This window comes from Microtus oregoni, unplaced genomic scaffold (assembly GCF_018167655.1).
Source record: "Microtus oregoni isolate MIOR12 unplaced genomic scaffold, Mior012 000057F_ref0000458, whole genome shotgun sequence".
In the NCBI taxonomy this organism is placed as follows: domain Eukaryota; kingdom Metazoa; phylum Chordata; class Mammalia; order Rodentia; family Cricetidae; genus Microtus; species Microtus oregoni.
The window spans coordinates 10598307-11130295 of record NW_024543833.1 but is presented as its reverse complement, the minus strand read 5'-3'; the positions used below and the strand labels follow the sequence as shown (position 1 = coordinate 11130295).

Genomic DNA, 531989 nt, shown 5'->3' with positions numbered 1-531989 from the left:
AAGAACAATTATCAAGTAAAGATTGCAGTCACAATATAATGAATTCCAGTTCATTTGTGTCTGGCAAATTAAAAGAAAATACTCCATTATCTATCCTATCTTATCGAATCTAAAGTCTTATACCTATTTTACTCTCTATCATAACTAAGGAAAACTGCAACTATATCTAGTCTTTAACTCCATCAAAGACCCCAGAAGGATAATATTATTTGAGTAAACAAAAAGTGCATTGCAAACAACTTCCAAAAATCTGGAAATGACAGAGACATCTGACTGCCTGGACAGTCACCCAAAGGTCTTTCTGCAACCTTGGGGCATCCATCTTCAACCCACAGACCTAGAGTATCAAGCAGACTTCTCAGTGAAGCAGGAAATTTGAAGGACTGTCCCGCCTTGTACTGTCCAAGTTTATTAGTCACTTTTCTCTGTGAACTTAGACGATCTGACAGACTCTTCTGTACAGCAGGAATTTTGAAAGACTTCCCTGCCTTGTTTTTGGCAAAATTCATCATTTTTTTTTTCCTGTGTGTCCTGCATGTCCAGTTTACACAGCACATTGTCATCAGTAAAAGACAAAAACAATTTCTTTGCTCAGTGGCTAACCTTGCCACAATGAAAGAAACTCCATAAGGAGTTTCTTCAATGCCCATCATCTTCTCTGAAGTAAGTTGGTATTGCCAGGAGACAAAACCGTGCCCCTACCCTATTTTGTTGAGTTTTTCCTTTTGACGTGTTCAATCACCACCTCTGTTGCAGCTGATGAACTATCACGTCTCCTGAGCAAGAGGTCTCTCCTGTTTGAATTGAACCTTTATTAATTTTGATGGTATCCATAGCTTTTTCTTCTCCTGTTGAAATAAAAACAAAACTCTTTCCCCAATGTAGTACATATCTTGGTTTCCATTCTGAGGTCAACACATCTTTAAAATACATGGGCTGATTTAATTCAGTCGTTTTTTTCTACTTTCCAGTGTCTTGATGCAACAGTTGTTCCTTTCTCATTAGCATTTAGAAAATGTAAAGTTAATAAATCATTATGCAGTCTATCTCTGGGGGTCTTTGTTGATCCCTTCTGTTTATTAAGCATTTCCTTTAAAGTTTGACAAGATCTTTCTATAACTGCTTGTCCTGTAGGGTTGTGTGGTATACTTTTAGTATGCTTTATGTTATAATATGCAAAAAGCCGTGTCATTTTAATAGATACATATGCTGGATCATTGTCCTTCTTAATTTCTACACATATCCCAATGGCCATAGCTTCTAAAAGATGTGTAATTACAGAATCAGCCTTTTCACAACTCAAAGCAGTCACCCTTTGAAATCCTGAGTATGTATCTATTGTATGGTGTACACATTTTAATTTTCCAAATCCTGAAAAATGAAACACAAACATTCACCAAATTTTATTTCTTTGAGTAAGCTCTTGGATTGCCCCCTGCAGGTAGTGGAGTTTGGTTATACCAGAAGCAAATAGGACATTTTTTTATCATTTCTTTTGCTCATTGTCAAGTGATGGAAAAATACTTTTATAAACCCTTGCTATTGTCATGTGTTTTTATGAAACTCTGAGGCATTCAGTACATTTCCTATTAATAACTGATCAATTTCATCATTAGCTTGTGCTACAGGGCCTGGCAGACCCTCTATGTATATACATCTATATGGGGTGATTCCTATTCCTGACTATTTCCTGTAATTGCATAAATAATGAAGTTAATTCTCACTTATCAGGAATAAGTTCAGCAGTTTCAATATGCGAGATAACTTTCTGTATATTGAGAATAATTATTATAATATAATAATATTATATTAAGAGCTTCTGAAAAAATTAATAATACCTTGAGAATAGCATATAATTCTGATTTCTGAACTGAATCATAGGGCTTTGAGCCACTTTACTTATTTTTCTGACTTATAACCTACCTTTCCTGATTTATTTAATCAGTAGAGAATATAGGGGTTCCAGAAATTGGAATACCTTTTACTAGATGAGGTAAAATCCAATAGTCTTTTTTATAAACTGAAATCTCTTGCTTTTTTGGATATTTGTTACTTATCTTTCCCCAAAAATTATTTCAAGCTCTTTGTCAATTTTTCATTTACTGCCCATAATGAAGCAATTTCAGCATTAGTAAAACATCCTACAGTTTCTGCTGAATCCATTCCTGTCGACTGATGAAGTATTAAGTTTCCTTTTAGAAACAACTCAGAAATGTTTTCCATGTATCTCTGCATTTTTTTTTACTTTGCTTGTGTGGTAAAAATATACACTTTAAGATACTATCTTCCCTCTATATTGAAATCCCTGTAGGGGAATGCTTAGAGGGTAAAAAAACAGAAAGCAACCAAGCTCCAGATACAAATAATTCACATGGACACCCTGTAATTTCTTTTCCACCAAAGCCAATTCTCTCTCAGTTTCAGCTGATAGTTCTCTTGGACTATTTAAGTCCTTGTTACCTTCTAAAGTTTGAAGCAAGTTACTCAGTTCTTGAGTTGTTGCTCCAATAGTGAACCACAGATAGAAAATGTCTCCTGACAATTTTTGAAAGTCATTAATAGTCTGCAATTGATCTCTTTTGATTTGTACCTTTTGAGTTTGAATTTTTTTGTAAACCTATTTTATATCCTAAGTAACCAACAGAATCTCTCCTTTGTATTTTTTTTTTTCAGGAGCAATTTGTAATCCCCAGCAAGGCAAAATTTTCTTTACTTCTTCAAACATTTTTCTAAAGTATCTATATTTGAATTAGGCAATATATCATTCATAAAATGATAAATTATAGGTTGAAGAAACTGTACATGAGTTATTTCCAACTGCTGTCATACAAAATATTGGCACATAGTGGAGCTGTTCAATATACCTTGTAGAAGAATCTTTATTGATATCTCTTAGCAGGCTGAGAATTATTGTAAGTAGATACTGTGAAGGCAAATTTTTCTCTATCTTGTTGTTGTAATGGTATAATAAAAAAGTGGTCATTTAAATCAATCACTATAATATGTCATACCTTAGGTAATAAAGAAGACAGGGAATTCCAGACTGTAAAGAGTTCATTGATTGAATCATCTTACTTACTGCTCTTTGATCTGTTACCATTTTCCAGATTTATTTTTAATAACAAATCCAGGAGAATTCCAAGGACTGGTTGATTCTTCAATATGTTGAGCATTTAACTGCTCCTTTACTAGCTGTTCTAAGGCCTGCAATTTTACTGTTGTCAGAGGCCATTGTTCCATTCAAGCAGGTTTGTCAGTCAACCCTTTTAAAGGTAGGGCTGTTGGTACCTTTGAAAGACCAACAGCTCTTGTGTCCAGCCTATGTACAACCTGAACAGTCTGTGCCTGTTCTTGATAGTATCTTTTGATATTTCTCTCATAAGCATTCCTTAATTTATAGCTTGTTTCTGAGATTGGGGGAATGTTAATCTGTGTTTTCCATTGCTGTAATACATATGTTTCCATAAATTCATCAGTATGCTAGCCACATATCGTTTCAATTTTCCTATCTGTTCTTCGGGCCCTATACATTCCACCCACCTTGCACTTTGTTTTACTTGAGTCAACCTGCCCATCCCTAAAAGTTGAATATTTGCTTCCTGAAGAGGCCAACCTGGATGCCATGATTTTGGTGCAATTATTGTGACATCTGCACGTGTGTCTACCAAACCTTCAAGTTCTATGCTGTTCATTCACTTTTTTAAAAATTTATTTATTTATTAAGGATTTCTGCCTCCTCCCCGCCACCGCCTCCCATTTCCCTCCCCCTCCCCCGATCAAGTCCCTCTCCCTCATCAGCTCGAAGAGCAATCAGGGTTCCCTGACCTGTGGGAAGTCCAAGGACCGCCCACCTCCATCCAGGTCTAGTAAGGTGAGCATCCAAACTGCCTAGGCTCCCCCAAAGCCAGTACGTGCAGTAGGATCAAAAACCCATTGCCATTGTTCTTGAGTTCTCAGTAGTCCTCATTGTCCGCTATGTTCAGCAAGTCTGGTTTTATCCCATGCTTTTTCAGACCCAGGCCAGCTGGCCTTGGTGAATTCCCGATAGAACATCCCCTTTTGAGCATTTATAGAAGTTTGCCAAAATATTTGCTTTATGGTTTCTCCTGAAATTTTTGTTTTATTTTCTAAAGCTGTTCTGGCATCCAGAGCCATATGGTTTTTAACAAGAGGCATTATATCATTTAATCATTTTGTAGAGGGTTTTCCCCATGGTTGGCAGGAAATGTTTGAACTACCTTTGACATTGGGGCCTGCAAGAGGCCCCAGCGGGTACTTCCCAAGGGCAAAGAGTTTTCTTGCCTCTCCCTTGTTGATCTACATTCTTTAGTCCAGTGCCAGCCTCTGCTACATCTTCTGCACACTCCAAAAGACTGTGGCCTTCTTTCTGAATTATTTCTATAACATTATTTCTAGGAACAATTTCCCTACACTCCTTTTTCAAATGACCTTGTCTACCACAATTAAAACACCTAAAATTTTTATTTTTCTCCATATTTTTAGAAAACAATGCTCCTATCCAAGTATCTTCATTAGAAGTATGAGGGACAATATTAATTGTCTGTCTGATCCATTCTTCTATGGGTGCTAATCTTGTCCTTAAAGGCCTAATTCGATTAATATTTGCCCAACATCAAATCACAGATAATATTCTATGTACAGCTGATGTTAATCTATGTAAAAAACATCAGTGAAAGCTTCTTTTGAGCCTTGTGTAATTTTAGTAAATTATTCAATCTTTTTTCCTGATTCTTCAACCTTGTCCAAGTATTCAAAGCTGCTATAAAACATAGAACCAGGGTGTTATCATCCAACATACACTGTCTTTGCATATCAGCATACTGACCCTCACCAAGGCTGTTCTTTTCCAGTTTCACAATGCAATGATGTGGCAAATTCTGCTCTAAATTCCTCTGTCAATGTCTGAGCATTTTTGTTTTTTTCATTAGTATATCTTTTCAAGACCTGCATCCTTTTAATCCACTTGTCATCTTTAGTATAAAACAACTACCAAGGTTCTTATTAATAAGATATTAATTACCATATTAATAGTAAGTATTATCAGTATTAGTGTCAGTTAAATCATGAATCTTCTATATGCTTTATATATGTGATTCTATGGTTGGGTTTTTGTTTTGTTTGTTACATTGTCAAAAGGATGTAATTTACAATGAGATGGAAAGATTAACGCTTTAAATTAAATAAAAACACAAGCTGGTTGGTGGAGCCCATTTTCTATGGAGAGATACCTTGCTCAGACTAGATATGGTGGGTGGTACAGTTGATCCAGCCTCAACAAGATGATGGAACAGACTTAGTTGACTTCCTAGGGAAGGAGTGGATGGTGGTGGAGTAGGGGGAAGATGTGGGAAAAGGGAGGAAAGCAGGGAGAGGGATTGGGATTAGTATGTAAAAAAGATAAGTAAATAAATAAATAGACTAAAAAAATAAAAAATGGAAAGAGGGACTGGAGAGACAGCTCTGTGTTTAAGAGCACTGGTTGAATTCCAGAGGACCCTGGTTTAGACCCCCAGCAACCGAAGGGTGGCCCACACCTGTCCATAACTCTGGTTCCAGGAAATCGGATGCCCTCTTCTGGCCTAATGGGCGCTGTGCATACTTGGTACACAGACATGCAGGCAGGCAAGACACCCATACATGTAAAATAAAGGTTAATACATTTTTAATGAAAACAAAACCCACTGAGGGAAGTAATAACACACACCTGAGCATGGCTGTGGGCTTCTCGATAAGCTTAAGTTAATTAATAGATATTTGAACAGCGATTTTAAACATGGGAGTTTTAAAATGAGTGCAAGAGAGAGGCCCAGAGAATAAATCAAGCATACCCCAGCATGTGTGGGCTTCTCAGGGAGTTGGGATCAAGTTACAGCAGTGGCTATATATGCCATATGGTGGTGCTCAAGCTAAATCTCAAGGGATTGCTAAGAATCACCCATATTCACAACTTTTCCCTCTCTTTAGTAAGTGAGGCTGTCTCTGGAGATGCCTAGGGCGGGATTATTATCTGGTGAAGAAAAACCAGGAGCCACTAGGGTTGAACAAGGATTTAGAACATCTTCTTTTTATCACAAAGGTTGTGTATGTGAGTGTGATTCCTAGAAACTTGTAAGTTCATATCAGAAAATGGAGAAAAACTTGAAGAGTTGCGGGAATCCTTGCTTTTCAGCTGACCAGAGGCTCTTCAGCTAGATGATGGGGTGGGGGTCCTTTTTCCTCATAACTTTCTCGTTTTCCCACCTTTCCTCAGGCTCTGAGAGTATCCAATAAAAGTGCTGGGTTGTTAGAACTCTCACCCCGCAATGAGCTCCTATACTGGGCACACTGCCAGGGGGAGGGGGAACATGGAGGGGCATGGCGGTGATGGATGGTAAGGCTTTCCAATTCCTGCTTTAATAAACCATAATTCTTCCTACTGTCTCTGTTTTACCCTTTAGACATCACTGTAGACCCCCAAGAGGATAGTAGCAGGAGAACCAGCTCAGCCTGACTGAAAAATCATTTCTGAGAATAGCTCTTTTTTCTACAAGGTAAAAATTGAGGGATGAAAGATGATCTTAAAAGGAGACCATCCTACCTGAATTCACTCTACTAGCCCCAGGAGGGATTTAAGTTAGTGTATTCTCAACAGTAGAAAGATACAGAGGCCACACTAAGCCCAGTCTACTGTTACCCTAAATTGGCGGTCAAGATGAATTCAGCTGGAAGGCGACTCCTACAGCACTGCACTCCAGAATTTCTATTTTTGAAGGGAGGGTATCAGCAGGTGAAGGAGCCTGTATCCAGTCTGTTAAGACAACGTGCTTTAAACACAGATACCTTCATGTGAATTTATCTTTGCAATGCGTAATAGCGGAAGCCTCAAATATCTGCCTATTTGCTTAAATGGTGTTTTAAACAGCAGATACACATGACACATTCCTTTTTCTTTTTATACGTGTTTACTTGTTGCGAGGGATGAGGCAGAGGACACATACCAAGTCCTGCACATGAAGGTCAGAGGACAACTTTCCAGATTGGTTCTTTCTTTCCACCACATGGGTCCCAGGTATTGAACCTGGGTAGTCAAGATTGGTTCCAAGTGTTTTCAACCAGATGAGACATCTTGCCAGTCCCAGATGATATGTTCTGTTGTATTCTCTGGCACAAACAAAGTTCCATTACTTTTTGAATCATGAACTTTTCTGCTTCCTTTTGAATTTCTTGGATTACCACGACTTAAAGTTAGAATTCAACAGCACAAATTTAAAAACCTACAAACTCATGGAAACTGAATAATGCTCAACTGAATCACCAATAGGTCAAGGAAGAAATAAAGAAGTCAAATACTTCCTAGAATTCAGTGAAAATGGATGCACAACAAACCCAAACTTATGGGACACTATGAAAGCAGTTCTAAGAGGAAATTCTATAGCACTAAATACCAACCCAAAGAAAGTGGAGAAATCCACACTAGTGACTTAACAGCACACCTAAAAGCTCTAGAACAAAGAAAGCAAACTCATGCAGGAGGAGTAGATGCCAGGAAATAATCAAATTGAGGGATGAAATTAATAAAATAGAAACAAAGAGAACAATACAAAGAACCAATGACAATGAGATGATTCTTCAAGAAAATCAAAAAGATAGGCAAACCCTTATCCAAACTAACCAAAAGACAAGAGAGAATATACAAATTAATCACATCAGAAATGAAAAGGGGGATATAGCAACAGACACTGAAGAAATCCAGAGAATCATTAGGTCATACTTCAAAAATCTGAATGCCAACAAAATTGAAAAATGTAAAAGAAATGGACAATTTCCTGGATAGGTACCATATACCAAAATTAAATCAAGACCAGAAAAGCAGTTTAAATAGACATTCAACCCCTAAGGAAAGAGAACCAGTCATTGAAAGTGCCCCAACCAAAAAACGTCCAGGGCCAGATGGTTTCAGTGCAGAATGCTACCAGAATTTCAAAGAAGAGCTAATACCAATACTCCTCAAATTGTTCCACATCACAGAAACAGAAGGAACATTGCCAAACTCATTTTATGAGACTACAGTTACCTTGATACCAAAACCACACAAAAATGCAACAAAGAAAGAGAATTACAGACTAATCTCCCTCATGAACGTTGATGCAAAAATACTCAATAAAACACTGTGGCAAACTGAATCCAAAAACACATCAAAACAAACAAAAAAAAAAAACCATCCATCATGATCAAGTAGGCTTCAACCTAGAGATTCAGGGATGGTTTAACATATGAAAATCTATCAATATAAATCCACCAAATAAACAAACTGAAAGAAAAAAGTCACATGATCATCTCATTTGATACCAAAAAAAGCCTTTGCAAAATCCAACACCCCTTCATGATAAAAGTCTTGGGAAGATCAGGGATACAAGGAACATACCTAACATAAGAAAGGCAATTTACAGCTAGCCAACATCAAATTAAATGGAGAGAAACTCAAAGCAATTCCACTAAAATTGGGACTGTCCACTCTCTCCATATCTATTCAATATAGTACTTAAAGTTCTAGCTTAAGCAATAAGACAGCAAAAAGAGATCAAGGGGATACAAATTGGAGAGGAAGAAGTCAAACTTTTACTATTTGCAGATGATATGACAGTATACATTAGTGACCCCAAAAATTCTACCAGAGAGCTCCTACAGCCAATAAATACCTTCAGTAATATAGCAGGATGAAAGATTAACTTAAAAAATCAATAGCCTTTCTATATACAAATGATAAAAGGGCTGAGAAGGAAATCAGAGAAACATCACCTTTTACGATAGACACAAATAAAATATTTTTGGGTAATACTAACCAAACAAGTGAAAGATTTGTATGACAAGATCTTTACATCTTTGAAGAAAGAAATTAAAAAAGTTATCAGAAAATGGAAAGCTCTCCCATGCTCTGGGATAGGTAGAATCAACATAATAAAAATGGTAATCTTACCAAAAACAATCTACAGATTCAACGCAATCCCCATCAAAATCCCAATACACACTTCTTCACAGACCTTGAAAGAAAAGTACTCAACTTCATATGGAAAAACAAAAAAACCCAGGATAGCTTAAACAATCCTGGAAAATACAGGAACTTCTGGAGGCATAACCATCCCTAATATCAAGCTCTATTACAGGGCTACAGTAATGAAAACAGCTTGATATTGGCATAAAAACAGACATGTGGACCAATAGAATCAAATCGAAGATCCTGACATTAATCCACACACCAATGAACACTTGATTTTTGATGAAGAATCCAAAGCTGTATAATGAAAAAAAGAAAACATCTTCAGTCAATGGGGCTGGTATAACTGGATGACAACACGTAGAAAATTACAGATAGATCCATCTCTATCACCATAAACAAAACTCAAGTGGATCAAGGATCTCAACATAAAGCCAGTTATACTAACCTGATAGAAGAAAAAGTATCCTTGAATGGACAGACACAGGAAATTGCTTCCTAAATATAACACCAGTATCACATACATGAAGTGAACAATGGGACACCCTGAAACTGAAAAGCTTCTGTAAGGCAAAGGATAAGGTAAATAAGACAAAATAACAGCCTACAGAATGGGAAAAGATTTTCATCAACCCTACATCTGACAGAAGACTGATCTCCAAAATAAATAAAGAACTCAAGAAACTAGATATCAAAATACCAAATAATCCAACTTAAAAAAAATGGGGCACAGATCTAAACAGAGAATTCTCAACAGAAGAATCTCAAATGGCCAAAAGACTTTTAAGAAATAGTTCAAACATCCTTAGGCACCAGGGAAATGCAAAACAAAATGACTATGAGATACCATCTTCACCTGTTAGAATGGTTAAGATCAAAAACACTGAGGACAGCTTGTGCTGGAGAGGATGTGAAGAGGAATCTTCTTCCACTACTGGTGGGAGTTCACACTTGTACAGCCACTTTGGAAATCAGGGTGGTTATTTCTCAGAAAATTGCAAATCAATCTATCTCGAGACCCAGTGATATCGCTCTTGAGCATATACCCAAAGGATGCTCAATCATACCACAAGGACACTTGCTCAGCTATGTTCAAAACAGCATTATTCATAATAGCCAAAACCTGGAAAGAACCTGGAAACAACCTAGATGCCCCTCAGCCAAAGAATGGATAAAGAAAGTGTGGTAAATTTACACAAGGGAGTATTTATTTACTCAGCTGTAAAAAACAATAACATCATGAAATTTGCAGGCAAATGGATGGAACTAGAAAAAAAAAACATCCTGAGTGGGGTAGCGTGGTTTCAGAATGACAAACACAGTATGTACTCTCTCATAAGCGGATACTAGGTGTAAAGCAAAGGACAACCAGACTGCAGTCCACAGCTCCTGAGAAGCTAAGTAACAAGAAGAACCTAAGAGGGACACATGGATCGTCCTGGGAAGGGGAAATAGATGAGATCACCTGGGTAAGCTGGGGGCTGATGGGCAGTAGAGGGGAAGGTATTGGGGGTGAGCACATGAGGGAATGGGATAGTTGAATTGGGGGAGGGACCGCGTGGGAGAGCAATGAAAGAGATATCTTGATAGAAGGAGCCATTATGGGGTTAGGGAGAAACCTGGTGCTAAGGAATTTCCCAGGAATCCACAGGATGACCCCAGGTAAGACCCTTAGCAATAGTGGAGAGGGTGCCTGAACTGGCCCTCCCCTATAATCAGATTGGTGAATACCCCAACTAGGTCAGGTGCCCCTGATGACATCATGATCCCTTCCATCATCCCAGATTACCTCTCGCTATGCTTACTTTTTGTGAAGAAAAATTCATGTGTTTAAGCTACTATCTCTCAGCTCACCATCACTCAAAGCTGAATGAAAGTTTTTATTAATATAATGGTGACTGTCAAATTTACACATCTTAGAGAAAGGACTCAGCAAATAAACATAGATCAAAGTCCATGAGAGGTAGAAACAACCTTTACACGCTCAACATCCACTCAGTTGATATGGCAGGATCTGAGGGTCAGAGGGAAGGATCGAGAGAGTGAAGCAAAATGGGTGGGTTCTGTGGCCTTGGTACTGCTGGTTGGTCGCAGGTCAGCGAAAATGCTTCTTTGCCACTGAGGATACCGACTAGCACCCTGGAACAGATGGTGGGCATTTGGATCACTTGGAGCTTGAAGGAAGCCAGATGAGGCCAGAGAACACCCTGGTTCCAAGATAGAATGGTACACATATTTTACACACACACACACACACACACACACACACACACACACTATAAATACATACATTATATAAACAACATTCATGTAAGCCCTGCTTCCCAGAGAGGCAGACAATGCACACTGCCCTCCACACCCACTGCTCCAGTTTCCACAGCCAGTTGTCCTCCGTCAACAGCAATCCAGAACATTCTCATAGTACAATAGGGAATTATATTTGGAGAACAAGAGAGACAGAAGTCACATTTGCATAACTTTTAATATAGTATATTATTAATATAATTCTCTTTTATGATTAGCTATTGTTGGTAGTCTCTTACAGTGCCTAATTTATGGATTAAGCATTAGCAAAAACATGCAGAGAAATACCAGTGTATACACAGTCTGGAACTTTTCCAAGAGGAACTTCAGGTACCTCTTACAAGGCGGGAGGGGGTTCTTGAAATTTCTGTTCTGTATTAGTCACTTGTCTCATTGCCATGACAAAAAAGACCCATGAAAACAATTTAGGGAAAGCAGGTTTGCTTTGGCTCACAGTCTGAGAGTAAGCATACCACGTTGGGAGGTCATGGCAACAGGGGCATAAGGTTGAGCCGGTCACATTGCGTCCACAAAAAGATGGGTGCCACCCGTGCTCGGCTCACTTTCTCATATTTCGTCCAGGACCCCAGCACGTGGAGTGTGTTTTCCCACCTAATTAAGACAGTCTAGAAACTTCCTCATAAACAAGCCCAGGGGATGATTTATTCGGTGTCTCGAGATCCTGTCAAGATGATGGTATCAACCAGCCTAAAGCTCTAGTTTGAAAACAAGGGAGGGAAAAAAAAAATAAGGGAGTATCAACCGTGTGGATTATTGTTTCTCCCACACAAGTAGAAGCTGAGGAGTTGGCTTGTCAGGATGTGACGCCTGTGCACCACTTGGAGTCATCTGGGAAGGAAGTGAGATGCCCAAAGGTTGAGCAATGCGAAAGTGATGCCTGCCCCAGGGAAGCGTGACATCATCCGCAGGCGGGCGCTGATTCCTGTGCTCCTGTACTTACTTGCTCTGTGGACAGACACCTCCCTCTGGCCAGCCTCTGTGGCAGAGCAGGGGACATAAAAGAGGAGCCAGCTTCTGAGCTCACCTGGAAGGAGTGACAGCTCAGAGGGAGCAAGATCTAAGAACAGGCTGTCACTGCCTCACAGGAGCGGCCGGCCTCGGGCCAGGCCTGTGAGGAGCCAGGGGCGTGGGACCTGACTGACTCCTCCTGGAAGTTCCTGAAGGTTCCTTTGAGAACATCTAAATCAACCCAGGGGAAGATGAGTAGAAGTTTCTGTCCCACCTTCAGTTACTCTTCAGGTGACTGATGCCAGAGGACAGATCTTGGCTCCAGGTTCATAGAGCAAGGAAGTGTCAATGAGATGGTTAGAAAAATCATTTGCCCCTCTCTTCCATTCTTGGAGCTCTTCCGGCACTGCTCTGGACAGGGTCAGAGGTCAGGGCCAGGGGTGCTCTCCTCCCCTGAGGAGGCTGGGTCTGAAGATGTCTATCTTGGCACCTTAGAAGTCACACTCTGAACTATTTCAGGCATGCATAGCATTAAACACACACACACACACACACACACACACACACACACACAAAATTAGCTCCAAGGAAAGAGGAACAGAGCACTATGATTTAATGCATGCAATACCGGTAGTCAGTTTGCTCTCTCAGCCCATGAAACAGGGCTACCCACTTTCAGATGACTCTTCCCACGTCAATTAACATAGAATCAGGATAGATCCTCACAGGAATTTACTGATTCACTGATTCCGAGTGGGCGTGGAAAGCAAGCTGCCGGGCAGTTTGCTCCAGAGAGAGCGTCTTTCCAGTGCTCAGGTGTATATGATCCTAAAGTCTGTGCGCTCGGATGGGAGGGTCTTCCTGAGTGAGATGCATTGCTGTGCTTCCCTTGACTTGCTTGCAGCCACGCTCCAGCTGCCAAACAGAACTAAGGACTTCCTCTGGAATTTTCTTACATTGTTTTATTTTGGGTGTCAACCTTTCTATTTTTGTCCAGCAAACAACTTACTGTTCATTTCCTTTTGGGGATTTTTTTCCCCTTTGCTTTTTAAGGCAGAACTTTTATCAGGAAAAACTGGTCACGGAGCTGTGGCCAGAGGCCCAGCTATCTTTGCATAGCCGTCACCAAGGCGGTTCCATATAAAGCTTCTCTGTCATTTTGAGGTCACAAGAGCACGTGAGCCACAGTCATCTGTGACCTCATCTCTCTGGATCTGGTCCAGCAAGTTCAAGTTTCATCACTGAATGTGGGGCTGGCTACTGGCTAATGTGGCTAAGTCATTAATAATTCTTTTTACAAACCAGGGAATTCCCAGTTAATGCTAAATGGGCAAAGAATGGCCAGTTATAGGCCCTGGCTGTAGGTCACCTGTGCATGGCAAAGAACAGCCCCTTATCGTAGTGACCTTTGTCCTACTTAATAGGTCCCTTTTACTATGGGGTAGAATATGTTCTTGCAATCACAACAGAATGGTCCAAGTTTGTTTTCTTACAGAGACATATTTACTATGGAGTAATATACTATACACACAGTGGAATATTATTCAGCCTTTATTTGTTTCCACGGTTTGATTATTTATTTGCTACTCATATTTTTAGTTGCGAGCCTAGCCTTTAGTGACTGAGCCATCCCTCCAGCCCTACTCGTTCCTCTTAAAGTCTTATATTTGACTGGACTCAGATTTAGAAGTAGAAGCTCTCAGCGAGGACAATGTGTGTCTCTTGGCAAGCTGTTCCTGGGGTTTTTCTTTGGCTTCTTTCATCCTCTGGGCCAAAAGTCTAGCATATTCTGCTGCCTCCTCCTTGTTTGCCTTAGTGGGATGTTTCTTCAGAGCACTGTGTCGCCGTGAGTGTTACAGGACACACGGAGTGACATGGCACTGGGTCTTGGGTGCTTTGATCCTGGGCTTCTTGCCTTCTTGGTTTAAGGGCTTTCTGACAAGATCTTGGCAGACATCATCTCTAGAGAGATTGAAAAGCTTTCTGATCCTGCTAGCTCTTTTAGGACCCCGCCGAGGAGGCACAGTAGTACCCTTCTCCAGGAATATCCTTCTCATCTTTTTAACTTTTTTTTTTTTTTACAATAGCCAAGTTGAGAACACTCAGATTGTCATCCACAATGCATTCTTCAACAGACTTGCACTCCTGCCCCCAGTTCTCCTTGATCTATAACAACGATCTTATTCAACAGGAGGTGCACTCTGCTGTGAGTCAAGATGTTTTGCTTCATGGGAAAACCTAGTTTGTCATTCCCATCACTGATCTGGACCACACAATCCTATTCTCCACCCAAAGCCTCAGCAGAGACTTGTGTGGCCATGTGCTTCTCATACAATGTATGAAGCTTGCGTTCATCGTCCACTCCGATGACTTTCTGACAGCTGGTGGCCAGGAAGGAGGTATTCAGCTTCATCCTGGCACAGATAATTGCCTAGAAGGCAACACGAAAAAGAACTATTCAACCTTTATAAAAGGAGAGGATTCAGGGCAGGGAGGTGCTCGGAATTTAAGAGCATATACTACTCTTATACAAGAACTGAATTCACTTCTCCTCATCCAGGTTGGGTGGATCACCAACTACCTGTAAACCCAGCTCTAAGGAACTGGACACCCTCTGGCCACCAAAGGCATTTGTGGATGCATGTGTGCACACGCGCACACGCGCACACACACAAACACACACACTTTTTAAAAAACTGTTTTTGAAAGTCTTTAAAAGGATAAAATTCTAAGCTGGGGAAATAGCCCGGTCAGTAAAGTCCTTGCAGTTATAAGCATGACCTGAGTTCAGTCCTCACAGTTCATGCAAATCAATCAATAAAATCAGACCTGGCAGCATGTATGTGTAATTCCAGACCTAATGAGGCAGAGACAAGCAGGTCTTAAGGCTTGGTGTCCACCCACCTGAGCCTATTAGTGAACTCTCGTCCAATGGGATAGGCTGTCTCAAAAAGTGAGGCAGGGCAACAGTATCTTTCATAATAGCCTCAAAAAAAAAAAAAAACAATCTTGGGGTAACTCTAAGTATGCAAGTGAAAAAAAACTTTTATAATAAAAATTTTAAGACTTTGAAGAAAGAACTTAAACAAGATATCAGAATATGAAAAGATTTCCCATGATCATGGATTGGTAGGATTAATAAAATAAAAAATGCTATCAAAATCAAGCTACAGATTTAATGCAGTCCCCGTCACAATCCCAACACAATTCTTCACAGAACTTGAAAGGACAATTTTCAGCTTCCTATGGAAACACACACACACACACACACCACCACCACCACCACCACCACCACCACCAACAACAACAACAACAACAAAAAACAGGAGAGCGAAATAATCAAAGAAGCTCTGGAGGTATAACCATCGCCAATTTCAAATTGTACTACAGAGCTATAGTAACAAAAACAGCATGGTATTGGCATAAAAATAGTCAAATTGATCAATGGAACTGAAGACTCAGATGTAAGTTCACAGATGTATGGACATCTGATTTTTTTTTTTTTTTGTAAAGAAGCCAGAAATTCATCCTGGAAAAAAGACAGCATCGTACTAATGGTGTTAGTCAAACTGGACGGCAGCATGTCGTAGAATGCAAATAGATCCATACTTGTCACCCTGCATAAAACAACTCGTATCAAAGACCTCAACATAGGAGCAGATACAATGAATATGATTGAAGAGATAGTAGGAAATAGCCTTGAACTCACTGGCACAGGAAGACTTTCTGAACAGAACACCAACAGCACAGGCACTAAGAACAATAATTAATAATGGGACCTCATGAACTGAAAAACTTTGGAATGGCAAAGGGCACCATCCAGACAAAGCAACAGGCTACAAAATAGGATTTTTTTTTTACTAACTACACGTCAAAAGAAGGATAATATCTAAAATATATAAAACTAAAAACCTGCACATCAAGATAATTATCTAATTCAAAATGGGGTACAGATCTAAACAGAGAGTTTTCAATTGGTAAAATACAAATAGCTGAGAAACAAAGAAATGTTCAACATTCTTAGTCATCAGGCAAATGCAAATACAAACTACATTGAGGTTTACCCTTACACCAGTCAGAATGGCAAAGATAAATAAAATAAAAGACAGCTCATGTTGACAAGAATGTGGGGTAAGGGGAACACTTCATTACTGGTGGGAGTGTAAGCTGGACAGCCTCTGTGGAAATAAGTGTGGTGCTTCCTCAGGAAACTAGGAATAGATCTATCTCAAGATCCTGCTATACGACTCTTGGGCATATACCAAAGGACACTTGCCCAGCACTGTTCTTTCTTGTTCTAGTAATATCTGGGCATCAGAAATAGCCTAGAGATCCTTCAACATTAGAACAGAAAAAGAAAATGTAGAACATTTATACAATGGAATATTACTCAGCTGTTTAAAAAAACAAAATCATGAAATTAACAGGTAAATGGATAGAGTTAAAAAAAAGTTATACTGAGTGAGGTAACTCAGACACAAAAAAAGACAGATATGATAAGTATTCATTTATATGTTGATGTTAGCTGTTAAGTTCTTGGTAAGCAAGCTACAATCTGTATAACCATAGATGTTAGTTGTCAAGTAAGGGATGATGAGGGAGGGGGGGAAGTGTCTTCTAAGGAAGGAGAAATAGAATATATAGTTATGGATGGATGGAGGGGGGACTAGAACGAGAGGCCTAAATTAGGAGGGGAAGGAAAAAGAGGGCAAATGAGGAAATATGGAAAGGGACAGCTAAAAATAAGGACCATTTGGGGAGTCATGGAAAACTAACACAGTAGAAGCTTCTTTAGAAAGATACATATATGAAAGAAACCTAAGTGGAATTACCAAATAACAAAAGTGATAGCACCCCAACTAGACATATTATCACCAAATGAAACCTCCTGCTAATCAAATCATTGGCTAAAGGGGCCCATGGAAACCCCCAAACAACCTAGACTATTACCAAGGCTATAGATTTACCGCAAGATCCAGTTATACCATTCTTGGGCATATACCCAAAAATACCTCATCCTGCGGCAAAAGACACTTGCCCAACAATCTTCTTTCTTGTTCTAGTTATAATATCTGGAAATTGGAAACAACCTCCAACATCAGAATGGATAAAGAAAATGCAGAACATCTAGACAATGAAATATTACTCAGAATAATAAATTAATAAAAATGGAACAAAAATACTTTGTTCTACACAAACTGGTGGCAAGGCCTTATTGCTGAAAATAAAATGTAACTTCCTGAACATGGAGAAGTTGGTGGGGTGCTTATCTGAAGCCTTCACCCCTATTAACTAGTGTTCATGGTACTGGAATGCACTCTGCACACTGCCAGAGGAGAAAGGTAAACACCAACCCTGCTACACAACCTTCTACCTGCAATGGTGACCTAGACACGATGCTGCAATGCTGGCACAAGAGTATTGTGGGAGTAACCAGTCCTCACCTGATTGGATTTGAGGCCCACGGCATGAGATGGAACCCATGGCTGACTCTACTCGGGTAGCCGAGAATCTAGAGACTAGATAGGCCATGGACCTAGGGGAAAACCAAACACTACTGTTCTGATAAAGGAAAGTAGCAACACAATGACTCCTAATACATTCTTCTATATTCATAGATTGATATAGATATGAATAATTTGCATTAGTATAGATTTTGCTTTATTGATAGAGATTTACGGTCAATTTTGTTATATGTATATGTATTTCTGATATTGATTAAGGTATTGTGATTGTGTAGTTCATTTTTAAAATGTAATGTATATTAGGAAATATAGGTTGTTGATGGATAATCATAAATAATAGTCAAGTTTGTAGTCATGTTAGTTAAGATTTTCTAGATGTGCATAGATATATTTTAGATAGGCATTTTTCATATTTTCAAAGATTATAGAATATGGCATTTTAAAAGTTTTAATAACTGAGGACTTTTCATGACAATGAGACACTCTGCTCCTGGCAGCACCAATCTACTTCAAGAGGAAGATGGGCATCGAAGAGGCTCGTTATGGAGTTTGATAGCCATTTGGGCAAGAAACTGCTCTTGCCTGGACTATTGCATAAACTGGACACAGAGAACCCACAGAGAGAGGACTACTGAACTTGCCTAAAGGTGAGATGATCTTTTGGGGTTCCTGACTCATGAAAGAGTCTGCGAGACATTCTGCAGGACACAACAGATAGTGACTGAACTGACTTTGAATTTTCCTGCTTTATGGAAATGTCTGCTGGATACCATGGGCCTGAAGGCTGAAGATGGATGCCCCAATGGTACAGAGGAACTTTGGGTGACTGTCCAGGCAGCAAGATGTCTCTGTCATTTCTAGAGTTTTAAAAGTTGCTTTTTTCTTGTTTGCTTAGGTAGTATTGTATCTTTCTGGAGTCTTTGATGGAGTTAAAAATAGTTAGTTATAGTTATAGTTTTCCTTAGTTATGATAAAGATTATTGTAATTTTTACTTGATAACTGTTTTGTTATATGTAATTTTGCTATGTTAAAGTTAAAGCCCTTTTTTTTTTGTTTAAACCGAAAAAGGGGAAATGATGGAGGAAGGTCATTGGTTAAATAAAAAGAAACTGCTTGGCCCTCATTGGTTAGAAGATAGGTGGGAGGAGTAAACAGAACAGAACGCTGGGAGGAAGAGGAAGTGCGCTCAGACTCCACAGCTCTCCTCTCGGGAGCAGACGCCTCAGAGAGACGCCATGCCCCGCTCCCAGGCAGACACACGCCATGAAGCTCCGACCCAGGATGGACTAGGCTAGAATCTTCCTGGTAAGACCGGTTCTCATAGATTATTAGAGATGGGTTGATCGGGATATCAGAATTAGCCAGTAAGGGCTAGAGCTAAAGGGCCAAGCAGTGTTTAAATGAATACAGTTTGTGTGTTGTTATTTCGGGGCATAAGCTAGCCAGGCGGCTGGGGTACTGGGGATGCAGCCCCGCCGCCCCATATTACTACAATAGATCAGTGTCTTGCCCAGCTATCATCAGAGAAGTTTGGAGATGGGAACAAATACAGAGACCCAAAACTAGATGACGTACAGAGTGAGAGATCTTGGAACACTCAGTCTTAAACACAGTGTCTCCATCAAATCCCTCCCCTGAGGGCCCAGAGAATCCTGCAGAAGAGATGGAAAGATCCTAAGAGTCAGAGGGGATGGGGGACACCAAGGAAACAAGGCCTTCTAACCCAGAATGGCAGACGCATATATGAATTTACAGACTGGCAGCAGACGCAGGGCCGGCACAGGTGGAAGCCAGATGAGGTCCCAGCACTGGGAAAGGAAGCTGATACATATCCCTATCTCTAACCCAGAAGCCATCTTCAATTGGTAACTGCTCACAAAGGAAAAGTTAGTTTTCTCTTGCTGAGCATACAAATCATACTTATGGGCAGACCCATGCCTGGCAGTAGAAGTAATTTTCCCCCCTGGCACAATGCTTTGTCTGGATATTTTTATGACCTTACAGGTCTCTTGCTTATATATTATTATTTCTGATTTTCTGTTTTTATGGGATTTGTGAGTATATGAACCTGTGTGTCTCTGCAGCTGTATGTGTTTCTTGTGCTTTTTCTTTGACTCTGTTTTTTTTTTTTTTTTTTTGGTTAGTTTGTTTTGTCCTATCAGATTCTGGTTTTATTTCCACTACTTTATTTTATCTTTTTAGATGTTTGTGTTCTAATGAAAGGGAGAGAGAAATTCTGCCATATAGATGAACTTTGAACTTTTAAATGGCACATCCTTCCGTATGATTCTACCTAGAACAGGGAAATCTATGGAGTCCACAAGGGGCTTGGTGACTGCCAGGCTTGGGTGGAAGGGAAGAGGACTATTTAGCAGGCAGAGTTTCTTTTGGGAAGATAAAAACATTCTGGAGATGAATGGGCTGTGTGGCCTCATGAATGTGAATGATGGCAGCGAACTAGAACTTAAGAATGGTATAAGTGGTGAGCTATTTCATGCTTGTTCAACCACGGTAAAGGATATGACTAAAGTAACCAGAGGGATGGATGGCTTAGCAGTTAAGAGCACTGACTGCTCTATGGAAGATCTTGATTTGGCTCGCAGCACCCACACGGCAGCTCACAACTGTCTGTAATTCCAGTGCCAGGGTATCTGGCATCCTATTCTAGCCTTCTTGGGCACAAGGCATACATGCAGGAAACACTCATACACAGAAAATTACAGCAATAAATACTAAAGAAAAAAAAGTAGGTCTAAAGATACTTTTCATCCCCACTTGCCGTCCTGCTTGCTCACTATCGCTACTTTAAGTAGCCATATGCAGTTTTGAGCCTTGTTTCTCAAATGTGGCCCATAGACCAGTGGCAGCCGCATCTTGGACAGTTTGTGAGAGGTATGGACTCTGGGCCTCTGAGATGGCTTGGTCGGTAAAGTTTATGTAACACAAGCATGGGGATCTGAATTCGGATAAAAACCAGACATGGCAACAAGTATCTGTAACCCCAATCTGTACATAACACACACACACACACACACACACACACACACACACCGGAAATGACTCAGAGGCAGGTGAATGTCTGAAATTCACCAGCCACCTGGACTACCTAAATTGACAAGCTCCAGGTTCAGCAAGAGACTTTGTCTCAAAGAATAAGGTGGAGAGAGACTGAGGAAAGCACCCAATGCTGACTTTGAAGCTCTACACATGTATGCACATGTATGCATGTTCACCTGCACACAAACATTGCATGCATTCACGTGCATGTATACATAGCATTATATATACACTAGATGTATATGTATGTATGCATGTATGCATGCATGTGTATGTGTGAGCTGTGTGTGTGTGTGTGTGTGTATAAAGAAATGAAGCCTCAGGCTCACTCAGCCCTGCTTTTTGGAATTCCCACTTCACAATATGCCTACGTGCTGTATATGCAGGTTGAAGTTAGGAGGGCTGTTCTGGACCAATGATGAACAGCTGGGAGTTTTGCAAACTCACTGGCTTGACCGAGTCAGTTTGGCCAGGCATCAGGATTACTTCACTGAGTGATCTCTGAACTCAGTCAACACTGGGACTTACAGACCTAGGCCATCTACCATCTGGCGCTTTAGAGGTCCCATGATTTTCTCACCTCAGAGCACAATTATTTTCTGGACTACTACTTTTGAACTTCTGTTTAAAAGCGTGGCACACTCTGAAGTTCCACTCCCAAATGTCATTCTCTTGTTTTCTCTTTGGTGTGGTGCAAGCACACACTAGAGACGTGGTGTCTGCTTTAGTTGAGCACATTACGAAAACACGTACAATTTTAGATTGTTGTTTTCTAGCTCACTGAAGAACGAAATCTGGATGAAACTGTATCTGAAACAGACCTGTGTTTCCTGATTCTTTTGTTTTGTTTTGTTTTTTGAGACAGGGTTTCTCTGTAGCTTTGGAACCTGTCCTGGAACTAAATCTTGTAGACCAGGCTGGCCTCAAACTCACAGAAATCCACCTGCCTCTGCCTCTCAGGTGCTGGGATTAAAGGTGTCCACCACCACCGCCCAGCATTTCCTGAGTCTTAAACAGCAGTTCTATGACTCATCCAGTCATTTGTGGGTGTCATGCTGTGTCTAGGGTGGAATGGTTTCCCTTACCAGGATTTCTGGAAGAAAAAATAACATGCAAATGAAACCATCTAAGGCCACGTGTTGTGATGATAAAGCTACCCCAACAGAGTTCATTCATTGGAAACTTGGAAACAGGAGACTGAAGGAATTTTGGTCAACTTTCATTGACCCGTTGTCACCTCGCTTGATGTATCTAAGAAGGAAGTTCTTTCTCCACAAAGGCAAACAGCAAACGTCCTAAGCGCCGGCAGGTATTGACAATCTGAAGACAGAACTGTGTTTACGTGCTCATTGAAATCACACTGTGATTAGAGAGGCCAGGAGCACGTGATCAAATAGCTCCAGAAACAAGTCAGCTAGTTAAGAGCTAGGAATACACATCAAACACTGCAGGTGAGAGCAGATTGAGCACTGCCTTGTGAGTCGGGCTTTATGACTTATCTTGAGAGCGGAAAGATTTTGATTCCACTACAAGGTTTCAAAACAATCTGCTCCCTTCCTGGGTGAATTTTTTTTTTTTTTAGTTTGACACAATCTAAAGGCATATGAGAACTTTAAAAACTTAAAAAAAAAATCCTCCATTAGATTGGCCAATAGGCAAGTGGGTAGTGCATTTTATTAATTGATGATCAATGTAGAAGGGCGTAGTTCACTGTGGTGCTGCCCTGGGCAGGTAGTCCTCGGGTGTGTAAGAAAGCAAGCTGAGCAAGCCAGGAGGAGACCCTTGGGCAGGTAGTCCTCAGGTATGTAAAAAATCAAAATGAGCAAGCCAGGAGGAGCAAAAGCCTTTAAGTAGCTCTTCCATGGCGTCTCTTCAGTTCTTTTTTTTTTTGGTTTTTCGAGACAGGGTTTCTCTGTGGCTTTGGAGCCTGTCCTGGAACTAGCTCTGTAGACCAGGCTGGTCTCGAACTCACAGAGATCCGCCTGCCTCTGCCTCCCAAGTGCTGGGATTAAAGGCGTGCGCCACCACCGCCCGGCTGTCTCTTCAGTTCTTGACTCTAGGATACTATTTTGAATTCCTGTTCCGACTTCCTTTCATGATGGTGTGTATGATGTAAGCTGAAACAAACCTTTTGCTCCCAAGTTGCTTTTGATCCTGGTGTTTTATCACAGTGAGACACTAGGAAATTACTGCATGCAAAAATTAAAAGAAAATACACTTTGTGCTGGAAATGTAGCTAAGCAGTAGAGCACTTGCTTGCTCCTATTATGTTCAAGGCCCTGAGTTGCATCCCCAGCGCAGAGAAAACAAAAGAAAACAGACTTGATTGAGAGCTTCAATTGTGATGAAAAAAAAAATTTACAAAAGTACAGTAGTGGCCCTTCCATGCATGCATGACTAGGATACAGGCCATATGATTCATCACCTGAACCCAACAATATGGTACTTGCCTGTACCGAGACTTTATCAGATTGGGATTTGTGTTCCACATGGTGATGGGCCACTGACAAAAACCATGAGAACTGAGCAACCAGACTTCTATGCTTACCAAGGGGCATTTGAAGGATCCATTGGAGGTGTCTTATCACCACAGAGCACAGACTAGCCTTAAATTCATGTGGAAGCACAGCCCGTACCACAACCATATTAAGAACCAGAATCTTTAGAAAGTGGTTGGCTTGTGAGAGCTCTATCTCTGGCATGGAATTATTCCTCTTATAAAATGAGCTTGAGGGAGACTGCTTAGCCTGACTGTCAAGTTAAGAGGAAATGATACCTACTGACTTTCTATGTTTTTTAACCAATCTCTCACAAGAAAAACTAAAGCGCCAGGCCTCTCTCAGCAGCTGGAAGAGAGATCTGCAGGTACGGTGGCAGCTGCTGAACTCTGGGAACTACAGAACTGTCTGCTTTGAGATGCACCTCCCCCATTTCCTTCATCTGCTAAATGGTCCTTCTGACTTGCTTAGTTAAATGAGCTTGGTAGGAATTTTAATATCTTTCCGCTCACTGTGGTAAGATACCCTGACATAGGCAACTTCAGATAAGAAGGCCCAGAGTCCACCATGCCGGACAAACCAAGGCTGAAGGAGCTTGAAGCAGCCTGCCATCCACAGTCAGGAAGCAGAGAGCGGTGCTGCAGCTCAGCTCTCTTTCCATGTCTACAATCCCAACAAGACACTGATGTCACCCACTGTAGGTTCGTCTTCCCACCATCCCCAGAGGCCTGTTTCCCAGGTGATTCTAGATACCGTCAAATGGGCGAATAGTATTAGCCAACATAGTCAGCTATTCCAAACAGCCCTGGTAACAGCAATACCAATTGAGGTGTTGCTTTTCACCTTTGTTGGGAATTTTTGGCACAAAGTGTTTTGCCTAAAATACTCATAAGCCCGGGGATGTAGCTCAGTTGTGGGGTGCTTACCTGACATGCGCTGGGTTTGGGATTCCGTCTTCAGCATCAGAAGAAAGATGTTTGTCAAGGGATGTAGATGGTTAACACTATCTAATGTGCACACTTTCCCTACCGTCTTCTACAAGAAAACATGACCATCACCAGAGAAGACCCCAGTGGGCTCTCCTCTTCTTTCTCTGTCTCCTTTGTGTATCCTTAGTTTCTCAGTCCCAGGCATTGCTTCCTGCTCTGTCTTTTTTTTTTTAGAATGAGTAACTATTTAATGAGTAAATAAGGAAATATTATAATGCAGTAAAAGTAATAGATCATCAAAATTTTTTAAAAGATAATGTTGAAAAGCTACAAAATTGAAAACTGTGACCTTCTTAACCATAGGCTTCTACAGTGTCAGGCATGCATTTCCTCCCATGCAACAGGCCTCAAATCCAATCAGGAAGTGAGCAGTTACCGCCCCCCCCAACATTTATGCCACTATTGCACCAGCAATCCAATATCGTAACAGGTTAGGTTCAGAGCATGGTATGATCATTGGTGACTACTTCCCCAGCAACCTGCATAACATGATTAACTATAATTGTGAGCCAGAAAAGAGAAAGCTTCCAGCTGTTACGGCTTGGTTTCCCTCTGTCCTATATCCAGCGTGTGCAATGCCTGCAGCACAGGCTCTTACTGTCTACTCCCGGGAGCGCCCTGCTCTGTCTTAACATTCATGTTATTGTGGTTTGAATTCCTGTTGGAGCACAGTCCCCCAGCACCACTGTGTTAAGAGGTAGACTCTTTAGAAGATGGTTGGCTTGGGAGGTCTCTGTCTTTGGAATGGCATTCTTACCCTTATAGAAAGAGCTCGAGGGAGACTGCTTGGCTGGTTTGTCCCCTTGTACAGTGTGAATACCCAGCTACAAGGCACGTCTTTGAAAGATGAGAGCCAGGCTTCCCCAAATAGCAGATCTGTCGGGGCATTGACCTTGGACTGTGATTTCTATTATTTATTTTTTTAAATAATGTATATAATGTATTTCAATGATATTCAACTCCTTTCTCACCTCCCCCCACTCCCCTGGAACCTTTCTTTCCAACATGCCCCCCTCCAGCTTGGCATCTTCTTTTGATTGTTATAACCCTCTGACTTTTATTAGGCCTGCTTGCATGGGCCTGGCATGGAGTTCTTAATAGCTGATGGACAACTTACTAGTGGCTATGTCATTGAACAAAAGTAACTCCTCCTTCTTCATCAGCCATTAACTGCCAATAACTCCTCAGCTAGGAGGGGCATCATGCCCCTCCCCCATTGTTGCTATTTAGAAATCATTAAGTCTAAAATATTTCATGATGGACAGAGATGCATTTGTTTCTAAACAGCATCTTCCTTAAGTTTACATACTTTAAAATTTTTATAAACAGAGTAATACCATACACATGCTATATATTTTTCATTCCAAAACTGAGAGTCCCATCTGGGATGATGCCAATAGCTCTGTTCATTAATTCTCCCTGCTATATGTGGGTATATATAAACATATATGAATATTCTACAATTTATTATAATGTTGTATACAAAACATGTCTTTAAACACATACCCAAACGCATGTGTGAATATTTATATAACAGGGTTTATTTTACCCAGGGTTAATTTGACACAATTGCTTTTCCTAGAGCTTTGCTATATAAGAGAGTAGCTATGAGCCCCACTTTAAGTGGTTCCTGAACACTCCAAACATCTCAAGTCCAAGTTAAGATGAGCTGCAGGTGTAAGGCACCCAGCAGATAACAAAGATTTAGTATCACAAAAAGAAAATACCGCTTGACAATTTTTTTTTATTGAAAGCTTCTTAGATTCATTGGTTTAAATATGATACACTATTAGATTTATTGTCCTCTTTTTAAAAAAATGTGGCTGCCAGAAAATGTAAACTTGCACACATTAACTTGTTAATGCCGTTGACTGAGAATGAGATGAGTACCACAGGGCAAAGCCACATTTGAAGCAAGCTTTAATTAAATACTGGCCAGGTGGGTGGGCTCTGGCCAGTTCCATACCCAAGTTCCTTAGAAATGGTCCTGATATACGGTTTGCAGCTTATTAAGAAGGAAAACCCATAATTCATTGCATTTCTCATCAGGTCCCATCAGGGGCAAGTGTACATCCTAACATACCCCCAGCCTACATCCAATCGGGGACAAGTGTATATCCTGATGTATTTCCTGTCTGTGAACGTCTTGTCCACATATGAAAAACATGTGGCTTGCTTTCCCCCATAAACAATAGCTTCCAGCATTTCAGGACCTATTCGTCCTTGAGCAAAGGGCTTACAGATCACAGGCATTTTTTGTCTTATTTTTGTTTCATCTCTAAGGCATAGTAATTAAAACTTAAAATGTAACTTTGGCTCTCACAATCTCCCATTGTGGTTCACTTTGTATTTTTTCTGTTCCATATATCCTGGTTAGCTTGTTTGTTTGTTTCCAGAGAAAAGATTTTTCTGTGTTGCCCTGGTTGTTCTGGGACTCCCTCTGTAGATCAGGCTGGCCTTGAACTCAGAGACCTACCTGCCTCTGTCTCCCAAGTGCTCGATTAAAGGCGTGCGTATGGCCTGGATGGTGAGCAGTGGCCCTAGGAGCTGCATGACATACACCTGCTGGATAAATGCATGAATAACCAAGTGTCCATGGGAGGAATGAAGACTGTCACAGTCACACTCTTACCTGGCTTAACCCTTTGTCCTCAATGAGTAACAGAGTTGTCAGAATAAAATTCTTTAGGAATCTTCTCTGTGACTTGATTTTTTCTACTGACTCCTTGGCAGGCCACTGATGGACTCAGGAGCTTCCTTTATCAGAAGCAGAAGTGGCCATTTGCCCCTATGCAGGGTCAGGAGACTCAGGAACCTGGGGCTATGCATTGTCAGAAGGCTTCCTTCCAGAGTCAATAAGGCTTCTTTAGTATCTATTGGGTTTTGTTTTGTTTTTGTCTACTAGGTTTTCTTGAAAACTACAACTATATTCAGACCCAGACATTTAAGTTCTTTTCAATCATTTTCTTGGTGTCCACATGCTTTTATCTGTTCATACCTTTAATCAGATTATTGATCAGAAGCCTCATGTAGTAATTGATGGGGTGGTCATTTTTCCTATCCTTTGTCCCACTTTTGCTTGGTGTGACTAGTTACATCACAGGAATGTCAGTTCCTTTCAATGCCTACTCCTTATCATTTCTGTATATAAAATTAGATGGAGGTCAAGTGTGGTAGCACATACCTATAATCCCCAATTCTGGAGAGAGGCAGAAACAGTACCGTGAGTTAAACCTGGGCTATGCAGTGAGTTTCAGGCAAACTGTGTAGTGAACCTCTACCTCAAAATGTACGTACGTACACACACACACACACACACACACACTTCATGAGATTCCTGAGCCCTAGGTAGTGAGTAAAGGTATGGACAGCTAAAAATATGAAGGGTAATGCAGACACCAAGAAAATTATTGAGAACAGCTTATATGTTTAAGCATAGTTGTATTTTTCAAGGAAACCTAGCAGACAAACATCAGAATGAGCATCATGGAAAAGGCTGGGGAGAGAGTGCAACCAGGAGAGAGTTTCCCACTCTAATTGAAGGACCTGTGTTTGATCTGTGAAAAGGGAAAGGTGGGCCATGCTTGGTGGCACAGGCTTTTAATCCCAGCATTTGGAAAGTAGAGGCAGATGGGTCTCTGTGAGTTCAAGGCCAGCCTAGTCTACATAATGGAGAGAGCCTTTCTTAAAAATAAACAAACAATGCCAAGAGTGATGGCCTAAATTTATAATCCCAGTGTAGACAGGTGGATCCCCGGGGCTAGCTAGCTGGCTCGCCTAACCTACTTGATGAGCTCTAGACTAATGACAGTCCCTCCCTCAAAACAAACAAAAAAACAAGCCCTCAAAACAAAGTAGATGACTTCTGAGGAACAACACAAGCCTAGAGGTTGACCTCTGGTCTCCAAAATCAGACTATATATATATATATATATATATATATATATGTATATGTATGTATACATATAGTATATATATGTATACATATATATATACACAAACACATAGAGAACGTGTTCCTTGACATTTTCAACAGAAACTTACTGATTTTTTAATTTCTATTTTTGCTTAATTAAATATAATTACATTATTTCTCTCTTCTTTTTCTCCCTTTAACCCTTCCCATTTCCCCCATTACTCCATCTCAAATTCATGGTTTCTTTTTCTTTGTTTCTTCTACACACACACACACACACACACACACACACACACACACGTGGACATGCATGCCCATAACTATATAAATACAATCTGCTTGGTCCAGTTAAGTTATTTGTATGTATATGATTTCAGAGCTGACCACTCGGCCTTAGATAACTAACTAGTGGACTCAGGCCTGGGGAATACTAGTTCTGTTCTCAGCATTCCTTAGTTGCCTATGGTTCTGTGTCGAAGGATGGGCACCATGGCATTTCCCTCTTGTCTACTGGTGTCACTCTTGTTTAGGTCTTGTTGAGACAGCCATGTTGTTAAGGTTTCATGGGTGTAAGCTTCCCAAATGTCATTTCAAGGGGACACAGTCTCACAGCAATCTCCCTGCTCCCACGATGTCCTCTGCACTCTATACAGAAGTCTCGTTGGAGAGGCATCACTGGGCTGAGCAGCCCACAGTCATGATGTCCTCTGCATTTCAGTACAGAAGTCGCGTTGTAGAGGCATCACTGGGCTGAGCAGCTCCCAGTCAGTTGATCTCTGCATTTTGACCAGTTGTGGTTTTCTGTAATGGTCTCCATCTGCAGCAAAGAGAAGATTCTTTGAGGGGGATGAGATCTACACTTTTCCATGAGTATAAAGTATTTAGAATTTGGTTAGGAATTAAGCTTGTTTAGTGATGGGATGAGGGCCACATTATTTAAAGTCACTCCATCCGGGTAGTTATTGGGTTGGTTGGTTTTTGTTTTGGGAAGACAAGTTCTTGCTCTGTAGCCTAGGCCTTCCAGTTATTCCCTAGGTCGTCCAGGATGGCCTCTAACTTGTGATCCTCTGCCTCGACTGCCCAGGTGCTGGGGTTGCGGGTTGGTGACACCATGCCTGGATTGAGTCAAATGTCTCCAGAAGCCTTCTAGGGTGCTGGGCCTCTTGTCTCACTGTCTGGTTACCGCTGATTTTTATCTTCTTCCTCCAAATTCAAGGACAATGCTGGCTTGTGCTCTTCTCTCTGAGTCTGAGGAGACTGTGTGTGGGCAGAGGCAGAGGGAACTGGATGCATTTTCTCCTCCTCTCTGAGCTGAACTCCTAGGCAAGAGGGAAGAGCCACTGAAGGCCTTGTTATACCTTAGACCATAAATTAAATTGTTCCAAAGAAGAAATGTCAAATTCAGCAGGCACCGATATTTTCACTGTGACCTAGAGTGCCTCTCACTTCTAGAACCTCAGTTGAGTCAGTCATGACATGAATGTTTTCACGTTCGCCACCTCATTCCCTACTCCCTCCTTTCACACTTTAGCTTCCTTGGCCATCACCCGTGGTTGCAAGGACAGGAAGGGGGTCATCTACACCAGGACTTGGCAGTTTATTTGCCCCATGACACATTCTTCCTCCGAAGCTTGTGCTCAACATCCCTCTTGATTCTGAGCCCAGACCCAACCTCTTGCTACCATGCTCTAGAAAAGCCATCCCTAGTCAATTTAAGTTACCATTAAAATTCAAATTTTCACTTAGTACACTTTGGATCTGCTTTATTGCAGACACAAAGTAATATCACGGTTCCAAGGAGATGTTAAATATAGAAGACCATATGTGTTAGAGCATGCTTTATATGTATTAGAGGGAGAATATGAGAACACCTTTTCTGACACTAATAATGGTCAGTAGTATTTAGTATTTATGATAGATATAAATGGTACCATATGACAGAAGGGTTTGAAAGACATGTCAGGAGGCAGGAAGCTGTGAAAGTCAACACCATGATTTTGGGCTAAAGATACTTGGAGGTGTGTGTGTGTGTGTGTGTGTGTGTGTGTGTGTATTGAATATATTGAAGAATATATGTTGAATATTCTTCAGTTGTAAAAGGAAGTAGATTCAGACCCAAGCCATAAACAGCATGAATCAATCTTGAAGATATCATGCTAAGTGAAATACACCAGTCACAAGAGACCCAATGCTGTATGATTCCCCCTTACATGGAGTCTCTAGAGTTGGCCATGTTAGAAAGAGAAATGGGAAGTAGAATTTAGTTCCTATGGGCTGTGGCGAGCTGGAAAAGGGAAGTTAATTTTAAATGGGTGTGGAAAGTCAGATTTGCTAAATGAAAAATTTCAGGAGAACTGTTTCCCTACAATGTAGATGTGTTTAACACTGCTGAACCAAACCCACAAAAACAGTTAAAATAATATATTTCGTGTTGTACTTGTGTAGGGTGGGGCACTAGCCACAATTATAATAATGAGAAAAATAAATTCAGGTTGTCTGCACATTTGAATGTTGGCTGTCCTACCTAATTGTTGGGTGACTATGGTGAATTTACGTAGCCTTCCCACATCTCAGTTTCCTTGGTTGTTGGATAGGATGTGTTCAGTGTCCAAAGCCAGCGGAGGACCACAGCATCCCAGCCCTGCCTCTTCCCAGCCTGGGGTATGCTGGGCCAACGACTCAGCCTTTTGTGATTCAGACGCTACGTGTAAAATGGGGTTAATGACAGTACCATAGTACCGAAGCATAGATGCATGTAAATTAAAGCTTATGAAGAACTTGGCACAGTCAGCTTTATAAAAATATCTCTATTTATGATCACAGAATTTTGAAGATTCAATGAGTCAATACCCAAAATGTAATTATTCCATAAATAATAACTAAACCTCCAAGGTATCTCATTCTTTGAACTTCATTAGGTGAAGGAAATCTTAGATCGAAAAGCATTTTTAAAGTGGTTTTGAGGGCTGGAGAGATGGCTCAGCCGTTAAAGGCTAGGCTCACAACCATAAATAAAGTGGTTTTGAAAATAGAATAACTGTACCCCTAACAATGTAGAAAACCAAGTGAGGACCCAGGAAGGAGCTTGGATATTAATATTTGCAAGCCCTCCCCACTGGCTTCCACAACCCACATGTGTAACTATGATAGTTTGGATTAAAATCCAAGTTGCACAAAGACTATACACTAAAGGTTTGAGGGGGGATTTGAGAAATGATTGGAACATGATAAGTTAAACATCATCAATGTGCAGATCTATGGTTGGGTTCTTGACTTGATGGCATTGTTGGGATGTGGTAGAAACCTGAGGAGGTGGGACCTGGTTGGAAGAAGTGGTGACTGGGGGTATGCCCTTGTGCATGGCTTGTTCCCATTTTCATTCTCCCGCTGACCCACCAGAGGCTACGAGCTTAGCATCTTTGCTCCTCCATGCGTTTCCTGACACGTTGGGTCTCAACAGAAGCTCCCAGGGAAGGGTCTACATGACCGTGGATAGAAACCTCTGAAGCTGTAAGGTGAAATAAACCCTCCCCCTTCTAAGTTATTTCCTCGGGTATTGGTCACAGCAATAACTGAGTGCTAAGCTGCTATGTGGAAAGCGTAGGTGGACCTGGCATTCTGATCTATAACCTATGTGGAAAGCGTAGGTGGACCTAGCATTCTGATCTATAACCTATGTGGAAAGTGTAGGTGGACCTAGCATTCTGATCTATAACCTATGTGGAAAGCGTAGGTGGACCTAGCATTCTGATCTATAACCTATGTGGAAAGTGTAGGTGGACCTAGCATTCTGATCTATAACCTATGTTGTAAGCGTAGGTGGACCTAGCATTCTGATCTATAACCTAGCTCAGTGCATTTTAAATCACTTTATATTTAAAGTATTCGCTACTTTTAGGTAGAGTCTTCCTATTTATTGTCCTGGAACTTTCTAAGTAGACCAGGCTGGTCTAGAACTCACAGAGATCTGTCTGTCTCTGCCTCCTGAGTGCTGGGATTAAATGCTGGCACATCATGCCTGTCCCCCCCAAAGTACTTTTAAATTGCCAGACAAATGAAATGTCACTTCATATAGCCTCTGTGTCATCTGTTTCCCAGGTAACGATGTTTCAATAGCAGGGCTGAAGATGCTGTTGGAGTTGGACAGGGGTGAGCGTTGCAACATGAAGCTGAAGGATTCGAACCTAACTGCATTGTAAATGAAAAGCTTTGAAAGAAAAATGTGGGAAGAAATCTACAGGAGCAAGGACTAGGTAAAGCCCATGAAATAAATCTCGACGCAATGGACTTTGCTGAACAGAAACATTTCCTTCTGTAAGCAGCTGCTAAGACGGTGAAAAGTCCAAGTACAGAGCTGCAGAAAATATTCCCAAACCACATTATCTGGGAAAGAATTTATATCCAGAATATACAAAAAGCCCTCACAAGTCAATAATCAAAAGCAATCCCACTGGGATGCCGATGTCTCACTGGAAGGCATAGACAAATGACAAGGGATACAGAAAAGACCTTCGTCATCAAAAGCCACTGTGGAAATGTGAGGTCAAGCCACACTGAGAAGTCACTACCCATCGGTCAAAAGGGCTAAGAGAAAAAATAATGATTGCACAAAATTCTGGAAGGACTCAATGAAGCTGTATTTTCCTCCATTGCTGGTATGACACCCCAGAACACGCGGCCTCAAAGCCTGACCATAGGAGATCAGAATCTGACGCCTCAAATGTGCCTCTTTGGCATAGAGAGTATTTTGAATTAATCAGTTGAAGTTCTGTGAGACTGTGGACACAAGGAAAGTTCTAAAAACAGCAGAAATCAGTCTCTTAAGAGCAATTCCCATCTGTAAGGGAGAGCTCTCTTCGGAAGAGAGAGCCGGGAGATGGTGTCTGTAAATCAATGGGAGGCTGAGGCCAGCCTGGTCTACATAGCAAGTTCCAGGCTAACAAGCGCTGCCAAGGGAAACCCTGTCTCAAACAAACATCACAGGACGGAAGACAGTGTCAATCATAGGGAGCTGGAGTTACAGGTCATTGTGAGCCCTCCAGTGTAGCTACTGGGAACTGAACTCTGGTCTTCTGCGAGAGCAGCGGGCACCATTAACACCTGAGGCATCTCTCCAACCAGCCCCCAAATAGCATCTTTAAGCATGAGTCCAGCCTGGTCTACAGAGTGAATTCCAGGACAGCCAAGTCCACACAGAGATTGTCTCAAATAAAGAAAAGAAGTTTCTTGAGTTCTTTATATATTTTGGAGATCAGACCTTTGTCTGTTGTGGGGTTGGTGAAGATCTTCTCCCAGTCAGTAGGTTGCCTTTGTGTCTTAGTGACTATGTCCTTTGCTTTACAGAAGCTTCTCAGTTTAAGTAGGTCCCATTTATTCAACGTTGCCCTTAATGTCTGTGCTTCTGGGGTTATACATAGGAAGCGATCTCCTGTGCCCATCTCCTGTAGGGTACTTCCCACTTTCTCTTCTATCAGGTTCAGTGTGTTCGGGCTGATATTGAGGTCTTTAATCCATTTGGACTTGAGTTTTGTGCACGGTGATAGATAAGGGTCTATTTTCATTCTTCTACAGGATGACATCCAGTTGTGCCAGCACCATTTGTTGAAGATGCTTTCTTTCTTCCATTGTATACTTTTAGCTCCTTTATCAAAAATGAGGTGTTCATAGGTTTGTGGGATAAAATCCGGGTCTTCTATACGATTCCATTGGTCGACTTCTCTGTTTTTATGCCAGTACCACACTGTTTTCATTACTGTAGCTCTGTAATAGAGTTTGAAGTCAGGGATGGTAATGCCTCCAGAAGATCCTTTATTGTATAGGATTGTTTTGGCTATCCTGGGTTTTTTGTTTTTCCATATAAAGTTGATTATTGTCCTCTCCAGATCTGTGAAGAATTTTGATGGGATCTTGATGGGGATTGCATTGAATCTATAAATTGCCTTTGGTAGAATTGCCATTTTTACTATGTTGATCCTCCCAATCCAAGAGCAAGGGAGGTCCATCCATTTTTTGGTATCCTCTTCAATTTCTTTCTTCAATGCCTTAAAGTTCTTGTCAAATAGATCTTTCACTTCCTTGGTTAGATGTACCCCAAGATATTTTATGCTGTTTTTGGCTATTGTGAATGGCGAAGCTTCTCTGATTTCCCTCTCTGCTTCCATATCCTTTGTGTATAAGAGGGCGACTGATTTTTTGGAGTTGATCTTGTATCCTGCCACATTACTAAAGCTGTTTATCAGCTGTAAAAGTTCTTTGGTGGAGTTTTTGGGGTCGCTTATGTACACTATCATATCATCTGCAAATAACGAAAGTTTAACTTCTTCCTTTCCAATTCGAATCCCCTTGATTCCATTATGTTGTCTTATTGCTATTGCTAGAACTTCAAGCCCTATATTGAAGAGGTATGGCGAGAGTGGACAGCCTTGTCGTGTTCCTGAGTTAAGTGGGATGGCTTTAAGTTTCTCTCCGTTTAATTTGATGTTAGCTGTCGGCTTGCTGTATATAGCTTTTATTATATTTAGGTATGACCCTTGTATCCCTAATCTCTCCAAGACTTTTAACATAAATGGATGTTGAATTTTGTCAAATGCTTTTTCAGCATCTAATGAAATGATCATATGGTTTTTTTCTTTCAGTTTATTTATATGCTGGATTACATTGATAGATTTTCGTATGTTGACTTTAAAATGCTAATTAACCCAATTAAAAAATGGGGCACTGAACTGAACAGAGAATTCTCAGCAGAGGAAGTTCAAATGGCCAAAAGACACTTAAAGTCGTGCTCAACTTCCTTAGCAATCAGGGAAATGCAAATCAAAACAACTTTGAGATATCATCTTACACCTGTCAGAATGGCTAAAGTCAAAAACACCAAGGATAACCTTTGCTGGAGAGGCTGTGGAGGAACGGGTACCCTCATCCATTGCTGGTGGGAATGCAATCTTGTGCAACCACTGTGGAAGTCAGTGTTTCGGTTTCTCAGGAAATTCGGGATCAACTTACCCCTGGACCCAGCAATACCACTCCTGGGAATATACCCAAGAGATGCTCTATCATATGACAAAAGCATTTGTTCAACTATGTTCATAGCAGTATTATTTGTAATAGCCAGAACCTGGAAACAACCTAGATGCCCTTCAATGGAAGAATGGATGAAGAAAGTATGGAATATATACACGCTAGAGTACTACGCTGCGGTAAAAAACAATGACTTCTCGAATTTTGCATGCAAATGGATGGAAATAGAAAACACTATCCTGAGTGAGGTGTCCCAGACCCAAAAAGATGAACATGGGATGTACTCGCTCATAATTGGTTTCTAGCCATAAATAAGGGCCACGGAGTCTACAATAGGTGAACCTAAAGAAGCTAAGTAAGAAGGTGAACCCAAGGAAAAAACATATAGTTATCCTCTTGGCTAAGGGAAGTAGACCAAATTGCCGGGGAGAAAATTAGGATCTTGGGGGTGGGGTGGGATGGGGGTAAGGAGAGATGGGGAGAGAAAAGGTAGAAGGGAAGGAGGGGGGACTTGGGGAATCAGGAGAATTGGGATAAAGGAAAGGTGGATAGGGGAGCACGGAACCACAATTCTTAGTTAAGGGAACCACTTTAGGGTGAGCAAGAGATTTGACCCTAGAGGGGCTCCCAAGTGCCCAACATGAGGTTCCCAGTTAGTTCCTTGGGCAGCTGAGGACTGGGAACCTGAAATGACCCTATCCTAGAGCAATACTGACAAATATCTTGCATATCATCATAGAACCTTCATCTGGTGATGGATAGAGATAGAGACAGAGACCCACACATGAGCACTGGACTGAACTCCCAAGGTCCCAATGAGGGGCAGAAGGAGGGAGAACATGAGCAAAGAAGTCGGGACCACGAGGCGTGCACCCACCCACTGAGACAGTGGAGCTGATCTACTGGGAGCTCACCAAGGCCAGCTGGACTGTGACCGAAAAAGCATGGGATAAAACCGGACTCTCTGAACATGGCGAACAAGGAGGGCTGATGAGACGCCAAGGACAATGGCACGGGGTTTTGATCCTACTTAATGTGCTGGCTTTGTGGAAGCCTAGCCAGTTTGGATGTTCACCTTCCTAGATATGGACGGAGGGGGGAGGACCTAGGACTTACCACAGGGCAGGGAACCCGGACTGCTCTGTGGACTGGAGAGGGAGGGAGAGAGGAGTGGGGGGAGGGGGAGAAGGGTGGGAGGAGGGGGAGAAGGGTGGGAGGAGGGGGAGGGAAATGGGAGGCTGGGAGGAGGTGGAAACTTGTTTTTTGTTTATGTTTTTTTTTCTTCTTTTCTTAATAAAAAAAAATTATAAAAAAAAGAAGTTAAACACGCACTTAACAGAATAAATCAATAACTGCTCTCTGACATTCGCTTCCTAGAAATAAAACACGTTTTGCAAAGCCTACACGTAAGTGTTATTGTGTGGGAGATGTGAAGAAACATCTGCTCACCCTAGATGGGCACTGACAGACCAAAGGATGGCTCCCATCCGAGACCAGCTTGGGGAACCAGTGGGCTAATTGGGGTTACTTATAGGGGCACAGATGACTCCCAGGCCCCTGCATTGCTGCAAGTCCCACCCAGCATGGCTACTGACTTACACACGCTGCAGCACTAAAATTACAAATCCAGCCAGCCTTCAGTCCCCTATATACTCCAGCACATCCACCACACTCCCGGAACCTGGGGTGGGGAGGAGGTGGCAGGCAGTCGGATCTCAGGCCGGAGTCTGATGACCTCCTCGCCACTCACCCTTCTGTGATGAAACAGTAACAGTCCTGACCCTATGAGGGTGATCACAGTTGCTCTGATTCAAGGTGGTAAGACTCACACCATGCTCTAGTGAGTTCAGCTTCAGTCAAGGCTCATAGCAGCGTTGTGATGAAAAACCAAGGAGAGAAAACAGCTCTCCAGTGAGTGCCCAGTTAAACGGCAACCAGGCTCTGCCACAGAACACTGCTCAGCAATCAGCCAGATGGAGCCTCATACACACACGTGGGATCCATCAAGGTAATTAGCGTGAGTAGCAAAAGCTAATCCCTAGGGTTGGCTACTGTACATTCCGCTGCTGAGATAATGGGACGGTCAAGAATGACCGTTACTGCCTGAAGGTCTAGAATTACCTAGGACACGCACCTTGGGGCCTGTCTAGGAGAGATTCGTGGCAACTGAGATGAAAGCCCCGCCCTAGCCGCAGGCAACAGCTGCAGATGGGTTAGAGGTGTAGGAATGACAAAGGAAAGGGATCTGGGCGCCACTGTTCAGCCCTCCTTGCTTTCTACCGGCTGTGGCAAACACCCTCACTCCTGACTTCCTCATCTAGATGGACCCTTTCGCTGAGCCCAAATGAACCTGCCCTTCCTTATGGCTTTTGTCGAGTATTTTATCATCTCAGTGAGAAGAATAATTAACACATGTACAGTTTTGGAAATAGCAAGATGATAATTATGGTGACCAGGTCAGCGATTACCAGGAGTTGTGGATGTGGGCTTAGCATAGGCAGTAGGGCGTGGTGATGGGGCCACTGGCGATAAGACTGCATAGAACTACAGACACACCAAGTGTTACAGGATGGTAGAAACGGAATACGCTGTCCGGAGTACAGAATCTTAATATTCTGGTATTGACATTGTCTTACAAGTCTTGAAAATGTTTATTTTCAAAACGTTTAATTTTTAAAGTTATGTGTAAATGTTTGTGTCTCTGTGTAGGAAGAAGGTGCCAGATACCCTGGAACCTGTAGGGGATTGTGAGCCACTTGCTGTGTGTTTGTGGGATCTGAACTCTCTGGTCTGTCGCATGAGCAATTTACCTTCTTAACCTCTATGCCATCTTTACAGAAATGCCGTCCTCAGCTGGACAGTGGTACTGCACACCTTTAATCCCAGCACTTGGGAGGCAGAGGCAGGTGGATTTGAACATCTGGTAGAATGCTGGGCTTGAGGGGTTTGTGTGGGTGGGGGGGGTTGGTTTTTTTTTTTTTTTTTGCTTTTTGTTTTCAATTGGAAGACTTTTATATTATTGTTCCAATCAACTCCTATATTACAGGTCAGTTTAAGTTGTTGGTTTCTTCTTAGTTTAACTTTGTTTCTTTTAGGTTCTCCAGCTAAATAAAATACAGACTTTTTAAAAAGTATTCCCTTAAAATATTCTGTGTCTCTTTGGTGTGTGCTGTAATGTGCATTGTCCAGTTCTGATTTAGTTTTGGGCCATCTCTTTCTTCCATTTGATTAGTTGTGCCAATGCTCTGTCGATCCTATCTGCTCAAAGACCCAGCTGTTAGATCAATTAACTCTTCGTATTGTTTCATTTGTTTGTATACCATTAACTTCTGGTTTTGCTTTTTTCTATCATCATTTCTTGCAATTTTTTGGACTTTGGCTTGATTTGTTCTTGTTTTCAAAATTCTTGAGTTACATCATTAGGTCATTCAGTGTGCTCTTTCTGATGTCTTAGTGTAGACAATTGGGGCTTACAAATTCCTTCCCAGGCTTGCTCTTAACTTGTCCCAGAGATTTTGTCGTGTTGTGTTTTCATTTTTATCTAGTTCCAGGAATATTTTCATTTCTTTTTTAATTTCTTCTTTGGCTCAGTCCTCATTCAGTAATTAATGAGTTTCTCAATCTCCATGAATTTATACACTCACTGGAGTTTTGTTTGCTGCCAATTTTAAGTTTATTGCATAATTTTAAGATAGGACACATGCAATTATTTCAAACAATAATTGTATCCCAGCATGCAGTCTACTTTAGAAAATCTTCCACATACTGCTTATTAGAATGAGTATTCTTTTTCATTTGTGTAAAATTTTCTGTAGGTATGTTAGGTCCGTTTGATATAAGATATTATTTAATTCTGAGGTTTCTCTGTTTTTGTTCAAATGACCTATCATTTGGGGAAGATGTGGAGTTATTCATCTCATATTATTGGTTTGTGTTATAATTGGTTTGTGTTTTGATTCTATTAATATGTTTTTATGAAATAGGACACATTAGAGTTTAGTGCATAAGCTTAAGTTTTGTGATTTTTTCCTGATTAATTGATCCCTTGATTAAAATGAAGAGCCTTTTGTCTCTTCTGATTAGTTTTAGTTTGAAGTCTATTTTGTCAGATATTAGAATTGCAAACCCTGCTTTCTTCTTAATCCCCTTTCTTGGAAAACTTTTCCCTACCATTTAACTTTAAGGTTAAAAAATATCTTTAAAGTTGGGATTTGTTTCTTGCAGACAACAGAAAGATGAATTTTTTTTTCTTAATCCATTTAGCTAACCTGTTTTCTGCTTGAAGTATTGAAGACATTAATACTTTGGGTTTATTGTTTTGCTTTTTCTCTTTCTAAAATCTCTTGTCTATGTTATTCCTCTCTTCATTGCAAAGTATTGCTTCCAAAACTTTAAATACTCTGTTTAGCATCATTTTTGTTTGCTTTCTTGAAATATGAACTTTTTAAGGCTGTTTGGATCATGTGAACTTTTTCTTTTTTCTTACCCTATATCTTAGTTAGGGTTTCTATTGCTGTGAAGAGACACCATGACCACGGAAACTCTTATAAAGGAAAACATTTAACTGAGGTTTCAGCTTAAGTTCAGAGGGTCAGTCCATTACCATCATGGCCAGGAGGATGGCAGCATGCAGGCAGACATGTTGCTGGCTTGATCAGAAGGCAACAGGAAGTAGACTGAGTGTCACACTGAGCAAAGCTGAAGAAAAAGAGACCTCAAAGCCCACCCCCACAGTAACACACTTCCTCCGATAAGACCACACCCCCTCCAGCAAAGTCACACCTCTTAACAGCACCACTCCTTGTGAGATTATGGGGGCCAATTATATTCATACTAGCATACCCTGGCAGGTTGCTTTGCTGAACACAGTGGCCTAGGTCAGCAGGATATGGAATGGAGTGTATTGCCCCAGGTTCCTCTGGCTTTCGTAGTATCTATTGAGAAATCATGTGTTATTCTGAAGGGTTTTCCTTTCTATTTGACTTGGGCTTTTTTTCCCCCCTCTTTCAGCTTTCAATAATTTTTCTTTGTTCTGTATATTTAGTGTTTAAGCTAGAATATGCTTGGGGTGTTTCTTTTCTTGTCTTGTCTAAGTGGGGTTCTGTGTTCTTACAGTATCTATATGGGTATATCTTTAAGAATGCTTTTTTTCTATGATCTTGTTATCACCATGACTTTTGGTACAATCCAGAATTATGGTGACATTAATCACAGTGGGCTGAGCCCTCCCATTCAATTAATTAAGAAAATGCATCACAGGCCAAGGGAGGCATATTCTCAGTTGAGGTTCCCTTTTCCCAGATGATCCTAACTTGTATCAAGTTGACAAAAATTAAGCAGAACACTGTATTGTATCCTAAGGCTTAACATAGCACATGCGTGCACACGTACACACACACACACACACACACACACACACACACTCCACACACAAAACATCTATAGGGGACTTTAAATAACAGAAATTGATTTTCTCACAGAACATGAGCCTAAGAATCTGAAATCAGATTGTCATCAGTTGGTTCCTTCCAGGGGCTTTAAGGGAAAATCTGTTTCTTTTCTTTCAGATCTTCTGGTAACTGGTGCCACAATCATTGGCTTTTTTTTTTTTTTTTTTTTTTTTTTTGTCTTGTGGGTGCAGTTTCCAGAGGGAAAACCATGCCTCTGTAGTAATAGGGCACCCTTCCCTGAGTGTCTTCTTAGGACCTTCTATATGGTCATGAGTCTTATAGTTCACATTAGCTATTGGATTAGGTCCAACACTAACCCAAAATGATCTCATTTTAGTTGACATCTACAAAGGCCTGTTTTGCTTACAAGTAAGTTTATATCTCAAGCTTCTGTGTTGGTACGAATTTTGACATGGCAACCCTCCTTTTTTCCCCTTCTCCCTTTCTTCCCTGCTCCTCTCCATTTTCTTTTCTTTTCTAACCACCTCCAATACTAAGAGTAGAACCCAGAACCCTTTGCATGCTAGGCCAATGAGCTATAGCCTCGGTTTAATTTTCCTATTATATGCGATAATATGGGGAAAAATTATTTCAAACAATTTCAGGCACAAAGCAGCCTGGTCTTGTGGTCCAATCACTAGATCAAGAATCTTCAGCCTGGACTGGTGTCTTGCCTCTCCACGCTCATCACATGACTTTGGGTGGCTAGCTTGAATGTATTAATCATGAGTTGTCCCACTCATACAGGAAGAAAACTGTGGTTAAGACCTCAACCGTCTCCGGCAGCAAGGCGCCCTTCCTGAGAAGCCCAGCATAAACAATCTCATGGGAGAAGTAGGGCGTTTAATAGTCATTTTTTCTCTCGGTGGACTGGAGGGGGAGCAGAAGGGAGTGGCAGAAATTTCAGTGCTCATGTGCACCCTTCAAGAATAACTGAAGAACGAGCCTGTGGCTGAGAAATGACCTGAAGATTTTAGTGCGATGAAGTTAGCCAGTTAAGAGTCTGGAACAATTGTGGGAATCAGGAAGTGGGGGGCAACATGGTGGAAGTAGAGAAAAGTCTACATGGAGACAAAAGTGGTCAAGAATTCTCAGGACCCAGGAGAGGTTTGTCCATTGTTCAGATTTGGGCCGTTCACCCACAGAGCTAAGAACATCCTCCCAACACAAAAGGCACTTCTTCTATTTGTTTCCTGACCCTTCAGTAGCACTTAGGACCTGCCAAAGACCCCATGTAGGAGATATTGGGGTAGAGGTGGAGAATAGGGTGCTGTGTTCTCATCTGGGGAGTCATGGTGTTACACCCACACACGGACCACAGATGTGAGCCTTTCGTAAACACTGGGATCAGGCTGAACCCTGCAACCAGCTGCTGGAAGAGCTGCCTTGCTCCTGCTCACCAGTGTGGACCCCAGAGTCCCAGCCGATTTTATTTGCATTGCAAAGCTTAACATTTTTTAACTGACTTCTCCAATGCAGGAAGCCCCCTCCCTTCTCCTTCTCCCAGGACCTCCAGAAAGAGTCCAGTGTATTGTGACTTGCACCCAGGTGGTGGCAAGTTCATCATCAGGGCAGGCCACCAAGGACGACTATGTTGATATGAAATTATTTGAATATGTAATTTTTCCCATGCTCATTTGCAAATCAAACCTATTCAAAGGCTTTTTCTCCAATGTCATTATTAGCTTGTCTTAATTCTCTTCTGTCTGCTGAGATCAAAGGTATATGCCACCACCACCCAGCTCTTTGTGCCCATTTTTAAAGAGCTTCTGTAACACATTTGTTTATTGATGTTTCTGAAACCATCTCTTACTAGGTAGCCCAAGCTAGCTTCCAGTTCTCCATCCTCCTGCCCCAAGTATGCCCACTGTCACCAGTACCAAGATGACAGGTGTTCTCCTTGATGCCTACTGTTTCCTGCAGTGTTAACATCTACCATTAATACCCTGTTTGTTTATTGTCCAACCTCTGTTCTTTCTTATTTAGCTAGGCATATGAAACTGTTGCTCTCTACCCTCTATGCCGTCTCAGGAATGCTGCTCTTCCCACAGGGCAGAGCTACCCTAGGACAGACCACACAAGTTGTAACTATACTCTAATTTGAGGCTTCTAGAGTCTCCCCAGGAATTTGTGGTGTTTCCTGTTCTTGTTTGGTTTGGTTTGGTTTTTGGTTGCTGGGGCTTAAACTCAGGTCCTCAGCATTCCAGGTATGTTTTCTTCCTTGGAGCTGCATCTCCAGCATCCTGCAATTTAGTACTAAATATTAAATATTATAAAATGCTGTGGATTTTATACAATAAACACAAATAATAAAGTGGATAAGCCAAATGTTTCCCATAGATTAGTTTAAAGGCATTATAACTTTTTTTAAAAAAAAATAAAAGTAAACTATAAATTGATGTTGTAAAAGTCCACTTGGCTCTTCAAAAATACATGTGTTCAGGTACATAGAAATAGAGCAACTTTGAAATTCCCATAAGTCTTTGCAAATTCCCATGAATATCTTCCCTGCGTCATTACCAGTGGTCGTTTCAGACTTTTCGGAGGTCTAGAAATCTCCCCAAATGTGGCAGTCACATAGCACTGTGGGAAGGCCAGCACGAAGTGTCAATAACTCTGACTGTTGGCAGTGACACATAGCACCCCTAAGGAGCGCTGGGCTAATGATTTCACTACACAGATCATATTTAACAACAACGGCATTATTTCGTCAATCTAGTTCCGTAGTTTTGAGTCACATTTAAGGCGATTTATTTATCACCCAAGAGCAGTTGAAAGGTACACTGTTCTGCATGAAAGCCATTATCAATATTTACTTTATATCCAGGAACTAAACTGTACAAAACTCTCCATATCTGTGACCTTATTTTACCTTCCTACTTTGTCTTTCTTTTCAGTTGAAACATAAAGAAATAGTTTCAAGTTATAGTTTAAACATGTGCCGCTGAACTCCTAGTACTAGTTGGTGGGTAGGCTGGGCTATCTCCACTATTGCTGTTGCTTATACAGATATAGGCTTCACTGCTTTCCTTACATCAATAAAACAAAATACATACTGGAAGGAAAATAATCTCTACCAAAAGCTCTTTAAATTAAACACATGTATGGGGGTAATGTATGCTCATGTTTACCTAAATACCGATATATGTAAAGCTAATAAAAGTAATTACTGATAATAGATCAGGAGATGAAGATTGCAGAGACAGAGACCCAAAAAAGGCTTCAGTAACAAACATTTTATGATTTTATATTAATGATCTATATACTGTCATAGTTAGCTTCAGTTGTCAACACACCTGGGAAGAAGGAACCTCAGTTGAAGAACTCATTCAGGTTGGCCCCGGGGAAATACATGCGGGCATGTTCTTAACTGATACTTAGTTTGGAGGCACACTGTGGTTGGTGCCATCCTGAGGCAGGTGGGCCCGTGCTGCAGCAAAAAGGTAGCTGAACAAGCCTTGGGTAACAAGGCAGTAAGCATCCTGCCTGCTGTCTCTGTGTCAGTTTCTGCCTCCAGGGTCCTTCCTTGAGCCCCTGCTCTGGCTTCCCTTGATGATGAACTGAAACCTGTAAGCTGAAGGAAATCTTTTCCTCCCAGAGTTTCTTTTGGTTGTGGTGTTTGATTACAGCAACAGGGAACCGAACTAGGACACGTTCTATATGATAAGGTCATCACACCCAACCACATTTTTCATATTGTTCTATTGTATTTCTGGTTTCATATATATATATATATGTGTGTGTGTGTGTGTGTGTGTGTATACGTATATATGGTATAGATACCATAGAACACATATGTGTGAGTGCACACACTCATACACACAGAAATAATTCCCAATTATGCAAATCAAGATTTGCACAGTGCAAAGCTACCGTTCCATATCTTAGCACATTTATAAGGCAGAGAATGAATTCTAATTCCATCATAATATCTAGTTGATTTTTTTTCTTTATATAAGACATGCTACGCCAAGCAGTGTTGGCAGAAGCCATGGCCTCCCATCTGAAATTGAAAATTGACAGGCCCATTTTAAAAACGCGTGGTGATTTAAACCCATTTGGGTTCTTGCCACTTGGAAAGCAAAAACACATCTCCCATAGGAACAATATAAAAGTGATGAGTCCATGGTGAGGGCAGACAACACAAGTTCCAGTAATCTGAAGTGACTCAGAGTCCATGCCTTTCCTAAAGGGAAGGGAAGGAGGCCACACTGATTATTTCCTTCATAAAAACAGTACTAAGGCACATATATATTACATCCGTGCCTGTGCAGGAGAATGAGCTTTTATCAATGATTTACCTAACGTGCTTTTCTTCATTTTAATTTCCTTTATCCTTGTTAGCGTTTCAGCTATAGCTCTTTCCTTCTTTCGCAATTTCTCGCTTGTCTCTGCTGCCTTTGAATGCTTTCTCCGTAGTCGTATTTAATCATCATCGTCTGATTTTTGAGTATTTTTTTTATTTGATGTGGGTGTGTGCTTCAGTGTGTGCATGTCACCATATGTGTGCAGGAACCCACAGAGGTCAGCTGAGGTGCCAGACCCCTGGAACAGAAGTTACAGGGAGTTATGAGTTGTCGTGTCAGAGTAGAACCCGGAACAGGAAGTGCTCATAACTGTCTCTCTCACCCTCTACTTTTGAATTTAAACAAATCATCTTCAGTTTTTATCTATGAAGTTTTACATTGAGGAGTAATCTTTCTAGGCAGCCCTAGTTGACCTGGACCTCAAAATCATCCTCCTGCCTCTGCCTCAAGTGCTGAGTTTATAGGCTCAGCTAAAAGACTCCTGAGCATAGGGAACAGAATAGCCATTGGCATTTTCCCCAGGACTCTGAACTTGGGCAGCAGAGGTGGCTGGGCCATACCTCCTCTGACTTGTCGGATACCACCAGAGCCACCACCACAGACAGGAACAGCACCCCTCATCTGTCGCAGCAACGCACGGCCCAGTGCTTGGTATTAATGAATCACTCAGTGTGCCCCAGAACTATGTCCTAAAAAGGACACGTTTTCTGTGTGTCCAGCCCTGAAGACTCCCTCAAACAAACAAAAGTGAGGGCCAGCAGCTGTCTTTGGTTAGCTTCTCAGCTGAGAACTGGCCTCTTAAACGCCAGACATTCTTTGTTTTATCATTTTGCAGGCTCAAGTCCAAGATCCAGGAGCCAGCAAGTTTGGTCTCTTCTGGGGCCTCTCTCTCCTGGCTTTCCAATAACTTCATCTCATCATGTCCTCACATGGTCTTTCTTCTCTGTGTATCCCCAATATTTCTGTGTTCCAATTCCCTCTTCCCAGAAGAGCAACAGTAGGGTTGGATTACAGCCATCTGACATCATTGTTTGAACTTCATCAACTCTGTCAAAACCTTATGTTCTGGTACAGACACGCCTTGGCGTTCTGGGAGTTGGAACTTCAATGCCTGAATTTGGAGGGGAAAGTGGGAGTCGAGTGGGACATGTTACAGAACCCTGTCTCTCCACCCCAGCACAGATGGCTGTCTTCTTCTGGGTCTTCTGAGTTTGGAAATGAGCTAACATCTTATCTATCTTTGCTAACATCTTACTGAATGTGTGACCAGCACTCAGAAAGCTCAAGTAGAGAGACTGTTGTGGGTTCACGATCAATGTGAGCTACAGAGTTAATATCAGGTCAGTCAGAGCTGTATACAAGATCCTGTCTACAAACAAAAACAAGGCTGAGCTACGATACATACAGCCTTGCCACAGAGAAAGGGATGGGAGGAAGGTGTACTGAGTCTCAGAGATTCAGCTCCCATCACCTACCTTTTCTGTAAGAAAAGATTAGGTTGGGGCTAGCTCTTCATCCTTCTCTTCTGCCTTCACAACACTCAAAAGGAGAGTCTTAGCTCCCCTTTTCTCCCAAGCAGAGGGAATCCTTCATTCTGCCCTTCCTGTAGTCCCACCCACATGGATGGTGTCTTAGTGTTGTATTTCTGTGAAGAGACACCATGACGACAGCAACTCTTATTAAAGAAAGCACTTAATTGGGGGTTGCATGCAGTTTCAGAAGGTTAGTGGGGAGGGGGAAGGTAAGAGTTCTACATCTAGATCCTAAGGCAGCAGGAATAGAGAGACACTGAACCTGGGTTGGGCTTTTGAAACCTCAATGTCACCCCCAGTGACACACTCCCTTCAACAAGGCCACACCTACTCCCACAGGGCCACACCCCCTAATCCTTCTCAAGTAGTGCAGGTCCCTAGTGACTAAGCATTCAAATACATAGGCTTATGAGGGCCATTGTCATTCAAACCACCACAGATGGGCCCCTTTGGAGAAGAGCAGGGGAAGAGAATGAGCATCTGGGTCCCTGGAGGTTATTGCCAGGCTCTGTGTTCTAGGCTGAGTTTCCTCCGTGGCAAAGCCAGGGGTTGGGGGAGTTAAATCCCCAAGAACCGAAAGTTAAATTTAAAATAGTATTCAGAGGAGAAACCTTTCAGAAACTGTTTACTTTGGGGTTTGATAAAAGAGCATAAAAGCCTTGGATTGGCACTGTTTAAATATTTGTTCCCGTGCTGATATTTGCATTTAGGGTGAAATGAACTGGTGTGCATTAACTCTGAATCTGATGGCGGGGTACACAGAGGGAACATCCCGCAAACTGATCGTCAATAAAATAAAGCCTTTCTCTGACTCACTCCTGCATCTCCATCTTGCTTGTACAATTCCAAGTGGATTTTTAAAAAATCATCCTCACTGCTTTTAAAGGCTATTATAAGCCCAGGGGGGAAATTGACGTAACAGAACTTCACAATAAATAGTAAACACCAGTGGTCCCCAGAAAAGCTGATGGCTTTGGAGAATATTCTACAAGAGCCTTCACTTAGCCACTAATATGCTCTTGTGGATGGATGATTCACTTTCAACAATAAGGACCATGGCAAAGGAGCTAATAATTTCTGAAGAAATAAGAGAATATAATAAATAGGCCATAAATTGCCCCAATTCCTACAAACAGCACTCTCATGGGTGAAAATTCACATTGCTAATGGCTGGAATATTGGACTACTGAGGGACCAGGGAAGGTGACAAAAGATAATGGCTTTTGCAAAGAGGAAGGGGGAAGCAGGGGGAGCTGGGACATTGAAGATCTGTAGTGCAGTTTAAACCACAAGAGTAGTGAGGAGCAGATTGTCCAGGCTTCCCTCCTGTTTGTGTGAGGGTATATTGAAGCCAGTTTCAGATGGATGGCTGGAATCTGAAATCATGGGGACATTTAATACCATCCACTCGTCTCTTGGGTAGAATGGCTATGATCACTTCTGAATGCTGATCTTGTGGGTTGTGGTTACTTCTGAAATGCAAGTTTACTCACAATAGTAAATAGCAAAAGAAGAGGAGGAGGAAGAAAGGGAAAGAAGAGGAAGAGGAAGAGGAAGAAGAAGAAGAAGAAGAAGAAGAAGAAGAAAGAAGAAAAGAAGAAGAAGGAAATTGGCATGTGAACTTATTGAATATGAAAGGAATTTAACATTTGAAATTACATCTTTATTATTCTTGTGTGTGTGCACTTGTGTGTGTTTTCTACAGTGTGCTTGTAGAGATCAGGAAACAACACAAGAAGTTAGTTCCTTCTTACAGTGTGAGTCCCTGAGATCAGAGTTAGGTTTCTGGGTTTGGCAGAGGGTTTTCCCTGTGCCTTAGATGCAGGGGTTCTGATGCAGATGGGACTGTGGCTCCCAACAAGCCATTAATCTCTACAATGTGGCCAGTTGTGGTTTTCTGTAGTTTCCACCTGCTATAAACTTCTTTGTGAAGAGTGAGGGCAACACTTATATGTATCGATCTGGAGCTAGGGGATCTACAATTAAAAACTTAAAATCTCCGAAGAAAAGACTGGGAAAGACAATAGAAAGACATCCCATGTTCGTGAATCAGTAGAATTAATATTGTGAAAATGACCATCCCACTAAAAGCAATTAATAGATTTAACACAATTCCAATAAAAAATACCCATGATATTCTTCATAGGAATTGAAAAAAAATCCTAAAATTCATACGGAACCAGAAAAGACCCTAAGTAGTCAGTTCATTTCTGATTGGAAAAAAATATAGAAAGGATTGCTATTCCAGATTGCTAGAGAGCTATGATGATTTTTTTTAAAAAAAAATATGCTACTCATTGTGCATGTACAGTATCAATGTAGGTCTAATTTAACCTCTACACATACACAGGAAGACCTGTATCTATCTCCCTGGACAAAAATTAGATCCACAAAAATCAAAGACCTCAATTTGAAACCGAAAGTGTTCAAACTGGTAGAAGAAAATGTAGGCAATACCCTAGAAGATAGAGTTGTAGGAAAGGACTTTCTGAGTAGGACTCCATGCCGGAATTAAGATCACAACTGACAAATGGGGCTGCATAAAGCCAAAAGGGTTTTGTACGCCTAGGGAAACAATCAATTGAGTAAATAAGAAAAGAGCAGAATGGGAAAGAATCTGTCAGCTATACATCTGAGAGACAATTAATATCCCAAATATACAAAGATCAAGGAAACCAATGACTCAGTTAAAACTGGACTAGGAATCTAAACTGAGATTTCTTAATAGAAAAAAAATATTTCTTTTAATAAAAATATTATTATTAATGCTTTGAGACTTTGATACACATTCTGGTCACATTCACAAACACCCTCATCCCTACTTTTCCAGATCCTTCTCCACCCCTACACACCCAATTTCTATCATCTATCTATCTATCTATCTATCTATCTATCTATCTATATCTATCTCGCTTTCTTTCTCAAATCTAGTTTGTGTTGACTGACTACTCTTGGATGTGAGGTCTGCCCTGGAGTGTGGTCATTGTACTGGGTATTCACACAATTGAAAAAAAAAAAAGAAAACCCAGACTTTTCCTCTCCTAGCTGCAATCAAACGTCAATAACTCCTCCACTAGAAGAACTTGGGGGGTGGTTAAGACTTTGTGTCTACCGCCCCTTCTCCAAACTGGCGTCACATCAGGCTTGAGTCTGTGTAGGTCTTCTGCATGCTGCCACAGTACAGTGCATTCATGTGTGGATCTGGAAAACACCGTTGTATCTGGAAAAGACCAGTTTCTTGAAGCCATCCTGACATAATAGGGACAATAATAGAAGTGCTAAAGACATTGTGATTTCTGATTTTGAATTATACTAGGAAGCTATAGTAATAAAAACAACATGGTACTAGCATAAAAATAGACACATCAATCAATACCATAAAATTGAAGTCCCAGACATATGTCCACACATCTCTGGACCCGTGGTTTTTGACAAAGGGGCCAAAAGTAAACAATGGGAGAAAGACCACTTCGTCAATGATCAAACTGGATAGGCAGCTCATGTATTAGAATGAAAGTAGATCTGGATCTCCACTTTACACAAAACTCAGCTCAAATGGATCAAAGACCTCAGTGTAAGACCTGATAGCCTGAATCTGATAAAGGGAGAAGCGGGGTTACGGTTACACTGGAGCTTACAGCCATGGGAAGGGACTTACTGAACAGGCTGCAGAAGCAGATATTAAGACTGACAAACCACATATGAGATCTCATGAAACTAGAAATTTTCTGTATGGCAAAGAACATATTCTAGTAAAGAGTTAATCTATGGAATGGGAAAAAGTTCTTTATCAACTATATATCTAAGAAGATTAGTATCTAGACTATGCAAAGACTAAAAAAAACCCAAAAAACCCTAAGTATCAAGGTTTTAAAAAACGCTATTGACTAGTAACATTATACAACTCCCAAAACCCCTGAATTTTCTACCACACTTTAGAGAAGTTTTGGCAAAAATATATTACATTTAAAATTTCAAAAAGTGCATGTACGTGCATGACAGTGAAATGAAATGTGTTGTCATGGAGATTTAAAAGGAACATGAAGCTACAGCCTTGGTTTTATTAACAGCAGAAGTACAAAGTTAAAATGGTTTAAAGTGTGTATTGTTCTAAAAGTTATTTTAAGAATAAATATTTAAGCAAATTAAAACAATATTGCTTCAGACAGATGGCACAAAGCATGGAGCCCTTATCAGAGAAGCAATTTATCTCAGAGAAAGACCCAGGGTGTACATTTCTGTGACACATTAACTAGCCCAACATCGATAGTGCAATCTGAGGAAAAGAATCAAAACTTATATTGCCTGTAGAGTAAGAATTGACTTTAAGAAAAGAGCAAAAGTAAGGCTATTTTTAGGAAGTTAAAGAGGTATCCAAGTCCATTTCTGGAAGGTTTTGTTCTCCTTGATTTTCCGTAGGGCTTTCTAATTTTAAAACATGACAATGTTTTAAAATGGACTAGGGTGCTCCAGCAGGAGATATATTGCCCATGAGATCATTTGATATATTTTTGTGTTCTCAGTGTTAAGAGCTCAGTAAACATTTGTTGAGTAAGTGAATGAGTACATTTATACGATGACTTTATGGAAAGTTTCCACGGAAACCCATTTATCCAGTGTCCAGCTCCATGAGCTTTGTGATGCTTAGCAAAATAGTCGGTGGCCGTTTTCACCAGTGAAATGGAAATAATGTGACATAATATGAGGCCCTGTCTACTTCAAATAGGCCTTTAATGTAGGTATAATGTCTATCACATCTAATAGTATCTATAAGCTAAGACTGTCAGAGCATAATCAGTAACTTCTTCACAATGAAGATTTGTAATCATATATAGTTACAAGAGAAAACCTCTAGATTTTTGTTTGCCCCCAAACAGTGCTATCCTCTTTGCTCCTATACTAATTAAAGTTGTTGCCATTTTAGTAAAAAGTTCAACTTAATTCTATAACAGATGCATGCCGCTTCCTGTTCTCGGAGATGGCTTGTTTGTTCCCAGCCACCTGACCCAAAATAACCACATAGAAACTGTATTAATTAAAACTCTGCTTGGTCTATTAGTTTATGCATATTTCTAGCTAGCTCTTATATCTTAAATTAACCCATTTATATTAATCTGTGTATTACCACATGGTTGTGACCTAACAGTAAGGTTCCATCTGGCATCCGGTGTCTGTCTCCTGTGGCAACTGCATGGCTTCTCTTTGACTCTGCCTACTCTTTCCTCTTCTATCTGCTTGAAATTACTACCTTGCTCTATTCTGTGCTGCAACAGGCCCAAAACAACTTCTTTATTAACCAATGGTATTCATAATATACAGAGGGGAATGCCACATCACCTCCCCTTTTCTGTCTAAATAAAAAGGAAGGTTTTCTTTAACATAGCAAGATTACATACAACAAAACAAGTGTCAAGCAAGAATTACAGTTATAATATTTATATTGACTTCATCTTTTATCATAACTAAGAAAAACTATAAATATAACTAGTCTTCAATTCCACCAAAGATTCCAGAAGGATATAATATTACCTAAGTAAACAAGTAATTCATTGTAAGCAACTTCCAAAACTAGAATCGACAGAGACATCTTGCTGCCTGCAAAGTCACCCAGAGTTCTTCTATAACACTGGGGTACCCATCTTCAGCTTATAGGCCCATGGTATCCAGCAAACTTTTTCATGAAACAGGAAATTTTAAAGACAATTTTTCATATATTAGCAGTTTGTCAGTAACTTTCTTTTGTGTACTGCAGAATGTCTGACAGACTCTTTCATGAGCCAGGAACCCTGAAGGACCGTTTCACATTTAAGCAAGTTCAGCAGTCATTTTTCTGTAGGTCCTGCATGTCTAGACAGCATAACATCAAGCAGTCCAGGCAAGAACAATTTCTTGCCCAAATGGCTAACAAACTTTGTAAGGAGCCTCTTCAATGCCCACCTTCTTTTTGAAGTAATTCGTGCTGCCAGGAGCAGATGTGTCTCATTGTCATGAAAAGTCCTAAGTTCTTAAAACATTTTAAATGCTTTATTCTGTAGGTCTTTTAAAGTGTTGAAGATTATCTATCTAACTGAAATATATCTCTATATATCTAGAAAACCTAACATGACTACAAGTTTGACTGTTATAAATGACTATTTACCTGTATTTCTTAATTATACATTACATTTAAAAATGAGCTGCACAAACACAATACCTTAATCAAGAGCAGAAAAAAGCATATAACAAAATTGACCTTAAATTTGTATTAATAGACCAAGATCCATACAAATGCAAAGTACTCATCTCTATATCATATCCGCCTTTAAACATAAACAAACATTTATAAGCAATATATGGGAATTTGGGCATAGTTCTCTCCAAACTGCTTTCTGATGTTTTTTGGGTGAAGAATTTTTTTTAGGGTTCACAGAGACCTTTCAGGGACTCTTATTCCATCAAACCATATTAGTCTGGAAGGAATTCACAGGTTCTCATCATCTATGGAAACGAAAGCATCTTGTTTTGAAAAGTGTCTGATGACTCCTTGATCTTCCTGTTGTGAGCCCCTGAACTAAGGACTAGACTTTCTCTAGGAAGACAAGGAGAAACCCACTTTTCTCTGAGTACTCTTACCTTGATGTGAAATCATATCCAGATGTTTTGGCAGTCAACACCTACCAAGTTCTGCCAGGATCAATGAGAAACTTGAGCTCTTGATGTCCCCCCTTTTGACTGGGGAGCATCTTTTTCTGACCCTCTGGGTCCTAAGATGGCAATGAGGCTCATACAGTCTGTACATCACTGGGTAGAGGTCCTCCCATCCAGAGAGAAGGAAGTCTCACCTGGGCCCCACAACTGCGGCTAGGACCTGTAGTTGGACTTTTTTGTTGGACTTTTCTTGGACCACCAACCCCCAAATAATGACCCTGGAGACTTAATACTAATTAGGAAGCATGGCCGTTAGCCCAACTCACTCTTCTAACTCAAATTAACCTGTGTCTATTATACAATCTGCCACGTGGCTCTCTCCTCTGTATTATGTCCGACTTCCTTAGTGTCTCACTGGCATCTCCCTCATGTTTAGAACCATCCTCAGTTCTCTCTCCCAGAAAGTCCCATCTATTCTTTCCTGCTTAGCTATTTGTTATTCGGCTCCTTATTAAACCAATCAGAAGGCATCTCCAACTTGCCAGCTTCTTTCATTCATTAGCATGCTTGCTGCAGGAGCAGTGTGCTCATTGTTGCTCAACCTCCTGTCATGCCCTGAGTTCTGTCACGTCATCATTTACGGCCTCTGTTGTTGACATTTTAATTGCTTCCCTGTTTGTTAGCTTACTTGTTATTACAAATGAGTCCATGACCCTTTAGCTCTTGCATGCTGCCTTTGTGTAAGCACATAATGATTTTAGTTGTTAACAAAAGCTGTGGCCTCTTCCACATGACTCCACTTATGTTCTTCATGTGGACTTTACAACCCGTGCTATAAGTTGGAAGTCTGGGAAGAGGCTATATCTCAAGTAGCCATAAGATGCTCTTTAAGATTCTAGGTAAAATACAAAAATCACAACTTTTCCTTGAGTACTTCAGGAGAAGACTTGCAGAGAACGTTCTGCAAAAAGAGCCCTGGTGCTAAAATCCTAGACAAGCATCTTACTGTCCCGACAGCTAAAGAAAGAGATAGCCCCTCCTCCCTACAACTCCCCCTGACAGATTCAAGGCAGAGGTTCTCCAGAAAGGAATGAGCTCATAAAACTCAGGGGCAGATGCAATCTAGGATCACTGAGGTCAGACCAGGGCAACAGAGTACTGCTTGAAGGCCCCTCTGTGGGCCTAGCTGCATGTACCCAGCAACAGCAGTTGTTACAGTTTCAATGTGAAGCGCTATCCACAGGCTCATACGTCTGAACCCTTGGTCAACAGCTGGCAGTGCTATTTGTCAGAGGCTACGGAACGTTTAGGAGTTGGGGACCAGCTAGGGGAAGTGGGTTACTAGGACATAGGACTTAAATTGTATAGCCATCCTTGCTTATGGCCCAAGATCATTTTACTTCTGGTTAATAGAGATGTGTGTAAGCCATGCCAGAAGTTCCCATTGCCATAGCTTCAAGCTGCTTCAGCTACCATGCCTTCTATCCTGGTTAGATTTTATTGTCGACTTGAAACAACCTAATTGTGGTGGTTTGAATGTAATTGGCTCCTATAATCTTACAGGGAGTGGCACAATTACTAGGCGTGGCCTTGTTGAAGTATGTCACTGTGGGAGCAGGCTTTGAAGTCTCATGCTCAAGATACCACTTGGTGTATCAGTTCACTTCCTGTTGCCTGTGCAAGATGTAGAACTTTCGGCTACCTCTCTAGCACCATGTCTGCCTGTGCACTGCCATGTTCTGCCATGCTGATAAAGGACTGAACCTCTGAACTGTAAGCCACCTAATTAAATATTTTCCTTTATAAGAGTTGCCATGGTCATGGTAATAGAAACTCTAAGACACTCGTGTCACTTGGGAAAAAGGAAACTCCAATTGAAGAATTGCCTGGAGTCTGGGGCAGGCGGATTGTCTTGATTAATGTAAGCGGGCAGCACTATTCCAAGGAAGGTCATTCTGGGCTGTAGAAGAAAGCTAGCAGAGAGAGAGAGTATGAGTATTCCTGCATGGTTTCTGCCCCAAGTTCCTGCCTCGAGTTCCTGGTGCCTTCCCTCAATGGTGGGTTGTGACTTGAACGTATAAGCTGAAATCAGCCTGCTGTCCCCCAGATCACTTTTGGGCAGAGCTTTATCAAAGCATCAGGGAAGGATACCAAACACCTCTCCTGCCATGATGAACCGGAACTGTTAGCCAAAGCAAATTCTTCTTCCTCTCCAACAGTTTCTACGGATTTCCTGTCACAGAGGTGGAAAGGGGCATGGATGCAACCGTTTGCCACAAAGAGAAGCGAAACACGTGGAGAAAGTCACTGTCTGTGCTGAGGGGGAGAAAGTCTATCCCTAAATGCCAGCACAAGTTTGAGCACAAGGCCAGCACACCTGGTAAGGGCTAAAATTTGTAATCTTGGAGTAGACATTGGTTTTCTAGATCAGATAACCTAAATCATAAGCAACAAAAGGAAAAAAAAAAAGGAGATTTTACTCAAAACAGCAAACAACAAACAACAAAATCCTAGTGATTGTGATTCAAATCAAACTCTCAAGGAGATAAAAATCGAAGCCAGATGTGGTGGCACACCCCTATAATCCAAGAGAATGATTGAGAAGATTGTCCATTTGAAGCTATTTTGAGCTATACAGCAAGACCCCACCCCTCTACCACCAAGAGAAGGGGATTATTAGGACACGGTCCTGAAACTCCAATCGCATGTTTGATATAATTCATTACAAAGGAAAGAAAGTGAATAATATCAAGGTTACCAGAAATAATGAGTGAAGCATAATTGTCTGGCATGAGTCAGCCATCCAAAATCATTAGCACTTTGATACTTAACAATTACCCAGGAGAAAATGTAACTTTTAAAAATGATACCATTAGAATTATAACAAAAGCCAAGCAATTCCAGGAACCAGGAAGGGTACGTGGACTTCTAATCATGGATGTTAAATACTAACAAACAGCAAAAAGAGTATCTTGATTAAGTGTTGAAACATACTGGACTCTTGGGTAGATTAATCAAGAGTTATAAAAATATCGGTGGAATCTTATCTAGGATTTTAGTTAGAGCATTTTGAAGGTCTAGAAACATTTATGCTAACACGTACATGGAAGAAAGTTCAAGTATTAGGTCCCGCAAAACTGTAAATCTCTCAAAACAAGTAGCTAATGTTAAGGAAAATGGCAAAGCTAGCCATCTGTATATATTTATTCTTGCCACAAATAATGATCTAAGTTGCTGTGGCAATGGCTGCCGGTTAGATCAAGGAAGGGCTGGGCCTTCAGTCGGGTGAAAAAACGGGAACTCTTTGTCTATGAGAGGTAAACCATCCAGTAGGTGTTCAAACTAAAGCCAAAGAAAGATTTTATGCCTCCTATAATTTAAAGGGATTCTGCTGCTGGGTAGAAGAGAATACAGGTAGATCCCGACACAATTATATTTAACAAACATAACAATATATTGACCTTATCCAAATAGCACCATGATAACTAAATTTTTATAAACAACATAATCATGACTACGCCTTGTGTGTAGTAATTGCTATTTGTTTAGTGTGGTTTGGGGTCTACTCTTCAAAATTTACATATTCACATGTGGTTGGGAGTCTTTAATTCATTCCCGTGTGACTCCAAATTTCAGAATCCCTTTAGACATTCAAGTGATGATACCAGGTTGATGGTTGGATGCGAGCCCAGAGCTTGGCAGAAGGAGAGCCATGATTCTAACCACAATCAGTGATACCTGTGTGTCCCCGGGACTGGGAAGGTCACTTGGAGGAGGAGCATTATCGTAACTGAGGAGAGGAGTGACAACAAAAGTCCTCAAAGCATCCTCCATTAGAGGTTGGGAAACTGAGAGCCAGTTCAGGAGACAAGGGTAGCATAAGAGGGGCAGAATCAGCTGGAAGCATTTGGAGAGTGATGAGAACGTTGTAGCACAAATAATAAAAAGCCAGAGACAGATATTGGGGTTCAAGCTGAAAGATCAGAGACGCAAAGCAGCCAGCCACTGGCTCTTACCTCTACCTCAGACTGAAATGGGCGCGATCCTGTCTCCACCATCCTCAGACTGAAGGCTTCACACTCCAGTGAGTTCCTGTCTCTTTCCCTTTATATTCCTCTCTCTGCCCAGCCATGTTGCTCCATTTCCCTAGTGCTGGGATTAAAGGTGTGAACCACCACCACCTGGATGTGTTTCTAGATCGATTTTGTGTAGCCCAAGGTAGCCTTGAACTCACAGAAATCCTTGAGTCCTAGGATTAAAGACGTGTGCCACCACTCCCCAGCCTATTGGCCTATTTATTAGTGTGGCTGCTTTGCCCTGTGACAGTCAGGCAAATTTTATATAATAAAACACACATAACATACCACTACAGAATGTCAGCAGTTGCTGAAAGATACGGTTAGGAGAAGATTGAGAGCTGTCTTGGACATGAGTCACCCTATCACATGACAGTGACCTTGGAAACAAGTCACAATATGGCTGGATGGTGGCCTGGAAAATTATCATATTAACTAAAAGGCAGAGACTACGGAAACACAAAGGGCTTTTCAAGAGCTCCTGCAAATGACCAGGGTTAAACCCAGTGGGCCACACACACAAAAGACAGGAAAACAGAAGGAGGTTGGGGATAGGCAGTGGGGGAAGAGAAGGCAGGAGAGAGTAGCTCTGGTGCCAACACAGAATTTTTAAAAATATTCTGTATTTTACTTATTTGATAGTTTCATAGATGTATATAGCAAATTTGAGTCATTCTCACCTCATCCCCCTCTCCACCCCTTCTCACAGGAACCTTTCTTCCCAACTAATCTCCACCCTATGCTCATGGCTTTTGTACACACGTGACTCATGAGTTTAATTACAGTTCTTTGCATGAATGTCAGTGGAGGTTATACATGGGCTCGTGGGCAAGTTGACCATGGCCACACCACCCCAGCAACTATTACTACCAGTAGTCCGTTAGGGACGTGTGGGTTCCATTCCTGATGAAATATTGATGGCGAAGCATGTATTTTTTAATAAACATCTATAACTATAATAAAGTGTTAAGATGACAGATTCGATATATTATTATGACCTGTGAGGATGGACGTGTACCTGTGAGAGGATGGACGTGTACCTGTGAGAGGATGGACGTGTACCTGTGAGAGGATGTACCTGTGAGAGGATGTACCTGTGAGAGGATGGACGTGTACCTGTGAGAGGATGGACGTGTACCTGTGAGAGGATGTACCTGTGAGAGGATGGACGTGTACCTGTGAGAGGATGGACGTGTACCTGTGAGAGGATGTACCTGTGAGAGGATGTGCCTGTGAGAGGATGGACGTGTACCTGTGAGAGGATGGACGTGTACCTGTGAGAAGGATGGACGTGTACCTGTGAGAGGATGGACGTGTACCTGTGAGAGGATGGACGTGTACCTGTGAGAGGATGGACGTGTACCTGTGAGAAGGATGGACGTGTACCTGTGAGAGGATGTACCTGTGAGAGGATGTACCTGTGAGAGGATGGACGTGTACCTGTGAGAGGATGTACCTGTGAGAGGATGGACGTGTACCTGTGAGAGGATGTACCTGTGAGAGGATGGACGTGTACCTGTGAGAGGATGGACGTGTACCTGTGAGAGGATGGACGTGTACCTGTGAGAGGATGTACCTGTGAGAGGATGGACGTGTACCTGTGAGAGGATGGACGTGTACCTGTGAGAGGATGTACCTGTGAGAGGATGTACCTGTGAGAGGATGTACCTATGAGAGGATGTACCTGTGAGAGGATGAACGTGTGCCTGTGAGAGGATGTACCTGTGAGAGGATGGACGTGTACCTGTGAGAGAATGGACGTGTACCTGTGAGAGGATGGACGTGTACCTGTGAGAGGATGTACCTGTGAGAGGATGGACGTGTACCTGTGAGAGGATGTACCTGTGAGAGGATGGACGTGTACCTGTGAGAGGATGTACCTGTGAGAGGATGGACGTGTACCTGTGAGAGGATGGAAGTGTACCTGTGAGAGGATGGACGTGTACCTGTGAGAGGATGGATGTGTACCTGTGAGAGGATGTACCTGTGAGAGGATGGACGTGTACCTGTGAGAGGATGGATGTGTACCTATGAGAGGATGTACCTGTGAGAGGATGTACCTGTGAGAGGATGTACCTGTGAGAGGATGGACGTGTACCTGTAAGAGGATGGACGTGTACTTGTGAGAGGATGGATGTGTACTTGAGGGAGTCATATGAGAATGCAGATTAAGTTACCTTGATTTGTGTGGTTATTTTCTATGCCCTTCTGTTTAGGCAGAGGTAGGCAGTCAAGGAGAAGCTGATTTAGCCAGGATTTGGTGCTACCACAGTATAATTTCAGGTTTTTTAATTCCAGTAAACAGAAAGTCTTTCTCAAGTCGATAAGAAGATGAATGATTGAAATTAGAGGTTCAGAGTGTGTGTGTGTGGGGGGGGGGGGTCGAGCTCCAGGGCTGATTGATTCAGCGGCTGCATGAATTCATCTGGGGTTAATCTATTTTATTCATGTTCTCTGTCTCAATCCATGGGTCCCCTTCTTCTGAGCTTGCACCTTGCTGCTGAGACATGGTTTGAATAGGGAACCTTTCTCTGGGCACATCATCGCCATCAAAACATTATGTATTGATTGTCTTCACTCAGGTCTTCCGAGTCAATGGATGGAGTCAGGGAGTTTGTATGATGGATTTATATACTGATTGTCAGACTGTGATTTTTGTATTCTCTGTCTCACCTGAGAACTTTTTTTTAAAATTTGCCTTTGATTCCAGTACTTGGGGGGCAGAGGCAGATAGATCTCCAAGTCTGAGGCTAGCCTGTTCTACAGAGCAAGTTCTAGGACAGCCAGGGGTACACAGAGAAACCATGTTTCAGAAAAAAAAACAGGAAGGAAAGAAGAAAGAAAGAGGAAGGAAGGAAGGAAGAAAGAAAGAAGAAAGAAAGAGGGAGGGAGGGAGGGAGGAATTTGATTTGGCCCTCACTCTAGTTCTATTGTATAGGGGAGAGCTGGAGAGTATGGCCCTGACGTATGCATTTTAATAAGACCATCAGACAATTCTGATGCATCACAAAGTTTAAAAAACCACTGGTTTAGAGCAACATTGTAAACACTATGTACAAATAAGATTCTGTGACCAGCTGAGCACCGCAGAGTGGAAAAGCCCCTGTACATTTCAGGGATGGATCCTGCAAGAAGGATTCCATGAGAAACACTTAGGGATGGTGGATGGTGGAGGAGTGGTGGGGTTATAGACTTTGGTGAAAGTGGAGAATTAGAATTTGGCTCGCAGTGTTGGTTGGTGAAAGCAAACCCCTCACATATCCCACCTATGCTCATGCAAGCAACCCTAATCAAACTCAAGGACCAGCAAAAATAACAGGACAAGAAAGTAGGAGGAGGATTTGTTTGGAAAGAAAAGAGTTCAGTAGGAATGAGTGGGACAAAAAAAGGAACAGAAGGTGAATATGAACAAAACAATTATATCCATACATGAAATTGTCAAAGAATACTCCCCCGAAGATGAGTAAGCAGGTTAGAAGGGGCGTGGTCACTAGGATAGCCACTTATCACACACTACCTGAGGGCCACAAGTTTGAACCAAGACTACACCAAGCACTTGCTGCTCCAAGCCAACAAATGAAGGTGGCAATGATGTGAAGGCCGGTTTTGTAGAGGAACACACTTTTCAGATGGTTGACTTTGGCCCAAGAACCCCCTCTCTCACTTTAAGACTCTTCCTTGGCATGGCTTTCTAGAAATCTGCCCAGCTTTCCTGCCATTCTTCATTCACCCTTAGAAATTTGCATCGTAATTTAATAGCTCCAAGATTTACTCAACTTCCTCCTTCATATATTTTTCACACAGGAACTTCCTGGGTTAAAACCTTTGGCATCTGCTTCTTGGATGATGTAGAAGAAGACAAAGTTCCTTGTTGTGGAATATTACATTAACTAGGCAATGATGTGTTACATTTGTTTATGTAGCAGAATATTACTTTAACTGTGTAAAGGTGTGTTACATTTGTTTATGTAGCAGAATATTACTTTAATTGTGTAAAGGTGTGTTACATTTGTTTATGTAGCAGAATATTACTTTCACTGCGTAAAGGTGTGTTACATTTGTTTATGCTGCATTTGACAAGGTAAAGATGTGTGTTTAATTATGTAAAGATGTGTTGCATCTATTTCACCTTGCCCATCTAAGGCACCTGTGAGAGCCATTCTCTGAAGACAGTTGGGCAGTACTTGAAGAATCTGAGATCTGACTATACCCCCAATATCTGAGATCTGTGCATACCCCCAATCTATCTATCTAAATGGAACTCTGTGGTATAATAATGGGAAAGGGGTGCTTGCATATAGTACAATTCAAAATGATTTGCTTCTTTTTGTTTTTTGTTCCTCGAGACAGTGTTTCTTCGTGTAGCCCTGGCTGTTCTGGAGCTCACTTTATAGACCAGTCTGGCCTCAAACTCAGTGATCCCCCGGCCTCCACCTCCAGAGCGCTGGTATTAAAGGTGTGGTGACCACCCAGCATAATTTTGTCCTTTTACTCTATTGAATACTGTCTTGGAAAACCAAGAATAAAACCAAAAAGCATTAATTTTTTCTTTTATTTTTAATATTTTCTTTCCTTCCCTTTTCCAGCTTCTCCACATTCCTTATTACTATATGTCTCCAGATCAATATATGAATATTTTCATTAGAATTATAGTTACAACATGGAAATTACATAAACTTAAAAATTGTGGTCAAAATGCCGACTACAGAAGGGTCTGACCTTTTGCCCAAGTCAACACTAGAGGGTGCTACACACCGCACAGCCGGCTCCCTTCTTTCAGAACTGGCTCCGGAGAGAGTCAGCTCTTTTGTGGATAAATTTGCATAAATATTGCATAAAATTTACAGAGATCAGGAAATACGTGGAAGAAGAGGGTTGATTTGTGGCTGTTGTTAGTAGTAGCAGAGCTTACATTGGGTGGTTAAGGAGACCCCAGACTAAACACCACGGTACCAGGCCCCACTGGGCAACCTGCAGGCCTCTCTGCGCAGATGCTAAACCCCTCTACCAAGGAGTCTTTTCTAGAATAAGAACTCAATTTATTTCCTGACAGATTACCAAGCTGGTAGAGCGATGAGTAGTAACAGTAGACATACTAAAATACTATTTGGATTTATGGTGATTCTCTGTGAATGGTCCCTCCCCTCAACCACCAAAAACGATGGCAGCGGAGTTGGGAGAACAACTGGGGTCATTTATTCACCTTTATCCCCAACTGCCTAAGACCAATACTGTGGCTTGTGTCAGGAACATCCTCTAAAGATTCTTGTATTGAACATTTGGCCCTGGTTTAGCAGTGTTTAAAGAGGATCATTGAGAGGTATTGGTCCTGAGGACTCTGTCCTCGTGAATGAATTCATCCATGGATGTAGTTAGAGCTGAATGGACTGTTGGCATGTGGTAGATGCAGTAGGAGGTGGGGCCTAGCTAGAGGAAGTAGGTCCTCAGATTTATATTTTTATCTCTTTGTTCTTCTATCTATCTATCTATCTATCTATCTATCTATCTATCATCTATCTATCTACCTATCTCCTGTCCACAGCTTTACTATCTATCTGTTTGTCTGTCTGTCTATCTATCTCCTGTCCACAGCTTTGCTCTGCCATACTCTTCTGTCTTGGCATAACCTAACCTTACCACAGGCTCAGAAACAGTAGACTGAGCCAACTAACCATGAATTGGAGCTGTGATCCAAGACAAACCTCTGCCCCCGCTGGTTGCTTTTCTCCACTGTTTCATCACAGTGATGAAAGCTGGTGCACGCAGCAACTTTCAGCCATCAGGATGCTTATCTTCGAGGTGGCCTGGCACCAGGTGTTGGCATGGCTGTGAAGTGTCTCTTTCCTGCTCCCGTGTTAAAGGCTTTGGGAAGTGACTGGCCCCTGAGGGCTGTGACCTAATGGATGGGTTAACATGTGATGAATTCAATGTTGAATGGACTTTTGGGAGGTGGTGGAAACTGGAAACGAGGCTTAACTAAAAGAAGTGTGTTTCTAGGGCATGAGTTTTAACGGTATGTCTGGCCCTGGCTCTCTGATGTCTTTCTTGGCCTCTGGTTACCTTGAAGTGAGCAGCTTTACCCTACTGTAGGCTCCTTTCCACCTTCCCTTCACCTGGACCCAGAAGCACGGTGGTGAGTAACCATGGAATGGAACCCTTCAAACCATGAGCCGAAATAAATCCCATTTTGCCAAAGCTGTGTTCTCGGTATTTTGTCACAGGGATAAAATACCAACCAACCAACAGGCATTGATGAAAACTGAATGGAAGCTCTTAGGAGCTGGTCCTGTAGCCGAAGACATATAATATTTACCATGTCAACAAATTAAAACGACGCATCTAAGTATAACTATTACCACTGTTAACTTGACATAAACTAGAGTCATCTGAGAGGAAGAAGCCTCAACTGAGAAAATGCTTCCATAAGATCAGACTATAGGCAAGCCTATATAGTATTTTTTTTTTCTGGTTAATGTTTGATGGGGAGTACCCAGCCCATTGTGGGCAGTGCCACCTCTGGGCTAGCGGTCATGGGTTTGGTCTTGGCAGGCTGATCAAGCCCAGAGAAACAAGCTGGTAAGCAGCACTCCTCCATGGTCCCTGCATCAGCTCCCCCCTCTACACGCCTGCCCTGTTTGAGTTCCTTCCCTGACTTCCTTTAATGATGAATAGTGACGTGGAAGTGTTAGCTAACACCCTTTTCTCCCAGGTTGCTTTTGGTCATGGTATTTCATCACAGCCATAGCAACCCTAAGATAAGCACTGTCTGTTTCCAACTCCCAAACTAAAGACCTACATTAAATTACCCCCACCCCTCCCCTAGACCCTGGCAGCCTTACCTGTAACCACCTTAGGTATCCCATATTGGACTCATAGAACACTATTCCCCTGTGTCTTGTGCATCTCACTTATGCAATGGTGTAGTATGGAGCTGCTGGCTGTGTTCCTGCTGCCCCAGCTCCTGGTCGCCTGGCTAGCTTATGTCCCAAAATAACAACACACAAATTGTATTCTTTTAAACACTGCTTGGCCCATTATATCTAGCCTCTTCTCGGCTAACTCTTGCACCTGGACTAGCCCATTTCTAATAATCTGTGTAGCATCAGTCTTACTGGGAAAGATTCAGCATGTCTGACCTGGCAGCTTGCTTCATGGCGTCTGCCCGGGAGAGGGGAACATGGCCTCTGAGCTCACTTCATCTTCCTCCCAGCATTCTGTTCTGTTTACTCCTCCCACCTATGTTTTAACCTATGAGGGCCAAGCAGTTTCTTTATTATAATTAACCAATGACCTTCCTCCATCACAATGGCATCAGGGTTCATCAAATTAATCAGAATTTTATTGTTTTGTAGAATTTGTTTTTATGTGTGTGTGTGTGTGCGCACGCGCAGGTGCGTGCATGCGCTCACACACCACATGTGTACATGTGCCCAAACAAGCCAGAAGAGGGCATCAGATCCTCCTGGAGCAGGAGTTACAGGCAAGTGGGGGTGCTGGTAACTGAACTAGGGTCCTCTGGAAGAGACAGCAGCAAATGTTCTCCACCACTGAACCATCTCTCTAGCACCAACATTTTGTTGCTTTTAAGTCCAGAATAATAGCCCATCTTGATTAAATATCAAGTTTTATTTATTCATCCATTCTTTGATCAATACCTGTGCTGTTGACCTTTCACATGTTATAAAAATACCAGAGTTACAGCTCTTAGTGTGCAGACATGTCCTTGAGTTCACATTTAAATTTTTTGTATAGATCTTCAAAAGTAATTCTGTCTTATATTCTTTGAGAAATTGCTGGGGTTTTTCTATATCAATCATACAATTTTTTTGTCTTCCTACCAGCAAGGCACAGATGTTTTAGTTCTTCCACATCTTTGTTTTATTTTCTGTTTATTATTATTATTATTATTATTATTATTATTATTATTATTCCTTGGGGGGGGGTGAGCGCATGCCCGAGATTAGGTGTGAGTGGTAATGTATAAAATGGTCAGGGGATAACTTTCACAAATCTGCTCTTGCCTTCTATCTTGTTAAGATCTCTCGTTTCTGTTGCTGCACTAGCTAGAGCAAAAGCTCCTGGCCAGTTCTCCCGCCTTGACTTCCCGTCTCTGGGAAGGAGTGTTGAGATTATAGATGGGCATGGCACAGCTTCTGACGTTTTGCGTGGGTTCCTGGGACAATCAGGCTTGCACAGTCAGCAGTTCACCTGCAGCGCCATCTCCCCAGACCATTTCCTGTTTTTTAACAAAAGCCACGCACCATGCTGATGTGTATGAAGTGGCATCTCCGTGGGATTTTTTTGTGGGGGGTGTTTCACAGGTACACTAGATGACACACAGATGTGGAGGCCAGAGGTCAACGCTGGATGTGTTTCTTGATTGGCCCCTATGTTTGAGATAGGGTCTCTCACTGAACATGGATCTTGCTGAGTTGGCTAGACTAGCTGACCCATCTCACTTCCCTCAGGCTGGGATTTTATGTGGGTTCTGGGCAGGTCCTCAAACTTGCATGGCAAACACTTTACCCTCTGAGCCGGCTCCTCAGCCCCTTATTATGGTTTCCATAGATATTTTCTGCCTATTCAACAGTCTTGTCAGTGACTTGGGAAGAGACAAAGAACAGGTGCGAACCTGATTTGCTGATCAAAGGAGGAGGGAAACGATAGGTGATGTGAGAGCCAAACTTGCATTGAATATTTACAGAAGGATTGTCAAACTACACATGTACATGAATCTGTCTCATTGCCTCTTCCTGCAAACAAGGCAACTTGGTAACATCCATTTATGCACATCCACAGATGCTCCACAACATAACGAAAACATGATGAATGTGACAGACAGACCTGCAAAGTCTGAAATATTTATTGTTTTTGCTCTTTTTTAGGAAGTATTTTCTACTTCCTGAGTTATTAGAAAGAGACAAATTTAACCAAATATTTAATTCCTACAAGTATAAGATATCTGCATCCAAGCAATTATAAAACCAAGTATACAGCAAGAAATTGGAAACCCATGATATTTTTCTATATAAAAAAGGCAGGGAGTTATTTTCTTAGCAGCGAACTGAATGTGACCGCATTGTGATGGATGAGATGAGCAGAAGTCATCAGTGTGAGCCCAGAGAAAAGAGTCCTGAGCTCTGGTGATCAGCCTTGGCCACACAGTGAAATCCCCTCAACACTCAGAGACATCAGTGGCAAATCCGGGGACAGTCTGCTGAACACGTGTACATGCGTGAGTTTCCCAGGTTCCCCAGGTAACTGTAGTGTGCAGGAGCGACAGACATTCCTATTCTGCTGATGTTAGGCAGGTGCACACCTAGAGCCTCGTTTCGTGTGGCCCAGGTTCGAGGATATAGACAAGTTGATTCCTACTCAGGGAGGAGCCTGAATTGTGAGAGAACAAGGAGTTCATTTTGATAAGGAGTACAGTTACCAAAGGCAGGGGCACAAAAATCTGGGAAGAGAGAAGGATGCTTATCACCCACATTAAGCATTTGAAGGCTGTCTCTTGAGAGGTTGTCAGACTCATCTGTGTGGCAGACCCCAGCAGGGAGAGGAGAGAAGAGAGAAAATAAGTTCCCAATTTCTATCATCACCTTTAGCATTACCCAATAGAGGTGTTGCTGAGGGAAGGAGCGTCTTTTGAGAGGTCCTGTCTATCGGTCCCCGATCCATGATAGTGAGCAAACTGCCAGGGCCCAGAGGGTAGCAATGGCCACAATCATCCAATCCCACACAAGTAGTTGCTGCGGCTTCTTTAGCAGGCATCATGCTATTCATTTGTGGGAACACACTCCATCCTTGCAGGAGGGGAATTCCCTTTTCCAGTTCATGCTTGAGGAGCCAGGGTCTCTGAGGTTTGCTGAGTGTCACATGTAACAGGGCCCAGGGACACCAGATGGATGGCCTTCCAGCCTGGGCTCATTTGACCCTGGGGATACTGTGTGTTGTAGTGATATTTCATTTGTATTTTAGTAAATAAAGCTTGCCTGAGGTTCAGACAATAAAACAGCCCCTACTGGTCAGCCTTACAGACCAGGCAGTGGTGACACACTTTAATCCCAGTAGCCACACTAGTTTGCCATAGAAACCGGGAGATAGTGGTGCACACCTTTAATCTCAGCCCTAGAGAGAAGTATAAGATGGGAGAGACAGCTCTCAGACACAGTCTCATTCTGAGATTCCGGGAGGCAGGATCGCCATTTCAGACTGAGGTAGAGGTAAGAGCCAGTGACTGGCTGTTTTGATTTTTTTTTACCTTCAGGTTGAACCTCAGTTTCTGTCTCTGGGTTTTTATTAATTGTGCTACAGTGTGTGAATAATTACACTGAGGCTGTGTGGGCAGTAGTGAGGGTATTTTCAACAAACCCTCCAGTGCTACTCTATGTAGAGGAGAGGGACTCTGAAGGGAGTCACCTTTAAAACTTTCCCCTGGGAATCGACAAGGACAAGGCTTCAAGACAGCATGGGGCAATCTAGCCCATGCCCTTTCCCAATATGCAGATGAGGCAACTGAGGAGAAGGTCAGGAGACATGCTGGATTACATATTTAATATCGAGAGAGAGAGAAAGAGAGAGAGAGAGAGAGAGAGAGAGAGAGAGATCCACATTCTTGCTCCAGCTGCCTTACAGTCTTCTTCCTGTTCAAAATATAGCTCATTGCAGGCAACTGCCTTCAGAACTGACCCACAGACATGCGAGAGAATCAATCCCTTCACTTGGTTGATCCATCTTGACTTGGATTCAAAACAGCATGGCTAAGCCTCTGTATTCGGCTCACACTCCACTCTGACAGACCCCTGACTTTTTGAGAACGAGCTTAGTCTACAGAGAATGTGCATTGCCACCGTCGAGGGATCACGTAAGAAGAATCTTCAGCTTCCAAATTACCTTGAAAGTAATTTCCAATGAAAACTTGCCAAAGCTGTGTTAAACACTGTCGGTCTCATTGGCCTAGAGCACCACCACGCAGGGGAACCCCAGGACCAGCTCAGCAGCTCGAGATGAACTCGGTCTGTTCTGCTCACTACACTAGGTAAAAGCCTCTATGCTAGCTGCCATCCAAACAGAAACTTCTCGTAGGGAAGAGGCTGCCTGGCTGGAATGACTTTCTCAGTAACCTCACACCTATCATCTATCCCAGACCAGACAACTGTCACCAGTAACAGGAAGAGAAGGGATCTATGTGACTTCTGGGCAAAGAGGATTAGGAAGCAAATGGGCATTTTCTAGACTTGATAAACTCCCACTGGGCATCTGGATGCAAATGACTCCCCTGGTGTAGGGAAAGGGGAAGCCACAAAAGAGAAAGAATCTAGGTTAGGATAGGTTTGCCTCTTGGCCATTGTTTGGATAAGGAATGTCACCCCAAAGCCTGCATTTCAAAGGCTGGCACTAGTAGGAAGTGGTTGACCCTGTAAAGGCGGAGCCTAGTGGGAGGAAGTTATATTATTGGGAGTACAATCTTGAAAGGGCTATTGAGACCCTGGTTCCTTCCTGTCACGTTCAATTCCTAGCTGTCATGAGGTAGACAGGCCTACCCTACCCCACCCCCCCTCGTGACATCCTGTGCCACCCTGGGCCCAAAGCAATAGGACCAAGTGACCCTGAACTGAAACCTGGGAAAATGTGAGTCAGAACCAACTTTTCCTCTTCATAAGTCAAATGCCCAGATATCTGTCGGTGACAGGAAGTGGACTAACAGGCTACCGCAACAAAAAACGCTTTTATCTCTTAAGCCCTGGGATTTTGAAGATTTATTTGTCGCTGCAGCTAGTATAATCCCCAAGCAGCTGTGAAAATAGGATTCCACGAAAATATAAACATATCTACACGGAGTCTGTCCAAGCACCTGATGTGCTACACACTGTATGTTTGGGGTAAATGAATGAATTGGAGCCATTAGTGGCTTAGTGAACGCATACTAAAGAAGGCTACTAAGTGGCCTTCAGGGGAAGGAGCGTGTTTTCTCGCATGCTGAATGTTGTTTTTCCAGTTATACTCAGTAATAAATGGAGGGCGAAGGGTTGCAATTGCTGCAGGGAGAGACAGCCAGATTTGGGTCTGATTTTCTTTAATCAAATTGGCTTGTCTTCATGAATATCCTACTCTGGAGGCACACACTGCGATGCCTCTCCTGCGAGATGAATCAGGGATCTCCTCGGGCTTTCGATGGCTTTTCTCATTTGCATGTCACATCACAACACACTACCTCAAAGAGACTGAAGGTGACAGTATAGCGTGGGGCTCTTCCCTTCACAGCCAAGCAAGTCTATGCCCTAGGTGGTAGACGACACACCCAGAGTCCTCTGAACACAACAGTCCACACCCGAGGCAGACTAGCAGGACCTGGGGTAGAGCAAGGGAATGCTGCTGCGTGCAAGATACTTATCTGCCCTGCCACCTCTGTTTCCTGACCTTTAAAATGGGGAGAGTTGGAATAGAGCCCACTTTGTGAGGGGTGTTCCTAAGCGTGAGTCCATATACTCGGCAGTGATCTGGGTGAGACCTGGTGTGCTTCCGGCACCAGGACAGTGTTAACAGTTGTAGTTGTGTAAACTGTCTTTGAGTTCCTTTCCACATGTCGGTGTCCTCGGGCTCCCCAGAATGGAGACATTAAGCACACAGATAATGGAGGAGCAGGGTGAGTCAGAGCGTGCCAGGAAGTTCTTAGCCCCGATTCTCAGAATGCACAGCCTAAGAAACTAAGCTGCCTCACAAAGCAAGTGTGAATGGGTATTTGGCACGCAGAGATTAATTCATTAAGAGAGGAGGAATTCAGGATTTATTCATGTCTCAGGAATGCTACCACGGAGTATAAGTACGCCATTGTTCCTTACTGCGTGAAGGAAAAGAAAATGCAGGTTGTGTAAGCTCAGTCTCTGAGCATACAGATGGACTGAGAGAATCAAAACAGAGGTAACCTAGTGCTCCCTGTCTCAGACACAACCAGCAGAGCTGACTGTGAGGAGTTAGCATCACAGAGGGCCTTGTTAAGGAGTTCTGGAAAGCCAGGTTTTCTAGAAATGTCCAGAAGCAGTTGAGATTTTGCTGAACAAGGCACACATATCTTCCCATCAGGTTCTCCTGGCCTAACCATTTCAGGGCAAAATTCCTTAATATAGTCACAGCAGATGGTCACCAACTTCTGCTTGGACACTTGCTTGTTGCCTACTCATTGCCGGGCAGCGCTGACTGTTATAGAATCCTTCCCTTGACTGAACCAACAATCTGTCTTACTGGAATATTGGTCTATTGTCCCTGCATTTATCTTCTGGTGTGAAATATAATCTATTTTCTTGCTTTCTCCCTCTTGATGGACAGTGGGAGAAAATAAATAGCACTAGGCCTTCCTAGGAGGAAGATCTATTTAACTATGTGTATTTAGCTATCATACCTCAGTCAGGTTGCTTAAGGTCTCATTCTCTTGATTTGCTTAGCTTTGAAGGATCACTTAAATTTTCCTAAGAATCTTGTAAAAGTTAAGGTAACTAACTAACCATAATGTGCATGAAATATAGAGGACAAGCTTGGAACTATTTCCCCAGTGAGTGAGAGTGACCATCATCATTACAGTGTTCAGCACCCTGGGCCTCTGTCAGCTGAGCGTCCACGACCATGAGTCTGACCATGAGTCTCCTCCAGCTGTTCCCTGACCTATTGGCCAGCCCTATCCCCTTCTGCTTGTTTCCCTAGGAAACAGTCCAGTTGTCCATCTACAGAGATCCTCACTCTACCGTAACTCAAGAATGGCCACAGCTGGCTGGTCATGCAAGGAGAGAAAACGAAAGTGGAGACGTGAACTTTTCTCCCAGAATGCCCAAGTCATCTGTAAGGGACCAGAAGTCGGGCTGGCATCAGCAAATATTCTGCCTCCAAAGGAGAAGCTTTGACATTTGAAGTCACCTCTTTTATCTGTGCTCAGCCGATGGTAAGGGAAAAGAAGCCTCTCACTATGTCTAATTTGATTTTCACTCTTAATCTGGGCACTGTAGACTTATGAAAATAGCCTGAATTGGTGCTCCTTTCTTACCAGCCATGCCTGTGGTCAGTTCCACATAGATGGAATCAGAATTGTATCCTAAGATACCCGCTGAGTATTTACAGGAAACTCAAGGGTTTGGGATGTGGGAGAAACTCCTACACAGCTGATGTCAGAACTGGTATATTCTTGAAGAACTAACTGTTATAAATGAGAGAAAGAGAAATGGTGTTTTTCCTGTGTAGAGGGTATAAAGAGACAAATCATTGAAGAATATAACACACAAGTAGCACACAAATCTCCTCCCAAGTTTGTCTCAGAAAACACTTGTTTTTGTGGCTTTGATCCAGCCTGTGTCTTCAGGCTGAGCTGGTCTCCAATGTGCTACCTACCCTCAAGCCCTGTCCTCCTGAGAGCTAGCATTCCAGTGGGTATGCAACCACACCCAGTGGGAAGGTATTTCATGAAGCTGTATAAAACAGTGTGTTGAATGGTGGCCTCCTTCTGAGAGACCTATTTGTCCTAATTCCCAAGAGCAAGGGTGTGACCTTCTTAGGGAAAAGTCGAGATAAAGGACCTCAGACAAGACCTTCCTGCTTGACCCAGGCAAACCACAAAACCAATGACAAATGTGCTTGTCAGAGAAACGTAGATGGAGGGATAGGTCACAGAGCTGAGAAGGCCCTGGGAGGATGGAGACAGGGTAACAGAGCCAGGCCACCTGAGGGGCTTCAGGATTCAACCTCCAGATGCTGGAAAAGCGAGGAGGAGTTCTTCTCCCTGAACTCTGGGTAGGTACAGGGTCCACAGCCTTTAAATGCTGTGACAGTGTTGTCGTGTACTGTTTCCAGTGAGAACTCTCTTGTATGGAGCTGTATCAAGAAAACAAGCAATAAACAACTCCCTGTCCTTGGCCTCATTCAACCTTGTGGCTAGACACATCTGGTAACCAAAACTTGAATGCAGGACTTCAGGCTCCCAGAATTGTGAGATAATTTCTTTCCTTTGTCATAAGTCACCAAGTCTGATCTTACATGTTACAGTAGCCCCAAATGAGCACAGAGAATATTTCCTTCCCTGGGGATCTCCACTTTTTAAAATCGGAAGGACTTACTGAAGACCCTGAAACCACCCTCAACTTTCTGGCTCTTTCAGACCTGTGAGGTCATAGGAGTGAGGTTGGTAGACAGGGGAAGAATCTGTGAGGTCACAGGAGCAAGGGATCCCTGTGAGGCAGAAGGCCTGGTCATGGTGGCACATGGCTTAATCCCAGCACTTGGGAGATAGAGGCAGGTAGATCTCTGAGTTCAGGGCCAGCCTGGTCTACAGAGAGGGTTCCAGGACAGCCAGGGCCACACAGAGAAATCCTATCTCTCAAAAGCCAAAACCAAAAGCCAAAAAATAACTAAAAATAAAAAAGAAACCTAGCTTCTTGTTTTGAAGAAATACGACGTTCTAATTCTAAGGAGTCTAATGCATGCTAATTTAATCATGGCGGTGTCACACATAACCTTTCTTTTGAAAATATCGTCTCTGATGTGATTTTTATTTGAGTCATAAATATGCACAGACACCTCAAAGAAGCTGTCATTTTGAGCCCCAATGTGATTTGTGTATCAGTCAAGGTACCCTGAGTTATACATTGGGAACAAACAACATTCAAGTCTCAGAGGCTTCCAGTGCTGAAGTTGGTGGTGGGCTGATCTATGGCCCCTCAAAATTCATGTGTGGAAATCTTAACTTCCCTGTACATTGGAATACCTGCCTATGTGGAGACAGTCTTTGAGAGGCAATTAGATGAAAATTAAGGCGGGTCCTGCTCCTGTAGTCTTGGTCCAGGGGTCTACAAACATGGCTACCACGCATCAACTTCTCCGTATGCATTGTAAGAAACACTGTTCTTGTAAGTGTCTTTATAAGTAGACAGGGAGAAGTCGGGGAGAAGAAGAAGAAGAAGGGACAGAAGGGTTCTCCATCACCTCATCTTACAAACCCAATAAAGAGGCTGCTTTCACAACCCCTGGGGGAAGCAGAGCTGTTCACATTCTAATCCAACTTCCAGACCTGTGTGGAAAAAAAAAAATTCTACCACCAAAGCCATCCAGCCTATGGTACTAAGTCAACATGGCCCTGATGAATTACCCAGCTAGAATGGAGACTAGGGAATTTTGCTGGTTTTGGTCATTGCTTTCTCTAGATTCCCAGAACAAGATAGTGTTTAGTTACTTAATATTGTGCTTAAATACATTTACTAATTTATGTAGAGGTCATATTATAATAAAATTAAGGTTGACACTGAGTAACTGTGAGCTGTGTGTTTCTTCAAAAATAATATGCTTAAGTAATTTCTCTGAAATAATTACTGCGGATGTGGGAAATGGCTCCCTGGTGGCTCAGAATCTTGGGTGAGTCTCTGGGAGCTGAATATGTTGTTGGCTCTGCCCCTGTCTATCCTGGGAGATAAAGTAACAAAACCTAGACCCATCTAGTTTAGAAATAGGAAGAGTGTTGACAGAGGTTTCTCTCGCACCTGGTCCCACAGTTGTTCAATCCCAAAGAAACACACAGAAGCCTATATTAACTCTAAACTGGTGACCTATTAGCTCAGGCTTTCTTATTAACTAATTCTTACATCTTACATTAACCCATAATTCTTGTCTGTGTTAGCCACATGGCTTGGTACCTTTTATCAGTGAGGCATCTTGGGTGACGACTGCAGACAGCCTTTCCTCTTCCCAGAATTCTCCTGTTCTGGTTGCCCCACCTGTACTTCCTGCCTGGCTACTGGCCAATCAGCATTTTATTAAACCAGTACAAGTGACAAATCTTTACAGAGTACAAGACCATTGTCCCACAGCAGAAGCGCTTTTAAGAGTAGAATTACCTGGTTCCAGCCTTGGAAACACCTGGAACCAGAGTTTTGAATGGACTGAATTAAACAATTCTCCAAATAAAATAATTCTCTCTCTCTCTCTCTCTCTCTCTCTCTCTCTCTAAGTTTCTCTGCCTCTTGTTTTTTTTGCTCTCTATCCCCTCATCTGTCTGTCTTCTTTCCTCCACAGCAACCTCTTCAGTCTCCTGCTGATGCTGGCATGCCCAGCTCTGTTAGAACCTATGTGTTAGGTCCTTTCCTTAGGTCCTATTTGAAAAGCCCTGAAGCATTTTTTGATTTGGGATAGACGCTCCTTGGCCCTGTCAGCCATGGGCACAGCACCAAGTACTTACTTCTTAACTCAGCAGGTGTCCACAAACACAGCTGCCACTCATCAACCTCTTGGTATGCATTGCAGGGAAACCTGAAAATTCAATAGGACTGAGGCTTCTTAGCTTCCTGTTCCTGCTTCCTACTAGTTGTTAAATTTCCTCGCCTCCCAGAAGTCTCTGGTTCTACTATAAAGTCAGACCACCTCCTGCAGGTCTGGGTCTAAGTTGCCATGAGGGAAACAAGAGTGAAGGATTTTCAAGGTATGAGGTTTGGAGAGCCTGTGCCCTGTGGGCCTCAGTACGCACAGTGTTTTGTGAGAGGCATAGACCTCTGGGCAAGAGCAATCATGGACCTTATTTCTTCAGATGGGCCATTGTTCTCTTGGCAAATTTTCTTATCACTGCTTTAAAAATGGAAACATCACGATTGAGCTCTGGGTTGCACACAAGGGGTTATTTTATGATTGCCCACTTTATCTTCTCTACCCCCTATGTAAGCTCCTCATGGCTAATTCTCTTTTTCCAGCATCTAGCACATTGAATGAATGAATGAATGAATGAATGGGATGAGAGTGGCCAGGGCCTGGTGGAAGGTAGCAGAGAAGATACGGTCTAGACCCAGGGTGAAGGCATCCCTCAGGAATGACTAGAGCCTGAATCAGATTTAGGTGAGAATCATGTGGCAGGAAGGTAGGCAGAAGGGACAGCTGAGGTAAAGAGAAGTCACACGGTAAATTTCTGCCTGGGCCAGGTCTACTATTTAAGTCTCCCCAGTTAGGAGAGAATCAAGTTTGGTTCCACTCTGCAAAGAGTGTAGCAGGTTGATGCCTTTTGAGATGCGGCATGGTTAGACTGAGACCCTGCACGCATGCGGTCAGGGAACTCTTGCTATGGAAAATTCCAGCGAGCCTCAAAAGGAAACTCAGAGTGCCTATTAGTCATTACAGCTGCCACCCGATCAGGAGGGAGAGCACACATTCTCTGTGCACATTCCTGTGTGAGTTCACAGGAATGGAGAGGAAGATGCGAAGTGACTTAGAGGCATGAGTAAGGAAGAAAATCGCTGAGTCATTTTTTGGCACGGTGTGATTCAGAGTGTACTAAACCCACAAATGGATGCAGATGATGTCCTGAAGCCCGGAAGAAAACCCTTTATCTACCACCAGTGCTGGCTCTGTGGCGTTCAGAGTTCATCCAAACATAATGCTAATTTGCCCAAATCAGAATGAAAGAATTTGCCCAGCTAAGGTAAATGTGAGGTAAAGGCCCAGATCATGGAGTCCCAGAAGAAGAAGAATGTACCACCTTCCCTGCACCCAATTTGTGTGTGTGAAGCCCTTCTCTCCTGAGCTGAAGCATCATTTCATTAAGAAAGTTTGAATGGGGCTGGAGAGATGGCTCAGTGGTTAAGAGCACTGGCTGCTCTTCCAGAGGACCCGGGTTCGATTCTGAGACCCACACGGCAGCTCACAACCATCTACAATTTTATTCTCAAGGGATCTGAACTAATGCCTTCTTCTGGCCTCTGTGGGCACTTTTCACACATGATGGATGCATCGACATACTTGCAGGCGTAACACCTACATACATAAAAATAAGTAAAATCCCAAAAAGGAAGGAAAGTTTGACTACATGGGGATGGAGTAATGACACAGTGGTCAAGAGCAAGTGTTGCTCTTCAAGAAGACCTTTGTTCTATTTCCGCCATCCATGTCAGATCACTCACAACTACAGCTCCAGTGAGATCCAACATTCTCTAATAGCCTATGTGGGTACAGCACGCCTGTGCAAAAACCTATACCCAGACACACATACATGCACATAATTACAAAAGGAGAGCTAGAACACACACACACACACACACACACACACACACACACACACGACAGGCTGGTGGAATGGCTCCATAGGCAAAGACGCTGATGGCAAGCTCCAAGACCTGTGTTCCCTCCTGGAGATCCACATGGTAGAAGGGAGAACGGACCCCAACAAGTTTCCTCTAGCCTTCTCGTGATGACTGTGGCACACTTTCCCCAAAAATAACATTTGTGGGATATTTTTAAGGCTCTTTTGTGGTAGTCCTAAATGATGCCTTCATATCCATCCCCTGTAGCTTTGGTCCCCTTTTTGAGTGAGAAAACAACATGACTGCAGGTTTTATCCTGATCTCACAGCCTTTCCTTCCTGTTACTTGGCCCTCATTTTCAAGAGCATCCAAGCATTCAGCATGGGTCCGTGTTCTCCTTGGTGTGTCCCAGTCCAGGGCTTCCCCTTCTTTATCTCATCACCATTCTAGTTTAGAAGACTAGCTCTAGATTCCCAGACTAACTGGTACCCATTAAGAGCTGTCTTGCAGACTAAACAAACAAACAACAACAAAAACAAACCAAAAAAAAAAAATCCTGTCCTACTACACGAAAGTCCCCTGGGCATACAGAGGAACCCAGGAATTACCTTAAAATCCCTGCCTCAGAGAAGTCCCTGATAGAGTCCCACTTGCTCCCCACAGACTTGCAATGTCTTTCCTCAGGGCAAGTTCTGGAGCACACGATCATATTCTTCTGCCCATCCCTTAAGTCTCTGATCACAAGCTGTTCTAATTATCTTTAACAGCCTAGAACTGGCTGAAAGGAAAGCCTGGCCTGAGGAACCGCTCAGGTCGGAAGGACTTGTGAGTCTGTCTGTGGGGATTGTCTTCATTAGTACATGATACAAGAGAGCCCAGCCCACTCTGTGGTGGGCATCACTATCCCTGTCCAGGTAGTCTGGGTTATGTAAGAAGGCTAATTAAGCACCAGACTGAGAAAAAGCAGAGACTGAACCTGACTCCCTTCCGAACAGCCGAGGACAATGGAGACCATCGCCTGTCCCTTTGGAATTGTGCTGGCCCATCTCCCAATGACTGTTTGTCCTGTAGGACTGTGTGGTATACCTGTAATAGGCTTTATATTATAGTGTTCAAAAAAAACTGTTTCATCTTACTAGAGACATATGTTGGAGCATTGTCAGTCTTAATTTATGCAGGTATACCCACGATGGCCATAACTTCTAACAGGTGTGTGACTCAGCCTTTTCAGAACTCAAAGCAGTTGCCCATTGAAATCCTGAAACGTGTCTGCTGTATGGTGTACATATTTTAACTTTGCGAAATAAAAATGAAACACATCCATTTGCCAAATTTCATCTTTGACCAGGCAACGCATGTGGATAAATTTCAGTTGCTGATGAGGAGATTTTTATAACCAAGGTAATATCCCTTCATCAGGTACCAAACTGAGTAGAGCTCCCAAAACATCAGACCTTAATCCCCCTGCTGTAACAGAGCACTAAAGACTGGATTGTTTATAAATAGTGTGAGTTTATTTCGCTCACGAGACTGCAAAGTTCCAGACTGGGAGGATGGGAGGGGCTCCATCCCAGTGTCCTAACACAGCAGAAGGTCTCATGGAGGAAAACAACATGGGAAAGAGGTTGAAAGTGCGTCCTTAAGCCCTGTTATGTAAAACACTGACCCAATCACTAGGGTACTGTTCTAGTTTCCTTTCTTTCTTTGCAATAAAATACTCAGGACCAAAATCAATTTCGGGAGGGAAAGGTTTGTTTAAGCTCATGGGTCGTAGTTCATTATTGAAGGAAGTCTGTGCAGGAACTCAAAGCAGAAACATTGTGGGAACAATGTTTGCTGGCTCAGTCACTGGCTTATGTTCACTTTCCTTACATAGCCTACACCCACTTGCCTAGGGATTGTGCCACCCAGAGTGGGCTGAGCCCTCCCATATTAGTCAAGACAGTCCTTGACAGACATGCCCAGGGCCTAATCCAATCCAGGCAATTCCTCAACCCAGGCTTCTCCTCTCAGATTGACTGGAGGCTTTTCAAGTTGACAGTTAAGATTAGCCTGACATCGTCACCACCATGACCTAAACACCTAATCCCATATCCCAGAAATACTGCATGGGAGATTAGGTTTCCAACACACTTTCTGGAAGGAGAAACCCTGAAAACATAGCACTTATAAATGTTTCAATATGTGAAAATTCACAAGATGTGTGTCGTTCACAGAAAAGATGACAGTAAGCTCACTGAGATGGGGGATTGATTATTCTGGGCCCTCAGAGTATGCACATGTCCTTCAAAGGGGAAGCAGAGGGCATTTGATACATAAGGATATAGAGTGGATATAGAATAGAAGCAGATATTGGAGGGATGTTGTCAGAAGTCCAAGAAGCTGTGTGGTCACCAGAAACCGGAGGAGGCAAGAGCATACTCCTATATGGGAACAAGTACGTCAAACCTTGATGTCTGTTCTGACACTGATTTCTGTTTTGTTCTCCAGAATTGTTACAGAATGAAGATCTGCTGTTCTGAGTCAGCCGGTTTGCAGTGTGTTGTTACAGCAGGGGCAGGAAAGGAGCAAGCCAATTGGGGAGCATCAGTCAGAGGAAGCCCAGGAGGAAGACACACCTTCCTTATGTGGCCTTTCCCAGAACCGGGTGTGGCTGCTAAATTTTATCACTTGGTGTCACATGCTGAATGCTTCAGAAAGACACTGGGGAATCTATGAGGCTTTGTTAAAGTCAACTGGTAGACCAGGGGCAGGCAAGCTGAGATGTGATTTTTGCCTTTGTGTCAGGCATTGTAGTCCCCGACTACCTAATAGAACCATTACCCAGAGCCTGTTGTAGGGTGGCCTTCTGGAGGTAGACACCTACCATTGAAAGTTGTTATGGTTCAAAACTGAAGTCTCCCTCTTCCCATTGGATTACTTAGACCCTAACTGGTGGCACCATTTTTGGAGGTCGAAACCCTTATGTGGTAGGAACTCGCTTGGCACAGTAGGTCACTGTGGGCAGGTCTTGCACATCACAGCCTGGCCTTGCTTCTTGTCCCATCTCTGCTTCCCAATGCACTGAGCTCTGAGGAGTGTTTCCGCCACATGGTTCTGCCACCACAGAGCTGCTCCACTCACTGTGCCTTCCACTCTGATGAACTTCTGTCCCTTGGAAGCCAAGAGCCAAGGTAAAGACTTTCACCCTTAAGTGGCTTCTGCCAAATACTTTATTATGAGAGTCTTCCAGACTTTCCAGGGTTCATCGGAGGTTATAAAGCTCCATGCTAATCCCCATCACAAACACAGACATTTGCTGAACGACTAGCTGGATGGATGTGTATCTGTAACAGAAATGAAAAAAAGAGGACACAAGATTGGAGGATGAAGCTGGAAACAAGTTGTGTGGGTTACATAAAGTATTTGCTCAGCAAACAGGAGGATCTGCATGTGGATCCTAGCACCCATATTAAAAAAAAAAAAAGGCTGGGACGCTTGTCTCCCCATTGCTATGTAGAATAGAGACAGATGGATCTCTGGGGCTTCCTGGTCACCAGGCTAGCCCCACGTCCAGTGAGGACTGTCAAGGGAAAGACGGAGTGATAGAATAGGACACCTGATATCCTCTTCTGGCTCTGTGTATACAAGTGCAAGCTGCATACAACACAGGGACATGAGTACCACACAGGTCCAGAGACCCTTGCTTAGAGTGCACGCGCTTTTATTTCTAAACAGGCATGCAAAGGTGTCAAAATCTTGATACACACAAAAGTTTGTGTGTCAAGATGCTCAGCCGCAATAAGGGCACAGAGTGCAGACCGTGCCTGCCTGGTTTTACGATTTTCAAATCAGGAAGGCAGGTTTAAAGACAGCAGTGGGAAGGCAAGCACAGACAACCTTGAGAGTCTGTAGAAACCCTATAAAGCAGAGAGATAACTTCAAGAATTGTCTGGGTCCATCTCCTGGATGATCAAACAGACCCATCCAGACCCGCTTCCCTGAAGGAGTCACTGTATGAGAGCATCACCATCATCATAATAATTGTCAATAATAATCAGGTCACCATCAAGGTGCCACTCTGCTTCAGACACCACCTAAAAAGCCACGAGAGTCCAAGCAAAGTCCTGGGCCTGGATACTGAAGTATCCCAGTCTCCATTTTTGGAAACATTGATGGGTTTAGTAGCCGGCAGAAGCAGCACGGTAGAGCTAAGAGAAAAAATTAAGCAAATAAACATCGCCTTAAATGTACTTCCTAAGAGGCTAATGGGAAATATCTCACAGCATACTGTTCCTCCTGTCCATTTGCCCCAGAGAGGCCTCCTCTGAGGCACAGCAAACAGGGAGCTACCAGTCCACAGACCTCTCTGGAGAGCAAACCCAGATGGGGCAAAGCGGTCCACAAACAGGTTCTTTGAAGAGACAGCCTTTCTTCCTCTTTTCTTAGGAAAAGACAAAGATAGTCCCTCCCGTTTGGCAAAGGTTTGCTGTTTTCCTAGAGGGAGTTAGAATGCTTGAGATCTGTAGGACGCTGCTTTGTTCCTGAGATTTGTGCTTGTTTTTGGAAAAGCAGAGCTAGATTTGGATTTCCATGGGAACAGGGGTGGAACAGGGTGGTTCTACAGACTGGAACTTGACCCCACACTGAGGAAACATTGTGCAAAGGAAGTGGACTTATCTCATGCAGAGTCATTGAAACCTGAATACCCCAGAAGGCGGGGACAACCTTCCCACTGAACTTCCCCCTGCCCTATTCAAGGTGGTTGTGCGGGCTCTTTGTGGGGAAGGGGGTTTTCTGGGCACAATGACTATTCCAGCTTGTGGTCCTACTAGTCAGGAAGTAAAAACCTGAAAGACCAACTTTAGCCTGAAGAAGGAAGAGGAAAATTCCTTTCTCCTTTCCCTTTTATCAGTCTTTCTGAGTCTTAAGGATGTGTATGGCAGGATGGGAGAGATTACCTGCAGAGGGCAGGGGTGTTCAACAGAGCAGCAAGGGCTCATGGATTAATATCTCTGAAAGAAATGGGTGGCATCACGAGCAGGGTACCTCACTTTCTCCTTCCTCCCTTCCTCCTTCTGTGTGTGTGTGTGTGTGTGTGTGCATGTGTGCACGCGCACAATTCTACAAAGCAATAGTTGTAGCAGTAGACTTCCAGAACTCTCCAAAGCACAAATGGAAGGCTTTCCAGCAAGTCAAGATGGAGCCAACATGATTTTGGTATTTTGTGTAAACAATGTCCACAAACAATTGAACTTTTAAAATTTAGAAAATTGTGGGTTGTTTCCAAGTTTTGTGACTCTGGACATCTGACTGATGGCGGTTTCCTTATGGGACAACATCGAGTCCTAACTGACGCTCAGACAGACTCCTAAGGACATTAGCATCAAAGCAAGTAAGATTCAAATATGCTTCACAAACGGTAAATATGTTGACCTGAAGAGTTATTTTACCTTTGAAAGTTTTCCAGCTGAAATGATGGAGCACATCTGATTTTTTCTTTCCTTGCTTTTGCGAGCGTGTGTTCCTAATCAGCACTCCAGGGATTCTGCTCAGCAGGTGTGGGGACCACAGATGGTGTCTACCCTGACGGTGAGTTCCACTGTCCTTCCTCCGCAGGAAGGACAGCTCCTAGGAGCGGACAGATGGGGGGAGGGACAGTAGAGCTCGGTGCCACAGTCATCCCTGGTTGGCAGGAAGAATAGAAGCTGCTTCTAAAGCAAATACCTCAGCACAGACACACCCAAGTTCATCAAGCAGGGGGAAAGATCTTATTTAAGTATAAAAATGGCAACTTAAATACATTAATGCTCTTTCAACATTTATGAAAGCAAATCAATTGATTAATCAACAAATTCTTACTCGTCAGCTTTGTAGTCCTGTCACCACAGTTTTTCTTCTCACCGCAGGCCCCAAACCCCAAACATTTAAGGACTGTGTACCCAAGTCTAGGAAGCAATGAGCCAAAATAAAAAACTTACTCCTTCAGAGCTTCTCTCAGATATTTGGTCATAGTTGATGACAAAGTAAATACATGATGGCCCAAACGTAGCAAAGTTCCTCCCTTTCTGCAGATGGCTTCAGAATGGAGGCTGGGAGAGAGAGACAACTTGCAGGACTCTTGATTCTTCCCATTCCTGGGGTAATGGAATAGATTTTCCAAAACATTGGCGAGGAGGCTTGCATTCAAAACCAACTGAATAAACAATGGGGCTTCCATGCGCCCCCTCCCCCGCTGTTTGGAAAGCCAAGTGTGGCGCCTCTTTCCTGAGCACATTCTACAGAGAAGATCATTTACATTTGCACAAAATCTGGCTGCAGCCCACCTGCTCAAGAATCACCTAAGACCCACCTCTCACTGGAACGTGGCCTGCACTGGCTTGGTGAGCACGTGAATTTGGGCACTTGGGTTTTAAGTTCCCCTAAATAACTTCCAAGTGCCATAGCCCAACGTTTTTGCCATCATCTTGGGGGGCGGGGGGAATCACCATTAATATCCGTGTTAAGGGAACTGAGTTGCCTGGGGCTTTAAATCCCCAGTCCCTGCAGCGGATTCCCTGCCGTAGTTAAAAGCAAGGTTAGGGAAAGGAGTTTGGTTATTTCAACCTGATGTTTTTACTACTGAAGATTACTTGTAACAGGGAGGCAGCTGGAGCGCTAACGTGATTCATATTAATATATGCATGCAAATGGGTTAGAATGGAATTAGCATAATTTCTGGGCTTGGTTTTTCCCTCAGAAGTTGAGACTATTGGTTTATTTACAGTCTGTAGTCAACCCTGCCAGGCAGTTATGTCGCTGACAGATGGTGGGGAAGGGAAGGCCATGTGCTGTGGATCAATGGGTGAATGCTAACGTTAGAGTGTGTGGGTACCGCTGCTTCGGAGGAGCTGGAGCTAGGAGAGAAAGTGCAGGAAAACAAAGGCCCCCTTTGTCTCTAAGAGTTCTCACCCCTCCCATGGATTCCCTTTGAGGTAGTTGTGCTTGCCAGGATTTTAGACAGAAGGGGGATAGGGAGACATAGGGGTGGGAAGGTGGGAATGGGTCTGCCAGGGTCAGGGCAGAACCCTGTGTGAGGAGGGAAGGAGAGGAGGGTAGGAGCTTTAACCCAGTAAGAAGCTGGGTTCTAAAGGCTGGAAACAAAGGATGAGAAGGAAGAAGAGTTTACAGGCTCAGCAGCCTCTCCACTCTGAGGAGGCTCTGCTCTCAGAGAGGGAGGGGGGGATACCCTGGGGGACTTTGAAGTCTCTGATATTGAAGGAAGGACCTTTCCAATTTGTGAATAAAGCTGGGGATAAAGACACCTGGAGGTGGAAGGTGAGCGCTCAGGCAAAAACAGGCCTGGGCAGGAGACTCTAATTCCTCCTATGGCTTCCCATTAGGATCCACGTCTTCTCAGGCCAAGTTCAACTACCATGAACAAGTTCACACACCCAGAGGACAAGTGACAACTCCACACATGCACACATACACACACTCTACTTATGTGTGTCCAGGAAAAACATGGGTGAGGACAGAAATAAACCACAAGTGTTACACTAATGATTGCTCCCCCATTTGGAAACATGGAGTAAGGAGAAAAATAGTTCCAGTGACACTTCATAGTAAGTTTTCAATATATAGTCATATAGTCTAATGAATATGTAATTTAGAAACGTCAGTGTTTCATTCTTCTGAAGTCTATCTTCATAGTTACATGTTTTATAACACATCACTTTCCGTTTCTTATTACGAGTATATGTGTTATATGTAACATTGTACACAGCAGGTGGGTTTATCTGTTCATGTGTGTAAGGACACCTGAGGTTGAGTTTGGGTGTTCTTTTTTTTTCTTTTTAGAGTCAGGGTTTCTCTGTAACTTTGGAAGCAGCCTAGAACTAGCTCTTGTAGACCAAGAAGGCCTCAAACTCACAGAAATCCACCTGTCACTGCCTCCTGAGTGCTGGAATTAAAGGCATGCACCACCACTGCCTGGCTTTGGGTGGCCTTTTCTGTCACAATCTACCTTGTTTGTTGAGACATGTCCTCTCACTGAATATAGAACTTGCTCTTTTGCCCAGACTGGATAGCAAACCCCTGGAATCCACCTGTCTCCGCTCCACCTTCACCCCAGAGTTGGAGTTGTAGGTATGAGCCACCATATCTGGTTTTTAAGGGGGTGCTGGGGACCCCAGTTGAGAAACACATGACTGTGTAGCTTGCACTTTATCTACTAAGCCGTCTACAGTCCCTCCTTATGGTGGCTAATAACATACGTAAGCCTCCATCTCTTTACATAGAGCTCATCTGCTTCTCCAAGCCCCTGGGAATACCCACATTAACTTCACACAGCATCCCCCAGGGCTTCTTGTTTTCTGTGAAGTTATCTATATTGGTCATGAAAACAGGGTGGTTTTACCAGCATTGGTCTGCAAGTCTGCAAAGGCAGAGGGCGCAAAAGCTTTTGCCCTGAACATAGTCATTTTCAGATGTGGTTCCTGAATCAAGCCTTCCTCTCCCGGCCTCAAGTCCTGTCATGGTGCTGGGGCTGGCCATTCTGAAGATAGCTAACTGTTAAGGGCAGTGAACAAGCGCTTTCAAGCACACATCAAAGACCTTCAGTGTCAATGACTCCTTCCCATGCCAGCCTTCCTCCACTGACCATCTCCTAGATTCTGTCACAGTGCTGAGCATAAACAGGCTTCTGCTGGCACTCCTGTGACCCTTTGAGTTAACGCGAACCTCATTTTGAGATACAGAGATCCAAGCCTCAGAACTGAGATTCATATTCAAATCTGCTCTGTTCCAAAGCCCGTTCTTCTTTTCTATTACCAAAGCTTTTATGATCTCGATAGTTCCCCAGGAAAGTAGAACCATCTAAAGAAGAATTAAGGCCCCTGCTAATGTCTTGCCTTTGCTAATTGAAATGCGGGTTGGTAGCAGCAGAGATCTGAGAGATAATTACCCATGGATACCAAAGGGATCTGCAGACAAGAGTCAAGAGGGAGGAGAGGAACAGTGATTAGACTTTCTGGTTTATCTGCAGAAATTTAAGGGGGAAAAAAAACCCCACAAAATAAATGTGATGTCATAAGGGTCTCTTGCCTTCATTTTTGTGGCTTCGTATCCGACCCCTCCTCTTACGTTTGCCATTCCTGAGTTAAGTGGTTTAATTTCCAAAGGTGAGGTGACCCTTTCAACTTCTCCGTCTCCTTTAAAAATAACAAATAAGGGACTGAGAAACAGCTTAAGGGGTTAAGACCCCGGACGGTTCCTGGAGAGAATCCATGTTGAATTTGCAGCGTTATTGTTGGGAAGCTCACACCTGCCTGAAACACCAGCTCCAGGCTGTTTTAGGATGCCCTCACTCCCCAGGCTGGACATAGAGCTAGGTATAACCATGTCTTCTGCAACCTTCCAGCCAAGCATCCCTTCCAAGACTGAAGGGAGAACATTCTAGTGGCAGTGAGATTGTCTAGGCCAGTGTGCTTGAGACAATGTTATGTGCAGGCCCTTGTGCACACTGGCCAGGACAGGTGGCTTCGGAAGGACGCTCCTACAGAAAGTAGGAGAGAGCTATTTCGGGCTGCTTAACTATGAACATGACTCTTCAGTTCCCTAAGAAATCTACAAACCTCCCAGCCTCCCCCTCTCTTTTAAAAATAACAACTCTGGGGGCCGAGGAATGACTTATTGGTTAAGACCACTGACTGCTCTTGGAGGGAATCCAAGTTCAAATCTCAGCTCTAATGTTGGGAAGCTCACACCTGCCTGTAATACCCGTTCCAGGGTATGGGATGATGCTCTCTCCTGGACTCTATGGGATGACGCTCTCTCCTGTACTCTATGGGATGATGCTCTCTCCTGGACTCTATGTGATGATGATCTCTCTCCTACTCTCTCCTGGGCTCTATGTGATGATACTCTCTCTCCTGGACTCTATGGAATGATATTCTCTCCTGGACTTTATGGGATAATGCTCTCTCCTGGACTCTGTTGGCACCTATCTTGCAAGCGCATACCCAGCCACAGATACACACATATACATGATTTAAAACTAAAATAGATCTTAAAATAATAGCTGTATCGATATATAATTCCAATCCCATAGGATCTAGCCTTTAAAAGCCAGCAATTCAGATTCTTAGGGTAGTCTCAGCATTCCACAAGCATCAGAGCTATCCAGTTAGGAAGGTTTTAGACATGAATCTGAGCCTTTGATGGCTGGGGCATCTCTCCAGCTCTAGTGACAAGGACTTTAGTGATCACTCCTGTCCCCTCACCGAAAATATCCATTAACAGATATTCTCCATTTTTTTCTCAACACTTGATGCTCACTCTGTGGGAGCTGCTAGTCTAGCACCTGCTTCTACAGATCAGCCTATTCTAGAAACTTCATATGAATAAAATCGCACACTAAGTGGTCTTTGTATTTGATTCCTTTCACTTAGCATAGTATTGTAAGGTTCAGTGACCATGCTGGTGACTACCACTCCATGGCATTTTGTGGCCAAGTGACATTGTGTCAGATTGGTACCTCATAATGGGCCCCTCAATTGACCTGTTGATTGACATTTAGATTATGGACACTCTATAACGGTAATGAGTGCTGCTGCTGTGAATGTGTGTGAACAAGTTTTTGTGTGGTCAGGGTTTTCAGTTCCCCACCGTGTCTGTCTACCAAGGAATGCAATCACAGAATCCCACAGTGCTGGCCTTCAAATGTGAAATGCTCCTCGTAGGCTCTTTTTTTTTTTTTTTTTTGGTTTTTCGAGACAGGGTTTCTCTGTGGCTTTGGAGCCTGTCCTGGAACTAGCTCTTGTAGACCAGGCTGGTCTCACACTCACAGAGATCCGCTTGCCTCTGCCTCCCAAGTGCTGGGATTAAAGGCGTGCGCCACCACCGTAGGCTCTTGTGTTCAATCCCCAGCTGTTTGGAAGGTTGTAGAACCTTTGGAAGGTGGAGCCTCACTGGAGGAAGTGCGTCATTGGGGACAGACTTCATTTCCCACGCACTCCCTGCATCCTGACTGCAGACACAGTGTGACCTGGGGCCTCCCATCCCTGCACCACACCCCGCCCTCACCACCGTGGACTGTGGACCGTATCCTCTCAAGCTGTAAAGCCTATGAAGCCCTTCCTTTCTTAAACTGCTTGTCAAGAAAAAAAAGTAGCTAATACATCTGGTGACTTCATATAATTTTGGGGGAAATTACCAAGCTGTTTAACATAGAGGCTGAGCCATTTTACGCCCCTGCCAGAATGTGTCCTCAACAATACTTTCTGTATTTTAACCTTTTAAAATTTTAATCATCATTGTGAGTATGGAATTATGTACTTATATTCCTTTAATGACTAATGAAGATGATAGTTTATGGGCTCATTGACCATTTGTTTATTTTATTTGAAGAAACATACATTTAAATCTTTTGCCTATGTAGAAATATTTTTATTGTAATTCATCATATATGCTGGGCACAAGTCCCTTGTATGTAATTTGCAAATATGTTCTCTGTGTAGGCTGTCTTTTCATTTTCTTAACAGCATCCTTTGAAGCATACACATTTTCCATTCTATTTTTTTTTTTAACTGCTTGCACTTTCGGTGTCTTATGTAAGAAGCTGTTGCCTAACCCAAAGCCACAAATATTTAATCTTATGCTTTGTTCTGAGGGTTACGCACATTTGTATTTTCTGTCGAGGCCTATGAACCAGTTTGAATTAATTTTGTACATGGTGTGAGATAGGGTCACCATTCATGCTTTTGGGTATTGTTATCCAGTTGTCCAAGCGCTATTCAACAAAGAGCCTAGTTCTTCCTCATCAAATTATCTTTATAACCTTGCCAAAAGCAAATTAACCGCATCCCCAGTGTTTATTTCTGCATGCACAGTTCTATCCCATGGGCCTAAGTGTCCATCCTTATGCCAATATCTTCTCGACATGGAGATCAGCAATTTGGGTCTTACAAATGGGGACCCCACGGGACCCACTAAGAATCACATAGTTTAATTTTTACAAATCAGCTTTCATCAGTATCAGCTCATGACTCCAGTGGAGCCAGGTGCGCTGCCAAGGCGGAAGGGCAGTAAGTTTGAGGTCAGGAAGGAAGAACGGAAGGGAGGGAGGGACAGAGGGAGGGAAAATGAGTCTTAAGGGCTATCGGGGTGCATGATGGGAAAAGGATGAGAGACTTGGGAGGAAATGGAGTTTATTTATTTTTGCAGTACTCAGTGCCAACAAGGCAAGGAAGCACTTCACTCGGGAATTGAATCTGTTCACTGTAGTCGCCTCCTAAGCGCAGTATGAGAAAGGTCTGGTTACACACAGGATGCTTTTGTATGTATGCTATATATGCTGTGCATGTCCTTCAGTGGTATATCAGGTCCTGGGGATATACATAGGGTCTGACTATAGCTTGTTTTTAACTCTGGCCAGATGTTCTCTTCCAGAAACACCTGACTTTTGCTTTGTCCTATCCCTGTCTTTGAAGATTCTTAGACACTCAATCCCAGCTTCTCCCAAAGGGGTGCACAGGCCAGCTCCAAGAGCCTATGCGATACCTAATGCTCCTCATACCTCAGGCCCTCCCTCAGCCATCAGCAGTCTAATATTCCCAGATGTGCTGACTTCCTGTGGCTGCTGTAGCAAATTGCCGAGAATCTTATGGCTTAGAATAGCATAAAGGTAGCCTTGCGTGGTTCTACAGGTCAGAGCTCTAAATTAATTTCACAATAAAACCAGACTATTAACAGGGCTGTGGCCTTTCTAGCAACTCCAGGTAGAGTTTGTATCCTTACTTCTTCTATTTCTAGATGCACATACATTCCTTGGCTCCCGCCCCTCCCTTCTACCTTCAAAGCCAGCAGCCCTGCATCTTGCTTCCATGGTTACGTTGCCTTCTGTTTTTCTGTGGTCAAATTCCCCTCTGCCTCCTGTTGTGAGAACACCTGTGATTTTATTTACAGAAAACCTAGACAGATCAGGATGATTATTATGTACTGAGATCCTTAATCACATCTATGAGCTCTCGTTCGCTATATAAAAGAACGTCTTGGTAGGATCTGTATTTAAGTGTACCGAACCCACTAGGATTATGCAGCCGAGTGCTAGAATCTGTTGTGGTCAGCTGAAGACTGTGCTATTTCTTTATATGTTAGCTCTACCTTTGTTCTGACCAGTTTTGAAATATTATAATGCTATCTTTGTCATTAGCTCCCTTTCTTAGAGTGTTGAATAGATATACATTTGTAGGGATGATTGATAGTGATACTCTTCCTGGGGATACATGAACAAGCAACTACAAAACCCAGGTAGGGAACCAATTGCAGACAAAAGTAAGGATACCAACGAAGTCCAAATTAGTAAGCCAATGAGTTTTATTGAGTTTATTTACAAGATATGGGTGAGAGGTTATGTACTGAAGCAGAAATGACTCAGAGACAGCTGCATCACCAAAGCCCACCCCAGCTTAGCTGATAGTAACCAAAAACTGGAAACCCTGAGTTCACTGAGCAGTCTGAAGGCAGTTTAACAGGTTGGAGGATGTCCTTTCCAGGTAGCTCAGTTGGTCTGAGCTTCTTCCAGGCAGCTTGATTGGTGTTTGCATCTTCAGGCAGCTCAGCTTGTCTAAGAACATCTCTCAGCTGTCCTGACAGCTTAAATATGCTTGGAGAAGGAGACTAGAAAATCCGGTTTTGTTTCAGGGACTTCCTGAAGCCCACTGAATTGTTTAGTTCTGAGCTTAGGTGCTTCTCCAAAGGATGAGATGTTTTACCCTCCCTTGTTTTATTTCTTTGTAAATATCCTGAGTCTTCCTGAGCTTCCCTTGGAAACAACATCCACCTTAAAATATCCTGTGTCCCCTCCCTTTAACATCTGTGCCTTAAGGAGCTTCTCTCCAAGAGTCAAGGTTTAAATCTCCAGAACAAGGATGTACGGGAATTTCGGAGTGGACCTTTATTGCTATAACTACCTTGTGTCATCCACTCTTGTAAGGAACCCCAACAAACTCATTGGTTTACTAAGATAGACTTGGATGGAATCAACTCTTTGACCTGTTACCAGTATCCTATATGGATCTGAAATAGATGTATCTAGGGAGATAAAAAACAAAAAAAAAAGTGCAGAGATGATTTGGTTCTGTTATTTAAAAAGTCGGCTGCAAATCAAGAAGAAGGAAAGAATTTTTTCCTAACTAGAAAAGCCCAGGGATGGCTCAGTCATATGAGCCTCATGTGACTGTGAACTCTCAGAGGCAGTGGTGAGCAGATTTACAGGTGAATGAATAGTAAAGCTTCCTACCTGGTGAGCAGGTACAAAGAGATGGGAAGGTTGGTTCTTGGGTTTCATTCTGACCTGACCTCCAGGCTGGGAGATAGCCTGGAAAAGCCACCAGAAAGGGCTACTTTCTGTAAGCAAAGTTGAGCCGGGTCTAGGCAGGCCTGGAAGTTGGACTTCAGATAGGCCTCAACAGACAGCACTCAGAACAGAACATGGAAACGTCTAACACCTGTCTTCCACCCAGGTCTCTGGATCTTCTCTGTGACCTTGGCAATGCTGCCTAGGGAGAAGTCCACGAACAACTTGGTAAAATGTATGGCCTGGACCTCTTACCGTAAGAACTAGAATCTTTGGGAAAGGGACCTTGAATCTAAATTTTCATAAGAACAGATAATCTTATGTGCTGAAGCTCCCAGGCAGGGCCACATGACTGAGTTGTTGAGGAAAATCAGAAACATCAGTGTGTAGAATTCTGTACAAATAAATCACTTTGAGCGCAGCCTGAGAGGGAAGGAGAGTTTCAGCTTCATGGGCCAACTGGGCTTGATTGGCAGTAGCTGCCTGGATTGTGACGCTGGCATAAATGATGGGGACTCGCTTAGGCTTCAATAAGAAGAAAGCCACGATGAATCAATGCAGTGATGTCTGCCATGGCCAAAGTCAGAGATGGTGAATGGTGTTGAGTAGCAGCTTCTTTTCTCCTAGAAAGATCTAACTATACTTTCTCATTTTGTGCTGAAATACAGTATATATACAAAAGACTATATATATATATATATATATATATATATATATATATATACACATATATACATATATATGAATCAAAATAAAACATGCTTTAAAAAAATGTCTTTATATAGCAGGCTCTAGAATCCTGGGTTGTAGCACGTTGCATTGTCTCACAACTTTCTTAATGTCTAATTTAAATAAATCCCTTTTGGCATACTTTACGCCCAGGCCCTTTCATTCTCTCTGCAGAGGAGAACACAGCAGCTGCCCCTCCTCTCTCCTCCCATATGCCTCCCTATTTTTAAGAATCCAGTTCTCCAGAAACACATTAATGAGATGCTTCTATTTTAACGAGTTAGTTGTTTGGTGGATTGGCATTCTTCCTCACCCAAGCTTCTTTGTTACAGAGACAAATTGGAACAGAACATGGAGAGCAGAAGAAATTCAGAGGCACCCAAGCTTTTCTTTTCACAGATGGGGCACAAGGCCCAGGGGATGGCGGCCTGGCTTGCCCACACAGTAGAACCAGAGCTAAGTCCCAACCATCCTGTCTCTCCATTCAGTTTCATCCATTACGCCATGATAGTAGAAGTCTGAGTGTGTTTTAATGTGAGAGGCTAGGTCCAAGACTAAACATGTATCCAACTCATTACACCAACGTGATTCTACCTTAAGCTCCTGGTCTTTGTGCCAGGGTTTGAAGTCATGCCCTGGGCAGGCCAGAAAACTGGGGGACTCTTTCAAGGAGCAAACGTTATCAAGAATGGTTGGGAATGGGTGGATAAAGGTTCAGTTTATCACCCCTTCTTGGAAATAGCCAGTTACACTGAAGTCTTTGCAGCTGGTAGGGTTTTTTTTTTTTTTTTTGAGAAACAAACTCACGTAGCCCAGGTTGGCCTCAATCTCACTGTGTAGCCAAGATGGCCTTGAACTCCTGTTCCTCCCTGCCTCCCAAGTGCTGATATAGGCAAGAGCCTCCATGCCTGGCTTACATTGTTTTGTTATGCGTTCTAAGGATCAAATTCAGGGGCCTGATGATGCTTATGTACTTTACCACTGACCTACCCCCATAAGTCCAAGAATGCATCAACTTTGCAAATTCAGTCACAGGCTGAAGGGCTGCGGTAACCTTCCCTGTAGATGTTACAGGATTCTTATCACCATGCACACAGCACAGAATGGTTTATAGACAGCTGTGGAAAGGAGGTTCGAGACATTTTATGTGAAAAGCCACCACTCGTCGGGAACATATGCGCCCGCCGCGAGGGGAACAATTTGTGTTAGAGGCTGACTTATTTGGTGTCTCTGAGGGTTGCGTAAGAAGTCTGAGGTTCTTGTGGGGAGCCTTCGCTCCTGAGTAAGGCTGAGACATCCCTGGAGGGGGTAAACCAAGGGGAAGAGTTATTTGCTGCAGGGAGAGGGGGGAAAAGAGAGCTTTACCACAGTGAGGTGAGCACCCACTTTCCCTCCATAAGAGGCATCCACTGGAAGAGGTTGCGGTGTTTGGTTTCCTTTCAGCCACGGCTTCCTCAGTGTTGAGTTGCTGGATCCAGTCCCAGAAGATGGTTCTAAGCCTGTAAGGTATTGTCACCGTAGTGTTCTGATTCCAGGGCCCCTTGGAACCTCAGCAACACAGGGCTGATGGAAACGACAAGAGGAATTGTGTCATCCTCACTGGGACTCGGGCCTTGTGCTGAGGACCCTGATGAGATGCGGAAGTCATTCAGGGGGAAGCAGCGAGATAGCTAAGCTGGGGACTCAGTGCCTTGACGTGCCTGGTTATAGCCCTGGCTGGCACAAGCTCCAGCAGTTCCCATTCAACAGGAGGATAGAACTTGAAAGCTGTCTAGGGTACATAACAGAGCTTGGCACAAGGTCTAGCTTGGCACTAAGCTACAGTGAGGGGAACACTAGAATTTAAATGGGCACTAAGTCCAATGGCCAGGCCTATTATAGGGGATGAAATTCAAGAGAATAGAAAAAACATAAGGAGGAAAGTTACAGGACCAGGGAACAGAAGCTGGGTAGATGTAGTAGCCAGTCATAAAACAGTAAATATTGTACCACACACTTAAAAAAAAAAGGGAAGGATTCCTACCTGTACCTCAAAAAGAGGGGCCCAGTCAAGATTGTGATTGCAGACATGGTCCTCCAGAGCTGTGAGATCAATCAAATTTTGTCATTCCAACCAGCTTGCTCATGACACTTCTCTACAAAGATCCAAGGGAAATTCGTACATGATATCTAATAATACTAATATGTAATAATGGTACTAGTAATGCAAAACTAATAATAATGTTTGTGAGGAAGGCATGGCAGAGCAATCAGGGTTATTTGTAGGGACAGAACGTGGTGAAATGAAGGTGAACTGTGGTCTGGGGAGACGGCTCAGTCGTTCAGAGCACTGGCTGCTCTCCCAGAGTTTGATCCCAGCACCCACATCTAGTGGCTCACAACTGTCTGTAAGTCCTCTGTAGGGAATCTGATGCCCTTTTCTATCATTCACAGACAGTCACATAGTGCACGTGTGCACACTCACACACACACACCACATATTAGTATTTTTTCTTATAGAAGATGAATTTTAAATTAACTACACATAGAGGATAAGTAGAATTCTTGTCACCCAAGGAGTGTTTGACTCTTGGGTCAGCAGTTGGAGAAGAAGTTTGGTTCTGGTCAGCACTTACCTCCGGCGTGACCTTGGGGACCTTGTTTAGCCTCTGTGGTGAATGAACCAGTTTTCTATTCCATCTTTAAACTCACTATCCTCCTGGCTCTGCCTTTAAAACTCTGGGGTTATAGGTGACCCCCATGTGGTCTATTTTTCTGATCCCCATGCCCCTACCCTGGTAAGTCGTCCTTTTGTTGAAACTGGTCCCTAACACCAGGTGCAGCTAATGTTCAACCTTCTTTAGAACATCATGCATTGTTGCTACTTCTCAACAGCTGGTCACGCAAGATAGGAAGCTGCCTTGTGCTATTTTTGGCTTTTTGTAGCTTGAAGTTGTCTACTGTGCTTCTTCACTGGGATGTGATTTCCCGTCGTCCGTTTTGTACCCTGACTAAGACTCCTTTATAACACTCTACCCGATGTGTTATCTCTTAGATGCACCAAGCATGTCACCTTTGGTATCTAAGAGGTCCCTGTCTTAGCCAGTTCCATCGCTGTGAGGAGACATCATAGCCACAGAAGCCCTTATAAAGGAAGTCATTTAACTGGGGCTTGCTTATAGCTTCCTAAGTTTAGTCCATTATCAGCATGGCGGGAAGCATGGCAGAAGGTGAGCAGACATGGTACTGGAGAAGGAGCTGCGAGTTCTGCATCCAGATCTGCAGGCAGCAGGAAAGAGGGTGATTCTAGGCTTGGCGTGGGCTTCTGAAACCCCAAAGCCCACCCCCAGTGACACAATTCCTCCAACAAACCCACATCTTCTCCAATAAGGCCACACCTCCTAATCCCTACTAAGTAGCATCACTCCCTAATGTCCAAATATTCAAATATATGAGCCTATGGGTCTGATTCCTATCTAAACAGCCTCAGTATCTTACATTTGTCACCAGTCCACAGCGAAGAGCTGTGACCCCACAAATCGTCATCACCCTTTCCAACATCCGCATCTATCCCCTGACTAGATGTAACCCAAGGTCTGCCTAGATTCTAAAGCGCACACACAGATTCTGGGAAAGATGCCCGGTGAAGATACTTCATTGCCTCATCGACCAAATGCAAGCTTTTGGACAGTCTCCCCTTCCTCTTCTTATTTAAAACTTCCCCTAATTTCCATGTGAAAATTAGCGCCTCACCTTGTATTCTGCAGATGCTGCAAACACCTCAGGACCTCCCCTCCCTCCACTTTCTCTCAAGCACTGGCCTCTGTGTCTTTCCCAGAGAGGACATCTTGGTGACTGAGCAGAGGACACAGACTCACACCCTGGCCCTCCCCTCCTTTTTTTGGGAGCTCAGGTTACACTCTTTGAACAAAAAGAAATAGACCCAAGGGTCAGTTACCTAATATGTTACATGTGCACATCTTTGTGTGATCCACAAAACCTAAAATTGATTTCTCTCTTTCTCATGTAGTACATAAATGCAGGTCTGCAAAAACCAAACGATGACGTCAGATTCCCCTGGACTGAAGTTACAGGCAGTTTGTAAATTGCCTAAAGGGGGTATTGGGATTTGAACTTGAATTCTGTGGAAGAGCAGCATGCACACTTACCAGTGAGTCTTTTCTTCAGTCTTAAAACTGATAAACAAACAAATAATAACAACAAATCAATAATTTGAGGTATAGTAGGAGAGATCTTTTGACAGATCCATTAAACCCTACAATATTATTTATTTTGCTAAAGGTCAAAAAATTGCACTTACAATCCTAAATCACCCTCCAAACAGAGAGTCAGAATAATTCAATCCCACGAGATTTTTTTTTTCCAGTGTAAAATTTTTATTCAGGAAAGTGTGACTCCCTAGAGTCGCCAGGCAGCAGCAGAGGCCCACCTTCTGACAGCCGTCCTGTCAGTCAGGATGGAAACCCCTCAAGCAGAGACTAATAGGGCCAGGCTGCCATCATGCCTGGAAGGAGACTCTGAGAGCCAAAGGAAGGACAGAGAGAGAGCAAAGGGATGAGGCCAGGACCCAGGAACAGGGTCGTGGAAACACACAGTCGGGATGGTAGCAGAGACCTCTCTAAGCCGTATTGGAGGCCTAGATTCATTATCCTAAAATCTTCCCTTTCAATAATTCACAGAGCACTCAGCGGGGTGTCATTTTGTTTTTATGCCCGCTTAATAAATATTGATTGTAATGTCAGAAGTGTAATTAAAAATTAAAGCACCGTTATGCTTAAGATGTTGACCCCCACTTGCTGATAGCATGTGGCAAATTGTTGGACGTGAACTTCAGTATTGCAGAACAAATCTTTCAACATCACCAGAACAGATAGTGACTTGTAAGGAAGAGCCTCGAAGCAAGCAAACTGCTCTACTTCCCTCCAGAATGCATATGTGGACACACACACACACACGCATGCACACACAAACACACACACACATACGTGTGCACTCATATACTTTGCATGAAGATTCATATATAAACTTATTCATTCATTGTAACCATTTCCCATTAGCAGCTTCTTTTGCCAACTAATTCATGGGCAGCTATTTTTGTTTACTTTCTCAAACGGACTATGAAGTAAATTCCAGCAAACTCAGTTTTATTTTTTTATTACTTACCTTGTGAAATTTTTTTTTGGGAAAAATGTTTTCCATATTCGTGTTTGCAAATGCTGCATTCAGCCATAACCTAGCTACGGACTCACAAGTCAACCTCTTTAAATTTAGCACTTAAATGTATCTAATATTAAAGATGCTGGAGTCAGGATGGGCGAGATGGTTCCATAGTAAAGCACTGGCTACACAGTTGTGACGATTTTGATCTTCAGCACCCACATAGAAGTGAAAGGTGAGACTGGAAGCCACAAAGTTGTCTCCTGACCTCCTCACACTCACACCGTGGCCCACATGCCCCACCCATAATGCTATACACAGTAATAAAAACAAATTTAAATTATATAGTCTGCCTTCTTTTCCTAAGTGCTCAGCTGCTACTGGTTCAATGAACTGCAGGTTGGAATATTAGAGACAAGCACAGGGAGCCTTTTGAACCAGAGTCTGGAAGATCAGGAGCTCAAGGTCATTCTCAGCTGCGTGGTGAGTTCAAAGCCAGTCTGGCTTGCATGAGACCCTGATGCAAACAAATAAGCAAAAATAAGGAAAGGAAATATTTGAAAATAATATCTTTATTGACCCGGTAAATATGTTTTTTTTTCTTCATTCTTGACACAGTTATTCCTATGGGATTTGTAGTGATTCTCAACCTTCCTAACTCTGTGACCCTTTAACATAGTTCCTCATGCTGTGATGACCCCCAGTCATAAAATTATCTTCATTGCTAGTTATGAAATGTAAATACCTGTATTTTAAATATCAGTAGTAAATATCTCATATGCAGGATATCTGATATATGACCCTGAAGCAGTTGCTGCTCATACATTGATAACCAGTGATGTAAGGTGCCGTGAGACAATGGTCTGCACCCTGTCACTTGTATTTTAAATAAGTGCTATTTTTCTCTGTTTATTGTGTAATAATCATTATATATAACTAGATCTTTAGTATGAATTTTGTACTAGAAATATTGAATAATATAGAAAATCTAGTAATAACATGTCCATATCAGAAATATAAATATAGCTGTAGGTACAACTGTATCGTAGAATATTGAGCTTGCTCCTTTTTCAGACTCACAGAGATTCACCTCTGCCTCCAAGTGCTGGGATTAAAGCGTACCATCATGCTTGGCTAAACTTGCTTTTGGTTATTTGCTACATCATGCAAGGTGAAGCTTTTTAAGAATAAAGTTTACTTTATTTCTAATGATGTGTGTATGTGTGTATGCCCTGGAGTACAGACATTGACAAAGCCAGAAGTTTGTCAGTAACCCTACACCAGGAGATGCAGGTGTTTGTGAACCTTTGACAAGGATGCTGGGAACCAAATGAAAAGGTCATCCTCCAAAAGAGCAGGCGTCACTCTTGACAGCTGAGCTATTTCTCTGGCTATTGTCTTTATATGTAGTAAGCTTTTCCTTTTTTTTTTTCTATTGATTTTTATTGAGCTCTACATTTTTCTCTGTGCCCATCCCTGCTTCTCCCCTCCCCCCTTTAACCCTCCCCCAAGGTCCCCACGCTCCCAATTTACTCAGAAGATCTTGTCTTTTTCTACTTCCCATGTAGATTAGATCTATGTATGTCTCTCTTAGTGTCCTCATTGTTGTCTAAGTTCTCTGGGGTTGTAGTTTGTAGGCTGGTTTTCTTTGCTTAATGTTTAAAAACCACCTATAAGTGAATACATGTGATAATTTCTTTCTGGGTCTGGGTTACCTCACTCAAAATAATGTTTTCTAGTTCCATCCATTTTCCTGCAAAATTCAAGATGTCATTAATTTTTTTCTGCTGTGTGTAGTACTCCATTGTGTAAATGTACCATATTTTCCTTATCCATTCTTCGGTCGAGGATGGATAACATTTATGTTGTTTTCAGGTTCTGGCTATGACAAACAATGCTGCTATGAACATAGTTGAGCACATGTCCTTGTGGCACGGTTGAGCATCCTTTGGATATTTTCCCAAAAGTGGTATTGCTGGCTTTTGAGGAAGGTTGTTTCCTAATTTTCTGAGAAATCGCCACACTGACATCCAAAGGGGCTGTACCAGCTTGCATTCCCACCAGCAATGCAGAAGTGTTCCCTTTTCCCCACAACCTCTGCAGCATAAGTTGTCATCAGTGTTTTTGATCTTGGCCATTCTTACAGGTGTAAGATGGAATCTCAGAGTTGTTTTTGATTTGCATTTCTCTGATGACTAAGGATGTTGAACATTTCCTTAAGTGTCTTTCAGCCATTTTGGAGTCCTCTGTTGAGAGGTCTCTGTTTAGACTTTTTCTTTTGGACCACCAACCAGTTCCCATATCCTGACATGGAGACTTCTTATTAGTTTCGGATGCTCGGTCTACCTCAGACTCATTTCTGGCTAGCTCTTTTAAATTAATTTAACCTGTTCATCTTTATCTACCTTTTGCTTCTGGGCTTTTTACCTTACTTTCTGTATGTCTTACTTTCCCGCTTCCTCCAGCGTCTGGCTGGTAGTCGGCTGCCTGGCTTCTGGCCCTGGGCATCTCTTTCTTTTTCTCCCTCATTCTCTTCTCTTTCTCTCTCTTTTCTTTCTTTTATTTATTCTCTCTGCCTGCCAGCCCCACGTATCCCTCTCCTGTCTAGCTACTGACCTTTCAGCTTGTTATTAGATCAATCAGGTGCCTTAGGCAGGCCAGGAGAAACAATTGCAACACAGCTTTACATAGTTAAACATACATTTTTAGACCATTAAACAAATACAACACACCTTACACAGTTAAAGCAATATTCTGCAGCATAGACAAATGTAACATGTCTTTACATAGTTAACATAATTTCTACAAATTTATATAAAGATCTTTTACAGCATATTTGAATGGAATAGATTTTTAAAGATTTATTTTATTTTGAACATAAAGAGATGATTTAAAGTATACAAGAGGATATTTGTAGCTTACATACAAACACTGTACCACTTCATATACAGACTTGAGCATCTGGAGGTTTTGGTATCTTTGGTGGGGAGGGGGTGTCCTGCAACCAAAGCTCCAAGGGTACTAAGGGGAAACTACACAGAATAGATTTGCTTTTGAAAGGAAAACAAAATCACTCGCAATAAATATAGATGTTTGTGCTGGCAAGTTATATGTCAACTTGACACAGCTACAGGTACTGGACAGGAGGGAGCCGGGACTAAGAAAATGCCTCAGCAACATCAGGCTATGGGCAGGCTATTTTCTTAATTAGTGAATGATGTGGGAGGGCCCAGGCCATTGTGGGTGGTGCCCTCCTTGGTCTGGTGGTCCTAGGTTCTATAAGAAAGCAGGCTGAGCAAGCCAGGGAAAGCAAGCCAGTAAGCAGCTCCCCTCATGGTCTCTGCACCAGCTCTTGCCCCCAGGTTCCTGCCCTGCTTGAGTTCCTGTCTTGATTTCCTTCAATGAGGAACAGTGGTATGAAAGTGTAAGCCAAATAAATCACCTCTAGGCTGTTCATAAAACCTAATACAATGTGGACACTTCCAGGAAATGTGGTGTTTCCATACCTAGCTTGAACTCTCTGTGTTTCTACCCAGATTCATATGCCAATCTTCAAAGACAAAAGGAGGCAGCTCAGAGTCTTCCAGACCCCTACTGGCTCTTCTCTATTGTCTGTTTCCTCCAAGTGAACTGGAGCTTCCTTACACCAGCTTGGGAAATGAATATTGTCTTAGTCTACTTTATACTGCTGTGATAAAGACCCTGACCAAAATCAACTCGGGAAAGAAAGGGGATATTCAGCTTACAGCTTGTAGTACATCTTGAAGGGAAGTCAGGGCAGGAACTCAAGGCGGGAACTGATACAGAGGTCATAGAAAAACACTGCTTGCTGGTTTGTTTCTCATGGCTGTCTCAGTTTGCTTTTCTATACAGCCCAGTACCAACAGCCTGGAATGGCACTGGCCAGAGTGAGTTGATCTGTCCCACATCAATCACCAATTAAGAAAGTACCACCAGAGATCTACCACCAAGGCCCACTACCTGATGGAGATAATTCCTCAGTTGAAATTTCCCCTTCCCAGGTATGTCTAGGTGTGTGCCAAGTTGACAAAATCTAACCAGTACAAAGTTTGACCAACAATGACTAAACACAGTTGTTAAGCAATTAAGTGTTGCGAATCCACCACTAAATAATTATTATAAGCAAAGATGATAAACATTCAAAGCTTACCGTTTTGTAGTCTTTGTAATCTTGCTCTATTTTAGTATTCCTACAGTCGTTAAACCTGTATGGGAACTAAGTATGCTGGCACATTACTTCATATCCCTTTTCAGCTCTGTGTTCAAGGATGCCATCATGGTGGTAGCTTGAAATTGGCTCATATACAGAGGTACACCAAAGAATTGGCCTATTCTTCAAAATGGGCTTGGCTAACCATTCCGTTGATATTTAAATTTATAAAAATGATAAAGTGATCGGTGATAGATCATTTGCCTAGCGTGTGTGTGAAACCCTCGTTCAATCCCTGGAACCACCAAGAAAAGCCACAATTGTGTCCAGTGTGTAGGGCACACTTATAATCTCAGGGCGTGGAAGGTGGAGCCAGGAGGATCAGGAGCTGCAGGCCAGACTCGGCTACACAGCAAGTTTGAAGCAAGCCTGGGCTACGTATGACCCTGACTCAGAAAACAAAAACTAAACAAGAAAACGACAAAAAAATTAATAAGTGGAGTTTTCTCTCATTTTACATGCCAAATCCATTTCTCACTCTCTCCCCTCCTCTTGCTCCCTCCACCTTCCCCCCTCCTATCCCCTATTCCATCCCCCATCTACTCCTCAGAGAGGGTAAGGCTTCCCATGGGGAGTCAACAAAGTCTAGCACATTGCTTTGAAGCAGAACCAAGGCCCTCCTTCCTATATCTAGGCTGAGCAAGGTATCCCTCCAAAGAGAATGGGCTCCAAAAAGCCAGAACAAGCATTAGGGATAAATCATGGTCTCACTGCCTACCGTCTGTCCCAGCCATATAACCCTCACTCACATTCAGAGGGACTAGGAGTTTTTAAGTTACGAATGTTACTAGGAATCACACCTGCTGGGCAAGAGTTCTCTCAGTGAACCATGTTTACAACTTGACTCGTGTGGATCTCAACTTTACAGGGCATAATGTCTGCAGCTATTATAGTCTAAGCGACACCATCAGTGAGAGAACAGGGTCCTAGAGTTGAAAACCATTGCCCAGTTCATCCAAGACAACGGAGGGGTGATGCTTCAGTGTTCACCACCCCATCCCCACCAAAGTGAAGCAGCCATCGGCTTTCACATCGCTGCCGCACCCACCTGTCCATATCTGTAGCTTCTTCGCTGAGCTGGACAGCCATCAAACACTTATCCATAACCTGATTTTATGGAATACTAGTCATGATAGAATGATTAAGACTGATAGTAGATTTTTGAAGAAATTGCAACTCATATTGACATAGCAGTATAAGTTGGAAACTCAAATCACGTAAAAAGAGAATATTAGCAGAAGATTCGGTATTGACCCTCAAGGCAGGTGGGACTAGAAGAAGCAATCACAAGGGTGGAACTTGAGCGTTACAGGCTGTGATTCTTGACTCCTTTGTAACCAGCTGCCAAATGCTTTGCCCACCATGACGAACAGGTAGTCTCACAGTCAACAATAATCATATAATAATAATAATAATAATAATAATAATAATAATAATTCCTTCCTCCTTTGTGCCATAGTGATAAGTAATGAGTACAACATGGGTAGTGGTTCTCAGCCTTCCTAATGCTACAACCCTTTAGTACAGTTCTTCATGCTGTTGTGATTTCCCCCAACCATAAAATTATTGTCACTACTTTATAACTGTAAGTTTGTTACTATTATGAATCATAAAATAAATATCTGATACACAACCTCCATAGGTTGTAGAGAACCACTACAATATGGAAGATATTAGAGTATTATAATATTCCTTAAAGCTGGGCTAAATACCTGTTATATCAGAAGAACTTGTAACAGACACCTATGATTCGTGAGAGTGGTTGAGCATTTCCCAGCATGCCACTGTCCCTTCCCTACCCTGCCTGTCCTCATGGCATGCATTACTGTCTAGGTCTTTACCTCGTTTCTGATGGCATCTGGTACTCTAAGCCCTGCCCTAGGCCTGCTCTTCAATGTCAAGGTCAGCACATTTGGCAGAAGACCATGAGCAAGCCTTGGCTCTCCACAGCATCCCTCCCCAGTTGGACTGGTCCCCAGTGTCCCTCAGGTCTCTGGCTACTCTCCCATCACTACAGAGAGAGCACCTCTAAGATTCAGACACAGCTACCTCTCCTACCACTCAAAGCCTTGATGAAATTTGAAAGGAGTTATACACATTTTGGTTTGGAGATTTTGTTTTCTCTCCCCCTCTGGAAGCAGTTGCCAGCTGTGTATTTTGGAGCTCTGGGAAACCTTAGCTGATATTTTAACTTGTTGAAAAGGCTGCGCGCTAAGCCATTGAGGACAAATTTGTTGGAGGGAGTGAGCAGGGGCCGCTCAGCCCGCGTGAACAAATGCATGTTGCTTCCCTTGAGCCAGCGTGACTTGGCGACTCATTCCTGCAGTGGTCTCAACAAGCCTCTGCCAGACATAACTTCCCTGCCAATCACAGTGAAGACCCCCAAAGAAAACCAGGAGAGCAGGTGGGGATAATGAGCTGTTCTTCACTGGCCGGTTCTTGGGCTTTAAACTTAGCAAAACCATCGCCTTAGAGAGCTCTGAGCTCTGTTTTCTTCTTTCTCCATGGATTCATTTCCAGGATCCTGCGTCCCTGTGGTAAGCTCCAGAGAAATGACTATGTTGGTGTTTTCAGAATTAATTTATGAGCCCCTGAGAGCCTCAAAATAGTCTCCTCTGCTCAGTCGGGTAATACAGGAACTGGCTGAGGTTTTGCACCAGGCAGATGCTGTCTGGAACAAGGACAAAATGCTAATGTGGTAAAACCACCATCAGGTCTGAGCGTACGGAACAGCTTATTATTCCCTGTCTGAAAAGCGTAGAAGGGAGAGGTGGAGTTCATCCAGCTTTGGAGCCATAAGTGGGTGAAATTAGTGCATGAACTTGGAATCATTTTTTTAAACAGTGGGTATGATCCATCCTAGAGAGTAACCTGGGGATATAATTAAGCATCTTAAATAAATTTACAATCCTTAGAAATACCTTCTACTAGTTCATTATCTGTTCTTACAATGAAATTCTTGCAGCTGGATAACTTTAGAAAGAAAAGAGATTTTGTTTGTTAGTTTTAAGTTCACGGTTGTAGGGGCTCAAGGGCATGGCACAGACATGGGCTCAGTGTCGCTACCACGGTGAGGTCACATCGTCAAAAGGGAGGCAGGGACCAGCTTTATCCTTGTTAAAAACGCCCTTTCACGAGTGTCTCTGGGTCCCATCTGAGAGCAGAGTGGCCACCTAGCATTCCACTGCCTCGGTACACTTCCCACACACAGGCCCTCGGGGACACACAGGAACCACATCTGAGTCCTATCGTGCTTGGCAGATTCTGTCTCCTTCCTTCTGTTCAGTGTTTCATAGAGAGCTTAGAAGGTTGGGAGGGGGGTAACATGGGACTAGTTCTTTGAACTTAGTAACGGAGTTAAAGTGACCAAAACCTCAGAATGCACAGCAAGTGTTAAGATCAATGCCCGGGAGAACAGGTGTTTTTTTTTTTTTTTCTTCTTCTTCTTCTTAAAAAGGAAATCCATAAAACATTTTCATTGAGAAAATTAGCCTGCTTGTAAATATTACCTACTGAAGCCTTCCTTATGTAACTTCTCATTAGCCATGCAAAGATCCACACATTCGTATTCGGATGCCAAAGAAAGAAAACAGCATAAGGTTGACACGAGGCAGGCGTGGACCCAGAGCAAGCGTTTGCAGAGAGCCTGTTCTCGGCAAACACAGTGTCCTGTGAGCCCTTCCAAGACCTGAAAATAACAGGCCAGCAAGCCTCAGGGTGGCCAGCACCTGCCCTGCTCTGCAGACTGGGAAGCCAGGGATGCTTCTGCACCAGCCCTGAGGTCTCCCCACACCCCCTCAGGCTCAGCTCCACCCAGCATATAGAAGGTCAACCCCCAGGACCAACTTGTCAGTCACGGCCCCCACACTGGAGCTTGTGAGTAGGAGTTTCTTTCATTTTTATTGGTGTAAACCACTAGGTAAAAGAGCTGCCAGATAGATGCTAAAAATTCTAGAGTCTCTGTTGGCTTTCATTTGTTCCTTTTTGTTTTGAGGTGAACTCTTGCTATGATGCACAGGCTGGCTTTGAACTCAGCCTTCCAAGTGCTAAGATTATAGGTGCACACTGTACCGCCTGCCTGTACTACGTGTACTACGTGACAATACGGCACTACTCCTGTATTGCAGCGCCTGCACTACAGGACCATTCGCGAGCCGGGCAAGGGCCTGGAGATTCAAACACACAAAGACTCACAGACCGAGACACAGGTCATCCTTGATCCCAAAATCCTTGAAAGAGGAATACTCCAAGAATGCCCCCTTTATTGTGTTCAGGGGCAGCTTATATAGGGATAGCCACGCCCCAGCCAAACCCACCAGAAACCACTCTCCTGCCATCAGGAACTCCCGAGGGTTTCGTGCTCAGATCAGCTGCAGGCTGTCTCAGAGCAAAGGAAAACAAGTTGTTCCACCTTACCCAAATGCTTATCTCATTTCTTACATAAAGGCACATAAGGTATCTACATGTACACACACACACACACACACACACACACACACACACACACACACACACACACTATGGGCCTGGAGCAGGGAGATGGGGCTTTCTGCCTCTTTGCCAGTTATAAGCTGTCTGATTTTGAACATGTCCATACATATGAGATGTGGGTTTCTTCTTTTACAAAATGAGAGGGAAGTATTAGATGATCCCCGAGACTGCCCCAGCTGTAACACCTCTGACCCCTGCAAATCAGAGAATTGTTTTAGGGGGATTAAAACCAGCCCCAGATACAGGGGCTCCACAAAGGGGACCAATGTAGATGTTCATTCTGTACCCGACCCACCCCATTGTTGAGCTGTCATTTCCCACAGGGAATAGCACATAGTCATCACCCAACAGTGTCCCTTGGCTCACTCCAACCTCAGTGCCCATGATGTGTGTTTAAGATCAGATGAAGTAGTTCAGCAGTGGCCAGATTATTGCTGGGGAACGGACTGTGTCAATATTCTGGGAGAATTCAGAGAAACCGATTTAAGAGAACAAGGCCTATGGCACACAGAATTTTCTGGGTAGAATTCCCTAATCCATGGAAGCCCATGAACTGCCTAGAGGATTTCTCTAAATTCTTAAAGGCACCAATTTTCAAACCAAGCAGGAAGTTCAGGCGCTTCCCTTCCCAAATCCAAAGAGCTATCGTCCCCTGCCTTCATTGTGTCCCGATGCACAAAGAGCCAACTTGGAACAGCAACCGTTCTGCGGTATTTCTCCATTACGTGGCTCAGGCATCAAAGCAGGGTGTGGCTGAGTGATCCCTTCCATTTCACAGGGCATGCTTAGATGTCACTTAGTGAATGTTGGATGGACTGTTCGGAGAGTTCACTATGTCCCTGTTCTCATTTGGAGGGGGCGGCGCTAGACAAGGCTTAGCTGGGGCTGTTGACAGAAGCACCCACAAAAGGCTGCTCCAGCATAGGCATCTCCGAGCCTATGAGCTCGGAGCCTCGGAGCCTATGTTGTATGAGCTGTGGGCCTCTTCCCATAGCCCGGCTCCTGGCCGCCTGGCTAGCTTATACCCCGAAATAACAACACACAAATTGTATTCTTTTAAATACTGCCTGGCCCATTAGTTTCAGCCTCTTAACCCATTTCTAATAATCTATGTAGCACCACGAGGTGCGCTTACCAGGAAAGGTTCAGCATGTCTGACCTGGCAGCTTGCTTTATCGCATCTACCTGGGAGAGGGGAGCATGGCCTCTGAGCTCACTTCATCTTCCTCCCAGCATTCTGTTCTGTTTACTCCTCCCACCTATGTTTTAACCTATGAGGCCAAGCAGTTTCTTTATTACTTAACCAATGACCTTCCTCCATCATTTCCCCCTTTTCTGTTTAAACAAAAAAAAGGAAGGCTTTAACTTTAACATAGCAAAATTACATGTAACAAAATAGTTATCAAGTAAGAATTACAGTTACTCGTGCTCCTTAGCCCTTCTGCATGGGATAATCCTGGCTGAAGGCCCTCTCTAGATGCAGATCCCTCAACCTTGAACTTCCAAGAGCCAAGAACTATAAGAAATACATTGTTTGTCCTTTACAAAATATCCATTATCTGGGTTATTTGATAACAGCAAAATAGAAGAGACCTGGACCCAAACAAGAAACACTTATGTCTCATGGTTCCAGAGGCCGACATGGCCAAGACCAAGGTGCCAGCCGTTCCAGTTTCTGGTGAGGTTTACTTCCTGATCTGTAGCCACATGGCTTAGAGAGAAGACAGCGTGGACATCTGTCCACCGTGCATTCTTTTGAGGCACTAATTTCGTCACAGAGGCTCCACCCTCATGAACTAATTTTTCCCAAAGGCCCCACCTCCTGATACCTTTATACTGAGAGAGGCTTCGACTGTGACTTTGGGAATGGGGGAACCACAAGCATACGTACTTAGATCTGTAGGTTGTGTGCATATTTGATTCGTGTCTTGCTTCTTCTTTCTTCGTATTATTTATTTATTTATTTGAGCACCTCAAATGAGTACGTACATCATCCCCGTCCCTCATCCCTCCTGCGTCTTAAATAAGTAACTCACCGTCATTTTCTCCAGTTATCAAATCTCCCTCATGAACATGAGTGTTTAATGCCTGCCTATTCTCCCATCACATCCAGGGGCGTAAACATCAATCCATCAGTGTGTGCATCTAGGCTCCTTGGCTTTGGTAAATCATGATCTGAGCACCCTCAGACACCCAACTGTGCCCCTGCATTTATTATTTTGTCAAGAAAGATGCTAATGAGTGGAACTCCTAGGGTACCACTCCTCACCTTGGATATTCCTTCCTTTAACTACGAGTCACTTTCATCTCTAGGATCTTATTGTCTCTCACATAATTGGTTCTTAGCATTCTTTTACTTTTCTTCTGTAGGCAAATGATTATGAAAGTCATAGATCCTGGTAAGACAGGCTAGAAGTATATAAAGTTCTGGGAAAAATAAAAATATTAGTTTTAAAAGACAAATAATTATTCCTAATGAACCTAAAGAAGTAGACACCAAAGTTAACGAAGGCTTTTTTCAATTTTAAGGAAATTTTTGTGTAAGAAGTTTTAGGCATATATAAACTTTGTGAATGAAAGTGAGTAAATTGCTGTGTACTATTTAGATTAGTATTGTATGAGTAAACTCAGGTACTTCCCTACTCAAATATAGGGGGGCTTGGGCAAATTTAGCAAAGACTGTCAATAAAACATCAAAGTATGAGATTCATCTTCACATTTCAGAACTATATATGAAAAGAAAATACAATATTTTAATGTTCAGTCAAAAATAGAAGTTTGACTAACACAGTTTCAGAAAAAGGCCGTGATTTTTAAAGGAGGGAAACACAGTCAAAGTGATAATTCTCTTCAGTTATAAAGCAGAACCTTAGCATTATTCCAGTTCAAATTCTCATCACTTCGTTTATAAAACGTAACAGAAGACTAGTGTGCCTTCACAAAGATAGAAGAGTGCTCATAAGAAGAGCAGTGAGAGATAGTTATTCCTGAAAATCAACTTTATTCAGCAGCAGAATGACACACTGGGATTTGATCTGAAGCACAAGCACAGACTAGCAGAGCAGAACAGACACCTCGCAGTGTGCAAACCTAACCTGTGCACCAAGATGGAGTGAAAGAGTGGCTAGAGAGCTGACTCATGGCTCCCAGGGCAGGGCGCCTGTGACTGGGCAGGAACCCACCCTTCTCAGGATGGGTGTTACTGAATTCGATATGTTTTAATTTATAAAGACAAATAAAATACAACACAGAAAGATGAGTAAAGCGCGTGCTAAGTATATACATTTTTCGACAGTGGACACCCCCTGCCAAGAAAAGGACATTTCTAAACAAACTGTTAGGTGTTTAGCCCCTCTAGAGAAGTGACTTGGTCCTGTATCTCAGGAGACTTACATTGCTCTTCTTGACTCTCATTAGAGATATTCTTGGTGCTCTGTGTAGGTAACAGGAACTATGAGGGTGCAATAATTAACCTTGATTATTGCCACCAAAGGATCCAGAGTCACCTAGGAGACAAGATTCTGGGTGTAGCTGTTGAGGGTGTTTCCAGAGAAGTGTAACTGAGGAAGAAAGGCCTACCCTGAACGTGGACAGGCCATCCCATGAAGCTGAAAAAAAAAAAAAAACACCAACACCAACAATAAAAAAAAAAAAAACAGGGAAAGTAAGTTGAGAGCAGCCATTCATCCAATCATCCATCTCTCCTGGCTTCCTGCCTGGTACCAGCTTCCTCCAGCTCCTTCTGTCATGCCTTCCTGTGTGATGGACTCTATCCCTTCTGAACCCTGAAGGCAAATTCGCATCTCCTTCCCTAAGTGGCTTCTGTCGAGTCATAGCATTGAGAGAAGCAATTGATAAAGAAGACATTTTACTTTAAATACACAGAGGGAGCTGGGAACAGAAAGGAATCCTGTGTGGAGAACCCTTTCTTAAAGTGAGCATTTCCTGGATACATCCATCTCTAAATCTGGACTTTCATATTCTGCTCTCTGTAGGAAGCACTCTCTACAAATTTATCCTCTGTTTAAATTAGAACTCCTCTGTATCTGTGCAACCTCAAAATGCATATGTTTAACAGTTCAGTCCATCAAGAATTCTAGCTCATTTGGTCTTATATTCATACTTTACAAAATAAAGCTCTCTGCGTCAGTCAGGTCGGCCTTCTCTAATGAAGTGCCATTGATTGTGTGGCTTTATACACAACAGACAGAGTTCTCATTGTGTGGAAGGTGAATTCTAAGACCAGGGTGTCGGGATGGTGGGGTTCTGGTGAAGGCCCTCTCTAGGTCACAGGTGGCTGCCTCCTCATTGTGCCTTGTCACCATGGGAAAGAGGCTGGGGGAGTGAGACAAAATTCCCAGGTGATGTTTAACACTAATCACAACTCAGCTTGACATATGAATTTGGGGGTGATACAAACATTTGGTCTATGATAATGTCACCAAGAAGAGATGGTTTCTTTGTAGAACCCCAAGACCAAAGAATAGTGCCAATGACAATTATTGTGTGAAAAGTAGCTTTACATCACTTGGACTCAGAAGAGCAAAGTGGCAAAGATGCTGCGGTCATCTCACTTATCGTACCAGCGAGGCACTCATAACATCCCATGTCAGGGTACGGGGTGTGGCTCAGCAGTGGACCAGTAGCCTAGCACATGTGAGGCCATGGGTTCAATCCTCCAGCAATGCAAAATAAAACACAATATTCCGTGATGACAGCTTGTACAGAGAAGCATCTAATCTGAAATGGGCATTTTTTTGAAGAACAATTTTGAGAGTCTTCATCAAATTTTTAATGCACCTATTTTCTGACTCGTGAAGTCTCACCTAGGAACTGTCTCTACGTCGTTGTAGATATGTACAAAGATACACATTAGGGGATGTGCAGTCTGGCACACTTTGCAGAATCAAAAAAACTAACAGAGCACACGAGTCTGTTGTAGGAAACGGTTGAGCAAGTAAGGACCAGGCCATAGAATAATACCCAACATTTATAAAGATGTGGTTTTGGGAGCTAGAGAAACAGTCCTGCCATTAAGAATGCTTGCTACTCTTCTGGAGGACAAGAATTTAGTCCCCAGTACCCCCATCAGATGGCTTATACCCACCTGTAACTCCAATCTTAAGGAGTTAGAGATTCTCCTCTAGCCTCTGTGGGCATTTGCACACATGCCATAGAAAAATAAAATAAAGTCTAAGAAGATAGAGAATGCAATAATAGCACAGGTCCTGATTCGCAAAGATTTCCAGGACAGATAAGAAAAGAAACCTACAAAATGATAGTCCAGCTGGTTTGTTCAAAAAAATAAAAAGAAAGCTTAAACCACAAAATTATTTATGAAATGCAGATGGCGGAGGTTTAGTGAAAGACAATTCATAGGAAGGGTTTGATAGGAATGCATTCATGTTAATATGTTGAGTGCATGATTCACCATGCAGAGCCGAGTTGTGTGTGAACAGAACCTGCCTTTTAATTCTCTTCTGTTCTGTCTCATTCTGTAAGAAGGCCTATGTCTGTATGGCCATTGCATGAATTTCAGTTTATATATAACCTAGGGCATCCGGGATGACCTGGGTGTCCTTCTGATCCTGCCAGGGCAGGAGGGAATGTGCCATGTCTTTCTGAAGGCCACTTTTCCAGGGCAGCCCCAGTCAGGCTCCTATGTTTCAAGGTCAGTTTTTCTCGTACCCCGAGTACCCAGTCTCATTGCTTCTTCAGTAAGGAGGGTTGGGCTGGACGACCACCTCTAGTTCTGACACCTTGTAGTCTTCTCATGTCTGTAGGTCATGGCCAAGCTCTTTAGCCTCTCTAAGTTTCAATTTCCCTTCTACAAAATGGAGCTAAGAAGGGCAACCATCTCTTGAAACAGCTGAGTGCTAAGAGCTTAAACTCATGACCTTGTCTGGACAGGATGGAATCCGTGCCCTTGAGCAGGGCAGTGAGGGCACACTCATTATTGTGGGCGGATTTTTAAAGTTGAACTCTTAACATTTGGAGGATATTTTCCCACTCACAGAAACCTGTTCAGAAATGTATTTGATTTCTGAACAACACTGTGTTACTGTGGGTAGGCATTAGCTTCTCCATTATATGGGGAAGGCAGCCAAGGCCGGGGTGGTAGCTAGGGTCAAATGGAAGGAAGCTGTGAAACCAGAGCTTAAGCACATCAGCCACTGTTCATTTTACACAACACTTGAGTATACACTCTCTGTTGGATGCCGTGCTAAGTGTAAGGGTGAGAAAATAAATCAGGCCCATTTGAAGGGGCCCACGGGGCTGCAAAAAGCACAAAGCTATTGCAGTACAAGGGGCATTGCAAGCTGCTGACTCAGTCCATGCTCGGCACTCGGTATGGTATAACCCAGGTGAATTACTGACACCTCTTTGCTTCAGTTTCTCCATTTGTAAGAAGGCAAACACAATGTGTGTTTGGAGGCCGATAATGCAAAGGATTTCACAGGAGCGTCACCCTGATAAAGCCATCACTGGGCAGGCCAGAGTCCTCAGCACAGGAGGCCTGGAGTCTCAGCTGCCTCATCAGGATGAGGTCAAGTTGTAAAGCTGACCTCATAACTGTCTGTGCACAAGCTATGACGGTCCCTATCACCTCAACTTTTAACCCTTGGTAGTGAAGGAAATGACAGATGCCTGAACACACTCATTGTCATAAACAGAGAGTTCTTGCTCCCTAGGGGTCCAAACCCTAGTATTTGACAGACACGCACCCTCAGGATGATGCTAGATCCAGATTTCCAAGGTATCCCCATATTTCGTCTGCTTTATTTATATTTCATGTCAGCTCTTATTGATATAACTTTTTTGGCATTATGACTGTTTTAACACTGCAGTATTATTTTGATTTTAAAATAAAATGTCGCTGAAGGCTAGTGTTTTGAATGTGTGGTCTTCATCTGTGGGTGTTGTTTGGGGAAATTGTAGAAATGGGATGTTTCAGGAATAACTAGGTTCTAAGGATGGATCTTTAGAGCTATCCTGTCCTTCCTGTATGTGTGTGTGTGGGCAGGGAGGTTGTTCCCCACCCACCACAAGATGAACACCCTTATTCTCACCACCCTGCCACCATCATGATGCTGTACCTTGCCATGATCCCAGAAATGCAGAACTGAGTGGGGCTGAATCTTCTGAAACCATAAGCCACAATCAATTCCCCTCCTTATGATATGTCTGTCAAGTATTTTGTTACAGCTACAAAAACAGTAGCTGACATAGAAAATTGGTGCCAAAGAAGTGAGGCCATTGCTTTGACTAAATCTGGACACAAGCTAGTCATCAGAGAGGAAGGAGCCTCAGCTGAGGAAATGCCCCCATGAGATTCATCTGTAAGGCATTTTATCAATTAGTGATCAGTGGGGGAGGGGCCAGTCTATGGTGGTGCCATCCCTGGGGTGGTCCTGGGTTCTGTAAGAAAGCAGACTGAGCAAGCCATGAAAGCAAGCCAGTAAGCAGCACCCCTCCATGGCCTCTGCATCAGCTCCTGCCTCCAGGTTCCTACCCTGCTTGAGTTCCTGTCCTGACTTCCTTCAGTGATGAAAACCAATGCTGTAAGTGTAAGCCAAGATCTTTCCTCCCCAACTTGCTTTTTGATGATAGTGTTTGGTCATAGCGATGACTAAGACAGAGGGGAACACACAAGAACAAAGCATAACCCAAAATTTAGTTTTAATGTTTTTTTAAGAGGAGAAAAGCATAATAAATCTATGTAATAACATTGGGGGGGGGGCTAGGCATAATTGCATATTCCTTTCATCTCAGCACATGGGAAGCAGAGGCTAGCAAATCTCTGTGAGTTGGAGGCCAGCCTGGTCTACATAGTAAGTACTAGGACATTCAGAGCTACATAGAGAAACCCTGTCTCAAAAGTATTTTTTTTTTCAAAAGGGCTGAGGATGTCGCTCAGGTCATAGAATAGATGCTTAACATGCTACAAATCCATAGTGCCATGTGAACTGTGTATATGGTGGTATGGGTCATGTGAACTGTTTATGTGGTGGTATGTGTCATGTGAACTGTTTATGTGGTGGTATGTGTCGTGTGAACTGTGTATGTGGCGGTATGTGTCGTGTGAACTGTGTATGTGGTGGTATGTGTCGTGTGAACTGTGTATGTGGCGGTATGTGTTGTGTGAACTGTGTATGTGGTGGTATGTGTCGTGTGAACTGTGTATGTGGCGGTATGTGTTGTGTGAACTGTGTATGTGGCGGTATGTGTCGTGTGAACTGTGTATGTGGTGGTATGTGTCATGTGAACTGTGTATGTGGTGGTATGTGTTGTGTGAACTGTGTATGTGGTGGTATGTGTCGTGTGAACTGTGTATGTGGTGGTATGTGTCGTGTGAACTGTGTATGTGGTGGTATGTGTCGTGTGAACTGTGTATGTGGTGGTATGTGTGCATAGCCCCAGAATTTGGAAAGTGGAGGCAGGAAAATCAGGGAGTCAAGATCATCCTCAGTCACACAGCAAATTAGAAGACATCTTGAGTATATGAGATCATATCTCAAAGACAGAAACAAAACAAAATATTTTAAATTTCAGGTGAGCCTTTCAACATGAAAGCCCCCCCCAAAAAACAGTGGAAAATTGTCTATGTTTATATTTGGATTCAATGAAAAATATGTAAGCCTGTATCAAAATGTTTGGACTTCATAATAATGATCTGTGGGGAGAACCTGGCCAGACCTCATATCATTCTGGCATCTCTGTGCAGTGTTTCTTGCTCCTAGGGCTGACCCAAGACCCCTTTAGTGATAAGTCATACATCCTACTGTTAGACATAGTAGATCAGAGAATTTTTCCATGGCCAGTCTTACTCACCGAGGAAGAGGGAGGTTTGAATAGCATTTCTGTGTTTTATGATTGACTTAGGTGCAGAGGGATTCCAGGTTCTGTGGGCAGAAGGACGGAAGCTTTGCATAGTTCAGTGTTATTCTTTTCTGGGCCCCAATACTGTATACTTTCACCAACCCCTCTATGTCTAAAGAAAAAGCTCTTCCAAAGATAACATATTTTAAAAACATTGTCTACATTTGATTCTCCCATTTGAATGAACAGCTGCCATTTGCACTAGGGCTTTAGGAAATTGCACCCTGTAACTAAAGGACTAGAGAAATGATGTCCTGCCCTTCTCCATCGTGGGTTCCTGGATGCCCATCTCTTCCAGATTTAAATCCTGGGCTAGGTCACCAATGAGGTGGAGCAGACAGACCTCGGGGTATCTCTCTCCCTCTTCAAGCAGAGGGAGCGCTGCATAAATAACCAAGCCCCAGGGTGGACAGAAGCACTGCTGAGAACAAGTGGCTGTAATTTGTGGGAAGGAAAAACTATTGGAGAAAAAAAGGTCTCTGTGTTCTGCAGAGTTTTACACTGTGGTAAGGCTCAGAGTGCCGGAGAAAGCTCTTTGGGATCAGTGCCAGCCCTCCTATTAGTAATCCGCTTGCTTCTCCACACATGGTATGCAGTAGTGCATGCCTCGGTTCTGTGGTCCCGGTGGAGAACCCGACAAGGAGAGATCAGGAGGCCCTTCTGAGATGAGTATCATGTGGGTGACTGTAGGGTAGTGGGGAGCTACCCTGCTGCTTGGGCTGGGGTGATGGCTTCTACTCTCTGGACAAGACAAATTTTCAGGCTTAGCTGACAGTAGGGTATTCCGCATCCAAGGCTCACTGGATACCTCTAGGGACATGCTACATGAAGATGTCATAGTGACATCTATTTCATACAGTTGATTTTGTGCCAATAAAATAATTTCAAATGGAATAATTAATTGTGCAATGACCCAAAGAGACACAGGAAGGAAAGTAATGAAGACAAGGAGGGAAGAGGGAACTTTCAGTTGATGTACAGCATCAAGCAAGCAGAGTGATCTCTCCAAAAGGCAAGGATGTTAGGGAAGCTCTCAGGACTTCTTCCCTTGACGCTGGAGTTACTGATGTCTTGGCATGTCTTTCAGCTCGAAGCTGGAGTGCAGTAGATCTGACAATCAGAGAAAAGTCTTGAGTCACAGAGGTAAGTCTTGGCAACTGGAAATCAGCCTGCAGGGTACTGACGTGGCCAGTGAAGAATGGATGCTAGTGGATAAAGAGGCTCAAAGTCAACGTCTAAGACACCAAATAATACAAGAGGTACCATAGCCAAAGGATACAATCCTTCTGTGTAATTATGAAAGTAAATGTATATGCACATGTATGTCATACACTCATGTATGTATGGCACATATATCACAATAAAACCCCAGAAGAGAGCAGCGGATGAAGCATTTGGCCTATCACAGCCTTGCTTATGGGCACAGCTTATTGGTCCAGGCACATCTTTCAAAGAGACCACATCAGTTTTACTAGTGGGCAACTCCAGTTCCAGAATCTAAGTAGATGAGTGGGACTGAGCAGATTGTCAAAGCATGTCAGAATTGCTTCTATGGAGACTTTACCTACAGAATGATTCTGTGGGTTTTTATTGATGAATTTCATTCATCCATTCATTCATTCATTTCTACTACAAACTGAGGTGCAAGGAAGACAAAAGTTTTTCTTAAACTCTGTTTGCTGGCTTCCCTGGAACAGAACAATGTGCTCATGAGGGTGGTTTGAAGTCTGTCAGTATTCATGAATAAAATGATTTTTCAAAAGCATGTCAAGGGGGCTGGAGAGATGGCTCAAAGGTTAAGAGCATTGCCCGCTCTTCCAAAGGTCCTGAGTTCAATTCCCAGCAACCACATGGTGGCTCACAACCATCTGTAATGGTGTCTAGTGCCCTCTTCTGGCCCTGTCTGGCATACACATAGACAGAATATTGTATACATAATAAATAAATAAATTTAAAAAAAGCATGTCAAACCATTTCAACTTTGACGGCCACATTATTCCTTTCTTCCCATATTATCAAAAGTTATTCCCTGGGCAATGGTAATTACTTAACTACTTAACTGAGGTATTAATTAATTAGAATCTACTGCCAAATATAAGTATGTATTTATTTTAATACTTTATCAATGCCACAAAGAAATGGAAACATTTTCCTACAATAAGAATTTATGTAATTGCTCAGTGATTCCTTCCCTAATTTTTTTGGTAGCAATTCGTAAGATAAGGAGTCGTGGGCCAGCAAGATGGCTTGGCAGAATAGAAAGCATTTCTTTGTTAATTTGGTGTGTGTGTTGGGCATGTGGCTCCACACATATGCAGAGGTCAGAGGGAAGCATTTGAGAAAACCTCCTTTCACTTTGATGATGCAGGGTCCCCCTTGGTTCTGCTAAGCAGTGGTTCGATGGCCATGAGCTTTGGGCTGGTCTGTCTTTCCTTCCCCACCTCACCATAGAACAGATTCTTGCTGCCACAGACAGCTTTTTATAAGGCTCTCAGGGACCGAACCAAGTTTGTCAGGCTGGGACAGCAAGTGCTTCTTCTATCAGCTAAGCCACCTCCCCAGTTCTGAAAATATTTTTAAAATAAGCATGTTTAGGAACTGTGGGATGTTAGATGAAGAATCCTAAAAATTTTTTAGCAGATAATAATAACAAGGAACAAGAAGGAGACTGATAAGAAAGAGGAAATAATGAAAGGCAGTATTTAGAAAATAATGACTGAGAATATTGCATAATTGTAAATAAAACCTTACATCAAAAGTATTCGCCCCATCAGGCAAGATGAAATAAAAATGAAACCACACCAAAAATAACATAATGAAAGAACATAATATAAATTCCAGAGGAAAAATCTCAGGAGCTACCAGTGAGAAAGAACAATCTGGTTACCTAAGAAGTAATCAGAAGCCAGCAGTCTCAGGCTTCCCAGAAGCACTAACAGATGGTGAGGGACCCGGAGCGATCGTTCCACAGTGGCCAGGATGATGCAGACAACTGTGGAAGAATGAGACCAAACCAAGACCCCGGGAATTCATTCTTCACCAACACTCACTCATAAAGGTTATACCTCAGTAAGAAATGATGCTCTTCCAAAGATATCCCATAAGGAAATGTGAGTGAAATCAGTAACACAAAAGTGTCATTGCTTTTTAACTATAGTTTAAGTTTTTAAAAGATGAAATTAAATTCCTAGAGACAGGGTCCGACAAGACGGCTCAGCTGATAAAGGCACTTGAGCTAATGCCAGGTGATCTGGGCTCCGTCCCCAGGACTCACATAATAGAAGGTAAGAATTAACTCTCACAAGTTGTCCTTTGACCTCCACACACACTGTGATACATGTGTATATAATTACTAATATTTGAAAGTTCAGTAAGGCATTATTCATGGTTGTCCAAAATTGGAGACAAGATAAGTATATAATAAGTAAACAGATAAATAATGTAATACATTCATAACATGAGGCATTATTCAGAGAAAAAGTAGACTGAACTTTTACAAATACATATGAATGTTGAAGGTGTGTTGAATGAAAAGAGCGAGATCTGAGAGAGAATGTAAATAATGTTTAGTCCCATTTATTCATTTATATGAAGTTCAAGAACAGGCAAGACTTATTTTGCATCAGTAGAGGTTTTGCCTCACAGGAGATACTATTAGGAAAGGTCACAGGGAACCCATGGCTTGAAACAAATGTCCCACCTTGACATTTTATGGTTTATGGATATCCTTAAAGTTCTGTGAAAATTATAAACCACCTTTTAAAAACCCTCCACCATTACAGAGAAATATGGAAGAAATGACAAGGGCCCATGACTGATTATTTTGGACTCACAGTCACTAATGACCAAACAGCAAAGAGTAATGATGATAAAGACACAATGATATCAGAAATAGAAGAAAATGGAAAGTGGCTTTTATTTTACATCTTTTGAAGACAGGAAAAATATTTTTGATTAAAAAAAACAAAGGGAAAGGTGTTAAAATTAAGGAAGCTCTGAGAACAAAAGAGAATCATTAGACATTTAAAACATAACTTTTAGAAAATCCAGCCAAAGAATAGAGAACAAAGGTCATTTCCTGAAAATCAGAACAAAGAACAAGAGATGTAAAATTAGGAGGAAACATACAATTAGAAGATGCATTTAAAAGATACACCATCTGAGTAGGGCACTCCTAAGGCCAAGAGCTCCCCAAAGGTCTATGAGCTTGGAGAGAAAAAAGTACATTTAGTTTTTTTCTAACTTCCAACAGATAAATATTGTTGCTTCTCTTAAGATGCAAGCACAAAGCACAATATCTGCAACACAGTCACCAGCAGAATTCACAGACATTTTAAACCACGCAGCAGTGATTTCCAACATCTCCAAGTTAGTTTTCACTCAGAAGTACTTTTATAGCAAGAAACAGTAAACTTTCTGCTGGGCCTTATTTGAGTGCATATATGTGTAGTAAGAGGCTGCTTGTTTGTTCCCAGCTTCTCAGCCCTGAAATAACCACACAGAAACCATATTATTTGCAATACTGTTTGGCCAATAGCTTAAGTGTATTTCTGGCTAACTCATATCTTAAATTAACCCATCTCCATTAATCTGTCACCATGAGGCTATGGCTTACCAGATAAAGTTCCAGCATCTGTCTCTGGTGGGGCTACATGGCTTCTCACTTGACTCTGCCTTCTTTCTCCCAGCATTCACTTTAGTTTTCCCTGCCTAGCTCTACTCCTTCGCCATATCACAGGCTAAAACAGTTTCTTTATTACCAATGGTATTCATGGCATACAGAGGAGGATCCCACATCACATATGTAATTATATTGTTGGTTACTATCTCTTTTTTTTTTAAAAGATAGTTTCATGTGGCCTTGGCTGCTTTCAAACTTCCTGTGTCCCTGAGGATGACTTTGAATTTTTTATCCTCTTGGCTCCACCTCCCAACTGCCAGCATTGCAGGCATGTACTGCCATTCCTGCATCTTTCATGTAGTTCTAAGGACTGAGCCCAGGGTCTCATTCATGCCAGAGGAGTACTCTTCATCTGGGGCATGTGCAGTCCTATTTCTTGGTGGTTTTGATCTGTTACATTTCAGCAGGAATGGTCTCTCACAAACCTACACATCTTGCTCTGTTACATTCAAAATGGAATTGTGATGTCAGACAAGATTATGTCGGCTACAGTCCCACCTACTTGAGCATGTGAGGTGAGAGGATCAAGTACTTAAGCTCAGGAATCTGGGCCTAATGTGACCCACATGAAAAGACCATCTCTCTCAAGTTATTGTTTATGATACAAAAAAATCCACAAGAATATTTGATCTAAAAGTTGTAGATTATAGAGAGAACATAAGATACCAGAGAAAAATTTGGTAAAGGAATGGAAAGGGGAAACTTTCAATAACTGAAGGGCACAGGTGGGGCCTCTACATGCTCAGGACATTAAGGAAAATATCTCCATCAGGATTTAGTATCATGAAGTTGAAGAACCTTTGTGACAAGGAAAAGAAAACCTCCTAAAAAACTGCCCCCAAAGAACACAAAGTGCCACACAGAGAACTCGACATCAGAATATCCCCAGACTTCTTCTGCAGGCACTGGAAACCAGAGAGAGAGGGAATAAAGCCTGAGAATCGTGAAGAGAAGTTCTTCTGACCCAGGGTTTTATTGCCATCAAGTTATCAATCTTAACTAGAGAGTGTCTCAAATAAGAATATTTCCAGAGCATTTTTAGTCAAGAAATCAGTCTCTTGTGAAAACACTGAAGCTTTTACTCAATCATGAAAAGGCACAGGGAACAGGAACCGGCAGAACAGCAATATCATATGGGAGAAGTGAGGGACATGAAACCCTGCCGAGCAGCAATAGAACACGGAGAAGAAACCCGTAACTGGCCAAAGTGCCAAGAATAAGAGATGGAGTGGTCTGCTGTGAATAGGACATCACAGAAGATGAGAGTAATGGCTACAAGGGCCAGAGGATGGGAGACAAGGGGCAAAAGTTGTCTTCAGTTTCAAGCCATGGATGCTGCACTCAACAAACTCGCTGCAAGCTGTGCTTATCTACACCATTCATCATAGATGGGGGAGGGCTATATGAGGCCCCACTCTTCCAGAGGATCTGTTGCCAACAATGATTACTAGGGGGAGTGGTTATCATTTTCTCCATGCCATAAGTCACTGATAAATTGTCTATGCTCCTGTACCTAACCTGCCTCCTACACATGAGCAGTAACTGAAGGCTATTTAGAGATGGGACTTTTGGGGGATAATCAAGATGAGATAAGGTCATGAGGGTGAGGCTCCTGTGGTGACATTGGTGGCTTTCCAAGAGGGGGAGAAGAGACCTGAGCCAGCACACTTGCTCTGTCTTGCCATGTGATGCTCTGTACCACGTTATGACACAACAAGAAGGCCCAAGCAGCTATTGATACATCTTTGGGCTCTCTGGCCTTCAGAACTGTGCACTAAATAAGTTTCTTTAGGAATTGACTGGTCTTGGAAAATTTGTTAAAGCATCGATGTTGGAGTAAGCTACCTACTGTAACAAAATCAAACATTATATTTGAAAATTCAATAGTATTCACAGATACTAATGAAAATGAAGTAGAAGATTGATTGTTTACAATTATACTGTTTGGCTAGACTTGCACACACCTGTAATTCTGGCACCCAAGAGGCTTTCAACAGCCAGAAAGACATGAAATTATCTGGGGATAAATCTCCAACAAAGATAAAAAAAAAACTAACATGAACAAACAAATGCATCTTACAATATAGCTCAGGGCCAGTCAGGAGCTCCCTGTATTAGCCACAAGTGCTGGGATTGCAGCGGGGTCCTACCTTCACACACCTGATTAGCTGATACAAGTAACCATAACCATGATTACACATGAAAAGACAGAACTGCATGAGGAAGAAAATTCTTTCTGAAGTCACTCACAAATTAAATTAAGTTACAATTATCTCCATAGAAATTTGGCTGGATTTGGCAAGCTGGTCTAGAAAATAAAGAGAAGGGGAAGTGTCTGGGTACAGAGAAGTAATGGAGGAGCATAGAGACCAATGCTATCACACATGTCCTGTGGATTATGCTCATTGATAATAAGAAGCTGACTGGCTGATATCTGGGCAGGAAGAGGTTGAGCACAAGAGCCAGACTAAGAGAATTCTGGAAAGAAGAAGGACAGAGTTAGAGAGTCGCCAGGAAACACAGAGAAGCAAGATGAGAATGTTGTATTGAAAAATGGTAGGTATCAAACCACATGGCTAAACTTAAATAAGAATTATGGGTTAATTTTAGTGTAAGAGTTAGCTGTAAATAAGCTTGAGCTATTGGCCAAGCATTAATAATTAATATTAAGCTTCAGTGTCTTTATTTGGGTACTTCTGGTGGGACAGAAACATTTATTTACACACAGAGAGAACTTAATGGAGCTGAAATGGTACATCTTTGAAGAAAATAGATTGTTTCCTATAAAGCCCTGGAAGAACACCTTCCTTATGAGATGCAATCTGTCATCTAGAAGTTGGGTGAGGCACAATCCTCTATCCCACCTGCTTGGGAAGCTAAAATATGGGGAGTGCCTAAGCCCAGATGTTTAGGACCAGGAAAGACAATAATCTTGTCTATAAAAACTTCAATAACAGGAATATAAAAACTTCAATCTGGCTAAGTTTGATGGTGCATGCCTATAATTCCAGCACTCAGAAGACCAAGCAAGAGTTGAAGATAAGTCTGAACTACATGGTGAAACTGCTCAAACAAACAAACAAACAAACAAACAAAGATCTTAAGCATAAAAGGCAAAATTATTGATGAGGATTAGAGAGAATATTTTCTGCAGTTTTTCCATTTTTTAATGTAGATGGATATATAACAGGCTTTCTTTGGCTACCAACCAGCTCCCAAATCATGATATGGAGACATAATATTAATTATGAATGCTTAGCCTTGTCTTATACTTGCCCACTAGCTTTTAAACTCACTTTAACCTGTTTCTCTTCATCAACATTTTGCGTCGGGGCTTTTTACCTTTCTTTCTCTCTCTTCCTCCCTCTCTCTCTCTCCTTCCTTCCTTTCTCCCTCCCTTCTTCCTTCCCTCCCTCCCTCCCCTCCTCTTTTTTCTTTCTTTCTGCATATCATATTCTGTGTGTGACTGACTGGCAGCTAGCTGGTCCTGGGCATCTACCTCTCTTCTTAATTCTTTTCTCTCATTCTCCCTAGCCAAGGTTCCTTCTCCTATTTATTCTCTCTGCCTGACAGCCCCACCTATCCCTCTAATGTCCACCTATTGGCCATTTGGCTGTTTATTAGACTAATCAGATGCCTTAGATAAAATAGCAATACATCCTTACATAATTAAACAAATGCAGCAGAAACAAATGTAACACACCATTGTATAGTTACAATAATATTCTCCAACATAAACAAATGTAACACATCTTCACCTAGTTAAAGTAATATTCCACACATGAAGGTTTTGCCTCCATCTGTGTAGGCACACTCTGTGCATGCCCAGTGCCTAAGTTGTGCAGAAGACATTTGGATGTCCAGGACCAGAATTACAGACAGTTGTGAGCTGCTATGTGAGTGTTTGGAATCAAACTCAGGTCTTCTGGAAGAGTAGCCAGTGCTCCTTACCCAGTAAACCATTGGTCTGGCCCCAGGAAGATATCTTATGAGATAAAAACACAAGCCAGTCATCGTGGCACAAGCTTGTGGTCCCAGTACTCAAGAAGTGGAGGCCAAAGGATCGGGAGCTCCAAGTCAAGCGTCAGCATATGGCAAATTTGAGGCTACATGTAACTCCATCTCAAAATCCAAACCAAAATAAATTTGAAGAAATTTATAAAGCATAAATCAGAATGGAAATAATTGGTAAATCTTACTAATTAAAATTTAAGACATAAAACCACTGTCGCCATATATCCATAAAATCCAGACTGTCAGAAAGAGGGGGCTTAGGATGGATGCAAGAGGCACAGAAATAGTCTTCAGAGTATTTTAGCTCTCACAAATCAATAAGATAAGAACAAGCTTCCTATTTTCAAGACCTAATCTCTGCCCTCCCACATGCCCCTGCCAAACCCACAGCACTCCCCATAAAAATGTTCTGCAAAATGACAAGAGATGAAGTTTGCCTTCTGCCCCCTACAGCCTCATTAAAAGCACACTTCCTGTTCCAACCATGCTCTCTAAGAGGACAGAACACATATAATATTATATATAATATATATATCATGTTGGCCTCAAATTTATTTTTATTTATATAAATATATGTGTGTGTATTTATACACACACACACACACACACACACACACACACACACATATATATATACCTTTAAAACAACGACAACCAAACCATACAGGAGACACTGATAATCCAGTGCTTTGTCCTTGAGGTTTTGTTCCTCAACTGTCAGAGTAGTCCCAGAATAACTGTTTCAGTTCACAAGGGGGATGCCTCAATAGTCACAGCCTGGCACTGGAGACTGGGTAAGTTCCTGGAGAGCTGCTCATCCCTGCCCCGGGATGAAAGCTTGGAAACCCTGATTCTGCTTTCACTGAATCAACAGTAGCAGAACTGTGAAGTGAACCGGGTCTGTGGGGAGAGGGAAGGCCAAGCTTGCAGGAGATGAGAATAAACTACCTTCTGAAATTCACCTTTTCCTTTGGGCTGCTACCCAACAGTGCTGCCGACAATCGGTGTGGGCCTTCTGATGTCAATCAAAGCAAGCAGGACAATTCTTCAGGTGAAGCTCCCTACTCGAGTGAAGTTCTAAGTTGTGTCAGGTGGGCATTAAAACCGACCGTAATGCTTTCTTAATTCCTGTTCTTCCAGCACCACATCTTGCTAACCAATAGCACCAAAATAGCCAATTCCTCTGAATTCCACTGAAATTCCTCCTCAGAGCACATGGTCAAAGAATTAGCCCATGGTGGAAGATGGCTGACAGCAGAAAAATGGGTGAGATGAATATTTTTCCAGTGTAACTCCCAGCATCCACCGTGTGAACAACCATGCTTTCTGTTCACCTTCCTGAGAGCCTACCCCAACAGAAATTCAGTTGGCACCAGCATCTCTGCTTGAACACCTCGAGGAGGTAGTCAGGCGAACATCATGCAACACTCAGCAAGTGGAATTCTGGTCTCTTCTCAGAGCAGAGAAACTTGATAGCACATGTTCAGTATGATGGGCCAGCAACTGAACCACTGCTGTCCTGTTACCTAACTCCACGAGATCTCAGTCATGGGAAGATTTTTCAGAGGAAACCATCTGTACATGGTGTGCACATGCCTTTGGAGTTGTGTGAGAGAATCCTCACTTTGTCTTTGGGTGTGTGCAGTCCATATATGTGGTCGTCTGGGGCCAGCTACTAGGGCGTGGTCAACCTAACAGGGGCCATAATTGCTCATTTTCGTTAATCAACGCAGTGAGCCAACTCAGTGCTGTTTGCTTTTTTTTTTAATATGGGGAAGACAAACATTGAGAATTTAAGTATATTTGGGATTTATGAAGTGACTTTCCTCTTAGGAGGTCATTAATTATCAAACTGAAAATGTCCTATCCACCCCAAGAACAGAGCAATACACTAAACTCTTGGAAGACTTTGACAGTTGAGATCCTTAAATGTTGTAATGTGTTGTGTATTTTATACGCAACTTATTTTATTGAACCTCAATGAGATCATTTCAACCAATGATATTTAGGGCAAGAGGAATGACCAAATATAGTCTCATGAATCTTTCCAAGTCCATGACTCTAAGAATGCTATGCAAATAATTTCTGTTGACCTTTGCATTTCCCCTTCAAAACACACATAGCATATTGGGCTCCCCATGTATTTGCATGCTGTGTGTCTGGAAGAGCTTTTCATTCAGCTCCCCTACGGCTACCTACAATTACTTCCACATCCTTCCTCCAGGATCATGCCTGGGCATCAGTGGATGTCAAAAATTATAGGCGGCAAAGCAGATGAACCAAATCTTGCATAAACTATATAAAGCAGATAAACTAAGACCTTGTGATTTATGTATACATGTATTTGAAAAGAAACTAATGACTAAAGACAGGTCAATGAATATGAAAACACTACCTCTGATTTGGAAACCATGTCAAATGAACTAAAAGTTGTGGAAATGAAAATAACGCAGAACACACTAGTATCTCAGTTACTAAGATTCACCGCTGTCAATATTGTGCTCCACAGCTTTAGTAGTTCTCTCTCTCTCTCTCTCTCTCCCTCTTCCCCCTCTCCCTCTCTCCATGCATCACTCTCCATTATTCCCCAATATTTCTTTTCTTTTTTGGGGGGAGTTTATATTTCACAGGAATAGAACATTCTATTATGAAACTGCACCATGGTTATCAAATTGATAAATTCAGATTGATTCAATATTCCAGCCATCCATGTTCCGACTTTTCAGCTAACCTAATAATGTCTTTTATGATATTCTCCCCTCCTTTCCTCTGGAGGATAAGCCTAGAGTTGGTTGTTTCTCCTCTCCTTTGTGTCTCTCCAGCCTTCTCAGACTGGAATGCTTCTATACCTTTCCTTTGTCTTTTGATTGTGAACGCCTTCTAAGAACACTCTCTCCTCCCTTTTATACATAGAACATTCTTCATTCTGGCTTCCGTGATATTTCTCTGTAATTATATTGGGATTGTATGAACGTTGGGCTAGAAAACTGCAGAGATGTCTGTGATGGTTAATCTTGGTTGTCAGCTTGGGAAGACTCAAGTTCAGTTGAAGAATTGCCTTCATCAGATTGGCCTGTAGGGCCCCAGTGCCTGTGGGACATTGTCTTGATAGTTCACTCCCCTGGGGATGGCACTGCTCTGGGCAAGTGGTCCTGGGTTATTTAAGAAAGCTGGCGAGGCATAAGCAGGGAAGCAAGCCAGTAAGCAGCCTTCCTCCATGGTCTCTGCTTCAGATCCTATCTTGAGCTCCTGCCCTGGCTTCCCTCAATGATAGACTGCAACTCTTTCCTTCCCGCATTGCTTTTGGATATGGTGTTTATCACGGCAACAGAAAGCAAACTAGGACACTGTTGTGTTCACAGAGCATCATATCTGGAAGTCCATGATGCCTGTCTGGCACTTGTTAGTGATGTTCATTTGATCATTCAGTTGAGCTGTTCTCTGATTTTTCTATAAAGTGACTGTTTTCTTCCTTCTTTATAGCTAAAGTTACATACTGTAGACCACACAGATGCCCTGCTTCTAATCAATAGAGCCTCCCAGATATAGCACCCATTCATCATCCTTGACAGTTTCAACATCTACCTAGATATTTGCAAAATAATGGTTAGCTTCAATACTCTCCACATTTACCAGTGAGTACACAGCCCTGGTAAGCATGAGCTATCCCTTCTCATCTACTATTGTCTTAGTTAGGGTCTCTATTGCTGTGATAAAATACTGTGACCAAAAGCAACTCAGTGAGCAATGAGTTTATTCTATCTTATAGTTCCACATCACCATCCATTATTGAAGGAAATCGGGGCAAGAACTCAAACAGGGCAGGATTCTGGAGGCAAGGAGTTGATGCAGGGGCCATGGAAAGATGCTGCTCATTGGCTTGCTCCCTATAGCTTCCTTTCTGATACACCTCAGGCCCATTTGCCCAGGGATAGCATAACCTACAATGGGCTGGGTCTTCCCACGTCAATCACTAATTAAGAAAATGCACTACAGAGTTGGCTGCAGGCAAAATCTATGGAGGTATTTTCTCAGCTGAGAGTCCTTCTTCCAAAACAACTCTAGATGTGTCAAATACTAACACAAAAATCTATCTGTCTGTCTATCTATCATTTGTATCGAATCATTAATATGTATCTTTTAGTGATTAATGAAATGTTATTGTGATAATTTTAGCATCTAGGTTGTGCCATATTTTGTCAGAGAAGCACCCCAGAGCAGCTCTGTCCTGCTAGCAAGGCCATCCCTTGCTGAACACTTCCTGAGATGCATTCCAAGTCAGCACTTCTCTTGCACCCAGCAAGCTTCACTCTCAGAACCTCAAGAGGCTGTAGACTTTAAGAGTACTCACAATTCCTATACTTTCAGTTCTCCTTGAACTCCTGAAACCCACTGGAGTCAGGCATGTTTATTGGTGTGTGTCATGTTTCATATTCCTCTTATATTCCCAGATTTAATCTCTCTTCCCTTTATCTTTCGCATAAGATCCTTCAAGCCTGGGCTACAAGAGTGGTGCTGATATGCTCATCTGGGGGCAATTCTCATTCACTGAGAAACAGAATGAGTTCAGATCTCTGGGCCACCTACTGTTTACTATCTGCCTTGAGATTTATTCCCCTTGTGTTCTCCTGCCCATTGGCTCTTGCCTGTCCACACTGAACCTATAGTTCATCGGTTTTGAACATCCCTAGAGAGCTCTTCCCCAAACTGACCAAGAGGTAACATTACAAAAGACAACTTCCACAAATGGCCAATCTGAGTTTGGTTTTCAAGCCACTTTCAGCTTCTTCCATCCCCTAACAGGACTTACAGAATACACAAAATATTGTTACACTGACCATTGATATGTATTACAGAAAAGGGGAGCACACTGCCCCTTCACATGCACAGAGATAATATAGGAAAGGATTCAGAAGGGACCAGTCAAAAGATCCCTGGCTAGCCTCTCCCTATGGGGGTCAGGGATAGCATTTGTCACATGGGACCATACACACAAAGCCTTATCAATCTGATGTTCAGAATAATTCTTGGGGTGCATGTCTACATGCAATATTTTTATCTCTGACTTTTTCCATGGATTGGGATAACACTCATAGTCTTCAATTATTCTAGATGCCAGAAATGAAATGACTAAGTTCCCCCATTCTAATTCACATCACCGCCCCAGGACAAAGATCAAATCCCAACTTGAGCAAAGTTAATTCTCCACTATATACTTGGCAGCATCATCAAGCCCTGTCATTCTGTCATCTTTTGTTCTCTGGGTGACAGGAGCAAGATAAACATTTCTCATGTGAATAACACTGTTCTCATCCCGGTCAGAAGTTCGTTGTGGTTTCTCTGGGTTGTTGGTCAGGTCTAAAGAGCAGAAGTACAGCCATCACTGAAAGAGCAAATTTAGGCATGCAATGACTCAGGAGCCCCAGAGAATACATGGCTGAAAAGCACATTAATCTACATTTAGACTGTAAAATGCATATGGTGAGTTGACATACTATGTATCAAGTTCTAGCTCACCTTTCCCTGAAGACTTTAAGCTTTAGGTATCATCGACAAAAAAGCATGGAAATGAAAGAACAATTGATTGAGCCATTAAATGTCAAGTGTTCACAGATAGCTCACAGGGTGAAGCAATGTCAGGCGTGAATGCCATCAGGGAGATGCTGTCTCTTTCAACACAGACTCCAAAGCCAAGGTATGGTGAGCAATAGCAATCCTGCTGCTGCTTCTCCCGTGGAAAGATAACTTAATCAGAAACAACATTTCTTTTTCTGTTTTGTTTCATATTTTAGACATGAGTTTTCTGTGTAGCCCAAACCAATCCTTCACTCACAATCTTTTTGACTCAACTGCTCAAGGGCTAAGGTTATAGGTACACATATGCTCCATGCCTGGCAATAAACAACAGGAAGAGATGGTGCCTGGCACCTGGGCTGATCTTGTTGAACTTGTTTGAATAAATACTGTAAGAAAGAAGCTCTTCTCAGTCTAAACCTTTACTAGCAAATCACTAGAACCTAATGGTATGAATTGTTTGATTTATCTTAAAATTAAAACTTTTAGCTAAGTAGGGAACTGTGCCTTCTATTCTCCCCACTGATGTGACAAAGGACTAACCCCCCACACACAAAAAAACTTCTTCAGTAATTTAAATAAAAAGGTAGTGGATACATGAAGCTATTTTAGACATTGCTACTTCTGAAAGAACAGGCATTTCATGCAGAGAGAGACTAGTGACCCAAATGACCCACCTCGAGTACACTCTGAAGAACTGCTGCTGCTCCGACCAGACAGTGACAGCACATACCACTGAACAACTAACCCACAAGTTAGGTCACCGCTTAGTCATTTGTTCCCTGAAACAATTGCCTGCTGTACTGGCAAGGGAGACATACAGAATCAGACAAACTACGGAGTCAGTGTGTGCCCGTCATCCTGGAACACCGTGTTTCAGAAAAAGGCAAGCTCTGAGATTTGGTCTGCTAAGGAAGCTTCTGCCGGGAGTGAAGCTTGACTCCTCTTGGTCTTTTCTACTATGGCAGGAACTGTGAGTCCAGGCCTTCCTTAAGGAGTCTCGCGTTAGAAACTTTGTTGAAGAAGGTAATTAGGCAGACTTTTCTCTAAATAGACTCTGTCCCCATGCAGGAACAAGTTCAGATTCACCCGAGAACAGGAGCTGTCGTTCCCTGGTCCTCACAATCTCAGTCTTGGAATTCATGAGAAATAGAAACTGATGAAGCATATTTTATCTACGTGGGGAAAGCCACGCTAGAAGATGCCGTTCAGAAGATGCCTAGACTTGCCCCGCTGAGGCCACAGCTAGGCAGAAATTTCCTTGACCAGTTTTGTAGGCAGGGTTTCCTAAACAAATGGTCTCAGGAAACATCACAGGGGAAGGGGGAAGGCAGCCATGTTAATTCCTAAAGAGGAACAACTTCTCAGCATGTTCCAGTACTGAGATAGAGGAGATAGAGGTTCAGTGGTTGAATATTTACCTGGCATAGTTCAGGACCTGGCTTTGATCACTGGAATAATCCATCAAGTCCAGTGTATGCTGCCTCTAGTCTCTTAGGTATAGAGCCATCCACTGGAACGTGGTAGGAAGGAGTCACACCCTAAAGGAAACTAATCCCCCCAGAAGTCATCAGCTGTCAACAGATCCTTGGTTAGGGAAGGGGGCTTGTGAACCCCTTCCCATTCCAGGCTATGTTGTTGACTGGCTTGATCCTGTGCATGATGCATTTATCACCACCTGCCACACAAAGAAATGTCTCTGATGAGGTCGAAGAACCGCACTTATCTATGGGTATAGAGTAGAACTTAGGAAGATGGTTTCAAAGTCTTTTTAGCAGAATAACAGTAGCAGACTCACCTCTGTGGCCTGTGAGCTCCCCAACTATGGCTTCTTGGTCAGACTTATGGTATCAGATGTGTGTTCCTCTTTGGAGTGGTCCTTATATCTAATCAGAAAATAGTTGGTTGCCCCATAACATTCATGCCAATATTGCACCCATAGGTATAGCTTGTCATATATCAGTCATTATCATTGCAGTTGGCAAGATCACAACTAGATAAGACTGCTGGTAACTTTCCCTTATCCTTCAGAAGCCTGCATAATACCAGTACTATGAAAGTTAGTCAGAAGAGAGGGAGCTTCCTGGTCAGCATCAACTTGATTTCTCCATGTTTTGTGACCATGTGTGACTTCACCATAGGGTCTTATCATCAAGTTCTGGTGACTAACCAAGAGCAATGGCAATAGTGTATATTGTTTTGGAGGTCTCTGGGACAATTCTGACTAACAACTCAAGGGGAGGTATACTACACTTGACACTGGAATTTTTAGTTGGCAACGTATGGGTTCTAGGATGAGCACAATCCCTGTGTAGGATAACTCCAATTAAGATCATTTATATGAAGATATAGAAAATGTGTGTGTTTGAAGCTTATAAAATAGTAGGTTATCTTATGAGTTTTTCAAATATCCTTAGTCATCCCTCTTCCAACCCTGCCAACTAGCCTACCCTATCTATCCTCTTTTCCCTTAAACCTCCCTCTCCATTATTTTCCTTTCCCCCTTCATATCATTTGTGTTCTACTATCCCCCTCTTTTAAGATCTTTCTTCCCCCTCCACAGCTGTAAATCCTTTCAAGTTTCCTGTATTCTACAGGTCCTTCAAATTAAAAACACAAATCTAAGATTTAATGAGTGAGGACATGTGATATTTGCCTTTCTGAAGCTGTTACCTCAATCAGTGTATGCATTTTAACTGAAATTTTCATAATTTTGTTTTTCCTTATAGATGATTATTATTCCATTGTATATAAGTATCAGTGTGGCAGTTCCTCAGAAAGCTAGAACTAGATCTACCATATGACCCAAAGGATTCTGCTTCCTACTGCAGAGATGCATGATCATCCATTTTTATAGCTGCTCTGTTAATAATAGCTAGGACATGGCAACACCCTAGATGTCCATCAGCTGATGACTAATAATGAGAATAAGGTACCTATAGATTTATCTATAAAATCAGGTTATCTAAAACTTTGAGCACTTTGACTTCTTCTTTTTCTACTCATAATATTAGTTTTATTTCCACCTCCTACCTTATTGCTCTAGCTAAGACTTCCAGCACCATGTTGAATAGGAGTGGTGAAAGTGGACTTTCTGCTACATTTCTGAACTTAGGAGATTGCTTCAAGTTTTTTTCTGTTTAACATGATGGTGATTATGGTTATCACAGATAATCTTTGTTATGTTGAGGTATGTTCCCTCTGTCTCTAGTCTTTCCAGGGTGTTTTATCATGAAAGTATATTAAAATTTGTCAAAGGCTTTTTGATACATGAATTGAAATACTTATGTGACCTCTTTCTTTGAATTCAGAAATATGGTGAGTTACATTTCTTGATTTATATATGTCAAACCAGCCCTGCATCCCTGGATTGAAGCCAACCTAATCATAGTGAGCAATATTTTGTATGTTTTTAACACAGTTTGCAAACATTTCACTGAAATTTTTTGTATCTATATTCATCAGAAATGTTGACCTCTTAGTCACATTTTGCTGCTGTAATATTTGTATCTGGTTTTGGTATCAGGGGGATATTAACTTCATAAAAAGAGTTTAGAGGTATTTCCTTTATTTCTGTTGTATGCAGTAATTTGAGTAGAATTAGTGTTCTTCTTGGAAGGTCTGGTAGAACTGTGGTCTGAACCCATCAGGATCTGGGATTTTGAGATGGGAGGGTTTTTTTTTTTTTTTGGTTTTTTTTCGAGACAGGGTTTCTCTGTGGCTTTGGAGCCTGTCCTGGAACTAGCTCTGTAGACCAGGCTGGTCTCGAACTCACAGAGATCCGCCTGCCTCTGCCTCCCAAGTGCTGGGATTAAAGGCGTGCGCCACCACCGCCCGGCGACAGAATCTTACCATATAAGCATGGTTGTCTTGGAACTCACAATGTAGACTAAACTGTCCTCAAACTTATAGAGACCTGTCTGGTTCTGCCTTCCAAGTGCTGGGTTAAAAGGCATGTGTCACCTTGCCTCACGAGTTCGGGAATTACTGCTTCTATCTCATTGGTTGTTATAGATCTGTTTAAATTATAGGCTTCAGCCTGATTTTAACATGCGAAGTTTTTCTTTCACTATAATTCTGACAGATAGTTTTGCCAGATATTAGACTGCATTGGCAGTTGTGTCATTTCAGAATTTGAAAGACATCAGTGTAATCTCTTCTTGCTTTCACAGTTTGAACTGAAAAGTCAGACGTTATTATGCTTTTCTCTGAGACTTGACTCTTCTGCAGCATTCAATGTATTTTCTTTGTTCTACACATCTAATACGTCGATTATAGTGATGTGGGAAATTGCTTGTCTTATCCTGTCTGTTTGGTGTTGTATGTGTCTCTTATATCTGAATGGGCTTCTTTTTCTCTAGATTTGGATTTTTTTTTCTTCTATGATCTTTATTTAAAAGTATTTTCTATGCTTTTTGTGTGCAATTAATGTCCTACCTACATGCCCATATTATGTAGGTCTTGCATTTTAATGGGATCCCAGAGTCTTCTTTGGATCATTTACCATATTCTGTATCTATAATTTCATATAAGTAATTTTGATCAGAGGTCATTGTATAGTGTTGATAACTTTTGGAAAAGACAAAGTGCCTTGTTTTGTCATGTTTCTTGTGTTTTTGCATTGGGATCTGCCTAACTAGGGTTATTTAAGAATGTTATTTCTATTCTTTAGGTTGCACCTCCTCTTTTAGTGGCCATGTTTTCATTGTTCAATATCGAGATCCTTTGGGGCAGTCCCAAGGCTCTCTTCAGGGTTCAGATTGGACACTACAGCAAGCAAAAGTAACCTTTTTCTTAGGGTATCCGAAGGCAAATGAAGGCTCTCACTCTGCGCTTTTCCAAATCAATCTCGTTATTGTTCTGCTTCTGTTCTAAATGTCCTGTGCTATTTCTAAATGCTCCTAGCTTCTCCTTTTTCACCTCCAAACTTTCTCCCTTACAGGAGGCTTGGAGCAATAATAAAAAAATTATAAGCGTTACCTCTCATTGATCAAAAGCAGCACATTCCTAGGGTAAGCGAATAAGGAGCCAAGTCATTTACCATGACAACACAAGGGTTTCAAGGTTTCAGGAGTAAGACTGTCACCAGACGGGTGACCAGTGACAAACTTTGAGAAATAGGTCTATTGTTAACAGACTTGGCAAGCAAAGAATTGGTATGCTTTTCTTAGGGTGCTTTGTGTAGCAGCCAGGTTGGACATCTGCAGCTCTGACCTGGTGCATAGTGGTAAGGTTTTAAACTTATGATCTATTTACAAAAAGTCTTTAGTTCAGTTTGAACCTTCTCTGAGGTGAATGCGAGTTAATTATGTACAGTTGTATGAACAAAAGGGAAAAAAGCAGGCTTCTGAAGTGGAACTTGATTTCCTTTTAAAATTATTTATGTATTTATTGAGAGGAGAGAGAGAATGCACGTCTGCATTGTGGCAGAGATGGAGGTCACAGGACACTTGTGAGAGTCGGTTCTCTTCTTCCACCATGTAAGTCCTGGGGATTAAACTCTTGTCAGGCTTGGCACCTGTCCCCTCTACCCACTGGGCCTTCTCTCCAGCCCAGATCTTGGTTTCTTTAAAGTACTACAGCAATACCTATACATGGTAGGAACCCATCCATATTAGTAATTGGAGAAAGCAATAGTCCTGGGCTGCAAGTGTAGCTCATTGAATGTTAATATACTTTCTTAGCATGAGACCCTGAGCTTAATCCCTAGCACTGGAGAGAGAGAGAGAGAGAGAGAGAGAGAGAGAATAAATAATAATTTAAAGATTTCCAATAAGTTCCAAAATTCCAGCTGCACCTCGCTCAGTCTGTTCATTGTGGCTTTCTTGCCCTTCAAAGAATCCTGGATTCTCATTGGATTTAGATCCATCAGATCTAAATGCTCTTGAATTTGCCAGGGATCAGTTATTAGCCAGAGAATACAATCAAAAGCAAGGGTTATTACTAAGCAGAGAAATAAACGCACATCTACAAATCACACCAGAGTCAGGCACCTAAGCCTCCCGGAGCCCAGCCCCACTGTTTGTTTATGTGAACTTCATGTTCTCTCTACCTCTCCCGAGCCTCCAGCAATATTGAGAAAGCCATAAAATGCACTTGGAGAAGGCAAGTACTGATGGACCGGGGAAAGAAGGGAGAGTAGGGAATCTGGGTAGAATTTCAACAGGGAGAAAGAAGTAGATGCTAGCTGCCTGGAGAGCCAAGGCTCTGCAGTCTCCTGGAGGTCTCCGAACAGCTGCCCTAGCATTCTCCCCACTGTATTTCCTGAGGAAGTAAGAATCAGGCACCCCAGAGCCAAGAGGCAAGATCTCATCAAGTCCTGCCATGGGTTAAAGAGGCTGGCGAGGGTTGATCTGAGTGTCTCCGCCAAAGAGATTTTGCCCACCCTTTTATTTTGTTCATGGCAAAATAAAGACATGCCTGCCTCTGCCCTGGGCAAGAAGGCTTGTAATCTCCCCCTCCCCTACCCCATCCCCAGCTCCAAGAGTTAAAGCATCCCGTGGGCTGGAAGTGACTGGTCTTTGACAGCTCGATACCTCTGCTAAAAATCAGGTCTCTGTCCTGGGGTAGTAACAATGGGGTGCCCCACAAGGGCAGCGGGGACCTTGCTTCAACTTGAATAGCTATGGTAGTGGCAGTATGGAATCAGGCAGCCGCTTAGTGGGTGTTCAGAACTAACAACCTCCGCTCCGTTCTTTCTTTGTGTCAATGGATAAGTGCAAGCTGTAGGGCTTGTGAAATAAAACAGCAGCCTTCTGTGACCTCCTGCTTCTCAGCAGCCGTCCGTACCAGCTCAATTATCAGCTCAAAGCTGATAAAGTAGACATCATCCTGCAGCCCACGCCCACACTCAATCTAAAAGGAAAAAGAATCAGACAGTTCAATAATCACAAGTTTTAAAAACCGTAAGCCGGAACTGACGGTTTTTGATTTGAGACCTCTAGGGAGAACACAGTAGCGTATCCCTTAAGATATGTGGAGCCGAGATTTTGCAACTAGTTGCTGCCCTGCAGCCTGGTGTTGAGCCCAGCTTGTTCTTGTATCTGCTATCTGTATAGTCATCTTTTCTCTTCTCCTACTCACTATCATGAGTGGGGGTCCATCCCTCCTTGTCTGCTACCTGATTCTATAGCGGAAAGCGTGGCAGCCTTACTGCCCTTCCTGGGATTTGTGTGGGATGTTCCCAGTACAGTGCTTGCCCATTCCCTGCTCCTGACTTCATGGCTTGGCCCTTTGCTCTCAGGTCAATCAGTACCAGAGGCTTTCCTTCCTTAGGCCCATCCACATTTTTTAAAACAAATGTTTACTCAAGAGACTGAAAAGCAACTGTTCAGAAATACATTCAACTGTGAAAATATTGGGTTGATATGAAAGCAAAAGTTCAAGAACAGCAGAAGTTCTCGTATCAAAAGAAAATGTTGGCTTTCCTTGCTCACTAATGTTCCACTCCTGGACAGGTATGGAAGGGGGACTTGTGCCATTTTCTCTGTAAATCATTGACTTTGGCCAGAGAGAGAGAGAGAGAGAGAGAGAGAGAGAGAGAGAGAGAGAGAGAGAGAGAGAGAGTTCATGACTGTCCCTTAAAGTTTTGCTTATTATATTTTTATCTTTTATCTTTGGGTTAGTCTACCAGTCAACTGTGAAACAAATGAAGACCCAGTCAAATGAGATAGGTAAACACCTTTTTTTGTTTGTTTTGTTTTCCAAGACAGGGTTTCTCTGTGTAACAGCCCTAGCTCTCCTGGAACTAGCTTTTGTAGACCAGACTGAGCTCCACCTGCCTCTACCTCCTGAGTGCTGGCATTAAAGGTGTGCACCACCACCTCCCATCTTTTTTAAAAAGATTTTTGTTTAAATGTGTATGGTGAGTGTTTGTTTGCTTGTGTGTATATGTGTGCCACATGCATGCTCAGTGTCTGCGCAGACCAGAACATGACGTCAGATTTCCCTGGAACTGGAGTTACAGATGTTTGTGAGGTGCCATGTGGATGCTAGAAACTGAAACTGAACCTGGCTCCAAGTGCTCTTAACCACGGAGCTGTCTCTTCTTCCCTGCAATGTCTCTGTGTTTGGAGCGTGCTATAGCGATAGAGTCCACAACCCGCTATCACAGCATTTGGCTGAGATTCAAGGGCAGGCAGAGGAGTGAGAAGTCTCTAGAGAGGAACCTGGGAAGGCTTCCTGACTGGTCTGGCTGAAGGATTATGGCACCAGGAGCTGCGAGTGGGCTAGCCAGAAGAGGGTCTCCTATGGGACTGATTACAGTAGAGAGCTGCCCTCCTCCGGTTGGGATTAAGTTGTAAGTGAGGCCATAAACTAAGGAAGGTACCAGATGCTAACCAACTTGTGGGTATTGGGGTGGACTGTCCCAGAAGTCATTGTTTAGCTTCCTGGGTTTTCATTAGAGACACCAATCTAGCCTGACTACACCCTGACTTCCAGTGGTGCTTCTGGTTGTCAGTCATAGAGAAATGGGAGGGTTTTCAGGCAAGATGCTGTAGGTTGTGGACTCAATCTCTCTTCAAGTATATAGTATGGTCATTATCTATGCATTACCTATGCAAAGCATATTAGTTCACTCATAATCATTTTTGGGGAGCTGTGCATCTTGTATATGTGCATGTGTGTGGAGGCCTAAGGACAAGTTGATCTTCAGTATTGATCCTCAGGTACTGTCCATCTTTCTTTCTTCCTTTCTTTCCTTTTCTTTCTTTCTTTCTTTCTTTCTTTTTCTTTCTCTTTCTTCTTCCTTCCTTCTTTTTTTTTCTTCCTTTTTTATTTTTTAAAGACACTGGCCTGGAGCTCATTAAGTAGACTAGCTAAGCTCCAAGGGCCTGCCCATCTCCACCTGTACAGCACTGGAATTGCAATCAGGCATCACCATGCAGGTGTGTGTGGGGGGGGTGTGTATCTGTGTTTCTGTGTGTATATGTCTCTGTGTGATTCTGTGTGTATGTATGTCTCTCTGTGTGTGTGTGTGTGTTTAAAGTGGGTTCTGGGACTTAAACTCAAGCCCTCTTCCTTGTGAGGCAGACACTTTACCAACTAAGCTGTCTCTTCAAGCCTTAACTTAATTTCCTTACGTACTAGAATTAAACCCCTAGTTTTTGTTCTTCCCATTGTAAACAATGTTTCTCTCCATTCTGTAATATCCCTGCCACTGCTTCTCAGTTTCCCTTTTCTCCTTTCCAGCTGCTTTTGGTTGCATCATGACTTAAGCAATGTGAATGAGATTCTGTTTACCCAGAAGGAAGCAGGGGAGGCAGTGGTTCCATGTCTCTGTAAGTTTTTACCTCTAGAAATGTAATGTTTCTTCTAGTCCTGGGAACTGAACCCAGAGCTTCAGGCATGCTGGGCAAGCACTCTACCACTGAGCTATATTCTCTGATAGAAATGCGGTATTTTAAACAACTATATAAATTTGAAACTTTGGGGGATTGTTGAGACAGGTCTTTTTTCTGTGCAGCCCTGGCTGTCCAGGAACTTACTCTTGTAGACCAGGCTGGCCTCAGACTCAGAGATCTTCCTGTCTCTGCTTCCTGAGTGCTGGGATTAAAGGCCTGCACCACCACCACCCCCTGGCAAAATTGAATCTTATTATGCATACTTTTTTTTTTAACAAAATGATATGTGCAAAGTTCTTGGTCTTGAATATCTGAATAATATCCTTTCTTTCCATTTCCTGTCCTGTTGATGACAATCTAACCTGCATATTCAATTCTAACACTGAGCTTGGGGACTTGGAAAGCCTTTCTCTCTCCACATCTGTAACCCAATGTTGTGAATCAAATGATCTGTTACCAATCTAATTCTCGGTTTTGTTTTGTTAGGTCAGTTGGTTCATTTTGTTAAGACGGGGTTTTGTTCTATAGCCCAGTCAGCCCTGGAACTTAGTAGAGCCCAGGCCGCCATGGAATTTCTGATCCTCCTGTCCCAGCATCCCAAGAGGAATCTAAAATTGCAAGCATGTATCACCATGCCTGGCTTAATATTTTTCTGTTTTTTTTTTTTTCTTCCTGGAAGCCCTTAGGATTTAGCTGTCTTTCCTTGCTCTGAGGTTACATAAGGATATGCACTGTGGACCAAATATGTCTCCCAAGGCTCACATGTCAAAAACCTATTCTTTAAGTGGCAGGATTTAGACAAAGGGCCTTTGGGAAGCAATTAAGTGACGAGAGTGGAACCCAGGTGATGTGACTAATTCTCTCCTAGGAAGAAGCGTGAGAAAGTATATTTCTTCTCTCTGCCCTCTACTCTATGATGATACAATAAGAAGACAATTTCCTTTGAACAAAAGGAAGGGCCTTGCCAAGAGTTCCACCATGCTAATGTCCTGATCTCACCTCCCATCCTCAGAACTAAGAAAAGAAATGGTTTTAGGACCATCTGACCTCATTTTACCTTAATCACCTCTGGAAAAAGTTATATGCCCAAGTCTGGTTGCATTCTGAGGCACCATGCATTATAACTTCAAGGATCGGGTTTGAATGAGGCACAGTTTAGCCCACAGGATTATAACAGAGTCCACAGAGAAGGACCCTACCACTTCTGTAAGTCAGAAGGACCGAAGGGGTGTCACTGTGCTGAAGTCCTTCGGTAAACTCTAGCAAAGGTTTCCTTTTCTCACATCTTCTGATCTCCTGGCGTTCCTTAGCTATGGGGCCTTCCTCCACATTTAGAATTCCCAGCAACGGGTCTTTCTAATTCTGCATCTACCACGCCTGTAACTGCTGCTGTTGCTCTGAGACAAGGTCTCACAATTCCTAGGCTGCCCTCAAACTCTAGATCCCCCTGCCTCATCTTCCACAGTGCTGGAATTACAGACATGTGCTGCCAGGCCTAGCCTAACATTCCCATTCTGTGCTTAAATCTCCCTCTGTCCCACCTTGTGACACACGGTTATATTTAAGGCTTACTATCTTAGTTGCTCTTCTGTTGCTGTGATAGAAATACAATGACAGAAGGCCTTAACGGGGGGAAGGGTCTGCTCTGGCTCATAGCTCAAAGGTACAGCCCATCATGTGGAGGAAGTCAAAGCAGCAGGAGCTTGAAGCAGCTGGTCCCATCATAGCCATAATCAGACGGCAGAGAAGAATGCATGCTCTGAGCTAATATCTTGAAGACTGACCTAGAAGATGACCTTTGGTACGTGGCAGTCAATGAGACGACATTTGAAGTATAGAGGCAATGGTTCCAATTGAATTAGTCAGTCTTGGTGCTGTGACAAAATGCCTGTTAAGAAGCAACTTATGGGCAAAAGATTGGCTTACAGTTTGCTGGAACACAGTCCTCCATGGTGGGAAAGGCGGAGCTATAGGAGTGTGAGGTAGCAACTCAACTTAGCATCCACATCAGGAAACAGGGAAATGATGGTAATGGCCCTTCCATTTTCCCCTTTTATTAAATAACTGTTTTTTTTTCTTTTACATTTACCTAATAGGATCAGGAGCTATTTACCATGGCCTGTGGAGGTCAGACAACAACTCATGGGAGTTGGTTCTCTCCTTCCACTACGTAGATCATGGGAATCAAACTCAGATCTTCTGTCTTGGCAGTGGGCTCCTTTACCCACTGAAATCTTGTCATCCCTCTACTTTCTCCTTTGTGTTCAGGACAGGACACCAATCCCACAAAGTGACTTTCTAACATTCAAGGTGTGTCTTCCCACTCAATTGAAGCTCTCTAGAAACACCTTCATACACAGCCAGACGTTTGCCTCTTAGAAGGCTAAATTACATCAAGTTGACAGTCAAGATTAGTCATCATATCCGTGATTCTTGCAATATTGTGGCACCAAAATTTTGCAAAAAGAAAAAGCTTTATAGTGAGGGACAGTCATCAAAGAGGAAATAGAAATCTCAAATCTAGCTCCTCAATCAGTTGTTATTAGGCAGTCTATAGGAAAGGATTCTCCACAGAAATGGCTTTCTGTGAACAAAGCTTATGGGAAGTGGGATGGGTTGTGAAGGCTCTCCCATCTGTGTTAACTTTTGTCCCTGGGAGATGCTTCTTGGTAACATCAGTCAGGAGATAAATTCTGCAGTGCTCCTATTGTAATTCACCCAGACAGTGATAGACATATTGCCTTCTCCAGCAACAGTTACCTCCAGGGGATGAACAGAGAATCCCAGCTTTAGGTTCCTACAGCACACTGCTGCTTCCCTTACCACAGCCTGCTGTGCTGTGCTCCGTCTCTCTGAGAATGTGCTGTCCATCCTCCAGTTGCATCTTTGCAGCCTGGACAAGCTCGACTCTTAGGGGTACCTATGTCCCTGATGTGAAAGCACTTTTTCTGGCAGTTCCCACTGACCCCAGCCCTTCCTGAGCAACGTAGCACCACTGAGACCAGCCTTGACTGTTCCATTACAGAGGAAGGAAATATCACACAGGTTTGGTTCCTTGTTCTTTCTCTTATTCTATCCAAAGAATAGTGTAGTTTTTTAATTTTGTTGTTGATGGTGGTGGTAGTTGTTTGTTTTTGTTTTGTAAGTTCCAACTCTTCCCTTTTATCCATGTGCATGGAAGTAGCTTCTAATTCAGTGGTTCTAAACCTTCCCAATGCTGCAACCCTTTAATACAGTTCCTCATGTTGTGGTGACCCCCCAACCATAAATTATTTTCATTACTTGATAACTGTAATTTTACTACTGTTATAAACTGGTGTGTAAATCTCTAATATGAAGGATATCTGATATGTTACCCCTGTGGGAGTCATAACCATCCATCACCTTACCTTGGAAGACCAGATGGCTCTGTTTTGTGTTGGCAAAACACAACTGAAGGTCTTCAGAGTGGTGAAGCTGCTCTGTGTATGCTGTAACGGGGAATGCGCACCATAGAACATCTGTCAAAATCCCAGAACTCACACAGTTGCAAGTTCAAGGCCCACCCATTCCAGATAGTGAATCTTATGCCAAGCAGCACTGCCTATGTAGCAAGAACTGTCTTTAAAAAAAAAATCTGGGTGATGGTAACACACACCTTTAATCCCAGCACTGGGGAGGCAGAGGCAGGTGGAGCTCGGCGAGTTTGAGGCCAGCCTGATCTACAGAGCTAGTTCCAGGACAGCCAAATCTACACAAAGAAACCCTGTCTTGAAAACAAACCAACAAACAAAAAACAAAACAGTAACAGATGAGCAAATTATAGAGAGCATAGGTTTATGTAGCTTCTGATGGCAAGAGGCTACCGTATCATACAAAACAACACTGCTAGTTTCCAGAAAAATGGTTCCACGGCTATATTATTTTCATCCTTTATACTGTAAAAAATAACTTCATTTGTTCTCATATTTAATTGATGATTTGACTAAGAACGTAATTCTGAGTTTTTAAAAAAATACCTTAAAATTTCCTATTACTGGCACCCATCACCTTCACTTCCAGGGCTGCTTTCAAGAACTCTGGGGACACTGGGATGCCCAACCTTATCACAGTTGATCAGCTTTTGTCCTTCTAACTCAACGGTTCCCAACCTTCATAATTCTGCAACCTTAACACAGTTCTTCATGTTGTGGTGATCCCCAGCCATAAAGTTTTTTTGTTTGTTTGTTTTGGTGTTAGTTTTTGGTTTTTGGTTTTTTGAGACAGTGTTTTGCTGTAGTTTTAGAGCCTGACCTGGAACTAGCTCTTGTAGACCAGGCTGGCCTCAAACTCACAGAGATCCGCCTGCCTCTGCCTCCTGAGCGCTGGGATTAGAGGTGTGCGCCCGGCTGCCATAAAGTTATTGTGTTGTTACTGCATAACTGTAATTTTGCTACTGTTATGAATGGTAATGTCATAGCTGATGTGTGGGCACATCATCTGACCCCTGTGAAAGGGCACTGCTGTTCTCACCCAAAGAATTTTCCTGTTTCCTGCCTCTGGGCCTCTGTGATGGGTTTATTTTCATCCATTGTCTCTTTTAGACATTTGATGAGTCCTTTTGAGCAAGAAATTTATATTCATTGTTCTGTGTAATCTTCCTGATTTCTTTCGTTAATGACTTCTTTGTTGCTTTCCTCCTTGTTTATCTGTCTTGCTGGGGATGAACCTTCCGCCTGCCAGGCAAGCATTTATCATTAAGTCATAGCTTCAACTCAACAATCGCTTCCCTTTCTGTTTTGTTTCCCCCTGTGAACTGCTATTACTCAGATGATGGGCATCTTGCACGTCTTGTTTTCCTGTATTTGTCTTGCCTTTTTGTCTATTTCTTTTTGGTCAGCTTTTCTGGGAATTTTTTTTCAGATCTATTAAATTTTTTATGTATGATCTCATAATTTTAAATTTTAACAGGTGTTCTTTTCATCACAATTGGTCCTCATGTATGGTGTGACTTCTTTACCTCTAAGAACGTTTCGCTAGAGGTTTGTTCTTTGTTTTACGTTTTCTTTCAGTTTTGTTGTTCCTGTTGCCTACAAAGCGTGCTTTCCTGTTTCTTGGCTCTCTTCTCTGTCTTATTTGAGGCTTCCCTTGGCAGCCAATCACCCTTGGCTGTCAATTCATAAGTGAGGCATAAAATGTTCTTCAAAAGTTTTGGCCAGGTGCCTGGGGTCTGTCAACAGTTCACTTCCCCATGAAATGGCCTGACGGGATCATTTAATGAGGAAACCTGATCTTACCTGTGTTCTAAGATATCTCCTTTTTAGTAGCCTGGCTGCTGCCCTATTGCTGTCTCATAAAAGAAAGGCACAAAAGGGTTGGCATATAGTCAGATGAGGTCATCCAGGACCCTCCTCTTCCAGCCTCAGGACTTGTGTATTTAATGCAGAGACTAACTTCAAAGCAAAGCCACGAGTCTTTAGCTCAAGGGAAGGAATTATAAGGGGAAATCTCTAGACCCATCTTCAAACCAGATTTCAAGTGAGTCTTCCCTGGTTCGCAGCACCTTTTTAGCTCTCAAGTTTCCACCTACCTGGAGTCATCAGCTTTGAGCCTCTGAAACCTTGGCACTGTTTTATAAATCAGACCAGGTCTCTAGTCCCTCATTCCTCTTAGAATCCAGCCTTCATCTCTCTTCTAACTCCTTTCTAGCTATTTCTTGAATTCACTAAATATGTTTGCCACTGTCTCCTCTCCTCTGCTCCCTGTTCTTATGGGTCTATGTCTTAAAAAATTCTTTTGCTGTCCTTTTGTGAGGTCTTTGAGAAGCAAAAAAAAAAAAAAAGGGGGGGGGTGCAGTTTTGGTTTTTCAAGACAAGGTTTCTCTGTGTAACAGCCCTGGAACTTCCTTTGTAGACCAGGCTGACCTCGCACTCACAGAGGTTCCTAATCCTTTTTTTAACCCCAGGTGGTAAAGAAGCTTCCTTTCCTCTCTCTTCCTTCAAAAGTGATTAATTCCAATGTACATGGCCCTTAAGTGTACAAATACTTAATAGACATTTAATGCAGGCTAGCGTGTTTTTGCACTAACATGACACCATGCCGAGGAAAAGCGTGCAGAATCGCATTGACTCTACACGAGTAGCTGCACTGAATCGAAGGACCCATGAGCTGACAGCCCAGGCCCCTAGCCTCTGGGACAATCCCAACCTCTTCCTTTTCAATGGCCATGATTGGCATGTTCCGGGCTTAGAACAAACAGATACATTTGACCCAAATCTCATGAGTCTTTCGCTCTCAGCAAACATAAAAATGAAAAGAAATCAGCTTTGAACTCTTACGTTCTAAAAACATTTTTTTCATACACAGACAAAAAAAAACACCAGAAGCAAAATGCATTAAAGATAGACCCATTGAGTTGCCCTCATAGTTGCCTGGTTCCTTCTTATTTCTATCCTATGGGATGGAACCAGGGCATTCTTAGCCAAGTAATTCATATGGTACTAATGAACTAATATGCGTAACTAATAAAATATTAGTGATTTTCCTGTTTAAATAGCATAATCAATGCAACATAAACACACCTGAAGTTAGAGATAAGGCAGTAAATCTCAGGCCACTTCCGGAGAGGTATGACTTGTCCAAAGTTCATTTTTACATATGTATTTTGCATCGGCTACTTTACTAAGTCCTTTGAAAATACTGTAATGCCTCAACTAGTCTCTTTTAACGGGGCTTTGAGAGGACTACGTGCCCCTCATTTTCACCCATGAGGCAATAGGCTCAGAAAGGTCAAATAACTACTCAAGGACCCACAGTTGGTGTTTAAAAATCTCAATGATCACCGGCAAGCACCTAGAAAGATCAGACACTTCCACAGTTGCCCTATGCAATGGTCTTTACCTCAGACTATCTGTCCTCTCTCCTCCCGGGGACCTTTGGGAACACCCGGAAAGATTTTTGATTGTTGCAGCTTGGAAAACACATCTAGGAAGCCAACTACTAATACAATGGGGAGATCTAGTCAAAGATGCTACAAGATCCAAGGTGGTTCTCCATGAAAGAAATGTATAGCCCTAGCATCATTGTTCTAAGGATGAGCAAGCACATTCTAGAACACAGTGACTGCTAGCCCCTGATGTTCCTGCTCAGCTTTTCAAGTCTTAAAGTAGTTATTGATATAGATTTCTCTCTGGCCAGCGTAATGTCACTGGAAGTAACGTATGTCACTTGCAGGCAAAGTCTAAAAGTCAGTGCATGCCACTGAATTTCCTTCTTTCTTTGTTGGTCCTTTTGGGAATCTTGGAAACATAAAGTTGCACTCTTCCTGCCTGGCTGTGTCCTCATTCATGGGTAAATCAGAACACAGCCCTTTGAATGACCTATGAGGCAGACACCAGCCAGAGCTGTACGTCCCCTCCGTGGCTTTAAGCTAATGAGCCTTGGACTTGTTTGAGCATCGTTATCACAGATTCTTCCTGACTGATGAGGTGGCCTCCCCTGTAAGTACCCGTTTCCCTGACCCAGGAACTGGACACAGGCCTTCCATAGTTCCCCATCTGTCCCTCCCTGTCCACAAAGGAGGGAGCCTGTGAGGCAAAGCCATGCCCACATTAAAAGTCAGACTTTGCTGCTGATCTAAAACACTTCTAGAGTTGCTTCATGTCATGGAAAACCTCCAAAAGAAGTTACACAGTCTTTATTGCCATAGCAACCAGGCCATTCAGCTTGTCCCGTGAATACATACACTGGTTAGTCTCAGGATTCCTCAGGCAGTTCTGGTGAGGCCAAAGCCATTGCCATCACAATACCTAGGACTACATGAACCTCAAATCCCAGGAAGAATGACAGCCTTAGTCACAGTGCTCCACTTTATTCCCAGGGCTTAAGAAGCCTAAGTCTGTGGCTTTATAATTTGTAGATCTTATTTCATATGTCAGATTAATCTACCCAGTGATAAATTGGAATTTCACAGCAGTACACCTGCTACAGGTCAGAAGAAGATGCCTTTATGGCAAGCTACGCACATCCATTAATAAACAATCTATATAATTCTTCTTGGTTCAACTTATGAAAACCCTGGATACTCAAAACATGCTCTAGATTGAAGAATTGGAGCACAGCAGATTAGCAAGACATTTTGGAACTCAGTGGTTGTAAAGTCAGAGATGTAACGGATCATTGACTCTGCCTCTCCATGGAGAAACACCTCTTCCCAGAGCTTCTCTGTCCTTCCAAGACCAGGCTTCTCTCTCTGCACTCTGTATAACTTTATCCTGCTGTTCGTATGCACAAAACGCCCTCCCTTCTCTTCTCACTCACCCAAACACAACACATCCCTCCTTAATATCAAGTTCACAGTTCTTTCCCATGAATACATTCAAGTAGATGTTTATTTCTAAAACTAAAATTTCTAATCTGGCCCATTTTGGTACTGGAGGATGTATTTATTATTACTTCTATTATTATTATTCATTTTGCATACCAGCCACAATTTCCTCTCCCATCCCTCCCCCTGCTCCCTCACCCACCCACACCTATCCACTCCACTGAAAGGGTAAGACTTCCCATGGGGAGTCTACAAAGTCTGGTACATTTTGTGAGGCAGGACCAAGCCCCTTCTGTCCCCTGCACTCCACCTCCCCCACATCAAGGCTGAGCATGGCATCCCACCATAGGGAATGCGCTCCAAATAGATCCTGATCTCAGTGCCAGGGGCCCCTCAAACAGACAAAGCTACAAGAGGATGTATTTTTTAAGGGCAAATGTGTTGTTGAAGTCAAATGATGGCACTATTCAAGAAACTGAGTGTTGATGTGCTGAATGAAACCCAGAATTACAGAGGTATGTGACACAGAAGAACCCATGATCTGGTAGAACTAGTAGAGGTATAAATATGTACATATATGACAGTCTAAATTTTACCTGTGCTCCAGGGATGAGTTTATTAGTTATGGAGAATTAGAATACAAGCTATGGGGTATGCTGGGAAGATTAGTAAATAGGCACCCCAAATCCTGATGCTGAAAGCAAGAGCAGAGAAAGGGTGCCATGTAAGCTTCCAAATTAGGAAAACAATCAATAGTCCTACCTAGCTATGATGCCTCTGAAGCACGACAGCAACCAGCAAGGCATGATAACCCTAAGGACACAATAGTGGCACAGATGTCTTGGCAGCAACCAACAGCTCTTTAGTTGGACTTACGGCCTACTCAGCAAGAGGGAGAACATCATTCTTGGTGCTGGAATCCTAGTTAACAAACTACCTGGGGTTGGTAAAGTCATGGATATTGGAGGAGCATTTACAACCTCGACTTTACCAAACCAGCATGATCCCTAACTACATTCTAAGTCTTTAGCCTTATACCTACAGAGTTCTATGTACCACCATGCTTGATAATATAATTGTGTTTTAATTTCAAAAAATTTAAAAACTCATATTAAAAAGAGGTGACAGAGATTAATGCTAAGAGGCTATATGCCACTATTAAAAGTTACTGAATGTCAAGGAAACACCCCAGGAAGGCAAGTCGAAATATGGGGAAGGTAGATTGCTGGTACCTCATCTAATTAGTGTAGTTATAAATATTACCCAAAAATGTAGTAGTTCAAGCCACAACTTTAATTGTTCTTAAAAATGTCTAATTGGGCCATGGCTTTGCAGGTGTAAGTTGTTTGCAGTGTGTTGGGCATCATATGAGGATTCTACAGGCTGGGAATTGGAACATTCAAAAGGCCCCTGTAATGGTTAACCTCAACTGTCAACTTGATGAAATCTGGACTCCTAGGCGAGATAATCTAGGCAAACCCATGGGGGATTATCTTATCATCTAGGCATGCCTGTTGGGGACTAGTTTATCATCTAGGCATGCTTGTTTGGATTGTCTTAATTGGGTTAATGGAGCTGGGAAGATTTGCTCACTGTGAGTGGCAGCATTCCCTAGGTGGGCTCTGGACTGTGAAAAGGAAAGAGAAGGTGAGCGGAGCACAAACATTCATCCCCTTCTCCATCTTGCTTGATGGAGCACCATCTTGTTTGCCATGCTACCAGCTACCTTAAGCTTCTGCTGCTGCGGCTTCCCTACCATGGTGGACTGCCACCTCAAGGTGTGAACTGAAACAAACTCTTTCTCTTTTAAGTTGCTTCTGTTGGAATATTTTATCTCAGGGAAAAAAAAATTACAACAGCCCCTTTACCTGTCTGAAGTGGGTGTGTGAAAGACTCAAATACCTAGGAGCTGGAATGACTGGGCCTTCCTGAACTCTTGGCCCCTTATTGCTGCATGACCTTTTGAGCATAGAGACTCTAAGGTGGCCAGGTATGTCGGTTTTCTATTGCCACTAAACAAATTTCTGCAATCTTCGTGGTTTAAACAGTGCACATCTAGGTCACGGTGTCATTGGGTCAGGCTTACGACGTGTGTCGGTTCACTGAATCATCTGCTAAGATCTTCCAGGACTGCACTTAAATCCATAATCAGGCTGTGGTCTCATCTGGAGTCTGACCTGGGGACACCTTGCCCTAAGGTTTGTAGAGCTTGTACCTGGTGCTATAAGGCTCAGCTTTAGACTGGGTGTCTGCTGGTTCTCATTGTTAGCTCCTGCCCATCTTCATAGGAACAGAATAGAGACCCCACTTCTTAGAAGAATACATATACATCCCAATACAGGGAAAACAGGTTGGAATGGGACTCTCTCTGTTTCTCTTTGAGCTCTGGTCACAATTCACAGCATGCGCACAGGCAGGACACATTTATTTCCTTCCCCCAATGACGGATTTGTTTACTGAGCTATGAAATGCGGGAGCCAAGTGGAAGGGAAACTATACAGTCCGGAGAAAACATTTTCAGAGATAAGTCTTGTCATCTGAGCTGACTTGGGAGGATGAAATCTGTTGGTGCACGATGGGGTTTGTTAAATGAATAATATTCACTTTTGTGATATAGACAAAAGGCCCACTGCTGTTTCCTTCATTAGCTGTGTGTGTTTCAGCTTCTGGAAAAGAGTAAAAACTTTGAGAAAATAGAAACATTGGGGTGTGTTGTTATTGTTGTTGTTATTGTTGTTTTAATCTTCTGTATTCGTTGAGTAGTGCTAGTCCTGGGGGAGACTCAGGTCATTTAAGCTGAAGACAGGAATTTTTTCGTTCCCATGAGAACTCACTGTACACATTGCTGTCAATCTTAGAAAAGTATTGATGGAAACAATGTTTGTTCATCAGCTCTGCCATCGCCATAGCCCTTGGCATCCAGAAACAGTTTGAGCTGAGCAGGAAGGCTCCTGCCCATCATCCCAACACTTAGGAGGCTGAAGCAGGGTGACCTTGAATTCAAGATAAGCCCAAGTTACCTAAGTGAGTGCCAGCCAACCTGAGCTACATAGGATGACCTTGCCTTGAAGAAGGAGGAAGAGAAGGAGAAAAAGAAGAGGAGGAGGAAGGAGGGTAGAGAAAGGACAACAGTAGCAGCAGCAGCAGTAGCAGCTACTACAGCACAACACAGTCTTATGAAGGCTGTCCAAGGACATTTCTTCCTCTTTGGAATCCATCTCCACATGACTGAAAGGCAAAGGAAAAATAAACAGGCAGAGGCATTTGGCTGTGCTCACAGGCTCACGCAGAGGTCACAGGAAGGTCACAGGAAGGTCTGGTCGTGGAAAATGTCTCCAAGTGCCTTCCTCTCCCCACCTCACCCCCAGCAGAACGGAACTAGAGAGCTGGCTCAAAGGGCACTTCTAGCTTCTTGCTGTATAGAAAGACTTTACAGGAACTGTTTGGGAAAATGTTGTAAAATCCAAACTTACCCTGAGCGGAGAGCTTGGATACAAACCTTTTTTGCCACAGCATCCTTTATCCTCATTTGTGACCCCCCCCCCAATTCAATCTCTGCAGAACCACCACAAAATACCCTCCCGTGTTTAATCACCGGTTCTCCTCCTCCCTTGGCTTCAACACATACCATCTGTGATAAAGGAAAGAAACTGAGATTTATTCAGGTGCACATGACTGCAAACTGCGCAGGGCTTGATTCTCGTGCTTAAGAGAACCTGAGGACCAGCATGCAGAACCCCAGCCCAACCCCAATCCCTTGAGTGAGAATGTCTACATGAGGGGGCTCGGGAGTCTGCGTTCTTAAATACTGAATTACACAGTGGAAGGCAGTCTCTGCCACACCCCAGAGCCAGCGGCAAGTCCAATGGCAGCAGCTTCCCACATTCATGTTCCTTTCCCTTCTCTATATGCCAAGTTTGCCTGCAAGAACAGAAATCAGAGGGCAGGCCTCACTGATGAACATCCTTCCTATTTTATCATTTATGATGCTATTAATTATATGTGTCCATGATTCCCAGTTGGCTGTAGACTCACTTCCAGACCGGATTTCTTTTGAAACCAAGCTAAGTATTTGCTTATCAGTTTCCCAAACTTTGCTCCCTGTGGAAACACTTCTGATTAAACCCAATTCCCAAGTCAAATTAAAACTTAGCATTCGGGATTGAAATGAAACCTAAAGAGGACCCCAAATCCATTCATGTCTTTGCTCCAGGGTCCAAGGTGCCACTGCACTTTGCTAATAGTGTCTTTTCCTGATTAATCTTGTATTCATGGTAATTTGGGCCCCGGAGCTCGAATTCAAGACCAGCCTGAGTTACCTATGTGAGTTCAAAGCCAGCCTGGGTTACAGAATATGACCTTGTCTTGAAGAAGGAGGAAGAGAAGGAGAATCCAAACTCTTGGGAGAGATGACTCAGAAGTTAAGAACACTGGCTGTTCTTCCAGAGGACCAGTGTTCAATTTCCAGTGCCCCTATGGTGGCTCACAATCACCTGTAACTCCAGTCCCAGGGAAACCAAGGCCCTCTTCTGACCTCTGAGGGCACCAAGCATACATATGGTTACACAGATATACATACAGATAAAATCTCCTCACACATAAAATAAATTAAGAAAAAAACAAAATTTCTGGGACGGATCATACCTCCCACAACTCCAGTCAATGTCTTCTGTGTCATCAGCTGGAACCCAGGGTCATAGCTCCTGAAAGCCCTTAGCAGCTCTGACCTCAGTGTGTGTGACTGATTCTAATGTATTCTGTAGAGACAATCTCTCATTCATTGATTGTATTACTCAAGAGCCACAGAAGGAAAATGAAATGTCTTTGATCTGCAAGAATTCTTGTTGTTCCGTGTACAAAGACATAGGGCATGGTTAGGAACTCCTTCCCTTCACCATGGATGGGATCAGGGGATTGATGAGAAGGAAAACTACATTCAAGACTTTGTAGCTGCAATCCTAGTATATGGATCATAGAGTATTGACCCCATCATTCTGCAGGCAATGATACAGATTAAGGGGTGTTAATTGATGAGTGCTTTGTATCCTGTCTGTTGTCTTCTAACCCATGACTTTTCAGACCTTAGCAACAAGCAAGCAGACAGAAACAATTATGACTTCTGTTTGTCACCATTTTTGTTAAAAAATCTTCCTGGTTTTACAAGTGGGGGAGTAGTTTTCAGTTTCTCTGTGTGTGTGTCCATATGTATATGCAGGCGTATGTGCACACATGTGAATGTTAATGTATATATGCAGATGTGTGTGCATGTGTGTGTGTTCACGTGTATATGTAGATGTGTGTGTATGTATTCATGTGTATACGCAGATGTATGTGCACATGTCATGTGTGCCTTCTCATGTATATGCGGATATATGTGCACATGTGTGTCTTCGTGTGTATATGCAGATTGTGTGCACAAGTCTGTGTTCATGTGTATATACAGACGTTGTGCACATGTATATTCATGTGTATATGCAAGTGTGTACATGTGTGTTCATGTGTATATGCAGACGTTGTGCACATGTATATTCATGTGTATATGCAGGTGTGTACATGTGTGTTCGTATGTATACGCAGATGTGTGTACATGTGTGTGTTCATGTGTCTATACAGCTATATATGCACATGTGAGTATTCGTGTGTATAAGCAGATGTGTGTGTACATGTATGTTTATGTGTATATGCAGATGTGTGTTCATGTGTATATGCAGATGTGTGTGTTCATGTGTGTGTTCATGTGTCTATGCAGATGTGTGTGTTCATGTGTGTTCATGTGTCTATGCAGATGTGTGTGTTCATGTGTGTTCATGTGTATATGCAGATGTGTGTTCATGTGTATATGCAGATGCATGTGTACATGTGGATGCAGGGGATCTGGATTCAGGTTCTCATGGTTGGGTGGCAGGTATTTTACATTCTGGTCCATAACCCAGGCCCCAGCTTCTATCTTCGGTAAATACACATACTTATAGAGGCCACAGCACCCCCTCAGTTGTTCCCCATCTTATTATTTTGAGACAGATTTTCTCATGGGTGTGGCTGGTCTGAAGAGCCAATAAACAAGCTCCAGAAACCTGCTTTTTCCACCTGCGACTCTGAGGTCCAGATGCTTACTGACCGCTTTACTTGACTTTCATGTGGGTACCAGGGATCTGAACTCAGGTTCTCATGCTCTGTGACAGGTATTTTACTTTCTAAGTCATATCTCCAGCCCCAACTTCTGTTTCTTCAGTATAAACTTCCATCACATCTTTGGTAGGCAAACCTAAGCAAAAAGATTGTGTTATTACCAACCACAAAACTTTAGTATTTAAGAAGCTTTCCAGGTCATCACCTCCAACAACTCCTTTATTTATCTGGGCCCCAGAGAGCTGGAGCCTTGTGTTCACGGCTACTCAAGCAGAGGCAGAGGTGCAGGGATCCCTGGTCTTAGGGAATGGTTGCTTCTCTGAAAAATATATCTCAACCTTCAGTCCCAAATGTATCTAAAAAGATTTTCATAACCTTTCCTAGCCTTTGTGTATCCAAATAAGGATTATGTGATTTTACCTACAATGGCCCTTAGTCTGGTACATGTCTCAATGGTGACAACAAAGATGTTTAAAGGAAAAATGGTCTTTATTGGAATCTCTTGGGTGTTGTTTCAAAATACAAGAACTTCTAGACATGATCTAGTATCACAACCAGTGAAAATCCATACTCAATGTGACAGTAAAGAGTGCTACTGCTGGGGTTTAAATGTGAACTCTCCCCATAGGCTTATATGTTTGAACACTTGGTCCCAAACTGGTGGTGTGGTTTTGTAAGGTTATAGAACCTTCGGGAGGTGGGGCCCCACTGCAGGAAGTAGGTCACCATGCATCAGGCCTTAAGGTTTTATAGCCCTACCCCACTTCCTGTCTGTTCTCTGTTTCCTAATTGTAGATGCAATGTGACCAGCTGCCTCTCATTCTGGTCCACAGTGCTTTCCTGGCCATCATCTTTGCAAATCATGAGCCAAAATAAACCATTCACTAAGTTGATTTTACGAGAGCAGTGAGAAAAATAACAAATGTTCTTTTCATTTCGTATGATCTGGAACCCACAGCGCTGATGCTTGGAGTAGCCAGGAGCTTCTTGGGGAAGCAGAGACTTGGTTCCACATCAGACCACCTGAATCAGACCTTCATTTTAACAAGACCCCCAAGAAAGTGCCATGCAGGTGCCACGTGAGAAGCGTAGATCTACAGTATTTCTTCATTCACAGGGCAACGGACAGTAGTAAGATTTACGGGGCAGATAAGACAGAAAGCTTAGCAATGCCAACTTCTACCACTGTGCAACCCACACTTTCCTCAGGGATAAGGCCAGGCTCTTAGCTGAGCAGGCTGACGTAAGGAAGCGCTGGCAGGGGCTTTTTTCTTTTTCAGTACTGGATAGGATGGTTTAGTGCGATGAGTAGCAAGCCTGCCACACATTTTGGTATGCTTAATGAACGCTATTAATAAACATGTGACTGTAACCAGTGTTGCTCCCGTTGGTTTCCTCTCACTAGGAAGAAACCTCACGTTGCATAAGCCACTGAATTGGGCACCCAAAGTCTGTTTTCTTCTGAGAAGGAAAAAAAAATTATCCAAGGCAGGCCTGGGTCGACTGGCTTCCCCAGGAATCCCGACTCAGGTCTGGCAAACAAAATGGTTGCCCCTGAAAGGCAGCATTTTATTCCCCCCCCCACCCCCCCCACACACTTCCTCATTACATTGTTTGAGTTCCTCCCCTTCCGAAGCCTTTTAATCTGTAGGCTTTTGGGTTCTACCTTGAAAGTTTTGACTCTCATTATTGATTCCAAAGTAAATACTGACTAAGGTGGTGGCAAAGTCAACATATTCTTTGAGAGGCAATTAATCTTGCTGCTGAGTGAAACCAGATGCCAGGAGCATACACCATGCCATTGCAATTCTGTCGTGCAACTGGGCTCACAAGAATTCCTCTCTCCAGGTAGCAGCTCCCTCAGACCAACTGTTGTGAAGAGGAACAGCATCTATTTCTGTCAAGGACCAAGGGATATTTGACTATATAAATCAATAACTCATCTTAAAGCTATTATTGACCTCTGATCCACATATCAGACAGCAAGAAGAGATTGTGGTAGTTATATGGCTGATACAACCCAAACCTGCCGGTTAATCATTTGCCAAAAGTGATGCTGGTGAACCTTGATTTAAAAAAAGGGGGGGGGGGGAGGGGGAGGTGGGTTGGGGAGCCTAATGTACCCATGTGTCCTTGCACTGCTGTCTAACAGCAGAGGAAACAGTTGCCTGACCCAGCACATCCTGGAGAAAGAGTTCCCCTGGCTGAAAAGGTTGGCAGGTGTTCCTTTCTCCGTCTCTCTCTTGTAACAAAAGGAGTCTTCGCAGTGGAACCCATACTAGAAAGGTATTATAAGCGTAGCTGAGTCTTTAGAACGTCCTGGTGAGGTTGGTTTTTATCTCAACCCAAAGAAAGGGCGATGGCGTTTTTCTGATTTCTTCATCATCCTCACTGCCTGCAATAGTGTTTTTTATGCCACAGGTACTGCATAAACATTTTAAAGCCAAGGTGCTTCAACTGTGCATTGCGCAGTCAACTGGCTGGATTCTTCCTAGATTAAGCTGTATGGTTTATTGAAAGCAGCTGTTTCCTGTTCCTTGCTACATCTTTTAAACGACATTTTGTCGTATTGTTTCTCCATCACTTGGTACAGGACAGAAGAACTGTGGGTTCAACTCTTCTTTTTGTCATTTCCAAGAAAGCCAGGGAGCAGATAAGACAGTAATATAACACTTCCCAGGAGGAAACACTCGCCTGAAAGGGTAAATCTGGCTAAGAGCCTGTGTCTGGGGAGTTCAGGCTCTACAGGTGAGCCTACTGTTGTTATTTTGCTAAATCGACATCGTATGAGACTGCCTTCTAAATACTTGCCACTCTACTCATAGGCTAGAGCAGCTCTTGGCTGTTATCAGAGAGCATTCTCGCGGTGCAGACTCGCAACTGGCCAAAGTGCAGAGAACCAGTATCTGTGGAAAGCTTGGTCATGATGGGACATCTATACTCTATCTCCTCCTTCTAAGGCTCGGGGAACATTGCGGAAGAGTGTGATGGAACAAACATTGTGTGATGGAAAGAGTCCAAGAGCCAGGGTCAGACTGGGGTGAAATCATGGCCTCTGTACGTGGCGGAGACTGCGGCACCAGGGAATTGGTAGCCGCAGTGGCTGCCTGCACAAGGTCAAGCCAATCAACATCTCAGTATTGGTGGAGGTGGGACTTACGGTTCCTCCCACCCAACTGAGGAGTTGTTGGCAGTTAAAGGTGGCAGTGGAAGAGTCAGTTTGTTTTAGGAATATGGCCCTTGGTAGATGGCTCCTCACCCATTCATACGTGTACGGCACTAATTGGATTCAATGGGCTATTTTGTTGGCTTTTTAAATTTGTTTTGTTTTAAAGAGAACATGAAGTTGAGAGGGAACATGGAGGGCATCTGGGAGAAGCTATGGGAGAGAGAATGGATGTGATCCTAATACAGAGTGTGCTTGGAAGAAATTCTCAAAGAAAAAAAGAAATATATTGGTCTTTTGAGACGGGGTTTCTCTGTGTAGCTCTGGCTGTCCTGGAACTCGCTCTGTAGAGCAGGCTGGCCTCACAGAGATCTGCCTGCCTCTGCTTCCCGAGTGCTGGGATTAAAACTGTGCACCACCACTGCCCAGCCAAGATACATTATTTTTAAAGAGTAAGATAATCCTGCTTAGAAATATCTTACTGGGGGACTCAATAATCTTTTAAAAACCTTCTTTAAATCTAAATACAAAAAGGCATCACTCAGCTGAAAGAGTAAGATGCAGAATTTTTCCATCAAAGGTAAATTGAGAGACTAAGGGCTTTCAGCCGCCTGGTAAAACAAGAATCGGGCTCCAGCATTTACAGTGACTTGACGAAAGCCTTTATTAATATTTTCTGTGTTTGCTGAAGGAAAATGAGCAGCTGAGAGCTCGCTAAATAAGAAAACAGCAGTGATGCACGGCACATCTTTAATTAGTGCTAATGGCGCTCTGTAATTAACTCAATTTGCCATCCCTTCTTCAGCAGAAACATTTCTTTCCTGCAGTTTCTCCAAGATGCTGAAAATGTGTCCTGATCTGCTGCTGCAAATATGCTTTTGTTCCCAACAGAGGCTGTGGCGTGCAAACGCGTAGTGTCTTCTGATCTGATAAACCAGGATCACACACATGTAATCTTTTTGGTTTTGTTTGTGTGTGTGGTATGTATGCTTGTGTGTGTGTGCATACATGCACATGGAGGCCAGATATCAATTTTAGATATCTCCACGGTGCCCCACCCTGTTCATTTAGTTAGTTTATTTATGCATATGAATGTGTATGGTGCACATCCAAGCATGTATAGCCCGTTTGTCTCTCTGTGTGTGTGCACAGCATGTGTGTGTGTGTGTGTGTGTGTGTGTGTGTGTGTGTGTGTGTGTGTAGAGGTCAGAGGTTGACATCAGGTGTCTCCATCAGTTCCTCTCTACCTTCTATATTGAGACAGGCTCTCTCACTTGAACTACAAAGTCATTTTCCTGCAGTCTGGCTACCCAGCTTCTCCGGGGACAGCTTGTCTCTCCCTCCTATATGGTAGAATTACCGGAGGCCTGCTACACCCCACAGCATGATATTATATGGGTGCTTTCTCAGCAAACACTTTACCCGCTGAGCTGTCTTCAGCCCCTACACTCTGTGCGTATGAGTACGAGTACCTGTGGAGGCCAGAAGAGGATGCTGGATCCCCTGGAGCTGCAGCTACAGGTGTTAATGAGTTACCTAGTGTTGGTGCTGAGTCTTAAACTTCAGAGCTCTGCAAGAGCAACAAGTGCTCTTCACGCCAATGCCGGGCTTACAGATATGTACCCCCCCACTCAACACTTTACCTGAGTGTTGGGGATCTGAACTCAGGTCCTTTCACTTGCCTGACAGGTACTTCATAAACTGAGCCATCTTCCCAGCCTCACACTCCTGATCTTTTACCGGAGCGCTCCCAGAGCATTTGGATACCGGGAGTCGGTTTTTCCCTCTTGCTGGCCTAACTCAGCACAATCCTCTTAAGCTCTACTTTCAAGATCAATAGCGCTTCTGAAGCAACACTGCCCCTGCAAAACCGTCCATCAACAGAAGTCAGGAACCACCTATTCCACCTCTGCGTCCACCTTCTAATCAATGGCAGAGTGACCGCGACTTTCAGCCTTATTTCCCTTCTGTGTAATTAGCGCTTCATAAAAGCCCTTATTTTCTGCTCCTAATTCCCGTTCTGTGCGTTGCAAATGATCTCAGAGCTGCCCTCTGTCATATTTCAAGGTGAACCGTTATCCAATCATCAACCCTCACATACTATAACTCATGTGACATCGGAGTACGTTTTTGATCAGAGATTTCAGCTCACACACAAAGACCTGAGCAGTGGCCATCCTTTGGCTATGATTGTCAGAGAAAATGTCTCACATACTTCAGAATGCAAAGCAAGGCGTGTATTGTATTACATACGCCACTAAGGTGAAACAGAAGATGAAATCCTGGAAGGATGAGAAGGAAAAGAGCTACAAAGCAAGACAGAAGCCAACCTCTGCAGAAGGCAGAGAGTCCAGACCCTGGACTAAAACTGGCTATAATCAATGCCACCTGAAAGAGATACAGAGGGTATGTGTTTGGTTTCTCAGCAGCATTCCCTTCTGATGGAGGATTGACCTTTGGAAGAAAAGATGACAGTTTATGGGGAAGCCATCTTCTATTTTATAATCCAATAGCAAAAAGTGAAAGCCATTATGACAGGGCCCGAACTGTCACTGTTTAGTCTCCTATAGGAGTTTAAACGAAGGTTCCCTCTGCCCAGGCAGCCTACTGCCTAAAACACAGGCTACGCTGAGGTTCTGTCCCCCTTGGTCAAGGACTTTGAAGCAGCAGAAACATCCCATCATCTTGCGTGGCAGCCTTACCCGCGCCCCACTTCGGCTCTTTCCGTGGAGTGTTGTTATTCTCAGCATAACATTTACATTTCATAGTTTAGCCCAGTTTCCTTCTTCTCCTTTCTGGAACTCTGACAAGGCAAGAGTGAGGCTTTCATGGGGGATTTTTGCTCTGTCTTGCTTGCTTGTATGGTGCTAGGGAGCTGGATTCAGGTCTGCACTTAGGCCGAGCACACTCTCTGCAAATGAGCCTCAGTTCCAGCTCCTCCTTTTTGTCTTTCTTGACGTCCTCTTTGTTTTCCTTCAGTCTATGTTCTGCATCCTGTATGATTTCTCCAAGCCTACGTTCTCTCACTGGCCATACATAATACACTGCTGAGCATGCCCGTTGAGCCCCATGTCACAACACTGAGCTCTCTTCTAAGTATTCATTTCAAACTGTATCTTCTCTCTTGTGTTTGTTTCTTATGTCTCAAACTTATCTATTTGTTTGTTGACTTGATTTTTATCTAAGTGCCTTCTTTTTAAAAAAAAAGGAATAATTTTTGGATCATTTCAGGACAGAGAGAGCGTTATGTCTTGTTTTCCTCTTTGTTCTTTTTCACTTCGCAGGGCCTGGTCTCCTTGAATGCTCATTTGTTGAGTCATTCCCAAGAACTATGCCTTAGAGAGGAGTTTGGGGAAATTGAGAGAGAGATGAACTGCTAAGTCCCCCAAACAGCATTACTGCCCTGGAACTGTTCCTGACTTGAGATTCTCTGGACTGCTCAGGATTTATGCTGTGACCTTCAGCTGTAGTGGCACATGTTAATTGATTTCCAGAATGGCATCCTGGCACAGGAGTTTAGTACCCTCTGACCTGTTCAGATCCCAGGAGACTTCCTTTGGGAGTATGTGAATTTCTGGTTCATCGTTAGACATTACAAGCTCCGTGGGGATCTCTGCTTCATAGGTATACAATTTATCTTAGATTTTTGCCTAATAGTACTCCATTATCATGTCAACCCTTAAATGGTTTCAAGATTTTTTTGAAGTATGCATGTGATCTAGGCTAATCGTGGCTGTCGCAAAACAAGATGGCCAAGCAGAGGCTCTGGCTGACCTCAGCACTTGCCCCAGAAGTCTCGTCTGTGAGGTGATCAAGGTCGGATTACCCATCTCAACTGTACAGTCTGCTTCTCTGTAAAACAGAGAAGTAAATGGTACCAAGCTAGAAGGACGGATGTGAAACAGATCCAGAAGAAGAAAGGAAGAATGCAGGTCAATGCCCAGACTGCAGGAAACCCTCTGGAGTGGGTCCTGCTTTCTCGGCCTGCTTTCAGCATCTTCCTGTCAGCTGTTCTTGCTTTGTGAGTCTGTTTCGGAGTTTTTGTGTCCTAGTTAGGGCTGCAAGGAGTGAGGGCTTGTGTCAGCCTCACTAACTCCATAACTCTCCTTGCTACCTTGAGACTCAACACATTGGTATTCATCGAGCATTGTAAATGAATGAATGTGAGTTTTTACACTAAGTGATTACAGAGCCTGGGGAGATAGCCTGGTGGATAACTGTGAAGACCAAGGTTTGGACTCCCAGAAAAGCTGGGCAGATATGGCAGCCACTTGTACCCCCAGCACTTGGGCCACAGAGTAGAGGAGTCTGGGGCTAGACTATAGACTAGATGGAACCCATGAGCTCCAGGTTGAGCAAGAGGCCCTGCCTCAGAAAGTAGAGAGCAAGCCAAAAGCACACCTAGTGTCAACTCAGGCCTCCACACAGGTGCACACGCACCCCACATACATCCAAACATGCATACACAACACACATGCACACCACACACACATATGCATGCACACACCCAAAAAAGAGATCACAGGCATGATGTGGCTCTCTGTTGATAAGAAAAAAATCTTAATGGGTAATTCCCAACGTGATTGTTAGTATCAACTTGATGTGCTGTGGAACCATCTGAGAAGAAGGACTCGAGGAGGAATTGAATGGAAAATGCTTGGCCTGTAGGCCTGCTTGGGAGGGATTTTCTTAGTGGAGATCATTGAGATAGGCAGACTTACCCTGAATGTGGGTGGCATACTTTCCCTGGCTAGGTCGTGGCTTTAGGAAGGGGAGAAAAAGCTAGCTGAGCATCATTGTATGTGCATCATCTCTCTGTGCCCTTTACTGTAGTGGGGACCGGCTGCTTCAAGTCCCTATCACCTGTCTTCCCTGCAATGTTACCTATAGCTGTGGGCCAGATAGGCCTTTCTCCCCTCGGTTGCTTATCGTCAAAGTATTTTTATATCATGGCTACAGAAATGAAGCCAGAGTATAAACTTGGAAATCGGTCCAGGTACAAAAATATTCACTGTCTACCTCCGTTTCCTTTTCTGTGAAATGGGAATAACAGAGCTATCTGTGTGTTAGCAGTGAAGATGAAGTAAGGACAGGTCTGTAAGTGTCTCAGTGCAAACCAGGCAGTGGTGGCACACGCCTTTAATCCTAGCACTAGTGGTGGCAGAGGCAGGTGGATCTCTCAGTTCAAGGTCAGCCTGGTCTACAGGGTGAGTTCCCTAACAGCCACTCAGACTACACAGAGAAACGCTGTCTTTAAAAAAAACAAATGTTCTCAGTGCAGTAGCCAGAGTGTGAGAGGAACTGTGGCCTCTGGCTTCAGGTATGGGGCCACTGTTTCTGGTCAGCCATAAACCTTCCACTTTAAGAATATGGTTGATGGCCAAGGGACATCTGGTAAGAGAGGACTGTAATGCTGTCCTCCTTATTTCAAAAAATATGTGTGACATGGTGTTTAGATGAAAACCAGGAACACGCTTCGGCACGCCTTCCATGTCTGGCGCTTCACTCCACAATGTACACAATTGCAGAAAGAGCCCCATATCCCTCTACCTCTTGATTTACATTGAGAGGAATGGTTTATAAATATTTGTAACAAGTCACCAGAGCAAAGAGAGGGAGAATGTGCCCTGCAGAGCAGCAGAAAGGGAATGAATGTCTTAGGCTAAGAATCCATACAGCCAGGCATCTGGAGAAACAAAGTCCAAATGACTCTTGTGCACAGGTGGAAAACACAGGAACCCCGGGCTTGTCTTCAGGATTAGCCTCCTATGAGCTGATGGAAGCATGCAGACCTAGGTGTCAAGTGCTTTTTGCGGTTGTCTCTGTCATTGCTTTTGATTTTTCAAAACAGGATTTCTCTGTGTAGCCCTGGCTGTCCTGGAACGAGTTCACAGGCCAGACCAGCCTAGAACTAGCTCTTTAGACCTGGCTGTCCTAGAACTCACAGAGATCCACCTGCTTCTACCTCCCAAGTGTTGGGAGTAAAGACCTGCACCACCATTGCTCTGCTCAGAGGCTTTTTATTCGTGCTGAACTTATCATAATTTCCAACGTAGCCGTCACTACCCTTCACTACCTCACAGAAGGTCGTATGTCAGGTGCATGGCCCAGGTATGCTATGGAATTAAATTTAGACCTCAAGGGTATACTCAGGCCAGCGTTTCTATCTCGCATCTGAAATGAAGAGGAGAGATGTTACAAAGTGAGCACCATGCTCCATGGAGGCTGGTGTGTAGGGGGGAGGTTAGATAACTGGAAATAAGTTACAATAAAACCAACTGAAAATATGTTTCATTCCCATTAGAATAATGCCTTCACACTGTGTCCATCAGCTCAAAGCAACAATCCTAACTGCCAGTACTCTGTTCGTCATAGCTGAAGGGAGAAGAGGCATGCATACCCTTATCTGCATAATTTTTTAAAGGTTGGATTAAATTTAGGAATTATCATAGTCTAACCAAGGGAGAACTAAGAGTCCTTAAAATTAATTGACAGGCAAGCGCACTGAACTGTCCGTAAAAACCACGCAGTAAAAGTTTTAAGAGTCTGATGGCATTGAATATTCTCATGTCATCATTTTTTGTTTTGTTTCTTTTTAGTTTTCACAGATTTCTGTTAACAGGTCTTTGAGGACAGAGAACTGGTACATTGGTCTAGCCTTCTGCTATTATGGAATCACTCTTAACAGCACTTAGGATAAGGAAAATGTGTTCCCAAATAACAGTAGAAGAGAGGTAACTATCTCAAATGCACAGATAGGTAAACAAGAATTCAAGGTAGCTACTCACATCATAACCAAGAGCACAGAGAGAATAAATGCTCACAACCCAAGTACTCAACTAGGTTTGTTATAGAAAGATTCTTGTAGAGTCCAGAACCCAAAACTAAGTGTTGCTAAAGCTCCTTCCGAGGAAGAGACATAAGTGTTGTCTACACCTCTCCTAAGATCACAACAACAAATCAAGGCACAGTTCCACCCAAGTTCACTCTGGGGGTACCAATGCATTTAGTGGGATTCCTTACAGAGCATAGGTGAGGGGCTACTTATAGAAGTATGAGTGCCCCCTCCTCCTAACAAACTGTGTGTGGAAAGTCTTTACCCAGCAGGAATGATGACTCTCCTTGTCTTTCCCCACCTAGATCTTCTGGTCCCCTCCCAGTGACACCTTGCCATGGCCACATGCAGTTAGGACAGTATTGTATCCGACTGGTTGAGAGGGGAGGCTGGATACTCAAGTGAGGGCTTTTGCCACTTTCTTCCAAGAGGGAACATCAACAGTCAGCAAGCCCAGATCATCCATCAGTGGATCCAGCTGGACTCCTAAAGATGGCCACAGTTTGGCCCTGCACAGCGAGTACCAGGGAATGATGTCACCCACTTTCATACTGCGTCTTCCATCTCAACTTAGACTGTTAAGAGTTTCCTAACAGACAAGCTCACAGGCTAATCTGACCTTTTAACTGAAGATTGAAATTCTCCTCATAGGTGTTTTTAGATTGTGTAAGTTGACAAAACCAAGCACCACATTAGAGGACCTTAAATGAAAATCCCAGGACCATTGGTAGATTACCTCCATAGTGCTGTTGGTCAGGAGCTCCCCAAAACAAAACAGGCAATTACCACCAAGGTTGGCTGCCTGTCAGAACTACACAGTAAGGTCCTATTGCTGAAGGTGGCAGGACATGAAGAAGTCAAGTTGCCACTAGGTTGACCAACTCTTAGATGGCCAGGAAGTACTGTTCAGACTGCTGGGGAAGGATTGTCGTCAATAGTCTTATTTAGCTGTGGACACTGTGTGCAATAAACCAACTAACTGTGCAAGATGTGCCCACTGGTACCAATAATGGCAGAAGTGACTAACTACTTTTTGTTGGTATTGAGACCTGCTCCAGGGGAAGAAATTCACATCTAGTACTGCAAAACCTGCCCAAAATCTCGTGGCCAGGAAGGTCATCTACCCTAGGGAAAAAGTCACAGCTGCTGCTTTGCTAAAGGGACATTATGTGCCCAGAAAATTGTCTTCTAAGTGATTATGGGTATTATCCTGGGTTAGTGTGGCTCTTAGCTTTAGTCAGAGAAGTTTCTTTTTTCAGTGGGCAGTGGCAGCTGCAGGGACTCATGATTGGTCAAAGTGCTCAGAATAAGGGAACTTGGAATGCTCAGCCATAAATGGGGCATCTGTCTATTTTACCCCATCCAAGGTTTGGGGACTGTGAGAAACAGAGGAGGAACGAAGGCATAAGGTCTGGAGGATAGGGTGGGATGTTGTAGAACACTGACTTCCAAGTGTGGTGCTGCCGTGTGATTTTAAACTCACATTGGCCGTGACTATCGGCACAGTCTGCTCGAGATTGGCCCCTTGAAATCCTGTTATGGAGGAGAAAGGGGTTCATGGGGCTCCACCACCCCCTGAGGAGCTACAAACAGTTGGTGATTGCTGAAGAGGAAGAGGCGTTTTCTTCAGCACCGAAAGCTGTTGGTGAGGCGTCCATGTTCCCTCAGACAACTTTGCTCCTTGCTCCTTGCTCCTATTCACTGGGTCACAAAGAAACAAAAAAAATCATAAAAGTTGAAGAAGGACTAGTAGGGAAGAGATAGGGGATAGGTGGGAGTTATTGGGGGTTGAATTTAGCAAAAACAAATTATGTACCTATATGAAAATGTCCTATAACACCCATTTTGCATAAATAATATTCTAATAAAACAGTTGCTTTTGTTTGTTTGTCTTGAAACGCAGTTTCTCTGTGTAGCCCGGGCTGTCCTGGAACTCACCTTGTAGACCAGACTGGCCTCGAACTCAAAGATCTGTCTACCTCTTCCTCCCGAGTGTTGGATAAAAGGTGTGTGCTACCACCACCTGACAGTGATGCATTTGTTTTAAGTAATGTAGGACTAGAAATAGTCCAGTACTGGAGCACTTGCCTAGCTTGTGCAAGACCCTGAGATCAGCACCCATCACCATGGCGAGAGAGGGAAGGGGCAGAAGGAAACAAGGAAGAATTCCTGTAGACTCAGGACTGGAATTCTGCTCAGGCCACCGTTCGTGCCTTGTGTCTTACTGATTCATAGATTGTGTGTGTTTCTTAAATTATGATTCAGAAGATTCTAAAAAAATTCAAAATGAATTATAACTACACAATTTTAGAAATAAAAGCCAAATCTCATCCATTTCACGGACAAAAGACATCAGTTTGCTTTTTCACAAAACTGATGACATTTTAAAACTTTATGATATTTTTCATTAGCCACTGCAAAACATACTTTATTGGTGTGAGCTAATTAATCTTAAAAACTACCCCTATATGGAATTATTATGATGATCTTTATTCCTTATTGAGAGAATGGAAGATTGTGTAATTAAATTCCATGTTTCATCGGGTTCTAAGGGTCTTGATATTAGTGCTCAATTTTAACTAATCATTGTAACGTGTGGGCTAGAAAAAAATTATTAGATAACCCTTTATGACCAATTATTCATTTCAGAACAATTTGGTCATAAAAAGGATTTTCTTCTCTTAATAAACCTCTGTTGTCATGGAAATGTTTCAGTTCCCCCTGTCCTCCAGTTGGCTGCCTCGGAACAGCCACAAACAAGCAGATTAGCTGTGACCCAGGGAAGTCTTTGATGGTGAGAGTAGAGTTCCTAACAGGCTCTATGACAGCTTGGTCAGAGTCCATCTCTCAGGCTAAGGACCACGGGATGAAAGGACTGCTACCTAGGCTCTGGAACAATGGCTGCTTAGCCCAACCTGCTTAGCGCTCTCCCTCTTTCTAAGCCACACACAATAAATCCATTACTGTTTAGTGTGCAGAAATCCTGTTTTATCTTGATCAGCTAAAGAGCGTTGAATTCTATTTACTAGGAATGCCACAGCAGCTCTCAAAATCTACTTCCCCGAAAATTTCCAAACAGTTGAGGTCCGCTGTTGGCTTTTTATTTAATCGATGGCCTTTGTTAACTATGATAGGCATGATTCCATTCAAGTCAGGGAACCTGCCTGATAGACATAATTTTATATTTACAAGGAAAAAATGCTCTACTTAAATTGCATAATAGAAAAGCTATACATCACATGACGTAGATATGTTTAAACATGTAGATTACAAAAGTAAAAAAATTGTCCTTAGGCATGGTATATTAGTTGTTCTTGTTTCTGTAACAAAATGCCTGACAAAAGCACCTGAAGCATTGTGGGGTCTCCACCAGAGAAGATTGCTCTGAAGTGGTTTAAGACAATAGAAAGACTTTATCGGTCGACCTGTGACTACCTTGGGTAGTTCAGAATTCTATTATAGTCCCAAACCTTTCTCAGGGTGAACTTTTAAGCACAAAAACATATTTTGGGTTTACATACAAGAAGAGTTAGTCAGAAGTGGAACACAGAAGCCAAAAGGCAAGGTTTGTACATTTAGAGACTTTCCCAGAAGTGGAGACTTGGATAGATTAAGTCTTGGTTTTAGTTTTGGCAGGTGGTCTGCCTGCATGCTGAGTTTTAAGGTCTGCATGGTATTTCCATCATGGAGTCAGTTGTGTTAAGGTCTGGGGGCCTGTCAGGGAGGGCTTATTTTGGCTCAGAGTTCTGTGGTGGGGAAGTAACAGAGGCAGGAGTTTGAGACAGTTGGTCATGTTGCACCTGTCGACAAGAAACAGAGAGGGAGGAGCGCGTGTACATAGTTCTCCTTTGCCTTCAGTGTGGGAGCCCAGACCAGGAATAGCACCACTTGCATCTAGGGTGGTTTGTCTATCTCAGTTAACCTAGCCTGAAAAAATCTCTCCCATGCCTGCACAGAGATTTGTTTCCTGAGTGAGTCCAGATCTCATCAAGTTGACAGTCAAAATTCACCCTATACATGGTGACATACACCACAAATTCCAACACTCAGGAGGTGGGAGCAGGAAATTCTAAGTTTGATGCCACATACACAATAACAACAACAACAATAATAGTAATGACAATAATAACATTTTCAAAAGATAGGTTTGCACGGAATTTCTAGTGTTTCTATATGAGTCTAAAACATCTTGGTTTGGACATCACAAGCTGGAAGTCTACTTTCTGCACACATGGGTATTTTTCCTATCTTCTCAGTAACCTATTTTTATTTTTCTCCTCAAGTATACTTTCCAACACTCAGATTTTCATGTCCCAGATATTTCAAACACCACCTTCAGCCTGTCCAAAACCACCACTACTAACTAATTCCTCCTGTGTTCCCTTTCTCAAAAATAACTACAAACAAGCAAGCAGAATATGCAGAAAATGAAGTAACAGGTCATGAGCCATGAGGCAAAACATAAATAGAAATATTGGAAACTGGGTAGTGGTGGCGCTCACCTTTAATCCTAACACTAAAAATGCAGAGGCAGGCAGATCTCTGAGCTCAAGGCCAGCCTGTTCTATAGAGTTCCAAGACAGGCAAGCTACACAGAGAAAAACTGCCTTGGAAAACAAACAAACAAACAAATCAACCAAACACACACACACACACACTTCTCCAAACAAAAATAAGTTGGTCACTCTGACCTACAACCCCCTGAGGAAACTTTAGTAACCTCTAACCCCTTTGTGGCCAAACATATCCTGGAACATAGCCAGGATCTAGGAGCAGGGGGCCTGTCCTAATTTGTTTTCTGTTGCTGTGATAAACACTGACCAACTAGGGGAGAAAATGATTTATTCCATGTTATAACTCTAAGGTTAAACTATAACTTCAGTTCTGAGCTGGAACTGAAGGAAGGAACCTGGAGGCAGGAGCTCAAGCAGAAAGCATGAAGGAATGCTGACTACTGGCTTGTTCTGGGGATCATAGTTAGCTTCACTTCTAATACAGCCTAGGCCGACCCACTAAAGATGGCATCACAACCCCCATAGTGGACTGGGCCTTTCTATGTCAATCAGCAATCAAGAAAATGTCCCCACAGAAGCACCCTCAGGCCAGTCTGATAGATGGAGGCAACCTTCAGCAAGCATGGCACATTGACAGCCAAGATTAGCCAAGTTGACAACCAATCCATCCTGGACTGCTTCTGGATGCATATGCAGTAAGGCAAACTGACTTCCGCATGAATATGTAGGGAAAACTCCTATTTATAATCTTATGCCTATGCATGATTGGGCTTGAATATGATGAAACTTAGATGCATTTTCAGAAAGGAAGGGTGTGGTGGACACAGACTTACACAACCACAGCCTATCAATGAAAACAGAAAGCCATCCGTATAACACTCATGACAGCCAGCTCTTCCTTCTCCTTGACCAACAAAACAAACCCTGGGCAGTCATCAGGCACTCTTAGGCCACATACTTCTGTTGTTGAACTTTCACATTGCTCCTCGATAATGCCCCAGCTGCCTTACTGTTAGCGTGCTTTTCAGTTCTTGGAACAAGAAGCCAAGAACCTGAAAACACCAACTAGACCGCACCCACTGGTAATGGCCTCACTGCCTCCACGGATTAGCGCCGCTGCTTTGATTAACTTTGCTTTTCTGGTTGTTATATCAAAAGACCTGACAGCGGCAACCGAGGGCAGAGAAGGTTTATTTTGGCTCCTCGTTTCAGAGTGGTTTTAGTTCAACACATAGGGAAGCTAAGCACAAGAGTGGCTCTGTCCATGGTGGCAGAATCTTCTCATAGTGTGGGAGACTAGGAAGTGGAGAGAAAGAAGAGCTGAGTATTAGTCAGGGTTCTCTAGAGTCACAGAACTTATGCAGTGACTTACAGGTCATCAATGGTTAGTTATGAATGGCTAGTTATGAATGGAAAGTCCAAGAATCTAGGAGGTGCTCAGTGCTATGAGCCTGGGTGTCTCAGCAGGTCTGCTGGGATCTCAAAAAAGGAATGGATGGGCTGACGGAGGGGAGGACAAGCAGGCAGGAACACCCTTCATTCTTCCATTGTCCATGTGTAGTATTTCAACAAAAGGTGTGGTTCAGTTTAAAGGTGTGCCTTCCAGCCTCAAGGTCTGGATTAGAGGCATGCGGCTTCAGCCTCAAAATCCAGATCACAAGTGTGCCCTACATATCTGGATTATAGTTCATTCCAGATATCATCAAGGTGACAACCAGGAAGAGCCATCACGAAGTGATTATAATCTTCAACGGTCTGTTTCTAGTGACCCACTTCAAACAGCCAGTCCTCACTTCCTGTAGTAGTCCAAGATTTCTAAAGGAACAGACCTGATAGAATGAATGTGTATATATTGAGAGGGGATTCATAAGGGTGGCTTACAGACTGTGGTCTGGCTAGTGTCTCCAGATAGAAAGGTCAAGAACCTGGTAGTCGTTCAGTCCATGAGATTTTGTATCGCAGTAATTCCAATCTGGTGCTGGAGTCCCAGAAGATTCCCAGATAGCTGCTGGTCTTCAGCCTATGTCAGAATCCCAAAGAAATAGGTCCTAACACCAGCAAAGGAATGATTCAGCAGCAGGGTAGATGAACTTTCCAATGAGAGTGAAAGCAAGCAGGCAAAAAGCAAAGCTTTCTTCTTCCACGTCATTTTATATGAGCTGCCACCAGAAGGTATGGCCCAGATTTAAGATGGGACTTTCCACCTCAAATGATCCAATCAAGAAAGCCCCTCACAGGTGTGCCCAGCTGCTTGGATTTTAATTGATCCGGATGTAATAAAGCTGACAAGCAAGATTAGCCATCTCATGTTTACTCCTTGTCTACTTGACCCCCCTGCCTTAAGTCATGCCTGATTTCCAAGTGAATGCAATAACCAGGTCAAAACTCTACCTAACATGATATAACTGTTCTATATAAAACTGAAAATTCTTTATGTATTTTAGACTAGGTGGCAATGTCCCTTTGGAATTACTTAGGCCTTTAGTGTCTCATACATTAAGTATAACATTACCTCAATCTATATTATATTACATGGTAGAGAAACAGAGGAAAGAAAGCAGAAATATCTACTTTATGTTTGTGTATATATCAACAAAATAGGACAGAAATACTGCGTCCATTATAGTCCTGGTTTCTGCAACTAGTCAGGTTCTTAGCTAGTATTTATGGCCACCTTCTTCTACATTCTAATTCTTTTTGGTTTTTGAGACAGGGTTTTTCAGTAGCTTTGGAGCCTGTCCTGCAACTAGCTCTTGTAGACCAGGCTGGCCTCAGAGTCACAGAGATCCGCCTGCCTCTGCCTCCCAAGTGCTGGGATTAAAGACGTGCACCACCACTAACTGGCTTCTAATATTTCTATGTATGCTTTATCACATGGCTCATTTTCTGCATATCCTGCTTGCTCTGTGACTGGTTGGTGTCTCTCCTGACTCCACCCTCCTTCTTCCCATCATTCTCAGTTTGGTTTTCCTGCCTAACTTCCTGCCCAGCTACTGACCTGTCAGCTTTTTTATTAACCAATGAGAGTAATACAGATTTATAGTGTAGAAAAGGATTGTTCCAGAGTAAATGGCTTAACACCTTTTTACCAGGTTCCATTCTTCAAGGCTTCCCAATGTGTCAAATGCCAGGGCTGGGAAGTCAATTCAGGACTGGGAATACAGAAACAGCAGGGGACAGAGGGAAAAGACATTAGGAGCCACTGCCGGAAAGAAGCTGAAATGTAAGCCTGAGAAATGCAAGCTAGACAAGAGGGTGATAAAGTTAAAGCCAAGGGGCGTTGGAGCAGGGAGAGACGGGAAGGAATGGAGTAGGATGGCGACTGCCCTGTGGGAAGGTGGGATCAGAGAGACGGTGTCAAAGTTGCTGAATTCAGAGATAACAGTAGAGAATTGATAAATTTTAGGGTGCATGTAGAGAGGACGAGGCCATCAGAAACAAAGAAGCAGAGTGTAGGGCTACAAGCCTGTAATGCCAGCACTAGGAGTCTGGGGCAGGCGCTCCCGTGTTCATGCCAGCCTGGATTAGATAGAGAAATGCTGTCTCAAACAAACAAGGAAACAAAGGAAGAAGAGGGTGGGGAGTGGGAGAGAAGGACCCGAGAAGCCAGGAGTCAGGAGGAACACCCTGATACATGTGCATTATCATATCCTAGGAGCTAGGTGAACAGAACAGGGGTAGATCTGATACTGTGATGACTCAGTATGTGTGATGGGCGTGGTCGAAGTCCCCCATCAGTATGTATGAGAAAGGATGTCCTTTAAGGTGTTTAAACCCTCATCATAACTCTAAAATTAAAGGAATGCCTTTTTTAATGGGTTGCAGTACCCATGTAGAGTCACCAGTGCTATCCAACGCAGCCGATTTCTGATTTGTTAAAAGACCCAAGTTTATATGACTATGGGAAATTTCCATCGTCATAATAGCAGAGCTTTTTGTTCCATACTAATTGGAGGTGAGGCCCCTCCCAGCAGATGCAGGGGACCCTGTGGTGTTCGTGGCCACTTGCCAGCAGGGCTGCTGGGAATTGCCTATCACAAGGCTACTTCCCCAGGCTCATTTTCAGCTGTAGGGAGCAGATGCTTCTAGCTCTGGTCAAAGATGAGTGGTTTTAGGAGAAAAGGAAAAATGGGGAGTATTGGCTTCCGTAAAAATGGTACCAGAGACTAGCTGTACAAATCTATGCTGAAACATATAGGAGGTTTTCCAGAGAACCACAGTTTCCTAAGCCTTTCCAGGCGTAGAAATTTAATTTTTATTTACATACTTTTGCCTCTTCTTGGATATGCTAAAACTGAGAAGATGCTGGTGTTGTTGGTGTTTGGTGTGTGTGTGTGTGTGTGTGTGTGTGTGTGTGTATGCAAAGCTGGCTGGAAACATCTCTGTGCATCTCAAAGTGCTTCCAAGGTCATTAGCGCCTTCCAGTAAGCAACACCTACTCTTCCCATGCTGGTTTCCATTACAGTCCCTCTGGGGAGTTCCAGTGAGGCCATGCCAGGGAAGTAGGGCAGGGCTACTTGATAGGAAACAGAGTACCAGCCACACTGATGTTTTTATTCTATCTTTGCAGTCCAGATGTCCCTTTGGATGGAGACCAAGGTCACATGACTGAAAGTCGTGACCGGGAAGTGCTCATGAGAAACACAGGAACTACAGAGTCATGTGAGGGATGGACATGCTTATCTGCTTCTCTACGAGACCATTCTACTACATATCTTATAGCGTTGTGCCACTAAAAATTTAACAAAATGGGAAAACCAGAAGCCAGTTCTCATATAATGCCCCATATTGATTAAATTCAAAATGCTGAATGCTGATCCAGATATATCTTAGAAGTGCTAAGAGATACTTATATCCACCACCACAGAGCAGGGTGTGGGGGCACACCTTGGGTCTCACACACTTGGTTTAGAATTCTGAAGACGAAAAATCGTCTTTGCACATGGTCTCCTTTGTGTAAGTCTGAATGCAGAGTGGCTTCCTTTTCCTCATGTGGTCAGCTCTCTCCTTTCCTCAGTGGACCCTCTTCATCACTTAGCCCTGTGGGCGGGGCTAACTACCACGCTATAGGGCCTTGGTTCCACATCTGTAGAGGGGTGGAGCACTGGCCCAGGCTGGGATTGCCATATGATAGGTTTGTTTGTGAAGGACCAGTTCTTCCTAACTCCCTTCGACTTTACTAAAGTCTAACTAACAGGTCATTGTCAAGACGATACATGACCTTAGGTTACTTACTCTGAAAGTTTCAAGCTTTGAACGAAGCCAGCGCCATGTTTGCCGCGGTGTTCCCTGCCATGCTGATAACGGATTGGTCCTCTGAAACTGTAAGCCAGCTTTCTTTAGTAAGATTTGCCTTGGTAATGGTGTCTCTTCACAGCAAACTATGTTGGAAGACAGCGAGGAAGCCAAGGCTTTCACACACCGCTCCCTGTGGGAGAGTGCCCTACATCTAGCAAATCGCTGTGCTTTTTACTTAATCCAGAAATCCACTTCTGAGACTGTCTACACTACAAAATATGAGGTGACATGGACATTTCAAATATCAAAAGACTGGAAGCAATACCAAATGGAAATTCACAGAGAAGCAGCCACCCTACTTATTACTGGTACATCCGTCCAGTGGAGGACTATGTAGCTGTAAAAAGTGGAAGGGAAGTCTCTCTATTCTGATATGGAAGAGTCTCAAGGCTGTGTTAAGTTTAGCGAGCAAATCAGCATCAGAACCATGCTTACACCAGGACACTCTTTATATGTCAATAATTAATAATTAATTAATAATTTAGAAGAAGTGCCTTGATCTAGAAGTACAAGTGATGCATCCTGGGCTCTGTCTCTTGGCAGCCGGTTTTCCCTGGCTCGCTGACAGTTCCAGAGGATCAGTCCGTTATCAGCATGGCAGGGAACCTGCTGGTGAGCATGGTGCTGGAACAGTAGCTAAGATCGACCTCCTAATCTGCAAGAGAGAGGGATGTGAAGGAGGAAGGAGGAGAGGGAGAGAGAATGAGAAAAAGAGGAATCCTGGACTTGGCATGGGTTTTTGAAACCTCAAAGCCCACCCCCAATGGCACACTTCCTCCAAAAGAGCCACACCTCATGATCCTAACCCTATCAAAGAGTTCCACTCCCTGGTGATTAAACATCCAAATATATGAGCCTATGGGGTCCATTTTTATTTGGCCACCACAGCAGTCAATCCTTGGTTCATTTTCTCTCCTGTGTCTTAATCCTGTCCTCCCTGGAAGGTGAAGGAAGTGTCTACCACTGTGCGCTGTGCTGCCTGCCCACTGCTGTCTGTATAAATGCCTTGGCTGGACTGAGGGCCACTCCCAGGGATGCAAACGAACAGAGATGCTGCTAGTGATGTCAGAGACTGTGAGGAGTCATCCGTGCTGGGATTTCATCTTAACATCATCACCACAATGCAACAAAAGCCCAGAGCACCAGAAGACCCCACCTTAAAAGGAGCAAGAGTGTGCTGTAGGCAGGGGAGCACACGGGGCTGCATTTGAGGCTGGAAAACTCATTGAGAAAAACAGTTGTCTCCCACTGTTGGCTGGAGGGCTGCTTTGGTTTGTCCCACTGGCTGCAAAGCCTCTGGGGATAATAAAACACTTCAAATATGTGGATTAAATAACTCACGATGTCCTCCTCCCCTTCATCCCCACACAACAGAAAGCTATTTGACGCCGTCAGTGGCATCTTAGGAGCTGTTAGTTGACTCATTTAGTTGCTTTCCCTCGGTCGTCCTTCACTAAATACTAATAATGTATGCAGAGAGCACCATTTGAAGTATACTTCACTTATTTTTATCAGTAACATAGTAAGAGTTCTAAAATGAAGAGACATATTTTTTCAAGTTACTAAAGAAATTATATATTAAAAAATAATCAATGAGCTTTATCAAAATGACTTTTTAAAGCAGCTGTTTTAGAATTCTTACTAGAGAGTTGAAGGAATTTTTTTTCCCTCTGGAAAATGAAAATGTAAATGAGGTAGGGGGAGAAATTCACATAATTTTAATCTCCCCCAAACACTAGACTGAAATCACAGAGTGCTGGGTGGCGTCAGAAAAGGAAAGACTGAAGCGTATCACCATGTGTCTTGTTATTGGCCAAATAATTACTTTCAAAGACACCCAGACTGGAACTCGAGAACCCCTGACAGTTTCACGACCTGGTGGGAGGGTTTACAGGTGTCCCTAAGAATCTTGAATCACAGGGTGGGGCCATTGACCTGCAATCTGCGACCTCAGGAGGCTGATTCAGGAGGACTGAGTTCTAGGTCAGTCTGGGCTACCTAGCAAGACCCTGTTAGAAGAAAAGAGTAGGGAGAAGGGAAAGGGAAGGAAGAGAAAACCATACGTTACGGTGAGATGGAGAGGTCACCAGTTTAATCCAGGTGGGTCCTAAATAGAATATAGCATGAGCCCTTATTTGAAAGAAGAGAAGAAAGTCTGACTGAGAACAGAATGAGGTGGGTGATATTGTACCTGACAGAGAGGAACTTGAGGATGCCACTAACTTCCAAAATTACAGGCAGGGCTATGAGCCAAGGAATACAGAAATTCATGTGCAGAATCCGGAAGAGGGCAAGAGCATAGACCCTTTCCTGCAAACCACTGGGGAGGCCACAGCATCTTAGTTTGGGCCCAGACTTTTTAAACACATTTTTAATTCATTTATCATTATTTGGTATGGATGTGAGTGTGTGGTGTGTGTGTGTGTGTGTGTGTGTGTGTGTGCGCGCGCACACACGTATGCACATGTGCTCACGTGCAGGAGCTGGAGGGGGTGGTGTGTGGGATCACACACGTGCGACGGCATTCTTGTGGAGGTCAGAGGATGACTGTTGCTAAAATTCCTTCCAAGGAGAGACATAAACATCCCTCTCCCCTCTTCCCCAAGGTCTCCGAGGTACCATTCCACCAAAGTTTACTCTCGGAAAGCAGTGAGTTCAGTGGGCTTCCTGACAGAGCATAGGGGATGTGTTATCTACAAGGGTGTGGGTGCTTTCCCATCAAAATGGTGCAGCATAAAGGTCTTTACCCAGCAGGAGCCAGGAGAACCCAGCAGAAAGGAGGACCTTTCCAGAGCCACATGGAGTTGCCCCCAAGTCTCTAACCCCTTCCTGAGGCCACATGTATACATCAGGTAACGGGGAGTGGCTAGCTACTCAGGTAAGAACCTCACAACCTTCCCCAGCACTCTGAGAGGGAATGTAAACAGCAAATCTAACTGCGGTGACCTGCTGCAAGCAGGTGCACGTGGACCCCTCAAGCCGGTGTTTATTTGGCCCACAGGACAGTCCTGCAGAACTCCTGCCTTCAGAACCAGTTCTTTCCCTTCACCCGAGGTTGCAGAAGCGGAACTCAGAACAGCAGGCTGGAAAAACAAGTGGTTTTGCCCAGTAAGCTGTCTCGCTGGCTCTCTTTGTTTTGAGACATAGTTTCATGTAGCCCAGGTTCTCCAGGGAGCCAGAGGATGACCTTGAGCTTCTGGTCCTCCTGAGGTTCCCGCTGGAGTGCTGTATGTCATAACTCTGTTTTACCTGGTGCAGGGGAGACAACCCAGGGTCTCTGGAGTGCTAGGTCAGCACTCTACCCACCGAGTCCCATTGCCAGCTACTTTGGTTGGGCCCAGAGATGCTGATTCTGAGTTCCTGCCCGCCAGAACTGTAAGTGAATGTATTTCTGTTATTTTAGGTCACCAAGCTTGCGGTGATTTGTTACCATGGCACATGAAATTAATTAACAGACTTTCTGATTCCTCAGAAACAGGAACACAGTGTTTGATTTTTGTGTTAGTTGCTTTTCTCATTGCTATGACAAAATAATTAACCAAAGCAATTTACTTTTGGAAGGGTTTCTCTAAGCTTATAGTTTATACCATCCATCATGGCAGAGAGGGCGTGGTGGTGAGAGCTGCTCTGGCTGAGCAGCCACCATGAGGTGGCTGGCCACACAATCACCCAGGTCACAGAGAGATGGAGGCTGGTACCCAGATTGCTTTCTCCTTTCCCCCTTCTTAACCAGTCTTGGATGGCAGCCCATGGGATGGTGTTGCCCACTCTTAGGGTGGGTCTCCGAGGTGGAACCTCTCTGGAAACCCAGAGCTATGTCTCCTGGATGATCCTAGGTCCCATCCTGTTGCCCATGAGTAGTCACCATCATGGTGTCAACTCTGTTTCGAAGAGAATGTGCTTCAGCACTCGGGCTTAAGGAACAGCCTCCTCTGGGCTGGGATGCCCTGATGGTGGAAGGCAGGAGCTCTGCAGAGATGCTGCAAACTTGTACAGCTCATGGTCTCTGTTTTGAGGGGGCCACACTGCCATGCCTTACGGTAGCATGTGTGAACACATGACCAAGTGCACTATCACTGGGCATGTAGGGAAATAAAATCTAACAGACAGAGATACAGTCTGTGATGTCCCCACACCCTCAAAATGTAGTTAGACTCAAGGGAGCGGTAAGCAAACGCTCCCACACTGGGACTGCTCTCGAGGGTGGGACTAATCCTTCGGCAAGTGGCAGAATCTGATTCTTCAGTATCCAAATGGGACTCTCAAAAGGGATTCGGATGGTGCCCCAGTGCTCTGGTTCTTTTTTTCTTGGCAGCAGTAAACCTAAATCTACTTTTGATTTCAGGGTCCTGCGGTTAAATAAGATGATGATCAAATGAATTCACAATAACCAAATATGAGATGGAGTTACTGTAAGAGTCAACAGACACACTGAAGGTACCACCCAAATTTTTAGATATTAAAATTGGCAAACTATGAAGTAGTTAAGAAGATTGGCATGATGATAAATACTTTTAATCCAGCATTCAGGAGGCAGAAGCAGGAGGATTGCTGTAAGTTCAAAGCCAGTCTGGTATACATAATGGTTACATAGACCCTGTCTCAAGAAACATAACAATAAGTTAAAAATTAATCATGAAATATTTATTCCAGAGGCTGTGGTTATAACTCAATAGCAGAGCACTTGCTTAGCATGGGTAGAGCTCTAGAGCTTAATCCTTAGCACTGTAAAAAAAATTAATAAAATAAACTACGGAAACACAAAGCCAGAAACTGCCAAGAATGATGAGGCTAATTTTCTCTCTAAAACAAACAAAAAGAATGATGAAATTGTTTTGAGAAAGAGTTACATACAATATATAATTGTTCAATCAAAACTCAGTTGCTGAATTAAAGAGAAAACTAGACTCAGTGAAATAATTATTTAATGAAGGGGAAGAGAGAGTTGAAGAATTCATTTGATACTTAGTGCAGATGAGGAACTAGAGCCTGTGAGGGTGGCTAAAAGATGGAGAATAAAAAGAAGTGATGTGATTAGCTGGAAGAGGAGAGCAAAGAGCTTGGACAGAGAAAGCTAACCCAAGACACAAAAGCCGAGTGTTCTTCAGAGCTGATAAAAGACTTAAGTCCTGTAAGAGAAAGGGGGGTGAGGCATGGAAAAGAAAAGCAGAGTGTTGAGAAACAATAAGTCTAGAACACTGAGATCCTGACAGCAGATATGGCAACCTAACTAGAACAAGAGCTGTGCGTTTCATCATTAACAATGGAGCTAGACTTCAGAGAAACAGCTCCAACCTGCTGATGTTGAGACACATTCCATGGGCTTTGGGTCTTGCATACTCTCATCACCTGTCAAGGATTAGTGCAGATGTTTTCAGATGGATCAAGCTTGAGTTTACCCCGTTGACTCATTACAAAGTAATTTAAAAGGACAAACTTCTAGAAAAAGAAAAATGACCCTGAAGGAACATATGGAAAGCAGTTAGGAACCCAAATGGGGCAAGCAAGGGAAACTATATTGGAAAAGCTGTTAACATTGTATAATAATAATATTCAATGTTGCAGTTAAAGAGAGAGGGGGGGAGAGGTAGTGTAAAGGTGTGAAGAGGGACTGGGAGTGTCCCGTAGTGATAAATCCTTTTCCCTGTACTTGTGATGTTCTAGGTTTAATACCCAGAATCACAAAGATAAATTCAGAATGAAAGTTTATATCAAGACTATATAAGGAATTGGAAAAAATTAAAGTTTTTCGTGGACATGGTGGCACATGCTTTTAATCTCAGCACTCAGAGGCAAAGGCAGGTGGATTTCTGTGAGTTCAAGGGCAGCAGGGATACACACGGTGAGACCTGTCTCAAAAACCAACAAAACAAAAACAGCCAGGCCGGGTGGCACACACCTTTAATCCCAGCACCGGGAATTAACTTAAAGTAGGATAATATAGGAGGCAGAGGCTGGTGGATCTCTGGATCAAAGTCAACATGATCTACAGCCCGAGCTCCAAGACAGCCAGAGCCACATTGAGAAATCTTGTCTTGGAAAAATTAAAATAAATAAATAGACCAAAAACAGACAAGCAAATGAAACCAAAATCCAATGTTTTAAACCTTTTTTTGTGTTCCTCAGGAAGGAGGAGTACATAACTGATTTGTGAGGCACACATGTAAAGTGTCAAGTGCCGCCTGCGGAAGAATAGATGCAGACTCACGTGCCAACAAGGAGAGGGGAAGAACCGCCGTGAGAAGGCAACGAAAAGAACACTTCCTGACAGAAACCCTCCAGAAAGGAAGAGAGTTCGCAGCGGGGCAGCTGTACGGATTTTAGGAATAATGATTTTGAAACCGGAAATCATGCAGCCAGTCAGAGGGCAGATGTTTCACAGAGGGCAAATACGGAACCGTAGATCTCAGGGCCGGTGCTAGTACTGTACTATTATTTCAGAATGCCTGGACCAATAGCAGCACACAGGCCTTCAAAACTGTGCTTCCTAAAGCCTGAGCTATCTTTATACAAGAGTAGCTATTTGCAAGTTGTTCACTGTTATCTACATCTGAACTGTCAAAAACCTAAACGGCAGTATTTCTTCATAGAATCTCAAGCACCTTAATAATTTTTCGAGATTTCTCAGTGTCTCAGGAAACTCAAGGAATGTTGCTAAGCTCCATCGCGACACCAGTTTTTCCAAGCATGTAGCCATTTCCGCATGTCTGCTCTAGGAAACATAGCCGCGAGTTAAAAAGCAAGTGTCGACTGATAACCTGGGTGTGAACGTGCCGTGTTACAAACTATTCCACTTTGATTGACAGATGGGATCAAGAGTCACAGAATTCCACCAGACAGCTCAATAATCTGAGAACCAGAGACTCATCCTGAACATGTTCCCTGTTCGTGATCACCCTTTGCATTTGGAAGCGGTTCCTGCTCATTCTGCATTTTTGATGATCCCAGTGAAGATCATCTGCCAAACACCCTGAGTCCCAAACCTAAGACAAAGTGCAACAGCCTCTAGAGGAGAAACCTCAGTCTCTCTAGGTTTCTGAATAGACGTGAAAGCGATGGGAAGAAACTGGTGGTTTTAGCTAAGAGTGCTGGTGGGTTTCTCATAGCTATCCTTGTCTGTTCACAACCACCCGAGATGCCTGGGCAGTGCTGATAGATATTCCACACGAAAGAACAGATGCTCGCATCCCATCTTACTCTACAAATGATCTGTAGTGTATAGTTTCTTCTAATGTTGAAAAAGGGAATAAAATTATGAAAGTGTAAAAGTGCAGAAATATAACTCCAGTCTAGAGGTCCCTAACCCTTGCTGTGTTTTTAGAATCACCAGGAAAGCTTTAAAACTGACCCCATATTCCCCCACCACACCCCTGGCATTAGTTACATGCCTAGGGGTGGGTGGCCCGGAGTGGTCCTCAAGTATCCCCAGGGGTGTCTCTGTGTAACCGTTTGGGACCTGTTGGCTTAGGATACAGGTAGCCTGCATGTGAGGATCACCTGAGCTGCTACCATAACCACTGATGTCTGCTCTTCTCCACCGACCCTGTGAGGACAACCTGCCTGTCACCTCTTTAAAAAGCTCCCCAAATGCTCCCACCCTGCATCCAGTGTAGTGGACCACAGCTCTGGCAGACCACACAGTTGCAAAGAACATTGATAGTTTGAGGTGAGTTCTTTTATGGTTTGGTGCTCTGTATCTGCTGGTAGCCAAAATATTTTTTTCTTAAAAATATCACAATCAGAAGTCGGGTGGTGGTGGCACATGGCTTTCATCCCAGCACTCAGGAAGCAGAGGCAGGTGGATCTCTGTTGAGTTTGAGGCCAGTGGTCTATGGAACAAGAAGTTCCAGGACAGCCAGAGCTATGCAAAGAAGCCCCGTCTCTATAAAACCAAAACTAAAACAACAACAACAATAACAAAATCACAATCAAGTAAAACATATTTTTTTTTTCTCGTGAGTTCCTTGAAAGACAGTAAGGTTTCCTTCACAGATCTCAAGTCAATGTTTTGTTTGAATCTGCTCATCTGGGATGTTGAATGATGTTACAGACCATAATTGTGTAAACTATCCATAATAAATAGCACACGACAAATTTCCTATGTACATTTTAATATAAACTTTTATTAATTCTTGGAGAATATAGTACACCCACACCTTGTATTTTGTTCACAACCACTTCTAATATCCATCCCTCGGGGAATGTCAAGGGCATGACCTAGACTGCTGGTAGCAAAGGCTATTTGTTGTGTTGGAGGTGGGGAGGGAGCAGGATGATGAAGAAAATGATGAAGAAGGGTGACATCCTTCCACAGTGTCCAGGTGACTCAGCCTGCTGTATGACTTCTCCTGGGGAGAGATGAACAGATGTATATTCATTTCTGATAGAACACGATGAAACAGCTCCTCTAACATAGTGTAGGGAACTGATGGTAACTTAAAGGGGACATGAGTGGCTCAAAGGGTAGCTGCATCACGGAGAAGCCCGTCTAGATGGTCATGGGTACCTGCCTGCTCATGACAGTTGCATTTCTCAAACTCCCTTCTAGTCAGTGCCACTGGGGAGCTGGCCTTCCCCTGTAGCACGAATAATATAAATCCCGAGACAGATATTGGGGTGCAAGCTGAAAGATCAGAGAAGCAAAGCAGCCAATCACTAGAGAGAGAGCTCTTACCTCTACAAAATCTTCATACTGAAAAGAGAGTGAGTTCCTGTCTTATCCTGCCTTATAATCATTCGTCTCTAGAGCTGGAATTAAAGGCAAGCACCACCACCACCCGGCCTCTAGGGCTAATTCGTGTGGCTGCTGGAATTAAAGGTGTGTGCCACCACTGCCTGGCCTGTGTGGCTGACTAGCGTGGCTAGCTTTGCACTCTGGTCTTCAGTCAAGCTTTATTGGTTAGATCATAAACAAAATATCACCACATCCCCTACCCCAGCAGTGTATTGTCTTTATGTAACCACCTCAGAACTTGTTTTTATTTTATTTTATTTTGTTTTGTTTTTTTCAAGACAAGGTTTCTTTGTAGTTTTGGAGCCTGTCCTGGAACTCACTCTGAAGACCAAGCTGGCCTTGAACTCACAGAGATCTGCCTGCCTCTGACTCCAGAGTGCAGGGTATATCAAATGTGGTGCATGCGCATATGCGCCTTTTCAAAAAAGAAAAGATAAGCCGGATGGTGGTGGCATAGGCCTTTAATTCCAGCAATCAGGAGGCAGAGACTGGCCGATCTCTGTGAGTTCGAGGCCAGGCTGGTCTTCAAGGGCTAGTTCCAGGACAGGCTCCAAAGCTACAGAGAAACCCTATTTCGAAAACCAAACCAAAACAAAACAAAACAAAAATAAAACAACAACAACAAAAGTCTAGGTTTGATAAGTTGAAAATTCTTGGTGGGAAAACACAAGCAGAGTTCTGTGAAATATTCTATCACTTTTTTTTTCTTGGTAGGGATTTTGTGGCTCCTAAGCACCATACAAACTTGATGACTGAATTCGGAGGCTTCTGAGCAGTGGTTCCATGGGGCACCAGCAAGGGAGGAAAGAGAGAGCTAAAGTTGGGAGTGTGGGACTGCCTTTCCTTTCGATTTGCAGGGTGCACACCAGGTATTTGATCTTTAAACCAGGGCAGGCAAGGTGAGTCTGTTGATTTTGTGAATTCTTCCTTCAGTGAAAATCCTAACCTCCCAGGCAAAACCAGAAACTCTGGTAATTTCTTTTTAAAGGCAAATCGCTTGTTCTTCCTGTTTTATAATCCACCAGTGCATTCAACATTTAAATTGAAGGGAGAACGGCTTCCTTTTGCTGAGTTGAGACAGTGTCTCGACAGCCCTAGTTGTTTTGAACTATGCAGACCAAGCTGGTTTTAAACCCACGGAGATCTGCCTGCCTCTGCCTCCCCTGTGCTGAGATTAAAAGGCGTGCGCCACCACGCCTGGCTCTTAGGGATGGCTTCTTGAAAAAAAGTAGAGTGATGATTTTCTCTTAACTTATTTAAAGTAGCTTCTTGCATTCCTGTACATAGAAAGACTAAATGAAGGGCTTGCTAGAGAAACAATGCATCTGGAATGTGGGGAGACTCCTACAGTGGCTAATAAGAAGGCTCCATCGTTTGCATATGTAAAGGACAAACTTAAACTTGAATTTGGTATTTCACGCTGTCTCACAAAAAAAAAACCCCAGAAAACAAAAAACCCAAGCTTTTATCAAAGAACCAGGCAGCCAGGTTTCAAGTGGGTGGGTGTGTACTCAGCGCGGGCGCAGAGTTGGTTTTGTTCCCAGTAGAGTTGACATCGGCAATGGCGACTCGCGACCACACCGGGGCAGACTCTCCTAGGCTGGCCGCCCAGCCAGGCCGGTCGCTTCGGGGAGCTGACGCGGTTAGCCAAGTCTGGTCTGCCATAGCTGCCAAGAATTTAAAGGGGATCTAGAAGCATGCCTCGTCGCCCGTCGCCCTCTTTTAACGCTCCTGGGACTCTGGCTTAAGAAAAAAAAAAAAAGACAGATAAAAATGGAAATAGTGATTTTGTTGTTGTTTGCACGGTGTCTTCATGGTCGCCCCCCCAACGTCCAGTCCACCGGGTCCCCAAGGCAGAGGGAAGCAGAGCAAGCAGGAGGGTCAGCCCGGCAGGCCCAGTCCGCCAGGGCGCGCCCCAGCTCAGCACTCCGCGCGGGGTGACCCAGGAGGCGCGGGGGTGGGGTGGGCGTGGGGCGAAACACCCCCACCCCCGCGGCCCGCCCCCCAGCTCGGCCTGTGATTGGCTTGGGGGGCGCGAGTGCCCGCCCCGGCGAGCGGGAGGGTCCCCGTGGGCGCCCGGAGGCGCAGGCGGGGCGGGGAGAGCGGGCCGGGCGGAGCAGGCGAGGGGCGGGCGCGCGGGTCCCGGGGATCGCCGAGCGGGCTTGGGGAGGCCGGGAGAGCCAGCGGCGGGGGCGGGAGCCCGGCGGGCTCAGCGCTGAGTGGAGAGAGAAAGAGAGAGAGAGCGCTGGGCCAAGCCGCCGCTCGGCGCGTTCTCGGAGCCGCCAGTCCGCGCGTCCCCGCAGCCTTCCGGGAGGAAGCGGCGCCGCGGCCGGGTGCAGCCTCACCTGCCGGCCCTTCCCCGCCGGGCGGCGCAGAAGGACAGAGGGTCGCGGCCCCGCGACGTACTTCAGCCGGTCGCAGCGTCTAGGACCCCGCGCGGGGTGCCGGCTCCATGGCGACCGGGCTCGGGGAACCCGTCTACGGACTTTCGGAAGAGGAGGTGAGTTCCTGCCCAGAGCGCTGTGTGGGGAAGGGACGGGGCCACTCCGCTGTGTGCGTGTCCCCTGCCAGCAGTGGGTCGCGAAATCCGGGTGACCCAGAGCGGTCCCGAGCGGTGGGTGACTTGGTCCTCCCTCCTCACTGGGGAGGTGCGCTCCTCGGCCCGGGGCTCTCAGGGTGGGCGGAGGCCGCGTGTGCCGCTGCCCCGCGGGTCCCTTTCCTCAGCAAGCCGCGTCTCTCGGGGCTGTTAGGCAACTTTCCTTCCTGGTCATGCCCCTGCAGCCTGGAGTCCGTGACGTGTGTCACGTTTGGGTCGCTGCAGGGGTCTCTGCGTGGCGCAGGCGATCTGGGGATTGTTGAGGAGACTGGTGGTGTCTCCCCCTGGGACTTTTCTTGCTTGTGGGCGCTCGGTAGCGGTTGTATGCATGCAGATCCCGGAGAGAGCAGGGGACACCCGGAGAGTTGCGTGCGGCCGCCCCTGGGTCTTGCAAAGTCTGGAGCTGGGATTGTGCGTTCCGGACTCTTCTATTTTGGTGTGTGGAGGTGGTCCGAGAAGGAGGCAGGTGCTGCAGGAAACTTAGGGGAAGCTTGCAGCCCTGCCATTTCTTCCCAGTCAAGAGGATTCAAAGCCCCGCACCTCCGGGGTGGGTGGAGAGAAGAAAGCTCCATTGATCTCTTTTATTAATAAAACGAATGAAATAAGCCACACCCCCAAACGGTCGGTTTGACTGGAGAGGGCTTTGTTTTTAAAAAACCTCACTCGCGCATCGCGGTCCCCACTCCCTCGTTTGAAACGGTCCTGCTAAATCACTGCTCAGCCCTCACTCGACTCTTATTGGTGTGTTGCTCTGCCAAAAAGGGGGGTGGGAGGCCTGTCGCGGGCGCGGAGTGACAGGCAGGCTGGATGGAGCAGGTAGGAGTGGTTCGCCATCTGGCGGGGTGCGCGCCCAGGTCTGGCTCCCCTTTTGAGAGGTGAATTTACAACCCATGAAGCATTACTCAGCAGGGAGGTATTTCCTATCCTGGTTGTGCATTTCATGAAAAGTGGATGCCTGGAAATTTGGGCTTTCTCGATTTCTCTGTCTTACCCTCGCTCCTTTCTTTCTGAGGTTCCCTCTTTCTCTGGTGATGGGGGTGGGGTTTAAACAGAGTCTATTATCTGAGACAGATTCACGGTGTGGCTTTGCTTGCAACAGCTTCCCTACTGGCGTGTGTGTGTGTGTGTGTGTGTGTGTGTGTGTGGTGTGCCTTTCACAGCTTTCCTACTGTGGCATGGGGTATGTGTGTCTGTGTGTGCATATTCTACCTAAGTGTGGAATGAAATGGGTATCTTGTGGTAGGCAGGGCGTGTAGGGGTTGATTTTATCTTTTGATAGTGCTTGCTGGATTGTTTATTTTATCAAAGAATGATCACAATGCAAATATTGTGTGATGTGTTTTTGATTATTTGCCGTGCTTGTGTAAAATAAATTGTGTGTGTGTGTGTCTCGTGTGTGCTGTTACCTGGAGATGGGTGGAAGTAGACTTGTTTTGTTTACCCAGGGGATTCTCTTTAGCTCCTTGTCTGGAGCTGGAGGGCAGTCCTAGTTTTTGGAGGTGCTGAGATACTGACGTTCCTGAACAAAGGGCTCCCTGGATGAGGTATCAAGGGAGAAGAAGACAGCTGCGTTTCATCTTAGGGTCTCTTAATTTTTAAAAATAACATGCTTATTTTTAAGAGCTCCTTGAAAGAATTATTTTGAGGCTGTTTTGGAAAATGCATCTGCCTGGAGGAATCCTTCTTGTCCCTGGTGCGCAAGGGCTTTGTTTACCCTGGCAGCCAGTGTCAGAATCCACGGGCGCATCTCAGCACTTTTGTCTTCGAGAATCACTGCTGATCCTGACTGGTGTTGGGTGTGAAAGTGAAGAACATAGACACAAAACCTGAGTGTGTGGGGCTTTTGCCTGTGACTGCGCCTGCATGTTGTCAGAGACTGTACAGGGAATAGCAAGAGGTGATGAAGACACTGTTTATCTAGGTATTGCCTTGCTGTGGATGGTTCTGTTTAGCTCCTCACACATCGGATATGATCCCACATAAGCCACGTCTGCCTTCCTTTTTCATTTTTCTCTCACCAATAGAAAAGGATTCTTTTCATATTTCTAAGGTATCTGTTTGGTATGGGAGGGCCCTCTGCTCAGGAAGACGGACAGAATGCCTTCATTGTAGTATTAACAACAAATTGTTAAATTTACTTGCTTTGTTATGTCTCCCAAATTAGTCTGTAAGCAAACAAATGGGCGTGATTAACAGGCTCTGAAAGCGGGCTGCCCAGTGAAACCAACATTACCAGAGGCTCAAGTTGTGTTAAATAGGGAGGACTAGTGGGCTGCAAAGTATCACATGAAGATACTCATGTAGCTGTAGAAAGGAGTCTACTTGTAGACCTCAGAAAAACAGGCACTGTACCCAGGGTTATCTTGAAAGTACACTTGTGTTGTTCGTGTGTGATGGTGGTGGAAAGCTTTGTGTATTTGGAATGAACTTAGTCCCATCCCAGCTTAGAAAGCCACTTAGTGAACTCCGTACTGCTATTGGTCAAGCATGGTGTTAACCCGGAGCATAGCAGGATGCCAGAGCTAAGACATTGCAGCTTGGGGCATCAGTCTAAGGTCTGGCTAGGGTACTGAATGAGAAGGATGAAGATGTAGGTTTTGCTCTTGTGGGCGTATGTGCTATATATGCATTGTAGCTGAATTTCCTTGGGTGATTTCGAGTTCATAGTCTCTTATCTAAAGCATGTCAGTTTCGGGAACCAAAATCGAAATTACCATCAATTGAGTTTTGGTATTAAAGGGATTAGCTAATGAACAACAGTTCGAATTCATGGATGAGGATCAGCTTTGGTTTGGAATCAGAAAGGTTTGGACTCGTTTCTGCATCTGGCTTGGATCCTTGAAGGGCTTTTTCTTGTTTGAATTTATTTGTGGCCGTCTGCAGCCTATTTTGGCATGGTTTACTCAGGAATATTATTGTTACTCTTTGGAATCTTTCATTACACCTGAGAAAGGTATCATTTTGGGAGATTTTCTATTGGAAAAGATGTCAAGAGTTTGAGTGACAGCCTTCGGAAGAGGTTAGCTGTGGTATCCCAGCACATAGAGACAGAGGAAGGGATGGGGAGCTTGAGGCCAGCCTGGCCTAAGAGCCAGAACCTTCTCAAAAACAAACAGATGAACCATGAAACAAAAATCCTACAGCCCCAAACAAAACAATAAGATAGCTCACTTAGACATTAGTGTTTCTGGAGGCCAGAAAGAGGCAAATGGCATAAAAGTGAAGGTCAGGCTGGTGTAAGATGGTAATTGGATATACCTCTTCTTCCATATAAACAACTGTGTATCATCTAACATATGCTTCATTAAGGACTCTTGAGGTATGCTGTCATTTCTGGCTGAGGAATGGAAGCTAAGAGAGTTCAAATGAACTGTGTGAAAACATTCAGCCAGTGGGTAGGCCTGTTGGCCCTAGAGCCTGAGTTCTTAAAGTATGCTCCCCACTCTCTCTCTTCCTCCAGGCGCCTTGAAAGGTTTGCATAGCTAGATTATCCATGGTAGTGCAAAATGAGCTAAACGTTATGGGTTGCAAACAAACACTCCTTGACCAAAATTGAGTGCTAACTCTCGTTAGTATGGTCTCCATACCGCGTTAAAGCCTGGGAGAGTTCATGAAAACGCTGAGGAGTGCGGCTTCTTTGGGTGACAGTCTCACCTGGCAATAGCTAGCCCTTTTCTGTGCTTCTCCTGTGTGGCAGTGTGTTACCACCCTCAGCGCTCTTTGCTCTCTGTGACCTTAAGAGTCTCTACTGATTTGTATGTAATTATAAACTTGCTAATGTACACTTAAGGTTACCTTGGCCCTAGATAGCATATTGGTTTCATTCTAAGGCCCTGACCATCTTAAGATATATCATTATTCTATGTGCCACTAAAAGAAAAGCAAAGATTGCTGTCAAGTTAAGACACACTGTCAGTTTTAGTAGGTATCTTTATTTCAAGGATGTTAAAATAGGAAACAAGGATATTTCAGAGCTGATGAGTTCTTTCAGAAGAGTAAGCCTGGTAGCTTACTCTAAGTGGTTGGCTTCAGAATCTCTAGTAGTGTAAGTTTTTTGTTTTCATTTTTGTTCGGTTCAGAGCTTTGCGTATTAAGCAGATACTTTGCCATTGAGACTGCAGCTTCAGATTAGCCCTTTCAAGATTTCCACATCTCTATCCGTACCTGTACCTGCATCTGGGTAAGACTTAGAAAAAGAGGAGTAGTCTCCGCTGAGCATAGCAGTGGAGAAACCAGAGCCTCCATGGTGCCGCACAAACAGCCATCTGTGAGCTCGTTTCTAAAGTGACTGGTCAAACCCCGCACACCATCTTGGCAGTTGTGGGAGACATTCAGGACAAGACTGCTGTCGGACATCACTGTGTGGATAATGTTTGTGTCCAAAGGTGTGGGGGCGGCTAGACTGTCTTCCCAGTCATAGCATCCCCAGTGCTGGGTCAGGGTTAAGCTCCTTCATATGCTGCGTACCCAGGGCCGGGCCACCGTGTGAATTGTTTGTGGCAGAGTTGCTACACATTAAGAAAGTAAAACAGAGCCATTTAAAGACTGTCTGTTTTTGCGGTGCTAGAGCTTGAAGCCTCGGCCTCATCCCTGTGAGGCCAGCCGGCTCCCACTTGTGAGCCTTTCTGTTGTCAAGTGGGCAGACAGAATGGTGTTTTAAATCCCCTCTTCAGAGTTTTAATTTTCACCAAGAATGTTGTGTCCCCAGCTGTGGTGGCACACACCTGTCATCCCTGCTGCACAGAGGAGGTGGGGCAGGGGGATGGTGAGCTGGAGGTTAGCCAGACTTCATAGTAATACCCAGGCTCAAGAGAAGAGGAACTGTGGCTGGTTTTTTTTTTTTTAATTTCTGTTTCATTGTTTTATTGTCAGAATACACGACTTTTATTTATTTATTTATTTATCTATTACTGAAAAACAGCTGTTTTAACTGAAGGAATAAGAAATTTGTTGGAAGGGATGGGAGATGGAAACAGCCGCCATGGAGAACTCAGATAGTCTGTGGTGCTAGGCCTCCTCTGACACAGGGGACACTCTTACTGCTGGGAGATATGTTTCTGAAGGTTGGTTTCAGAAATCTGGGGAACTTCCATAGGCTTACTGTGTGTTCAAAAGAGAAAGAACTGTGTTCGAGGAAGACATTCCTGTGAATGGAGTCAATGTCACTGAGTTGTGCACTGTCAATTGGTGAAGTGGCTTGCAAAGGAGTTGCCTGTCATTAAAACTGTTTAAAAGTTATGAATCACTTTAGAACGTAACATTATTGCAACAACACTTTTGACTTCCTGGTAAATTAGAAGAACCTGTGTTCATTGCTCATTTAATCACCTCTCTGCTCTGTGTAGTGTTTCAAATAGCTTATTTAAAAACCAGGACTTGATGCCTGAGGCCCTGGGTTGGATCCACAGCTCTGGGACAAATCAAAACCCAAATCAGAAATAAAGTGGCTGTATGTGACAGAATGAAAGCGTATTATTTTCTTTTTCTTTTTTTTTCGAGACAGGGTTTCTCTGTGGCTTTGGAGTGAAAGCGTATTATTTATCTTAACATTTGTTGTTGTTTTAGTTAAAAGGTAAGCTGAACAGATTTAGTTGCTCCCCTGAATTTTGGGTTTTTGATGAGTAGCAGAGCTGGGAGGGGAGAGACTAGAAGAACAGTGTGTGTGTGTGTGTGAGGGGGGGAATCTCTCAAGTTTGCAGTTTTGGTGTTGCAGGTGTTGGATTAGATGAGTTTGTCCTTCTGGTTTTTTGTTTTTGTTTGTGTTTTTAGAGGGACGCCCTGTGCCTCCCGCCAGCCTCTCGGTTTCTCTCTCTAGCAGTTGGGACTCTGCACGCATGCTATCACACCTGGCTTTCCAATCTTTGTGATTGGGACTAAAGCAATCTTTTGACAGTCCACATTAAGGAAGATGATCATACTGTAATAAATAATCCAGTGTTGGGATTAGTGAAGGGTGTGGGGAGGATAAACTGAAGGTTACTTCTGACGTAAGGTGTTTCTCGTGCAGGTGGCCGTACAAACCGATGCTCTTGCTTTCTGACTATAGGTGGCAATGTTTGTACTGTTTACCGTTTAATGTTACTTTGGGCTCCTTGCTTGTTGGTAGAATTTGGAAATGACAGCATGATTTGGAGATAAAAATAGAGACACTAGATTTTAAAACCAATTATTTCTGTAAAGAACAAATGACTTATTTAATAATAATAATAATAATAATAAAACACCCAGAGTGTGATTCTCAATAGATAAAACAGCAAGAGCAATCAATTTTCTGAGTGTTTTCCAGGTTCATCTTACCCAGGATGGATACAGCTTCAGGAGAGAGTGACAGGCATTTAGGTTTGGAGAGAGAAATCCCCACAGCATCCCAGTACACAGAGGTCCTTTCTGCCCCAGTCCTCCCTTGTCTGTGTAGAGATTGCAGATGCTTCCGGTTGTGCTGTGTGTGCCTTTCTGTAATTTCTTGCCATCGAGACAGAACCAGCGACAACCACTCTAATCTTAGTTGCTAAAAAGATTTTTTTATTTTTCATGAAACAGGATTCCAGGGTGACTTGTATCCCCGGGTCGACCTTCTAATTTACTGTGGAGCCCGGGACACTCTTGAATTTCTGCTCCTCCTGGATTATAATGCCTCCGTACTTAGTTTATGTAGTTGTAGGGACCAGACCCTAGGCTTTGTGCCTGCTAGGTTAAGCACTCTGCCAACTGAGCTACATCACTAACCCTGCTAAAGAGATTCTTGATTCCCAGCACAGTCCTGCAGCTTAGATCCTAGCTGAAGCTGGCAGCTGTGCCTGTCTATACTTCGTGATAGTCGTCCAGGTTTGCTCTGAGTTCAGACAGCCCCACTGCTGACTGTTGCTGTATAATGTCTGCAAGCGAGAAAAGCCATTACCCCTATTTGTATCTGGGTAACTGGTTTGAATTTGACACTTCTGTTGACTTTTTGTCCCTGACTGCAGAATCTAAACTCACCAAAGTCTAATGTTAAACCTCTCAGATTGCCGACTCTCGTCACATTCAGCGTTTGGTGACTTCTTGGCAGGCGGGCATCCTCAGGGACTTTGTATTCTCTTTGTAGCTTCTCTTCTCCAGGAGAAAAGGGCCATTCAGGGATGAGTTTCCGTCTGTTTGAAAGAGGCTGTGATGTGCTGTCCATCTGGACTTGGACCGTGAAAGGGCTCATTGGGGTAGTGGTCCCACGAAGGACAGACACCCTGTAGGGAATGTCCTGCTGTGGTGTCCAGCTCCCTGTCGCTTGGTCAGGGCTCTAGGTACCAGAGGTTTTCTCAGCAGGCTGAAGTCATGTGGGAATGGTACTTGAGTGATTCTGTCATGTTTCTGCTTCTGTCTCCCAGGCAGAGGGCACATGGCGGGGACCTGGGCTGCAGCAATGAGAGCCTGAGTTGTACCCCAACTTTTGATTGTTTCTGTGTGTGTTAACAGCTTTTTGCCTTATAATTACATTTCCACTTTCTGTTTGATTAAGGGCTGGTTCTGAGGCCTTAGGCTTGTTCTGGATCACGTTCTCTGTCTCTGTCTGTCTCTGTCTGTCTCTGTCTCTGTCTCTCTCTCTCTCTCTCTGTGTGTGTGTGTGTGTGTGTGTGTGTGTGTGTGTGTGTTGGGAGCTATTGAGGCATGGCCTTACTATAGAGCTAAGGCTAGAATTGAACTCAAGGTCTTCCTGCCTCAGCTGTCTGAGTGCTGGGATGGCATGTATGCACTACCATGTCTGGCTTACATTGTGTTTTATTATAAAGTTACCCTATTGTAGTTAAAAGGCTGAGATTGCTTTAATAGTGATAAGTACAGCTGGAAATAGTGACTAGCACATTCCTGCCTGAAGGAGGTTACACCGAGTTGTCCCACTTGCACTTCTGTTATAAGTGAAGCAGAGTTGTAAGCAGTTTTAATTTTCTTTCTGTCTCTGTCTCTGTCTCTCTGTCTCTCTCTCTCTCTGCGTATGGGCATTTTGCCTGTGGCTATGTGTGCGTGCCACAAGCATGCCTGGTGTCTGCAGAGACCAGAAGAGGGCATTGGATACCCTGGGATTAGAATTACAGATGGTTGTTGCCCTGTGGATACCGGGAATCAAACCTGAGTCCTTTGGAAGAACCATCTTTCCAGACCTTAGGTTTATATAATTTTGGTGTGCATGTGAAACATCCTCACTGAGAAGTTCAGGGAGTCTGAATTGAAGAGTTTTTACTGAATGCACTAATTGTATGAATCTTTGGGTCTAGGACCTGAACCCAGGGCCTTCCTAGGCAAGTGCTCTCCCGCAAAGTTCACCCCTCCCCCGTCTTCTGTAAACAAATTTTTCTTTGGACTGCCAGCTCACAGAAAATGACACAGAGATTTATTATTAATCATGAAAGCTCGACCTCTAGCATAGGATTGTCCTACTAGCTCTTATAACTTAGATTAGCCATTTTAATTCATCTATATGTTGCCAAGTGACTCCTGGCTTTTCCCTCTCTTCCTGCAGGTCTGTTCCCTCTGTGTCCCACTGATGACTCCACCTTTTCCCAGAGTCTTCCCTGCCCGGAAATCCTGCCTAGCTATTTGACTGTTTAGCTTTTTATTAAACCCATCAGAGTGACACATCTTTGCAGTGTACAAAAAGATTGTTCCACAGCAGTCTTCCTTGTTTCTTTTGTCTCCCCCCTCCCCTCCTTTTCCCTCTCCTCCCTTCATTCCATTCCCCTCCCCTTCCTTCCCCTCCTTCTTCCCAGTGCTGGGGGTTTACCCCTGGCATCAGCTTGCAAGGCAAGCACTCTACTGATTAAATGTTCCTCCCAGTTCCTGATTGAGTCTTCCTAACTCTAGAGCAGTGGTCCCCAACCTGTGGGTCTCAACCTGTAATGTAAATATCAGATATTTACCTTACAATTCATAACACTAGCAACAGTTATGAAGTAGCAATGAAATAACCATATATCATTGGGGGTTGCCACAGCTTGAGGACTTGTATTAAAGGGTCGCAGCAGTGGGAAGATTGAGAACCTTTGCTCTAGAGGGTACATGAACGCGATGGCTTTAGGAGCCGACCTCTCCAAGATGGTTTTCGGGCCCTAGGGTACCTTTCCATGGATTCTTGAGAAGTTGGTCTTTGGTATGCCTGCCTTGCAGTCCTGTCTTAGCTGCCAGTGAATATTAATGAGAGAGGGCACTTGGAGCCCCGGGTGAGAGCTTTTCCTGGCTTCCCTGCCAGAAAGAGGCTGAGCAGAGGGTGCTGTCGGGTGTGGGTAGCTGATAGTGCAGAAGAGGACTTACTGATGTGGCGATGTCAGTAATAAGACACTCAGAAAACTGGTGCAATAGAATTCTCTTGTCACAAGAGTTTACACATAGGGAAAAAAATGACTAGGGCTGTCCCCGCAGGCTAGTGGCTGGATTTAGTAAACTTTTAGCAACGGATTGCAGATAATTTATAAAATCATTTTCTTTCTTATTGGCTTGTATTTGTTTCCATAACAAACTTCCTTTTTTCTTTATAAGTTTAAAAGTAAGGCAGAACTGTGGGATGACTATGGTTCCATAAGCACTTATTATGTATTTTATGAATAACTAAAGAGAGGAACTTGAGTACTCTGAACACAGAAGCAGTGACGGGGAAATGGAAATGCTGTTTGCCTAGATGTGATCGGTGCCTATGATGTACAAGCTGCTGTAATCACATACTGTATTTGAATAACAGTATCCATAAATGTGTGTGATTGCCACAGGCTAATCTCAAATTTAATGGTTTAGGAGATAGAAACGGTCTTTACAACACTGTATGCATTCATTATTATGCTGTATATACCCCATTAATATGTATAATTAAAATTTATAAACGTAAAAGGAAACTAGGAAAAGCCCCTCCCCTCTCCCCACCTCTTCTTCAGGTTCAGGTTAAAAAAATTTGAAAGGACTTTGGTACAAATATGGATATGATATTTGTTCAGTTGGACATGTGTTTGCCTTGTGCTTTTTACCAAGGGTACCAAGGTCATCCCCTTGCCAGAGTGGGAGGTGGAAGGATACATGATTGGCTGGTGAAGTGGATATTTTTACAGATGTTGTTTTCTTTCCTGTGACACCTGATTTTTGTGTTTCCACCCTTCTATGCATGACAGTTGCATGAGAACAATTTAATTCTAATCGTGTTTTATGTTCTCCCAAAGTTTTTGGGGTGTTCTTTGAAGATTATGGGCTGGTATCTGACTTGAGTCGGTCTCCATTTTGGTTTTCTTAGGTTTGGAGTTACACCTCTTAATGTAAATCTGTTTCGCTGCCTTGGCTAGCTTGATTTTATTTCATTTTGTATCTTGCTGCACAGGCTGGCCCTGGAACTCAAAGGCCAAAGCCATCCTCCTGCCTCAGCCTCCCAAATATCTGGAGCCTACATGTACCACTCACTGCCTTCTGCAAATGTTTTTCTCTGCTCTAGTGATGGATGCCTAACAGGATTCTGCTGTACCACTTCACATAAATATCGGAGGGGCCAGGAGCTCTTTATTTTGCCTTGCAGCTAATGCCCTGTAAGTGTTGGGTGTGACCTAGAGTTTGTCCCTTCCCAAATGAAAGGGTGGAGCTGACAGATACTGTGCCATTTCTAATCTAAGACAAATCAGAACCCTACCTCAGCTGCATAGTACTTATGAAGGACGGTGCGTCTGTCTTCCAGTTTATGTGTGGTTAGTCTGCCGGTGGGTTCCATGCACTCACTCGCCTTGTGGTGCCCCAGTTCCCCCACTTACAGGCCACTGTTGGCAGTGTCCTACAATTTGGGGGTTTGAGTTGTCCAGTCTCTGTGTATGTCGTGACACTTGAGCTTGAAGGCCGGTTATTGTCACTGTCGCAGGCATTGTAACTGCTCTTGGTGAATTCTCGACTTGTGTGTCGTTTAGGGAACATGCTCCCAGGTCAGGTCTGCCAGCCTAGGGATGCCACTAAGGAACTGCAGGAGCTCTGTTCTCTGCTCTGCCATCCACAATCCTGCTCTTTTCAGAGGCTTTGTTTATCTGGGGGTAGTAGCTACTGGTAGCCAGAGCCAGGCTCTTTGTATACCGCTCGCTAGCAGAGGAAAGGGAATGGCGCCCTGTGACTTTCTCTTAAGATTAGGGAGCTTTCATTTCCACAGGAAGTCTCTCCCTGTGTGCCCTCCGGTTCACAGGGGCTTAGATCTGCTCATCTCTCAGCAGTATGTGACAAGGAAGGACGGGAAGGACTTTTATTACCCCACCGTGGAGCTCTGCCCAAGTTAGCTGTGCTGCCCTATGGTCCACCCCTTTGCTTATTCCCCATTCAGAACTCCCTTGGCATGGATCTGGGAAGATGGAGTGTGCATGCGCACATACACACACACACACACACACACACACACACACACACACATGGTGGAACGGTGAAGAGGGGAGAGAGAACAAGAATGAAAATGAGTACTTTGGTTTCATAAAAAGTACATGCTTTCTTTCCTCAAGGAAGGTACCCCAGATTGCAAGGATCTGTGGGTAATAATACCATCACCAATACTGTACTTTTCTCCTATCAGGCAGGAGGTTTTTTTTTTTTGTTTGTTTGTTTCTTTTAATGTCTTGGTAACTCACACCAATCATATCTTTTATGACACAGTCTGCATCAGAACAGGACAGCTGCACACACCCCAGTGAAAGTAAGAATCAGAAGCACATGGTGGGGCGGCTGGCCAAAGAGGAGGAGCCAGCAGTGCTGGCCCTGGTCACTTGTATGGCAGCTTCTTGTTCTGCCGAAGCATGTCCATTCTGCCATCCCTTTTGGTCACAGTCTCTAGCTGTCCTTGGGCAAGATGAACACTGAGAGAGCTACTTTCCTTGAGTTCAGTTTGGCATGAATTTGGGGTCTTGAGATTGATCGTGTGAGTTGAGAAGCACCGATTGATGTTATGTTTTGGGCAGAACTGATTCTGTGAGACCTTAGACTTTGGGTGAGTTTGTTAACAGCCCATTCTTGAGCTGTGATCACAGCCAGAGACCTTAGTTCAGGTGAAGAATCTGCCCCTGAGAATTTCTGGGCCTTGGCATCTTTCTGGCCTGTGACAGTTTTCAGATGACTTCTGGTGAAGAGACAATGTGAGAATCCGCCTGCTGCAGGGGCAGTTGAAACCACTCTGCTTTTCTGTTTCATTCCATGAATGGCTCCTTCCCCAGACTCTGACTGTGGTGTTGTCTAATCTTTGCTACACTCAGGTATCCTGCTTTTAAAAGGAATTTTTAAATGGTAGTAAAATATAACACAAAATTGGCAGTGTTGACTGTATATAAGCAGGCATGATATTAAGTACATTCAGAGGGTTGTGCAGCCATCACCCTCATCTGTCCGCACAACTCGTCAGGTTGCAGGACTGAAACACTTTGGCCCATTGATCCAGAACTCTCTATTTCCAGGCCCCTCTATTTGTAGCATCTCTTTGACACAAAAGTCTGTGAGCTGCTTGTTATTAAATGGTGTGTGTGTGTGTGTGTTATGGAGTGTGCATATGTGGTGTTGTGTATGGATATGAGATGTGTGTTGTGTGTGGGGTGGGGTGTGTGTAGCAGTGTGTGTTGTGTGGAGTGTTGTTGTGGGGTGTATGTGGGAGTGCGTGTTGGGGTTTAGGATGTGTGTTGTGTGTGGTGTGGAGTGTATGTGGGATGTGTGTTTGTGTTGTGGTGTGTGTGTGTGTATACACTGTGGAGGTTTGAGGATAGCTTGCTAGAGTCAGCTAGTTGCTTTCTCAGCATGTAAGTCCTGGGAATCCGGTTGTCACATTGTTGGGCTGGGCAGCAGGTGCATTGGCTGAGTCACTTCCCAGCCAGTGTGGTAGTGATCTGAATTATAAGCACCAGCAATCCAGGTTAAGCAGAAAGAGAAGCCAGATGTGGTGTGAATGCCTGAGATTCTGAAGACTGAGACAGGAGGGTCTCGACTTGCAGTGCAGGTTAAGTAGCAAGATCCTATCTCAGAAAAGCAAAAGCCAAACCAAGCATATTTTTAAAAAAATGGACAAGGGGAGTTGAAGAAATTTGAGGAGCTCGGGAGAACCTGCAGAGTGAAGGAGAAAAAGGACTGCACAGGGACTTTTGAGTCGAAGCAGGACAGACGCCCAGCTTTGCAATTGATCAATTATACTGAATTTTTAAGTGAAAATAAATGCCCTAGTGCTGCAGTTTTGGGGACCCAGCTGTCCTTGGCTGTCCTTGCTCCCTGACCACTGCCTAGACCCATTTCCTGGATGGCAGAGATGTTTGTTTGGAAATTTGGGAAGAGCTCACAGTCATAGTTAGGGTGTCTGTTGCTGCAAGGAAGCACCATGACCAAAATGCAAATTGGAGAGGAAAGGGTTTATTCAGCTGAGTATTACTCTTCCGTATTGCTGTTCATCACTCAGGGAAGTCAGGGTAGGAACTCGGCAGGAGCCTGGAGTCAGGAGCTGATGCAGAGGCCACAGAGGGATGCTGCTTCCCTTGGCTTGTCAGTCTGCTTTCTTATAGAACCCAGGGCCACCAGCCCAGGGATGGAACCCTCTGTAATGGGCTGGGCCCTCTCCTATCAGTCACTCATTAAGAAAATGCCTTACAGCTGGGTCTTATGGAGGCGTCTTTTCCAATAAGGCCCCAGCCTTTCAGATGACTCGTTTGTGTGTCAATTTGACATCAGATTAGCCAGCACCCTCACCTGCTAGCTGCAGAATTGTCCCTGTGCTAAATATTGATGTAATTAGGTATTATGTGTTCTATATTAGAGACACGAGCTCACCAGTGGTCTAGCATGGCAAATATAGTCAATAATGATGTGCTATTTTTATTTTTTTTGTGTTTGTGTGCAGGTGCATCCATGTACAGGTGCATATGCACCTGTGTGCATAAAATATGTGTTGCATTCTTGAAAGTAGTGGAGTACATTTTAAGTGTTCTTACCACAAAAATATGTCAGGTAAACATGTATTGGTTAGCTCAATTTAGCTCAACTTATGCATATTTCAAATCATACACAATAAATGTGATTTTTTTTTGTTCATTAAAACAGAAAAATTTTAAATGAGCCAAAATACTTACAGTAGGACTTTGAGGTAGGTACTGATATCTCATTTGCAGTTGTGGGAAACCAATGCACTAAGAGGTTTCAATAACCAAGATCGTAGGTGTTGGGCAGGACTTGAGCCAACACAGTCTAGTTCCAGGAGTCGAAGTGTTAGGCTGCATTGTGTTGTGGTGTTCTTCAGGACTGAAGGGGTGATCTGGAGGCTAGGCTGTGACATCAGCCTTGTATGCCACAGGAAGTCACCTGTTGAGGTCTGAGCTTGTCTAAAGTTCACCCTGGGGGCTGGGGTTGTTGTTCGGTGGTAGAGCATGTACTTAGCTCCAGTGTGACTGGATCAATCAATAAATAAATCCATACAGAGATAAAGCGCACCATGGAGCACTGGAAGAGTGGATCTAAGTTGGACAGCCTTAGAAGCCTGGCTTGGCTCAATGTGGTGTCAGTGGAAATGAATGAGCCGATGAAGGCAGAGGACATTAGGAGATAAACCCCACTGGATTTGGTTATTGCCTGTTCGGTTAACAGTTGTGGAATATTAGTTTTAAGATGCGTTACATTCGTTTACGCTGTAGAGTGATGATTAAAAGACACGTTGCATTCTTTTACGTTGTATTTGTTTAACTCTGTGAAGCCGTGTTGTGTTACTTTGCCTACCTTAAACAGCTGATTGGTCTAATAAGGAACAGCCAATGGCAAGGCAAGAGAGGGATAGGTGGAGCTGCCAGGCAGAGAGAATAAATACAAGGAGAAAAAGAGGAAAAGAAGAAGTGAGAAAAGGAGGAGAGGAGGATGCCAGGGGCCAACCACACAACCACCTAGCCCCACAGCCAGTCGTAGAATAGGGAGTAAAGAAAAGTACATATAATAGAGAAAGGTTAAAGCCCAGAGACAAAAGACAAGATAATTTAAGAAATGCTGGCTAGAAACACGCCAGTCCAAGGCTGGGCATTCATAAGTAAGAATAAGTCTCCATGTATTTATTTGGGAGCTAAAAGAGAAAAAAAAAACCAACCCAATTATAGGTAACAAAGAGGAGTCCAGAATAATTCCTCTAATTTCTTAACTTTGGGTGACTTGGAAGGAGGAAGGAAAAGGTGTATGTTTATTAAGTACCAACTGCAGTGGTTCTGACCATAGGGTCTGATTGCTTCGTTTCTCTTAGGCAGTGCCTAAGAGGCATTTGTGATTGATTGCCATAGCCTGGAAAGGGCTACAGCATCTGGTAGGTGGAGACCAGGGTTGCTGCCTGCTCAATATTTTACACGGTATTCTCTGCGACAGCTTTCTGTCAATGCTAACAGGGCAAAGGACAAAGGCCGAGAAATCCCTCTCTGTTGTTGCCACTTCCCATGGTTAATCTAATTAATCCACAAATGGATCATGGAGATGATACTATTTTTCTTGGTTTGAAAACTGAGGCGTTGAGAGTTGGGTGGATCACTTGGTCAAAACTGTGTACTCAGGAAGTGCTCAGAAGCAGACTTCTAACTTGGGGTCTTTGTGAAAACCTAAACCAAAGCTGATAGGGTGTGTCTTCTAGACCCCCCTCTCCCCAGTCCCTCCTCCCCTTTCTCTGTCACCATCACCATCCATCTAGGAAAGCTCAGTGACCTGGGCTTGTCTCCTGTCCTGCTCAAATGTCCCCATGCTCCTCTCTGCCTCACAGCTATGGAAGGAGGGCTCGTGCTGGTTTGCGGAGTGATTTTTCGTAGTTGCTGGTTTCATACTGGAGGTGGCAGGAAGGAAGGTGGCTATTTATAGTCAGCCCTGCAGTGGATTGAATTTTCCAGTCCCTAAGGATTTGCAGTGGTAGTCAAAGAAATATAATTTAGTTGTCAGCCTTCTTCTGCAGGCTTCCGATGAGAATGTGTACTGCCTTTATTGTTAAGGTAAAATGAAACAAGAAACACACAGTCGAAGCCCCGGTTCTCCCCTGTGGCTCTGAAGTGTTGCAGGAATCCACACTAATGGCTGTGCTTGTCAGGAGACTTGAGATGAAAGGGGGAACCCCAAAGACCCTCTGGGTCGAGAGGTAGGGGAACTAGTAAACATAGTTTGATTTGTGAGAGGCAGGGAGCCCGTGGAGTCTGTCCATTTGAAGCCAGCATGGAGCATGCAGTTGCCACCCAGTTTTCACAGTCATCATCTTGTTCTGGGCAGCGATTTGCATGTAGGTCCTTTCTATATGCCCGCCGCCCTCCTCGGTGACTCATGATATTACGGCTCTAGGGACAGAGATATCATGGGTGAGCTCTGTGGATCTCATTATCAGTATTTTCAGTTATATATGCCTTCAAAATTTTGTTTTCTGAAAGTTTTTTTTGTTGTTGTTGCTACATTTACTTGTGCGTGCATGCACATGTGTTTGGACCTGCACACGCGACATGTACATGAAGGTCAGAAAATGACTTGAGAGTCAGTTCCTTCTACGATACCATGACCCAGGATCAAACTCAGGTCATTAGCTTGGGTAGTGCTTATGTATGAACTCATGCGGGAGAAATAAATAAATCTAAAGAAATTTTTGCTTATGTTTTCAATTTGCAGTGTGTTGGATGTAACCTGCAAGCTGAAGATCATCTTTATTAATACATTAAGATCATTATTGCGAATGTTTCCTGTGCTCAATGTGATCTCGACTCTCAGGGAAGTCACACCCAAGGGAGTGGAGACTCTTAATTGGTAGTGGAGCCTCTTTGGATGACTAATAGACTATTAAACCTACCACGACTTGTTAGATTATGGATTGTCACCTGGCCCCAGGAGTTTATCCCCTTTGAGATTGTCATTTAGCTTTAAGATATCCTGTGCACTGTTAGTTGATCTTGCCCAAACCTAGCCTTTGCTTTTTGTCGTTGTTGTTGTTGGTTGAGACAAGGTTTCTCTCTGTGTGTGATCCATGCTGTTCTGGAACTCACTCTGTAGACCAGGGTGGCCCTTCAGACTCCACCTGCGTCTACCTCCCAAGTGATGTGATTAAAGGCATGCACTACCAGTGTGATGCTGAAAATTCCCTCTGCGAATGAACATACTTCATTTGCTTGCTTATTTTCCCATTCCTTAGCAGCCCTAGCAACCTTTCTTTCCCTTGCTGCTGCTAGATAACCTTAATTGTGTCCCAAGTGGTAAATGCTTTTGCTGTGTTTTTCTTCAGGGCGAAAACCAACCAGACACCAGCTATTCGGTGTGCCCAGGTGTTAGAGACCACACGTTAAGTTGCATGGTCTTCTGCATAGCTTTGGCATTCTTGCCTTACGACATTCCTTTTACTGTTTCTTTCTTTTCTTTTCTTTTTTTAAAGTTCTTTTATGTTCATTGGGTGAAGGTATCAGATCCTCCCTGGAACTGGAGTTACAGGCAGCTGTGAACTGCCGTGTGGGTGCTGGGAATTGAGCCCAGGTCCTCTGGAAGAGCAGCCAGTGCTCTCATTCGCTGATCCACCTCTCCAGGCCCCCAGCCTCTCTTCTTCTGTTTCTTTTTCTTAGATAAGAATGATAATAAAATAAGAGATGCTGTTTATTTTTAGAAAGGCTGCACATGGCCATCCAAATGAGCACTGCCCTTTAGGGCAGCTTTTGGGGGACCCTGTATTTCCTCTGAATGGGGTGATCACGGGCCAGTGCATGTCTCTGTATTTCTTGTCAGTACTGTTAGATCAGACCCATTCCTTTACAGTAGCACCTTACTGATGTGGTCTTCCCTGAGTTTGACACTGATTAGCTTTAGAGCCAGCTTCTGGAAACTGGATTCATCCCCTGGGATGGCACATGTGCCCACCACTCACAGCAGCGGCTGTAATGGGATCCAGGCTGCTATGGTGACAGCCCCCGCTGAGGGTAATGGCGGATGACCTCCAGTTGACAAGAGTGTGTAGAGTTCAAAGGTGGTTGTCAAGACCCTTTTCTGAAGCCTCCATTTTCATAGGAGTTATATAAATTACCATTGATTCCAATCCAGCAGGAAATTTTACTAAAATTTATTACCAAATGCAGAACTTGTTTGGAGTTGAGCTTATATTTGTAAACTTGGATTGTGTGCATATTCCGTGGAATTTAAAGTTTTTTTTTCCTAGTGTAATGTGTTTTTGAAAGTGTTTATTATACTTAAATAATTTAAGGCCCAGATTCTTAAACTGAAATTAAATGTGATCTTGTTTTGGCCAAGAAAGAATAATGTTATAGAGCAGATGAGAAGTATAAGAAGTGTACTTCCACAGGAACAAACAGGCGTGGACAGTTATGTTGCTAGTTTGTTTTAGTTTTCTCTTTAAAATTTTATTCTTTGGGGACTAGAGAGATGGCTCACCAGTTAAAAGCAATGGTCGCTCTTCCAGGGGATCCAGGTTCAATTCCCAGCACCCACATGGCAGCTCACAACCGTCTATATCTCTAGTCTCCCAAGGGGATCCAATGTTATCTTCTGGTCTTCAAGGGTTCTAAGCACACACTTGGTACACAGACACACATACAGGCAAAACACCCATACACTTAGAATAACAATACAACACTAATAATTTCAGCAAAATCTTTTCTGTAACAAATCTTTTTCTGGCCTGCCAGCCAGCTCCTAAATAATGACACGGAGACTTCTTATTAATTATGAAAGCTTGACCTATAGCTTAGGTTTGTTCCTAACTAGTTCATATAGCTTAAATTTAACCCATTTCTATTAATCTGTGTTCTGTCATGTGGCATTACTTCTCTTTCATCTTGCACCCCGTTTACCCTCTGTGTCTCTTGGCATCTCCCCACATGCCTAGATTCCTCCTCCTCTTTCTTTCTTTACCCAGAAATCCCGCCTATACTCTTCTGCCTAGCTGTTGGCTGTTCAGCTTTTTATTTCACCAATCACTCAGTGTACAAATATCCCACAACATTTTCTTCTACAATTTCATATATATCATGTGTCCAATTATCCTCTCCTATCCTCTTCCCACTTCTGTGGATTCCCTTCTTCTTTCCAACAGTTTATCTTCCTACTGTCATGTCTTTCTTCCTGTGACTAACTGCATGTAACTAGGGCATGGGTGGTTTTGTGCCTCTAGTCAGTTAGGCGGTAGGTTGTCCCAGTGTAAGCATGTGCTGTGACTTAGAAGGGGTTTGTCCCCCAACAGTCTCTGTGCCTGAAGCTTGGTTCTTCATATGTAGATGTTGGGAGGTAGAAGGGAATTTTTAATTATTCTGATGTTGGAAGGGATTAAAGTATTTCTCACTGGACCCTGGTAAATTCTAGAGAGGGCAATGTTGGGAAGATCTGAGCATGATCTAATGCGGATCTGGTTTCCTGTTTAGAATATTAGCTCCCACTATTTTGGGGGTACCTACACCAGCGTTTGTGCCATCCTGTGTGTATTCATAGTCACCCAGACTAACAGGTAAATAAATTTCTTCTTTGTACATCTGTCTCAGGTGCTCCAGTATAGTGATGGAAAACTGACTGGTATAAAAGGTCTAGGGGAAAATCCAGATTTACATATCTTCCTTAGAGATGTTTGAATTTAGCTTTGCAGATGCGTATACATGTCACATACCCTGGTGATGTTAGACCTCGGGAGGTGAAAGCCCAAAAGATCCAGTTTTTTCCAGTATTCTCTGTCAGTGCTCTCATATCTGCCTGTTCTTTTCATCAGCAGATGCATAGTGAATAATCTAATTTGACATTTTATGGCTAAAGCCTTTTATTTACTTATTTAGCTTTTTTTTTAAGGATTTCTTTTTAGTTTTTTTTGTGTTTGTATGTGTGGAGATATATATACACATATGAGTGAAGTTTCCCCACATAGGCCAGAGAGGGCATTTGATCCCCTGGAGCTGAGAACAGGTACAGGCAGTTGTGAGCAGCCCGAGGTGGGTGTTAGTATCTGAACTCAGGTCCTTTAGAACAGCAAACATTCTCAGTAAATTCTGGAGCCATCTCTCTAGGCCCTAATTAAAACAATTTCTGAGGCAGTGTGAACTGCTGGAGGTGGGGTGGGATTGAGGAGTGTATGCCAATTACCTGGTCCACCTGGCACACCTGGCTGGGGAATGTGCAGGCCCAGCTGATACACATCTCATAATGTGGTTTGGGTCTATGAGCAAAGAAATGGACATTCATACCAGAGAATGAAGTAACTTGCTCGGTGGGATGCCACCATATTTTTTCCAACTCTTGTAGCCCACATATTGTCTCCTCCTGTGTGTGATCTGTGTTGCACTGGAGCTCTTGAGTAGGGGCACCAGAGAAAGGGATGCTGTACATATGGTATTATGCAGACAGGAGGTGTGCAATTTGGAAGATGGCTTCGGGATGCAAAGATCTTAGATGCCAGCTGTGGAGGTGACAGAAGAATGCAGTCTATGTCAAGGTAGGAAATGGGACAAAATGGGACTGCCCTGTTTTATGATAGGGCTGCAGTAGTCGTGTATGTGTGCGTGTGTGCTTGCATGGATGGATGGGTGCATGTGTGTGCGTGTATGTGTGTGTTCAGTGTGATATTACTTCAAATTGGTAGTAAAATGGTTGCATTAGTAAAATAAATTCATGCTTCTATACACACGTGTGTGTGTGTGTATATATATATATATATACACTTCTATATCACATAACACCTGTTTATGTAAATTGCCTTCTCGTTTTCTACTTCTGACCTTCACTATTGTAAGATAATAATAGGCCACTAAGTGTGATTTATAATAGCAGCACGGGAAATGAAAGCATACGTTCTTTTTAGATTCTGTTTCATGAGTTAGAAGTGTAACAAGTCACTCAGCAAAGTAAGGCAAAGAGAAATAGGCAAAAGGAAAAAAATTAAAGAAAAGCCCTTTGATACAAAGTGGAAATTAAAGATTCAAACAGTCTCAAGAATGGTTATTCAAGGAAGACACTGGGATCCTAGTAGAAATGATAGCACCATGGTGTTGGCACTCAGCCCTTCTTCCGTCTCTTCTCCCCACCTGTGTGGTACTGGGAAAACCGTCGCTTCAGCAGCCAGTAGACAGGCAAACAGAACTGCAGCTTCTGGTCTCCCCTTCCACCACACGCACACACACACACACACGCACGCACGCACGCACACACACACACACACACACACACGTGTGCGTGCATGCGCCACTGCTTTGACCTGCCTGATAGCTTGCATAATAGCCCCTTTCTGGAGAGGTCTTTATCTGGTCTGACTTAGCTACCTTCTACTGAGTAGCTGTTGAGAGCAACCGGTGACCACTTAAAAATCATAGGTGTTTGAAAGCAGGGCGGTGGTGGCACACGCCTTTAATCCCAGCACTCTGGAGGCAGAGTGCCGGACCTCTGTGAGTTCAAGGCCAGCCTGGACTACAAGAGCTAGTTCCAGGACAGGCTCCAAAGCTACAGAGAAACCCTGTCTCGAAAATCAAAAAAAAAAAAAAAAATCATAGGTGTTTGAAATCATATTGCTATTTGAGGTCAACCAGTGACAAACCAAAAAGAGAAAAGGAAGGAAATGTCCGTTTGGGATTCTGAAAAGCACCAATACATTTCTGAGACTCTAAATGGTCCGTGGCTGCTAGGAAATACCTCCATAGGCCCTTAAATATTACCTGTGGCTCACCTTGTACAAGCCAGAAGTGAAGACAAAGGTAAAGAGTTATAAACTGTCAAAGGGAGTTCCAGGACAGGCTCCAAAGCTACAGAGAAACCCTGTCTCAAAAAACCAAAAGAAAAAAAGAAAAAAAACTGTCTGGGAGTGTATTAGAGGAGTGTTTTCATTCTCCCTGCCCACACCGCACACCCCCACAAGAAAGGCTAGACATTTCTCAGTTCAAGGTATTTAAAGAAATCTCTGTTCAATTATTAGGGAACCACAAACTAAGTAGAAACTTAATATGCCACATGGGTCAGAACATAGGGAGTTTATAAGACTAGTTCAGAAACTCAGTAACCCCCAAACTAATGGGAGTGGGCAGAAGGGGAATCTAGAACTGGTTATATTGTATTTAACATGTCAGATTTTTGATAAAAATTAGAAGATATCCAAAGAGATGGGAAATATGGCCAATACACAGTGTGTGTGTGTGTGTGTGTGTGTGTGTGTGTGTGTGTGGAGGAAGGCTGTTAAAAACCATCTCTGAGGAAGCTCTGATGTTGGGCAGATTATACAAAACTAGAAATAGGTATGACAAATAGACAGGTGAATAGACTTATGAGAAACCATGTCTGAGGCATTCAATGTGGGCTGCAAGAAAACTTAGAGGGTAAGGGCACTTGCTACCAAACCTGATGACCTGAGTGTGATCCTTAGAACATGTAGTGGAAGGAGAGTACTCCTAAAAGTTGTCCTCCAGCCTCTGGACACATGAAGTAGTACTTTTCTAGTAGGGTTCCTGTTGCGGTGATGAAACACCAGGTCGGGGAGGAAAGGGTTTATTTGACTCACACTTCCACATCCTAGTCCCATCATGGAAGGAAGTCAAACAGGGGAGGAACATGGAGGCGGGAGCTGATGTAGAGGCTGTGGAGGGGTGCTGCTAACTGCTTGCTCATCATGCCTTGCTTAGCCAGCTTTCAGAACCAGCTCAGTGTGGCCCCACCCATAATGGGCTGAGACCTTCCCCCATCAATCAGTAACTAATTGAGAACATGCCCTATAGCCTGATCTTATGGAGGCATTTCCTCAGTTGGGGCTCCTTCCTTTCCAGTGACTTTAGCTTGTGTCAGGTTGGCATAAAACAGGCCAGCATGGGTATGCATGTACCCACACTTTTATATGAACGTATGTGCCCGTGTACACACACTAGAGTACAAGACAACGATGTGAAAGAATAGAATGATGTGTTACCAAATATAAGGTGTGAATAAAGAGATAGTGATTATTCAAGTCCTGGAGGTGAAAGGCATCATAACCAAGGGCAAGAATTTACTACGGGGTTCAACAGCAGATCAGAATTGGCAAAGACGGGTCAAGGGCAGATGGAAAATACATCAAGACTTGATAAACGAGTCTGGTGGTGGTGGTGCACACCTTTAATCCCAGCACTCAGGGAAGCAGAGGCAGTCTGATTTCTGTGAGTTCGAGGCCAGCCTGGTTTACAGAGTGAGTTTCGGGACAGCCAGAGTTATACAGAGAAACCTTGTCTCAAAAAAGAAACAAATAAAAAAGACTTGATAAACTGGGAAGTGGTGGCACACGCTGTTAAGTTTAGCACTCAGCAGGAGGAAGCAGGTGATCTTTGAGGCCATCCTGGTCTACAAAGTGAGTTCCAGGACTGACAGGGAAACACAGAGAAACCCTGTCTCAAAAAAACCAAAACTAAACAAACAAGAAACAGAGTGACAGAGACTGGCCTGTAGGTGAAGTTGGATGGGTAGTCATTGCTAGAACACAATATTTAGCTTGCATGTGTTTTAAATGATTTTGCTATGTTTGTTTGTTTGTTTTTTGGTGTGATCAGGACTGAACTCTTATGTTTTGTGAAGATCCAGTTTATGATAGAGGTTAGGACCAGAGAACATCCTCGAAACAGGAACTTCCTGTCCTTGAAAGTTAAAGGGAAGTGGAAGGCCAGAGAGTTCAAGAATGACATTTTTTCTTCTGTCTTGATTGGAGGTCTTGTAGCTAGCTACAGGCTTTCTTCTGATTTAGCGGTACACGGCATTCATTATGCCGGCGCATAGCACCATGGGAGAGAACCATTGCTGACACTGAGAGCGATGATCATGCCATTTGATACACACAGCAGACTAGATGACTAGTGCCTCATTGATCGCTCGGATTAGAGGCCAGCGGGAATATTCCTGCCCCTTTTCACAGTCAGGTGTTGGTTGATACGCCCATTAATAGGTCACCTGACGTTGGCGGGTATTGAGGCCAACCCAGAACATTTCACTGGTATTAGTAGTAATTTGAGTTGTATAGACTGTGACATGGAGGCAGAGTTGGTGGCCGAGGTCAAAACGACCTTACCCCTAACCTGTAACACGTAAGTGGATAGTTTTCTTTCTGAAATGGTACAGTAAGGATAGACATTAGTTTAGTGGCTGATGAAGCTTTTCTTAGGCTTTAGAGGGATAGGGGAGAAGCTAGACAAAATCGAGCAATGTTCTATGGTGTGCTTCATTTTAGTGGAATTATCGGTAATACAAAATAAGGGGGGACAGGGCCGCATAAGTGGACTGAAGGCAGTCACTTTTGTGGAGTGGGGCAAGATTTGGTTCCATCTTCTTTGGTTCCCTTTGTAAGAGTTGGAGCTGTGCTGCTCCAGCCCTTTCCATACCGTGTTGATCGTTGCAAGTACACTAGCCCCTGCAATCCGTCCCCCGTGGGATTGTGTGTGTGTGTTGATGTATGTATGTGTGCGCGATAGGCAAGGGAGCCAGAGGACAACCTCACGTGTTCTTTCTGTCATCACCTTTTTTAATTAAAAATTCTTTTATTAGTTCTTTCTGGATTCCGTGTATGTTTTGATCATATTCAGTCACACCTCCCCAGCTCTTTCCATATTCGCCTCCCTTCCCTTTGTGTTGTTTATTTATTTTAGTTTTTCTAGATGGGGATTCTTTGTGCTGCCCTGGCTGTCCTAGAATTCACTTTGTAGACCAGGCTGTCCTCGAACTCACATAGATCCACCTGCCTCTGCCTCCTGACCACTGGTACTAAAGGCATCCACCGCCACACCCAGCTTTATTTATTTATTTTTATTAAATTTATCAAGACCAGTTTGTGTTGCCCAAATGGGTGTGTGGGCTTCCATCAGCGCATGGGTGACTTACCAGGGACCATGTTTTTAGGAAAAACTGACTGTCCCTCCACAAGCTAGCAGTTGCCAACAGATCCATGCCTAGGATTTTGTGCCCTCTTCATGCGGGGATTTGGTCTTGGGTTTATACAGGTCTTATGCATGTTGACATGTTGACATCTTGAGTTTGTTGGTGTGTGCAGCTGCCCTGCTGTGTTCAGAAGACACTCTTTCCCTGCAGTCATCTATCACTCTGGGAGTGCGTGATAGCTTTTGGATACCCAGGCAGAGTGTGGGAGACATTACGGTTCTGTGGGAGTCTCATGATAATTTCTAGCTGCCATCCTGGAGCCTGCTGAGTGGACAGGATCGGATGCATCATTTTGGGAGCCTTGCCTCCAGGAGATTTCTTATGTTACTGCAAGACCAACCCACACCCAGAATCCATTATTGGATTACTGCCCTTGCCTGGGCCACAGAGAGCAGTGTTTGGGCTTTTTGGAGTCATTTGATCATAACTGTGGTCCCAGCTTGTACCAGTTTTCCAACCCAGAAATGCTGGATGACATTTGGCACATTTTGGTTGTCACTCTGAGGCACAGGAGAGCTAGAGGCAACTACTGAGTAGAGACCAGGAATCCTGCTCAGCATCCCATAATATGCTAAACAGCTTCTTCTAAGAGAAAGGCATCTGAACCAAAATAAATGTCAGGTTGACAAACTTTTTTTTTTTTAAATTTTTTTTTGGCTTTTTAAGGCAGGGTTTCTCTGTAGTTTGGAGTCTGTCCTAGAACTATCTCTTGTTGACCAGGCTGGCCTCGAACTCACAGAGATCCGCCTGCCCCTGCCTCCTGAGTGCTGGGATTAGAGGTGTGCACCACCACCGCCTGGCTGACAAACTGTTTTTTTTTTTTTTTTGTCTGAGAAGAAATTTTCTAAGAGAGAGAAAACAAAACAGAACAGAACGAAATGACAACAACAAAAAACTAAAAATCAAAAAAACAAACCATGCCATGAAGTGGGCTTTTAAGAGCTTGGTGGGCCCTTGGGCACTCATCTCTACCGTTTACCTGGTTTCTGCCAGGTTCGTATTTATTCCCCAGGAAGTGCCTTATTTAAAATAAGCTGTTTTTACAAAATGTTTCCAAGTCAGTGATGGCCAGCATCAAGTGAGCTAACGTGGGAAAATAGCGCCGTGCATGCCCACTGGCTTCTTGCAGTGCGTCTTAGCATTATGTAACCCAGGAACACAGAAGACAGTGCTTAGGGCTTGAGGCAAATAGTAAAGCACAGCTCTACTGCAGATAGCTGAGTTCAGGTCGTGCTCTGCGGGTGGACAGAGATGTGGTGTGTGGGAGGATGCTTGTATCTCAGGAGCTGTCCTGAGTAGAACGCCCCGGAGGGCCCATTGAATGGGGGACATTATTCTTCACATACACTTAAGTTGGCTGTGAAATAAATAGCTTTCCTATCTCTTTTCAAAGATGCCGTGTGTGTGTGTGTGTGTGTGTGTGTGTGTGTGTGTGTGTGTAGGGACACGTGTGAGTGTGAACATGTGGAGGCCAGAGGTCAAATGAAGGTATATGTCATTCTTCAGAAGCTGTCCACCTTGTATTTGAGACAGTCTCTCATTGGGACCTGTGGCTTGCTGATTAGGCGAGACTGGCTGGCCGGCGAGCCCCAGAGATATTCCCATCTCTGCCACCTGAGCACTGTGAATACAAGCATGTCATCACGCCTGGCTTCTTACATGGGTCCTGGGGTCGGAATTCAGGACCTCATGCCTTCATAGCGAGCCGTTTGCCAGCTGAGCTGTCTCTCCACTCTTAAGGGATGTATTTTAATTAATGCTTGATTACCTAATCTATATTTCCCTGGTATTTAAGGAAAGAATATTTAAATCGGGATGGTGTGGAGAACATAAATCAGGGATGGGGATGTCTGGAGGGAGAGTGAAGGGAGTTGGTGTGGAATAGGATTTTCTTGGAGGGAAAAGGGTCATATTGGCTAGGTCGTTCCTTGTTTAGTTGACTCAAGGACCATATGGCAGGGAAACTGCCTGCCGGGTTGGGTTGACTGGAAATGGGCTTAATTGCTAGAGGAGTGGCTTTGTTTCATGTCTTATTGAGGACAGGGAGCCTCCACTTGCATTGGAAAGATGAAGTGAGACAGAGACTGGAATGGTGTCATAGCCATTTTCTGGGCAGGGCAAACGCTAAGTGCGTCTCTTCCTATGGTGGAGAAAACATTTGGGGCTGGGTGTGGCAGTTAGCCGAGGCCTTGGTACCCAAGGTGTGGGAGCTGGGAATCCAACGTGACTCAATTGACAAAGCAGATAGTGCTCCATCCAGCTCCTCCCATCGTAATTTTAGACCTTACCTGTAGTAATAGGGGCGGCGGGGCTGCGTCCCTGGCACCCCAGCCGCCCGCTCGGCTAGCTTATGCCCCGAAATAATTACACAGACACTGTATTCTTTTAGACACCGCTTGGCCCTTTAGCCCTAGCCCTTAGTGGCTAATTCTGTTATCCTGATCAACCCATCTCTAATAATCTGTGAGAACCGGTCTTACCGGGAAGATTCTAGCCTATGTCCATCCTGGGTCGGAGCTTCATCCTGGGAGTGGGGCATGGCGTCTCTCTCAGGCGTCTGCTCCTGAGAGGAGAGCTGGTGAGACTGAGCTCACTTCCTCTTCCTCCCAGCGTCCTGTTCTGCCTACTCCTCCCACCTATCCTCTAATCAATAAAATGGGCCAAGGCAGTTCCTTTATTAGCCAATGACCTTCCTCCATCATTTCCCCTTTTTCGGTTTAAACAAGAAAAGGCTTTAACTTTAACATAGCAAAATTACATATAACAAAACAGTTATCAAGTAAAAGTTACAATAATCTTTATCATAACTAAGGAAAACTATAACTATAACTAACTATTCTTAACTCCATCAAAGACTCCAGAAAGATACAATACTACCTAAGCAAACAAGAAAAAAGCAACTTTTAAAACTCTAGAATTGACAAAGACATCTCGCTACCTGGACAGTCACCCAAAGTTCCTCTGTACCATTGGGGCATCCATCTTCAGCCTTCAGGCCCATGGTATCCAGCAGACATTTCCATAAAGCAGGAAAATTCAAAGTCAGTTCAGTCACTATCTGTTGTGTCCTGCAGAATGTCTCGCAGACTCTTTCATGAATCAGGAACCCCGAAAGATCATCTCACCTTAGGCAAGTTCAGTCGTCCTCTCTTTGCGGGTTCTCTGTGTCCAGTTTATGCAATAGTCCAGGCAAGAGCAGTTTCTTGCCCAAATGGCTACCAAACTCCATAAGGTGCCTCTTCGATGCCCATCTTCCTCTTGAAGTACATTGGTGCTGCCAGGAGCAGAGTGTCTCATTGCCATGAAAAGTCCTCAGTTATTAAAACATTAAATGTCCTATTCTGTAATCTTTGAAAGACATGAAGAATGTCTATCTAAAATATATCTCTATATATCTAGAAAATCTAACTAACATGACTACAAGCTTTACTATTATCGATGATTATCCATTAACAACCTATATTTCTTAATTATACAGTACATATTTAAATGAACTACACAATCACAATACCTTAATCAAAATCAGAAACACTTATACATATAACAAAATTGACCTTAAATCTCTATCAATAAAGCAAAATCTATACTAATGTAAATTATTCATATCTATATCATATCCCCCTTAAAATGTAAAAGAACGTTTATAAACCATATTTGGGAATATGGGCGCAGTTATTTCTCTCCAAACTGCTTCCTGCTGAATGGGGGCGTCGTTAATTAGGTCTTTCATGGTATAACCTGTGTGCTAGTTCCATCTCAGTTGGCAGTTGAGCGAAGCAATTTTTTGAAGGCGTTCACACCAACCCTTCAGGAGGGCGTGGTCCATCATACCAAATCGGAATAGAAGAAATGAACAGCGTCTCATCCTCTGTGAAAACAAAATAAGAAACTCCTTTCCAAAGTATCATATCCTTAGATCCAAACTCAAAATATCTATGTTGGATTAGTTCAGAAGCATTTATAAACAAATATCTTTTAGTAGCTTTTGCTCTTTCCTCAGCATTCAAATAATTTAAAGAGAGCATAATAGCATTCAGTATCAAAATTATCTGTGTATTTTCCATCTTTGTGCAGCTTTGTTTTAACCTCTATTTTGTTTATTTTTACTTTTAACTCTTTGCTTTTTGAGACAGGTTCTCTGTATCTTTGACCTGAAGTAACTCTGTAGACCAGGCTGTCTTTGAACTCTCAGAGATCCGCCTGTCTCTGCCTCCCAGGCATTCGGGATTAAAGGTGTACACTGCTACACCTTGAACTCACAGAGATCTGTTTGTCTCTGCCTTCTAGGCACTGGGATTAAAGGCGTGTGCTACCACACACAACAACTCTCTTCCTTTTTTTGTTTTTTACTTTAAGAACTTCAACTTTTAGTCTGCATATATTTTTAACACACTGTAAACCATTTAAAAATTTTCTTTGTCTTTGAATCTCTCTTTACTGTATATCTCTCTTTTTCTGACCACAAGAGCCTTTAATTTACCAAGCAATATCAGTAGGATTAAAGGCGTGGCTTTGCCAGCTAGATCCAGCCCATTCCTTAGCTTTCCAGCCTCGTGGCTGAGGTACCGGCTGTAGCCAGCAAGCGAGCTTCAGCAGCCTGTGCTTGCAAACCGCACAAACCGCTTGCGTAAAAGAGTCAGAGTTTGTCCTGGCAGGACAGCCCAGAAAGCCGGCATTTTTAAACGGCGCAGCTTTTTTCCTGCTACGGCTGAAAACCGAAAAGCAGGTGTTCAGCTTTTCGTCAACACCGTTTAAGTGTTTCGTGGCAGGACCTCTTAATGAGCTGCAGGCTTTGCAGCTAAAGCTGAGTCAGGAAGCCTCTCTTAGATGAAAGCGCATGCTTGCCTCTAACAAGCAGAGCAGACCCGAGAACACAGCGAGTCTAGTTGCCATCAAACAAATCGTAGCACTTTACTCCAAATGCTCTATTCAAAAGCTCTGTCTTCTGCAGGAGCCAGACAGAGATAGCAATGGTGGCACAGCCCCAGGAAGTCGCGCTTTAAAATGACACAGCGTTTTTTCTGCTACTGTTGCCGAATCAGGAAATCTCTCTACACTTACCCAAACAGGAAGACAAAACAACAAAACAAACAAAGTAACCTGACTCCACCCACCACAAAAGATGCTCCTACAGTCCCCTCCACTCCCAACCATCCTTCAGCCCTGAAGAGCATAGATGCCCCCAGTACCCATATGCCCCTGCTCCCCTGCAAGAGGCTTTCTACAGTCCCTAGACAAGAAAGTGGACAAGACTTTAGGGTTCAGAGGCAGGCTGCCTGCATCCCGTTGAGATGTATCCCTTACCATTCATGAGCTGGGCAAGTTGTGAACCTTCTTTCTAAGCCTCAGTTTCTTCATCTATGTAATTGGAATAAGAGTAGTACCCACCTTGTAGGGTGTTGTGAATAAGTTCACAGTCCTGAGGTCGGGGCCTGAAACACACTGCAGCAGTCCGTGTTTGCTAAACAAGACTGTGTGTACATCCTTATGACGTCCCTCCCGATAATCATGGCTACTGTCATCCTGATTCCAGAAGTCCTTTCCCCTTCTGGAAGCTCAACACCCAAAATGTCATGCGTAATTCTGAGGAGACTCAATGGTCCAGGTACCACATTCTTGGTAGATAAAGAAAGAAATGAAGGAAACCCCATTGAGAAACATCAGGGAGTAGTTAGCACAAGGATACTGGATATTCACAACCAGAGTTGAGCTTCCCATGGCAACTGCCTGCTCAGCGTATGCTGGAGCCAGGCTGGCAAGTCATTCCTCCAGGCATACGTGCAGCCAAAACACCCGCACGCATAAAATAAAAGTCAACTTTAAGCTTCTGAAGGAATTGTCAGTGGACAAGGAGAAGTGTGGACAATGAGGCAGTGTGAGGAGGGAGGGGACTCAGGCTTTCGTGGGTGTCCCTTTAGGTGAGGAATGGCCTGGACAGGGTCCCAGGCACCAGCTCTGAAGTCTACACAGATGATCCACACAAACCCATTGAAGGTCGAAGCTCCGGCCAATGCTCTTTTGACGTCATAGCCTTTGAGGCTTGGATCTCCCCAGTGGAGCTTGTGGCTTTGGTATGGGCAGGACAAGAGGACTGTTTCTGCTGGATACCTCATCCCTGAAGACAGTGCTGGTCTGGGAAGGTGAGGAGTTGCCTGTTTTTCAGTGTGAGTCTCTTCCTGGTTAATTTGTGTACCCAAATTCATTTTGAGAAAAGCTCTGCCTGTAGAGAACAGGAAAAAGTTCCTTATTTCTGTCCCTGTTGGTTCCCAGGACCCAATCTCAGGCCTCACTCTTCAAAAACACACCCACCCTGTTCTCAGCGGGGAGTCAGGCTTGTTGTGCACCACTGACTCCGGAGGAGGAAGCAATGAACACTGTTTATTGGCTGGATAAGGCAGAGAGCAAGTTGGAGACACTAAAGGGTCTGCGCTGTGACAGAGAATGGTGCCGCTGCCTGGCTTGTGCTGTCCGTGTGGACCTGGACCAACTGTTCACCCCTTCTTCTCCCCAGAGCAACCCACCAGCTGTGAAGAATAAGGCTTGGGGAGCAGGAAAGGTCCAGTTGAGATGGGACAACAGGTGACCATTGTCAGAGAATTCAAGCAACCGGAATCCCGCGCACGGTCACTCCAGAAATCAGGCATCTCCTGGGTGCTCAAAGTGTCTGTGTGCTGAGTACGATGACTTGTATCTGCTGTTTTCCAGGAATTAAAAACTTCCAGTATTTCAGCTGCTTTGTGGGTGAGACAGGTGTGTGTAGGCTTGCTTTGGAGACAGAATCGCTTTTGGGGAAATGCATCCCAAATTTGAAACAACTGCGCTGCTTTGTAATGAAATCCATGCAGGAGATTGGTGGTCATTTGTTCAATAGGATGTCTGAGCACAAGGAAATCTGGATGCTGTAATCAGTTCAGTCAACACCAAATAAAGCAGAAACCTGTGTGGCCCTGCCCTGCCGCAGAGTGTCTGTGTGTTAGCTGTATGTCTTTGCTCTTCTTCTGAACCCCGTAGTTCAGTCTGTCCCTGGCCAGTGCACTTAACTGATTAGCATAGAAAAAAATTAACAGTTGACTGACTAGGTTGGGGAGGGAAACTGGGATCAGAATTTGTTTGATTAAAAGATACTTTCTTTTCCTTTTTTATGTCTTTTTATTTTATGTGCACTGGTGTTTTGCCTGCATGTATGTGTGAGGGTGTCAGGTCCCCCAGAACTGGAGTTACAGATAGCTGTGAGCTATCATGTGGGTCTTGGGCATTGAACCCCGGTCCTCTGGAAAAACAGCCAGTGTACTTAACCATTGAGTCATCTCTCCAGCCCTGAAAAAGATATTAAAAAAAAAAAAGAGTAGTCTGACAATGCTGAACTGTCTGGTATCGTCAGCCGCTTCTCCAGGACAAATGTGTTTTGCAGAGAATTCAGGCTACCTCTTTCCCAAGCACACCCTCCTTCTAGTCAGTTGTAATGACCCAATCGAATAATTTCTCATTATAGTTGACAAAGCTGCTTTTTGGAGTAGAAAAAAAACCACACCATCTCTGTTATTTAGAGTTATAGAACAGAAAGTGACTGGAACCCAGGATTAAAGATGTAGCTTGAAATATTTAATTCCAGTTCTAAATAATAAATATTGTTTGTCATGTTGGGATAATTCTGTTTACACATTTTATGTTGCCCTTTAAATTACAAAATCATTATTTTAGAAAAGTTGTTTTTTTACTTTTTAAAAAAGATTTATCACACATATAGTATTTTGCATGCAGGCATGTTTGCATGTCAGAAGAGGACATAAGATCTCATTACAGATGGTTGTGAGCCACCATGTGGTTAGCTGGGAATCGAACTCAGGACTTCTGGAAGTGCAGGCAGTGCTCTTAACTCCTGAGCCATCTCTCCAGGCCCTAGAAAAGTTTTTTAATAAACTTAAAGAGTGCAAATACTTGTATTTTGTGAGGCACACTTTTACGCTCCTCCTTTTCAAAGGTTCTTTATAGTTTCTCATAATGACTCACAGGGAGGTATATTTTGTTAGGAACCTGAATGCTAACTAGAAATCTTTCTATTTTCATTTTTGTATTTGTGTGATGTGTTGGTGTGTGTGTGTGTGTGTATGTGTGTGCATATGCGCTCTGTGCTTGTGCCCATGTGTGCACCTGTGTGCATACGTGCATGCATGTGCATATATTCATGTCTGTGGTGCATGTGTAGACCTTAGAGCCCCACTGTGGGTGTGGGTTTTCACGTCTACGCTCTTGGAGACAGGCTTGAGTGTTAACCTCAGGGCACACTAGTCACCACCCATCTCTCTGTAGGAACACTGAGATTATAGACATAAGCTACAGCGTTAACTTGCTGGGGATGCTGGGGATCCCAACAGGCTTGAACAGCAGGCACCTCCTCACTAAGCCATCTTCCCAGCCCGCAATAGAAATCTGAATAGACTCTGACTTACAGAGGTGTGCGTATGTGTTATTAATGGTGTGTGTAGCTCTAGTTTGGCAGTTTAGTATATTAGAGGCTTGGTAATTGCTGACGGAATGAATGAACAGAAAGCCTGTGATTGTAGAGAAAGGTGCGGTGTGTATGTGTGTGTGTGTGTGTGTGTGTGTGTGTGGTGCTGCAGTGGATTAGACAGACTATTGATACAATACCTATCTACAGCTCACCGTGTGATAATGTAGCTTGAGCTGTTTATCTTACTGATTACGTCTTGTGGCATTTTGAGAGTCAACACAGTCTCCCTGTAGTGCTCAAGCCTTAAGGTGGACCTGTGACTTTTAACTCAGGCAAAAACAACCCAGATGTTAACTTCGGAGTAGGAGCAAAACATTGTCTGTCTAAAGCACAGATATTCCCAGCCTTGAAAGGAACGACGTGACGCAACCAGTCGTATAAGGATCTGTGGTGTATGAGCCCACCGACACTGAAAGTCCACAGTAGGCAAATACAAAGATACAGGTGCTGATGGTTCATTGGTGTTATACAGGACTCCCAGAGAGACAGAAGGAAGGTCAGTGGCCTTTATGGTGGGTGGTGCTGGTAACTGCTGATACTATAAACATTCCCCTAGGTTTTGAACTTTTTCCAAAAGTAGGTGGTTGTCCAGCCCCATGAGTACCCAGAATACTATTGTAACCTTTGTAGAATATAATTGTCTGATGGGAATTATTCTGCAGAGAGGCTGCTAGGAACTGGGTAAGCACTGGCATTGTGGGTGGAAGGTAAGGGCAGGTCCTATAGTTCACTGTGGCTACCATAATGAAATACCACACCAGAGACTGAAACAGCAGAGATTTGTGTTCTCATAGCTCTGCAGGCATTGGAAGTCTAAGATCAGTGTGGCACAGGGATTGGTTTCATTCCAGGTCTAGCTCCTTGGCTTGTAGGTGGGGCCGCCTTCTCACATGTCGTGAAGAGAGCTTATGTGTCCACATGCTGCCAGTCAGACTGGATGGGGCCCACCTCTGGGGTCTCATTTTAACCTAACTTGTTTTAAGGCTGCCAATAAATACAGTGTATTTGAGGTCGTGGGGGCTAGGACTTCAAAACTTGCACTTTCCTTGGGGGGCAGATGTTAAATCTCACCGTTTTGGTAGTTATCTTGCTATGTGAGGACCTGATGCATGGAAAGCTGTATGGGCCACTGGCTTGGCAGCAGTGAGAATGTGGTACTCAGTCTCTGGAGAGCCATTCTGGAGTGTGTGTGTGTGTGTGCGTGTGCGCGTGCGTGTGTGTGTGTGTGTGTGTGTGTGAGACGGGGGGGGGGGCACGAGACGACCGAGGGCGACACCATCAAAGCAGAAAAGGCCAAATTAATGCCTGGAGGTGTACTGATGGAAGAGGCTAGAAGGATGGGGTCAGATGCACAAGATGAATGGGCAAACAGGAAGTAAAAGAGTTGGAGGGCTTGCAAAGGCAAAGTTAGCTCAAAGCAGGGACAGGAGTTTTAGCGAGGATGTCATCGCCCACCACCTTCTCAGTCCCCTCACATGGAATGGTGGGGACATTTGGTAAATGAACCCGAAGCCCCATTGCTGACTGAGTCTCACTGGTTCTGCTTCAGGCGCTGTGTTAATTTCCAAGCAGAGCACTGTCCGTGGTTCTCTTCTCAGTGGCCTCGGTGAACTAGTCATTTCTTCCCTTGTTACAGAAGAATATTTTATACTAATTAACCACAGAGTCTCCCAAGAGATTTATTTTTTCAGGACCTTGAACTAGAGGTTGAGGAGAGACAAATGCGCTTCGTAATCATTCGTGTTGACTCCGATTGTACGTATTTTCCAGCTGGCTGCTTGGCCGGTGGATGGCTGGATTTTTCATAATTATGATTTTGTGTTTTACCTCATTTAGAACCATTAGAGCGTGGGGGAATTACTCTTTGGTTCCGGCAGATTTCGCTCAGATACTGAAGTTCGAGTTGTGCTTCCTGCATTCTTCATCTTGACTTATAAGCACGGAACACCCTCGGCCGGAGCTTCTTTGGGTTCTGTATAATGCCTGCCACCCAGATCATTGGGAGGGAATGGCCCTGGAGTGGCTGCCTCTCTAACTGCTGTCTAGCTCTCTCAGATATAGCGGTAACCCAGAGGGAAGGAGGTTTTCATATTCAAGAAAGACTTTGGAAGAATTCCCAAGAACCTAGCCCCACTGGGTCACTGTGGAATATGTGTGGGTGGGCAGGAAGTGGGGGCAACGAATGTCAGGAAGGAGACCCAGAGACCAGGGCAGGAGAGGGATGTTTGCATGCTGTGTCTTCCAGTGGGTATTTTCGGATCATTTGAATGGATGACTCATTTAAGAAGCCAAGCTCTGTATGTGTGCACACGTGTGTGTTACGCATGCATGTTTGTGCCCGTGTAGGTACCTGAGCGAGCCAGAGGACATCCTCAGGTGCCTTCTGCTTTCTTTTCCAGACAGAGTCTCTCATTGGCCTGGAACTCATCAAGGAAGCTGGACTGGCTGGTTAGCAAGCCCCAGGGATCCTTTTGTCTCAGATTTCCCAGCATTGGGACCACAAGCCTGCACTGGCTTCTTAAAATGTCTTTTATTTTAAATATGATCCGTGGGGATTAGATCTGTCCACTCCGCCTTTTAACAGTTGAGCTCACCTCCCCAGCCACGAAACTGTTGTTTTCTGGAAACTTTACATTGGAAATCATGTGTCCAGACTCTTAGTCCTTTTACCTTTTTGGTTTGTTCTACTACATTGTCAGGACTGATGGTCACATGGCCTGTGTAGTTTAAGTGTAACCAGGCTTTGAGTTGGCTTCCAATGACTTTTCTACCGAGAAAAGCATTTTTTAATCAAGGCAATTAGAGGAGAGATAATCTTGAAAGTTTATCACTTTTTTTTTGAGGGGGAAGGGGAAGTGTATAATTAGTATATTTATGTAAAGCTGTGTAGCACACATATAAGTAAAATAAAATTACAAAAAGTCTTTACAGAAAATCCCGCTTTGGCCACCCCAGAACTTTGTGGAATGATGTGGTGTTGTAATTGCGTGTTGATGAGCATGCAGTGTGGTATTTCACTGCATGTTCACAGTGTATATGGAACACATCGTGGCCAACCTCATGCGGGCACAGTTGAGTGATGCACCTTGTGAGCCACTGTGACATGCTAGCGCTAGGGGCTCAGCTCAGCTGAAAGACCACAGTGTCTGCTGTGACCTTCAGCTGCAGTTGCTATTTATTCGGTTCTTATGGAGTTATGTCGCCCAGGTTGACAGTTAGCGTGTGTTTACTTCTTGTCTACTGTTATTAAAGTATGCCACTAAAAAGACTAAGAACTTTATGGTTATGTTTTGCATAAATGCGCTGGGGGCATCGCTTTATTATTCGATGCCCTTACTATAAATTGTCTAGAGAGGTGCCCTGCCCCCTTCCTGTGCAAGAACCTGGTTTCCATAGTTGCCCTGGCTATGAGGAAGACGAATGAAACGTTGTGGTTTAAGTGTGGTAATTCCGTTGGCCTGCCTGACTGGCATATCTTTATCCTCTTCCACTTAGTATGTCTCTGTGAGATGTTCCAGTCTATGTGGGGGAACAAGAGTCAAGTACACACAAACTCCACCGATACCCATTCGGGTATCTAGCTTGCTCGCCTCACACCCTTGCAGGTGTCCAGGGTTCAGCAGCGGACAGGTTGAAAAGGTCTGTGTGTCCCTGCACGGGCAGCCTACGAATTAGAGACTACTTCAGTTTTCACTTGGGTGTCTGGAAGCTGTGGTCTCAGAAAACAAGTTAATCCTCAGGCTTGGCCTCCCCGTCCATTCAGGGTTTGTTTCTCATTCTCTGTGTTGATGCAGGAAATGACTGGACAAAACGCAGCTCCCGAGGCTTTGGGAGTGGTTGTTGGGAGTGCTTGAGACAGGAAGATAAGAGGTTTGGAATGGCAGCTGACTTTCCGGAGGCCCTAGATTCAAATGGCTTTTAGTATACCTCTTAAGGACCCAAGGGGGATGGGAGATGCAGGATCCATCAACAACATCTCTAGCTAAGTCTGTTCTAATCAAGATGCCACAGCCTGGGTGGCGTAGGTGACAGGTGTCTATTTGCTCACAGTTCTGGTGGGTGGGACCGCAATGCATGGTGTGGTCCTGCTTGTTTTCTCCTGTGCCCCTCTCCTTCATTTGTTGATGGCCATCTTCTCTCCATCGCCCACAGGAGTTTTCAGTTGTGTGTCTGTATCGTTAATCTCCTTGTACAGGACCTACTGGAATCTGGCCTGCTCCGGTGATGCCATTAACCCTCGATGTTAACTAGAATATGAAAGGCCGTGTCTCCTTAGTGCAGCCACGTTCTCAGATAGGAGCTCAGGGATGGACAGAGTTCAGTCTTTTGGCGATGACTGTGACATTTTGGGGGTATTTCTATTCTTGGCCTGTAACCTTGGCCTTGGAAACAGTATGTGGAAAATTTAGAGGCTCAGTGGAAGGCAGAATTGCTAAGTGTAAATTATTTTGAGAGCTGATGTGAGGACTCAAAAGTGTATGACACTGTATACTAAGATATGTTGGACCAGGTGTGTGTTATTAAACACCTTTAATTCCAGCGTTTGGGAGGCAGAAGCAGGTAGATCATTTAAGTTTGAGGCTAGCCTGCTCTACCTAGGGAGTTCTAGGCCAGTCAGGGCTACATAGTGAGACCCTGCTTTGTTTTGTTTTTTAATTTTTGCTGGGTTTCTTCCATTTTCTTGAGCCAGTCACCATTTCTGATTATACTGACATTAATACGTATGAGGTTTTTTTTTTTTTTTTTTTTTTTTTTTTTTTTTTTTTTTTTTTGGGACAGGGTTTCTCTGTAGCTTTGGAACCTGCCCTGGAACTAGCTCTTGTAGACTGGACTGGCCTCAAACTCACAGAGATCCACCTGCCTTTGCCTCCCAAGTTTTGGGACTAAAGGTGTGTGCCACCACTGCCCGCCACCCACCCATCCATCAATCTATCCTTCCTTCCTTCCTTCCCTTCTTTCTTTTCTTTTTTTGAGTTTTATTAAATGTATAGATGAGGCTTTTGGATTTTGTCTCTTTTAGAACATCTTTTATGGAGGCATGCTGTTCAAGAATACACCGACTGATAGCAGACTCTTAGCTGGGATGAGAGCTGGGATGTCCTCTTGTCTGGAGTCCCCACAGATGACCTCTCCAGGGAGCTGATGGTGGCATGTCCTTGCTGGCCAACAGCTCTTTTGGGAGAGTAACATCATCCTCATTCTTAGGTGTATGACATGTTCCCCCTGCCTTATCCACTGTAGACCTAAAGAAGCAGCCGTGAGCCTGAATTTTCATGATAGCCTCCTGAGACCCTTCTGGATCCCACGAGCATCTCCCGCTCCCGCTACACCCTCACTACCACCCTCATTAGTTTCCATAAACCACGAGCCAGTTGGCCTGTGTTGTTCTTATGTGTGGTGACTACAGTTTGGCACAGCGATGGAGGGAATGTTCCGGAGCTTTCCAACCCATCATAGTAGGCAGAACTTGGGCTTTGGAGCTTCTTTGGTTTTAATTCTCCCTATCCTTAGGATAATGATTGAACCTGCTTGGACTTGCCCCCATGCCCTCATTTATAAAGGAACTAAAATGTAAGGAGATAGGACACACATATTTTCTGATGGGGTAGGGGTGTGGTATCCCATCTGACTGGCTGCTGGTGGACAGGTACGCCCTTAAGGGGGAGCTTCTTATGAGCCAGAATTTTGGGTGGATTCATTCATTTAATCTCCACCGAAACCTGTAGTGTATGTGTTTCATCTCTACTTGGCATTAGCAGTGTTGGCTGCAGTTGCTAAGAGAAGCTGGGGTTTCATGTGGGGTGTGCAGCATCTGCTTTCTCACCTGCAGTGCTGTGTTCTGCTAACACACTTTGGCATGAGCCTTGTCTTGTGTAAATACACGCACAATGGTGTCATCAGTGTTGCCTGAGACTGTAGGAATTCCTTTGCTTATTATATATTACTGCAGACTCAGTCCCACTTTGGCAATAGGAGCCAGGCATGTCTGGGGAGGTAATTTGTCTCCTCCTACCCTAGTTCTCTGGCTTTTGGGCTCCCATGTAGGATGACACACTGACCCATTAAATGTCATATTTGAAAGCCTCGAGTCTGTCGAGTATCTATCAGGTATTCTTTTTAGCTTGGTGTCAGCCCCAAGCGTGGCAGACAAGTCCTTTAAGAACTCAGTTAAGCCAGGTCTGAACTTGTGATCCCAGCTTCGAGGGAAGCCAGGGCAGGATGATTGCAAATTCAAGGCTAGCCTGGGTATCTTAGACCAAAGTAAAAAGATAGCTGGGGATGTACAGTTCAGAGGTAGAGAACTTGCCTCACACACCTGGGGCTCAGGGTTCTAAGCCAGTACTGAAAGGAAAAGAAGTTACAAATGCAGATAAAAGGTAGGGTGGCATGGGATGGGTAGAGTCAGGGAAACCTAACCCTTGCCACCCACACCCTCCTTTCAGACTGGGATATCTAACTAACTAGAGGATACTGGCAGTGGAGGAGATAGAAATGTGGACACTAAGCAGTGGAGATGCTCTTTTTGCCTGTGAGATAGATAGCAGGATGCTGGAGTTGGGTATGGATGTAATTTCCTAGCTGTGGAGGCAGGGATTGTGTGTAGAATGAAGGGAAGTTGCCGAAGAACTCTGGAATTGAGAATACAGTCTGGTGGTACCCCGGATGCCATGGGTATCCCAGGGGCAGAGCAGAAGTCACAAGTGTGAACAGACAGAGAAGGAGCATGGGGCAGGAATCTCCGGGGATACTTCAGAGGTACCCATGTTATATGAGGAATGTGTAGGACTAGTGGATGTGAGTGGGAATCCTGCTTTGCGGTGAAGACTAGAAATTACATGATCTGGAAGGTTTCAAAGCACTAGTCTCTTCCCTCTTAAAAGCTGTTTTACTCTTATTTGCGGTTTCCTTCTTAAAGTAATAATAATATGAATGATGCTAAGGCATCCCTCCCCCAGACATTTTAGTGAGTGTGCAGGGTAGGTCGTCAGTTATAAGTTCTGAGGTTTTGGGACTGTGTGTTTTGCTAAATAAATAATTAGAATTTTTTTCCTGATCATTTAATGTGGAGTATTTGAAGAAGTATTAACCTGGCAGGCACCTTGAATAACTAAAAGCTGTTTGGTAAGCATGGGAAAGGTAGTAACTACTCGTGTTTAGTCAGGCTCTTAAGCGCCTCCCCAGGGGCTGGCTAGATTACAGGCTTGAAACAGGAATCAGTGAGTTAGCATTATTTCTAGGTCAGGGTCTGTGTGGTAACTGTGTGTGTTTGTGCACGTATGTGTGCGTGTGTGTACACACATGTATGTGTGCACATGAATCTTTGTCATGTACGGAGGCAAGTAGCTATGTGTGTGCACATATGCATTGTGTGTATATGTGTGTGTGTGCATGTGAATCTTTGTCATGTACGGAGGCATGTAGCTTTGTGTGCGCACATATGCATTGTGTGTGTAAGCGTGTGCGTGGGCACATGTGAAGCTTTGTCGTGTATGGAGGCATGTAGCTGTGTGCACATGTGTGTATGTGTGTGTGTTTGAGTGTGTGTACACATGAAGCTTTGTTGTGTAAGGGGGCATGTGGTATGTTTGGGATGCTGCTATGCGGCCAGGACTTGTGTGGCACCTGACAATGGTGACTTTGTTTGTTGTCGAGGAAGAAAATTTCTGCAGTTGTCCTCACAATGTGTTCCACACTGGAAGGGGATTGTCTGAGCTTATGGAAGAGTGATGGGGGAAGTCCTGGAACAGACTAAAGCTGGGGCAATTACAGTCCCTTCTACCACATTGGAACCATTTTAAAAAGTGCTTATATGGAAGGAATGCTAGATGAGCCTAGGAAACTGGGAGTGTTGCTTAGTGATAGAGTATGGACCTAAAATGCGTGAGGCCCTGGGTCCTAACTAAGTCTGTCTCTCTCTCTCTCTCTCTCTCTGGAGGAGTGGGTGGGCCAGCTGAGGTAGTTAGTTGAGGCAGGCCTGGTGTTTCTTGAAACCTGAGCCCCTTCCTTCCTCATGGTTTAATGTGATCACGGACACAAGTACTGTCCACTGTCTACATTCTACATAATGAAGGCCCACTTCCTTACTATAGATTACAAAACCCTTCTCATGGGCCACAGCCCGCAGCTCTGCCTTTCTAAGTTTTCCTCCCAAACTCTGGTCACCCAGGTGCAGTGGGCAGCTGCTCCCATCCCTGCCCCCCATCCTCTCTACAGCTTCCCTTGCTCACCCCTGCCCATGGACCCCTGCTGGAGTGATGACTCTCTTCCTCCACGCATGACCAGGCTGCATAGGAGCTGGTTTTGGTGGGACTGGGGTGGAGGGCAGGTGTGTCAGACTTCCATGAGAAAAATGTGTAGACTGCATTTGCTCTCTTGCTCAGACTGCCTCTGAAGAGCACTAGAAGTAGCAACAAAGAGGGAGCCCCCAGCCCTGGTTTGATTGAAATCAGATGCACAGTGTCTCTGTGCTTTTGTCTCATCAGTTCGCTCTTGACTGTTACTGACCGGTAAGCAGGAGCTGGATGTGTTGCCAGGGTTTCAGAGGCTGCTGTCTGTATCTTCAGCAGACCCAGACCTTCTGTGTGCTGCTGCTGAGAGTTTGTGAATGGCCTGTTCTACTCCTTGAATCTTTTTGTCTGCTGTCTGCATCCCACTCTGGACCCTTGGCTCCCGGAAGTGGGGGTAACTGTTGTCCATGAGTATTAACGAGGCCCATACTATGCTTGCACCAGGGCTGTGGAGTGATAAGGGGGGCCATGTGGGACTCTCTGAGAGTATTGGATGCTGGGTGCTGGCCCTAGAAAGGTCCCTGTTGTAAGAAATATCAAATATGAATTTTTTCTATCAGATACTATAAAACTTGTGTTATGATAAGGAATAAAATCTTATCTCCCCTACCGTGTAAGATTTCTATGTAGAAGTTTTAATCTTCCCCTCCTAGTGAAACCTAAGCTTTGTTTCCATGGAGGCCCATTGCTCTATTTTAGGAATTTGATGACCTGGAGCAGTGACCCCTTTCTCCTTCCTTCATTTCCTGTACACCATTTCTTTTCAGCCAACATCAACACTTGACATCTGTAAATGTAAATGTCACACGCTTATCAGCATGCATAGCTATTTTGGGATGCCTTCAGTCCTTGGGCCACAGGTTGGACACGTTTTGAACAGTATGGACAGTGGGTAGCTCTGAAGGTACTGCCATTGGCAGGGTGTATCCCTCTGTACACGGCTGTCTCACCCTCGTGCATATACCTCACCCCTGCACATGGCTGGCTCTTCCTTATGCTCAGACCCCACCCCTGCACATAGCTGTTTTGTCCTTAGGCTCAGACCCCACCCCTGCACATGGCTGGCTCGTCCTTAGGCTCAGACCCCACCCCTGCACATGGCTGGTCCCTTCATGCACACACTCCTGTCAGAGTCCTCTCATTCAGACTTCTTCAACCCCTCCCTTACTGCAGTTGGAATCTTGTTCCTTCCTCTTCTGCATTTCCACCATCATGGGATCTAAGCAGTCCTTCCATGGTGAAGGAACTGGAAAGCGAACAGCTATGGAAGGCGATTTCAGGGTGGATCGTCATGACAGGGTGGTAGGTAGAGAGGCCTGGAAACGTGGGTGGCACAGAATGCCCAGGTCCCAGGGCTCATATAATCTAAGGGAGCACTCGAGATGCAAGACACAGAGATCAGCCCATCTCAAGGGTTACTTGGAGGACCTCCAGGCGACTGGGATCCTAAGCGTTTGTTGACATCAACCATGAACCTCACTGCCAGTTCCTTGTAGTCATTCCCAGAGGTCCTCTTATTTCATACTGGGAACAATATGCTTACACACCTTAAATTTTGTCAGAAGATCGTCTCGAATGATCATGAGTTTTAGACTGTAGGTTTACAGGATGCTAAGTGTTTAACATTTTGGAACTCCTTTTTGGGATGAGCTTGCTTCTCCCTGCTGAAAACACCCTTTTCATCTGTGTAGACTCTGTATCGTCAGCAGCGCTGTGCTTGGAAGTGGTGGATTTGCCTTTGCATGGAGAATCACTTCTTCAGGCAGGACTGATGATTTAAGGCATTCTGTGATGAACTGTATCTAAAACAAATCCCGCTGGCTGTGGATCCACCCCATGAAATGAGGAACCTCAGCAAGTTCTGCAGGCTGCTCCCTGCTTCCAGCACCAGAAGGGCTTTTCCCTTTACAACGGAAAAATACAATCGATCCTTCCCGCAGGCCCAAAATGCCCATAAATCAGAAATGCACTCGTGTTGGGATGTGAATTCTTTTTAGCCTTTATCAGTGTGGAAGAAGAGCAGGCGGCAGTGATCATTTGGGAGTTACTTTTTTTTTTTTTACAGATTGTGCACTGGCTACTTAAGGCTCTGGTCTTCCAAGCATTAAAGCCGGCGTGTCCTAACATTTCAGACCAAGCTGGGGCATCTCCAGAGGCGAACCATTTGGAATTCTGCCTTCAGTTACAAAAAAATAAAGGAAAGTGAACGCATGAGGACTGGTTTGTTCCCAAGAATTATGACACAGCCCTCCAGCTCTGTGGCCTTTTCTTCTGCTGGGGAAGAAATGAGACCATTGTCAATTACTGTGCAGAATAATATTTTAGTGCCAGCTCCTTGCAGAGTGCTGTTAAGAACAGGGCGAGAGCTGTAGAGTGTCCTTCTGAACTGTCGCCCAGGCCGCAGGGTGCGCACTTGTGGGCGGCTGCAGGGCCTGTTCCAAGCAGGGGAAGCATTGTATTCCCCAGAGGAATAAACAGTGAACCTAAAATAAACCCAGGCTTAGTTGAACTAATAAAGCACCAGGTAAAAAGTGCTTCTGATTGGTGAAGGACATAGGGACAAAAGCCACGTTTGTCCCCCTCGCTGCTGCTCAGAATCCTCAGAGCCCCACCCCCAGTCAGCCACCCAGAAGGTGATAGCTTATCTAAGGGTTTATCCTGACAAAGGGCCTTAACTTCTGAATAGATACCTTGTACCAGGTATGCAAGTAGACTGGGATGGTTTACATACTGATCTGCTGGTGTGGAGTGCCAGAGGGAATTTAATAGAAGCATTTGCATACCAGAGGCTGAAGTGAGAGCCTCACCTGGGTGAGCCTAGGGTGGAGGGCCAGCTGGGTTATGCAGTGATGAAGGAATGAGTGAATGAATGAATGAAGTACAGAAATAAAAAGAGCTGATGGGAGAGTGGCTATTCTCCTCCTTAGTTTTATTCAGAAAATTGTCAAAATAAGGGCAGCAGAGTGCCAAGACTGGAGGGAGGGGAGTGCAGGGTTAAGAGGAGGCTTGCTGAGGTCTGGGCAGGAAGGCCAGCAGCTATGGACTGCCATGGTCAGTCAGGTACTCTCAGCCTGCAGAAGCAGGAAGGAAAGAAGCAGGGGCTGTGTACAGATGCTCTGGGGGTCCTAACCCCACCAGAAGCCACTCTGATGGGCCCTGTGTGGAGTTCAGACTCTGTCTTAAGAGACAAGATAAGAACCATTCCTCCTTTCTCTGCTTTTTTTCTGTTCCCAGCAGAAGTGCCTTAACCTCCAGGCTTCTGAACACGGGCTGTCATGAATGCAGGGGCGTGGTCTCGGGAGTTCGGACTCCTGGGAACAAGTGTCTTGGTTTAGATCTAATGCTGGTTTCCAGTTAATGCACACACACTGTGCCTCAGTTTCCTCATCTGCACAATAGGGATAGCATCTATTTTAGAGTGTCGTTGAACTGTTTGTTGAACTCTATCAATCACTGTGGCCATCAGCAGCACCTGTCCTCAATATCTCAGGGCCCAACCCCAAGCTCTTGCAACTGTTTCCAGAGCTCTCAGAAGCATCCCAGGTTTCCTGTGGAGGCTCGTAGAGGCTGCAGGGTACTTACTGGTCCGCAAGGATGTCAAATGGCTTATACCTTTGAGCTTCAGCTTTTGAGCGTGGGAAAGGGGTGCTGACACCCCTCCCTTCTCACATTTTGTCAGCAGACCCAAGCCATAGTATCCGGTGAGTGGTGTGGGAAGGGCAAGGCCCTGGGTAGGTGCTGGGGGGAGGGTTGGTGGGGCTGACCCTCTGGGCTCCATGTTGCCTGGCGAGGTTCAGACTCCCTGCCTTTCAGGAGCTGGTAAAAGCCTCTCCTCGTAGTACTTGACTTGGGTGCATCCCTGTGCGACAGTTGTGCAGTGTGTCTTGCTTTTCCGTCATAAGTTAGAACACACCACGATAGTCAAGTGAACTTGTTTTCAGATTTTGAATATGTGATGATCTGATTGTCTGGTCCCCGTTTTTGTCCAGATTCTAAATGTTTGACTTTGTTATGTAAATCACGTGGCCTCGTGCAGAGGGTTCTTTCTGGAGGCTGCACCTGTCCTGTTTTGTAGGTCCTTCTTTCCCTCAGAGCATCCAGCCCACAGTTTTGCTCTGCTAGGTGTTTGACAGCTGTTTGTTAAATGCGCTACTTTAGTCTTGAGTGGCGAAAGCAAGCAGGTCAGAGTCTCTTGAACATAACTGACGTTTGTTGGACACCTGCCGTGTTCTAGACAGCAACTTTCTTCCTTGAGTGTTGCTCAGTGGGAGAGGTACTTCATGCTGCCCAGTGACCATTGAGGACAGTGCCAGGGTAAAGGGAACTTCATCTATGTGATATTAAACAAAGCTACCACCCGGGTACCATCCGAGGGCATAGTCCACATCATAATCAAGTCTGCCTATGGATGTCATATTTCAGAACGTTTTGGATAGCAGAGGTTTGAATTAGGGATTGTCAACGGATAGCATGTATTCAGATATTTCTAAATTTAGACAAATCCGAAATCTGAAATAGTTCTTGTCCCGAGCATTGGGCTACTTGGTATATATCAGAGGAGCTGGAGGATCTATCTAGGGATGGAAGGACTTTTTTTGGTATTGAGATTTAGGAGGTGTTTGAGGGACTTGGCAGGGACATTTTAGTGCCTATACCCTGGGTAGCATGTCCAGTATAGGAACATTTAAAACCAACTTGAAGCAAGATGGGTGATTCCTTTTTTTTTCTTTTTTTAAGTTTTAGAGAGAAATTTACTGTAGCTTCATTGGGGAGAGAGAGTAAGCAAGAGAGGGAGAGAGAATGTTCTGAGAGACAGACAGACAGACAGAGAATATGCAGAGCTCCTGTATAGTAGGAGTGATCCCAAAAGATGGTCTACCACTGAACCTTAGTACCTTGGTAGTTAATAAGGTGGCCGGAATCTGGGTGGTGGTGATACACACCTTTAATCCCAGTATACTATGCAGAGGCAGGTGGATCTCTGTGAGTCCAGCCTGTTCTACAGAGTGAGTTCTAGGACAGTCAAGGCTACACAAAGAAACTGTCTCAAAAAAACAAAAACAAAGAAAGAGGGTAGAACACAGAAAAAAGGGAGAAATAGAGACAGTCCATAGCTAAGGAATGTGGAAGGGGAAAACCAGGCAGAGCTACAGTAGGAAAACCAGAGCATTGGTCCAGGTACTTACCCTATGTGTGATTCTTGGCCTGACACATGAGACTTGATAGGTGTTATTCTTAAAAACGATCCCCGGGCAGGCTGGCAGAGCCTGCCATGAGAAAAGCTGCTACAGCTTCCCACCAGCGGGAGGGCACGTGCCACACAGGCAGTGGCAGCAGGTAACAGACACATAAACACAGAAAACAGCCGTAAGTATTTATTAAGGAAGAGGGAGAGAGAAAGAGGGAGAGAGAGAAAGAGAGAGAGAAGAGATAAAAGGAGAGAGAGACAGAAAAAACGCGTGCACATGTCAAGGAAGCAGAAAAGGAAGGGGGCCAAGATGGCAGCAGGCAGGTCAGAGGTAATGGGAGTGGGCGTGGCTTGTCCCTTAAAGCGACAGGAAAGCACAACATTCCCAGGTCTTCCTTATAATAAAAAGCAGGAGACCAGGCACCACAGCCCAAAGGAACTGGGGCGGCGAACTCTCAAGACTGCTTCTGGCTGATTGTGGGCGTCGTCTTTCGGGGGGGGGGGGGGTGGGAGGCGCGAGAGAAGGCTGGGTGCTGGGAACATCCTGGCATAGCTGGTCTCTTTGTTTTTGACCGGTGTCTGTGGCATGGAAATGTCTGGTGTTTGTTATCCTGTTTAAGGTGGATTCTTTAATTCGGCTCCCTGGAACTCACGAGAACTCCTTGGCTTTGTGAAAACACAAGTTTTAGACATATAATGACTGTAGCATAAGAGATAAATTTGGTTTGAAATTTGTTTGGTGAGGTCACCTTGCAAACCCTCTCAGCTGTCAAACTGTCAGAGATCTTTGAGAAGGATAAGATTTTACTTGAGTTACTGATTAAAAAATGACAGAGAACTTACTTGGTTGGCACCCAGAGCTACTCTTTTTGGGTCCTCTATGGTCGTGGAAGGTTGCATTTGAGCTTTGCTGTTTAGCACAGGGCCTGCCAGGCTCCAGAAGATCCTGTGGGCTAAGAAATCTCTAGGAAGACAGGCCTTCCTTGACCTGAGCAGCTAGGCTGTTGATTCCAGCGATTCCATCCACGTCTAGAGAGGTCTTTACTTTAGACGAAAGGCAGGTTTGCCCAATGGTCAGCGCTCTGCAGTCGAAGCGAAATGCAGAAGGACGTTGTTCTGCGCGTGTCTGTCTTCTGTCTTCTTTGGAGGGAGCAGAGAGCTGCTGCTAGGAGCCAACCTGTCTCTTTTTTGTTGTTGTGAAAAGTTTTTAATAATTAAATACTTAAATATCACATTCCCCAGATCTCTGAGCAGTTGAGGGCTGTTTATCAGGTATAACTATAATATAGAATTTCTTTGGAAAGTTGGGTCTGAGCTTGGCCACACTGGCTCTCAACAGGTAAGATTTACATTTGTAAAAAGGCAGAGAGAGGGAAAGAACTATTCGTAATATAAGGTTAGTGGCAGAACTGACAATGATAGAGAACGGCTTAAGAGACTTAAAGGTACATGCCAGTCTAAAATATAAGACTCACGTTTTGTAGTCTGAAATGAGATGTAATAAATAATTATTATACGTAGAAAGAGTGAACAAGAATTGGGCAGCGTGGACACCTCTGACGGGCCCTATCAAAGGCATTTGACCATTGCTCAAAACACATTTAACAGAGTTAGCATGAGGAGTTTAGTGAAAACCAAGTGAAGAGGCAGGGTAAAACCAGGAGAGTGTGGTCACGTGATCTGGCCCTCAGCCAAGATGGCAGAAAAAGTCACCTGACCCATCTGGCCTTCAGCCAAGATGGCTACCACCACGTGTAGTCTGCTGTTAGAGAGCCCGCCATGCCACAACAAAAGCTGCAGAGGGGAGGGGCAAAAGGCTGGAACAGAAAAACGGCTGTGTATAGTTTTAATGGGGCCACTTATTTGGACAGAGATGGATAAGTGTAAGGCATTAAAGCATGAGACCAGAGTGATAGGTCTGGATGGCTTGGTTACCATGGTCAAGGCCGTGCAAACACCCACAAAAACCATGGCACCTCAAGCCTACAACGAGAACGGCTCCCCATTAAGGCGAGATGCAGATGGCATGAACACCCAGGCCCTGTGAACAGGCGTCCAAGCTCACAGGGGGGGTGCTATCAACGAGAGAGGGATTCCTGGGCAGGAGGGATTCAGCCAAGGTCAGGCCGCACTGTAGCGGACAAACACCCAGGCCCTGTGAACAGGCATCCGAGCTCACAGAGGGGGTGCTATAACCTGGCTGAATCTACTCGAGCCTCCTACGGGGAGAGGGATTCCTGGGCAGGAGGGATTCAGCCAAGGTCTGGCCGCACCGTAGTGGCGTGCTGCACCGTAGCAGCAGTTACAACGAAAAGAAGGAAGAAAAGGAATGAAAAGAGAAAAAGAGGAAGAACTGGAGACCCCGGGCCTCCAGGCACGGGTGAGCTGAGGGGCTGGCTAAGGCCAGCCGCGTGGCTTGTCCCTTAAAGGGACAGAAAAGCACAACATTAGGAATATCAGGGTGTCTTTGAGAATGATGGTACCCTTCTCAGAGAGATAGAATCTTAGAAACACAGGTTCTTGTCTTGTGAATGAATACCAAGAATGAAATGCATGGGCTACAAAGGGCACATTTTGGAGAGAAGTTTATTAAAGGTTAAGACTGGGGAATGGGGCACACGGGGCTCCAGTGTAGCAGGAGGTGTCCCAGGTCTCAGGAAGTAGGTACTTAAGATGTCCCATTTCTGTTGCTTGCCCAGTTTCTGCCTGCTTTCCCAATCTACTCGGAGGCCGAGCTGTTAAAAGCCGAGCCCCAATAAAATAAGAATGATTAACGCAGGACCAGGAAGGGAGGACTAGGAAATGGATGTCCCTAGACAGATGGTAGTTCTGAGTTTCCTGGCAGCCAGGACGAACAAGGGCTAGGATGACACATGCTTTCCCCACCCTCTGCTCTGCATCACTGGAGGGTGTTGGGAAGGATCCGCTGAGCAGGGCACATCCTTGGGCCGCCAATAACTGAAACCTATGAGCCTCATGAATGAGTGAAATTATCTTTTGGCTCGGTGGTTCTCAGCCTTCCTAACGCTGCAGTCCTTTAATGCAGCAGTGACTTCCCACCATAAAATTATTTTTGTTGCCGCTTCCTAACTGTAATTTTGCTATTGTTATGAATTGTAATGTAGATATCAGTGTCTTCCGATGACCCCTGTGAAAGGATTGTCCTCAAAGGGGTTGCCACCCACAGGGTGAGAATCACCACTCTAGCTGAAGATGGGGTTGTTGGGACTGGCTTGTGAAGATGGGGGTATTAGAGCAGCTTGTGAAGATGGGGGTGTTGGGAGCGGCTTGTGAAGATGGGGGTGTTGGGAGTGGCTTGTGAAGATGGGGGTGTTGGGAGCGGCTTGTGAAGATGGGGGTGTTGGGAGGGGCTTGTGAAGATGGGGGTGTTGGGAGCGGCTTGTGAAGATGGGGGTGTTGGGAGCGGCTTGTGAAGATGGGGGTGTTGGGAGCGGCTTGTGAAGATGGGGGTGTTGGGAGCGGCTTGTGAAGATGGGGGTGTTGGGAGTGGCTTGTGAAGATGGGGGTGTTGGGAGTGGCTTGTGAAGGTGACATTGGGTAGTAACTCTTGGCCAATACTCTCAGAAGTCAGAATGGAGACCGTGTGTGAAGACTTCAGGTCCATGCTTGTGGGAGATCATTGCCAGCTGAGGGACTTTCTCAAGGTGGCGCATGGACACCACCTTGCAAGGACAGTCCAGACCGGTGCACACTCTTCCCTGCCCAACCCAGACCCTGTCAGGAGCAGGACCGAGACATAATTAGCCACGCATGTGCTTCGTTTGTACAAAGCCCTGGGCTCAACCCCCAGCATCGAAAAACAGAATGCAGCTCTCTGAGGATACTTTTTTCATGGAAGACATTGCCAATTACTTGATTTTTGAAACACCCCAACTCTTTTTTCTGGGAGAGAAAGCGAACCTAAAACAAACAACAAAGCAAACAGAAAACCCCCAACTCTTTTTCGGTAGTGCAGGTGCTTGCTTTTGTGTGCAGCTTGAGGAAGATGTCCTCTCTCTGCGTGTCCTAACTGGTAGAGCAGTTGGTGGAATTGGGTATTGTAGGGCCAAAGAAATTCTTTGTAGGGGCAGAAGGGAGATGGTTGATTTTGATGAAGGAGGTATAGACACAGCCTCCCAGAAGATTAGCAGGGAGAGCTAGCTCATCTCTTTTAGGTGAAATTTCAGTGTGCAGCTTGACACAGCCCACTGAGAGGGGGAGTTGAGCCAGGGCCCAGTAGACCCCAGCATTCTCTGTGTAACGGGGTGTCAGCAGCATTACCTTTCATGTGTTCAGCCTGGCCAGCTGTGTATCACTGTGGGTGATGTCGTCCTCAGGGCCTGGGAACGGCTGGACTGAGAACAAGGCCCTTGCAAGCTGCCCGTCCTCAATGAGGGTTTTGTTCGACTGGTTTAATTTGCATTTGGTGTGTGGAGTGCCTGGTTATGGAAAGAGCCACTCTTTGTTTTGGGTAATGAGGGCTGAGGTTTCCAATAAGCATTTCTGGCTTTAGTCTGTGTCAAGTGTCATTTGAGTAGCGAGGAACCTGCTGCTCCTCTGCTGCCACCATTCCTGTGAGCAGATTAGGGGTTTGCACACCCCTTAGCGCACAGACTGCAGGACAGCCGGAGAGAAAGAAAGCTGTGTTCCCAGATGGAAGTGCCATCCCTGAGCCATGCTTTTATGTCCTAGGGCGGACAGAGGTGCCTGCCTTCTCCAGCTCCTTCCTTGGGGTGGGGGTGGGGAGTAGGTTGCTCTTGTTTCCATCATACACCAAGACAAGAAGAGGGCCTTTTTTCGTGTTTCTTTGTGCCGTGCTAGGTGCTCATGAGATGTGAGTAAATTATTCATGAGAAATGAAATTCGAAACAATTACGATGGAAATAGATGGTTAGAAACCACTCATTGAGCTCCTCACTTTGATCAGGTTACCCCGAAGGTTGGAAGCAAGAGTCAACATTGGTACAGGGTCCCTTGGTTGGTTTCTGTATATCCGCTTAACTTTGGGCCTGTTTGTATCTTCTGGTGATGTCTTCACCCACATCAGAGATTCCTTTCAGCTCATTAAGGAAAAATTCCTTGTGATCAAGAGAATATATTCTCTGGTCTGGTTGGAGACCTAACATTCTGTTTTTCTTCAATTTTTTTGTAAGCTCACATATTTCATTTTGAAATAAGATAGGAGATCTAGATTCCTTCCTTCTGCCGTTATTGCAAGCCCACCTTAACATGTTCCTGTTATGTGAGGGGCGGTACTTACAGTTTGGAGAACTGTGGTCACATGTCTGCAGGACCCGATCCCAATCCCAGGAAATCTGATTTAGAACGTTGGTGCACCCTGCCACTGTTTTAATAGCAAAACACCTCTCTGGAAGTTGCTTTGTTTGTAACCCCACACTGAAGATGTGATCAAAGCCAGAAAGCACACACGACTGAACTTTGAACTCTCTGGCAAAAACTGTGGGTAATTAACAAACCATGCTTTTCTCCTGGCAAATTTTGGTGCCAATTCTAACATCAAAGTTTCTTCCTTTTAAAGGCTTGAAATAAAGAAAATGAGTATGGAAATGCAGTAGTGTGAGTTTTATCTGGTGGCTGTTGCTGTTTCCAGGGTGCTCAGCCATTGTTGGCATGCCCAAAGTCATGTGATACAGTTTCCAAGTTCACAGTGAAGGTTGAAGGTGCTGCCTCTTGCATGGAGGGTGTGCTTGTGTGTCCTACCTATTGTGGCCCTGGAATCACAGACTGAGCACCTGAGAGGATACGTACAGGATAAACTGAAGGCACTGGACAAGAGACTGTGCCTTGCATGTTTCCTTGTTATGATGGTGGCCAGTGATTGGTGGAAGTGTTAGCTAGTCTCCAATTAATTATTAAATACTCCACATGTATTTAATAACATGTTAATACGTGTTATACACATATCTCAGATATAGATGTTTCTTATTTTGCTCACTTCAAATACATACAAATCTCAAATATTTAAAAAAATAACCATTTCGGGTACAACACAATTCAAATTTCACTTACCCTATGTAAGTATGTGTAGTGTAATTTGTCAGACTGCTAAACACACAGACTTTTGCTAGCACTTCAATTAAGTCACCTTGGATCAATGACCAATCGCAGCCTTTCTTACTAAGCCTCTTTGGGATTGGTCATGGCTTATATTCCTGGTTCACATGAAGGAAGTGAGATGCATCATTGTGTGTCCTTCTCTGTAAACCAGAGACACATCACCATGACATTTACCAAAATGGCAGGAAGCGTAGCAGGCTGGTGCTTATCCTGTCCAAGACAAAGTGGAGCATTGGACCATGAGTAGATCCACCAGCTCAGCCAACCAGCTGTCTGTCTTACCCCCACCTCATCGTGGCGTTTACGTTGCCTGGTTCTTGTTTATAAGGTCATCTTTACCAAGTACACGCACGGTGTCTGCACAGAGCTCCTCTTCCTCTGGCTTGGCATCTAGGTATGAGTCCCAGGGGTGCACCCTTAATTTTTGTATACCAGTTATTTTAAACCATTGCTAAAACACAGGCATCTCACAGTAGCTGCTGATAGTAAAGGCAGATCTATCCGTACCCCCCATCTCCCCCCACATAGGCAAAAACAGAGAAAGCACAGCGAAGGGTACTGCCAGGGAGGTCAAACTCCTGTGGAGTGACAGGACAAAGAGCGTCTGACCAGGGGCATGTTGGCAAGGTGTCCATCAGAGACTGTGCAGCTTAGGGAGCAGAAAGTGGCTGTGCCCATACAACAAGGAGGGTGGCTGAGAAGGAAAGAATGTGATGTCCTAGAGACAGTGGTGAAGGAACACGGAGAGCCGGTTCCCAGCATAGAAAGTACAAGGGATCATCGTACGCCTCTTCAGATTCATGGCACACAGTACTAGTCACAGCAGTTAAAAGGTATTTGACCCAGTGTTTAGTGTGGGTTGACGAAGAGACAATAAAGTGGCAGGATGGATGAACAAGTAGCTGTGGCACGGAGCATTAGTAGACTGTTGTATGAATGAGCCTTGAAAGGATGAATCAATGCTAAGAAACCAGGGGTCAAGTGTACTTGATGCACAATTGTGAGGACCAGCATCAGCATCCTTGTAGTAAGCTGGGCATCCCACATAAACCTATAAAGCCAGTTCATAGTGAGATGCAGAGGGAGGAGGTTCATTGGGGTTTCCTGACTTCCAGCTTCCAGCCTAGCTGAGAAAGCTGAAGCCCTCAGGTTCGGGAAGAAACCTACCTCAAAAGATAGGCAGAGAGAAATAGAGGAGGAACAGCAGACCCTCTTGGCCTACACGTATGTACACAGGAGCATGTGCCTGCACACATACTTTCATAGATTCCCTCGCTGACTTAGGCCACACACATATACCTAAGTAAGTCTTTTAAAAACAAGGCCAAGGGTCTGGAGAGACAACTCAGTGTTTAAGAGCACTTGTTGCTCTTGCAGAGGACCTAGGCTCAGTTCCTAGAACCCACTGGGTGGCTCACAATCACTGATGACTTGAGTTCCAGGAGGCTCCATGGGCCCTGTAGGCACTGTACACATGCGATGCACATACTTACATGAGACAAAGCACTCATTTTCATAAAATAAAATAAACCTAAGACAATTAAAACTTAAGAAACCACACACTAAAAGGCCACATTTTTAAAGGTTTCATTTGTATGAAACATCTAGATATCTAATTATCTATAGAGCCAGGAAAAAGAGTAGTGGTTGCTGAGGGCTGAGGGAGTGAGGAGTAGCAGTGTATGGGTGCATAGTTTCCTCCCAAGGTGGCAGAACATTGGAACAAGACAGTAGAGACTGTAGCATGTTGTGACAGTACTAACCGTTCACATTGTTCCTAATGCTTTCCGATAATGCTCTTGTACACTGTAATAATAATGCTCTTGTCACTCATTTTGGTTTAATGTGATTGGCTGGTAGCCAGGCAGGAAATATAGGTGGGGTGACCAGACTGTAAGAATTTTGGGAAGCAGAAAGTCAGCTGCCAGTCAGACACAAAAGAAGCAAGATGAGGATGTCTCACTGAGAAAAGATACCAAGCCACGCGGCTAAACATAACAAGAATTATGCATCGATTTAAGTTGTAGGAGCTAGCTAATAATCAATCTGAGCTAATAGGCCAAACAGTTTATGATTAATGGAAGTCTCTGTGTGTGTCTTTGCGACTGAACAGCTGTGGCACTGAGCAGGAGTGAAACTTCTGTCTACATCTTAAAGTTGTTAATGTTGATGAATTTTACTCCCACTAAAGTAGGGATATTTTTGCTAGGTTATGAAAAAGATGTGCACTTCCAACAAAGGAATACGCCACACACATTTAAAATTGTACAAAGGTAGGTAACACCTCATTACTCTCAGTGTTTCTTAAAAATTAGATTTATTTTAATTATGTGTATGTGTGTGCCTGTTTGGGGTGTTGGGAGGTGCTATGTGTACATGTGTAAGTTCTGCAGAGGCCAGAGGCCTGGGATCCATTGGAGCTGGGACTACAGGCAATTTTGTGAGCCACCTGATGTGGGGACTAGGAGCTGCACTCATTCTCTGGGAGAGCAGTAAGGGCTCTTGCCCTCTGAGCCATCTCTCTAACCCCGTTTTTATTTATTTTTTTATTATTTTTTTGTTGTTGTTTTTTTCGATACAGGGTTTCTCTGTGGTTTTGGAGCCTGTCCTGGAACTAGCTCTTGTAGACCAGGCTGGTCTCGAACTCACAGAGATCTGCCTGCCTCTGCCTCCCAAGTGCTGAGATTAAAGGCGTGTGCCACCACCTCCCGGCTCTAGCCCCGTTTTTAGTGTTTTAAATGATCAGGGTACTATTTTCTTTTTAAAAATTCCTGTATATTTATAATTGACACTTTAAAAAATGTTTTGGCAATTTTACGGTCATAGAATGATTTTGCATTGTTTTCCCCTGTGATCATTTGCCTAACCTTGCCTCAGATGTTGTTGCCCTTCATTTTTATGACGTTAGTACTAGACACGTTGGGGACAGCCTGTACACGTGTATATGTGACAGTTAATATGCACCCCAGATAGCACACACAACGCTTTGCCACTGGAGATCCTAAGAGACTTCTGTGATAGAAGAGAAGGTATTAGGCTGGCCCGTAAAAAGCAGAGGAAGTTTTATTAGTAGTTATATAGGTAATGTCCTCAGGCATTAGGGCTTGGCAAAGAACCTAGACTTTTAGGGTGTACACAGCATCATGACAGGTCATGCAGACTGGCTGGCAGCTGTATGTCAGGACAGGAAACTTGGATATGCCTTAGCTTCAGGACTAGGGCTGAGAGGTAAGATACCTGGTACCCAGGAGTTTGTTAATGGGTCATGATGATGCAGTGTGGCATAAGAGGCTCTGATGAAGCTTGTGTCCCAGCAGCCCATGATGATATCATGTGCCGCAGGAGGTCTGTGTTTAACTACCGGTTCACTTGATACTGCTTTTTGTTTGCTTTTATGCTTTTGATTTAGCATCTTGTTATGTAGCCCAAGCTGGCTTTGAACCCACTGTGCCTCCAGGCTGGCCTACATCTTTCTGTTTGAGTCTCCCTCCGCACGACGCTGTCTTCAGTGGTGTGTGTTGCAGCGTCTCCTGCTGTCCCAGGATTCAGGCTATGCTGTGTTGCAGCCGGTTTACTTGTTACCTACCCAGCAGAGTCTTCAGAGGCCTTAGTCCCTCTGGAGGCGGCTGCCTGGAAGCACACTGCTTAATAAATACTTGTTAATGAGTATCACATAATAGGAAATCAAGATCTTAATCTACATCTTTTAAATTGCCAAGGGAATCAGATAATCTTTGCTTAGGATCATTGGTAATGTGTGCTGGCCCAAGCTGCCTCTTTCCACCACCCACAGTCCCCGCCCCCACTTCTCTTTCTTACTTATATTCTGAAAATGGTTAAGAACAATAGATGTAGCACCCACCTTGACCTGCTGTCATAGGTCAGTGTGTGTTACTGTGATGCCTACTGCCTAGAATAGCTCATACCCTCCCTCTACTTGCATCTTAGCTTTTTGTTAAACTAAAATCTATTGAATCCAGGTTTTCCCCCATCAGGGTTGCGTGTGTACTTTCAAGTGGTGCCTTCTGGATGAAAGAAACATGAAAGCCAACTTAAAAGCCTGGGATGCAGATGGGGAAGTCTGGTAAGGCCTGCCATCTCCTTCCAGCAGTCAGTCTTCCAGGGTATTTAAATCATGGACCGGACCAGCGTCAAGGAACCCTAGAAAGTCCTACAGCCGGATGTACATACCCACAGCCCCATACAGGGATGGTTTGCCCTATAGAAAGAAACACATTCCACATTCGTGGCTAGCTGTGTGTCTGGTGAGAGGAGGGGGAGGTATCTTTGTCTCATCTGAGGCCTCATCCCGGCACGAACACTTCTTTACTGCTTGCTTGCTGGTACTTCCGCACAGCTAACTCTTTACAGTACTGTCAAGTAGGAATGATGCCACCCACCACGGGCTGGGCCCGCCTACATCAATCAACAATCAAGGCAATTCCTGCAGACGTGCCCACGGGCCAACCTGATTTAGACAGTTCCTCAATTGAGGCTCTCAGGTGATTCTAAGATGTGGCAAGCAGACATTTAAAACTGACCTTCACAGTATTTTAAGAATTTTGAAAGCACGGGGCTGTGGAAGGGTATCCAGAAAGGCAGAAGCTGTCACTGGTGGGGATCTTATGGGCTGCTTGCCCGGCACCTTGAATTAAGAGAATGCTAAACATGCAACCTGTGCTTTGGAGAGGGCGAGGGCCAAGCCTGTCAGCAGTACAGTCTGGGTCTGGGCTTCCGGGCAGGGAGGGGGAGGGACACACTGGTTCTCATGCTTCTCTGAGACATTTGGGCAGCTTGTTTACCTCTTAGGAGTTTCTTTCCTCATCCATAAAATGCTGTCACGAAGGGCTTATCCCAGAAGATTGAATAATTTAATGTATGCAAAGTTCTGAGAGGAGTAGCTGGCAGAGAGAGTAATTGTTTAAAAACTACACTTACTATGGAAATATGGCACAGTAAAATGCCTGGCCGCAATTAATCCTCAGGACATTCATGCAGAGTGGGTGGGGTGGTCTCTGTCTGCACTGAGAAATTTAACCCGTTGCCTAAAGTCACGGTGGCGGAGTGATCAGAGGCAGAAGCTAGACTGGGCCTCTATCCCTAGGAGCCCGAGTTGCCTGACTGATGAGGCAGGAGAATGCTTGGGAAGAGCATGCTTTGCAATAACAGTCAGAAAGGACCACAGATTGGGTGGTTTACACAGCAGACATTATTTTCTGGAGACCAGTCGTCCAGGATCAAAGTGTGAGCAGCCTTGGCTTCCTCCGGCCTCTGTCTCAGGCTGGCAGATGGCTGTTCCCTCCCCATGCCTTGTGGAGGCCTTCCCTCTGTGCTTCCAAATTTCCTCTTCCTGTCAGGAAGTCCTATTGGGTTAGGGCCTGCTGTGATCACCTCATTTGACCTTGGTTCCCTCCTCGTAGACCTGTCACCTAAGGCACTCACAGTCTGGGGTTCTGAGGTGGGCTAGGACTTGAGTGTATGGATGCTTAAGGCTGATCAGCTGCTAAAAAGAAAGACTGGAATGGGAACTGACAGCTGGAATACCTGGCTGTTAGAGGTTAGAGAAAAGGCAGCATCTGGAAACACAGCTAGTGGGGGCGAGCGTTTGTTCCTGGGTTGTTTGGAAATGACTTCCAAAGAAAGGACCAAGTCTTGGTGGAAAGGGCCATTCGTGTGGTGAGAGGGTCAGATGCCTGGGATTGACCTATAGTCTGCTGCGGTGAGAAGGTGTGGTGGGGCTGGGGCCAGTGGTCACATCGTACCAGCGCGAGAAAGCAGAAAGAGATGGATGCTGGTACCCAGTTGGCCTCCTTCTCTACCTGTTTCCTGTTCAGTCCAGGACTCCATTCCCTTCCTCAGTTCCACCTCCCTGGAAACATCCTCATGGACACACTTGGTGATCACATATGCAGTCAGGATTGTTGAAGGTGAAGATTGATCATTACACACACACACACACACACACACACACACACACACACACACACGTGTTTCTCCTTGGTGATCACTTATGAAGTCAGGATTGTTGACGGTGAAGATTGATCATCACACACACACAGGTGTTTCTCCTTGGTGATGCAGTCAGGACTGTTGATGGTGAAGATTGATCATCACAGACGCTTGGTGTTAGCCCCAGAAACCAGTATTTCATTTTTGACATATACTTATTTACATTTGAGTTTGCTGAGCAAATAAATATGCTGCTCTTGGGATTGGGGGCGTGGCCTGGTGTAAGATCGCTTGATTGCCAGTTTGGATGAGGCCCAGTGCCATGAAAAATAAAACAATAAAGCAGACCCTCCAATGGACCATGATGCAATGCTTATCATGGTATTAAGTGTAGGGGTAGAATTTGAGTTTCATGTTCTAGTCTTAGAAGTGTCTCCTTGCTCTGAGGTTGTTTTAATGTTTTGTTTTTCTTATAAATCTCACAATATGAAGCTCCTTAATTATGCTTTAATTTCATAACATTGTTATTATTTTAATGACCACATTGTGGTGTAGTAGAGATTAAAGTCTGGGATTTAAGTCTTAGCTCTGTCACTTAGCAGCCTCTCGTGTAAATGGCTTCAGTCTTCTCAACAGTAAAAACTGATCACACAACTCTCACTGTGTTACTGCGTGTAGCATGTATGTTACTGCATGTAGCATATATGTTACTGCATGGAGCATGGGAGGTTCCAGCACTGCATTTTTTTCTGGGCTGACCCTCAGGATCATAATCTTACTGATAGAGTGATAGAGGCAGACGGTTAAAGGAAATTTATTTATTTATTTAATTTGCTTATTTATTTTTAGCTTTTATGTTTTAGAGATAGTACCGAGTATCCTGTGTTTACCCGGAACTCACTATGTAGCAGAAGATAATCTTGAACTTCTGATTCTTCTGCTCTATGTCTGGAATGCTGGGGTTATATCTGTCCACCATCACATATAGTGAATATGGTGTTGGGCATCAAATCTGACCTACCCCCCCTAGCTCAGACAAACCAGGGAACTTTTTGGAGCATTATTTTTAGTAGAGCAAAGGAAATAACTAAGAATATTGGGTTACCTGTCTTTCTTCCAGGTCTGGTTGCTTTGTGAACGAGCCCTGGGTGGATCCGAGCTCCTTTTCGGGCTTTGTCCATGAACAATGGAGACCTAGGTTGTTCACAGATACCAGCATTTATCCCCAGCCTTAGGTGGAAGACTGTCTCATCCCATGGAGCCTAGGTGTGGTCATGTGACCATCCTTTAATTTTTTAAAAAAATGGGGAGAGGTGTAGATGATTGTGTATAGCCCAGGTTGGCCTCAAACTCATGATCCTTGTGTCTCCACCTCCCACGAGCTAAGAGGTATGGCTCTTGGCTCTGTGGCCACCTTTGAGGCACTGTGAACTGAGACAGTCCTACTGACCTTGAGTTCAGCAGGTCCCTGGAGCCCAAAGCTTTGGATTTCTCTGGCAAAGATTTCCAGTATGTTCTAGATGGCAGCCCTGCCAGTCCCTGAGGGAGGGAACTATGCTTCAGAAGGACACATTGTTTAGGGATTTGGTGGATGGTGTGGGGATCTGGGAGGTATTCTCACGTGTAACCATATCCACACTTGAATGGGAGAGACTGAACCCTGCTCACCTGTTGTTGAGTTGCCAAACCACACCCATTTTGAGTTTGTTGTCTGTTCATATATACCTGCCACATATATACACGTGTTATTGGGACAAAAGGCATTTCTTTTGTTCATAGTGTCCTTTTGCTATAGAATCTTAAAATGCTTTGACAGTCAGCAGTTGTGGTGGCTTGAAAGAAAATGGCCCCCAATGGGAGTGGCTATTGGAAGTGTGGCTTTATTGGAGTAGCTATGCCCTTGTTGGAGGAAGTGTGTCACTGCAGGAATAGGCATTGAGGGCTCAGATTCAGATATGCTCAAGCTTCACTCAGTGTGATACACTGACCACTTCCTGTTGCCTGTAATATGTAGACTTTTAGCCTGTAATATGTAGGACTTTTAGCCTGTAATATGTAGGACTTTTAGCTTCTCCAGCCCCATATTTGCCTGCATGCCACCATACCTCACCATGATGATAATGAATCGAACCTCTGAACTGTAAGCAAGCCACCCCAATTAAAAGTTTTCTTTATAAGAGTTGCTGTGGTCATGGTGTCTCTTCACAGCAATAGAAACCCTAACTAAGACAGCAGCACACATGCTTTTGTTTTTAAAGCTGATTGAGATAAAACTCACATATTCACATGTTCACCCATTTGAGGTCTATAGTTTATCAGGGCTTGGTAACTGTAACCTCAGCACCCTGGAGGTTGAGGCAGGGAGATCTGGTGTTCAAGGCCAGGCCAGCTTGGGCTACCTAACATGACCTGTTTCAAAGAAGAAAACAAAGACATAAAAATAAACAATACAGTTCAATAATTTTGTCATGGTCGCATTGGCCAACCTTTTAATTTTGGAAAATTTTATTTTCCCGGGGAGTTGCTTAGTACCACATATCCATCACTTTCCACTTCTCTCCCACACTCCTTCCTTGTCTTTAAGCAATCTCTAACCTACTACATGAGGCTCTAGATTAGCATATTCTGGTCTTTGGTAACTTTAGTCAGCATAGTGTTCTTGGGGTTAGCCACACTGTTGAAGCAAGTACCAGTACTCAGGTTCTTCATTATTCATCAAACAACATTCCACAGTATGGCTATTGTGTATTCTAAAATTGTGTCCTTTTTTTTTTTTGGATTTTTTTTTTTTTTGAGACAGGGTTTCTCTGTAGCTTTTTAGTTCCTGTCCTGGCACTAGCTCTTGTAGACCAGGCTGGCCTCGAACTCACAGAGATCCGCCTGCCTCTGCCTCCCGAGTGCTGGGATTAAAGGCGTGCGCCACCACTGCCCAGCCTAAAATTGTGTCCTTTTTAGAAATGGAAATTATATGGACACTATAGGATATTGTTTAGATATTTATATGTTGATGGACATTGGGCTATTTCTACTTTTTTACTATTAAAAATAGTACTACAAGGTTATCAATGAATTAGTTAACTTATTAATTAATAATTAGTTTGAGACAGGTAGGTCTTGATTTGCAGTACAAGCTGGCTTAAACCAAGCAGTCCTTCTGCCTCAGTCTCCCAGGCTGAAATTCTAAGGGTATATAGCCCCAAACTGGCTCATGCCAGGTTTCTTTCTGTAAAGTTTGCATCTGTCTTGGCTTTGTATCTAGAAGTAGAATGGTCTTGATCATGCAGTAACTCCCCATTTAACCATCCAAAGAACTACCAACTGTCCTCCTAAGGGCTTGTGTCATTTCCCATCCCCATTGGTCATGTGAAGGGCTCCCAGATTTTCTGTGTCATTGCTTTGTGTCCTGTGTGTCTGGTTGTTGCTGTCCTAGGAGTGTCATGAGCTGTTTACCATCACTTCCAGCATATCTGAGACCACCATTTCGCTCTTTGGTGTCTGTTTCCTTCCACTTGTAGCTTAAGCTGTTTTTAACTCTGCAGCTTCATAGTGTTTGGTTGTTTACTGAGAGTTGTCTACATCATAAGTGTTTTACATGTACAGAATTATATTCTATCGCTAGTGCATGTGTATGTGGGTGCATAGGAGGGGGCTGTGTGTTGGCATGTGTTGGAGGGGACACATGTCTTTCCTTGTGTGCCATTCACTTTGTCTTTTCAGGCAGGGTCTTTCACCGGCCTAGAGCTCACTCACACAAGTAGGTTGAGTTGACTTGCTGTTATAACCCTGATCCTATTCTTTTGTTAAGGCAGAAAGGATTTATTTTGGGGGTCATAACTTAAGGTTACTGTCCATCACAGAAGGAAGACTTAACAGCAGAACTTGAGGAACCTGTCAGATTGCCTGTGAAGCCAGGAAGCAGGTAGGAGGAGAGGGAGAGAGAGGAAAAGGCAGGATAGAGATAAATCTCACCCTTATTACTACTCCTAACTATAGGATTTAGGTGACAGTTTCTATTTGTCTTTTTTAAAAAATCTACTTTAGTTTGCAGTTGGTTAAAAAAATTGCTTTTTCATTGTCTATATTTGACTATTCATATTGTCAAACCATATGGTTTCTCCTTTAGGCAGACTGTTTCGTCTCCCCACAAGCTCAAATTGAAATCCTGTCCAACAATGTGGTGATGCTAGAAGGTGGAGCCTTTGGGAAGCAATCAGCCCATGGCCCCTCTGGGGGTACCATTGTCTTGATAAAAGGCACACCCCAGAGAGGCCCATTTACCTCTCCACTATCAGAGCGTACCAGTGGAAGACCCGGCTGCAAGCCAGCAGGCATCCCTCGCCCAACACAGACTTCAGGAGCCTTGATCCTGAGAGCCTACAACCATGAGAAGTGAAGTCTGTGTATGAACCCCTGTAATAGGGGTTTTCTGTCGGAACCCCCTGAATGAGATGGTTTCCAAAGATGAGAGCAGTACTGGCTTCTCTGGGTAGCCAGTCTGCATCATGCCTGCTTGGCTTTCTGTGGTCACAGAGCAGATGGCCCCTGCCTTCCTGGAGTAGAAGGGCTAGCTGAGGACAGATGGTAAAGGGACACATGCAGATGTGGGGATGAATGGCACACGGGAAAGGAAAGGGCTTCCCCCAAGTGTAATATAATAAATGTATAATGCATATCTAAGTAGGCAGCCACGTGACAGTCCATGTAGATGACTGTCATCCCATGGGATTGTGATGGAGCCGGAAAGTCCTGTCATTTAGTGACTTTGAGGCTGAGTAATACAGGCATTCCTTCTGTGTTCTGGAGACGGCAGCTGTGAGTGACTCTCCTGCACGTCAGGAAGTCACGATACAACAGCACCGTTATGTACAGCACGTACGTTTGCTGGAGAGCTACTGGTGTTGCTTTCTAAGTTTACCGTGTTACGCCTTTTGCCAGTGTTTCAGAGTGCCCACCTCTACTTACAGGTTTAAAAATTTGCGTGTTTATGTATGTGCAGGGTGTGTATGGTGTTTATCTACCTCTTTGCGTGTTTATGTATGTGCAGGGTGTGTATGGTGTTTATCTACCTCTTTCGGTGTGTGGAGGCCAGAGGAGGATGTTGGGTGTCTTGCTCTATCCACTCTCCCCTTAGTCCTTTGAGACAGGGTCTCAAAGGCTTTGTTATATTAGTCTTCTTTTCAATGATGGTGTGGGCTTGCAGACATTTCTGCCTGCTTGTGTAGCTGGGAGATAATTCCTTGATGTGAGGCTGGGGAGATGGCTCAGTGGCTAGGTGTTAGCCATGCAAGTCTGTGGACCTGAAATCACTTCCCAGAACCCATGTGAGAAACCATCTATGTCCTACATACCTCTACAGTCTCAGCCCTCCTTTAGCAAGGTGACGGGCAGAGACGTCCATTGCCTCGAAGCAGATGGGCCAGCTAGATTGAAATATACAGTGGAGGAACAAGAGACCCTTCTTCAACAATGGGGAAGATGAAAACTAATTTCTAAAAGTTGTCCCCTGGACGAGGTATGGGTGGCATGCACACACATATAACATAATTAAGTGATAAAAACAATTTTTAAATGAACACTTCTTTTGGTAAGGGCCAGATGGAAACCTTATTTAGAGTTTTCAGAGCTGTGCCTTAGAAGACTAATTGAGGGAACTTTCTGCAATGAAAATCCAGCAACTGAACTAGAAAATGCGTTCTCATGGGTTGTTCCTGGTTGGGTACATTGGGAAACAGCAGGACAGATCTGGGTGAAGTCTGCTGTGTGTGGCGTTCACAGATTGTAGGGAGAGATGTTTCTGCTATTGGGATCACTGGGAGATCTTTAAAAGTCTGTATCCCTTTTCTCATTAGGATTATAAAATGAAATATGTGTTTTTGTGTAGCACTTGACATAGTAGATTAGCAGAAATCATTCTGGTTCGTGGAGAAAAGTTCCCTGGACATTGTGTGGACTCACAGATGGGTTCCTCTGCCTGGGGACACATGTCCTCAGATGGAGTAGCCTGAAAACAACACAGAATTCGTTATAGTGCAGTGTGTGTGTGTGTGTGTGTGTGTGTGTGTGTGTGTGTGTAGGAGAGGGGGTGTTCCAGCATGTGTTCACTAGGCTAAAAGCAAGTGCTTTGGGGGCTGCATTCCTTTTCTGGGTTCCAGGGGAGAACTCCCTGTCTTGCTCAGCTTCTGGAGGTTCCTGCTTTCTGAGATGCCTTTCTCCTGTGGTCCCCTTGTCCGGTTTAATGGCAGCAGTGCCCTTTCTTTCTCTGAGCACTCTGGCGGCTACAGCTTCCTCCATCACCTTTCCTCAGTATTCTTTTCTACTTTCAAGAGCTGTTGTGATTGCATCCTGCTTACCTGGCTAATCAGGGATGATCTTCTAGTTAGTTTAAGGTCAGGTGACTAGCAACTTCTATTTCCTCTGCAGGCTGAAGCTCCTTTTTCCATGTAATCCAGTAGAGCCACAGAGTCCGACTCAGGATGTGGACGTCTCTTGGGGCCATTGTTCTGTCTCCTGTAGTGCTAACTTAATTTTAAGCTATCTACATTATGAATTTATTTAGCTTATTGGCCTTGGTCTGTCTGTCTCTTACTCTCTCCTCCTCCTTTTCTATTCTAGTCATCACACAGCATGAACTTCAAAATCTCAGAGTTAGATTTCCTCCTGGGAATGGAGGCCTCCCTGGACTTCCTGTATGCGAATGATTGTTCTTTGTTTTTCCTTTTTTTTTTTTTTTAAAAAAAAAAACAGTCTTAGGATAGGTGCTATTAAGCTGAGAATTCTCGGGAAGATGTGTGTAGGAAGCCCAAAGGACTAAGTTGTGTTGATTCTTTTTAGTGGAGAATATTAAAGCACCAAGGGGTGGCCGGGAGTCCTCCCAAGATGAACTTAAAAGCATGTCATGGGATGCTTGTAAGAAATACTGGATTCTTACTCTTAGTGCTTTCTTTTTTCAAGGCACAGTTTCTCTGTAGCTTTGGAGCCAGTCCTGGAACTCACTGTAGACCAGGCTGACCTCCAACTCATTGCCACTGCCTGGGATTAAAGGCGTGCACCACCACCGCCTGGTTACTTTTAGTGCTTTGTTGGAAGAAAGGACTTTGTCTGAGTTGAGAACGAAGAACTAGGATTCTATTATTGGACCTTTGAAGAATGACTTGCACTTTCTTTGCTCTGTTTAACATCGGCTTCAGCGGTGAGGCATCCTTGTATGTGTTATACATGGAGAGAGTGGGAAATATACCCAGCTGAGCCCGTCGGCAGGAACACTTCCACGAGTAGTATCAATAGAGACGACTTTTAACTTGGGCTTTGGTGTCCATCAGAGATCCTGGAAGCGCATTTTCTCCCCCCTATTAATCGGTTAGAGAAAATCAGTGTAGCACATCTGTCTGGCAGACTTTGGGAAGCCCTGCACATGTGAGCTCTAAGTCTGAGATGGAGATGCAGTGCCTAAGAAGAAATGTAGGTGTAGCCTGATGCTTTTTAGGTAACTTGATTATACCCGGTAGTGCCAAACCTTTACCCAAATTCTGTGCCTTCATAAGCCAGGCACATCCCATGGTGTGCTTCCTGGGACTGTGGGTAACTTAGGCCAGCATCCTAGCCAAAGGTACCAACTGTTGACTTGTTTATGATGCCCGGTGCAGAAAGCTTCTCGGAGTGGCTTTTCTCGTTTACACTTGAGCAGACAAGTGTAGGGACCTACCCAGGCCCTTGGCAGGTTGCTGTGGGTCACTGGATTGTTCACCAGATCCTCTCATCTTATTAGAGAATCGGACTTATTATCAAATGTGATCTTTAGAGCTCAGTGGCATGGGCTTTTTTGTGCTTTGGTTGAGCCGTGTGCCACATACAGATTCCCTAGCCCTCCCCAGACCCTACTATAGCAGAATTAGGGAGTGTGGGTCTCAGGACCCTGCCGGTGGAAGGAGCGTCCAGGGAAACTCATACAGTGCTGATTTGGTGTCAGGGTAGGTGTACCCCAGCAGACTACATAGCAGAAGAGTTGGCAAAGGGGACAAGAAGACAGCATTCTTGGTCAGTGCCGAAGCTTGTAACCTGGAGAAATGTAATGTGAGTGGAGTTTGTATTGTGGAACTGAGAGGAAGTGCCCCGTGAATGTTGGAGCTGGACTGGGCAGACTCAGCGACCTCTGGTCTTGATCAGGTATCTGTGCAGGATGATAGAGACCTATTGTCATGCAGGACTTCCTAGCTGACCCCTTGTGGGATGAGGGAGAGATGACGAGAAACTGCTGTCTGGACCTGTCTTCTCTCGCGTGGGAATCCCAGGCTCCAGGAGAAAGGCAAGGCTTGGTGCACAGCACAGGAACGAACTGAGGCTCGTGGGATGTAGACGCTCTTAGTCCAAAACAAAACTAGCTCTTCCTTTTCCACGTGCCTTGTTTTTCTTCCAGATAGAACATAGTTCACCCAAACACTAATTATAAATCAGTATGTACATTACTGAGAATGCAGGAACATACCCAGACTCATTTGCTTCAGAACAGGGAAATATCCTGTCCTTATTTCCATTCAGAATAATGTATGTTCAAGATAATATACAATCAATTAAATTTTTTATCAGGTTCAAATTTGATTTGGGTCCATTTTTTAGTTTGAAAGTCAGCCACATTCCTACTGACCATTTGTCTTTGCTTACCGGGAAGCAGTCAACCGTTTTCTTTTCTTATTAGGGAGCCATATAGTAGTGAAAAGAAAAACATTATTAGCTAATGAGACCAGGTCTGTGCATGTGAAAAATGAACCTCATGACTTCCTGGATGCCTTTGACGGTTTCCCTAGGGATCTGGAACCTTTACCTGTGAATTGAATAGGAAAGTTCCTTTTCTTGTTGCTGTGGGTAGAAGCCTTGCCTTTTACTCTCAGGGTCTTGGCTGCGTCTGCTGCATCAACATCCCCCCTCCACCGTTTCAATTGTGTAGTGAGTGCGTGACAACCCAGCAAGACTTTGTGTGTTTGTGCGCGCATGTGAGTGTATGTGCATGCATGTGTGTGAATGTGTATGCATGTGAGTGTGTATGTGCATGCATGTGTGTGCATGTGAGTGTGTATTTTTGTGTGAGTGTGCATGTGTATATGTGTGTATGTGACTGTGTGTGTGAATGTGAGCGTGTGTGTGTGTGCATGTGTGTATACGTGCATGTTACTGTATGTGTTTGTACACATGTGAGTGTGCGTGCATGCATGTGTGCGTGCGTGCGCGCCCTAGAGACACAGGGATGCATAGCCCCATTGTTTTTGTCTTCAACACATTTTAAGGAACTCACTTTGTTTCCATGTATGACTTGGAAGGACACACAGAATTATAAAGGATTGCAGTTAAACTCTGTCATTTGGTAGGGGCAGGGACAGAGGTCAGCTTTCAAGTGCTCATTGTGCAAGCATGAGGTCCTTCCTAAGGTTGGTCCTTAGCAGCCATGGACAAAGAGAAACTGGGCATGGTAGCGTGCACTTGTCGTCCTGGTGCCAGAGAGGTGGAGCGATGCAGATCCTTGAGGCTTGCTGGGCCTCCAGCCTAGCCTAACCACCGAACCCCAGGATCAGTGTTGGGACCCGGTGGTTGGTAAGGCTCTCTGTGTTCTGTTGAACCTGCTAACACTTCTCATGCATCTGGGTGTCTGGGACCAAATAAAGATGAAAACTGAATTAGTGAAGTAAACTTGGTGCTTTAAAAGAAAACCGCTGTTTCCTGATGTTATAATTAGAAGTTCTGCTTCACGGGCAGTTCTGTTAAAATAGCTTATCTACACAAATAAATTTCTTTTTTTCGTCGTTTTGTTTTGTTTTTGTTTTTCACCAGCTGTTAAGAATTGCCCTACCCCCTCCCTGCTTACTTTTCCTAAGTACCAGAATCATAGAGGAAGCTGAGGGCTTCCCAAGGATGCCTTGTCCAAGGATGTTGCTCCTTGTCTCTCAATGGTCCCTGCTAAGTTTCTTTGTGAAGTGCTTCCATAGGCTTGGGTGTGGGAACATTTAGTCTTCAGGTTTGGGAGGCTGTAGATTCTTTGACTGTGGCATCTCCTTCAAGCCAGCTGGATTGGATAGTGCAAAGAAAGATGTTTGGGTCAGGCAGCAGGGATAGAGAGGGACTGGGGATGTAACGAGAAGCAAATGGAAAGGAGAAAGGCCAGACTCCGAGCAGTTCTTCCTAGGACTGTGTGGGGAGAAGATGGAGGAGGTCGTTTCCAGTTGGCATTCCAGCCCTGCCATTTCAACAAAGGGAATCCTGATCATCCACCTTCAACTCCAGTTGGCACCCCAGTTCTGCCTTTTCCACCTTATCTTCATAACAAAAGATCGAAGATACCTCACTGAGGGTCTTGAGATGGAATGAGGTACTTCATAAAACACCCTGAGCATGCTGTCCAGCTCAGAGCAGGAGCTCAGGGGTCATTGCCCCTTGAAAGGTGACCTTTTCTACTAGGAAATTCAGGGACATTTCCTTTTATTCAGTAGATGTGCCTCTTCCCTTTGAGCCTGCTGTTCCTGGGCGGTCATCAACACACTCATCTGAACGGTCATAAACTGCATGTATGTAGCTTGGTGGTGATTGGCAGGTAGAGAGCTGATGACCAGAGCTTGCATGCTAATACACTTAGCAGAGGACAGAACCAAGGCTCCCAGTATCCGAGGGTCCTGAAGGACGACTGTTGGTTTCATTGCCTCTTAGGTGGAAGCAAACAGTCCTTTTGTCCCCAGGGAGAGCTCATAGTATAGAGGGGGTGGGCTGGAGTCCTGTGGTTGCTGGCTGGAGAGTTGGCTGCGCAGAGTAATATCTTCCATTCTGTTTTCTTTGGAGTTTTGCTCAGTTCTGACTTTTATGTGCTTTAGTTTGTGAAAATTCTTTGGTGGTGTGACTGTGGCTTAGCATGAAATCCCTTTGTGGCCTTTACATACCTTATTTTCCTAGAGCTAAGCCATGGTCTTAGGAACGGAGTCTTTGAGACTTTTCTCTGTATACCCATACACGTCTTTCTATATGTTTCAACACTATTTCATGTCATCTGAAAAATAGATGAACAAAGTTGTTGAACTTGAGGGATTTTTCAACCTGTTTTGTCCCATTTTAGAGCCTGGTTTGTAGTGAACCGAGGCCTGGGAATTGCTCATGTTTTGGACCTGTGTCGCCCTCTAGTGGCAGAAGGCACTGGCTGAAAGCTGTGTCGGGGTGAGCCAGGAATGCATGCATGGAAGAAGTAGTTAGAAGCTTGCTGGGCAGTTGCTGGTAGGTAAGCTGCCCAAACACAGCTGAGTGATCTCTTAAGAACCTCTTGTCCTTGGACCTCCAGCTTATCTTGTGGTCAAGACTTCAGATTGCTGTAGCTTGCCAGATGAAGCCCATTTAGACGGGGTGAGCCAGCTAACACACTATTGCCCAGCAAACCAGTGTCCCCGCTCTGATGGTAGTTTGTTGTTGCTGCCCATTCATTCTATGCTTTCCTTTGGGTCTTTGTCTGTCTCCAGCACGGGTCTCACATCCTGGGTACCCGTCGGTGTGCCATCACCTTCTGTTTTCCTGGAAGCTGAGCTGACTGTCCCTGAAGAGTTCCATCACTGTTGTTTGTAGTTCACAGCCTGTCTTTTCTCTTCTCTTCCCCCGCCTTTGCTTTTTCTTCTGTATTAAAACCACGCCTCCCTTTGGTCCTTAAACCCTCCAGCTGTCCTTCCCTCTTGTGCCCCCTTGCTGCTGTGCCTGCCTCCTGCCTCTGCCCTCCTATACACACAGTTCCCTCTTGTGTCTTGTTAGCTCACTCCTTGTGGAAGCCTCTACCTGCCGTTATATTCCACTCTGTGACCCTTGACCTCTTCAGCTTCAACAGTCTCTATCAATTTCAGTGAGCCTCTTTGGATCTCCTTGTTCTGGTAACTTCTAGCCCATGGATCTGAGGCCTCCTAGTTTTTGGTCTTACCTTCGTTCCCTACTTGAAAGATGGATTTTTGCATACTCATGGGCCCAGCTTCTCACTCTGTCCTCTTCGACACAGACACCCTCTGGACACCTCTCTGTAGCTCAGATGTCAATAGTCCCCTCTTATGAATAAGTACTAGCAACCCTAGGCCCCTTGGAGAGACTCCAGCTTTTGGTAAGACTAAATTTCCTTATTATTCCCAAACCCCAACTGCTCCACTAAAGAGCTGACTGTGGTTGCCCTGGCAGGCATCTTCTTAAACCTTTCAGGTGATGTCATCAGCTGGGAGAAAGCCATCTCATGCCATGGACTTTCGTACTCCACTCCCCTCGTTAACCAATATCTTTACTTTTCATGTCTTTGAGGAAGAGAAGTATGGCATTGGCAGGACAGCCTCCTCTTTCTAACCCCAAGTCCTGTCTTTCCCTGCAAACAGTTTTGCCGGGCTACTTCCTGTCTCCCAATTCTCACTTCCACCAACGCAACATCTCAAGGATGTCTGTCCTCGGTTCCTCTCTGTTGCCTTGTCTAAAGGAAGTCCTTAGCTTTGTTTCTTCTTTTCTCGAGATCCTTCCAAATGGCACAAAACAGGCTTTACACCACTTAGGTATTGTCAGTTTGAAAGCTTCCCAGATTCCGTGTTCTGGGGCTGGAGAGATGGCTCAACCATTCAGAGCACTTGTTCTTCTAGAGGACATAGGCTCAGTCCTAGCACCCTCATGGTGACTCGCAGTTGTCTGCGACTCTAGTTTCAGAGGATCTGACCCCCTTCTCTGGCCTCTGCCTGCATGTAGGCGCTGCCTGCGTGCAATGCACAGATATGCATGCAAGCAAAACACTCAGACACATAAAATTCAAAAGAATTAAAAAAAACTTTATTTTTTAAAATCTTCATTTTATTAGTATGTTTATATACCTGAATATAGGTATGTGCACATGTGTGCAGGAGCCCTCGGAAGTCAGAAGAGGGCATCAGACCCCTTGGAAGAGTTACAGTTGGTTGTGAGCCACTGTTTGGATACTGGGAACTTAACTCAGGTCTTTTGCAAGACTCATGCATGTTCTTGACTGAGGAGCCATCTCTCAAGCTTTTAAAAACACCTTTTAAAAAGCCGGGTGGTGGTGGCGCACACCTTTAATCCCAGCACTCAGGAGGCAGAGGCAGATGGATCTCTGTGACTTCGAGGCCAGCCTGAACTCTCTCTACAGAGAGAGTTCCAGGACTGACTCCATAGCTACTGAAAATCCCTGTCTTGAAAAAAAAAGTTATGTTCCCTTTAGCCACCACTTGCTTTGTTCTTCATTCCTTAGAGAGTGCGGACCATTGGACAGCAGGCTCACCCACCTTAGAGACTGTGAACCATTGGATGGCAGGTCCACCCCCCCTTAGAGAGTGCGGACCACTGGACGGCAGGTCCACCCACCTTTGAGACTGTGAACCACTGGAGAGCAGGTCCACCCACCTTAGAGAGTGAAGACCGTTGGATAGCAGGTCCACCCACCTGCATCTACCTACTTCCTTCTTCCTCCGTCTCCACGTCACTCATTTCTTATTTCCCTTCTCTCATCTTACAGCACCCTGGTTCCCACTAGGTTGACTGGAGTGACCAGTTGTCATTTCTTAGACTGCCACATGCCTTACCCAATACCAGACCCATTTATTCATCCCAATAGTCCTTGTTACAGCTGGTGGAAAAGTTCTTCTTTCAGGAAGCTCAATAGATAGGGGAACCTTCTCTTTGGAATTGTTTTGATGGTGATAGATACAAACCTTCAAAGGTCTACATTGTGGTCTCTGAGTAAATGATACAGGCATCAGGACAATACAAAACCTTTTTGTTTCTGAGACAGGGTCTTCCGATGTAGCTCAAGCTAGTGTCAAACTGAGACTATTCCTGTCTCCATCTCTTAAGTGTTAGGAAAGTGAGTATACACCACGAGGCCTGGTTCACATAAGGTTTTGAGTTCCAAGATAACAGGTTCTGTTACGTAAACAGTGAAACCCTAATTCCTAAACCCTGTTCCTTTCTCTACTCTCATTGGCTACTCTTGTTTGTGTCTTGTCAGATTGAATGTAAGGAGGGTGGGCATGGGCATTTTGGGGTGAGCCTGTCTTTCCCAGCTTTGGTGGGCAGACGTGGCTCCCGGGGGACTTGTTCTTACCACTACTCTGTGCTGGGATGTGTAACCCTTCTTTGTGTGGTTCGGTGTGGCTGAGGTCACATTGAAATGCCTGGAGCGTGGGATGTAGTCTGGGCTGAAGTCTAGGAGGCTGAGAGCAGGAGAGGCTTTTGTTTCTCCTGGCTGAACTTGGCCCCTGCTCCGGATGGCCGCAAGCACTCTGACTGTACTGTTAATGATTTTCTACCTACAGTAGCAGCTCTGCTGAGAGCATCAAATCCTGTGCGGTTAGTTCCACGCTGTGGAGCGCCCGTCACGCATGCATAACAGGCTGTGCTTGGGAAGAGGGGGAGTTTGGCAGGGAGTGAGATTTGCTTGCAACATTTGTTTTCAAAATAGAATTCCAGATGACGCATATGAGATTAAAAAAAAAAAGAATAAGTAACCTTGTGCCTTATCGTCTTATTCAGCATGTATACATGTTGTGGGTTCAGCCATGATCACGGATAGAGGAAGTCTCAAGAAAGTGACCAGGGGGTTGCTTATGGAACACAAGGGATTTCCTGTGGGTACAGTTCTCGGTCACCAACAGAAAGAGGAAAATGTAGTTTCAGTGAGTCATGTGCCTTTGGCCTCCTTATGTGGCCTGCCCTGAAATTTGAGTTTAGCTGTATTTGTCCTGACTTGGATCAGATCAAAGAAGAGAGGCACACAGTGAATTCATCATTCCTCTTGGCTGTCTGTCTGTCTGTCTACTAAAACAGAGCAGTTACTTCAGGTTGCTAGCGCATCTAGGGGAGTCAGGAGTTATTGTATTTGATATCCTCTGCTGAGGTGAGGAAAGCAAATGACTCAGAAGCATCTAAGGCTCTTTTTTCTTTTTCTGCTATTTTTATTTTATGTTATTTTGGTTTTTTGAGAAAGGGTTTCTCTGTAGCTTTGAAGCCTAGTCCTCTTGTAGACTAGGCTGACCTCGAACTCACAGAAATCCGCCTGCCTCTGCCTTCCTAGTGCTGTGATTAAAGGTGTGTGCCACCACCGCTCGGTGCACCATAGACTCTTAATAAGCCCATTGGTAAAAAGATTTACTGTTTTTTTTTTATTTATATGCATGTGTGTATCTGTGCCACATATATGTACGGGTGCCCTCAGAGGCCAGACGAGGGAGTTGGATCCCCTGGAACGAGAGTTACAGGCTTCTTATGAATTGCTTGACATAGGTTCTGGGAGCCTAGCTCTTACAGAGTCTAACTGCTGAGCCACCTTTCCAGCCTCCTTTAACAAATTCTTAAGATTTGTATCCAACAAGCCCATGCATGGCTCATTCAGCCCTTAAGCTCAGGGTGGTGGCTGGAGTGTGAACAGCTAATGGCGGAGCACACACTTACTACTGGTGCAGTCTTTGAACATCTGTGCTCTGTTCCTTTTCCCTCATGGGAATTTATAGTTTAAAGAATTCCAAAGGTACCAGAAGGAACTTCAAGAGAGGGAAAGCACAGAGCCAACACTGACTGAGCAGTTTCCAGGGCCCCTTCACCTGTGGTGAGCTTTTAGAAGCTGAGACTGTATGTCTACATGGAATTTCAGGGTAATGCGATATGTGATTTGGCCAAGAGGCAATTACTTTAATTGTGACTGAGTAATACTTACTGACTTTCAGAAAGGTACCTTTAGCCTTTTCTCTCCATCCTGACTGCGGCAGGTTGAGCATCTCTAACCCCAAACAAGCAAAATCTAAAATGCTGCCTCACCATTCCACAGGCTGGGAAATTGAGCCATCTGGAAATGTTTTATGCGCAGAATTATTAAAATCATTGTATAAAGTTACCTTCAGGCTTTGCACACAAAGTAATGTGTTCTGTGAGTGGAATTTGTATTTAGAATAGATTCCTGTCCTCAGCATGTTTATTGTGAATGCACCCCTGCTCCAAAAAGCACAGACACAATGATGAAATCCAAGACACTCTGGATGCATACCTTTTGGGTGCGGGCTTTTCAACCTGTCGTGTCTTTCCACTTGTTGATGTTGAGTTTGTTTTAGTTGGAAGTGTGACAAAGCAGTGGGGTGCTTGCTTGGTATTCTTAAGCCCCCAGGGCTCTTTCCCTAGCAGCACACGTGTGCGTGCAAACACCACACACACACACACACACACACACACACAGGGCTTTGTAATGGTTGTTTTCGACAGCTATTGGAGAGAGAATGTGGAAGGGACCATCCGTGGAACATCTTTGCGGTGCCTTACAGGAGAGGTCTGCCGTAGAGGAACGGCTCCAAGGGATGCTGTGTTTAAATGATCAAATCACTTTTGCAGTGCTGAGTCCAACCCAATGAGCAATGCCATGAAAGAGTGAACATGGCTGAGTGTGGCTGAGTACGTCTGTCGTACTAGTGCTTGGGAATCGGAGGCAGGAGGATGTCAAGTAGAGCACTCCCCTCAAGAGCACCCCCCCTTTGCTCCTTTCCTCCTACTGGGTCGCCTCGCCCAGCCTCGACATAAGGGTTTGTGCCTTGTTTTATTTTATCTTGTTAAACTGTGGCTGGTGCACATCCCTGGGAGGCAGGTTATTTTCTGGATGGCACCCACCCCACAGCTTCTTCCTATGTAGCCAGCCTCCGTCTCAACCACACAGACAAAACCAGTTTTCCTGTTTGGTTGGAATGGAGCCTTTGAAGCTTCTCCTGTTAGGTGGGGTATGATTATGTTGCTCTAGACGCTTTTAGCGGGATGATTGGCCTCACACACCCTGAGTTCCTTGTGTGTAAGGGGACATGATAACAGTCTCAGGGACTGGGAGTCTGGGGAGTTGTGACAGGATTCTACTGCGCTCAGTGTCCTTGGGCCTGTACAGGGCTTTGACTCACTAGTCCGTATTCTTTCCTGGTTTTGTTTCTCTTTAAGTTACTTTTTATTTTTTTTTTAAGGACTGAAACTGTGTGTATGTAAAGTTTGAGCTCCCAAAAGCTGAAAGGTTTTGTTTATGGAAAATATCAGAACAGAGTTCAAAGACAGTGGATAGGAAGGTGTTTGACATCTGGAGCGGGAGGCTCGGGTGCCCTGTGTGTCAGGAGACCAGAGTAAAAGGGCGGCTTTCTCGATAGAAAGGAAACACGGTAATTCAAACCTAGGTGATGAATACTGGCTTGGAAGACCATCAGGTGAGCCCAGTCCTGGGTCTAGAAGCATCCTTCCTGGAGGATTTCAGTCAGCTCTAAATAACTCTAAGAGATGCCTGGCCTCTGGGACTCAGACCCCTTAGGCAAACACCTGGAAGGGGCGGGCATAACAGCTGGAAATCAGGTTATTCTTCCTGGGCTCTTTGGGACCCTGTGTTCTGACCCGAATGGAATGCTGATGGTTTTCCCTGCTGAAGTCCATGTTCCTGTTGCTTTCACCAGTGCAGCTCCGGAGGCCCTTCTCTGGGAAAGCGTCCATGCAGCCGTCTCCCCGTTTCTTATCCGTGCCCTTTGGAAGTTTGCAAGGTTGCCCTGGAAAGTAGATACCACCTCCCTTTTATAGAGGTGGGACTCAGGAATTTGCAGAAATGAATTCTTCCTGTCTTGGTCCTGAATTCAGTGGCTGGCACGAGACTTGGACCCACATCTTCCTGGTTTAGATCTAGAGCGCCTCGGTGACTGAGCTGTGATGGTGAACTTTGCTCTGTGTTAGAAAAGTAGTGAAGTAGTGAAGCTCCGGAACCTCTTTAGTTTTGTTACCGTTTCAGAGCATGTCATATGGCACAGGCTGGCCTCGGTTCACTTTGAAGCCAAGGTTGATCTTGAACTCCTGATCCTCCTGCTACACCGGCCTTAGTTTTCTTCTTATATGAACACTAACAGTGCAGTGAGTGTCCTTTCGTCCTCTGCATGGATGAGATTACCCTCCAGGTTGCTGTCTGTACCGTGAGCCGTTCACACAGCAAGCACGTACTCTCTGCTGGCAGAGCCCCAAAGCCATTGGGTAGAGCTAGGCTTCACATCACCTTCATGGTGCTTCTTGAGATGGACACGAAAGCATTCCCCGAATCCCCCATTTTGGGGTGCAGGTGTCGGATACAAAGAAGTGGGCTTTGGGCTTTTGTGGTTTTAATTGGACAGTTATTATCACCCAGCAGTTCAAGCAATTCTGTTTCCTTCAGAAAATGCCAGAACTTGGGGCCAGCGAGGTGACTCAGCACAGAGACTGTTGTACAAACATGAGGGCTTCTGTTTGTTCCCCAGCACCCATGTTAAGTGCCTCTGTACTCTAGTGCTTCACGGAGACAAGGGGCGTGGAGGAAAAGACTCCTCCAAAGGCCCACCTTGCCTAGTGTGTACGGTGAGGAACAAGAGGCCATGTCCCAGACAAGGTGGCAGGTGATGAACAACATATGCACTGTGGCCTCTGCACCACATGCTCAGGAACAAGTAATACACACGACACATACACACATAGTCTCTTTTTAAAGGTCAGAGTTTCTTTCTCTCTTTTTTAAAAATTTAGGCAGGGTATGTGCATGTCGAGTGAGGTAGGATTTCATGTAGCCAACACTGGCTCTAAACTCAGCTGAGAATAGTCTTGAACTAATTCACTTACACCGAGCATCCCAAGTGCCATCTCAAGGCTATGCCCGGTTATGTCACTGCTATGCCCGGTTAAGTTTATGGAGTGCTGAGGATCAAACTTGCGACTTCCTGCATGCCAGGCCAGCGTTCTCCCAGCCGAGCTACAAGCCTTGTCCAAGTCTCCCGCTCTCTCCAGGATTGCCCAATGATGTATTTCTGAAAGTAGGTAGTCCTATCCTTACTTGTTTACAGAAGCAGTGTGTGATGGGTAGACCGGGAAAGTGAAGAGACGGGGAAGAGCGAGTGTCTGTTCTTCTAGAGCAGAGACCAGGGTGAAAAGTAGTGTTAACTGTGTTCTGAGCCCTGTAGTGGTGCTGGCCTTAGAGATGCTGTCTTTCAGCAGGGAGTGTTCCCTCAAGCTGCAGTTTGTCAAAAGCTTGTTTGGGCCTCTTGGGAGTCAACAGTACTGTGCTGTGTCTGTGCCCCCCCTTTGGGTGTCGGTTGCCTTCTGGATTTTAAAATTTATGTGAGTACCAAGGCCATTGGACCCATCCCGAGAGAAAAAAAAAAAAGAACAAATGCTTTGTCTCTTTCTAGAAGCTGTGTTAGCACAGACTGTGAGAACTCGGGTTCTGTTCTCAAGCATTTTGCAGAAACTGACCTCTGGCCCAGTTGGACACAGCCAACCTCTTTCTAGTAAATTCCTCACGGCTCCTTGGCTTTTCTTGTGGCATTAACACACTAAATTTTCGTCATTGGTATTCCTTGTGCGTGGGCTGGAATATCCTTCAGCCCTTGATTTGGGGGAATGGTTCTGTTTATCTTTGAATCACACATTAGGGAGAATCAAGTCAGAGTCAGAGGAGTTATGGAAAGAATGGAGGTCTGTCACAGGCGGGGCACTCCCAGGTTGTTTAGACAGTCCCTGAGTGCATTTCCCAAAGAAATTGCTGGATTTTCATTACAACATTGATGCCGGTACCTCTGGCACTGTTTGCCAAGAAGCTGCTCCCCCTGTAGTTAGGTGTAGGTAGCTCCACCACCAGACCTCCTAAGGAATGAAAAGAGGATTTAAATGTGATTTCAGGGGTTGGAGAGATGGCTCATCCAGTGTGAGCAGTGGCTACTCTTTTTGAGGTTCCGCGTTCAATTCCCAGCACCCACATCGTGGCCCACAACTATCTATAATAGAACCTGATGCCCTCTTCTGGCATGCAGGTATGCCTGCAGAGTACTCATATATTATAAAATATAAATATATAAAATTTTTAAAAAAATGTAAACTCAGTTTGAAAATCTCCACGACTAGAGGTAAAAAAAGACAACAAGGAAGGCAACAGCTCTCATGCTGAAGACGGTTCATATTTATTATTGTGAATATTAATAACTCTCTCTGGGAAGAGTTCCCATCTTCAGTCAGCCTGCAAATCAACTGCTTCAGGGGGATTCCTTTGGCCTTAGCAGAGAAAGTTACTATCGGGCATACTCTGCCACTGGGTGGAGATGACGTCTTGTGGATTTAGCTACTGATAAAGCATTTATTCTGGACTGTCTGCTGACATGGGTCCCTGCACATGTCTGTTGGCTGAGAGCTCTACTCCCAGAGTTGGAGTGGATTTGCGGTGGGGCATGGATGCATAAAGAGGTTGCAGTAAATGTTGTCTTTAAGAATTTGATTTGATTTGCTATGCAGGAGATTGAAAAGGTAGGAGCCTGGCAACTCCTGGCTGCAGTGGGTGTGTGTAGCCGGGAGACTTGCTGCACAGTCCTCTGCAGTAGCAAGGGATGGAGGAAGACAGGTTGGAGGAAACCACAGCTGAACTTCCATGTTTGGTCTATGGTTAATTAGGCATGAGTTGAATGGTGTGGGAAGGAGGGGGTCCAGATGAGATTGGTGAGCTATGCAGGTTTGGTTAAGGCCTTGACCTTGAGAGTTTCCAGTAAAATTAGTTTACACTTATATTTATATTCTGTTTGCCTGGATGGTAAATGTTGGTTCAGTGTTCATTGTACTGGACAAGGTCAAGAGCTGAGGCAGGGATCCAGTTAGGAGGCTGTCTGGGTCATCCTGGGGAGAGATGTGGACTGCCTAGACTAGGATTGGATCATCTGCAGGGTGCTGGAGGAGTGATACACTAGGGGGCTCTGGACCAGCTAGGGCCAGAATGTGTGTTTCTGTAGCTGCTGGAGGGAAGATTTGGGAGGAGAGAGACATGGACGATTCTACTGCAAAATCATGGACTGCTCATGTCATTCATGGTGGGCAGAGTTGCTACTTGGTTAACATCACAATATCTGATCTCCCTGTTCTCTCACAAGGAGCCACCAGAAGAGGAGATTCAGTCTCTTCCCCTGCCACGTCCCAAAACTGAATTGGTGCTGTCTGCTGTGCAACTTCCAATCAGATGGCTTCTCTGTGTAGAAATCAATGGATCCTTTTTTCTGTTCCTTTCCATTTTTAGTGGTGTGTTTCCCATGGTTCTCTCTGAGGGGGGATGTCCCCCTGGCATTATCTAGCCTTTTTGCCACAGAGTTATTCTGCTCAATACACCCTTTGTGCTGGCCTGGGTCACTCTCAGCTCTCTCGACTGGAGGAAAAGCAGGTGTAATGGCCCTGGCTTTGAAGTGTTGCTTGCTTTTCTGAGATTACGATTGGCTTTAAAGGATGTATTGAGAAGGTCCTTTGGTCCCGTTGACTGTCACGTGACCAGTAATGTGGCTCTGATGAAATTGGTGGATTTGGGAGTGCCTTTGTGGGTTGATGGACTTGGGGCAAAGACCCTGTTTTCCTGTGGCAAACCTACCACCTCTTGACCTTTAGGTGACCTTTTCTTTGAGCCTCAGTTCCTACAAGTTTAGGAGAAGGGACTCTGACGAGTTCTGAATGGGAGGATGTTCCTGAGCAGAGCCAGCATATTATAGCAGTCGAGTTTGTCACTCACACTGCTTTGGTTCATGCTAGTGATCACCAGCGGGATTGGCGGTGACCTCCTGGCTGATGCTGATGGTGTTGCCTGTCCCCCTGCATGGGAAGGAGAAAATGGTTTAAAAATAGAAAAAACAATGTAAGTTGCTCAGGTTGAAGGACCAGAGGTGTAGCTCAGTTGGCAGAGTGCCTGCCTAGCATGCAGGAAGCCTCTCTTGATCCCTACACCACATGGAACTTGGCATGGTAGCATACACCTTTCATCCCAGCATTTAGAAGGTGGGAGAATCAGAAGTCCATGATAATCCTGGACTGCAAAGCAAGTTCAAGCCAGCATAGACTACTTGAGACCTTATTTCAAAAGCAAAATAAACAATAAATCATTCAGATTGAGGAACATAGGCTCTCTTCATTAGTAATATCACACAAGCCATTGTGTTAGTTGGGATGGAATTTTTTAAAGGCCTTTTAAGTTATATAATAAAACAATACCAAATTCTGCTAAAATATTGGCGTAGGCTAACAACAACATGAAGTATTGAACCTTTCTTTTAAAGATGGTTTGAACTCTTGAAAAGCATAAAGTGCTAAATCATACCATTTGGTGATGATTGATGCTGATGATAGTGTTCTTTCTCCGAGACAACAGAGCTGATTTTCTGATTGTATGTACAAATACCATAGTTAATGTGAAGAAGTTCTAGAAGCCTAGCATAGTGGCACATACCCGTAATTCTAGTATTACAGGGACCCTGTTTCAAGAAACCATACATCAAAACAGTCTATTGCCTCTTAAAAACTAGTACTGTGACAATTTTTGTATATAAATGTGTTGCATATTGATGTCTGTGAATATGTATCTGGTGTATATATATATATAATATATATATATAGTATGCCTGTATACATATTTAGATATACATACAATATTTGCGTATATACACTTATGTCTAATCTAGCCATCTCTATAGGTCTGACCCATCTAAGCCATCCACTAATTTAAATATACTAATATAAATATTTGAAAAATTCCCATAACCTGTTCCCAGTTTACAGACTTACAGTAAAATGTGAGGTTGCCTTAGGAGTATCTTTATCTTCCTGTTGAGATGTTTGGGCAGCTGGCATGGACAGAGATCCCTCTGGCATTTCAGAGCCTGGCACATGGGCTCCAGACAACATTCTTCCATCAACGCTACTTTGTGGCAGTGGTGATGATGAGCAGCAGTGCCCCACCCCTAGCCTTTTCTAATAGTCCAATTTATTCCTGAGGGGGTTTTATTAATCTCTTAGAAGCATCGTGAAGTTCTGAGAGGATAAAACCCATCTCTATGTACAGTGAATATACATCAAAAAATTAAAAGTCATTTTTACATTGTGCCTTGAATGATCTGTATCTGTCTTTAAAGACTGCATGTACTGGCTTTTGGGGATCCTAGTCTATTTGGATGCACACCTTCCTAAGCCTGGATGGAGCGGGGAGGGCCTTGGACTTCCCACAGGGCAGGGTACCCTGCCCTCTCTTAGGACTAGAGAGGGAGGTGGGAGCAGGAGGGAAATGTGAGGAGGGGAGGAAGTGGAAATTTTGAATGGTTTTATTTATAAAGCAATAATAATAATAATGACTAGAGAGTGTGGTGGGGGCCTGGTTGAGAAGGGTCTATGGTGGACATACCAGGCAAGTGTGGACTCAGGTTAGTGTGTCTAGCCTGATGACCAGGAGACTAAGTTGAGTAAAGGGAGAATTATTTCGAGTGTTTGCTGACCCTACTGCTTGGAAGGCTGAGGCAGGGAGATGAAGAGTCCAGGCCCTGTCCAAAAATAAAAAGTAAAATCAAAGAAAGGTTTTCAGTGGGATGTGTGTGCTGCTTTCGGCTCCACACCTGAGTTCCCCGGGATGCATGGCTGGTGATTTGGGCAGCACTGTTCTCGGTTAGAGAGCTGTCCTGAGCCTGGCTGAATGTTCACCACACCCTAGCTTCTGCCCGGCAGATGCAGGTATCATGGCACTCCCCGTCAAATCCATCTTTACACAGTGCCATGTTTTCCTTTTGGGGTGTAAACTCATCCCCACCCCAGATGCAAAGGCCTGCTCTAGAAAGGCCTGAGCTCTCTGGCTGGCCTCAGTTTCTTACAGCCTTAGAGCGTAGGCGTCTCCCTTCCTAAGGCCAGGCGCGCTGTCTTGTTGTCATAATCGTTATGAACACCCCAGCTTTGAGTGTGCCCCTTTTACATAAATGGCAGTGTGTTCACAGTTTTACAGTATTATGTGATTTTAATTTGAATGTGGCGAAGAAGGCCATTAGCAATTATTTTCACGTGTATTTGCTCCTTGTCTATTGTGGGACTGACTCTTCCTGCCCTCTGCCCAGCTCTCTTTTGTTCTCTCTTGGCAATCAGAATGCCTGTGGCTGCCTTTTGTTGTGCCCTTTCCTTGGCACCAAATTTTATCCCTCCTCCGAGAGACCCCCATTGCTGGTATCTGTGATGTAGGATCCAGCTACTGTGTCGTGCTTCTGAGAAAGGGCTGAGCTCTGAGTGGAGTTTGCCGGTCAAATTGTGCCTGGCCAATAGTTGGGCCCAGGAGTTCACCTCTGCCTCCCCCACCCCCAGTGATCACCTGTCTGAACAATATTTTCACTCTGAAGAATGTTCTGTCACACCCCATCGTCTCGCTTATTAGTTCATTGATTATTCCAGTGCTGTTCTCTTGCCGCAACAACCAAAGACCACATGCTGATGCAGTAACACAAATGCGCTTCTCAAAGTTCTGCTTCCAGGTTGCCTCTGGAACATCTCTGTAAGGTCTTTCTTCTTAGACAGCAGACCCCTGCTCCCACCACACACATGCACGTGTGTCCTCACTTCATCTCTGTGTGTGACCTTGGTGGCTCTGTTCAAATTTCCTCTGAGGATGGCACCAGTTAGGATAGGTTAGTGGCATCTAGGTGATCTCAGGCCCTTACTTAAGCCCTTTACTGAAAGGACCTGTCTCCAAGCGCAGTCACATTGTGACTCCCTGGGGCTTAACATGTTGAAGGAGGAGTTTTGGGAAAATAATTACCTTAAAATTTTTTATGTATATGTGTGGATATGCATGTTCCGTGTTGTTTGTAGGTCAGAGGTGCAAGTCGGTTTTCTCCTCCCGTCGTGTGGACTCCGACAGTTGAACTCAGGTTGTCAGGCATGATGGTAGGCACTTTTACCTGCTGAGCCATCTTCCAGATGTGAGGGGTCTGGTTTAGCCCACGACTTAATTTTGAACTTTTCTATGAGGCTACACCTATGTATAGAAGATCATTGACTCCTCTTAGAAGACGATAAGCCCAAAGGTCTAGTATTCTGAGATTCTGCTACTTGATTGCTTCTAGGAGTTGGTGAAACTGACCGCCACACTCAAGAGGAACTTGCTGTGTGTGTCCTACTGGAAACAGTGTTGACCCTTTTCTCTTTCGAGAAGCACCCAGCCAGCTGTATGTTTGCATAAGCTGAGAGCGGCAGAGGAGAAAGAACCTTTGCACAAGGTGAAGATGAACTATATGAGGGTTCCTTTAAGACAGAATGTACTGCCAACATTTACCAAAGGAGGAGGGGTGTGGATAGCAGATGTTATCTTCCCGGGACTGTTCTGTTTCTACTCTCATTGCCTTTTGAAGAGGGCGTCTGGACTCTGGTGTCCAGTGAGAAGGCTTTGTAGGCACCTGGGATGTGACAGCTGCAGGTAGTAAGGCAGGCATGGCTCGGAGAAGGGCACCCAGTGTGTGCTGCTCCCGGCAGGAGAATTAAAATTGCAGTTCTTTGGCCTTGCCCTCCACTGGAGGAATGGTACCAAGCTGCAGGCAATGCTCATGTAGATGCTTCAGAGCACACCGATGCCCTTGACTGTCCTGCTCCCTTCACCTTCACTGCGTGGAGTTTCTTCGTAAGAGAGACATCTTAGTTCCAAGAGTCGACTGTGCAGGGTAAGATTCTTCTCAGCGGGAGAGAATGGCTCCCTTATGTAGCATTTAACAACTCTATAAGCCCACCCATAGTTACAATAATTTTAGATTACCTCAAGATGCTTTTAAAAATCTTATTTGCTTTAAGTCTGTGTGGTGGTATGTGTATGTGTGTGCATGTGGGTGTGTGTGTCTTACATGTATGCCATTCCTTACACATGAAAGTCAGAGGATAACTTTAGGTGTCAGTCTTTGCCTTTCCCCTTATTTGAGACAGTCTCTGGTTCGCTGCTCTTGCACCAGGCTGGCTGACCTCAGAACTCCCTGGAATTCTTCTGTCCCCGTCAGTGCCCTACTGCTGTCCCCAGCTACATGGTTTATAGAGACTCAAATCTAGGCCCTTGTGCTTACCCAGCGAGCCCGTCACCCACTGAGCCATCTACCCAACCCTTCTAAACATTGTTTTCAGTGCTGAGGGTCAAACCCAGGTATTCAGCCTTGTTAAGAAAGCACTCTACTATAGAGCCCCATCCACAGCTCTGCCTCAAGGTCTTTGAGCTATTAATTCATCATCAAGGTAGTTTTTGCACCCTTCTTCAGGGGTCTTGTATAGATGTCAAGATGGCGGGCTTTATTTCATAGGACCACTCTGAAGGGTGCTGGTTGGTGTTCTAAGTGAAGAGCTTGATTGAGAAGTAACTTAAGAAAATGGTTGGATGGAAAATGTATGAGCACCGTGAAAGTCGTGAATCTTCTTCCTTACTGGTGGTGGGAGGGAGGGAGGTGTGTCGTGAGAACTGAGGGTTTTCTGTGGGTAGAAGTTGAGTTCTACATGGTTTGACCTGGCCAGGCTCCTTTGGAGTTTGCAGTGTTGAGACTTACCAGGGTATGTTTGGAGGAGAGGTGGATTTGTGTGTGCATGTGTGTTTTCATTATGTCTCATTATTTGCTTGTTTAAACAATCTAATGAACTTATTAGTGGAAATGGCCAGGCAACTTATCTTTCTGTGTCCCCAGGGATAGCACCTTTTCGTTCTAAAATCAATATCTCCATTCACCTGCTGTTTACTCTGCTTGCCCGGAATATCTGTGGTTCTGTTTTTGATGAAGAGTTCCTTTTGGGTTGAAACTGTTGTCCCTAGTGTTTAAGTAGAAAATTAAAAGTGCTAATGACCTAGGCTGACAAGCATTTTAGGTCTCAGGCAGCTAGAGTATTTCAGGCACTGTGTATTTCTTTCCTGAGGGAGCAGGGAAGGGACTGAGGGCAGATCTCCGAGTGGGCTGCGGTAGCTTCTGTGATGCCCTGGGTGGGCTGTAGTAGTTGTCTTGAGGTGGGCACACCGGCTGGCTAGCTTGGGTGACTGTGGTTAGTTCGAAGCCTAGCAGGAGAACTTCCCATCCTTGGAGGACCTTGATCCCTTGGCCTGGACTGGTGTTCTAAGTGCCTAACATTTGTCGTGATCTTGTCTCAGTCCCCTTCCTGCTCCAGGTGAGTGGAAGTAATCCTGATGTCTCTGTTAGAAAAGGACTTTGAACTTGGACTTTACTGGGAGTTCATGCCACATCTCAATGAAGCAGAGAGATTGGAATCTAACTTTTCTTTTTTTTTAATTGGCCTCTAAGAGATTTCATAACTTGGCTGTCTGAAACTAACGACCTTGACTTTTGGGAATCCTTCCCACTTCAAATGTGCATTCTTCAGTGCTTGCCTCAAACGATTCTTAACCTTTGCCTGTCCATGAGTCTCCCTGGCTCAAGGTTTGGAGCTAGGCCAAGGGTATTAACCTTGGCCAGGGCTGCACATTGCTCCTCAGCCTTCCCAAGCCTCCTTTCTCTGTCCTGCCTTCTCTTTCCTTTTCTTTAGGGTTTGTCTATCTCCCCTGTCAATGCTCAGCATCCTTACACTTCTCTCTATTATGTAGTATGGCTTGCTTCAAGAAGTTGTCAGTGAGTGGTTGTCCTTCTGAAATGTACTTTTCTGTTTCAAAGAAGATATTTTATTAAAAAAAAATGACTTCATTACAGTCAAATGTAGTTCTCTTAAGCAAAATTAACAGAAAGAAAACATGAACAATGATCGCTATCCAATGAACAAACAGAAAGTATTCACGTTCTGTAAAATAAAAATTTTAGTATTATCAAAAAAAGAAGATATTTAATAGTGTTTGTTAAGTAGAAGGGTGAGGGTGTATATGAATATACAGAATTCACCATAACAGGGTAATTCACAGACTTATTATAAAACATGACCCTATGTTGCTAGGTGAACTAGTAAGGGAACTCAGTGTAGTGTGTGTGTGTGTGTGTGTGTGTGTGTGTGTGTGTGTGTGTGTGAATGTGGATATGCACTCATGTGTAGGGTGCCTGCTCATGCATGTGTGTGTGTGTGTGTGTGTTTGTGTGTTCATACAGGTATACTGGTCCTTGTGAGCACTGTGAAGGCCGGAGATTGACCTCCCCTTTAGCTTTCTGCCTTCACTTTGGAAGCAGAGTCTCTACTTTAATAGGAGCTCAACATTCTGGCACGACTGCCTTGGTTTTTAGTTCAGTTCCATTGATCAGTGTGACTATTTTTATGCCAGTACCATGCTGTTTCTTATTACTGTAGCTCTATCTGTGGTACAGTTTGAGGTCAGGGATGGTGATACCACCAGCAGTTCTTTTATTACTTGGGATTGTTTGAGAGAGAGAGAGAGAGAGAGAGAGAGAGAGAGATAGATATTGATTGTGTGTTTGTATGAAGTCGAAGACTTAATTTCTGTGAAGAATTGTGTTGGAATTTTGATGGGGATTGCATTTAATATCATTGCTTTTTATAAAGATGACCATTTTTATAATATTAGTCCTAGCCATCCATGAACAGGGGAGATCTTTCTGTCTCTTGATATCTTCATCAGTGCCTTAACTTTTTTATCATACAGTCCTTCCCTTGCTTGTAGAGTTCTCACTCACCCCCCCCCCTTTTTTTCTTTTTTGTTTTGTTTTGTTTTTGAGGCTCTTCTGTGAAAGGTACTATTTCTCAGATTTTTTTCCTTCAATTTATTTGTAGTTTGCATATAGGAAGGCTACTGAGCTGTAGATGTTTCCTGGTGGAGTCATTGGGGTCTTATATGCATAAAATCTTATTATCTCAAGTAAAGATACTTTTTGACTTCTTCCTTTCCTTTCTGTATGTCCTTGGTCTCCTGAAAAGTTGTCTTACTGCTCTACCTGACACTTGAAGTCCTGTATCCAATAGGTGTGGAGAAAGTGGGCGTGGCTCCCAAGGAATATTAGTATATAATACTCTTTTCTGTTGCTGTTTGGGCTCTGTGTAGTTTTGGTATTAGGGTGATAGTGGCCTTGTAAAAAAGAATAAGAAATGTTCCTTATGTTTCTGTTTTGTAGAATAATTTGAATTTTGTAATTAGTTCTTTGAAAGAATTCTGCGCTGAATCCATTTGGCCCTGGGCTTTTTTGTTTGTTTGTTTGGAAGATTTTTAAATTACTGCTTCCGTTTCACTAGAGGCTAGGGGTTGTTGAAATTCTTTATTTTATATTGATTTAACTTTGGTATGTTATATATATATCAAGAAATTTGTTTTCTTTTGGATTTTCTTGTTTGCTGGAATAGATCATTTTAAAATATGTCCTCATGATTCTCTGAATTTCCTCAGTGTCTGTCATAATGTCTCTCTTTTCATCTCTGATTTTATTCCTTAGGATGGTGTGTGTGTGTTAATTTGGTTAAGTATTGTCAGTTCTCTTGGCATTTTTCAAAGAACCAACTATTTGTTTTACTGATATTTTTCAGTTGTTTTTGTCTGTTTCTATTTCATTGATTTCATCTATGACTTTGAGTATTTCTTCCCATCTATTGTTTTTTTTGGGGGGGGTATTATTTATTTCTCTGTGTTTTTCTTGACCTTTCAGGTCTGCTGTGACTTACAAGCAAACCTCTTTGGAGATTGTGCCTGCACACACACACATACTGACACTGTATTAAAGATCTTGTCTTGCAGTTTGAAAAAAAAAGCTAGGTAGACAGCTTAACTTAGTTTTCACTAGAAATTAAAAAGGAGCTGGAGAGAGGCTTATGGGTAAGAGCCGGCATTGCTCTCATAGAGGACCAAAGTCAGGGGACTCACAACTGCCTGTGATGATCTCATGCCTCTGGTCTTACACACACACACACACACACGCACACACACACACACACACCCCTACACACGAAGCCCAAGCACTGCAAATCAGAACATAGATAAATCCTTTAATTTCAGGTGTTTTATAAGGAAACTGGCTAGGCTAATCCATTTCTGCCTCACCTTTTTAAAAGCATGACTTAAAACACGAGACAAGTCTCAGGTAAGTGAGAAGGTAGGGGTCTTTCAGAGCCAAAGTTACCTGGTTCATATGTTATCAGGTCTGTGACTTTATCTCTGTAATAAAGTGGCCTGGCAACATGCAGAGGCTGTGTACATGTCTGAGGGTGGAATTCACACTTGAAGGAGATGAGATTGTAGAAGCATGGTTGGTGGAAGTCCTTGTCTGCTATGCCTGCAGTGCATCCTGAAGCTGCTGACCCCTTCAGAAAAGGAAGTAGTTTCCAGTGTTCCTCCTTCTTTTATGTCAGTCTTGGAATCAGACACAGGCTTTATACATGCTAGGCAGAAACTTTGCCAGCTGAATTATATCCCCAGCTCTCTGTTATCTCTTTTTTTTGGGGTGGGGGAGGGAGGATGGATGGATGGAGCCAGGCATGTGCTGTGCTACCTATTTGGAGGTCAGAGGACGTCTTGTAGGATTCAGTGTTCTCCTTCTATCACATGGACGCCTGGGATCTGACTCAGACTGTCACACTCGACAGTACCTGTATCTGCTGAGCTATCCCTGCTCCCCACTCCTCCCCTTTTCAATCCTCGCTATTTATTTGTCATTTACATTCCGGCTTTCCTTTGCACTGGTGCCATTTAGTCAACCTCCCCACAGTCTCCCCACAAAGTGCTCTGCTCTTTGACAGAATCTGGGAGGACTGTCTTGTGTTGAACCAGGTGGAGCGCACCCCGGGGCTCTCTGGCCATGAGAAGTTGCATGTGTCCTGTTATCCCCATGAGCCACTCTCCTGCCCCTGCTTCTGAGGGCTTCAGCAAGAGAGCAGTGGAAGAAGAAAAGGGCTGGGAGAGGGACAGGGAGCTGTGACGGTCATGGAAGAGGAACTGAACTAGTTGAGAACCGCTAGGAAGCTATTCCCACACAGCTGTAGCTGTGGTGAGAGCCACAGGGCAAGCAGACGGAGCTCAGGCAGCACACTGGCAGTTCTGCAGAAGCACTGACTGTCATCAGATGCACCTGTATACAGTCTACAGCATTGTAATGTTTTGTCTCCAGAGTCGGGTTGTGAAGTTGCCTCTGTCATCCACCAGAGATGACTGGGAAGTGTCTCTCTGTGACTCTGGATATCTTTTCGTAGAGCTGGCAGGAAAGCCCAGGTAATAGGTGTCATCCCAGGACCTCAGGTCCTGAAACTCTGCTTCCTCACTTGCCTTCTTTCTGGTCACAGTGGATCAGCACAGAATGGCTTCTGGTTGCAGTCTGTGCGTGGCTGGGTATTTAACAAGGGAATAACACATACCAGGAACTAGGAAGAAATTACATTCTGAGTATAAACCCGCTAGCAAATGCAGTAATTAATAGGAATAAACTCAAGAATTATCTGTGTGGCTTAAAGAAGCAGGGAACATCTGTGATGCCAACAGAGGCAACCTGGGTGCCATTTGTAGGATGGAAGGGAAACCCTGTCAGTCATGTTGTGTGGTCAGAATAGCACCTGATCATGGATGCAGGTGGCTGTCTGGAGTAAAAAGTAGACACCTACAGAGGGTCCCATCCAGTGGGAAGTGCAGTACTTGGGGAAGCAGCGGGAAGGAGCTGTGTAGATGGGCCAATCATGAAGCCAAAGCCTCACTCTGAGCCCACGCTCCCCAAGCAGCCTGTGATGAACTTGAGTTTACCCGTGAAGGAAGATGCTTGTTATTGTCCCAGGGTCTTCACGTCTGTGCAGAGGCTTGTTCTTCAGTGTAAGAGCCACACTTGACACTGGGCCAAGGTTCCTGGGCAGTGCTCTCATGCCTGACACAGTAACCAGAGTCACACTTCTCCTTGTTTATCCCTGAGGTCTGGGGGCATCTTCTTGAGGGCCCTTGGGGACCTGGCCTCTTCACGTTCCTTCTCATTTAGACTACACGTTCCACCCCAAACCCAGACCTCAATTTTTGTCAGAGGTCACTTACATCTGCCATGAAAAAATGCAGAATTTTAGATTCTGAGCTAAGAGTTTTGGCCTGGAACACAGTACTGTTGTTTATTGTGATCATTTTTAGAACTGTAAACACAAGATGGTTCTCAGTGATCTCAGAGGAACTTAAAAATGTTTCCTGTCTTCTGATTAGAAGGACAAAAGGGCCATTGACAAGTAGATTCTTTGAAAACCTTTTATAGGGAATCTGACCAACTATATCCAGTTAAAAAAGAATTTTTAATTAAGTGAAGAAAGCGACCATTTGAGTTGGTATGCTTGCCGGCTTCTTCATTTCATGAACCTCCTCTGCTTTTCTAGAATCTGATTTATTGTGGATTTCCAACATGTGATGATTTAATGCTGGGATCACTGCAGAGCTCCACCCCGTCAGGAAGAACTTGCTTTCTCTTTTGGGGGGTTTGTGTGTTCTGATTACATTCCAGTCATGTTCCATGTCTGCCAACCAAGTTCCATGATTGGCAGGCCCTGTAGCTCTGAGCTTTATCTTCAGCCCTCTTTTTGCTTTTTAATTTTGAAGCAAGGTCCCACTGAGGGGCCCAAACTGGTCTTAAATATGCAGTCCTATTGCCTCAGCTTCCCAAATAGCTGGAATGATAGGTCTATTTCACTGATGTTAGCTTGAACTATCTCCCATCCATCCATCCATCCATCCATCCATCCATCCATCCATCCATCATCTAGCCATCCATTTGTGTGCATGAGTTTAGGTATACATGTGCCATGGTACCATATGCGACCATAGAAAAGCCTTGAGTACTGGCTTTTGCCTTCTGCTTTGACTGAGGTAGTGTCTCCTGTTGCACACTCTGAAAAGTTTCTGCACCCAATAAGCCTCTCCGCCGACTCAGAACACACTCCTGTGGACACCACCAGGCAAGCTGGCCTCCAAGCATCTGGGGATTGTCTTCTCTCTGCCTCACGCCTCACCGTAGTAGCCCTGGGATGGCAGGCATTCACTGCCACACCTGGCTTTTGCTTGAGTGCTTGAGATTCGAACTTGCATGGCAAGAATTTTATGCACTGTGCAATCTGCTAGCCCTAGAGCTTTTCCTCTGGCTAAAACACACACTTGGATGGTAGCAGATGGGTGTATTCCTTGTCCTCGTACTAAGCCTAGTTCCCACTCACACCTCAGCCTTCCACTTGCTTTAACCTCTGCTGCTCAGCTCCCTTTCCCCCAGGGATGGAGCGTATGGGTGGAATGATGTAGGAAAACGGAATGTGCCAAGAACTCAGGTTGTCCCCTTTGAACGCCAGGCTGCTTTACTCAGAGCCAGACAAAGGCATCTGGCGGCGTCCTTGCTGGAAGAAAAGTCAGGTGAGCACTTTGAAGGCATGGGTCCAAGAATCTTCAGTTCTTTGTGCAATTCGCAGCAGGCTCAGTGATGCTAGCACCTGGAGGAACGGGAAGATGAGTCAGAGAGCAGTACTGCAGGGATTTGTCAGGTACGGCCACAGAGCCTTTCTGAAGCAGGTGCTGTGCCTGTGGCTGGTACAGTGACCCTCACAGGACACAGCCCATGCCTGGAAGACCGCTTTTCTTCTCCTGTAGCATGCTGGGTGCTTGGCTTTTCCTTCCTTTTGAGGCTCCCTGGAGGTAGCTTGGAGGCAGCCACACTCTCCCCACAATGCTGTTTAGTCAACTTGAGTTTCGGTTTTCCAGCCTCCTGCCAGCCCTTTTCCTCAGAGAATTTTCCAGAATGTCAACAGTTCTCTTTAAAGGGCCAGTAGCCCCTGTTACAATTTTACCTGTTCTCTTGCTCCGTGTGTCCTCTTTCTGTAAATACTGTAGGTGACTTGGTGACCTCATTGGGTTACGGTGCTGGGCTCCTCAGAAAGCTTCCCGTCTTTTTCTTTTGTAAACTGTGTTTATTGTGTGTGCCTGCATGTGCTATGGTGCACATGAGGAGATCAGAGGACAACTTGGTAGATTTGGTTCTCCCCTTCTACCCTGTGGGCCCCAGGCATTGAACTCAGGTTTTCAGGTTTGGCAGCATGCCCACGGAGCTGTCTTGCTGGCCCACGTCCCCAGGCTTTGTCACACTTGTTAGCATAAATGCGTACAGTGATTTTTGACATGTATCCAGGCAGCAAGATACCGCTGCCGTTGGGCTTTAGAGCTATTAGCTTTGCAGGCCTGCTGGTCTGCGAACATGCAGTTAGAATGAGTCTAGTCTCAGGTTGCTGAATCCCACAGGGCAGTGCTTCTGACATGTGCTGAAGTTCTAATCCTCTCCCCTTTTCTCCTCTTTTTTTCTCCCTCCCTCCCTCCCTCTCTCCCTTCTATAAGAGCTTGTTCAGACCCCTGCAATAATTCTCACATTGAAATTTTGAATGAAACTGAGGATTTTTTTTGAGTGTGTTAACTTTCTGTTGCTGTGATCAAAACCTTGCTTGAGAGCAATTAACCTAAAAAGGAAAAAGATGTATATGATGTGTGTGTGTGTGTGTGTGTGTGTGGAGAGAGAGAGAGAGAGAGAGAGAGAGAGAGAGAGAGAGAGAGGAACACCTTGGTTTGGGAGGTTTCAGTCTCATTGTTCTGGGCATGTAGTGATGTCGTGCATTGAGGCTGGAGTAAGCAGTGGATAAAGTTGATTGGCCTCACCTCCTAAATGTCCCTTCACCTTACAGCACTGCCATAGGCTGAGAAGCCTAGCCCTTACACCTTCATCTTTGAGGAACATTCTATACTTCAAATATAGCACTGACTCAATCTCACGACCTGAGCTAGGAGGCCTCAGACTCTCTCCATACCAGCTTCTCATACCATGGTAGCTGTTTCTGTCCCCTTGTGAGGTGGCAGGGTGAGATGAATGTCTTAGGGCCTCTTCTTCAAAGTCCCATTCTGTGTTGTCCTCTGTATTCTACTGGAGAAGAGTTATCGAGCCCAAGGCCGCCTCTACTGATGCAGGGAATGGAGAGGGGAGCGCCAGGAATCGCGGGTATATCTGAGTGTTTTTTACACAGTTTGTAAAGGAGTGGGCACTTCCACTTGAGGACAGCCTTGCTCTGAAGAGCCATTCCCTTCCTTCCTCACATCCGTCAGCTGTGCGTACTTGGTGCAAGAATGGCTGTTTTCTAGTCAAGAAGTTTTCGTTGCATGGAGCCCTGAGTTCCTGTAGTTTTTCAGATGCCAGTGTCCTGCCATCTTCACTGGTCTATAGTGTCATCGGGCTGAACTTGACTGTGTGTCCTAAGCTGACTAATCATGAGTTGACAGGAGTAGGAGATAGTCCCCTGAGTTGGGACTTGGTGTCATTGGTACTCTTTCAGCTGAGCTGGATCTGTAGTCCAGGCCTTGGGCCACTCCCAATTTCTACTCCCTGCCTTCATATCACTGAACCTTTCCACCTCTAGCCACTCCCATGGAAGAGATAGCTGTGCCGTATTTAAATCCACTGCTGATTTGTAAGAGGACAGAGCAATGGACCTTGTCCGGCCCCGTGGGCCTCCACCATGCCTCGGATGCAGTAATGGAGTGTGACTTAGACACTCAGAGTGGAAAACTGAGGGGAAAAAGTTACAGAGAGCTGGCAGAATGTCCCTGAATCCGACTGTGGAACTGAATAGTGGAAAAGGCTTAGAGGGTAGGAATTAGGGTCGAGGAGACAAAGGGGGAAGAGGGACAGGATACAGAAGAATGGGTCATGACAGGAATATGTGGGAGATGACGTGGGAATGTTTAGAATTCTCACTTAAAATGTAGGTGGGGAAGGGCTGTTGCATATTTGTACACATGCCTTGGCTATCCATTGTTCAGAGTCTTCTGCAGGACACTGATGTGTTTCCATAGTCAGTGATAACGAGCACGGAAGCAGGAAGTTGGTGGAGGGGGAAGCTGTACTTGAGTGCACCTTGGCTGTGAACCTGGAACTGCTCTTTTTTCTCTTTTTTGGATTTTTCGAGACAGGGTTTCTCTGTAGCTTTTTGGTTCCTGTCCTGGAACTAGCTCTTGTAGACCAGGCTGGCCTTGAACTCACAGAGATCCGCCTGCCTCTGCCTCCCCAGTGCTGGGATTAAAGGCGTGCGCCACCACCGCCCGGCTCCTGGAACTGCTCTTAAAAACAAACAAACAACAGCAAAAACCTAACAAAGTCTTCCAGAAATGTCTAACACAAAATCTTGTCTGAGAGTTGGGACAGGGATCCAAGGATGAGCAATAATTTCTGGGGTACTAGGAGCTAAGTGGGCAGTTCCATATGCTAGGCCCCTCTTCCTGCCAAGTCACTAAAGCTGCATGCCATGAATGGGGTCTGTGGTCGAGAATGGTGTTGGTGGTCTCTCTTAGTCCATGGGTGCCCTATTGTGTCACTAGTACTGATTCGAATTACAAATACATCCTAGGGACTGGAAGACATACGTAAATAATTCAGAGGATAATGACCAAGATAGTGAGATCCCTGACTTAGGACTTCCTTGTCCATGTGGACAGCTGGTGTGTATGAAACCTGGGTTACACTGGCTCCCCGCGGAGGAGGAACGTGATTTCCCAGCCCAGCGGTCACATTCTTTGAGGGATGGCAGCTGCAGGGGTAGATAGTGCGAGTAGATAAGGAGCTGCCATCTAAGGGGAAAGGCAGACCCCAGCATTTGGGCATTTGGGGTAGAATCGAAATATGTCTTTTGTTGTTTTGCTTTCCAGGAGGAGCATTTTGATAGCTCCAATATTTCAGAGACGTTGTGGGCTCATGTCATCTGGTACTTCTTACACTTGGTTTAGGAGCATTCAAAACCCTTGCCATCAGGCGAGCTTCTTCGGGGACCTTTGCTTTGTCATGTGTGGCTTGGGCCTGATATCGTGCACCAGGTCAGAAAAGTCGGTGCTCAGGAAAAGGCACATACACAGTATCTGGAATCGCCTCTGTTGTATAACAGCCGAACAGTACATTAATTGCAGGAAGAGATTTGGAAAGTTGTATTTGGCCTGGCTTCTTCTGCCTGCCTCTTCTGCATTGTGCAGTCTGTCTCCGAATAATATTTTTATTGTCGACGTCAAGTCACCTTAGATAAATATTTGGTTCCACTAAAGTCATAAACAAGGACCAAAATATCATGCATAGATTTTATGAAAGTAATAACCTGCTTCATAAAGTCCAGTCGCTCAGCCCCGGGCCCTCTGCATGTGGTAGGTTAGTCACACACCTTTTCCCTGCTTCCTCGCTCAGTGCTGATGGCTGCTTATCTCTAGTTAAGTTTGTCATTTTCAGGAAACACAGATAAGAAATCTTTACTGTTTAAAAAATGATTTTTATTGGACCTTAGAGAGCGAGTGAGCTTTCTCATGACAGCTGCTGTGGACAGTTAGTGCTCAAGGAAGGCCCTCTCCGCTCCCCATCTCCCAGCTGCTGGCTGCTCACCGCATACAATGTCACATCTTCCTAGTAATACACGTCTATATCTTTGTGAGTTTGCAGAACAGAACAGAAACTCATGGGTTTGTTCATCTTAGAAATGGCAGCAAGCTGGATTTGTGTCCTCTACCTATGACTTCTGTTGTTAAATTCCCTTTAACTGTTTGTCTATTCTGAGACTTCTGTAGAAGTTGGGGTTCCCCTTCATTCTTTGTGGTGCTGGCCATGCAAGTGTTCTATGGAGCCACAACCTCGAGGAAGTGTGTATTTCAAAAAAGAAAGGAAGGAAGGAAAGAAAGAAAATACTTTATGTTTCAAAAGGAAAAACTTTAAGTAAACTAGAAGACGTCACCCACTCGTCAGATGTAGTCAGTATTTCTTTGGGTTTTTTTTTTTTTTTTTTTTTTGGTTTTTTGAGACAGGGTTTCTCTGTGGCTTTGGAGTCTGTCCTGGAACTAGCTCTGTAGGCCAGGCTGGTCTCGAACTCACAGAGATCCGCCTGCCTCTGCCTCCCGAGTGCTGGGATTAAAGGCGTGCGCCACCATCGCCCGGCCTGTAGTCAGTATTTCTGCCATCTTTTCTAGATACTTTGTTGCATAGATGCTGCCATTGACTTTTTAAAATATTAAGTGTTGTGTGTGCCCAAGCATGTGCAGGTGTGCCTCTGTCAGGGCTGGTGTGGTGGTGAGGGGGAGGAGCAGAGGACAGCTTGGGAGTTGGTTCTCTGCTGCCATCTTGTGGGATCTGGGATCCCCAGCTGTGAGTGTCAACTTGTTGCTAAGCCATAACTTCAGCCCTGTTGCCTTTAAAAAAATAATGAGATGCTGCATAGAGAGGCAGGCTCCCTGCTACATCAGCCTTTGGTTTTCTGTTGGACGGGACGATGTCCCGGGATGGGCAGCAGGTCACGTTGTGGAGCTTCTCTTTACACGCTTCATGAAGTTTCCCCTCCAGACCACCATGCCTACTCTCCTCCATTTAGCAGAGAGATGGGCATGCAAGCAGACTTGTGTCCTGTGGGGATGACTTATGAATCATTGGCAGAAGCCCCTATCATTCTTGTCCACATTTCATTGGCCAGAACTTAATCATATGATGTCTCCCTAACCATAAGGAAGTCTGGGAAATGTAGTCTAGCTGTGAGTCTTGTGAGAAAGGTGAAACAGCTTATCAGCAACTTGCTTAGCTACTAACTCATTTTTAATTTTGCATTTTCTTTTTGATTGTTGTTTGTTTGTTTGTGGAGCAGGGCTTCTCTTTGTAGCGGGCCTGGCTCCCTATGGTGGGTCACTCTGCAGACCAAGCTGTCATCAATCTTACAGAGATCCGCCTGCCTGTGCCTTTCAGGTGTTGGGATTAAAGGAGTGTGCCACTACCATCCTGCAGTTTTTCTTTTTTTAACTGGACACTTTATTTTGTTACATTTTTAATTTGGTTTGTTGTTGTTGTTTTTGGTGTTTTTTGTTTTTGTTTTGTTTTGAGACAAGGTCTCTATGTAGTTCTGGCTGTCTTGGAACTCACTATGTAGATCCGGCTGGTCTTGAATTTAAAGAGATCCACCTGCCTCCACCTCTCCCATGCTGGAGTTAAGGTGTATACCCCACACCAGGTTGGGAGTCAGATACCTCATTTTGAACTTTGGTTTTGTGACTTTGTGTTGTTGAGACAGTGTTTAACTGTTCTGTCCCTGTTGGCCTGGAGCCCATGATTGACTTTCCGTGGTCTTTGAGTACCAGGATTACAGGAACACACCACCATGTGCCCTGCGGAACATACTTTTGTTTGCTCGGTTTGGTCACTTACATATCTCTACTCTGCTGGAAGCCTCACCACGCTCTTTGCCTCCTGTCCCTGCTGTCTGTTCCCTATAAGCCATGCTTGTCACCCACTTTTTATAGCTCCCATCAATATGATTGGCATTAGTCCACCCTCTTCCAAGGATTCCTGTCTGGTCTCTGACCCCACCACACCCCAGTGCCCTTAACTGGTCTGTCCCTGTGTCCCTGGGTTTGCTGTCAGCCTTGCCTGAAACTTCCTACTCCACCTCAACACTGCTTCCCAGGTCTCCACTCAAACATCTTCTCTGCAGAGTGGCCTTTCTTTACCACTGGCCACGCTTGGTTGGTTGCTTCACTGACTGTCACGGCTCCAGAGCATGTACTGCCAGCCATCAGAAATTGTGTCACACTGTGTATTTCCAGTCTGTCCTTCTGCCTCTCTTTTAGACTCTGGAGTTCTCTGAGGCAGGAACTCCGTCTTACTTACATCTGTGTCCCAAGATACTGTATGGTGGGTATTCAGTAAGTGCTCATTGGGTGGAGGGACATCACAATATACTGTGTGTGTGAGTATACCTGTTTTAAAAACATTTTTTTTTTTTTTGAGAATTACATGCAATAGAGTTTGGTCACATTCTTTCCTTTCCTCCAACTCTTCCCAGATCCTCCACCACCTCCCTACCCCACCAAACTTCAAAACTACACACACACACACACACACACACACACACACACACACGGAATACTATTTATGTTGGGCAATTCCTCCTGGGTGTGGCGCTGCCCTGGAATGTGGTTGATAGACCCAATGAATGACACTCCATTGAAGGAAGTGGATTTTCCTCTTTCCCAGACATTTTCAATTGCAAATAGCTTCTTGGTTAGGGGTGGAACTTGTTCTGCTTTGCCTTCTCTGTGCTGGGATTTCTGTCTGGCTTGATCTTCTGCAGTGCGCCCCCTGTGTGCTGCCACAGTGTCTGTGAGCCCGTAGGTGCACAGTCCTGTTGTATCTGGAAGACACTGTTTCATCACCTCTGGCACTTACAGTCATTCCACCCCTTCTTGCATAGATCCCTGAACCTTAAGGGGAGGGGTCCAAATAAAGGCATCCTATTCTGGGCTGAACGTTCCAAAGTCTGTCACTTTCCGCACATTGTCTAATTGTGGGACTCTGTTTAAATTCTCATCTGTTGCAGGAAGTGTCTCTGATAAAGGTTGAGCAACCTATTGATCCGGCGTTCTGGCTGGAACTCTGGGTCCAAACTCCAACTATGTTCGCTCAGCATCATAGTGGTGGGGGTGTGGCAGGTGAGCAGGCAGAGGAGAGACTATGGAGGTCTTAGGGTCAAGCTTTGCATGGTCCTGGTCTCAGGACCCAGTGCTTAGTGAACTGACTCTGGAAATTCCTCCTTCAAGGTCTGGTTGGAATTCTAGATTCAGCCTCCAAGCAGTCTTTATTACATATTTGTGTGTGTGTGTGTGTGTGTGTGTGTGTGTGTGTGTGCGCGCGCGCGCGCGTGCATGTGCATGTACAAGAACATGTGTGAAGGGCTGAGGTTGATGTAGGGTCTTGTTCAGGAGTTTTGCACCTTACCTTTGAGACAAGGTCTCTTGCTGAACATGGAGCTAAGTCTCTCATTGAAATGGTTTGTCTAGGAACTCTCAAGGGTCCATCTTATCGCTACTTCCTATTCACTGAGATTGTAGGCGTATGGTACTGTACCCAGAGGTGGTGTATTCTATTATTTTTTGGTCTGCCTTCCTTCCTTCCTTCCTTCCTTCCTTTCTAGGGATATAAACTCTCAGGTTGTCTAGTTTGGCTGAGCCACTTCTCCAGTTATTTTATGCCCTTTAGATGAATTAGCTGTCTGTTGTAGAAGCTTTTTAGATTTCATTTCAGATGAAAATGAGTCTTGACTGCCAACCCTCAAGACATTTTTTGTTTGTTTTTATATTTATATGTGACTTAAAAGATATTTCAGTGTGTGTGTGAGGGTGTGGGTGTGTTTGTCTGGGTGTGGGTGTGTGCGCGTGTGCACGCGTGCCATGGTACATACGTAGAGATCAGAAACTAGCCTTCCACTTTGAAATCACTGCATACACATACTAGCTTTTCTGGGAGTTTCTGAGATTCTCTCTTCACCTCTGTCTTGCAATGGGAGCCCTGGAATTACAGATATGCCCCTGTGCCAGGGCTCTAAGGATCTGAGTTCAAGTCCTCACATTTGGTGTGACAAGTGCTTCTGTTCATTGTTCCTTCTCCTTTATCCTCATGTGCGATTTCCTTGTTTTTCTTTTTCTCCTCCTCCTTTTTGTCGTTCTGTTTTGTTTTTTCAAGACATAGTTTCTCTTGTGTAACAGCCCTGACTGTCCTGGCCCTCACTCTGTAGACCTGGCCAGCCCTCAAACTCAGATCAGCCTGCTTCTCCCTCCTGAGTGTTGGGATTTAGGGTGTGTGCCTCCATGCCTGGGGTGATTTACTTTGGATTGGTTTATAAATGAGATTCTGTCTAACAAAGAGCATGAATGAAATTTTAGGGGATTTAGAGATACCCCCTGCCAATCCCTTAGCAAGCTGTGTTTCCTGTTTTACGCAGGCTTTGGGGAGCTGCCTCTTAGAAGCAGGGGAAGCCTGGCTGCAGGGCAGGTTGACCTCAGTATCTTCCTTATATTTTGACTTAGATTTCAGAACAGGTGCTCACATTTACTAAGTGAAAGAACTGATTTCCCTTAGAAAATTCTAGCTTCCTCTTTATTTCAGCTTATTTTTCATCATTTACTCATGTAAATGTTGCCTGATTTTTTTCTTAGTTTGGGAAGCAGGCTGCCTAAGTAGGACCCTTCATTCAATGGGAATGCAGATGCCCGTCTTCCCACCTGGTTACAGTTGGGTCGAGGTCCCTATCAAATAATCTTTGCTGAGCAAGACTCTCCCCATGGTTTCTGAAAATTCTGAGAGGAGCGTGAAGAGTTTCTCACCAGCATGCTTTTCTTCTGTTCTGTGGTGAGTGACCATCAGTCCCTCGAGCTCCATCATAGACATTATCTCTCCATCTTCACAGCCACCATTGCAGGTGTGGACAGCCACAGCTGTGTCTGAGCTGAACCTAAGCAGCACTAGTGGCTTTACAGGCTCCTGCTCCTCTACCTCGGGGTCATTCACACCTTTGCTACCAGGTGTCCCTTGAAGTGGCATCTGTCACCTTTTCTAACAGTTTCCATCCATTGTGGTATCCTCAAATTCCACTCCCCTGTCCCCCACTCCCATCTACAACCCGCAGCATAGCTGCATTTAGGAGACTTGTTGGCTCCAGTATTGAGGTTCCTTGTGCCCTCTTTGATTAGGCATGGATCCATTCATTTGGTAGGTACATGGTTAACTCTCCGTTTTTATGCATTGGGCACCAGCAAGCCACATACCCTTGTCAGACAAAGAATTCTGCAGAAGTACGTTAACCAGATTTTGATCCATGTACAAAAAATGGTTTCACTGTGTCATCCCTCAATATGAGAAGGCTCTGGGAGGCACCATGTGACCAGGGGCAAAGAATAGCTTGGCAAGAAAGAGAAAAGAGCCTGCAGAACACCATGTGCCACAGAAAGAATTCTTGATCTCTGGTCTGTAAATATACAAGAGACAGGACAGGGCGATTCCAGCAACACTCAGAGGCACTTTGGTAGCCGCATGGGAGACTGTTGTACTAAGGTAGCATGGTGTCTTGGTTATCCCTGCCGAATCTGCCCTTACATTCCCTCTCCTGATCACCCCTTTGTGGATGTCCAACACTGCTGTTGTTTTGGATGCTGGGGAGTGAGCCCAGGTCTAGGAAAGCACCGCCGAGCTGATGGCCCCAGCACAGACATGTTGAGAGATCTTGCTTTACGTTTTTGCATCCTTCTCTGGATTTGTGTGGAAGCAGTGTTACATCAGGGAGGAGAGAGGAAGAGTGGGGGAGGGTGGATTCATGGTGGAGGGGTGGAAGACTCCTGAGGTGTAAGACATCTCAAGCACACGGTGTGGTTGGCCCGTATGTATTGTGGGTTGGTGGTTCATTAGCAAAGGCAGGGTACCAGATTTGATCCGCCTTTTGTTTTTCTGTCTTTCTCCTTCATTGTTATGATGTCATATAGGTCTTCCCGGGTCTTAACTTACTTGGCAGATGAATTTTTAGTTGCCTCTCTCCGACTGCTCAGCACTAGTGTTCCAAGGGCTCCATTCCTGGTCATCACCTCCTTTTGTTCTTCCTGGCTAACTCTCCACATGCTACCGTCTGTCACACCGACCTCCAGCCCTCTGCTAACTAGCTCTCAAGTCTCAGCTCAGACCCAGCCTTTCTCCCATTGGCCATCTGATTTGCTGCCTAGGCATGTTGGACACGGCTCTTCATCTCAGTTTATGTTACTAGTGACCCAAACTCAGACTTTTGTGTCCTTGGCTCAGTCTTCCTTCTATGCCACACCTCTATCCTCAGGTGTTCCTCAACCTTTGACCTCTCACCTGCTGCCAGTGTGCTGGTGTCGGTTACTTTTAGTAAGTAGACCTAGGAACGATTTCTGTTTTTTAACTGAAGACCAAGTGCAGTGCCCACTGTGTAAAAGATACTAAAATACTAGACTGAGTGAAAGGAGTTGATGACTGGATGGATGATGAAAAGTTGACTAGCCAGTCTGAGGTTACCTTTCAGAATGAGGCTGTTACTTTGTATCAGAAATAGGGAATTATTTTTGCTCAGTAAAACTGCAGCTTGAAAAACACTTGGTTGTTTTGTTTTAGAAATATTTCACCACATAAAACTTCCTTCTTTTCTATCTCTGGTCACATTTATAAATACATACACTTGAAGGATAGAATTACAGTGATTTTGGTACCTGGTTATTAGAAGATAACACCTCAGTGGCTCCCGTGGTTGTGTTCTGGGTACAGCTGGGCAATATTTCCACAAATATCAGAAGTAATTGATATTAATGACCTGCCTACTTAGACTTGAACTTGTGCTTTGGTAATCTGCATGCTGCAGCTTCCAGAATCTTAACATCTTTTTCCTTTGTGTGTCCATTGTCATTCCTCTGTGTTCTGTTTGTTTTGTTTTGTTTTGTCATTCCTTGGTGTTCTGTTTGTTTTGTTTTGTTTTTTTCTTTAAAGACAGAGTCTTTCACTGGTGTGGAATCCAACAAGTCAGCTAGACTTGCTGTTCGGTGAGCCCCAGGGATCCACCTATCCTGCCTTCCCAGCACTGGGATTACAAACTCATGCCATGCCTGGTTCTTCTCTGTGGGTTCTGGGGATTGATTTAGGTCCCCATGCTTGTGTAGCAGACTCTTTGCTGACTGAGCTATCTTGCCAGCCTCCCGTCCAGATTTATATATACACAATCAGGGTCTTGATACATAGCCCTCACTAGCCTGTACCTCACTGTGTAAGTGGTCTGAAACTTGTACTGAGTTTCAGGATTATGTCACCGTGCCTGGTTGGAGTCTGAGCATTGTAGACCAGCTGTGCCACCTTCTGAACTTAACTGTGAGCAGGAATTGCCAGAGCTTGAACTGAAGTATATTTCAATGTCAGACTGAGTAGAAATTGCCCACTTGAAGCTTCCAGTTGAGACAGTTTTCTATTAAGGGTCAGTTTTAACCTTGTTATTTTCCCCTTTCTCTTTCTAACAGGGGGAATCCCGTATTCTCAGAGTAAAAGTTGTTTCTGGAATTGACCTCGCCAAAAAGGACATATTTGGAGCCAGGTATGTTTGATTTTTTTGTGTGTTTGGGGGAACGGGACAGGATGGTCTTCTGGAGAAGTTGGTAAACTTTTAGTGGGTGGTGTTGGGGATTGAACCTAGGGCTTTGTGCATGTCAAGTTCTCAACATCTAAATACATTCCCAGTCCCCCTTTACTTCTTCTGTTGAGACAGCAGCTCACTAAGTTGCCTAGGCTGGCTTTGAACTTGTGGTCCTCTTGTCTCTGCCTCTTGGATCCTGGAGTTAATAGGCCTGAGCCAGAAGGCCTGGCTGGTAAAAGCTTTTCAAAGTTAGATGCACATCTTTCCCACCTTCAAGGCTTTTGCAGTGCCACCTGGGAGGTTGGTTTAGTGCCTAATGGTGATGCAGGTAGTCAAGGGTAGTATTTGCGTGGGTATCTAATTGTGATCTCTAACTGTATCTCCTTGGTAGCTAGCCGATTCCCCCATGTACGCTGCTGACTGCTTGAGGATAGGTTCTAGTGGAATTTTCTTCCTCCCCTCAGTTTGGGAATATGACTCTGCTTATTTTTAACACATCCGCTGGTTGTGGCTCCATGGATTCTGGCAACTCTGAATCAGAAATATTTGGGGAAAAAATGATGTTGGTATCGATCATGTAGAGTGTTTTATCCTCATCTGATACTATTTCTTAAGCAGTACAGTACAACAGTGATTATATAATGTTTAGGCTAAATATTAGGAGAGATATAAATGTGATTTAAACTATATGGGAAAATATGCATTGGTTATTTGCAAACACCACAGCATAAAATTTTATATAAGTAACATGAGTATCTATCTGAGATTTGGGATCCTTGGGAGGAACTGGAACAATTCTCTACAGATGCGGAGGGAAGGCCTTTCTTGGTTTTGTTTTTGTGCTTTTAGTTCCTAACTAGGATAATCTAAAACCATATTCTGTTTTTTAAACTGAATTTCCTTACACATGTAGTTGACGTACAGGGATGGGGTGACGTGGGTGATGCTGGCGATTGCTGTTTTCTTACTGATGCCCTGGCTGAGTGGCAGTGTGAGCCTTCTGTGTGCATTAGCGCTTGCGTTTCCCATACTGCTCGTGATACTCCCTGGCGTTTTTGGCCACTTATGCTCTCCCTAGGGTGTGGCAGTGTGTTATGAGCAGGGGACAGAATGATGGTGAAACAGCTTGAACAGATTTGAGCCAGACTTTGGAGCACAGTGCTCCTGAGCTTTGACCCAGTTGAGACCTAGCAGTGTTCAAGCCTAGCTTTCTCATTTATTGTTGAGGTGGTTTGACAGTGTGCACAGAAAGCCCAGCTGCTCCCTAACACCACCACCAGACTGGCAGTTTTAGAAGAATAAGTAGACAACATTCTATCCCTTCTCCAAGGCTCTTTTTATTTTGTGTTGGAATGCTCTCGAGGGCAGGTGGCTGCCAAGGAGTCATGTCATCAGGTTCCTGCTGGCCCCCTGTGTTTTAGCCCTATGGCCATCTTTTGTCTGTACCTCTGCCTGGCAGGAGACCCTGCATGCTGAGGCCTCTTCCCATGTCGCTCTCTGACTTCCCCCACCCACCCAGAGAAAGCATCTTCTGCCTGTCAGTGATGTCGCCCCCCTGTTGTCTAACTGACTAGATGTCACACACCACTGAATGCTGCCTATTAAAAATAATAAGTTTATAGACTGAAACCTAGAACTGAAGCAAATGTTGGAGGGTTGTTTACAGACCTTTCCTTCTTTCCCTCTAGCTCTCTGGATGTGTCCCAGAGAGGCTTGAGTGTCTGAAAACCTGTCCCCTCCCGGCACTGACAGTAGCCTGTGCTGTGGGGGATGAGTGAGAGGTGCACACTCCACCCAGATGGTTTTTTCCTTTGACTGTGAACTCAAACTGCAGGGTTGGCCGCCTGCCTATGCACCAGCAGAGAGGAACCTGCCTGGAGGTGGGGACAGGAAAAGCCCGTGTTTCCCTTCTTCCTTTCCAGGGCAACCCTGTCACTGGTTCCAGGAATCCCCACTCCTGCTAATCTGAAATGACACCCTTTCCATGAATCCTGGAATTCTAAAGTTCCATCCCTATCAAAACACCACCTTATATCCTGCCCCCTCCCATTCAGCTCAGATGACCTTTAGAAAACTATTTTTAATTGTGCGTAGGTGTCCGCGTGCCATGCTGTGCATGCAGAAGCAGGAGGACACCTTGGTAGAGCTGGCTCTCTCCTTTCACCTTTAAGTGAGTTTGGGGGCCTGTGCTCAGGTGCCAAACTTACAAGTGTCCTGTAGCCAGGCCCTTCTGCTACCCTTTTTCCTTTCTTAACCCCTTAACTGCCACAGACAACACAGTGGCTTTTCAGCGTCTGTTCCCGATTATCTGGAGGCTTCTAATAGTTCCTTCACTTATTAGTATTATTATTTCACATATTAGTATTATTATTTTACTTATTATTGAGTTAAGTTATTCAGCAGAGGCATTTTAACACAGGGCGCTGCCCCTCCTTCCCTTCCTTCCAGGAGATCTCTGCTCTTAGAAGTGGGATTTAGAAAGTCCTCTTGCCAATGGGGTTTTCTTTTCCCATTTTTTCTTTTTTGGTCTTGTTTTAACCTAAGTCCTTTGTATTAAAAAAAAAAAATTAGCCATGGACTGGAGAGAAGATGCCGAGGGCCAGGTTGAATTTCCAGAACCTACACAGTGGCTCACAACTGTCCACAACCCCATTTCCAGGGTCTCCAGCACCCTCTTCTGAATTCTTCAGGCACCAGGCCTATGTGTGGTATACACACACACATATATATACACACACACATGCACACACACACGCGCGCACAATACATACATGCATATCTGTACACATATGTTCATACACATATACATGCGTGCACACATACACATACATATGTATACACATGCACATATGCACCCACACACAGGCAAAACACTCAATTACATAAAACTAATTAAGTAGGTTTTAAAAGACATTTTTTTAAAAAAACTGAATTTGCAGTCCTGTTTCTTAGTTTGTCAGTAAGATCTGGTTAAAATTGGATTCAGAATTTTAGAGGAACTCAGGAAATTTCAGTCCTAAATTCTTCCAATCAGTATGAAAACAGGGACTTTTCTTAGAGAGTAGATAAAAAGGAAGATGCAAGTTAGAAAGACAAAGAGTATAGCCTGATGGATCAGTGCCAGGAAGGGACCCAGAAATGGAGGGCCCCTCCATTCTAGACCAGTAAATGAGAATGCCCCACCACCTTTCTCCCCTCCCCTCTCCTCTTCTCTGAACATGAAGGACGCGGTGGTTGGTCCAGACTGGGGCAGGTTGGCATCTTGCTCTGGGCTCCTACTCTTACCATCAGAGCGACAGGACCCTGGACTGGAGACTCCAATCTGTACTGGCACCAGCAGCAGCCTGAGGAATTCTTTTCAGAACCTGTGTGCCCGTGGAGGTCAGAGGATAGCTGTTCTCTTATTTAGTACAGGTCTTAGGTATTGAGTTACCATTAGCCTTGATGGTAGGCCCCCTCTGAGCTGTCTCCTGACCCTGGAGTCGGAATCTGTTAGGAAGACATTTTAACAAAGAGTTAAACCTGAGGATTAGCAGAAAGAGGCAGGCAGGGGAAGTGACTAGGCTCAAAGGGTTTCCAAGACTCTTTCCCCCACTTCTGTATTTTGGGGTCATAAAGTGGCTCCTGGGATGCCTTGGGTAGAATAACAGTCTGATGAAACTTTGGGTACAAGGGTAGCACAACGAGGTAAAGATATGTCCTTTGCCATGGGGTTTCCTGTGAGAGTATCCGAAAATTGCAGGTTTTCAGCTGGGCAGGGATTAAAGCATCGTTGGTCACCTGTGCTTAGGCTATAGCCATGGACCATGGCTATGATAGCATTCTTCCCCTGAAGTATCTCTGTACAGCAGCATTGTCATGTCTTGTGTAGATGACCTCCAAAGCAAATATTGTTAATGTACTGAAATTCTTGACTCTTCAACCAGACTCTGGGGTGAAGGGGCCTTTTCCTTTCCGGGGTTCCCCTATTTCCTCCCCCCTTTTAATTTACTTCTTTGCTGTTTTCTGTTTGCTCTGTGGTTTAATACTTTGTCTCATGACTTTGTATTTCCCCGATGGCCTTCATTCTCTTTCCTCCTGACCTTAACACATCTTTCAAAACCATGGCATGTCCATGAAGCAGATAGCTGTACCCCGCAGTGGAAGGCTGGAGTCCAGGGAGAGCCCTCAGTGGTCAGTCAGAGGAAACTCTGAGGTGTCGTTAGACCTTGGTCATAAGCACAAGTGCAGGTTTTGCAATGTGTTCCCTTCCGTTCACTGTGTCCTTCAGAGCCCTGGGCCAGCAAGCGTCCTCCCCTCACCCCCAGCCTGTCTCCTCAGTGTTCTCTAACCCAGGTCTCACCAGATCCCAGTCTCTCAGGCAGAAGTTAGGGTAGGAGTTGGAACTCTCACTGTGGAAAGAGAACAGTGGAAGTTCCTTGACCCAAGACATGACAGGGAGTGATGGTGTGGAAGACCGGGGAGACTGCATGGTAACTTTGGGGTCCTTGTGGAGACAGTACTTCCCCCGTCTTTGTCTTTCTGACCTGGTGGTGTCAGCTGCCAAAGGCTCTAAGACCTGGTGTTGGTAGAGCTGCCCTGTGGCAGCCTAGTGTTCCCTCAGCGGGAATTCACCAGTGCTTTCTTGAGAGGCCTGTGCCGAGATGCCCTTCTCCCTTTTGGTTCCCTGGGCCACAGTCCAGCCCTCAGGATGCAAGATTGTTTTTCATCTCCACTGTGGCCAAGTCCAGGGCTATTAAAGGGATCCTTTGTTCAGAGCAGATCGGCCGTCTGAGCACTGGGGCTGGCTGCCCATGTGGAGAATGGATGTGCCAGAGGTGGGGGTTTCCCTGCCAGCCTCACCTGGAGGTCAGAAAGGAACAGCCACATAGTTCTCCACCTGAAATTGGAACAGTGCTGTCTGAAATCAGCGCTGTATAGAATGGGATGTCAAGGCATAAGGGGCCAGTGGAGTCTTTTGTCACCTGGGTCACAGGCATCCAGTCTTGATTTTCTCAACAATGACAGAAATGTTAGGTGATTCTTTTTTCTCCCCTCCAAGTTCATTGTTTGTTTGAGACAGTCTTGCTCTGTCCAATTGACAAGGCTAGCCGTAAGCTCTTGTTGGTCATGCCTCTGCCTCCTGTGGGCTGGGCTCCCATGCCTGGCTCCGGAACAGTGCGGGGCGAAAGATAATCTAACCCTTAGGAAAATGAGAGGCCAAGGGAACACTGAAGCGCTGTCAACTGCAGGGTCACGGTGAAGCCTGGCTGCTTCTGAGGCTCTTTGTTCCAGCAGCCTCCCCAGGCTCGCAACTCTGCCTTGACCTCACGCAACTTTGGCTGGTACATTTGTATGTGTGTGTGTATTCATGCCCTGTGTGTATGTGTGTGTGTGTACCCAAGTGTGTATGCCTTCGTGTGTGTGTGTGTATGTATGCCTGTGTGTGTACCCGAGTGTGTACGCCTGTGTGTGTATGTATGCCCGTGTGTGTACCTGAGTGTGTACGCCTGTGTGTGTATGTATGTCCGTGTGTGTACGTGTGTGTACCCGAGCGTGTATGCCCTTGTGTGTGTATACCCAAGTGTGTACGCCCGTGTGCCTTTGTTTCCTTGTGTTCAGTTCACGTTGGCTTTTTTTTTTTTTTTTTTTTTTTTGAAACAGGGCCTCTCTCTGGCCTGGACCTCACTGATTAGGCTAGTCTAGTAGGCCAGGAAGCCCTAGGGATCCAGCTGTGTCCACCTCCCCAGCACTGGGATCACAAGTATGTACCCTCACGCTTGGCATTTTGGACATGTGTTCTGGGAATTGACCTCAAGTCCTCGTGCGTGTGTGGCAATCACTTTACTGACTAAGTTTTCCCCACAGTCCCTTGGCTGTCAGCTTTGTTAGCTTCACCTCTCATGGCCAGGACTGAACTTTATTTTTCCCCTTGCAGAGCTTGCTGCAGCCTCTAGTGTCCCTGAGAAATAACTTAATTAAAGTCTGTGCGAACGGGGCCCACTCCTTCTCTGCTTCCCGAACCCTTCTACTGTGACTGGAAACTCATATTCTAAATGCGCCCTGAAGTTGTTGCTTCTTGTATTGGCCTCTGCTTTTCACCTTGCCTGGATTCTGTTTCCATCCCGTGTGGCAGTTGCTCCCTTGTTTCTTTCTCCTTGGCCTGTTCCGGTGGCAGCAAGCCTGTAGAGGTCCCTTCCCTGCGGTGACCCATAGCTCAAGGAGGCAGAGCCGCTGTTGTCCCTAGTCTACAGTGAGTCCCTGCGGCTCTTCCTCCGGCTCTCACCTTGTGTTTAGACACCGCAGCCTTGCTCCGTCACTGTCGCAGGCACGGGCTGGGATGTTACCGGAGTCAGTATACTGACTTGAACTCCTTAAGGGCAGTGTGATTGGAGTGTCCAGTGGCCCAGGGCTGCCAGCCAGGCATGGGTGTTTTCTTCCTCCTAGAGGTGCCGTGGGCTCCTTATCCTTCTCCCTTGGGCATTCAGGGGAAGTTCCTGTTCTGATTTTCACAGGGGCTCTGGGGACGTAGCAGAGGACGCTCACTAGAAGTCACAAGCCAAGTTAGTGTGGAGAGAGGAGGCTAAGGGAAGCAGGCTCAGGGCTGGCAGGCGAGGAATGCTGGGCTAGTAGAAAAGCGGGCATTTGATGCTGATATTTGTACACATACCTCACGGACGGATGCAGTCATGTGACAGTAGATCCCAGAAGTTTCTCTTTGGATAAACAAGGCCACATTGGGCCTAGGCATGAGGGTCAAGGCCCTTACACCAACCCCTTAGCATTAGGAGTCAGGAAAGAGCCAAGGACGTGAGAGATGGCTGAGGGGAGCCCATAGGTGCTAGGGGTCGCCTCGGCCATTATCCTGCTCACATGGAGCCAGTGAGCTAGGTGTTGCTAGAGAATCGAGAGCACCTCTGAAGCAGCAGCCGGAACTCAGTCAGCAGGTGCAGGTGGGATCAGCAGGCTTCTCCCTTTACCCAGGGAGTCCTCGTGGATACTCTCCAATGGGGCAGGCACAGGTCCTGCCGTCGGAACCACAGTGAAGTGTGCAGTCAGGGTAGGTGAGGCAGGAGGGCAGTGAGTCACGGTATCTCATGCTTATTGTACACGCGGCCCGTGAGGACACCGGCCCACACAGATGACACAACAGCCTGTGGATGTCCTCATGCCAACAGAGGCCTTTTGTGATGGCAGGGACTATGGAAGGTACCGCATCTTTGGTACCACCTTGAGCTGAAAATGAAGCTTCAACTTCTAGCCTAAGTCAGTAAGTACCTGGGCCTCAGTTTGAGTCTTGGCGTACAGTTATCAGAGTCCAAGACTTTGGCATTGTGGATATAAATACCTTACACAGCATGAAGTGGCCATGTAGACAGGTTGATCCCTTGCAGCTGACGCCTTTGGGGCACTTAGACGTACAAGGATCTTGGTTAGGTGTTAGCATTTGTGACCTGGGTCACCTTGGCCTATGTGTTCTTCAGATCCTTGTTCAGGCTTCTTGACAAAGGGTACAGTCTGAAGAATTGGTGGTGGGGGGGGGAATCTCTCCTGTTAAGACATTAATGTCTGTGCTGGAGGTTTACTTCTGTGTGGTGTGGCTGTTTGCACTGGCCGTGCACACACTAACGAACACTGCATAAGTGCCTGGGCTGAAGGTTTGAACTGTTTACACACAGTGTGCATTGTTGGTTTTCTCTGTTGTTGGAACTTAGGCAAGCAAGAGCCAGTCAGTCACGGGTGGAATGCTGCTCTTGAGGGGTGAACGTTCAGGCATGGGCTGGGTCCTCAGAGCAGGTAACCAGTGGAGATCTTGCACACTGTGGAGTATGATCAAACTACTTACTGTCCGTAGAAATCCGTGGTAGCTGACAGGCACTCTTTGAATTGGGACTGTTAGATTTAGTATAGATGTGCTTTACTAGGATGATCTGGAAGTTTCCTCTTAAACGTAGAACACCTGTTCTTTCTCAGCTAAGCTTGAGGCTCTAGACGTCGGATCTTTTGTCATAGGTGTAAGCAAAAACCGAATAAGGTCAAGTTTTCTATAACTCTCCCAGCTTCTCCTTCTTGGGGTCTTCTTGATCTGAAGTTTCAGGAGAAGAATTGGAGACAGTACAGTTACTCTTTAAAATGAAAACAGACTAGCTCTGGGAGCTCATGTTTTCTTATGGAACTTTGAAATAGTTTTGTTTCTGAAAGGTCAGAGTGTGTGGAGAGCCCTTAAAAGACTGGGTCACTGTCATGTGTGGGGAGCCCTTAGCACTGACTTGCACATGGTTGGGTCACTGTCATGTGTGGAAAACCTTTAAAAGATTGGGTCACTGCCAGTGTGTGGGGAGCCCTTAGCACTGACTTGCACATGGTTGGGTCACCGAAATTTGTTCCTTTGACTTCCTCTAGTTTGAATTCTGAAACAAAGGGGCTGACGGTCTTTGGAATTACAACATGTAGAAAATGCCCTCTGCTCTCTGATTAGGAATCATGAGACCTTAATGCCCACCTCCCTGCGTGTAATAAAGGCCCACTGCCCTAAGGCACCAGCTCACTTTGGCCTCCCTTATCTAGATCTGAGTTACTGTTTTCCTGTGTTGGCATCACCAGTTTCCCCCAAGAGTATTCAAAGGCAAAGGACAATTAACATGATCTTAGTCCCTAAATGCTTCAACCCTTATCTCCAAAATCAACAAATAATGCCTCTGTAACCACAGAACCGTCTCACAAATGAAAAGTAATTGCCTGATAGACACCATTACCTAGTCCATTAACTGCAGTCCCGTAACTGTCTCTAAAATGCCTTTTCCAGCTGGGCTGTTAAAAGTGGACTGAGATGCCCAGATTGCACCTAATCCGCAGGTCTGTTGGACTCTGCTCTAGACTGGTTTCTCTCCTCCTCTGAATGACTGGTAGGTAGGCTTCGCACTTACCGCATCAGATTGTTTCCCGGTGATGCCACCAATTAATGTATCCATGTGCTTGTCTGAGTTTGGTTTCTGTTACCGTGACAAAACACCATGGCCAAAAATCAACTTGGGAAAGGAAAGTGTTTCTTTAACGGCTTGAAGGTGACAGTCCTTTATGGAGGGAAGCCATGGCCGGCCCTCAAGGCAAGTGCTTCGGGACAGAGGAACATATTGGAGGAACACTGTCTACAGATTTGCTTGCCCTGGCTTCAACTATCTTTCTTAAAAAGCTGGGCCCACTTGTCTAGGGATGGCACTGCCCACAGTGGACTGGCCCCTCCTCCATCAATTAAGCAATTAAGAAAATACCATACAGATAAAGCTACAGGCCAGTGTGATCTAGGAAACTCCTCAGCTGAGATTTCTTCTTCCTAAGTGGCCTGGGGAAGTTGACAGCTGAAGCAAACAATGACAGTGCCCTCTTTCTTCTGTGTTTCCTGTATATTAGACATGGAATTTAAATCCTGGGGACAGGTGACACATCACAGTATCTGGCCGTGCCATTGCCAGGAGTGCCAAGATGGTTCTTGGGTTGGATCCCACCATTGTCAAGTATTTTTCCTCTAAAATGACAATAAGTATTTAATCAGTGAGGTAATTTGTTGGCTGTATTTTATAATATTTATGTAGATTATTAGTTTGTTTTGTCCCAAAAGATTGGTGGTTTGTTTTGCTTGTTTTTTTTGCACGCTTTTGGAAATACCACGTAAGACAGCCCACCTTCTTTGGTTTGGGCTGTAAATACCCTCAGTCCCCCTTGACCAGGCTACAGTAAGGGGACTATTGACCTCCATGGACTAGAACTCCACAGGTCTGTTTATTTGCTTGTGGTTTTCTAAGACAAAATAATCTGAGCTAACTTTTGGAAGATTTTTTATTAAAACTCCAAATTTCCAGGCTTCTCAGAGTTCGTGGTGCTCTAGACAGGCTAGAGTCGGTGTGAGGGCCTGCAGCTGGATTTCCCCTCTAGGTAGCACTCACTGGGCCCTTTGAGTTCCAGCGACCTCATCCTTCTTGTATTACACCCCGGCTATCTTTGGTGGTAGACCTGAGCCTGCGTTTGGTGTTTCCCCTGTGCAAGTGTCTCTTGAATAGACAGAGCGGACTGACATCTCCAGAGCCTGTGTGTAGCGCCTGTAGCTTCTTCCCCAGCCTCCATTTCCCTCTGGCGGCCCATTGGAGCAGCCTGTGTCCCAGGCGTTGCTGGGAAACACAACAGCTGCAAAGCTAATGACCTTTGAACCAAAATGTGTTTGTCTTAAAACCTTCGCATCAGGCAGCGGATTGATGCTACGATTCATATGGAATCCCTAAGAACCTGGTCTGGGTCTCCACCCCCACTCCAGGAAAACACCAAAATGACCTGAAAGTGTAGTAACCTCCTCTCCCAGTTTACCTGTTAACATCTACATGGTTGTTGCCATTTTATGTTCACTTCCTGGTCTTTATATGGACGAGTGCAATCTCCTTTAACAGTATGTAGCACATAGCTTGGAATAGCATCCGTTTCCTGGAGGTGAAGGAGTGTGGCAAGTTGGTGAACGCCCAGGGCAGCTGTCTCTGGGCTGTCAGACCCCCAGGCTTGCTTTGCTCAGTCCCATCAGCATAGGCCTTCCCCAGGGATCTTGAATCATGGAGAAAAGACGATGGGGTGTCTGGCGTACATTCTTACAAGACCAGGATTTCTGTCTGAACACTTAAAATAATACTTCTTTCTAAGTTGTGGGTTTGGAGGAAGGGAACATCCCTGAAGTTGTTTATTAGTAAAATAATAAAGTGTTTCCCCCACTTTCCCTGCCCTCCCCATCTGTGAATATATTAGATTTATAAAGAGCAAAATAACAGGACTCGTTCCTTCCTGATTTCTAAACTGCAGTGCTATTGTGGTCGCAGGGAAGCTGATGTAGTTTCAGGACCTGCTTGGCTCTCATTAGGTGCTTGATGGATTTCACTGGTGTGGCCAGCGTGGAGAAGCAGCTGACGTTCTGTGTGTGGTTCAGACTTGATCCTCACAGGCAGCCAGGGCAGAGTGAGGATCGTCACGGGTAAAGAAGGCGAATGCAGTCTTTGGCTCTCTCTGGAGTGCTAGGTGCACTCTCTCTGTCTCCCTCCAGCCATGTGCCCCTCTTTCTCCTCATGGTTTCATTGAGTGCCTGGCCCTGAGCGCATGCCTGAGAATTCAAGTATAAGGACCAGGGGAATTGCTCTCATGGGTGGCGAAAGGGATCCCTCCCACATTCATCCCCCAAGGAGGCGGGAAAGGTGCACCCTCCGCCTGTGACCCATTTCCACTCCTCTGGCTATTCTTTACCATAACCAGAGTGCAGCCCAGGAGGCCTTGGGGTGGGGGTGGAGGGAGAGAGCGGTCCCTAGAACTGCCACACGTTTGCACTGTTGAAAATTAAGTGTTCCTCTGTACCTAAAATCAGGCTTTTAAAAATGCGCAGCACAGAATCCATTTTGAAAACTGGTCAATGGGATTCCAAAATTCATGCGCATATGGTGTTTACACGTGTGTGGGTTCACATGGATAGATGGGTATATATGCATGTGTGTATGAAAGGCTGAAGGTGATCTTGGGTACTTTCCTCTTGTTTATTGAAAAGGTGTCTTTTTGAACTCAGAGCTCATTGGTTCCAGCTCGCCCCGTCCCTGCCTTCCTGTTGGGATTACAGCCAGCTACCTGCCTGGCTTTTCCGTGGTTTCTGGGAATCTGAACTCTGGTACTTGTGCCAGAAGGTACTTCATTCACTAAATCATCTCCCCTTAGCTTGCCTAAGATACTGTGTTTCTCAGATCTCATAGATGATAGGGAAATGGGTACAGATAGGCAACAGATTATCTGAGACTTGTGAGGCTTAATCTACTGAGAAGCATTGTCATGTACTTATCAAATTATTTTCTGATAACGCTTGAAAGACAACCATTTTTCAGACTAAGTAAAAGAATAGGTTCTGAAATGGAGAATAAAACCCTTCCCGAGGTTTATGTAGTTATCTAAGTCAGAAGCCACTGCAGTGTGTTTGTATGTGTTTCTGGTTTTTTTTTTCCAGTAAAGGTTCACATAGATAGTTGAGCTTTAGCAGGACGTAAGCCTCTTGACAGCATCATAGAGCATGTTCGAACAATATATAAGCTGTGGAAAGCACAGACTCCCCTTCATGATTTGGATGAAATCCACAACGGTGAGATGGTAATGGGATAACGGGATCGACGGCGCCCATATTTCTTTGACCCCTGAGATTGGCAGCCCAAAGGCAGGGTTTATGGTGTGTAGAATGTGGCTGGACAGAAAGGGTCTGTTACAGAAATAGAAACCGGTAGAAACCGACTGATCAGGACCCCAGCAGAGTCTGTTCAGACCCTTCCTGAACCCTCAGTTTTAGCATCCCTTCATCCCCTTGGGCCGAGGGTCTTCATTTATTGATGGCGCGTTGCTACACAGAAAAGCAGTGACCGTTAGAGAAAGGCTGTTATAGTTTATGGCTGGCTTTGGAGAAAAGAGGTTCTGGTTTTCTGACTTGAAGAAGAGCCATCGTTTCTTTCCAGCTTGCTTCATGGGTGAGGACAATGTGGATGAGAGCGTCACTGAAAACCTTGCTTCAGAGACTTTTCATTTGGGCATATTGTTCCTGGAGTCCCAGCTAAATAAATGGCTATGTGCCAGTAGCCTGCAGGAGTGTATTGTATGGGGTATTGATTTTCCATAGCAGATAGATTTAGAACCAGGAGGAGGGTATCAATGGTATTTGGTCATGGTTTCCAAATTAAATTATTTAATGGAGCTTCCACTGGTGGATGACAAAGAATAATTTTGTTAGTGTTGACTTTTAGAGCATGAGGAAGTTGGATTCCTAGATATTATAGCAGCTTTTATTTATTTTTCTTTTCAAGGGCAGCAAGCTTAAATAGAGTTTATGAAGCTTTTCAATATACACTACAAAATTTAAGCTGGATAATGAATACATTTGCAAAATGTTTTTGTCTTAGCGAAAGTAATTATTCTCACGCTTTATGCATAAGACACATGAATAATAACTGAAGTTGAATTCATGTTCATGCAAGAAGTTGCAGATATATAACTGTGTGTTAAAATCAAATTATTGCCCGTTTTCCTTCCTGAATATTTTGGAGACTTATGGCAAATAATGTTTAATAAAGAATCTACAATCTGTAACTGCCCAGTGAATTATTAAAGGGCTGGCATTCTTCCTGGACAGCAGCACAATTGGCAAACAGACACCTTGACTCTAGTGAGTGTTCTTGTGTGGCTTAGGGAGGAGAGGATGGTGAAGAAGCCTCTAGGCTGTTTGCAGTCCTGCCCCTCCAGGTTCTAGATGCTCTGTTGTGCTTCCCTTGTTGTGCAGTTGTTGTCTTAATCACAGCCATTATAATGCTAAAAGCTAGTCATTCACAGCGGGGAAAGTATAAGCGCTTGAAAGAAAGACTTCCACATTTTAGTGGTTGGGTGAGAAATCGAAACGGGAAAGTCATTCTGAACAGCATTGCAGTTTTCTCAGTCAGAAAGCAGTGTTATTGGTTCTGTCAAGCGCCCCCTTCCCTTGCAGTCATTTGAAAGTTTCTTGGAAACAAAGGCTTAGTTGCTGTTAGTGTGTGCACGTGCGTGCATGCGCCTGGTGTGTCTGTGTGAAGTCAGAGGACAGCTTTGTGGAGTCAGGTTCTCTCCTACCTTTGTACGGGTCCCAGGGATTGAACTCAGGCTGCTAGATATATGGGGAAAGCACCTTTGACCCACGGAGCCACCGCACCAGCTCAGTTGCAGTGATTTTGAATATAGTCGATTCTGACAATATAGAAATTGCACACTTCTCTTTTTCTACAGCAGGCTCCGCATAGTATAATTTCATGTCCTCTTGTTATTAAATATATAGACAGATCTTGTTCTAAAAAATGAGATTTCCTGCTATCTAATGTATAATTTGGATTGTCTTTACACAGTTTCTTGGCCTGGAATGTCAAATCTTTTATATTCTTTCTCAGGAATGATTCATGCACCCACAATGGGATCAACTGTCCTTAGTTCGCTGTTCCCTCTTGTCTCCACATCTGGTTCTCAGTGTTTGGAGAGGGGACTTTCTCTACTACAGTCTGTCTTAGTTAGGGTGACTGTTGCTGTCAAGAGTCACCATGAGTATGGCTACTTAGACGTGGAAGCATTTCATTGAGGGCTTGCTTATAGTCCAGAGGGTGAGTTCATGAGCTTCATGGTGGGAAGTGTGATGGCAGGCAGAAATGCAGACATTCAGGCAGGCAGGCAAAGCGATGCAGGCAGAGCAGGCAGGTAGACAGGCATGCATGAAACAGCAAACAAGCAGGCAGGCAGGCTGACAGGCAGGCCTGACACAGCAGGCCAGCAGGGCAGGCAGTCAGGCAGACAGGGCAGGCCAGGCATGGCAGGTAGACAGGCCAGGCCAGTCATGACAGGCACAGCATTGGAGCAGTAGTTTAAGAGGCCCTCCATGGTGTTCTTTGCACCTTGCCCTTAAGTTGTCCAAGCAGCTGCAGTTAGTCCTTTGTGTCCTCAGAAGCTCCACAGTTTCTCTGTCATAGTGGCCACATCACCCCTAGCTTCTCCCTCTGCATCTCCAACTCATCACCTTGCTGTTTCTTTGGGTCCATATCTCAGGTCTCTTCTGTACAGACAGGCCTTGACATTGGTTCCCTCGCCGGTGAGGGCACTGAGTAACTGAGGTGAGATTTCCACCCCCTGGTCTTGTGAGGTCCATGTGAGTAGAAGACATTATTGATTATGGTCCCATACTGACCCAGGACACCAAGTCCGTGAAGGCAGCTACCCACTTATCCTCTGTATTAACTCCCTCTTTCACTGCTGGGGCATAATGCCTGGCAGAAGGACTTGAGAGAAGACAGGTTTATCTTGGCTCACAGTTTTAGAAGACCCATGGCAAGGACAGCAGGGAAGCATCCACAGCCGTAGGTGGGAACAGCATAGGCTCCTTCATTTTAGCATTAGATTGGAAGCAGAAGACTCGGGCCAGACCAGAGAGGAAATACCTCCAGGTTCTACCAGCAGGAACCCAATTCTGCTGGCCAGGCCACACGTCTTAAAGGTTCTACGTCCTCCGCAAACGGCCTCACCACCTGGGAGCCAGGTATTACATCAGCACTGAAGTCTGTGGGGGACATCTCAGATTCACATCACAGCCCCATGTATCCCCTGCCTGCATTTGGCAAACTAGAACTCCTTAAGTAGCCTGTCTGTATAGCTCCTCCCTCTGGACTGTGTTCCTTCCCTGTTCTGTGCTCCGCATGCTATCCTCGCATGCCCATAGTATCACTGTCTGAATTCACTAACTTTCTTGTTCCTTTTGTTATTCTTTAGTAAAGTGTTTTTTAAGTATCCTCTCATTCTATAAAATAAGTACGTTATAAATTTTAATAATATAAAATTCTCTGTAGCAGAAGAGACCTGGTCAGACACCCTCATCAACGTAGACCATGAAACCCAATATAGACCACAAGTTCAACAGAACCGCCACATACGAGCTGCATTGCCAGGGCATAAATTGAATTTCAAATTTCAGAATTTTCTGTATATGCACATTGCGTTATTTTTGGCTCCTCCTTGCCTTTAATATTAGCACAGATGCACTCTTTTGAAATAAAGTCCCCATTTTATTCTCCATTCTACTACCCTCAAGTTCTTAGAGGTGGGAATTGTGATGTATCTCAGTGTGAAGGCAGGCCTCTTGAGGCTCTGTCCTCCTTCCTATCTGCTGTGGGGCCTACAGCTCCCTCTGGTGGCCAGATCGCTAGGTGCATTTTTCATTCTAGACCATGGAAATGGTCTGTGAATCTCATGCTCATTCTTTGGCGTCCTCTTGTAAAGAATAACATTCATTCCAGTCTAGTTAGTTTGGGCACATTCATTTTCAAGCAGTCACACCCAGAGGAAAAGTTTATTTTTGCTTTAAGCAACATCTATTTTTTTGCATAGCTGGAACTTTTAAGTTGGTAATATAATAGCATTTAACATTATTTGCTCCCTTTATCTGCCAAATAATTTATAGTATCCTCTAAACAAGATAATTGGCTGATGAATGCTGTCTTCCGGTGTGGTCTTGTAGACACAGTGTGGTGCCGGGCACTACCAGTTTCAAATTTTATGGATCAGAGCTAAAATAGTTGTCCAGGCTTCCTTGGACAAGGAATTTCCAGGCTGGTATTGTCCACACAGATAAGACCAATATTACTCTAAATAGTTGTCTCTGCCCCTGCAGGGAGCAGGGTAGATCATGTCAGAATAGTTCGGATGTGGCCTTGGGATTGAAAAGCCTTCCCTTCTGCATAGAGCTCTCCCTGAGCTCTGCAGGGTTTGCAGTACTGCAGTGAAGCTGTGTTTGGACAGACAGAGGAAGACTGAAAGCCTGGTTTTCCCTTCTATCTCCTCTCTCTGTGGCTCGCTTCATAGTAATAGCAGGTGTGCCATGTTGACTTTCAAAGTGAACCTCAGAGGGCGCCAGCAGCAGCAGCAACTGCTAATTCTTGCATGCAGGTCTTGTTGGTTATTTCTCTGGAATGCTTGAATATTATTTTTCTGTTTTGATGAAATCATGCTGGGGACAGGGGAGGAGAGAGTCAGTGAATCTCGGTGGAGGAATGAAGAAAGTCTTGGGTACTCTGCATAAATGGCTCTATTTTAGCCAAGGCCTCAAAACCAGGCAGCTGTGCCTAGAACAGCCAATTGTTTCTCACTGACATCCTTCTCCTCCTTTGCCATCATTTAGAGCCTTAAACCTTGATGAAACAGCTGAGAGGAGGGCCAGCCATGTTTGCCTGGGACAGAAAGTGGGGAGGGACACTTGAGAACCAAGTGCCATTTCCGGTGGTTGGAGAGTAGTTTTTGCAGACATTCACATTTGTTTCAGAGCCAGGGGTATAGTTCTTACCGCCTTTCGGTGATCTTAGGAATGGATGTGTTTTTAATATTCCTGTTTTTAATCAGAAGATAGTCCATTCTCATAAGATAATGGTTTCAGGACAACACCCAAGGATGCTGAGAGACTGTATAACTATGACTGTCCATTTTCTTGCCCTTGAGAACTCCAAGCCTCCAGAGCATGAGCATAAATAGAGGAAAATACTAAGGTGCTCTCAATTAAGCTGGTGATGCTTACCAGTGGTGTGGTGCTTCCTGACACCTATACCAGGACATGAGAAACGGACTGGCAGCCAAGCGCAAGTCTAGGGTCTAGAGGGAAGGTATGATATGTCTTTACCGAGCACTGTGAAGCCATCCATCACTGTGGTCTATGACATCAATCTCCAACCAACCTGTCTCCACCACGTTTGGCTTATCCTCCGGGTATTCATGTCTGTGGCTTTACTAACAGAACCTGCTAGATAGAACACGGTCTTGAAAGCAGAAAGTAGGTCGTTGGGAGTGTTGATGTCCTTCGTTTAGTTATAAATACTGCAGGCCTGAACTTGGGTGGACATAATAAGGATCAGAGATACCTTTAGGAGAACCCATGGAGAAAAGGCATCCGCTGCTTCCTTTTCAAAAAAGAATTCCAGCAGTGCAGTAGACTGCGTTCCAAGTCATTTTCCATGTTCCACCACACAGAGAACAGTGGATGTGAGATGGGCGATCTTTTTTAATGTTAAACTTAAATATTGTTGATAATATTAAAAGTGTTGTATGCTGGGGAAATCTCAGTAGAAATATGTGGGGCAGGAAAGAAGAGGCTTTCTTAGCCCCTTCCCTCAGTCTCACAGAGGCTACCCTTGAGCATTTCTGTAGTTTGATGTTTTCCCTCTGAAGTCCAAATATTGCTAACATTACAGGATCCAGAGACTTGGGTAGTGAAAGGTGATTAGACCAGGGAACTCCTTGAAGGAGTGGGATGAGAGGCCTCATGTAAAGCTTTCTGGAAGGGAGCTTTCTCTCCTGTGTTGACAGAGCTCTTCGCCCAGGAGGTTGCAGCCCTGTGCAAACCCAGGCTACTGTTGCTCTGTCTCGGGTCTGGTAGCCTCCAAAACTGTGGGGAATAAATTTCTGTCTTCATAAACGAACCAGCCTCCAGTGTTATTTTAAGGAAGAATAAAGTGGACCATGACAATGACACAGGTAGCCTCTTGAACCTTTCTCCGTGTGTATTTGGTAGAAATGGATGGAGGATCATGATACTTAATTTATTTTTTAATGTGTGTTTTGATGAGGTTTTGGTTTGAGTCACGGTCTTGCTCCATAGCTAAGGCTGGCCTAGAACTAACCATACTGGAGTTATGCAGACTTCTTCTCAGCAGTCTTCCTACCTCAGGCTCCCAAATCCTGGGATTAAAGGTGGGAGCTACCATGCTCTTGCTGATTTTCACTCCCGTTTCGAGCTGCTTCGAGGTCACTATACACATGTTTCTGTCGTAAGCATTTTCTGTGGCCGCATAGCATTTGTGACTCTTCAGTGGCCGCCATATTGAAGGGCAGTTGTCATACTGAGACCCCAGGCACTCAGCAACAGAGTGTACTTGTGGTGGAAGGAATGGCTTACATGGCCGTCACGGTCACTGCAGTTGAACCCTTGCCATTTGTGCCTTAGAAATAAAAAGACATTATTGAACCCATAGCATGCTCTGTGCACTGTGGGTAGGAATGAGACATTAGGCAAGGTCCGTGTCATTAGCTGACTGCAAGGGAAACGCCCTTGAAACTGCCCTAGACCAACTTTCTACTGACAACCTGGGTTGCCCGGTGTCTCCGCATAGGTTAGGTGCTCCACGTAGAGGTTGCTTGGACAGTGCCAACTTCATCTCTTCCCCTGGATTAACTTCCTACTGACAGCCTGGGTTGCCCAGTGGAACCTGTCTCCACATAGGTTAGATGCTCCAAGTAGAGGTTGCCTGAGTGCCAGTGGTTGCCTGGAGGTGGCGTTTAAATTGGTATCTACAGCACTTGTTTTTAGCTAGGAGTTAATAATCCTTCATTGTGCTTCTGGCTGGGTGGAAACACTATCTCCTGTTCTGAGCTCAGCTTTGCACTTGGGATGGTGCTTTCTGGGGATCGTGCATGCCTGATTAGACGTTCCCTTTTGAGCCCTGTCCTATACTCCCGTGGCTGCTTCTACATTTTACTCTTTCCTATACCTGTGGGAATCTTTTCAGATCACTTTTGCACTCTTGGTTTAGTCTGGCTTTAACTTGACTCACGATAGCTTTGCAAAAGGGAAAACTTAAAATTTTCAGAGAGATACACTGTTTTGAATCATTTTTGGTTATTTAGCATAGATCTTCTATCTTTATAGACTATATTATTCATTTTAACTTTTGGAGTCAAAGGAGTTATGGAAAAAATAGTTACGAAAGAAACAATTATCCAAATGAGGTGAAATTGGTTAGGGATATTGTTAGGGGACTGAGGAGGGGTCCTGGTGGGATCTCTGGCCTTGCTGCCACTGTCCCATCAGAAATCGCTGCACTCCAAAATAGTAGTATCTTATAGTTCAGAGACCATTCAGCCGTCTTCCCACCAGCAGCCTGCTAGGGTGCTTCTGAATGTGAAGTGGAGTCAGGACACGCTGGTGACGTTGCCACTCACCCCAGAGCCTGTTAGATACATGCCAGGCCAGAAGAAGCAGTCTAGAAAAAGAAAATTTTTCATGAAGTGTTGAGCTTAGGGTACAAATAGGTAAGATTTGCAAGCCCCTCTGACCCTTCTCTTGCCATGGCCTCCTTGTCTCCCAGAGAGGGAACACTGAGTATGTGTTCACATGGTGGTTAGCAGTAGGGGTGGACAGCCTGGCCGGTCTCTATCGGTAGGAGGACAGTGCAAATGTGTGACTGCCCAGGGACACATGTTCTCAAAGTGAGGAACGTCTTCATTGAGACAAGACAGCGGTGACCAAGGGCTGCAACAAGGATGTCTTGAATTAGGCTCACTTGCCCCATCAAGCTGCTGGAACCAGTTTTCATAAGAGCCAATTCCTTTTCCACAGGGCAAACTCTAAAGCTCATATCTACCAACCTTAAGGTATTGTGTGTGTGAAGGGGCAGTGTGTGTGTGTTCCCGTGTGTGTAGGGAACATACACATGTGTGCCCTTGCTTGTGAAGGACTGAAGTCAGCCTCGGGTATTATTCCCCAGGGGTGCTGAATGCAAGTGGACGAATGCAGGTCTTTCTACCGAAGTCCCTTGCATGCCTGGTACTTCTTCTACCAGTCTGCTACATTGGGGCACAAGCGCAAGGTAACTTTCTGACTCCTATTCATACTGCTTTCTCAAATCAGAGCTGAGCCTTGACCTTCTCCCGCAGTGCCCTTTGTCCAGCGGGAGGACTGGGAACAAAAGGTGCTTCTTGCTTCTTTCACTTTCCCAGGGCTCCCTCTCTGCGTTTCCAGTCCTCCCAGACAACCCAGGAAGCCTTTATCCTTCTCTGATATACAGTAAGCAGCTGACACCTCCTGGGAATCTTGAAAATCATTCCCCAAAGCAGCCACTCTGCAGCAGATGCCTATTTTTAGACTCCATAAAGCCCACATCAGATTTTTTTTGCTGCCTTTCTCTCTCTGCTCTAAGCCTGCTGTTTGAAAGACAGCAGGCTCTTTTGTCTTTAAAGTTCAGCACTGTCTGGCTAGCTCACACCTTGAACTCTACAGCCCTGGAATGCACTGGAGCCTTTTCTTCCCTCATTCTGACCAAACTCCAAACCACAGGTAATAACCTTTACACCATAGAAGTGGAAACAATACAAGAGGGGTAGAAAATCTCTTCCAAACGGTGCCACAGTTAAGTGAGCCAAATTATATTTTGGTCTGACTTAAGACTTGATTTTAACTTGCATTTAACTAATTCTCTAGACTCTTTGAACTCTTGCCTCTCCAAGTGGCTGTCCGAGATGAGAACACATTTGAGGGTTAGTAGCATAAAGAGCTATCAAGTTGACGCTATCAAGTTCAATAACAAACTCCATAAAACAGGATTGAGGTGTTGACATGGAGCCTTGACTATTTCCTGGTCAGGCTGGAGTTCTTTCTTTGGTCAGCAGCATGGCTCTTTCTTTTATATGCACCCCTAGGTTGTAACTAACCACAGTCCTGTGACTTTAAAGGAAGTAATAAGCGCAAGAGTGAAAGGCACCTCTGATTCAGTCACCATCAGAAACACCACGTACCGTACATGTCTCCTCTGCTGGCTAATCATAAGTCAGCTTGACACAGGCTAGCGTCATCTGAAAAGAGGGAGCCCCGGGTAGGGAAATGGACCCATAAGATTGGGCTGTAGGCAAGCCTGAAAAGCATTCTCGTAATTACTGATTGACGGGCCCAGCCTGGGCTGGTGGTCCTGGGTTCCATACAAAGCAGGCTAAGCAGACAGACCACGAGGAGCAAGCCAGAAAGCAGCACCCTTCTGTGACCGCTGCATCAACACCTGTCTCTAGGCTCTCACCCAGCTTGAGTTCCTGTCCTGACTTCCGTCTATGATAGACTGTGGATGCAGGAGAGTAAGTCAAATAACTCTTTCCTTCCTAAGTTGCTTTTGGTCGTTGTGTTTCATCCCAGCCACAGTGACCTGAACTAATTCATCTTTGGTCCATTTCCCACGTATCCTTTCTTCAGCCTTTATATCCTTCATATTGGGTAAACAACAACAACAACAACAACTACAACAAAATCAAGTCTCTTTTATTCTTTCATTGAATAAAATTATAACAGTTTCAATTAAACTTAAGTTGGTGAAATATTTTATAGAATCCTCTCAAATTCACTTTAATAAAACTAAGCTAATTATTCTTTTGGGCAAAACATTTTTTTGAATGGTGGCTTTGTGGGGTCAGTGAGGAGATTCAGTTTGAGCATTCCTCCCTAATCTTAAACATATGAAATGTTCCATGTGCCAAATCTGAGGTGCTGATATAATGCCACAGGCATAAAGTTATCTAGCTAATCATGTAACAGGCAGTAGTCAAAACACAGGCCCACTGAAGATAGTTGTGTGAAATGTTCTGCAGGCTGTGTGCACGAGGTGTGTGCGAAACATAAGTGAATTTCATGTTTAGAATTGGGTTCCCAGCCTGAAATTTTCTGAGTAAGTCTGGAGTCCATCCACATCACTCCTTCATCCTGTGCGTGGACCTAACTGATACTCAGCCAGCGTTCACGACTAGAAAACAGTGGAAAGGGTACGAAGCAAAATACTGACAAGAAAGCGAGCTGGCCAGAACGAGGGCTGGAATATGAGCTTCAGACATCCATCTCTAGTGAGCTGCTTGTGCCATGTGGACCCCAACTTCCTAAAGACTCCAGCCCCTCAATACAGTAGAGAACAGTCACTTAAATCATGGCTTATGGAGGCCATCAGAAGATCCAAGGGTATCTAATTATGAAAAAAACTATAGACGAGGATAAAGATACTAAAATGACATTATTTAGTCCAAGGGAACATATATACTTTACACCTACCTTCAAAGACTCAGGGGTCACTGCAGAAAAGGGGACAGAAAGAGTGTAAGAATTACAAGGGCTGAACGACTACAAGAAAACATTAGCTTTTGAGCATCGTGGGGCAGCCACACATAGGAACTTATGGTGGCTATGACACCATGTACGAGACACATGCACAAGCACAAGCCAGACCAAATCCCAGCATGCAGCGGGGAGCTGGGTATGAAGCTCACTCCTAGCTGAGGAGCTATTGGCTGCTGTTAGGTGCTGAAAGGAGAGTCCGTGTTCTCTGAAAGTGTAGCCCCAATAAATGACCATATTCCAGATATGGCCACAATTCCAAGCATATTTGGGTAGCACAAATTGCCCTAGAAGGGAGGATAAAGCAAAAGACACAAAGTTGGGTGGGAAAGGGATAGGGAGCTGAGTTGGAGGAGAAAAAGTGAATATGATTGGGAACTCATTGCACAAAATTCTCAATCAACTAACAGTGGATTATTTTAAGTGGTGTTAAGAACTGTTTAATGATTTGGAATCATTGTGTAGCATAGAGTCAGAAGCCAACTGCAAGTGAGTAGGAAAAACATGGTACAGAAATGTAGATCTGAGTGTCTACACACTGATGACAGAGAATAAGGGGCTTCTAGGTATTTAGCTTTCACAAACACACAGAGAGAGAAAGAGAGATAGAGAGATTTACCTTTAAATATGTGGAAGTGTATGTGTATGTGTGGGTGTGTATACTTGCGTGAGGTTGTTGAGGCCAGAAGAGGATGTTGGACCACACCTCCTAATATGGGTGTGGAAACCAAACTCAGGTCCTTTGCAAGAGCAGTATAAACAGTTAACCACGGAGCCCTTTTCCCAGCCCCTTTCATTCAAATAGTCAAGTGTCTATATGTATGACAGTTTTCTTGTGAAGAGTTTGTAGCACTGTACTGGATCCAACCAAAGAGCCAAGAAACAAATCTGCATTGCTTTCATTGGAATCAGAAAGGGTTGTTTTAGTTTTAGGAAATGAAGTTATCCATTTGGGTGAGAACCTCTGATTCTATGCATAGGAGGTTTTGCACTTCACAATTGAGATCTCATACTCTGTGTTCAAGAGCAATTTGGAACATAAAGCTGATGACTCCAACGGACCTCTGAATGAATTGATAGTGTCTTTGCCCATCCCCTGCCTTTGGGCTTCTACAAAAGAGGCGGTAATGACTTTGACACTCATCTTTGCTTCTACATTCGAAGCCTACTTCTTATCACAGGGAACAAAGTAATGAATGTGTTCAGAATTGTGTTCAAACTCTGAGCTCCAGGGCTCTGGCCTCGGTGGCTGCGATTTCAGAATTCAGAAACTGTGTTTATTGGGATTTCATGGCTAAGTTCCCTGGACTAGACTGTCTGAAAGCTGACTCCAGTATAATTAGTAAATTACCGAGAACAACTTTAGTGCTGTTTTGCATAGCGGCTCCAAACTTTATTTGTGAAATGTGTGCCTGATGGCCCAGTCACAAAGCTCGAACTGGATGTGTTCAGAATGTTCAGTGATGTTATAGCATAGATCATGACAGTTGTTGAGACCTCAGAGAGTCCCCTGAGAGCGGGCAGAGAGAAGCAAGCTCTGACAAGGATTCATCTGGGAGATTCCCAGCAGTGGAGCGGCTCATAAACAAATGGAAGGAGCCCGCCAGTGGTTGCTGGGCTGGGATAGCGTTTGATTTGAGTTAGCTTTTCAAGCCTGGGCTCCTGAGTCCTGGAACTGAAAGAGTGATGTCACCATAACATAGAGGAATACTGAAACCCATTGTTCAGGATCACAAATAATCTGTTGACCCAGGCTGCAACGTTAGGCCAAAGCATGGCAACACTCACCAAAACAACCAGCAATGAAGCCAACAGAAAGGATATACTGCCGTGTGCCCTGGGCGACTATGGATGCAGCCTAAGACAAAATCATTAACTGACCCAAAACATCGTAAGATTGGGGTGGGGAACGGCTCTAGGCATGGTTCTCTAGAATGCATTCGGTAGAGGATCTGGAGTATTTTACTCTATAGATGACAATGTTGTGTTCTGATGTCAAAATATTGGACATGCCTCCGAGTCGGTACATAGAAAATTCCTTGAAAAGATGACAGCAAAGACACGTGGATATCTAGGATCTATGTTCCTGGGCCAAGCTGAATGCAACTGGACAAAGAGCTGAATCTATGTTCTTCATCTTCAGTTCTTCACAAAGTGTCAGTCAGCATGAATAGGGGCGGAGCTGCTAAACTCGGCCAGAAGAGAGAGGCAGGTCCTCCTGGGCTCCATCACCACCAGCTAATGGAACAGAAAGCAATGATGCCTCAGCTTGGTTAGGTAGAAAGCAACAGCACCATGGAGACGGAAAAACGAGTCAAGGCCATCCAGCAGACACCCCTGGAGTGAGTGCTAGCCTGTCAAATGGCTACCATAAAGCATCAACCTGATAAGCTAGAAAACAGGAGTTCTGAGAACTAACCCTAATGATCCCCTGCCTCTCCTGCTCCCTTTTTTTTTTTTATGGATTAAAACGTGTTTGTTTTGTTTTTTTTTTGTTTTGTTCTTTGAGATAGGGTCTGGCCTTGAAGGTAAACTTGTGGTGGGTTGCAAGCTTTTGAAAACATAGAGATCCCTACGAAAGCAAAGCTATGAGAATATAGACATGGGAGAGGGGCCGGTATCCGGGGTTTTCATTCTTTCAGTGGTAACTTGTGTAGCCCAGCCCACCTGCCTCAAGCTATCAACACTGATTACTCATCCTCTTAACTAAGAGTATGGGTGTGCACCACCTCATCCAGCTGAACTGTATTTCTTTTTTCTTCTTCATTGATCCTTTTTTAAATCTTTCCCTTTTAGAATTTGTCTGTGTGTGTTCTGTATTTACATCAGCCTCATCTTCGCTCCCACTCCTCTTGTGTCTTTCATGCCTCCTCTTAAGCTCGGGGCTTCATTTCCTCTGATTATTATTATTACACAAACATATACATAGACACAGATAAATATAGTGATTTAGAGGAATTGAACTGGATCAGACCCAATGGCCTCCTCTCTGAGGGTCAGCGTTCATCGTACTGGAAGGTGCTGTGCAAGATGCAGGATGCTAGGGAAGAAAATAACCCGTAATCCTGCCCAGCTGTGACCCCGCTGAGCCACAACGGTAGCCAGAATGGCACAATATCCCAAAGTGCAATAGTAGCGCGTATATCCTGGGGCTAGCCAACAGCTGCCTAATTGGATGTAAGGCTCACTCAATAGGAGGGAGTTCATGCCTGGTACTGTAAACCTAGCCAGCCGGTGAGGGCATGGGACCTACGGGAGCACGTAGATTTGGGAAAGAATTTAACTATATTAATACCTGCCCTTAACAGGGGTAGCCCCCCCCCCCCCATCAGAGAAGCATTTTCCTGCAGTGATGGAGACCACTACTGACCCGGGCTTCCTGATCAAAGCCGTTCTACAAATGAGCTGTTTCTAGGGGATACTTGACACATATACTCCGATTGGTAGTCAGAGCTACTGAACTTTACCTCTCGACTATTGTAGTATCAAATTATGCTTATTATAAATGAGATTCCCAGCGCTGTTGTTGCAGTAATAGACAAACAACACACTGGGGTGATATGGCTACAAACAGGACCTTTTACACTGTGTGACGCTGTGACAGTTCCTGTCTTCCTCCCTGAGCACATCCCTCTTCCGTTACACTCCAGACACGGGCTGCTCCGTGTACACATCATGCCTGCACAGCTGCCAGTCTCCCAGGCCTTCTGGCAGCTGTTTAGGGCTCCTTCCTTTATCGTGTCCTCCCCCCTTGCTCTCTTATAAATCACAGTGTTGTTTAAGAGACATAGCTCAGGGCCATCTCTTAAATATGAATTTTCTAAGCTCATCTTTCTCCGCAGTCCTAACTTCTGGTAATCTCCCTCCTAAGATTGGTATTCGTAGTTTATAGCTTGCTGATCGTAGACGAGCCCAGGTAGATGAATAGACGCTTGGGAGACTGGTTAGGAACATGGCTTTAAATGTTCTGCAGTTGTACAGAATAACTTACAGGAACCCCTGAACCTCTCACACCAGTGCTTCTCAACCTGTGGGTCGAGACCCCAAATGGGGTCGTCTGTCAGGTATTTACATTGCAGTTCACAACAGTAGCAAAATTACTGTTATGAAGTAGGAAGTATATTAAAGAATCGCAGCATTAAGAAGGGTAAGAATCACTGTCTTACACATACACACACACACACACAGAGAGAGAGAGAGAGAGAGAGAGAGAGAGAGAGAGAGAGAGAGTGTGTGTGTGTGTGTGTGTGTTGGGGTACGGTCCCAAGGTGCTCCCTCCTGTGATATTTTCAGAATCTTCAGCTGCCTTCTTCAGTGTCTTGGAGGTGCATTTTTTTCTTTCAGCAGTGTTATGGCTGGCTCTTTCTGTTCTATGTGTGGGGCACACTGACCCTCACTTCTTTCTTCTCCGTGTGCCCTGAGAATTTTAGTTTTATAACCACATTCCCAGATGTTAGATGTTATAAAAAAAAGAATTTTTTTTAAATGTGGGGGGGAAAGATTGGAAATAAAATCTGATGGGAAAGAACAAAGGTTGTCCTTGTGCTGCCAAACTGGCTGTCAGAGAGTGTTTGTGACAAAGCAGGAATTCCATGACTGCCTCTCCGGTGTAGACTGAGGATGGAGTGAGGTTCGTGATTGCAGTGTGCCAGGGCCACCAGCAGATGGGGATGGCAGTCTCTCGGCCCGGGTGGGACCAAGCATCCTCTTAAGGGCCTCGTTCTCATCCTTAAAGAGTGGTACCATCAACTGCCTCTTAAAGGGACAGCCCTCTGGCTCTGCTGTCAGCTCCCCTCTCTGCATTCTTGCCCCTTAAAGCAGATCGTGTTCCTGGCTTTGAAGTGGGAATTTACACTGAGCCTTGGGCAGAGCCCCCTGCCCCACCCTGGACGGTTTCTTGGCATCCAGGCAGGGTTGAGTCTGAGGGGTCATGGGCACTCTCTCTTTGACCAATGGATTCAAAACTGAATTTAAATGTGCTGTCCCCGACCTGTAGGTGAGAAGAGAAACATCTTGTGTTAATAAACGTGTGCCGGGCTATAGATTTGTTTAGTTAGCAGTGCTGGGGATGGAGCCAGCGCCTTGCACCTGCAGTCTCCGCGCTGAGGGAAAGGGAAGGAAGTAGCCAGGGCTGATTGAAGACAGCAGCTCAGTGCTGAAGGGTGGGGGAATGTAGAGCGGTCAGATGTGATGGCAGAGTGATGTTCTCAAGAAAGCCAGCATCTCACTGATTCTCACTGCAGGAAGGAAAAAGGGCTCAGGGCTTCTTTTGCCAAGGATCAGAGTGGTTCAGAAAGGTGCTCCGTGTCCCTTAAGCTCAGAAGGCAGCTAGTTTTAGCTGAGAAGAATGGAGGCTTGTTTCACCTATAGGGGGATGATGAGAATGTCTGTAGGGGTGTTCTTGTTCCCTTATGATTCTTCCTAATGGTGTGGACATTTAGGAAACTCTCTGGAAGGGTATCCTTGTTCCCTTATGTATTCTTCCTGACACTGCCCTGAACCCTTAGCCACTGAGTCATTCATTGTCAAAGAAGCATTCCAAATGGCTCAGAGACTCTGAGGTTCCAGGTCTCCTGGGGGCAGACTGCCCACTTCTTGAAACTTGGCTCTCAACTTTCAAGGTGCAGTTTGGCTGCAGGGCAGCATTATAGAAAGGGCTTGAGTTGTTCTCTCTGTCACTGGAATCCACCAAGTTCCGCCTGTAGTCATTGGCTGGGCGGCTCCTGAGATGAGCTGTTTCCGTATTCCCCACATTTGAATTCACTCCTGGTTGGAGACAGGCAGGCATCAGCCGCAGCTTCCAGCCCAGACAGCTTTCAGCACAGCTAGCTCAGCCCAGCTTCAGGGAGCCCTGCCTGCTGAAAAAGCTACGTGCAGCCCTACCTGGGCAGTAGCTGCAGAGCCCTCCCCCGCCCAGCACCTTGCTCCGCCCGCTCCAGGCTGTTGATTGCCTGTGGGGAGCTGGAGAGATCAGGATTCCTCTTCCATTCTTGCTGTTGTTAGGGGAAACAGACCAACCATCTGCATCTAGACCAGCCTTGCTCTTCCTCTCCCCTTTGACGGAGGTTTTCCTGCCTAGAATCTGGTAAGTGTGGCAAGGGCTCTGTCCCCTTCGTGGTCTGTGCAGGATGCTCTCCTGTTGTGGATCCGTGAGCTTTAACCTCCCTGTGCTAGAATTTAGAGGAGTCTTTGAACTTACTCCTTCTTTCTCTCTTTCTAAGTGCTCGTTGGATATTTTTAGCATGACTTGATACCTGTATCAGAAAGTATACTGTAAAAAAAAAAAATCGTTCCTTGTGTGCTTAACCTCTGTCATTTTGCCTGAAGCTTCTCTCCAGTGCATGGCACTGAAAATGAGATTATGTAGATGATTCTCCGGTGCTCTCCCCATGGATAAATGACTGCATTTGCCATTGCTGCTTTCCTGAAATGTCAGAAATAGGCACGGGGAAAGGATCTATCACACAGAGTTCAGAAATTTGGTACAACGTTCCAGGTTGAAGTAAGGACAGATCTTTTCATTATGTCTTGGTTTCAGTTTAAAGCAGAGCCAGTTCGTTCCTCTGGGTTACCATGGCACAGGTGACCCTCTTGGTCCTGGAGATTGACTTCTTAGGCCATGACTTGTTTTAGACCTTTACAGGAAATGCTAGAGGACAAATGATGTAGCTCCTAGCTTTAGCTTTCAAGAGGGGTTCACAGATTTTTAGCGTTTTGCTCTTATATGGATATAGGCATCCTGTCAGGAAGCTCTCAAACTGGGCAGTGGGGTGCGTGATGACGCCATCCTTCCTCACTGCCTTTGCTCCTATTTCTCAGGCTCCAGAATAGAAACTGTTATCCCCTTTAAGAGAAAGTGCAATGGACATTTTATATTTTCCTTCTTCTGAGTTAAAGAGGACTTATGTAAATGCCATGTAGAGAAAAAAAAGTTTCCTAGATTAAACTGTCTTTCCATGAGCTTACTTGTAATGTCAGGAACAGTGTGGGGTTCATTCTCTCTCTCTCTCTCTCTCTCTCTCTCTCTCTCTCTCACACACACACACACACACACACACACACACACACAAACACACACACAGCTTTAGTCACAAAAAGTATTATATGGCGAATATGTAATCTGAGGAAAAATGGGATAATGTAATACTGATTGGAAGACCAGGGCAAGGATGCATTTGGGAGATGCATAAACAATAAGGAGCACACAGGCCACACACAGGCCAGCATGAACACGTGTGTTCTGTGTGGTTTCATGGGTGAGGAAGAAGGAAGAAGTTAGCCTTGTGGGAAGAGCTCGAAACACGTCAGAAAACAAAACATTTGTCAGGGATCTTCCAAACCATGAAACCGGACCCCTGACCCTGCCTGCTTCGTGGCGACTTCTGTTTTCCTTGCAAATCGTGGGGTACCAGGACTTTAGATGTGGGGCAAGAAGCGTGGTTTGATAACTATAGAGACTCGCCCTTCTTTGTGTGGGTAACATGAGATTGCAGAGCCAGAGCAACCCCAAAAAGGACATCTGAAATTGAGATGTGGAAATTGGTGAGGAGATCCTCGCACGCCTTACACGTGTGTGTGTGTGTGTGTGTGTGTGTGTGTGTGTGTGTGTGTAATGCCTGCCCTGAGGCTGCTTTGCAGGTGTGGTGATGCTTATCCTCCATAAGGGAGCGGGAAGAGCAAATAGGCCCCGGCAGCTCCAGAAGAAAGCAGTGTCCCCTCTTCCCCCAGCCCAGGGTGACCTCTGGTTTGTTTCTGCTCCTGCCTGGACACTGATGTGTTCTTTTCCTGTGGTGACTCAAACTGTGTGTTTGTTAACATTCTTTCAACTCGCAAACTCTCACTTCTTGCCAAGAGGCCGGAGCACCTGGTTAATGATCTCCAGTGTAAATGGCTCTTGTCTGGTTGGGACTGCTCAAGTGGAATTGCATGCCCTCCTCCGGGAACTTCTTCCCTGCCCGCCACATGCCCACCTGGGGGGAACTGGACAGGTCTAGTTTTCTGTGCTCTTTTCTGAGGGGAGCAGATGAGGTGCTAGAGAAGACAGCAGCTGCAAGCTGCCCGCCAGGGGACTCTCAGGTAGCTCTAGGGGGGGTTGGGGGCTGAGGTCCCCAGGTACCTAGGAGGTGGCAGGGTGGCCGTAGATAATGTAGATAATGATGGTGTTGGGTGATGTGTCTCCCATTTGCATGTGGTGACTGCCCAGGCCTCCTTCAGACACCTTGGCTGCCATCTGCTCCTGCTCATCTCTGAGTCTCAGTAAAAGGCAGAGCGGTCTTGATGGCCTTTGAATTTGTCCGGTGAGGGAGAAGACACAGCAGTGTTTCCTGCTAACAGCACTAGCGATACTGTGTGTTCACAGCCATGCCTAAAATAAGGTGAAAAATAGCTTTTCTAGTAACAAGAAAAGACTTCCCCTTTGTGATTTTTGAAAGATTTCCTTTAAAGGTAGGGTTTTTTTTTTTTGTATTTTTTGTTTGTTTTTTGTTTTGTTTTAAGCAGAAGACCCCGACCTGCAGTCTCTCAGGTTTGTCTCAGGAGCGTGGTCATCACAGTTCCTGGTGGAAATACTGTTCTCCAACCTCTTCTCTCTAGCATAGCAGAACGGCAGATGTCAAAGCTGAGGGCATTTACATAAGGCCTTTATTTTATGCATCCTGTCCAAGGGCATCGTTCCCTTTTCCCTACCTGTAATTGTGGTTTAGAGAATGGGGCCAGCATTAATTGTGGGTGGCAAAATGATCCTTGGGCTGTGTGGTCCTCTGAGGCAGGGTGTGGGTGGGTCAGTCATGAGCCGTTTTGGTCTCTTTCCCAGGTCAAGCTCTGCCTAACACAGGCTGGATTGGTTGCTGACTGGGACTCTGATGTTTATTCTAGAATCATGGGATGGTTAGGATTTAAATATGATTTTTAACTGAATTCTTTCTTACTAGGGAATTATAAAATGTATGTTACATGCTTTTTTTTTTTAAAAAAAAAGTACCAATTCAGCTGGGTATAGTGACACATGCCTAGAGTCCCCCTATTGTGGGGTAGAAGCAGGAATATTAGGAGTTCAAGGTCATTCTTAGCTACAAAACAAGTTCAAGTCTGCCGCCTATATGGGACATTGTTTCAAAACAAACAAAAATAAGAAAGCATCATAATTCATTACAACTGAGGGCAAAACATTGACTTCGCATCTTCGCTCCTCTTAGGGAATGTTTTATGGATAAACACTGGCTTGTATGTTCTCAGAAAGGAGTTTTGAATTATTTTGATTTGGGGGAGGGACACGTGTGTGTATACATGTACATTTATGTGGGACAACACACGTGGAGGCCAGAGGGCAACCTCAGGTATCCGCTGTCCCCTTCCTCCTTGTTCATTGCTGTGTGCTCCGGGCTAGCTGACCTGCTAGTGTCTGGGGACTCTTCTGTCCCCACCTCCCCTCTTGGAGGAGGGCTAGTTGATAGTTGCGCAATACTCACCCAGGTTCTCTTCGGTTCTGTGGATCCACGCTTTAGGCCTGAGCGTGCATGGTGAGTGCTCTATTCACTGACCCATTTTCCCAGCCGGTCTATTAAAATAGTCACTTCCTTTACTCTGGACTCTGCGATGTCTACTTAGCATTAATTGCTTAAAGGGCTTCTCAGGTAGTGGCGGTTCTGTCCCCTTCCCCAACATGCGGTGGCTTCTGGAGACTTTCTTTGATTGCCACAATTTGAGACAGAAGATGATGGTGGGAAGTGGGCGGGCACCTGTGGGTTGGGGCGTCTTGCTATTCTAATTTTAATTTGTGCAGGAGGCACCTGTCACATGTATCCAGCCCAGCCCAGCCCAGAGTGTCTGCGACATTGGGATTAAGAGCTTGACTTTAAAGAATATGTCTGGGTGGTCTGGTCACAAGGAGTAAAACTCACTCTGTGTTTGTGTATTATGTCTGTGTGTATATCTATGTGTATATGTGATGTGCGTGTGTGTATTATGTCTGTGTGTATATCTATGTGTATATGTAGATGTGTATGCGCGTGCATCTGTGTGTGTGTGTGTGCGCGCGCATATGTTTCAATTGGACATAGTTAACAAATTAAAAGAGCTGTCATTGATACAGCTTTAGTGTAATAAAGTATCTTTGACAGGGCCAGGGAAATGACTTTGGATAAAGTTCATTGCTGCCAAGCTTAAAGATTAGTGTTCCACACCCACAACCTGATGTGATAGAAGAGAGAACTTGCTCCCACGAGTAAATAGTTCTCTGACCTCCATATGCTTGCCGTGACACCCCCTCCCCCCAAAAAACCCAGCTGACCAACAAACAGATAAATGTAAAAAGTATTTTTAAAAAGTATCTTTCAAGTTTAAATTATTGGTAGAGTGCCTTATTTTAACATAGCTTGATAGTTAATAATTATTAAGTTAGTAGTTGCCTGATAGTTTTTATTCATGGGGTAGTGGGAGACAGACTTGGGTTGAAAATAAGGACCTTGCAGCTTCCGGCCAAGTGCTCAGCCCCTGAACTACAGGCCTGCCCTCTCAGTTTCTGGATCTGCTGTTTGGAGCAGGGAGGGGGGCCTTCACAGAGAGAAGCAGCAAGTAGAGGATCAGGCTGTGGGCCCCTGTCCCTAGATGGGTTTGGGCTTCCCTCTGACGTGAGGTGATGGTGCAGGCAGGCACACGTCTGTGGCACTCAGTGTGAGCCTGAGGCTGACACGAAAAGGGACCGTGCAGTTCTAGAAACAACCGCTGAGATCTTCGCGCTCCTAAGTCTGACATGCTGCCTTTGGAGGTGAAGGAACCGGCTCAGAGAGGTTAGCTTCCCTTCTCCAACTGCCTCTGACATGTTTTTCTCTCTCCGTTCAGTTCTTCGGGCAGCTTCACCAGCTAATTAATTCACTTCTCAGTTAACCGTGCGCTCACTTCTGACACCTTGTGTTGTCACGCCGCCGCTCTAGGAGAGCTTCACGATTAATTTTTTATGCATATGCCTCTTGACTCCTTAACTAGATTAAACTGGCTTTGGGGATGGGATAATGGTGGAAGTATTTCTGTGTGTCTGCCTGTACCCAGAGAAGCAATTGGGAAACTTCAGACCCAAAGAAGGTATGACCTGGTCGAACTGGCCCAGACTGAGCAAGTTTGAGAATTCGCTCCACCATTACAGGATGTCCTTCCTGTGAGGGCTGACTTGCTTCCCGTGCTGGTGGCTTTGCATGGGTTTGAGAGGGCCACAGGTGCCTGCCACTGTCAGTCAAGGCTGACTTGTAAAGAACTGACTCTCCACCAGGCAGTGGTAGTGCAAGCCTTTAATTCCAACACTTGGGAGGCAGAGAACAGGTGAATTCCTGAGTTCGAGGCCAGCATTGTCTACAGAACAAGTTCCAGAACAGCCAGGGCTACACAGAGAAACCCTGTCTTAAAAAAAAAAAGCATAATAGTAACAACAACAACAAAACAACAAAGCAAAAACAATAACAACCAGAAAAAGAAAAAGAAATTACTATCAACAGTGAGAGTCAAAAATCCATGCAACATTTCTGTTTTCTTTTGACCTAAAAAGCAGCTCCCTTTTGTCTTACGGATGGTGTGAAAGCATATCAGCCCGCTTCTAGGAGACCTGCTATTCCCAGGTGTGGCTGGTGTTCTGTAATAAGCAGCCTTGAGCGGGTGTTCCCTGGCATTCTAGTGGGCTTTAGTAACACTGTCATCCTGGAGACAAATGGTCTCCCCAGAGCTGTAGTAAGCTCTGCCCTACTCTGTTGTACCCACAGAAGAGGCAGCTGTCTTCCCATAAAACCTGGTACCTGCTCCCCACATTTAGAAAACTAGAAGGGGCTTGCCCTTCTCCACACAATGCTCATGAGATCCAGGAAATGTCAGGGCAGCAGTTAGCCTGTGTCTCCTGACCCTGCCTTCACCCATATCTCACTCCCACCTCCTACCCCCACAGCAGGCGTATTCTGTCTGCTCTCTTCTTCCCCGCTCTGCCTGCCCTGGCAGGATTCCAGTCTAGGGACGTACTGTTCAACAGTACAGTCCATGTACCAGTAGCAGTATAGAGCTTGTTAGGCAGGTAGGTGTCAGGCCCTGCCCTAGACTTGTGGAGTTGGAGTATGCTAAGTATGTGGGTTCTAAGGACCCTCCTATGTAAAAGTGGTTTTGAGAAAGACCGGATCTGATGCCGCCTTCAGGAGGGGAACCAGGAGTGGTTAGTCACCAGGGTAGTGCACGATTCTTCTCCACATATGGATTCTCACTTTCCCTGATGCATCCTCCACCCTGGCTGTCTGTGTGCCACCCAGACTTCCCCTGGAACAGCTTGGCCTCTTTGCTGTGAGGGTTTTTTCTAGATAGTGCTGCCTGCCATTCCTGCTTCATGCATTCAGCACAGCTTGTCCTCTCTCGCCATGCTGGAAGTCCCACCCTCCTCTTGTTTGACAAGTGCCCTGGCTTTCTTTACTGTATACATTCCTCATAGAATCTGTGTATGTGGCTCCAGAATCACAGCTCCAAGCAATCAGAGGCTCGGTGGAAATCTGAAAAAATGCAAGTGAAAAAAACTGCATCTATACCGAACACGTCTAGAACCTTCTTCCTTGTCACCCACCCCTCAGTAACCCAAAAAGACTGTTTTCCAGATCACTGACATGGCATTGATTATAATAAGTTATGGAAGATGTGCACAGATTGTGTGTGAATACTGTAGTATCGTATAAGGTGCAGGCTTTGACATCTTCACGTGCTGGTGCCCTGGAACATGAACACTGAAGGAACACTATAGCCTCATCATTGCCTTTGCACACGTGTGAGCATTGTTAGTTTACGGCTTTCCTTTACAGCCACCCTGAGGTGCATGTTGTGTGTGCATGAGTGAGCACAAACATGTTAATAGCTGATGTTTTAGGGCTTCCATATGTACTTAAAGAAAAACTTAATTGTAAATCACTCCGTAAGTCATGCATAAACAGACTTGGCAGTTGAAGTGATTCGAGTAATGAAATCGTTGTCATCATAAAAATTCTTGTCTTGTTGGATTTAGTATTTCTAGTCTCTGAATCTCAATTTTGGGAGGCCAATATTGGAAAGAGGCGGTAATCTAAGTAGATGAGTGTAGTCGTGAGGTTCAGCATGGTGATTGCAAGGATTTGGTGCACCAGCGTGGCTTTTGTTTTTAAAAAGACAACTTTTAATACAAAGAAACAGATGATCTTTTCTTCTTATGCAATGCTGGCTGTACCCAAATTAGAAAATGTTAAAATAACTATGGCTGATTAAAAACATTTCGCTAATTCTTTTTACTTTTTATATAATTAAAGCAAGTTCTCCATTTAGTCGTCATCTCTGAGATAAACCCAGTCTTGCCAGACTGTCTGGGAAGATTAGTGAATCAGACCCTAAACATTTGAAAAATAACAACTATGTAACGATGTGTCTTATTCAGGATACAAAGCTGTTCCTCAGTTCTGAGATTTGTGTCCATCTTGCCAGCCTGACTCAAGCAAAGCTCCTTCCTGTAGTCTACAGTGAGGACACAGCCACCTGAGGAAAGTTCAGCTATTGCAAAGCACGAGCGTCGCTGGCTTTCTGGCTGGATTTGCCGCCCTGTCTGCCTGCCTTCCACTTTACAGGCCAAGGGTGATTTGTCTGTTTATAGTATTTGTTTGCTTATGGGCTGACTTTGCATATAAGCAAGTCGGCTGTGTACAATGCAAAAGGACAAAAGCCGTTTCTTGATTTCATGATGCTTGCATTCTAATGGGCACCTTGACATTCCCACAAGGAGGGATTTTACCAGACAATGGCAACCAAATTGGCACCCATTTAGACAGGCAAATGCGGTTCTTGTTGCTTTAACGGGTGGGCGTTTGTATCTGCTGGTGACAGGCTGTGACACAGGAGAACTGCATGTATTTCTGAGCGTTGGCCAGTCATCTTAAAGTAGGTATAGAGCGTCCATATCCTTCCTAGCCTTGAACACACATTATAAACAAGGTCTTTGTCTTCATTGGAGCTGGGGAGGGTGTCGCATGAATCCAGAATATACTATGTAAAGTTCTAAAGGAGAAGTCATGTGGTTTGTGAGATAAAAAGCGAGCTTCCCAACTCTGAAATTAGAGTGCAGTGAGGGGGAGGGAGGCTAAGAACAAAAGGCATCAAAAAGAGGAGCCCCGTCCTACCAGTGATGGTGTAGAATGTAAATGAGATGCAAATATCCAGTGGCCTGTGAGCAGCTTAACAGACAAGGCTGAACTGAGGGGTGGAGAGACTGCCCAGCACTTAAGAGCAGGACTGCTCTTGCAGAGAAGAGAGGTGGGTCCCCGGACGCAGGTCTCACAAACGCCTACAACTGCCTACAGGGGATCCAACATCTTCTTCTGTCCTTCATGGTTGTCTGCACAGACAGACACACATAAACAAACAATAAATGTTTGTGTTTCTGTATGTGGGTGTGTGTGTTTGTGTATCTGTGTTAAAGAAAATCAGTAGGTTGAGTTAAAATTATTAACTATTTTATCAACAACTACAAGGTATTCTAAGATTGCCCATGGCAATATAGAATCAGCCATAGATACCATACCTCTTTACTGTACTTATATTGCCTGCTGTTTATAGCATCAGTCTCTGAGTTCTAATGAACTGATGTGGTTCTGTGATCTTCAGTCAGCTTGTACTTGGACGATTGTGGGTCAGCAGGATCCTGAACAGTCAAGCCTGGGGTAACACTGGCAGTGAGTCCCGATCACAACTGACTGAGAAAGTAACAGTGATTAAGGGAGGTAAATAGGGTCACCTGGCAAAAATATTTGCCCCTTCTCGGCGTTGTGGAGGCTATATTTAGAGGCAATGTTTCTGGTAATAATATTTGAAAGTTTGTTTTGTAATCCTAGGGAGCTTGGGTTATTTCAACTGGAGGGATGTGGGAAGGGAGTGGGGAGACAGAGAGACTGCAGTGTGTCCATTGGGAGAGGAAAGCGGGATGATTAATTGGTGTAGAATAAGAATAGAAAGCACGTAGGAAGCGGAATCTTGAAATTTCAGGGCTATCCGTTAGTCACCAGTTGAAGACTTTGCTTTAAGAAAATTGATAGAGACCCATCAGCTCCAAAGGGAGTTTCCAGCCTTCCCTTTGAACGCAGGTAGAATATTCTAAATATATTGTTTTAGCACTGTTGTCTGCTCCGTTTGTTCTTGCCCTCTTGCTATCTGCTCTCTGCCTCATTTGGGATTCTTGTTTCCTTTGCCCTGTGTCCACACCCCAGGATCCTCTTGTCCTGGCCCCTCTACACCCTCTGTGTGAGGATAAGTCTTCCTACACCGGTGAGTCCCCTTTGGGATACAAGCTTCTGTGTGAAGACCTCAATCTTTTCTGTCCTCTGTGTACCTGTGACACCCTTCTCTGTGAGGGCTGCTCTGCGCTCATTACCAGATGCCCCAAGTATCCGATAGGAATGCGGTTTGGTTCAGATGAGTGGAGTCAGTTTGAAGATGGCACCCAGTTTCTTTGCCAGAAGTGGCCAGTCTCTCATTCTATGTTTGCAGAGCTGTTTGCACTGGTCTGCTCCATCCTGGCCTCATACACAAAACCCTGGAGGATGATCACACTGCCTGAAGTGCCTAGAGATACGATCCTAGAGCTTAGGGTAGACGGGAGAAGTATTACACACAAAATCAAGGACCACAGACAAGGTGATGGACAGGTGTGGCAGAACTGCAGGGTCCTGTTAAGATGGGCGGTGTCGAGCGTGTGGATACTTGAAGCAGGCATGATGGGTGTATTACTCCTGGACTCCATACTGGAACACAAGCATGCAAGCAGGAACCAATGACATTCCTCTCTCTAAAGGACACGTGACAGGTGCCAGCAGTGTTGTGATAGAAACAATGACATTGTCCCTAGGTACCTCATTCTCCTACCCATCCTGTACACAAGCCCGACACCCCTGTCTCCTCTGTTGTTCCGTGTGCTAAAAACACACCTTACTTCCGCCATCCCCAGCTTTCTCTCTTGTTAAGCTTTTTTAGCACATTCTTGTTTGCTAAGCATGGCAGCTGTCAGACTAGACCCTGATGAGAAAGTACTTCGAAGGGTAAGAGGAGAAACCTGTAGGGTCTAGCGAGCATAAACAGGTGATTTCTGTGCCAGAACACGGAGCTGATGGCCAGTAAACTTTAGAAAACAGATTGCCCTAACTAACTAGTTTTTCTGTATCGCGATAATAGGTTTCTTCGCCAACACAGCAAGCCAGATCAAGCCAAACTGAAAAAGGAAAAGAACAGGTTTATTTGAGCAGAGCAACTACTGAGTGAGTTCTCTGGCCTCAGAGATCTAGGGAGGAGAAGTCACATGCCCAAACCAAAGGAGGGAACTTATATAGCCTGTAGGCAAGGGGTGATGATGTGTCCACCTAAGCTGGGTTTGTGCCCAAGTGTGATCAAAAGCTGAGTGCTTAAGGAGTGGACTTGGGCTGCTGGCAATTTCAGGGGAGGAGCCACCACAGCCACCAAGAATGCAGAAGTGGACTTTTTGGCGCCTTTTCTTTCTTGGAGATGCTCTGAGAGGGTAGGATTCGGAGAGAGAAGAATGGGGATTTCAGATCGGGCAGGAGGGAGCTGGAGATTCCAGCAGTACACTAACAGTCTTTCATACGCGGAAAGCAACATGCATGGGTGAAGGAACCAGCGCTTAACTCGGTGCCTTGTTTACAAGTTTTGTGGAAAATGGGGAAGGGCATTTGTCCAGAGTTCAGGCAGAGCCTTGATCTGTAACGTCAGAGCTGGATTTTGCTCTCTGCAATTGGAGTCCAGTCTTTGTATACATGGGGGTTGTTTTCGGTCTGTTACTGTTGCTAGTGCAATAGAAATGCATTAATGCATCTTGGTGGTCAGTCTTAGGAAGAACCAGCCGGTAGATTATAAGAGGTTTGATGGCATAGGACCCCTGAACCCTAAATCCTTGCTTTATGGAATTTCTGGACTTGGTGACAGCAGCACCGTTGCACCTCCTGCAGGGATGGTCTGGGGACTCTATTACCCTGAAACTTGCCTCTGCACTCTCGCGTGTGCCCAGCCTCTGGCTGGTGAATGATAGTCTATGGATTGTGTGGACAGGGTGTGGCCCAGTTGTTGCTGTGAACATGAAATAGAGAGAGCTGGGACTCTTTTCCTCCTGAAGTGCATCTGACCTGAAGGAAAGAGATTGTTTCCTCAGAGGTTCAGGAAACCCTGAGGAGCACTAGGTGGTGGCCACCGGGAAGACTTGCTGTTACCAAAGTAACATTTTTTATTGTGGGAACTTGGGGAAAGTGTTCAGGAACAAAGGGAAAGAACTAGGTATAAAAGATCCTGAGTTTTCCTTGGGGTTCTAGCCCTCATAAGGACTGGCTAGCAACCAGACAGAGGTACTCACTTTAACCCTCCAATAAATTATTAGCATGTTGATTCTTGTCATGAATTAGAGCCTCTAAAATGTATTCTCCTAAGGGTTGAGCCTCCTGATCACTCTCTTGTCATAGGGTCTAAAAAGAAAAGCCTTAGTGCGGACTCTTCCCAGATCATAAAATAATTCTGAGGTAATATGGTAGAGACGAATGTGGTTCTAATTGAGTGTCATTTTCCAATGCCTCCAGCTAGGTTGGGACCTTTAACACCTCAAAAATTCTCATAGTGAGGATTAAGGGCATAGCAGCAGGGTGGCTTCTGGTCTTAGATGGCCTGTAGGTCAGTGCCTCCCACACCACCCTGCATACATAGACCTTGGTCCCATCAGCATTCATTTCTGTGACTTGCCACGGGAAGCTGAGGTGAGATCTCTTCTTCTAGTGTGCATTGCTGAACTTGGGAGCATGGTGACTTCAGAAGGATCCTTTATTCTGGCTCCCTGAGTTACCAGCACATGCAGTAAATGCCTCTTCCATAACTTACATGGTGCCTCGTGAGCAGGTCTTCGTCCATTCAGAGTCCAGAGTGGCTTAATTTAGGATCACAGGTATAAGTGATCTTTTTTCTTGAATGGTGGTGGGAATGAATCCAGGGCACTATGGATACTAGCCCAGCATTGCAATGCTGTGCCATGTTCTCTGTCCTATAGGTTGAAGTTTTAAATCCAGGCAGAAATATGTATTAACTGCAGGATTTATTCTGATGGTAGCTTTTCTTTTGCCATGTGTTCTGTTTGTTTGTTTTTTGGTTAGTAGTTATTTACTTATTTATTTGTGACAGGTATCACTATGTAGCCCTGGCTGAACTGGAACTAATCGTGTAGAACAGGCAGACTTTGCACAGTGATCCGCCTACTTCTCCCTCTGCATTGCTGGAAGCAAAGGCATCCCCCGCCAGCATGTGCTGTTTCTTAGGCTTGCCATGAGCACAGCCACTGTTTCCAGAATGTCAGATGCAGGCTAACAGCTACATGGTGTGAGAGGAAGATGGAGATTTTACTTAGATTTGCCCTGGGTACTGACTAGTTATCTGTCTACTTGACACAAGCTAGAGTCATCAGAGAGGAGGGAGCCCCAGTTGAGAAAATGCCTCCATAATTGAGAAAGTGACTCCGTAAGATTGGACTGCAGGTAAACCTGGAGGGCATTTTCTTAGTGATTGATGGGGGATGACCCAGCGCATTATGGGTGGTGCGATCCTGGAGCTGGTGGGTCTTGGGGTTTATGAGAAAGCAAGCTGTCAGTAAACAGCACCCCTTCATGGTCTCTGCTTCAGCTCCTGGCTCCAGGTCCCTGCCCTCACTGCTTTTGCTGATGAACTGTAGTATGGAACTGTGAACGAAATAAACCCTTTCCTCCCCAATTGTGTTTGGTCATGGTGTTTCATCACAGTGAGAGTAACCCTAACCAAGCCTGTGTCAGGAAGGGAGGCAACACCCCTCTCTCCTTGTCATCGCTGTCCTCCGACTTTCTTGCCATCACTCTGCTCTGAGAATGCCAGCTACATGTTCACACCATGATTTAATTGCACTGCGGCTCTTAAAACTTTCATCTGATATAAACCCTGTGTGCTGTGTAGACCTGTAATTCCAGCCCTCAGGTGGTACAGGCAGGAGGGTCAGAAGTTCAAGACTCCTTAGCTACATAAGGAATTCTAGGGCAGCCTAGGCTGGAGAATCTTAAAAACTTTGTTTCCATGTATGGTAATTTTTCTTCCTGTTCTTTGAAGAAGAAAAACCAGTTCTTATATAATGTATCATCTCGACCAGGGAAGCTGCTTTTAGTGTTAAAGATTGGGGGTACAAAGTAGCATTAAGGCGTGAAGTTTGTAAGAATTTGGAAAGTGAACCAAATAGAAAATTGACAAAACAAAACAAGGACCAAGAAATGAGCAGGTAATGGCGGAGGTTAAAATAGGAACCAAACAGAACCCTGAAAGGTTAACTAAGTCTGGCACCTGCCTAGTCAAAAAGACAAATGGCAAACTCCCATCATTCCTAAGAAGAGAAGACAGGAATCCATAGTAGGGGCCCAGCATGGTGACTACGTGACTGAGCCCAGAGAGCAGCATTGTGGGAGAATAGCAGTGCTGTTGCTACCAGGCGCAGAGAGCCATCCATGGTTTAGAACACAGTGGCTGGTTCTGCCTCAGACTGGCAGCCCAAGGGCCTTAACAAACATTCCGTTTGCACTAGAAATAGCAGTGCAAACAATGCCTCCCTCCTGCTGTACACACACACACACACACACACACACACACACACACACACGCCTAGCTGCCTTGATGAATTCTGCAGGGAGAAAAGTACAACTTCAGGCCCCCCGTGAGATAGGTAAGGAGCCCTGCGTGGATTAGGAATAAGTACTGTTTCCTATTTCCCACAGAGTTCTTCAAAACAGAGTGAGAAAGATGTGGGGGCAGGTGGATCCTGAGTTTCAGGTCATTCTGAGCTCCATAGCAAGATCCTTTCTCAGAAAACAAACAAACAAAAAGAATTAGGCAATAGTAATGGGAAGAGAAAGGGAACGGGGTGCTCGTGGGTGGGAGGGAGAACTTGCGGGAAAGCTGCATACACAACCCCAGCCAACACACTTGAAAACATAGGGCTGATTCATTTGTAAAATACCAGTGACCAAAAGTGATCCAAGAACAAAGGTACAGACCAGTTTCCATAGAAGAGAAGCCGGGGCAGCAGAGAATTGCCGTGGAGAACGGCAGGCAGGCTACATGGATATTTTTAAAGCTATTTTAGCTATTTTTAAAGAACATGGGGTTTGGGTGTTGCTTATCCTACTTGGAGACATAGCGAAGCCCAGAGAGACTCTCAGTTAACCTGGTATCTTGGTACTCCCAGCATGGATGGAAGAGGGGCTCTTAAGTCCCACCCCTAGCTGAGGAGCTCTTGGCAATTGGTGGCTGCTGGGTGTGGGGTAGGGAAGGTCAGTTTTCTTCAGGGATGCAGTCTTGGACAGGTTACCCATTCTTCAATAGATGGTTCTGTATCCGTGCACACATAGGGAGCACTAGATGGAGTTGAAGGGCTTTAAAAAAGAAGCACATGAACTTGGAAGAATGGTGGAGAGGATAGGAAGCAGGGATGGGAAGAGGCAGTGGATTGTATAAATTGTATTATGTGCATGTTTGAAATTGGCACACAATAAAATGCTGATGTACTTAGAAGTTTTGCTTTGTTTTTAAATGAGGCACCGTAGTGGGAGTGGAACCTGGGTCCTCTGCAAGAGCAGTTAAGTGCTCTTAACCATCCATAGCCCCATTGCTACAAGTGAGGGGTGTAAACTATTATTATCTATGCAAGAAGTTTACAATAACTTATGAACCAGTAGATTTGTGAGTCTATTAAAAGGCTAATTCCCTGTGGTCAATCCCTTCCTCCAATGAAGCTGTGGTGGTTAAAAACTGGGAACTCTGCTCAGTGACACCCTTTGTATCTCAAAGGAGATACGTGCTTGCCACGAAGGTAGAGAGACTGGAAAACTGGCTGATGAAGTTTAGTAGATATTTCTAATACAGTAAATCTGAAAAAGCAGAATAGGAAGGAAAAATTAACAAAAGGTGCACTAGCGTGTGTGTGTGTGTGTGTGTATTTCACAACGAAAGTCAAAACTCTCAAACTGTTCAGTTAAAATTAGAAATCAGCCAGGGTGTCCCCCTTTTCAGTTATTTAATGTTCTATTTAAAGCTCACTTGAAACGTTTGTGTGCCTGGGATTCCAAGAGCCTTGAGGGAAAAAAGTTTCTATACCAGTAAGAAAGATTATCAAAGGAGCTAGATTTAAAAAACAAACATTTGAAAAAAAAAAAAGTCTGTCCTTTCAAAGAGAAATGTGTGGAAATGCAAGGTCACTGTTTGTCTTAGTTAAGTTTCTGTGGCTGTTACAAAGCATCCTGATCAGAAACGACTATCACTAGTCCCATCACTGAGGGAACCTGGAGGCAGGAACCCAAGCATAAGCCGTAGAAGAACAAGGCTAACTAGGTTGCTTAACCTGTTTTCTCGGACCATCCAGGACCACCTGCCCAGGTGTGGCACCACCTGCCCAGGTGTGGCACCACCCCCGTGATCTGAGCCATCCCACAGCAATCATGAATCAAGAAAACATACTTCAGACTTGCCTACAGGCAAATCTTAAGGAGGCGTTTTCTCAATGGAGGTCTCCCCCTTCCCAGATGACCCTAGCTTGTGTCAAGTTGATGAAAAAGACTATAACAGGCTCAGTTGACCTCTTGTCTGCTTGGCACACAAGTATATCACAATTAAGATTCCTTTCTTGTTTGTCCCCAAGATCTCATGTTAACCACAATATAAGACATAAGTGTGGCTTTTAAAGTCCCACAGTCTTCCAAAGATTCAAATACTTTAAAAGGTCATGCTCCATAAAATATCCAAAGATTCTTTCTCTAAAAATCCAAAGTCTCTCAGCTGTAGGCTCCTACAAACTAAACTCAGTGACATACTTTTTATTCCAAGAAGGAAGAACCAGGGCCCAGTCACAGTTTTGATCAAGCAAAGCCGACATCCAGCAGTATAAATTCAATCATGTAGCTCAGTGTCCTCCATCGGGGATGCACTCACAATCTTCTGGGCTGGTCTTGAGCTCTGCCATTCACGGTCTATTCTGCCTCCTAGGCCAGCTCCACTTCACAGCTGTTGCTGTCCTCGGTGGTCTTCCCACGGTTCAGTCATTTCCCAAATTCTGGAGTCTCTGTTGCAACTGGGCTGCACCTTCACCAAATCCTCCCCTGGGCTATCTTCGGGTACTCCGACCATGTCCCATAGTTCCAAGCCCCATCTTCCATGTGTGACCCCTTCATTTCTGCTGCACCTGAGGGTGCACCCACACCAGTGGTCTCTCCTGGTCTCTCACAGTGCCAGCCCTCAACTGGTCTCCATGGCCCCTTCATGCCTCCCAAACTAGTACCATCTAAGAAACTCTTACATATTACCAACTGCTTCGGCCGACACAGGATATGACCCTGGGACCCGCTAGACCATGGCTTCTGGTTGCTAAGCCTGAGAAACCACTGATCAGAAGATTTCGCCTCAATGATGCTGACCTCTTTGTAATCCCCACTAATTTCTCAGTCTTGGTTACCGGGTTTGATTGTCCCAGGAAAGCAAAGGTTTCACCTTAGTGGTTCTGTTGCCTTTTAAAGCAGAGCTGGTTCTTGAGCCCCACTGACCAGAACCAAAGATTTAAAAAAAAAACAAAACAAAAACCAGAACATTTATTTTATGACCGAGTGAGATCCTTAAGATGAACTAGATGCTACAACAGCTGCCCTTTTGGATTTAGGTGTTGTGCCTTCGCAGAATCCATGTCTGAATCTCTGACAGACAATTTTTAGGTGCCTCATCTCCCAGTCCCGACAGTGTTTTGCCTCTTAGCTTTGGCCCTCCAGTTATACTGTCTCTTGAGCTTGGCATCCTAGCCACATTTGCCACAGGTGGACTTCTGAAGGTGGTAGACCTTAGAGCCACAGCGGCGGCACAATGTGTGCGTCTTATTGTGGTGCTTTCCAGAGGATGACATTCCTTTCGTCATCTTTCTTCTGCCACCGAGGCCAAAGACCAGAAGAGGAACCACAGATTCTTAATTCAAAATATCACATGGTCCCAATAGAGTTTTGAAGGGACTCTCAAAACTTCCTTTTGAAGCTTCCCAAGCTCATCTGCACTATTTTGGCATCCTTTATCTTTCAAGCTCCCACAGAACACCCTGTTGAGTTCTGAGCACTTGATCTTTTTGTCTAAAGTTCTAAATGCCTCCACAGTCCTCCCCCACACGGCCACATCTTCAACAGCTGTACCTGCGCTCCTGGTACAGTTCCTGCCTTCCTTTTCTTTCTGTTGATACAATACACAACATGGCAAAGCAACCTGGGGGGCAGAGAGTTTATTTCAATTTACGCTTATAGTCCATTATGAAACACGGTCAGGCCAGGAGCTCAAGGAAGAACCTGGGGGCAAGAACTAAAGCAGAAACCGTGGAGAAACACAGCTTACTGGCTTGTTCGGCCTGCTTTCTTATACTATCAGGAACACTTTCCCAGGGGTGGCACCACCCCAGTGACCTGGGCCCTCCTGCATCAATCATTAACCAAGGAAATGCCCCCCCACTTGCCTAGAAGCAGTGTGATAAGACATTTTCTAAATTGAGGGTCTGTTTGTGTCAACTTGACAAAAAAGCTAACCAGCACACTATTCCTACATCAATCTTAGGGAAAAGTATGAAATAAAATACGAAGGAATGAAAATATGAAATGCATAAATGTATTTAATACAAATTGATAAGCACATTTATTGCAATTCTAATTAGAATTTCAGAGGTGTTTTTTAATTGAATAAAATAATCTTGATGTTCATATAAAAGGATAAATGCATAATTCTGGGGAAATTATGAACGTGAGGGGAGAGAAGCGAAGTGAGCATCTGGCTCACAGATGTTCACAGTACGCCGAGAAAATTTTTCATGGTCCAAGCCACGTGGTATCGATTCAGGGGTCCACATAATGCATGGCTCCCTCACTGGGTAAGAAATAATTCATGTACTCAGTTGCATGGTGTTGAGAAAAACGTGTTATCTGATGGAGCCATCTCTTCATCTGGGGTTGGGAGGCAGGAGTGACACCGGGATGGTCTTCAGTTTTCTTGTCAGAAACAAGCCCCAGAATCTTCTAACACCTAAAAGCATCAGACAGTTCAGTTTTTAAGAAGTGAATATAAGAAACTGATGGTAAAATCTTGGCGGAAGGGAGGAGTTGAACGAATTTTTTTTTTTTTTGCTTTTTCGAGACAAGGTTTCTCTGTGGCTTTGGAGCCTGTCCTGGAACTAGCTCTGTAGACCAGGCTGGTCTCAAACTCACAAAGATCCACCTGCCTCTGCCTCCCGAGTGCTGGGATTAAAGGCGTGCGCCACCACCGCCCGGCTGAGTTGAAGAAATTTTAATGTGGACAAGCTATAAACAATGGAGGCATATTTTAGTGGTAAAAGATCATGGCTTAAGTAGAGACAGACTAGCTATTCCAGACAGTGGGCTACTGTCGCTAGCATACCAGTGCCTTAGAAATTGATAGGAATGACACAATTAAGGAAAAGTCAATAAGGACTATATTAATAAACAGGAGTGGAGTTAATAAGGTATATATTTATAAACAGGAGCGGAGTGGGATGGGCTGCACCTGTAATCCCAGGCTGGAAGATTACATGTTGGTGAGTAACAAGACTGTCTCCAAATAAAACAAATCATGTAAACCACAGAAAATAAACTCAGACAAGCAGCAAGCCTATTAAAAATAAAAAAAACAAAACAAAACACAGTTCCTCTTGCTAGGAAGTGCAGAATAAAATGAGACGTAACTGAAAACCCATCTGACTGGAGACAGTAGAGGACAGTACTAGGTGTCAGGATGTCATAGTGTCGTGATACTAATTGTGCTAGTCACAGCAACAAAAGCCTAGCAGCTGTTTGTATTATCTTCACATTTGTTTGTTTATGGAGGGGGGCCGTGTATGTGCACGCGTGCATGCGTGTGCCTGCGTGGGCGTGTATGTGTGGGTCAGAGGTCAGCTTCTGAGATTCGTTTCTCATCTTTCACCATGGAATTAGGTATCATACTCTGGTTGACAGTCTTTGTGGAAAGACCTTTTACCTGCAGAACTGTCTTACTGGTCCCAGCCAATAGTTTTAGTGGAAGAAAGACTTGGTTTGTGATTTCAGAGGCTTCAGTCTATGGATAGCTGGCACTATCACCTGGGGCCTAGAGTGAGTCTGAATCCCATGGAGGAAGGAGGAGGCTGTGCACCTCATGGCGGAAGGAAGAAGAGTGATGCTGTACCTATCTGGAGCCAGTTTCTTACTTCCTCTCTTTTGTCCTCCACGGCCCAGGCCACGGTGCCCCCACATTCAGGACAGACCCTCACCTTGGTCAACACTCTAAAACCTCCTTCACAGATGGAATGAGAGCTCTGCTTGTGTAACCTCCAAGGTGCCTCCCAGCGCAGTGGAGTTAGGACCAAGGCTAACCCTCACGCCGTGATAAACATGTGGCTCACCCTTGGCTCTGTTGCAGAACAGACTGCAGTCTGTATTACAATAAAAGTCATTAACCTCTCACCTGCTTTCATCCAGATCTCTTTTAGAAACGAAAACGCACAGCGCTATATATAAATAGACCTATTTTGCCATTTTAGCAGCACAAAATACCGACGTTATGAACGGCCATCAGCGGAGAGTGGCTGGTTTATGGAACATTTGCTCTCTTTAATATCATACAGTCATCACCGGGAAGAATCAGAGCTGGGACTGATTGGCTTTCATCTCCTGAGACTTCAGAGTGTGAGCAGGGGGAGGGGGTGAGCTGGAAATGTTTCTGGTCTGAGCAAAGGTCGATGTGGGTGACAAGGAACAAGCCAGCGTGGGTTGCTAGACCTCACCTCCCTGCCAGATTACCAGCTGAGCTGCTCCCCATCTGTTACAAGTCAACCACATCCCATGCTTTCCCTGTGGAGGAAGCTGCAGAGCGCTGTGGTTTGAGGTTAGAAATCCTGACTCATTTCTCTTAAACCACTAATTCCCAGTGGTTCTAGCTGGTTGCATCAGGTTCCAGCTGGTGTTGAGCGCAGCATCTCTTTTGAGCTTGCCCATCACCCTGGTTATCAATCCCTTTACTTTGCCAGCAGGAAAGGAGAACCCATCACCTTTCTCTCTTTAATTAGTACTCTTATTTCCTCTTTTATAAAGGACTCACTGGTAGCCCTTTGTCCATTTTTCTCTGGGTTATTAATTTTTCATCGATTTAAGTTTTTTGTAAAAAGAAAACAAGTGGATTTGACCACTTCTTTATGAAGTCAGTGATTACACTATATATATATATCATTATGTAGACACTTTTAAAATTCCAATATCCCTTCTGAGGTGACTTGGAAGGTTAACTATTATTTATAGCATTACTTGTTCTTGTTAAAGAGAAGAAGGGGTTTTCCCCTCTTGTTGGAAAAATTAGCCACAGAGAAACCCTGTCTCGAAAAACCAAAAAAAAAAAAAGAAAAATCACACAAGTTTTTAAGTCCAAAAACAAACGAAGAAACAATCACCATAGCATCACTGCCTACCGGGACAGCTTATTTCTGTGGGTTTTTCTGTGACTGCCCTCACCACATTGTCACTCAGTCCAACATATGATATGTATGACATTCTGTTTTCTGAGTGTTCAGGGTCTTATTTTGTTATGTCTGCTGGAAGTTTCTAGTTTTTTTACAGCCATGGAAAGAGTTGTGAATATCTTTGTGGAAACTCAAAATGTTTTAAGCTAAATTTTGTTTTTGTGTTTCTTCCTTGGAAATGGGAATCCTAAGTAAACAAATCTGGAGACTTAAATGCTTTGCTCCATATTTTATCCATTTCCTATTTATGTTCCGGTCCGCAGAAAGAGTCACTGAGCTCACTTCAAAAATGAGAGACTTACTAGACACCTTGTGGTTTAGATGATAACAAGGCCAGTGGGACTGGGGAGAGAGTGGTGGAAATGAGGTTTGGGGAGTGGGCAGAAGCAGAGCTCCTCAGGGTGGCATGGACTATTGTAAGGAATTTGCATTTTTATGGTTGAGGTTGTAGGAAGTGAGCCTCCTTATTGCCAGAGATGGGAGTGGTTTGCTGTGCTAGGCCAATTAGGAGGCTGATGTATGATATCAGGGGTGACGGGACATGGGGTGTATATGTCTTCAACACCAGAGTGGTGGCATCAGGTGTGGAAAGGAGGAGGTAGTTGGGGGCTCACTGGGACGTTGGGTTCCTTTCAGCTGAAGGGCTAGGTGTGTGAGAGAAAGACAAGAACAGAGTGTGGCTGATAGCCCCAGAGGAGGATGAGCAGCGGGGAGGTGGAACCTAAGCCCTGAAGTAATAAGGGCGGCGGCGGGGCTGTGTCCCCAACACCCCGGCCGCCTGCCCGGCTAGCTTATGCCCCGAAATAATTACACGGACACTATATTCTTTTAAACACTGCTTGACCCATTTCTATCTAGCCCTTACTGGCTAATTCTGATATCCCGATTAACCCATTTCTAATAAACTGTAGCACCGGTCTTACCGGGAAGATTCTAGCCTATGTCCATCCTGGGTCGGAGCTTCATAGCGTGTGTCTGCCCAGGAGCCAGGAGCATGGCGTCTCTCTCAGGCGTCTGCTCCCATGAGGAGAGCTGTCGAGACTCTGAGCTCACTTCCTCGTCCTCCCAGTATCCTGTTCTGTTTTCTCCTCCCACCTATCTTCTAACCAATAAAATGGGCCAAGGCAGTTCCTTTATTAGCTGCTAATGACCAATGACCTTCCTCCATCAAAGCCCCATTGAAGTCTCCTATGTCTGTTAGACATTCAAGTGAAAATAAACCCGGAGCCGGTCCCTTGCTGAGTGGACATCATGGAGGCCAGTGTGTTTGGATTTATATCTGGATAATTGCCCTGAAAACTCCAGATCAGTAATGCAATCATTCCACAAGCTAAGGGCTGTCTGTAAGCTGCCACACCACAGAGGCTTGGAGGGTGGGGTGGGGGTGCAGAGGTGGGAACTATGTGCTTTGGGCAGAGATCTGGGCATATTGAATGGTATTTGAACAACTCAGGGACCCTTTCCTCCTCTGGGTGAAACCATGTCCTTTTTTGATACTGTGATAAGCACGTCAGGACACGATCCCGGGAACCTATAAAGGACCTTAGCCACACACACATCCTCATTTCTGGTGAGACATTGGAATTAAAAGCTGAACCAAGACAGGAGAGTCTGAAGAACTTGTGAAGGAATTCGGGAGCCAGTGATACAGACCGCCAGGCTCTGCCTGTGTTACATAAGGGGTTTGCCTGCACGCTGTCATCCTTGTTTGGTTCGGTTTCCTCATCCTCCCCCACCAAGTATTCCAGCTTCCCTTCTACTGTAGCTGATTTTGAGCAAGACAGGGAGAAACTAGGGCTTTTACATCAAGCATCTGGGTTCTCTGCATTTGGTTACTTATCCCTAAAGAAGTGACAGCACCCAGTCACGTCACCAGTTTTTAAATAGCTTTTATCAATTAATCATAGCAGATAAGATGTAACGATAAAGTACAAGCCGTTTATCTATAAATCCAAGCAGCCTGGGAGATAAAATTGCTCACCGCCTCGTCTTTCTGTCCAGCCCCTTTGGCTATGTTTGTAATGAGATATGTGGTAAACATTCCACGATGGCTTATATTTTTTAATAATTCTTAGAGGCTGCATATTATAGATAAATCAAGGTGGCACTTTCGGGAGTTAAAAAAAAATCCCTGAAGATTTTGCTAGTTGGCAGATCCTTTTAAGATTAAAAGCAAATAAAAACTCAAAACCTGAACTATCTTTTGGAATACTAAGAAACTCAAATTTTATGTTCTTAAGATCTTGTTTAGACTGAAGTCACGCTTAACTATCCATATTCCTTTTGGCTATATCACCTAAACTTCAGTTATCCTTTCCCGTGGCTCAAGAGACAGATGCCGAGACAGATGGCTCAGTGTTTAAGAGCACTTGCTGCTCCTGCTGAGGACCTGGGTTCAGTTCCCAGCCGCCACATGAGATGACCTAGTACTGACTGCACCTCCAGTTCTAGGGTGTCTAGTCTCCTCTTCTGGCTCCCATGGACACCTGCATGTACCTGGCACATAACATGTGTGCACACACACGTGCATGCACACACATATACAAAACAATAAGTCATAAATATGCATCTTCTATTTCATTGGAACATACTGATCTAATGTCACCCATTTTTTAAGACCTAGATGTGTAAGGTAGATGTGTAAGATCTGTGTGTGTGTGTGTGTGTGTAATAGTTTGCTTCTTCACATAGATAATAGGCACTGGGCTGAGGTCATTTCATGAAATATGTAAGCGTCTGCCCTGTAAGCATGAGGCCCTCTTTTTCATCCTTCAGAACCCACATTTAAAATGATTTAATTTAATAATATTTATAAGACCCAGGTTATAGAATACCCAGTTGTCTAAGAATAATAAACAATGTCAATCCAGTTGTTTGGTAATAACATCAGAATTGCCCAGGAATCAACCATAGCTGTACGTTTAAACTCAGATAATATAGAATTATGGAAACATCATAATTTTTGTATGTGAGTTACTGAGGTTTGATCCCAGGGCCAAGTGCATGTTGGGCACGTCCTCTGCCTCCTTCTTGTCCCTCCCCCTCCATCTTTGGCTAGTATTGAGTTCCCTCTGCATCTCAGGCAGGGCTTTTATTTATGATCCTACTGCTTCAGCCTCCACAGTGGCTGGGAAGAGCTCCCTGTGTTTTACTGTTACACCACCAGACAGCCTGGAAATGTCTCTAAGAGTTAAGCCAGAATGAAGGCTCTGGCCGGTCCTTCCCTGGTCGTTCTCCCGGGTCCTTGCTGTGGTCTCTCCTTGATCAGGGAGGGCGCTGGGCCATGCCAAGAAGAACTGCTTGCTTTGCTCCAGGTGCTGACTGTATGCTGCCCGTGTTGTGAAACTGAGGCATCATCAGCCTGAAGACACCAACTCCTTCCTGTTTATCAAATCTGGAGCCCTTATTTTTCTCAGCCTGGCACGTGCTCTTGAGCTTCCGTTGGGGACATGCTAAAGCACGGCAGTACTGTCATTCCTTGTCCCATGGCAAAGATGCTGTTAAACATCCTACAGAGCACAAGATGCCGCTCACTCCCAAAGCAAACCAAGAATGGGGAAACAAAACATGGGAGATCAGGCAGCTAGGGTGGTTCTAGGTTACCCTAGTTAGTAGGAACATGGTTCTTTGATTCCACTATTGTGGTTGGGCCCTCATATCATCCTGTAGTCAAAAAGAAGTAGATTTCTGGCCACTGCTAATTAAAAACTAAATAAATCATATACATATATGTGCGTGTTAAATGTTATACACACACACACACACACACACACACACACACACACACACACATATATATATATATGAAAATCTTTGAACATTTCTTAATTTAGTGCTGAGATTGTTAATGACTGGTTAGTTGCATTGCAGGTCAGGCTCAGCACAAGCTGGTTTCAGTGGACTCCACAGAAGGACTCAATTGACCTGCGGACCCTTGTTTGATATGTTTGACTAAAATGGAGGGGAAAAGTCTTACCCTTTTCTAGAATGAAGTTCTTCCACCAAGCTTTCCAAACATCCTTGCTGGGCAAGAAGAGATGGATCATCCTGGAGCGAAGTGCGTGGGTGTGAATCACAAGTCCACGTGGGTGGCATTTTTATATTAATCCTTGGCACACGTCATCCCTTACCTGGCATATTCATTCGCTAGGTTTGTCATCACAGATGCCACATAGTTTTTTTCCCTCACAGTTCCGCAGACCTAGAGGTCTTAAAGTCAAGGTGTTTGAAAGTAGGCTTGGTTACTTTTGTCTCTCCTTGGCTGGCAGTGGCCATCCTATCTTCCCTTGCCTATCTATATGGGTCCTACTTTACCTTTGATAAGGACACAGTCATATATATGGGTTTAGGACCCACCCTACCGACCTTATTTTAACTTTTTTTTACCTCTTTAAAGATCCCATCTGTGGGTAGTCATATTCTGAGGCACTGGGCTTAATTAAGACCTTAGCATATGCTTTCTGAGGACTACAGTCCAGCCCATCACAAGTAGCGTTAAATTGGAAGTATGGGTGCTCTATCGTTTGTGTGTGCAGGCACATGTGTTCAGGCGTGTACACAGTTGTGCGGAGGCCAGAGAACAACCTCCAGTATTGTTCTTCCTGTACTATCTACCTTGTTTTTGTTTTGTTTTGAGACAGGGTCTCTCACTGAGCTGGAGACCTCCACATGGACTAGTCTGGCTAGTCAGTGAGCCCCAGTAATCTGTCTGTTTCCACCTCTACAGTGATTACACATACATGCTACATGCCCAGATTTTTTTAAACATGGCTTCTGAAGGATGGAGCCGAGTTATTTATGTGCAGGGGCACACTGTTACACGCCCACACGTGTGCGCACACGCGCCTTACACAGCTTGTTTAGGTGTGTTAACTTACAGGGATTTGCGATCTCCCTGTGGCTTCTGCTTCAGCCCCTGTCTCCCAGGCTCCTGCTTTGAGTTCCTGGCTTGCTTCCCTCAGTGTTGGACAATGATCAGGAAGTGTAAGGAAGAGAAACCCTTCACGCACAAGTTGCTTCTGGCCATTCTTTAATCACAAGAGGCGGCAAGCCAGGGATAGGTGGGCAGGCTGCCCAAATGACAGGAGGTATATTACACTGTGAACAGGACTGAGCTCCTCAGCTTCCTTCACCTCTGGGCACCTGGGGTGAGATGAGGGTGGGGGGCTGAAAACTGGGATTGTGGGTTTGTAGACAAGGCTCATCTTCCCTGGAAGAGCCAATCTCGCCTACTGTTTCTTTTCAGTATGGTGACCATCGGATTGTTATTTCTGTGGCCACTTTAAGCTCTCTGAGAGACAGGAAGTTGGACTTTTCAGTCTAGTTGGTGTGGGGCCCAGCAAAGAGAACAGAACAAAAACTGAGTGAGCTGTGAATGAAAAGAGTGAAGGGTGGAAGGCTAATGCCCCGCCTGTCCAGAGAACCAGTGCTCTAAGCAAGCCAGACAGCACCAGGAAGCAGACAGTATGACCCCTGCTCACATCCTATGCTGGCGTCATCCATCCATAGAGGACTGTCATTTGGAGAAAAGACACTTTTGCAGGTAACTTTACTGTAGGGCATTGGGTGAGAGGATTCTAGTTAATTGCAGAGCTGGGTGGAGTTACTCTATCCTTAGCTGGGGATGGGGCGGAGCTTGACTTAACTCTTGTTCCCACCAAGAAGCATTCTGGTCTAGCTGTCATTGAGGTGAATCATCAGCCTAAGCAGCAAGCTGCTGGCAGGCTTTCTCAGATGTGTTAAAACTTGCTGGTGTTCCCGGAGTGTCAGCAGAGGTTGTGTGTAGACACTGCTTTGAAAGCCAGGAAGGCAGAAGACCGGACAAGGAGCCCCAGGGTTGCCTAGGTAGACTTCCATCCACACCAGTCCAGCCCAGCACTTTCCAGAAGCACACATTCCTTGTTTGTCTTGATTCTTGAGCACAGTGACAGGTAAGAACAAAGACACCACTGTAAGTTCGTTATGTGGGAGTTTGGCATCCATAGGCATAGAGTTTGATTTTGTCGTAATACTGTTTTCATATCAGTGGCGTTACTCTAGCACATACCAAGAGTTTCCATTGTAAATGCTTTTGAGGGTTAGCTATAGCTGGCCTGTTTCTTCCTTATGTGTAAAGGTTTGGTAGACAAGCTTGAAAGGGGCTGTGGTCTGAACCCTGATCTCTTTTCGCTTTCTTCTCTGTCTTGATGGCTTAGAAAAATGTATAGTGTTCATCTCCCAAGGAACACAGGAAGGTTATTTTTGTTATCTTTTAAATCTAATGAAAATGGCCACCACTTAAATTCTGTGACTATTATCCTCTGATAGAAATAAGTGCTTTGGGCAGAACATTCAACAACGTTCCTGTGGTGTGTTGAGTCCCTGTTTTTGTGATCTTTCACTGGCGGAGAGGGAGGTCCCGGCTGTCCTTGGCTGAAATACCATGGGTTGGCACTTAGAGAAGGCTCGTGGTTTATATTCAAATCGTTAGATGGCGGTCCTTACTTCCTGTCAGGACTTGGCTTACGTAACTTATACTAACTGAATTTATAAATTTCGTTTCTTGAGAGGATCAGAATGAAAGTCCAGAACACATTCCACGGAAATAATTCTTTTGTGTTTTGCTGTTGTTTCTCATGTATGTTACTCATGCATGCAGATACTCGGTGTGATTAACATGTGATATTTGTTTCTTGACCGTCTCATCTGATGATTCATAAACTGTTAGTTTAGCAGTGTATCCCTAAGCCGGGAATCAATGACTGTGTGCCACACCTTCTATTAATGGTCCTGGTTACTTTCCATGGGTATTCTGATAGTGTTGTGAAGATAGCCAGGCTCTAAAAGGAATGGAAATGGCTCAAAAATGTGACGTATCAAAAGCTATAGTCAGATCTGAGTTGATTGTCATCTCTTTATTTCCCATTGAAAAGTGCATCGTCAACGTGCATTTGAATTAGATTTGATTCTGGCAGAGGGGAGCAACTAGCCGAACTATATCAAAGGAAGAAGAGGGAATTTAAAAGACAGGGTTAGCTTCTTCTCTCCCATGCGAAACCGAATACTGTGCCAGCGACATCAGGAACCGAGGGGAAAAAAGGCCTTTTATTTAATCAGGCAAGAGAAAAGGAAGCAGGAGCTGGTGGTACCTTGGCTTTCTTAAGCGAAGCAGGAGCTGGTGGTACCTTGGCTTTCTTAAGCGTGTTCACCGCCCTTGTTTTCATGAAAATTGGCTTTTCTACTCAAAAAGACTTCGTGGAATCAAGGATTGCAGCTGAATGTGGCAAGGGTTCCACGAGGACTGTAAAAACCGCAGCCCAGAGGAACTCTGTGCTGGCCTGAGATGCCGCCATTCCTGGCTCGCAGAAGGTACCTTTCTTGGTGATGCGGTGTTGTTCGGGGATGGAGGATCTGTTGATGGTCTACATTTCATTCCAGGTGTCCTATTTAAATTTTTATGAGTCTACACCTGCGAGAGCTCTTTCAGAGATAGCTACTTACAGAGCCTTTTCTGAGCCAGGTAGAAATGGAGTTGGCTCCTCACCGATGCTGTAAGCTTTGTAATTGTGCAGAGGGCTTACCTAGAGGTGGGCCAGCTAGGATCCCTGGTCTCTGAGGTCATTCACTTTAGAGCCACAGCAGCGGCGCGTGTTCTCAGCTGTTTGGATTATGTCCCCATTAGCTCAGAATTCTGCAGAGAGCTCCTTGGAGCGCTCTCGCCTCAGTAAATATTTGAGCTTTACTTGTACCTGGCCTGGTTTGATTCTGAGGGGGTACAGATGGACAGGCAGTGGGTAGGCAGGTCCCAGGAGCCATTCCATCATTTAGGCCAGTGGTTCTCAACCATTCTAATACTGCAACCCTTTAATTCAGTTCCTCATGTTAGTGTGACCTCCCCCCCCAGCCAAATAAAATTATTTTGTTGCCACTTCATAACTGTAGTTTTATTGGTTATTAATCATAATACATGTATCTGATATTGCAGTATACCTGATATTAAACCCCTGAACGGGTCATGACCCAGAGGTTGAGAACCATTGTCTAGGTACAAATGGAGATTCCCACCAGTGGTCCTGGGATCCAGCCGCGCCTCCTCTCTTCAGTGTTCACCAGAGATGAATCCACCCAGCTAACCAGGGGATGTAATCAGGTGATACAAACTGCTTCCTCACGGCTGAGACACAGGCCAGCCGCTTTGTTCACCGTGGTTATTAGAAGGCTTAAGAGTCCACCTGCTGATTGATGTGCTCCCTGGAAACAAAGGATTGATTTTTCTTCTAGAAAACGTAAGAACATGTGTACATTTCTGGAAAAACCCATGACGCGGCATCACCCCTCAGGCAGCGAATAGTGGAATTTCAGACCAAGTGAAAATGCGGACTTGGCAGATTCAAGTGTAGTCGGTGGCTTCCGCAGAACGACCTAGCACAGCCTGCTTTCAGTGATGTAAACTGTCTTACTCACCGCTCTTACTCATGTGGCCCGCTGCAGGCAGAGAATCACATGTAGTTATAAACAGCCTCTTCTGACCCCGGTCGGTGACTGGAAACCCTTGTCACAGAATTGGAAGGCACGTGGTGATGAATTCCTGAGCAACAGCCTTTCAGAATCCCAGGGATGTGATCTTTGGGGTCTTTGCCAGTGTGAGTTTGAGAGCTCAGTTAGCGGGAGGTAAGCTTCCGACTCAGGAAAGTCTGGCTTTGTAAGGAATCAGGTGTGACCGTGTCTAGAATGCTACTCTATTCCATGGTCTCGCTTTGTTGTTGTTGAGGTTTTCAGTAGAATGAGATCTGAGGTAAATGAGTGAATGGTTTGTCTACAATAGGTTTGTTCTGTCTAGTATTGTATTTAAGTAACTAACTCATTGAGTAAATGGTTTAAGTACTTGTCTTGCTCGTTGCTTAAAAATTTCTCTTCTCGTTCTTTTAGCACTTCAGAATGAGTGCCAGCTGCCTCTTTAGCTTCTGAGGAATATATTTCTTATGCTTGTCAGCTTTTGTTAGACTGACATTTTCTTAGTTCTATTCTGATTTTTCCTTGGTTTGTTTTATAGTGAATGTATTCGCAGTTCTGTAGCATTGGGCAAAGTGAAGATGTTTCTCGAAGATTTGATTTATCACCCTAATCAGGGTGATAAAATTGATGGCTTAATGTGGTCGCCAGTTTTAATTAACTAGGCTGCTTCTTGATTCTTTGTTGGTGGGAAATCTTGCAGCGTAACTGGAGTCGTTCTGTTCCTAGAGAGCTCTGCTTCTACAAAAGAAAGAAACTCAGCTGCTAAAAAGATGACAACAGCCGGTGGGGATGAGTGTGTGAGACACACCGAGAAAAGGACAGAAGTGGAGAAGGAGAGGACACAGGTCTAAGGCCGTGTCACCTCCTGTTTGGAAATGAGAGTTCCCAGAGATGATGCAAACGTTCCTTCTTAGGAATAGCGTCATGAAAACTTGATTCTGAGAGTGACATGAGCCTAGGAGATTTGATGCCAAAGCTCCATATAGCAGTCCCCAGTTATGGAGGGGGGGGGAAGCCTCACAATGAGATCGAGCAGAAAAGAGAGGGTGAGGCGGGGAGCAGCCCACCTCTCCTGCCTCTCCATAGCCTCTTGTGGTTGCCTAATCTTGGGTCCTCCCCGAGTGATAATTAAGTTGCTATTTTGTTGTGCTTATACACATCTATATTTAGCTTAGCTTATTTATTTTCGGGGAGGGAAGGAATGTGATCAGAGAATTAAGTAAAAAAGCATTCCCTGAGATCCTAATCGAGTATGAACTGGTTAGAGTCTCGGTGGCCTCCTGGCTGGAAGGTGAAATGCACTCCTTTATCTGACCACTATGTCCTGAGTCGTTTGGGGGCCCCTCCCAGTAAAGGTGCTGGAGAGGCCAAGAGCTCATTAGGGAGGGCCTGGGCCAGGGACTTGCCTGTCTGCCTGCAGGGAACCTTCAGCCTGCTGGACCTGATAAACCATAATCATCGAGTCCACAGATCATCCGCTTATGATAGGGTTAGGAACCATAAAGAAAAGCAGTCAGGGAAGGAAATGGCAATTGCCTGAGTGTTTGTGGTTTCTTCTGGTCCTCCTGTTGTCCAGTCTGGCTGGTTAGGATTAGAATGAAAGTTGTGGCTGGCACCAAGTTTGTGTTAAGAAGCCTGCTTTAACAAATTCCCGAAAGCATCCTTCCCAGAGAAGCTGTATAATATTGGGCCTGTGGAGGTCAATGGCCATTGGTCTTAGAGCAGAATGGGAAAATACTTACAGGGAACGCTTTCCCATCAAATTCCCTGTCAGCAGGGCTCCTCAGGACTCTTCTCTTTGATATGGGAAGCTAGAACCTCTCACCGCATCTGTGGGAAAGCCTCAGGGTGAAGTCAGTCACTCTCCCCACTTCAGCAGGAGCAGTAGGTGACGGAAATAAAGGATCAAAATTATGTCTGGTGCATTGGTGGTCAGGGTGAATGAAAGTGAATACATTGCTGCTCCTAGATTTGTTTGAGAAAAAGGGTTTTATTGTCAATGAAAGGGAGAGTTCAACCAAAAGCACGTGAAAAGATCCAGACTGAACAGGTCCGTCAGAAGAGTAGACAGGGGATGAGATGAGAGAGGGGGCAAAATAAGGGACCAGGAGAGAAAGAGCACAGGACCAAGAAAACGTGGCTGAAATGGCAGGTTTATATAGGAAAGAGAAGCTGAGAGGAGGAAATTGAAGCCCCTGAGCTGGAGAGGTTTAGGGTAGGGGGGAGGGGTGGGAAGAGCAGAGAGGAGCCTTAAGTACCAAGTGAGCCTGGAGGCCAGTGTGTATGTTGGTTTGTTAAATAGGCACCACAGTTAGCCATTTGTCCTGAGTTTCACGGGGACCTGGCACAGGGGATTCTCTGTCTCTCAGTTTGGTCATTTGCAGAGTTGTATTAGATAAAGTGACCTCAGAGCCCCGTTTTTTTCCTCTTGGGATTAGGATCCCTTACAACAGCTTCTGAGTCTCCACCTGGTAAGTTGTTGCTTTGCACATGCAGGATAAATGCTAGGGAGAGAAGCGAGCGTGGGCTCACCTGTAGAGATACAGTTCTGTTCTCTCTAGAACTACATTCAGCACCGTTGGACATAAAGGACGTTTTCCTCAGTTCTTTCAGAGTCTGAGGCATGAGCAGCGTACAGTGACCACCGTCTAAATCTAAGCTGCATCAACAAGCCAGCAGCTCCTCAAAGCTTATAACAGCACCACAGGGCTAGAGTGGCAATAGAACCTGTCTCCCTAGCCCATAGATATCTTGTCACTATTAGTGAAATGGAGATGGTGACTTCTGGCTGTTTTGAGTGGCAGAGCTGAAAGGAAACCTGGGCATCTCTTTCTCCATAGGGCATACCTGGGTTCCCCTTGCTGTGTCATACCGAGTCAAGGAAACCAAGCCAGCCACCACTGAAAGGGGAGGGAGGAAAGGCCTGTCTTCATCAGCTAGATGACTATTAGTACTGTTCATACACACTGGGCAGTCCCAGCAAGGTTCCCCTGTGGCCAGCATCCCCCTCCGCATGGGAGTCCTCTCTTCTGTGCTGCTTTCCCTGGGAAAGCGGCTTCTGTTCATGTCTTGTAACCCTGTGTAGATGGTTTATTCTGCATTCTAATTGCTCCTTCCTGCTAGGATGCAAACTCCACTGAGGTGTGGGGAGTTTCCTCTGTCTTCCTCCCCCGGGGGTTCTAGACAATTGACAAGTGGTAGGTACCCAGTGAGTAATAAATGAAGGGCTGGGAGGGGAAAGCTGTTCTCCCTGACAGGCCAGGAGGGGAGGCTGTGTGTGGCCTTCCTGTGAGTATCCACAGGACTTGATGATCCGGAGATGAGCTTGCTAGGGCCTGTGGTTTCTTCTGAGTTGTCAACACTAGACTAAAGGTGAGCTGTCTGTGGGTCACCTCGCTCCACCTTCAGGCAGGAGTGGAATGGGTTTGCCTGGGGGGCTCTCCGTGCTTAGACTTTCCCACGTGCTTTTCTAGGCATTACAGTTGGACCCTATCCTCTGTTCCAGGAAGAGGTCCGTCTGCCACCGGAATTCGGTGGAGCTTCTTGTAGCCATTCCCTGGCAAAGCCAGTGATTTGCTCATGTGGGTTTCCTCCCTAATTACCAGTCTGGCTTACAGTGCTCAACATGCCGCAGTTACATGTTCTGCTGTGGTTTTATTTACGGTTTTATTTACCCTTGGTCCCTTATTGATTAGTCTCTAAGGGTGAATTATCTTTCACTTTCAGCCTCTGCTCCATGACTATTGAACTCTTTGTTTCAGACATGACATCAGAAAAACAACCAAGAAATCTCACACAAAATATAAGGTGTTTGTGTGGCTGGCTCTCCGGTTTACTCCCGGTTTAGAAACATTACATCCAGAATACCAATCTATAGGGCCCACGATACGAACAGGAGGTTATCTCTCCCTCCCTCCACACACACACCCTTATCCCTATTTCCCACAATGCCAAGTGTGCCTTAGGACCAGCGCTGCACCCTCTAAAGCAGTCCATTGTTATGGACTCACTGTATGACTGCAACACGACGCACACAAATGACCAGGACAGGGCCACATTGGCAGAGAGCTCCCAGAACAACGGAGGAAGAGTAAACGGTTGCTATACTGATCTGCACCTGCCAACGGAGGTGGGCATGGGGCTAGGGCATCTTCTCGGAAACAATGGAGTTTGTCTTCAAGGGCATATGCAGGCCAGGTAGGGTAGGGCATTTCTGGCACAGAATGAAGAATCGTGTGCCGAGAACTCTCAGGAAAGCTCCGTGGTTGAATTCATAGTGAAACACATGGAAGCTGATGTTGAAAGGTGGGCAGTGCCCGCGCTGGGCAGACGGCACAGCAAGCGGTTCTAAAGCTGGGCAGACTGTATATGTCTCCGGTTTGGATTTTATGGTGTAGGTTACCAGGCAGTGAAGGGAATGAGCCCCACATGTTTAGCTTAGGAGACGTGCGTAATAATCAGCCTCATTAACAAGTTGTAGGGAAGGTTGGGGTTTGAGACTTGTCTTAGGACGGAAAACAAAAGGATTTGTCTCCTTACTCCTTGTAGTTCATCCTGAAGGGCAGTCAGTGCTGGAATGGCCTGCAAAAGCTAATGCAGAGGTCATGGAGGATGCTTACTGACTTGCTCCCTATGGCTAGCTCAGCCTGCTTTCTTATAGCACCCAGGGCTACCTGCCCAGGGGTACCACTGCCCACAGTTGTCTGGGCTCTCCCATAACAATCATTAATCAAAAAAAATTGTCTACAGGCTTGCATGTGGGCCAGTCTGGTGGGGGCAAGCATTTTCTTGATTGAGGTTCCCTCTTCCCAAATGACTCTGACTTGTACCAGGTTGACAGAAACTAGTCAGGACAAGACTTTTGTCCTTGAGATGTTTAATCAGTGAGGTGACTAGAAGGGCCCTTCTTTATGCCCTCGGTCTCAGCTGGAGCATTAGACTTCTCACTTGATGGTTAATAGTCGTGAAGGAGGAGATATGCTTTGGGGGTCAAGTGAGCCCAGCCAGGGAACACCTCAGAGTGAAAAGAGATGGAAGATGAAGTTGGGGGGACATTGACATAGAGCTTTAGGGTTCTTAAGTCATTCTTCCCCTCTCCCTTTTTTATTGAGAAAAGTCTGGTGTCTAGCCTAGGCTAGGTGACTTTGAACTGTTGACTCTCCCGCTTCTCCTTCCTCCTGTGTGCAGGGATTGCAGGCACACACCCCCACGCCCTGTTTTATTGTCTTAGTTCCTGATAAGAGCCTAAGCACTCTAGCACACCTGCCTGTACTCTCCTAAGACAGCTGTGTTCAGATTGTCTTTGGAGACTCCTCATACCAGTAGAATTGCTGGCTGTAGACCAGTTCACACTGGGACCAGAGTCTGCAGTTTGAGCAGATCCCTAAGTGATTACTGTGCACACTTAAGTACTGGCCTCTACTATGGGTCATCTTTACTGGTCACATAGCCCTTTATGGCTATTTAACTTTCCAAATCTCTTCAGAATGATAGACTATAGGTATGTAAACCTAAGTATAGGTGAATTGGTATTTTGCTACAGTGTGTAATCGTCCTTTTACAAAGTCCACTTCTTACATTATGTGGAGGATCAGGCATGTGCTCACTCAAAGGAGACCCAGTCCGTGCCTTTGGCTCATTCATGGATGATTCGGCGTAGCTGCCGGGTGCTGTCCTACTTGATGGAAAGCAAGATCGCGTTGCCTGCAGCATTCCAGCGTACTGTTTGCCTCCCAATGACACCTTAGGGAGAGAGGACATATCCCTGCTTGCTGCTCCCCCATGTGACACAGGTCTGATGGAAGTGTTGGCCATGTTTAGTGATATCTCACTCCATATCTGCTCAGCAGAAATTGGAGCTTTGTTACCCTCCCAATTGTTCACCTTTATTGAGAGTTTGTTTGTGGACTGACGTTCATGCATCTTTATTTTGAAAAGGGATGGAAAACAACGTGAAAAGTGCACCGAGAACGTAAGCTGGGGGCCAGCGCTCTTCATGTGAGCGCCCATCTGCTTTTAAAGTGACAACCAATCATCTCATTCAGGTTTCTGGAATGAACTGTCATTTTGTTTCCTCCCTGAGTGAGGTCTCAAATAGTAATGTTTCCTGAGGCTTTCTTTTTCAGTATCTGGTCATATCTGTAGCATGAAGTTCACTGTGAAACTTTTCCCCCATTGCATGTGTGTATTTGGACTTATACTCTATGATAGCTCTGAGGTCCCACATATTAAAGAAGAGTAGAATATGAAGCAAATTGAAAGCAGTGAGATTTCTACTTAGTTTGCATAACAGATATGAGATAAACACGCTGAAAAATCCCACATTTTAGCAACTTAAGCAAGTTGTGATTTTTCTAACTGTACAGCTCTGGGGAGAAGTTACCTTCTCAGAATGTTTGGCAAGAAGTCAGCCCTCTACAAATTATATGTGAGGGAACCGTTTGCTGCAGGGTCCCGTGAAATATTTAGACGCCTAAGATATAAACAGTGGGAATTAAAATTTATAGCCTTGAAAAGGAGCACGTGGTGCAGGGAGGAAGTGAGCCTCGGGAAGGAGGGGCCTCAGCACGATTGACTGTATGAATGCAGAGAATGGAGATGCCTACTCTTATGGGGTTTGTTTGGAAGAGCCGCTGTCTGCCTGGAGCACAAAGGGTAACTGTAGAGGTAGGAAAAAAGGCCCTGGCATACATCTAAACCAATGGCCGCGGTGTACGGGGCCGAGTGGGCTGAAAGCGTGGAGAGTGCTACACTGACACCATTGGAGAACAAGACAGACGTGGCTGTTGGCAAGCCAACTAAGCTAGACACTCCACTTACTAAAGCACAGAGCGAAAGTAAAAGGAGGAGCCCACATTCTGGTTGTTAAATATAGTAGAGGTTTGATGTCAGCTATTATGGGAGAGAAGTACGTTTTGTTCCCTGTAAACTCTTGAGTTTCCCTGTGCTATTATCCTATGATGGAACTCTTTCTTCTTGAGGGTTCCATGCGCAGGGAGAAGTAGATGTATCTGTAAGACACGATCACCTATCTAGTAGAGGACTTGCAATGCTCCAGCATACATGTTTATGAGAGACAATATGAGTGAGAACACAGTGCCCTATGACTGACTCTGTAGAGTCCACACTAGGCTCTGGAGAACTCTTCCAACACCCTCTCCCACCTAATACAATAATTTAGGGGAAGATTTTTAAAAATCTGAATGCCTCTCAGATGTCTATGAGATTTAACAAGGCCACAACTAAGACCCAACTATCCTTTAGATGACTTGGGAACTGTGAACGGTTCCCAGTGGACACCCAGCTTTGTAGATGTGTCAAGGGATGCTGTGGGCCTGGTGGTGGGGGTTAGCCCAGACTTTTAGTGCAAATGAGTGCTGAGTCTCATGTCTTCTGCGAGCCTTTCTTGATAATCTATGGGCCCAGATTTAAATGTCGGCATTTAGCATATATTAACCGCCTATATAGGAGAATATGTCCCCTGGATACCCATCTCTTTAGAAGGGGAGAGGTTTATTATAATCTAGTCCCTTTTCTGTTGATTATAATGCAGTCACTTTGCGCTCTCTCCAGTTCTGTTTTGAGTTCGCCACAGCACTCAGAATAATGGAGGGCTTAAGTGTGTGGTGGTTTGCTGGCCTGTTAACAGACTTGAAGATAAAACTACTAAAAAAAGATCTAACAAATGGTCTTTCTGGAAGGTGAGGGGCTGCTTTTGACCCTTTGAAATGTTAGGATTTCAGGGGTGGTCTTGTGGTTTGGGGTTCATAGCAGGTCGAGTGTGGTTGGCAGAGTGGCATTAGAAACACCTTCAGCGTGTCACAACTTCATACAGGTCCTCAATCCCTTATCTGCAGTTTCAGACTTTTGAGAGGAAAAGTCTGTGAACAGACATGGAAGTATTTCCAGCCTCCGTGTGTCACACTCAGCTTACATTTTCATGTATGTAGCTGCACAGGTGATTAACATTTGACTGTGGGCCCTATCCCAGCCCCCACAGGGAATTGTTCAGGGACGGTCCTGAGTATCACAGATCCAGAATGAGCAAAAGGCATTTGCAACCTGTTTGTACCCCTCAACTTCCTGCAAAGGTAAGCTTTAGTGGATACTATTCTGCTGAGACTACTATGGCAAGGCAAGAGGGCTGGGTACCTGCCCAAAGGTATTTATTTACTGCCCTACTGTACCGGAAGCCACCTGTCTGGAGGTATGAGCAGGACCCTGCCATGACTCTTTCCTTGCTTTTTGGCTGCAGGTGACAGTCGTAGATGCAGCCTCCCTGTCAACAGGATGTCTTCCTGTGCATCCCCTCTGTGGGTGTCAATCTCTCCTTTTCATAAGGACAAGGCCACATTGGGTACAAGTAAAAGCAAGCTGTTCTTCAGAACAGGATGACTCTTCCCCACCACAATTAGAGGAGTTTTCCTCCCTGGTTGGGTAATAGAATCTAAATTCGCCCAAGCAGTTCTGCCCTTTAGAACGTGCCCTCTTTAGGGATTTGACACCGTTGGGTATGGACCCTGCTTTGGCATCGAGTCCAGTGTCTTATGCCTGTTCAGCATACTCTCCCTCTTAACTGGGGGTTGACGTGAGCTCAGGAGCTTCCGTGCAAGACTGTAAAAGAACAACTCATCTGCAAATCCTTTTCCACACTGGATTAGCACAGTTCTGTCTTTCTCTGTGTGTCTCATGCTATTTTATTAATCAGGGACAGACAAGGTTACTTTACAAAAACAATGTATGTTAAACTAGCGAGCATGTATCACCGAGAGTTGGTTTTATGAAGTTTTGCTTGATGTGATCTGTTTTGTCTAACCAAGCAGGACGTGGATGAGCAGGTCTGATAACTGCACAACCCACTGACCTCCCATAACAACAAAAGGACTGAGGAGATCCTAGCTCACAATTTTCCTCCTCCTGTTTCCTTTAGGACAGAGTTCTTGGAGAACTCTGAACTGTTGCAAGGTGCTCCTAACTCTTCTGGCTTTAGACCCATCATTTGTTTTTTAACTAGGCAGGTCCTGACTTGCCCATACTAGACACACTTCGCTCCTGCTTCCACTCTGCTGAGATAAACACAAAGTGGTGGTGGCTGGTAAATTATAATTACAGTTAGTCCTTATAGTTGCCCTTTTGGTGACCCTAGTAAATGTATATAGCATCAGATGACAAGGGGAAGGCCACCCAGAGGCAGAGTCCCCAGTCTCCAGGAGACGTGAGGCTGCTCTATCTCCTGCTTCGTCTCCCACCCTCCATACATAGTGGAATGAGACCACAAAGCGGGAAAGATGGCGTTGTGATGGGTCCCAGAATGGTCTGCTCTTAGGAGTAAGCTGTCAGAAACATGTGCTGTGAGGTGATGTGAATTGGAAGATTGAGAATTGAGGTCCAAAGTCTGTAGGTTAATAAACCCTCTAAGTCAGTGGTTCTCAACCAAGGGGCACGGCCCCTTTTGGGGATTGAACAACCCTTCCATGGAGGTCGCCTAAAATCTGAAAACACAGACATTTACATTATGATTCATAACAGTAGCAAAATTACAGTTAAGAAGTAGCAACAAATAATTTTATGGTTGGGGGTCACCAAAACATGAAGAACTGTATTAAAGGGTCACAGCATCAGGAAGGTTGAGAACCAGTGCTCCAGGTGATTCTTGTGGCTGTCCCATGTGAGGCCCCTTGCTTCAGGAATTCCTCATCAGCCAGATTTCCTCAACCATTTCAACTGCTGCTAGTTCATGTAGAATCTGCATTGCCACTTTGTGTCTTCTAAATGTGTGCACGCGTGTGTGTGCATGTGTGTGTATGCACGTGTGCATGCGTGTGCGTGTGTGAGTCTGTGTGTGTGTCTGTGTGTAGTAGAGGACCCGTGGACATCCAAAACTGCAAGCCCTCATCATGAACTTGGGAGTAGATGGTTTTGAGAAAGACTTGTGGTAGAAGACAGAATGTGAGGGGAACAAGAGATTCCTTCTGTGGAAAAATCTAATGTCACTGATGTCTTCATTTTCTTTAGAATTCATATTCTCTGTGACACAAGATTTCTCATGTGACAGTTTTGCACGTGGGCCATACAGGTTGCCTTCTGTTTCCTGGTTAGTCAACGCCAGCAAACTTCCTATTTTCGAGTAAAAAAATATTGCTCAAATCGAAAGATTGTACTGGTTTTCAAAGAACTTCTTAGAGGTAGTAATTTAGCAGTTAGAGATAATAGAAATGCTAGGACCCTATCTTAGGCTTCTCTGGCTTCCAGGGGACTGCCGGGAAAGAACATGGCTGTCCTCTCTGATGGGAGCTCGTGTGTGATGTCACCTTCTCATGGCAGGACAGCTTCTGCAGCACGTACTGCAGAGGGAACATTAAGAGCCAGTTCCTCTGCAGCGCTTGAGGAGCAAGCACCGCAAGGGACTTTTATCTTCGCAGAACCATTTCTATTCTTGGAAACCTATTTCCTTTTTTGTATCTCTGAATGGATTATTTCTTCATCTCACTTACATTAGGCAGTAGGTTTGTCTAAAGTCTCTTAGACGACCTCTCAGAATGTTGTCATGTTGTTAGTGAGGATGCTCAGACACTCCAGTGAGATATATATATATAGTTTTCAAGACAGGGTTTCTCTGTTTAACAGCCCTGGCTGTCCTGGAACTAGCTCTGTAGGCAGCCTAACCTTTAACTCACAGAGATCCACCTGCCTCTGCCTCACCAGTGCTGGGATTAAAGGCATGTGCGCCCATGCCCGGCTCCAGAGTTATATTTTTGATTTATAAATTTATCCTTTCAAAGTCTTGTCTAATCAGTTTGGAAGTTTTACGTTTTCTCTGACAGGTTAACAGGTGTTAATTGCTCCCACTCTCAATTTTGTGTGGAAGCAGTACTTTTACTCTCTTTACGGAGTCTATTTTTGGAGCCCCCTAAAGAGATAATAGAGGCAGTGCTGTGTGTTGACATGGTAATTACTCAGGAGCGTGAGACCCACAGACAGATGCTGTCCCATGATGGAGCCTGCTGCCCTGACACTTTAACAGACACTAAGAAGTGGGCCTTTTTTGTACTCAACATGTTTGCATACCTTTCTCAAAGGTTCTTTCAGACTTTTTGTTCTGTTTTTGTTTGTTTGTGGTTGTCGTTGTTTGGTTTTTGAGACAGCATCACTCTATGTAGTCCTAGCTGTCCTGGAACTTGCTATGTAGATCAGGCTGGCCTTCGCCTTTGTAGTGCTGGCATTGAAGCTGTGCACTACCATCCCCACTTAGACTTTACTATTTGATCTTAATAATGTGACTACCTTATTCCCTTGATACACTCATGGTGCATTTTGTGTGTGTGTGTGTGTGTGTGTGTGTGTGTGTGCAGGTTGGGGGGATGGTTTCTCCATAAGTTAGTGGAGGGCATCAGATCCCCTAGAACTGAAGTTACAGGCAGTTATGAGCAGTCTGACTTGAGTACTGAGAACCAAACTCAGTCCTCCGGAAGAGCATTGAGCTATCTCTCCTGTCCCTTCCCTCATCCCCACCTCCCACCCCCCACACACATAGTGTTTTTAACTTTAAATTTTCTAGTTGCTGCCATCTAGGTGAAGGGACCACATGCAAATTGACCGCACGTTTGTATTCCTGGATAGTGCCGCTGCATGACACTTAGAAAACAGTGCAGCAGGATGACACTCTTTATAGCTGGATGTGTTCCTGCAGTAGTTTGTCTCCTTCCGCAGTGGTGGTATTAGAGAGCGTTTCAATCTTAAAACAAAGAACAAGTGACTGTCAACCTTGTTATCGGTATAATTCTAATGGCTATAAAGAGTATTTGTGAATGCGTGTGTATGTAGCACATTGTATTTAATATAAGTGTGTGTATATGCACTGCCTATAATTGTCTCCAGCTTTTTAAAATCTTTTTGGTTTTCTTTGTTTCAAAGATTTATTTTTACTTTACATGCATACGTGTGTTGCATTCATGTCTGTGCCCCACGTGTGTGCAATGCCCGCAGAAGTCAGAGGACAGCATCAAATCCTCTGGAACTGGAGTTACAGATAATTGTAACCCAGTCTTCTCCAAGAAGCCGTGTTTTAATCTTTGGCTTTTTGGGGTGCTGTAGGAGATAGAATTGCACCCTCAGATGTGTACTGGGCAAAATGTGGGTTTGGGAAGTAGAACAAAGTTCAGAATCTTGCCCCCCCTTTCTTCTCTTCATCCATGGATTAGGCATGCTAGAATCATGCTTTTTGAAAGTGGGAGGATTAGTGATGGTGTGTGCCTCTGCATACTCACGCGTGCGTTTGTGTTTGTAACTTTTTCCTGTGGACTCAGTATGTATGTGTGTGCTTGTATGTGAGTATCTCGTTCACTCTGGCTTCTAGGAAGGAGACAGCATCTGCTTCTGCTTACCTTGACTCCCTTCCTCCACCTTGGTGTCCACCACAGCCTTTTGTACATACTGGACATTCAGAGTCTCTTTGGAATAATCTCCAAAAACATCTAAGCTTCTGGCTCTGTGGCCTCATGATTAGTTTTCTCTCTTTAACTCCATTCATGTATTGGAAACATTCTTAGCAACAACAGCAAAATGAAATTCTACTTACAGAAGAATGCTGGTAGAGGTGGCCACAGCACTCCCATTTCCTTTGACAGAGAGGTGCATATTCCAGCAACACCCAGGGGCAGTTTTCTCTTTCAGCTGCGTTCCTGGACAGTGTTGACTGTGCAGAAGACAAACAGGTATCGGTCTTGAGTGAGTTGCCCCCTAACGAGCTCTCCTACCACTGATATTCTCTCAAGCCACCTGATGTCCCGACAAGTGGAATGAGGAGTGTCTGTGCCTTTGATAGATAGCCACATGTGCAGGGGGCTTCTCGTGCTCAGGAGTTTCCATGACCCAGGTGTGGGACCCCAAGTGACTGATTGCAAGTGGCAAGATTGCTTATAGGGAGGGAGACAGTCTCAGCCAGGGATTCCCAGACGGTGACTTAGAAGGGTCTTTAATGCACTAAATCACTACTTTCTCCAAACAACACAGTTGTGCCCAAAGTTTTGTTTCAAAGGGTGTATTGAGGGTAGCGTCACAGTTTATGCCCAAGACGTAAAGTTTTCGCATCCCTTTACATCTGCTTCGGAACAACGTGGGAATGAATGTGACTGTAATCTAATCCACTCTTCTCATACTTGTTAAAATCACGTATAAGAGTCACGTACTGCCTGTATTAGCGACAGTGACAAATTTCAATATATACCTCACCTCTGTTTGTTCAGACCCGAGGGCTGGCATGTGTACAGCATTCTTTAAAAGTCCCTCATGGTCGTGCATTTAAGGTCGTTTTCTAGGTTTAAAAGCAATGTGAGGGGCTGTTTGGACATTGAGGTCTCTGGTCACTGGCATATATCTGAGCTGAACCATATGTGCAGCTGTAATTGGCGTTGTCACGACATTTTTTGCACTTGTAAAAGTAATACTTGTTCACAACAGAAAATTTGGGGAAACAGCAAACAACAAAAACAGCCATAAGGAAAGAGATAAATATAAATCACATGCCTAGTATCTAAAGCATATGATTTTTGACATTTTTGTTAGTTTTTTTCTCAGTTACTTGTATATTTTATAAATTTAAGGCACATTTTTAGATCATGCTTAATCCTTAATGTTATATGTCATATTTTTTTATTTTAAAATATCTTTGAAAATATGATTTTAATTGCTTATAATCTGGTTCCCTGGTTATAGCATAATTTATTTGTTTCCCTAATTGGGTAGAGTGGGCTTCTAATATTTTCTTATTCTATGTGAAGCTTTGATGAGCATGTGGGGTATCTGACATCTCAGTGCCCGTGGGGTCAGTCACCAGGGGTAAATAGGAGTCAAAGGGCATCCATCAGCTCTTCGGATGCCCTGGCTACTCCTGCCATGCTCTTATCCAGGGAACTTGCAATAACTTGTCCTTCTGGAGGCAGAGCGTTGAAATGTTTCCATCTAACAATGTGTTAACTTTCTTCAGGCTTACATAATCTGTTATAAAAGCTTGAGTTGTTGCATGCGTTTGTGGGTTTTATTTATTGTCACACTTTCTAGGTATTTCCCCTTACTCTGAAGTGTTTCTATAAGTGTGATTTCTTTATTGAGGCTCTAAATAAGTGTATAACCCTGAGAGTAGATGTGGGAAAGAACAAGAAAGGGGCTTTTCGGTGACGCCATCTGGGATGGGTAAGTCATAGTGTGCCAGGCAGTCAAAGTAAACATGGCATGCCGTGTGCTGTAGTCATTAGGCCTGTGTGCTGTGTTGGTAGGGAACAAAGTCATACTTTTCCTACAAGTGTCCACTGCGGCATCCACAACCTTCCTTTCCCAAAGAGGAATGATAACTTCCTTCAGAGTATGGACCATTTTCAAGTTTCTGATGTTCAGCCTCGGTAGGAGAGACCTGTCTTCCACTCTGGATGTAATTTGCCTTGAATATGTGGCCCGTTAAAGTCAGCCCCTGCCTGCCCTGCCCCCTGGAAAATATGTGGTTCTCAGTCAGGATTATTTATTCTAATAAAAACAAGTAAATACAGGTAGGAAAGAATGCGGCTTGCCGCGAGTGAGTGGAGCTGGTCAGGTAATACCCCACCAGCGACGTGCTATGACTCAAGGTCCTTGTCCAGAGTGTCCTGGAGGATTGAGTAACAGGGAAAACCAGACAGGCCAATGTCCACCTCTCCGTGAAGAGTGATGTCATGAACAGGATCTTTGCCTCTGGCGATGTGGGGAAGGGGTGTTGGAAAATGAGACCCCAAGAATGATTCGCATCTCTTAATTATTTAAATCCAGTTGAGGTCTGTACAGATCCAGAGGCCCTCTCCTTGACACTATCAACAACACATAGGCTCAAGAGCTGGTCTCTCGTAGTGTAGAGGCCCAGAATTCCCAGCGCTCGGATCCATGTTGAGCTTGGGGAAGATGGCTGTTGAAAAAGCCCTTTCTCTGGGAAGTTTGAAAAAATCAGAATGGACTGCGAGCAAGGTCTCTGATATGCACTCTCATGAGTGAACAGGTCTACTTTTCAGTGACATTTGACAGTTCCTGGTGGCTCTGCTTTCTGTTTCAGCATCCCTGTCTGCTAGCATTGATTTTTTGTAGCCCCTTGTGTGACTCACATCTGTAAAGTGATTTTTACCTTCTTTTGTACACGAATGATATCCAAGCAGGTGGAGCAGGGACAGGGCCTGCGGAGTCTGGGGCTTACTCCTCACGTGGCATGGAATACACTCACAGTCAATAGGAGATGGCTTGAATTCTAGCACCAATTTCTTGGCTCCTTAAAAGGGGCTAAAAGGAGGGAGGTTATAGTTGGCTTTTTGTCAGTGAAATAGAAAGCTTCTCCTGGGGAAGGAATGTTTAACTAGATCAGCCCACTGTTTCAAAGATGTGCAGACTCTCACTCCTTTTCCAGGGGCCTACAATTTGTGGCCTGAGCTTCTTACAGATTTCTGTTAATGCTAGCCCTGAGCTGTGCTTAGTCACCAGAGCTGTAAACTAGGAACCAGGACTGGGCTGATTTGAATACGATGGCTACTGTGAGCATCTTACCCAGGTGCCTGTGGGAATGAATAACAAGGAAGCGTGGAATACCTATCAAGTTGTGGTTGGCACACCCAGTGCAAAGTATGTGGCAAATCAGCATCAACCCGGTCAACAATCAGCACACGTGGGAAATAGAAGCATCCAGAAAACCCCAAATCTCTCCTAAGAGAGCAGCTGTTGCGTCAGGGGCATATGTACTGTTGGGCACTGTGCTGACCAGTAGTGATGTTCAGTCTATTGCACTGTGAGTTAGGAATCGCCATCCTACCTCATTCGTGAGTAGCCCGACGTTGAGCGTGGTTAAGCCCCAGCAGAATGGGAAGGGCTGCCCCAAAGTCAACTAGACTAGTTATTGTTTTCCCCAGCCCTGGACTTGTACCACACTGACCTTTAGCCTGCTCCAGCCCCTTGGCCTTTGGCTCCCTTAAGGCTGAATCGTGCACCCGGAAGTTCCTCGGTCAATATTTCATAGGGTCTGTCGTATCTCGAGCACTTCAGTCAGTACGCGCACAGGCATTCCTTCCTCATTGCAGCTGGAAGACACTGTCCCAAGATCAGAGACCCCACCCACCAGTCAGGGAAGATAACCCAAGGTGAATAAATCACCAGGGGAAGAACAGCTGTTCTATTAAGGTGAGGCTTAGCTGCGTCCTGGTTGTGGTTAGTTACATAGTAGCCAACTGTAATGGCAGAGGGATGTAAAATCTGAAAACACAGCAGTTTATGGTATTCTGTGGAGTGTGTGGGGTTACCTGTGAGAGTTTGCACTCCCTCATCCACTACACCAGAAGCCTGTTCTCAAGACTGAGTGCAGGCATCAGGAGCTTTCAAAGCAGTAGACCGGTGGCTAGACAAGAAAGGAAATAAAGTCTCCTGCTGGAAAATGTTCTTTTCAGATACCACTTAGAACACTGGTTTTCCAAGTGTGGTTCCTGCACCAGGTAACTCTGCAGCTGGGAATTTTCTAGAAATGTAACTTGTGGGTTCTCTCTTCAGGCTGAGTTTGGCTTCAGCCATGGGGTCCAGCAATCCCTCTCAGAGTCTGATAGACTAAGACTAAGGAACAGTACTGACCAAAAAGGCAAATTTGACCCACGCTGCAGATCAGAGACCTCCAAGGGAAGGTGTTTTTGGGGCCCTGTGCAGGGGGTGGGTGCTGGCTCTTGGCGGCTGTCTTTCTGATGCTGTGTCTTGGTAAAAAGTGGATTTATCTAATTAAATGTTCCTTCTCCAAGGCAAGCTTTCTATTTATGAACAAAGGTAAGATTGGCAAATAACTTTTTCTGTATACTAATATTTTACAGACCTTTGGTTTTGTGTGTGTAGGGAGTAGAAGGTGTATGTGTGAGTGAATGTGGGCGGGTTTGTGGATTCAATTACCCCCTTCAGGTGCGTATAGGGACCAGAGGATCACATTGTCTTCCTCAATTGCTTCTTGCTTTTTTATTATTAGTATTATGATATAATACTATTAATAGTATTAATAATACATACTGTTATTATCAGGAGGATGCGGATGATGATTTGGTTATGCTGGCTGGCCAGTGAGCTGAGAAAGGCCTATCTCTGCCACCCGGATGTGCCTCCACACTCAACTTTTACTGGGTTCTAGGGATCTGAATTCAGGCCCTCGTGCTTGCACAGCAAGCGCTTCACCCACTGAAGCATCTCCCGGCCTGTGTTTTATGTACTGTCTCTCTTGACTATATTCTTCCTGCAAGCCTTTTATGAAGGGTTTATGACATACCCTTGTTGTTGAAGATACCATATAGAATTAATGTACTCTCAGCATTTTGAAGCATTTTCTGTAATCTTTGAGAATACTTTGGAATTTGTAAAATAAGGTTTAATTGCTGTTGGGATAGCCACTTAAGGATAACTCTTTCTGTTGTGTGTGTTGTGGGGGTGTCATCTCTAAGATGGTCTCTCTTTCCATCCTCAGGCCTCAAACTTCTTATAAGTTCTAGGGTTTGGTTAGTATATCACTCTGGCCAACTGAATAACATATATCTCAGTTTGGCTTGAAACTGGCACAGTAGAGTGATAGAAATAAATTAGCAGGTATAGGTAATTAGATAAGTAAAACCAGAAAGGTGAATATGTAAGAAACCTTTTGTGTTTTCTGGATTCTGGAGAGTAACAGATAAGAAATCCCTGCATACAGGTTATTTTTCCATGGTGTGTGTGTGTGTGTGTGTGTGTGTGTGTGTGTGATGTGGAGCCATTTGTGTGGAGATAAAAAGATAACCTTGTGGAGTCATCTCTCTCCTTCCACTTTTATGTGGGTACCAGGAATTGAACTTGGGTCCTTTAGACTTACAAGGCAGGTTCTTTACCAGCTGAGCTATCTGACTGTCCCCACCCCAATTTTTCAAGAATGAAAACCTGGGTAACTTGGGGCATTTGGGTTAGAAACACTAGAGAATCTGAGTGGGTTGGCACTCTAAGTAGGTGGTCTACATTAGTTTACACTTTTCAATACTTCCCTTGCTGGAGGATGCGGCTTCTCAAGGTAAAGACTGAAATATGTGCAAGGACTTGTAGTCAGAAAACGGAAAATTTAATTTAGATTTTTTTTCCAGTATCTGTCTTTGGATAACCATTGAATTTCCTAGGCTCCAATGTTTAGTTCTGAAATGTTGGTTTATTTTATCTCTCATGGTTTGGGTGAATAATTATAGTTTTATCTCCACTAGAAGAAAAATAATTTACCCACATGATAGAAATGAGAATATAAATGGGTTGTAAACTTACGTTTTCTTGATATGTGTTTATTTGTGGAAGCAAATAAACTAATAATCTCTCTGAAAATAATAATAATATTATTATTACATTAATCCTAATAATCGGTCCAAAAATCTGTCAAAAGTCTGAAAGTGATGACAGCTTTAATTATTTTGAGTTGATTATTGGAAAGATCATCTTTAAAGTTAGAACACTGCTTTTTTGTGTGTTTCTGTGTTATTTAATTTGGCCTATTTGGCAGGAACATTTATCAAAATATGCTGCTTAGTGTATGGATTTAAATATTAGCTGGGGCATTACCTGGTGTTTACAGTTTCATTCCATTTTGCTGCTTTTGTTTGCTTGTTTGTTTTTAATGAAAAAAGTATAGTACCATTAAACCTGAGCTATTTCCTTGCAGTGACCCATATGTGAAGCTGTCATTGTATGTAGCGGATGAGAATAGAGAACTTGCTTTGGTTCAAACAAAGACAATTAAAAAGGTAGGTTGGCAAACTTTTATGAAATTCATATAAGTCATAATTTAACCCAATTACATTTTGTATTTTGGCTCTGTAGAAATTTATGTTTTAAAAATAAGATAGCAATATTTTTATTTTAAGTGACTCTAATATTACGTCTAAAAATCGCCCATTGTCCAAAACTTTTCCATGTTTTACCTGAGTTAGCTCTATAAAGTTTTTTTTTCCTTACAACACATATAACCAAACAAATTATTCTGCTTAACTTAATAGTTTTCATAAAGTTTATTTAATGAAATGGATGGTGGACTTGGCAGGCAAAAGAGGAATGGTTTGATTTGTGAAATAACTGGTTCTTGAGGAAGCAGAAATACACAGGATGTGTTAATAGTAAAATTATACATGTGTGTGTCTTTTCCTGTTGTGTGTGTGTGTTGTGCATATTCATGTGGAAGGAGAAATAAGCATGTATGTGCGGAGGCCAGAGGCAAATATCAAGTGTCTTGCTTAATCATTCATCCCCTCTATTTTGAGGCAGGGTCTGTCACTACACCAGAATTCTCTGGCTTGAGTAGATAAGCAGGCCAGCAAGTCCCAGGATCCCCTACCTGCTATCTCTGCCACACTGGGTGTTGGCATGACAGGTGCTGTGAACTGCTCTGCCCACTGCTTACATGGGTGCTGGGACTCCCACTTAGCCCTGCACACTTTCACAGCGAGCATCTTACTGACTGAGATCCCTGCATAATAATAATGATAATGATAATAATAATAATGTCTAAATTCACTCACCGCTACGTTTTTGTTTATATATAAAAAATATAGGGATACTTCATCTGTATATCTTGGGCAAGGATGGGGATGGGGCTTTGTTAAATTTTCATGTTTTCTACCAAGAATACTATATTTGTGTTTTGGAGTTGTTTGAGTTATTATTATCCTCCCCTACACACACACACACACACACACACACACACACACACACATATCGTTTTCTATGAAATGTTTTCTGATTCCATGATGGTTTTAAAAAGATTGTATCTTTCCTGCTGCTATGGAGACACTTAAGATCTACGGCACAATCAGGTCATTTTATGTAGGAAACAGTGTCCTTCACCTGGCATTGAAAACCAGCAGTGAAACCTGTTTGCAAACAAGCCAGTGTAGAGATTAGTGGGAGGCCGCCTATGAGGAGGGAGGCCATTGTTCCCAGTGTTAGGCACTGGCACTTGTTCTGTTCCGATTGAAGCTGGGGTCTCTAGTCAGAACTGCAGTCAGGGGCCTGGTCCCCTGCTGGGCTAGAGCCAAGAACCCATGCCAGTGACTACGGTATTACAATGTCTTTCATTCGGAGTGACAGCCCTGCTTCTCCCTCCCTTTGCCAGCTGGAGGGAGTGTCTCCATTCTCGCGGCCCGGTTCCTGGTTAGTATTGCTGTGTTGTGCTGTGTGGTGCTGGACTGTGCGGTGCTTGTGGGAGAGCTCACGCTTCCTCTACCTGTGTCCCTGCTCCTTTTGCTTTGTGGTTTCCTTTTGTCCCTGGCCTGCCTGGCAACACCATCTGTTTCGTTCCATGTAGCTGTCTTCCAGTTCTAAAGGGGAGCATTCGCCACCCCCAGTTCCATCTCAGTTCTGTTCATACCTCCAAAGTGTGGTCATTCAGGGTGGGGGTTCTCTGGAGTTGGGGGTTGTTATTTTTTAATCGATGTCAATTGATCATTGCCACAGTGCTGTTCTGCATGTGTGGTTTAGTAAGCTGGGTATTTCTCTCTCCCCTGTTAAAAGGTAAATATGTTGGCGAACAACTTTTCATTTTCAGAATTTTATAGGTTGTTTTTACAGGTTGTGTTTCTGACTTTTATGCCTGTACAAATCTGTGTTGTATGAGTGATGTGTGTTGGTTGTGTGTGATGTATATATATGTGTTCCTTCATAGAAAGTACTTCATGTTAAATTAGAAGACTGTTTAGTTCAAGCTCAACACCAGAATATCGTTGCTGTGTTCTTGCAGGATACGTAGTTAAGGTGAATGATATGTGAATGAAGGGGATCAAAGGATATCTTTTAAATGATTGCTTTAGGGAAAAGAAAAAAATACAGTTTTCTTTATAGTGTGTGTGCATGTGTTAAAATCTCCTCAATATTGTTCTCTGTGAAAATATTCTTTAAATATCGACGATGATGTAAGTAATGAGAACCTTCAGCCTCTCCTCTGTCAACACACACTTGTAGCAGGTAGAGGGGAATCAACAAAGTGTACGTCCTTCTTGACAGAGTAAATCCTTTTTAATGTCATTCTCTAAAGGGGACTTTTGTTTCTCGTGGCTCTTTGTCGGTAAGTCCCAGCATTTTTCCTTCGGGTGAGCTCGTGCAATTTATGGTTTCATAGTCATGAGTCATGACTTTCATAAATATAGTCTCTCCTCCATCCAATTTGGGTTTATAGAATAGTCTCAGATAATTGACTAAATGTTGCTTTTATTGCCATTTTGAAAATCGCTTTTATGAGGAAATTGTTTGCACAAATATGAAAAGCTTGTGTTGTATTAGTAACAGCTCCAGCACAGCTGAAGATCACAGAATTCTCTCTCTTCCAGACGCTGAACCCGAAGTGGAACGAAGAGTTTTATTTTAGAGTAAGTTTTTCTTTCATTTTGTAGTAATATTATTCATACCTAGATTGATATATCAAAATAGACTCATGGAAAGAAAACTAGATAGCATTTTAAAAGTAAGAAATTTCTCTTAAGACAGGAAATGTTTGGGTTCGGTAGACTCAGGATATGTCCCAAATTTTGAAAATCTGTGAAGGTTTCATTTGTAGAGGAGAGATAGAAAAGGTTGTCAAGATATCATGTTCTGTTTTTCAGATAAAACTTTTCTTTAAATATAATATTTAAATATAAAAATCAGACTTTGGAGTCCGGTTAATTCCAGTTCTGAGCTTGTTTGTTTTGCAACCTTTAAAAAATAAAATTTGAAGGAAAAGAAAGGCAAAAAGACAGTGCAATTTAAAACAGTAGCCGTATGATTTCTATGTGATGCGGATTATGAACTGCATCCAGAGTAGAGAGATAATTAAAAGGAAGCATCACTAATTGCCAGTGATGAGGACAGGGGTAGCTCAGTGGCAGAGTACTTCCCTAGTATTCTGGAGACCCTGGGTTTGAGCTCCAGCACTGCCTCCCCACAAAAGACAGAAAATTACCAGTTATGCTCAGGATAGAAGGGAAAGATTTCTAATTCGGAGATCTAATGTGTACAATTACATTCAATACCACCGATTAGAAGAACGTTTCCTCAGCCTCCGGCACCCCTTGTTTAGAACAGCTGGATTCTGAAGGGGATTCTGTGGATTGATGGAGACCGGTGCTTGCTGGTGTTTGCTAGCAAATATTTGGAAGCATCAAGCCCCTCAGCCATTTAATTGGAAGAGAAGAAGGAGTTTCCCTTTAAAATTGAAAATTTGAGTTGTCTGTACACCCGGGATGCTAAGAAAGACTCACCTCCAAACTGCTCCAGCTTAGGCCTTCTAGTGACTGCATGCTAAGAGCCAGGCGCACAGCCCTGGCTTCTTTCAGTCATGGTAGGATTTTCTGTGCTGCAAACTTGGATGACTTTCCCTGCATCTGTTTTCTGTTATGTTCAAAGCTGAAACATGGCTCTGAGGTTTTAACACTTGGTAGATCCCATGTTCAGCCTCTACCAGATACAGTTTAGATAAGCTGGGGAAGGGCTGAAAAGCTGTTGATGGCTGAGAAGTGTTACTAGATCTTTATTAGTGCTCAGATATAACAAGCAGTTTCTTGGGGAGCTAAATCATTTGCTCTCCTTCCATTTGAACCACATTGTATGAATTTTATTATATATAAAGCTTTGTCTATAAGTCTTACCTATAGGCATATTTGTTTCTCTTTTTCTTTTTTTTTTTTTTAAAGATCTTTGCTTTATTCCCCGCACAGTTTCTTAACAAATGCCTATTGCATGCCCATCTCTACTGTAGACTATTGATGCATTTCTGATAGGTGTGCAGCCTTTGGCAGAGCTGATGAACAGCCATCCATCCATCTGCTTGTTCTGTTGCAAAGCTGTCTGCAGACACGGGGCCAGGAGCTCAAGTTGAGCACATGAGCTCTCTGTGCTACAACCAAATATAATTTCATCCCATGTTCCATGGGGAGCCCAAGCCTAGCATAAGACCCAACTCACATGCCTGCCGTTGCCACTCACTTTGAGAACTTGAGGACACCAAACATTCACAGTCTCCTGGAGAAGTCCGTTCCATGTACGCTTTTCTTCCCTGATCGATAGGCGAGTGTGTCAGTAGCAATATCTGATACCATGTCCGGCAGGATTGGTAAGGTAGTCAGTGGCACCTGAGTCCACATGATGAAACACAGGTTATTTGGGTGAGTTGGGGTAAAGAGAAAGAAACAAACAAACACTGACAACTCTCAGGGCTGTGACTTTGCCCTAACCCAGGGCAAGTCCTGATTGCTCAATATACTGGCTTGTGTGCTCCTGGGTAAATTGCTTCACCACCCACTTGGGCTCAGTGATTTCTGTGTGAAAATGAAGTGATAGTTACACACTGTTGAGTTGTTGGGAGAATAAAATGAGACCATAAAGTGTTAGTAGTTCAGGAAATAATAGTTGGAGGTGGGGCACAATGGCATATAGCTGTTTGTGTGTTCATCATTACCTTCATTAGGCCAATGAGCATAAGGCCTTGATCTGCAGATATGAGGGTAGCTTTGTAGAAGAGATTGGAGCTCCTTTAAGACTGCTAAGAAACAACAATAAAGATACTGCCTTTTTCTGGTATGCCTAGATATTTGGGGTAGAATAGTAGCAGATAAGCAGGTCAGTCATTATTATACAGTAGAGTCCAGTGTGATTCTTGATTCTTCCTGTCTCTTAGATCAAATTTAAAATGATACCTGTTGATATTTAAATATGGTTTCTGTCCCTTTTAGGTAAATCCATCTAATCATAGGCTCCTGTTTGAAGTATTTGATGAGAACAGATTGGTAAGTCCTTGGTTTTGAGTTTTGCTTTCTTTTCCTAAGAACTGATTTTTTTCGAGTGGTACCTTTGAGATCTTCCAGGTCATTCACAGCAGTGCACATGCCTCCAAAACACTGTTTTTGGTCTCACTGTTCAAGCTCTCAATACTGGCAAATATTGGTGTGTTGCTCGGACAGAAATTTTTTTTGGGTATGTATATTTTTTATAGTTATTATTGATAAAAGTCACCTATGACTATGAGGCTCATCCCAAAGGCCTCATTATGCTTTGTGTAGGGAACTCAGATGCGAAGGTGCATCTGTGAGAATGTCATCAATCCTGTAACCAAGGCTTGTGGCCATTTACAATGTTCCTCAGGCTTAGCATGCCACAGTGAGTTCACGGACAACTCTATGGCGATTGTCTCTGAGGAAGCAAAAGTCTAATTCACAGTGTATAGTTAAAGCAAATCTCCTTTACTGTTGAAGTCAAACAGTGATACCTTAGGAAAAAACCTTAGAAAGTCATTTCAAAGGACGAGCATAAGAGCTGGAGGTGTGGCTCTGTGGCAGATTTCTTGCCTGTCATATGTGAGGCTCCATTCCCTATTCAGTAAAAATAAGAAACCCATACATGAAATAAAACCCACCAAAAGCAAAATAAGGAATCCCAAATACATGCTCGAAGATAACTGATACAGCAAACATTTTATATTTAGATCTATAATATATCTGTAATTGACATAGAATATAAAGCGCATGTATGATGACCAGAGGACAGCTTTGTAGAGTTGGTTCCCTCCTTCCACTTCTCTGTACGTTCCAGGGACACAGGTGACTGTTTGCATGACAAGGGCTTCTGTCGACTGAGACATCATGCTAGCCTAGCGTTCTCCTAAGTAACTAGAATGTTTACATCAAATTCCCATGGGCCTCATGTCCCAGCTTTGAAAAATGAACATGATCAAGTTATGTGTAAGTCTTGAAAGCACCCTGAGAAGTGGGAATAAAATTCAGGGCGCTTGATTGATTATACTCCTGTTTGCTGCCCTGCCTAAAAGGAATGTGTGTTCTTGACCTCATCTTTCTACAGAATTCAATTGAGACTCCATACATTGTAGACTAGCTTGAGGTTGACAGAAAGTATCGTCAAGAGGATTCTTGAGACAAAGTTCCGCGCTCCGCTGTTATTAAGGATGAAACAGCTCTGCTTCAGAGTCCGAATATGATTAAATGCTGATCGGGGGCACACGGGGTCCAGCACCTGGGCATCTCAATGTCAGCTTATGCTGGGGAATAGCCAGAACCTCTACCCTTAATAAAGAATTTGTGGGCGGATATAATCTGACGCGCTCGCCTTTAGTCTCCCAAATGGAAGGCTAACAGATTGTACCTCCTAGCCCAGCATCTTTCCAGTTATAAATATGGATCGTGGTGGCTTTGTTGACATGGTACGTGGCTTGTGGGAGTGATCGCTAGGGGCACTGAGTAACTCTTGTGTGAATTGCTCAGTGTAGTTCCTGCCTCTCATACTCTGATCTAGCACGAGCTGGTAACTGAACTGGTGACATTCATTGAAATAACGCAAACAGTAAGTCTGCAGGGACAGAGCCTCCATAGACCGATACTTACCTCTGATTTTAGGAGGATAATCGTTTTAAAATGAAACAATGGTCAGACTTGAAGAGAAAGTGCCTCTTCGTGCTCTCTTACTAAAAGATATTTCCTGTCTTTGTATTCCCCATTTGTGTGCTCTAACATAATGCTTGCAGTTGCGTGACCTTGCTGTGGGTAAGAAAGGTATTTCCAAACCAAAAGGAGGCTCTGACTACAGAGTACTTTAAAAACCGAGTGGTCCTATTTTACATGTCCTGCTTTGTCTTAGCCCGAGCTGTCTGCTGGTGCAGCTACCATGCATAGATTGCCAGTGTTGCTGGTGGTGGCCTTTCCCCTTTGTTGCCTGTTAATCCAGCCGACACAATACGTGACTGGAGTCTACTTGGAAGTTCTGGCATCGAGCAGACTAGACTCTAAGTCTCACAGAGCTTATTTTTGCCATTCAGAACTCTGTGCATTTAGGAAACAGGTTCGTGTGTGTAAACACGGGGTTAATCCACCACACCCTCTGCTCCAGAGCAGTTTACAAAGACATGCTTTGTCGATTTTAAAATAAGTTTTTCTCACTCTTTCCCCTCCTGGCTTTTTTTTTTTTTTAAGTCCCACCTAAACAAATCTCTTTGTTAAGGAACTGGTGTTTCTGGATCATAGGAAAGAGTATATTTAAAATGCAGAGAGTATTTCCAGGTTCATTATGGATCTCCGCTGACAATTTTTTGGGCATTCACTTTTAGTTCTTAGATTTTTTTTTTTTCCTGGCCCATTGCAGACGGCAAGATTTTTAGGTCTGTGACCCAACTGTGGTGATCCTGATGTGTTCTCCCGGGAAAACAGCTCCAGGCCTTTCTTCTGTATGTTTTTAAGTTAAATTACTACTAAGCCCACATACACTGCTCTTCAGTTCTCTCTCTCTCTCTCTCTCTCTCTGTGTGTGTGTGTGTGTGTGTGTGTGTGTGTGTGTGCGCGCGCGCACGCGCGCTCACGTGGGGGGGGGGAGAGTTATGAGAGAGATTTGTTTTCTCCAGCTGGGTTTCTTTTCTCTGTTAACTGCTGTTTCTGGTGATCATATTATATGTGGCACACACACCCCTTTAAATGCAGAATGTTTATAGTAAATAGTAAGAGCTGGACCAGGCTCACAGCTGGCAGTGCCGTGTTGTGCCCCCTGTGCCTTCCCTTGGCTATTTTGTTACTTGTAGATCATGGTCTAATTATTTCCCATTAAAGGGACACGAATTCCGTAGGGTGTGTAATCGTATTTATAGTACATTTTATTACTTTGCATTCCCTCGTGGCAGTGTAGTGATATCATAACAGAAACAGAACATTTGATGCTTGAGAAGGTTCGCCCCGCAGCCAAGCTCTGTTTTACTTGTTCTTTGGTGTAGCAGGGAGGTGGAGGACATACCTTTGAGTGCCTGTGCTTCTTGCAGGCTCCCCCGCGTCAACAGGAGAGAGACCTAGTGCTTGTGGTAGTTGGGAAAGCATTTCCCTGTGAGTGTGATGGGTCAGATTTACAGCGGCATAGCTGTGAGTGTGTTTGCTGCCTCAGTCAGCTGCCCGAGCTCCCTGCTGGGCCGCCCCTTTCTGACAGAACAGCAGCAGCTGGGAAGGTGCTGTTTCAGGCTCTTGCTGTTGGGTGGGGAGGGGGGGGGGGACCCGCAAGAGAGGGGAAACTTCACTAAGTCCAGAAGCTGGCATTGGAGGGGGAGCCGGTGGTCATGTGTCTCTGGCCATCCTACCCTCTGTCACAGACTAGATGAGAGCTTTTTGCTCTTATCCAATCATGCCTGGAATGCTGCTTGCCACTTGGGCTATTTCTGCTATCTGTCGCTCTTGGTGCCGCAGTGCTAACAGTTTGGCAGATGGGACACTTTTTCTTGGAGTTGGTGTCTTTGGGTTTTGACTTCTGGCATTGCTGGGCGTGTTGTCGCTCGCTCTCTCCCTCCTGGCCCCCCTGGTCACCATGGCCCATCGGCTTCGGTTTCATTTTGGCTCTGGACGCAGCAATACGGCCCCCGAGTCTGAGATTCTAGACCAGGAGAGAGAAGAGGACTTTTTCATGGCATTCCACACGCTGCCACGGAGAAGCAGCCCGCACCCCTTCACCCAGAGCACAGGGGAGGACGGTGGCCTGCAGGAGGGCGTGGGTGCTCTCAAGCGCAGCTCATCCATGTTCATACCGCAGCTCCTGACTGGGGTGGACACCAGGCCCACACGGAGCTCCTCAGTGCAGATCTCTCTGCAGCGCAAGGCCGCAGACGGCGCCACAGACAGCTGCGGGCCACCCGAGGGCCCTGACGACAGGCCCCCGAGTGCCCAGGCTGACCTCGGAGACCAGGCCGCGGCCACAAGGGTCTCGGCTCAGATTAGCTCATCGGAGCCCTCTCCAGTGGACACTCCTGGAAGCTCCCCTCCAAGGGCAGCCTGGGATCCCGGGACCCTGATCAATGGCACTTGTGATCACCGTGGTCAGTGTCCCCGCTTGCCTGAGGATACAGAGGAGGCCACCCCAGGCCTGCGCATCCAGCACAGAGCCTCCAGTGCCGATGTGCGCCAGGTGCGGCTGCTGCCCTTCGGCCCGGATGGCCAAGCAGAACCCAGACGCTGGTCCCTCCAGCATGTTCCAGACGCTTCTGGGAGCTCCGGAAAGCGTTGCTTTGTCTTTCAGCTGCAACAGCCCCAGCAAGGAGCTCTGGGGCTGGGCGGTGACTTCAACTTTGGCTTCACTGGCACTAAGGGGGACAGGTTGGTGAGGTATCCACGCATTCGGCTGGAGAGGAGCACCTCATACCCCACCCAACCCCGAGCAGGCCGGGTGAGCCCCACCGAAGACCGAGGGACCCCAGAGGCATCTCCTCGGACCAGTAGGATGGTCCCGGAGATCCGCAGGACAAATTCAGAGAGATCCCCGCAGAGTCCAGGATGCATGTTCAAGATCAGGCAGGATCAAAATGCAGGGCAGCAGCATTTCCGAATTCTTGTGACTCGGGGACCAGAAGAAGCTCCCCAGAACCAAGAGGAGACTCCCAAGAGTCCTGGACCCCCTGGAGCTGGTGCTCGGGTAAGTGGCAGGTACACGTGTTAGAGTGGCTCAGAAGGGGACCGGGCCAACACAGGAAGCTTGGTTATTTTGCAGCCCAATTCTCCGATGAAGGAATATCCTTCCTGTTGAAGTCAGTGGATCGCAGTGTTTTGGTAGCAGTCCCTGAAGCTCATAGCCTTCCAGAAAATACTTTTTCTGTAGGTCTTTGACGTAAGACGCTCCGCCTGTTTGGGGATCCTAATCTTAATACATACCATTTTTAGTTTAGTTTAGAATGGAAGAATTTTAAAAATTTATTTCTTAAAGATAGTCTGCTATACAGCAAGTCAGTGTCTAAATGTGCTGATGTTGGCAGTGATTCGAAACCTTGTTTGCAAATATGGCCCCTGACACCACTCAGATAAAGCTGAAAGGCTGCTGGGGAGAGAGGCATTTGAGCCTCTTAACCAAGTACGTACTTGATTCTTCCTTATCATTAGTCCTCATTGTAAAATTGATTGTTTTGGTTTTCGTGCCAGTAGGTTATTTCTAATTTGGGGACAGTAGAAGATGTGTGTTTTGTGGGCAGATTGGCAGTAGAGAAAGTTGTGGTGGGGCCTTGGTTCACAGCAGCGTAACTTAGCACAGCCCACTTGAGTGTCTAAGCCAAGGATGCTTAGGGGATAGTGCCCTGTCTCCAGCTGCGGAAACAGACTCCTTAGAGCAGATTCTGGCTTCACTGCACGTGCATGCGTGCTCACTGCCTTTCGGTGAAATGGAGTACAGAGGGCAGCTGCTCACTGCCCAGCCCATGATGGCGCGGCCGCTTGTGGAACTGTAACCAGTCACTCATTGAGTGTTTTCTCCAGGAACATCCTCTTTCATGTGATTGATAGTTTTAGGCTATGATCAGGAGATGCCTGTGGGCCTTTCTGTTTGGGTTTCAGTATACCTTGTCTTTTTAAAGTAGGTAGCTGTGTTGGTATCCTAGAGTACTGTGGATCTTTATTGACTTGTGTTTGGAAGTGTCTCTGGTGATTTGAGAATCATGCCTCTGTCATTGATTCCTCTCATCCTTGTAAAGGAATAAACAGATGTGAACGGCTTCTTTGCCTCTTCTTGGTCTGAACCAGTTTTCCTCTACTATGGTACAAGTTTTAGTGAGTTCTGACAGTGTAGTTTGCTGAGCCTACCCCAAGGTAGGTTCAAGCTCTATTAGCACAATCTCATGTTCAGCCAGGTCCACCCACTGGGAAGGAGTGACTTCCCTCGGGCTGAGATGGCCACTGAAAACTGCAGTCGTGATGTTCAGTGTTGAGAACAGATGCAGTTATGTGACCAAACTCTCAGTCTAGAATTTCTAATGAAATTTTAAAAGTAATAATAATATATCCTAAAATTATGAAGATTTTAAGAAGGGCTCTTCTAACTTACAAGAGCTATGTAGAGCAGTGGTTCTCAACTGCGACCCTTTAATACAGTTCCTCATGTGGTGACCCCAGCCATAAGATTATTTTCATTACTGCTTCATAACTGTAATTCTGCTACTATTATGAATTGTTGTGTAAATGCCTGACATATAGGAGAATCTTAGGTGAACCCTGTGAAAGGGTCATTCAACACCCAGGGGGGGTTGTGACCCACAGGTTGAGAACTGATGATGTCGAGGCAGACCATTGTGGAACAAAGAGCTTTCTGTGGAGACAAAGTGCTGCCTAGAGAACAGTTTTTCATAAGCATGAATATGTAAATAATTAGCACATGCTTGGCAAGCCCAAGCTTTTCTTTTAAGCAGAAGCCTTTCCTTAAAAGCAAGCAAGCAAGCGAGCAAGCAGACCTGGTGGTGTAACGGAGTGATCTGCCATTCACCAGTTTTATGTGTGTATCATAGGGACCACGGGTTTAGGCTTGGCCAGTAGCTGCCTGGACCTTATTTATATTGAAGGGAAACATCGCCTTGGGCACATCTACAGCCTGGCTGACACTAGCCTCTGTCAGTGTTTCAGATACCTGCTGCTTCAGCCTAAGGGCATCTCATCATTTGTTTAAATGGAAAATTAAGTACAGTTGATGACCCCGTCTGGGTGTAAGTGATGTAGAAAATCTTTTGATTTGGAATTCCTTTTCCACAGTGTGGCTCAGTGCTTCTCTGAATGGGCCTCCCTAGCAGTCTGGTGTGACCAAATCTAAAAATGTTTACTAGTTAGATCCTTAGAGAAAACTGCGGGGAATTCTGTGAGACTAGACTTGCCCAAGGCGGCCACCGTCTACAAAGTACATCTGTCATTAGAGGCATCAGTTGTAGTAAGGTAAATACCACCAGGGTCTTAGAACTCATCCTCTCTGCCTGAGGCATTCGTCGAAGTCTCTTAATAAATTGGTTACTGTCTTCATCATAAGCCTCTTGGCTGTATTCGAGTTATCCTGAGAAGGTTAGACCATCTCCCACAAGCACCCTTTATACACAGAACTGCCAAGTTCTTCATTTTCCGGGCCTGAGGAGCCAGCTTTCTGGTCCATTGATATTATTAAGTATTCAAGATCTTCCATGTATATAACATCACCCTAGTTATGTAAAGGAGCTGGGGCTTTCTTAATTTGTTGCTGACACAGAGATTCATAAGTTAACAGAGGGAGGAGGGCCCAGGAGCAAAAGTAGGAGTTCTTACACCTGCCCCACAGGAGCAGAAGAGAGAGGCTGACCTTCCAGCTCATGTGCTCTACGCTTCCCCAGATTCTCCAAGAGCACTGTGGCCTTTTTTTTGTGACTACAGATGGACTTCACTGGATGACAAAGGAATATGCAAAAAAATACTTTTATGTGGAGAAAATCTCAGTTTGAGTGTCTCCCAGAGAGAGGGCTTTTACAGAAAAAAAGTTAATATTAGTTTTTTTTTTTTAACTATAAGAATGGATACTCACCTTACTAGACCTGGAAGGAGTTGGGAGGTCCTTGGACTTCCCACAGGGCAGGGAACCCTGACTGCTCTTTGGGCTGATGAGGGAGGGGGAGTTGATTGGGGGAGGGGGAGGGAAATGGGAGGCGGTGGCGGGGAGGAGGCAGAAATCTTTAATAAATAAATAAAAAAATTACTTTTAAAAAAAAAGAAGAGAAACAGTCAATCAAAATTTACCCATAAGTTTCTTTGAAAAAAAAACAAAACATTGTAATGGATAAGGGGGATAGTTGTATTCCAAAATTGACTTTTGTTTTGTTTTTAAACAGATTTTGTAGTTCAACTATTTTCAGCAATATAGGCAGCACATGGGGCTGACACTGGCTGTTGTCACCAAGACAGCTGGTACTTGGAGTGACTGCTCATGTTTTACCACTTCACAGTTGAAGAGACTTATTCTTATTTTACTCAGAAAGTACGATATGGGGCATAGTCATCTTACTGGACTGTGCCAACTGGCCTGTGGGGCACTGTTAATCCACTGTTTCAGATAAAGGCATGGCAGCATATTGTTTAGTGATTTATGTGTATATGATAAGTACACACACGCACATGCTTGTGCATGCATACATACACACACACACACACACACGGTGCATACTAAGCCTTAAGGCAGTTTTAATGTTCCATGTGATACAGCATTCTTGCTAAAAAGTTGGGCGTGCACCATGGAGCATTACACACTGTCCTCCTGGAGGTAGGAGGCAGCTAGGGCCCATGGCAGGCACTTATCTGGCTCTGGAGCCTGGGACATCATCAGTGAATATGTCCAGTACCTCCCAAGCTCCTGCAAAGTGTCATCTTTGTTGCTAGTTAAGAGTAAGTAAGGCTATTTCTGCACAGGAGCTGGACACAGGACCCAAGTGGTACCCGTGAACAGTCCGTCCTGATACACAGGACAGCATGTGTTGATGGCGTGTGAGGATGTATTGACCTCAGTGTCTAACCTGATTGTTTCCTGGCATCATCAGGTCTTTCCTAACCTCTTGAACCCCGAGTGGCCCTATAATAATTCAGTTCTTAGAAAGAATTAAGTAAAGGGCCTTTGTCTATTTAATTTTTTTTAATCTTGCAAACATTTGGCTGCGTGTTTACTTCCTTTGGCCATATCACTTGGCTGTGATAGATTTCCAGTGGTGGAGGTCACTTGCACTCTGCATGGGCTGAGGCATCTGTTTGAAGTGTCCCCACTGGGTGGCATTAAAATGAAGGCTCTCCTGGAGTTGCGCCTCAGTAGATCCTGCCTAAGAGAGGGTGTGTCGAGATGGTACGGATAGTAGAGAAGCCTTGAGGCAGAGTTGCCAGGTCTCTAAAGCCAATCTCTCACCTCATGGCACAAACTAATACATTCAACTATGTCTTCATAAGGCCAAAAGATAGTCATTCCTTAAGATGATATTAAAGTATCATATCCCTTGCCTGGTCCTGTTTGGTAGGGTATTTTTATGTGGTCAACAACATGTGCACACTAAAACCATCAGCTAGATTCTTTTAATGAAAATAGTCCATACTCTTGCTGGAAGCACTTAACTAAAGATTTCTAACCACATATTTTTATTTAAACTTCTAGTTGTGCCACTTGGGACAGTGGCGATAGTAAGGGAAGGTGAAACTCATGAATGATGCTTAAATTGTTGGTTGAGTACACAGCAACAGGAACTGACTTTCCTCAGTAAACACCAGGAGACTGGCAGTCCCAACCTGGAACTGGCCAGTGGTCGTTCAGACATTTATGAGCCTGTTCCAATCTTCATTACATGTGTTACAATTCAGACAAGAGGTATAGAAGTGTAGAACCTGCCTGGAAGAGACAGCCATAGACAAAAGCCACCCACCATGCCTGCCCCTCTCGAGGCATTAAAGGATACAACACTGAAGGAGAAATGGCAAGATCGGTGAAGGGTTTTCCAGATGCTTCTTTCTCGGGTCTGTTGTGTAATTATGCATGATGTTGACCTGGTGTTTTCTTCCTAATTCACTTGATGGCTTCACTTGGACCTTGTTGAGCCAGCTGAGCTACGGAGGAAATATGCTTAAGTGAGACAGGTGGCCCCGTCTGAGTGGGCCTGAGAATAAGTCCCTGTGTCCTGGCCCGTTTGAGGCTGTGTCCTGAATCCAAGTGTCTCTTAGCAGCACCACGTTTGAACAGGAAGTTAAATGGGAGGATAGAGGGTGGAGTAGATTGAATTTCAAAAGGCCTGCTTCTTAGATGGGGATCATTCTAGAACTGTAGCCTGTTCTGAGACTTAGGGGTCAAATGTTCCTAGTCTCAGCCACAGGAAGCCAGAGACATCAAGGTATAACTAAGTTGGAAGGAGCCCCGATGTATTGATTTGGTGATTGTTGTTCAGGTTTGAAGCAGAGATATTGGAAATGTACTAGGGAAAGAGTGTGGTGTGGTGTAAGCTCTGGACTCCTCCTCAGCAAAATTGGTGGTGGGGGGGTAGAGGAGAGCGACGACTTTATAAAGGAAGTACTTTGTATTGGTTCCTTAAGCACAACTGTCATTCATCTTTCAAAACTGTTCAGTGTTTAAGTATTAGTAGAGAGGATGAAATTTTATCATGTAGCAAGAGAAATAAACGTTTCTCCAAGCAAATCCACGTTTCAGAAATCTTAAAGAGTGCCCTTTATTTTTTTATTTTATTTTTTTATAGGTGACCAGGAGTTCCGAGGCTCTTGCTTGTTTATAACTTGGAATCATTTTATGTGAACCAGAAGCTATCCTTTTCTAAGGGCTCTGTGTGCTGGAGCTAGTTAAGTATAGAGGTGCTTGATTCAGCCTGGTCCTGAGAGGAGGATAGTGATACTTTTTATTCTAGAGATTTGAGAAGTGGAGTCCTTTAAAATATATCAAATGACTCTTGAATGTTGCATTTGCCCATTTCCTTGACATTTTAATGCTTCATGATCTCATCTCTTCTTTTCTTCTCCATGTTCCTTTAGAATGCAGGAAAAGATATATATCTTTTCTTAGAGAGGAAGAAAAAATCCTTTGGGCCAAATTTTTATAATTGAGTTGAGTAGATATTTTAGATATATAAAAAATATTGGAATATGCATATTAAAAATTCTAACCTCCTCGCTACCCCAGCCAACTCTCAAAAGTCTAGAACTTTTTCAAATTCAGATTTCAGGCCAGATGTTAAATCACAGAACTAAGATACCTCTTAACTTCCTTAAAGAATTAATCCCAGTGAGTAGTAGACTACCATCACCAACTCTGGGCTTCTTATATTTATTATTTTATTTATCATTTCTTTATTAACTAAAATGGATTTACAGCGACATAAAGCCTTGTCCATCATGGCTTTATACTCAATTAAAGAAGCATTAGATTGCATAAAATCTCAACCATTTAAATTTAGTTTGAACATTTCAGATGATTTAGCCCCACATTGATAAAATCATGTCACTTAACAATTGGAGAAATTGAGGCTGGAAATAATACACCACAATTACTTATGGATCTGGCTTTCTAATTGTTTTTTAAAAATTAGTTTTTTAAATTCTAAGGTTAAGGTTCTGTGGCTCGAAATGTTGGTGTTAACTGAAATGAAGTTATAATCTAAGCAGAGGCCTTGATGAAGACATGCTTGTTTTCTCCTTGTTTTGAGGAGACGGGGTTGAACTTGGTATGACATGGATGCCAAGAAGGCCACTGATGCTGGACCACACCCTCACCTCCTCTTATCCTCCACTTTCTAAGGCTTACTCTTGCTTCCCATAAAGGAGGAGACGGGTTCTGAGAGGATTGCACTACTGCAGTCATGTCTAGGACCCTTTGGAAATGAGAACTCTTTAATAAATCTCCTTCCATATGTTTATCACATTGAATTTTGGAAATTTTCTTTCTGCTTTTACATATGTGAAATAAGTCAGTTGGTAGTTTGTTTTGTTTTGGTTGGTTAGTTTTTGTTGTGGTGGTTTTTTTTGTTTGGTTGGTGGGTTTTTTTTTTTTGTCTTTTTTTATTTTAAAATCCTGATCACAAGAATGTTTTCCTGAAATTAAAGTACTTTCGTATTTTTATTCTTATTAAATAACAGTTCCCTTTATACATATTGCCACAAAACTTGGGGCTTTTTAAAAAGAATTTCATATTTTAAAACCAAGTCCCTTCCCCCAAATCCCTATTACAATCAAATGAAGACCTGTTACCCCAAGGTAGCCAATTATGAAAATGCAATTGGGACATTTCCCTAAGAATTTTGAGACATTATTGCCTAGGAAGACCACAGGAATGCAGCTTACTGCATCTTGGCAGAGGTAGTTTAAAAAGATAGTAGAAATTAAACAGCTATTTTAAACTTAATAGCTGGACTTCAGTGGGCACAGGGCCATCTTGATCCCTGGTGAATGGTTCATTTTCCTATAAAAGCAGGAATTGTTCATGAATGGAAAAGATGCTCAGGTGACATGGGGTTGCCCTTGCCCATAATGGCTATGTGCACTCAGAGAACTTCTGATGCAACACAGGGACACTGAGGAAAATGAGATGCCACATTGGCCCTGTAGGTACTGACACAGGGACTATTTCTGCCTCTCCCAGGGGGAGGTGTGATTGATGGACTTGTGTAACAGTTTCCTCTTGAGATTAAAACATTCCATCCTGCAGGGAAGCTCCTTAAACAGGAAGGTAAACAACTCAAATAGCCACAGGAAGTCCCTGAAACTGATCAGATTCACTAGGCCCTCCCCTTACAGAGTAAGTAATAATGACTGCTGAGACTCACTCTCAGACAAGCAAAGCTACAAGGAAGACTCAGACCAAACCATCTGCGTGGAAGAGGTTTAGACCAACCGAATCAGTTGGAAAAGACTTCTTAAACTCTCTGCAGGTGTGCGGTGTGCTCCAGGTTCCCAGCTTTTATGAGCTTTCACCTGTGTGGGGTAGGCTTTGGTGTCTTGAGTGTTTTCTGCTCCTGGAGGTAATCAATTGATTCACCAAGTTGAACTTTGATGGTATCTGTACCTTGGTCTGGCATGGGTTCCCTATCAAGAGTGAGCAGATGTATGTGTAGGGTCTCCCCATGAAGTTTTGTCACACAGCAACAAGGCAGCTTATAAAAAAAGGTACATTCAAAAGAGTCGGTATTTCATCATGGGGGTGAAAGTACATAGTTGCTTAATCTAGAAAATATCAGAATCTGGAGTGAGTGAGGGTAAGGGCTGGAACCTTTTTTGGTAAGGTACTAACTGTGAAATTTCGAAAGAAGAATTCATTTTATATACATATATATATATTTAGTCATAAAAGTCAATGGTTTTTTAAGTCAATGGTGGAAAATCCGTAGTCGCACTTTTCTCATTTGCCATTGAGGACTGAAGGGTTAGCCTGCCAGGAGGAGCCCAGGCAATGTACTTCTACATGTGGTGTCTGTGTCCTGGTGACGGAGCAGAAAAAATCCTGGAGGCCTCTAAGTGTTGATCTCTAGTTCAGTGCCTTTGTTTTGTTGAAGTATTTTAGATGGCATGGGGGAAAGAGTCATGTTGTTCTGACTCGTGCAGTCATAATATTTTTCAAACCTTTTCTAAAACCTCTTTTTCTGATCAGTGAGACTGTCTTCTTGAACAAACAGGTAGGACTCCCCAGAAGGATCCTCCCAAGACCAATAAGAAAGCTAAGTAAGGGAGGGGAGCAGAGAAAAATGTATAGATCAATGAAATAAAAAAAAATTAAACTAAAAAAAAAAACTTTAAAAAATTAGAAGAAAGCTAAGTGAACTCAGAAACTCTTCTTTCAAGCCAGGTACCACCCCAAATTCTGGGACCACAACTGGGAGCAGAACCAACCAAACCTTTGCTAGAAGGGGCATAGATGACCATAGGAGAAGATAATGACAGTCACAGAAGGGGAACCAGGGCAGGGACCACATGAAGCAGCCAAGGAAAGCCACCTTGTGTGATGCAGAGCACATCAAGTCAATAGCTGGGAGGAGATGCTTTAGACGGACAAGTGTGTGCAAAGGGCTTAAATGCCAAGTACAGTCGTAGAAGCAGAAACTCAAGACAGCTAACCATAGCACATCCACAGACAAGAGCGGAGAGAAGTGAATTCATGCACGCTTAGCACTCAGCTCACTCCTAGTCTCAGACAATCCAGGACCCAGCGAACTGTGTCTTCTATCAATCAAGACAAAACTACATGGATGTGCACACGGGCCAACTTCATCTAGACAGCTCCTCATTGAGACTCTTACCAAGTCTAGATTCTGTCATTAACAATTAAAGGCAAACTTTATAGATGGTGTATAGAGCCCACCATGAAGTAGCATCATTATGGGGTGCACAGATAATGGAGCATATGGAGATGGAAGGCCATAGAAGGGCTCTGGGGGAGGGGCACTACATTAAGGGTATTCAAGGCAATAGGACCTGAGAGCCATCAGGGGAGACTGTTGTAAGCTCATGTCCCCTTCAAGGATGGAAGGGACTGGCCCCTGAGTTACATTGCTATCTTCAACTCTTCTCCCATCCCCAGTTATTCTCCTGAGTACCAGGGATGATCATCAGTTCTCTGAGGAGGTCATCTCACCTCAGTATTTAGCCTGCCATTTTCATTTTGCAATGCCTGGAAAATGGGGAGCTTTTATGCCTCTCCAGGGAGTGTTATTTCAAGATGTTTTCGGCTGCCTGTGTCATGCCAGGATGTGGGTGGATGTATTTTTGCAGCTTCGCACCAGAGAGTCAGCTTCTGATTTGCAGACTGCTGCTTTTATTATGGGGCATATTGTCCATTGATGAATAATGCGTGGGCCACAGAGCCAATATATAGCTTTTAAAATAGCTCATTTATCCTGCTGGCTTCACCCCTGGTGTGAGGCAGGCCCTTCAGAAGCATTTTCTGGGAGCAAGGTTTGGAATGTTTTCCTCGGGTTCTGGGTCATCAGTTCATCCTCTGCCTGTCACACACACACACACACACACACACACACACACACACACATATATATATATATATATATTTTTTTTGATCCACAGAGGACCTGAGGGTGGGCACCCAGACGGTCTGAATCCACTGGAGAAGGCATAGACGAGGGGGATGTTGGAGTGACTGCTGAGGAAGTAGATGCTCCTTTGAGCTACTGAAATATTCCTCAGAATGTGTACTTACAGAAAGGGGACAAAGAGACAACGTGTTTTTCACAGAAGTCCTTGTGGGTATCATAAAAGTAACCGAAGCCTGCTGTTGCTTGTTTCTGTGCCTGAAGAACCGGGCCTGTCTCATGTAGAGGTTCTGTGTGGGAAAGGAGGTGTCCTGGGGCAGGGGAGGAACCTCTCACAAGGTATAATGGGGCTTGAGAGCATTCCTGCAGCAGGCTTGGGCACAATGGGGTGAGAGATTAATACCCAGACGGCTTCCTCTCTTACCCACCCTGTGTCTACAGGTCAAGGGCCTCCTGTCGCAGGAACCTCCCTGGGTATTGTTTTCCCTTTGCACAGAGTTCTTGTTTTGCCTAGTGTGTTGCAATCTGCAGCCAGTGGCCAGGTGACATCTGTTGGAATGCTGATGTGTGTTGCCAAGCAAAACAGATGCAGGAAGATTTGCCAAAGTGGGGAAGAAGGGACAGAGTGGGAGGTAGGGCCTGTTGGGGGCAGACAGCAATAATGGCAGTATTTATAGACTGGAGGGCTAAAGTTTCATACCATGCTACTTTAGAACCCGTAGGAAAACTTTCTGTTCATGCCACTGTTTCCAAGCATATTGAATGGTTATTTCATTGTCCATCCTGCATTCAAAATGGTGTTTAAATGGTCCAACAGAGCAGACGTGGTTACATGGTAACATTCTGTTTTCTATAAACCGCTGGCCACCAGATTTTTTTAAAATCTGTATTTGTGTTAGTTTTTAAACTGGCCTGGAATTTGAGCCATAACTGAGGCTGGCCTTGAACTCCCAAGCTTCCTGCCTCTGCCACTGCCTCTTAAGTACTGAGGTTACAGGAATGTGCCGCTGTGACCTATTACATATATTTTATGTTAACCTATTGATATGCTCGCCAGTTTGCTCACTTAACTCCCAATGAGTTAGGGTCTGCTGCAAGCCATGCTGATTGGATTTACAGAATTTTATTGTGATTATTCAGTATGAAAAAATAGACTTGTGACCAGATGGGTTTGTTGGCTATGAAGGAGTGAAGGGGTACGTTAGTTACTTCTTATAACTAATAAGCTTTGACAATACTGGACAAGAAGCAACTGAAGGGAAGGGTTTTTTCTTTGATGAACATTTAAGGGGATCCAGGCCATCATGGCAGATATGAGTGGGAGGCTGCTGGTCACATTTCATTCATAGTCAGAAACCAGAAAGTGACCAGGAAGTGCTATGGGTATAAAAACTCAAAGCCTGCCCTTGCTGACCCATTCCCTCCATTTAGCAAGGCTCTACCTCCTAAAGGTTCTCCAGTCTTCCCAGCTATCACCACCAGGGCACCAAGTGTCCCAACATGTGAGCCTAGGAGAGACTTCGTACTCCAACCACAGCACAGTGGTATCAGCTGGGGTTACTGACGTACAGTCAGGACTGAGAACAGCTAGGTAAGCTGATGTAACTGCCAACGCAGCCATGGACGTGACAACAAGCCATCTCTTCTTACCTGGCCTTTGTCACTCATAAGTCTGCATGTTATGTGGTCACTGGGCACAGGGATGTGGAATGAATTCAGGATACAGCTGGGCGACACCTACGTATTCAAGGCAACAGGATGTTCTGTTGAATATTTTCAAAGTCTGTATAACAGAGCTCATCTCTTGGAATAGCTTAGAGGTAAAAGGATTAATTTTCTCATTGGTTTCCAACTGTAAGACGTTAAGAGAAAGTGGGGTTCTAACTCCAGCCAGGCCCAGGCTGGTCTGGCCTGTTGAAGCCTGTGCACAAATGCCTTTTCTCCCAAGTCGTTGTATTATCTCCCTGCAGTAAATATTAGCTGAGCACATTTTTGTGGCTTTTGAAACTCCACTTCTTGAAAGGGGAGGCCAAAGTGTTAGATTTTTGTAATTTCAGACAGAGTTGGAAAGTGGTTTCTTCTTTGTTGTTAGAAGCAAAATATTAAAAGTAGAGGAGATGGTAGCAGTTCCTTGGGTCACTTTTTTGAACCAGATATTATATTTCCTTGTCCAAGGGTAGATAGGCAAATAACACCAGAGTTTGGGTCTTAGTGGGCCTGATGCCCAAACCACCCTCTTCCTGATGTTTGGGATTTAATTGTGTCCAAATCTGGGTCTTTATTGAACGAACCATGGGAGAGGCAGCTTGGCTTTTAAATTGCCTAATAGTTCACATGTTTACATTGCTCTCTTTGATGCCATTCTAAGTAGGCAGTCCCATGCATGTCCCAAGGCTTTTACTCAAGGTAACCTTTGTGACACATAATCTATATGATCTGGTCAGTCTTGATATCATTGAGCATATCTGTTAGCAAAGCTGGGACTAGGGAGATTACTCAGCTGATAAAGTGTCTTGCAAAAATAGGGTTCTAAATAGATTCCTAAGATCCATAGAAGAAAGCTGGACATGAGGAGACAGGCAGATCCCCGTGGTCGCCAGCCAGTGAGCCCAACCTACTCAGGAAGCTCCAGGCCAGCAAGAGATTGTGTTTTAAAAAAATGAGTGACACCTGAAGTGTACCTGAGGCGGTTCTTTGGCCTCTGTACACATATACTCCAGTCACACATGAACGGCGTGCGTACACACACACACATGCAGAAGCACACACATACAGATAAATGATGGTGGAGCTAGTGAGACAGGCAAACACTTGCTTTTTTGATGTGCTCAGATCCCTGTGATAGTAGATGTCCAGAGCTCTCTGCTGAGCCAGGGACACTTCTTGCAGCTTTCAGAACAGTGGACTCCTGTGGTTTGCTCCTTCCCACCTGCTGAGGATGTAGAAGGCGGTGAGATAAGTTTGTGATATTGTTCATAAAGTAAGAGCACACGGGCTAGGAGGGAGAATGCAGTGGTTTCGAAGGAAGTACACGCTGCCGTCTTCTGCCTTTCTTCGGACTGCTTTTCCAGTTCACTCTCTGTCTTCAGGCACCTCTGCAATAAGAGAGTTTTTAGAAGATGGGATGCACACATTCAGTAGGATCATTTGAACCCCATTTAACACAAGTTTTAGTGGCTGGCCCTTGTTAATGCTTAATAAATAAATATTAGCCGATTTGATTACTGTTCCCTCTGAGAGAAGAGGCAAGAATTCCTTAGGTGTCTAAGAACTGAATCTGCAGCAAATCTAGCTGCTGAGCTGTTGCCAGCAAACAGGTCTTAATTCATATTTTTTGTTGCCATGTAGGAAATGTCACCCACTCAGGATTAATGCATTTTGTACCATACTGTAATGGAGAAGCCCTAGGAAAAAAAATCAATAAAAATATTTTTTTTTTAAATTTTTATAGCTCACTTGATGACCAGCATCAGCAACTTTTCTTTTTATGACTTGGGGTTAAAGGACTTTGGAGAGGCAGAGGTTTGCTCACTTCTATAAAAGCCACAGTAAGGTTACTCTTGGGTCACGGCTATCTTTCCTCTGACTGTATTTCTTAAACATGGTTCTCTCTGGTCTTCATTAAACCCACGTAGATGGGGTTTTAAGTCACTCTTTTAGACACATGCTAGAAAACAAATAGTTTTAAAATGATTTTATTTGTTATTTTGAGACAGAGTCTCATGTGGCCCAATCGGTCTCGGATCCCTGGTCTTCTGCCTCCAACTCGGACTGTCGAGATTATAAATATGCCTGACCGTGCCCAGTGCTGGGGACCAAACCCATGGCTTCCTCGTGCTGGGCAAACATTCCACCAACTAAACTACATCCTCAACCCCAAATGAATTCAAGATAACTCATACAAAGTAGCCTTTTCCAAGAAGGCTGAGGTCAGTGTAAATTGTGGAGATTGTAATCTCAACCAAACAGGGTCGTCAGAGGTGGTGACCAGCTTTAGCGCTAGGGTTCTCACCTCCCATGCCAGCTGCTCACTTGTCCCTTGTTAAGCACCAGCATAGAAGTGTAACTGAGAGTGAGAGGTCCCCGCACCAGGGTTATCAGGCCGTCTGTTGGTAATAATTATATCAGAACATGTTTCTCTCGCGTCTGCATGTTTGCCGGCAGCACTGACGGAGCCTCTCCCCAATCTCGGAGTTTCGGGAGTCTATTAATAAAGTGTGTGGAGGGAATTAGTTGCTAATTTTGGCTGTGCTTGAAATGAGATTGTCAGCAAATTTTAACTTCAGACCCAGGACTGCAGCTTACTGTGTACTGGGCATCATTCATGAACTAGGGGAAAAAAAAAAAAAAAAGATGCAGAATCTCTGAAAAATAGAAAAACGTCAAATACTTTGCATGACTTAGACTTTATACCTGTCGGTGTTACTTGAGAACGTTGATATCTTTTCTTTCTGGATTTACTTGTGTTAAGATTTGACAGTTAATTCTATTCAACAGAGACTACAAGTCTGTACTGGTCATGAGTCCCTTCACTGAAGAGTAAGACTTAAGTAAATGTTTACCTCTAAACTATTATAGGTACAGAGTAACTATGCATTGCTCCTGCCAAAAGGAAATGGATGTTTAACTCAGCCTCCACCTATCCAAACAACCATGAAGAAAGAATAAAATTGAGGCCAGGACAACTGGTGGCTCTCCTGCTGTGGCTGCTGTGTACAGGGGTCAGTCTATTTCTAAATCCCTTTGACATACATCCTCAGGGAAGTCCATGGAGATACAAGTATTAAATAAGACAGCAGAGCAGGTTTGGGGGACTGTGGTTGTTTCAAGTAGTAACGAAGACCCTGCTAAGTGGAATAGCTGCCTGTGTGGTTTCGCACATGTGCCCAGGAAAGTGGACAGGAAGTAGAAGCAGGAAATCATGTGGAGGCTCCTTGAGGAAGGGCTACCTGTGAGCTTCCATCTGCTGAGAAATCTTGTCCTGGGTCCTGTGTGACATCACCAAGAGGTGACCTGCCTGTCCAGATGTTCTAAGCCTGGAAGAACTGGATGTATGAGAGGCATGGAAAAGAGTCGCCCAAGCTAGTGGACAGGAGTCACAGGTAAATGGGCAAATCAGTGGGCCCACTGGGGTCACTTTTTGTAGGAGAGTGTGTTCCCTTGTCTGAGGGACAATAAGATGAGGTGTTCTGAGTGATACAAGACCTGGATACTCCGAGACCTGAGGAAATAAAAGCTGCTGTGCCTTGGGGTTTCTTCGTTTGGATTTCTTGTTCTGAAGACACAGCCCAGCCGCACACACCCTGGAAAAGTGCTTTACCACTGAGATATAGCTCTAACCTAGAGCTGGCTATTTCTTTTAAACTATTTTAGATTTATTTGTATTTATGTGTGTGTGTAGCTATGTAAGTGCATATTACAGCCCATGTATGTACAGGTGTCCAGAGATCCCAGAAGATGGCATTGAATCCCCTAGAGTACGGGCAGTTGTGAGCTGTCCTCTGTGGGTGCTGGGAACCCAACTAGGTCCTTTGAAAGAGCAAGTGACTGCTAAGCCATACCTCTTTGGACTGCAAAGTTGGCTGCTTCAGAAACAGAGAGCAGACACCTTCCCAGAAGAGTAGCAAAGGCCTTGACTCTAGTCTCTCCTTTTGGATTTTAAGAGGTCTCTTTCTCTCACCGTTTCTTTTACACATAGTGGGAAATGACCTTCTGTTTCCTCTTAACATTCTGCGCAGCACGGTTTGCCCCTCCTGTGACATCTCTAGGGATCTTTAAGGGCTCCCCTACAGTATTTGCCCCTCCTGTGACATCTCTAAGGACCTGTAAGGGCTCACCTACAGTCTCTAGGATTAAATAAAAGTCCTTTTGTTTGTTCTCCGTCGTACATTCTTTGCATGCCAACATCTGTGTGTGTCCTGGGCAGCTGTAGAACAGGTATTATGGCTGCATAACAAGTTGAGCGGCTGTGCTATCTAGTCTGTGAGCCTTAATTGTGCAATTTTCTTTCTTTGTGCCAAAATGGTAGGTTTCCTGGCCTTCCTTCTGTGTTCTCGGTATAGCCAGAAGACCGTAATTACAGATTACATCCATGTCACCCTTGAAAGTCACCCTTGAAATTCAAAATAGGATAATGGGCTAGGGATGTTGCTCAGTTCATAAAGTGCTTGCCATGAAGCCCTGGGTCCCAACCAGATGTAGTGATGCATGCCAATAATCCTGGTGTTTGAGAGGTCAGAACAGGAGGATGAGACGTCTAAAGTCATTCTTGGCTACATCATAAGTTTGATTTTGAGGAAGCATGGGTACACAGCAAACCGTCTCAGAAGGAGGTGAAGACAGTGTAGGCAAGCAGAGAGAGACATCACACCTTTCTTGTCCTTCTCTATCAAGAGGTGGCTCTCTTTCCTTCCAGGGGAGTACCACTGTGCTGAACTGAGTCTCTTTCTTGGCTTACCCTGTGCCTTCTGCCTTTGCAAGTGTTTGCTGTTGTGGAACCAACTGCCGTGGAGGCAAGCTTAGGTTAGCTGTTTAGACAGATCCAGAACCTGGAGAAATGGCTCTGTGGTCAAGAGTGCTTGCAGCTCTTCCAGAGACGTTGAATTTAGTTCCCAGCAAGCATGTCAGGCAACTCACAACTTTCTCTAACTCCAGCTGCAGAGAACCTGACCTTCTGGCCTCTCTGGGCATCTATGTGCACATAAATAAAAAGTAGTTTTTTCTTTTAAATAGAGAAATTCCAGCCTTCCAGCCATGTCTACTTTTATGACGGATAAGTAAAGTTGCCAATGTTGCCAGCTTGGATAGAAATAATGAGGATTAAGCACATACTGTCTGTCGATAGATGAAAGATTACAAAGGGCTGCCATGGGGCTTGGCCTTTACTTTGAAGATAGTTTGTGAATGATAAGCAATCATGAGGCCGTGCCAGCAGCATTCCACTTGGAGAGGTCTGTCCTTCTCCTTCCCCAACAAAGGCTGCTGTAGGTGAGCCTGTGTGTGTGGGATGGGACGCGCTTGCACAGCTGTTTTCCCGGAAGCCGGAGGAGGGGAGCCACGCACAGGATGGGGAGACAGCATAGCTCAAGGATACACTTGGCTGAGACAGCTGAGAAACAGCTGCAGTGGTCCCAGTAAACTGAGAGAGTGGGTGTTTTGTTATCAGGAATAGACTTACCCAGCTGAAGGAAGACAGATACTGTAGTCTTTAGCAGCCATAGCCTTAGATGCTGTAGGAAGACAAGTGTTCTTAGCCTCAGGCTGCGAGACCCAGGGCTCTGTCAGTGTGATCTTTTCAACCTTCTATGCCTTTGTAGTATAGTGCTTCGTAATGTAAACGTGTTGTGTGTATGTGTGTGTGTACGTGTGTGTGTGCATATGCTGCATGCCTGCACACATGTGTTTGTATGTACATTTATGTCAGTGGTCAAGCTCAGGTGTGGCTCCTCAGATGTCACCTACCTTTTTTGAGACGGGGACTTCGACTGTCTAGACAAGCTGACTGGCTGGTCAGCAGTCCCCACGGATCTGCCTGTCTCTGCCCCACTCTTCACCCAGCCCAGGGATTTACCAGCATGTATCACCATGCCCAGCTTTTTTCCATGGGTTCTGTAGATGGCACTCAGATCCTCAGACAGGCTCTCTTGCACAGTGAGAGGCTGTCTATGGACACAGCCCAGCGGCACAGAAAGTGCTCTAAGTGGATTCATGAAGTATCTAGCTTAATTACATTCACTGTGAAGTCCAGACATGCACGCGGAGTCTGGACACCGCCAGGGTCACATCATACCTACATGTTTTTTCCCTGTGTCATCTGATAACGCACCTGTATGTTCCTCAACCCCCCTCATTAAAAAAAAAACAGAATTTCATTTTGAATAATTTGGAAAAGATGACATGTCCCAAGAGTGAGGATATGTGCAATCATCAGATAGCTGGACACTCAGAAATGGCAGGGTGGCCTCTGAGTCAGTCTTCTTAGTGCCAGCTTCATGTTGGGGCAGTGCCCACGCCCAGCCTTCCCACCCCACAGCAACCCAAACAGCTTGGGGCTATATCTACCTGTTTCCTGACTGAGACTTCTGGTCAGTGACATCCTATTTGAGATGGCGGGAATGCGTGAGGGTGGGGAAACTCCCAATCCAGGCTGCCCCGCAGAGTTGCCTACGGGCACTGAGGTCACCAGTGGCCAGGTGGCATTTCCTGACCAGCTCTTGAGGACACTGAGCCTGATCGTCATCTTGGGGAGTTTAATCTTTGACCGCTTCAGGTACTTGAACAATTCTTTGACATTTATGTATTTATTGTGTGTGCGGGTTTTGTGTTTTTTTTTTTTTTTTTTGGTTTTTTGAGACAGGATTTTGCTGTAGCTTTTGAGCCTGTCCTGGAACTAGCTCTTGTAGACCAGAATGGCCTCGAACTCACAGAGATCCGCCTGCCTCTGCCCCCACCCCCGAGTGCTTGGATTAAAGGCGTGCGCCACCACCGCCCGGCTTGTGTGTGCATTTATACACATGCCATGTCACATGTGTGGAGGTCAGAGACCAACTTTGTGGGACTTTACTCACTAAGCATTTTACCAGCCCTGAGCACTTTTTAATGCTAATACTTAATATGGCGGGTTCTTTTTCAAATCAGTAACAAGAGACAATTTAATACTTAAGTGTTTACATTATGTGTGCAGCTTTAGAAATGGCCTGTTAGGGTATGGTAAAGAAAATTTTATTTTTGAGAGCCACTTTCTGCCAATGACATCCCCAGGTGTTGCCTTCCCTTGACTTTTCTAAATCTACTTCCTAAAGCAAGGCCTGCTCTGCTTGAATGGCAGACCTGTTCTGGAGGGGAGGGGAAAAAGGCACGCCCTACGCTCTGAGGTTGAAGAGTGTCAGCTTGACTGTCCAGCCAGAGGTCTTGCTAATAGGGTAACTCTTCACCTCTCTGGTGACAGTCTGTCTGTCCCAGATCACTATAGGATGTTCATGGCCGTAGGCTCAAGGCCAACCTTCTCATAGCTCAAATGGGACCATGAAACCTATAGTTTATGGCTTCAATCCCAGGGCTATGGCCAAGGCTCTACAGACAATGTCCTAATTGCATTTTTTCTCTACTGGTTTTGATGGTTAATAACCATAAAAATGTGTATTGTTTAATTTCCAGGAAAACAGACGTAATATAAAATAACTCAGATTCAGTGTTTTGTAATTTAGGGACTATAAATTCTTGCTCTCTGATGTGTATCTCCTAGGTTGTTGTAATATCTTACCCACATGGAATAGCTCGGTTATGGTTAAAATCTGTAGTTTTTACACACATTCCAGATGACTCCACAGTGTCAGGGCCTTGATCTGCCTTCAGAGCCGTCATTGAATAGGTGCTGAACAACGCCTCAGTAAAAACTGGCAACCTCGGAAATATCTTCTTCCTAGCTTAACTATTTTCACCTTCAGCGTAAAAGAGAAACACCAAAGAACCCTTCTTTCCTGGTGACATGTTTGCGCACCTGTGCGTATATATGTTCGCATGAGTATGCACAAAGGCCAGAGGTCATCGAGTTCTTCACCAGTCTTTTTTCCTTCTTTTTCTCTCTCAAGACAAGGTCTTTCACTAAGCCTGTTGTTCATGGCTGGCTGAACTGGCTTTCAGGAGCTCCTGTGATCCTCTTGTTTCTACCTCCAAGCACTGGTGGTATGACATGCCCCTACATCTGACATTTTACGTGGGTTCCTGTGCTTGACTGGGTCACCTCCTCCTGCCCCACCTCCTGATTATTTTTAAGTAGTGTCCATAATTTCATAAGAAGAATCCATAATGTCACCTAGTTCTCTGATAGAGCTCGAATCTCAACTATACCTAACAGTTTATCCACAATATGTATCTGTCTCAGTTAGCAGGGTTTAACCTCTTCCATAGTTAGCCTCCATTGTTTTCTCTGTAAATGCCTAGGTAGTCCACATCATACCCTCAGTTGGGAATGGAAGAATGGCTGAATATTTTGGTCTCTGCCCTGATGTGGGATTCCCATCTGTATGCTGTAAATATGTTTTATTACCATTGGTTAATGAATAAAGCTATTTTGGCCAAATTTGGCTATTTTCAGACAGAGATAAAGAGAGAAAGTAGGCAGAGTCAAGGAGATGCCATGTAGCTGCCGAAGGAGGCAGACACCGGACCCTTACCAGTAAGCCACAGCCACATGCCAATACACAGATTAATGGAAGTGGGTTAATTTAAGATGTAAGAGTTAACTAATAAGAAGCCTGTGCTAATTGGCCAAACAGTGTTGTAATTAATATAGTTTCTGTGTGATTATTCAGGTCTTAGCAGTCAGGAAACAAGCAAGCAGTCTCCACTTACACCGCCCTAAATCAGGCCAGGTACTCTTAGCAGAATTCCAGCACTTCCCATCCCTGAAGCACACTCAACACGCATTCTACTTTATTTTTTTTAATCTATACACATATGTGTGTGTGAGAACAAAGTACATGTGAGCATTTGTGTGCACATGCATGTGGAAGCCAGAGTACAACCTTGGGTGTCATCCTCAGATTCCACCTTCTTTGAGGCAGGGACTGTCTGTGACCTGGGAAGCACAGTGAGGACAGGCTGGTCCAGGAGCTCCGTGCTTCTACCCACCAGCACTGGATTACAGGTGCACTCTAACGTAGTTTTACACGAGTCCTGGGGATTGAACTCAAATTCTTGTGTTTGCCCAGCATATGCTTTATTGACTGAGCCCCCACATCCACTTTGTAACCCAAACTGCTCAACACTGTGGGTATAACTTTAATGTTGGACAGTGCCACTACCTGCCATTAACATTGTCTGTGTTATTATCAGTTGTCTTCGTATGGCAGGGGACCAGAGGATAGGAAAGTCAGGGCTGCGCTCTAGAGTGAGTGGGCTGGATTTGAGTAAAGAAATGAAAGCTTCTGGACCTTGGAGGGTGATCTGCTGTGGCAGTTTGAATGCAGTTAGCCCCCATAAGCTCATAGGGAATGACACTATTAGGAAATGTGACTTTGTTGAATTGGGTATGGCTTTATTGGAGGAAATGTGAAGCTGTGGGGGTAGTATTTGAGGTTTCATAAGCTCGAGGTAGCACCCAGTGTCTCAGTCCACTTCCTCTTGCCTTCTGATCAAGACGCAGGCAGCTCCATGTCTGCCTGCACGCTATCATGCGCCCTGTCATGATGATAGTGAACCTAATCTCTGAACTGTAAGCAAGTCACTCCAGTTTTCCTTTGTAGGAGTTGCCTCGGTCATGGTGTCTCTTCCTAGCAATAGAAACCCTAACATAGATTATCATACAGGACATACAGGAGGCGTGAAGAGAGAGCACCTTTCCTGCCTTGAGCATACAGGACCCTGCAGTGTTTCTAGAAGGCAGGAAGCTGCCACAAATCTATACTAGGAGGTTCCAGCAAGAGAGCAAGCCTGGGGAGTAGTTTGATGGGAATCTAGAGCCCTAGCTGGGAACTTACCTTTACAAAGTATTTTAGGCATCTTTTTTCACATAATCATACTTCACCAATTCATTGTAAAAATAAATAAATAAAATAAAAAGCGAGGAAAGAAACCACACTGTTCAGTCTTTTTGCCGAGAAATGCTCACCCTGCCATCTGGGTAAGAGGCATTTATGACATGGAGGTGGATCGTGACTTTGGTAAAACATTGGTCAAGTGGGCTGGGGAGATGGCTCGGCTCTTAGGACGCTTGCTGAGCAAGCATGCAGGTCAGAGTTTGGGTCTGCAGAACCCACATGGATACCAGATATGTATGGCAACCCAGGAGAATCAAGGCTGATTCCTGATACCAACCTCAGGCCTCCACAGGCACAAACACTCTTGTGCACACACACACATGTGAGATGTGGTGGTGCAGGGAGGGTCACATAGTGACTCACTTCATAATTAACTGCTTTGCACTTAGGTGATATGTCTCAGGTGGAAATGGTGAGACTCCCAGTGCAGTGCATCTGCGTTAGTGTACTGCTCAGCTCTGGAAACCTATTGAAGGTACTCTGGGGGGCTGGAGAGGTGACTCCATTGAATTGTGCGTCTCTGTACCATTTTTGAAACCCTAGACTGGATCTCAAGTACCACATAGCCTGAACAGCTGCAACCCCAGCACTTGGAAGGTGGAGGCAGGACCTCCACAGCAAGGTTTTGATCTTGACTCAAAAGGACTTTTGTTACTGTTTTTGTCCTGAGCTGTCTGTCCACTGGGAGGCACAATGTACACTGTGGTTTACATCAGCCTTAGCAAACCTGTAGCTTAAATCAATATGCTGTATGTGGATTCCCTGATCCTGGCTGACAGATCCATGAGAGAGATGAACACAATCACCTGGGGAAAGGTTGGTGGCCTCCAGACATGATTGTGTCTGACACTGTTGGAGCCCTTCTGTTTCGTTCTTGGTTCTATTTCTTGGAAGTAAACGTCTTTTAGCAAACGTCTCTCATGTGGCAGCCCTGGAGGTTCATCAGCAACTCCAGCATGAAGCGGCTGTGCAAACACCGTGGGCAATCTGGCTTTATCATACCCCTAAAGTGTCATCTCTGGCATGAAAAGCTTTGGAACTGTAGTTGCCAGTGGTAGGAGAGGATTATAAGTATACTGGGAGAGTCCCATTAGTGTCTTCATGCTGGGACAGTGTCTGGTATTTTTTCTTGTCAGAGAATTCCTATTTCAAATACACACACACTATATATATATATATATATATATATATATATATATATATATATATTTCTTGTATTTTCAGCAAGACTGGCTTGTCCAACAATTTTATGTCTTTAAACAGCTTTTTATATAATTGAAGTTTACAAGCTATAATATTTCCTAGACTGTGTCTGGATAGTCTGTTTAATTATAAACCTGTTGCTATGGAGAGGGATGGCACAGACCTTCAGGAATCTCGTGGCTGAGTCCACAAGGTGACATGGGAAGGAGAGGAGAGAGAAGCCACTGCACAGTTGGGACACAGGTACAGCTGCCCCTTTGCCTTCCCCATGTGGATTCTTGTACTCTCCCAGTCTCTCCCTGACACCCATGTTGATGGAGTTCAAAGTCAAGAGCTGTATAATTTAAAGTTCTGAGTATGGCTTTGAGCAGAGAGGACTTCTTATTGAAGCTGATGATTTATTGAATTGATCGCTTCTAGAAAAACTTATAGAAAAACAAAATCTAACATTTACTCACTAAGATACATACTTTTTTTTCTGAAAGAATGCTTCCTACCACTGCTCTGAAACTTGAAATTTTTTGCCCTTGGTGTTTCCAGTAAGTGTACCCCTTCTAAGAGGCTGTGTTACACAGGTTGTATTGTTACAAGCTTGCAGATGTATTCTTGTTAAACTTCATGCTAAGTTTGGGTGTGTAGGAAATTTAAAATACCAGACTTGTGGAGTCTCACACAGGTTCTAGTGCCGTCGCCTTGGCTTTGGGTGTGAAAGAACACGTTCCTGGGGCTTTTCAAAGGGATGTCATGTCTCATAGTTTGCATAACTACTATTAGAAGTTCCTTGTCTAGAGCTACTCAGCACTAGTCCTTACAGATGTGTGGCTTGTTCTGAAATCTATGGCTCCTTCGAGTGTTTAGGATCTTTGTTTGGCCAGATTGACCACGTACTTGGCACTCTAGTTCACCACTTTCCCTAATCTCCTCCAGTGGGAATGGAGATCTTCTACTCAGTCTTTTGGTTTTTCGAGACAGGGTTTCTCTGTAGCTTTGGTGCCTGTCCTGACACTAGCTCTTGTAGACCAGGCTGGTCTCGAACTCACAGAGATCCGCCTGCCTCTGCCTCCCGAGTGCTGGGATTAAAGGCGTACGACAGTGCTGCCTGACTTCCACCTGGTCTCTTGCTAATGGAAGGTAATAATAGAAATGGACCACTTTTTCGAAGGAGAATTGTAAGAAAACACAGTCATTTCACCTTTGAAGGTCAGTTACAGAAGTGCCCCTGTGTCATGGTGCCTGACTTCATGACTTACTTTGTCTGATATTTGAAGTAGCAAAACAAGAGTCCCAAGAATCAGTAAGGGATTTCTTCGCAGTTTGGACTCCGTTTTGATAGTTTCTTTTGACAGCTAACATGAAAGTTGACCTGAAAATAGGTCTGTGGCCAGGTGATTTTTCAACTCAAAAATCTGGCCTTTGGGACTGATGAGCTCATTCTTATTCTACCGCCAACTTAATCCCCAAGCTGTGACTCATGACTTGCTAACTGTTAGAGAAGGTGAAACACAAAGTTTAATTCGGGAATTCTAAAACCCATTTGCTTCGAGAAATGAGGAACTTGATGCTTTTTTTGACTCCTTGGGGTATTTCCTTAGGTTGATCAGATGCTCTCTGGAATTTGAGATGGAAAGTGTCCTCAGCATCAGGTACCTGATGACCTTTATCCTCTTGGCTGGTGAATAATACTGATTACTATCCTTGACATCATCAAGCCTGTGTTTCTACCACACACATCTAGAGGAGTAATAGGGGATTTGCCACTTTCTAACCCAGGTGACTGGTATCTCACTAAGTATCCATCCCCAGCTAGCAGTGTGCATGTTCATGGGGATAGCGAGTGGACGCTGTGATTACTCCAGGATTTCCACTGTTTGAGATGCTCACCCAGGAAAGATGATCATTCCCTGAGGTTTTTCTTTCCATGTGGATTCTTTCTTCCCTTTGATTCTGTTTGGAAGCTTTTGTGAACTGGGTATCAGTATAGTAAGGAAAGCAGAATATAAAACTTAGTCCTTGGAAAAGGGACCATTTGCAACACACAGTAAGAGGTCTTCCGCACATGTGTTGCCTCAGTGAAGAGAATATAGCTCCCAAATCTGATCCCAGCCCTCAGTTTAATTAAGATCACTATGGGGAGGATACACAGAAATACAACAGATTTTGTAATAAGTTACATTTGGTTCATGTACTATTGTCTTAGTTACTGTTCTGTTGCTGTGAGCAGACACCATGACCAAGGCAACTTATGAAAGAGAGCATTTAATTGGGAGTTTGATTATAGTTTCAAGGGGTTCGTCTATGATCATCCTGGCTGTGAACCAGGCAGCAAGCAAACAGGGTTCTGGAGAAGTAGCTGAGAGCTTATATCTTATCCAGAAGCTAGAGGAAGAGAGAGAGAGAGACAGAGACAGAGAGACAACATGGGAATGATGTGGGATTTTGAAACCCACCCCCAGTGGCACCCCTCCTCCAAAAGGATCACATCTCCTACTCCTTCCCAAAACAGCCCACCAACTACTGACCAAGCATTCACATAAGAGCTTATGGGGGGGGGGGCATACTCATTCAGACTACCACAATTATCCTATCAGCTCCAAAGTTAGATTTATTTTTGTGTACATGTGTGTAGTATGTTTGTGCAGGTGTGTAATATGTGCAAAGGTGTGTGTCCGGGTGAAGGCCAGAATTCAATATTGGGCATCTTTCTGTGTTCCACCCCACCTTATTTTTAATATAATTTAATTTAATTTTATGTGTGTGTGTGTGTGTTACATGGTATATGTGCATAGGCAGGCATGCCATAGAGCATGAATGGAGGTCAAGGGCCAAGTCTGTGGAACTGGTTCTCTCTTCCCATCTTTATGTGGCTCCCAGGGATTGAACTCAGGTTATCAAGCTTGCATCGTGAATCAGCAAGTGTCCTTTACCCATTGAGCCCTCTTGTAAACCCCTTTGAGGCAGGATCTTCACTGAACCTGGAGCACATCTATTCGGTTAGGTTGACCAGTGAGCTCCTGGGATCCGCCTGTCTTCTCCCCCCTTAGTACTGGAGTAACAGACACAATTGCTATGCCAGGCTTTTTACGTTGGTGCTGGGTGCCTCAAAGTTGCATCTTCATGTTTGAGCACAGAGAACTTTACAGAAAGAGCCATGCTCCCAAGTGGTGGTTTATTTTTTGTTTGTTTTAACTGAATTTGCTGTTGTTGTTTCATTTAGATATTTGAAAATTCCATTAGGATCTGATAGTGATAACATTCCCTTATAATGCTGAATCATGAGTAAAAATGCCCTGAGGTGTAACAACTGGTACTGTCTGCCTTTGGATGCGTGGCACTTTTCCTCTTGTTAGCTTGTTCCCTCTTAGAGAAGGCCTAGGGAAGCCATAGAGGATGGTTGTCCAGCCTCTGTTTCAGTTTTCTTTTCTGTGGCTCTGTTAAAATAAGACTATGGCCTTTCATTCGGGAAAGTCGAAGTGGCAAGCACAGGATCACATCACAGCCACTTAAGAGCACAGAGCAGTAAATTAATGCGTGCATCAAGATCTCAGCCCCGTTCAGTCTACTCTTGTTCAACCCGGGATCCCCTGTACAGGTAATAATGCCTGACTCTGCCCACTTCAATTCATATAATCAGCATAATTCCCCTCAGATGTGCCCACAGCCTGTCCAGACAGCCCCTCCTTCAGACCCCTTTCCTGGGTCTAGACTGCGTTAACCACTAAACGTGAGCATCGTGAGTTCTTTGAAATGATCAGTTAACTGATTTGTATAATAATTTCATTGTCTTCTTCATTGTCTTACATAACTGAACTTTTAAGTTATATAAAATTTCTTTAGGTTTATTTTAATTTTGTGTTGACCCCTAGTAGTATGTTTGTCTTATTTTGTGACCTCTTTTTAAAGGTCACAAAATATGCTTTTAATTGAAATAGAATAACTTCACTTTCCCCCTTTTCTAGCCACTCCCAGCTACCCTTCCTTAAACCCCTCAAGTTGATAGCCTTTTTCTTTAATTACCGTTCTACACGTGTGTACACACATGTGTGAAAATAAATACAACTTGCTGAGTCTGCTTTTATTGCTTATGTGCATATAATTTCAGGGGTGACCACTCTGCATTAGACAATCTGTAAGGGGGCTCATCCATTAGAGAGGCTAATTCTCCCTCACATAGCATTAGTTGCCTGTAGTTCTTTGTCTAGGAAAGGGACCCTGAGAAATTTCCTCCTTCCTGTGTTAACATGTCCATTGATAGTGCCATTGTTCCAGCCTTGTTTATGCAGCTGTTTCTGGGAGATTCTCTTTCACAGCAGACTCTCTGAGCCATAAATGCAAGAGCTATGATGTAGATGTATTTGTTGGAGTTAGGCTTTTCTTTTCCCCTTAAGGTGTGTGTGTGTGTGTGTGTGTGTGTGTGTGTGTGTGTACACATACAAACATGTTTCTTAAAGTTATGCCACTTGGGCTGACAGCTCCCCACAAGAACCATATACCAACAAAATCCCAATACCAGATACAAGAAACTCTCTTTGGTCAGGATAATCCAAGTTATTCCTAAAACATCATAGGTTATCGCTGTAGCCCTCACTTGCCCATCAGGGTTTGTAGGTGAACCCCTATTGCTACAGATATTCACAGTGAGACTCCATGATTCTACCTGGATCTGACCCAGAAGCCTCTTTCTTTTGCTCTCACCTCTGTGGTTCAGGATATTACCATGCAAGCTGCCACAGGAGGGATGCAATTCAAAAGTCCTATCCAGCTATGTCTAAAGGTGCCATAAGTGGTTACCATTATCTTTAAAAATATAAATATTTTTGAATATGTATGTGCGTGCTTGAGTCTGTGTAAGCCACGTGTGTAACGTACCCTTCGGTGTTAGAGTTAGGGTTTAATCCACTGAAACTAGAAGGGTTGTGAGCTGGTATGGGTGCTGGGAACCTCACCTGGTCCTCTGTGGAGCTGTGAAATCACTTTTAACTCCTCAGCCTCATTGCATCCTCTACTTGGGGGTCCTTTAAAGCCCTGTAGTGATCACATTATTGTTCTAAGATATGACTCATTTTTAAGAATATATAACATACACATATATATGTGTATATGTGTGTGTGTATGTATTTGTTTTGTTTCTTGTTTTGTTTTTGTTTTTCCAGACAGGGTTTCTCTGTGTAGCCCTGGCTGTTCTAGAACTTGTTCTATAGACCAGGCTGTCTTTGAACTCAGAGATTAGCCTGCCTCTGCATCCTAAGTGCTGGGATTAAAGGTGTATGTTGTAAGCAATTTATTTATTTGTTTGTTTGTTTATTATTTAACTTTTATGTGTGTTGGTATTTGGCCTGCATGTATGTCTGTGTGAGGGAGTCAAATCTATGGAACTTGAGACAGTTGTGAACCTCCATGTGGGTGCTGGGAATTGAACCCCAGTCTTTTGGAAGAGCAGCTTCAGGGCACTTAACCACCAAGCTAACTCTCCAGCCCCCTGAGGATATATTTCTAATTTTCGTATGCTGCTGTGTGTTTTGGGAAAAAATGTAGAAAGGATATTTGGAAAGATACCCTGATATAATTTTCTGGGTAAGTTGTGTGCCCTTTCTTGCCTTTTTGTCTGTGTGCTTTGTTCTTCGCCATTCTTAGTCATCCAAAATTAGGTTATTTGTCACCCAGTGTTATGTATAATGATGATATAATAAATACTTGATGATGGAATGAATGTATTAAATGTGCCCTCAGGGACTTAATAAAAAGAAAAGAAAAAAAAAAAGACAGGGCTTTCAATGTTGCTCGTCGATCCAGGAACAGTGACCGTCTGTATTTCAAGTCTTCCTGTGAATGTGCTTGGCCATCGAGGACAATTAAATGGCTCCTGCTACTTTGGGTTGTATTCAGGAAGCTTAGTCAGTCAGTGTGCCTCCTCAGTGTGGTCATGTTCTGTCATCTGGGTTGTCTGTCATGAGTGTCTGGAAAAGGCATTATGCCGAATCTTTAACATTTCTTTTCTAGAGTTTTCTTCCTTAGAGATACTGTCCCATGCTTTCAATAAGCTCTTTGCCCAAGAAGGGCTCTGGTACTAGCCAGTTCAGACAGGACAAAATTCATCCTCCAGGTCGTCCAGGAAAGTCCAGGAGGAATTCTAAGCCCTCATTCTAGCTGAGTCTAAGTTGGTTCTGTAGGAAGTGCTCCATTAGTCCTGGAGTACAGGTCCTAACACCTGTTCCTCTTTAAACGCTAGCTCTAATGGGGTTGCTTTCAATCAGGTTGTTTTGAGGAAGGCGAGCATTAAGCCTCATGTGGATATTCGATTAACTGTGTTTTGGTTCCCTCCTTTCCATCCATTGACCCTATAAATCTCAGTGTATGTACCTATGCTGTTTCCTCGACTGCTCCTGCAGGGGGACACCACGTACAAAGGTGCAGCTCGCTCACCATTGCCCCAACTTTAACATGGTTTCTAAGTAGCTTCTCGCAGTTCGGATATAGAAAGTACTGCGTTGTTTGTGCATGCTTCAGAAATGTTGGGGCTTTCCAGGTATAGGTACACATTCTTATTCAATGTTAAGTTATCAGTAGTCATTCGCTATGGTTCTATGTAGGTCTAGAGTGGCAGAGATTGTAGATGCTAAACCCCGAGCACCAACTCTGTTGCTCACGGTAACCTAAGAATAGAATGGACACCACAAATATTTAGTGTGGAATTTACTGTGAATATTTACCTGTGGAAGTACAATCCTGTGTAAAGTTCATTTTTATTTATTTTTACATGGGTATGTGATGTGTGCAAACGTGTGTGTATGCGTGTGTGCATATTTGTATGTGGGCGCTGGTATGTTTGCACGTGCATGTCAAGACCCAAGACTGACAAGGGAAGTCTTCAGTGATTACTGTTTGCCTTATTCATTGAGGCAGGGCCCTTCAGTTTTACCCAGAATTCCCTGATACAGGCTAGCCTGCTGACCAGCTTGCTCTAGGGATCCCTAGTCTCTGGTTTGGGGCACTAGGATGACAAGGGAGCTGTCATACCCACCCTGCATTTACATGGGTTCTGGGAATCCAAACCCCAGTCCTCCTGCTCATAGGGCAAGCACTTTACCCACTGAACTATTTGCCTAGACCCTAGCTTTGTGTAGAGTTTAAGTGGTTATCACCCACTTCTTCCAATGCCAGTCTTGTCATGAGCATACCAACGCAACTACCAACTTAAGACATTAATTTGACATCTACAAAACTTCACTGTCATTTTCTGAAAGGTGGGTGTTAAGAAAAGTATTTTAAAATACTTTTCTAGATCTTAGCATTCAGCAGTCAGAGCAGGTGGGCTAGCTGTCTGCTAGTTTGAGGTCAGTCTGTCTACATAGTGAGTTCCAGGATAGCCAGGGTAAAAGCCTGTTTCTTCTTCATCATCATAGTTTACTGGTAAAAACCTTTTTAGAAAACATTCCCTTTTCTGTTTTGCTAAATTGTTTATATTTAATCTAGTCAGAAACTTCTACCAATGAATTATGGTTTAGACATGGCAGCATCATAGAAAATGAAACGCAGCATTTATCTATCCCATGGCTACTTTACCATCATGTTGGTAAAGTAGCCCTTACCAGGATACAAACAGCTTTAATATATGTCAGAGTACGTCTCAGCATCCCAAGAGCTAGCTCATGGAGTCAGAAATTGCCAAAAGCTGAAGTGTGGCAAGGGCAGCTGATTCCCAGCCCTCGGGACCAGTAATGAGGAGGGCGTTTGGAAGAGTTGGCACAGATTAAATGCCACTGGGTTCTCTGGTGCACACTGGACTGCCGTGATGTAGGCAGCATTATCTCTGCCTCATATCCATGCCCTGCAGGTAGAAATTATGTTTAGGATCCTATCTGGTGCCCAGTAGAGATTCTTCTGGGAGCCAAGAATATGTAAGACATTTGTCTTTTTGGTCTAGTGATATAACTCTTTGGTTTGCCTAGAATGAACAGCTGTGAACTGGCATTATCACAAAGGGAATTCAGAGTGCTGGTTACCTTTGAGAAACCAGAAGTGTTAAAAACAATACTTGAACTTTCTGGCTAGACTTAATTGATGTTGTTCATGTTTAAGTTTGTCCTCATTTAACTCTGTTCTAAGGAGCTTAATAAAGGTCTGTATATTCACACGGCCAACTCTTCACACAGTGTGACATTCCCAGCTCATTTTTAAGCATTTGCCCACTGTCAGGGAATTCAGACTGCTTGCTTGACTTGTAGACAAATAGAGGACAAAGAGTCACTCTGATTCAGCTGTGGAACAGAAGTGAATTTGTGTAAAACAAGTGCACAAGACAAAGGTTAGGGGATTTTGCCATTTCACATCTGATGTACGCTGCCTTCATGGAGAGAGTGCAGCCAGGAGTCACTGTAAGTGCGCGGGAGGAGAGCCCCAGTCCTCAAGGTGGCATTGGCCCTCGTGACCATGAGTCCCCTCTGCAAGATGTAGCTGAAGAGCAGGGATGAGGAGACAGATTGGGAAAGCCCCGCCTTTACATAGAGGACCCTGCTCCCGTTCTCACAGCCCTTCAGGATGTCAGGCCGCCTGAAACCTTCAGTATGTACGTGTTGTTACATGTGAGATCTTTAAGAGGTTTTGTGGCGAGTATTTCCACTTGTTTCCTCATACATCCCAGGTTTTGTCTAAAAGAAAACTCCAGTGTTCGTGAACAATGGAGTCATTGTGTTGGGCTTTGAATTCAGGTCAGAGCCATGCCTCTTAGAAGCTGCGTGTTTGCGCTTGACCATTTGTTTTGCCCGAAAGAAAGGGTAGGGTGGGTCCTCTTAGAACTGCTAAGGAAGAAAAATAAGGAAGGGGCAGTAATAATTATGTGCGTAGTTCATGTTCCAGGTTCCCTTACAGCTGAGTGTGCGTCTTCAACGCTTCAAGGAAATAACCTTTAAAATCAAATTAGAGTAGTGCTTTACGAATTCCTGCCTGACTAATTTGCCTACCCAGTAGTTCTTGTTGAAGTCATACTATTCCTCAACCAGCTGTCAGAGGGAAGCACAATATCAGGCTGTGGAGAAGGTTCACATTACTGATTTCAATTCTCATTGTACAAAATGGTATCTGTCAAGGTGTTGTGAACCAGTAAGAGCAGAAATAGAGCCACAAACCCATGAAGAGAGAGAAAAGGTTGCTGGGAGCCCAGATAGTACTTCTTATTTTTGCTGTTTTTTAATTGCTGGATGTTTGTGTTTTGCATGGGTAGGAATGCAAGTCTGTGAGTGGTCCCCTAGTTTAGAAAAGCGGCTGTCGGCTACAAACATAGAAAAGGCATAAGCAGCTGTAGAGGCAAGTGTCTGCTCCTGTAAGACTGACCAGGAAGCAAGTTAGAATCGAAAATGAATTTCATGCTGTTTTTCAGACAGAATTTTGTGGTGTACAAAGAAAAAAAAGTGAGCAGATTAACTGCCTCCTATAATGTGTTGCCTGCGGCCAGCTTCTGTTTGCTGTCTGCAAAATGAAAGGAGAATAAAGTCTCATCCATAGATACTGTTTCCAAAACCCTAGTGATGGGTAGTGACCAGCTCTGGTGGAAAAACAGGAAGTGCTTTTTTATACAGGGAAGATGTGTTACATTGTTGTTACTTTAAAACTTGGTGGGTGTTTTAAGCTTTATTACATTTATGTGCTGGGGATTGAACACTTTGCCTCTGTGTACATGAGGCAACCATAGGGCAATGTGGAAGAATCCGTTCTCCTTCCACCATGTAGGACTAAGGAGCCAATTCACTTTCCTCGGGCTTAGCTGCTGGTACTTTTAACTACCAGGCAAACTCCCTGATCCCAAAATACATCTTTTTTTTTTTTAACTGAAGGGTGGAGACTGAGTCAGAATCTTACTTTGTAACACTCCCCGACTGGTCCTGATCTCACCATCCTCAAGCCTCAGCCTCCCAAGTACCGGAATTACAGGTTTGCACCACCACCCCTGGCTCAGATCTGTTACTTTGGACGTTCAGAATATGGCTATAAGCCACAGTCTTGCACATGGCCTGGGGCTAGTGTGCCTCTTGAGGTGTAAGATGAAGCGCCACACATGCCGAGGGGCCCGTTCCTCCAGCTACAGTAGCCGCTGCCAGGGACAAGCAAGAGAAGCAAGAAATGCTTCAGTAATGAGGGGAAGGAAGCCTCCACTTGGCACCTCATCACCACCAAGTGTTTCCTTGAGTGTCGTCAGTGTCCTGGCGAGGAGACTGTGTTCCGTAGACTCTCCATAACGTACTAGAGGATGGAACGTCCATTCTTATTCATGCTTGACACAACTGTTGACATTTTTAGATTCCACTTTATGTTAATTGAATTGCACTGCTAGTTCAATATACCATTGGCGTTCACTCTTCCCGGTGTAAAATTGTTTGACTGGGTTTTCAGGAGTTTCGTTCCTTAGCCGTCAAGCCCCCAGTATCAAAATAAAAGTGACACAGGTGGTCACTGTTTTCATGTTTAGCCACTGTTGAGTCACATTTTCTGTTATCTCCAAATACCAACTATCCAGTGATCAGACAGGCAGTACTTTCTTATAAACCTGTGGATTGCCATTCTGCCTTGTGTGTTCAGAGCCTGTGCATCCTTGGCACAACATGGGCATTAATTGTTTTATTTGTTTCTGTCAGTAAATGAATAACAAAAGAAAGAATTGACTGTTATACTGACTTTGTGGCTTAGGGTTTAGTAATCAGGAAGTTTAATAAGGAAGTAAAACACATATCTTTTCTTTTGCTGATCTTATTAGAGAAGTATTTATTGTAATAGCAGATCCGCACTCATTGTTTGACAGAGCAGTATAAATAGATGGGTAAACCATTGTTTGATCTGACGTCACTAACATGAAACAGCAACACAAGTGATGATGCTTCTGACCCTCAGCACCACACGCTGCCACCAGTGATGACATCCTTCTTCTGGAAAACATGGAACTTCTAGCACGATGCCTTGGCAATCGCTCCAATGTGTAGAAGCAGCAGTAGTCAACCAGAGGAGGTTGAGCATCTCAAAATAGAGAAGGGTCCCTTATCTTGTTGCATTTGAAAATAGCATCCATACGGAGTACTATTTCAGAGAAGTGACAGTGTAGAAGGGGACTCCTATTGTGCTTTCCACATTTAGAGAAAGTTTATATTCTCCGAAATGGGTATTGGAGCAAAGGGATGTGGGACAAAGGTATAGTCGGCTTCTCTTTGATAGAATGCAGATGCTCGGGTAGGTGGCCAATTTTTGCACTGTGTCATTTGCTCGTGTGTGTGTGTGTGTGTGTGTGTGTGTGCGTGCATGCGCGTGCACACATGTGTACCCTCAGAGATCAGAAAAGGTGTCAAATTCTCTCGGAGCTCATAACAGGCAGCTGTGAGAAGATCAACTTGGTCCCCTGGAAGAGCAGCGAGTGCTCTAAACCATTGGGCCATCTCTCCAGCCCAAGCACTCAGATTTTAAACCCTGTGACGACCAATGAGAAAGCTACAGTGAGGATCACTCCCAGAGACAGCTGGGCTAGGACACCCTAAGTCGAAGTGGCTTAATGTATGAGGTGTTTCTTACTAAAGAAATTCCAGCACAGGTCACATGGGTCATGTGATCACAGCAGAGACCTGGACTAGCAGGACACTAAGAAACTTGAGCACAGCCTCAGAATTGACCTGGTGCTGTGGTACTTGTTTGTTCTACAGAGCACAGTGATGTGGCCTGCCTGATGCCAGGGAGTCTGGAAAGTGTGGGATTGAGAGTGACATGCAAGTGGGTAAGCAGAATTTGTATATTAAAGTCCGCCAGCTTGAGGTACACTGAACCCAGCACCATAGGTACATCTTCAAAGTCTAATCATCTAATCATGTGTCTGCTGGCTATTTCCTAGACCCTAAGCGTGACTGGGGGTGGCGAATTCTACCACCACATCATTTACTGGCATATCCATTGGCTGTGCTTGTGCCTTTGCTTGAGAACAGCCACAAGTCATTATATTTCATATTTAACAAAAGATTAATCTGATTTATCAGATTTTAAAACTGAAGCACAATTGGATGAAACTCTGCAAAAGAGATTAACCACTGATAATTGTTGGCGAGTAATAATGGAATGGGAAGTTCCCCTATGGGTATGGTAAACATTTACCGATAACTGATAGTGGTCAAGATAAAAACATATTTGCTTTTCCCATCCCCTTTCTCCACCCTCCACCCTTCCAGTCATTTCATCCTTTGAATATTGTTGCTCACTGAGAAAGAAGCCAGCTTGCCCGGTAGAATGGTATACCCCCGTAGTCCCAGCACTCTGGAAGCTGAAGCAGGAGAGAGTGGCCTGGGCTACAGAATGAGAGTCTGTCTCTAGAACAGCAACAAACAGCAAGACTAAAGGTGCAAGCTAGTTGTCTTCCCTTAACTGGGCATTAGCAGTGTACGAAGCTAGGTGTGTAAGTGATATGGCCACTGACTAATTAGCTGTAACCTTCAAGCGGGAAAAGCGTTGTGAAAGAACCAAACCCTAGACATCGGCACTCACCCCGTTAAAGAGCAGAGATGTGAACAGGTGTTGATGGGCTTCAACATTAAAGCATACAGAACTTAAACCTGATAGTCACTCCAGATGAGCCAGCTCAACCCTGGGTGATATTCTTGAGTCTCCTGTTGTCACCACTTCCCTGTAGGTCCCCATTTTCCTTCGCTGTTCAGTGGTCTGAAGACATCCCGCCCCTTAAGGTGGACCCATTCTTGGGTGGGTACCAAGACCTTTGATCCTTTGGTTTTCTCAAGCTGTCCTGGACAGAACTGTGCTACCTTTTCCTGGGATGGGGGGATGGACTTTCCACCACTCTCTCACCCTGCTCCACATTCAGCTTTCCTTATTGGGCACCTTGGGCCTCCCACACCCAAGCCAAACTTCCTCTTCTGTCTACGATTGTATTCTTTTCCACCTCACTCATGGCTCCTCCCTTCATCCACATCCTTTTCTCATCCCTTTATAGTAACACTTTGTGTCTTTGAATTCTTGAACGAGTTTATTACACCTCACCTTTTTGTGTTAAGTGCACGGCAAGTAAATGCCCTATGGTTGCTATTCCTTGAATTTGTTTCGCTTTGTTTTGTTTTTCGAGATAGGTTTTCACTGTAGCTTTGGAGCCTGTTCTGGAACTAGCTCTTGTAAAGCAGACTGGACTTGAACTCACAGAGATCCGCCTGCTTCTGCCTCCCGAGTGCTAGAATTAAAGGCGTGCGCCACCACCGCCTGTCTTAGTATTCTTTGAATTCTTAAGTGACTTACAGTGTCTTGCTAAATTGAGCATAATGAAGGAGGTGCCATCTTTTGATCTAAGATGTATTTTATGTTAAAGATAGGTGGGCGAAGGCTAAAGAGATGGCTCGGTCTGTCAGGTCTTGCTAAGCTAGTACGGGGGTCTGAGTTTGAGTCCCCAGCAGCTGATATCCGTAATCCCAACACAGGGGTGGAGAGTGGGGGTGGAGGGGATCCATTGGCTAGCCATCTGCAGCCCATATCTGTAATCCCAGCACTGGGGTTTAGAGCGAGGGTGGAGGAGGTCCATTGGCCAGTCATATGCAACCCATATCCGAAATCCCAGCACTGTGGTGGAGGGGTCATTGGGCAGCCATCTGCAGCCCATATCTGTAATTCCAGCACTGGGGTGGAGAGCAGGGGTGGAGGGAGCTTTGGCCAGCCATCTAGAAGTTCAAGCGAGGTAAGAGATGCTATCTCAGAAAGTATTAGGGAATGAGGAAGGACCAAAAGCGGGTAACCAACCTGAATTATGGAAGAGAATGGAGAACTAAATGTTTTTCTAGTTCTAATTTTGTCATGGGTATTTGTTTGCTTGGGTGATGGATAAATGCTTAAGAATATTCTTGATAGTGAAAGAATGGCTTCTCTATGTAGAATCTCATTGGCATGGGTAGACTTTGGGTCTGGTTAATTTTGGTGTGTGATGTCTATTTTATTTGCAAGTTATTTTAATAATAAAGTTTTTTAAATAAAAAACATGGAGGGTGGTAGAAGACATCCGTCCTACACACAGACACAACACACATGCGCGCGCGCACACACACACATGCAACACATTCATTGTCAGCTGTGTAGTTTCCACTCCTTTCTATGACTTTAGCTTACTGAGATCTCAAAGTGCCTCGGATATAGGATGTGCCTAAAAGTAACATTTCCCTCTAAAATCATTTCCTCTGTTTTCACTGATAATATAAAATTGTTTAAGGACCAGGAATTGAAATTAATAGTTCAGAGGGACATGCAGCAACAAAAGGAAAAATATTACTGTTGCAGCTAGGCTGACTAGTCTATGAACCCCAAAACCTCTGCCTGTCTTCACACACCCCGCCGGCCCAGCTGTGGGGTTGCACATGTGATGCTGCTTCTGTGTTTTGCTGGACTCCTGGAGATCCAAACCCAAATCCTGATTTTTATGCAGCAAGCACTTGACCCACTAAGCCATCTCTCAAGCCTTGCATTCCTTACTACCTGCTGGGCCATGCTGTTTAATACAGTTATTTCACGAAGATAAAATTAGAAATCATTTCTCTTCCTGGCCAACTCAGTGCCAGTGTAATTCCTGTACCATTCTAGTTGGGTTTTTGTTTTTTTTTTTTTAATTGTAAAGATAAAAAAGTCTCTTGGTTTTTTGAGATAGGGTTTTTATGTATAACAGTCTTGACTGTCCTGGAACTCGCCTGATAGACCAGGCTAGGCTCAAACTCACTAAGATCTTCCTGCCTCTGCCTTCTGAGTGCTGGAATTAGAGGTATGTGCCACACCACCCAGAAAACGTCTTTTAGATAATAACGAATTTCCTGTTTTAATAGTAAGATGCTGCCTTATGTAGATGCATTCATGCTGTTAAAGGGTGCAGTAATTTTCACTATCTGGGCTGGTGACAGTACAATTTTTGCTCCTAATAATTCATCTGCCATGTGCTTGGTTACATGTAAATAAAATTTTTAATGATAGTTTATATAACCTAGTCTTTGCAAAATACCTTACTCATATATTTACGGTTTATTTTCTAAGATATCCTGTTTACTGAGTGGGGAAATTTTAACGTCGGGGAATTTTTCATGCACTGTTTGTCTTTGGCATCACAGACCCCCATTTTGCTCCGCCCTTTACATCTGCGCGTGGGAACTTTCCCCGTGTGCACAAGGGATTCAGAATGAATCAGTGTCTTGGAAATGTGCTCTCTGCTTTTTGCTTCCTTTGTTCCTAAAATAAACTGAAGGAGTCCCCTTCCCACCACCTTCTGGCAATGATTCCTCCTGGATTTAGATAGCAAGATAGAAGGGAAGGTTTCCATAACCCCAGATAGGACGACTTCTCAACACTGTTGAGTATACTTGGTGTTGACTAATTTCATAGTGACACTTTCTTGTTGTTCTCGAGAAAAGTCGCCGCTGGGGTGGGAAGGAACTGCGTCCACTCCAAGCCTCCAAATCCTCTTTTATTTTTTCACCAGGCAGCTGTTGACACAGCTTAGGCTTTCCGAGGAAGTGGCTAAATAAAAGTGTAGCCATACTGAAGTGAGCAGGCACCAAAGCTGTCTCAGCAGCTAGCAGCTGTGATTATATGGTTTCGGAACCATGGGGACTTATGTTCCTGCTCTGATTTCGTCATGTCACACTTGGCTGACACGCCAGACCCTGCTGGGTTTTGTTGTTGTTGTTGTTGTTTGGATTTTGGAATGTGTGTTTGTTTGGTTAGTTTTGGTTTTGTTTCTCTTTTACGTTTTGAGGGGATAGGTACATCATTGAAGCGATTTTTGTCTCTTATATTTGTGTTCGGATTTTTTCCTTCATGTGTCTGTCAGTGGTATGTGTGCATGAGTTCTCAAACATGGATGGGTTGTGCATGTTTGAGCAACTGCGAGAACATGGTTGTGAAGGCCAAAGGTTGAGTTGAGTATCTTCCTCTGTTTCTTCCCATCATATTCGCTGAGGCCTGAGCTCTAGACTGAACATATAGCTTGCTAACACAGCTCGTGTAGCTAGCCAGCTTGCTGTGGAAATCCCATCCCTGCCTTCAAAGGAGAATTGCAGGCAGGCAACCACATTCACCTCACATTTGCATACATTGTGAGAATCCAGACTCCAAGCCTCAGGCTTGCTGCTTGTGCAACAAGTTCTTTAACCAATGAGCTGCCTCCCCTGGGAAGCATGTTCTGATTTTAATTAATGATCTCAAGTATGCAGACATATAAAAGCACAATAACTATTATAACAACAATCACCACGAAATGTATTTGAATGTCAAGTAGGTTTTTTTTTTTTTAAGATAGAGAGTCGGGAGGCAGGAGTTTTATCGATAAGAGTCGGAGCAGAATGGAACAGAAGGTACAGAAATCTCACGTGTGCCTTCCACCTCCACGCATGTGCACAACCTCCCCTGGTGTGGTACATGTGTGGCAACTGATAAAGCCACATTAACACACGGAGTCACTGTCATCCCGGTCCATAGTTGTCAGGGCTGTTGTCAGTCTGTGTGCCGGGACGATGTGAAATCAGTCATTGTGAAATCGTGGAGAAGTTAGTTTCTCTACCTCGAAAGACCTCTGGGCTCTGCTGGTTCTGTTCTCTTGTGCCACAGCCCTTGACAACCCCTGAAGTTTCAACGTCTACACTTTCTTGCCTTTTTCAGGCCCCCATAGAGTTGAAATCCTTCCTGCGGCCTTCTCAGCGTCTTTTGCTAATGTGCATCCCGATTTCTTTGGTCCTCTCTTGGCCTGACAGCCCAATTCTGTTCACACAGATGTGTTAGTTCCTTACTTTGGCATTGCTTTGACCAGCTACCTGACAGAACTCACTTCAGAGAGGGAGACTGTATTTTGCCTGACATTTTCAGATGGTTCAGTCCATGGCTACCTGGTCTCGTGCTCTTGGGCAGAGCATCCTTGCATCAGGAATGTGCGACAGCAGGTGTTCCTTTTCCTCCTGGATGAGCAGTGGTGGTCAGGAAGTTGCCAGGGCTGCTTGCAACAACAACGTCTGTGTGCACGCATGCATGCACACACACAAACGTACATATGAGAAGACAGAGGCATGGAAACAGTTTATGGGGGAAATGTGAGGGTCTTCAGAGCCTGCAAGTAAGATCTTTTGTGAGTGTCTGAGCCCAGCAGCCTGTGCTCGCTTGCTCTCTCTCTCTCTCTGCAGTGCAGCTCCACGAGGAGGAACACGCGGTGAGTGGGAGCTCACCAGATTCGGATTAACTAGTTCTCAACCACTTCCTCCCAGTGCTGCAGTGTTTTCATTCCATTGTCCCCAAGAGCCCCCTCCCAAAGTGGGCTTTCTGTGTGTACTTCCCACGAGCCCCATCCTAACACAGACTTCCCTGCATTTACTGTTCTCCTTGCTGTGGCTGTGATGACGCCATTGTGGCTTCTCTTCTGTGCCCCTTTCTCCAATGAAATATCAGTTCAAACTCTTGAGGGGAGGAAACTAAGAGTGGTGCTTCCACCTTAACAGACATGGCGAGAGTCACTTTAACAGACAGCAGAGTCTGTGACAGCCTCCTGTAGACATGCCGTGTGCCACAATGTTGGACACTTTGATTTTATGCTAGCCTGATCTGTCTGTGTGGATGTCGCACTTGATCATGTATGCCATGAAACTATTCCTTGGAAAGAGAAAAGTTGTTATTCTTCCCTTGTGTGTGTTAAGGGAACCTGGGTTTCTCTTGACTGTCATGCATTGAAACAGTTCGGCAAGGCTTGTTGTCCATCTTACTTCTGGGACCTTGGTCATCTGTAGTCAACAAGGAAATAAAGAAGGACAAGATGAGCTTCAGGTTGAATCCGGATCTAATTGACTACATAATTGTACCCACTCGTTGTAAGGGCAAACTGCATACTGATACTTGAGCAAAGCAGGTCTAATGGTGGCATCTGCATCAAAGTTATTGGGAGTGGTTAAATCAGACAAACTCAAACAATGCATTTTAAATATTTATAATGTGACACTGTAGATTATAATTGCCTCACTCCCTATCCCCACCCGCCACTGCTACTTTATTTCCTTAAATAAAGCATGTTTGTGATTTGGGTGAGTATAGTGGCTTTCCTTAGCATACCTCCCTAGTAATCAAGCATTGTTCTCCCTGGCCCCTTCCCCTGAGCACACGATGGCAAATTAAATATATCATGGGATACTCTGTCACCTTGAATGTAGAGACCAACGTTCTAAATTCATTTTATATGACAGTGTCTCTGCATCTTTGTCCCCTTGACATCTCATATTGTACAGCAGTGTATTTCTTCCAGGAGAGATAAATAAATAAATGGTTATGTTGCCGGCCATAGCTGATAGCATTTGGACACTCCTTAGCATGGCTGAGGGTTGCTTAGCCGTCTCATCGATGACAGTTGCCTTCTCAATGTTATCATCCGTCAAATCACCTGAGTGTTTGCATGTGTCTGTGTGTGCATGCATGCTTGTGTGTGTGTGTGTTGTGGGTTGAGAAGGGGAGAGAAGGGATTGAAAACTTCACCTGTATTTGGATTTGACTTTAACATTTATAATCATGGTCTTAACAATTCTGTATCATTAAAATTCTCACATTAGTTTCCTCATGTGCATGTGTACATGAGTATGTGTGTGACATAAATGAGGAGGTCGGGGGTCAGTGTCATGTATTTTCTTCTTTGACTGTACACCTTATTTTTTGAGGCAGGGTCTCACTAAACCAGTACTCACTGATTAGCTGTGCTAACTGATCACTCACTATGGCCCTGTCCTACCCAATATTTTGTGGGTACTTATGCTATTTTACACAGCAAATGCTTTTTCTGGTTGAGCCATTTCCCCTATGGCTCAGGAGTGAAGTGCACTGGATCATCTTCCAGGGGGCTCAGGTTCAATTCCCAGCCCCCACAAGGCAGCTCACACTTTCTGCAACTTGAGATTCAAGGGATCCATTCTCTCTTCTGGCCTTCATGGGCATCAGCCATGCATGTGGTGTATAGATAGACATGCAGGCAAAACACTCATACGCATTAAGTTAAATAAACAAACAAATAAATGAATAATTGAGTGAAAGAGCTGTTGACTGCCTACAAAGTTCTATAAGTACCTGCAGTTACCAGTTAGCCTGATAAACCTAGATGCAAATATGATTTTATTAGGAACAGGGAAACAGTGTGACAAATGCCTATGTCATCTTTTTTTTTTCAGTCTTTAATTTTGCGCACACATTTCCCTTTGAATATCATGGGAAGTGACAGGAATGGCAAGACTTCACCACTTTACCAATTCTTCCTTGAAACCAAGCTCAGTGTTTACTAAAATTAAAGCCTCAGACCACGCCCAGCTGCCAAGCATTTGTTTTGTTTTAGTAAATTATATTTCTTACTATTACGTACACATGTGTGTGACAGTATGGGTGTGTGTGGATGTCCTATGGCATGTGTGTAGAAGTCAGAGGGCAACCTTGGAAATAGTATTTTCAGCTTAAGTTTATCTTACAAAATGGTATTTCATCATTTAAAAAATGGTCATTTTTGTAGTAAAATATAGTTTACATATAAATTGGATTAAGAACGAACCTAAAATGAGGTGTTTTAAAAGCCACCACTAGATTTGAGAAGGTGGGGTGACTTCAAGGGACACCTTCTCTTCTGTAGGTATTAGGAGAGGCCTGAACTTGGCCCAGACAGTACCCCAAACCATGTGCCTAAAATCCCTTCCTGAAATGGCTCCTTTTGGTCACTCATTTATCCAACACTGTGTTATTTGTATTTTCTTGAATGCATAAATTGGCAGTAGCCGCCTTCCATTCATTTATTTGCAAGTACGTGTGTACAGGGCACATGTGTGTAAGGGCTTGCCTGTGTTTGGGACACACATAGGAAGGTGTACACATGTGTACATGTGTTTGTGGGCAATGTTGATCTCAGGTCCTTCTGTGATTACTCTCTGTTTATTGAGGAAGGGTCTCTTTTTTGATTCAGAAGTCACCTCTCAGCTTGCTTGGCTAGCCAGCCTTCTCAGGGGATCTGCTGTCTGCCAACTGAGAACTGGAATTACATGTGACTCCCATCATGGCCAGCATTTATATGGGTTCTGGGGACCCAGACTCACTCTGGTCCCTACTCTTACACCACAGGTGCTTTATCCACTGAACCCTCTCCCCAGCTCCACCCCCACCCCCAGATCATCTTTTAAAGAAAAGGAAAAAAAAAGAAGCCATTTGTAAAATCCCAAGTGAGTGCCCCCTATCTTAAATTTAGACCAAGTTCTGTACTCTTTCAACTTGGTCCTTTTATCACATGGCCTTGCTTCATTTATTTACTTTTTAGGGGATAATTAACTTTATAACATCTTGTTCATTTTTTGAAACCATTTCATTGTTTTGCCCCCACAGAACAGAATAGGGTTTCTGACATTGAACATGCTGAACCCTTTGTCGTACAAGAGGAGGTCTTTGATAGGAGACCAGACGAACTCACCCACAGGTTTGCTGAAAATAGTGTGTGCTCTCCAGCTGGCCAGCCCTGGCAGGAACTCACTGCTCATCCTGTTTCTCAACAGTCAGTTGAAAACATTCACTACATAGCATTCAGTGTGAACTTGCTTGAGCCTTCTACACACAAATGTACAAGAGGTCTTTAGTCCCATTTTCCAGATGAGAAACTCGGTCAAGAGAAGGCTCAGAGCTGATAATCTTCCAGCTCAGTGATTCCTGAATTAGCACCAGCACCCCAAGCTCTGATCATGCCCAATCATCATGGGAGATCTTTCCCTATCCCCAGTATTGGTGCCTGTGCATACACCTAGACTTTGTACTTCTGGTGGGCAGTATTTCCTTACCCTTGCTTTGAGGCATCGGTCCAAGATATTTAGTGCAACAGAGGTGGGTTTCAGGGCTAGCACTAAGGGGAGGCATCAGGCTGCAAAGTTTAATAGGTGTTTTCTATCATCATTGGACAGCCCTGCCGTAGGCTTTGGTGGCCTTACCCTGGTGGGCCTTCCAAGAAGCTAGCTGCACAGACACTTACTGCAATAAGGAATGGTCAGTTAATCTGCTGGTCAGTCATGATTTATTTACAAAATTCACAGGGGAGCAGTTGGGCTCTTCTTTCCAGGTTTGTCCTGTGTTTTGAGTCATGGCAAGCTTGGTGCTTAGCACACTCATTCTAATTGCTTTGGTGGCTTGATCATTGCACCCTTCTGACAGGGACACCCTTCCCCTTTGTGACTTCATTTAAAGCCTGCTCCCATCCCCTTGCCCTTGTTCTTGGGCCTTCCTGGCTTTGATGGAAATACCACTGTGTTCTTCTGATGGTCGCTTGGCATAGATATGGCTCCTTGTTTCAGAAACTGCTTTTGCTTTTAATTTCAAGCACCTTAGGCAGAGAGCTCAGCTCTTGGTCTCAGCCTCTAGGGATGTCCTTGCAGTCATATGGTGATCTTTCTCATCCTGTGTTTTACCCTGGGCACTTTGTTGTTGTATTATGTTGTGTTGGGTTTGTTTAAGTATTCTTGGGGATTTAGGGAATCATCTGAAAGATAAATATATACCTTTCTTCAAATAATCTGGTAAGGCAGTCTGCCTCATGACCTTACCAAAGAATAATGTGGAGTTCCAGGGTTCAAGTATGAGCCTTGCCACCTTCAAGTGATGGACACACCTATTCTTCTTCCTTCTTCCCTGGTGCTCCAAAGGATAGGAGTTATAGAAAGATTGAAAACCATGGCAACCACCAGGAGTTTCCTGTGGAATTGCCTCAAAATGGAAAGGACTCCTTCCAGAGTGGAGAGGAGATGGGATGGATGGGATGGGATGGTGCCCCCATCTGCTGAAGGGACATTTAACAGTATCTGGAAACATTTTTGATTGACCTAACAGAAGAGCTAGAATGGCATCTAAGAGACCAAAGAAAAGATGCTTCCAAACATCTACAAAACACAACCACCACCCCTACCCGTACACACACAGGAGACATTCAGCCCAAATGCTAATGGCGCCATCTATCCAAGTCCTTATTAGAATAGCATTTATTGAACCTAGTTGTTCGATTTTATAGTAGCTACTGTGCACAGTGCAGCCATTTTCATCCTTACTTTATGGTCGTAACTAGGGAATTTCTCCTTGCTTATGAAGCTGCTTCTGGATCTACATGTGATTTTAATTTTAAGCCCCAAACTCTATCCGCTCCCCTCCACAGTAAGAACTAATATGATAGGCAGCCACTCCAGAGAGGTGGCTAGGGATGTGTGTCCTAAATGTGCGTTGACTTAATGACTGGAGCCCTCTCTTAAGGATCACATCCTCTGAGTCTATTTTAAAACAGGACTTGTCATTTTGGCTCCTTAGCCAAGCAGATATCCCTTGGCCACAACAAGCAAAATCCCTGGGCTTTGTCTGTGCACCTGTGAGTCTTACTGCTATAAATATCTCAACCCTATTGGGCCAGAGAGCTTGGCCTCCAAATAAGCAACCAAAATGACACCCCTCCCCTTGTCTCCTCCACATTCCTGCCCCATAGTTATTTTTATCCACATGTAGAAATGGATCTACCTAGTTCTTGTTTGGGAGAACAGCAGAGGCCGGAAGGGAATGGAAGGGGAAATTGAACCTTTATATTGTTAGGATTAGAGTTTACAATCAATTTGTGAGCCTCTGCAGTTCCCCAGATACCTGCCAACTCTGACCCTAAATAATTAAAAGTAAACTGAGGAGCTTTTGAAGCCTGGTAGCCTTGGCAGCTGTCTGTCAGAAAGGTGATGGCCAAGCTGGAGTGTGCTATAGGCTTAAAATATTGCAGCAAATGCAGTGTTATGCCTGCCGTCCTACAGATACAATGCTACTCTAGAGAAACTGGAAGATGGCCGTGAGCCATAACCCATAGTGTGTCCCCAGTAGGTTTTGGAGATCACTAAGTGGTTTTTGCTCTGTGCCTAAAATGACATCTGCTACAATCCCAAACTTTCTCTATATCAGTGGTTCTCAGCATGTGGTTCATGACCCCTTTGGGGGTTAAGAACCCATTTCACGGGGGTCACGTATCAGATATCCTGCATATCAGATATTTTCATTGCGATTCATAACAGCAGTAAAATTACAGTTATAAAATAGCAATGAAGATAATCTTATAGCTGGGGGGTCCTACAACTTGAGACATCGTATTAAAGGGTCGCAAGCATTAAGAAAGTTGAGAACCACTGCTCTCCATCCTTGGAAATCCTTAGTGAGCTCATTTTCTCTCAAACTTGATACCAAGGAAACTAATGTTCCCCAAAGCTTTAAATTTTTTGCTTGCTCTAATGCCATTTCCACTAACACTGTATGTAGAAAGGGGAACTATTTCTTTGCCATGTTTTTCCTGCCCTAGGAGAAAAAAGTTTTAGGTCGTCACTGAATTTTGCAGGAAATGTTTTAATTACCTCTTTAATAGACCTGACTGGGTGATGGATTTTATGCTTTTAAACCATGTTTCTGCTTAGTGGACCTCATAAAGAATTTGAAAACTTACTTCTTACACAATTTCAGGTTGACATCTGTAATTTATTAGTAGTTGGATAATTTAGTCCAGTAGTTGCAAAAGCTGTAACACCAAACATATTTCAGAAAGAACCAGGATGCCAGGTGATTTAGTCCCATGGTGGTAGACACAGCTCATTTTGAGGAAAATATCAACCACAGATTGAATTAGCAAAGCTATTCTTTATTGTTAACGTTAACTGGCCATATTGAGCTCATTTTTCTGGCAAAAGATTCCCGACTTCATCTTTTAAATCAAATACACAGAAAAATCAAAATTCTTATCATCCTGTGAGGTTGTCATCTTGGTGAAATGAGGCGAGGCGTGTCTTCTTTCCATTTACTTAGCTTCATTGCCGTCCCCAGGATCACATATTTTCCAACTGCCCCTTCATTCTAACTTAGAGACGACATGTACTGTGGTAAGAATCCAAGGGATGAGAAAGGAGCCTTCCCTGGAAAGCCAGGAACCGAGACTCCGGAAAGCTAACACAGGACTCAGTAACTTGTGCAGTTATGACCGCACACAGGACAGTACACATACTATAACTCAGCACAGTCGCAGGGAAGCTGGCATGTGGAAGGATCTAGACCAATTGCTAAGAACTGTCCTGAACTCTGAGAACTTTGTGTATGTCCCCAGGAAATGCATGTTCCAGTTAGAAGAACTCTGCTTTCGATGATAGGGTTAGGAAACGTAATTTTAAACAACTATATCTTTTTTTTTCCAAGCTTATATTTTACTCATCTTGTGCGTATATGATAATACAAATGAGGAAAAAGGGACATATTGGGGAATCTGCTTGTGCCAAATACTCTTAACATTGTGTTTTTTTGGAATTCATAGCCCTGGTGCTGGAACTTTGAGAGGCTGTGGAATGGGTACTGCAGCATGGCCAACTAGGGTTTCCTGAGGAGGGGGTTGCTTGAAGGTGATAGTATGCCATCAAGATGGGGAACTGTTGATGCCTAGCTAGCTGGGTTTATGTTCTGGCTGCTGTCTCTGTGTTCTGTAGCCTAGGGAAGGCTTCTTACCCGCCTTTGGACAGTGCTGGCCCATGTGAGTGAGCTACGTGTGAGCTCACATTCTTTGCAGTCTTGAGGTTCTCCCCAGAGCTCAGCTGGAGTTTCTCCCCTGCACACTGATGGAGTCCACTGGCCAGAGATGTGACTGCAGCCAAAGCATGACCAGTGGAGAAAAGAGACCTAGAAGGATCTACCTAGGATGCCAAAGCTCATATTACAAAGCTTGTTTCGTGGAGCCCTGAGAAAAAATGAACTAGTGTTCTTGCATAAACCACTGTGATTCTAACTCAGTGTCCTTAGTCACTAGATATCCAAGGATGAACGAACACCCTACACTTATGTTCCCATGTAATATATACAGTTGCTGGTTTGTAGTTCTCCATATGTTCAAACTGTTGACCAGCCAGAAAACAAGATGAACTGTCGGTTCCTTATGCTTTGACCTATGATGAAGAGTTATTTTAGCATCAAAATGGTGAAGTCAAAATAGTAACTTATACTGAACTCATAGTACACTTTATCAGTTTCCTGACACTGCATTGATTATTATGGGTGTCTGGCATTAATTACCTAAAGTTATTCTGTTCTTTGGTACTGAAGAGAACAAGACCCAGAATTGCTTTTTTTTTTCTTTTTACATATCCACTATTAATATTAGCTGCAGAAAATTACATTTTACAACTTTCCAAGAGAAGATACAGGACCAGTGCCTTGAGAAAATAATCTAAACTCTTGGGAAATAAAAACATAACAGTACCTTAAAACTCTAAATACAGAATTAAATGGTTCTTATGTAAATTCAACAACACATTTAGCTCTTAAGGACAGTATCAGATGAGTGGCTTTGTAACAGGTGGATGTGTGTTAGCAGGCCATGTTCTTTGAAGCTTGTTTTGGTGAGACAGTCAACAATCTAGGCTTCCTCTGCGAGGAGGTACCGAAGGAAGGATGCAGGTAAGATGCTGTCAGCCACGCCACATGCACAGGTAAATAGCTGTATAGAAAGCATCTTTGCCAGAAACTGTGTGTGCCAGGGCATGACCGTGAAGCAGATGCCCCAGTTACTATGAACCCAGACTGTTCCTCTGCCATGTGATATTTTGATTGTGATCTGACAAAGCTTGCTTGGAGTCAGAGAAGCAGGGGAGCAGCTGCCATCGCTTCTTACTGCTACTGTTCCTCTGTCTAAAAAAGGCTGAGATCCTCTCTCAGTCCTGACTCCTCTCTGTCTACAGTCCTCCAAACAGTGGCCTTCTCCCTCTGAAAAGATGTGCATCGGTAGATTATAGAGAGTGCTCCTGGGTCTTACCTGATAAAAGACTTATCTTCACAGCAGGGGGAAAGAGAAGGATGGCAAGGACCTTCAAGTCCTGGTTTCCTGAATAATCAGCCATCTGGACTTGCTGTGATTAGACTTGCAGACAACTGGGAAAGAGATACTGCTGTGCTGTCTTCTGGAATGGACTTCTTACCCCCACTGTCTTCCTTATTATGTAGGCCAGAGTGAAGTTGAGAGTGTTGGTCTTAGAGGTGGGGACCAGGCTCCAGGCTTAGAGACACTGCCTCGGCCTGCTGGTCAGAGACCCCAGGTGGGTGTGTGTCAAGCCTTCCATTCCTGGGAGACTAGACCCTCATGTCTCTACAGCAGGATAACCTTAAACTTTCCTCAGCTGCTCTCGACCCAGTCCACCTCCTCAGCAGGCTGTCCTTGACAGTCGTCTTCTGTCTAAGGCCCTGCCTGCCTTCTCTCCTATAAGCAAGGCGCTTGAAGCCTTTGAGATTCTTCAGGTTAGTCTTGACTGACAACTTAACACAACCTAGTGTCGCCATAGTGGAGAATCTTTGTGAGAAATTATATAGATTGGGTTGTCTTATAAGAATGTCTTTTGGGGATTGTCTTGTTAATTGATGTAGGAAAAACCCACTCCACTCTTGGCAGTATTATTCCCTAGTGGACACTCCAGCAAACACTCAAAGTTTATGTCTTCCATAAAGTGATTCTAGCCTTGACTGAGTCAAACAGGGTAGTCTCATGGTTCTGCAGCAGGCCCTGCCCCTGTTACAGAGAAGCTTGGTTGTGTGGATTTGAACACACAGTGGATCTGCACACATGGGCTGTCCAACTTGAGATGTTAAGAGGTGTGTGCCATGGCATCCTCAGAGGGATGAGGAGATGTTTGGAGCTCAGTATTGTCCACGAGAGGGGTCTGGGCCCTAGAGTCCCTGCCCAGCATCCGCACCCCTCCAGTTGACTGTATATTCAATTCTGATCATCAATTGCTTAGATTATAAAGATCGTCCCCTTGTCCCCCTGTTGACCCTGCACCCAGAATGCACTTAATATTCAAGGGAAGAGTGAGTGAGTGAGTGAGTGAGTGCTCTCCAGTGACCTCCAGCCCCCTGCCTCCCGGGGGAAGAGCATATCAGGAATATCATTTCCCTAGTGTCATAGCTGACCACTCAGAGCAACTGGGACCCCATCTGAGCCCATGAAGGCCCAGTGCATGATGGCCTAGTTATGTCCCTGCACCATATCTAGGCTGCAGCAGCAGGGCTGCTCTCGTCTGCCAGCACAGCTGTCCTTGTTCTGTCTACCTTTCTGTGCCTTCTGTTTGTGTCTTCAAGAAAAACATTCCTTAAAATAGATGTTCTTCCTGACGGCGATCCAGCTGGTGCGGTGTGACCACGCCACCTCCCCGATGGCTTTCACTGGGGCCTTCTCAGGTCCTGGGAGTTTGCTGTGAGGTTGTGTTGACACGAAGGCCTGGTTTGTTGTTACAAATAAGAGCTACTGTCTCCAGGACACACCTTACTCTGTTTCAGTGAGTGACGGGTTTCAGCCCTGCTAACAGGAACTAAATGACACAGGAGCCAGCAGTGTGAGATCCATTTAAATCTTCCGCTCTTGCCCCTTTTTTCCTTCCGTGTGTGTGTGTGTGTGTGTGTGTGTGTGTCTATGTGTCTATGTGTATGTGTGTTCTAATACATGTGAAGTGAATTTGAGTAAGAACACAAGGATTCAGGTATTTCACTGTGACACATTTTCTTGGATTTTAGTGGAATGCCATATGACTATGATCCCATTAAGTTATCATATTTTGAAACATTTCCCATTAAAAGCCAGAAGCCCCAGGTGGTGAAATATGGGCTTATGGGATGCAGGCATCGGTGAAGAGGTCCCTTGTAACATGAAGAGAAGTAAGAGAGATCATACAGCGCAAACTGCACTGGAGGTGCAGTGGTGGCCGGTGTAGCGAGATGCGGGCAGAGGTGAAGGGGACCTTGTGTAGCACAGGCTCTAGGTGGAGGCGCCATAGGGTGAAATACCGGAGAGGCTTATCCAGTGCCCTCTGGGCAGAGGTGTAGCAGGACCTGCTCAGTGAAGGTGTGGTGTGGGCTGTAGGTGGAAGTGCAGCAGGGTTCGTACAGTGGGGGCTGTAGTGGCTAGTGTGGATGCTTGGGCTCTGAGGATGTGAGCAGAGATCTAACGGCTGGAGATAGAGGGGCTTGGGCAGCGCTGTGGGCAACGGTGCAGCGGGAACTCATAATATGTCAGCGGCAGTAGAGTGGGGGCTTGTGTTGCCCAGGCTGTGGGTGGAGACCAGTAACTCCCAGTGTCCTCTGAGCTGTCACATTCTCCTGTCTTCGTGGCACAGGCTGACGTGCCTGACAGGAAGAACACACATCTTCCTTCTTGTTCGTGATGACAAAGCCGGCGCCGTGCCTTGCTGAGGAATGAGACGGGGTCTAAAGAAGGAATGTGTGGTGACCTTCAGGTGGCTCTCCAGATACTGAGCTGTGGAGGAGTCACTGTATTTGTGACATTTGATCCAGAAGCTTCTGTGAAGGTTACTTAAGCCGTCTGATCTGTAGACAGACGCATGCAAGCTTCCAAACGGCTCCAACACAAACCTTCTCCCCCACAGAATCACTATGGTGCCCCCAGGCTGAGAGGCCAGGGAGAGTGGTTGAATGTGTGAGGGGAGGTCATCTTTTAACTCCTGGCCTAAAACTAACTAAACACGTAACTGTGGTTCTGTCGGGTCATTGCCCCCCAGGAATTTCTGACCCTTTTCGGTGCCTTGCTTTATGGATGTAGCACCCACCCTACATACAGGAACTAAATGACACAGGAGCCAGCAGTTGGGAGAAGGTTGTGATGTTTGCCTCAGTGTGTAATATTTACAAAGATGCACCCTATAGTCTGTCCTGATGTTGGAATTTTAAATTGCTAATTTACATTGTAAGTTATATACACATGGATTTGTTGTTAGAAACTCTAATCTTAAGTTACTACTTACATCCAATGTAAAACTTAAGACAGTAAGTTTTCCACTGAGTAGCATTCAATTTTATTCTTTTGGACAGCACATAAAAAAGAAAGAACTTTTGTTGTTGATAATTTGGAGGGGGGGTTGTGTAATATGTGTGGCCAATGCCTGTGGAGGTCAGAGGTGAATATTGAACCCTCATCTGTCTCCCTATGCAGGGCTCACAGACACACCCCACACCAGCTTTGTTGCATGGGTCTGGACATTCAAACTCAGGTTCTTGCACTTATAGTAGCAGGAACCTTTACCCACTGAACCATCTCTTCAGTTCCAAAAAAGCTAAGACTCACAGCTCAGTCCCTGTGTTCACTTACACGTATAACACAGTTCTCGTATTTCGTGTGAGGCACTGTTATTTTCCATTACAGTTTTTCAGTGAGGGCCGCAATGTTGCTCAGAGTTAGAGACATGCATCATGTCTTGCATTTGATTCCCAGCACTAGAAGAGGAAATAAAAGATCTCACTGATCACTGCCTGCATATGTAGCTGCAATAGTATAGAGGCTTATTTGTAATAATTGCTGATGTTTGTGACATATCTGGCCTTAGGGACTCAGTGTGGCCCCTGAGGATCCACCCTTCTTGGTTCCCAACTACTTTCATCTGCAACAGTCCCCTGCCTGCTCCTCTGTCTGGAAAAGAATGGGGCAGTGGGGTGGTGGGGGTGCTTGGTGAGTTTGGATGCCACCCTGCAAGTGCTGCTCTGACCCATAGACCCAGGTGGACTATATGGGGTGGGCACGTTCCTTGAGAAATGAGTCTCGTCTGTTTTGAAGACACATGAGCTTTGTGTCCACTTCAGAGCTGCCATCTCTAACTAGCATGCTCATAAGGACACTGGGGCTGCAGTAGGGTTTCACTGGGGCCGTGGTTCCAGTTCCCAGGCATCCAACCCTGATGACACTTAACAACGCTGGTGACATGCCTCTGTGTGAATACAGCACACTCTCGCTCCCATGCTCGTTTTAAAGAGCAAGGCCGCAAAGCCGAGTGGTGTGCCCCTGTGATCCCAGAGTGTAGGAGACCATGCAGGAGGATCTCAAGTTGGAAGATAGCCTGGGATATGTGAGACCCTAGATCAAAAAGGCAAAGGAGACCAGGCTGTGCTAGCACATGCCTTTAATCGTCTTGGCAGCACTTGGGAGGCAGAGGGAGGCAGATCTCCCAAGTTCGAGGCCAGCCTTGTCTACACAGAGAAATCCTGTCTCAAAATAAAATAAAATAAGGCAAAGGAGGTAGACTATAAGCAGAGTGAACGATCAAATGAGTGAATGGGGAAAGCGGTCCTGAATTTAGTTCGTCGGCATTTAATGAGTGAGCATTAAGGTCTGTGTGTTTGTTCACCTTTCCAGTAATGTCACTGTGACATGCCCATTTTAGAGACTCCAGTGTGTGTTCTTACTGTTATGTACATTAAACAAGCATTGTCATTACATTGGAGGATTATTTAATGGCGTGTCAGAAGAGAACATAAGTAACTTTGTTACCTGTACATCTTCACCCTGGAGGAAAAAATGAGTAATACTGTTTGAAATTGATACCATTACTACTTAGAGATAGTCACAAGAAATGCCCAGTCTGCCGTGGGTTGCAGTTTCGTCTCCCTAGTTTTGTGTGGTCAGCATGTTTGTTGGAAATATTTCTGTATCGCAGATTATTCACAGTGGCTTGACTGATGTTTTTTTATAACATGGATTTAAGATGTCACTCTGCGGCAGTGACAACCTAAAGATGTGGTGATGGCCACAGATTGTCTCTGTCAGGGTCTAGGCAGGAGCCTCCACGTGTCATACCATCCTTGATTTCTGTCACAAACAGGTGACAGAAACTCGTTGGCATGCTGTACACCTCTAAAGTCAAGGCCTCCAGGGGACTCACCTCTCCCCGCTGCTTCTGTGACGTATTCTGTTGGAGTGCTTGCCTAGCGTGACGGAGGCTCTGCTCAGTCTTCAGCAATGAAAAATACAACACTCCGCTGCCTGAATCTTCATTGGTTTGGGAATGTTTTGAAACCTGTGTTTCTCAGTCAGACACATCTTCCATTGACTGATGAAATACCAGTTTAAATCCGTTTATTCTGACTAAACACTCTCTTGCACCTGATCCCAACTCTCCTGATAATAGATTAGTAAAAACCTTCCATTTCCTTCCTCGATGAGGCTTTTCTTCTTTGGGTGTTTGGGAAATCGTTGCTACCACGCAAGGAGGAAACGTGGCCACAAGCGAGCAGATTCCCCAGCATGCCTCGGAGAATTCAGTGCACTTTGTGACTTGTGGAGGTAGCGTGGAAAGTGGCATGTGCCAAATGACCATCTCGGCAGAAACCCCCGAAAGTTACTCTGGACTGTGTTGTGAGAGTCCCCACAGCTGAGATGCGACACCCGAAGAGAAGCCCCAACTTGTTGCATACCTGCCTTGCTCTCCACGCCTTACCGAGATGCATAGAGCGCAGGTTGGGGTAAACTCTAGAACCCGCTGCCCAGAGGGAACCTCATCCTCTGGCCGCTCACACAGCACTCAGGTATACGTGCCTGCTTCTGCAGCTTGCTACGGGCCTCACCACAGCCAGACACACGGCCTCTGTTGGATGCTCGTCTTGGCAGTGTTTGTTGCTCTCGCCGTCAGTGCTGGCTGTGTCCTTGGCTTTTATCGTTTGCCTGGAGCTGAGCTCATTTGGCCAGTTTGAAACTAGGATCTCTCCAGCAAAACAGTGAGGATGTATATAGATGGTCCCTGGGTTTTTGCTAAACTACATTTCAACAGTTTGTGAGTTGTCTTTTAGATCTCCCTGTCCCTTGATAATCACATGCTATGCCCTTCTAGTACCAGTAGTTGGGGTAAAGGGGAGGGAAAGTCGTAATGGCAATACTGCCTGTCTCTCGTGCACAATTTCTGACTGATACCAAATAAATCTATTTCTTTTGTTGGTTTTTTTATTGTATGGTTAAAGTGATATTTATATAGCTAATACAGAATTGATAGTGTCAGCCAAGCAGAGGACGAATGTACCAGCTCCATAATTCCTCAAATGAACGTCATTGGTATGAATGAGAGTGGTTGGAGTTGGGACTGCAAGTTAGGTGGAAACTCTGCCATTATTTTCCAGGCCTTCTGCCGACTGCTGCTTCATCATGCAAAGTACATTGGCACCTCTCTTCCAGTCTTTTGCTGGACAAGGATCCCATGTTGTTGGGCTGTAGCAAACACAGCTAAGAAAATGCAAGAACCAAGAACTCCAAAATAGCATTCGTAGCAGGGGAGATGGTTCAGTCAGTGAAATGTTTGTCATGCACGCATGAGGACCTGAGCTCAAATCCCAGAACCCATGTGAAAATGTGGGTGTGGTGTGTGCACTATTGGTAAGCAGGGACAGGTGGATCCCTAGGACTTTCTGGGCAACCAGCCTGGCATGCATGGTGAGCTCCAGGACAATGAGGGACCCTAGTTCAAAGAACAAGATGGACTCTGCCTGAGGAATGATACCCAGAGTCAACCTCTGATCTTTCCTTCACATGTTGCATGTGTGCGTGCACACAGATACAGAAAACAAATGCACGCACAAGTATACGAGAGGCAGCTCTCGTTCTTCATACACACCTGGCCAGTGTTGAGTTTCTAGTATCCTTCATGCATCATCTGGACGAGACAAGCTAGCTTTCCAGTTAGTCACATCTTTAACCTATCTAGAAGGAAGTGCCCAAGACTGGAGTAAATCATTTTCATAAACCTTGTTCATGTTTACCTGCGGTTTCACTAAATGGGAGTAGAGAATTGGTATCTGTAAATTGGATTATTTCTCAGTAAACCAATAGGTGCCAATAAGGATCTCTGTGTCTCATTGCTTTTTTTTTATCAGCTAATTGTGAGAAGGGTTTGCCTCTATACCCAGGATTTTCCAGCTCTCATGAGTGTGTGTGCAGTAGAAGCAGCTGTGCACTATGGGGGAGGTAGTTGTTTTGATCTGATTTGTGCCCAGGTCCTCTGAACCCCAGAGGTCAAGCCACAAGTGCTGTGACCACAGGACATACATGATCCTGGCCATTGGGTGCTCTAGTCTGGGGTCTGACCCTAGGTAACTCCCAAAGTCTGAGAGGGGACTTGTGAGTCCCATAACCAATGCCACACTGGTCCCATTCAAGACATGAAGAATGATGCTGTGTAGTTGGTCAAGAAAGCAAGGAGCACAGCTTATCCGAAATTACAGACTTCCTTGCTAGATGCGGATTCATCAGTAGCATACTTACTGAATAGAAAACAACAAAAAACTTTTTCTTTCCTTCTTATGTCCTGCAGTTTATAAGATGTATCCGTGACTAAGCCACTCATACTTATTCAGACTCTGCGCTCTTGCGAAGCTCTTGCGTTTATAGAAGGATTAAGTGCGTGTTGAAATGCTCCCAACAGTTCTGTCCTGCCTTCTTTTTAAACTGGGTCCAACTCTGCCCCCAAACCCTAAATGGCCTTCTGTGCCTCTTTCCTGGCTGGCCACATGCTCCCAGCCCTACAAGAAGATCCCTTGCCCTTCCTTTTGGATGTAAGCACAGAGTGCCCGTCACCTTCCCTTCACACTTCCAGGTCTCCTGGTGACAGCTTGGTGCCTGCCTGGTGCCTCATCTTAGACCTCTGCCTTCACCCCTCCCCCTTTCGCCGCATCCATACCGAGTCCTGGACCTACTGTCTCTTTGTGCAATGGGATGGTTTTTCTGCCCCTCGGGGGAACAGAGAGCAACATTAACACTTTGCTTTCTTCTTCACAGACACGAGACGACTTCCTGGGTCAAGTGGACGTGCCTCTTAGTCACCTTCCGGTAAGGACAGACAGTTCCAGACTGTTGCATGCTAGGGGTAGGGTTTTAGGGATATCTGGCTAGGGTGTCTGTGGAGTATGACAGGCATGGCAAAAGGGCTGAAATGGGGATGTGAGCTCTGGCCTTGGCTCCTTGCGAGAAGGTGGCCCTCTGGAGGGGGTCACATAGAGGTTAATTTAGCTGTAAAAATCCCTGTGTCTGAATCACATGAAAGCCCTTGTCAACAGCTCTGCCTTGCTCCTCCTACTCCTAGCTCCTCCACCTTTAGATACAGCCCCTTATGGAATAGTTATCTTCTCCTGTCTTTAGCGTCGTTTTTGTTTCCCATGCGGCCTTTGGTCTGGCTTGTTGTTCACTTCCCTTTGGTTAAATAAAGCAACTACATCTGCACAGGCTGCCGTTTCCCAGGTTTTATGTTTACGACTTTCCATCTGCTCAGAGATGGAAGAGAACAGTTGGTTCTGAGTATGCTTATCCACTGGAAGGTTCCGCCCTCACCTCAGAGTGTTCCAGGTTAGCCTCTGTGGCTCTGCCTCCCTTCCTCCCTGCTCAGGGAGCAAACGGTGGGGGCTGTGGACTGTGACTGGGGTTTTGGGAGTCACCTGCACACAGCATCGGTGTGAATAGGATGGGAGACAAGAGCTGGAAGCCTTGGTGACAGTGGTGCCTCATAGACCAGCTGCCCTTTCCTGGATTGTCCTGCCCACCTCCTGGCCACCTTTCCCCAAACAGCTCAAAGTGTCATAAGTAGCAGCTACAAGAGGAGAGTCAAATATTTCTGCCTTACAAGGGCATTGTGTTTTTCACTCCTTGTGCCCGCACGTAGCATAAATAGTCTATAAACTAAAGTGCCTGGAGGGATCTAGTGCGAACCTGCTATGTGGAAATGGGGAACGCCAGGGAAGACTCCTACCAGGCAAGCTTTGAAGCTCTGCTGAGAAGGAATGCAGCCAGCAGCAAGCCATTTACTCTCTCTCACTTGGAAGCTCAGAAAGAGAGTCTTCGGAAGTGCATTAGGATATTTTTTGTTTGTAAGTACAAAGAGGAACTTCAGGTGCCTTATGGGTGTACTGCATAGTGCTTCTTTGGGAATCATATCCGAAACCTAGTATTTTTTTTCTTAAATTTTTTTTTAACATGGGAGGAGTAGGCATGAGTACGTGCCCACAGAGACTGAAACATGGTGTGTCAGATACCGTGGAGCTGGAGCTACAGGCCTTGTGGATGCTAAGATGTGGACTTTAGGCCTCTGGTAGACCAGAAAGCGCTCTGAACCACTGACCCGTCTCTCCAGCCCCAAACCTGGTGATTCTTTTCAGTTTTCACTCAGAGGCTGTGCATGCTCAGAAACTGCAAGGAAAGGTGTCATAGTTAGGGTCACTGCTGCTGCACTGAAACACCGTGACCAGAGCGACTTGGGGAGGAAGGGGTTTATTCAGCTTGTGTTTCCCCATCACTGTTCATCATCAAAGGAGGACAGGACAGGAACTCAAGCACTGAAGCCAAAGAGGAATAACTGTTCCTGATGGCATGCTCAGCCTGCTTTGTTACAGAACCCAGGACCACCAGCCCACGGATGGCACCACCTGTGATGAGCTGGGGCTCCCCCTTCAGTCACTAAGAAAATGCCCTCCAGGCTTTCTGCAGCCCAATCACATGAAGGCATTTACTCAGTCGGGGCTCCTGCCTCTCTCACAACTAGCCTTTGTCAAGATGACATAGAAGTAGCCAGGACACAAGTCTCAGGCATTCCCGACTCAGTGGGTTTTCCCTATCATGTTCTTCAGTTAAATCTGGAGGGGCACGCTTTGAGACAATGTTGATCAGTTAGCCCTTCTCATGTGGCTGTCCCTAGCAACTCTCTTCCAGAAAATAAGAAGCATGTGTCCTTCGGGGGCAGGGGGGATGGACTAATAGTCTTTAGGACTTTTAACTGAGGGGCTGGAGAGATGGCGTAGGAAGGAGTTCAGAGCACTTACTGTGCTCTTCCAGACAACCCGAGTTCAGAACTCAGCCGCCATGTCTAGTGGCTCCCTGCCACTGGAAATCCAGCTCCAAGGGTCCTGGCATCATCAGGTCTCTGCAGGCACTCACACACGTAGCATACAGACGTACACACATAGGGCTGAGTCAGATTGGCCGATTGGTTGGTTGGTTGGTGGATTAGTGGATTATAGCAAAAGAAGAGGGTGGGGAATGCTAACTGTGGTAGCACAGATCTTTAATCCCAGCACTTGGGAGGCAGAGGCAAGCCATCTCTTTGAGTTTGAGGCCAGCCAGGGTAAACAGAGCCATCAGTGAAAGTTTCACCAAGTGTCTCAGTGTGCCCTCCGTGTGTGTGATTTAGCAGTGGCTGGCTTTAAAGGTGGCATAGCTTCCAGGGAGTAGAGACATGTTCTTTGGAGGCTAAGTCAGTACAGGGAATAATTGGGCTTTGGAATTTTGAGTGTCAGCTTGCAGGGAAGTTGCTACTAACAAGGCCCTACACTAGAATAGAAGCCAGCTGATTAAGATCATTATGGGATCACAGTACATGGATATATGAAAAGGGCCTAATGGAAGTCAATATTTCAGGCAATTAATATATACTGAGAATTTTTTTTTTAATTTTAAGACCCCACAGATAGGACATCCTTTTTGTTTTGGGCATGCCCAGAGAGAAGCCTATATTATAGCACCATAAGCCCCTAGATAGACCAGCAGTTCTCAGCCTTTCTACTGTTGTAACCCTTTAATACAGTTCCTCATATGGTAGTGACCCACAAATATTGCTACTTCTTAACTATAATTTAGCTACTGTTTTGAATCATAATGTTAGTATTCATGTTTTCCAGAGGTCTCAGGTAATCCCTGTAAAAGAGTCGTCCAATCCCCTAACAGGGTCATGACCCACAGGTTGAGAACCTTTGCTGTAATGCAAATTGATTAGCCGTTTGAGTTAACTACCTTCAAGGAGATGGACCACATTAAAAACTAAAACAGAGGAGGTGAAGATACATTTCTGGTGTTCCATGTCATAGCAGAAGCCAAGTGGTATATTCTGCATGTACTTGGCCTTGTGACCCTGGATTTGAAGTACTGTTACGTGTGTTATTTGGCTGTGTGTTATAGAACCCTTGTGGGGAAACTGCACAAATGCTCATTCTGTGTGGTATTGCAGTGTGAGAATGTGTTGCGCATGCTCGGTCTATCTTGTGGAGTACATAATGGATGTTCTGTCTTGAGAGGTACATGGCTGGAGTATCTGTGGCCTACAGTCAACATTTGTCAGAAATATCCATTTTCGGTAAAAGAAACAAAGAAGGTGAAAATTTGTTCCAGTTGTCCTTTTAATTATGAATAAGGAGAGGATTGGGGCTGAGAGAGGGCTCAGTGCTTAAGAGCGTTTGCTGATCTTGGGAAGGACCGGAAGTTGGGCTCCCAGCATCCACATCAGATGTCACAGAGCAGCTAACAACTCCAGCGTGAGAGACTAACCCCCCTTCTTCTGGCTTCTGTGGGCGCCACATGCGCACACACATACACACTCATATACATAAATAATGATGAGAAAAGTCTTTAAATAATGGAGAAGATCCATGGAGCGAGAGCTAGAATGTGGGGAACAGCGGCCCTGCTGGCCTCTGCTCCTAGCATTAAGGGTTAAGGGACATGATTATGTATAGATGTCTTAGCTAGGGTTTCTCTTGCTGCAGAGAAACACCACGACCAAAGAGCACATTGGGGAGGAAAAGGTTTATTAAGTTTGCACTTCAGCATTGCTGTTTAGCACTGAAGGAAGTCAGGACAAAATCTCAGACAGGGAAGGATCCTGGAGGCAGGAGCTGATGCAGACGCCATGGAAGGGGGCTGCTTACTGACTTGCTTCCCCTGATACCAGCCCAGGGAAAGCATCACCCACCAAGGGCAGTTCCCTCTCCCATTAATCACTAACTGAGAAAATACCTTACAGCTGGACCTCTTGGAGGCATTTCCTCAGCTGAGGCTCCTTCCTCTCTTATGACTCCAGCTTGTGTCATTGACACACAAAACCAGCCAGTACAATCTGGTTATTAATTGATAGTATAACCCAATTAGCAGCTGAAGAAATACGTACTGATAGATGGAATTCTGATCTTTGTGGATGAATCAGTGAAGCAAGTTCTCCCTCATGGGACATGTGGCATCACTATAGCCACGTGTGCTCAGGTGTTTGAAATACAGCTGTATGATGACGGGAACCATGTATAAACATTTGTCATTTTCATTAAGGTTTAAACTTAAGCCACATTGGCAGGTGACTGCTGTCATCAGGTGACACCTCTGAAAATTAGACCAGAGTTCCATGGCTTTTGGTAAACCATGCTTTCAGATCCTGGGCAACCATGGGTTGGGGAGCCTGAACCCAACAGAAAGCCTTGTTTCTCTGTAATTCTGCATATACAAATACAAAGTATTTCATGTGGACAATTATAAAGTTATTATCTCCAAGATTAAAGTTATAGAAATAAAGATTAATTTTTTTCCAAATTCCTATTAAACAGACAACTTAAATACCTATTCCTCCATGTTAATATATATTCACTTTTAAAGTATTATCTTTTTCTATTGTGCCTGTTGCTGGGTTAGCAAGAACCTTTTAATAAATTTATGGCCTTTATATTCTTCTTTCCGTGTGTGTGTGTGTGTTGTGTGCACACACATGCTTCTGCCATGGTATTTAAGTGAAGGTCAGAGAATCACTCACAGGAGTCAGTCTCTCTTTTTATTATGTGTGTTCCAGGAATTGAACTCAAGATTGGCAGTTGTCTCCACCAACTGAGTCATTTTGCAGGCCCTGTAAAGACATTTTTATCACATATATGATGTCATGGACTTGGAGGATAGCCCCTCCTCATGCCCAGCTACGCTCACCTTTCTCCTCCCTGTCTTAGTTCCCATTTTACCTCTTAGACTCCACATGAGAGAAAACTTGCAATGTTTGTCTGAGGTTTAACTTAATAGACTTCAAACCAAATTGATCAGGAACAGTAAAAGTGATTTCAGGCTAAATAAGAGATATTCCTTATTACAGTGTTTCAAACAGGGAAGGAGCTGCTATCTTGCTAATTTTGATAGTACATCTTTATTCTCTAAGGAAGCACTGCCTCAGACTCTTTTCTTTTTCTATTTTATTTTTTTATTGTTTTTATTGAGATATATTTTTTTCTCCACTCTCCTCCCTTTCTCCCTCTTCCCTTCTACCCTCTCCCATGATCCCTGCACTTCCAATTTATTCAGGAGATCTTGTCTTTTTCTACTTCCCATGTAGATTAAATCCATGTATGTCTCTCTTAGAGTTCTCTTTATTGTCTAGGTTGTCTGGGATTGTGAATTGTAGGCTGGTGTTCTTTGCTTTAGGCTAAAAGCCACTAGTGCGTGAGTACATGTGATATTTGTCTTTCTGGGTGTGGGTTACCTCACTCAATATGATGTTTTCTAGATCCATCCATTTGCCTGCAAATTTCAAGGTGTCATTATTTTTTCCCACTGTGTAGTAAGTACTCCATTTTGTAAGTGTACCACATTTTCTTTATCCATTCTTCTGTTGAGTGGCATTTAGGTTGTTTCCAGGTTCTGGCTATGACAAATAATGCTGCTATGAACATAGTTGAGCATATCTCCTTGTGGTATGATTGAGAATCCTTTAGGTATATACCCAACAGTAATAGTATTGTTTGGTCCTGAGGTAGGCTGTTTCCTAATTTTCTGAGAAATCACCATACTGATTTCCAAAGCATCTGTACAAGTTTGCACTCCCACCAGCAATGGAAGATCATTCCCTTTTCCCCACAACCTCTCCAAGCATAAGTTGTCACCAGTGTTTTTGATCTTGGCCATTCTTACAGGTATAAGATGGAATCTCAGAGTTGTTTTGATTTGCATTCCTCTGATGACTAAGGATGTTGAGCATTTCCTTAAGTATCTTTTAGTCATTTTAGATTCCTCTGTTGAGAGTTCTCTGTATAGGTCTGTACTCCATTTTTTTAATTGGATTATTTGTTCTTTTGATGACCAGTTTCTTGAGTTCTTTGTATATTTTGGAGATCAGCCCTCTGTCTGATGTAGGATTGAACAGGGCTGGTCTTCCACTCTCTTCCCATTCTGTAGGCTGCCGTTTTGTCTTGTTGACCATGTCCTTTGCTTTACAGAAGCTTCTCAGTTTCAGGAGGTCCCATTTATTAATTGTTTCTCTCAGTGTCTGTGCTATTGGGGTTATACTTAGGAAGTGGTCTCCTGTGCCAATGTGTTCTTCCCAGAGATGCAGGGATGGTTTAACATATGAAAATCTGTCAATGTAATCTACCATACAAACTGGGGGGAAAAATACATTATCATCTCATTAGATGCTGAAAAAGCCTTCAGCAAAATACAACACCTCTTCATGATAAAAGTCTTGGAGAGAGCAGGGATACAAAGAACATACCTAAACATAATAAAGGCAATATACATCTAACTAACAGCCAACATCAAACTAAATGTAGAGAAACTCAAAACGATCTCACTGAAATTTAGAACAAGACAAGGTTGTTCACTCTCTCCATATCTATTCAATATATTACTTGAGGTCCTAGCTAGAGCAATAAGACAATAAGAGATAAGGGGATACAAATTAGAAAAGAAGTCAAACTCTCAGTATTTGCTGATGATATGATTAGTTTATATAAGGGACCCCCAAAATTCTACCAAGAAACTCCTACAACTCATAAACACTTTCAGTAATGTAGCATGATATAAGATTAACTAAAAAAAAAATCAGTAGCCCTCCTGTACACAGATGATACATGGGCTGAGAAGGAAATGATAGAAACATCACCCTTCACAATAGCCACCAATAGCATAAAATATCTCAGAGTAACTCTAATCAAATAAGTGGAAGACCTGTATGACAAGAATTTTAAATCTTTGAAGAAAGAAATTGAAGAAGACACCAGAAAATGAAACAATTTCCCATGTTCTTGGGTAAGTAGAATTAACTTAGTAAAAATGACAATCTTACCAAAAGCAGTCTACAGATTCAATGCAATGCCCAGCAAAATTCTTCACAGACCTCAAAATATCAATACTCAGCTTCATATGGAAAAGCAAAAAACCCAGGAAAGCCAAAACAATCCTGTACAATAAAGGAACTTCTGGAGGCATCACAATCCCTGCCTTCAAACTCTACTACAGAGCTACAGTACTTAAAACAACCGGTATTGGCATAAAAACAGACAGGAGAACCAATGGAACTGAATCGAAGACCCGGATATTAATCCACACACCTGCAAACACCTGATTTTTGACAAAGAAGCAAAAAAATACAAAATGGAAAAAAGAAAGCATATTTAACAAATGGTGCTGGCATAACTGGATATCAACATGTAGAAGAATGCAAATAGATCCATAATTATCACCATGCACAAAACTCAAGTCCAAATGGATCAAAGACTTCAACATAAAGCCAGCCACACTGCACCTCACAGAAGAGAAAGTGGGAAGTACACTTGAACGCATCAGACTCCTTTGTCTGATATGAGAAACTGCTTGTGGAAATCAGGAATTCGATGGCAATGGAACAGGAGAAGTGAGCTTAGTGTGGATGGCTATGAAATTGCTTTAAATAACTCGAATGTTCTGTTTCATGCACCGTGTGTGTGTGTGTGTGTGTGTGTGTAGACCTCCCAACTGCAGGCCTTTTCCTGGTTGAAAGCCTGTCACAGCTGTTACCAGCAGATAATTGTATTTGCAATATCACACTGTGCCTTAGGATCCCCAGGCTTGCATTCCTGAACCGTCCCCATTTCTTACCATAAGTTCTCTGACCCAGAAAAGCTCCCTCACATCCCCCCAACACGCACGCACACACACACACACACACACACACACCCTAAACAGGTCAACCAACAGGGTCGGTGTATCCCCTGTTGGTGGGTACACACTGAGGTACAAACTTCAGCTTTGTAGAACCCTTATCTCTCCCACAGCGCATTGCCAACAGATGGACACCTGAATTAATTAAGCAACTTCACCTGGATTTAATTAAGCTGTTTCTGAACCAGGTAGCTGTTTTATATGTAAGTCCAGATTGGTATCCTGGACTTACGGTGGGTAGTCACTACCTGCTATCCCGACCATGTAGGCAAGAAAGGGATATATGATAGTGGGAGCCAAAATCAGCCCTTCACCTCCTGTGATCGGGGATTCCTCCAGGCCTGGTACTCAAGGGCTTCCAGTTGCAACAAAGTAACTTTAGAATCCCGATTCTCTTTCAGTCCTTGCTTTTGTTCACACCTGTGTGGAAACAGGGAATGGATGGGATCTGAGGGTCCAGTCGTGTGGGGTATCTGGGACATCTGATTCCTGGCTGTTATCTTCAGGATTCATTTTCTTCTTTACTGTGCTTTGAGGAAAGAACTGAGGCAGAGCAAATGGGGCAAGTGAACCTTTATGTAGGACAGAGCTAAGGAAACAGTCATGCTCTAAGACTTTGCCAAAGGACAGGTTTTAAGAGATGGGAATCTGCCTGTCGGCTGTGGCTAACTTCCATCTGAAGATAGGTGCATTGTCTAGGGGTCGTTTCTGGGCCTCCACTTTCTTACAGGAGGAAGGGTTGTCTCAGAGACAAGGCCAGGTTGCCACCTAGCTCAGTGACAGGGCAGTTCCAGTGTTCCCTGAGCGGAGGCTCTGTGTCCTTGGTGACACACTCGTTACCTAGGAGACGCTGGCAGCAGGACCGAGGCCTGCAGAGGAGATGAGAGGCTGTTAATGAGGACAGTGCTGTCGCCTACCAGCTGCTCACCAGTGCTGCCCTTTCCGTGAGTTCCTGCTGTCTTCACAGGGCCACCAGGAGCAGCCTCGGCTCTGGCTGCACATGACTGCTGATTGTCTTAAACTTCTGTGCTTGAGCCCGTCTCTTCCATTCAGTGCATCGCCATTGCAACCTCACGTCACCTATCTTGCACCTTCTCATTAAGGATAAAAATAGCTCAGAGGCTCGCTTGCTCTGACAACAGAATGAAGTTCCCGAAAGATGTTTTCCTATCGCACCCCTGTACCTTCTCCTGCTTCTTCCTTGTTCTATGCCCCTCCTGTTACCCCCACAGCCCTTAATGCTCCCCACTGCTGCCAGTTTCAGATGCTCTGCATCTTTGGGCATTCATTTAGACAGAAACACTGCTGCAGACGCATATCTCCATCTCAGCCAAGGTTGCATTTGGGCAGCTTGGGCTGACCGTTCTCTTAGAACAGAGCATGTTCAGGATAGCGAGGTGGACGCTAAGGTAGTCTCAATGGTAGGCACTCTAATGTTCATGGCTCTGTGCGTGTGTGTGTGTGTGTGTGTGTATCCATGTGCATGTGGCGGTCTGAGAACAAGTTTTGAGAGTTGGTGGTTCTCCACTTACGTCAAGTGGATTCCTGGGATCTAAGATCTTCAGGCTTGACAGCAAACACCATTACTTGCTGAACCATGTCACTGACCCCAAGGATAATATTCCAAACTGCCTAGTTGTGCATTGTAAGTGATATGTGTTGAAAATTTTTATATAAAAAATATCCCCCAAGTGTCAATAAGTTTTACTTATTGCCTTCCTTAGCACAATCTAAGAGAATATAATAATTGAGTCTCTTCAGGGAAAGTTAATTTTAGGGCTCTTTTTCTGCACACACCTTCTTTCTTGACCCTGGCAATTAGTGGTGAGAAAGTTCAAGCAGAGGGCTATGACACGGGGTGATGTAAGTGAGTTTAAGATGGGCTCTCCGAGGGCAAGGTGACATGGTAGAGACCTGCAGAGTGGACTGACTGTCAGTCCGGACCTGTCAATGCGTGGGCTCTGTTGATGAGATGGCGACGGCTTGGAGTAGGAACCATTGTCAGGGAGACTGTTGACAGTGAGGTAAAGGTGTAAAGCCTGATCACATGGCTGGCGGGTCATGGGCAGGGATTCCCATTTCATTGTAGTAAGAATAGGACAATGATTGCTGAAGAAATGGGTCAGAAGGTGAAGTGCCAACAAAAGCCCAGGAGTTTAGTTCCCTAGAACATACATGAAAGCATCTTACAGACCCAACGGGACTGGTGCACATATGAACTCACATGGTGGAGTATGCACAGGACCTGCATAAGTTCAAGTCAAAAAAAAAAAAAATCCCAGCATGGGGAAAGGGGAAGTGGACACAGAGTGCCACCCTAACCAAGAAGCTTTTTGCAATCAATAACCTGCTGGGAGAGAAAAAAAACGCTTTTCTCCAATGGAGCGACACTGAGTCTATCAACCACACTCCAGGGCAGGCCCCACGCTCTAGTTGGCCAGCACAAAACAGACTCCTTCCTTGGCTTTGTTGTGCTTTATTTTGGTTTGGTTTGGTTTACTTTGGTAGTGTGTGTGTGTGTGTGTGTGTGTGTGTTTGGGGTTTGTTTGTTTTGATTTGAGGGGATTTATTTCTTAGAGGAGATAGAACATGAAGTAGGATGGGAAGGAAGTGGAGAGAATGTAGGAGGAGTTGGGGGGGGGCAGAAAAGAATATGACTAAAATATATTGTGTGAGAATAAAACTTAACCAGTAAATAAAAGGCATTATGGTATGTCTTACAACTCTAGCACTGGGGAAGCAGAGACAGGGAGAATTCCCCAGTTTTCTGATCAGCTGCTCTAGCCTAATCAGTGAGCCTTAAGCAGTGGGTATCAGGCCAGTGAGAGAGAAAACAGGGTGAACGGAGCCCAAGGCTGTCCTTTGGCTAGCACACGGAAACACACAGATAATACATACACAGCTTAAAGCGGGGGAGGAGGAAGGATAGGAAGGAAGGATATAAATAGACAACCTTTCAAATGTAAACACTATTCTCTCTCTCTCCTTCCTAGACATGATACATCATTGTGTTGTGCTTTGTCCCTCATCCTATAAAAGCAAATATTCTGGATTGCATTTAATCCGACAAGCCAGGTAGTTCAGGTTTGACTTCATGTAACATTTGAACAGTAATGGCACAAATTTTCCCACTTTCCTGCTTTATTAGCCAACCAACTTTGCACAGTAAAAAGGAATCCTAATTTCTTATGGAATGCACATACATCTTGTGCCCTTGATTGCTTTTCTGTTGCTGGGACCAGAAGCTATTTGGGGAGGGAAAGGTGGTGGGAAGCCAGGGCAGGAGCTCAGGACAGGAACCAGTAGGCAGGAACTGAAGCAGAGACCATAGAGGAAGCCGCTAATCCTGCTTTCCTATATAACCCAGGGCCACCTGCCTAGGGGTAGCGCTTCTCACAGTGACCTGGGCCCTCAGCAATCTTTAATCAGAGAACTATCAGGGAGACATGCCAAAAAGCCGATCTCGCAGAGGTAATTCCTCGGTTGGGGTTTCCTCCTTCCAGGTGATTTTAGTTGGTGCCAAGTTGACAAAATAAGGAACACAGTCCAGTTTCACTCCCCGCTTCTTGACATAAGCCCAGTGTGGGTAGAGGCTCCCTGGTTAACTCTGAATTTAGGTGTCCTGAGTCACGGGATAATGAGGCTCGAGTGACCGCTGGTTTTCCAAAGTTAATCGACTCTGGGAGGTTGAGGCTACACCCTGCAGTTAGAGATTAGACTTGGCAGTGGTGGCTATAATTTTGTCATTTGTCTCTGGCTGGGCTTGACTACTAGAAGCTGCTGGAGATAGTGACATCTAGTGGGGCTCAAGGAGTCAGGCCTCTGTGGGCCTTGCAGATGCTTAATTAATCATCCAGCTGTTGAGAAGCCAGCTCCTCTTTAACCCCTGGCATGTCCTAAAATTATATCCTCCATAGTCCTGATGAATGTGTCAAAATGAGAAATTTTTATAAGTGCTGCTTCTTTGTTAATTTGTTTTTTTTTTTCTTCCCTTAGACAGAAGATCCAACCATGGAGAGACCCTATACATTTAAGGACTTTCTCCTGCGACCAAGAAGGTGGGGCTTGCGGGTGGATGTGGGAGTGAGTGATGCAGGGCTGGGTTCTCTGAGGACAGTTTCAGCCAACACCTTAAACAAGAAAGATGGAAACAAGCCATAGTCTTTATAACTGGTTTTCTTCCTTGTGTGCAGCCATAAATCGCGAGTCAAGGGTTTTTTGCGGTTGAAAATGGCGTACATGCCGAAAAACGGAGCTCAGGATGAAGAAAACAGCGAGCAGAGGGACGACATGGAGGTATGAGGGTCAGCTGTGGGGTCTGGCCTGTCTCCCGGCTGCTCGCCTCACTCTCGTTACACTCTGAGACTCGCTGAAGGGAGTGAATGTTTGTAAACATAAATACAAACACATACACACATACCCCCGCGCTTGTCTTTGAAAGTCTCCGCTGTGAGATTGTTTTAGCCAAAGTGCAATTCTCATTCTATGTCACGACTCTAATAATAGGAAGAGCAGCGCTTCGTACAGTTGTATTGGTTTTCTCTTCTGGCTGCTGTTAAGATACCCACCCCGAGCCAGTTACGGAAGAAAGGCTCACATTTCAGGCCAGGGAGGTTCGCTGTGGCGGTAGGAATGTGGAGCAGCTGGTCATATTGTATCACAGTCGGAAGATGGAAAGTAGACAGAACAGGGTTCTGCTGTAAATCCACAAGGCCCACCCTCAAGGACCCACTCCCTTCCACAAGACTCCACCTTCTGAAGGTTCAGCAACCTTTCCAGGCACCATCGCCAGCAGAGGACCAAGTGTCCACACACACGAGCCTAAGGGAGACTCTTCATAGCGGCTTAAGGCATCTACTGTGGATGGCCCCACTGCCAGGAAAAACAAGAACAAAAACATTATTGCTTTGGGCTTTCAGTTATTTTGGGGTTCCTCTTAGCACTTGAGCTTGCTCCAAAGTGGATGGGGATTGACTTAAAAGCTGTCTCCCCATTTCTGGTTCATTTGGTCCTTGGGTAACAGTATGTACTGCAAAGCTGTCCTTGGGAAATGCCATTTTGCAGTTAGCCATCCAGAAGAGTGTTCTGCTCTGTCCTCTTCCTGGCGGAGCGGGCTCTTCGCTTTCTGGTCCCATGCCTGCGCTGGGGATCGCACTGTACCATCTCAGCACACACTGTGTTCAACACTGTCCTGTTAACAACTCTCGTCTTGTTCAGAACGCTCTCACTGAACGAGGCCTCCCTGGCTGTTCTCACGTCTGTTTGCAGCTGTCCCACATGTGTGGTACTTGAATGATAGGTGGCGGACAAGCTGACCAAACTCCCTCGCACCAAGAGGCTACATCTCCAGGCAGAGTTTCACTATAGACTTCCACAGCTACCGCCACGTGACAGGGTGGGTGGCAGGCCGTAGTGGAGTTTGAGATTTCCCAAGCAAAGCAGCAGATTGCTGTGTGAAACCCGAGGAATTTTTTTTTATGCTCTTCTCATCTTCTGACTGCAGTCACCAGTGAATCGGTTGATTTTCCGCTGGCTTTACCAGGGGATGTTAGGAAAGCAATACTTAATGCCGAAGGTATGTGTCGGAACAGTTCAACTCTGGTCCTGGCCCCATGCAGTCTGTTCAGGCAGTGCCGAAGCAACGGCATCAGTTTCTAGACAACTCCTGGCTCACCATTGTAACAGACAAGGGAGAGGCTTCATCTCCGGTCACGCCAGCCCCAGGCCATCCTCGCTGGGGACCAATAGCCCTATCCCTATACCTGTAACCTGTGCCCTGCTTTCTGTAGACCACACATGCATGCATCATGGTGGTGTTGAAAGGAGGGTGGCCGTGACAGCTCCGGCATGTCCCGTGCCGTTGGCTTTGTGCGGCCCTAGAGGTTGTCGAGTTGAAACAACTACTGGAAATGTACGTAAGGGCGTAAACGAATGCAGACAGATTGTAAAAATATATATACAGCTTTAATGGCGAAATAGACTTACAGAACCACCGTTCCCGTGGAGACCAGGAAAGCAGAAGGGACGGCTGGGAGCACGCTCGCCAAATTTATAGGCAAACATTAGCCCGAGGCGAACACGCCCCCCAAGGGGCGGGACTTATCCCTACAAATGTACGATTTTGTGATGTGGCTTAGAAACTAAACAGGGCTGGCGAGATGGCGTGACAGGTTAGGGTGCCTTCTGCCACACTGGTTTGATCCATGGGATTCACATGGTAGGAGAGGAAAGAGCTGACTTGTGCCAGTTGTCCTCTGACCTGTATACATGTGCCATGTAGGCACACGTGAGCTTACGTATAAACGTACACACTCAAATAAATGAATGTTTAAGAAATGAAAAGAAAGTAAATGAAGTCTCCAGACCTGGTGGCCCCCTGCGATGCAGTCATCTTAGAAGCTGGCATGATCAACTGGCCATTGCTCAGATGAGTGTTGAAACCCTGAATTGGTTTTTCTCCCTTTGAGGGAGCATCTATCTCAGCACGAGCCAGGAAACCATTGTAAGACCCAGAGTGAGGCCGGGTGAGGCAGAAGGGTGTCACGCTGGGGTGGCCTGCTCCTGTGATCTGGAGCCCAGACTCACGACCCTCCCATTCACTTTACTCCACAGCATGGATGGGAGGTTGTTGACTCCAACGACTCAGCTTCCCAGCACCAGGAGGAGCTCCCTCCTCCTCCCCTGCCACCAGGATGGGAAGAGAAAGTGGACAATTTAGGCCGCACTTACTATGTCAACCACAACAATAGGAGTACCCAGTGGCACCGGCCCAGCTTGATGTAAGTACCGCCAGATGGCAGGGATGCTCTGTCACGCCCCGCACAGCAGAGGGTGGCAGTTCCAGGGCAGGTTTGGGAGCTAGTGAGTGAGCATGTGCATGTGTATGTGCATGCGTGCAAGCGTGCATGCAGGGAAAGGCTGCTGCCCTGTGCCAGGTTGCCTTTTGCAATGCGGTTGGAGTTTTTCTTCTATGCCTCTTGTAGGATTACTGAAATGTGCTCTTCCTGGAGTCTACTTTGGCTCAGCGATCACCTTGCTTCCGTCTTCTTCAGCTTCCTCTCCGGGCTGACCCAGGATGGGAAACAGGAGGCAGAGTGATTGTCTTTGCCATTTTCCTTTATGTTTTGCATTCTTAGTCTTTTACAGTTACTTGATTTAGGAAGCCACAAAGGCTTCTTTTATTTTTATTTTGTTTACTTTTCAGAAAATTTATGTATTACTGCCTTGGTATATTTAGAAATGCAAAGAAGATTTGCAAAGTCAAAATTAGTAATTACTGTTTATTTCAACATCCTACTAGCTTAGGGAGAAAGCAACGCAGATGATGCCTGTTCCCTTAGTAATTTTTGTTCTGATGATAGCACATAAATCCTAGTTAAACCTCAATTACTGCCTTTAAGAAAGATTTTAAAGTAGATTTTTTGTTGAATCATCGTAGCAAAACTTAAATTTATCAATGTGCAGTAAGAGGCAGAGCCAAAGTACAGTCCCGGCGGGAAAAGCGGAAGTTACCTTAGATATTACAAGCTTGCCAGCAGCCAAGATAGCATCATTCATATTACAAAGTAGATATTACAAGTGGTCACTTTTCAAAATGCAACAAAGGCAAGTGAGTGTACTGACTCGTCAGATCATATTCTCTCCAACCCAAACAGAAAGAGATTTCCCAGTGATGCTTCTTAGGCAGGTGATATCCAGAGATGCTGGAAACTGCTCTTACAAATCCTTTATCCTTAGAAATTTTGAAGGTATTCGCCATATAATTGGGGGAGTGGCTAGAGAGGGTGGGCCAAGTCCGCTGGCTGACGTTGTATATGGTTTGGCCGAAAGCTTACAGAATCTGGAGCAGTGACTAGGTAGTCATCCCTGGTCTTCCCTGTGTAGGTGCTTGGGTCTACCAGCTGTTCTTGGTCACTCTGCTTTACCCAGTCTGGGCTCATCTTACTATTTAGACAAAACACATATCATGATGATGCTAGGGTCTTAAATATATGTGATTTTGTTGATACTATATCTTTATTTACTGCTGTTTGTCTTTCATTAATGATCTCACAATACTTAGAAGTTTGCTAAGCTCTTTAAGTGCTGTATCTATCTGTAGGTCCTTGAACCTACCTCAGGCATAGTATCTTACCATTAAAAAAAGAGGCATCATCCAACTAAGCTAAACAGCACAGGAGAGGAGAACACACAAGGGGGCTAATGTGGTGATCAGAGCCTCGCACAACCCCTGCAGAACAGGACCAGGAGGAAATGTTAGTGGCTGACACACAGTTGGGATTGTCCACCTTTGTTGATCACTACCACGCAGGGGGAAGTCTTTATTTGAGGGGAAAGCTGGGTGCAGTTGTTAGTGAGGTGACAGCCGAGACAGCACAGGATGTGTGTTTAGAGTATATCATCTTTGCAACACGGTGGTCGTTTCATAAGTGTGTACTTAAATCGATCAAGGTGTATCAGTTATGTAAGCATGACTTCTTACGTTGTGAAACACATCTCATCTCAAAAGCCAGAAAACTGTGATTGACAGAAGTCAGTTTCCACTGCATCCCCTCTATCCCATCTGCAGTTTATGCATTTGGAATTATTGCTCCTTAACATGTTTGTCTTGGCCAGAAGTTCTAGGCCCTCCAGAGAAATTATCTTTTGCTTTTAGTTTTATTTTTTTTTGTAACTCAATTTTTATAGACTGTTCTTGCACTCTTCAGAGAAAAAATTATATTGTGAGAAAATACCTTAATTAAGAAATTATATCTGAGAACATTGGATAGTGATCAATCAGGTCCTAAGTCAACGAAGAATTCACGGCCTCAGTGGGTAGACATGAAGAGACAGGCACCCCAAAGTTGAACCCTCTGAACTTGGCAGGGTTTGTTTTGTCCCTGACTTGCCCTTAGGACACTCTGGAGGCAATTCTGCATCTCCGTTTCTTGACAAATGTCCCTCGGTTAAACATGCAGAGTGCCCAGGAGTCTCATCACGGCTGCTTTCTGCTTGCTTTCTCTGCAGCCAGCTCCTGTGGCTCATGTCCCTTCCCCAAAGCAAAAAAGAGCTGGGAGACAGAGCAGGCCCCTCCCGACAAGTGAATGTCCGCTGCCAGCCCCCCCTCCCCCCCCCCCCCGATCTACCAGCTCAGCAGCCTGTGTTCTCTGTGTGTTGGGTTGGGTGTGTGTTTGTTGTTTTTTCTCTGCCAGGCTCTCACTGTGTAGCCCAGGATGCTCCCCCGTGCTAGGATTTCAGGTGTGAGCTGCCTTTGAGGTGGATGAATAGGAATATTCTGGGACTGGGACTTCTCCCTCAGAGACCCTCATGCCCAGCACGGGAGAAAGAGTGCAGCATGGTGTTAGATGAATGGCCAAAGGAGCCATTTCAGGAAGGGATTTTAGGCACATGGTTTGGGGTACTGTCTGGGCCTAGTTCAGGCCTCTCCTAATACCTACAGAACAGAAGGTGTCCCTTGAAGTCACCCCACCTTCTCAATTCTAGTAACTTTTAAAACACCCCATTTTAGATTTATTCTTAATCCTGTTTGGAAGTAAACTATATTTTACTACAAAAATGACAAGTACCATTTGTAAGATAAACTTAAGTTGAAATACTTGTTTTAAGCTGTTGATTATAAAATACTCAATGCATCATCTCCCAGTTCCCTAGCAACCAGGCTTAGCTCTGTGGTTTGGGTCATCCTTAACAGTCATATGCATTGAGGCAAAGGGGAGGGCAAGATGGCCCAAAGGGTCAAAAGCCTTTGCCTCACAAGCCTGGGGACCTAAGTTCAACCCCCAGAATCCACAGTGGGGGGAGAGAACCTATTTCCAAGGTTGCCCTCTGACCTCTACACATATGTGTACGTAATAGTAAGAAATATAATTTATTAAAAGAAAGCAAATGCTTGGGCTGGGCGTGGTCTGAGGCTTTAATCTTAGTAACTGAGCTAGTTTCAAGGAAGGATTGGTAAAGTGGTAAAGTCTTGCTATTCCTGTCACTTCCCATGATATTCAAAGGGAACTGTGTGTGCAAAATTAACGACTGGAAAAAAAAGAAAAGATGACGTAGGCATTTCTCACATTGTTTCCCTGTTCCTGGTAAAATCATCTTTGCATCTAGGTTTATCAGGCTAACTGGTAGCTGCAGGTACTTGTAGAACCTTGTAGGCAGTGAACAGCTCTTTCACTCATTTAAAGACGAAGGAAACAAACACACACACACACACACACACACACACACACGCTCGCACCCTGTGCAAATTCTTCATATTATTACCTAAGACGAGAAAAGCCTGTTTGATATTGCTGTGACCAGATACCTAAGATAAATTATGGGAGTAAGGGTTTTATTTCGGTTCACAGTTTCAAAAGTTCATAGCCAGGGAGGGAATGGATCGATCCATTGCTTTAAGCTGAGACAAATGAGTCTCTCATGGCAGTGGGAACAGGGCTTCAAAGCTGCCAGGGAGCAGAGAGTGCATTCCTGGGCTATCCAGCCTCCTGCTCCCTTTTTCATCCCTCCAGCTACCATTCAGACCAATTGCTGATTAGCTGAGCAAGTTGGGTATGGGAAATTGACATCACTGATTTTAAATAGAGCATTCTACACACACACACGCACACACACACGCACACACACGCACACACGCACACACACGCACGCACACACACACACCAGTTGTGCAATAGGAGACATCATATACTTTAGAGGGTGTGAGATACAGACAAGTCATCACTCCACCCAGGCACTGTGACCCTTGTTTTACCCAGGTTTGTGGAGCCCCTGTAGTCCCTCTGGAGTACCTGGGGACTAAATTTGAAGGAGGACTTTCAGTCTTTAGAGAGTGCACATGGAGTCAGGAGTTTTCAAGTGAGGAAAATCATCATAAGGAGCAACTGTGTTCACCCTTAGTCACCAAGAGAGGGTCAGGTGCAGCGGCACATCATTAATCCCAGCACTCGGGAGGCAGAGGCAGGCGGATCTCTGCGAGTTCAAGGCCAGCCTGGTCTTCAGAGAAAGACCCTGCCTGATGGAAAGGAAAGGAAAGGAAAGGAAAGAAAGGAAAAAGAAATTTAAGAAGATAGTAAAGCAGGCAGGCACTCCTTAGCTTCCTCTGGCTGCTTCCCTGCTGAGGTCATTTACAAATGTGCTGTAACATTTTACATTTCTGTTTTGTACTTTATTTCATGCTTGAGAGTTGAACATTTTAAAACACGAGGACAATAAATACATCATCACAGATACAATATATCTAAAAGCCAGCAGTAACATCTTTAATCTTTTATGTTTTCAGAAACATTACTACACTTTTGTATTCCTTGATTATAATAATTGCATCTATGATAATATCAGTTTTCTGAAGATGCCTCTATTTAGTGTACAAGTTTATTCTAATTACGTATTTAATACAACAATATATGTTGTAATAGCAGCAAATTTATGTATTATATATACAAATATAAAATTCCTTTAATTCATATTTTAGTAATAAAGAATTATAATTTGCATGTGAACTAAATAGAAACTAACTTCCACACTACTTTTTTTAGCCCTAAAGTTAATAGTGTAAAGATGTTTGATAACAAACATTTGAGTAAGCCAGACAGTAGTAGCACATGCCTTTAATCCCAGCACTAGGGTGACAGAAGCAGGTGATTTTCTATGAGTTCGAGGCCAGCCTGGTCTGCAGAGTGAGTTCCAGGACAGCCAAGGCTACACAGAGAAACCCTGTTGCAAAATATTATAAAAATAAAAATAAAAAAAATAAAAGGAAACATTTTGCTTATTTAGGATGTTGTGACATCTTCCTACATTGTTGCTCTTTGAATAGTTGCTATTCTGAAATCCAGTTGGCTCTTTCTGGGGGTTGTGAGTGAGTTTGGAAGTACTAGAAATTCTAAATCCTTTCTTTTAGAAAGACTCTATAAGTAGACTATTGATTAATACTGTGTTTCAATTCAGCTGAACTAAAATTCTCAGTTATTCTGGAACATTAACCTGAAATATAATTTGTGCTGATTCGATATGGAGTCGGACTGAGCATGTGCAGGTGCCTCTGGCGGGCGTTCAGACTTCCACTCCAGCAACATCTAGCTGATGGTTTCCTCCAAAGGACCATCGCCTGTTATGTGCTGCAAAGTATTTTAGGGTGCTGTCGACTGGGTTGTTTTCAAGAATAAGTTCTTCAACGCAGATCCGGACTTAAGGACCTTACGTGGCAAAACAAACAGCTCGGGTGTGACGGCGCCATGTTCTTCAAGTCCCAAGTGTATTTGGGAGGTCGGCCCCTGGTGTTCATTTGGATTATTAGAGGGGGTTGTTGGGGAAGGAGGCTGCAATATTGTGATGTGAGGTTTTTGCCAAAACAAGACAGAAAGCATTTAAAAGTAAGTCACACAACCCAGGAGTCCTCCCCTTGGGACTTCAGCCTTGAATTGGTGCTGTTGGCAGCCTTCAGTCATTACCGATTACCCGAATTAGCTGTTTTGTCACTGCTGGCTGGACCTAGAGGGGACCTGCTGACAGGCTGCATGTGTGAGCATGTGTGGGCTTGCTTGTCACTTCCTTCCAGCAGCCTGACTTACCGCAGACTGAAGGACTTAGACTTCTCTTCTCTCTTAAATCCTAGAGTGCAGTGTGAGGAATAGCCATGCCTCTGTACGCATGCTTCAGTCAAACTATTCAGGAAAATATATTAGGCCTGTGCTCACCCCAGGCGGCCATTTGTCTCTGTCTTCGTTCCCTACACAATTTTTGTAGCCTTTTCATTGTCTGAGGCATTGTACGTCATCTAGAGGGGATTTAAAGTATACAGGAAGTTGTACGTGAGTTCTGGGCAAGTAGTGTCATTCTTTGTTAGGGGCTGAACTTGTAGGATTTTAGAATCCGTGGGGATAGGGAAGGCTCTGCAGTCGTTCCCCGTGGATGCAGAGGGATGGCTGTCCATGTCTGAACGATGCCCAGGTGCCGCTGTCACTCTTGTTCAGGGCACTGAGGCTGCTTCCGTGAGGTCAGAGTGAGCTGCAGTGTGGTTGAGCCAGATGATGGTCGCATGCTCCTTGCTGGTGTTTGACACTGACATCTTAGTCAGTGTGTGGCCCACAGGGAGGAAGGGACTGTTGGCGGGCTAGCTGTGAACACCTCTTCTCATCCCCTCACCCCACCCTCCTTTCAGGGATGTGTCCTCCGAGTCAGACAATAACATCAGGCAGATCAACCAGGAGGCCGCACACCGGCGTTTCCGCTCGCGGAGGCACATCAGTGAAGACTTGGAGCCTGAGGCCTCGGAAGGCGGTGGAGAGGGCCCTGAGGTATGATGCTGGCAGCTGAGCAGCTCCATCTTCCCACGAGCCCCAGGGGGATTTTGTATCCCATTTTCTCCTCTCAGTAAACTGTGGATTGAGTGTGAAGATTGTGACCTCATAACTAATTGATCCCCATCTGAGTGTTAGTTAACTTGGAAAATGCGTGTGGACCCCATGTTCAGCCAAGGCTTGTATAAATATCAAAGGGAGAACATTTTTTTCTCGTATGAAAGTCTTCCATGTTTCTACTTAATGACTGGTTTATCCCAGGATCTAACCAATCTCACGAAACAACACGAAGGTTGCCATTTTTGAGGAATCGAGTGAGCTCTGACACTTGTTCGGGTATCACGGATGAGTTTCCAATAACTGTGTACCACCTTAGGAGAGGTTACCAAAAAATGTGCAAGTTTGAGTTAGTAGGAATTTACTGGGAAAGGAGACGAATTAAGCGACAAATGAGAAATAATTCTAACCCGATGCCGATGACACTGGTCGTTGTGTTGACCGTATGTTGGGAAGTCATTCATGAAACTTGGCAGCGGCCCATATTAGGGCAGTAAGTTAGTGATGCCACAGGAGATTCCCGAACCGTTCTGCAGCATCTCAGCTGTTTTCATTAAGAAATCCCACAGCGGCTAGAAAGGAAAGAGAAAAAAAAAAAAAACATGAAAATTGCTTGTAAATTCTTGGGGCGTTTCTAATCCATTTGTAATAGAGGCTGGCAGAGAGCTGCGCTGTGAAGTGTGTACCCCTAAGGGGTGAGATCATGGCCCCTGGGCCCGCTCCTTCACACCTGGTCACACCCCCAGTTAATTGCGTACGTCAGCAGTTTGCTCTCTCAGCTAAGTTTTCCTGTCTGCTGATTGGGACAGTGCTTCTGTCTTCCCCATGCTTATTCCTAAAGATCCTGTGCCCCTTGCTGTTAATTAATTAATAACGGTATTAATTGCCGTTATCCTGATGGTTATGGATGTTGTGTGCTTTACTGGAGGGAAGACCGCTAAATCCCCAATTCCTAGCACTTAATCTACTTTCTCTTTCCTCCAAAGCCTTGGGAGACCATTTCAGAGGAAGTGAACATGGCAGGAGACTCTCTTAGCCTGGCTCTGCCCCCACCTCCTGCCTCCCCAGTGTCTCGGACCAGCCCCCAAGAGCTGTCGGAGGAACTGAGCAGAAGGTTACAGATCGCTCCAGACACCAATGGGGAACAGTTCAGTTCTCTGATCGTAAGTCATGGTCTTGTTAGAAAAGCTGAGCGGTAGTCGGTCCTTTGTTGTTGCGTTAGGAGACTTTTGTATACTGATAATGGCAAGGGCAGTGGTCAGTGGTTCTCAACTTGGGGGTTGTGACCCCTTTGAGGTCAAATGGTCCTTTCACAGGGGTCACCTAAGATCATCCTGCATATCAGGTATTTACATTACAGTTCATAACAGCAGCAGAGTTACAGTTATGAAGTAGCAATGAAATAACTTTATGGTTGGGGGGTCACATGAGGAACTGTATTAAAGGGTCATGGCGTTAGGAAGGCTGAGAACCACTGGCCAGTGGGTCTTCCATACCCAGTCAGCCCAGGTTCTCCCAAGATTCCCCTTCCCTAAGAGAGGCGGGTCTATATGAAAATTTACCCTGGCAGGTAAAAATCTTTTTGTTTAGAAAGAAGTGGTTTATCAACAGCTCTTTTTATTATTTATTCTGTGAGTTCTAGCTTTAACCTTGTAGAATTTCTTTCCCATTCACAAGGCTCGTGAAAGTAGTGTCTTCGTCCTGAGGGCAGTTGTCCTGTTGAGAAGCGGGAGCCCTAGAGCCTCCCAGCCAATCTTCTAAACTCATAGTCCACACACCTTTGCGTCCTAGCTCACAAATAAGTAGGGCCAGATGTGTAAGCGGTTGCCCCTGGGAAAGCCTGACTAGGCTGTAGAAGATACCCAGAAACCCAATCTAGGAACTCTGGAGGAGAAAAAGTATGAAACTGTGGCCCGGACATCACAGTAGCACTTGAACTTGGGGTTCATCTCAGCCATCAGAGAAATACTTTGCAGAAGTCTCGGGTCAGTGAGAAGGAATGAAATTGGTCACAAGGAACTTTGCAGTTGATAGTGCAAGACTACAGGAAAAGCCCACAGACCATTCGTGTGTGTGTGGTGTGTTGTGTGTGTGTGTGTGTGTGTGTGTGTGTGTGTGTGTGTGTGTGTGTGATTAAGACCAAATGCATACACCATGTTTCTCTGGCAGCTGGACTTATATAGATGTCCTGGAGAAAATGATGATAGTTCCTGTGTTGGAATGGCATTCTCATATGATAGTCGTTCTTATGAGCATTCTGAATGTAAACAGCAGAAGGGCCACGCAAAGCGTACAAGCCACTGCGTACACGATTATGAGCCCTTTCATGGCGGGGTTCTCCTTCTAAAAGAAACTGCCGGCCCCTGTCACATGAGTCACAGGGATTTCTTCTTGATGTGCTTTCGCATTAAAATTCTATGAATGTTTTTCCAAAAGAGAAATAGCACTGAGATGAAAATCTAAGTGGATAGAAAAGAGGTTGCATATATAAGATATTTGACTGGGTAAAAGTGTTGCTATGGAAACAGCCTAAGCCACCAAGCCATGTATTTAAAATGTATCAAAGAAAGAATTGCTGAAATTATAGCAGCTATATACCATTTATATAAACCATGTGGGAAAAGCTCCTAGTTTTCTCTGTTGACGTAAATTAGCATTTGTCACAGTTAGAGCAGGGAGCTCTTGCGTTTAGCATTTCCAGAAGCATGGCATATTAAGACCCAGGTGTGATAGCACATCCTTAGGGAGCTTCCTCTGATTTTGATGCTTGAGACCGCTGTGTCTTCAGGGCAGTGGGTCTAACATTTTGCTCAGGAACGACTCCTTGACACTGCCCAGTGTGGGAAGGTGGGCGTTGTCCCTGTTACCACCACAGAGCTCCGCTGCCTTTAACTTCCTGGGCGTTATTTTAAAATAGTAAAAGCCACATGTGCTACAAGCTGTACCGTGGGATAAGCGTCACTGGTAAGGAATCTGTGACTTCTGTCTGTGACCTTCGAGTATCATCATTCAGATTGACGAGGCTTTGTTTAACCACCAAGAATTCAAATTAGTGAGAGGAGCCTTCTGTGTGACGCACAAGACGGTCTTTAGATTTGCCTCCCCCTCTGCTCCACTTGTGGTCTGTACGGAAGTTCCACTTGGAAGTTAAATATAAAGCCCTGCCTATCGCAGGAAGGAGGGGATGATGTCTGAATGCAGCTGGCTCGGCAGTGCAGCGACCTCACTGTGAACAGTGCGAGTAGCTGGTCAAGGGCCATGTGTCACCTTTTGGTCCCTCTTTTCCTCTGTTCGTCACACTTGAGAGTTTGCCCGGAGCTGGCATCCCAGGCAGTGTACAGGACTGCTGACCTCTTGTTACTCTTGAATGTTGTGGGGACCTGTCTCTTTTTCCCTTCCAGTAGTCCTGGTCTGTGGGGAAACAGAGACTTGAAATAGAGATCCGCAAGGACTCCTGTCCTTGTTCTGAAAGAAGTGGTGCTTGATTGCCTCCTGGTGTTAGAGAGCTGTGCAGGATATCCCCTTTAACCCCGCCTGTCTTTTCCTTCCCTGCAGCAGAGAGAGCCCTCGTCGAGGCTTCGGTCCTGCAGTGTTACCGACACGGTTGCTGAGCAGGCTCACCTACCACCGGTAATAAACACTCGTTTCCAGTCCTCAGCTTTTTTTTTTTTTCCGGCTTTGATTCAGAATCGTCAGGGCTGCTGAGAAAGAGTTTTTCCTGTGTAGATCCATTCACCGTATAAAGCAGGACATTTGAAACTTTCTGGGTAAATTGTGCAAGGATCTCGACTTCCCAGCCCAGAATCCTAACTGCCAACCACATTTCTAAACTGCTAAAAACGTGCTTTGGTTTCTCACTGCAAAGAATGCATTTCTGACGTGCTTATATTACTGAAACTACGTGGTCCATTCAACAGCTATAGCTCTGGTCCTGGTATCTGAACTCTGCAGACTCATTGATCAGGAAGAACTCTTCCAGCAAGACAGCCTAAATTTTACCACTACCCAGAGTGCCTGTGCTAACTACAAAGGCAACCCCATGAATGAAATATCAGCTGCCATTTGCCCCTTCCTTCCTATGGCTGTGATAAGTCTGAGTGCCCATCACGTGGTAGAGGGGTTTTCCATTCCAATAATATACTAAATATCAAATTGGTGGGCAGATGAGAATTGCCTAGTAAGAACGAATTGACAAAAAAAAAAATGTTTTTCTTCTTTGGGAGGTGAAAATTTTCTGCAGTTATTTTAAATGTTCAATTTGATATTTGACGTTGGCCTTTTATTTGTTTGGTTTTTGTGGGTTTGTGGGGGAAGTGGGAGTTAAGACAGAGTCTCGATCTATAGCTCGGTCCAGCCTGGAACTCTAATTGTATACTCCAGGCTAGCCTTGGGCTTGCGACAATCTCCTGCTTTCCCCTCCTGAGTGCTGAGATTACAGGCATGAGCCGCCTGCCCCCTTTTTTTTATTGCTACAAATCCTCTTTAATGACCTGCTTCATTGTGTATGAACTTGAAGACAGGCCACAGATTTGAAATTTTTGAAACCATCTTCCTCGTCATAAACATTTTAACCTGACGTCAAAGGACATTTTTGCCTAAATGAAGTGATGATGTATGCCAGTCAAAATCAGAAATTCAGTGGTGGAGTCCACCGTGAAGGCTGGCTAATAACAAGCTGAGGTGGATTCAGTGCAGACCTCCCAAAGCAGAACCATACACTGGGATGAAGCGGTGGGGGCCCTTCTCACACTAGTGATTCTGTGATTTTCTGGTAGAAATTAATTGCACTTGCTCTCCTCTTCACAATCAGTGTCAATTTTGTTTGCCATGGAGACCGTGATTCCACCTTCTCTCCATGTCCAGAAGGTGCCGTGCACTCACTGACCACCAGTGGCCTCTCAGAGATTTGCAGATAAAGAATCTAAGATCTGGACTGTGGAGCACAAAATATCCCACTTGAAGTGGTTGCTGGTCACCCCTAGTGAGGATGCAGCCTGAGCGTCTTTGGGGTGATATGGTGGTCCAGAGAGAGCCCGTGTTATTATGCTCTATTTTTGCTGCTGGTCATTGGTGTGTGCTCAGCTTCATTTGGACAAGGTGGATAATTGGGGTTCCTGATCTCACGTCATCTGCCACAGCATCGCCACAGAGTGATTCCTGCTTCACTAAGCAGTAGATGGTTCCCCCAAATACAAGTTACTGATATACATTATTGTTTAACAGCCCAGCACCCCAACTAGGCGAGCGCGTTCATCAACTGTCACGGGTGGTGAGGAACCAACGGTAATAACACAAGTTATGGGACCCTAATGGTGAAGGACTGTGGGGTAGTTTAGTATGTTGGTTATGGTGGATATGTTTCCTCCCATTATCAAATAAGGTCAGTTTCTATGTGGGTACAAAGACATATGTGTTTCTTATCTTCAACTTATCATTTTGAATTCTTCAAAGGTCCTGGATAAAATGGAATCAGTTTTTAATCCTATTAAAAGTATTGTCGAGCCTGGTTACATGTGCTTAATCCAAGCATTTCAAATACAGCTTTGTCGGTAGCTAGAGAAGCTACAGGAATCATCCAGGGCTGTGCATGTGTCCAGATGTGCAAGAGGCTGTGTGCTCTCTGTTCTCCATACCACATTTTTTAATAGGGGGCCATATTTTTTCTGTATCTCCATCATAACCAGTAACCTCTTTCTGCCACAAGGAGTTTGACTCGCAGGAACGGACAAGTGTTTTTACATTTCCAGGGCAGGAAGCAATTAGAATATTTCAATGCAAGTATCTAATATTGTTATTATTATTTCCTTATTTTGATTGGTAGTATTTATGCTTGTATGTGACTTCAATTTGAGTAGTTATTTTCCTTGTGTTCTACTTGATCCTTGCAGTCAGGCAGGCCCGTATTTGATGATTTGAGCTTAGATGACCATTTGAAGAACTTCCTGTAGTATTCCACCCTTGTCACATACACTGTGGCTACTTACTAGTGATGAATGACTTTAACTATATACACAATAGCCGATTTCCTGAAGCATGTTTAGCCCTCCATGTTACACAAAGGAAACTCACATTGGCCATCAGTGCAGCAAGCACAGTGTAAGGTTGCTAAGCCACTGTGGCCTACATAATATGCATGTACTGGAGATCCAGGCTCCCCACCTCCAGCAGGATTCAAAGAAGTTTACACGGAGTAGTTGATTTTCTACTATGTGCTGGTAGTTTCTCTGAGAAAGTGGGGCTGCAGGGCAGACCATTCCATGGTATGGTTTTGTTTCGTGATACCCATAAACATCCCTTTGTAATGAAGCAGCTGTTTTTACGTTCAGTTGGATTCGTGACCTGCTTAAAGCTTCGGAGTGTTGGGATGGCTAATGATAGCAAGTAACAGAGTGGTGCCAGACACTATGGTAAAAATATTCCTGACAGAACAAGGTCATCCATCAGAAGGAAAGCCCACGTCACTCTGGGCTGCACTTTTCTTGCCTGTGTTCTCCTCCATCCGTGAATTAAAACATGGGTTGGGTTTGGTCTTTTGTTTAAGACTTTGCAATGGAAGTTGCTAAGTGATTCTCCCACCCTGATGTGCCTGGCTTTCTCAGGACCTGGATGAGTGTGAAAGGACCGAGTCCATTTCCCTTCCATCCCCTCTATGTCCTGTTCTGTCTCCTAGCATGGTTTTTTCTCTGACCGCCTCTTTGATGCGTGTGCCAGGCAGACACGCCCTGTAATGTGTCACCTCGCTCCTCCCTGTACTCTCCCAAGCGTGCATGTGCTGCAGTTACGCGCACAGCTCTGTTTCGTTGTGTTTAGGAGGGAAGCACCAGTACGATGTTGCCTACATCATGCTCAGCGAACTGTTTTTAACTTACATTGATTTTTCTGGGCTCTGTTATTAGTCATTTAGTATTCGGTGATGGAAGTGTGCTACAGTTTCTACACTCTTCTCTCGTTGGAGGGCATTCCCATCTCCGGTGTGTTGTGGTAGCCATCCTTCTCTGTAAACCCTCTCCCTACACTGTGATGAAGCACGGAGCCTCATCCAAGGAATCGTGGCCCTTTGATTTATGGCAGAAGCCTGTAGACCCAGAGTCACTTTCCTGCAGGCTCCACCAGGGCTCTCCCTTTCCAACAGAAAGCGAGAGAGTCCTTTGATCTTCTCTGAAGAGATTCTAAAAATATCCTGAAATACCACTATGGCAGGGTCTGGGTGAGTCATGGAGAATCTATGATGGCAAGTGTCAACAGATAGTCAGATTTTTTTCAGCGTAAACATAGTCTGGTTCTTCACTGTAGATAGTGAAATTGAAGTGAATGGCTATTTGGAATCATAAGGCTCAGCAGTATATTTGGTCTATGGATGAATTTCATAAACAGAAATGTTCAGCTTGTGTTTGTTTGCCTAACATGTTTCTCCAAGTGCCCTGAAGCATACTGTTATTCACATACAGTAGTAAAAGTAGAATCTTTTGGCCCCACGCCTGGGCCTCTTGCACAGAGCTGTCTGGAGAAGCCGAGTCTTGTCATTGCTGGCCATGTGTCCTGGATGGCCGTGTTTTAGTCATAAATGGAATCGTCAACACAAGTTGTTATACGTGCCCATTTAGAGAGGACACCGTCAAGAAATATTTAGTAACAGCATCTTATATAGATGTGGCTACATTAGCAGTTGCCTGTTCAATTCCCAGGAGAACGATCATTATAGACAAAGTCAGCGTTCTCTCTGCTGTCCTCCTGGTTCTGTGAACTAACTGGTCATGTTAACTGTGGATCTGTGCATGAAACCTGAGCTCAGGGAGTTCTTGCAGCTGGCAGTTCAGTTCTCAGATTAGGAAACATCCAAGTCGTTCAGTTTGTCAGTTCAAAAGTATCTGTTCCAGGAATGTCATTGCTATTTGTTAAAGTCTTAATGTTTCTAGAAATGAATTTTCTGAGAACATATCAAAATGCCTCTCCCCCAGAACATAACTCATCAAGAAAGGAGAAAAGTGACAGGTGCCATTTAATAGTCCTTGTAGTTAAACCAGTTTTGGTTATATAAGTCATGGTAAATCAAAGGGTATTTTGCCAAATAGGTTTTAACCTATTTGCTTAGGTGACAGTACATCAGAGTTTTGGCCAGTCTAGGTGAAAGTCCTTGGAGGGAGGCAGAGTTTTGTTGCCAGTGTCCTCATTAGGCTGTGGACTACTTGGTCTGTCTCTCATGGTCATAAGAACCTGACATCCGTTGTCTTGTTCCTGGATACAGAATGCTGTGTAGTTAGTTGTTCTTGGAATTCCCTTATCCTTTAGGGTTTGCCTGGGAAAATGTCAAGATGTTTGCCGCATTTCTTTGCAGGAAGGTTCTTTACACATGCTCTCTCCTTGCCTGATAAACATGGTGTCGAAATAACCACGAGTCAGTTGCTTCCCAGTTAGTGTTCAGGTTAATTTTTCTGGAGTCTCCTGTTCAGCATGGGGAGCAAACAAAGGAGCCTCTTTGCTTGCAGTCCTTAGTTACTGAAATGTACATGTTCTTGCTTCCTCTAACTTAGGGTCCCAGGTCCACTGACGACTCTCTGGTTATGACGTTCACCAAAGCAGTAGAAGTGAGCAGAGAAGCTAGGTCAGGAACAGAAAAGAGGCCCAGTTATGTGATCAGCCTAATTCTAAGACAGCAGCACCTGCTGAGGTATTTAGAGGGCTGGTGGGAGAAGACCTCACTGGGGAAGACAGCACTCAGAGCAACAGGGATCCTGTTCCTCTACTTCCCAGAAGTCTCAGTGGCCCTGGTGGGTCTTTCTGAGCCTCTCCCCTAGAGCGCTGCTTCCCCAGCACAAATGCATGGCACAGCACCATGTGTGCAGACAGCCCTGAGCATCCCTAGGCTGGTGCTGGCCCTGGGCATCCCTTTGCTGTCAGTCATTCCACCATCCTGTATCTTCTAATACCCGTTCACCCACACTATACTTCTCGGGCTGCTTTTTTCACAAACCAAAGTCTCAGTAATTCTTTATATGAAAAGATGAAATCCATACTGGGTTTGGTAGCACATGGCTTTAATTCCAGCACTGGGGAGGCTGAGGCAGGCTTTCTGTGCGTTCAAGGATAGCCTGGTTTACGTAGTGAGTTCTGGGCCTGCCAAGCCTACATCGTGAAACCCAGTCTCAAAAAAAAAGAGAGAGAGAGAGAGAGAGAGAGAAAGGAAGGAAGGAAGGTGGAATTTGCATTATCCAAATATAGTCCAAACTGTACATCACAGACCTGGGAAGATAGACTATGCCATTACACTGGTATAAACAGAACCTCTAATAGGGGGCTCCACAGACATGACAGGGTCCCTGTAGATGATGTCCCCCATACAGAAGTGCAAGTCAAAGAGGAAAGGTTCTTTGTCACATTTTGCCCTGGAAGTTTGTGTACACTGGACCTCGGGAAGAACTTTGTGCTGAGCATCTGTGGTAGCCAGCTCTCTAGAAGCATCTAGAACATTCCTCTTGCAAGCATAAGAGTTTGGTCACCTTGAAATTCTCTTTCAAGCTATGTGGTTTAGCAATGAACTTTAGCAACCGGACCAGGTTATGGCACATTCTCTTTCTCTACAAACACCTTAGTGGTGATTGTATTTAAGACCTCCAGGTCTAAGAGCCGGTTTTTGTAAGAATGTGAATCCCAGCCATCTCACAATCTGTACAATTTGTTCCTGACTTCCTGATTGCTCTTTGTAAGTGGGTTATGGGCTTTGTTTTGGTTCTGTTTGTCTGGTTTTTTTGTTTTGTTTTGTTTTGATTTTTCCTCTACAAACAGCATTAACTTATCTTGCCCAGAGAAATATACTTTCTAGGTATATGTTACATTGTTGAACTGGTCAGAAGACAAATTTTAGTTGTTAAGTAATAATGATTTCTTGCACAAACAGCCATCAGTGGCCTATGTACATACCACGCCGGGCCTCCCTTCAGGCTGGGAAGAAAGAAAAGATGCTAAGGGACGTACATACTATGTCAATCATAACAATCGAACCACAACTTGGACTCGACCAATAATGCAGGTATGAAGATCACCATCCAACCCAGGCTCAAGGGCCGAGATGTACTGACCAGCAACATCCTGACCTGATGATGCTAATGTCCTTTTCTGAAAGGCCTGTGTTTAAGGCCTCTTGTCACCAAAGACATGTGTTGCTCTCGGTAGAATGAATATTTGCCTGAGGATGACTTTGGTCCTTAGATACATTTATTTTAGTGTGACCTCAAAGATACTTTCAGAAAATGAGCCTATGGCCGTAGATAGCTCCCTTCCCCCACTCCCACATCCCTTCTTTTCCCAAGGCTAGTTTTTATACTGGCCAGTGATTTGTTGTTATTTCTCTTGAATGTGTCTCCCCATCTTTACCCCCATTATTAGGTTTAATTATTTCCTCCATGCTGTAAATAGACCAAACCTTTCATTATGGCTCTGTGTGTTGTTGTTGTTGTTGGGGTTCATGCTCCTCATCACACACAGGGATATCCTCATACAAAGCTAACCTGTTTTTGCCTCCAAAATAGCTTGCAGAAGATGGTGCCTCCGGATCAGCCACAAACAGTAACAACCACCTAGTCGAGCCTCAGATCCGCCGGCCCCGTAGCCTCAGCTCGCCAACAGTAACTTTATCTGCCCCACTGGAGGTGAGAAGGCCGCCTCATCTAACCAGGGTCATCTCTGTCCTGTGGCTCCTCTTCATTTGCTATTCTCTCTAAACTGGACTTCATTCCTCAGGCAGCTCCATGCCGAGCAGTTGCGGGTTGGTGGTGAAGGCTGGCCTGAAACTGCGTCCATGCTTCTGTGCCTTGCCCCGCTAACATTCTAGACTCTGTCATAATCTTCATTCTCATTTGGCTGGTGCCACGCTTGGTGACGGGTGCCGTTCTCTGCTGGTCTTGTACCATTCCTGTTGTGTTTGCTCCCTCATCAGAACCCATAACTCTTCCAAGTAGCAATGCTTCTGTTGAGTTGTAGAACGCAGTTACTGCTTTGTTCATTTTTTTTCTTTGAATGTAGGGTCTTCCATTGTGTGGGTACATGTCTCTAATGTGTATTTTCATCTCTTAAGTCATTGCTGGACATCTGCTTGTGCGCTTTCCTGGTTATGTTTTAGTGGCATCCCTAAACCTCACAAATGTCGCTCAGAAGAGCGAGGGAATTGATGAGTAAATTAAAGTATCCTGAGGCAAGCTCCTACACAGTGAGAGTGGATGAGGGCACTTCTAGACTGGTGGGAATGTGGGGTGACAGCTGTCGTTCCAGGTGGCTGCCTCTACCGATGGAGGTGTCCTTTTGGACCCTAAAACCCAGCAGTGTGTCCATTAGACAAAAGGCTGTTTGAGGGCAGGAGCTCATCCTGCTCACCCTGAAATCTCCACCCATAAAAATGGTATTTTGGGCAGGCATGTTTGGCAAAGAATCGTGACTATTCATCCTTGATACTGTTGCGTATCTAACCAAGAGAAAGGTGTAAGCTTAGGTTGGTTTGAAAGTAAATGGAGAAATGGGGTTTGGGGGAGTCTCTCCCTCGTCGCTGTCCAAGGAAGAGCTTCCTGCAGTACCGACTACATTGTGGCATGTTGAATTGGCACATGGTGAAGAGTTCTAACACTCGTTATTGTTCCTTAGGGTGCCAAGGACTCACCCATACGCCGCGCTGTGAAAGATACCCTTTCCAATCCACAGTCCCCTCAGCCATCACCTTACAACTCCCCCAAACCACAACACAAAGTCACACAGAGCTTCCTGCCACCAGGCTGGGAGATGAGGATAGCTCCAAACGGCCGACCCTTCTTCATTGACCATAACACAAAGACTACAACTTGGGTAAGGCTGCTGCTTTTATTTGCCTCCATTTTCACCATGAGCTCCGGTGAATTCCTTTCTTTTCTGACTCGGTACTCGTGGTTCTGGTGGAGGAGTTTCTTCACCAACTCTGAAGCAAGTATCCTGATGTGTGGGTGCTGTGTCTGTAGACACAGATGTTAGCCACTGGGGTACTGTACCAGCTTGGCAGTTCTGGAAAGCTCTGGTTTTATTCATTTGTTCCGTTTGCGGGGGCAAAGGTGGCCTTGGCGTTACTAGTCTTTTGACTTCATTTTATCACACCCCGTGTTGTTGGTAATTGTATTGGGAATTAGGTAACGTCTTAAACTAATGTTTTCTCTATCTCTTTTTGCTATACACATCTTCTACAAGAAGAGTCATTTTCTCTCTAGTGCTCATTTCAGATCAGCATTTTCTCTTCCTGGGCTACACTTCCTTTCTTCTCCATGAACTAAAAGATTGTGTGTATGACTGCTGTTCGCAGGGAACATTTTGACAAAACTGACTTCTCTTGCCATGCTGCTTGCTCTTTCACGTGTTCTGAAATCCCGCGTGGGAAAGAGCCAGTGTGTCGCAGTTGGGAGAAATGCGATGAAGTCCAGGTGCATGCCCCCGTGTCCCCCAGTCAGCTCTCCGTTTCAGCATAGTCAGAGCGAGCCCTTTTAAGGCAGCATAGAGTTCTTTTTAAAAGTCAGTAGTCCTCTGTCACATAGTCCCTAGCCCTGTCCACTTGGTTTGGATGCAGCAGAAACTTCGTTTTCCTGCCTGTCTAATCTGATCATATAGAACAAGCTCGGGGATTAATGGTGCCCTTTCGGCATCTATAATCTTCTTGCTCGGAGCTCACGCGAGTGTTTCCCTGGGTTGCTCTTCCGTCCTGGACCAGCTGTACACACAGGCACTCTCAATTCCTGTTTCTAGTTGTGGTGACTGTCCAGCTGATGGGACAGCAGTATTATGTTAAAGAAAGGGCTTCACCCAAGGTGACCCTGGCCTGGCTATCATTTACACTCAGTCTGTGGTGTAATGTTAATTCAATCCCTTGAGAATTGGTCTAGAGGGCAGTGTGATCCTGAAGTCCTGTGGACAGAGGTGCAGTGTGTCCCCACAAGGGCATTCTTGGCCACTGGGGTAGGCCTGCGCCTTCCTCGGTGGTATGTTTAACGTCCTTGGCTTCCACCACTAAGTAGCTACCATCACCCTCCCGCTATACTGATGATCAGAAACTCAGCCGAATTTCCAAATACTCCACAGTGAGAACCGCTCTCAGGGCCCTTCCCTGATTTGCAAAAAAGGAATTTACTTACCTGCCAAGAGCCTCCCCATCAAGATCTGATGACATTCACTTGGTAAGCTGATAACTACCTCTAAGGCATGGAATGACGTGGAGGTTTGTTTGACTCACCTTCGAGTCAGAAGATAGCATTACAAGCTTGTGGGCTGGGAAGAAGAGAGGAGCTCTTTGGCAAATGGAACCGTGGAGATTGGTTTGAGGTCTTTTTATTTTTTATTTTTTGTCACTGACACAGAACCTCGGCTGTCTTTCTGGTGTTTCCATTTTCCGCGGCACTACTGGGGTTCCAAAGCTTTAGCCAGAAACTGGAGCTCCAGAGATACGGGATAAATATCATAAAAGTCAGAGGATTAGTGAATGGAGCCACTGTGGCTTGCCAACATAAGCTATGATTTTAGTAATGTGAACTAGCTTAGTAATCAAATCCCCTAACCTTTTCACAGCCTTCACGCCCCAGCTGCAGTAAGTGCGGCTGGGCAGGTTTCATTTTAAATAGCACTGACTTTATTTATTGCTGGCACCGGTGCCAAATGAAACCTGCTCTTAATTACCAGTTATCTCTTTTTAACCCAGATTCTTACTATTGATTTGCCCAGTTGGGCACTTAATTTATTAGAACATTTCATTGCTGCTGCCATTGGAAATGCTTATGCCACAGCTGGGAATTCCTCGTTGCCTGTGTTAACTAATGCAGACGGAGACACCATTCAGCATTGTCACCCTGAAAAGCAGATTCAGAATTGCCTGTCCACCTCGGCAAAGAATGGGAGGAGGCAGGAACAGAAAAGACACTTTCTGGATTCAGGCCTATGCGCAGTTGGCATTATGAGGTTACTCAATGGCTGGATAGAATCCCTCTGAGTGTTCTAACAGAAAAAGGAAAAGCAACCCTGGGAACAGTGAGAATATCCCTTCTTCACCCTTCCCGCTGTACTGTAGGTTCTTGAACTTCACTGGGGGCATGAGAAGGCGCAGGCCACTGTCCCCATTACGTACACTGAGAGACTGAGAGTCGATTGAAGCGTATCTACAGCACAGCCTTTACACATGCAGGTGATGGAGGCCGCGTGCCAGCAGTCTGACTGGAATTAAATCTGACCACGTTTTTAAAAATTAATAATAATGGATGGCTTTGGCCTCGCCAACAGCAGTGCATGCTGGGAGTCCCTAGGGACCTCGGCCTTCGCACCCCTCTTATTAAGGGAACAGCTGGAAGCATGCATGTTGGTGTATTGATGCCTCTCACAGGACAGGGCACCAAGCAAGCTGCTTCACAACAGCGCACTGTATGCCTTAAATTACAGCTGCCCACGTTTGCACTAACAAAACCGACCGTAGCCTAGGTGTGATTGCTGAGAATAAAAGAAAAAAAGCATACAGGATTTTTTTTAACCAATTTGTATGCCTGTATTTTATGTATTTTTTTAAATCAGAAAATACCTTTTATTCTCTCTCTCTCTTTCCCTCTTTCTCTCTCTCTAATACACACACACACAACACACACACCCTTCCCAAAGGAAATGGAGGAATAGCCAAGTGCATTTCATCATCTGCATGATTGCTTTCTGCTCCTACCAGCGAAGATCTCATTCGTAACCCAACCTTACCATTACTTCAGTATTGTCTGTCAGTGCTCTCAGGCCTTAGCTGCCTTGTCACGTGTCCGTCAGCTACAGAGGTGCCTACCTCCTTGAGTTGTCCAAGGGACAGTGGCTTCGGTGGTTCTTACCACATATCCCTTACAGATGGACTTCTGGCAGCTGCAGCCATTATTTTGATTATTGCTGGTACAATAAAATATGAGTCCGTACCCCGGGGCCTGCCCGTGCTCTGAAGTCTGGTTTCCATGCAGAGCCGCTTTAGCCGCCCTGCAAAGCTGAGCTGTTGTAATGTTCTTGCTCCCTTCCCTTTCCTCCCCCAGGATCGGGTATTTCCATTCATTAGTTTCTCTTTCTTCTCTGTGTCACCTCTCTGTGGCCTGCAGAGCCAGTCGTCCTTTACGGCTGACTTCACTCATGGCTGGCCTTTCCTGTTAAAGTACCCAGAATCCCCACTTCCTAACAGCTCCCTAGGCTTTCTGTAAACCTGGCTACTTGGGATCTCAAGGGTCCCGGGCAGCTGTGGCATCGCCTGTCCCAGACCAGAAGTAACATTAAATAGTACATCTTGTGAGGTTCGTTTAAGTCTTCTGTCCAGTTAACCACCTCCGGCTGATAGCCCGATGGTCCGCTTCTTGGCCTCTCTAAATGCTAAATCCTGGCATAATTCTGTGTGCCGCAGTACGCTACGCTGGGAATACGACATCTCAGCCTTTTGAAAGATGCATTCACTCCAGGGTCAGCATCCGTCACAAAGTACTCCGATGATTTATGTCTTCAATTAAGACCTTCTCTCGCTTTCAGAAAACGAGGCCACGTGTACCGTTTGTGCTCTTTGATATTCTTGCCATTTCCAAAACCCTCTGACTTTGTTATAATTCAGTGCCCCTGGCTTTCACCGTTGGTTCGGGAAATTGATGAAGCAGTAAACCTTCTGATAATTTGACGGCAGCGCAGCCTGCTTTCACTTTGATGAGATGGAGCTAGTGTGTCAGATGTCTCAGTGGTTTGCTTTTTACCTTGGGTTGACGGTGTTATTGTTGTGGTTGACTGGGCATCATTCTGAGTTTTATTGTTTTCTAATCTCTCAAGTGTAAGAGCCGTGGATTTTCTAAGCCTCATCGCATTCTAATTGGCTTCTATGTAAGTGAGGGGCAACTCCCAGCTCTGGCAAGTCAGTTGGGGGAGCTGGGTTTCTGATACTGTTCTCCTCAGCAAAAAGAAACATACACAAGGGATGTTGCAAGATTAGATGTCTATTTTTTTGCAAACCATAAACCATGACCCAAGATGTCAGAGTATATATTTCTCATCCATTGATCCCCACACATACAATGGCCTCACATCCTTTAAGGAAAATAATCTTATCAAGTTTTATGAATGAGAACCTAACCATCAGAACTCAGTCAGGAGTTTCATGCAGGTTGCCTGCTACCACACATATGATTTCATATGATGAAGCATTCCATCTCTAGAATAGCACATGGGCTATCTGGTTAGACAAATTCAGAAAGATTTGGGGACACCCAAGTACTAAGGAGTGCTGTTCTTAAAGAGTCAGTATTTAGAGACTGTGAACACTCACCCTGTCTCCATCTCTGGGGAACAGCCATGCATCCTCCATCCTGGTTGCTTTTCCTCCTGCATCTTGGCTAAGTCTTGAGGAAATAGTTAATCTTTCTTTGAAGTGTTTGTTCTTCTTTTCTGAGACATGGTAGCCAAGCTTCCTCTACCAAGCAGAAAGCTGGGATGTCTCCCAGGTGCCTGGAAACACGGAGGAAGGGAAGGTGCCAGTGAGGGTGCGCGGGGAGTCCCTCTTAACAGCTGCCATGTACATTTTTCCTGCAGGAAGATCCACGCCTGAAATTTCCAGTACACATGCGCTCAAAAGCATCTTTAAACCCCAATGACCTGGGCCCTCTTCCTGTGAGTATGCTTCAGAGACATGCAGTGGTCTGGAAATGTCTGCTTACCTTCTCAGAGTTCCTGGAGAGGTTGTATGTCTCCTCCAGGCTCTCTGGGTCCATTGGTCGTTATTCCTTAGAAGGGCTGATGTTAGGGCAGTCCGAAAGGCACATTATAGTGTATGCAATACCAGTCCTTGTAAAAGACGGCTTTTAATTACTAGCCCTTGGTAGAAGTTCACTTTTGATCTAGGACATGTACAAAAGGTGCACACTGCAGGTGCCACTTTTAGCAGCATGCATTTATTTTGTAACTTAGCAACCACCAGCTACAGCCATACTGCTAAGTCATAGGAACAAACCCGCGAATACACTGTGGAAGGAAAAGGCACCAATAACCACAGGAAATTAGTCTCCAAGTCCTTTAACCTGTAGTTTTTTTTAAAGTGTTTTTCCCTTTGTTGTGGATTCTTTATAAACCTCCGGGGGGGGGGGTGATTTTTGTTTTGTTTCACATTTTTGTTCTCTTTGGGAGCATGACATAATTTGGTCTGTACTGAGTTTGGATGAAACTTTTACTGTCTGCCTTTTTCTACAGTGCACCATCCATAAAAAATGCTGAAGGTGCAGAGAAAGGGTTGGGTTGGATTTGGTTTGGTTTTGATTTGGGGTTCTTGTTATTTTATTTATTTATTATTTTTTTAGACAGGCCAGGCCAGCCTGAAGTCAAAATCCCTCTGCTGTCACTTTCCACATGCTAGGATAGCTACGCAGACCGCTACGCCCAGCCTCTAGCATTGTTTGTAAATGGAAATGGTTATTCTCTTCTAAGGAAAAGAGCCTTGTTGTATGATAGACTATAGCAACCCTTGGGACACAGTTACGGGCTAGTCTTCATCTGTAAGATTCGCAGTTAACCCTCACAATTCCTGGAACCCACGTGCAAAGCTAGACTTGGCCATGTGCACACCTGTAGCCCCTGGTGCTGGGGGTGGGGGGCAGACTGAAGAGTCACTGGCGCTTACTGGCTGCTAGGTTAGCTCTTCTTAAAACAGGACACCCAGTGCCCTCCTCAGACTTCCACATGCATGGGCATGTATACCTGCATACACATGTGCACATACACACGCACATACAAACCCCCCCCCAAAAAAAAGAAAGTCTATTGTTTGACTCTTTTCTATTTCTGAGTCAGTAAGGCACGCTGACCTTATCTTAAAAAGTACCCAGATGTTAGGGCTGTGACTCAGCAGGTAAAGCACCTGCTATGGCAGTGTGGGGACCAGAGGTGAGAGCCTTAGAGCCCACAGCAAAGCCCACAGGTGATCCAGATGGGTGAGGAGGCAGAGACTCAATGCCCAGAACAGGCTGGCTAGCAGACCAGCCAGAAAGGAAAGCTCCAGGCTCTCTGAGACTACCTTCTGTGTTAGGATAGAGAGCCGTCAAGGAAGGCAGCAGACATCGACATCAGATCCCATACCCATTCCCACGCTTACGCATATGCACCTTCCTATATACACACCCAGATGTGTACGTAGAGGCAGGGAGGAAAGGCTGGTTGGTTGTCCAGAGCTTTCAGTTCTTCTGTTTAAATAGTGAGAGTCCTCAGCACTGGGCTACTCGGCCACTTAATAAAGCCACTGTGTGCTGTATGTGTAACCGAGCCCTCCTTCTCCTTCCCTGAAGTACACAGTAGGTGTTTTAACTAAATGAACTCTCCACACTGAACTCTTTAAAAATATATCTTAGATTTATTTTTATGTGTCTTATTGTTTTGCCTGGATGTGTATATTTATACTACGTGTATGCCTGGTGCCTACAAAAGTCAGAGGAAGGCATCAGAGCCATTGGAGCTGGAATCGTGGATGGTTTTGAGGCATTGTGTGGGTGCTGGGAGACAAACCCAGGTCCTTGGCAAGAGCATCAAGTGCTTTTAATGTCTGAGCCATCTCTCCAGCCCCCTTTTCTGAATTCTTGAACAGGTTACCATAGAACACCATTTCTGGTCCTTCATACAGGGAAAGCTTGAGCTGATGCGACTTGTTAGCTGTGCCCCCGAGTTAGCATTGTTTGACATAGTCCCCGTGTGAAAGTGTCCCTAGCAGGGAATAGGAAAGAAGAGTCCTGGAGAATTTAGTGTCGCCTTGGGTTTGGGAACCACTAACTGATGTCTCTCCTCTCTCCCTCGTTTTCCTGGATGCTAGCCCGGTTGGGAAGAAAGGATCCACTTGGACGGCCGGACGTTTTACATTGACCATAGTAAGTAGAGCCTGCTGTGCTCACGGATGTGACCGGGCACTGGAAGGGGAGGGTAACACACCGTGACAGTGAAGCTTTGTCATTTTACTCCCTGTCCAGGTAGCCAGGTGTTGTGTGGCGAGAATGAGCCCAGAGAGTCAGTGCCCTCATACGGTACTGTGCCTTCGCTCCAAGTCTGCCTCAGAGTAGTCCCTTGAGCTTTCGCCCAACCTGACCTTGTGACCTATTAACTTTTTTTTTTAATTAAAAATTTTTCATTGACAGTCCTTTTATTTTTTTTTGCGCTTTTAATAAGTACACTCTGGACATAGAAAATAAGATTAGAAGTGATGATTTAGTTTGAAACAAACAAATCCACGTGAGCGGTGTTCTGGGCTGCATATGCTTTCGGAACCCCGCCTTGGCGGAGTGCCCGTTCTGACCTTATTTTCTATCGTAGCATGTGGCCTTGCACCTGGCACACTAATGATACGTGTAGTGTATTTGCTGAGGACGTTTGCTTTAGCACCTGTGGATACACGTGTGCTTTCTCATCTCATCTAAAAGTTAAACTAATCAATGTTTGCTTTTAGCCAGAGAGTTGGTTTTGAAGGGTTGGGGGAGGGGGAGGGCAGGGTTCATTCTTGAGACAGTTTGTTCTTCATGGAATTATATTTGTATATCCCTAAAACTTTGGGAGGGAGGGAGGGAAGGAAGGAGGGTGGGAGGGAGAGAGAGAGCAAAAAGTGTAAAATAAGGCTTCAAACAAAGTTCAAATCCGAGCGCAGTCAGCAGTATTTAGTTCTGTGCTTTCATTTAATCCGTAAGCAGGAAGCGAGCACAGGTCTCAGGTTTTGATAAATGAACAGAGAGTATACTGATGAGCCTTTTGTTGAGAAGTCTCACCCCAGGCAGTGCTCACACACAGGCTGGTGGCCATCTCAGCAGGGGGGGTTGGGTAACTCCTCCCAAGTGTCACAAGGGGCCTTAGTATACTCCAAGAACTTGCCTTCAGACATGAGGATTAGTGGGTTTGAAGTCGATGAGAAGGCCCAGCCAAAACCCAGAATATTTAGGGGGTTGGGCCACCCTTGAACTTAAGTCAGATTATTTCAAGCTATATAAACTTTGATTTTTGTCTTTGTTCAGAAAAACAAATGCTGGGTTATGTACTTTCCAGCACCGTACTGCGAGCCTATCGTTGTCAACACAAACACTCTCAGTGTATGGGCATGCGTTACCTTCCCCCCGGAATACTGTTTATTCTGAATTCTGAGAATTTTCTAACTGGGGCTAGGTGACACTCTTAGTGCCACTAAAAGCAGTTCTCCAGAATTTGCCAAGCTTTGCCCTGTGCAACCATAAAGGGATGTGTGGCAGTGACACCGTTCTTCTGCCTTTCCCTAAAATCTAATCTGTCAAGTAGAAAATCCCTGCCCTTTTCAAAGGCTTCCTCAGGTCAGTGGGTACTCCCCACAGGTCAGGAATGAGGCTTCACTGGTATTTCCTGCACTAACAGTGCTTGTTCGCCTGAGAGGCAGACTTTCAGCACTGGATGCTCAGGTTTGAACAGCTTGGTTCACTTGGATATTTATTGATGAGGATTTATTGATTGATATTTATTTATTGATTGATGAACTCCTTCTGGGTAAAGTGCTAGAAACATATCTAGAATGAAATCTCTGGCACACATGGGGAAAATATTTTTCTTACAAACCAGATGTGCCCAGAAGCTGAGTCATTGGCGGTTGTCTCTCAAATACAAAAGTTAAAAGAGAAATTCCATTAATTTTTGCGTTACCAAACCTATGGGCAGCAGCTGCAGTGGCTGTGTTTCTCGTCCTTTGCCTCCTTCTTGTCATTTGATTTGAATTTCATGTCTCAAAGGTAAAAGGTGTGTTTTGATTCAGAAATCCTTCTTTAAGACACCAGCTAACTGTCCACCCCTCATTCACCGACTGCCAATACTTGACTACAAATCCACTTCGTAGCTCAGGAAAATGTGTGCGGTTCTAAGCGCTCCGACTATTTGTGAGCGACTTTATTTTCACTATTAGCATCATTAAATCATTACAAAGATAATGGTGGATTTTGCTAGATAACTATTTGAAAATAGGGACTTCATTCTGAAGGTAAATAAACTCCTAAATCTTATCCAATAGCCGATTAAAGCTGTTTTGGGGGTAACAACTGGAGCTCCCATTAAATGTTGAGGCATGCTCAGCAGTGGAGAGGAATTGTGGGATTGGACACCTATAACCCCTGTCCTCAAGGGCCCATGTCCAGCAAAAAGTGCCAGAAGCTGTCTTACATACTATGTTGGGAAGCAAGCCTGTACTCTGGGTGTTCAGCTTGATGGTGGCTGAAGATGGCTTTCTGAGTTGTGTTCTCTTTCAGGCAGATTTTGAGCAGGAATCACCCTAAAGAGCTCAGTGGAAATCAATTTCCAGATATGGCCAGCAGCTCCCACACTGGGAATGGGGACTGCCCCATGGGCTCTGTCTCTGAAAACTCTAAAGCTGTAGTCATGATTTGTTTGGGTGTGAAGAGACATTTGCAAGGGCATGACTGGTCGTACTCTACCATCCCCAAGGGCGGTGGTTCTCACATAGCAGATAATCCTGCACATCAGATATTTGCATTACAATTCATAACGGTAGCAGAATTTACAGTTCTGAAGTAGCAATGCAAATAATTTTATGGTTAGGAAGATCACCACAACATGAGGAACTCTATTCAAGGGTTGCAGCATCAGGAAGGTTGAGAGCTGCTGCCCAAGGGAATGCAGTCCTGTTCTGCCTGGTCAGCATGTAAAGAGCCTGGCGTTTGTGCTGCAAACAAGAAGAGCTTCAAAGGGCTTTCCCGGAGTCCAGCGACAGTGGTCAGAGATATTCTTGAGAATAAACTTGGAGCAGACCTGTGGAGGAAATCTTGAATAGAGGCTAGTTAGGCCATGGCACTGGAAGTCTAGAGCATAGAATAGTCCAGGAAACAGATGCCACAAGAGAAGTGATGGCAGTTGATGGTCACCAAGGACATGGTCAGGTCAGTGGATTATGACCCTGCTTTGGTCACTGAGACAGAGACCTGGCACAGACAGTTTAAAAGAGGAAGAATTTAATTGGGCTCACGGTTTCAGAGGTCTAGCTGGTCCTTTGCTCCATTAGTTCTAGACCATCGTGGCGATAGAAAAATATGGCAGAGGCTATTCTTCATGGCAGACAGGAGGAGAGTGACAGAATGTGTAGGCTGATGGGCCTTCTCAGTTCCCTTTTAATCCATCCTAGCACCCAGCTTGCAGGAATAGAGCTGCCCACATTCAGGCAGCTCCTTCCACAACCGCCTTGGTTAATCTTCTCTGGAAAAGCCCTCACAGACACACCCAGTGGTTGGCTTCACTGATCTCAATTCAGGCAAATCATCCATCCGGGTTAATCCTCAGGCTGCTGACTGGAGTGTCCGGTTACATGGGGCACTCCTTGGCATGGGTGACCACCTGCTCAGGAATCTAAGGGGACCCCCGTGCAGGTGTCAGGGCTGGAGTCTGGCATTCAGTCTGGTCATAAGATTTGGAAGTCCTCATGTGTTGGGAGTGGTTGGTTTGATCTCCTGTTTTGATGACAAACATCCAGCCACCACAGATACGACCCAAGCTGCTATACAAAGACACGGTTCTATCCAGCTGCATCCAGCTGTAACCCACTGTATTTTGTGACCTATATTTGATTGGGTTTGATTTTCTATCATCTCAGTAGCAGCTTTTACTTTCCACAGTCTGTGCTTTTTAAAAATTAGACAGCCTAAAGTACCACCTGAGTCCGTCAGTGTTTCCTGAAGCAATTGAGCTTTTCACTCATCTACTTTTTCTACCCAACCAAAAGACATAAATAAGCATTGTAAAGGGGTAGCTTAGGATTTTGATGTTTATTTTGTGCTTTCATGAAGTTAATAATGTCAGGGTTTAAACATTTAGCTGAGGTGCTTGTTAAAGTTGAGTCCGCGAGTTACCATCAGCTCACCGGCAGGCTAAGAATGAACAGGGTGGGTTTTCAGGGAGAAATAATCCCCCCTTTCTTTCTTTTCACCTTAGAGGTACTGAACCCCAACCTGCCCTCTCCATACCATCTGAATCCCCCAGCCCTCCACGTGGTGCCATGTACACGCAGGCCTCTCTGACGCCTTTTAATCGTGCACAGGCGAAAGCACCCCCAACCCAGGCCGTGGCTCTACACCATCACCTGGGCCACCGAGTGATAGGGCAGCTGCTGAGAAGCAGTGTTGTTCACACCACTCTCTGCTGAGCGAGGTTGCAAGGAAACCCTTTCTCTGGAATCCTGTCAGCTGTGTCTAGTTCTTTTCCTTTTTTCTTGGTGACCGCCTCTGCTGCCTCGGTTGTACGTGCCTATAAGAGGTGCATGGAGTGGATTATTCATTTGTTCAATATAGAATCCTCACTTGAAAGCCGTTTTGCAACATCATAAGCAGATTTTAAGAAGTATTTGAAATGAGAACAAAAAAAAAAAAACAACCATGTGTATGCGTGTTAACTTCCTAGGGAGCTAAAACTTCTTAGGCCTTTTGGAAATCAAGATCAAGTTATAAATCCTTGCGAGTAAAGGGGTTTATAATCGCAGATTTACCAGACTGCCTGCTAGAAACTGCAAGGAAGTGGTTTTAATTTTGTTGCGCATTTTTAATTTCTTTTAACTAATCATATATATGTTTGCCATGGACAGCAGAGTTACCTTCTAACCCCCAATACTAAATGCTCCCAGGGGTCAAGCAAAAGGGGCTGGATGGACTTTGCAGAAGGAAATCCTTTCTTAAACATCCTGTCTACAAAATGAATTGGAACTAATGCATTCATGGTTTTAATGTTTTCAGACAGCAAAATCACTCAGTGGGAAGATCCGAGACTACAGAACCCAGCCATCACGGGTCCGGTCAGTATTCTCCTGTTCCTCCCCTTCACAGGAGCTGTGGCTGCTTCTAACACACCCTTCTTGTTTATTCCTTATTACTGTGATGTCTAGAGACTGCTGAGAATAAGTAGATTAAGATTCGACCCAGCTCTTCAGTGAGTTTTCCAAATGGGGTACAGCTGCCTGGGCCTTTGCTTCAGACCGGAATTACAAAGGAAGAGAAAATGGTGTTATAATAGCGGATTGAAACGTTTTCTTCCTGGTCCCCTCTAAAAGGATGGTTTAAATGTGTAACAGGATTTTTCTCCTTTTTTTTTTTTTTAACAGTAAAGCAGAGTTTGGTTGAAGATATTTTAATATAGGCTTAAGCATGAGAATTAAGAGAAAGAGAGGCACTCGGAAAAAAGGAGAGAGGTACTTTTACCTAAGTGTGGATACAGGCTCCTTAAGAGAGAGGCATTCAAGCTGGGCGGTGGTGGCGCACGCCTTTAATCCCAGCACTCGGGAGGCAGAGACAGGCGGATCTCTGTGAGTTCGAGGCCAGCCTGGTCTACAAGAGCCAGTTTCAGGACAGGAACCAAAAGCTATGGAGAAACCCTGTCTCGAAAAATCAAAAAAAAAAAAAGAGAGAGAGAGAGAGAGAGAGAGAGAGAGAGAGAGAGAGGCATTCAGTCATGCAGTGGTGGGGCTCGCCTTTAATCACAGTACTCAGGGGGCAGAGTTAGGCAGGTCTCTGAGTCCAAGGCCAGACTGGTCTGCTGGGTGAGTTCCTGGACAGCCAGGGCTACCCAGAGAATGCCTGTCTGTCGAGGGGCAGAGACAGAGACAGAGAGAGAGATGGGGGGGGGGGCACCAGTATTCATCTTTATAGGCTGCGAAACCAAGCATTTATAGGATGCTGTCATTTGTTTTAGGCCAAGGATAATAAGTGCGTGCCAATCAACTGGAGTCTGTTCCTCTTTTAAAAGCCCATCGAGAGGAGGTAGCAAAGATGTGGGTCACGCATCTTCCATTCTGCTGACTCCCCGGCTTTGTCCTAGTGCTGCTCATACATGCTGGCTAGAAAATACCCCTCCAGCTTAGGGGTATGATCCCCTGAGATTTCGCAGCACACTGTATTCATAGGCAGAGGGAAAGTCCTAAATCCTTGTGTGCTAGGGACAAACTCCTCAGCAGGGAGTACATGGAGATAAGTTGGGGCGATAGAGACAGGAAATTGACTGGGACCAACAGGAGATTGCAAATTTGGGTCCTTTTGAAATAATTCAAGAGCACTCCAGCACAAGTTTTGGCCCTTCAGTGTTTTTTTCATTGACAGGGGGAGGTACTCGCAAGGCTCCTCCTCCCTCCCCCCACCCCCGCCCCGAAACTGTTGGCACTTAATGGTTGCTGGAGGTAGGAGGCAGGACCATTTCTTCAATGGTCTAGCCACAGATAAACTGTTCCCATTCTAGGAAACCCTTTTGTCCCAGTTAAACTCAGTGGGTCACAAACAAGGAAACCCACCAAAGTAGGAAAGAGGTGTGTTAGAAAGACGTGTTTTATCAGGAATAAGCATGGGTTGGGGAGGGGAGCGTGAAAATGACTTACGTTCGCATTATGCACAATTGGGAAGCTGTCAAAGAATTTCAGGAGAATTCTCGAGCAAATGAAACCAGTGTGCTGAGCAAGAGTCTTAAGAGCTGGAGAGAAAACACTTAATTTCATGGCATCGATGTGATCTGTTTGAAATTATTCTTAAATTGCAAGCTTAAGTCTGACCATACACATGTGGATCAGTAACTTCCCTTCAGCCGTCCGTTTGTTGAACTAAGTGGATTTGTTCAGCTACTCGGCAGTTTTCTATGGAAAGCCCTGTTAGAAGAAAGCTCATAACCTTTCCTCCACCGAGCTTTCGGAGCACTCCCTCACTTACTGGTGGCTTCTTTGTGACAAAGTTGTAGCCACAGTTGGCCGTTCAGTGTATGTCCCCACGGTTTTTGAAAACAAGAGGAACTACAGACATTACTTTCTCTAGAGACAGACTTGCCAAGCTCGGCTCTTTCCAAAGATTTCCACCGTTTGTCCGTCACCCACCTCTGCTCAAATAGTACTTACTAGTTGTTGAAAGTTATTTAGCCAGATGTGGTGTCGCACATCTGTAATTCTACTCTTGGGAGGATAAGAGTTCAAGGCCAGGGTGAGCCATTTAGCAATATTCTTTCTGTCTTTTAAAAAGGAAGAAGAAAATTACTTGACATCCTAAGCTCGAGCAAATTAGTCCCAAGAAATCTCTTTTAACAGGAGCCTTGTTTATTCCCCTTATTAGAAACAGTGCTTCTTTCTGTAGGAATATGGGTAATTACAATTTAGGAAAGACATTTGGCTCTCGTAACACTCATTTCTAAATAATTGGGAATTTCCATATAATTTTTCTTCTTATAGATTAAATAGGAATCTTCCTTTTATCTGTGAACATATAAGAAAGGTCTCTTACTTTATTACATAGTAACTAGAGAACATTGCCTGGAATGTTCATGGACAGAGAATTGAGTTGGATTTTTTATTTGGGTTTTGGTTTCCTGAGCTAGGGTTTCCTTATGTGACCTTGACTGGCCTGGAACTCACACGGGCCACTGTGCCTAGAAGCTATAGAATTTTTATGATACTTCTGACTTCCTTGAAGGCATGGTCATTATTAGAGAATGATCTGTTTGCGTTTTTAAAAATATACTTATTGTGTTGGGTTTGGTAGTACATACCTCTAATCCTAACACTTGGGAGGTAGAGGCAGGTGAATTTCTGTGAGTTCAAGACAGACCTGGTCTGCATATTGTGTTCCAGGCCCATCAGAGCTATCTGTTAAGACCCTGTTTGTAAAAAAGAAAAAGAAGTGTGTGTGTGTGTGTGTGTGTGTGTGTGTGTGTGTGTGTGTAGTTGGAAAAGCCTTTATAGGTCAGTCAGGAAAAGCCTGAGTGTTAAGTGATCACACATGCTTGCAATGTGGTTTTCCTGGCAGTAGAATCCTATCATGATAGCATCAAAATCTATATATCAGTTTTGTCTGAAATTCATCTAAATTATATTCACGTTCTCTCTTCATTAATATGTGCCTGGTGTTTTGTCCCTTAATTTGCAGGGCTTTTTCTTCTTTTCTTACCTTCTATACAAGTGTCTTAACTTCCCCTTTTTGTTTTGATAGTATGCTTTGTTTTTGTGTTCACATTAAGGTAGTGTGTGTTAGTGTTCCGTGTGTGTGTACATTTGTGTGTACGCACGTGTGTGAGATCAGAGGTCAGCATCCAGTGTCGTTCTCTGTCACTCTCCAACTTAGTCTTTGAAGCAGGGTCTCCAGCTGAGCATAGAGCTCACTGATTTGGCAATACCAGGTAGCCAGTGAGCTTCAGGGGTCCTCCTGTCCTGCTCCCCTGCTGCTCCCCAGCGCTGGAATTCTAGGCACACACCATCACCTGGCCTTGGTGTGGGCCCTGGAGATCTGCAGTCGGGCCCTCAGACTTGCAGTGCAAGCTTTACTGACAAAACTCTCTTCCTACCCCCACTTAAAAGCTTTAAATAACCTTTGACATAAAAATAGAATTAATCATTCTCTTCCCTCCTGATTTTTCCTAGGTAGAATTTTAAACCCACCTTGTCTTTATAGTTCCTAAATACTTTAATTCCCCACCCCACCCCCCTGCAATAGTCAGTAATTACATAATTTTACCTTTAGGGAATAACCTTTCTCCCCATCTTGGTTTTGCACGCACCCCCACCCCAGATTTTCTTCCGATACAGTACCTCATGGTTTACTGGCTTAACAAACCGGGCAGGGCTAACAGTCTGTTAACCCAGAACTGCTGCCCTGCCACAGTACAGAGGCGCTGAGAGTGGAAGCATCCTTAGTCCGGTTGGCCCTTTCCCTCAAATACTCAGTTCTGCTGATTGCATAATTCTGGGTTTTTTCTTCTGTTTTTTTTTTTTTGTTTGTTTGTTTTTGTTTTATATTCTCCCATATCCTCTGACCTTCAAACTGGTGATAAAAAAAAAAAATTGTTGTCAATCTGATTGCCATGTCTTTGAAGGCAATTTTTTTTTCCTGTAGTGATTTTTTTTAATTTGCTCATTATCTTTGATGTTCTGCAAGCCCACAGTCGCATGCCAATTTGTGGATTTCCCTTTGTGGGTCTTACCTGGCATTCGGGATCACCCGTGGGTTGGGGTGGGGGTGGCTATATCCTTCCTCTGGTCTGGCAAACCCTCAGCCATTCTTGATTCACACACTGCTTTCCCCATCCTTCCCCATCCTCAATCCAGCCAAGCGTCTGCATTGCCTTCCGTCTTTGTTCTTGTCCCTTCGGAGTCAGTCTCCTGCCTCCTTTCCTGGCTGCATTTTGATTTGTTACTTTATTCTTCTAGTTAATCCTTTCTTAAGGTTTTTACAATTTTTTTTATGTGTTCATTGTGCCTATTAAGTGAGCGTGTTCAATTGTTCAAAGTTCTTTGGGGTCTCATAAGTTTTCTTTGTCTTTTCATTTCTGTATTGCCTTTTAAATTATCCTTTTATATTCTGTCATAAAGATACTGCAGAACATCCTCTCTCTGATACTCTGTTCTCTCTGGTCCTAGGAGCATTCAGTCTCCTACTTGTTATGTCTAGATGTTCAACACACTTGTGTATTGTCTGGGTGACGGTCGTGCATGCATGTGTGTGTATGTGTGAGTGTGCATGTGTGTGCTCGCGTACAGGCACACAGCCACAGGCACCACTTTTTCCCCCTTGGGAGGCTTTTAAATTCCTGGCCAGCATTTGCAGTCACTTTCTTGGCCTGGGTTTATGCTACCTGATTAGAATAATTGTGGCCCTCACACACAATTGGATACAAGCATGAGGTGTGAATTTATTCTAGTCTATTTCCTTTAGAATGTCTACATTTACATCCCTAGATAGAGATACAGTTCCTTCTAGGTTCCCTGGGCCTGAGGTTAGCTTCCCCATAGCCTTTTTAGTTCTAAGCCTAGGCCTGTCTCAAATTCATGGTCATTTGCCTCAACCTCTCAGGTGACACCTAGCTAGGATATTGAAACTTTTGCATAGTTGTATCTGACTGAGACTTCGAGCCCACCCCACCCCACCCCACCCCCAATGGAGTCACCTTCGCTCCACAGAGAAGGCATTCCAGTTTAGAGGAATTCTTGCCCAAGTGTCCTAGTTTCATTTCTGCTACTGTGATAAATAGCTTGACCCAAAGTCACCTAGGGAAGCTTACAATTCAGGTTATAGTCTGTAGCATGATTAATAAAAACCCAGAGACACATATTGAGGTTAAACCTGAAGGGCAGAAAAGCAAAACAGCCAGCTGCTGGTTCTTACCTCTACCTCAGTCTGAAATAGCTATCCTGCCTCCAGGAATCTCAGAATGAGAGTGTGTGTGAGAGCTGTCTCCTCCCGTCTTATATTCCTCTCTAGTGCTGGAATTAAAAGCATGTACCACTACTGCCCGGTTTCTATGGCAACCTAGTGTGGCTACTGGGATTACAGGTGTGTGTCACCACTGTCTAGTGTATAAGGCTGACCAACGGGGCTGTTTTACTCTCTGATCTTCAGGCAAGCTTTATTTATTAAAATACAAATGAGATATCACTACAACAGTCTACCAAGTGAGAACTCGAAGGCAGGCCTGCTTGCTGTTCCGTACAGCATTGCTTCCAACCACAAGAGATGCTGCATGCTGACTCACACGGGCTCATCCTTAGCTAGCTTCCCTATACAATCCAGAATCATCCTCCCTGGGAATGGTGTTGCCTGCAGTGGGCTAGGCCCTCTTCTAAAAACTGACAATCAAGACGATCCCTAGGCAAACATAGGCCAAATCTGATTTAGGCAATTGCTCAAGTAAGAGCCAGCCAGGACACCAAGTAAAAGACAAACCTTGTGCGTCCTCAGTCTGAATCCTTTCTGAAATGCCATTTACTCAGAATTCCCACTCCTTGACACAGCTATCAGCCTGCTGCCCTTTCTGCCTCTGGTGTTTCTCTCTACAAGTTGTTATGTTGATTTTGTAGTACTGGGGGTGAAGCCTAGAGCCTTGCACTTCCTAAGCACACTCTTTGGCGCTGAGTTGTGCCCCCATCGCTTGGTGTTTTGAGACATCATCTTAATGTATAGTCCAGAATGGTCTTGAACTCACCATCATCCTGCCACTGCCCCCGAGTAATGCATTACTAACATGAGTACCATGCATGGCTTCCCACAAAGACTTTTCAAGTATCACTTGGAGTTGTGGGTTAAAGTACCATAGCCTATAACACTTTGGCTCCAGGAAAGGCAGATGATACGATGATGAAAGATGCTCGTATCTTTGTATCTCTGTGTGTTGCCCTGACTCATACTCTGGCAGAATCACGCAAAACACGTACTGGTTTGTGCAGCGCGATCCCGAGATTCCTTGGCTGTCACTCTAGGTGTACTGTTATCCCTCATCATTTCGAGGACTTTTCCCTTTCCCTGTGGAGACATTATTACGCAGGTTTTCTGTAGAAAATACAGAAAATGAGTATGTAAGGTTTGCAGTTCATGAAAGTCTGCCAGCATTGGCTCTCTGTACGTACAATTTCAGACATATGTTTACGTTATCTGTGCGTTTGAATCTCTCTTGCAGGCTGTTCCTTACTCCAGAGAATTTAAGCAGAAGTATGACTACTTTAGGAAGAAATTAAAGAAACCTGTGAGTAATCAGCCCTTGGATCAGCTCTGTGTCTTATTCTGTTCCCCTCACCAATGTTACCTCATTGAAATAGCCTGTTTGTGATTTGTCTGTGGACACTTCCCTCTCTTCCCTGCCCTTTGGTCCACCAAGAGCTTCAGTCTGAATTTGCTCAGCGGTGGTTAAGTGAGATTAACTCAGTATCATCACCTGAAGGGCAGTTGCTTATGTGAGACATAAGAAGGCATGGGATTCTTATGGAATAGAAAATAAGACCAGAAACAAGAAATCTGGAGAAACCGCATTGAGGGCATCTCTTTCTAGTCAGAGGTGCAATTTTAACTCTGCAACATGAATGTTTAACCAGAAGTTTACAGCATGTAATAATACTCGGTAGTGATGAGCCCGAGGATATTTATAATTCTCACTACCAGTGTACAACCATGAGACCCGGAAGGCTTTTCCGTTTTACAGTCAGCATTGAGTTGGCGCTGTGTTTGCTGTTGGCATGTCTTCTCACGGTCCCCTGTACCCGTTACCTCTCTGGTGAGGGCCTTAGTTGTGCCCTCAGTTTGCTCAGAAACTTGGTGCCTCTGGACAAGGAGAATGTGAGCCCCACCATAACTCCTCCTTTGTCTGCTCCCTCCAGTTGATGTCTAGTTCTGAGCTCTCTCCTGTGGTAGAGGGATGCTGGCAGCCTCTGAGAGCAGAGAATCCACTCTCTGTTCCACAGTTGGAGCCTCTTTGCCCCTGAAGCTCACAGTGGGGCATACAGTCCTCTTACCTTGTGAGCCATCTGTGTGTCCTCCAGTGACAAGGAGCTCCAGGGCCGTTGCCTATCTAGGGCAAGACTGGCCTGGGTTTCATCCTTCCAGAACGCTGTTGGCATACCTCACTTAAGTGCTGGGTATCATTCAGTCAACTTTGGATTTGGAGATGCTTCTCCCAGACTTAGTAGGATAAAGGTCCCACTCCCCTATGATACACAATAAACTTGCAGGCATCATGGCTTGCATTTCCCAGCTGCAGTCCCTACCACAGATAAGGCTAGTTCCAGCTTGCCTGGGGGTTGTTGCTTAACGGTTTAATTACCTGGGATTAAGTCTCTCTTTTGACGGAACCAATATCCGGAGATGCCTGTCAGCAAAGTGCCCGTGTCCACAAAGAGATAAGGATGGGTTTCAGGGCTCAGCAGATGTTCTCCCAAAGACATGTTGCTGGCTTGGCCTGAGCAGAAGTGAATGGATGCTTCTGTGTGTCCCATCTTAACACAGTGGGGTTCCCATCTGTGTGAGGACAAATCCATAAAGGAGAGACTCCCTGCTGGTCCAGTCTGCACCACGCATTTATCTAAAAGCTGTCATCGTTTCTACCCTTGTGTTATCTTCCAGTATGGTAGGGTGTGTGTGTGTGTGTGTGTGTGTGTGTGTGTGTGTGTGTGCGTGCTCGCGCGCGCGCGCGCGTTCATACCGTATGCTCACTAGCTTCTCTTTTCCATTTAGGCTGATATTCCAAACAGGTTTGAAATGAAGCTCCACAGAAACAACATATTTGAAGAGTCCTATCGGAGGATCATGTCTGTGAAAAGGCCCGATGTCCTAAAGGCTAGACTGTGGATTGAATTCGAATCAGAGAAAGGACTGGACTATGGGGGTGTCGCCAGGGAATGGTTCTTCTTGCTGTCCAAAGAGATGTTCAACCCCTACTATGGCCTCTTTGAGTACTCTGCCACGTAAGTACAGGGAAGCCATTGGCAATGTATTCCCCTCCCCTGCCGCTGATACAGCTTATTGAACTTAAAGTACAATTAAAAGACGACCCCCCCCCCCACGTGAGATTTCAGTCTCTCCCCACCCTAGCACCCTCACAAGTCTAAAAACAAATTCCGAGCCAATGTGGTGAGGCGCTGTACACCATGAACACCTGAAAGGGATTCTTCTCCTGTTTGGCTCACAGAATTGAAACTGAAAATGTGTTAGGTTGTTACCAAGGGAGCAGGGCGTTTTTTATTTGTAATGCCATTCTAATATAAGGAAGGATTTATTAGTATCAGGCTTCAGAGAGTCGCATGAACAAGGACTGTTTCTGAAGCCATACTACTTAAAAGGCAAATTATGAGGATTTTGAAGACCCATGCCTGGGATATAAAAGATATTACCCTCGTTCCATAACAGAAGAACCAGGCTATGCCTTGCATTAGGGTTTCATCATTGCCTGGCAAGGGAACTGGGGCAGGACTGGGTTGTTTCCTCAGCAAACATTTGGCTCCTGTTTTCTCTGGGCTGAGAATGTTCAGGAACTTGAGGCTGATCCTAAACTCCCAGTGGAATAATTGATCTTGGCAAAGAGATGTTTATTTAGCTTTGTTCCAGTGTAGACTACAACTGATGTGGTTTCTCCTACATCTTCCTCCTCATACCTATATTATAGGGCTTATTGGAAAGGCTATCTCAGGACAATCTTCAGTTGATCTAGCCAGAAATTGCCTTGGTTGGTAGTGGTTGGTAGTGAGGCTCATGAGAGAATCCGCTGTAGAAAACGTTAACACCACTGAAGTAGAAAACAAGGTAGGAAAGAAAGAAAGAAAGAAAGAAAGAAAGCAAGCAAGCAGGTTGGCGCCAAGGTCCTTACCTTTCCCTACGTCTCCAAGTAACTCCTAGAAAAATCAGTCTGCACTGCCTTCCTGAAAGCTCCTTGTTCTCATGATTGTGAGTCCAAAGGGGAACATGTGTCCTGGGGTTTGCATTATTAAGACTACCATGTTCTTCTCCCAGTGATCCTTAGATCACTTACCCAAGAGTCTGTCCTGTAGGGAATATCCCCAAATCAAAAAGCCTCTCAGAGGAATTAGCCTTCTTTGATCACAGAAACCATCTACAGAACTTGTGTCCCTGAGGATCTCTGCACATCCTTTTACACTGTGAGCGTTCTCATCTTCTCAGGATGTCTGGTTGACCCATTTGAAACTGACGTGTGTGTGTGTGTGTGTGTGTGTGTGTGTGTGTGTGTTCGTATGTATTATTGCACATGTATGCGTGTGTATATGTGTGTATGACGGCTAAAGGGCAGCCTCAGGTATCCTCACCTTGTTTTTTAAGACAGACTCTCACTGGCCTAGAACTTGCCAATCTGCTAGGCAGCCAGAAAGCCCCCAGGGATCCATCTGTTTCAGCCTCCTAAACCCTGGGATTATAAGCATGAGTCACCACACACAGCTTTTTTAAATGTGTGTTTTGGGGATCAAACTGAAGCCTGCATATTTGCAAGGCAACTACTTTATGACTGGGCTGTCGCCCTGGGCCCCTGAAGTTGGCATCTCCATAGATAAAAATTAGGCAACTGTCCACAGTTTCTGCACTTTATTAACCCAGAACTGTCACTACAGAAAGGGGTGTGTGACTGGTGGGTTGTATCTCCCAGCTCATACCAGTTGCCACCAAGTCCTAAAGGTTTGCAATTGCACTGTAAAATGGAGCAACAGGTGACAAAGGCAAGATCAGCTTCTTGGATTTCTTTTCTTTTCTTTCTTTCTTTTTTTTTTCTTTAAGTGTGATTTGACTTTTCTCTTTTCCTCCCCAAAGGGACAACTACACACTTCAGATCAATCCCAACTCAGGCCTCTGTAATGAAGATCATCTGTCCTATTTCACTTTCATTGGAAGAGTTGCTGGCTTGGCAGTGTTTCATGGAAAACTCTTAGACGGTGAGTACTCCAAAGGCTTGTAGGAATAAAAGTAAGGCAATGCCGCTTATGCTTCTGCAATCCCATGTCTTAGCCTACATGTAGATGGTCAGTAAGAGCTTCTCTGGCCCTCTGTAGCTGATTCTTTTCTTACTGGAGACTGAGCCCAGGATCTTGCAGATCCCTCAGAGCCCTAACCTACAGTGTGTGGGCTTTCCAGCTTTCCCCTAACCATGGTCTTTTGGTACAGTTTCGTGCACTGAAGACAGGGCTCTGTATATACTTACTCTCCGTAAACTGAAGCACAGATCAGTCATCCCATGTGTTTTTCAGGACACCTTTCATCTAGTGAGAGCTAGATTCACTGACAGATGGAAAATTTAATTGAAATGTTAAATAGATGATCTAATCCATCAGTAGCCTGCCCTTGCTCCATTTGTCCCCAAATTGGTTTTTAATGATTTCAAAGTGATGTTATCACTCGACTAAGGCCTTAACCCTGGAATGTCCTCTGAAGTAGACGGAGCAAATTAACTGTGTCCTTCTGGAGAGGAAATATACAGGAACTCCAGGGTATGAGAAGTTAGGGCTCAAAGCCCCTCCCACCTGGATATACCAAAGTCTGTCGTACAGGTCTCGTATGGACTTAGTGGTCTCAAAATATTACCTTACATGAGGGAGCACTACAGAAATCATCAGTGAGCAAAAAATCATGAGAAATTTGAGACGTGAGGTAGAGTAGTTGAAGACAACATTCCCGTGACGGTAGAGAGGGCCATTTGCAAGGGAATTTGGCTAGATGCCTTTTTGAAGCTTGAGCTACTCCAGTAAATAATTGATGGATCCTCCAAACTTCTCTTTTAATATATTTGTACTACTAATGGCTAGCTAATTATCAGTATTTTATTTTGCAAGGGGGAAGGGACACTGTATGCATAAGGTACATACAACTGTTTGACTCACTGCTCAAGAGTGTACAGCTGATACTTGTTTGTGTGTATACAGTAAGCTCTTCTTTCTGGTTCTGTCCATGCATGTGTATGTATACAGTAAGCACTTCTTTCTGACTCTGTCCATGCATGTGTATACAGTAAGCTCTTCTTTCTGACTCTGTCCATGCATGTGTATACAGTAAGCTCTTCTTTCTGACTCTGTCCATGCATGTATGTATATAGTAAGCTCTTCTTTCTGGTTCTGTCCATGCATGTATGTATACAGTAAGCACTTCTTTCTGGTTCTGTCCATGTGTGTATGTATACAGTAAGCACTTCCTTATGACTCTTCCCGTGTGGGTATGCAGCTTATTTTTTACTCCAGGTCCCTCCTTTGCTTCTGTCAGTCCGTTCATCCTCTCTACCTTCTGAGAACGTCTGCTCATTCATCTTCCACCAAGCAAGAAGACAATTGTTAATTAGTGTGGGGGAATAGAGATAAGTGTAAAACACGGCCCTGACTCCAGTGACCTCATAGGTTAAGGGAGAAACAGACGATAAAGAAAGATGATTAGCAGAGGTGGCTTCCCTGCTGCAGACTGACAGGAAGCCGCAGAGAAGCCCTCTGCCTTGTTGCTGAGTGTCCTGAAAGCATTAGAAGTCACATTCGTTTCAGAGGAACCTGGGCTGGCCAGCACTCAGCCCTGAAGAAGGAAAAATGCAGAGAGCTAAGGGTGGATGGGGACCTGAGGTGACTGAGCTGGTTCCCACAGAGGGGTCACGCGTATGTCAGGAATCCACGGGTCTTCAGTCCCTCAGCACACGAATGCCTGTTGGCACAGCACACTCAGCGCATCCACCTCTGTGCTCAGCGTCATGCTTTTGCCTCACTAGACATTAAAGTGTGCCTCTGTGGCCCAGGGACTACACTAAGCCAAAACGAAGCTGCCTATGCTGCAGGGCCCTGCAACCCCATATCTGGAGGCAAAGGTGCAGCCTTCCTGTGGATGGGTTAGGAAGACAGCTACCTGATCGGGGAGTCTTCTCTGTCATGGCCCTCCTGTGGCCTTGGCAGCCCTCACAGACTGTTGCTCAACCCGCACAGGGGCATCTGTCACCCAGCAGTATCTAGGAGCTGACACTGACATGCAGGTAGAGCTTGCCTGTCCTTGTTGACTCAACACTGTCCTGGGAGAGGCCACCTTTCTGGCCCAGTCTGGGACACTGTACTCAATACTACCATAACAGCCCTCTGCTGACACCAGCCTTGGTGGCATCACACACCACCTGGAAGCCATTCTTGTCTGCTGCTAAACCACCTCCAAGTACAGATACTCCACTCCATTCCTTTCTAGGCCCTCTGTCCCAGTTCATTCCTGTTGCCATGACAACATATCCTTACGAAAATCAACATGGGGGAAGAGAAGTTCATAGTTTATAGATCCAAGTTACAGCCCATCATTTTGGAGAAGACAAGACGGGAACTCAAAGAGCTGGTCACATCACATGCACGGTTAAGAGCAAAGAGAGAATAAGAGCATCTTTCTCTTAGTGTGATCAGGACCCCTTCCTAGGAATGGCGCCTCCTGCAATGGGCTAGATCTTCCTACAACATTCAACAGTTGAGACAGTCACTTACAGATGTGCCCACAGGCTAAACTGATCTAAGTAATTCTTCACTGATACCATTTTCTTAGGTGATTCTGGATTGCCTCAGGTTAACAGTTAAAATGAACCAGTGTTCCCTCCCCACTTGCTCATGGGTTACTCTAAAAGATCCTTGATTATTCGGTCATGACGGCCGTTTATATGGAAAGCAGTGTATTCTTGATTTCCTTCGCAGCTGCGTAGGCGCATCAAGGGCTGGAAACTTAACCAACCTTTTGCCATATTTTAGGGTTCTTCATTCGACCATTCTACAAGATGATGTTGGGGAAACAGATAACTCTGAACGACATGGAGTCTGTGGTGAGTAAAGGCAGGACACGGTGTAGCCGTCATAGGCCTTGCTCGCCTTCTGGATGGGCATCAGGAACCACGTTTACAGTCACACAGTCACTCTGTGTGAACCACAGGGGGGATTGCTTGCCAAAGGTCAGTTGACCTTCCTGATTTCGATAATAAGCAACTTATGGTTGGTTTCCAAAAACCTTGGCCTATAGGTGGGTACAGCAAAGTTTCAGGTCCCGCTGCTTGACCAGCTGAGAAGAGAGGAGCACATTAAACCCAAGGGACAGCTGAAACCTTGGTCTAAATAGCCTTGTTCTCCACCTAAATGTTAGAAGATTCCACCTTCTGTTTCTGCCCTCATGAAAGTGGTGGAGGCAAAGCCAAAACAGTAGTCACCTAGATGTGGTCATCTTGACACAGAAAACTACAGAATGAGAGACTGGGGCTTGCGTAGTTAAGACAGGCCCTCCAGAGAGTGGTGTCGACATGCAGTGGTGCTGACTGCTTGCCTGGCCTGATCATGTTCGGCACTTATGCCTTACCTAGACTAACCATGTTACCTAGACTGACCGTACGTGGTGCTGCTTACCTAGACTAACAATGCTCTATGTTTATGCCTTAACTAGATTGACTGTGCTCAGTGCTTATGCCTTACCTGGACTGACCATCCTTGGTGCTTATGCCTTACCTGGACTGACCATTCTTGGTGCTTATGCCTTACCTGGACTGACCATCCTTGGATATATTTGTTTTAAACAAAACATGCCCTTCTTTTCAGAGTACACTTACATGTCTGGCTTTCTCTGTTTACTTATGCTCTACCGTGTGTGTGTGTGTGTGTGTGTGTGTGTGTGTGTGTGTGTGTCTGCCTGTGTTTACTAGGTGCATTGTTGTCCTCACGGAAGAACTACAGCTCTGTTTCTATGTGGTCACTTGAGCTAGAAAACTGTGCATCCCTCGGCCTTGTGGCACATGGACTGTGTTTTGTGCAGAGCCGAGAATGTGACTGATGCCCGTGGCACCACCTTGTGCTCATCGTCGCAGGAAAAGAGGCAACTGTTGCACTCTAGACCTGTGACATGCGCAGACTGGCTGGCACCTGTAGTCTCAGTTCAGTCTCACAGCCCCTTCCAGCTTCTGCTTCAGTCAGTTTATGCTTCTGTTGTACTAGCCTGAGGAGGCTGGGAGCACAGAAGTTGCTCCCGGCCCCTTGGGGAAGGAGATGGAGACAGAGTATCACTATGTATGTGATCTGGCTTGGCTTAGAAAACACCATCCTCCTGCCTCTACTCCAAGTTCTGGGGTTAGAGGCGTGCAATACCATCCTGTCCTACTAACAAAATCCTGCTCTTAACGCCTAAGTCTGTGGTTCCTGTTAGCCATTAGTATTTGGGGGTCTGGAGTAAATATTTTATCTTTAATTGTGCATATTGGGGGAGTCGCACATGCAGATGAATGCTGGTGCCCATAGAGGTCAGAGGCATCAGGTTTGCCTTGAGCTGGAGTTACAGGTGGTTGTGAGCTGCGCAGAGGTTAGGTGGGAACAAACTCATATCTTCCACCAGAGCAGTACGCACTCTTAACTGCTGAGCCATCCCTACAGCCCCGGCATGACTGTTTTAAATGTGGTGCACGTTATTTTTGGTCTCTTTTGAGCTTGTTAGCTCGTTCTCAGTGAGACTCTGGGCATGCGCAGAGGGGACCTGATGGTCTCACAGCTCCTATTTTCTGAAGCGCAGCCCTGATTTGGGCTTAAATTAACGATCAGAGAACACCGAGAAAACAGGAAAGCACAGAACATACCCTATGTGGTGTTTAGTTAGAGCACCATCCTGCCTGGTCTCTGATGGCCTCACTCTTAGAAGACAGATCACTGTATTCAGTTCTGTGGACCTGATCCAGGTGTGGGGTAGCCACAAATGGGCTGAGTCAGGAAGAGATGTTGGAGACCACTGTGGGGTTACCAAACATGATGGGGAAGGGGTGGCCTCTGAATGGTCTCGCTACTTACTGCCCGCCCAATCAGGTGGCCTGAGCCATAGAGAACAGGAGGAAGTCACACATACTGTCACTGTCCAGAGGTCTTGTGTTTTAAATGAGTGGGGAGATGAGGCTAGAGCAATGGCTCGGTGGTTCAGAGCATGTGCTGCTCTCGTGGAGGATGGATTTCTAGCGTGGCTCACAGCTAACTGCCTGTAACTCCAGATCCGTCCAGAGGCTCTCACGCCCTCTCCTGGCCTCCACAGGCACCTGAGCACACGAAGTAAATCGTTAAGTAAAGAAATGAGAGGTGGTTTTGGTAGAGCAGGCCCCTTGTCACTGTGGTGAATAGTGTCACCCTTGGGCCAGATGCATGGAATTACATTAGAATGGGTTGGGTTAGTCAGTAAGAGTGGGACAGGTTTGTGTTCTGAAAACATATGCTCACTTTTCCTCCCTCTGTCATTCCTATAGGACAGCGAGTATTACAACTCCCTGAAATGGATCTTAGAAAATGACCCCACGGAACTTGACCTCATGTTCTGCATAGATGAAGAGAATTTCGGACAGGTATGTGGGTCCAGCTCCCGTAGCCCTTCCACGTGCTTCTTTTGCTGTGGGCTGTAGCCCAGCATGGCTAGACCGCTAAACAGCCACACTGACTGTCACTTTATTAGCGGGAACTTGTCTGATCTGGAAGAGCCTTCATCTGCCTTCCACTCCGCTTCCTCGGTGCCCAGTTGCCTGTGCGCCTGCGCTGTTTGGGGCTGCCATACAGTGCAGTGGTGTTTGAAGGGTGGAGGGAATACAAATAGGAGAGAGGCGGAAGTATGGGGCCCTCCAGGAAATACATACACATAATACAGCTGCAGCATGCTGGGGACACTCCTTCCGCTGAGAAATTCAAAGAGTAGCAATGGCACCAACATTGTGGCTCCCACGTTGTAACGGGACCCTGGAAGTGTTTTAATCCTCGTCCTGGCAGCTAATAGCACAAGTGAAAGATGAAGTGGGGTGTCAATGCCCCCACTATCTAAGAAGCTGCCACTGGGATCTGGAGGCTGAAGGAGGGGACAATGAAATACATTTCTCTGCCACCTGACAGAGAGGACCCGGTTGGCAGAATCACCTGTGCCCCACTTTATTGTCATGGCTTCATTTTTAAACATGAATAGTCCAGTCTCTTTCTTTCAAATAATTATACCAATTTAGTTGATTCATAGTAAAAATAAAGCCAGTATATAAAATAAAACTACACAAAAATGTAAGAAGACCAGCTCAAGAAAAGTCATGATGAAATTTTTACTTATGTTTTCCTGAATTACTCTATGCAAGCACACAGATACAAGTCTGCTTGTGCTTGTTTATAGAAGCTGAATTAGATAGACTACAAATGCCTTCAAGTGTCAGTAAATAAATTATCCTATGCTGTTTTAATGACTACAATAAATACCATCTTTTAGATGTGTATTTTTGCCCTTTTTGGTAGTTGCGTAGTCTATTTTGATGTTTCCTTTATAAACTGACATTCCTGGTGTATATATGACAACCCTGGAATACTCTACATACTATACACATCATACATATAACTTCTAAGAGAGAAGCTGTTGCCAAAAGGAGAAAACAGACATAGATCCCAGAGCTTTCCTCTGCCCTCCTATAAAAAGCAATATATAAACTCTCCTGGCTTTTTAAGCAAGAGCGTGTTTTTCCTTCCTTCCTTCCTTCCTTCCTTCCTTCTTTCCTTCCTTCCTTCCTCCCTACCTACCCACCTACTTGGTTTTTGTTGGTGATGATGTTGTTTGATTAGTTGAGTTTTGTTTTGTTTTTCAAGTCCACGTGTTTTGCCTCTTGCAAGAAGTTCCATTTTGTGTTCTTTATGCAGCATGATTTCTGGTGACAGGCAGAATGCTGGAGTTCCCCTCTATGGGCTTGATGGTTGATTGGCTTTTGTGAGCCTGATGCATGTTCTCCAGCCTCTGTTTTCTTCTCCTCGAACATAGTTAATTTCTTTTTTTTCGAGACAAGGTTTCTATGTGGTTTTGGAGCCTGTCCTGGAACTAGCTCTTGTAGACCAGGCTGGTCTCGAACTCACAGAGATCCGCCTGCCTCTGCCTCCCGAGTGCTGGGATTAAAGACGTGCGCCACCACCGCCCGGCTCATAGTTAATTTCTTGATAAATGAATAGCGTGTGAAAATGTCACTCTCTGTTGTTGGTAATATATAAAGATAATTATACCCACAAGTATCCATGAACTCATTTTCCTTTAATGATAACATCTTTACATGCGTAGCGTCTTGGAACAGTTTAAAAGGTTCATTTGACACCCTCCTATACAGAGAGCCCATTGCTGGGAAATAGTTTTAAACAAACTTTGCCTCTCTTCCTTTTATGGTAAGATGTTACTCAATAATATGTTAAATAACTTAATGTCTTTGATGGTTGTTTTTTCCTTTGTAATCACAGACCTATCAAGTGGATCTGAAGCCCAATGGGTCAGAAATAATGGTGACGAATGAAAACAAAAGAGAATATATTGAGTATGTATGCACATATTTATTACATTATCTTTGTGTACGTGTGTGTGTGTGTGTGTGTGTGCGTGCGCGCGCGCACATGTGTGCATGCATGGGGTGTGAGGTCAGTGTCATATCTTCCTCAAACGGGTCAGTCAGTGAACCTGGAGCTCATTGGTTCAGCTGGGCAGCCTTGCCTCTGTGCTCCATGGGCATGCTGTCTCCACCTCCCTGCAGAAGGACACACCACTATGCCTGGCTTTGTTTGTTTGTTTTACATGGGTGCTGGGGACCAGAAGTCGGGTCCTAAAGTTTGCACAGGAAGCATTTAAACAACTGAGCCATCTTCCCAGCCCCTGTATCGTTTACTTTTAAGAAATCAAATGGTTTATTTGGTTGTTGTCCTTTCCCTGAACTGCTCATGCATACTACAAATAGGAACTTGTTGTCAGTTTTTGTTTTGTTTTTGTTTTTGAGACGGTGTCTCTCTGTTGTGATGTGTGACTATCCTGGAATTTGCTCTATTGGCAAGGCTGGCCTTGAATTCACAGAGATCCACCTGCCTCTGCCTCCCCAAGTGTTGGGATTAAAAGCGGGCACCACCATGCCTGGCTTCTCAGTTTAAATAATAGCAATTTCCTTTTTGCCTGGCCTATGAGGCAGTTGAATGCGGGAGGGATGTTTACGTTCTCTTGCAGTTTCAGTGAACTACCTATAGAGGGTTGCCGTGGAAAGAGAGGGTGCACATTAAAGTGGCAAGCACTCCTTGAAGATGGATAGCTCATCGGAAATTCAGATTCGCAGCCATGGGGATGTTAGACCCTGATGGGGAAGAATTGGGGATTGCCAAAAAAAAAAAAAAATAATAATAATAATAATAATAATAATAACAAACAAAAAAAAAACTTTCTCCTGACTTGTCCATACTGGAAGTTGAGGGAAATATTGCAAACATGGTGCATTGTTCTGATAGTTGCTATCTGACAACCCAATCTCAGCCTCATTTTGTGGAACAGATCATTGAGTCCTTCGGAAGTTTAGCCTCTGGGTAGCACTAGACATCCCTAGCAGACAGGAGGAACTCTCAGGAGAGCGCACTACATCTTCCTCTTCAGTGTAGCAACATGAATCACACACGATTCTGGGCTCTTGCAAGATGAGCTCTAGCCCAAGTGAGGGAAATGCAGGTGTTTGGTTCACAGGTCCTGGTTTCTATATGTCCATGAGTCTGGCCCACGCTGAGCTCATTGGCTGTCTGAGCTCCTTCCAACAAGCTGGACATCCTCCCCTAGCCTCATTTCAAGTAGGCCAGTGGGCTTGAATCCAGAGGACGGACTGGGGTCTTTTATTTTAGTGCAATGTAAAGAAAACCTGCTGTCTAAACAGGAGGCAAGGGAGAGCCTCGCAGGCTTTACCTGGAAGACATTGATGAAGCCTCTAGCACATGTAGGGAAGTTTTTTGTTGGTTTGGTTTGGGTTCTGTCACTTTCAAATAAAAGTGCGTGGCACTTAATAAATAAGCCAAAAGTAAGCTACTGTGGTGTGTGCCCATGAACAATAATTGGTAGGCTTGTTCTACCATGGCCAGCTTTATCAGATGCCCCCCCTCTGGGAGACCCTCTTTGTAAAGTCCTGATGTTAAGTGGTTTTTTTAAAAAAAAAAATTCTATCCCAGGTTGGCTGAGGCCTAAGGCAGTAGACATAGGTCATGTGGACCAGGGTCAGGCAGGGCCTCAGCTACAGAGGATTGAAATCTCCCGCTGCTCACTGGCCCCTGCGGTGCCCTTGGGACTGGAAGAATGATTGATGCTGGGCAGTGGGTCGCAGCCTAGCCCTATGGTACCCACAGCTGACTGCTGTGTGCACTGCAGGATGCTGCGCTCAGGCTGTTGTCATGGTGCCACCTGGAAGATGAGTTCAGAGTCCACATTGCTCACACTGAACACCATCTCAGGGACAGTTTCAGCGACTCACAGATCCAACCATGCATCTCTAAACTTAGTATTAAAAGTATTAGTGTGGGCCATATAGCACACACCTTTAATCTCAGCACTGGGGAGGCGGACCCTGTCTCAAAAAAATATTTTTAGGTATTATTGTATAATATATGGTATTATAAACTATTCTTAACACATGTTCATATTTAAGCATACGTGTGAATGGGCAGATATGTCTAATCATATCCTATGACTTTATTAGCAGATGTTTAATGTTTTAATTTATTTTTATGTGTATGAGTGTTTTGAATGTATGTCTGTGTACCATAATGTGTGGGTGGTGTCCTTGGAGAGAAGAGGAGGTTGTCAGATCCCCTGGGATTAAATTTATAGTTACCCACATGCGAACAGCCATGTGGGTGCTGGAAATCAAACCCAGGTCTCCGGAAGAGCAGCCGGTGCTCTTAAGTGCCGAGCCATCTCTCCAGCCCACCTTTTCGTCCTTCTTTGTCAAGTCACATTTGTGGAGCACTTGGATCCACCGGGGCTTGATGCAGTCTGGCAGACCAGTTATGCTCTTGACAGCCTCAGAGAGAGCCTACATTTCTCACAAATGTTCCGGTGGCTCTTAAAGGAATGCAGGGATTCTCAGCAGATGTTCCAAAGCAAGTGCCACTCCACTTTCCCCTCTATTCAGGACTCTCTGTTTACCCCACCTAAGGAGCAGCAGGCCCAAGTATAAAGAAAGCAGTGACTGTAGGGTGGCAGAGGTGTTGGAGGAGGCTGCTTGGCCCGTTAGCTCTAGCTTCTTATTTGCTAACTCTTACATCTTAATTTAACCCATCACCATTAATCTGTGCATCACCATGAGGTCATGGCCTACCAGCAAAGTTTCAGCATGTCTGTCTCCGGCAACAGCTCCGTGGCTTCTCCCTGACTCTGCCTCCTTTCAGTGCCTATGCTTGGTCTCCTGAAAGAGCCAAAGGTCACACTGGCAGCATGACCCAGAAATCTGGCATTTTAAAATGACTGTGGCTTTCTTCCTGCTACTGCTGAGTCAGGAAAACCTCTCTTAAAGGAGCTGCGGCATGCCACCTGCAAGCAAAGCCCATTTGGGAAAAAAAAATGTGGCTAAACTTTGTTTTTTAGTGTCTAGAATTCCTCTGCAAGCCCTCTCAGGTTTTAAGTGGATTTTAGTCAACCACGTTGGTGCCAGTTTGTTGCAGAGAGGGCTAAGTATGTTCCTCTTTTCCTTGCAGCTTAGTCATCCAGTGGAGATTCGTGAACAGGGTCCAGAAGCAAATGAATGCCTTCTTGGAGGTAAGCACGGCTACTGGGGTCAGGGTGGGGACAGAGTGCAGAAGGCCAGCGCAGGTGACTCACCCTGCTGGCCGTTCCCCAAGGTGGGAATCTTCCATGATGCTCTGCCGTCTTTTTTTTTTAAAGCGTTCTCTTGCTTTGCCTTTCTCCCTTTTTAATGTTCTGAGTGCATTGTTGCTTGCTTGTTTGAGACAATGTCTCTGTGGCACGTGCTGTCCTGGAGCTGATGGCAATCCTGCCTCAACCTCCTCGCTGCTAGGATTATACCACCTGGCTTCCACCTATACTCGTTTGTTGGTTTGGAATTTATTTATTTGTATGTGTGCACACACGTGAAGATGAGTTGGTTGTCTCTGTCTACCTTGAAGTTCTAGCAGTACTCAGAGGAGCTGCCTGCTGCAGTTCTTCTGAAAATAGTCTCCTCTCCTTCAGGCCTTTCCCAACCCAGGCACACTGACTTTCCCTGCAGAGCCCTACCCTTTGTGACACTAAACTTAGCAGATTCTCTCTGGAGTTTTTACATTGCATCCAAATACCAGCTTTGTCCCTGTGATGGAATGAAGTCACTACCTCCTCCATGAGTAGTCTACTATAGGGTACTTTCCCCAACTCCTTCAGGTAGTGGGGTTTGTTTTTATGTTTGTATTTTTGCCATAAAAAGTGGTTCGTGTTAGCAAAAGTGAAATTTCTTTTTAATAATATTAGTTATTTAAAAACAACAAGAAGGGCAAGTAGGATGACTCAGCAAGTAAAGGCATTTGTTGCCTTGAAATCTGGCCACCTAAGTTCAAACCCCCAGTGCACACATGCATGCACACACAATAGATAGATCAATTTTGAGGGGAAAAACCCAAATCCCATGGTGGTCGTTTCTAGGGCCCACTCTCATGGAGCAATCCTCTCAGTGGCCTGCACATCGTGAAGACAGTCCTCCCCTGAGCAGGAAGTGCACATGTGCCAGGGCCTGGGGGATGTAAGATACGAGGGTGAATTGGCTATGGCACTGTCTGCACTGTAAGGAAAGTCCTGGGAAACAGATTCCCAGCCCTGCCCGACATTCAGAACCCACAGCGTCTAGAATCTCTTCCTGGGTCACCCCCTAATTAATGACAGCCCAGGACAGAGTCTGGCTTGCTATTCTGTCAGTTCTCAGTGCCAGCTCATGCTGCTTGCTTCTCTCCTCCACCCATGCCTTTGGCTATTTTTAAATGTGTCTCTTACACGTTTATGGTCTATGCATTTTAGGGCACACTGACTCACAAATGTGTGTCATAACTTACTTTTGCAATCCACCTGCCTCCAGTATCGCTAGTATCACAGGGTTTCAAAAAGTGTGCAAGCACGGGAAGCCTCTAGACTGTGTATGTTTCAGACTCCTGTGCATGTGCTTTTATTGGGATTGTGGTCACCGGACAGTATCACTGCTGTGTGAGCCAGCAGTAAAGAGCGACCCTTCTCTGGCTGACCACAAGCGTATTCCACCCATGAAAATGTCCTTTTTCAGAGAGAAAAAAAAAAACTGCTTACGATGTTTTTATCTTTTCCTTTCAGGGATTTACAGAACTTCTTCCAATCGATTTGATTAAAATTTTTGATGAAAATGAGCTGGAGGTTTGTGTTATCAATATAATATTTTATATAAAGTAGATGATCTTAAGTAGCTCCTTATTTCACAAATGATGGTTTTGCATTCTCTGACACATGGCATATTGAATGCTCTGTTAGGAGGTCAGTCTTCTAATCGGGGAAGGCTAGCATTCATAGCAGCCAAATAGATTTGTTGCCTGTGCCGGGGCAGTTTCTAGTGGTGCTGGATACACAGCCCAGTGCAAAGAAGAATGTGATCTCACTGGAGGAGCCTGGCTCCCTGCAGCCCTCTAGGACAGTGATCTACTTGCATAACCAGGCCCACCCAGTTCCCTTTGTTGCCTCCCAGTCTTCACCTTGGCAGGTGGGTGAAGGACTTGGTCACACTAGAGCTGTATCTCTTCTCCAGAGTCTGTAAAGGAGACGTGACCTTGTACTTGAAGTGGCTTGTGTTTGGCCATCGGGAGGCCACCAGGTAGTGGCAGGAAGTGTCTGATTGTCCATCAGCTTCTCAGCTTTGGTGTAGATGAGGGAGAGAGCAACTTGAAAACTGAATTCACATCTCACCTTGGGTTGTGTCGAGGCCCAGAAGGACAGAGGCTGCATCTGTCCACAGCGCTTCTCTCCAAGCCCATGTCCAGCAGAGCATGTCCCAGAGAATTTAAAGCAGAAGTCTCCAGACGGGTGTCATAGAAATTCTGTATCTCAGGCGCTACAGGTCTGTAGAGGCTGTGAGACGTGAACAGCATCCAAGATGACTCAGCCAGGCTGGTCCCAGGGAGGCCTAGGAATCAGTTTTCAGGCTTTAGAAATGATTTTTCTTCCTGTTGTATTTTAGTTCTTCCTTGGGAATATCATATTCGTTGGAAACTCCTATTGTAAGAACAGACTGTAGACTAAGCACTGGCAGGGGACCGCTTCCTGCCTGGGTGCCCACAGGATGCTGGAAGGATGAGGTCATTTGTTGTCACCTGAATTGACCCATCTGGGGGAAATGAGTTCTTGCTGTCATGGGGACCAATTCAAATATCTGTACAAGTAGCAGCCAGACCCTGTACATGTGCTAATGCAGTACAGGAACTCTACAGTACTGTGCCTAAAGCATGCAGGCTGGAAAAATGACCCGTGTGTTTCAGTATAAAATATCATGGCCTTGCATGCAAGATGCAAGTCAGTTGAGCGCTCTCTCTCTCTGTCTCTCTCTTTCTCTCTCTCTCTCTCTCTCTCTCTCTCTCTCTCTCTCTCTCTCTGACTCTCTTGAACTGCTGGCTTACCTGCTTGTCCGGTGACAAACGCCAGCACAGAGAAGAAAGAGTTCTCCACTCACTTACATCTGGTAAATCTCCTTCCTAGTTGCTGATGTGCGGCCTGGGTGACGTTGACGTGAATGACTGGAGACAGCATTCTATTTACAAGAATGGCTACTGCCCCAATCATCCTGTCATCCAGTGGTTCTGGAAGGTAAGTAACTACAGCTCTCTCGGCCCCACCTCTGCTTCGGGCTTCTTCTCCAAATTAGGGCAGAAGACCTAAGCGCTGTGTCGGGCTTCTTGGGGGAAATCAGAACGGGAGTATCTTTGGGAGTAGTCATGCCTTCAAGCTGGCTCATCATGTGTAGAAATCGTTTTCTCAATTTTTTTTTTTTTGGTTTTCCAAGACAGTCTTACTCTGTGCTCCTCTGGCTGTCCTAGAAATTGCTCTGTGAACCAGGCTGGCCTTTGACTTGCAGAGATTGATCTGCCTGCCTCTGCTTCCCAAGTGCTGGGATTAAAGGCATGCACCACCACCATTTGGCTTCAACATTTTTTTTTATTCCAGTAACTATTTTGATTGTTATATCTTACAACCCAAGATGCAAGTTAAATCTGATTTACTGTCTTGAGGGCCAATGTTTGTGTTCTGTTGGGCTCGGGAAAGGCTTGGCAAAGACAGTAAACTAAACATGAAAAAAAATTAAAAGATTATTCATAAACAAAAAAAAAAGGGAATCAGCCCTGCATGGTGGGATATATCTACACTCCCAGGTCTCACTGGTAAACCTAGTATTGGGAAGGCTGAGACAGGAGAATTGGAAGCATGAAGCTGGCCTGGGGTGTGCAGCCTGTTCTGGGATAGCCTGAACTGTAGTCCTGGCTGCCTCAAAACAGATTCACCTGCCTCTGCCTCCAAAGTGCTGGAATTAAAGATGTATGCCACTAAAACTGGCAGATACTGACTTTTTTTTAAAATGAGAAGAAATCAACCAATGAGTTTTAACTTCTGAATCTGTTATTAATATTTCAAGTACCAGTAAAAGTACAGAGAACATCAGGATTTTCAAAGTCTAGAACTTGGCTTTGATTTTGGATTATATTATAGAAGATCAAATCGCATGTCCAGGAAGGCTGGTTTGGTTTCTGCAGCAGTTAGGATCTGGGAGGCACACAGACTGGTTCCGAGGCCCATTTTTGCCTTGGGTTTCCTTCCGTTTATCAGGTGTCATTTGGGAACTTTCTGTGGCCACATCACCTGGCTTCCCCTTGTTTTAGACACTTCCGGAACACTGCCTGGTTAGAAATGGCTTCAAGGAGACACCTGAGCTTGAGGCCATCAAAGAGTTTTCTTTTTATTCCATTTATTTTGGCAGAAGAACAAAAGAGACCCCGTGATGCTCTAAGATTAGAGAGGCTGGGTTGTAGCAACCATCCAAAGGGAGGCAGCGGTGCCGTTTTGCAGAGTCGGCAGTAGAGGTGGTTCTGTGGCAGTGCAAATGAGAAGTTAGTCATCTGCCTGCGTCATGGCAGTGCATGGTGCACAGTGACATCATGACAGTGTGTGCTGTGTGCCGCATGGTGACGTCATGACCTTCTGCCTCTGGCAGGCTGTGCTCCTGATGGATGCTGAGAAGCGGATCCGGCTACTACAGTTTGTCACAGGCACCTCCCGAGTACCCATGAATGGATTTGCCGAACTTTATGGTGAGTGTGGCGTGTCCCAGACTCCTCTGTCCTCCTGTGAGGACCCACACAGGCAGTATTCTGCCACCTTGGCCCCTTTCCAGACCACTATAACTGTGTCAGTAACATAGAGACCCATGGAGATGCAGGACCAAGGGGTGAGGCGGTGTTTGTACAGAGAGCCTGAAGGTGTCTCTTTTCTTCATTTCTCTTTTTCTTTTTTTTCCCCATAGTTCAAGTTTTTTGTTCAGCTTTTAAAACCAGATTTTCAGAATCACCCACATGATTGAAACTGGCCTGATGAAGGACCCAGCCCCCAGTCGAGAGGCCTCTTTCTATTCTGTCCATCAAGGCTCATGGCGCATTACTTTCCCCTGAAGTAGAGGCCACAGCTCCTGCGCCTGTACCAATACTGCCACCCCTGGTCCAGTTCTGTGCTGCAGAGGATATAGGCCAAGCACGGAGCAGTACAGACCTGGGGAGTGAGGCCTCACCCTGATGCTCACCCCTCCCCTTTCCACTAAGGACCTCCCCTACTCCCAGAACTTGGTTCTCCTACTTCAAGCCCTGTTGATGTGTCTCGTTCTTGGTTTGCCCAGGTTCCAATGGTCCTCAGCTGTTTACAATAGAGCAATGGGGCAGTCCTGAAAAACTACCCAGAGCTCACACATGGTAAGCAACACCTTCTCCTTGGGGCCCGGAGGGAGAGCTCAGTGGCCAAGGGTACTTGTTGCTCTTTGCGGAGGACTCAGGTTTGATTCCCAGTCCCGACATGGTGGCTCACAGCCGTCTGTAACTCCAGTTCCGGGAGACTGGATTTTCATAGGAACTAGGCACACGCGTGGCACACATCCGTGGAGGCAAAACACTCAGGCGCATAAACAAAGGAATCTAAGCCTGACGGCCTCGGTTGGATCACTGGGACCCTCGTGGAGAAAAATCAACTCCAGAGGATCGTCTTCTTACCTCCACATGCATGTTAGAGTATACACACATGCACACGATAAATGTTTAAAAATATAAAACTAAGGACAAGATTTCCCCCATAGCAGCCCCAATTTCAAAGGCCTCTATTCAGTCTGTACATGAGTGACCCATAGTGACCTATGGGCTATGACGTCACCAGAAGGTGTTCTCTGGCTGGAGAGGGACGAAGACGCCTCAGGAATTAGCTCAGAGGAGTCACACGACACCCAGCACAGACATAGACATGGCCCAGTGGGTTTTAAAGCAACATCAGCAAGTTCCTTTCGGTCCAAACTTAGCTGGGGTCCCAGGTTTCTGCCTAGGCTTCTCCTCTGGCTGAAGTAGGGGAGTATGGTCCTGCCTTTCACAGCACAGGGAGGGTCCAAAGCCTGTGTTGGCTGTCCTGAGCTGATGTGAATGCCCTCTCTCACCCACAATGCCCGTAAGAACCTTTGTGAAGACTGGCAGTGGAGGAGCTGGCTGCTGTGGGGTAGATGCCCTTCCCTCACCGGAAGGATATTTGTGACTGCATGGAACAGCATGGTCACTGCCTGTGTGGTCCTTGCTGACATGCATGCTGATTTGAGGCTGAAATTGGCCATCCAGAGCAGGCCTCTGCTGCAGAGTTCAGACAGCCTCTTTACAGGGCTCACAGCCCTTTCAAATGCTCTTGAACTGGGTAAGACAGAGTGGATACTCAGGAAACTCTGGATGAGTTGCCCTAGCCGCCATCTTTTGAGCTTGGGCTCCCAGCCCTTCTGCGTATCTTCTGATTTGACCTCCCATACTCCTGTTAGGATAGTTTCTCCTTTTTACATCTGAGCAGACAGGTTCATAGAGGTGAGATGACTTAGCCAAAGTTACAAAGACAGCAGGGACAGGATTTGAGCTTGACCCAAAAACAAGTGGGCTTGACTTCTTGCAGAGGTCATCCATCTGTATCTAAACACTTCAGTCTTGAAGGGTGAGCTGTGCCAACCCCACCCCAGCTGAAGTCTTCTGAGTTGGCTCTCTCTGAACGTCGCTGGTGGCCAACTGGATAGCAGAGGGGCTCAACTTTCTGAAACTCAAACTTTCTGAGCTCTGCCCTGGGGTCTGGACCGTTCCTAGGAATGGGACCTCATTGTTTAGGGATCTGCATGTGCAGAACACACAGCCTTAACCTGTTTCACACCTACAGAAGAGCCCTTGGCTCTGGCATGATGGATCAGTAATAGTGTAAGAAACAGTCCATCCAACATTCCTGAATTGTACAGGCCTCATGCTCCGTGGTTTTCTCTTCTTTTAAAAAAGGGGTTTTTTTTTATTATTATTAAAACATGCAGTGTGTGTGTGTGTAGGGTGGGGTACATATGGTACCAGTGTGATTAGAGACTACTCTGATTCTCTCCGTCTACCTTTATGTGGTGTCTGGACATTGAACTCAAGTCACCAGGCTTGTCTGCAAGCCCCTGGACTTACTGAGCCATCTCGGCAGCCCACATTTTTAGTCTCTCTGTGGATGTTGGTGCTTTGTGTCTCCCTCCAGGCAGCAGAGGAATCATGCACAGTAGAAAGGTTGTCTTCTTTTCCCCATTGATTGTATAACCTGTTTGGCATGGACACTGTCCTAACTAGAATTTGGCTTTGGGTAATAAAAGTGTGACTTTTTTTTCTTTTTAATAATTCCCTTGCTCAAACAGCCAATACCCATTAGCCAAAACAAGAGCATGCTACTATGACAAGAAAAATGGCGGCCACTCACTCCCATCTTCCATTCCTTTGGCAGCTTTAATCGCCTTGATTTACCTCCATACGAAACCTTTGAAGATTTGCGGGAGAAACTTCTCATGGCCGTGGAGAACGCCCAAGGCTTTGAAGGGGTGGATTAAGGCCTCCTGCGTCGGGGGCACTGCCCTTCCAGCAAGTTCTGCGTGCACTTTTGCATTTGCCTAGCAGACTTTTGCAGAGCCGGTGGCAGAAGCAGTTGCCTGACCTGGCTCTGGAGCCCAGCTTGTCCGGGCCACGCCCACGTTCCGCCAGGGAACCCAGTCCCGGCTCGAGTGCCGCCCCTTCACCACCAATTCTCAACTGGTTAGCGTGTACTCTGATTACATTTCAGGAGGACTTGTTCTATTTATGTTGTGCCTCTGCAGGCAAAGCCCTTAATAAATATTTTGCATACTTTCTAATGACAATGAATGGAATTAATCACACTACAGGTATAGTATTACAACTCATGTTTACTTTTTAAAAATGATTTAGACTGATTTTCAGATTTTATTTCATTACAATTAAAGATGTCTCATGTACTTGGAAAAGTGAGCATATTTTTTTGTATTTGAATTTCATATCAAGCTTAATGTCGGTGACATTTTTATTTTTGAAGAACTTTGACACTCCCACCCTCTACTTTATTAGAATTGGAAGACTAATTTTTCTCCAAAAGCATTCTACAGACCAACACGTGGAAAGAATTTCAAATAGAGCATTAAGAATAACAATTTTTTCCATGCTTAGAATGAAAATAGACTGGATATTACCCTCTCTTTTGTACAAACTTAAATACTAGGTACAGGCTGGAAGGACTGTAACATCGCATGATATCTTTGTGTTAACTTGAAAGGAATGACACCATTGTTCCTTAGAAGTATTGACATGTGCCATCTCACACTCAAGACAGGGTTGGACTGTCATTTTGCATCAGAAACCCTTAACCTCTCCTGTTGCCGAACAGCCTCTTCTTAACGCTATTTTCTTCTTGGTGTTTGGAAAGACATTTCCAATGGCATTGCTCAATTCAAAACTGAGGAAGCCAGAGTCAGTAGTCTTCTGTCTCCGTTGGCTAAAACAGTAGCTAATAACCCATTCTTGCTGTAACTGCGGCAATTCCAAAGGCACTTTATGCGGGTCATATCTGTTTGCTCTTTTTTTTTTTCATTTTTTTCCTCATAATCATTACATGTGATTGTTCTTCCTCCCTGCACACATCTGACTGGTGCAGTATCTATCAATTGTGAATTAACTGCTCGTGAACCCAGATACAGTGCTGAGCCTCTCGACACCCGTCTTCTCCGACTGCTTTGTACTTTCTACTCAACAGCAAGGATTTTGCCTACTCTACCCTTAGCAAGTTGTGTGACATAATGACCTATTTTGCATGCTGCGATACTGCGTACTGCCCCCCTCCCCACCCGGGTCACGTGTATTGTGTGCTAGTTTAAACGTGAGCTACAAGACCCAGTGGGGTCTACTGAGCTCGAGCGGCCTGGTTGGCAATGGTGGAGAAACGTGGGTGTCTGCAGTGTGTAAGTCTCTGTTGCAGAATTCTGTTGCATTCTGAGAAGATGCCTGAGGTAGCATGGGAGTTCAGCACCTCTGCTGTCCCTTGAACTTGTGTTGTCCTAGACCCTGTCCCGGAAGCGAGGGAATACGGGGTATTTTGATCTCTTGCCACTTGTGAATATTGACAAAAAGACTGCGGTCTCTGCTATGTAAGAAGAACCTTCGGTATAAGAAACTGCTCGTGTTTACACAGCCCTGGGTGCCATGAAGAAGCCACGGACATTCTTGGTGGGTGAAACCCCGGAGCGGAGCGTCCTGCCAAACAGCTTCGGCTTCTTCCCACGTGCTATGGAGTAATTACAAAACAATTAACACTCTATTCTTGGTTTTTGGTGAGATATCTCCTGTAGTTACCAGATATTGGGGGCGGGGTCTGTTGTTGTTGTTATTGTTGTTGTTGTTGTTATACAACCTTCCACGTCCAGAACTGTCTCTCTGTTACAAAGAGTGCCAAAGCCCGAGCTGAGCAGTGTATTTTGATTGAAGAAGAAACCAAAATCTGCTCTAAGAACTGGGGTTCTAGAATTCTGTAGGCTCTAGATCAAGCCACGTCATTCACCAGATACAACATAGTCATTCTGCATTTTAAATAAACGCCAAAAGGGCTGTCAAGATGGCTCAGTGCATCGGGGTGTTTGTCACCAAGGCTGACAGCTAGAGTTCAGTCCCTGAGCCCCACCTGATGGGAGGAGAGAAGTGACTCCTGCAAGCTGTCCTTTGATCTATTCCATATGTGATTTCTTTTTTAATTAAAAGTATAGGGAGGGGAGGGTCATTACTAAGCCAAGAGCTGGAAAGACCTATCGAAATACACTCCTGAGAGTACTTGAAAGGCGGGCCATCGTGAATAATGCCTCAGTTCATTGGTCCAGGCTTCAGGTTTTAGCAGCTGTTACTGGGTAGTTAGAAAGTAAAATTACCGTTCACTGTAATACGGTTTGTGAGGTTTCACTTGTTGCCTGCAGCTCCCGATGTCTCCAGATGGTGATGCCCGTGCCAGGCCATCTTTGTACGATAGTTGTAAATGGCCGTGGAGAGCATGCTGTCCTGAGGGCCAGGAGGCAGCTCATTCTCCGGGCCTGACCTCTGCAGCCAGCTACAACAAACAGTAGTTGTGATCACTTATCTTGAGGCTCCAGAGTGGGTTTGGACTCTTCCCTGTGGAATGACTTTGAGCATCCTGCGGCTGTCTTGTGTTTCCCTCCCTGCCCCTTTTAGTCCACGGTAAGCCTGGATCAGCCTACTGACTCCAGAGCCGGTGGCCGTAGGTATTGGTCTATTCTAGGTGTTCTTTCTTGTCTCTCTAAAACACTGATCTCTACCTTCTATGACCAGTCCTCTAGCGGGTCACAAGAACCAGAGATCTGTATTTGTTTTTGTTTCCAGGGCTGATGTAGCTTAGTAGCAGAGTGTTTGCCTAGCGTGTACCTAGCCGTAGATTTGATTGCCATTGCTGGGGGCGGGAAGGGGGTGGATAAGATAAAGAATTCTGTTTCCAAGGACCTGAAGCAGGAGACAGCAGAGAATCCTGATGTTCAGATTAAAAATGTTATCAAGTGACTTGATACGCATCTTTTTTCCCCATAAGGCTCAGCGGCAGACTTGTGGAAGTGGACCGCAAAATAATTTAACGCTTCTGCATCTCGCATGATCTGTGGCTCTAGGTCTTGCCAGATTCCAGTCTGTTCTGAGAGTCAGGCTCATGTGCAGTAGCCTCTAATGTGTTCTCTATTTTCCTGATAGTCTCTCATCTCACCTCTGAAATATGAAAGTCTACAAAGAAAGTCTGGTCTCAACAGCTGCCCAGCCCATCCCTGCTAAACTTGCTCTTGTCTGTGGCTCTCAACTATCTCAGTAATGGAAGGGGGGATGCTAACCGTTGTCATTCGCTTCCTGGCCAGTAGGGGTCTTGCCGTGCAGGGTCACTGCCTGCCCTGCTTCCCTGTCTGGCTCCCAGAAGACCACATGCTACCTCTGTCTCATTCATGTATTGGGGTATATCCTAAGTCTCATGTCAAAACTGCCAATTTCAGGACTAGGATATGTTAAAAAAAAAAAAAACAAACTTATAAACTCTACTTTGTATCTTAGATTTTAAAACCGGGTAGAAATGTGATATACATTGAACCACTTTTTTAATTTCTATAAGCCTTAATGAACAGTGTATATGCGTCTGTGTATGCACTCCATCCCAGAGTTTGTCAGAGAAAAAGCTGTCGCGTTAGGACGTGAGCCTGCCTAGGGTTCTCTAGGAAAGGGGTAGCTTTCCGTTTGGTATGAAATCTTCCAAGAAAACTTCTCTCTCCACATCTCTCTTTTATTTGGAAGGTTAACGCGCCAAGCGCGTGTCTGAAGCAGCCTGTCTCTTTCCTGGTTTCGTATTTGTAAGGCGCAGCGGTGGAACTCTAAGGGCATCTGCTGGTGTGTGACCTCTCATGTCCTGCCGTCCCTCCGCTGGGTCTCGGTGTATTGAAAGCCTTTCCTGTGACCATAGCCTGTGCTGACAAATGTCTGTTCTTGTGTAAGCCCGTCTGCACCTCGTACTCAGACTGGTTTTTACCTACGTTATCGCGGTTTTTTTCATGTCGAATCTTGCGACTCTGTTCTTCCTTCTGCTACCCCAGATGTAACATGCATACCTACATGTGTATGTTTGCTGTCCAGATATATTTGTATATATTTGTATAGCATTTTTACACCTTAGGAGCAATCTGGATTCAAAGGGGGAATGAATGAGAGCTTAGTCCCGTCTACAGTTTTCTCCATGTCCTGAGAATTCTGACCCTCGGCGTCCCAGAGAACCCTAGGAAAGTATTAGCTTGCTGTCATTTCTAAATTCGGGATCTGTTACCAAATGAAACATTTTTTTAAGTGACTTTGAAGGTGAAAAGAGTTTCAAGCATTCCAAATGAATTCTCAATGTTTCTTAACTTTTTATTCTAACCCCACCCCCTAACAAAGCCGAGTGCTATTTGATACAATGGTCAAACCCAAACTACCTTGATCTTTTTTCTAAGACAGCCTAGTGACTGATGCTCGCTTTCCCAGTCCGGAAGAACTTTAACCTAGCTTGAATCTGGTACACACGCAAAGTTTCACGGTCAAGTCCTTCTTTTTCTTCTCGAGAGAGCTAAAGAGATACTGTAGCTTGTTTTCCTGACAGCAAATGAAAAACTGTGACAAAGTGAAGAAAGATGTTGTAAAGCGGTGACGCCACTTGTCAAATATTTAATAAAGAATTATGAAAGCTGGAACATTTTCTACATAAGTATTATGGGTTGTCTGATTTAAAGCTGCTTCGAGAGTCTGCCATGTTAATCGTGTCAAAGGTTGGAAGGACCGCAGTCCTACCTCAGGGATGAAGTCTTCCCTGAACACACGGGATGGGATAAGCATAGTAAGTTCATTTGCCCTCATCCATATTCTAGGTTTTGTCTTTGTCTTAGGTTTATTAAACCTAAGAATTGACAACTTGATACAAAAAGCACGATCCTATTACTCCATACCTGGAAAGGTGACTGAGTTCACGGCTGCTTTCTGTTGTGCACTAGACTTCGGGAGAGTAAATGACATTGGCAGCCAAGCCATGGCATGTCTCAGAAAGATGTCCTGGGTATCCAGACCTGTGTTGGTTTCCCGTTCCAGGTCTCCCTGTTCCTGGGGGTGGAGGAAGCCTTGCCCTTTTCCATCCATCCTGCCTTCTCAGTGTCCTCACCCCGGCCTCTCAGAGATTGCTGGCCTGTGACATCCAAGCAGGACTTGGGGTTGTCAGCCCTTGCTGTAGCTTCCTAAACTTGCTGCCAGGTTCTCACCAGCTTCCAGAACTCCTGTCCCCTCACCCAGGCTCAGGAGCGGACACAAGCACAGGAGGTAAGGGCCACTGTCAGTTCTTACAGAGAAACGGTGGGATGAACAAATTGCCACTACTGTGTAGTTGCTAGGCTGATAGACCCTTAGCCCGCTGTTAGAGCCGAGTGACGTTGGCATTTCCAGAATTTTATAGCCCCTGACATGAGCAGTGAGCACAGGCGTTCCCAGGGTTGCCCGAGGAGCCACATTCAAACAAGCGTCACTTCTTTGGTTTCTCAGCACAGCCTCCAGAGATGGGAGGCTGTGGATTCTGCTCTGATATTTGACCTGGGTAGGAAAAGGTCAAGCCTGAGTTAAGACCTGGTGCTAGTTCCTCACATAGCACACTGGAGCCTGTGGAGATGGAGAAGGCTCATTTCCTATTGGAGTCTGCTCAGGCCCAGAGCTGGGGAGAGAGGGTTCACTGTTTCAGTCATGGCACCTTGGCAATGGCTACCCAGCTGCCACCCTTTCTTCAGCTGTGCCCTGTGCTGCTGATGTACCTCCCTCCTCCCCCCTTCCTCCTTCACAGCCCAAGCTGACTCAGGCTGTCTTCCCACGGGCTGCAGATCTCAGAGCAGGAAGGGTGTTCTGCTGAGAAGGTGGGTGGAGAATGCCTCCTCCGACTCCAGTAAGATGCCCAGATCCTGGCGAAAACACCTCTCACTTGCCACCTCAGAGGTGCTGGCCTATGCCCTTGAAGACAGGAGTTGTTGAGCGAGCAAGCAGAGCGGCACGAGAGCTGGGGGGATGTTCTCAGCAGTGCGGTAGGCTCTGTGCTCAGATGCTGGTAGAACTTTGTCCTCTGAAGAAAGGGCTCACCTCACAAGTCAGTTCAGCAGGGGTGTCGGGGATTAGAGTAAGGGGAGCACCAAGCTAAGCACTCGGATGCAGTAAGAGAAACTCGTGTGGTATGGGGGGGTGGGGGGGTGGGTACCTTGGATGACTGCCTAGAACAGCCCCTGGGAACACTCCAGCAGGCTCCTCAACCAAATCCGAGATAAAAGTCGAATTTGGGCCATTTCTTTTATGTGTGTTTATATGCACACACCGTGATTGTGGGTGTGTGTGGAGGTCAGAGGGTGACCTCAGGCAGGTGTTATCCCTCAGGCACTGCCTACCCTTTCTTTTTTCTTTTTTTTTAAGACTGACCTAGAACTCACCAAGTAATCTAGAGAGGATGGCCGTTGATCCCCAGAGATCAGCCTGCTTCCGCCTTTGTTGCCATGGTTTCTAAGGATGGAACCCATCTCCTCCTGCTTGCACTTTATTAACTGAGCCATTTCTCCAGCCCTGACTTGGACTGTATTTCAGAACACTCCATGCCTCCTCCAAGCCAGTCTCCATTCCTACATCTCAAAGTCTTTCTTAAATTTCTGTTATGTATTAGCATTATTGTAGCTAGGGTTTCATGTAGAACCATATAATTTATTCTGGTGACTTTTTTTCTAGTTAGTACATACGATTCCTTAACCTAATAAAACTTAGTAAGCCGGGACTGTGCTTGCCTGGTATGCACAAGGGCCGTATGATGGCGCCTATAATCCCAGGGAGAACCAAAAGTTCAAGGTTGTCTCAATTCAACACAAGTGTGGTCTCTACAAGATATTTCAAAAAAAATTGTTTGATTGGAAGCCAACACAGTATATCATGAATAGGGGTAAAACAAATAGTATCTCCATTTCACATGAAATGGGTCAGTCACCACCTTCAGAATATATAGTCACCTTGTAGGTTTTGAAGCCTTGCGATGATCTTTGCCTTCTAATTAAAATCTAGACGACTCACCTCACAGTGAAAGTTCCCAGGTCTCCTAGAGTTGTGTGGATTGTTCTCCAGGTTTCTGGATCACAGTTCACTTTTCCTCCTCCATGGAAGATCCTTGGGTAAGAAGAAACGAGTTCACTGGGACAGATTAACACTGTAGCAAGCAATCCCCAAGTCGAAGTGGCTTGACAAAGGCCATTTTCCCTCAATCCTTTGCATGTTTAAGCAGATGCTCGGTCAGGAACTCAGGCACTCCCCCCTCCGCAGCGCCACAATCTTCTGAGACTGGGTACCCTTCAGCCTGCGAAATGACAGAGCCTGGGAAGATAGTAGGATGAAAGCAATCCTAGGTCCCCTGGCCAGAGCAAGACCATAGCTGTAGCTGGATGCAGTGGAGTCTGGGGACAACCTTGCAGAGACAGTTTCTCCTGGAAACAGTGGCCTCGGAGCCATTCGCCAAGCCTCTGGAGTCTTGGGTTTACTCTCTCAGGATTCACAGATCTCCCTATCAGCCTGATACGGTATTACCATGTTGGCACCAATTTCCACATCAGGAAATAAACTTGCAGAGTGGAACTGGAAATCCAGGGTGTCTGGGTAAGAGGCCACCGCTCCTCTAGGACTCTATTACTACCGGCTGTCGGCTCCTCCACCAAACATCCCATGGGAAATGCCAATAAACTCATTTATACTAAGATGTAAGTGACCAATTAGCTGGACACAGAAGTAGGTTTTTTTAACTACTAAAGATGAAGCTTAAGATAAAAAAATTAAAAAGAACAAAGTTACACCATTTAGTTAACCAGAAAACTAAGTATGAAGGGTTTTGAGGGCAAGGGGGTCTATTTCAGCCACTAAATTCATTGTAAACAGGAAATGTCTACATAACTTGAAAAGACATTTGTCCAAGAGTACAGGCCTCCCTCCCGTCACCCTTGCCTCCAGCATGAAGCCAGGCCCTCCTACGGATCATGTGAGCACACCCCATTTGTGCAACGGGGCAAAGTGCCAAGTGGCCTAGAGACTGGAAAGTGGAATTTCCACTCTGGGGGATGCGTGGTGGAGCACCACCACGTTGTATTTGTAGAAGAGTTTCTGTCAATAACGAATCTTAGTAACTTGGATTTATCAAGTACGTCAGAAAGCCTGAGCTGGGGCTGTGCCTGTCATTTAGCTCTCTAAATGCCCCTGCTGTGGGGTCTTCCTTCTCCAGACCCCCCTGCGGGGCTGTAGTCACTCCATGGCCCTTTGCCCTTTTCTGCATATTCTCTTTGCTTGGACATTCCTTGCTGGTTTGTCAGTGAGGTTGGGAAAGGAGGGAGGACATGTCATCCTTGCAGACTGTAGAGTGTTTAAACAACAGCCAGGCCTTTGAACCCTGGGCTCCAGTTAAAAAGTAACACACTAGATGCTGGATCAAGAGGAGACAAATATTAGCTTTGGAGGCGGAGAGCCTCATCATTGAGAAATGTCTGCTGCTGGCAACAGGAAGAGAGCAATGGTCACACCTGAGTGGGGGGCCCAGGAACCCCCAGATTCTTGTGACCTTAGGCCAGACACCCTGTTCTTTTTCTTTCTTTTTTTTTAGTATTTTCAGGTGTGGTGGGGAGCTTGCTGCATGGGACACATGGAGGTCAGAGAACAAATCGTAGGTGTTGTTTCTGTCCTTGTACCATGTGGGTTCTAACCAGCAGGTTTGACAGTAGATGCCTTCACCAGCTGGGACATCTTAGTTGAACCTTGATGCTGCCAGTCCAGTGGTTTCCATGTCCCTCTTGTTTAATCTCTCACTCTCATCATGTGCCTACAAATATCTCTTCTCTGAGGGCACGTGTGCACACAAGAGTGGTTCTTGGTGGGCTTGCTATTTCCCCATTTCTCTTCCTTCTCCCTACCTCCTCTTCCTTTACGCTTCCATGGGGACAGTCACATCTACCTCTGGCAACCTCTCTTCTGCCCTTCATTTCCAGTACCCGAGTAGACACATCCCCAAGTCCCTCAAACTCACAATATCCTTCACACCACTTTCAAACCGCTCTTCCTTGACCTGGCCTTAGGAGTCCTTGTGTCCTCCGGGCATGCACACCAGCAACTCCATCAACGATCTTCCATGTATCTTTGCTCCCCAGATAGGAAGAATACAAGATATGGTTCCTTATCCCTGCCTTCTTCATTCACCCAACAGCCATGGGAAGTTCCTATCACCGGCCATGATTGCGGGTGCCAGGGATGCAGGCAATAAACCAAAGCAAGATTGTATCATAAAGCCTGTATCAGAGCAAAGGCAAACATGCATGTAAATAACATGCATGATGTTATTAATGGAGCCAGGGCAGAGAGTGGCTACAGGTAGTGAAGGTGGCCTCGTTTTAGATAACATGACAAAGCAGGACGAAGTCCTCAAAGCAGTGGAAGAGCCACTGGAGAAGAGCATTGGGGGTTGAGGAACACCCAAGGCAAGGGCCCTCAGTGGAGGTAGATAACGCATGAGTCATGTCAGCTGTCCACTGAGAGCCCATGGAGAAAGTAAACCCAGAAGTTTGAGTCCGGGGAGGCCAGGTCTCACAGGATTTTCATGTCAGAAACACATAAATGGTATTTATGATTCATAAATTTTCATTTTTAATGTTTTGTGGGACAGAGTCTTGATACATAGCTTGGACTGTCCTCAAATTCACAATCTTCCTCCTGCATCCGTCTTTCAAGTCCTGGGATGTCAGACAAGTATAACCACACACAACTGCGTAGATAGCATTTAAAACAGCTACAAGGGAGAAGGGGGAACCCAAGGACTCCAAGAGGAGACAAAGTCGGAGAAGAGGGATAGCCAGAGGGCTGGCAGGGAAATCAGACGCTAGTGGGTCTGGAGGCTTAGGAGGGTAGAGGCATTCATCACTGGCAGAGTGGAGACTCTGAGTTCTGTTGGCCAGCCAGTGAGTTGAGAGCTAAGGTGACCACAGGAACTGGCAACAGGGTGACCTGGTGACCTTCCCAGGAATGCTTGGACAGGATGCTGAGTGTAAACATTTGATGAGAGAAGGCTCAACGAGAGGGGGAGAAGGCACTGGGTCAGCAGGGCCTTGGGTGACAAGCAGGGACAGCCAGCATGCCCTGCTCCTGTCCCCACCGCACTTCTAGCTCACACGCTTCTGCACACTTCACCCAAGTGTGACAAGTCACCTCCTGACTGTGTCTCACTTCCTCTCTCCCGACTCCCAGGCCAGTTTGCACACAGTTCCCAGTCTAGCCCAGCCCGGCCCTGCTGTCCACCTGACCCTGCAGAGGCTTGCCAGCATCCACCAGGAAAACCTGAAGCCCTTCTCTGTCTTCTACAGAATTCCAACAGCACCATCCCCACATAGCCCTTGCCATGGTTCCTTCCTGCTCTTGCTAACTCTACAAGCTCCCTAAGGAATGAACCTTCCACATACCCAGACCAAGCCCCTTCCATATCTCAGTGTCACTTCATCCCCAAGTCCTTCCTGATTGTCCACTAACTCAAGAGCCACACTTCTTTGAACCGGTAGCTTTTGTCCCCTCCCACCAGTAGTCCAATTGCTTCATTCCTACCCATCGCTATCAGAAGCCTGGGGACCAGCCACTGCTTCCATACCCAGCTGCTCAGGCAAACTCAGTTTCAGCGCATGCTCTGGGAGTAGGAAGGAGACCCTGGCTACAGCAAGGAAAGGGGTAGTCTGGATTTCAGTTTTAAGGAGTGTGTCTGACTCTTGCTTGCCCTTGTTGGTCCACTCGTGAATACACAATCAAGCCTGGCCAAGCTGCCAAAGACCTCTACCACATGACCCTGACAGAGATGACTAACAGACTGTCCATCCTGGGGTCTCTGGACAGAGAGTTAGAGAAGAGGATGTTGAGCCAAAAGCACCAGTAAGCATGCCACCTGCCTGAGCCTTTGAGGGCATAATAAATACTCCAGTGTTTCCTAGAAAATGACAAGAAACTGAGCTGACATTGTTGTGCCTCCACCTCTCTTTCCATTCTGCAGTGCCCCGTCCCATCAACCATTTCAGTCTTTGCAAATGACAGTTTCCCTAGAAGCCACTGCCTCTAGGAACTTGGTTAGGAGGACTAGAGCACACAGAAAGGAGGTGACCTTTCCTGCTCTACTCTCTACTTGAGGTATGGTGAGGAGCTATGCCTGAGAAGGGCAGGGACATCTCAGGAATTCCCAATGGGCCTCTGAGAGGCCACATACAGGGAGAGCACCCAGTTTAGGTGCAGACTTAAGAGTTGCCAAAGGATGATGAAGTCAAAGCTTCAGTGCCCGTGATTTTCCCCAGACTTTTCAGATAAGGAAGTTTGCATCTAAATTTCATGTTTCCCCTTTTCTCTTTAAAAGTTAGAAGCCTTGGCACCAACCCACTGGCTCTGCATGCCTGCCCCCCTTTCAATGAGATATGAAGCTTCTAGCTTGGTACGCTCCCCTCGCCCGGGGTTGTCCTCACTGGCCCATTTCATACGTCATCTGCCCGGCTGTATGAGCACTGACATTCGCAACCTCTACACCTGGATGTTGGCAATGTGGACCAAGCTGAAGTTTGAACCTAACTTATCTGACTGTCCTGTTTCTCTTTACTTAGGATGGAACTGTTCTATCTTGTCATAACATAAGCTCAAGGTCTGGGACCTCATGGCTCACGTAGAGTGAGACTCAATGTCTTAGAACCGTCTCCAGGTCTCCATACCCCTTTCCAATGCTCAGCTCGGTTAGGAGATACTAAGATCCCCTCCACAGCTCCCCTTTTTGTTATTGCACTAATAGAAGTTTTCCTCGAGGAAGGAGGACCTATGAGAATCTCACATGTGAGTCTTCAATGTCTCCATGCACAGCCCTTAACTAAAGACATCTTAGACACACACACATGCACACGCACACACACACACACACACACACATACACACATGCACAAACGCTTCCTTTTTGGCCAAAAAGAAAAAAAAAATCCTGCTTAAATGTCCTGTGAGGCAGTCCAGCTAGTAGAAACATCATCTTCTCAGATCCTACTCCAGTTTGGGGACATTCTATCCACACAGCGGGCCTGGCTCCAAAGAGGAACTAAAGATCTGTGTGAAATTAATGTTACTAATCCCACTGCAAGGATCCCTAAGGGATGGGGAGTGATGGAGGCAAAGTCGGACTGGAAAAGACTGGTCATTCCTTCCAGACCTCAGAACTGATTATTCAGCCCAAGCCCTATGCTACATCCACGGCCTTGGCTCCGAGTTTTTGTTTAGCGGCAAGGCAGAATAGAGAGTCACTAAGCAGGGAAACGTGCCGCAGAGACACAGCCAAAATTCTCGAATCCAGGTGTGGGATGGAATGCAGAAGTTTTTTGTTTTTACATTTATGGGAGTTAGTATGTTGCATATGACACATGTTCTGTAGCACCCATATTGGTCTGGGGCAGCACCCTGTTGGCCGACCCACTTCTGTTTCTACAGCCAACACATGACTGTCGCGCTAAGGAATCAGCAGAGGATAAAGAGGGATGCGGGAGAGGACAGTCAGCTTTCTGCCATCAGCTGAGGCTCTGGTCCAGTGTCAGAGTGCTTCACATATACAGAGCATGGATTTTGGCATTGCGGAGAAGGGCTTAGCCCCCCCACCCCACCCCGTACAGAGGGCCAGGCAAGGCAGTAGCCTCTAAGAGGAGGCATGCTTGAACTGAAACCTGAAACAGCTGCCGGGCAAGAAACAGAATTCGCCAGGTTTCTGCGCTAGCTCCCACGGCGCCCAAGTCTGGAAGAATGTGAGTAGCCCAAGGGACAGCTGCTGCCTGTCCTGAGAGGAGACCAGGCATGGCAGTGGTCACTCCTGTCGGAGACACAGCACTAGTGCCCAGCCCAAGGCCTCCCAGGAAAGGAAACGTGAGCTGTGGGTAACTAGAGGCCCCAAGATATTTTTACCATGCCCAAGAGGGAGAAACACTGATGTACTTGGCTCATCCTATGGGACAGACATTCTTTTAAATTGTGCTAAAGCATCAACATGTCACTGTCCTTCCAGCCCTTTCCAGGTAAGCAATTGCCATTCCTGTTTTCAGACAGGAAAAATCAAAGAACGGAGGGGGGGGGGGGGGGGGATTGGAAAACAAAGCAAAACAAACAACCCAAAGAACTTATCCAAAGTCACCAAGTTTATACAAGCTAAAACAGGGACCTGAGTTCAGAGCGTAGCTTTTAGCCCGAATGATACCGGTGTCTTGATTTAGGCTTGCCACCAAAGCAAGAACCCCACTCACTGCAAACCAGGGACTTGCCTCCTCGGTTACCATCTGGACCCTAAAGGTGCAGGTCACCCAGAAGGGGACTAGGACCCTTTTATGAGTGGATCTCAGTAGGAGGAGCTTTGTCTCTCATCCCCAGAAGTAGGAGCAGAGCTATAACCAGCGTGTGATGAGCCTGTTAGGCCTGGGCTTTGGAGCCCATGTTGCTCCTCTATGTGTATTGTCGATATCTGTCACAGTGCTTCTGTTTGAGGAGATAGGAAGGCAGCACTGGAGTCTGCGACCTGAGGGTCAGGCCTGGCCAACACCGTGTCCTCTTCTTGTGTCAATTCCAAAAGGCAGGGTTTGGAAATAAAAGTCAACAGAACGTTCATCTTTATCTCTACTGATACAGTGTTCTGTGGTGTTTGGAGAGAATTGGGCAATGATGGATGGAGGGGAAACGTCAATTCAGCCCTTTAGATTCCCAGATACCGTGTTTCTATCAGTTTGCCTACATCTTACTTTAAAGAGAAAGGAAGGAAAATCAAAGGAAGGCAGGAAGGGAAAGCCTTCAGATTTATGACTAGCCTCTCACCCGATCCATGCCGTGACTCTGAGAGAATGTTCTAGAGTATGCCACTTTCTCTCTTCACACCAGATGTGCCACCCAGCATAAGCTCTCACCAAGTAACCTCTTTTCATGGCCCCAGGGTTCTTTTCCAGGACAGCTGCTCTGTCTCATAAGCCAACAGGAAAAGGACTGGAATTCTGCCTGTGGTGAGGGACATGGACACGTGCCAGGGGAGGCATGGCAACCACCAGCTAGGAGAAGCTTTAAAATAGAGAGGGACCATTAGTGATCCTTCATGCTTTACTCCTGAGGAAACTGTAACACAGAGAAGGGAGGTTTCTGGTTCAAGGGACCTAATATTAAATTCATATTTAAAATTCAGAAAAAGAACGACCTCCCCCTAAACCATAGGAGCAGATGGGTTAGAGACTCTCTAGACTTGGGGTCAGGCCTAGAAACGAGCAGCGGGGCAGCAGAGTTCCATGGGGTGTGCGTCTCCCTTACGAGGACTCTCTCTCACTCTCATGCAGTATGGAGATTTAACCGATCTGCAAGCTGGGATGTGATATCTGGAGGTGAGGGCACAGGGCAGCTTCCTGGTGAACCTGAGACAGGCTTCCTCAGGGTCAGTGCATGGAATAAACCGAGAGGTTAGGATCCTCAGAGGAGCTCCTGCTCTCCCTTAAGATGCAATCTGTCATGTCAAATGACTCACGTACCGAGAAGGAAGACTAAAAATATTTGAGCCTGACATTTGCATCCATTAAACAGTCATTTTTGTCTCACACAGCCAGAAACTGGGTTTGTAGAAAGTTCCAGGGAACCGTCTGCCTCGGCTGTGGGATGTTTGTGGTTGAGCCATGTACTAAAGTGTGGGCGATACCGGGTGGGCCCATGGCCTCAGAATCACAGCAGGTCAGCCAGTCCGTGATCAGTGGCAGCAGGAAGAGGCAGCTTTGGGGGGTGCTGGTGTCGAGGAGCTGGCAGAGTGCTTGCCTAGCATGCAGGAAGCCTGGGTTCCATCCCCAGCACCTGTCTGCAATCACAGCCTGCAGAAGGTAGAGGCTGGAAGGTCGGAAGTTCAAGGTCATTCTTTGCTACTCAGAAAGGCCAAAGTAAGCCTAAGCTAGGCGAGTGAGACTGGGTCTCAAAAACGACAGATTCAGTTGTTTGACAGCAGAGTGATGGATGACCAGTGTGGCCAGGCTGACCAGTGCCAGGCTGACTCCAGAAAAGCAATGGGTGCAGAAAACAGCCCCGTAGGATCACTCTAGACCTAATCTTGCACAGCAACCGACTTGTGGCATCTGCTTGCTTATCTGTAGCAGAATAATATTAATCAGGTTTTCCTGTGGCTCTTCAGTTAGTGTCACGCAGAATAATTTACCGAATTAGGAGTCCATTATTCAGTGAGTCAGCATCACGGTGCTTTATTCCTTGATCCAAAAAATCATGAGTTCGGTCTTGTCTCTACTGCAGTGAGGAAAGTTCTGGAAACCCACTGTCTTTGTGTAGGTGGTGGGTTATAATAATAATCCAAGGGTTATTATTTGGCTTCATCCAGGTCTTCTAGCACTGGGGACCCGACACAGAAATGGGCCTTGTCGCCTATTGGTCCAGACTGAGACTTGCAAGTCCCCAAGGCCTCTCTGCGCGCGCACACACACACACACACACATACACACACATGCACACACATGCACACACATGCACACACACACACACACATACACACACACACAGCTCTGTCCCTCCTTTACATTTTCTGGGTCTTCCATGAGGCTCAGGAAAAGCTCAGGTGGTCTGTATTTCCCACAGAGGTACCAAGGAACTTGACTGGCCAGCTATTCTCACCCCTTAGACATTCTGCTCTCCTGGCAGCTCAGGTCATATGATATCTCTGAGCTGTCTTGAAGCTCCGGATCCCTTCCACAGTATGGACCCCTCCCTTCTGTGGTTCAATGAGTATCAGACTTGAAAAACAGTTGCCCCCCACCTTCTCACGAGGCTCTATGAAAGATTCTGGGGTATCTTTCCCATCCACTTACATGGCAACAAAAAAGTCACACACACACACACACACACACACACACACACACACACACACACATACACACAGTATACTGTGCTCTCCCACAAGCTGACTTCCGTCCCTCTTTCCATCCAGGCTCTCCTTACAGAATCCCCTCAATGGATAAGCCCTCATACTGGCCTGGGGTGGGCTGATGCTCTCAGGGAGGTTTCTGATGCCTCTTGTGAAGCCCTCTGAGGTAAAGCTGGAGGTGGTCAGAGCCTTCTGTAGAATGCAGGAATGTTGAGCATCTTCAGTTTGGAGCTTTGGCTCTTGGCTGAGATTCTAAAAAAGCGAAACATCCTCCACGTCTCTTTAGATTCCAGAGAGACCAATGAGCACAGGTTCTGTGGTAGTTCGTCATTACTGCCAATGGATTGGAGCGAGAAAGACGTAGGGCACTAGGCCTACTTCTCAGTGAATCTGTATTCCCAGAGAGGACTCACTGAGGGCAAGGCCTGCCTTAATGCAAGGGCACTGCTCTAGTGCCCTTCTCCCTCTGCCTCGTGGCCGCTCCGTTCTACTGCCCGGACGTTAGGCCTCCCTTCAGGCCCAAAGCTATGACTCCATCTCAACCTGGACTGCATTTTTGAAACTGTTAGCCTCCCTTTCCACTGTTCCTTCCAGGTATTCATGACAGTGGCAAGAAACTGATGAACACGGACCCAACCCTGAACATCCCCTCACAGGCAGAAGCGGTCCCTCGCGGCAGGGCTGTCCAATATGTCACTGTTCCCATCTTTCAGTCCTAAGTATTAATCTCATTGAGGCAGAGTGCTCCACCTGCATCCCAGCATGCAATAGCAAGACTGTTTATTAGCTTGGACACAGTGTATTTAATATCAGAGGCCTGTTGGAGAAACCGTACTCATCCATGGGTGATCTAGTGTCTTCCTGACTCTAGGAATCATCACATTACCCAACTGTGCCTAGGCCAAAGTTGTCTCCATTTCTAGGACTCTTTTGTCCAAGATTGATCAATGGAGGCTCCTGCTGACCTTCATCAGCTCCATCCTTCCATGGACATAGAATGTTAGCCTTTCCTTCATTCTTCTAGAGTCCAGGTTTTAAAGAGGCGGTCCAACATCCTGCCTGGGTGATACCAAGGTTCAAGTTTGCTGTTACTCAAGGAGACACTCTTCTACATGGGGAATATTAGCAAGAAAGGCTGGCGCTTGTGGCCCCAGAAAAATGACCTAAGGGCTTCGGAAGGAAGGTGGTCAAACTTCACATTTTGCATGGATGGTCAGTCAGATGCTCGGCTAATCCATGAAATAGCAATGGTGTTCCTTCCCCATCCCTCCAGGACAACAGATTTAGAACTTACGAAGGGAACTGAGGTATGAACGTCTGGAGAAGCTGGTAAGGGGAGCTGCATAGCTCAGGGCAGCTGCCCTCGCATGAGCTAGGATAGACATTCACCCCAGGAGTGGCACAGTCCGTGTCAGGACTGAAAGTGGGGCCCACTCACCCATTAATACCTTAACATATTTATTATAGTGCTGGTGACCGAAGGGGCTGAGAAAGAATCAGACAGAAAACCTGATGCTTCCTAGGACCCTGCTTTTTGAGTTGCTATGGCTCAAAATTAAAACTATGAAAGAGAGTGAAGAGAGAGACCTCCTCGCTTCCAAACCCCAAATCACCTGTCTCCTCTCGTGACAACTCCACAGCCACTGCTCAGATGCCCTGTCAGACAATGGGGACACCGTCTCTCCTCCCTGTGTCCACTGAAGAGGAAGAAGAGTGTGCAAACCGCTGAGTGTTGTGTTCTGCTTTTCACACTTCAAAAACCCTTGAGTTCCCTCTGTTATTTACGAACAATCGGTCTTCGAGAAAGTCATTTGGCTTGTTTAAAACCATGCCCACGGGCATCTGTAATATGTCAGTGGCTTCGTTGCAGTTCATTCCGTTTTAACAGACAGTTACAGAACTTCCTGTACTGAGTTTTCTAATTCTGTCATTTTTCTCATGTATGTAGTCCCTAGAAATGGGACTGTGTGCCAAAAGATATGGCTGGACATTGGTAATTTTAAATATATGCTACCAAATCTCAAGGTGATTCATATGACCATTACCACACACTCAATCAACAGTGTACGGGGTGCCAGGGCTCTTGCCAACACTCTGTGAAACTGGTAAGTTTTGAAAATGGGAAAAAGCTGAAAGGTTCCCAAACACAGGATGATTCTTTAGAGGCACCGGGAGCTGCCTAGAATAAACCAGGCAGCAACAAGGAAAACTCTAAGACACTCCCCCCACCCATCTTTGACACTTAACCCTGTCAGCCAAACATCAGCCAAGACCAATGACCTGTAATCAATCCCATCAGGATTGGTACTGTGACCCCCGACATCTCACGCAGGGAACTAAGGATCCTAATGTGAGCCGGGCGGTGATGGCACACCCCTTTAATCCCAGCACTGGGGAGGTAGAGGCAGATGGATCTCTGTGAGTTTGAGGCCAGCCTGGTCTACAAAGTGAATTCAAAGGGCAGCTGGGGCTACACAGAAAAACCCTGTCTCGAAAAACAAACTAACAAATAAACCAAAATAAATAAATAAATAAAAGAATCCTAATATGTGGTTGGATCCATGTTCTCAGTCTCTTCCTGTAACCCTCCTCTGAGAATATGGTCAGAATAAAACCACGTTCTCTGATAATAACCTTCGCCCCACGGCCAAAATAAAGGCAGCTCCTTTTTAGGTTTCTGGTCCAAGGCTAACCTTGTTCGGGTTTCTAGTCAAAGTTCACTGTGCTGCCCTGGAGCTCGGATGGCATCATGACGTCATAGTTGTGCCATGCTGCTGGCCTTGCCTGAGGGACAGGCAGATATGACCAGTTGAAATAAGAGAAAAGCTGCCAGCAACTGTGGAGCCCCCATGCATCTTCATTCCTGTCCCAAGGTGGCCATGTTAGCCAGTTATCTACTTTACCAATGAGAAAAGGCAGGCTAAGAAGGTGGAAGCTCTCTCCATGGCGAACCAGCCTCAGTGGAGGGCTGCGAGCTTCAGCCAGAAGTTGGGTGGATTTCACAGACATTAACTGACCTCTGCCTTACAACAAATTGTTGAAACATTCTCTTTCGCCTTCAAGTTTGCTTTGAGCTTTGGTTACTAGAGCAACCCCGCTGATGAGCCTACGTGCCGCATCAGGGGAGGGCTAGCAGATTGCCCTCACTTCCAGACCAGATCACCCTTGGCCACTGCCCCATGAACCGGTTTTTTGTGCTTGCTGCAGCATCACGCTTGGCACGCGGGTCTCCGACCTGGTGACTACTGACAGCAAAGCACACTTCAGCCAGGCTAGCCGGGAAGTCAGGAAGACTGCTCTTTGCTTGATCTCGGTTTCTTAAAGGGTGATTGACAGGCTAGGAGACTGGAGACAGGATCTGCGAGTGTGGTCTCTCTTCTTTATTCGGTCTTTCCTCCATTTTCCTTTCCTCACCTCCTTTTCAGCAAATATCACAAAGCTACCCTCTTATCTCTGCCCAGGTCCCATGCTGCCCAGCCTGCCGCGGGGTGGTGATAGCCTCCCCGTGCCCTTCCTTACTAATTGCACAGCGCCAGTGAAGTACAGTGATATATATCTATGACGGTGCCATAGTGATGATGTTTCTTAAGAGTTTGTTTGGAGATTCTAACAGGGGAACGCAACTACTCTATACCCTTGCCCGCAGACTGGCCCTCCTCTATTCGGAGAAGGCTGTCCTGTTCGACTGAGCGAGCAGACACACGTGGAGGTGGTGAGGGAAGAAAGGGACACCTGTATAGCCAGCCATATCAGCCAAATCAACCCTGGTTGATCAACGGGGTGACAGATATGGCAGCCAGATCACCCTCACATCTGCCCATTTTTTATAAGCTAACCAAAGAAGTTAATTTTCAAAGCTAACACACACAAACAAAAAATGCCTATAACAGGGAATTGTGGCTATTATGATGAAAGTCCATTTCTAATCAATTAAACAAAACTGGTGTCTACCGGCTTGTCTTGGCACTGGACTGAGGAGCAGATCTAGGCACCTCTGTGCTGGGCACACACAAACACTCCAAACATTTACCCTTTTAAATGTTTCAGTCCATGTTTAATGACTTCACAACTTTATGTTACAATTAACATAATCTAATTACAAAACATTTCGCCATCCCCCAGAGAGACTATTGACTAGCTCTTATTCTTCACACACACACACACACACACACACACACACACACACAAAAACACACACACTGCTACCCACATTTATATGACTTTTCATTTCCTTATCTTCCACAAATTAGGGTAAAACACTTTTAAATTAGGATACATTACAGTGTATTAGTTACTTCTCTGTAACTAATGGTCCATGACCAAATGCCAGGTAGGGAACCAAAGGTCCCTTTGGCATATGGTTTGAGAGGATGAGAGTCCATCATGGCAGGGGAGACACAGCAGCAGGCAGGAGGCTTGCAATCAGAACAGAAAGTCAAGAGATCACATCTTCAATAGAGACCATGAAACAGGGAGCGTTAACCGCAAGTGGAGTGGGGCTGTATCACTAAAATCCACCCTCTCCCCCAGATAGCATCACTAACTGGGAACCAAGTATTCAAATGCCAGTTGTGTTGGGAGCAGTGAGACCCCAGATCCTGAATTTCTTGTAATCCCCTGATCTGATTGCCTACAGCTGCTCTGAGCACGAGACCTTCAGGAGTTCCTGATGGCAGGAGAGTGGTTTCTGGTGGGTTTGGCTGGGGCGTGGCTATCTCTATATAATCTGCCCCCTGAACACAATAAAGGGGGCATTCTTGGGGGATTCAAGGATGACCCGTGTCGCTGTCTCTCTGTCTGTGTGTGTCTGTGTATTTTAACCTCCAGCTCCCTTGCCTGAAGCTCGCGAACTGGGTGCCAGCGCACAGAGTGCAGACACGGGGACACAGTGCGTGGGCCTATGGGGAACTTTCCGTGCATACACCACACAGGGATATTTCAAAGCAAAGTAAGAAACACGTGTATGCTAGCAGTGTTGGGAGAGAATGCTTTGAGTGCGAAGCTGCTAGGTGTGGCTGGGAAAAGCGTGCTAGAAGGTGGTTACGGGAGATCTTGCTTCCTGTTCTAGAGCTCCCCCAGCAAGAAGACATTTTGGTTAAAATTTTTAGGTTACAAAGACTTAAGGGAAATGACCACGTGTAAAAGGATGAAAATAACTCCAACAAAGCTGGTCTTTGACCTCCAAGATGAGATGAATCAGGTCTGTACATTATCACAGGGTCGTGAAGGGAGTCCCCTGGCCATAGGGTTTCCAAATAAAATAAATTTGCCTGTCCTAAGTGAAAAAATTAATGTAAGTATGCCTGACATTGACAACATTGCATGGGACATAGTTATATTAAAAACCCACTGTTACTTATTTGAAATTAAAATCTTACCATGTTTCTGCTTGCTAAATCTGGTAACACATGTGAAGGAAAGACAGTTGGTCTGCAAGTATGACAAGACTTATGACCTCCTTGCTTTGAGGAGGGATTAGTTGACCCGTAGCCATGGCTTTCCACTAGAGAAATGAGAGAGATCATCTAATATCTCTGGTCAGCCCTGAAAACATACTTCTGTATTTTGGAATGAAAATATGAGAGAGAGAAAAAGGCCATGAATTTGAAAAAGAGCAAAGAGGGGAATACGGGAAGGTTCAGATGAAGGGGGAAATGTTGTAACAAAATTATAATCTAAAAAAATAAAAGATCTCATAAGTGAGGAACACTGTGCCCATTTTTCTTGGTACCATTTTTAAATAAATGGCATTTAAAAGTTAATAATGTCATATGATGACCCTCTTTTAAAGTAACTAAAGATGCAACAATTATTCCTCAATAAAGATGGTCTTTGTTAATTTGTGGGGTAGGTAGTAGCCAACTTACTTTATAGTAAGTTTGGTGAATAACTAATTCATTCAGTTAAACCCAGCCAAAGTTATCTTTAAGTGTTGATGTAGATCTTCCTTGACAGGGAAATATGCTGGAGGGGAAGACAGAATGAAAATACAAAGTGCTAAAATTTATTAACCTTTCATGAAACAATCGTATTTTACCTGGAAAGGCATGTTTTAACATCTCTAAAGGTAGGATGCCTTTGGGGTTTGACAGCATTTTTCATTGCTGGGGGGCGGGGGCAGACATAGCATAACCATGATTGATGTGTGATTGATGTGTGTGCGCTTAGACATTGCTGCCCATGGTATGACCTCAACCGTGCTATCTGCATTTTGGTACAACACAGGTTTTGTTGTTTTTTTTTTTTTCATTAACCATTTAAAAGAGCTTTGAAAAGTACACCAGCCTCAGCGTTTGGAATTAAAGACTTCCTGTGTGGAAAGACATGAGAGCAAAGTCTAAGATACTAGACTTGGTTTAGAGATAGGGATTTTCTTCTCGGAACCATCATAGCTGTCTTTCCTTGGGACGCAGTCGTCAAACACCTTCCAGAGCACAAGAAGGGAAACACAAGCAGATGAAGAGATGTTGTCACAGGCCAGTGGGGCCACTAAAGCTGATTGATTTCTCCCTGGGCCAGTTACGCAGGGACGGTGGAGACTCTGAGGGCCAGGGCTACGTGTCCTCTGTGCTGACTTCTGATATTGTCCCATTCTGCAAAAGTAAAAGGACGGGTGAGCTTGTGCACGTTCCATGTGGTACCTGGGACTCTTGCGTAAGGCCCAGCAGCTCTGAGTGACAGGAGGAGGGACAGTGGGAGAGAAGGGTGTCCACGGGCAGGTGTGACACCACTGCTTGATTAGCTGTCACCTGGAATAACCCTAGCCATCCATAAGACCCTGGTAGATGGAAAGGTCCCAGATATGCCCTCTGCCCTGGTCCTAAATCTCTGTCCCAAAAGCCCTTCTTTCCCAGCAAAATGAAGAAAGTAATTTGCAGCAACAAGAGTCCCAAATCCTGGCTGCATGGCCAGAAGAGGTAAGCCATAGCCCATGGGCTGTGAGGGAACCTTCCATACCTTTGCACACCAATGGACACCCTTCCTGTCATTGCTGTAATGCCTGTCTGGGAAGAATGATAATATTTATCTTATTGAGTGCTTACCCTGTGCCAGGTACTGCAGTAAGTAGAGTGTGCGTGCATGTGTATGTGCGTGCATGTGACTTAGTTCTTGTCACAGTCTTAGAAGGTAAGTATTATTACCTGAAGTTTACAGAATTTAGCTCTAATAATAAAAACTTAATGAAGTGTAGAATTTAGGTTCAAACCTCCCCAGCAAAGAAGAAACTTAAGCTCAATTCCCAAATCTTTTTTTTGTTTGTTTGTTTGTTTTTCAAGACAGGGTTTCACTGTAGCTTTGGAGCCTGTCCTAGAACTAGCTCAGGCTGGCTTCAAACTCACAGAGATCCACCTGCCTCTGCCTCCCAAGTGCTGGAATTAAAGGCATGCGCCACCACCACCACCTGCCCGGCATAGTTCCCAAATCTTAACCTCTGCTTTGGATGTGTTTTTCCAAAGGATTCTGATGACCGCCCACACCTTTTCAATCTTACTGCATGCATTTGTTTGTTTGTTTTTCCTTCTCCTGGTGAAGCCCTTTTCTGTCCCCTCCTCTATGCCTTGTAGGCCACCAGAGAGCTGCTAAATGTTCCTCCCATGATCCTTTGCATAACTCATATTCCCTACAACTCCTAAGACCCCTACGATTATCTGGTTCTACTATTATCTCCCATGCTTTACATACTGTTTCCCAAACCTGCCTGTATTTCCCACAATTCCCTGAACACCTTACATCTCCTGCGTTTCCCTAAATCCCCGTGCTTCTTACAATCTCTCGTGCTCAGAAGTAGCAGCTCAGTCCCCTAGTACAGCCTTGTGTCTACTGGGCCCCAGTGACTGGCTGATTTAAATCTTGCTGCTGAGTATGGCCACCAAAGCACACTTGTACCTGTGCTAGAGAACCGGGTGGGGCGGGGGGGGGGGGGCTGGCAAAAGCTCGGAATCAGAAGTAGGGCTGTTCTCTGGGTCAGGATGCCCTGCTCTGGTGCTGAGCCTGTGTCTCCGTGCACCGCGGCACTTGTGTGCCTACTCCAACACAGCTCCTCATGCTGCCCCTTGTCTGATTGCAGCGTCTGCAGCGTCAGACTCTTCAGCTCCTTCCAAACCCTTTTGGGCTGAAATTGTGTCTTAACCACACCAGTCGCCCAGCCTGACAACAAACTGCAGGGGCCTGAGAGGGACGGGCTGGGATGAGAGTAGAGAAGCGATCACAGTCATCTCCCAAGAGTTCAGTGAGGCAGTTAAACCACCGATCAGACGACTGGCTTGGCATCCAGATCCATAAATTCTGCAAGAATCTGACTCCGTAAAACAGAAAGTAAAAATCTCTGACTTTTTGTTTTGTTTTTAATGGGAAACAGTAAACAGCTGTCATCAGGACAGATAGCAAAGCTGTCGATTTGATGGCTAGAAGTCCTTCTATTTGAACCGTGTAACTCTGGGTGGAACTTAGGCAGCTTCTGTCAGTACACCCAGCAGAGGGAAACAAGATGGTTGTTGGAAGGTAGCCCTCAGAGGAACCTGAAGTCTGAGGAGAATGTGCCAGGCAGTGTGGGGCAAGTAATGGGGATGAGGGCAAGACGAGGAGAAGAAGAGGACCTAAAACGAAGTGTGGAGGAGCTCATCCCTAGTGGCGAAGTAAGGACCACAGGCCCCAGTGCATTCCAGAAACAGAATTCATGCCAGGGCTTCTCAGATTGACACCAGGCCTGAAAAGAAACAGAGAACATTATCACAGTGACCCAATGACCCTAACTTCTTACCAAGCTCCTATTTCAAGCGCACACTGCAGAAATGTTTTGTCTCTTTGTTAACTCTCTCATATGCCTGGCCTTCAAGGAAGTGATAGCAGAAACCACCAACCTGGAGGGCATTTAACATCATTGGGTGTTTAATGTTTAACCACCTAGGTCACCTCGGAAGTCTCATAATGCTCTTCTTGGGGGCGTGTTAGGGGGAAAGACAATTCTGTGATCCCAGCCCAAGCCCCAGGAGGTGCTACCTGAGGTGACCTATGAGAAAATGAGCAAACACATCAAATGTATCCTTTCTCCACATGGCATTTCACAAATGATTCTGTTTGAGGGTGAGATCTGAAGATGGTGAGGTGGGTTGGGATGAGTACAGTCAGAGCTTCCCAGTCACAAAGACAGAAGACTGGGAGAGCCTCTGTCTCCTGAGGGTCTGTAGTGTGGGTCTCCCTCCATGAGCATCTCCCTTCTCTCTAGTCCTATCTCCCTCGTCCTGCTTGGGGAATGAGACCTAGGGCTCCCTTATGCCCCCTGGACAGCTCTTTCCCCAGAGTCTTCTAGAATCTGGCAGAGGTCTGTTCTCGCCTCAGGATGGCCGGGTGGAGACTTGCACAGCACAACAGAGCATCTGCAGAAAGAACACGGACTGCTTAGAATCAGGTGATTCGAGAGAGCTTTGCCACAGGGCTGGGTTTAGTCTTGGAGAATCCGAGTCATGAACTGTGGGTGGCTGGCTTCCTCTACATATGTGTTGGGGTTGGGGGACAGGAGGCAATAAAAATTGCCTTCAGGAAAGTGCACTTTAGATCCCACTGACAGGTCCCAGCTGTGCCTTTAAGCAACAACAACAACAACAACAAAAATCAAGCCATTGTAAGGGTTTAAGAACAAACCTTTGCAGTGCCCCTTTGTGTTCGACAACTCCTAAGCTTGTATACATTAATTCATATGTGCCTCATCATGACCTTGGGGAATGCGTACTACCACTGATAGAGAATTTAGAATCCCTACCACTGCTTCCGAGAAACTGAGAGCAGTGGCTGATCTTTGGTGGCAGTGGGTACTAGAAATAACGCTTGAAGGATGCTGGGAAGTATTGGATTAAAGAAGCAGGAAAAAAAACCTGAATAAATGGATGAATTCTGATTACTTGTTAGTGGGGGCTTGTTTTTGTTTTTTTTTGTTTGTTTGTTTGTTTGGTTTTTTTTTTTTTGCTTGTTTTGTTTTATGACTTTTTCGAGACAGGGTTTCACTATGTAGCTTTGGCTGTTCTGGAATTTACTATGTAGATCAGGCTGGCCTTGAACTCATAGAGTTCTGCCTGCCTCTACCTCCCAAATGGGACTCAGGATAGTGGACTGCTCTTCGCTTTGGGGGTGTATGTCGAAGTGCTTAGTGGGGAAAAAAGTGGGGAAAAAATCATGTCTCTGCTTTATTTTTGCTGCCTCCTAAGAGTGGGTACTGCTCACTCAAGTGATGACCCCTACTTTGCCCCCCTACCCACAGTCGGGCCTTGTCCCCCTCCTACCCCAGACTGCACCAGTGATTTAGGCCTGCTTCCTTTAATAGCAGGAAGATTCATAGAGGGATGTGACCTATATGTGACGACGGTGATGAAACCAGGACTTGCTGTCAACACTCAGTTCTTCCCCAGGCCCTAGATTGTGACACCGATTGGAAAGTGATTTTGGTGCCCTTAGTCATCAACCAGAGGCCGCGCAATTCAGCATTCTCTCAACCCCACTGTGTGTAGCCCTCCCCCAGCACACGGTAGACTGGATGGCTGTGGCCTCTCCCTCTTTGCTAGTGGAATAATCAAGCGAAGAGAAGATATAGTTTGGGATGTCAGTAGTGTCTCTACATCCGCCCTAGGTTTCCTCTCCTCCACCAGTCCGGCGTCTGTGCCACTCAGAGGATTTAGAGCAAATAAAAAGCCAGGATTCTCAGCTTTGCCACTCAGAGAAGAAGACTTCAAAGGCAAAAATCCAAACATGGCTTAAATGACTCCCAGGCTTCCTGCTTCCCAAATTTCAGTGTCCCTCCAGGCAAACACTGGGCATTCGACATTGAAACTGGTTTCTTTTCTTCTCTTTTTATTTCAAAAAGTTCTAGGCCGTGGCAGGAAGATAAGAAAACCAAGCAGTCGGTCAATTGCCAGGGTCAATTGATTGCTTGCAGCTGCGGTCAATGCAGGTTCCCGGGTTTTGCTATTTCCTGTTGGTGAAGACCTCTCCCACAAGCACAGATACCAAACATTTAGATAGCTAAGCTGAACTGCAGCCCTGAAGGATGGGAAGCTACCATCACTCAAGGGAACCCATCTTGTTTATTTCTTTAACAATAAAAGCCAGTGTTCTTTTTGTTTATATATTTTAGCTTCTTTGAGAATTTTATATGTTGAATGCTATATTTTCATTATTTCTACCCCTACCTCTCCTCCAACTTGCTCCGTGCCCCTCCCACTCCCTTTCTAAATCATGACCTCTTCTTTTATTGTGTATGTCTATGTAAATACAGCCTGCTGCATCCACTAAGTGTTGCTGTTCATGCGAGTATTGATTTAGGGCTGATTATTTAGGATCCAATAACTTACCAGGAAGCTCATCCCTGGAGTAAACTGATTCTTCCTCTCTCTGTAGCCATTAACTGCCTGTAGCTCTTCATCTAGGGGTATTTCCCCCATCTACGTTGGCAAGTCAATGGGTGTTGTTGTTGCTAGGCAACCATATTTTTGAGATGTCGTGGGTGCAGCTTCCCATAGACGCAGTAAGCATCTTTGTCCTCTGGTTCTAACAATCTTTCCACCCCTTTGTCCTCATTATTACCCGAGCCTTAGGTATGGGGATGGCGTGGGACTATCAGTTGGGGCTGAGCACCCCACCATCAGTTTTGGCTAGCTGTGGCCTTCTAGGACGGTCTCAGTCTACTGCACAAAGAAGCTTCATGGATGAGGAGTGAAAGCTACACTTACCTGTGGGTATAAGGACAAGCATTTATAATGTCACCCAGAATGATACTGGTTTAGGAAGGTGACAGTTATACATTATCATCTAGGACCCATGGCCTCACCAGACACAGGTAGCAAGCTCTGTTTTCAGTACCAGGCATGACTTACTTCCTATTGAGTAAGCCTTAAGTCCAATTACAGTGTTATTGGTTGTATCTAACATACATATACTCCCATGATTGCGCCCTTGGGGATATCTTGCCATCCTGGTCATTGTACTGGCTCATAGCCTTTATAGCTATGTGGAACTATTGATTGCCTTTCTCCATTGAAGTAGAGACAAACAGCACATGTTTTCTCTTATTGGTGAACCTTCGCTCCAAATTGTTAGATGGATGCAACCTGGAGTAACTACAGAAATCAGGAAAGGGGGGAAAAAACTCCACAGTGGAGAGAGGAGAAGGAGCACTAGGCAATAGTAAGACTCGGGTGCTATGAATGGGGGAGACAGGGAAAGTGAGAGAGGGGGTTTAGCTTGGAATTGGGTAGGGAGGGCGGCACAGAGGAAGAGGGAGGATGAGTAAATAACACCAAGTATGTTTGGAAAAGCTGTAAAAAACATTTTATGCTCACTTAAAATATATATAGAATATAAATAAATGTATTTTATGCTTAGATGAGCATTCGTCAGAGATGACCGAGAACATGAAACTGGCTCCCTGCTGTCAGTCAAGGCTCCTGAGGAGGATGAACTAGGAGGTGTATGTCACAGGTTCATATGACCAGGTGACTTCTCTAGTTCTGGAAGCCTGAAGTGGTGACACTGGGTGTCACTTTCCCCAGTGTGAGGACAGTAGTGGAGTGGGTTTGGCTCAGAGTCCCGAGAGGAAAATGTTCGCTAGGTTCAGCCGCCTGCCCTTGGCCTTCGTGTCCACCCACAGATGGTGAACACCACGTAGCGAGTGGGCAGAGGGAAACTGGACCTTCAGTTTTGCTTAGTGTTTGACCAAAGGTGACTCTGACTTAGTGGACTAAGGTCACGCCCTCCATCCCCCAACAATCGATAATTTAATGTGACTTATCAGAAAGAGAAAAAAACTGTTTACTTTTAAGCCCTGGATCCCATAAAGGGAGAACGCAGAGGCCTAAAAGCCCCACATGCTCAGGCCTCTCACCTTCAGCTGCCCTTGGACCCCCAGCAGAAATAGAAACACCATCCTGCCAGCCGGACAAGGGGCCCCGGGCTGAAAGAAGGCAAAAGCTGACTGGGGTAAGTACCTTCTTTCAGGGCCTGGCAGCCCACTGTGGAAATGATGCTGTTCTTCAGGGACACTGAGTGAGGTGAGGGTGAGGGGCTCAGGTGTTTAAAAGGCTCCACAAAACTCCTGACCAATATCAGATATAAGACATACAATATTTGAATATGTCTGTCATGATCACTCACTCTCTTTAGAAAGACTGAGCAACGCCGGGTGGTGGTGGCGCACGCCTTTAATCCCAGCACTTGGGAGGCAGAGGCAGGCGGATCTCTGTGAGTTCAAGACCACCCTGGTCTACAAGACCCTTTCTGGAAGCTTCTTTATACTCCTTAGAGAAGGGGAGGGGAGGCTAGAGAAACATGGAGGAACCAAAGGCAGGCTTGTATTTCTACCCTTGGAGTGGCTATAGAAAGCCATTTTCCGTTTTAAAATGGCCTGGTTATCAACAACACCAAGGGCTTGGGTGAAGATTCTACCACTATAATTAAAGTGGGGTTTGCTTGACCCAGAATTCTTTTCTTTGCTTGTGTTTCAGAGCGGGCACACAGGCAATATTCACCATGCTTTGTTCTTTTTTTGTCTAAGATTCCTGCATCGCAATTTCTCCTCTTGCATATGAGTGACCAATTTGTACTGTCCCCTCAAAGATACTAGAAATAGCTGGCCACCTACACAGAAATGAAACTGGTCTCTAGGAACCCCAAGCCTTTGACTCTTGAC

The 531989-nt window shown here is 44.7% G+C and overlaps 1 protein-coding gene and 2 pseudogenes across 8 annotated transcripts; 1 reads left to right on the top strand and 2 right to left on the bottom strand.

The window, feature by feature from the left end:
• Positions 1 to 13929: 13929 nt before the first annotated feature.
• On the bottom strand, positions 13930 to 14681 carry LOC121438779 (annotated as a pseudogene).
• A 167988-nt stretch (positions 14682 to 182669) lies between these two features.
• On the top strand, positions 182670 to 502824 carry Nedd4l (NEDD4 like E3 ubiquitin protein ligase). 8 transcript variants are annotated; one of them, XM_041639326.1, is made up of 32 exons: positions 182670 to 183115; positions 286615 to 286688; positions 362955 to 363036; positions 365611 to 365649; positions 367990 to 368043; positions 428914 to 428964; positions 440833 to 440894; positions 441030 to 441132; positions 442340 to 442411; positions 443449 to 443615; positions 449999 to 450134; positions 451181 to 451357; positions 453750 to 453824; positions 455418 to 455477; positions 460090 to 460221; positions 460721 to 460840; positions 461826 to 462023; positions 466764 to 466841; positions 469024 to 469078; positions 473942 to 474000; positions 480618 to 480683; positions 482165 to 482394; positions 484244 to 484365; positions 487174 to 487244; positions 489681 to 489776; positions 491674 to 491747; positions 494920 to 494980; positions 496532 to 496591; positions 497921 to 498028; positions 499428 to 499524; positions 500103 to 500175; positions 502238 to 502824. In XM_041639326.1, exons 1-32 carry the CDS (start codon positions 183068 to 183070, stop codon positions 502338 to 502340), a joined length of 3003 nt encoding a protein of 1000 aa, XP_041495260.1. In that variant the 5' UTR covers positions 182670 to 183067; the 3' UTR covers positions 502341 to 502824. The 8 variants fall into 8 exon arrangements, with proteins under 8 accessions (XP_041495260.1, XP_041495261.1, XP_041495262.1 ...); XM_041639327.1 differs by lacking the exon at positions 455418 to 455477 and having other exon boundaries at positions 182671 to 183115; positions 502238 to 502823; XM_041639328.1 differs by lacking the exon at positions 442340 to 442411 and having other exon boundaries at positions 182672 to 183115; positions 502238 to 502821.
• Positions 331854 to 332146, bottom strand: LOC121438847 (annotated as a pseudogene).
• Positions 502825 to 531989: the final 29165 nt, after the last annotated feature.

Coding starts and splice junctions, on each gene's coding strand:
- Nedd4l (XM_041639326.1), top strand. CDS start 183,068: ATGGCGACCGGGCTCGGGGAACCCGTCTACGGACTTTCGGAAGAGGAG. Junction 442,412..443,448: donor AGCAATACTTAATGCCGAAG/GTATGTGTCGGA, acceptor TTTACTCCACAG/CATGGATGGGAGGTTGTTGA. Junction 450,135..451,180: donor GCGGTGGAGAGGGCCCTGAG/GTATGATGCTGG, acceptor TTTCCTCCAAAG/CCTTGGGAGACCATTTCAGA.